A 576,716-nucleotide genomic window follows, 5' to 3' on the forward strand; every position below is an offset into this window, starting at 1 on the left:
ACAGGCGGGCTCAGAGTAAGGACAGGCAAATGTCAAAACCAGGAGAACGTGAAAAAGAGAGACTGGGGAAAAGCAGAAGCTGAGACAAAATGCTAGTTGACTTGACAAACAAGATGAACTGGCAACAGACAAACAAAGAACACAGGTATAAGTACCCAGGGGATAATGGGGAAGATGAGCGACACCTGGAGGAGGGTGGAGGGAAGCACAAGGACAGGTGACACAGATCAGGGCGTGACAGACTCATTGTTGTTCACATAAGGAGGAGAATGGGAGATTGCCCTCTAGCCTTCTTAAACTGCGATCAGATGTGTCTGAACGGAAGACATCCTGCAGGAGCCAGCTAGTATTGATCCAACCAGCAATCTCACAGAAAGCTCTATACATTTACTATATGCTAACAGAAATGGTGGCACTACTCTCATTTGGAGTGGAGTGGTTTATAGAGATAAACCAGTGCCTGCTATTGACTGCCTTGTTTCATAAATCGTGTTAGTCCAGGCAATTTCTTAAATGCCACTGTGTGCTCCACAGTGTATGCAAAGAACAGAGAATATATACCGTTGATGTAAAATGCTGATGTAGAGAATTCCACATTCACCACAGTGTATCATTGCATCATGGTGATCCTTCCTCCCAGCATTAGGTCAACTTTCAATCAACTTTGAACATGAAAAAAACACAACTGTAAAGTTTGGTGGAGGATGAAAAAGATGCAAAACTACAGGACTGTTTTGCTAGCACAGAATGGAATATGTTCCGGGATTCTTCCGATTGCATTGAGGAGTACATTAGATAGGCTGAGTACGTCAGTCACTGACTTTATCAATCAGTGCATCGAGGACATCGTCTCCACAGTGACTGTATGTACATACCCCAACCAGAAGCCATGGATTACAGGCAACATTCGCGCAGAGCTAAATGGTAGAGCTGCCGCTTTCAAGGAGCAGGACTCTAACCCGGAAGCTTATAAGAAATTCCACAATGCCCTCCGACGAATCATCAAACAGGCAAAGCATCAATACAGGACTACGATCAAAACGTACTACACCGGCTCCGATGGTCGTCGGATGTGGCATGGCTTGCAAACTATTACAGACTACAATGGGAAGCACAGCCGAGAGCTGCCCAGTGACATGAGCCTACAAGACAAGCTAAATCACTTCTATGCTCGCTTCGAGGCAAGTAACACTGAAACATGCATGAGAGCATCAGCTGTTGCGAACGACTGTGGGATCACGCTCTCCGCAGCTGATGTGAGTAAGACCTTTAAATAGGTCAACATTCCCAAGGCCGCAGGGCCAGATGGATTACCAGGACGTGTACTCAGAGCATGCGCTGACCAAATGGCATGCGCTGACCAAATGGCAAGTGTCTTCACTGACATTTTCAACCTCTCCCTGTCTAAGCCTGTAATACCAACATGTTTCAAGCAGACCACCCTAGTCCCTGTGCCAAAGAACACTAAGGTAACCTGCTTAAATGACTACCGGCCCAGTAGCACTCACATCTGTAGCCATGAAATGCTTTGAAAGGCTGGTCATGGCTCTCATCAACACCATCTATTGCACACCACACTGCCTTTTCAGACCTGGACAAAAGGAACAGCTATGTGAGAATGCAATTCATTGACTACAGCTCAACATTCAACACCATAGCACCCTCAAAACTCATCACTAAGCTAAGGACCCTGGGAATTAATACCTCGTTTGCAACTGGATCCTGGACCTCCTGACGGGCCGCCCCCAGGTGGTAAGGGTAGGACATCCGTCATGCTGATCCTCAACACGGGGGCCCCTCAGGGGTGCGTGCCCAGTCCCTTCCTGTACTCCCTGTTCACTCATGACTGCAGGGCCAGGCACGACTCCAACACCATCATAAAGTTTGCTGATGACACAACAGTGGAAGGCCTGATCACTGACAACGATGAGAGGGAGGAGGTCAGAGACCTGACCGTGTGGTGCAAGGACAACAACCTCGCCCTCAACGTGATCAAGACAAAGGAGGTGACTGTGGACTACAGAAAAAGGAGGACCAAGCAGTGATGCAGGTTGAGAGCATCAAGTTCCTTTGTGTCCACATCACCAACAAACTAACATGGTCTAAGCATACCAAGACAGTCGTGAAGAGGGCACAACAAACCTATTCAGATTTGACATGGGTCCTCAGATCCTCAGAAGGTTTTACAGCTGCACAATCAAGAGCATCCTGATGGGTTGCATCACTGCCTGGTATGGCAACTGCTCAGCCTCTAACTGCAAGGCACTACAGAGGGTAGTGCATACGGGCCAGTACATCACCGGGGCCAAGCTTCCTGCCATCCAGGAACTCTATACCAGGCGGTGTCAGAGGAAGGCCCTAAAAATTGTCAGTCTCCAGCCACCCTAGTTGCTACAGCACGGCAAGCGGTCCCGGAGCGCCAAGTCTAGGTCCAAGTGGCTTCTAAACAGCTTCTACCCCCAAGCCATAAGACTCCTGGACAGCAAATCAAATGGCTACCCAGACTATTTGCATTGCCCTCCCCCCTTCACACTGCTGCTACTCTCTGTTGTTATCTATGCATAGTCACTTTAATAACTTCACCTACATGTCCATATTACCTCAATTATCTCGACACCAGTCCCCGCACATTAAGACCTTCCCTAACCAGAAACCGTGGACTGATCGCAGCATTTGCGCAAAACTAACAGCGCAAACCACCGCTTTTAATCAGGGTAATTCGACTAGAAACATAACCGAATACAAACGGTCTAGCTATTCCCTCCACAAGGCAATCAAACAAGTAAAGTTTCAGTATAAAGACAAAGTAGAGTCGCAATTCAACGGCTTAGACACAAGACGTATGTGGCAGGGTCTACAGTCAATCACCGGATTACAAAAAGAAAACCAACCCTGTCGAGGACATCGACGTCTTGCTCCCAGACAAATTAAACAACTTCTTTGCTCGCTTTGAGGACAATACAGTACCAATGACATGGTCCGCTACCAAAGCCTGTGGGCTCTCCTTCTCCGTGGCCAACGTGAGTAAAACATTTAAAAGTGTTAACCCTCGCAAGGCTGCTGGCCCAGACAGCATCCCTTGCCGCGTCCTCAGAGCATTCGCAGATTCGCAGGCTGGTGTGTTTATGGACATTTTCAGTCAATCCATATCCCAGTCTGCTGTGCCCACATGCTTCAAGATGGCCACCACTGTTCCTGTTCCCAAGAAAGCTAAGGTGACTGAACTAAATGACTATCGCCCAGTAGCACTCACTTTGGTCATCATGAAGTGATTTGAGAGACTAGTCAAGGATCATATCACCTCCACCCTATCTGATACCCTAGACCCACTCCAATTTGCTTACCACCCCAATAAGGTCCACAGATGACGCAATCGCCATCACACTGCACACTGCCCTATCCCATCTGGACAAGAGGAATACCTATGTAAGAATGCTTTTCACTGACAACAGCTCAGCATTTAACACCATAGTATCTTCCAAACTCGTCATTAACCTCTCTTGGGTAGGGGGCAGTATTTTCACGTCCAGATGAAAGCGTGCCCACTGCCTGTTACTCAGGCCCAGAAGCTAGGATATGCATATAATTGGTAGATTTGGAAAGAAAACACTCTAAAATTTCTAAAACAGTTAAAATGATGTCTGTGAGTATAACAGAACTAATATGGCAGGCGAAACCCCGAGGACAAACCATCACCCCCAACAAAATTCAGCCTACCACTGTTTCCAATGGCTTTCATGTTTATTATGAGTCGAAGTCCTCCCAGTTTGCAGTTCCAATGGCTTCCACTAGATGTCAACAGTCGTTAGAAAGAGTTTCAGGCTGGTTTTTGGAAAAATTAGCTAGAAGTTGGAGTTTTTCTAAGTGGCTCCCATTTTGGCTGAAGTGTTTCCATGCACGTGGATGAATGCGTGTTCTTTGTTATTTATCTCCGGTAATGAACATACTATTCTCCGTCTTAAATTGTATCGTTTATGTACGTATTAGGGAACCTGAGGTTTGATTATAAACGTTGTTTGACTTGTTTGGATAAGTTTATTGGTAACGTTTGGGATTCATTTTGTATGCATTTTGAAGGAGGGAAACCGGTGGATTATTGAATGAAGCGCGCCAGCTAAACTGAGTTTTTATGGATATAAAGAAGGACTTTATCGAACCATTTGTGATGTAACTGAGACCTTTTGGAGTGCCAACAGAAGAAGATCTTCAAAGGTAAGGCATTTATTATATTAACAAGAAGTTAAGCTTTATTTTGATGTATAATACTTGTATTTTCATGAATGTTAAATATTTATATTTCTGTAATTTGAATTTCGCACTCTGCAATTTCACCGGATGTTGGCCAGGTGGGACGCTACCATCCAACCTGCCCGTAAGAGGTTAAGCTCGAGACCCTGGGTCTCGACCCCGCCCTGTGCAACTGGGTCCTGGACTTTCTGACGGGCCACTCCCAGGTGGTGAGAGTAGGAAACAACATCTCCACCCCGCTGTTCCTCAACACTGGGGCCCCACAAGGGTGCGTTCTCAGCCCTCTCCTGTACTCCCTGTTCACCCATGACAGCGTGGTCCCTCAGTTTGCAGACGACACTACAGTGGTAGGCTTGATTACCAAGAACGACGAGACAGCCTACAGGGAGGAGGTGAGGGCCCTCAGAGTGTGGTATCAGGAAAATAACCTCTCACTCAATGTCAACAAATCAAAGGAGATGATCGTGGACTTCAGGAAACAGCAGAGGGAGCATCCCCCTATCCACATTGACAGGACAGTAGTGGAGAAGGTGGAAAGTTTTAAGTTCCTCGGCGTACACATCACGGACAAACTGAAATGGTCCACCCACCCAGACAGCGTGGTGAATGCGCAACAGCACCTCTTCAACCTCAGGAGGCTGAAGAAATTTGTCTTGTCATCTAAAACACTTACAAACTTTTACAGATGCACAATCAAGAGCATCCTGTTGGGCTGTATCACCGCCTGGTACGGCAACTGCTCTGCCCACAACCGCAAGGCTCTCCAGAGGGTAGTACGGTCTGCACAACGCATCACCAGGGGCAAACTACCTGCCTTCCAGGACAACTATAGCACCTGATGTCACATGAAGGCCAAAAAGATCATCAAGGACAACAACCACTCGAGCCACTTCCTTGTTAACCCCGCTATCGTCCAGAAGGCGAGGTCAGTACAGGTGCATCAAAGCTGGGACCGAGAGGCTGAAAATCAGCTTCTATCTCAAGGCCCTCAGATTGTTAAACAGCCATCACAAACACAGAGAGGCTGCTGCCAACATTCAGACTCCAATCTCTTGCCACTTTAATAAATGTAATAATGGATTTAATAAAGATATCACTAGGCACTTTAAATAACACCACTTTAATAATGTCTACATATCCTACATTACTCATCTCAATATGTAGATACTGTATTCTATACCATCTACTTCATCTTGCCTATGCTGCACGGCCATCGCACATCCATATTTTTATATGTACATATTCTTATCCATCCCTGTACATTTGTGTGTATAAGGTAGTCGTTGTGAATTTGTTAGATTACTTGTGAGATATTACTGCTCTGTCTGAACTAAAAGCACAAGCATTTCGCGTCACTCGCATTAACATCTGCTAACCGTATGTATGTTACCAATAAAATTTTATTTTATTTGATATAACCCCGCTATTGTTATTTACTGCTGCTATCTAATTATTTGTTATTCTTAGCTCCTACTTTTGTTTAGGTATTTTCTTAAAACTGCATTGTTAGTTAAGAGCTTGTAAGTAAGCATTTCACTGCAAGGTCTACACCTGTTGTATTCGGCGCATGTGAAAAATACAATTTGATTTGATTTGATGCCATGTATTAACTTGTATGACAAGCTCACAAAGACACAGGATAAATTGGGGGCTTATAACTCTTGAAATGAGAGATTGGCAATCTGTGCATGAAATGGTCTTGTTCTTAGTGCATGAAAATGGTGGCATGTATTTCACCACCACTGAGAGAGATGAAATATACAACATGGAATGATGCATCATAAAAGACTGAAACTATTCCAAGCAACAATATTAAAGCAGGTTACACAAGGCAATGCATAGTGCCAATGTTGTGCTGCTTTGACATTGGCTTAACACTACATTACAGTACCACTCAAAAGCTTGGACACCTACTCATTCAATGTTTTTTTCTTTATTTTGACTATTTTATACATTGTTGAATAATAGCGAAGTCATCAGATCTATGAAATAACACATATGGAATCATGTGGTAACCAAAAAATATTAAACAAATCAAAATATATTTTATATTTAAGATTCTTCAAAGTAGCCACTCCTTGCCTTGATGATAGCTTTGAACACTCTTGGCATGACTGGACATCTATGGGTATTTGCTATTGTGCAGACCAGTCTGGAATAGGTTGCTTGTATACAGCTTTTTGACACCATTTATACTTTTTAAACTATAACAACTGTTTTGAAGATGCATAAATACCTCCTATAGGTTTCTGTAAGAAAAACACACATTACAAAAAGCAATCACAGTTTATAATGTCTTACAGGCACCAAAACGTCTAACTGGAGTTCTCTCTGCAATTCAATCCATGAGTGTGGAGCATGATATTCAAATTCTGTTTTGCCTAACTCAGAGTGAATCCGGGGTATCTCTAGCACTAGCATGTCCTGTGACATCTGTCTCATAGATACTGTTTGACCACTGGATTTTTGAGTTTAGATAATTCGGAAGTTTCTATAAAACGGCTTTATAAACAAATATCAACCAGTGTCTGGCCTTTCTAAAAGTCAGGGAGTCACAGCCACCCGAAGTGCACAAAAGGCAATGATGTGTGCAAAGGTATGCCCCAGTAACAAAGCGCATCCAATTTCTTCAGTGCTGATGCTGATCCATGCATATATAAAACATCACCATAATCAAGCACTGACATAAAAGTAGCCTGTACAATTCCCTTTCTGTGCTGTGATGACAGATGAGATTTATTTCTATATAAAAAAAATCTATTTCAGCTGCTTTACCAGCTCTATTATTCAATCAAATAACATTTAAACAATTATCAGAATGTCAATTATTCAGTGAATCATTCAGTTATGGTTGGACTGGTGGGGTGGTTGACGGTATGTTTGTGTCTTTGTGTTGGGGGAGTGGAAGGGATGTGGTCTGAGCTAGCAGTTGCTGGACGGAGGTGGCAGTTGTGGTTGGTTGATGCTATGTCCAGGGTTGGTGCTAGTGTTGGGGCTGGGACCGGGAACACCTGGGTTGGTGTTGGGGCCGGGTTGGAAATCGTGTTGGTAACAGGGCTGGAAAACCAGGGGTAGATGCTGAGTCTGGTGCTGGGCCTGTGGGAAAAACAGGAACTGGAGGCCGGTAACTGGAGCTGGATCGGGATATACACTGCTCAAAAAAATAAAGGGAACACTAAAATAACACATCCTAGATCTGAATGAATTAAATAATCTTATTAAATACTTTTTTCTTTACATAGTTGAATGTGCTGACAACGAAATCACACAAAAATAATCAATGGAAATCCAATTTATCAACCCATGGAGGCCTGGATTTGGAGTCACACTCAAAATGAAAGTGGAAAACCACACTACAGGCTGATCCAACTTTGATGTAATGTCCTTAAAACAAGTCAAAATGAGGCTCAGTAGTGTGTGTGGCCTCCACGTGCCTGTATGACCTCCCTACAACGCCTGTGCATGCTCCTGACGAGGTGGCAGATGGTCTCCTGAGGGATCTCCTCCCAGACCTGGACTAAAGCATCCGCCAACTCCTGGACAGTCTGTGGTGCAACGTGGTGTTGGTGGATGGAGCGAGACATGATGTCCCAGATGTGCTCAATTGGATTCAGGTCTGGGGAACGGGCGGGCCAGTCCATAGCATCAATGCCTTCCTCTTGCAGGAACTGCTGACACACTCCAGCCACATGAGGTCTAGCATTGTCTTGCATTAGGAGGAACCCAGGGCCAACTGCACCAGCATATGGTCTCACAAGGGGTCTGAGGATCTCATCTCGGTACCTAATGGCAGTCAGGCTACCTCTGGCGAGCACATGGAGGGCTGTGTGGCCCCCCAAAGAAATGCCACCCCACACCATGACTGACCCACCGCCAAACCGGTCATTCTGGAGGATGTTGCAGGCAGCATAACGTTCTCCACGGCGTCTCCAGACTCTGTCACGTCTGTCACATGCTCAGTGTGAACCTGCTTTCATCTGTGAAGAGCACAGGGCGCCAGTGGCGAATTTGCCAATCTTGGTGTTCTCTGGCAAATGCCAAACGTCCTTCACGGTGTTGGGCTGTAAGCACAACCCCCACCTGTGGACGTCGGGCCCTCATACCACCCTCATGGAGTCTGTTTCTGACCGTTTGAGCAGACACATGCACTTTTGTGGCCTGCTGGAGGTCATTTTGCATGGCTCTGGCAGTGCTCCTCCTGCTCCTCCTTGCACAAAGGCGGAGGTAGCGGTCCTGCTGCTGGGTTGTTGCCCTCCTACGGCCTCCTCCACATCTCCTGATGTACTGGCCTGTCTCCTGGTAGCGCCTCCATGCTCTGAACACTACGCTGACAGACACAGCAAACCTTTCTGCCACAGCTCGCATTGATGTGCCATCCTGGATGAGCTGCACTACCTGAGCCACTTGTGTGGGTTGTAGAGTCCGTCTCATGCTACCACAAGAGTGAGAGCACCGCCAGCATTCAGAAGTGACCAAAACATCAGCCAGGAAGCAGTGGAACTGAGAACTTGTCTGTGGTTACCACCTGCAGAACCACTCCTTTATTGGTGTTGTCTTGCTAATTGCCTATAATTTCCACCTGTTGTCTATTCCATTTGCACAACAGCATGTGAAATGTATTGTCAATCAGTGTTGCTTCCTAAGTGGACAGTTTGATTTCACAGAAGTGTGATTGACTTGGAGTTACATTGTGTTGTTTAAGTGTTCCCTTTATTTTTTTGAGCAGTATATATTGGGGAGGAAAAACAACCTAAGGAGCTAGCAGACACACAAGAGAGCCCTAGATCCAGAGGTCAATGTTGGTACTTCCCCGTGGCATGCTCACTCTGGGTGAAGGTATGATCTTTGATCCCTCCTCCGCGCCTCGTCTGGTGTTCTGGTCCTGGAAATCTAGATCTGGATTGGTGCTGGGTCTGAAGCTGGGTCTGCAGAGGGGAGGAAGGACAATCTAAGGAGCAAGCCACCACGCTGGGGAGTCCTAGACCTGGAGGTCATTTATGGGACTCCTTTGTCATCTGGTGTTTGTTCCCTCCTCCGCACCTCGTCTGGTGGTCTGATTCTGGAAACTGGGATCTGGGGCAATCTTGGCGTATGCCAGATTTGATGGGGAATGGGTCTGTGAGGGTGTTGTTTACCAGAACTCTGCTTGAGATGTTCTGGTCACAGGATTCCATCCAGTGGATGAGGTGTTGGAGGAAGTTAATCTTGGTTAGCATCCTCTGCAGGAAGCCTTCTCCTGGTCTAGGCTGAGAAAGCCCAAAGGGGTCCTCCACTCCTGGGAGTGCAGAATGAGATCTCTCATCAGGATGGAACTTGATGGAACTACCGCAGATGCTGCAGGTCTGGTCTGGGGCTATTACTGAGGGAAGGTGGGTCTGGAACCATTTCATGAGGGCCTTGGTAGGGCTGTGTGTCAGCCAGTGATTGTCAAGCAAATAACTGCTGGTCTCAGTGTAATTGACCGTTCATTAACTTAAACCCATTTAGCATCTCCTGGCTTCTACGCATAGCCTACAAGCCACTGATATAGACCTTCTACATTTTAAAAAGTCCATGTAATATAAGAAATCCATGTAATATAGCCTACACCATCACAATAAATCCCTTATTTTAGACAGGTCTAAAGAAATATGATATGAAGAAAATGTATTATTTTTCAGAAGAACAGAATAGCCTACTCTGAGTTGTCCTAATGTTAGGCCCCTATCTGGCTATGCCATATGGCTGTGGGCTACACTAGTTCAACACCCAAGATTTGCTTAGAATTTCGTGACAATTTTTTATATTATTTTATAGTATGAAAATACAACTGAACATAGCTGAGTAAAATAGAAAGGATATTTTCTTTGAACGATTTGAGTGAGCGTGTACATGCGGCTATTCAGTGTTGAGCAGTTAACAAAGAAACAGGTTCTCCTATATGCTTAATTTAGAGTTATTTATGTAACTTTAGTTGTAAAACAAATGTTGGGCTATTTGAATTGATATGTAATACATTCTAAGGCTACCCGATGTGACTAATGATGATTTGAAAAAAGTTGCATGAAAATCATGAGCTCTGCTTTGTTTTTTTACACAGGCTGTACACACCTCATCATTGTCTCATTCACAATTTGACAAGCACTTGATAATGCCTCGAATTTCCCAGCTGCATCCCATTTGTGTGGTTGTAATGCCCCCTAAAAAATCCATGCCCTTTGCGGCCAGTGGCCATTGTGCCCTTGGACTTAATATAAGAATTATAATTCCCTTCTCCAAGGCTGCATGCAGAAGCACCTCTCACTCGTGGTTCTCCTTCAGGTGACTGGGTCTTTCTCACAGGCTAGAAGTGAAGACGGACACATCCGGGATGCAACTGCGTGTGTCCTTATTGAATTATGAGGTGCATATTGAAGATATTGGAAGAACTGTCCACATTTACTTTTCATCAGCCAACAAGATGAGTAGGCCTAACGAACAGCAAAAGCACTAGCGTATGTCAATCTACTTTCCCTCATACTAAAAAGTAGACCTATTCTATGCAATAAATAAGTATTCCAAACATAGTCAGGGACAGTTGTGGGATGCGATAGATCCCACGTTAACACAACCACTAGCATCAAAAAACATGTTTTAAGCAAGGAGCCTGACACAACAGATGAGAACATTTAGCTGAAAATGATGATATTCTATCAGGCTACTTCTTCACATTATACGTGCCGCAATGCGCACACGGCAGTAGGCTATAAGCGCGAATGTCCCATTAGCAGGAAAACACCATTCTCAAAAGTGACCCAGAATGCGATTATGCATGTAATGCTTTTATTATAAAGGTGCATTTTTATGGTGAAAATGACCTTCCCCAAACTTCAAACTCACACGCTGTGTATATACAGTATGCCAATTAGGCTCTACACCCATTGTAAAGCGGATTAATGTACTTAATTTTAAGAAGTTATTTGGCCACTTTAATTGTGATACAAACCTTATCAAAACATATAGGCCTATGGGCTACATGAGGTGTGTGACTATGATTTGAAAAAGTTGCACAAAAAAAGCATGAGCTGTTTCTTGCCTTAAGCAGGGCATCATTCACAAGTGATAAAATATAATTCACAAGTGATAGGCTAATATTGTCACCCATCACACTATTCTTAATATAATCTTGTCTTTACATATACGTGTAATATTTTTATTTATTTAGAATTGACCAATATTATGCACCTGTCTCAAAAAAGGGGCAGTGGAAAAAATGTCACTTAAATAGCAAATGAAGGACGCTTTTCCCTCGGTTCATTTTCATGCCAACCAGGTAGGCTATACTCCTGTAGTAAAGAGAAGCAATGTGCTTAACCTGTTTGGGCTAGGGGGCAGTATTGAGAATTTTGGAAAAAATATGTGCCCATTTTTAACTGCCTCCTACACCAACTCAGAAGCTAGAATATGCATATTATTGTTCAGGTTTGGATAGAAAACACCCTAAAGTTTCTAAAACTGTTTGAATGGTGTCTGTGAGTATAACAGAACTCCTATGGCAGGCAAAAACCTGACAAGGTTTCATGCAGGAAGTGGCCTGTTTGACAAGGAGTCGTGTGTCTTGCATCTGTTTATTGAAGAGTAAGGATCTTAGCTGTAACGTGACAATTCCCAGGGCTCCAATAGGCTCTCAGAAGGCGGGAAAATCCTGAAGGTTGACGAGGCAGCCTCAGGCTGAAACAGATTATCGCCTTATTCAAGTGTCCCATTAGGTGACAATGGAATGAGGCGCGTGCGCGATTAGCTCCCATGGAGTATTTTAATTCGGCTGTTTAGTTTATTGCAGATTCCCGGTCGGAATATTATCGCTTTTCTACGAGATAAATGGCATAAAAATTGGTTTTAAACAGCGGTTGACATGCTTCGAAGTACGGTAATGGAATATTTAGACATTTTTTGTCACGCCATGCGCCATGCGCACGACCGTGGATTACCATTCTGATAGTGTCTAGAACGCACGAACAAAACGCCGCTATTCGGATATAACGATGGATTATTTTGGACCAAACCTACATTTGTTATTGAAGTAGAAGTCCTGGGACTGCATTCTGACGAAGAACAAGAAAGGTAAGAACATTTTTCTTATAGGAAATGTGATTATGGTGAAGGCTAATCTTGCCGGGTGTCTAAATAGCTAGCCGTGATGGCTGGGCTATGTACTTAGAATATTGCAAAATGTGCTTCATCCGAAAAGCTATTTTAAAATCGGACATATCGAGTGCATAGAGGAGTAATGTATCTATAATTCTTAAAATAATTGTTATGCTTTTTCTGAACGTTTATCGTGAGAAATTTAGCAAACTGTTAGTAAATTCCCCGGAAGTTTGCGGAGGGTATGCTTTTTCTGAACGTCACATGCTAATGTAAAAAGCTGTTTTTTGATATAAATATGAACTTGATTGAACAGACATGCATGTATTGTATAACATAATGTCCTAGGTGTGTCATCTGATGAAGATCATAAAAGGTTAGTGCTGCATTTAGCTGTGATTTGGGTTTTTGGTGACATTATATGCTAACTTGAAAAATGGGTGTCTGATTATTTCTGGCTGGGCACTCTCCTGACATAATCTAATGTTTTGCTTTCGTCGTAAAGCCTTTTTGAAATCGGACAGTGTGGTTAGATAAACGAGAGTCTTGTCTTTAAATAGCTGTAAAATAGTCATATGTTTGAGAAATTGAAGTAATAGTATTTCAAACGATTCAAAAATCGCGCCACTGGATAAGACTGGCTGTTACGTAGGTGGGACGAATTCGTCCCGCCTAGCCCATAGAGGTTAATATTAGGAAAGTTGAGAAATAAATATAGTAGGCCTAGCCTATAGAAAGCTGATGAGATCCTTCTCTTTTTAAAAGGCCATCACAATTGCGTTTTCTGACGCAATTGCATAACCTATAGAAATGTTGCGCAACATGAGCTCATGGGCTCTGATGAAGTGTTTCATTAGATTTTCGATTACATTTGCATTGATGTCAGAGGGATTAGAAGGGCAATAAAATAGTCATATGTTTGAGAAATTGAAGTAATAGCATTTCTAAGGTATTTGAATATCGCGCCACGGGATTCCACTGGCTGTTGAGTATACCCTAGAGAGGTTAACTCATTTGGAATTTGGGGCACCACGGAAAAAGTTGTTTAACCTGTTAGGGCTAGGGGGCAGTATTGACACGGCTGGATAAAAAACGTACCCGATTTAATCTGGTTACTACTCCTGCCCAGTAACTAGAATATGCATATAATTATTGGCTTTGGATAGAAAACACCCTAAAGTTTCTAAAACTGTTTGAATGGTGTCTGTGAGTATAACAGAACTCATATGGCAGGCAAAAACCTGAGAAGATTTCATGCAGGAAGTGGCCTGTCTGACAAGGTGTCGTTCTTCTTGCCTCTGTTTATTGAAGACTGAGGATCTCTGCAATAACGTGACACTTCCTACGGCTCTCATAGGCTCTCAGATGGCGGCAAAAAGCTGAATCGTGGCTTTGCAGGCTCTGGCTGAAAAAAAGTAGCGCGTTTGGGTAGTGGCTGGTTACAGTACTGTGAGACTCAGGCGCGTGCCCGCGTCGACCGACTGCTTTGTTTTCTTTCCTCTGTTTACCTAAACGCAGATTCCCGGTCGGAATATTATCGCTTTTTTACGAGAAAAAATGGCATATAAATGGATTTTAAACAGCGGTTGACATGCTTCAAAGTACGGTAATGGACTATTTAGAATTTTTTTGTCACGAATTGCGCCATGCTCGTGACCCTTATTTACACTTCGGATAGTGTCTTGAACGCACGAACAAAACGCCGCTATTTGGATATAACGATGGATTATTTTGGACCAAACCAACATTGTTATTGAAGTAGCAGGCCTGGGAGTGCATTCTGACGAAGAACATCAAAGGTAATCAAACTTTTGTAATAGTAAATCGGAGTTTGGTCAGGGCTAAACTTGGTGGGTGTCTAAATAGCTGGCCGTGATGGCTGTGATGTTCAGAACTAGCATACCCACCAAAAACTTCCAGTGAATTTACTAAATAACTCATGATAAACGTTGACAAAATACATAACAATTATTTTAAGAATTATAGATACAGAACTCCTTTATGCAATCGCTATATCCGATTTTAAAATAGCTTTTCGGCGAAAGCACATTTTGCAATATTCTGAGTACATAGCTCGGCCATCAAGGCTAGCTATTCAGACCCGCCAACGTTGGGGCAGCCTAAACTCAGAATTACTATTAGAGAAATTGGATTACCTTTGCTGTTCTTCGTCAGAATGCACTCCCAGGACTTCTACTTCAACAACAAATGTTGTTTTGGTTCCAAATAATCCATAGTTATATCCAAATACCTCCGTTTTGTTCGTGCGTTTAGGTCACTATCCAAAGTGTAACACGTGAGCGCATTTCGTGACATTTAAAAAAAAAAATATTCCATTACCGTACTTAGAAGCATGTCAAACGCTGTTTAAAATCAATTTTATGCTATTTTTCTCGTAAAATAGCGATAATATTCCAACCGGGCAACGTTGTATTCATTCAAAGAGTGAAAGAAAAAAAATTGTGAGGTCTCGTGAATGCGCACTGTCCCCAGGCAGTCCACTTACAAACTCTGCTGCTGTACTTTGCCCAGAGACAGGAGACGCGTCATTCCGCTTTCTAAAGGCTTTAGAGAGTCAATGGAAGCCTTAGAAAGTGTCATGTAACAGCACAGATGCTGTAATTTCGATAGAGATGCAACAGAAGGACTACAAATTGTCAGACAGGCCACTTCCTGCCTGGAATCTTCTCAGGTTTTTGCCTGCCATATGAGTTCTGTTATACTCACAGACACCATTCAAACAGTTTTAGAAACTTTAGAGTGTTTTCTATCCAAATCTAGTAATTATATGCATATTCTAGTTTCTGGGCAAGAGTAGTAACAAAGTGGACAAACAAAAGCATGACCGTTTGGTTATAAAAGATGGAGGGATGGAAAGAGAGGGAAAGGGAGAGACAAAGGGAGTCAACTATCGTTGTTACATTTGAAAGCCACGCTCACGGAAATACCAATACTTAGCACTCTAACCACCTCTCATTCAGATTAGAAATGCAATATATATTTATGCGTAGCAGTCCTTGATCGTCGTCTGTCTCTGTTGAACTTGATGGGTCCTATGGTGAAGTTATCAAGGGATGTAAGACTGATTACTCCACCAGAGGTCACAACGTCCTTTGTAGTTTCTCTGGTTGCGGAGTGGTTATCTGAACAGATACTTCAGATGTACGAATGGTTGTCTGAGAGGGATCTGTTCTCCCCCCTCGTGTCTTTGGTCAAATGTTGTAGACTAATTTACATGCCAGCTGCAGACTGGTAAATGCTACAGTCTAGTGAGTTTCTTCTTCTTGTATAAAGATTGAGAGTTTCAGAGTTTCACAATTTCAAATGTATGGACTATCGTCTCACATTTTCTGGTCTGTAGAGTTTACGCCATTTGTCACGTTCAGCTCGCGCTGTACGTTGGCTGGTCTATTGTACATTTTGTTACGAAGGCATTTATACTTGGGTAAAAAGGGGGCAGTCCATCACACCAACAGAATGTCTGTGCTCACTTGGGCGTGGTTACCGACTTGGCACAAGTTTATATGGAAAACAATTATCTCCTTTAGAAGGCTAAAATAACATTGCTGTCTTCCCAAAAAATAATCTCATGCTTGCGTCCCACCTACTCAACAGCCAGTTGAATCCTGTGGCGCGTTATTCAAATACCTTAGAAATGCTATTACTTCAATTTTTCAAAAATATGACTATTTTACACCATTTTAACCTCTCTGGGCTAGGCGGGACGAATTCGTCCCACCTACGTAACAGCCACTTGTAGCCTGTGGCGCGATTTTCAAAACCTTAAAAATCCTATTACTTCAATTTCTCAAACATATGACTATTTTACAGCTATTTAAAGACAAGATTCTCGTTAATCTAACCACACGGTCCGATTTCAAAAAGGCTTTACAACGAAAGCAAAACATTAGATTATGTCAGCAGAGTACCAAGCCAGAAATAATCAGACACCCATTTTTCAAGCTAGCATATAATGTCACAAAAACCCAGAAGACAGCTAAATGCAGCACTAACCTTTGATGATCTTCATCAGATGACAACCCTAGGACATTATGTTATACAATACATGCATGTTTTGTTCAATCAAGTTCATATTTATATCAAAAACCAGCTTTTTACATTAGCATGTGACGTTCAGAACTAGCATACCCCCCGTAAACTTCAAGGGAATTCGCTAACATTTTACTAAATTACTCACGATAAACGTTCACAAAAAGCATAACAATTATTTTAAGAATTATAGATACAGACCTCCTCTATGCACTCGATATGTCCGATTTTAAAATAGCTTTTTGGTGAAAGCACATTTTGCAATATTCTAAGTACATAGCCCAGGCATCACGGGCTATCTATTTAGACACCCGGCAAGTTTAGCACTCACCATAATCATATTTACTATTATAAAAGTTTGATTACCTTTTGTTGTCTTCGTCAGAATGCACTCCCAGGACTGCTACTTCAATAACAAATGTTGGTTTGGTCCAAAATAATCCATCGTTATATCCGAATAGCGGCGTTTTGTTCGTGCGTTCCAGACACTATCCGAAATGGTAAAGAAGGGTCGCGCGCATGGCGCAATTCGTGACAAAAAAAATGCTAAATATTCCATTACCGTACTTCGAAGCATGTCAACCGCTGTTTAAAATCAATTTTTATGCCATTTTTCTCGTAGAAAAGCGATAATATTCCAACCGGGAATCTCCTTTTCGGCAAACAGAGGAAAAAATCACAAAGACGGGGGCGGTCAGGTCACGCGCCTAAGCCCAGAGTCCCTTGATCAGCCACTTGAGAAAGGCGATAATGTGTTTCAGCCTGGGGCTGGGATGACGACATTCAGGTTTTTCCCGGGCTCTGAGCGCCTATGGACGACGTAGGAAGTGTCACGTTAGAGCAGATAGAGATGGCAAGTAAAAGATAGAGATAGTAAAAGTTAGTAAAAGATAGAGATGGCAAAGAAGTTCAAGAAATGGTCAGACAGGCCGCTTCCTGTAAAGGAATCTCTCAGGTTTTGACCTGCCATTTGAGTTCTGTTATACTCACAGACACCATTCAAACAGTTTCAGAAACTTTAGGGTGTTTTCTATCCATATGTAATAAGTATACGCATATTCTAGTTACTGGGTAGGAGTGGTAACCAGATTAAATCGGGTATGTTTTTTATCCAGCCGTGTCAATACTGCCGCCTAGCCCTAACAGGTTAAGCCTCACCTCAAGGCATGCAGACTACTGTCTTCTCCTTAGGCAGCTGATCCATTACTGTTTCTGGAAGCTGGGTGTGCTAGGTGGTCAGTGCCCTAGCAAACACAGTCATGGGTGGTACTGGTAACTCTAAAATGCACTCGAAAGGCACCCTGGGAAATATGCAAATAAGGCTTAAAGCCCTTGAGCAGGGCCATTCAATTCCGGTCCTGAGGGCCAAACATTGTTGGATTGGGATTGTTGTATGGTTCTTCAAAGAACCATCTCATTGTGGTTCTTCTGAGACCCCAAAATGGTTCCTTTATGTGATCACTCTCAATAACCTTATTTGGTTCAATTTACGCCTTTAATTTTAAGAGTGTAGATACGTGTGAGCCAATTGAACAGCATTTCTAAATAAATCAATAAATATGTTTAATCCAATTTTAAAGAGCTCAGTGGGGAAAATTGGCTAATATCCACTCTAGCCAGTCGCTGATGTTCTCTGCTTGGCCATGCGGACCAGAGAGACGGAGGAATGGAGGGAGCAAGGGAGGGAGGGAAGGAGGCCACAGAAAAGCAGTGGAGGGGGGACAGTACTTGTCTCTGGGGATGTTTGGTGCGTGCCACAATTGAGCTTTATTGGTGGCGTCACCAATCAGGTTGTAAATACATTATGTGTGGCCAACACCCTGGGGGCAGGGATCAGGGATGGGTTTTACTGGGGGAAATGGCATGAGGAAAGAAGAAAAATACATGTGCAAATCAAATGTCTCTTCAGTACAATTACTGAATGGGGACTGCTAGTTTCTAAACATACATCCATAATCTTCTGCTCTGCAAATAAAAGACTCTTCTGGAAGCACAATGCAGAAAATTACTATCTGCAGTGATTGCAACAGTTTAATCCTGTCTGAGATTTGGCAACAATTGAATTCTGGCCTGTAACAATGTGTGCTTTCACTGTCATTTCACTGTACCTGCATAGCCTTGGGAAGTAGGGATGCTGAGGGTGCTGCAGCACCCCCTGAAAATTCAGAACCCCCCCCCCCCCAAATATGAATGCAAAATATATATATTTTAAAATATGTTTTTCCACAAAGTAGTTCACTGGGCCTTTACTAATATTAGCGACCCGATATAGATGTTTATAGCCTGCCAAAAACATTCTTTCAGCATCTCAGCTTTGCCAAAAAAAAGGTAGTTGGATAATTAAGCAATAAGGCACGAGGAGGTGTAGTATATTGCCAATATACCCCAGCTAAGGACTGTTCTTATGCACGACGCAACACGAAGTGCCTGGATACAGCCCTTAGCCGTGGTAAAAACAATAGGGTTAGAGTCTTATTCTAAAATGTATGAAAAAGTTTTCTTTCTTCATTAATCTACACACAATACTCCATAATGACAAAGCAAAGACAGGTTTTTAGATATTTTTGGTAATTTATTTAAAAAAATTAAACTGAGATATTCCCTTTGCATAAGTATTCAGACCCTTTACTCAGTACTTTGTTGAAGCACCTTCAGCAGCGATTACAGCCTCGAGTCTTCTTGGGTATGATGCTACAAGCTTGATCCTCTCAAGCTCTGTCAGGTTGGATGGGGAGTGTCGCTGTACAGCTATTTTCAGGTCTCTCCAGAGATGTTTGATAGGGTTCAAGCCCAGGCTCTGGCTACGCCATTCAAGGACATTCAGAGACTTGTCCGGAAGCCACTCCTGCGTTGTCTTGGCTGTGTGTTTATGGTCAGTGTGCTGTTGTAAGGTGAACCTTCGCCCCAGTCTGAGGTCCTGAGCGTTCTGAAGCAGGTTTCCCAGTCCCTGCTGCTGAAAAACATTTCCACAGCATGATGCTGCCACCACCATGCTTTACCGTAGGGATGGTGCCGGGTTTCCTCCAGACGTGACACTTTGCATTCAGGTCAAAGAGTTCACTCTTGAGTTCATCAGGACCAGAGAATCTTGTTTCTCATGGTCTGAGAGTCCTTTAGGTTCCTTTTGGCAAACTCCACGTGTGCTGTCATGTGCCTTTTACTGAGGAGTGGGAGGAGTGGCTTCTGTCTGGTCACTCTACTATAAAGGACTGATTGGTGGAGTGTTGCAGAGATGGTTGTCCTTCTGGAAGTTTCTCCCATCATTACAGAGGAACTAGAGCTTTGTCAGAGTGATCATTGAGTTCTTGGTCACCTCCCTGACCAAGGCCCTTCTCTTCTGATTGCTCAGTTTGGCCGGGTGGCCAGCTCTAGGAAGAGTCTTGGTGGTTCCAAACTTCTTCCATTTAAGAATGATGGAGGCCATTGTGTTCTTGGGGACCTTCAATGCTGCAGACATTTTGTGCTACCCTTCCCCAGATCTGTGCCTCAACACAATCCTGTCTCGGAGCTCCACAGACAATTTCTTCAACCTCATGGCTTGTTTTTTTTCTCTGACATGCACTGTCAACTGTGTGCGCCTTTAGAAATCGTGTCCAATCAATTTAATTTACCACAGGTGGACTCCAATCAAGTTGAAGAAAATTTTCAAGGATGGACAATGGAAACAGGATGCACCTGAGCTCAATTTCGAGTCTCATAGCAAAGAATCTGAATACTTACGTAAATAAGGTATTTCTGTATAATTATTTTTTATCAGCAAACATTTCTAAGAACCTGTTTTCACTTTGTCATTATGGGGTATTGTGAACAGATTGCTAAGGATTATATTTTATTTTATCCATTTTAGAACAAGGCTGTAACCTGACAAAATATGGAAAAAGTCAACGGGTCGGAATACTTTCCGTAGGCTGTCACGTCCTGACCAGAAAAAGGGGTTGTTTGTTATTGTAGTTTGGTCAGGGCGTGGCAGGGGGTGTTTGTTTTGTGTGTTTCGGGGTATGTTCTATATTTTCTATTTCTATGTGTTTATCTGGTTTTTCTATTTCTATGTTGGGGTTTTGAAACGACCTCCAATTAGAGGCAGCTGGTTGTCGTTGCCTCTAATTGGAAGCCATATTTAAGTGGGTTGATTTTCTCTTGTGTTTGTGGGTGGTTGTTCCTTGTATAGTCTGAGCACCTTACGGGACTGTTTTTCGTCGTTTGTTTTGTGTAAGTATTTTAATTTTTTTTCTTCAAATAAAAGAAGATGATAAATTTACCCGCTGCATTTTGGTCTACTTACAACGACACATGTTACAGAACCACCCACCAACGAAGGACCAAGCAGCGGAGGAAGGAGCAGCAGGGTAAAGAGGACTGGACATGGGAGGACATCCTGGATGGCAAGGGATCCTACACTTGGGAAGAGATCCTGGCCGGAAGGGATCGCCTCCCATGGGAATAGGTGGAGGCACTCAGAAGAGCGGAGGCATCAGGAGAAAAGGACCGACGACGAAGGTATGAGGGAACACGGCTTGCAAGTAAGCCTGAAAGGCAGCCCCCCCCCCAAAAAAAAATTGGGGGGCACACGGGTAGTTTGGCTGGGCCAAGGGTTAGCCCTGAGCCAACTCTCCGTGCTTATTATGGGGAGTGACGGATCAAGCAAGCACCATGTTATGCGGAGATACGCACGGTATCGCCAGTGTGCAGCTACAGCCCGGTGCGCTTGGTGAAATCTCCTCACAGAGGTCATGTTAGAGCCAGCATAGAGCCAGGACCGGTGATGCAAGTAGCAAGCATCAGACCGCCGGTGAGGGTTCATGGCCCAGTGTATCCTGTTCCTGCTCCTCGCACTAGCCCTGAGGTGCACGTCCACAGTCTGGCGCCTCCAAAGCCAGCCCCCACGCTCCAGGCCTTTAGTGCGCCTGCCCAGTCCAGTATGTCCTGTTCTTGCTCCTCGCACTAGCCTTGAGGTGTGTGTCTATAGTCTGGCGCCTCCAAAGCCAGCCCCACGCATCAGGCCTTTAGTGCGTCTGCCCAGTCCAGTAGTCCTGTTCCTGCTCCTCGCACTAGCCCTGTGGTGCGTGTCACTAGTCTGGTGCCTCCAAAGCCAGCCCCACGCATCAGGCCTACAGTGCGCAGTCCCCGTCCAGAGCTTCCGGCGACAGTGCCTCGTCCAGAACTTCTGACGACAGTTCCCCGTCCAGAGCTTCCGGAGACAGTTCCCCGTCCAGAGCTTCCGGAGACAGTTCCCCGTCCAGAGCTTCCGGTGACAGTTCCCCGTCTAGAGCTTCGGACGACAGTTCCCCGTCCAGAGCTTCGGACGACAGTTCCCCGTCCAGAGCTTCCGGCGACAGTGCCCCGTCCACAGCTTCCGGCGACAGTGCCCCGTCCAGACCTTCCAGCGACAGTGCCCCGTCCAGTGCTTCCGGCGACATCCCACAGTCCGGAGCCTGCAGAGAAGGCCCACAGTCCGGACCTCAGCCCAAGGTCTCCAGCGACGCACCTCAGCCCGAGGTTTCCAACGACACACCTTAGCCCAGAGCCTTCAGCAGTGGTCTACAGCCATGAGCCTTCAACGGGGGTGGGCAGGTTAGAAGGGGGACTATGGCCGGAGCCTGAGCCACCTCCGTAGTTGGAGGATTAGGGAGGGGGGGTGTAGCACGGGAGCCGTCGGTGACGGTGGCCACCCTCCCTTTAAGTTTAGGGTTATTTTTTTGTGGGGTTTTTGTGTTTCGGTGCATCCGGGGTCTGCATCTTTGGGGGGGAGGGGGTACTGACCAGAAAAAGGGGTTGTTTGTTATTGTAGTTTGGTCAGGGCGTGGCAGGGGGGTGTTTGTTTTGTGTGTTTTGTGATTTTTGGAGTATGTTCTATTTCTATGTTTTTTTTTGGAACGAACTCCAATTAGAGGAAGCTGGTTGTCGTAGCCTCTAATTGGAGGCCATATTTAAGTGGGTTAATTTTCTCTTGTGTTTGTGGGTGGTTGTTCCTTGTATAGTCTGAGCACCTTACGGGACTGTTTTTCGGCGTTTGTTTTGTTTAAGTGTTTTGTTGTTTTTCCTTCAAATAAAAGATGATAAATATACCCGCTGCAGTTTGGTCCACTCCATACGACGAACGTTACATAGGCACTGTATACCACAAACACTGGAGGTGCCTTATTGCTAATTTAAATGGGTTACCTACGTAATTAGCAGTAAAAATAAATGTTTTTTCATACTTGTGGTCTGATATACCATGGCTATTAGCCAATCAGCATTCAGGGTTTGAACCACCCAGTTTATAGTTAAGAAATGCATCTTGCAGGATTCAATAGTTGGGTAAGAGTTGTTTCCCTGTCCCTTTCTCTGTTATTTTAATTCTAACGGAATCCAGAAAGAACAAAACCCTGTCCTCAAACATTTCCATCAAAAGGTGCGAATTTATGGGCAAAGACACAAAATATTAACATAAAAAATATATATCTTCGTCAAATAACAGAAAATAACCACTTTTTGTGCAGTATTAATTTACCATCCTTACACACCCCTTAATGTACTGTACGTGACTGTATTGTATATAGCTTGGTTATCTAGGTTTGTACATGTAGACTTTTCATCACCATGAAGAAAAACAATGGACAATACAGTAATTGAGTATATTGAAACATCAAGTGATGTGGCTCAGTTGGTAGAGCAGGGTGCTTGCAATGCTAGGGGTGTGGGTTTGATTCCCACAGGGGACCAGTATGAAAATATTTGCACTCACTACTGTACGTTGCTCTGGATAAGAGTGTCACTAAAATAGTAAAGGAATGAATAGACCATTTCAGTTTTCACATAGAAATAAGTTGCATTTGCAGCATTTCAAGAAACTGGAAAACATACTGTATAACAAGTATTATCAGACTAACTGTTTTGTACAGATCATTATTAGACTCAAGTTACAAATGCTGGTAAACACTCAAATACTCTAATTAATTTAATTTAAATTGTTTCAAAAAAGTATTGCACTGGCCCTTTACTAGTCCTGTATTAGCGGATCGATATAGTCGTCTTCAGCGCGGGCAATATTTTTTTCTGCATCCCCCCGTTGGCCCAAAAAAACACCCCCACCCCCAAAGTACTTCCCGCAGCTATGTGTTCCTGCCTATGTAACTACCACGAAAATACAAAGTTGGTAGGAGGGACATTTATTGTAAAATGGAACCCAATAGCGTATACAGTCCCTGCTGATGACAAATAACATGCACATTTCTGGATTGAATGCATCTGTTTTTCTATCAATCATTTCTGGGTAACAATTACCTTGCTGGAATAGATTTCCATAAAAATGGGCAAAAGAGCTTTTTAGTAAAAAAATCATTTCTCAAGCAAGAATCTTGCTAAGACTGTCTGGAAGTGGTCTGAGTGGGGAGGGGAAAACTGAAAATTAGCTGTTTTTGAGGGCATTCGATTATCTGGCCTGGGTTACCCCGGTATAAGCAGTTTGCACCAGGCTAAAAGTGATAGCATTAGGTTTGGAAACGGGCAGCCTTACCAGGTGCTAGCCAGGTGCCCTGTTCAAAGCCCATGGCGAAGTCATGTCAAAACAAAAGTGATGTACCCTAGGCTAGATTAGACATGTGGAGTAATGAGTATGATTCTGTGTTTTCACATGCAAAACTAATGTTTAAAATCTGCCTTCCCAATAAAAACTTTTTGAAAATTCAAACATATTTTATGGAAAAGATATGTGTTTCTGGACAATGCACCATGCTGTTTTGTTCACAACATGACCGAGAAGGATAAATTGCTGTTAAATTTGATAAGGGCACTCCTCCTCACCGTGTTTGCCCATTCACAACACAGGTCATAAACCGGTACACTGCGATTTACCGCATTTGGATGTCACCATGGAAAGCCGAAACTCTCACCCATGCAAACCTGCTGATTAGAAGGTCCTGTGTAGATTGAATTTCCAACCAGCAACTATCAGGAAATAACACAAATTAAAACAAATCACACTTTTACAGTGTTCGTTTTATCTGCTGTTGTACAAAATGATATAAAACAGGAAAATCACATTTTGACTGCACTGGGCCTTTAACCTACATTGTCTTACTTTACCTGACACAAATAATAAAACATTTGCCCACTCTTACCTTGCTGTAAAGTGGAGACATATTCAGTTATCATTGTAGATTATTATCCTACTGGCAGTCTCTAAGAGGTCTTGATTTTGGACGAAGATGATTTTGATTTTCCATATTTTCTAATGCCTGCTCAAATGCCCTGCCCAATGAAGAACATAGCTAAAAATAGTGGATGGAAAGATAGAGGCATGCACATTGGGAGATAACAGAATGCTTCTTTGATTGGCCCAGCAGACAGTGGCAGGTGACTTCGTCGTGCATTTTTTAACCATATACACAGTCAGCCATGCATAGATATTAGGTCCTTATGAGGGGAGAAAACTTTTTTTAAATAATTAGTGAACTGTTAATCAAAGTGTTAATCACATTAAAGCAAATGTCTCTACATTTTGACAACTATCAAAATATAAAAGATAATCAGAATATACATATGAATAAGACTATCAAGTGGGTTTCTGTTTCTGGAAAGCATTTTTATTTTCTAACTATTCCATAACACTGAGGCACAACACTAGGACTGAATTTGCATGAATCAAGGGGTGACAATGTCATTTGCATAAATGTAATGAGGCTTTCTGAAAAATGTGGACACCTGCAGAAAAAGGCTGACATTGTTCAAAGGCTTTTTTACGACTCACAATAATGGCCTTGGCTCCCAGACAAAGCCCAGTTACACAGCTAATCAGTGGATTTGACATCTCTGTCACTGGGAGGTTGTTTTCTTTGGAAAGAAAATGTGCATGGGAGATGAGATTTCAACACTGCTAAATGGATGACATAAAGAGTTAGGCTGATACGGGGCTGAAGGCTTGTTTGAGAGGGGAAGCAGTGCACAGTGCACTATAGGGCGGCTGCGCTGTGTTGGTGGTTGGTGCAGTGGTACGCCTGCCACAGCCTGTGGTATTTTGATGAAAGCGGTTCAATTGTCAGCAGGCAAATGGGAAAACTAATTACCAGTGTAGGCTGATTTCCTGGTTCAATCTCTCCACAGGAATGCCTCTCCCCAAGCACAGAGGCTGATTGATAAACTGAGAAAAGGTGCATGTTCTGGGTACAAACACTAGAGACTGGCTAAATGAATAGGATTGGGTAGGAGCAAAATACAATAATTGTATCCTGGTGGTTGGTCGAGTGGCTACATTAATTCCAATGTGAGGAATACTGTCTCTATGGCATCGACACACAGCAAACACCAAGGCATTTTTAACTCAAATACTTCTAGTAAGTTGTACTCAAAGTCAATGAAAAGTCATTATTACTTAAAATCTTTATGTGGTACTGACGCAAAACTAAATGACAAGTCACACCATTAATATTTTAAAGATAGGATAACAAATGTTTTTTCCCAGCATGCTCTAATGCAGGTTGATTTATAACACAATTGATATGGTAGGAGAAAATCCAAAGAAACCACAACCAGAATTTTTATTTTGAGAACACATGCTCTTACAATGGAATGCTATGGGTTATATGCAATTCCATCTACCAGATTGCAATTCCTATGCCTTCCATTAGATGTCAACAGTCTTTGTTCAAGGTTTCAGGCTTGTTTCTTCCCAAACGAGGAAGAATTTTGAGGTTTGGTACTGGGAGTCAGAGTTGGAAATCAGTCTGTGCATGCCCAACGAAGTGGACGCGTACCTGTTATTTTGCTTTTCTATTGAACATACTTATTTCTGTATGAAATATTATAGTTTAATTACATTTTAGGGTACGTGAGGATTAAATAGAAATGTATTTTGACTTGTTTTAACAAAGTATAGCAGTAGCTTTATGGATTCCTTCCTCTGTATGTTGAACGAGTGGATTACTCAAATCGATGGTGCTTTTTGGGATATAAAGAAGGATTTTATCCAACAAATCGACCATGCTGTTGTAGCTGGGACCCTTTGGATTGCAAAGTAGATGAAGATTTTCAAAAAGTAAGTGAATATTTAATCACTATTTGTGATTTTAAGGAGTCTGTGCTGGATGAAAAATATTTGGTTGTGGGGCACCGTCCTGAAACAATCGCATGGCATGTTTTCGCGTTAAAGCCTATTGTAAATCGGACAATACAGTTAGATGAACAATACTATAAGCTTTTAACCGATATAAGACACTTGTATGTACCTAAATGTTTAATACCCATAATTAATATGATTATTTATTTGAATTGCACGCCCACCAGTTTCACCGGAAGTTGTCGACATGTGCCCCGCTGATGGGACGCCTAGCCCTTTGTTGGTGAAGTGGACACCAAGGAACTTTAAGCTCTCAACCTGCTCCACTACAGCCCCGTCGATGAGAATGGGATCATGCTCGGCCCTCCTTTTCCTGTAGTCCACAATAAAATAAAATAAAATACATTTTTACTGGTTACATACACATGGTTAGCAGATGTTAATGCGAGTGTAGTGAAATGCTTGTGCTTCTAGTTCCGAGCGTGCAGTAATATCTAACAAGTAATCTAACAATTTCACAACTACCTTATACACACAAGTGTAAAGGACTGATGAAAAATATGTACATATAAATATATGGATGAGCGATGGACGAACGGCATAGGCAAGATGCAGTAGATGGTATAGAGTACAGTATATACATATGAGATGAGTAATGTAGGGTATGTAAACATTATATAAAGTGGCATTTTTTAAGTGACTAGTGATACATTTATTACATCCAATTATTAATTATTAAAGAGGCTAGAGATTGAGTCTGTATGTTGGCAGAAGCCACTCAATGTTAGTGATGGCTGTTTAAGGCTCTGATGGCCTTGAGATAGAAGCTGTTTTTCAGTCTCTCGGTCCCAGCTTTGATGCACCTGTACTGACCTCGCCTTCTGGATGATAGCGGGGTGAACAGGCAGTGGCTCGAGTGGTTGTTGTTCTTGATGATATTTTTGGCCTTTCTGTGACATCGGGTGCTGTAGGTGTCCTGGAGGGCAGGTAGTTTGCCCCCGGTGATGCGTTGTGCAGACCTCACTACCCTCTGGAGAGCCTTACGGTTGTGGGCGGAGCAGTTGCCGTACTAGGCGGTGATATAGCCCGACAGGATGCTCTCGATTGTGCATCTGTGAAAGTTTGAGTGCTGTCTGTCTGGGTGGACCAATTCAGTTTGTCCGTGATGTGCACGCCAAGGAACTTAAAACTTCCCACCTTCTCCACTACTGTCTTGTCGATGTGGATAGGGGGGTGCTCCCTCTGCTGTTTCCTGAAGTCCACGATCATCTCCTTTGTTTTGTTGACGTTGAGTGTGAGGTTATTTTCCTGACACCACACTCCGAGTGCCCTCACCTCCTCCCTGTAGGCCATCTCGTCATTGTTGGTAATCAAGCCTACCACTGTAGTGTTGTCTGCAAACACTATGATTGAGTTGGAGGCGTGCATGGCCACGCAGTCATGGATGAACAGGGAGTACAGGAGACGACTGAGAACACACACTTGTGGGACCCCAGTGTTGAGGAACAGCGGGGTGGAGATGTTGTTTCGTACCCTCCCCACTTGGGGGTGGCCCGTCAGAAAGTCCAGGACCCTGTTGCACAGGGTGGGGTCGAGACCCAGTGTCTAGAGCTTAGTGATGAGTTTGGAGGGTACTATGGTGTTAACCTCTCTAGGGTAGGTGGCACCAAATCGTCCCACCTACGTAACAGCCAGTGTAATCCCGTGGCGCGTTATTCAAAAACCTCAAAAATGCAAAAACTTTACACCATTTTAAAGACAAGACTCTCGTTAATCTAACCACACTGTCCAATTTCAAAAAGGCTTTACAACGAAAGCAAAACATTAGATTATGTCAGCAGAGTACCCAGCCAGAAATAATCAGACACCCATTTTTCAAGCTAGCATATAATGTCACATAAAACCAAAACACAGCTAAATGCAGTACTAACCTTTGATGATCTTCATCAGATGACAACCCTAGGACATTATGTTATACAATACATGCATGTTTTGTTCAATCAAGTTCATATTTATATCAAAAACCAGCTTTTTACATTAGCATGTGACTAGCATGTGACTAGCATTCCGACCGAACACTGCCGGTGAATTTACTAAATTACTCACGATAAACGTTCACAAAAAGCATAACAATTATTTTAAGAATTATAGATACAGAACTCCTCTATGCACTCGATATGTCCGATTTTAAAATAGCTTTTCGGTGAAAGCACATTTTGCAATATTCTCAGTATATAGCCCGGCATCACAGGGCTAGCTATTTAGACACCCAGCAAGTTTAGCACTCACCAAAGTCAGATTTACTATAAGAAAAATGTTATTACCTTTGGTGTTCTTCATCAGAATGCACTCCCAGGACTTCTACATCAATAACAAATGTTGGTTTGGTCCCAAATAATCCAAAGTTATATCCAAATAGCGGCGTTTTGTTCGTGCGTTCAAGACACTATCCGAAAGGGTAAAGAAGGGTGACGAGCATGGCGCATTTCGTGACAAAAATATCGAAATATTCCATTACCGTACTTCGAAGCATGTCAACCGCTGTTTAAAATCAATTTTTATGCCATTTTTCTTGTAAAAAAGCGATAATATTCCGACCGGGAATCTGCATTTAGGTAAACAGACGAAAGAAAATAAAGCATGGGGTCGCTGGGTCACGCGCCTAAGCCCATTGTCCTCTGATCGGCCACTTGCCAAAAGCGAAAATGTGTTTCAGCCTGGGGCTGCCTCGATATCATTCAGCTTTTTCTCGGGCTCTGAGAGCCTATGGGAGCCGTAGGAAGTGTCACGTTACAGCAAAGATCCTCAGTCTTCAATAAAAAGAGCCAAGATGAACAACAACTTGTCAGACAGGCCACTTCCTGTAAGGAATCTTCTCAGGTTTTTGCCTGCCATATGAGTTCTGTTATACTCACAGACACCATTCAAACAGTTTTAGAAACTTTAGGGTGTTTTCTATCCAAAGCCAATAATTATATACATATTCTAGTTACTGGGCAGGAGTAGTAACCAGATTAAATCGGGTACGTTTTTTTATCCGGCCGTGTCAATACTGCCCCCTACCCCCAACAGGTTAAAACAATCCTTGCTGCTTTGTTCTGTGCAATCTGCAGCCTCCTAATTCCATTTGCTGATGCATTTCCCCAGAACACAGAACAGTAGTTAGAGTTTTTTGCTTAATGCTTGGGTTGCTTGCTTAAGAATATTTTCCGGTAAATATTTAGCTATCCTTCTGATCATGCATGCAGTAAAAAAAATGTATACATACTGTATATTAGTTATTTGAGACAACCATGATAAGCAGTTGTCTAGCTGCACCCCTAGTAGTTTGGCTTCTGCCACCTTCTCCAATTTGTACTCCCCCATACTTAATTGCATAACATTTTGTGTTGGCCTTTTCCTGGTGGAACAGACTAGCATAGCCTTGGTTTTCCTACTCGCTGATATTACCCAGATCTACTTGTAGAGCTTGCAGTACCTGTTGAACCGATTGTCTTGCTGTATAAATTGTAGTATCATTTGCAAATATAGTAGCTTGAGATTCAGATAAAGCAAAAGCAAGGTTGTTTGTATATATTAAGTAATAAGTGGCCCAAGGCAGCTGCCCTGCGCTATTCCACAGTTTAAAGCATGAGGGGAAGAAAACTACCAATTGATATAGGTGGACTTTTTCCTGTCATTTAGATATGACTGTACCCAATACAATGCTGCCTCTTAAGGATTAGCCCCTTTAAAAAAAAAAATAGTTTATCCTAAAATGACATACCCAAATCTAACTGCCTATAGCTCAGGCCCTGAAGCAAGGACATGCATATTCTTGGTACAATTTGAAATGAAACACTTCGACGTTTATGGAATTGTGAAAGGAATGTAGTAGAATATAACACAATAGATCTGGTAAAAAATAATACAAAGAAAAAACCAACCATTCTTTTGTACTTTTTTTGTACCATCATCTTTGAAATGCAAGAGAAAGTTTATAATGTATTATTCCAGCCCAGGTGCAATTTAGAATTTGGTGACTAGATGGCATCAGTGTATGTGCAAAGTTTTAGACTGATCCAATGAACCATAGCATTTCTGTTCAAAATGTTGTATCAAGACTGCCCAAATGTGCCTAATTTGTTTATCAATAACTTTTTATGTTCAGAATTATGCACTCTAATGACTAGATGAAGTTTCAAGTTATATTTCAATGTTGACATGGGTTTCAACTTTCAACTTGAAGGGTTTTATCTTATTACAGAGATTATGATTACACACTCTGGGCTAGGGAAAAGTGTACTGTGCCTACTGTGACATATGCATGCAGAGGAAAAGCTTTTTGTGTATGACAATTTATTAGCATGCTTGAGACTGATGGGAAACCATAATGTATGCACAAGATAACATGGGAGGACTGTGCAGTTGTGAGTTTGATCTTCCACTGATTTTATGTACAATGGCCCCATTTGTTTGAGATGAATCATCTGCCTTTTCCTATTTATTAGCAGAGTACACACCTAAGTGATGAATACTGTTAGAAAATACTGATGAGGGTTTCCACTGTGATTATTTTAATGAGTGTGTGTGCTTTAGCTGAATGTGTTTTTATCATATTATTGTACTCAGTGTGTGATTAGTCTCCCATAGGTCCCCTGTTCTGTTCTCCAGCTGGGCTATAGAATCCTCAGCACCATCCTCCCCACAGAGACACATCAAACTGAATGGGCCCTGATTAAAAAGGCTTCTTGAAACTTCCATGAATAACTTCAAGTGTTTAACCTGGGAGGAAGATAGCTCACAGATAATTAATTTTCTACCCTTTCCTCTGTTGTAATTGTTCACACCAGGAGAAATTACTTAAGTTAATGGTAGCATCCCAGCTAACAGTTCTATGGAGAGAGAACATTTTTGTAATGTTACCTGTAATGTTCCGGTGATGTTTGAATGACCAGTTTTCCATTAGTTAGATGAACATTCTATATGTGTTAGCAAAAACCTCCTGAGAACACATTTGGCATTTTTTTGGTGTTAGAGTTAGGAAAACATTCCCTTAAGAAAACTTTCGGTTACTGGACGAAAGTTCTAATCTCGAGGCTAGTTGCTGCCCCAGTTACCTAGAACGTGGTTACCATGTTCTCAGAATATCCAATATTAATGTTCTAGACATGTTTCATGGGACATTTCAAAAACATTGTGTCCAGTTTTCTGAGGGTTAGGAGAATATTCCATCAACATCCCACCAAACATATAAAGAACATGGTTGCCATTTTCTAAGAATATAAGATATTAATGTTCTACATATAAGATATTATTGGTTCAAAAATATTTGTGTCCAGTTTTCTGATGGTTATAATAATTTGGGGTGTGCTTATATTTGTCCTTTTACACACGTAATGGAAATATGTTTGCTAGGAGTGGGGTCACGGCCAGTGTGACAATTTTACAGCTTTCCTGGGGCGATTAGGTTTAAGTGCCTTGCTCAAGGGCACAGTGACAGATTTTTTCACCTTGTCAGCTCCGGTATTCGAAACAGAAAACTTTCGGTTACTGGACGAAAGTTCTAATCTCGAGGCTAGTTGCTGCCCCAGTTACGGAAAATATTTCATCAATGTCACACCAAATATAGAACATGGTTACCTACCATGTTCTCAGAATATAAGATATTAATGTTCTAGACACATTTCATAGGAATGTTGCAAGAACATTCCCATGTCCAACGATGTTTAAAACATAGGACATTCTGTCATGGTTCCCTGGAGGTTTTTGTCTAGTTCCCGGCTTGCTCCGGGGACGTCCTTAAAGTAATTTTCAGGACGTTGTCTGATGGTCCCAAAGAAACGTAAAAAAAATTGGTTATGTTTCTTTACACAGGACCCCTTGTGACATTTGCAGAGCCCATCAAGGTAATGATTGGTGAACCACTAATCCATTCACTGCTCTTTGTCTGTTGGCAAGGTATACCCACACAGTGCTTTCAACATACAGCATTTCTAACTTACATATTGGACACACAATTACCTTCTGCATGTTCATTTTTACAATACTTATTCAACATGTCCTCATCTGGGACATAAACTCACAACCACTTTGTTCATAGCAGTTTGATCTTCCTGCTAAGCCACCAAGTCTTTATTTATCTTAATGAAAAAGGACTTAGTGAAACTGGGACCTAGACAAAAATCTGTGTAAAAAAAAGAAGATATAGATAAAGTTGAAGTCGGAAGTTTACATACACTTAGGTTGGAGTCATTAAAAATGGTTGATTTAGGTGCAATCTTACTGGCAGCAATATCCTTGCCTGTGGAGCCCTTTTTGTGCAAAGCTATGATGACGGCACGTGTTTCCTTGCAGGTAACCGTGGCTGACAGAGGAAGAACAATAATTCCAAGCACCACCCTCCTTTTGAAGCTTCCAGTCTGTTATTCGAACTCCATCAGCATGACAGAGTGATCACCAGCCTTGTCCTCGTCAACACTCACACCTGTGTTAACGAGAGAATCACTGACATGATGTCAGCTGGTCCTTTTGTGGCAGGGCTGAAATGCAGTGGAAATGGTTTTTGGGGATTCAGTTCATTTGCATGGCAAAGAGGGACTTTGCAATTAATTGCATCACTCTTCATAACATTCTGGAGTATATGCAAATTGCCATCATACAAACTGAGGCAGCAGACTTTGTGAAAATTAATATTTTTGTTATTCTCAAAACTTTTGGCCATGACTGTATTTCAAGGCCTACCTTCAAACTCAGTGCCTCTTTGCTTGAAATCATGGGAAAATCTAAAGAAATCAGCAAAGAACTCAGAAAAAAAATTGTAGACCTCCACAAGTCTGGTTCATCCTTGGGAGCAATTTCCAAACGCCTTAACGTACCACGTTCATCTGTACAAACAATAGTACGCATGTATAAACACCATGGGACCATGCAGCCATCATACTGCTCAGGAAGGAGACACATTCTGTCTCCTAGAGATGAACGTTCTTTGGTGCGAAAAGTGCAAATCAATCCCAGAACAACAGCAAAGGACCTGGTGAAGATGCTGGAGGAAACGGGTACAAAAGTATCTATATCCACAGTAAAACGAGTCCTATATCGACATAACCTGAAAGGCCGCTCAGCAAGGAAGAAGCCACTGCTCCAAAACCGCCATAAAAAAAGCCAGACTATGGTTTGCAACTGCACATTGGGGACAAAGATTGTACTTTTAGGAGAAATGTCCTCTGGTCTGATGAAACAAAAATAGAACTGTTTGGCCATAATGACCATCGTTACAACTTGCAGACTTGTTTAGGTGCTGCTGTGCGTTTTGTTGCTAACCTTACTTTGCAACCTGACAACTTGACGGTTTTTACTTTTTAACCTCTTACATCTAGTCGTTCCGCTAGCGGAACACCTGCTTCAATATCCAATGATAGGCGTGGCGCGAATTACAAATTCCTCAAAAATACAAAAACTTCCATTTTTCAAACATATGACTATTTCACAGAATTTTAAAGACAAGACTCTCCTTTATCTAACCACACTGTCCGATTTCAAAAAGGCTTTACAGCGAAAGCAAAACATTAGATTATGTCAGCAGAGTACCCAGCCAGAAATAATCAGACACCCATTTTTTAAGCTAGCATATAATGTCACAAAAAACAAAACCACAGCTAAATGCAGCACTAACCTTTGATGATCTTCATCAGATGACACACCTAGGACATTATGTTATACAATACATGCATGTTTTGTTCAATCAAGTTCATATTTATATAAAAAAACAGCTTTTTACATTAGCATGTGACGTTCAGAACTAGCATACCCCCCGCAAACCTCCGGTGAATTTACTAAATTACTCACGATAAACGTTCACAAAAAACATAACAATTATTTTAAGAATTATAGATACAGAACTCCTTTGTGCAATCGAGGTGTCCGATTTTAAAATAGCTTTTCGGTGAAAGCACATTTTGCAATATTCTGAGTAGATAGCCCAGCCATCACGGCTAGCTATTTAGACACCCACCAAGTTTAGCCCTGACCAAACTCCGATTTGCTATTACAAAAGTTTGATTACCTTTGGTGTTCTTCGTCAGAATGCACTCCCAGGACTGCTACTTCAATAACAAATGTTGGTTTGGTTCAAAATAATCCATTGTTTTGCTTTCGCTGTGAAGCCTTTTTGAAATCGGACAGTGTGGTTAGATTAACGAGAGTCTTATCTTTAAAATGGTGTAAAATAGTAATATGTTTGAGAAATTGAAGTTATAGCATTTTTTAGGTGTTTGTATTTCGCGCCACGCCATACTATTGGATATTGGTGAGGCGTTCCGCTAGCGGAACGTCTGTCCCTAAAAGGTTACATCCCTCACTTCGATGGCAGTTATGGTCAATGAACTAATCACTGATCATAAGCTTCATGTGATTGGCTTGACTGAAACATGGCTTAAGACTGATGAATTTACTGTCATAAATGAAGCCTGACCTCCTGGTTACACTAGTGACCATATCCCCCTCACATCCCACAAAGGCGGAGGTGTTGCTAACACTTATGATAGCAAATGTCAATTTACCAACAAAAAAATGATGTTTTCGTCTTTGGAGCTTCTAGTCATGAAATCTATGCAGCCTACTCAATTACTTTAAATAGCTACGGTTTACAGGCCTACTGGGCCATATACAGCGTTCCTCATGGAGTTCCCTGAATTCCTATCGGACCTTGTAGTCAAGGCAGATAATATTCTAATTTTTGGTGACTTTAATATTCACATGGAAAAGTCCACAGACCCACTCCAAAAGGCTTTCGGAGCCATCATCGACTCAGTGGGTTTTGTCCAACATATCTCTGGACCTACTCACTGCCACAGTCATTCTCTGGACCTAGTTTTGTCCCGTGGAATAAATGTTGTGGATCTTAATGTTTTTCCTCATAATCCTGGACTATCGGACCACCATTTTATTAGGTTTGCAATTGCAACAAATAATCTGCTCAGACGCAAAACAAGGATCATCAAAAGTCGTGCTATAAATTTTCGGACAACCCACAGATTCCTAGATGCCCTTCCAGACTCCCTCCGCCTACCCAAGGACATCAAAGTTTAAAAATCAGTTAACCACCTAACTGAGGAACTCAATTTAACATTGCTCAATACCCTAGATGCAGTCGCACCCCTATAAACAAAAAACATTTATCATAAGAAACTACCTCCCTGGTATACAGAAAATACCCAAGCTCCGAATGCAAGCTTCCAGATAATTGGAACGGAAATGGCGCCACACCAAACTGGAAGTCTTCCGACTAGCTTGGAAAGACAGTACAGTGCAGCATCGAAGAGCCGTCACTGCTGCTCGATCATCCTATTTTTCCAACTTAATTGAGGAAAATAAGAACAATCCAAAATGTCTTCTTGATACTTGATAACTAAAAAGCAGCATTCCCTAAGAGAGAATGGCTTTCACTACAGCAGTGAGAAACTCATGAATTTCTTTGAGGAAAAGATCATGATCATTAGAAAGCAAAGTATGGACGTGTCTTTATATCTGCTTATTCCTCCAAAGCTCAGTTGTCTGCACAACTCTGCCAGGACCTAGGATCAAGGGAGACCCTTAAGTGTTTTAGTACTATATCTCTTGACACAATGATGAAAATAATCATGGCCTCTAAACCTTCAAGCTGCATACTGGACCCTATTCCAACTAAACTACTGAAAGAGCTGCTTCCTGTGCTTGGCCCTCCTATGTTGAACATAATAAACGGATCTCTATCCACCGGATGTGTAACAAACTCACTAAAAGTGGCAGTAATAAAGCCTCTCTTGAAAAAGCCAAACCTTGACCCAGAAAATATAAAGAACTATTGGCCTATATCGAATCTCCCATTCCTCTCAAAGAATTTGGAAAAAGCTGTTGTGCAGAAATTCACTCCCTTCCTGAAAACAAACAATGTATACGAAACGCTTGAGGCTGGTTTTAGACCCCATCATAGCACTGAGATTGCACATGTGAAGATGGTAAATGACCTTTTAATGGCGTCAGACCGAGGCTCTGCATCTGTCCTCGTGCTCCTAGACCTTAGTTCTGCTTTTGATACCATTGATCACCACATTCTTTTGGAGAGATTGGAAACCCAAATTGGTATACACGGACAAGTTCTGGCCTGGTTTAGATGTTATCTGTCGGAAATATATCAGTTTGTCTCTGTGGATGGTTTGTCCTCTGACAAATCAACTGCAAATTTCGGTGTTCCTCAAGGTTCTGTTTTGGGACCACTATTGTTTTCACTATATATTTCTCTTGGTGATGTCATTCGGAAACATAATGTTAACTTTCTAGAATCTTGACTAGAACCCAAAAATTTTATCATATTAATCTAGTGCTATCCTCTCGACACTGGCTTCCTGTTAAGGCAAGGGCTGATTTCAAGACATTACTGCTAACCTACAAAGCATTACATGGGCTTGCTGCTACGTATCTTTCCGATTTGGTCCTGCCGTACATACCTACATGTACGCTACGGTCACAAGACGCAGGCCTCCTTACTGTCCCTAGAATTTCTAAACAAACAGCTGGAGGCAGGGCTTTCTCCTATAGAGCTCCATTTTTATGGAATGGTCTGCCTACACATGTGAGAGACACAGACTCTGTCTCAACCTTTCAGTCTTTATTGAAGACTCATCTCTTCAGTAGGTCCTATGATTGAGTGTAGTCTGGCCCAGTAGTGTGAAGGTGAACGGAAAGGCACTGGAGCAACAAACCACCCTTGCTGTCTCTGTCTGGCCGGTTCCCCTCTCTCCACTGGGATTCTCTGCCTCTAACCCTGTTGCAGGGGCTGAGTCACTGGCTTACTGGGGCTCTTCCATGCCGTCCCAGGGAGGGGTGCCTCACTTGAGTGGGTTGAGTCATTGACGTGATCTTCCTGTCTGGGTTGGTGCCCCCCCTTGGGTTGTGCCGAGGCGGAGATCTTTGTGGGCTATACTCGGCCTTGTCTAAGGATGGTAAGTTGGTGGTTGAAGTTATCCCTCTAGTGGGGAGGGGGCTGTGCTTTGGCAAAGTGGGTTGGGTTATATCCTGTCTGTTTGGCCCTGTCCGGGGGTATCGTCGGATGGGGCCACAGTGTCTCCCAACCACTCCTGTCTCAGCCTCCAGTATTTATGCTGCAGTAGTTTATGTGTCGCGGGGCTAGGGCCAGTCTGTTATATCTGGAGTATTTCTCCTGTCTTATCCGATGTCCTGTGTGAATTTAACCTCTTACATCTAGACGTTCCGCTAGCGGAACACCTGCTCCAATATCCAATGATAGGCGTGGCGCGAATTACAAATTCCTCAAAAATACAAAAACTTCAATTTTTCAAACATATGACTATTTCACAGCATTTTAAAGACAGGACTCTCCTTTATCTAACCACACTGTCCGATTTCAAAAAGGCTTTACAGCGAAAGCAAAACATTAGATTATGTCAGCAGAGTACCAAGCCAGAAATAATCAGACACCCATTTTTCAAGCTAGCATATAATGTCACAAAAACCCAGAAGACAGCTAAATGCAGCACTAACCTTTGATGATCTTCATCAGATGACACACCTAGGACATTATGTTATACAATACATGCATGTTTTGTTCAATCAAGTTCATATTTATATCAAAAAACAGCTTTTTACATTAGCATGTGACGTTCAGAACTAGCATACCCCCCGCAAACTTCCGGGGAATTTGCTAACAATTTACTAAATAACTCACAATAAACGTTCACAAAAAGCACAACAATTATTTTAAGAATTATAGATACAGAACTCCTCTATGCACTCGATATGTCCGATTTTAAAATAGCTTTTTGGTGAAAGCACATTTTGCAATATTCTAAGTACATAGCCCAGCCATCACGGGCTAGCTATTTAGACACCCGGCAAGTTTAGCACTCACCAATATCAGATTTACTATTATAAAAGTTTGATTACCTTTTGTTGTCTTCGTCAGAATTCACTCCCAGGACTGCTACTTCAATAACAAATGTTGGTTTGGTCCAAAATAATCCATCGTTATATCCGAATAGCGGCGTTTTGTTCGTGCGTCCCAGACACTATCCGAAATGGTAAATCAGGGTCGTGCGCATGGCGCAATTCGTGACAAAAAAATTCTAAATATTCCATTACCGTACTTCGAAGCATGTCAACCGCTGTTTAAAATCAATTTTTATGCAATTTATCTCGTAAAAAAGCGATAATATTCCAACCGGGAATCTCCTTTTCGGCAAACAGAGGAAAAATCACAAAGACGGGGGCGGCCAGGGCACGCGCCTAAGCCCACAGTCCCTTGATCGGCCACTTGAGAAAGGCGATAATGTGTTTCAGCCTGGGGCTGGGATGACGACATTCTGTTTTTTCCCGGGCTCTGAGCGCCCATGGAAGACGTAGGAAGTGTGACGTTAGAGCAGAGATCCTTAGTAAAAGATAGAGATGGCAAAGAAGTTCAAGAAATGGTCAGACAGGCCACTTCCTGTAAAGGAATCTCTCAGGTTTTGACTTGCCATTTGAGTTCTGTTATACTCACAGACACCATTCAAACAGTTATAGAAACTTTAGGGTGTTTTCTATCCAAAGGCAATAATTATATGCATATTCTAGTTACTGAGCAGGAGTAGTAACCAGATTAAATCGGGTACGTTTTTTATCCAGCCGTGTCAATACTGCCCCCTAGCCCTAACAGGTTAAACCCTTTACAATGAAGATCTGTGAAGTTATTTGGATTTTACAAATTATCTTTGAAAGACAGGGTCCTGAAAAAGTGACGTTTCGTTTTTTGCTAAGTTTATGTACCAACATTTTTTTTTTGCGTTGGTCGTAACTTGTTTTGCACATAATGTTGCTGTCTATGGTCTCTTATGACCGAAAAGAGATTCTGGACATCATGACTGGAATTTCTCACCTCAAATTAGACGAGGAGTTCTTCTTCAATGAGTCGGACGCGAGGGTTATACTTTGGACACCCGACCAGGCCCAGATCCCCGTGATTCGCTGGAAAAGGAAACGAAGGTTTCGCGGAAAGAGATCAGGATGCCTTGTGAGGATCAGGTGACGAGTGGCTAATCTGCCCTTGCCTTCAGTTCTGCTAGCTAACGTTCAATCGCTGGATAATAAATGGGATGAACTGAAAGCACGTATATCCTACCAACGGGACAATAAAAACTGTAATATCTTATGTTTCACCGAGTCGTGGCTGAACGACGACATTAAGAACATACAGCTGGTGGGTTATACACTCTATCGTCAGGACAGAACAACAGCCTCTGGTAAGACACGGGGCGGGGGCCTATGCATATTTGTAAACAATAGTTGGTGCACAATATCTTAGGAAGTCTTAGGGTTTTGCTCACCTGAGGTAGAGTATCTCATAATAAGCTGTAGACCACACTATATTCCTCGAGAGTTTTCATCTGTATTTTTTGTAGCTGTCTACATACCACCACAGACCGAGGCAGGCACTAAAACCGCACTCAGTGAGTTGTATTCAGCCATAAGCAAACAGGAAAACGCTCATCCAGAGGCGGCGCTCCTAGTGGCCGGGACTTTAAGAGCCGATAAGATTATAACTATGATTGTGATATGCTATTGTTTAACTTCCTTAGCTGAGCAAGTCACTATGGATAAGCGTGTCTGCTACATGACCAAAATGTAAATGTATACATTATGTGAAAATGAACATACCAAAATGATTTGGTAGAGTGAAAGGTGGGCCACAAAATGTGAAAAACTATGTAAAAAATTATACTAATACAAATTACAATACAAAATACATTGGAGTGTATTTCAGCCCAGTGTAATCCAAATTACAAAATACTCAGAAGTAATTAAAATACGAATTTTAAATACATCTAACAGAAATACTGCCCTGAGAATGAAATATCATAGGTTTGAATCTCACTGATGCCTTGTCACAATAACAAAGAAATGTGTTTGCATGATTAAGGAAATAAATTTACATTTTTGTCATTTAGCAGGCGCTCTTATCCAGAGCGACTTACAGTAGTGAATGCATACATTTCATACATTTTTTTTCTCCGTACTGGTCCCCTGTGGGAATCGAACCCACACCCCTGGCGCTGCAAACACCATGCTCTACCAACTGAGCCACACGGGACAGACATTTCCATGTGTCCTATATGTGCTTGGAGTTAAAATTGTTTTAATCCAAAATAAATTAGCAATGTTATTTAAACTCTTATTGAAATATTCAGTGCAAGTTTAAAAGTTATTAAAAAACCTCCAAATAACCTAGAATTTCTGTTCTCAGAGCGTTAATACAACATTCCAGGAAAACTTGAAAGGAATCAGAATAAACCATTCTCAGAACCTCCCCGCAACCTACAAATAAACGTTCCCAGAACAGGAAAAATGTTCACTTCTGTTCTCAGAATGTATAAAACAAATGCAGTTTTACCGGTCAGGAAACTTATGGCTTCGTTTCCACAACCAATGTTAAACCAAAAACCTATATTCCCACATCTTCTAAGGAACTAAATTGTCTAGCTGGAGAAGCTCTAAGATGACATTAACATGTCTGTATCTGAGACAGATGAGAAAAATGGTCTTCACTGTGGCTCAGTTGGTAGAGCATGGTGTTTGCAACGCCAGCATGGTGTGTGCAACGCCAGGGTTGTGGGTTCAATTCCCACGGGGGGCCAGTACAAAAAAGAAAAATGTATGAAATGTATGCATTCACTACTGTAAGTCGCTCTGGATAAGAGCGTCTGCTAAATGACTCAAATGTAAATGTAGACACTTTCTTGTTAATCAACACCTCTAAACCTATGTACTGACTGAGCATAGCATAAATCTCCTTATAAAAGTGAGTGGTTAATTGACAGATGGACAGCACCCCTCTAAGTCCCTCTGTCCCTCCCTCTCTCCCTTCCTCTCTCCTCTAAGCATCATCCCCCCATCCTTCCATGATTTTCCCAGTACTGCAGTTCTCTCCTCTTGACATCAGGTGAGTAGAGGCAACCTGGGCCACTGATTACTCAAGCAGCAGCAACAAGCCTATCATTTGCATGTTGTTATGAGTGAGACAAGTGGAGCATAAAGCAGATGAAAGCCTTCCAGCTGGATCCTGTCACATGTGAGATAACTGTTAACATAGTGTGAATTCACACACTAACAAGTGGTGAATAAACACAAACTCAAAGCACAGAGGAACACTACTGTATTTCAATGAGTTGCTATATGTCATAATTCGCAGACATACGGTATAATTTAGAAAACATGTGCACGTCAGTATATTCTTGTTTTTTCTAGTCCTGATGAGAAATAACACAAACAGCCCTTTTAGTTCCATATCAATTGGTGCATAAGCCTGTGCCTTACTGAGTCTGAGAGAGAACATACTTTATATAGTACAGTGCCTTTTACCTTATTCCCCTTTTACAAGTCTTGGCTCAGATCCTTTCAATAAACAACAACAGTGGAGGAGCTCTCAGGTCTTTGATATAAGGAGAAAAACATTAAGTCAACACAAATATCTTTTGAAACGAGGCACAAGCTTGTTAGTGCAAAATGTACATATCGGCGCACCTCAAAGTTGTTGTGTGTAAGTAACAGATCTGAGGCAACCTGTCTTCTGGAGTGGGGAGAATATTAAACCCCCTTTCTCTTGTCAAACCCATCAATGCGCTTTCCATGTGTAGGAGTTTTGTGGCAGCACTTAGAGATAAGATGTGTGTAGGCCTACTCAAGATGAGGAGAGTATGACAAGGATTGTTTGGTAATAACAGGTTTGCTTTGACTCAGACCTTGGAGAACTATAGTTTTAACCATGCCTTGTGGAAAGTAACTTTTTTTCCAGGGGAACAAATAGTTACTTTGGAGGTGGCCAGGTGTACATACTCAAGTCAAACCAATTAACTAATGATATTTTGTACAGATAAGTATAAATAAGTTATGACAACCAAAATGGTCGAAAGCTGCAATACATTTTATGATACCAGTTGTGATACCAGTTGGGTTGTTCAAAACTCTGACGCAGTTGTCAAGTCAACACATCCGTCAGTGCTGATGTGAATCACCTCACAAAATAAATGCTAAATGTGAGACATATTAAACATTTTTAACATTCATTGATGCAATTTTAATGTTTAAGTTGCTTTGTGTATCATTAAATTAGCTTAAGATAATTTTACTGCTCACTGCATCCACGTTGCTTAAAATACAGTAGGTGTTTCAGAGAGCTGTCAGTCAAGGTGAGGTCATGAATATAAACTCTCTGCCCACTCAGCTTGTCTATTGAAAATTACTGGTAATTAGCCTGGTAGTCTATCTAAAGCAAATATTATGGGTGATATTTTAGTCACTCAAAAGGATATTTTACATGGGAATTAGAATGACTGTTCGGGATGTTTACCACAATACCATACGTATAGTATTTCATAAGGCCTTAATTTGAGGGCCTAGATTTACTCTAATACAGAGGGTTGAAGCATACACATCACTGAACCAAAATGACGCTCATCATTATTATATTTCTCATTTGTTTCAATATATAAGTTTGTGCATGTAAATTGATTGGTTGATTAATTAATTAATTTCATGCTACTAAAAATAAAAACAATACCATGCACTCACTAGTGGTCAAAAAATGTTAGGCGCACCAAAGATACAGTACGGTACTCTATTCTGTGGGGTGGAATTACAGTACCATTGGAAGTACCACCATTTTTTTACAACGCACCATAATTTACAGTATTCTGCAGTAAAAAGTTTCAAAGTTTTTTTTACTGTTGATAATAGCTATAATTACCATATAAATTACAGTTTTCTGTTACAGTGAATGAGTTATAGGAATGCACTGTTCCGGTGTCTATATGGGTCCACAGACTCAACACTTTCAGTGTTGATTTAACACTCTCAGGGGTATTTTCGTGGACACATGAAACCTAATCCAAGAATACATTGCACTTTTAAACTGGATAAACTGAAATTGTAATAGAGGAAAACGGATTACCTGGACTATTTCAATAATGATCAAAGAGCACCACCAAGGCCAGACAGAAGGGTGGTTATAAGCAGGAGCAACCCATTCAATTATAAAAAAAAAAAAACTATTTCTGTGACTGCTTCCGTATGCACAAAGAAAATGCAGCTGACATTATTTGTTTGCTTGTGCCAAGGCTTTCAACTCCCTCCTTCCCTACAAGTGTCTCTGGTCTTACCAGTCTTGAAACGTTCCCTACGAGCAAAAGTATTTGTCTCCTTTATGTAGATTTTCATGTTTTTCCACAGGACCTTAGAAAGACAAGACAATATAGAAATCATATAAGTAATTATGGATTAAATTGTTTGTGTTAAATTTCTGTCGAACAAATACATTTAGTCCCCCATGAATCATGCTGTTTGTTGTCAATAATTGGGTGTTTTGACACAATTCGCTTCAAGAGGGCTTTTTCAAAGACACTGAAATCCTTTGAATATTTTCTTTTTACCTCTGTCCATTGTTTGGTTTAGGTGACTTGCTCCAACTCTACATAATGCTTGTGTATTAGTGTCCCATTCCTGGTTTTTGAAGCATCGTCAGGCCAGCACCAAGTGCACATTGTTAATCTAATCAGGATTCACAAAAATGAACAGGTTAGTCTTTATTTACCTTAGTCTGAGACTCCCTAGTCTAGAACTAATTAATCTGAAGTTAAGCAACATCTCAGAAAGCCATTTTTCTATCTGGATTAATTTAAGTAGAATTAGCCTAGTCCTGATTTAAATTAAACTCTGTTCGCTAAACCGCCCCTCAGTGTTAATTTGGCAAGTAAGAAACGTACTGTATGTACAGTACTTTACATGTATTTTCTTTGCTACTAAATGGCACCCATTTGTCAGTCAAAAGGGGACTCTTAAGATTAAAATATATCCTTTTCCACTCTATCATCAGCTCTTGATAAAAATGGATAACAGTATAGTGCTGTCCTTTTTCCAGTGTGATATGTATACCATTATAGAAGTACACATGTATTTACAATAGGCTATATACATTTACCCGCAATATACTACTAGTATATTATGTTTCTGTGAATTTGTTTTAGCTGTATCACCTTAATATTTTTTATTTTTTATTTTACCTTTATTTAATCAATTAAGAACAAATTCTTATTTTCAGTGACGGCCTAGGAACAGTGGGTTAACTGCCTTGTTCAGGAGCAGAACAACAGATTTATTCTTTGTCAGTTCGGTCTTGCAACCTTTCGGTTACTAGTCCAATGCTCTAACCACTAGGCTACCTGCCTCCCCAGGTAGCTTAGTGGTTACAGGTACCTGAGGCCTACAGGAATGATTGAATTCTATTCAACTAATGCATATTTTTATTTTATTAAGTAAAACATTTGGGAAATTAACATCTAGCGCCCTATCAGTAAAAATGTTATCACTTAAAAAAGAGATCCAGACACATATTTGATTTAACATGAACTGAAGTCCTCAATCGTCCTCCTTATTACCAGCACTATGTAAAGGGCATGACGAGCCAACTCACAAGAAGTGTGATTAGCAGGAGGACTTGATATTCTGCAGATGTGCTGACCTCCGGTTCAAGATGAAACAGAAGCTGATTGGACTAAATTAAACCTCCCACCTCTGAGAGCGTTTCCCAGGGCAGTTATTTGGAACGTTTTCAAATGGGCCTCAGATGCCTTGAGTTAATAAAAAATTAACCAGTAATGATTGATCGACATCCTTTATCTTAACAGACTTCTATTAGCTTGACTAACTAATGGGCATTTGCTATCAAATTACTCTGGACAAAAAGTATCATTAATCAAAAAGCAGTATGTAGTTTACTTAAAAGTCTCTTGGTTCAAGGTTGACATTGTGGTTTGTACATGACTACAGCAGGTTGAGGCATATCCTATCACCTTACATCTTCACCTTACATCTTTGCCAACATTATATTGTCATGGATCATATTTATTTTTTTACCTTCACATTTTTCTGTGAAATTACCAATTATTAAACACATTTACTGCACATGCTGACTGAAACCAACATATCATGTCAAAAATGTATTACATATTTGAACGGTTTAGACAAGCAAATTTAACCTCTGAACTGAGCGCTTGTGCTGTTTCCTGATGACCATCAATATTCCACCTGTTTTACAACACAAACAGCATATTAAGACATGACAGTGATTGATTAAGTTCCTCAGTGCTTCTAATAAGTCCTAATTTCTTTGCAATTGCTTTTGAAAAATATTAATTGTGCATCTTAAATGCACTAATTGAAATTATTTCAGAGGATACACATCAATACCTACAGCTGCCTCAGCCTGGGTTACCATCTTACTCTCTAAGCAACTGCAATGTCAAACCTTATTTAGGGAGCTTTATTCTCCGTTGCTTCATCCTTCGCCAAAAGCGTCAAAAGCGAGCTACAATTAAGTCCTCAAGTGGCCAAGCTCCTATGCATTCTAAAGGCCTGGTGGAAATAAAATAAGAGACAGGAGAGCGAGAGAGGCCTTCCTTCAGGTTGTATTGCCTTGTCAGACTTATGACCCCCATATAATGTCTGATTGTCACCTCTTAAAAACTGGGTCGTTCGAGCCCTGAATTCTGATTGGCTGACAGCCGTGGTACATCAGATCGTATACCACGGTTATGACAAAACAATTATTTTTACTGTTCTAATTACGTTGATAACCAGTTTATAATAGCAATAAGGCATCTTGGGGGTTTGTGATATATGGCCAATATACCACATCTAAGGGCTGTGTCCAGGCACTCCGCGTTGCGTCATATGCCACATCTCCTCGGGCCTTATTACTTAATTATACCATGGCATTGTTGAATATTCATTTGTTATTGGCTTGAAGGGCATTCTAGAGCATGCATGATTTCCCTATAACGCACGGTAGATCGGCACGGTAGAATTCAATGGCTATAGTTAATTCTCACATATTTAGTTTGAGATGCTTTTAAAAGCAAAAGTCAAATTGAAAACATTATTGGTATTGTTGAATTCGAATTCGATTTTCATATCTTGGACTGATGGTTTGGTTAGCTAAACTAGCAAGTCTGTTCGTTTGGTTACCACGGAAACTACTGTAGCTATCTAGTTAACTTGCTAGCTACTTCAGTGGATGTTGAACACATTTCAACCGGCAGTTAAACACATTTTTACCGGCAGTTAAACACATTTCTACAAGCAAATTAACACATTTCTAGAGGCAAATGTGTTAAATTATAACCATAGTATAAAAGGGATAATCAACTCGGGGCTCTATGTGTTCTCTGGAAAATAAATCAACACCGTGGAAGGTCAGGTCCACTCCACTAGCGGGTTGTGGAACACACCTTCCACTTAGTTCATTATTTTCGATAGAACGCATAGCCCCTAGTTGATTATCCCTTATATAATGGTCCTGTCAAATGACCAGCTATTTAAGTCAGTTGAAATGTTGGATACTTAGAGAGATATACTGTAACTCATTATAACCCTAATTATAAAGCTTGTCAAGAGTTATAAAGCATTGTACCTGCCAGATTTAAGTGTTAGGCAACATTTATTTTGAAGTTTTAAGTAGACATGCATGCCACCAACAAGGTTTTGTCTAAACCTTCAAAATACAAAAACTAAATAATCTGTTTCTGTTTCTCTTTCCAGTTGTTGCCGGCTGCACATGCTGTGATCTTTTAATCAACACCTGTCCCGAACTACAAGATGGCGTAGCAGTCAGACGTCTTTGTCTTCGTCTTGTCGTGTTCCATGTATATATCTTTTTCTATCTTTATTCTTCGCATATATTTTTTAAATATTTTTCTTAACCTCAACTTCAACATACTCTCCTGCAATCCGCCTCACCCAATGTGGTATGGATCTGCTATTTTCTTTACTTTAGAACCGGAACCTCCAACAGAAGCTAGCCAGCTAACTAGCTACTAGCTAGTAGTCAGCTAGCCACTGCTAGCTAGTAGTCAGCTAGCCACTGCTAGCCGTCAACAGCTAACCTTTAGCCCGGACAACTCTTGCCAGTCTGCACAGCGTGATTCAAACCATAGCATATCGGACTTCATATCTCCGAGCACCAATTAGCCTAGAGCTAGTCTATGCTAGGCCCATCTCCCGGCTAGCTGAAGAGGTCCATCAGCCACTCCTTGGGCTACAATACCTATTTTGCCAATTGGCCTGGACCTCTTTTACTGCCGATACGGAGCCCCCGCCGATCCATCACGACTGGACTTCCGACGTAATCTGCCCGAGGGGGTTTTCCAACTGGCTCCTCCATCGCGATGTCCCCTGAATGCCTATCTGCTAGCCTGCTAGCCGCGGCCCACTAGCTGTCTAGAGCATATCGGACTGTTAGCTGAAGAGGCCCGTCAGCCAATTTCTTGGGCCACTATACCTATTTTGCCAATTGGCCTGGACCCTTTTACTACAAGGAGCCCTGCTGATCCATCACGATTTGTCTGCCGACATAAATGCATTAGGGGCTACAACAGAGTTCTTCAGTCGCGACATCCCTCTAAGGCCCTTTTGCAAGCCTCTCTGGGCTAGGTGGGACGCTTGCGTCCCACCTACTCAACAGCCAGTGTAATCCCGTGGCGCAATATTCAAATACCTTAGAAATGCTATTACTTCAATTTCTCAAACATATGACTATTTTACACGATTTTAAAGACAAGACTCTCGTTAATCTAACCACACTGTCCAATTTCAAAAAGGATTTACAACGAAAGCAAAACATTAGATTATGTCAGCAGAGTACCCAGCCAGAAATAATCAGACACCCATTTTTCAAGCTAGCATATAATGTCACAAAAACCCAAACCACAGCTAAATGCAGCACTACCCTTTGATGATCTTCATCAGATGACAACCCTAGGACATTATGTTATACAATACATGCATGTTTTGTTCAATCAAGTTTATATTTATATCAAAAACCAGGTTTTTACATTAGCATGTGACGTTCAGAACTAGCCTTATCCTACACCTCCTCTGTTCCTCTGGTGATGTAGAGGTTAATCCAGGCCCTACAGTGCCTAGCTCCACTCCTATTCCCCAGGCGCTCTCATTTGTTGACTTCTGAAACCACAAAAGCCTTTGTTTCATGCATGTTAACATTAGAAGCCTCCTTCCTAAGAATGTTTTACTCACTGCTTTAGCACAGACTGTCCTAGCCGTGTCTGAATCCTGGCTTAGAAAGACTACCAAAAACCCTGACATTTCCATCCCTAACTATAACATTTTCCGACAAGATAGAACTGCCAAAGGGGGCGCAGATGCAATCTACTGCAGAGATAGCCTGCAGAGTTCTGTCTTACTATCCAGGTCTGTGCCCAAACAATTTGAACTTCTACTTTTAAAAATCCACCTTTCCAGAAACAAGTCTCTCACCATTGCCGCTTGCTATAGACCATCTTCTGCACCCAGCTGTGCCCTAGACACCAAATGTGAATTGATTGCCCCCCATCTATCTTCAGAGCTCGTGCTGTTAGGTGACCTAAACTGGGACATGCTTAACACCCCGGCCATCCTACAATCTAAGGATGATGCCCTCAATCTCACACAAATTATCAATGAACCCACCAGGGTCAACCCCAAAACCATATACACAGATATCATTCTAACCAACCTGCCCTCCAAATACACATCTGCTGTTTTCAACCAGGATCTCAACAATCACTGCCTCATTGCCTGAGTCCGTAATGGGTCTGCGGTCAAACGACCACCCCTCATCACTGTCAAACCCTCCCTAAAACACTTCAGTGAGCAGGCCTTTCTAATCGACCTGGCCCGGGTATCCTGGAAGGATTTTGACCTCATTCCGTCAGTAAAGGATGCCTGGTTATTATTTAAATGTGCTTTCCTCACAGTCTTAAACAAGCATGCCCCATTCAAAAACAATTGAACCAGGAACAGATATAGCGCTTGGTTCACTCCAGATCTGACTGCCCTTGACCAGCACAAAAACATCCTGTGGCATTAGCATCGAATAACCCCCGCGATATGCAACTTTTCAGGGAAGTTAGGAACCAATATACAAAGGCAGTTCGGAAAGCAAAGGCTAGCTTTTTCAAATAGAAATTTGCATCCTGCAGCACAAACTCCAAAAAGTTCTGTGACACTGTAAAGTCCATGGACAATAAGAGCACCTCCTCCCAGCTGCCCACTGCACTGAGGATAGGAAACACTGTCACCACCGATAAATCCAAGATAATTGAGAATTTCAATAAGCATTTTTCTACGGCTGGCCATGTTGTCCACCTGGCTACATCTACCCTGGTCAACAGCCCTGCACCCCCCATTGCAACTTGCCCAAGCCTCCCCATTTTTCCTTCACCCAAATCCAGATAGCTGATGTTCTGAAAGAGCTGCAAAATTTGGACCCCTACAAATCAGCTGGGCTAAACAATCTGGACCCTCTCTTTCTAAAATTATCTGCCGAAATTATTGCAATCCCTATCACTAGCCTGTTCAACCTCTCTTTCGTATCGTCTGAGATACCCAAAGATTGTAAGACTGCCGTGGTCATCAGCCTCTTCGAAGGGGGAGACAATCTAGACCCAAACTGCTACAGACCTATATATATCCTACCCTAAAGTCTTTGAACGCCAAGTTAACCTTTTTGGGCTAGGGGGCAGTATTCGGAATTTCGGATGACTGACGTGCCCAAAGTAACCTGACTGTTACTCAGGCCCAGAAGTGAGGATATGCATTGGATAGAAAACACTCTGAAGTTTCTAAAACTGTTAAAATAATGTCTGTGAGTATAACAGAACTGATATGGCAGGCAAAAACCCGAGGAAAATCCATCCAGGAAATGGGATTCTTTTGATGTGAGTGGTTTTCCATTGAAAGCCTATTGACTATATAAGGGTTTAGGGCCCAGATTGCAGTTCCTATGGCTTCCAATAGATGTCAACAGTCTTTAGACATGGTTTCAGTCTTGTTTTCTGAAAAACGACGAAGAATAAGACCTTTTGGAAAGTGGTCTATGGAATCATGCAGTAATGGTTTGCACGCGTGACTGTGTGCGCGCTCTTCGTTCTTTTTCCTTTCTATTGAATACGTTATTGTCCGGTTGAAATATGATCAATTATTTAGATAATTGACAACCTGAGGATTAATTATAAACATCGTTTGACATGTTTCGACGAACTTTACCGGTACTATTAGGATGTATTCGTCCGCATGTTTTGACCGCCTTTGAGCCAGTGGATTACTGAACAAAACGCATCAACAAAACAGAGTTTTTGGGATATAAAGAGGGACTTTATCGAACAAAACATCCATTTATTGTGTAGCTGTCCCCTTTGGATTACCAACAGAGGAAGATCTTCAAAGGTAAGCGATTTATTTTATCGCTATTTCTGACTTTCGTGACGCCTCTGCTTGGTTGGAAAATGTTTTTATGCTTTTGTATGCGGGGCGCTGTCCTCAGATAATCGCATGATATGCTTTTGCCGTAAAGCCTTTTTGAAACTTGACAAAGCGGCTGGATTAACAAGAAGTTAATCTTTTAACCGATGTATAACACTTTTATTTTGATGAATGTTTCTTACTACTAATTTTTGTAATTTGAATTTGGCGCTCTGCATTTTCAGCGTCCCAATGAGCCCCAAAAAGTTAAACAGATCACCGACCATTTCGAATCCCACCGTACCTTCTCCGCTATGCAATCTGGTTTCCGAGCTGGTCATGGGTGCACCTCAGCCACGCTCAAGGTCCTAAACGATATCATAACCGCCATCGATAAGAGACAATACTGTGCAGCTGTATTCATCGACCTGGCCAAGGCTTTCGACTCTGTCAATCACCACATTCTTTTCAGCAGACTCAACAGCCTTGGTTTCTCAAATGACTGCCTCTCCTGATTCATCAACTACTTTCCAGACAGAGTTCAGTGTGTCAAATCGGAGGGCCTGTTGTCCGGACCTCTGGCAGTCTCTATGGGGGTGCCACAGGGTTCAATTCTCGGGCCGACTCTCTACTCTGTATACATCAATGATGTCGCTCTTCCTGCTGGTGATTCTCTGATCCACCTCTACGCAGACGACACCATTCTGTTTACTTGTGGCCCTTCTTTGGACACTTTGTTAACTAACCTCCAGACGAGCTTCAATGCCATACAACTCTCCTTCCGTGGCCTCCAACTGCTCTTAAATGCAAGGAAAACATAATGCATGCTCTTCAACCGATCGATGCCCACACCTGCCTGCCCGTCCAGCATCACTACTCTGGACGGTTCTGACTTAGAATATGTGGACAACTACAAATACCTAGGTGTCTGGTTAGACTGTAAACTCTCCTTCCAGACTCACATTAAGCATCTCCGATCCAAAATTAAATCTAAAATCAGCTTCCTATTTCGCAATAAAGCATCCTTCACTCATCTATCCTGTCGATCCTCTATCCTGTCGATCCTTGACTTCGGCGATGTCATTTACAAAAAGCCTTCAACACTCTACTCAACAAATTGGATGGTCTATCACAGTGCCATCCATTTTGTCACCAAAGCCCCATATACTACCCACCACTGTGACCTGTATGCTCTCACTGGTTGGCCCTCGCTTCATTTTCGTCACCAAACCCACTGGCTCCAGGTCATCTTTAAGTCTTTGCTAGGTAAAGCCCTGCCTTATCTCAGCTCACTGGTCACCATAGCAGCACCCACCCGTAGTACGCGCTGCAGCAGGTATACTTCACTGGTCAACCCCATATAGCCAATTCCTCCTTTGGCTGGCTTTCCTTCCAGTTCTCTGCTGCCAATGACTGGAACGAACTGCAAAACTCACTGAAGCTGGAGACTCATATCTCCCTCACTAACTTTAAGCACCAGCTGTCAGAGCAGCTTACAGATCACTGCACCTGTACATAGCCCATCTGTAGATAGCCCATCCAACTACCTCATCCCTATACGGTTATTTATTTATTTATTTATTTGCTCCTTTGCACCCCAGTATCTCTACTTGCACATTCATCTTCTGCACATTTATCACTCCAGTATTTAATTGCTATATTGTAATTATTTCGCCACTATGGCCTATTTATTGCTTTACCTCCCTTGTCCTACCTCATTTGCATACACTGTATATAGACTTTTTCTATTGTATTATTGACTGTATGTTTGTTTATTCCATGTGTAACTCTGTGTTGTTGTTTGTTTCGCACTGCTTTGCTTTATCCTGGCCAGGTCGCAGTTGTAAATGAGAACTTGTTCTCAACTTGCCTACCGGGTTAAATAAAGGTGAAATAAAAAATGTATAAATAAAAAATGAATCCCTGTATGGCAGCAGTGCTAATGTTTTGATGGTTATAAGCATGTTCCACCCATGCAGCGTTTCCCAAACTCAGTCCTGGGGACCCCAAGGTGTGCACATTTAGGTTTTTGCCCTATAACTACATAGCTAATTCAAATAATGAACTAATCATAAAATTTTGATTATTTGAATCAGTTGTGTAGTGATAGGGAAAAAACTAAAACGTGCACCCCTTGGGGTCGCCAGGACCGAGTTCTGGAAAAGCTGCACTAATTGCTGAGACTACAGACCTGCAGGAAGACCTACCTGGTGTCCCCAGCATAGAGAGAGACTCCCAAAGGAGCTGTCTGTCTGATGTATTCTTGCCTCCCTCTCTGTGACACTGTCATACATTTACATAGCAACAACATCTGGCTCTCTGAGTTTAATGGGCCACCTTCAGTCCCATCTTGTTTGGGTTACTAATCAAAGCACTGAATTAACAACTATGATGAATACATATGCAAAGTGGGAAACCTAGTTAAAAAGTAATGTTATTATTCAGTATGATTATATTATTATTTGTTTCTTCAAGAAAAATGTAAGTTTTTTGGCAAGTGGCAAAGGGCACAATTACAGTATATACAGGAAGTGACTAACTCCAAAATATAAAGGACAAAGGGAAGTAGTCTTGTCACGTTTTCCTCCTCCTGTCTGTTCTTCCTGATCCTCCCGTTCCTCTGTAATAAGATGAGATGCCAACCTGAGCCTGGGCGCTCTAGGAGCTCTTCCAGAGGCCTGCTGAATCATCCATCCATCCTCACACACATGCATAAACACATACACACAAACACATATACTCACACCCCCACAGACAATGATGGAGGGGGCCTAACGATCAGATTCCAGGCGTATTCGGCGATTGAACAGAGCAGCAAACTTTGATGTAGACAGAACTTTAGCTAATAGGCAGAAAAGACTGAGCCTACCACTGCACAGAGTCTCTGGGGATAGGTGTTTCATAATAGTATGTCAGTCTTCTTGTGCTTGGGAGGTTCTCCCTGCCATAAACCTGAGTTGTACTGGTACAATAATTACATTGCCTGTTTCTAATAAGCACCTGTCCTTTTCATCCAATTACTACACAATTTATTAGACCTTATGACATTCATTATTAAGCCTTTACACCTGTGGATATTGGCCTATATCGATAGGCTCTGCCATCTCAGGTCTCTTGGCCCTCCCACCCTTATGAGAGGGCAGCTCCTGCTCAGCCCAGTCCAAGTTCTTTTCTGACCTGACACCCCAATAGTAGTAGAACCAGCTTCCCCCTGAAGCTAGGACAGCCGAGTCCCTGCCCATCTTCCGAAAACATCTGAAACCCTACCTCTTTAAACAGTATATTAAATAATCCTCCTCCCCCATATGCATTGTAATGGTAGCAATTGAAAGGGAGTGGTTCGAAGACTTTGGGGAAATTATTAGACCAAAGGTGAGGACACAACAGTTCACCTGGCACAAGACTGAATCCAAACATTACACTGTTGATTGTATGTGCATTATACATTTACTGTACTTTTTGCCGTATTTGTTGATTTATTGATTCAGTAACATCAAAGAATATTCCTGGAAAATGTGGGTTCGATGCAACATATGACAAAATAATTACAATGGTGTGAATGACACTAACTGGTGTCTCCGAGTAGCCACACACCTCTCCAAAGTGTGCAATTTCAATGCACTTTTGACTCAAAGAAGAGTCTTCAACAGTAGCTAGGTTTCCATCCAACTGGAGACAGATTTTCATGGGAATATAAAAAAATCGGCATGAAGAAAATATGCGCATTGATGTCCAGAGGTGCACACAAAATGTACTTTTTCGCTTAAGTTTTCATGTACCGAATAAAAATCTAAAATTCAATGTGTTTCCATTGAATTTTTTACTTTAATGATAGTTTATCTGTAGGCATTTATAAACTTGTACCGAAACTTCCGGTTTCAATCACAGATTTCATGATTTATTTTTAGATATATGCCTTTATTCGCATTAAAAACTGTGGATGGAAATGTAGTTAGTAGGGTGGTTTTTTGAGCTCTCTTAGCTGTGCCATTGAGGAACTAGAGCAAGCACTCTTGGAGTTATTTTGTTTGGAACATGACCCTGCATCTCCGCCATCACACAATTACTGTCGTAGTTTACGCAATCCAAAAACGGTCCATTATAAATTGCAATCTGGGTCAGGTGGGTATCATTTGAAAGCCTGTTCTATTGCCAACATGACTAGCTAAATTATGAAATATAATATGACCGTGTTAGGCTTTCACAATGCAATTCAGTGAAACATATCAGATCATTTTGGTGCGCATAGTCATGTGTACATTCAAGTGCGTGTGCCTCCGCAAATTCTCTCCACAATAGACAAATTCTGATTCTGTTCAGAACAACCCGGGGTGTGACGACATGTCATTGTGTAACTAACTGTACATCAAATATAGTGATCATAAACATTGACACTGTATATGACATGCGTTTTATGATATGGAAAGTGCACATTTGGACTCACGGGGTGTTTGGCTTGCTTGTATGACATCAAGGTGTATTTATTAGAATCCTCTACTTCCCATCTTCTAAAACACAGTCTTTTTAATTTAAAGCGTTTCCCTCACTCAGACAACAAAACATTTGCAAAAGTTGCCCAATTAGCGGGAGGGATGGAGGCAACTCCTTGTTGGGCGATGTGCTCAAGTTCAGAATGGCTATCAGTCAAAACCCATACAGCGCTGTGAAGCACAGAGTCAGAACTCTGACGTCATGTATAGCATGTTACAGTACAGCAAATGCGTTCTAATTTAGGCATTTATCAGTGCCCAAATCTGTAATTTTGAACTTGTATTCGGGTATGAGTGTAAAAGGTTAAACATAACCAAAATGCACCTCACAAAGCAGCACAATAATACCATATCTCAATGATTGGCGGTATTGCATCTAAATTGTTTAATCCTCTCTCAGCATGACATCTTTTATACACTTCATTCTAGCTAATCCTGTTAATGAAGCTTACAGAAGTGTATGAATTCCTTAAAAGCCTATGCAAATCCCAGTGGGATGGTAACCACTAAAATTAATACCTTTTTATATTAAAATATGTAGTGTGCTATATTACATTGTCCTTGAATAATATTGCACACTACATATTCTAATTCAAAAAAAATATTAACAGTGGTTACATTGTCCTTGAATAATGTTGCGGTGTACAAAGTTAACATGATCAACAGGAATGACATTTACTCTCACCGGTGGACAAAAATTACAATCTAAAAGCCATGCCCCTAATAAGCCACACCCCCTGTATATATTCCAATGGAATATATAAAAAATGTCCCAGCTGCTTGGTCTACCCAGCATGAAGTTGAATAAAAACCCAGTTGGTGATTAACGATCCGTAACAGTCATTCTGATTCCTATGTAAAATAGCCTTTTGGGGTTCTAAAATATCACCCATAATATTTGTTTTGGATAGAAATGCTAAATAAATGAGAAAACATGTATTTTATCTCACTGCTAACTACCAGGAAGTTTGAAAAGACAAGCTTAGTGGGCGGGGAGTTTATATTCATGAGCTCGCCTTGACTGACAGCTCTTTGAAAAGCCTATGTTAAGCAACTTGGATGCAGTCAGCAGAGTTACAGTAAAATCATCTCAAGCAAATTTGATGATACACAAAGCAAGTCAAACAACATTGCAATTGCATACATTTTCTTTCATTCTTCTCCCTTTTGGCATGTCTATTGTGAGGTGGTTCACAGCAGCACTGACATATGTGTTGACTTGACCACTGCATTGGAGTTTTGAACAACCCTTTCCCCCCCTTTTGTTCCATGCTGGCTGAAGACCTAGCTAGCCATTAACTAGCTAACACCAGACACAGATGAAAGACGAAACATATAATTATATTTGCTGACACCCTACAGTCAAACTTTGGTACCAGCAGAGTAGCTATCTAGCTATATAAACCACGCCCCTCTGCAAACACTCCTTCTCCGATGTCGCTTACAGGGCGGTACCTACTTAAATTAGGTAAGAGAATATCATGCTATCATTGGTGTATTAAAATTAGAGAGTTGACACCCTATCCCTTTAATAATCCTGCCTTCTGAATCAAAGTTTTTGTCTTGGGGGAGGTGACCAGTTACTTTATGATCAAACTTTACCAATGTAAAAGCAACAGTAATTGTTCATACTTTGGTCAGCATACTTCAAGCCAGTTCCATTCAATTTCATGAAATTGACAGCTTGTGACCATGTATAGGTAATCCGTAACCTGCATTCAGGATGAATGCCAGGGTTTGTAAATTGAAATAAGAGACTACCTGACGCATCTAAATTGGAACAACCATTTCAGTAACGGGCAGAGGTGTGGACTCAAGTCACATGACTTGGACTCGAGTCACAAATATGATGACTTGCAACGCGACTTTGACTTTAACACCAATGACTCATGACTTGACTTGGACTTGAGCCTTATGACTCGACCTGACTTGATACCCTCCCCAAGCCCAAATATTAAAAATGATGCTATTAAAAAAAGTGTGCAGCGCATCAACTCTTCATTTAACGGATTACAGATTGAATCGGACAGCAGGCATTCAAATTGTGCCAGCTGAGAAAAAGTTGTGCGTGGCGTGCAGAATTCAGATTGAACCCTTGGAAAGATGATACGCAAAATTATTATTTACCGATATAAAGACGACGCTGTATCAAGAAAAAAACGGATTGCAACTTGCAAAACATGCAGGAAGAAAATTACAGATGGAGGCTCAATAATTTCGAACTTTGTTCGACATTTGAAGCTGCACAAAGAACGGTAAGTTGTGGCTAATATAGCCGACAGCTATATATTTTATTACTTTACTAGTGTATCATGTAGGCTAGCGTAACGTTAAATCAATGAGCCTCCACACAGTCAGTCAGTGCAGGAACGTGATCATTGCACTCAAGATTGAGATACAACTGGCTAGGCAGTTAGTAGCCTAAATCCTGCTTTATGTTCCTAAAACAAGTTTGGGCGATTGTGGTTGGGCGATTGTGTACAAGCCTACATCGCCCGATTGCGCCCCGTAGTGATCCTCGATAGACGATCACTATTGGGGGGGGGGGGGTCTTTCTCATGGCTACCCATGTATTTCCATGGAAATATAAAGTTTATTTGGAAAGTAATAAATATATAGATATTTTTTTAAACATTCATGATTTGCGTAAAAGTAATACACTAACTATTACTCTTGTTAAAAATATGAAATGGTATTATATTTGGTGAAGAGCACATTATTACTTGTTTAGGACTCGAAACGCAAAGTTAAAGACTTGAGACTTGACCTGATACTTGACAGTCTTGACTTGAGACTTGACTCAGACTTGCCTGTCTTGACTTGGGGCTTGACTTGGGACTTGAGTGCTAAGACTTGAGACTTACTTGTGACTTGTAAAACAGTGACTTGGTCCCACCTCTGGTAATGGGTGCAATAAGTCCAAGTAACATATTGGATTCGTATGGGAAAATATACAGTATGTCAACTATTTTTGACAAGCATTAGATTAATGCTAATCAATGTACATGCAAAAATGTAGATATTGAAATAAGATAGAACATACCACACAAAACAGACCAGAACAACAACATTTACATTTACGTCATTTAGCAGACACTCTTATCCAGAGCGACTTACAAATTGGTGCATTCACCTTATGATATCCAGTGGAACAACCACTTTACAATAGTACATCTATATCTTTGTTTTGGGGGGGTTAGAAGGATTACTTTATCCTATCCCAGGTATTCCTTGAAGAGGTGGGGTTTCAGGTGTCTCCGGAAGGTGGTGATTGACTCCGCTGTCCTGGCGTCGTGAGGGAGCTTGTTCCACCATTGGGGTGCCAGAGCAGCGAACAGTTTTGACTGGGCTGAGAGGGAACTGTGCTTCCACAGAGGTAGGGGGGCCAGCAGGCCAGAGGTGGATGAACGCAGTGCCCTTCTTTGGGTGTAGGGACTGATCAGAGCCTGAAGGTACGGAGGTGCCGTTCCCTTCACAGCTCCGTAGGCAAGCACCATGGTCTTGTAGCAGATGCGAGCTTCAACTGGAAGCCAGTGGAGTGTGCGGAGGAGCGGGGTGACGTGAGAGAACTTGGGAAGGTTGAACACCAGACGGGCTGTGTCGTTCTTGATGAGTTGTAGGGGTTTAATGGCACAGGCAGGGAGCCCCGCCAACAGCGAGTTGCAGTAATCCAGAGGGGAGATGACAAGTGCCTGGATTAGGACCTGAGCCGCTTCCTGTGTAAGGCAGGGTCGTACTCTGCGAATGTTGTAGAGCATGAACCTACAGGATCGGGTCACCGCCTTGATGTTAGCGGAGAACGACAGGGTGTTGTCCAGGGTCACGCCAAGGATCTTAGCACTCTGAAAGGAGGACACGATGGAGTTGTCAACCGTGATGGCGAGATCATGGAACGGGCAGTCCTTCCCCGGGAGGAAGAGCAGCTTCAGCTTGAGGTGGTGATCCGTCATCCACACTGATATGTCTGCCAGACATGCAGAGATGCGATTCGCCACCTGGTTATCAGAAGGGGGAAAGGAGAAGATCAATTGTGTGTAGCAATGATAGGAGAGACCATGTGAGGATATGACAGAGCCAAGTGACTTGGTGTATAGGGAGAATAGGAGAGGGCCTAGAGCTGAGCCCTGGGGACACCAGTGGTGAGAGCAGGTGGTGCGGAGACGGATTCTCGCCACGCCACCTGGTAGGAGCGACCAGGTCAAGCGGGCAGGAATTTCATGAGACTGTGCCTCAAAACCTAATGTATACCTGGCCCACCACTCCACCCTGGACTTGAACAGCCTTTACGACAACGTCCACCTCTACAAGGCAGCAATCCCAACTTTGCCAGGACCCAGAAGGACGTCACCCTCAACCGTAGCCCCAGCACTTCCCACAGGAGCAACAGAGCAATGTACACCCCCCCCCCCCAGACCTGCAAGACCCCCTCCCGAAGGACCTGCACCGAGTGAACCCATGCCAAGAGGACCTACACCCAGACCACAGCATCACCAACCACACCACAACTAGCTATGACCACCCAAATTAAAACCTGGCCACACCCTATATAGGCCACCCTATATCAGACATATGCCCCTTCTGCCCACACCATGCCCCCCGCCCCTGTGGCAAGGAGCTCAAAATGACAACATGACATATGCCCAGGCCATGAGCAGAGCAACAGGCCCAACCCCCACTATCATACCCGCCCAAGCCCCATCCTGCGACCTAAGAGTTATGTATCAGATGCTCACCATGCTCTGCTCACACCTACTGTGAAGGTCTAGGCCTAAACCACAAAAAACAACACTAGAAAATATGGAAGACAAAGCTTTTACTATCTCATCCTGGAATATAAAAAGGTCTGAAGTCACTAGAACCCAACACGCTCCACACACAGGGGGACAAACACATACCTGCAGGTGACAGCATTCCCTCCCCCATAAGACCCCCTAGACACAACTACAACAACATAACCAGGTCACTACTCTTGCAGCTCTGTCGGACGCTGTGTATGTACATAGTCAATGGAAGGCATCGAGGGGAGTCCTATGGTAGGTACACCTACAGCTCATCTCTTGGCAGTAATACTGTAGACTACTTTATCACTGACCTCAACATAGTCTCTTAGAGGATTCACAGTCAGTCCACTGACACCCATATCAGATCACAGCAACATCACACTCTAGTTGAACAGAGCTATTCTCAATCATGAGGCTTGAAAGCCAAAGGAATTTAATAATATTAAGACATTTAGACATTTTTTTTACATTTAGCAGACACTCTTATCCAGAGCGACTTACAGTAGTGAGTGCATACATTTTATAAAGTTTTTTTTCTTCTGTACTGGTCCCCCGTGGGAATCGAACCCACAACCCTGGTGTTGCAAACACCATGCTCTACCAACTGAGCTACACAGGACTATTAAGAAATGCTATAGATGGAAGGAAAATAGTGTGAAAATCTACCAAAAAACAGTTAGCCAACAACAAATTAAATCCCTTCTAGACAATTTCCTGGACAAACGGTTTCACTGTAATAGTAAAGGTGTAAACTTGGCAGTAGAAAACATAAACAGTATATTTGACATATCAACTTCCCTATCAAATCTAAAAATGTCAAGCAGACAACATAAGAAAATTAACAACAATGACAAATGGTTTGATGAAGAATGCAAAAACCTAAGAATGAAATTGAGAAACCTGTCCAACCAAAAACATAAACCCAGAAAACCTGAGCCTACAGTATGCCTTCACTATTGTGAATCACTAAAACAATACATAAATGCTTTAACCTGTTTGGGATAGGGGGCAGTATTTTCACGGCCGGATAAAAAACGTACCCGATTTAATCTGGTTACTACTCTTGCCCAGAAACTAGAATATGCATATAATTAGTAGATTTGGATAGGAAACACTCTAAAGTTTCTAAAACTGTTTGAATAGTGTCTGTGAGTATAACAGAACTCATATGGCAGGCCAAAACCTGAAGATTCCATACAGGAAGTGCCCTGTCTGACAATTTGTTGTCCTTCTGTAGCATCTCTATCGAAAATACAGCATCTGTGCTGTAACGTGACATTTTCTAAGGCTTCCATTGGCTCTCAGACGGCGCCAGAAAGTGTAATGGGGTGACTGCTGTCTCTGGGCGAAGAACAGCAGGATAATTTTTAGTGGTCAGCCTGGGAATAGTGAAACTTGAGATGCGTGTCCACGAGACTACTCCATTTTTTTCTTTCAGCCTTTGAATGAATACAACGTCGCCCGGTTGGAATATTATCGCTATTTTACGAGAAAAATAGCATAAAAATTGATTTTAAACAGCGTTTGACATGCTTCGAAGTACGGTAATGGAATATTTAGAATATTTTTGTCACGAAATGCGCTCGCGCGTCACCCTTCGGATAGTGACCTCAACGCACGAACAAAACGGAGCTATTTGAATATAACTATGGATTATTTGGAACCAAAACAACATTTGTTGTTGAAGTAGAAGTCCTGGGTGTGCATTCTGACGAAGAACAGCAAAGGTAATCCAATTTTTCTTATAGTAATTCTGAGTTTAGTGAGCACCAAACTTGGTGGGTGTCAAATTAGCTAGCCTGTGATGGCCAAGCTATCTACTCAGTATATTGCAAAATGTGCTTTCGCCGAAAAGCTATTTTAAAATCTGACACCGCGATTGCATAAAGGAGTTCTGTATCTATAATTCTTAAAATAATTGTTATGTTTTTTGTGAACGTTTATCATGAGTATGCTAGTTCTGAACATCACATGCTAATGTAAAAAGCTGTTTTTTGATATAAATATGAACTTGATTGAACAAAACATGCATGTATTGTATAACATAATGTCCTAGGAGTGTCATCTGATGAAGATCATCAAAGGTTAGTGCTGCATTTAGCTGTGGTTTTGATTTTTGTGACATATATGCTTGCTTTGAAAATGGCTGTGTGATTATTTTTGGCAGGGTACTCTCGTGACATAATCTAATGTTTTGCTTTCGCTGTAAAGCCTTTTTGAAATCAGACAATGTTGTTAGATTAATGAGAGTCTTGTCTTTAAAATGGTGTAAAATAGTCATATGTTTGAGAAATTGAAGTTATAGCATTTTTGAGGTATTTGTATTTCGCGCCACGCTCTACCATTGGATATAGGTGAGGTGGAACGTCTGTCCCTAAAACGGAAAATGAAGGAACAGCACGTCAGAAATCAGCTCAATGTAATTGAAGAATCCATAGAATCTAACCACTTCTGGGAAAATTGGAAAAATTGAAACAATCAACAACACGAAGAGTTATCAATCCAAAATGAAGATGTATGAATAAACCACTTGTCTTATCTTTTGACTCTATAACAAAAACAAACAGCAAAAACACATACATGATCTGATACAAAATCTTAGAATCAACTATTAAAGACCACCAGAATGAACTACAGGACAAAATACAAACCCTCCAACCCCTAAATGAAATGATAAAATATACAGACTACAAATTCCAATTGGCTATACTTAAACTCTTTAACATCATCCTCAGCTCTGGCATCTTCCCAAATATTTGGAACCAAGGACTGATCACCCCAATCCACAAAAGTGGAGACAAATGTGACCCCAATAAATAGGGGGGATATACATCAACAGCAACCTTTGGAAAATCCTCTGCATTATAATTAACAGCAGACTTGTACATTTCCTCAGTGAAAATGCGAATGTCAAATTGGTTTTTTACCAAATTACCATACGACAGACCACATATTCACCCTGCACACCCTAACTGACAAACAAACAAAACAAAACAAAGACAGTATTCTCATGCGTTGTTGATTTCAAAAAAGCGTTCGACTCAATTTAGCATGAGTCTGCTATACAAATTGATGGAAAGTGGTGTTGGGGGAAAAACATACGACATTATAAAATCCCATGGACACAAACAATAAGTGGGCAATTAAAATTCCACAAGACAGGGATGCAGCTTAAGCCCCACCCTCTTCAACATATATATCAACGAATTGGCGAGGGCAGTAGTCTGCAGCATCCTACTAGAATCTGAAGTCAAATGTCTACTGTTTGCTGACGATCTGGTGCTTCTGTCCCCAACCAAGGAGGGCCTATAGCAGCACCTAGATCTTCTGCACGGATTCTGTCAGACCTGGGCCCTGACAGTAAATCTCAGTAGGACAAAAATAATGGTGTTCCAAGAAAGATCCAGTTGCCAGGACCACAAATACAAATTCCCTTCTAGACACCATTGCCCTAGAGCACACAAAAAATGATACATACCTCGGCCTAAACATCAGCGCCACAGGTAACTTCCACAAAGCTGCAATCAAAAGGAACATAAAATTTGACATACCAATTAGGATCTAGCTAACATGCTGACCAAACCAAACACATCGTGTGCGCAAGCGTTGCAAAATAAATTGACACATAAGTTATTCAAACCTCGCGATGGTGCGTGCAGTCTGGGGCGGCAGGTAGCCTAGTGGTTACAGTGTTGGACTAGAAGCTGTAAAGGTTGCAAGATCAAATCCCTGAGCTGTTAAGGAAAAAATCTGCCCCTGAATAAGGCAGCTAACCCACTGTTCCTATGCTGTCATTGAAAATAAGAATTTGTTCTTAACTGACTTGCCTAGTAAAATAAAATTGCACCACACTGCTCAGTGTCTGCATAGCCAGGTGCTAAAATAGAACTTGGTTCTATTTTTGATGTTTTTTTGTTTGTTTTTTTACTTGGTTCTATTTGTGACGCTTGATGCACTACAAGTCCTGCCTCTCCCATCTCCTCATTGGTTTTTAGAAGCATATACCCACCGGGGTGATTGAAAGATGAGGTCCACACTCCAGCCGGTTGTGGTAATGCACCTTTTAAAGTTGGTGCCAACCGCCATATAAATTCAAAGAAGAAGAACAAGCGTGAAGGAGGAGAGATTACTTGAAAACAAACATTTACCCTTTTATCTGTGGATTAATTGTCAGAGTAGAGGACATTTTGCATTTCAGGTAAAATAACAACCCAATGTTTAAAACCCAGGACAAATTAGCTAGCAACAGCAAGCTAGCTAGCTAAATTGCCATACATGTTTAATGCTTTTCGACCTGTCCCCAAATTAATATAATTGGTTCAGAGTTCGTTTTGATATTTCAACCTGCGTGTCCTGATCGCGTCTGGTGTGGAGGGACAAAATCAACATGTGTCCGATGGCGCGTGCGATCTGGTCAGCATGTAAGAATACTTGAATCAGTTATAGAAACCATTGCCCTTTAATTGTTGTGAGGTCTGGGGTCCGCTCACCAACCAAGAATTCACAAAATGGGCAAACAACAAATTGAGACTCTGCATGAAGAATAAGCATGCAGAGCAGAATTAGGCTGATACCCACTAATTATCAAAATACAGAAAAGAGCTGTTAAATTCTACAACCACCTAAAAGGAAGCGATTCCCAAACCTTCCATAATAAAGGCATCACCTACAAAGAACTTAACCTGGAGAAGAGCCCCCTAAGCAAGCAGGTCCTGGGGCTCTGTTCACAAACTCAAACAGACCCCACAGAGCCCCAGGACAGCAACAAAATTAGACCCAACCAAATCATGAGGAAACAAAAAGAGAATTACTTGACACAATGAAAATAATTTACAAAAAAACAGAGCAAACTAGAATGCTATTTGGCTCTAAACAGAGAGTACACAGTGGCAGAATACCTGATAACTGTGACTGACCCAAAATTAAAGACATTTACAGACCTTGCTATTGAGAAAGGCCACCGAAGGCAGACATGGCTCTCAAGAGAAGACAGGCTATGTGCACACTGTCCAAAGAATTAGGTGGAAACTGAGCTGCACTTGCTAACCTACTGCCAAATGTATAACCATATTAGAGACATATATACTTCCCTCAGATTACACAGACCCACAAAGAATTTGAAAACAAATCCAATTTTGATAAACGCCCATAATAATTGGATGAAATACCAGTGTACAATCACAGCAGCAAGATATGTGACCTATTGTCACAAGAAAAGGGCAACCAGTGAAGAACAAACACCATTGTAAATACTTACATTTATATTTATTTATTTTCCCTTTTGTACTTTAACTATTTGCACATCATTACAACACTGTAAATTGACATAATATGACATTTGAAATGTCTTTATTATTTTGGAACTTTTGTGAGTGTAATGTTTACTGTACATTTTTTATTGTTTATTTCACTTTTGTTTATTATCTATTTCACTTGCTTTTTCACATGTTTCTCATGCCAATAAAGCCCCTTAAATTGAAACTGAGTTGAGAGAGAGAGTCAAAAACAGCAGATCTGGGACAAGGTAGCACATCCGGTGAACAGGTCAGGGTTCCATAGCTGCAGGCAGAACAGTTGAAACTGGAGCAGCAGCACTACCAGGTGGACTAGGGACAGCCAGGAGTCTTCAGGCCAGGTAGTCCTGAGGCATGGTCCTAGGGCTCAGGTCCTCCGGGAGGGGAAGGAGAGGGAGAGAGACAGAATTAGAGGGAGCATATTTAACTGTGGTTATTGACACCTATACTGGGGCTTAATTTACACCAATGAGTGTTAATTTAACACTTACAGAGTTACTTGTTATGTTTAGAGTTGTCACGTCCTGACCAGCAGATGGAGCTGTTGTTGTAGTTTTGGGGTCAGGACGTGGCAGTCTTGTGTGTGTGATTGTTCTGTGTTGGTCTTGTGACTCCTGATCAGGAACAGCTGGGGATCGTTGTTCCTGATTGGGAGTCATATATGTAGGAGTATGTTTGTCACTTGGTTTTGTGGGTAGTTGTTTTTGCACTGCGTGTTGTGTGCCTGCAAAACTGTTCCTGTCTTATATATTGTTTGAATTGTTAAGTGGATGCTCTACTCCTTTATTTTAATTAAAGATGAGTATTCACATACCTGCTGCGCCTTGGTCCATTTCTACAGAAGACAGCCGTTACAAGAGTGTAGGCCCTCAAAATAAAACCGTATGAAATAGTTATTTTATTGTTTAAACAAAGGCTTCCAAACGAATAGTGACTACAGGGCAAAACAGAGCAAAAGGGCATAGCTAGCCACTCAACCATTAATGCAGTGATTTGCCAAGGCGGTAAAGTTTTCTCTTGAGTTTGCACGACAGCCTCACTGTGTTTGTGAATGGAATAAATGGTATTACTCAGTGAAGCTCAAATTGCCTTCATTGTTTCACACCAAAAATCAATAATTTAAATATATATCATATAGTTGGTTTAATGTTTTAATTTTGCATTCAAATTAAATGTATATATTTCCAAATTCCACATAAAATGGTTTTCCAATTACGTTATCGGAATACCGTTTGAGGTCAATGACTGGATGCCACTGAATTACCAGATAATCTATTCAAGAAATTAAATGTACAAATTATCTGAGATCCGCTTTAGCACTTTAGTATGTTCTCAAGCTTTCCTATGGATACTTTGTATAATGTAGAACCAGCAGAAAGTCACATTGCCCTCAGTCAATCTTGATTGCCATTATTTATAGTTATAGTTTGGTTCCCGGCACACCGTTGCTTATTTTACACAATTTTCAGATGCCATATTATGGATTTAAAAACTGCAACTGCATTATTGAATAAATGACAGACATCCTTTGATGTCATCATTAGCAGAGCTTTCATCTCTTGAAAGGTGAGTCTGAGTAAATGTCCATCATTCAACTTTTTCCAACTCTTCTAATATGAGTGGGGATACTTAGCTAGTGATCCTAAAAATGGTGCTGGGATAGGCTGATATTTATGTATTTTACTTATTGGCACATAACATTATGACCCGACTGATTGAATCCGAGCTCATTGTCTTCAAGTTTGGTCTGCTCCATATCACCTATTATCACAATCCATGCACGATAACTCTGTGCTTCGTCTTCTGAGCTCTTTCCAAGACGGAAACATTAGCCTCAGACGTCTCCCAATACACTGACTATTATCAAGGGGTTTTGTAAGATTGTGATGGCTCAGAAATTATAAATTTAAAAAATATATAAATTTAAAAAATGTAATGACTATATGGGTTATATGGGTTATTTGGGAGGAAGACCTTGTTGTACAGTTGAAGTCGGAAGTTTACATACACCTTAGCCAAATACATTTAAACGCAGTTTTTCACAATTCCTGACATTTAATCAGAGTAAAAATTCCCTGTCTTAGGTCAGTTAGGATTACCACTTTATTTTAAGAATGTGAAATGTCAGAATAATAGTAGAGACAATGATTTATTTCCGCTTTTATTTCTTTCATCACATTCCCAGTGGGTCAGAAGTTCACATACACTCAATTAATATTTGGTAGCATTGCCTTTAAATTGTTTAACTTGGGTCAAAGGTTTTGGGTAGCCTTCCACAAGCTTCCCACAATAAGTTGGGTGAATTTTGGCCCATTCCTCCTGACAGAGCTGCTGTAACTGAGTCAGGATTGTAGGCCTCCTTGCTCGCACATGCTTTTTCAGTTCTGCCCACAAATTTTCTATAGGATTGAGGTCAGGGCTTTGTGATGGCCACTCCAATACATTGACTTTGGTGTACTTAAGCCATTTTGCCACAACTTTGGAAGTATGCTTGGGGTCATTGTCCATTTGGAAGACCCATTTGCGACCAAGCTTTAACTTCCTGACTGATGTCTTGAGATGTTGCTTCAATATATCCACATAATTTTCCCTCCTCATAACGCCATCTACTTTGTGAAGTGCAGCAGTCCCTCCTGCAGCAAAGCACCCCCACAATATGATGCTGCCCCCTCGTGCTTCACGGTCGGGATGGCGTTCTTCGGCTTGCAAGCTTCCCCCTTTTCCCTCCAAACATAGTGATGGTCATTATGGCCAAACAGTTCTATTGTTATTTCATCAGACCAGAGGACATTTCTCCAAAAAGTATGATCTTTGTCCCCATGTGCAGTTGCAAACTGTAGTCTGGCTTTTTTTATGGGGGTTTTGGAGCAGTGGCTTTTTCGTTGCTCAGGTTATGTCGATATAGGACTCGTTTTACTGTGGCTATAGATACTTTTGTACCTGTTTCCTCCAGCATCTTCACAAGGTCCTTTGCTGTTGTTCTGGGATTGATTTGCACTTTTCACACCAAAGTACGTTCATCTCTAGGAGACAGAACGCAGGTTCAGAACACTTCTTCCTGAGCGGTATGACGGCTGCGTGGTCCCATGATGTTTATACTTGTGTACTATTGTTTGTTCAAATGAATGTGTTATCTTCAGGTGTTTGGAAATTGCTCCCAAGGATTAATCAGACTTGTGGAGGTTTACAATTTTTTTCTGAGGTCTTGGCTGATTTCTTTGCTTGAAAAATCTTAATTTGAGTAGCTCCATCCTGTGCACTTTACTGTTCTGGGAACTTCTATTCAGGAGTTTTAATCTCTGCTACAGATTTGTGTTTAAGACAAGGCAAGGCTGTTCACTTTCACCACTAATCTTCTGGTTACTTAAAACATCTGTTCTCACTCTATAACCAAACCATTTTCTAGTCTTCATTGTTGTCTTAAAGGTCATGAACAATCATAATAATGTTTTATTTGTGAAATTTGATGATAATTGGGTGAAGCCAGGTCAAAGTATGATGACCAAAGTATGAAAAATTACTGTTGCTTCTACATTGATAAAGTTCGATCATAAAGTTACTGGTCCCCTCCCCTGTGTCAAACGCTTGGATTCAGGAGGCGGGATTATTGAGGGGACAGGGTGACATCACCCTAACTGTCATTTGAATACACAAATGGTAACATGATATTCTCTTACCTAATTTAAATGAGTACCATCTTATAACCAACATCGGAGAAGGCCTGTTTGCAGAGGGGCGTGGTTTATATACTTATATAGTTACTCTCCTGGTGCCAACATTTTACTGTAGGGTATCAGCAAATATAATTAAATGTTTACATTATTCATCTACAGTATGGCAAAGATATGTATATGTCTCCCCCTTTCATATGTTTCTGGTGTTAACTAGTTACTGGCTAGCTGGGTCTTTAGCCAGCATGGAACAAAAGGGGGGGGGAAATGGTCATTCAAAACACTGATGGAGTTGTCCTGTGAACAAATCCATCAGATACATCCATCAGATACAGGCCAAATGGGAGATCCTTGATGCAATTGCAATGTTATTTGAATTGTTTTGTGTATCATCAAATTTGATTGAGATGATTTAATAGCAACACTGGGCACTGCGTCCAAGTTTCTTGACATACTGTAGGTGTTTCAAAGATCTGTCACTCAAGGTGAACTCCTTAATATAAGCTCCCTGCCCACTCAGCCAGTCTTTTCAAACTTATATATTATGGGTGATATTTTTCTCACTCAAAATCCTATTTTATATGGGAATCAGAATGACTGTTCGGGACCTTTTAGAGTATGTGGAGATTTTACAACTGCAGGTAGCTAAATCATTCCCCATAGACTCATTAACACAGACCTCTAGTGTTGAAAGGCCATGAAGAATCTGGCTTCAGCACTACTTCCTTCCAGTAATAGTTTTGATTTGACGTCATCAACTGTTAAAAATAAAACCCTTTTCTCCATAAACACTAAGCAGGTCAACCTTTAGCCCACACATTTTTTTATTATGGTCAGTTAAGCTCAATAAGAGTATTTTTATTTTCCATTTGGTCAGGATAGTGCAGCCATGCACGCAGAAAGAGCAGGAAAATTAGCTGCTAGAGAAAAGGTAAAAGGGGAAGAATGCTGCTAAATATGCGTATTAGCCTATCTATGGAGAGTATTATGTAATACACCTCACCTCACGGTTTAGTGCCTCTACATCAGCTTCCTAATTCCCCTGATCAAACTAGTGCATATTTTATAATCTGTCATCTCTATGAGTTTACACTGTACTGTTAGCCATTCATGTAATTTTATCAGTAACTTACTGTATTGTAATGACCTTGATAACTCATAAATGAGCGAATATTCACAAAAGTTCTTGAGTCCTCAAATAAAAATGGTTTACTGAACCTGAACTCTCACAGGCTACTGTCTAGCCATAGCTCATGCCAAATGAACCCCTAAAAAAACAGCAACATGCACTGTCGGTACAAGAAAAGAGAGCGAGAGGACAAAGCAAAATCTTGGTCCTATAACTTGCGGTGCCCTACACCCTACCCAGCCGTAACACGCGATAACAATTCAACAGAATAGATTACCCAGAATTACATTTATACTCATGGGTGGCCTAAAATAGCTTGCTGAAAGTCACGCTCCTACTAATGCTGTGTTCAAAACAACTGGGAACTCGGAACTGGGAACTTGCCACATTAGAAGCTAATTAGCATTTCATGTTGTGGGGTAAATACAATCGAATATATTTATAAAAGTCACCTTGTCCTAGAGAGATTCACATGGTTATCAAAACGTCATGCCAGGGTAAGCCTACACGAAACACAGACCTTATTTTAAGTGTTTAAGTGGATAAATGATTGGAACCATTTCCCTGTTTGACCTCTATAGGTATTATGACTCATACTGTGGTATTCTATTGCTGCGTTCAAAATAACTGGGAATTCGAGTTCCCGAGTTGGAATTCCGAGTTGGATGACCGTTTGATGTGCAGTAATAGTCATTATATGGTTATAGGTACCTAGGAATAACCCCTTCAAATAAAGTGCTATCAAATATTCCATTGTTACTCATAAAAAAACACATTAGAACTTTCAGATTGCACAGAATGACCAGGCAAGAACATCATCCATACAGAAACATTACAAAAAATGTGATAACCAAACAGCACAAAGATACTGAAATAATGGAAATGCTTTTTATCAGATCAATCTGGCCCTCGTGGGAGAGTGGAGAGTCCAATTTTCCACATCAAAAAGGAAGGGCCTTGATTCAGACACTTCCCACTTCCTTCCCTTAAATACATCAATAACAAAAGACTTGGCTTAATAATACATGACCCTACCGCTAGGGTTCTAAGCAGATCCACAGTGTGGCGGGGGTGAAAAGCACAAATATAATTGCATTTAGAATGAGACTCATGGCTTCCAGCTGCTTTCAAAGAATAGACACATTTTTTTATTGAGAAAGGAAGTGAGTAAGGTGTTGAAGGAAAAATAAGATTTTTATCTCAAATCATCCTGCACATAACTGCCATGGAGCTGAGATTCATTATTTTACTGTTTGAATGCTTCCTTCAACCTTTGCTGGGATTGGTCTATTTCAAAATGTTCTTCAACACTCGAGTGCACTTTTGAGAGATGGCTCTGTCAATCACAATGCCTTGACAATGGGAAGAATGGTTTATTAGGCTTTGTGTCATCATTATGCTACTTGTACTGTAAGCTCATAGTTCCAAAAGACGCAGATGCTATGTCAACGCTACTTTTTATTCAATGACAGATAGCATGGGCCTCATGGAAATGTCTGACAAGGTTATAAAGCCTGGAGAGTCACTTGAGAAATGGAATACAACAAATAACAATATACATTGTTAGCCATTTTTATAATTATACAGTAATTACTTACTGTATTAATCAACAGTATCATACTGTGTAAACTGAATACAGTCAATCACTGTAGAATGCACAGTAAAATACCATAAATGAGTATTTACAGTATCACTTTGGTGCATTGTAGTGAAATGTTGTGGGTGGGGAAGGAGTCTCTGGCTCATTAACATATTTTAAGACTTTTAAGAGGCTATATTTGTTGTAACCCCCCAGAATACGGTAATATACCATATTTTAGGAATTCTACAAACCTTGACCTGAAATTCTACGGTAACTTACAGGCCAATTGCCACCAGTAATTAACTGCAATTCAGAATACTGTAGCGTACCACATTTTTGAAGTGCCAAATACCATTTGAACACAAGTGGGTGCATGGTAAAAAAAAGCTTCCTGAAGCATTGATGTTTTCCAGCCAATTGTGTCGAAAATAGGATCATTACTCAAGGCTTTGATCAACATACTGTACACTCGTGGCAGCAGCCACATGATTATAGATGACATCCCACGCATCGGGACACTGCTTCGAAGTACACTGCTTAATGATTTCGACGCATACCTTGGAGCCAATATCAAATGTAACATCACTAAAATTAACATGCGTGTCTTGTAAGAGGCTATATTTGTTGCACCCGTGAGTGAGAGTGCTTTTCCAATTTAAGTGAAATGTGGTACTGGTTCCCTAACAATTCAATTTAAATCAAGACTAGAACAGAGTGGCAGCTAATCTCAATCCTTTTAAAAACTTAAAAAGGCAAGATCTACTCCCCAAAAAACACTGTAAAACAAAAACGAACGAATTAACTCTTTAAGGATGCTGAAACTTTAGGTTTTTGAAATAGTGTAACGACGGACGTTGTGGGTGTGGAGTCAGGCGCAGGAAACAAGAGCGTTTACTATAGTGCTTTAATAGACGCACCACCAAAAAGAGTATTCACCCAAAAATACAACAGGTCGTAATCAAAATACAGAGTCTCATACGAAAAAACACGTTCCACAACACACAGTGTGAAAGAACAAAACAAGCCCGCACACAGAACAGGTGGGGAAATGGGCTTAAATACCCAACTAATTACTAAATAGAACACAGGTGCACTAAATAAAGGCAAAACCAACAGAAAAGGAAAAAGGGATCGGTGGCAGCTAGTAGGCCGGTGACGACGACCGCCGAGCGCCACCCAAACAGGGAGAGGAGTCACCCTCGGCAGGAGTCGTGACAAATAGAAAATGTTTTTGTACATTATGCTTTTTTTTCTTGTTTTCTATTTAATAATGGATTGATTGCTTACTATTTATTGACATAACATTTATTGAGTTGATTGAATACCCTGCTTGAAACTTTTTTGTAATTTGAATTATGTATGACTTATGCATAACCAAATAACATTACTTTTTATGGTTGAGTGGCTAGCCATGTCCTTCGGTTTTGCCCTGCAGTCACTGTCAGTTGAGAAGCCTGGCTCATTAACATACACTACATGACCAAAAGTATGTGGACGCCGGCTCATCGAACATCTCATTCCAAAATCATGGGCATTAATATGGAGTTGGTCCTGACTTGCTATAACAGCCTCCACTCTTCTGGGAAGGCTTTCCAATAGATGTTGGAACATTGCTGAGGGGGCTTGCTTCCGTTCAGCCACAAGAGCATTAGTGAGGTCGGTCACTGATGTTAGGCAATTAGGCCTGGCTCACAGTCAGCATTCCAATTTATTCCAAGGGTGTTCGATGGGGTTGAGGTCATTGCTCTGTGCAGAAGTTGGAAGCACAGAATCGGCTAGAATGTCATTGCATGCTGTGGCTTTAAGATTTCTCTTCATTGGAACTAAGGGGTCTAGCCCAAACCATGAAAAACAGTCCCAGACCATTATTCCTCCTCCACCAAACTTTACAGTTGACACAATGCATTGGGGCAGGTAGCGTTCTCCTGGCATCTACCAAACCCAGATTCATCCATCAGACTGCCAGATGGTGATATGTGATTCATCACCACTGCTACAGAACAGTTCTTGTGCTGACATTGCTTCCAGATGCAGTTTGGAGGTAGGTAGTGAGTGTTACAACCGAGGACAGACAATTTTTACTCGCTACTCACTCTGTCCCGTTCTGAGAACTTGTGTGGTCTACCACTTTGTGGCTGAGTTGTTGTTGCTCCTAGATCACAATAACAGCACTTACAGATGACTGGGGCAGATCTAGCAGGGCAGAGATTTGATGAACTGACTTGTTGGAAAGGTGGCATTCTATGACGGTGCCACGTTGAAAGTCGCTGAGCTCTTCAGTAAGGCCATTCTACTGCCAATGTTTGTCTATGGAGATTGCATGGATGTGTGATCAATTGTATACACCTGTCAGCAATGGTTGTGGCTGAAATTCCACTAATTTGAAGGGATGTCCACATACTTTTGTATATGTAGTGAACATCATAAAAGTCTGACACATAACACAACCGTTTGATGACATAGAAACACAGGATTTTCAGTGTTATATAATAAAATAATGTTTATTAATTACTAATATTAATAGCATTCCACCCAAAAAAGCTTAATTTTTGATTTGACTGCAGAGAATGGTTGTTTTGGCGGTGTTGGAGGTGGAACTGCATTAAAGCTGTCAAATCCACAAGTAGCTCCTGGCATCATACCTAAAGCGGACATTGTGAGATGTAGGCTAATCTACACCTCGATTAGGTTGATTGAAATCCTCAATATTTAATTGAATGATTTTACATTTGAGCGTCATTATTTCTATATACCTGATCTTCACTTTCTCGATTCGGAACTTCTAATGCGAGTGGGACCGGTGTGGCTTCGTGACAATGTTTAAGAGCAGCTACTCACCGATTTGACAGCTCCAAGCAGTTACACCTCCAACCCCGCCAAAACATCAGCTATGCAGGTGTCGCTATTGCCGGTTACCGGGTTGATCTGATTGAATCTTGGCCTTAATTTGATCACCCTTTTGCAGGAGAACTTTCCTGCAGTGCAGGACATGTTTTATTTATAGTGTATTTGAGGTCTGAAAAGACCTCTGATGTTTGTAATTTCCACTTTGAAACTTCAGACTTGATTTTCTCTTAAGATAAATGTACCAACCCCTACAAAAAAGATCCATTAATTATAATCCACATAATAATTCACATTTCCTCTTGCTGCAGGATTATTTTCCTGCAGTAGCAAACTGGCTCAAATTAAGATACGACATCTGTACTCCCATGTGCTTGTATTCTCATCTACATTAATCTTTAAATCCCTCAGAGTTGCATAGCCTTTGGTTGGCTGTATTTAATTCAACACTGTTCAGTGTCTATATGGGTCCACACTTTCAGTGTTAATTTAAAACTGAATTTGCTGTGTACATATGAATAACTGTGTAAAATAACAAAGCCTCCATAATGATTACTTGTTATGTTGTTCTGAGTAATAACACAGAGGGTACACAATGTATTGTATGTATTTACACTGAAACGCAATATGTAAAGTGTTTCATGAGCTGAAAAAAAATAACCCAGAAATATTCCATACCCAAAAAGCTTATTTATCTCAAATGTTGTGCACAAATTTGTTTACATCCCTGTTAGTGATCATTTGCCAAGATAATCCATCCCCCTGACAGGTGTGGCATATCAAGAAGCTGACAAAACAGCATGATCATTACACAGGTTCACCTTGTGCTGGGGACAACACAACACAATGCCACAGATGTATCAAGTTTTGAGGGAGCATGCGCTTGGCATGCTGACTGAAGGAATGTCCACCAGAGCTGTTGCAAGAGAATGTAATGTTAATTTATCTACCATAAGCTGCCTCCAACGTCATTTTAGAGAATTTGGAAGTACGTCCATCCGGCTTCACAAACGCAGACCACGTGTAACCACACCAACCCAGGACCTCCACATCCGGCTTCATTATCTACGGGATTCTCTGAGACCAGCCATTCGGACAGCTGATGAGACTGTGGTTTTGCACAACCAAAGAATTTCTGCAGAAACCATCATCCTCACCAGGGTCCTGACTGCATGGATGTGTACAACAGCGTGTTCTAGTTCCCGCCAATGTAATATTTGGGGCGGCAGGTAGCCTAGTGGTTAGATCGTTGGGCCAGTAACTGAAATGTTGCTGGATTGAATCCCTGAGCTGACAAGGTAAAAATCTGTTGTTCTGCCCCTGAACTCACTGTTCCTTGGCTGTCATTGTAAATAAGAATTTGTTCTTTACTGACTTGCCTAGTTAAATAAAAGGTTAAATATCCATCAACTTCACATGGCAATTGAGAAGGAGTGGGACAACATTCCACAGCCCACAATCAACGGCCTGATCAGTATCTGGTGGTCACACCAAATACAGACTGGTTTTCTGATCCATGCCCCTACCTTTTTTATAAGGTGTCTGTGACCAACAGATGCATATCTGTATTTCCAGTCATGTGAAATCCATAGATTAGGGCCTAATGTATTTATTTAAATTGACTGATATCCTTATATGAACAGTAACATCTTTGAAAATGTTGCATGCTGCGTTTATATTTTTGTTCAGTGTATTTATTGATTCATTCAGATTGACAAACCTCAGCAAGCTGATATAATCAAGTGAAGCAGTGGCTAAAACTGCATTTGTATAATTATATTTGCAACCCACATGCACAAAGAAATGAAAGAGGTGATGTGGTTCTGCTAAATTAAGCATAGGCTGAATTTCCAGAATTATTATTAATATAAAGTTGTACAGCTGGAAACCATTTCTCTGAACAGCATGTGCAGCATAATTTTCAAAAGGCCACATCTATAGGACCCCTGCTATTTAATAATTTCATTTATTAGACGAAGCCATCCGGGCCCATGTACTAAACGTGCTGACTGGGGGATAATTTAATCAAGGCAAGGGCTGCATGTGATTGTGTTCACTCAATATTTTCTGATGGTGCCAGCCTTCGACGGGGATCTTACTCTGATATGACCTTGAAATTACTACAAGTTATTAAAGCATGCAAAGTTCAGTGCCATCTCTCTATGCATGTAAAGCACCTTAAAACACCCAATTCTAGTACAGTAAAATGAATCTAAGGTATCTGCATGGAAATAATCAATGTTTCTCTTATTCGTTTTGTCTCAATAATGATTGTCTGCCAATATTACACACAAAATGTCTTACAGCATATATTTTCTGGAAAAGGGGAAGATATATTTCAACAGTGCTCCAAGTACTGGTTCCAAATTGTTCCTGGACTACCTTCCCTCCTTTCACTGTGAGTCTCTTAATGATACAAAGATATCCAGCTGCCTCCCCCACCCTTCTGCTGTAAGTCATTTTTAATTCCCAAGGACAGCAATTCATGATTTTATCCCTTACCTATTGCTTCAAGGTACATTTTAACATCTGTTTTATATTGTCATATATTTGTTATATTGCCCACAAGGTATGGAACGCATTATACACTATTGAGATTTAAGGCTATATTTTAACAAACGCAATGGTAAATCTAAGCGCTATGATTGTATGTTGTATTGGTGCACATTGAATGGGCTTATTAAAGCACGTTTTACATTAGCAGAAACCATCTGAGAAGCTGCAGGAGAAATCCCGCTCAGAGTTCGCTCCGTATGCTGTCTGCATGTGATAGTTGTGTTGGATATTGCTATTTTCACAACCACAATTATCATTGCAGTTGCTGGCGTTGGCGAGAAAGGGCTGGGATTTGACGAACAAACAAGTTGTGGGTGTGTAGAGGCTTGGCCCCTCACTGGCCAATCAGAACATGCTCATGTCTAAATATGTGGTTGCTTCAGCTGTGTATTTATGGTCTTTTATGTATTGCGTTGTCATCAACTCCAATTCAGATGTTAGTATTTTATAGCCTAGTTGGTTAAATAGTCTGCCCCATATTTGCAAAATATGATGAATGTTTGCATTCCACATAGTTGTAATTGCATTGCTTCAATATGGAAATACATTGTTAAGCATAGGCTATAGCATTTGCACTGATATAGGGGCTAGGTCTACTGTAAATTGTAGTCTGGACATGGACATGCCAAACATAGTCAATAAGCAAGATTAAATTCACAGAGCTATTGATAAGGCCTAAAAAGACATTACACAATTCCAATCGAATTCAAATAAAAATGAATCATAGGCTAAATACAGTTACAGGCACCGTAATTGATCCAAAATGTTCACAGGAGCTGGATAAAGGTCCAATATAAAGACAAAGGGGGAATGTCCACTCACTGCTGTCAAGTTCTATGTTTTATAAACATCTTGGAACCATCTTACAGATCATATTTGCACTTCTCCAGAAATAGCAGATGAAATTGCATTGCATTCGAGCCATGTAGCCTACATTATCACCATAAACCCATAGACTGTGAATATTTCTAATAAGTTAGATTGTTTTTCATTTAATTTGATTAATAATAATCTTCTTTTTAATAATATATAATATTTCTAAATAGTATCGGGTCAAATCAAATCAAACTTTATTTGTCACATGCGTCGAATACAACAGGTGTAGACCTTACCGTGAAACACTTACTTACAAGCCCTTAAACAACAATGCAGTTCAAGAAAGAGTAAAGAAAATATTTACCAAATAAACCAAAGTAAAAAAAATAAAAAAGTAACAAAATAACAATAACAATAACGAGGCTATATATAGGGGCCAGTACCAAGTCAATGTGCGGGGGTGAAGGTTAGTCAAGGTAATTTGTGTGTAGGGGTAAAGTGACTATGCATAGATAATAAACAGCAAGTAGCAGCAGTGTAAAAACAAATGGGGGGGTGACAATGTAAATAGTCCGGGTAGCAATTTGATTAAAAGTTCAGCAGTCTTTTTGCTTGGGGGTAGAAGCTGTTAAGGAGCCAATGGTCCTAGACTTTGCGTTCCAGTACCGCTTGCCGTGTAGTAGCAGACAACAGTCTATGACATTAGTGACTGGAGTCTTTGACAAATTTTGGGGCTTTCCTCTGACACCATTTAGTATATACGTCCTGGGTGGCAGGAAGCTTGGCCCCAGTGATGTACTGGGACGTATGCACTACCCTCTGTAGTGCCTTACGGTCAAATGCCGAGCAGTTGCCATACCAGGCGGCGTTTCAACTGGTCAGGATGCTCTCAATGGTGCAGCTGTAGAACTGTATAGGTTAGTCGAGGTAATTTTGCTGTAAAGCCTTTTTGAAATCGGACAACGTGGTTCGATTCAGGAGAGGTGTATCTATAAAACGATTTAATTTGAAAAAAAAATTGAAAAAAAAAATATATTACATTTTGTTATGCTAATGATGATATGATTTTTCGCTGGATGTCCGTCCCGCATACAGGACGGAGGCCGCACAGGGGTTAACCTCTTACATCTAGACGTTCCGTTAGCGGAACACCTGCTCCAATAGCCAATGATGGGCGTGGCGCGAATTACAAATTCCTCAAAAATACAAAAACTTCCATTTTTCAAACATATGACTATTTACACCATTTTAAAGACAAGACTCTCCTTTATCTAACCACACTGTCCGATTTCAAAAAGGCTTTACAATGAAAGCAAAACATTAGATTATGTCAGCAGAGTACCCAGCCAGAAATAATCAGACACCCATTTTTCAAGCTAGCATATAATGTCACATAAATCCAAACCACAGCTAAATGCAGCACTAACCTTTGATGACCTTCATCAGATGACACCCCTAGGACATTATGTTATACAATACATGCATGTTTTGTTCAATCAAGTTCATATTTATATCAAAAACCAGCTTTTTACATTAGCATGTGACGTTCAGAACTAGCATACCCCCCGCAAACTTCCGGTGAATTTACTAAATTACTCACGATAAACGTTCACAAAAAACATAACAATTATTTTAAGAATTATAGATACAGAACTCCTCTATGCACTCGATATGTCTGATTTTAAAATAGCTTTTCGGTGAAAGCACATTTTGCAATATTCTCAGTAGATAGCCCGGCATCACAGGGCTAGCTATTTAGACACCCAGCAAGTTTAGCACTCACCAAAGTCAGATTTACTATAAGAAAAATGTTATTACCTTTGCTGTTCTTCGTCAGAATGCACTCCCAGGACTTCTACTTCAATAACAAATGTTGGTTTGGTCCCAAATAATCCATAGTTATATCCAAACAGCGGCGTTTTGTTCGTGCGTTCAAGACACTATCCGAATGGTAAAGAAGGGTGATGAGCACGACGCATTTCGTGACAAAAAAATTCTAAATATTCCATTACCGTACTTCGAAGCATGTCAACCGCTGTTTAAAATCAATTTTTATGGCATTTTTCTCGTAAAATAGCGATAATATTCCGACCGGGAATCTGCGTTTAGGTAAAAAGACGAAAGAAAATAAAGCATGGGGTCGACTCGTGCATGCGCCTAAGCCCATTGTCCTCTGATCGGCCACTTACCAAAGGCGATAATGTGTTTCAGCCAGAGGCTGCCTCGATATCATTCAGCTTTTTCCCGGGTTCTGAGAGCCTATGGGAGCTGTAGGAAGTGTCACGTTACAGCAAAGATCCTCAGTCTTCAATAAAAAGAGCCAAGATGAACAACAACTTGTCAGACAGGTCACTTCCTGTATGGAATCTTCTCAGGTTTTTGCCTGCCATATGAGTTCTGTTATACTGACAGACACCATTCAAACAGTTTTAGAAACTTTATGGTGTTTTCTATCCAAAGCCAATAATTATATGCATATTCTAGTTTCTGGGCAGGAGTAATAATCAGATTAAATCGGGTACGTTTTTTATCCGGCCGTGAAAATACTGCCCCCTAGCCATAACAGGTTAAAGAGCTTTTTGGACCAAGACTTGGTGCTCCGGTATTGCTTGTCGTGTGGTTGCAGAGAGAACAGCCTATGACCTGTGTGACTGGAGTCTTTGACAATTTTTTGGGCCTTCCTCTGACACCGCCTCGTACATAGGTCCTGGATGGCAGGAAGCTTGGTCCCAGTGATGTACTGGGCCTTACACACTACCCTCTGTAGCGCTGTATGGTTGGATGCCAAGCAGTTGCCATACCAGGTGGTGATTCAACTGGTCAGGATGCTCTCGATGGTGCAGCTGTAGAACTTTTTGAGGATCTGGGGACCCATGACAATCTTTTCAGTCTCCTGAGGGAGAAAAGTTGGTGGCGTGCCCTCTTCACGACTGTCTTGGAGTGTTTGGACCATGATAGTTTGTTGGTGATGTGGACACCAAGGAACCTAAAACTCTCGACCCGCTTCACTACAGCCTCTTCGATGTTAATGGGGGATTGTAAGGCCCTCCTTTTCCTGTAGTCCACGATCAGATCCTTTGTCTTGCTCACATTGAGCGAGAGGTTGTTGTCCTGGCACCACACTGCCAGGTCTTTGATCTCCTCCCTATAGGCTGTCTTATCGTTTTCGGTAATCAGGCCTACCACTGTTGTGAAGTAAGCAAACTTAATGATGGTGTTGGAGTCATGCTTGGCCCCGCAGTCGTGGGTGAACAGGAAGTACAGGAGTGCACTAAGCACACACCCCTGAGGGGCCCCAGTGTTGAGGATAACCATAGCAGATGTGTTGTTGCCTACTCCTACCACCTGGCGGCGGTCAGTCAGGATATCCAGGATCCAGTTGCAGAGGGAGGTGTTTAGCCCCAGGGTCCTTAGCTTAGTGATGAGCTTTGTGGGCACTATGGTGTTGAATGCTGTGCTGTTGTCAATGAACAGCATTCTCACATAGGTGTTCCTTTTGTCCAGGTGGGACAGGGCAGTGTGGAGCGCAATTGAGATTGCGTCATCTGTGGATCTGTTGGGGCGGTATGCAAATTGGAGTGGGTCTTGGGTATCCGTGATGATGCTGTTGATGTGAGCCATGACCAGCCTTTCAAAGCGCTTAAAACCTCTCTTGGGTATGTGGGACACCTGCAGGACACACTCGCCCACAGCCAGTGAAATAGCAGGGCGCCAAATTCAAAACAGCAAAAATCTCATAATTCAAATTTCTCTAACATACAACTATTATATCCCATTTTAAAGATACACTTCTCGTTAATCCAACCACACTGTCCAAAAAGGCTTTACGGTGAAAGCATAACATTAGATTATGTTAGGACAGCGCCTAGACAAGAAAAACCACACAGCCATTTTCCAAGCAAGGAGAGGCATCACAAAAAACAGAAATACAGCTAAAATGAATCACTAACCTTTGATGATCTTCATCAGATGGCATTCACAGGACTTCATGTTACACAATACATGTATGTTTTGCTCGATAAAGTTCATATTTATATCCAAAAACCCCATTTTACATTGGCGTGTAATGTTCAGAAATGTTTTGCCTCACAAAACGTCCGGTGAATGAGCACATCAATATACACAAAAACTCATCATAAACGTTGATAAAATATACAACTGTTATTCAAAGAATTATACATACACTTCTCCTTAATGCAACCGCTGTCAGATTAAAAAAAAAAAGCTTTACGGCGAAAGCAAACTTTGCAATAATCTGAGTACAGCGTTCAGACATCAAAACAAGCCATACAGATACCCGCCATTTTGGAGTCAACAGAAGTCACAAATAACATTATAAATATTCACTTACCATTGATGATCTTCATCGGAATGCACTCCCAGGAATCCCAGTTCCAGAATAAATGTTTGTTTTGTTCGATAAAGTTCATCTTCATGTCCAAATACCTCCATTTTGTTCGCGTGTTCAGTCGAGTAATCCAAATCCACTGTGCTCGCGCAGTAAGTTCAGATGAAAAGTCAAAAAAGTTATATTACAGTTCGTAGAAACATGTCAAACGATGTATAGAATCAATCTTTAGGATGTTTTTATCATAAATCTTCCATAATATTCCAACCGGACGATTCCTTTGTCTTCAGAAATGAAAAGGAACACACCAAACTCTCACGGGAGCACGCACGATTGAGCTCATGTCATTTTACATTTCATTTACATTTTAGTCATTTAGCAGACGCTCTTATCCAGAGCGACTTACAGTAGTGAATGCATACATTTCAAACATTTCATTTCATTTTTTTTTTTTGTACTGGCCTCCCGTGGGAATCGAACCCACAACCCTGGCATTGCACACACCATGCTGGCATTGCAAACACCATGCTCTACCAACTGAGCCTCAGTCATCTTTATGGGGTTATATCCTGCCTGTTTGGCCCTGTCCGGGGGTATCATTGGATGGGGCCACAGTGCCTTCTGATCCCTCCTGTCTCAGCCTCCAGTATTTATGCTGCAGTAGTTTATGTGTCGGGGGGATAGGGTCAGTCTGTTACATCTGGAGTATTTCTCTTGTCTTATCCGGTGTCCTGTGTGAATTTAAATATGTTCTCTCTAATTCTCTCTTTCTCTCTTTCTTTCTTTCTCTCGGAGGACCTGAGCCCTAGGACCATGCCTCAGGACTACCTGGCATGATGACTCCTTGCTGTCCCCAGTCCACCTGGCCGTGCTGCTGCTCCAGTTTCAACTGTTCTGCCTGCGGCTATGGAACCCTGACCTGTTCACCTGTATATGCTTGTTGCACCCTCGACAACTACTATGATTATTATTATTTGACCATGCTGGTCATTTATGAACATTTTAACATCTTGACCATGTTAAGTTATAATATCCACCCGGCACAGCCAGAAGAGGACTGGCCACCCCTCATAGCCTGGTTCCTCTCTAGGTTTCTTCCTAGGTTTTTGGCCTTTCTAGTGAGTTATTCCTAGGGAGTTTTTCCTAGCCACCGTGCTTCTTTCACATGCATTGCTTGCTGTTTGGGGTTTTAGGCTGGGTTTCTGTACAGCACTTTGAGATATCAGCTGATGTACGAAGGGCTATATAAATACATTTGATTTGATTTGATTTGATCTGACTCCATATGCTCTTATTCTCTCCCCATTCACAGTAGAAGCATGAAACAACGTTCTAAAGACTGTTGACATCTAGTGGAAACCTTAGGAAGTGCAAAATGACCCCACAGACACTGTAGTTTGGAAAGGCAATCACTTGAATAACTACAAACCTCAGATTTCCACACTTCCTGGTTGGATTTCTTCTCAGGTTTTTGCCTGCCATATGAGTTCTGTTATAGTCACAGACATCATTCAAACTGTTTTAGACACTTCAGAGTGTGTTCTATCCAAACCTACTATAACATGCATATCCTACCTTCTGGGCCTGAGTAGCAGGCAGTTTACTACGCGCACGCTTTTCATCCGGACGTCAAAATACTGCCTGGCTACCGACGTTAGTGCTACAGGGTGGTAATCATATAGGCAGGTTACCTTAGTTTCCTTGGGAACAGGGACTATGGTGGTCTGCTTGAAACATGTAGGTATTACAGACTCGGTCAGGGAGAGGTTGAAAATATCAGTGAAGACACTTTCCAGTTGGTCCATGCATGCTTTGAGTACATGTACTGGTAATCCGTCTGGCCCTGCAGCTTTGTGAGTGTTGACCTGTTTAAAGGTCTTGCTCACATCAGCTACCGAGAGCGTTATCACACAGTCGTCTGAAACAGCTGGTGCTCTCATGCGTGCTTCAGTGTTGCTTGCCTCGAAGCGAGCATAAAAGGCATTTAGCTTGTCTGGTACCCTCGCAAATAAAGAAAAACCCTTGGCTCCTTTTTTCTCCATTTCCGCCTGAATGACGTGCCCAAAGTAAACTGCCTGCAGCTCAGGCCCTGAAGCCAGGATATGCATATACTTGGTACCATTGGAAAGAAAATACTTTGAAGTTTGTAGAAATGTTAGAATAATTTAGGAGAATATAACACAATAGATATGGTAGGAGAAAATCAAAAGAAAACCAACCGGAATGTTACTTTTTTTGAGAGACCATCCTCTTAGAAATGCAAGAGTAAGGTCATATTGAATATTAGCTCCCTGTATGCAATTCCTATGGATTCCACAGGGTGTCAGCAGTCTATGTTCAAGGTTTCAGGCTTGTAACTTCAAATATGAATAAGAAATATCCGTTTTAGCAGAAAGACACAGTCTTGGGAATTCGTGTTTGCGAGCACCATGAAGACAGTACGCACCTGCTAAAATCGGTTTCCTATTGAACATACTTCTATCTGTAAGAAATATTATAGTTTGATTACATTTTAGGGTATCTGAGGAGTAAATAGAAACATATTTTGACTTGTTGAAACAAAATTTAGGGGTAGATTTTCAGATTCCTTTCTCTGCGTGTTGAATGAATGGATTTCTCAAATCGTTGGTGCCAACAAAACAGACTTTTTGGGATATAAAGAAGGATTTTATCTAACAAAACAACACTACATGTTATAGCTGGGACCCTTTGGATGACAAATCAGAGGACGATTTTCAAAAAGTAAATGAATATTTAATCGTTATTTGTGAATGTATGAAACCTGTGCCAGTGAAAAATATTTTGATGTGGGGCGCCGTCCTCAAACAATCGCATGGCATGTTTTCGCTGTAATAGCTACTGTAAATTGGACAGTGCAGTTAGATTAACAATAATTTAAGCTTTCAGCCGATATAAGACACTTATATGTACCTAAATATTTAATATACATAATATTTATGATTATTTATTTGAATTGCGCCGCCTCCAGTTTCACCTGAAGTTGTACCACTAGCGGGACCCCTATCCCTAAGAAGTTTTTAAAGGTCTTGCTCACATCGGCTACCGAGAGCGTTATCACACATAAACATACTGTTGACATGTAGACTATGGTGTAAACATTGGGAGGGATTGAGTATGTCCGTAAATGACTATCACCCTGTAGCACTCACTTCAGTCATCATGAAGTGCTTTGAGAGACTAGTCAAGGATCATATCACCTCCACCTTACCTGTCACCCTAGACCCACTTCAATTTGCTTACCGCCCCCAAAGGTCCACAGACGATGCACTCGCCATCACACAGCACACTGCCTTATCCCATCTGGACAAGAGGAATATCTAAGTAAGAATGCTGTTCATTCCCACAAGGGTGCATGCTCAGCCCCATCCTGTACTCCCTGTTCACTCATGACTGCGTGGCCATGCACGCCTCCAACTCAATTATCAAGTTTGCAGACAACACAATAGTAGTAGGCTTGATCACCAACAATGACGAGACATCCTACAGGAAGGAGGTGAGGGCTCTGGGAGTGTGGTATCAGGAAAATAACCTCTCACTCAACCTCAAAAAACAAAGGAGATGATCGTAGACTTCAGGAAACAGCAGAGGGAGTACCCACGAATCCACATTGATGGGAGAGCAGTGGAGAAGGTGGAAAGTTTTAAGTTCCTCGGCGATCATATCATTGACAAACTGAAATGGTCCAACCACACAGACAGTGTGGTGAAGAAGGTACAACAGCGCCTCTTCAACCTCAGGTGGCTGAAGAAATTTGGCTTGACACCTATAACCCTCACAAACTTTTACAGATGCACAAGTGAGAGCATCCTGTCGGGCTATATCATCACCTGGTACAGCAACTGCACCGCCCACAACCGCAGGGCTCTCCAGAGGGCGGTGCGGTCTGCACAACGCATCACCGGGGGCGAACTACCCACCCTCCAGGACACTTACAGCACTCGATGTCACAGAAAGGCCAAAAAGATCATCAAGGATAACAACCACCCATACCACTGCCTAATCACCCCGCTATCATCCAGAAGGCGAGGTCAGTACAGGTGCATCAAAGCTGGGACCGAGAGACTGAAAAATAGCTTCTATCTCAAGGCCATCAGACTGTTAAATAGCCATCACTAACACAGAGAGGCTGCTGCCTACATACAGACTTGAAATCATTGGCCACTTTAATAAATGGAACGCTAGTCACTTTAGTAATGTCACTTTAATAATGTTTACGCATCTTGATTTAGTCATCCCATATGCATATACTGTACTCTATACTATCTATTGCATCTTAGCCTATAGCACTCTGACATTGCTCATAGACATATTTACAGTTGAAGTCGGATGTTTACATACACCTTAACCAAATACATTTAAACAACATTTTTCACAATTCCTGACATTTAATCTTAGTAAAAATTCCTTGTCTTCAGTCAGTTAGGATCACCACTTTATTTTAAGAATGTGAAATGTCAGAATAAATGTAGAGAATGATTTATTTCAGCTTTCATTTTTTTCATCACATTCCCAGTGGATCAGAAGTTTACATACGCTCAATTAGTATTTTGTAACATTGCCTTTAAATTGTTGACTTTGTTGTCCTTAAGCCATTTTGCCACAACTTTGAAAGTATGCTTGGGGTCATTGTCCATTTGGAAGACCCATTTGCGACCAAGTTTCAACTTCCTGACTGATGTCTTGAGATGTCGCGTTAATATATCCACATAATTTTCCTCCGTCGTGATGCTATCTATTTTGTGAAGTGCACCAGTCCCTCCTGCAGCAAAGCACCTCCACTACATGATGCTGCCACCCCGGTTCTTCACGGTTGGGATGGTTTTCTTCGGCTTGCAAGCTTCCCCCTTTTTCCTCCAAACATAACGAGGGTCATTATGGCCAAACAGTTATATTTTTGTTTGATCAGACCAGAGGACATGTCTTCAAAAAGTAGCTTTTTTATGGCGGTTTTGGAGCAGTGGCATCTTCCTTGCTGAGCGGCCTTTCAGGTTAGGTCGATATAGGACTCGTTTTACTGTGTATATAGATACTTTTGTACCTGTTTCCTCCAGCATCTTCACAAGGTCCTTTGCTGTTGTTCTGGGATTGATTTGCACTTTTCACACCAAAGTACGTTCATCTCTAGGAGACAGAACGCGTCTCCTTCCTGAGCGGTATGACGGCTGTGTGGTCCCATGGTGTTTATATTTGCGTACTATTGTTTGTACAGATGAACATGGTACCTTCAGATGTTTGGATTTTGCTCCCAAGGATTAATCAGACTTGTGGAGGTCTACAATTTATTTTCTGAGGTCTTGGCTGATTTCCATTGATTTTCCACTGATCTCAAGCAAAGAGGCACTGAGTTTGAAGGTAGGCCTTGAAATACATCCACTCAAATGATGTCAATTAGCCTATCAGAGGCATCTAAAGCCATGACATGTTATGGAATTTTCCAAACTGTTTATTAAAGGCACAGTCAAGTTAGTGTATGTAATCTTCTGACCCACTGGAATTGTGATACAGTGAATTATAAGTGAAATAATCGGTCTGTAAACAATTTTTGGAAAAATTACTTGTGTCATGCACAAAGTAAATGTCCTAACCGACTTGCCAAAACTATAGTTTTTTTGTTACATATTACTTGTTAGATATTGCTGCACTGTAGGGACTTGAAGCACAAGCATTTCGTTACACTCGCAGTAACATCTGCTGAACACGTGTATGTGACCAATAAAATTTGATTTGATTTGTAATGGAATGTTTTGCATTGTGTGGTAGTTTTTGTGGGTTTTGACACCCTTATGTTGGTGTCATAACCAACCATAAAATTACTGTCATGGTAGCTTTTGTGGGTATCATAGCCAGCCATAAAATAATGCAATATATGTCACAACCCGTCTAAATATATGTGTCATGACAGTGTTATGACCATATTATGAAAGTAATAACAAGTTATGACATGATTATGCCCGAGATACTGGTGTTTGGAGCATATACTGGTATGGGTGTTGTTAGGCCCAAGACGAAGTCCACAGCCAGCAAATCATGCACTATATCCTCCAAACACCGGCTTCGAGGGCATCATCCCTTTTATACGACAGGTTACCAACATATTCAAATAATGATTGACATATTTTAATGAAAAGCTTATTTTGATGAATTTATTCATAGAATTTCATTCTTCCACAGGATATAGTCCCAACATAAATCTAGGGTTGCTACCCAAGCTGGCTGATCGTTGGTTCTATCGGTTCGGTTGCCAGAGACGCGACCCAGTCGTTCAGTCTTTTTGTTCTGTGTCTATGGATGAGACCCAGTCGTTCGTTCTAAATCTTCTATTGCCATACTGGTTGGCAACGTTCTTAACCCTTGCTTGCTAGCTAGCCAACTACATCTAACTTAAAGTCACGTCAAACAGTGCAGATACAATAACAACAGTTGGTGCATTTGCATTTCTTTATGCTGTTCCCTAGTGACGTTTATTTGGATACATCCATAACAATGAGCTAATGAGGCACGATTTCGCAAGGCATAGAAAATGTGCTCTCTCATCAGGACACTATTGTTCAGAGGAGCTCGCAAAACACCAAAGCTAACACAATCACTTAAAACGGAAGCTGGAAAGACTGCAAACTATCTGCACTTCGTTTCGTTTGACCTTTTTTCAATTTACATTTCTTTGTATATATATCCATAAAAATGATGCCATCTGATTCATGATCTCGATTGGCTGAGAAACGTAGCCTGTCTGTCTCATCCCCACCACTACACTTTTATTATTTTGGGACAGCTGGAGATCGAATTTGAATATTGAAACAATGTTTCAAATGTTGGAGAGACAGACAGCAAAGTTTATACAAATCTCTGCTGTTGAAAACTAAATGTTAGTCTAAAAGAAATGTTAGATAATGTCTAGATGCATTTTATAGTGGAGATCAAGTTTATAACTTGCCTGGCTGGGTTGATGAGACAGTGGATTGCGTCGTCAGATGGAATAAAGTAAATAGGCATTTAAACATCATAGATTTAGCCGGTGGTAACTTGTGGAATAGACACCGGCTGGAATGCGCTTTTAACCAATCATCATTCAGGATTAGAACCAGCAGTTGTATAAAACATGTTACGACACTGGGTATCAAGTGAAGTGTTACCCAAATACGTTATTTAACATAATAATTAAATCATAAGGCCTTATTTGGAGGGCCTAGCTTTACCCTAATACAGGGTCCGGGAACTCACAGTTTACGGGCCACATCAGGAGGCAAGTCACTTTATGCTGGCTTGCCAAGTGATGTGTAGTTCCTACTGGAATCCAGACAGAGTGGGGATATCCAACATTTTGAGTTTTTAGTTACCCATAACCTGCATTGAGAATGACTGCCGGGTTGGGAAGACTAAGATATTGTCACGACTTCCGCCGAAGTCGGTCCCTCTCCTAGTTTGGGCGGCGTTCGGCGGTCGAGGTCACCGGCCTTCTAGCCATCACCGATCCACCTTTCATTTTCCATTGGTTTTGTTTTGTCTTCCCTCACACTTGGTTTCAATTCCATCAATTACATGTTGTGTATTTAACCCTCAATTCCCCCCATGTCCTTGTCCGGAATTGTTTATTGTAAGTGCTTCTGCACGTTATGCTGCTGGATACCGGGTTTTGTTTGACCCATTCATTGATTGTTCTGTTTATGGTGTTTTTTTAATGTTTATTAAACGACACCGTCGTAAATCAGTTTTCACTCTCCTACGCCTGACTTCTCTGCTGCCAGTACGCACCCCGTTACAGATATGGTATCATGAGGCCCAGTTGGTAGAGCATGGAGCTTGTAACACCAGGGTTGTGCGTTTGATTCCCACAGGGGACCAGTTTGAAAAATGTATGGACTCACTACTGTAAGTCACTCTGGAAAACAGTGTCTGGTAAATGAATTAAATGTATATGAGACTACCTAAACCATCTTCTTCGATGAGGTTTTAGGGTGGACTACATCCCAAAATTTGTATTGCTGACCACTACTGGATTAAAAAAGATAAACAAGAGGGGGAATTCCAATTGGGGAAAACTTGAACTTCTAACTTCCTCAATTGTCTGAAAAAACTAAATACAGCGCAAAAGTAATCTTCATTCATTCATAATTCCCTCAGAGCCCTACACAGGTCAGGGGACCTGAGAGGACGGAACTTCTCCCGCCAGAACTTCATGTTGCTCCTTGCCTGTGATATCCCTCAGTCTCAAGAATCCCCCAGCTGCAGATATGAAGATAGCAATCCTTCCTGAATCTTTGTCCACTCCAGCATTGCAGCTTATTACCATTGCCGTGAACGCCCAAAAGTGAATCCTCTTATTGACAAAGATGTCTGGATCCTGTACCTTGCAATCTGTACTTCTGTATCTCTACAGTAACAAACTCACAAGCACTTTCTTTTGCAATTGCGACATTTAACTTCCTAATCTTTTCCAACATAATAATAGCCACTGATGTCCAACTGTCTTCAAACATCCAACACATTACCAAATGCTTTGCAGTTGGAACACCGCATTACCCTGAGGATAAATGCCCTCACAGGGTACCTCAAATATCCCATATTAACATGCTTAGGAATCGACTGCTTTTAAGAAAACAGCAACACACAAACCATGTTTCCATTCAGTTTTTGCGCGCTTAAAGTCATACCCTATTAAAAAAAATCACAACAGCTGTGATGGAAATAGGATGTTTCAGTACAGTTTTATAAATGCAGACAGATAATTTGTTTGTTCGATATGGTGTGGTCTTTTGTGTCTGTAAAATTAATAATGCGAAAAATGGTGGTGGAAATGCCTTTATGCCCAAATATTGATATAATAACCATCATATCGAAGTAAACTTGAAGTCACGTGACAATATAATGTGTGGTCCTCCCACTATGACTCGGGAAACCAAGCAGTTTATTAGGCCACAGATTAAATAAATTATGATGAAGGTTGGTAAAACTGCACGGAGATCTTGATGCTTCTTTCCAATAAATATCAAGGGTCTTATTCTGGTGACATGATGATTGATGCTTGACTGCTGTTTGACAAATAAAAATATTCTCATCATGTAGACTACCCTACCCACACAGCCTACTCACAATGTATCTGCTCGCTGTTTGCTAGAGCGCAGGTGCCAAGACCAGAGTAGGCACATTTGCTATTTAATGCAATAGATTTTATTCAATACATGAAAACTTAAGCTAAAAATGACATTTTGTCTTCACTATGTCTTCACTTTTGTCTTCACACACTGATTTTCATCTGCAACAAGTCCATTTGGTGGAAAAATGCGCATATTTTCTTTATGTGGATTCTGGAATATTCGCTTGAAAATCTGTTACCAAATGAATGGAAACCTATCTACAGACATACTCTGTCTCTTCTCACCACTCAACATTTGTGTAAATCTTTGAACCCTAAACACTCCAGGAAGAATGCTGTTTAAACTTCAACCGCGACTCCAGATATTGCGCTGTTGACTAGGGGTGTCAAACTCATTCCGTGGAAGGCCTAGTGTCTGCTGATTTTTGTTTTTTCCTTTCAAGTAAGCTCTAGACAACCAGGTGAGGGGAGAGCCATAATAATTAGTGACATTAATTAATCAATCATATACAAGGGAGGAGCAAAAACCCACAGACACTCAGCCCTCCATGTAATGAGTTTGACATATGTGACCGTAACCATCTAAACTGGAAAACTATTTCAGTAACGGGTAGAATATGTCCAAGTAATAGATTGGATTAAAATGTATGTTATTTATATTTGAGTAGGTTAATATGAATTAATCAATGTACATGCAAAAACATTGAAACAAACAATTCTAATCTACCTCCAATAGAGCATACTAGGAAATATGATAATGGTTTTGGTTTAACACAGGTTATTAACACCAACATTGGAGTTATTTTACACCAATGAGTGTTAATTTAACACTTACAGAGTTAATTTAACACCTGAATCAACACTAGTAATGTTGAACTGAAAAATCAACAATAGATAACACTGGCCAATTTAGCTATGTACCTGTGGACAGTAATTGGAAAAAGCAACTTAAGGGATAATGTTTTCACCAAAGCAAATACAACACTCTCTTATATAGTGAAAACTACTCACCCACTGGACCTATACTGCTTTTTCTATTACCTTAGATTATTACTGACTATCCAGTGTAATCTCACTGAGCAAATATCAAATTCAAGTAAAAAAGTAACATAAAACAGTAGGCTACATGCATTAAAAGTAACCAGAAGCTATAGAGATCATGTTCAATGTTAAGACCCATCAATAGTGCTCTGTAAGAATCTTAGGTTTTCAAAATGCAATGTTAATGCATGTATTTGGCACATTTGTGAATGTTTTCTATTGTTCTCCTTACCTGTGTCCCATTGTCAATTACGTACTTCATACAATAAAATACATTCAGGCTGTATGAGGCTACTCCTACAAATTTCTATTAGGAGTTTTTTTTATACTTCATCACGCCCAAGTTTTAAATCTACAGATGGGTCAATAACGACCTTCTCTTTATTTGTTTGGAGGGAAGAAGATCAGGGCATCTCATCCTACATGTATTGACTTTCCAGCTTGGGTTTAGATGTTGATGACCTGCGTGCACTGTGTCAAGAGGGAATCAATGTGTATGTAGTTAAGGCCTACCTGGTCCCTTTTCAAGAGGTTGACATACATGACTCGCTCAATTGCTGCACCGTAAATAAACTGTAAAGACTAGCTGAAATGTACTCATTTGTTTATGTTTTTCCACTATAGAAAAATTCACGAGGGCACCGCTGAAGAAAGGATATGACTCATTGTGGTAAAATTAGCATAACATTAACAAACACCATGTCAGGTCAGATGAACATAGATGAAAGTGGTTTACAATGAACTACATATAAATTGGGATGTGTTTAATTGTGTGAGGGTGCTCACACTCACAGGCCTATGTAAGCAGTTATAAATGTCATATACACTACCTACGTTGTTACATTATGTGAATAAAATACACTCTACTAGACAGGTACATCTGCTGCGGTATTTCCTGGTCTGGTGATTATGTCACTTTACAGTGAGAGAAAATTAGCAGAAAAAAGGCTTTTGTTTAAATTATTCACATCCCTGCAGCAGTTTATATTTCATATTTCACAGTGAAACAGCAGCGGGGGTTAGATTTGGGTTCTTGATGCTTCCAACCGAAATGAGACCGTAAAAGTAAAAGTAGAATACTGAAAACTTAAAACACTGATCCATCCTGTTGTCTTCCTTCTCTTGAGGCGCATAAGAAAGATGAGGACTATCTGAGTCCATATGGTGCAGTGAGATGTTATGCTTGTGTCACTTACCCAAATGACAAAAATAGTTTTTGCCAGCCACATTCTTCAGTTGATTATACAACAATAATGCCACAAATCTCATCATCTGTTTAAGTCTCTGATATGGACCCATGGGTGATCTCTATTGATACAGGGACTTAAAATGAATAGAAACCAGCCGTAATGGTAGAAAAAATACATCATTAGTTTCAATGAGTGTATTGGATGCATGTCAATCTGCTGGAGTGTGAAGAGTGTGTCAGTCTGCTGTGTTTAAGGCGGTGGTAAATTAGCTTTCATCCTGATTGATTACAGAGCAGAGGGATGGGCTCAGCAGGAAATCCTCTCTAGAAAAACATACTTTTACCCCAACAGGATGTGTTTGGATCACTAAACACAAAACAGCATATTAAATCTCTCCCTATCCCAGTCTGCTGTCCCCACATGCTTCAAGATGGCCACCATTGTTCCTGTACCCAAGAAGGCAAAGGTAACTGAACTTAATGACTATCGCCCTGTAGCACTCACCTCTGTCATCATGAAGTGCTTTGAGAGTCTAGTCATGGATCATATCACCTCTACCTTACCTGCCACCCTAGACCCACTTCAATTTGCTTACCGCCCCAATAGATCCACAGATGATGCAATCACCATCACTCTGCCCTATCCCATCTGGACAAGAGGAATAACTATGTAAGATTGCTGTTTATTGACTATAGCTCTGCATTCAACACCATAGTACCCTCCAAGCTCATCATTAAGCTTGAGGCCCTGGGTCTGAACCCCACCCTGTGCAACTGAGTCCTGGACTTCCTGACTGGCCGCCCCCAGGTGGTGAAGATAGGAAACATCACCTCCACTCCGCTGATCCTTAACAATGGAGCCCCACAAGGGTATGTGCTCAGCCCCGTCCTGTACTCCCTGTTCACCCATGACTGCATGGAAAAGCACGCCTCCAACTCAATCATCAAGTTTGCAGACGACACAACAGTAGTAGGCTTGATTATCAACGATGACGAGACAGCCTACAGGGAGGAAGGAGGTGAATGTGGTGCCTGGAAATCAACCTCTCCCTCACGTCAAGAAAACAAAGGAGATGATCGTAGACTTCAGGAAACAGCAGAGGGTGTACCCCCTATCTACATTGATGGGACCGCTGTGGAGAAGGTGGAAAGCTTCAAGTTCCTTGGCATACACATCACTGACAAACTGAACTAGACCATCCACACAGACAGTATGGTGAAGAAGGCACAACAGAGCCTCTTCAACCTCAGGAGGCTGAAGAAATTTGACTTGTCACCTAAAACCTTCACACATTTTTAGACGCACAATTGAAAGCATCCTGTCGGGCTGTATCACCGTCTGGTACGGCAACTGCAAGGCTCTCCAGAGGGTGGTGCGGTCTGCCCAATGCATTACCGCGGGCAAACTACCCACCCTCCAGGACACCTACAGCACCCAATGTCACAGGAAGGCCAAAAAGATCATCAATGACATCAACCACCCGAGCCACTGCCTGTTCTCCTTGCTATCATCCAGAAGGCGAGATCAGTACAGGTGCATCAAAGCTGGGACCGAGAGACTGAAAAACAGCTTCTATCTCAAGGCCATCAGACTGTTAAACAGCCATCACTAGCACATTAGAGGCTGCTGCCTATGGGCATAGACTAGGAATCACTGGCCACTTCAATAAATGGAACACTAGTCACTTTAATAATGTTTACATATCTTGCATTACTCATCTCATATGTATATACTGTATTTTATACTATTCTACGGTATCTTAGTCACTTAATGTTTAAATATCTGGCATTACTCATCTCAAATCAAATCTTATTAGTCACATGCGCCGAATACAACAGGTGAAGACCTTATAGTGAAATGCTTACTTACGAGCCCCTAACCAACAGTGCAGTTAAAAAAAATATGGGTAAGAATAAGAGATAAAAGTAACAAGTAATTAAAGAGCAGCGGTAAAAAATAACAATATATACAGGGGGATCGGTACAGAGTCAATGTGCGGTGGCACCGGTTAGTTTAGGTAGTATGTACATAAAAGTGGAGTGATTATGCATAGATGACAACAGAGAGTGGCAGTGGTGTGGAGAGGGGGGGGGGGGGCAATGCAAATAGTCTGGGTAGCCATTTGACAAGATGTCCAGGAGTCTTATGGCTTGGGGGTAGAAGCTGTTTAGAAGCATCTTGGACCTAGACTTGGTGCTCTGGTACCGCTTGCCATGTGGTAGCAGAGAGAACAGTCTATGACTAGGGTGGCTGGAGTCTTTGACAATTTTTTGGGCCTTCCTCTGACACCGCCTGGTAGAGGTCCTGGATGGCAGGAAGCTTGGCCCCAGTCATGTATTGGGCCATATGGCATTACCCTCTGTAGTGCCTTGCGGTCGGAGGCCGAGCTGTTATCATACCAGGCAGTGATGCAACCAGTCAGGTTGCTCTCAATGGTGCAGCTGTAGAACCTTTTGAGGATCTGAGGACCCATGCCAAATATTTTCAGTCTCCTGAGGGGGAATAGGTTTTGTTGTGCCCGCTTCACGACTGTCTTGGTGTTCTTGGACCATGTTAGTTTGTTGGTGATGTGGACACCAAGGAACTTGAAGCTCTCAACCTGCTCCACTGCAGCCCCATCGATGAGAATGGGGGCGTGCTCGGTCCTCTTTTTCCTGTAGTCCACAATCATCTCCTTTGTCTTGATCACGTTGAGGGAGAGGTTGTTGTCCTGGCACCACATGGCCAGATCTCTGACCTCCTCCCTATAGGCTGTCTCGTTGTTGTCGGTGATCAGGCTGTCGTGTCATCTGTCGTGTCATCTGCAAATTTAATGATTGTGTTGGAGTCATGCCTGGCCTTGCAGTCATGAGTGAACAGGGAGTACAGGAGGGGGCTGAGCACGCACCGCTGAGGGGCCCTTGTGTTGAGGATCAGCGTGGCAGATGTGTTGTTACCTACCCTTACCACCTGGGGGCGACCCGTCAGGAAGTCCAAGATCCAGTTTCAGAGGGAGGTGTTTAGTCCCAGGGTCCTTAGCTTATTGATAAGCTTTGAGGGCACTCTGGTGTTGATGCACATCTCATATCTATTTACTGTTTTTCTATACTATTCTACTCTATCTTAGTCTGTTCTGCTCTGACATCGCTCGTCCATATGTATATTGTCTTATTTCATTCCTACTTAGATTTGAGTGTATTGGATATATGTTGTATAATTTGTTAGATATTACTTGTTAGATATTACTGCACTGTCAGAGCTAGAAGCACAAGCATTTTGCTACACCCGCAATAACATCTGCTAATCACATGTATGTGACCAATAAAATCTTAATTAATTTGAGATGTTTTCCTGGATGTGTTAGAATCACTAAATGCACAACACCCCATCATACTTTTCGCCCAACATATGTGTTTGCTACAGTGTTCCCAAGTGACAAAGTATTTAGGATCACTAAACGTGCATCACCTGTCAACATAGTATTCACCCAACGGTTATATAGCTCAGGGGATAATATGTACAATGAGAAAGATGATCCCATGAATTGACGGTAACACTTTATTTGGATAGTCTATCTGTAGATGCTCTCTACAGACTATTTACAGACTGTCAGTAAAATAGCTGTCGACCAACCCTTACCCTAACCATAACGCTAACCTTAACCGTTACCCTTATTCTAAACCTTTCCCTAAATGTAACCTTAGCAAGCGGTTGCTTACCAACAGAGTTTGGTGATAGCATGACCATCTGTACACGCTTAAAAAAAGCTGATATCTAGAACCTAAAAGGCTGTCCCCATAGGAGAACCATTTGAAATACATATTTTGGTTCCAGGTAGAACCCCTTTGTATTTGTATTTGCATTTATTATGGATCCCCATTAGCTGCTGCCAAAGCAGCAGCTACTCTTCCTGTGGTCCAGCAAAATTAAGGCAGTTTATACCATTTTTAAAGCATTACAATACATTCACAGATTTCGCAACACACTGTGTGCCTTCAGGCCCATACTCCACCACTACCACATATCTACAGTACTAAATCCATGTGTATGTATAGTGCATATGTTATCGTGTGTGTGTGTGTGTGTGTGTGTGGTGTGTGTGTGTGTGTGTGTGTGTGTGTGTGTGTGTGTGTGTGTGTGTGTGTGTGTGTGTGTGTGTGTGTGTGTGTGTGTGTGTGTGTGTGTGTGTGTGTGTGTGTGTGTGTGTGTGTGTGTGTGTGTGTGTTCCATGAGTTCCATGTAGAACCCCTTCCACAGAGCATTATACATGGAACCCGAAAGAGTTCTACCTGGAACCAAAAATGGTTATCCTTTGGCTACAGCTGAAAAACCCCTTTGGAACCATTTTTGATAAGAGTGTAGAGCATCTACAGATAGACTATCCAAATAAAGTGTGATCGAATTTAGATAAGCTTTAAAGTTTCCTAATGCATATCTATTTTAACCCGCATTTAAACAACAGATGCCAAGAACAACAGATGCCAAGAACTATTTTAACCTGCATTTAAACAACAGATGCCAAGAACAATAGCATGTCCATCTTCAATGATAATTTTGCTCAGTGGTGCTTGTTTCTTTATCTCAACCTGTACTTTATAACTTTTTGTGACAGCATCATAGTTTGCTTTTTTGGACAGTGGGTTCCATGACCCTCTGTACCTGGTATTTTTTCTTCTTGGACACAATAAATGGGTTGTGAAAGAGAAGATGACAGTCAAGGCTCGAAATGCTTTGGCAAGCTTTAAGCCTCTCTCTGCACAGCCCAGAGCCCCACAGTCTATGAGGGCTTTATGACCTACCCTCCTCTTCTCCCCCATATCTGCAGGTCCCTCCACTCCATACTCTCAGAACAATGTTGCTGCTAGAGAGAGAGAGAGAGAGAGAGAGAGAGAGAGAGAGAGAGAGAGAGAGAGAGAGAGAGAGAGGAGAGAGAGAGAGAGAGAGAGAGAGAGAGAGAGAGAGAGAGAGAGAGAGATGATTGGCTCATATTGCAGAGGTTTCTGATTACTGAGCAAGGACACAGAAAGCCTCCGGCTGGAGGAAAATGTTCCTTAAAACAACTTGTTTTGTGTACTGTTAATATACTGTTTGTGGACAATAAAACAAAAATCTACATCTGGTCATCATGTCCTAATGGCCATGAACAACATGTACATATGTTACATACATGTACATGTAACAACATTTCTGCTGCTCATTGATGCAAAAAATGCTCACAGAATCAGTAAATCCTTTTGCCTTGATGACAGCTTTGCACTCGCTTGACATTCTCTCAACCAGCTTCATGAGGTAGTCACCTGGAATGCATTTCAATTAACAAGTGTGCCTTGTTAAAAGTTATTTTGTGCTGTTTCTTTACTTCTAAATGCGTTTGAGCCAATCAGCTGTGTTGTGACAAGGTAGGGTTGGTATACAGATGATAGCCCTATTTGGTAAAAGACCAAGTCCATATTATGGCAAGAACAGCTCAAATAAGCGATCCGGAAAATGCCAAGAATGTTTCTGCAAGTGCGGTCGAAAAACCATCAAAAACCAATGTCAAGAAAGTTTCTTCAAGTGCAGTCGCAAAAACCATCAAGTGCTATGATGAAACTGGGTTTCTTGAGGACCGTCACAGGAAAGAAAATCCCTGAGTTACCTCTGCTGCAGAGGACCAGCCTTACCAGCCTCAGAAATTGCAGCACAAATAAATGCTTCACAGTAACAGACACATCTCAACATCAACTATTCAGAGGAGACTGTGTGAATCAGGCCTTCATGGTCGAATTGCTTCAAAGAAACCACCACTAAAGGACACCAATAAGAATAAGAGACTTGCTTGGGCCAAGAAACATGAGCAATGGACATTAGACCGGTAGAAATCTGTCCTTTGGTCTGATGAGTCCAAATTTTAGATTTTTGGTTCCAACTGCCGTGTCTTTGTGAGACGCAGAGTAGGTGAACAGATGATCTCCACATGTGTGGTTCCAACCGTGAAGCATGGAGGAGGAGGTGTGATGGTGTGGGAGTGCTTTGCTGGTGACACTGTCTGTGTTATTCAGAATTCATGGCACATTTAACCAGCATAGCTACCGTAGCATTTTGCAGTGATAGGCCATCCCATCTGGGTGGGGCTTAGTGGGACTATCATTTGATTTTCTCCAGGCTGTGTAAGGGCTATTTGATCAAGAAGGAGAGTGATGGAGTGCCTGACCTCAATCCAATTGAGATAGTTTTGGATGAGTTGGACCGCAGAGTCAAGGAAAAGCAGGCAACAAGTATTCAGCATATGTGGGAACTCCTTCAAGACTGTTGGAAAAGCATTTCAGGTGAAGCTGGTTGAGTGAATACCAAGAGCGTGCAAAACTGTCATCAAGGCAAAGGGTGGCTACTTTGAAGAATCTAAAATCTAAAATATATTTTGATTTAACACTTTTTTGGTTACTACATGATTCCATGTGTTATTTCATAGTTTTGATGTCTTCACTATTATTCTACAGTGTAGAAAATAGTAAAAAATTAAAAAATTAAAACTTGAATGAGTAAGTGTGTCCAAACTTTTGACTGGTACTGATTCTAACAGCTTTTGTCAAGTAAAAAAATGTATATTCAAATGCCTTTTTTCTCCCCGATAAAGTTTGATAAAACCTTTCCTTTTCATTTTGTTAGAGATATCACACCTATTTTAAAGGGAACCTTCAGCCCTTTATCTACTTACCCAGCGTCAGATGAACGCATGAATACCATTTTTACATTTCTGCGTGCAGTTTGAAGGAAGTTGCTAGCTAGAGGAAGTCTATGGTAACTGCTAGCATGCTGGTATATACCATAGACTTCCAGTCATTGAGCTAACATTAGTTAGCATTGGCCCCATGAATCTACCTCTAACTTCCTTCATACTGGATGCAGAGACATACAAATGGTATCCAGGAGTTCATCTGACTCTGGGGAAGTAGATAAAGGGCTTTATTGTCAATATCCTTTTAATAGGTCTAATATAATTTATATTTCAACAGGGCAATGCCACAGGACTCAATGTAAAGCAATTATTCTACATTCAACAGTCCAATTTAGACCAAAAAGTATTGATATTTTTATCAGTCCTTGTAAATAATGGATGTTAAGTACTTCTAGTGGATCCTCTCTTTCAGATACACCACTGCTTGAAGATAATAACCCATATTTACACAGCATGTGTGTTGTCCCTACATTTTGAAAAAAATAATTTTACAGGCATCAGAATGCCCATGTACAATGGGATAATAGGTTTGTCTATATGATTTTTAGTGATATATATAAGTTAAAAACAACAGTCTATATTACATTTCAATAAGTTAGCAGACACTCTTATCCAGAGCAACTAGGCTTAAGTGCCTTGATCAACGACACATCAACAGATGTTCCACCTAGTTAGCTCAGGGATTCAAACCAGTGACCTTTCGGTTACTGGCCCAATGCTCTTCACTGCTAGGCTACCTGCTGCCCAGATATTTGACAAGTGAGTGTAAGAATAAGTAATGTATTTCAATCCATTAACTACGACGTAGGCAGCAGCATCCCAGTTAACAGTGCAAACTATAGAAGAAACAAAATCAATGGTATGGACAATACTTTTCAGTCAATCTGGCCTGACACACTGGCCAAGCACAGTCACAGTCAATTAACCATTCATCAGCAGCATCTCTTAAAACAATGCCACCAGATACGTACAACTCAGCAATTAGACAACAGCACACTCAGTGGGATGATTTAAATCAATTAGCTGTGCTTTCGCGTCCTAGAGCTTACAGGGATATGTTACGGTAGGTGTTATTGTGGGGTGAGATATGTCTGTGTTTATTGAATATCTAATGTTAGACAGATATTTTTATAAACAGGTGTATTTTAACATCACTATTCATTATAAAGTAAAAAAGGAAACATGCATCTAATATCAATGCCATTTAGCAGACACTTTTAACCAAAGCGACTTCCAGTCATGGGAACCACAACCCTGGTGGTGCAAGAGCCATGCTCTACTAACTGAGCCATACAGGACCACGTCTGACCTGATGGACCTAAAGAGTAAAGAGTGGGAAAAATCCATAAGAATTACAATCGACTTCCTCTACCCATCAAATCGTTCACCCCTCACATTCTTGTGGGCCTGGCAGGTGCCTTGACGTGCAGCGAGTCAGTAATATACAACAAGGATGGGAAAGAGTCTACAAAAACCTCACTTATCATTTCTTCAACATCTGCTACTGCAGCAGGTCACTGCCTCCCTCAGAGCTGGGAGCTGGCAGGAGCGTCCATGTCTGATGGGAGATTTAGACCAACAGTGTGATTATAGCTGCAGCCAGCGCCCAGCATGCCAGGAATGGCCAGGCCACACAGAGCCATGCTGTTGGATACTACTGACTCTCTATTACCCAGAGGCTGCAGCAGCAGGGGGAGGAATCCACATGTCCTCCCAGTCTTTCATTTTTAGAGGGAGAAATGCCATTCAACAAGCCCCTAGAGGGCCTTGCCGTTGGACCGACAAGGCAGTAAATGGCAGAATGAGATTGGCATAGAGAAACAGAGAGATAATACTAAGCTACTGAGCTCGGCTGGATCTGCTGTGGAGAACAAAGAGCAATTGGATTGTGGGACGGATGGAGGATTATGTTACCAGAGAACACAAGCGAACCTGTCCGTCTGGCACGTGGTACATAGGCTGTGTATGTACCATGAGTAATGGTGCATGGAAATGGCCAGTGCATGAGTGATGAGTCAGATGTGTCCACTGATTCCATGGCAGGCACACAAAGTGCCCCTCCAACCATGCATGCCTGAGCACATCTGAACAAACAAGTTACATCAATCCCTCTCACCTCTCCCTGGGTGGCTATAAGACTGAATTGTTCACAGGGGCAACATTTTCATTGGGCTAGGGATTCATTTTGTTGAAATTTATTGACCGGAACTGTTACGCACTGTTCAAGATCAGAAAAACAAGGCTAGCGACAGTCTTTCTGTGGTGATCAAGGACAGGGATTGAGGGACAAACCAATCACAAACCACATATGAAGGAAAGACCACCAATAAGTGAACCATAAAGGACTCTTATCTGTCCATTCACTAGTCTAGGTATGTTCTAGAAGTAGAACCGCAGCAACCGTTAGCGCTTGGAGCCATATTTGCATGTCAATGAGTTATGTTACAAATTAAGTTTTATTCAAAGGGGATCTGGCTATACAGAGAAGAAGACTGTTAATTCATTGGATAGGCTACATGTGTCTTATGGCTTTTTCATATGTAGTTTATTAGAGTTCTTTCTAGGGACAGAGCCCAGGCTTTACAAAGTGCTCATAATAAAACAGATTCATGAACCTTGTCAATGCTGTAATTTGTTACCCATGATTTCCCGAACCATTTCTACAAGGCCAGCATAAAACCCCTCTGACAAATAAACCCCCTCTGACAATAGCCAGATATATGACCAGACTGGAGCTGAAGAGCAAATCATTCTCACCCTTGGTTTCCACTTTTAAGTATAATAAAAAGTCATCCACATTAGGGGTGGGTGGGGGTTTTAAGGACTGGGGATCAGTGAAGATCCTCAGAGGAGGAAGGGAAGGACCATCCTACTTAGTGAATTTCATAAAAATAGTGTAACATTAAAAAATGTATTATTTTTAGATAAAACTATACTAGATTTGTCACCAAATAATTGATTAAAACACTGTTTTCCTATGAAGGTCTACAGTAGCCTCGACAGCACTCTAGAGGGTAGAATCATGGTGTAGCTGGAGGCCAACTATTTTCCGTCCTCCTCTGGGTACATTAAATCTAATTATAACGACTTCTGGAGGACGTCCTCCAACCTATCAGAGCTCTTGCAGCATGAACTGACATGTTGTACATTCAATCAAAGGATCAGAGAATAAATCTAGTACTGAAAGAATAAACTGCAGCTAGCTAGCACTGCAGTGCGTAAAATGTGGTGAGTAGTTGACTCAAAGTTGCACAGTTTTGATCAAATTAATTTCTCCAGAAAACATCATAACGTCATTGTTTCATCCATAACTTACACTTCAATAAACCAACGTACTTTAATATTATCCAAATACAGAGAAACACATTTGCATTCACATGGGTTTATGTTTCTGATTCTATCCCATTCTTCCCTATGTAGAGATGAGCAGCCTTCAGTGACACTGATGCAGACAGGCTGTGTTGTGCTGTACCCGGCTACACTATGCCAGCAGTGAGGGAAAAAAGTATTTGATCCCCTGCTGATTTTGTACGTTTGCCCACTGACAAAGAAATGATCAGTCTATAATTTTAATGGTAGGTTTATTTGAACAGTGAGAGACAGAATAACAACAAAAAAATCCAGAAAAACGCATGTCAAAAATGTATTTGCATTTTAATGAGGGAAATAAGTACTTGAGCCCCTCTCAATCAGAAAGATTTCTGGCTCCCAGGTGTCTTTTATACAGGTAACGAGCTGAGATTAGGAGCATACTCTTAAAGGGAGTGCTCGTAATCTCAGTTTGTTACCTGTATGAAAGACACCTGTCCACAGAAGCAATCAATCAATCAGATTCCAAACTCTCCACCATGGCCAAGACCAAAGAGCTCTCCAAGGATGTCAGGGACAAGATTGTAGACCTACACAAGGCTGGAATGGGCTCCAATACCATCGCCAAGCAGCTTGGTGAGAAGGTGACAACAGTTGGTGTGATTATTTGCAAATGGAAGAAACACAAAAGAAAAGGCAATCTCCCTCGGCCTGCAGCTCCATGGAAGATCTCACCTCGTGGAGTTGCAATGATCATGAGAACGGTGAGGAATCAGCCCAGTACTACACGGGAGGATCTTGTCAATGATCTCAAGGCAGGTGGGACCATAGTCACCAAGAAAACAATTGGTAACACACTACGCCGTGAAGGACTGAAATCCTGCAGCGCCCGCAAGATTCCCCTGCTCAAGAAAGCACATATACATGCCCGTCTGAAGTTTGCCAATGAACATCTGAATGATTCAGAGGACAACTGGGTGAAAGTGTTGTGGTCAGATGAGACCAAAATGGAGCTCTTTGGCATCAACTCAACTCGCCGTGTTTGGAGGAGGAGGAATGCTGCCTATGACCCCAAGAACACCATCCCCACTATCAAACATGGAGGTGGAAACATTATGCTTTGGGGGTGTTTTTCTGCTAAGGGGACAGGACAACTTCACCGCATCAAAGGGACAATGGTCGGGGCCATGTACGGTCAAATCTTGGGTGAGAACCTCCTTCCCTCAACCAGGGCATTGAAAATGGGTCGTGGATGGGTATTCCAGCATGACAATGACCCAAAACACACAGCCAAGGCAACAAAGTAGTGGCTCAAGAAGAAGCACATTAAGGTCTTGGAGTGGCCAAGCCAGTCTCCAGACCTTAATCCCATAGAAAATCTGTGGAGGGAGCTGAAGGTTCGAGTTGTCAAACGTCAGCCTCGAAACCTTAATGACTTGGAGAAGATCTGCAAAGAGGAGTGGGACAAAATCCCTCCTGAGATGTGTTCAAACCTGGTGACCAACTAAAAGAAACATCTGACCTCTGTGATTGCCAACAAGGGTTTTGCCACCAAGTACTAAGTCATGTTTTGTAGAGGGGTCAAATACTTATTTCCCTCATTAAAATGCAAATCAATTTATAACATTTTTGACCTGCGTTTTTCTGGATTTTTTGTTGTTTTTCTCTCTCACTGTTCAAATAAACCTACGATTAAAATTATAGACTGATCATTTCTTTGACAGTGGGCAAATGTACAAAATCAGCAGGGGATCAAATACTTTTTTCCCCTCACTGTATGCAGGCCCTGTAGTTAATAATGTTAATATGACTCCGGCTCTTATTGATTCTGTCCAGGGGATGATAGAATCAATAAGAGCAGGAGTATGTTTATGCGGGAGTATGATGATGCTTGCTAAGTGGAAAATAGATCAAGGTGAGGGGAGGGGGACAGGGATCCTGAGAGCTCTGGGTTTGTTGTTCAATTTCCATTTTTCTCCCTTTCCTTTATTGCACTTTATAGGCTAACTGAGTGGGACTGTGAGAGCTTTCCTCCTCAGATGTATTTCCACAGCACAAGTATATCATACTTCTGCTGGGTTTAGTATCATTGTAGACAGGAGACCTATGTTCATACCTCATCTCAGTTGTTCTTTCAGTAATACTGGAGGCAGGACTACATACACTTCAGATGGAGTGCACCAAGCTGTGTCGAACTACTGTCCTCTATTCTGATTCAAATCACAAATTGGACAGAGAGTAGCCCGCCAGACATGGGGAGGACTATCCACTGTCTAAGTAAATAACTCTAATAAGTATCTTTACTGTTCATCAACTCTATTCACACTCCTGGAGTATCAAATCCAACATTGAGGAAAAGACATGAATAAGATATAGTGCAGGTAATTGCTCATCAGACTGAACTTGATAAGGTGGCTAGACTCACAGCAGTGCAATCAGTTTGGTTTCATCAAACACCCTGCTGCATTAATCAATAGATCACTCAGACACACTCATCACCACCACACCATCAGTATGGCTATCACCGTTCACTCCTCAAGGTCACAAATACAGACATGTTCTGACAATTTGTAGCTAAGCATTCAACAGTTTGTATCTTCAGTAACCATTCAACAGTTGTCTTCCTTCTCAATGGATGTCATGTACTGTAACACACTTCAGCAACATACAATTTACATTTACACAAGGTCAGAAATATAGTACTGTTTTCAGTTTGCAATGTTTTTTGTAGTTAAAAGTTCAGAGACCATTTTATTTATTCTCAAAGCAGGCGTGTAATGTAACCCACTTTACCATAATACAATCTAATCGACAGGTAATTAAATCCTCAAGGTAAACACAATGTATTGTCATGTTTGACACTTGTGTAGCTAAACATTCAACAGTTGTTTTCTCAAAGTGTGCCATGAAGACCTCATCACCAATGTACAATTGACAGGTTATCAAATATGCTAAATGTATTTATAATATCTTAGCAGTTCTCTAAATCATTCAACTGTTGTCAAAAGACAACATCTCAAGGCATGTAATTTAAACCACATCAGCAACATACTGTTGACAGGTAGAAGATATAGGGTAGCTACAGTGACATAACATGGCACTTGTAATAAATTAATTCATAAAACGACCTGATTGATGTGACTCATTCAATATACATTATAGTACCTATAAAATGTCTGTCTCCTAATGATAGCAGTGAGACGCAAATCCTCTCAGAATCTGGAGATAAGCCAGAGTTTAGCCACATCAAATAACAGCCCCCCCCCATAGCAGCACTTTACTGTACAGATTCATGTTGATAGCAGGGGAGGAAAATGCCAGGGGACGGAACTGGGAGCAGCACTGGACAAAGAGCAGTCAGTCGGTCTGTCCTCCCTCTTGGTAGTGCAGTTGCCATGGTGACGGAGCAGGTGAAACACAGAGGGGTGCAGATAATCGGCCGTTGTGTTATAACTCCAAGGGACTGAATTACCATTCAGTGTGCTGTGTGGCGGGCGTTGATGGAGTGTTCATCGTTGGAGGTAATGAATGCACTTAGCCTTCACACACACACTCACACATACACACACACTAATCCTCCTGTCCTTTGAGCCTGTTTCATACCACAGATAAGATGTCACAGCTGGTGATTGACTTGTTAGGTCATGGACCAATCAAACCCTAGAAATATGACAGCTCTGTCACTAAAATCCCTTCATGTGAGTTAAGGGAAATGTTCCAACAGGTGTCTTGCTTAAGCACTAGCTGTATCGTGTTGAAGTCTGATGTTAGCGCCATTATTAAGCTGAGATTTCAGAAACCCAAAGAATTATTTTGAAATGGAAATTCACCCCCTTTATTTTATATTGATTTACATTTTATATAAAAGTACTTACATTTAATACATTTCTTCAAAATACAAGCAGCCAAACAACATACAAATCAAATACAAAATTATAAAATGTGTTATATCTATCGTCTTTCCTTTTCTGAAAGTGACAGAAAGTATCTTTATAATTATCTAAAGTAACTTTGTAGCCATAGAGTCGTGTTAAATCCTTTTCCGTGTTCACATCCTTATGCTGGAAAGTTGATACAGATATGTTGTTGGAACAAGAGACCTACAAAAATACGGATGTCTGATTCTGTTCTCATAACGTTCATGTTGATTTTCAATAATTTCTGTGATCCAAACAGAACATCTTAGATGGAATATACATTTCAGTTACCTCAGTAAAATATCTTCTATTTGTAGCAGAGCAAATATATATGTTTGGAATTATTACATGAACATGATGATATAATACTGTAAAGAACTGAATTAGATGGTTAACGGAAAATAATCCTCTTAAAACTAACCTTGGCCACTTCTGGATTGTTTCCATCTTGGCTGAATCAAACGATACAAACACAAAGACAGAAAATAAGCTTCATTGCTCAGGTATGAAGCCATGAAATTATAACATGTTATTGTGAAGATTAACAGTTTTTGTTCTGAGGAAATCAATGACAATGGAAACCATGGCACATAAAACTTTGACCAATCTCAAATTGTTATTGTTTTATAAGATGATATATATAAACCTGCTTTAGATCTGTATACTGCACCAAAATAACACGTTGTTGGTTCCACTGAGGCCCCAATTCAATTAGATCCGTTTTAGCCAACATCTGCATAGCTGATATTTTGACAGTGTCTGAGGTGAATCTGCGTGAGCACTGTCAAATCCACAATCGACACCAAAGCGGACATTGCCATTGGCTGCACAGAGTCAAATGAAGAGAAATCCCATGCAACCTTGTTTACAAGTTCAAACACTGGAATGTGAGGCTGATGGACTACCTTCATAATTTTTTTTAATGATGATTAATTTGAAGGTCATTATTTCCACATAGCCTACACTTTCTCGTTCTGAACTTCTAAAACGAATGGGATGGATTTGGCTTCGTGACAATGATCACAAGAGAAGCTGCTCACCGATTTCAGATTCAACACAGTTCCACCTCCGACAAAACATCAGCTAAGTGGGTGTCGGCTATCGCCGGTTAACGCTTGATCTGATTAAATCTCGGCCTAACAAGAGACAGACATATACAGGTTCAGAAATAAGTACTGTATCGATCTTGACGTTTGTTTACAACAGAAGAGTACCGGTGTTAAGTTTTTTTGCAAATCAGCAGCTTTACTTCAGTGTCATTCAGTATATACTAAATAGTGCTGTATAACAAATGTTCGACAAACAGAAAGCAAACAACGGAAACACATTTTTTTAAATCAAAGTGTTCAGCACACAACTGAAGAGGTAATGCTGATGCTAAAAACCAACAAACCTAACCGAGAGGACAGGAGCCTGATAGGAAATAGAAAATTCTTATTTTCCTTGTTTTTATACATTTGTACACTGTCGTATAAAAGGAGTAGAAAGTGTAGTCAGGCTATGCGGCGGTTTCGCGAATTGTCCCCTCTAGTTTCTTTGGGAGTAGCCCTCTCCTTTCGTCTATGTTGATGACCGGTTTGCGACAGTTCTGTCCGTCAAGGTAGATCTTTGCATACACTGGGTTGGAATAGTTCAAGGGCTGCATTGAGGAAGTAAAAATGCTGTTAGATATTTGACAGGCACATCATATTAGCACAGTTCTCAACAATGCATAGGAAAATACCCTACGTAATCTGGTGCCCTGTATGATGACAATATCATCTGTAACTTACTATAACTTACTGTGACTTAAAAGGATACTTCAGGATTTTGGCAATATGCCCTTTGTCTACTTCCCCAGAGTCAGATGAGCTTGTGGATACCATTGTTATGTTTCTGTGTCCAGTATGAAGGAAGTTAGAGGTAGTTCCGTGAGCCAATGCTAACTAGCATTGCGCAATGACTGGACTTCTATGGGTATCTGATAGCATGCTTGTAGATACCCATAGACTTCCACTCAAAGAAAAACTTCCACTAAAGCTTGTTAGCAATTGTGCTAGCGCTAGTTAGCAACTTACTTCAAACTGCATGCAGAGACGAAAATGGTATCCACAAGTTCAACTGACTCTGGGGAAGTAGATAAAGGGCCTTTTTTTTGCCAAAATCCCGAAGTATCCCTTTAAAAAAAGGTTTCTGATATGTTGCACTGCAATACACACAGTATTGCAATATTATTTCTCGACACAGAGACAACAGACGACTTTGGCATTTCTATGTTTATGTTAGAGAAGGTTAAAGATTAAGAACACAGCTAAGACTAAGGTTGTTATTGCAAGGTAGCAGGAAAAAAAGAAGGATATAGCTCATGCACATTAGCCCAAGTAACAGAATTACATGTGCAGTCGCAGGGTTTACTCATAATATGCATTAAATTAACAATGATATTTTCCAACGGGATGTTTTATCCAAATTGGTTGTAGCATACATTCAGAAGAGGTAAATTTGACAAGTGCAACAATACTTTTCCTTTTTAAATACTTCAAGATTAATTTAATCATATCTAAAACCACAAAAATGCACTAAAAGTGTCATTCAGCTTCCTTTTAATTGACAAGTCCGCGGGTTTCCTTCCAAAAGAGATTTACAAACGTTCTACAGCTCATGTCTGTTCCTTCTATAGTGAACGGCATAACAGCATGCCTTCCCCTGTAAGAGGTTGGTTGTCTAAACTAAGGGGAAGGATGGGAGAAATCACCTGTCCAGGTATCACCTCCTTGGGAACAGTATGTATGCCCAGGGTGCGAGGGTCACTGGACTTCACACACCAGCCCTGCAACACACAAGTTCTGCCAATGTTCACCATGCCACAAGGCCAACCTGTTCTCAACCAACATACTGTACACTTTACCACAAGTGTATATGGATATAATCCAACTGAAAATCTATTATATATCAACATCAGTGAGGAACTCAAAATTATGTGATCATTAGAAAATGAGATCAACAATTGTCCATCCATATTTGGTTTTAGAACTTAGATTGAGGATTCAAATTCAACAAAAACCATGGCACCTACAGTATTCACTGATATGATAAAGAAACGCTATAGTGGAGTTAGCTACTTGTGATTCAGTCAGCCTCTACCTTTCTAATGCAAAGGGATCCAGGTGGGACTGACACTACCAGATGTCAAAGTTGGCATGGCGAGAAGCAAACGCATTAAGCTTGAAGTGGTAGCAGGCAAGTTAGATAACAAGATAGATCAGTAAAGCTGTTATGATTTATTTGGTATTCGGGGCGTTAGTGCGTGTTGAGGCCCATGAAGAAAATGAATCAACAGAAGATAAAATGTTCCCTTGGTACAGAGCGCCTGAATAATGTTTCTCTCCACATACCTGAGGTTTGTGCTCCATCTGTTAATGTAACTAAACATCTATATCAGATCATACCGTGGACAGAAAGTCTGGTAGAAATTGTATTTAGTATGCCACATGAGGAGATGCTAAAGCCTCATTTTGTTAATCACACTACTGATTACATGACTATGATACCAATAATGGATGGATGATGGTTGCATACTGATGGATTAACAGATGAGAGTACAATGTTGTGTCTCTGTAAATTATATTATCCCAAATAAATATAGAAACACAAAAAGATTTTCCTTTGCAGTACACTCTTACAATATTCAACCAAACAGAGTTTTTGCATAAAATGTTATTACGCACAAAAAGAATGGTGGATTTTGTACATAGTCTTCCAATACAAACCTTATGAGGATCCAGTGTAAAGTTTGGTCGCAGAAGGCTGCCAGCATCTGCATGGTTGTCGTGATCGACCTCATACATGTTGTAGGTAGGATTTCCTATCTCCACGTTGATCCCTCCATTCGTCATGGGCTGCCTCGTCACCCTCTTCCCCCTGGGAGGAGGAGGACAACTAACACTCATTAACATAAGATCATTTGTGGTATGTTGTACAGTACCTGCAACTAGCTATCACAGTCTCACGTTAGCATTAGACGTTCATCCATGTTTCTCAAACGTCAAATTTCGAAGTTGTTCCAAATGTCAAATTTCAAAGTGTTTAAGGTTAAGTTTAGGCCTTAACCTTAACCGAATATTTAAGGTTAGGGTTAAGTTTAGGAAAAAAACTCTGAAATCTTAAGGTTAGGCATTAACTCTGAATGGTTAAGGGTTAAGGTTTGGAATAGGCTTAAAACAAGCACAACTTTCTATCGCTGGATTTCAATTTGCAACCTTTGGAATCAGAGGCAGGTGCTTACACACATCCGCCATCCCTGTCCACAACACCCTAGCAAAACCGAAATCTACTTGAAGGTAACAGTGCTCACGGTTTCCCCTAGCGGTCGGTTTCCATGTCATCGCCAGACATCCTCAGACACGGATGTTGAATACTGACTTGTATCACAGGTGACCTGGCTTGTACCTGAGATCACCAGCCACATCAACATTTCAATTGATTTTAACACTTTATTGTCACATATGAAAATGTGTCTGGTGATCACAAAATCTAAATCACAACACATGCAATACACTTATACACATATCACAGGACACACCAGCCAGCATAGTTACTTATTAGGCTTAACATAGTGTACCTCTGCCTTCTTTTGCAGATGAAAATGCCTGCCACCACCGTTGTGATCAAGATCACCAGCAGGACCAGAGGCACGATAATGGCTATGCTCCCTGAAACAGAGAAGAGAAAGGATGAAACTGCTTAAGCATTTTGGATTGCTGTTAGCATTATCACAGTCTCATTACAAGAGTTAACATGTAGCCTAGTGGTTAAGAGCGTTGGGTCAGTAACTGAAAGGTTGCTGGTTTAAATCCCAGAACCGACTAGGTGAAAAATCTGCTCATGTGCCCTTCGAGCAACGCACTTAACCCTAGTTGCTCCTCTAAGTTGCTCTGGATAATAACGTACGTAAAATGTCATCCAATGAGCTTTCTTGAACAGCCAAAGCAGATGGGGGTATATATTACAGTAGTAGACAATCCATCTGACCACAACAATAAGGCTAACTAGAGGATGGGTAGTAAGCCGTGTATGACACTGGGTGAGTCATTTGAATTCTGCACTCACCTCCACTGGTGTTGTCTGATCTGCTGCTCTTGGGGGCGGGCCTTTCACACTGTGTGCCTGCCCAATTGACTGAACACCTGGAACAGACCAATCAGAGAGGAGAAAACAACCATAGTCTTTAGCTGTCTCTACCTTAATCAACACATAAAACGAGTGCTATGGGAACAGACACTCAACCATGGATAACATTTTTACAGATTTTCTTAGAGAAACCCTTTTTGGATAGAAGACATCTAAAAGTAGTGCTGGTTAGAAAACATAGTGAGTAGATTAACAGGATGAATATTCAGCAGAAAACAGTATGACAATATGGAGTCATCTGGTTTGTTGTTTGGATGGGATCCAATGGGAGTAATGAATGACTAGTTAGGAGGTGATTTCCTATTGGGCATGATTGACGCTGAGGTGTATGTAAAGCATGAGCGATCTGAACACTGCAACTGTTTGGTGATGGAAGGAATGAAATTAGACTAAATTACATGCACTCCAAGAATCACAACACCAAATGATCAGAAATAAGAATTGCATACCACGCATATAGACAATGAATCATTCCCTTATGGAAAGAATGTCACAGCACAAACAATCATGCATTTTAATGGAGGGGGGGTTACAAATTAATCATCCTTTCTGATGGGTAAAATATCAAATAAAATATTGTTAGGGAAAATACTAGGTAAGATCTGATAAGCAACTGATGAGCGGATCTGTAAAAGGGTTTGTAATCTATTTAAACATACCCCCGTAAACATACCCTCGTAAAACTGACTATCCTACCGATCCTCGACTTCGGCAAAGTCATTTACAAAATAGCCTCCAACACTCTACTCAGCAAACTGGATGTAGTCTATCACAGTGCCATCTGTTTCGTCACCAAAGCCTCATATACCACCCACCACTGCGACCTGTATGCTCTCGTCGGCTGGCCCTCGCTACATATTCGTCGCCAGAGCCACTGGCTCCAGGTCATCTATAAGTCTTTACTAGGTAAAGCTCCGCCTTATCTCAGCTCACTGGTCACGATAACAACACCCACCCGTAGCACGAGATCCAGCAGGTATATTTCACTGGTCATCCCCAAAGCCAACAACTTATATCTCCCTCACTAACTTTAAACATCAGCTATCTGAGCAGCTAACCGATCACTGCAGCTGTACACAACCCATCTGTAAATAGCCCATCCAATCTACCTACCTCATCCCCATATTGTTTGCATTTACTTTTTTGCTCTTTTGCACACCAGTATTTCTACCTGCACATCATCATCTGCACATCTATCACTCCAGTGCTAATTTGCTAAATTGTAATTACTTCACTACTATGGCCTATTTATTGCCTTACCTCCTCACGACATTTGCACACACTGTATATAGACTTTTTTTCAATTGTGTTATTGACTGTACGTTTGTTTATTCCATGTGTAACTCTGTGTTGTTGTCTGTGTCGCATTGCTTTGCTTTATCTTGGCCAGGTCGCAGTTGTAAATGAGAACTTGTTCTCAATTGGCCTACCTGGTTAAATAAAGGTGAAATAAAAGAAAAAAGAGAAAAAAAACAGCATAATCCCTGACATGCTTGTGAATGGATTTATTTCAGAGCTACAGCAGAGACCATGCAATCCCAACTCCAGATTTTCTGTCTCTTAACACATTGCAAAATGAATCACCAAACATGCATTGATGACAACAGATCCCCTATATTCACAATCAGACAGCACTTGAATGTCACTCGAAGGGCATGTCAGCTCGGGCTGTATGACATGCAGTTGGTTAGCAGTTAGTTGAAGAGGGAGTAAATACTCTTTTAGAGGTGGGAAAGTGTTATATAGACCATCAAACTGACTGAAATGAAGCTGAATGATGAGAGGGTGGAGGGTGAGACCGCTGGAACAGCCATATAGAGCATCATATTGGCCGAAATGGAGCTGAATGACGAGAGGTGGGAGGGTGAGACCTCTGGAACAGCCACAGGAAGTGATGTAGGAAGGGACCTACTTGCAGCGGGGTTTGTTAAGGGCAGTGATAGTGCACATCCCCTCATTCTGACAGAAGTAATCACATGGGTTGGCCAGCTCATCACAACGTTGGTTCTTGAACCCTGACGTGCAGCTGTAAAACAGTGTGGTGGAGTGATAGCGATAAAAACAACCAGGCTAGGTATTGTATAGGCAGATGGAAACCTTTCAACATGGCAACAAACAAAATACTTCATAGATTTGTTCTAAAATATTTTTTGTTTGTTTGTATCATTCATGATGAATAAAGTAATCTAAACTAAACTACAGTAGAAACGTTATGTTTAGCTAAATAAACTAATGACAGCTATATCCATTGAGGAAAAAATATATACATTTTCAGAATGTTGTTATAAATTCGCAAGCTTATTTACAGTATTTAAACAAAATGAACAGAAACATTTCAATACAGAAAAATAACAAACATAAGCAAATTCTGATTAGTTAGGAACATGTTGATCTTGATAATTCATCAAAACAATTGTAATGCCCACTTTATGTTTATATACATGTAGAATATTTACTGGCGGAACACACTGATCAGTTTTGAAAATCCCTTAGACCTTTAAGACAGTTTTCTGCTAATTACCATCTCAATGATATTTCTGCTTGTGGAGTTTCTGGGGTGGCTTGGATGAGATAGTAATTTACTCTGTTATAGTTTAAGGTCAAACATTATGATTTCTTGACACAGACATATCCATCATCGCACCAAATCTCTATGCCTCGCAGCCAATTTATTTGACCTTTATTTAACTAGGCAAGTCAGTTAAGAACAAATTCTTATTTTCAATGACGGCCTAGGAACAGTGGGTTAACTGCCTTGTTCAGGGGCAGAACGACAGATTTGTACCTTTTCAGCTCGGGGATTCGATCCTTTCGGTTACTAGTCCAACGCTCTAACCACTAGGCTACGCTGCCGCCCCAATGAATAAACCACATTCTCTAGATCTGTTAACCGTGTGGAAAAAGAGATGGGATCATTTGCATAGAAATTGATTATATCCCTTGAATCGTGCCAGTCACGGCCACACATTTAATTGAATGGACAATGGGACAGTAAAAAGATAGAGCAACAAGGTTCGTCTTTTCAGATGGATTTCCAATCATCTTTGTAGGGAGGTCTTTAACATTTAACCACACCTGATAATAGCAGAGCTGAAATTAATATTTGTGGACTACCAGAAGCGCAGAGCATTCTCTTTCCTGGATGATTCCCACAGGTCTCTGAGAGCCAATCTATTGTCCTCTACCAGTCAATGCCATTGAGTTCCTGCTGCTCATAGCGTGTGTAACACTGTCCTTACCACTGAAGATCAAAATACAAAATTGTTCTCCTGAAACCTACCACCGAGAAGAAACACACTGACAAAAGAACAGTGTGATATGTTCTGAACAGTAATGTTTCAGTAGTTTCAGTTACCTTCCAATGTCTGTAGCTGTACCCCACGCAGAGCTGTATTACTTCTACTCTGCCACAGAGGGCTAGCTTTCTAAAGATCTATATCCACAGCCAGGTGTGACTCATTCTCTTATTGAGCCCTAACATCCTGCCTCCTGCTATGACATGGCCTGCATCCACTGGTGTCAAACATTCTCTTTACTTAGGATCTTAGCCCTGTGTAAAAAAAGAAAAAAGAAAAACAACTCCCCACTTATTTTCAAAAATCAATCATTAGAATAAAATACCAATGAGTTTTGGTTCCTTTATAGGCCAGCCTTCCTGGCATAACTGAATGGTAATGAAGAACAAAGAAAGAATAAAGTACAAATAGAGAACATTCTTAGGCTATTGTTATTCCGGGCTGTTGCTAGTAGTTACTGTACTTACTGACAGAAGGGTAGGTTGGTGTCAGGGTCCAGGTGGCAGGTACCTCCGTTGTAACAGTAGCCATCACATAGTTTACAGCTGGGTGCTATCCTGCCATTAGTACAGCTGGAGGAAAATAGAGGAAAGGTGGTGTCACTGATGGTTGGCCCACGGTTTATGTCTTTCTTACATTGTTTGGAAATGCAAGACTACGGATTATCCGTAGTGATTAAGGCCTATTTTCTGTTGTCAAATGCATTGAAATATTTGAATCTGTGATTTGTAAATGCAATTTATTGTCTTTAGGTCTCTCTTTATGTAGTGTTGTCTCTGTTGTCGTGATTTGTGTTTTGTCCAATATTTGGACAAAACGTATATTGGACAAAACCTTTCACCTTTTGGAAGGCCGTCATTGTAAATAAGAATTTGTTCTTAACTGACTTGCCTAATTAAATAAAGGTTAAATAAAAGAAATAAAAACTTTAACCATAGAAAATACATCGGTAAAATCTTTAGATGGAAGACTATTCAACTACAGTACATCAAGCATTAGCTCTACACTGTAAAACCATGAAACATGTGACATGTTTATAACCTAAACGTCAGTGTTTAAAACTTCAACATTAGGCATTTAGATTTGCCAGTAAGTGTTCTCATCTTAAACGCAGGTGTTTAGAATCCAATATTAACCATGATACATTTTATTTTATTTGAATATAGTCAGCTTTTTACAGTCAGTTTTCAACCAGGAGAACACCTATATCTCCCAAGTGTTCAGATTTTAAACACTAGTGTTTACTTCCCCATCAACTGGTTTAGAATGAATTTAGTCATAAAATGTGATTTGAGGTTTTACTGAGTGGCACAGCAGTCTAAGGCACTGCATTGCAGTGGAGGTGTCACTACAGACCTGGGTTCGATCCCGTGCTGTGTCACAGCTGATCGGGAGACCCATGAGGCGGCACACAATTGGCCCAGCGTCGTCCGGGTTAGGGGAGAGTTTGGCCTGCCAGGATGTCCTTGTCCCATCGCGCTGTAGTGACTCCTTGTGGCGGGCCGGGCATGTTGACTTCGGTTGCCAGTTGTACGGTGTTTCCTCCGACACATTGGTGCGGCTAGCTTCCAGGTTAAGTGAGCAGTGCGGCTTGGCACTGAATGTCTGCTACCTTATCTACATTTCTACATTTCTTCCCAACTGAACAGGACATTTGATTCAAGAAAGCTTTTCAATCGGGTGGTGTTGTTACTCGAGTTCATTTCTGCTAACTGATTTTTAGAATAGGTTGTTTTAAAATATATGTTTCCTCATGCACATTGATTGATTAATTGATCTTATACTATAAAAAGATAAATAACTAAACATTTCCAAAAACTAATGCAATCTGTAAGGGGTTGGACTTATTGTACCCGTTACTGAGATGGTTGTTCCAGTTTAGATGGTTTAGGTAGTCTAGTTATTAAGTAGTTCACCATAGCAGTCACGCTTAGTGTAGGTTGTGGGTGATAAAATATTCCAACTGTTGTCTATCCTTCCTCTGACAAGATTCTGATAGGAATTACTCATAATTTCAGTAACAAGCATATTGTGACTTGGAGGTCTGATGTTGCCCATGTGCCAGGATTTTGAGACCACAATGTTGACGATAATTAGGCCTAAACTAAATGTCTTATGAAAAGCATTATACAGTGCCTTTGGAAAGTATTCAGACCCCTTGACTTTTTCCACATTTAGTTACGTTAGAGCCTTATTCTATAATTGATTAAATTGTTTTTTTTCTCCTTATCAATTTAAACACATTACTTCATAATGACAAAGCAAAAACAGGTTTTTAGAAATGTTTGCTAATTTAGGAAAAATAAAAACTGAAACATCACATTTACATAAGTATTCAGACCCTTTACTCAGTACATTGTTGATGCACCTTTGGCAGAGACTACAGCCTCGAGTTTTCATGGGTATGATACTACAAGTTTGGCACACCTGTATTTGGGGAGTTTTCCCCTTTTTTTCTGCAGATCCTCTCAAGCTCTGTCAGGTTGGATGTCATTGTCCTGTTGGAAGATTAACCTTTGTCCCAGTCAGGTCCTGAGCGCTCTGGAGCAGCTTAAATGCCTTTTAGACTCACTTCGAGGAAAGCAACATTGAAGTATGCATGAGAGCACCAGTTGTTCAGGACGACTGTGTGATCACGCTCTCTGTAGCCGATGTGAGCAAGACCTTTAACTTCATTAGGGTAGGGGGCACTATTTTCACCTCTGGATGAAAAGTAAACTGCCTGCTACTCAGGCCCAGAAGCTAGGATATGCATATAGAAAACACTCTAAAGTTTCCAAAACTGTTAAAATAATGTATGTGAGTATAACAGAACTGATATGGCAGGCGAAAACCTGAGGAAAATCATTCCAGGAAGTGGGATTTTTTTATTTTTCTAGCTTTCTATTGAATGCCATTACAGTATCCATTGATTTAGGACTCACATTGCACTTCCTATGGCTTCCACTAGATGTCAACAGTCTTTAGAAATTGTTTCAGGCTTGTATAATGAAAAATGAGGGAGTAAGACCACTTTGAATGAGTGGACCATTTAGTGTCCCAGAGGTTTTTCATGTGCACGACTGAGAGCACGCCTTTCTTGTTTTCCTTTTAAATTGACAAAGCTTTTGTCCGGTTGAAATGTTATTGATTATTATGACTAAAACAACCTGAGGATTGATTATAAACATCGTTTGACATGTTTCTACGAACTTTACTGATACTCAGATTTTTCGTCTGTCTGTTGTGACTGCCTTTGAGCCTGTGGATTACTGAACAAAAATGTGCAAACAAAACGTCATTTTTTGGATATAAAGAGGGACTTTATCGAACAAAACGAACATTTATTGAGTAAATGGGAGTATTGTGAGTGCAACCATACGAAGATCATCAAAGGTAAGTCATTCATTTTATCACTATTTCTGACTTGTGTAACTCCTCTACTTGGCTGGTAACTTTTTGTAATGATTTGTCTGCTGGGCCCTGTTCTCAGATAATCGCATGGTATGCATTCACCGTAAAGCCTTTTTGAAATCTGACACTGTGGTTGTATTAACAAGAAGTTAATCTTTAAACCGATGTATAACACTTGTATGTTTTCTGAATTTTTATAATGAGTATTTCTGTTTTTGAATTTGGCGCTTTGCAATTTCACTGGATGTTGGCCAGGTGGGACGGTAGCATCCCACACCCCCTAAAGAGGTTAAACAGACAGATTACCAGGATGTGTACTCAGAGCATGCGCGGACCAACTGGCAAGTGTCTTCACTGATATTTTCAACCTCTCTCTGACCAAGTCTGTAATACCTAGATGTTTCAAGCAGACCACCATAGCCTCTGTGCCCAAGAAAGTGAAGGTAACCTTCCTAAATGACTACCACATGTAGCACTCACGTTGGTAGCCTTGAAGTGCTTTGAAAGGCTCGTCATGACACACATCAACACCATCATCCCAGAAACACTAGACCCACTCCAAATCGGATACCACCCCAACAGATCCATAGATGAACGCAATCTCAATCACACTCCACAATGCCTATTCCCACCTGGACAAAAGGAACACCTATGTGAGAATGCTGTTCATTGACAACAGCGCAGCATTCAAAACCATAGTGCCCTCAAAGCTCATCACTAAGCTAAGGACCCTGGGACTAAACACCTCCTTCTGCAACTGGATCCTGGACCTCCTGACTGGACGCTCCCAGGTGGTAAGGGTAGGCAACAACACATCTGCCATGCTGATCCACAACACAGGGGTCCCTCAGGAGTGCGTGCTTGGTCCCCTTCTGTACTCCCTGTTCACCGACGACTGCATGGCCAAGCACGACTCCAACAACATCATTAAGTTTGCTGATGATACAACAGTGGTAGGCCTGATCACCGACAATGATGTGACAGCCTATAGGGAGGAGGCCAGAAACCTGGCAGAATGGTGCCAGGACAATAACCTCTCCCTCAACGTGAGCAAGACAAAGGAACTGATTGCGGACTACAAGAAAAGGAGGGCCGAACAAGCCCCCATTAACATTGACAGGGCTGTAGTGGAGTGGGTCGAGAGTTTCAAGTTCCTTGGTGTCCACATCACCAACAAACTATTATGGTCCAAACACACCAAGACAGTCGTGAAGAGGACACGACAACAGCTTTTGCCCCTCTGGAGACTGAAAAGATTTGTCATGGGTCCCCAGATCCTCAAAAAGTTCTACAGCTGCACCATCGAGAGCATGCTGACTGGTTAAATCCCCACCTGGTATGGCAACTGCTCGGCATCCAACCATACGGCGCTACAGAGGGTAGTGTGTACGGCCCAGTACATCACTGGGACCAAGCTTCCTGCCATCCAGAGCCTATGTACTAGGCGGTGTCAGAGGAAGGCCCAAAAAATTGTCAGACTCCAGTCACCCAGGTCATAGACTGTTCTCTCTGCAACCGCACGGCAAGCAGTACCAGAGCACCAAGTCTAGGTCCAAAAGGCTCCTTAACAGCTTCTACCCCTAAGCCATAAGACTGCTGAACAATTAATCAAATGGCCACCCATGACACCCCTTCCCCACCCTTTGTTTTTACACTGCTGCTACTCGCAGTTTATTATCTATGCATAGTCACTTTACCCCTTGACTCTGTACCGGTACCCGCTGTATTTTGCCTCGTTATTGTTATTTTATTGTGTTACTGTTTTGGTTTATTTGAGTTTATTTAGTAAATATTTTCTTAACTCTATTTCTTGAACTGCATTCGTGGTTAAGGGTTTGTAAGTAAGCATTTCATGGTAAGGTCTACACCTGTTGTATTTGGCGCATGTGACAAGTAACATTTGATTTGATATGATCAAGGATCTCTCTGTACTTTGCTCCGTTCATCTTTGCCTCGATCCTAACTGGTCTCCCAGTCCCCGCCACTAAAAAACATCCCCACAGAATGATGCTGCCACCACCATGCTTCACTGTAGGGATGGTTCCAGGTTTCTTCCAGGCGTGACATTTGGCATTCAGGACAAAGAGTTCAATCTTGTTTTCATCAGACCAGAGAATCTTGTTTCTCATGGTCTGACTGTCTTTAGGTGACTTTTGGTAAACTCCAAGCGGGCTGTCATGCATTTTACTGAGGAGTGGCATCCATCTGGTCACTACCATAAAGGCCTGATTGGTGGAGTGCTGCAGAGATAGTTGTCCTTCTGGAAGGTTCTCCCATCTCCACAGAGGCTCTCTGGAGCTCTGTAAGAGTGAACATCAGGTTCTTGGTCACCTCCCTGACCAAGGCCCTTCTCACCCGATTGCTCAGTTTGGCCGGGTGGCCAGCTCTAAGAAGAGTCTTGGTCGTTCCAAACTTCTTCCATTTAAGAATGATGGAGGCCGCTATATTCTTGGGGACCTTCAACTCTGCAGACATTTTTTGGTATCCTTTCCAGATCTGTGCCTCGACACAATCCTGTCTCGGAGTTCTACGGACAATTCCTTCGATCTCATGGCTTGGTTTTTGCTCTGACATGCACTGTCAACTGTGGGACCTTATATAGACAGGTGTGTGCCTTTTCAAATAATGTCCATTCAATTGGATTTAACACAGGTGGACTCCAATGAAGTTGTTGAAACATCTTAAGGATGATCAATGGATAACAGGATGCAATGAGCTCAATTTCGAGTCTCATAGCAAAAGGTTCTGAATACTTAAGGAAATAAAGTATTTCTGTTTTTTATTTGTTATAAATTTGCCCCATAATGTTAAAACCTTTTTTTGCTTTGTCATTATCGGTTATTGCATGTAGATTACTGAGGAATTTTGATGTTTTTTTCATTTTAGAATAAGGCTGTAATTTAAGAAAATGTGGAAAAAGTCAAGGAGTCTAAATACTTTATAAAAGCACTGTATGTTGGTTTACTTTTAATTGGAACATCTACTTAAGCATACACTTGGTGAAGACTGTGAAATAGAACCTACTGAATGCAACAACTATCTCTCTGTCACTATCAAACACAGTCATGGGTGCGTACTGTGTCTCTCACATTCACTCGAAAAGCATACTAGGAAATATGCTAATACATCTTCACGTCCTGTTAAAACAACACCCCCAGTGTTTAAACCTTAACAACTTGTGCTGAATAAACGTGTTCATGTGTTTAAAAAATGTTACAGAAAATAAACATGTTCTGGTGTTTATGTTCTGAAATTAAATTTGAAATGCCTTGACACATGTAAAAAGTGTAACAGAAGAGAGTATATTTATGTGTGCAGATACTAATCACTTGGTTTTACTGTGTAAGGTGTTAACCCAACACAGAATATAAAGCAATGTTGTAACTCACTTGCAGACCACATCTGCTGTATCATCGTTGATGAGGCAAGGTGCTCCATGGCACCTCAGGCACTTATCCACCTCACATTTGTTTCCCTCGTATCTGACCGGACACACACACTCTACATGGCCACTACTGGACAATGTACAGGCCTTGGAGTTTACACAGTAGTGGTGGCAGATGTCTGCAGAGGAGAGAAAGAACAGAGGAAAGAGAAAGAGACATGGAGAGAGAGAATAAGATAGATAGAGAGACAGAGACAGGGAGATAGAGAGAGAGGGAGAGATATTGAGAGAGAAAAAAACAGAGGGAGAGAGAGAAAAAAGTAGAGAGAGAGGTGCATTTCATAATGAGGAAACGGAGCATAGTTTTAGCTGGTTTGATTAGAATTTTACAGGCTTTTAATGAGACTTAATTATCTGCAACAAATGGCATCTCATCCATAGATGAAAACGTATCACCCCTTGGGCAAGTAACAGTTGGAATGCACTAATAGTGTCAGTTGAAATTGTTTTCCTCACAATTTATAATGACAAAGCCTACATAAGAGAAGGACATATTTATCAGTGCAGCACAGAAACCCCCAGACGTTGTTTAGAGGGGCATTTATAATTACTCTCTCGCCCAAACGTGGTATTTGTAGCTAAGAAGGAATTGTCCTTTCTGGTAAAAACAAACAGTTTTTTTTTTTATTTAGACTTTCTTGTTGTTGTTGGAACCTTAAATATGAAAAACTGAAAAGATTTCTGATTTCTAGAGAGTGTGACTAAGGAGGGAGGGGGGGGGGGGGCTGTTCCCCTCATAACAAATCAGAGGCTCTCCATACCACTTGCAATATAAATGTGGCCCTCCCCAAGATATATTTTGACATCAATACAATAGATGCCATTTAGCAGACACTTTTATCTTAAGCGAGCTACAGTAATGCAGGCATACATTTTTTATGTATAGGTGGTCCCAGAAATCAAACCCACTATCCTGGCATTGCAAGAGCCATGCTCTACAAACAAAGCTATAGAGGATCACCACAAGAAACATTGGGCAACTCCAAGAGTCAATATGCAATTGGATCCCTTTACTCACGGTAAAGACAGCGGTCTCCAGTATACTCTGCCATGCAGCGGCACACCGGCTGGTTCCCTAAGCTGACATCACAGGTACCACCATTCAGACAGTGGTTATCACACACCCGTTTCTCACAGAATGGACCTGTAAACCCTACAGGGCACCGACATGTTGGCTTGCCTGGTGGGAGAGAGGAGAGGACGGAGGAAGGAGAGGGTGGGAGAAAGGGGGAGAGAAGAGAAGTTTGGCTGACAATTATGTGCATGGTTATCAACTCAAGTGTTTTTAAGGCTGTGTGTTCTTGTTCCCAAAGCTGAGTATCAAGTATCCGAAAAACCAAAGATAGCGGATTCTTAATAACACAAGGTCCCTGGAGGTCAGAGAGATATAATTGAAATATTTCCAGTCCTTTAATTGATAACAGTGGCTGCCTCCAGTGAGGCCTGTTCTCCTTATCACCAAACTGGGGTACTTGAGGAAAAACATTTGACAGTAAGCTCTCCCAAGCTCAGCTTCCATCGCTCGTTAAGAGCAATACTCCCCATGCCTGCTCAACACAGTGAAACCTCTTACTTTATGAAAAATCAGTCAGTCGCAAAGCATGAATAAACAGACCGAACAGTCAGTGCCTGTATGCCCAGCAGCAGAACAAATATCCCATCACTTTTTTTCACTCCTCTTTGACTGCATTGGACATATAACACAGAGCACTGACTGGGCTAGTGAACCAAGCACAAAATAAGACTGATCGTCAACAAAGAAAGAACAAAACTTGCCTGCAACTCTCCAAATAATTTAAAATCCTGCTGCGATACTCACTTTGCTTCACTCACATATGAATAAGTTATTGCATATCACTGAAACACATTTCACGCACCTGTCAAGCTCACTAGCCAAATACTGTTGTCATAATACAAAAGACTGACAGCTTGAAGTCAATCGACTGAGATCATGTTTTCAACATATTATTCCTAAACTATCAAATAGCTGGTCTTCATTCCCCCTGGGCAAGAGTGTACTTAGATATTGTGAATAGAATGGCCAGACTGTTGCAAGATAAAGTATTTAATGAAAGATGACACATTTATTACGAGGTGATGAGAAAATATGTTTAAAGGGGAAACATTTCACTTCCAGACTAAAAGATTAAACTCAAAAGTCGTAGACCAGTGTCTAAATACTGTGCAGTGCATTCGGAAAGAATTCAGACGCCTTGACTTTTTCCACATTTTGTTATGTTAGAGCCTTATTCTAAAAAAGATTTCATTTCATTTTTACCTCATCAATCTACACACAATAATCCCATAATGACGAAGTGAAAACAGGTTTTTGGACATTTTTTGTAAATGTATGAAAAATAAAAAACAGAAATACCTTATTTACGTAAGTATTCATTCCCTTTGCTATGAGACTCGAAATTGAGCTCAAGTGCATCCTGTTTCCATTGATCATAACTGAGATGTTTCTACAACTTGATTGGAGTCCACCTGTGGTAAATGCAACTGATTGGATGTGATTTGGAAAGGCACACACCTGTCTGTACAAGGTCCCACAGTTGAAAGTGCATGTCAAAGCAAATACCAAGCCACTAGGTCGAAGGAATTGTCCGTAGAGCGCTGAGACAGGATTGTGTCGAGGCACAGATCTGGGGAAGGGTACCAAAACATTTCTGCAGCATTGAAGGACCCTAAGAACACAGTGGCCTCCATCATTCTTAAATGGAAGAAGTTTGGAACCACCAAGACTCTTCCTAGAGCTGGCCGACCGGCCAAACTGAACAATCGGGGGAGATGACCAAGTCACTCTGACAGAGCTCCAGAGTTCCTCTGTGGAGATGGGAGAACCTTCCAGAAGGACAACCATCTCTGCAGCACTTCACCAAACAGGCCTTTATGTTAGAGTGGCCAGACGGAAGCCAGTCCTCAGTAAAAGGCACATGGCAGCCCGCTTGGAGTTTGTCAAAAGGCACCTAAAGGACTCTCAGAACATGAGAAAAAGTGTTCTCTGAATGCCATGCGTCACGCCTGGAGGAAACCTGTCTCCATCACTACGGTGAATCATGGTGGTGGCAGCTTCATGCTGTGGGGATGTTTTTCAGCGACAGGGACTGGGAGACTAGTCAGGATCGAGGGAAAGATGAACGGAGCAAAGTACAGAGAGATCCTTGATGAAAACCTGCCCCAGAGCGCTCAGGACCTCAGACTGGGCGAAAGTTCACCTTCCAACAGAACAACAACCCTAAGCACACAGCCAAGACAATGCAGGAGTGGCTTCGGGACAAGTCTCTGAATGTCCTTGAGTGGCCCAGCCAGAGCCCGGACTTGAACCCAATCGAACATCTCTGGAGAAACCTGAAAATACCTGTGCAGCGACGCTTCCCATCCAACCTGACAGAGCTTGAGAGGATCTGCAGAGAAGAATGGGAGAAACTCACCAAATGCAAGTGTGCCAAGCTTATAGAGTCATACCCAAAAAGACTCGAAGCTGTAATCACTGTCAAAGGTGCTTCAACAAAGTACAGAGTAAAGGGTCTGAATACTTATGTAAATGTCATATTTACATTTTTAATACATTTGCACAAATTTCTAAAAAACAGTTTTTGCTTTGTCATTTTGGGGTATTGTGTGTAGATTGATGAGGGGAAAAATAGATTTAATCCATTTTAGAATAAGGCTGTAACGTAACAAAATGTGGGAAAAGTCAAGGCGTCTGAATACTTTCTGAATGCACTGTATCTACCCCAGTCATGACAGGAGCATTACAACTGTTCAATCACCGTATTTATGTTATTCATGTCAGCGTTCAACATTCAGGTATTATACTTAGCACACTCTCTAAAATGGACTTTCGGCATTTTTTGGTTTCAAGTTTTAATGTCACATGCACAAGTACAGTGAAATGCCTTTCTTGCAATCCATGAAGCGATTTAACATTTACACAAACCTTCACAACATGTATGATTTATTTGAGTAACGTCAGGAAACCACAGTTACCCAAATGTATCTATCTCTATGGGTAATATCTCTTGTGAGTCCACACAGTCCATCAGTGGTAAGAGACTGAGATGTTGTGAATAATTGCCCTCTTGCATGCATTATGTAGCAAAGAGACATAAAGTAAAACTCAAGTGTTCTGCACTATTTTAGTTTATCCATGTTAGACAGGATGAGTGGCAAACAATATGACACATGATCAGTTCAGTTTTTAAAATGTCTTGACTCTAGGGCTGCGTTTACACAGGCAGCTCAAATATGATAACTCTTCCACTAATTGGTCTTTTGACACATCACATCTTTTCACATCAGATCTTTTTCAGAGCTGACCTGATTTGTCAAAAGAAGATCATAATTGGGCTGCCTGTGTACACAAAGCCTAATATGCTTCATGCTTATACTACCAAAATAAATCTATCAATGTTGTAATACTGCAGCACAAGCATCTTCAGATATTGCTCACTCCGAACAACCTAGAGAGTTCTTCAACTTAACAACTTATTAGTAAAGACACCTGGGCACATAACACCTTATGTCAATCGCATGATCAATCAATCCAGCCATCCACCAATCAATATATGGATTTTAACAGCAGACTCACCCAGCGGTGAGCCCATGCAAGTGCCTCCATTGAGGCAGTAGTCGGTGCAGTGATTGACCTCACAGCGTTCTCCAGAAAAGTCAGGCCAGCAGTAGCAGCGCCAGTCCCCTTTCTCATTGGCAAGGCAGCGCCCGCCGTTCTCACACGGTGGCCGACACAGCTCGCCTTCAACACATCAAGACACCGTACAGTATGTTCATTATGATGATCTTGTTTTTGAAGTACCTTTTATTTGTAAACTATGAATATGATCAGTGTCTACAGAGACATGAATTTAGCCCTGGGCCAGTAAAAAGAGGTTGATATTGCACAAGCATGTCATCTTATGCTATAATTTCAAGTCTTCTTTTGAAGTACAGTCGTGGCCAATAGTTTTGAGAATGACACAAATATTAATTTCCACAAAGTTTGCTGCTTCAGTGTCTTCGTCAGATGTTACTATGGAATAGTGAAGTATAATTACAAGCATTTCATAAGTGTCAAAGGCTTTTATTGACAATTACATGAAGTTGATGCAAAGAGTCAATATTTGCAGTGTTGACCCTTCTTTTTCAAGACCTCTGCAATCTGCCCTGGCATGCTGTCAATTAACTTCTGGGCCACATCCTGACTGATGGCAGTCCATTCTTGCATAATCAATGCTTGGAGTTTGTCAGAATTTGTGGGGTTTTGTTTGTCCACCCACCTCTTGAGGATTGACAACAAGTTCTCAATGGGATTAAGGTCTGGGGAGTTTCCTGGCCATGGACCCAAAATATCGATGTTTTGTTCCCCAAGCCACTTAGTTATCACTTTTGCCTTATGGCAAGGTGCTCCATCATGCTGGAAAAGGCATTGTTCGTCACCAAACAGTTCCTGGATGGTTGGGAGAAGTTGCTCTCGGAGGATGTGTTGGTACCATTCTTTATTCATGTTCTTAGGCAAAATTTGTGTTCTTAGGCAAAATTGTGAGTGAGCCCACTCCCTTGGCTGAGAAGCAACCCCACACATGAATGGTCTCAGGATGCTTTACTGTTGGCATGACACAGGACTGATGGTAGCGCTCACCTTGTCTTCTCCGGACAAGCTTTTTTCCGGATGCCCCAAACAATCGGAGAGGGAATTCATCCGAGAAAATGACTTTACCCCAGTCCTCAGCAGTCCAATCCCTGTACCTTTTGCAGAATATCAGTCTGTCCCTGATGTTTTTCCTGGAGAGAAGTGGCTTCTTTGCTGCCCTTCTTGACACCGCCATCCTCCAAAAGTCTTCGCCTCACTGTGTGTGCAGATGCACTCACACCTGCCTGCTGCCATTCCTGAGCAAGCTCTGTACTGGTGGTACCCCGATCCTGCAGCTGAATCAACTTTAGGAGACGGTCCTGGCGCTTGCTGGACTTTCTTGGGCTCCCTGAAGCCTTCTTCCCAACAATTGAACCGCTCTCCTTGAAGTTCTTGATGATCCGATAAATGGTTGATTTAGGTGCAATCTTACTGGCAGCAATATCCTTGCCTGTGAAGCCCTTTTTGTGCAAAGCAATGATGACGGCACGTGTTTCCTTGTAGGTAACTATGTTTGACAGAGGAAGAACAATGATTCCAAGCACCACCCTCCTTTTGAAGCTTCCAGTCTGTTATTCGAACTCAATCAGCATGACAGAGTGATCTCCAGCCTTGTCCTCGTCAACACTCACACCTGGGTTAACGAGAGAATCACTGACATGATGTCAGCTGGTGCTTTTGTGGCAGGGCTGAAATGCAGTGGAAATGTTTTTTGGGGATTCAGTTCATTTGCATGGCAAAGAGGGACTTTGCAATTAATTGCAATTCATCTGTTCACTCTTCATAACATTCTGGAGTATATGCAAATTGCCATCATACAAACTGAGGCAGCAGACTTTGTGAAAATGTATATTTGTGTCATTCTCAAAACTTTTGGACACGACTGTACACAAAATGCTGAGCGATTCAGAAAGATTTTACTTGGCCAAGTTCCTTCTCAGCTGGGTCTTGCTATTGTAGCAGTTTTAGAGGTGAAATTACATTTGCAGGCAGTAGGTGAGGTCTAAGCAGGGGTCTTAACGAGCTTACCTGAGACGTTGACATCACTGCAGGAGCCGTTGACCAGTACCTTCCCTTCTGGACAGGTGCAGGTGGCGCCCGTTGGGTTCAGTAGACACATGAAGTCACAGTTCATTCTCATGCACGGGTTGACCGCTGCAGAAAGACAAGAGGCAAACCGAGTGGCGCAGTGGTTTAAGGCACTGCATCTCAGTGCAAGAGGCGCCACTACAGTCCCTGGTTCAAATACAGGCTGTATCACATCCGCCCGTGATTGGGAGTCCCATAGGGCGGCTCACAATTGGCCCAGCATCGACCGGGTTTGGCTGGGGTAGGCCGTCACTGTAAATAACAATGTTCTTAACTCACTTCCTAGTTAAATAAAACTATTAAAATGCCAAGACGATTTATCATTCAATACAGCCGTCAAATAAAAAACATCCACTCCTTTATTACTATTGCTCCATTAAACATTCTGAGGCAAACAGACAGGGAAGAGGCTAAACATTATGGATTTAGTTCATACTGTGCACAAATGTATTTCTATTCAGAATCAACAAGAAATATGGTCCATATTCCACTCAATTCCTGGTCCCAAAGCACTACTATACCTGTGCGCCGATGACATAGATTTCGATTAAGGCTGCACCTCGCACCTCTCTGATTCAGAGGGGTTGAGTTAAATGCGGAAGACACATTTCAGTTGAATGCATTCAATTGCACAACTGACTAGGTATCCCCGTTTCCTTTCCTGTTAGTGAACACTACTTTGATATGCACCACATCAGCAGCATGCTGCCATATTCCTCCAATAAGTCAATGGAAGCGTTGGGTTTTCAATAATAACAAAAAAAACACAGTTCTCCAATTACACCAATTTACTGTGTTTGGGGTGATAGGGATCATCGTGGTTCAAAGCTAGCGAAAGAATAGTGTCCATGTGTTCTGCTGAAGACATCAAAACAACAGCAACATGCTGACCAGACCCGGACGCGTCGCGTGCTTTGCAAAATAAATGTACACGTACATGTTATTCAATCATTGCATAGTCAGGCACTAAAATAGAACTTGATTCTATTTGTGGCGCTCGACACGCTGCAAGTCCTGCCTCTCCCATCTCCTCACTGGATTTTAGGCACATTTACCCACGTGGGTGATTGAAAGATGAACTGAGGACCACACGCCAGACGGTTGTGACAATGCACCTTAAAGTTGCTTTCCAACCGCCATTTAAAGTCCAAAGAAGAAGAAGAAGCCTGAAGGAAGGAGAGATGACTATAATCAAATTCAGTTTTTTATCTGTGGATTAATTGTCGGAGTAGAGGAAATTGTGCATTTCAGGTAAAATCGCAACCCGATGTTTAGATCCCATTAGAAATGAGCTAGCAACAGCAAGATAGCTAGCTAAATTGCCATAAATGTTTAATGCTTTTGGACCTGTCCCCAAATTAATATAATTGGTTCAGAGTTTGTTTTGATATTTCAACCTGCGTGTCCTGATCGCTTCTGGTGTGGGGGGACAAAATCAGCACACGTGCGGTCTGGTCAGTATGTAACACTCCTTGTCTTCCTGTTCTGCTAGCTGTGCTGTAACTTCTGCTGCCCAAAGAATAGGCTACATAAATCAAATCTCATTTTATTTTTCACATGCGCCGAATACAACAGGTCCTTAACCAACAATGCAGTTTTAAGAAAAATAAGTGTCAAGAAAGTATTTACTAAAATAAGCTGAAGTAAAACATAAATAAAAAATAAAAATAAAAATAGAAAATAGAAAAATAACAAATGATTAAAAAGCACCAATAAAATAACAGTAGCGAGGCTATATACGGGGGTACCGGTACAGAGTAAATGTGCAGGGGCACAGGTTAGTCAAGGCAATTGAGGTAATATATACATGTAGATAGAGGTAAAATGACGATGCATAGATAATAAACAGAGAGCAGCAGCAGAAGCTGGACTAATGGGTCTTTGGGGAACGGTTCAGCTGCCCTTTAGTGTCTGACGCTCCACAACTCTAAACACGATACAGATAACAAATAGCAACCGAGAGCTACAGTGAAAAGAGAAGTGGAGAGATAGAGAATGAAGGATATATTTGTTTGATTGCTCCTAACATGGGAGATGAGATGAGTCAGCGAAGTAATTACAATATAGCAATTAAACACTGGCGTGATAGATGTGCAGAAGATGAATGTGCAAGTAGAGATACTGGGGTGCAAAGGAGCAAAATAAATGAATAAATACAGTATGGGGATGAGGTAGTTGGATGGGCTATTTACAGATGGGATATGTAAGGGTCCAGTGATCTGTGAGCTGCTCTGACAGAAGGAGCTTAAGTTAGTGAGGGAGATATGAGTCTCAAGCTTAAGTGATTTTTGCAATTCTTTCCAGTCATTGGCAGCAGAGAACTGGAAGGAAAAGGCGGCCAAAGGAGGAATTGGCTTTGGGGTTAACCAGTGAAATATACCTGCTGCAGCGCGTGCTACGGGTGCAGCGCGTGCTAGGGCTGCAGCGCACTGCTATGGTGACCAGTGAGTTGAGATAAGGCGGGGCTTTACCTAGCATACAGGTCGCAGTGGTGGGTAGTATGTGGGGCTTTGGTGACAAAACGGATAGCACTGTGATAGACTGCATCCAATTTGCTGAGGAGAGTGTTGGAGGCTATTTTGTAAATGACATCGCCGAAGTACAAAAGAGAGGATGAACAGGCTAGTAATAGGGGTTGCAACAATTTCGGCTGATCATTTTAGAAACAGAGGGTCCAGATTGTCTAGCCCTGCTGATTTGTAGCAGTCCAAATTTTGCAGCTCTTTCAGAACATCTGCTATCTGGATTTGGGCGAAGGAGAAATGGGGTAGGCTTGGGCAAGTTGCTGTGGGGGGGTGCAGGGCTGTTGACCAGGGTAGGGGTGGCCAGCTGGAAAGCATGGCCAGCCGTAGAAAAATTCTTATTGAAATGCTCTATTATCGTGGATTTATCAGTGGTGACAGTGTTTCCTAGCCTCATTGCAGTGGGCAGCTGGGAGGAGGTGCTCTTATTCTCCATGGACTTTACAGTGTCCCAGAACTTTTTGGAGTTTGTGCTGCAGGATGCAAATTTCTGTTTGAAAAAGCTAGCCTTTGCTTTCCTAACTGACTGTGTATATTGGTTCCTAACTTCCCTGAAAAGTTGCATATCGCGGGGGCTATTCGACGCTAATACAGTATGCCACAGGATGTTTTAGTGCTGGTCAAGGGCAGTCAGGTCTGGAGTGAACCGTGGGCTATATCTGTTCCTGATTCAAAAAATTTTGAATGGGAAAAGCTTATTTAAGATTGAGAGAAAAGCACTTTTAAAGAATAACCAGGCATCTTCTACTGATGGAATGAGGTCAATATCCTTCCAGGATACCTGGGCCAGGTCGATTAGAAAGGCCTGCTCGCTCACGTGTTTTAGGGAGCGTTTGACAGTGATGAGGGGTGGTCGTTTGACTGCAGACCCATTATGGACGCAAGCGAAGAGGCAGTGATCGCTGAGATCTATGAGGGTGCCTGTGTTTACGGATTTGGGGTTGTACCTGGTAGGTTCATTGATAATTTGTGTGAGATTGAGGGCATCAAGCTTAGATTGTAGGATGGACAGGGTGTTAAGCATGTCCCAGTTTAGGTCACCTAACAGCACAAGCTCTGAAGATAGATGAGGGGCAATCAATTCACATATGGTGTACAGGGCACAGCTGGGGGCAGAAGGTGGTCTATAGCAAGCGACAACGATGAGGGACTTGTTTTTGGAAAGGTGGATTTTTAAAAGTAGAAGCTCAAATTGTTTAGGCACAGACCTGGATAGTAAGACAGAACTCTGCAGGCTATCTCTGCAGTAGATTGCAACTCCGCCCCCTTTGACAGTTCTATCTTGTCGGAAATAGTTATAGTTAGGGATGGAGATTTCAGGGATTTGGTGGCCGTCCTAAACCAGGACATCCGGGTTGGCAGAGTGTGCTAAAGCAGTGAATAAAGCAAACTTAGGGAGGATGCTTCTAATGTTAACATGCATGAAACCAAGGCTTTTAAGGTTACAGAAGTCAACAAATGAGAGCGCCTGGGGAATGAGAGTGGAGCTAGGCATTGCAGGGCCTGGATTAACCTCTACATCACCAGAGGAGGAGTAGGATAAGGGTACGGCTAAAGGCTATAAGAACTGGTCGTCTAGTACGTACGGAACAGAGAGTAAAAGGAGCAGGCTTCTGGGCGCGGTAGAATAGATTTAATGCATAATGTACAGACAAAGGTAGGGTAGGATGTGAATACAGTGGAGGTAAACCTAGGCATTGAGTGACGATGAGAGAGGTATTGTCTCTAGAGACATCAATTAAACCAGGTGAGGTCACCGCATGTGTGGGAGGTGGGACAAGAGAGTTAGCTGAGGCATATTGAGCAGGGCTGGAGGCTCTACAGTGAAATAAGACAATAATAACTAACCAAAATAGCAATGGACAAGGCATGTTACTGTAATATCATGTTAGTTGCCCTTATTATGCTTCCATGTTTTACCTTTATTTAACTAGGCAAATCAGTTACGAACAAATTCTTATTTTCAATGATGGCCTTGGAACAGTGTGTTGACTGCCTTGTTCAGGGGCAGAACGACAGATTTTTACCTTGTCAGTTCGGGGATTTATCTTGCAACCTTTCGGTTACACGTCCAATTCTCTAACCACTAGGCTACATGCCACCCCCATTTAAGTTTGAAGCCTATTCAAATGGTACTTTCACTATGCACATGACCCTCCTAATTTCCCTGCATTATCCATGACCCTTATTACCCCATGACCCTTATTTTTATTTAGTAAAATACCCATTGAAACACAGCAGTAGATATGATATATTTACCATCTTGCTGCTTGTATCGGTGGGAGATCAGGACATTGGTAGTTTTCTCGAGACCCAAGTGGAGAAACTCCACAGGCTGTTTGCCATACTTGTGAACTCTGAAGACTTCATGTTTTAGCCCAGTCCCGTAGATGTAGTCTTCAAATATGTCAATCCTGTATGGCTGGGATATTCCTGTGAAAACAGCCATGGAAACAGACTGAAGGCAGGGTGGAAAGAAGCATATGACCATGAACACCGTTTGAAAAAATAAAATAATATATATGTTTGTTAGAAAATCCTATTTGGGATGGTAAAAGGTTTTCAGTGCAAACTTAAATGACTAAAACCAAATATAAAAGTATGTAGAAAAGATAATGGAGCTATATAGTTTCCTTTGAGAACTAACAATCACTAAAATAAAAACTAGACAGTCAGGGAGAATAAAAATTGTCATGTCATGGAGCCCCTTTTGATTTTGTTATAATGTATGAGTCCCTCAGATAGCATGCAAACACGGCATAAGCATTGGCAAAATATGTAGAATTGCAGGAATAGCTTGAAAACATACATTTCTCTCCTCCCCATGACAAAATGTGTAGAATTGCAGGAAATGTACTTTAAAAGAACAAAATGCTGTCTCTGTGGCCAAGAGGGCCTCTAAACATTTTGGTGGTAGACTGTGCCATTGGCCACGGCCACTACCCCCCCCCCCCATGCAACTTTGCCACAGTTGCTGGAAAAAATCCTAAGGGAAACACTGCACACAAACGCACACACTCTGTTATTGTAGCAATCTGTTGATAAAATGTAGAGGAAATTAAACAACGATCACATCAGTAACTAGTATGTGCTTGGAAAGTAAATCTTTGTTTTGTTCTCGGGGTGGTGTTACCGTGTCTGTCCCTGATTGCAACCAGAGGGTCCGACCCATCCAATCTCACACTGCCTATCTCGGAGAGCTCAGGATCAGCCCAGTACAAACGTTGGTTGAAGTAATCGATGGCCAGACCTGGGGGAGGATGAGAAAACGAGCTTTATTTTCCTCATGAATTTTGTAAAGATCAATATAGATGCCTTCATTCTGAGAGCATTCAGATTATAAACAATGTTCTTGAAATATTTGAACACAATTGCATGGATTGCAGCTGTCAACGTTCCATATAAACTGCGGATAGACTGCATAAACTGACAGTTATTTCATCTATTTCCTTTTGGTACCTCACTTCCTACGCAGCCGAGAGAAAGTCATTAACATTTAAATGGAATCATGCTACACGATATATACAGTACCAGTCAAAAGTTTGTGCAAAACTGTCATCAAGACAAAGGGTGGCTACTTTGAAGAATCTCAAATATAAATACATTTGGATTTGTTTAACACTTTTTTGGTTACTACATGATTCCATATGTGTTATTCCATAGTTTTGATGTCTTCACTATTATTATACAATGTAGAAAATAGTAAAAACTAAGAAAAACCCTTGAATGAGTAGATGTGTCTAAACTTTTGACTGGTACTGCATATACCAGCATATTTTTTATTTATTTTTTATTACAGATTTTTGTTGTTAAATCTACTATGTATTTCTATCATGTGTTTGCCTGGATAAAATACCCAAGTGGCCATGGTGATTAAAATGGGTGTGCGTTTTTACACAGGTTGTGAATTCCCCCTACCTTGACTGGGACAGTTCATGGGTCCCTGATATTAAAGGAGGCCAAACCATCTTTAAAAACTAGATCAGCACCAAGTGTCTCCCCCAGGACCATAACAATAGGTTTGGTCTGTCAGAGACATTCATTAACTTTTTCCATGGCCTTATTTTAAACAGCTTTATCCTCTAGTCTACAACTAGCCTGGTCCCAGATTGGTATTTGCTGTCTTACCAACTCCTACAGTCATTGCCTTTAACAAGACTGCACAGACAGCTCTGGAACTAGGCTAGTCTACAACATCACATCTTATTGAAAAGATATGTATGGACTTGGAAAATACAGGCTGATAAATATGATGCGTATGTGTAATGACATTTCCCTACTGTTTCAGTCTTCACACTTCATTCAGTTGTGAAAAAGTGTTATCCTATGGTACAGTATGTTAGCTAAATCAAACATACTAATGTGACATGAGGAGAAACTGTACTGTAGATACCTGTTGGTCTCCTGAGGTTCTTCTCCAAAAAGATCCTACGCATAGTCCCATCCATAGCCGACTCCTCAATATGAGAATGATCACCTATTACTGTCCAATACATCATCCTGTAGAAGGTACAAAGACAAGTATTTTCTGTTGGGTCTCCATAGCATCTGGTCTAATGGATATCAGGGGATTAAATGCACAGAGATTGGAATCCCTGTCTATATTTATATAATCCCTGGAATCCCTGCTATATTTATGAAATCCCTGGAATCCCTGTCAAATATGTATGGCTTAACAAATCAGTAAAGAAAACACATTTTGGAAACCATCTTGGATGCATTTTTCAAAATTGCACAGCCGTCTTCCTTCAGCAGAGTAACAAAATAATGACAAAGCAAAAAGGTATAAAGTGACAACATAATGATGAAATTGAACATTGTATGAAAAGGATGCTCTTACCCTTGTGGTGGGTTGACAGCGATGGCGTACGGCTCTCCTGCAATGTCAGTTATCAGACGGGTGCAATTTGGCCCTCTGAGCTGGCCCACGTTTATAGAGTATCTGAGCTTAGTCCAGTGGGCTGTGTAATAGCTGAACCAGTGCATCCGAGAATGGTCTGTCCAATAGATATTTCCTGTAATCCAGTCAGCAGACACATCCCTCGGTCTACGGAAGTCTGAACACTGCAAGGAAAATCAGAGCTTGTAAACATGAAAGCATGAACGTGACAAAGACTTAAGATATTTGTATTAAATATGGCAAATAAACTTTTAACATTCAGATGTGAAGAATGGCTCAAACTTTAGATCAATGTACATGATGGTATTTGAATAATAGTATCTCCAAATGACATTGATAGATGTGTAATTCATCGTAAAACAATTTACTGGCTTTCTTCGAGTTTGTCAGTAGCCATATCTACAAATGAGAAAAATGAATCGTCCGAGACATTCATTGCATTAAATGGGAACAACGGCAAATTTGAAAAATGTATCTATGTTCCTAAACCCCTCTGACTAGTTGATGGACTGTCTGTCAAAGCGTGCACATCTCTCACTCAGGGAGAGCGAGGTAGAACTAGAGCTACATCACAGAGTTATAAAACTTTCCAGTAACCGCAGCGCTAGATAGAACTTTGTGTAATATCTTTAAAAATACGAAAATATAAACATTCTATCAAACCAAAAATACAACATTTGTGAAGTCCAATCAATTGTGAGATATGGCATATACATTTTGTGAGATCCCTTTGGGTCGCGGGTTCACAATTTGACAATTTCGGAGATCTCTGCCAAGCAAGGAGGAAAGGAGCCGACCTTATTCCGCCTTTCACTTTTACCTTGCAATCCCATTGTACATACTTGCTCCTGCCAATCAACACTGTCCATCTTCCCTCTGACAGTTGGCTACACACCAAAATATATCTACAAAATTTAGAGTGAAAGACTAGTGAGTGTGCAACGTAACATCCACTTCATAGGATGACACATATGGGCTAAAAGGTTCATTTATGTACAAATGTTTCATTAGATTGTAATGTTCCTAGTAGCCAGCTGACAGCTAACATATCCTTGTAAATTAATTTATGTTGCAGATATAATAGATAGATGCATGCATCAGTAGCTTGGCTTTCGAAATGTGACTTATGCTCACTGTCCAAGTTTTCATTGGGGTAGATCAAATATTATATTATTAGAATGATTATTAGCCTACATTTACATTTTCAAATCGGTAAAATAATGCAATCATTTGCAAAACTATGCGGGGGATTTAATTTGCAAGCCAGGGCCAAATTGCCTTCCTCGAGCAAGCAGAAGAATGTCATAATGTAACCATTATTGAAAAGTATTCCTATAGCCTATGTTTAAATCAAATACCCTTGCATCAAATACCCTACATGTGAAAGTCGTATATTGATTATGTATAGCATACAAGAATGATGATCACTGCAATCAACAGCTGCAGTGTTGCTCATTGGATTACCCCATATCATCGAATAGGCTATGTGAAAGTTTATCAAGACAAAAGGCAGACACATGGAATTATTTGTTTTGGATGGATGGTTGACATGATAGAAAAGTAGGCGGATATTTTCTTATCTAAATGTGGGTGAAACTTTTCTTCAGTATACATTTATCGAGCTTGTTATGTGTGTTGTACTGTACTCGCACTGGGGAAAAACCTTATTGCCTATTGTGCAATAAATTTCAAACTTCTAACAAAATACACCAGCAACATCATTTAGGAGATAAAGGTTGTGGGCACAGTGTTTCTGATCAGATTGACAATTATGTATTTATGTGGCTACGATGCCATCTTTAGAGCACAGCATTTTCTGCTTAGTTTCCAGAGCATTGAAAGAGAGAAATTAAATAGGCTACTAGCTAGCGAGGTCTGATAATGCTTCTGACAATATAGTAAAAGGCGTGTTGTGTTGGGTGATGTGCTAACGTCGAATGTAGGCCATTTTGAAAACTGCCAGTGTGTTGTTGCATGAGCTGGCTGCTGTTCCCTCCTTGTTTGGCCGGGATCTCAGAAAAGGTACAATTGTGAACCCGCGACTCAAATTGTTCACATAAAATGTTATGCCATATCTCCCAATCGATTGGATTTCCCTATTTTAGTATTTTCGCTGTGACAGAACGTTTATATTTTATTCCATACAGTTCTATCTAGCACTGCACTGAGTGGGGGGCTGTATAACCCTGTGACGTAGCTCTCCCTCTAGCTCCACCTTGTCTCCCTGAGTGAGAGAGGTGCGCACATTGACAGATAGTCCAACATCAAGGCAGAGGGGGTTAGGAACATACACACCTTTTCAAAAATGTGTTGTCATTCTCCTTTAATTCAAACAAAACCTGGAAAAAGCTTGGCACCTTCCTAATGTTCTGTAATCTAGCTCACAGGAGATATGTGACTATATGAGATACATTTAATCTTCAAGCACTCACTGCTATATTCCCACTCTCACAGCTAATCATTCTATAATTAATTGTGCTCAATTGCAGTAACCAAGACATACTGCAGCTTCAATGAATTTAGAAATGAAAAAAACATGTATATCTTGTGATAGTGTTACTTAAACAATACTGTAGATATCCTGTGGATAATAGTAAGCGGACATTGAATGGACAACTCTATCATACATTTAAAAGTAAAGTAGACTTTCCAACCACCCTAACCACACCTTTGGAAATACTTACTATGTTTCCGACATTAGTTTTAGTTTGACTCTTGTCTAGGACTTCTTTGTAAAAAAGTCCACCAGGGTTAAACTGGGTAGCCCAGATAACCTTTTGTTGGTGTAACAGAGCATCCATCCCAATAATGCGGGCATTGTCCTCGATGCGAGTGAGGAGTTTGTGTCCATGGCTCTGGTTAAACGGATACACAAAACTTCGGATTTCAGTGTCATTAGCTATGTAGAGCACTCGATCTTCTGGTCCTGCCCGTTGTTGAGTTATTAATATGCAAAGAAAATGAAAAGTGGCTCAATTCCATTTGGGGTTTTAAACAACAGTTTGACAACATCATTTCATTTACAGAAGCAAAAAAGTATAATATATGGCAATCAAGTCATATATAAACATTATTGGGCAGTTTTCTGGACACATTAAGCTTAGACCTGGACTAAAAAGCATTTTTGATGGAGATTCTACTTTCATTTTTCTTTTTATTCCAGGACTAGGATGAATCTGTGTCCAACAAACTGCCCCCATATATCACATGTTCCTTGTTGATCAGGATAATAATACATAATCACATAGTAACAAGACCAGTCATTTATTACTACTACTACCCGTGGTGCCAATCAGTAGGAATAGTGGGGATAGAGGGGATATGTCATTAAAATGGGAAAAGTGCCTTCAGAAAGCATTCATTGTAATCCAAGATGGCGTAGCAGTCAGACGTCTTTGTCCTGTCGTGTCCCTTGTATATATCTTCTTACATCTTTTTCTTCGCATATCTTTTAAAAATATTTTCCTAAACTTCAACTTCTAAATACTCTCCTGCAACCCGCCTCACCCAATGTGGCGTGGATCTGTTTTTTTTTCTCTAAAGTATTTCTATTTACTTCGGATAAGGAATCCCTCAACTGAAGCTAGCCAGCTAACCAGCTATCAGTCAGCAAACCATTGCTAGCGGTCATCAGCTAACCTTTAGCCCGGAAAGCTCTCGCCAGTTCGAACAACGTGACTCAAACCAGAGCATAACAGACCTATTATTATTATTTAATTTTTTCCCCCATATCCCCGGATTCCTACCGCAAACTCTGAACATTTTCATCTGGATCTTCGCAACTAGCTAACCACAATCCCGGGTGATTACTACTGGCTTGCGTTTCCATCCTGGAGCAAGTACCAATTAGCCTGAAGCTAGCCTGGCCAGGGCTCCTGTGCTACCACCGAAGCCCAATCCTGGGCTACAATATCTGGACCCCTTCTACTGCCGGTACGGGGCATGGAACCCCACCGATCCTCTACGACTGGAATACCGACATAATCTGCCCGAGGAGTCCAACAGGCCCCTCAGGCGCGACATCCGCTGAAGGCCCATTCTGCTAACCGCGGCCTACTAGCTACCTAGAGCTACTTGGAACCCTACTAATTCCACGACTGGTCTATCGACGTCACCACACGAAGAGGCAAAAACAGACTTACCCCCATCGCGACGTCCCCCAAAGGCTAACTTGCTAGCCCCGGTCTGTTAACTACTAGCTTGCCTGCCCCGGTCTGCTAACTGCTAGCCCCGGTCTGCCAACTGCTTGCTTGCTAACCCCGTCTGCTAACTGCTAGCTTGCCAGCCCCGATTTGCTAACTGCTAGCTTGTTTAGCCCCGGCCTGCTAACTGTTAGGTTGTTAGCATCGGCCTGCTAACTGTCTGAATCGCCGTGTCCCCAGTCAGCCCAACCACTCACTGGACCCATATGTTTACTTGGCCACGCATGCCTCTCTCTAATATCAATATGCCTCATCCATTAATGTCCTGGTTAGTGATTACTGCCTTATTTCACTGTAGAGCCTCTAGCCCTGCTCAATATGCCTTAACCAACCATGTTGTTCCACCTCCTACATATGCGATGACATCACCTGGTTTAAACGTCTCTAGAGACTATATCTCTCTCATCATTACTCAATGCCTAGGTTAACCTCCAATGTCCTCACATCCTACCTTACCTTTGTCTGTACACTATGCCTTGAATCTATGCTATCGTGCCTAGAAACCTGCTCCTTTTACTCTCTGTTCCGAACGTGCTAGACGGCCAGTTCGTATAGCCTTTCTCCGTACCCTTATCCTACTTCTCCTCTGTTCCTCTGGTGATGTAGAGGTTAATCCAGGTCCTGCAGTGCCTAGCTCCACTCCCACTCCCCAGGTGCTCTCATTTGTTGACTTCTGTAACCGTAAAAGCCTTGGTTTCATGCATGTTAACATTAGAAGCCTACTCCCTAAGTTTGTTTTACTCACTGCTTTAGCACACTCTGCCAACCCGGATGTCTTAGCCGTGTCTGAATCCTGGCTTAGGAAAACCACCAAAAACCCTGAAATCTCCATCGCTAACTATAACATTTTCCGCCAAGATAGAACTGCCAAAGGGGGCGGTGTTGCAATCTACTGCAAAGATAGCCTGCAAAGTTCTGTATAACTACCCAAGTCTGTACCCAAACAATTCAAGCTTCTACTTCTAAAAATGTAGCTTTCCAGAAACAAGTCTCTCACTGTTGCCGCTTGCTATAGACCTCCCTCTGCCCCCAGCTGTGCCCTCGATACCATATGTGAATTGATTGCCCCCCATCTATCTTCTGAGCTCGTGCTACTAGGTGACCTAAACTGGGACATGCTTAACACCCCGGCCATCCTACAATATAAGCTTGATGCCCTCAATCTCACACAAATTATCAATGAACCTACCAGGTACAACCCCAAATCCATAAACACGGGCACCCTCATAGATGTCATCCTAACTAACTCGCCCTCCAAATACACCTCTGCTGTTTTCAATCAAGATCACAGCGATCACTGCCTCATTGCCTGCATCTGTAATGGTTCTGCGACCAAACGACCACCCCTCATCACTCTCAAACGCTCCCTAAAACACTTCTGCGAGCAGGCCTTTCTAATCGACCGGGCCGGGGTATCCTGGGATGACATTGACCGCAACCCGTCAGTAGATGATGCCTGGCTATTCTTTAAAAGTGCCTTCCTCACCATCTTAAATAAGCATGCCCCACTCAAAAAAATGTAGAACTAGGAATAGATATAGTCCTTGGTTCACTCCAGACCGCACTGCCCTTGACCAGCACAAAAACATCCTGTTGCGTTCTGCATTAGCATCGAATAGCACCCGTGATATGAAACTTTTCAGGGAAGTTAGGAACAAATATACACAGGCAGTTAGAAAAGCTAAGGCTAGCTTTTTGAAACAGAAATTTGCATCCTGTAGTACAAACTCAAAAAAGTTCTGGGACACTGTAAAGTCCATGGAGAATAAGAGCACCTCCTCCCAGCTGCCCACTGCAATGAGGCTAGGAAACACTGTTACCATCGATAAATCCACTATAATGGAGAATTTCAATAAGCATTTCTCTATGGCTGGCCATGCTTTCCAGCTGGCTACCCCTAAATTGTTGCAACCCCTATTACTAGCCTGTTCAACCTCTCTTTCGTATCGTCTGAGATTCCCAAAGATCGGAAAGCTGCCGCGGTCATCCCCCTCTTCAAAGGGGGTGACACTCTAGACCCAAACTGCTACAGACCTATATTTATCCTACCCTGTCTTTCTAAGGTTTTCGAAAGCCAAGTTAACAAACAGATTACTGACCATTTCGAATCCCACTGTACCTTCTCCGCTATGCAATCTGGTTTCAGAGCTGGTCATGGGTGCACCTCAGCCACGCTTAAGGTCCTAAACAACATCATAACCGCCATCGATAAGAGACAATATTGTGCAGCCGTATTCAGCGACCTGGCCAAGGCTTTCGACTCTGTCAATCACCACATTCTTATTGGCAGACTCGACAGCCTTGGTTTCTCAAATGATTGCCTCGCCTGGTTTACCAACTACTTCTCTGATAGAGTTCAGTGTGTCAAATCGGAGGGCCTGTTTTCCGGACATCTGGCAGTCTCTATGGGTGTGCCACAGGGTTCAATTCTCGGGGTGACTCTCTTCTCTGTATACATCAATGATGTTACTCTTGCTGCTGGTGATTCTCTGATCCACCTTTACGCAGACGACACCATTCTGTAAACTTCTGTCCCCTCTTTGGACACTGTGTTAACTAACCTCCAGACGAGCTTCAATGCCATACAACTCTACTTCCGTGGCCTCCAACTGCTCTTAAACGCAAGTAAAACTAAATGCATGCTATTCAATCGATCACTGCCCGCACCTGCTCGCCCGTCCAGCATCACTGCTATGGACGACTCTGACTTAATACGTGGACAACTACAAATACCTGGATGTCTGGTTAGACTGTAAACTCTCCTTCCAGACTCACATTAAGCATCTCCAATCCAAAATGAAATCTAGAATCGGCTTCCTATATCGCAACAAAGCATCCTTCACTCATGCTGCCAAACATACCCTCGTAAAACTGACCATCCTACCGATCCTCGACTTCGGCGATGTCATCTATAAAATAGCCTCCAACACTCTACTCAACAAACTGGATGCAGTCTATAACAGTGCCATCCGTTTTGTCACCAAAGCCCCATACACTATCCACCATTGCGACCTGGATGCTCTCTTTGGTTGGCCCTCGCTTCATACTCGTCGCCAAACCCACTGGCTACAGGTTATCTAAAAGTCTCTGCTAGGTAAAGCCCCGCCTTATCTCAGATCACAGGTCACCATAGCAGCGCCCACTCGTAGCACGCGCTCCAGCAGGTATATCTCACTGGTCACCCCAAAGCCTATTCCTCATTTGGTCGACTTTCCTTCCAGTTCTCTGCTGCCAATGACTGGAACGAACTGCAAAAATCTCTGAAGCTGGAGAATCATATCTCCCTCACTTGCTTTAAGCACCAGCTGTCAAAGCAGCTCACAGATCACTGCACCTGTACATAGATGGGCTGTTTACAGATGGGCTATCTACCTACCTCATCCCCATACTGTATTTATTTATGTATGCATGTATGTATGTATGTATGTATCTTGCTCCTTTGCACCCCAGTATCTCTACTTGCACATTCATCTTCTGCACATCTACCATTCCAGTGTTTAATTGCTATATTGTAATTACTTCGCCACCATGGCCTATTTATTGCCCTAACTTACCTCATTTGCACTCACTGTATATAGACTTTTTGTTTTCTTTTGTTCTACTGTATTATTGACTGTATGTTTTGTTTATTCCTGGTGTAACTCTGTGTTGTATGTATCGAATTGCTATGCTTTATCTTGGCCAGGTCATAGTTGCAAATGAGAACTTGTTCTCAACTAGCCTACCTGGTTAAATAAAGGTGAAATAAAAAAATAAAAAATATAAAAAATTCATACCCATTGACTTATTACACATTTTGTTGTGTTACAGCCTGAAATCGAAATGGATTAAATGTCTTTTTCTCTCACCCATCTACACACAATATTCCATAATTACAAATTGAAAACATGTTTTTTATAAATGTTTGCTCAATTATTGAAAATTAAATAAAGAAATATCTAATTTACATATGTATTCACACCCCTTTGCTATGACACTCCAAATTGAGCTCAGGTGCATCCAATTTCCCTTGATCATCCTTGAGATTTCGCTACAACTGGATTTGGTGTCCACCTGTGGCCAATTCCATTGTTTGGACATTATTTAGAAAGAAACACACCTGTCTATATAAAAGGTTCCACAGTTGACAATGCATGTCAGAGCAGAAACTAGATCTCCAAGATAGAATTGTGATGAGGCATATATCTGAGGAAGGGTATACAACAATTTCTAGAGTGTTGAAAGTTTCCAAAAGCACAGTGGTCTCCATCATTGGGAAACTGAAAAAATATGGACCTACCCAGACTCTGCCTAGAGCTGGCTGTCCGATCAAACTGAGCAACCGGGCAAGAAGGACCTTGGTCAGGGAGGTGACCATGAACCCAATGACCACTGACAGAACTACAGAGTTCCTTGGCTGAGATGGGAGAACATGCCAGAAGGACAACAGTCTCTACAGCACTTCACCAATCTGGGCATTATAGGAGTAGCCAGACAGAAGCCACTCCTGAGAAAAAGACACATGACAGCATGCCTAGAGTTTGCAAAAAGGCAAGTGAAAAACTCTGAGATGTGGTCTGATGAGACAAAAATGTAACTCTTTGGCCTAAATACAAAGCGCTATGTCTGGAAAAAGCCAGGCACAGCTCACCACCAGTCTTACACCATCACTACTGGGTGATGTGCTATGGGGATGTTTTTCAGTGGCAGGGCCTGGGACACTGGTAAGGATAGAGGAAACATTTAATGGAGCCAAATACAGGCAAATCCCTGATGAGAACCCGCTTCAGAGTGCAAACAACCCTAGATGGGTGAAGGCGAAGATTTACATTCCAACAGGACAATGACACCAAGCATACAGACAAACCAGAATGTTTAAATCCTTGAATGGCCTCGCAAAAGCCCAGACTTGAATCCCATTGAAAATCTTTGGAAACTTAACAAAGCTTGAGAAAATCTACAAGGAAGAATGGGACAAAATCCCCAGATCAAGACATACCAAAGCTGTAATCGACGCCAAATGTGCTTCTACAAAGTATTGACTCAGGGGTGTGAATATTTATGTTTCATTTTGAATAAATTTGCAAAAATGTCTAAACATGTTTTCACTGTCATTTTGGGGTATTGTGTGTAGATGGATGAGATTTTTATTTTATTTAATATATTTTAATTTCAAGGTTGTAACACAACAACATTTAGAATATGTTATACTTTCCGAAGGCACTGTATCACAGTGCAGTGTATCACAGTGGTGTATACACCCGTAACGTTAATACTTTGGAGAAAAGATGTGAAATAGATTTTAGTGAATATTGCCAGTCATTATTAATAAAATCCTTATTGGTAACATCAGAAACAGCTCAGTTTTATACTATCTAAATTGTTAAATGGCTGGTCTTGTATACATTCAGTGTTACTTATACAATCCTGTTGTCTTAATGCAAAGGTTATCTGATGACTATGACAGTATCTTTACAATGAAGTGGTAAGGATAAAGTACAGTTTCATCTATTGAATAAAACTAATCTTTTCATATAAAGGGTATACAATATTCAAGAACATTTTGCAGTTTATAGAAATACATACTATACTAACAGTATACTGTTTTAATTCATTTTAGCTTAAAAATACCAGATACAATACTGTATATCAATTGAAACTACAACAGTAAAAAAATCCTAGCTCAATATGTGGCACATCAAGATGAGTTCAATGTAATTCAGTTAGAATATACAGTAATAAAATGGTCCATACCTTTTACTATACAGTTTCTATTGATTTCCTTGAAATTCCTGTCACAAGTACACTTGTAGGATCCTTTAGTGTTTGTACAATAGTGAGCACACGTGTCAAACTCAAGACACTCATTGATTTCTGAGGAGAAAAGGAAAAACATGTTCATTCAGTTACTGTACTGCACATGGAAACAGTTAAGCTGCCATAACTCGCAAATCAGAAATGTCAGTTAATGTTGATATTGCCCTAACCTATAGGATTTGAGGATACCTATTGTATACTGAAATTAAAATAAAAAATACTGTAAAAAAAGTGGGATTTGCACTAGATTGGACAGTTGCAATGTCAAAATTTGATATCATAAAAATGTATGAAAACAAAAATGTGCTATTTGTTCTTAATTTAAGGGTTAAACATAAGGTTGGCAGTGTGGCTAAATTCAGGGTTAAGGTTAGGTTTAAAATCAGATGTTATGACTTTGTGGCTGTGCCACCTAGAGACTACCCTGCAGAGCTGCATACCAGAAAATGACTCATCCCAATTAATGCCAACCTTCTACAAAAACAACTATTGCTGTTAACACTGGTTCAGTTTCACATGTTGAAGCACGTTCATATACCAGCTTTACTAAGCAACTGATCTCAGTTACTTAGTCATATTCAGAGTAACAGTCAGCTGATGTGATGACAACATGCATAGGAAGTCTAGGTTTAAATGGGCCTTGGTTATCTTTCAGAAAGCAGAGTCTTAACCCATTCCCGAAAGTGGAAATTACAACTTGAGTACTTAGTTACTCTCCCCCTTAATAGAATAATCAATAACCATTGAGCACAAAAGCAATAACTAGGAGGCAAAAGCCAGGTTTAGAGTTCAATTTATAATCGCAGATATCGTTATCTCCAACTAAATTATGCAAAACTTAGCTACTCAATCCGTAATTACTTAAGCTCATTGAAACTGGATGGCTTACTACATTATCTGTAAGTGAAAGCTACTAAGATACTATAAACACCTACTTGGAGATAAATATATTAAAGGAATCGGTGTCTGCAAGGAAAAACTAGAAAGCAATGTTATGTATATTGTTCATTAACCACGGCTACATTATGTACATATTTAACCATATTAGTTAAATGTATATATTTTTTAAATGTTTTCAAGAATGCCATTTATTATTACAGTAACGTTTTTCTGTCTAATTAAACAGTGAGGGGAAAACCAGGCCGTACAGTACCTTCACACTGGGCAGTCTTCAGATTCCTCCTGAAGCCAGATTTGCACTGACATATTGCATTTGTGTTTGTCTGATTGCAAATTGCATCCTCCCCACATGGGTTTGTTTTCTTTCCACATATGTCTCCATTGGAAGCTACAGTCGAAGACAATGTAATTGCACATGAAAACACATTTCTATCCATCGAATATACTTGCAAAAAGTTGTTCCATTGATGTGTGGAAGCCAGGTGAAGATCAACTTTCTTCAAACAAACAAAAAAACTCAGCAAATTTGGGTCATGTATTGCCATAAATGTTCTGACATCATCTAACATTTGGATCTAGCAGAAGAATATAGCAGAAGAGCCCTAGACTATCTCACGGATCAAGTTCCTCCCTAGAAACATTTAATACTTCCATCTAAACAGCAGGATATTGATCTGTGTGACACACAAAACACACACACATACAGGCCTTGCAGTCCTGCTCGTCCGATCCCCCGTCCCCACAGTCATTGAAGAGGTCACACTGCAGCTGGGCTGGGATGCATCGCTGGGTACTGCAGGTGAACTCTGCCTTCCCACACCGTCTGGGTCTGCCAGACACCACCTCTGCTTTGGGACGCACACAGAAGCCAAACACACATCAGGCTGCATTGGCAACAGAGAATGCATTTGCATGAAAGGATGAGTGGTACTCTGAGATATCTTTATATGATGTGATGTGGAGTTTGTAGGGATATCAAAGGAACTTGACTAATACAACATTATTGCTGTTGTCGCACTGATAGGATTAGGAATAATGTTTTATTGGAATATACAATTTCCTTAGTTCAACATTCTTGATTATGAAAAATGCAATGTAATTTGAACTGTAGCTGGTGTAAACTCACCACATTCCTCCTCATCTGAGTTATCCCCACAGTCATCAACCTTGTTACACAGTTGGTCAGGGCGCAGACACACACGGTCATTTCTGCATCGGTGTGGGCGTGTGGGGGGACAGGAAAGTTTGGCTGGAGGGGAGAAGAATAACACAAGTATTGTAGACAGTCAAATACATTTTAGTTCATTCAACATAGTCCATTCTAATCTATTAAAAGTATTTCATTCTAGTCCATTCAACAAAGTCCATTCTAGTCCATTCAACAGTATCCACCATTTCAAACATGAATATGACCTTGCATAGAGTTATAATAAAATATCCATCAAAGATCTAAGTTGTTATTTCAACCCACCACACATCTCTGTGTCCTCGTCTGAGTTGTCTCCACAGTCGTCCTTGCCATCACACACCCACGCATGGAGCTTGCATAAGGTGTTGTTGCAAATGAACTCATCAGGACGGCAGAAGAAGATGCCTGAAATTACAAACGGAAGGTTAACAGTAGTGCTATGGGCTTTCTTTCACAAGGTTGTCTTATAGCTAGGTTTTTCCATTTCGTTCTGAACTTCTATTCAATAGCATTGTGCTATCACTATAGTGTCTGTATGAAAGAACGTTCTTGTTAGCAAAGTGACCTTTGCTTAGTCAGAATATGACAAATTCTTGGTATACCTTTCACAGTAAAACACATGGCTAGAATGGTGATTACTATGCTACTAGCCATGTGTAATGTGTGAGTTTCAACACCCCTTGTTGCTGACATGGTACTATGAAGGAAGAAAAGCGAATGTGTGTACCATATTGACAGGCATGTAATCTGTATTACAGTGTTCCAGTAAACATGCTCAACTCTACCCATAGTTGCAATCAATGTTCCCTCTAAACTGCGCGTGTGCGCACATTTCGTCCTGGACTGCCGCACAGAGAAATGCCATGCAAATACGCAAGAGATTGAACTTCACTCAGTTCGCCCCATTAGTTTGCACTATAGACCAAAACAAATCTAACTTTGCAAGATTGAGTCTGTGATTTTGTTGTAGGCAGAGCCAGAGTGCAATGGAGTATAATTTTATTAGTGGTTGTGTTCTTTCAATCATGTGTGAGTGAATGCGCTTTTCAGATGACTTCAGATCAGAGCGCAGAGCCGTTAGCGTGCACATTCTGTTGATATTCTTTGCAAGTTAGCGAGTTATTAGCCCAGTTATAGATAAGTATAGGTCAGCAATACTGCTTCCTACAAGAGCACAAAACGTGTAGACTATATTTCAAGCTATTTTTGAAAAGCCAGTCAGGTAAAAGCTTATGTTTTAATTAAAGGGGCAGTGTTGTATTTTAAGACAGGCTTGAATATGGAAATAATCCAAGAAGCAGAGGGGTAGCCTACATTGTCTAATTCTCTGTATGGTAAAAAATAAATCAAATCAAATGTCATTTTATTTGTCACATACATATGGTTAGCAGATGTTGATGCGAGTGTAGCGAAATGCTTGTGCTTCTAGTTCCAACAGTGCAGTAATATCTAACAAGTAGTCTAACAATTCCCCAACATATACCTAATACACACAAATCTAAAGAGGTGAATGAGAATATGTACATATAAATATATGGATGAGCGATGGCCGAGCGGCATAGGCAAGGTGCAATAGATGGTATAAAATACAGTATATACATGTGATATGAGTAATGTAAGATATGTAAACATAAAAGTGGCATTATTTAGAGTGCAGTGTATAAAGTGACTACTGATCCATTTATTAAAGTGGCCAGTGATTGGGTCTCAATGTAGGCAGCAACCTCTCTGAGTTAGTGATTGCTGTTTAACAGTCTGATGGCCTTGCGATAGAAGCTGTTTTTCAGTCTCTCGGTCCCAGCTTTGATGCACCTGTACTGACCTCGCCTTCTGGATGGTAGCAGTGTGAACAGGCAGTGGCTCGGGTGGTTGATGTCCTTGATGATCTTTTTGGACTTCCTGTGACATTGGGTGCTGTAGGTGTCATAGAGGGCAGGTAGTCTGCCCCCGGTGATGCTTGGGCAGACCGCACCACCCTCTGGAGAGCCTTGCGGTCGAGGGTGGTGTAGTTGCCTTACCAGGCTGTGATACAGCACGATAGGATGATCTCGATTGTGCATCTGTAAACGTTTGTCAGGGTTTTAGGTGACAAGCCAAATTTCTTCAACCTCCTGAGGTTGAAGAGGTGCTGTTGCGCCTTCTTCACCACACTGTCTGTGTGAGTGGACCATTTCAGTTTGTCTGTGATGTGTACACGGGGGAACTTAAAACTTTCCACCTTCTCCACTGCTGTCCCCTCGATGTGGATAGGGGGGGGTGCTCCCTCTACGGTTTCCTGAAGTCCACAATCATCTCCTTTGTTTTGTTGAGTGAGCGGTTGTTTTCCTGACACCACACTCCAGGTGCCCTCACCTCCTCCCTGTAGGTTGTCTCGTTGTCGTTGGTAATCAAGCCCACTACTGTGTGTCATCTGAAAACTTGATGATTGAGTTGGAGGTGTGCATGGCCATGCAGTCGTGGGTGAACAGGGAGTACAGGAGGGGGCTGAGCACGCACCATTGTGGGGCCCCAGTGTTGAGAGTTAGCGAAGTGGAGATGTTATTTTCTACCTTCACCACCTGGGGACGGTCCGTCAGAAAGTCCAGGACCCAATTGCACAGGGCGGGGTTGTGACCCAGGGCCTCATGCTTGATGATGAGCTTGGAGGGTACTATGGTGTTGAATGCTGAGCTGTAGTCAATGAACAGCATTCTTACATAGGTATTTATTTTTTCCAGATGGGATAGGGCAGTGTGCAGTGTGATGGCGACTGCGTCATCTGTGGACCTGTTGGGGCGGTATGCAAACTGAAGTGGGTCTAGGGTGGCCGGTAAGGTGGAGGTGATATGATCCTTGACTAGTCTCTCAAAGCACTTCATGATGACAGAAGTGAGTGCTACGGGGCGGCAGTCAATTAGTTCAGTTATATTTGTCTTCTTGGGTACAGGAACAATGGTAGCCATCTTGAAGCACGTGGTGACAATAGACTGAGATAGGGGACGATTGAATATGTCCATAAACACACCAGCCAGCTTGTCTGAGCATGCTTTGAGGACGCGTCTAGGTATGCCGTCTGTGCCCGCAGCCTTGTCAGGGTTAACACGTTTAATGTTTTACTCACTTCAGCCACGGTGATGGACGGATGGGGGGGCGCAGTCCTTGTTAGCGGGCCGTGACGGTGGCACTGTATTATCCACAAAGCAGGCAAAGAAGGTGTTTAGTTTGTCTGGAAGCGTGACGTCGGTGTCCGTGACGTGGCTGGATTTCTTTTTGTAGTCCGTGATTTCCTGTAGACCCTGCCATATACGTCTCGTGTCTGAGCCGTTGAGTTGTGACTCCACCTTGTCCCTGTTCTGGCATTTCACTTGTTTGATTGCCTTGCGGAAGGAATAGCTACACTGTTTATATTCAGACATATTCCCAGACCTCTTTCCATGGTTAAATGCGGTGGTTCGCGCTTTCAGTTTTGCACAAATGCCGCCCTCCATCCACGGTTTCTGGTTAGGGTAGGATTTAATAGTCACAGTGGGTACAACATCTCCGATGCACTTCTTAATAAACGCACTCACTGAGTCAACGTATAGGTCTATGTTGTTCTCTGAGGCTGATCAGAACATATTCCAGTCCACTTGATCAAAACAATCTTGAAGCGTGGCTTCCGATTGGTCGGACCAGCATTTAATGGTTCTCGTCACTGTTACATCCTGCTTGAGTTTCTGCCTATAAGACGGAAGGAGCAAGATGGCATCGTGGTCGGATTTGCCGAAGGGAGGGCTTTGTATGCATCGCAGAAGTTAGAGTAGCAGTGGTCGAGGGTATTGCCCATGCACGTAGTGCAAGCAATATGCTGGAAGAATTTAGGTTGATTTAAATTTGCTTTGTTAATATCCCCACTACAATAAATGCAGCCTCAGGATGTATGGTTTCCAGTTTGCATACAGTCCTGTGAAGTTCCTTGATGGCTGTCTTGGTGTCTGCTTGAGGGGGAATGTACACAGCTGTGACTATAACTGACGACAATTCTCTTGGTAGATAAAATGGCCGGCACTTGATTGTAAGGAATTATAGAGTGAGCAGAAGGACTTAAGTTCCTGTATGTTGTTATGATTACACCATGCGTCGTTAATCATAAAGTATACACCACCGTCCTTCCTTTTCCCAGAGAGGTGTTTATCTCTGTCAGTGCGATGCATGGAGAAGCTCAGTGGCTGAACCGATTCCGACAACATATCGCGAGAGAGCCATGTTTCCATGAAACAGAGAATGTTACATTCTCTGGAAGGCAACCCTTGCTCGAATTTCGTCTACCTTGTTGTCAAGAGACTGGACATTGGCTAGTAGTATACTATATGTAAGAAATAATACATAAACAAAATACTGCATAGTTTCCTAAGAACTCGAAGTGAGGCAACCATCTGTAATTCATTTTATTTTGTAAAGTGGTTTCTTGCATCATACAACACAATACAATGTAATTTACAGTCACCTATTTGGCCCATGGTGTTACAGACCAAGTAAAAAAATCCTTCATTAATGTCAAGCCCTTCATAATATAAATATATAATGCAATGTACGCCTGCATTGAACACCACATATAGGCTACTGTAGGCTATATCATAGAAATCAAAAGCTATTTCCATGTGAAAATGTTATGGGTTTTGCTCCATTGGTTTTGTTGGTAGACCTACGTTATGCTCAAATAGCCTATTGGCTACTGTCTAAAACTCTAAGGGTACAGCCTCAGCGATTATATGTAACACTCGCCGAAAGTTGCACAAAATTCTCAGAGTGTTCAAGTTTCCGCTCACTAGACAAAAATTTGCTCAGTGCCCCACATTTCTTTAGCGAATATTGGTTGCAATTGAATATTTGTTCAATTTTCTTTTACAGGTAACATGTCCTATTATAACACACACTGGCTGTATACGTTTCAGCTTGTGCCTTCCTCACTGTGTGTGTGTGTGTGTGTGTGTGTGTGTGTGTGTGTAACACCTGAAAGGCATGTTTCTACTGTAGTAGGACATGTTGCCTGTAAATTTAAATAAAATGAAAACAGACCTGTATGGAAAAACAACTACTTCCTAAGAGGAGACAGTTTCCACCCCATCTCTCAAAGTTTCAACTGCAACTGAATCAAATTAGCTCTGACTAGTCCCGTTGTCATTTCTAATACCTGTCTAACTCTGTCTGCAGTTACAGTTTTGTAGTACATTGATATGTGAAGTGAGTTTGCCAGCCCCTGTCGTACCTTGACTGCAGTTCTCCTCATCACTATGGTCCACACAGTCAAACACGTCGTCACAGCACCATCTCCGTGGGATACAGTGGGCGTGGTTCAGACACAAGTACTCATCTTCCTTGCACTCCTTCACGCAGCCCGCCTGTTGACATGGCAACACAAAACACGTAAGCAGCGTTATACACTATTAAATGTCCAACACAGTCAAGCCATTCTCAGTGAAAAAAGTTTGATACAAGTGTCTTCAATCACATCCTTTTGTATACTGTTAGGAATTCACCTTACACAGGGCACCAAATTATGTAGGGCTGATCCTTACAAATAGGACAATCCCTACAAATGCTTCATACCGTGTGGGAAGATCAGCTACAGCACTGGAAAAAAATCATTGTTTTTTCTTATCTCTTCTTATCTCTGCCGTTTTACGTAAATAAGCTAAAGAAAGCTACAGTAAGTGAGTTATAGATTGATTGATATTGGACGAGGTTAAAGTACCAAGCAGAGCTACACCCACCTCATCTGATCCGTCCAGACAGTTGTGCTGTCCATCACATCTCAGACTGGCCGAGACACAGCCTCCACTGGCACACACATACTCATTTAGGGAGCAAGAGGGGAGCACTGGAAACACCCAGATCAGAGAGAGCTTTATTGAGCGCACACACTCCACAACATAATAATATAAAACCCATCATTCACAGCATGAGTGGGGCCGGTTTGTATGTGGTCTGCACACTGTTATGAACTCGTGAAAAATTAAACGCTACAACCCATTGTTTCTGTCCAAACCAGCAGTGCTGGACTTTGAACAGATCTTAGGTCTAAATATGATGTCTTCCCTCAGGCTAGAGCATGCTGTGTGCTGCCTACTGCTGTGCTAAAACCCACTCACGCAATCATCACCATTGGGGCTTTCGGATGAGGTTATGAGCCATGTTGCAATTACCACCAAGTGGGTTAACCCCATTGGCACAATGTGTAAGGGTGTATTCAGACCCCTTGACTTTTTTCATTTTTTTTTTTAGTTTACAGCCTTATTCTAAAATTGCTTAAATTGTTGATGTTTTATTCTCATCAATCTACACACAATACCCCATAATGACAAAGCAAAAACATTTTTTTTAAAGGTTTTGCTAATTAAAAAAAACGGAAATATCACATTTACATTTAAGTATTCAGACCCTTTACTCAGTACTTTGTTTAAGCACCTTTGGCAGCGATTACAGCCTCGAGTCTTCTTGGGTATGACGCTACAAGTTTGTTCCACCTGTATTTGGGGAGTTTCTCCTATTCTTCTCTGCAGATACTCTCAAGCTATGTCAGGTTGGATGGGGAGTGAGATGTTCGATCGGGTTCAAGTCCAGGCTCTGGCTGGGCCACTCAAGGACATTCAGAGACTTGTCCCGAAGCCACTCTTGCGTTGTCTTGGCTGTGTGCTTAGGGGTCATTGTCCTGTTGGAAGGTGATCCTTCTCCCCAGTCTGAGCGCTCTGAAGCAGGTTTTCATCAAGGACCTCTCTGTTCTTTGCTCCATTCATCTTTGCCTTGATCCTGACTAGTCTCCCAGCCCCTGCTGCTGAAAAACATCCCCAAAGCATGATGCTGCCACTACAATGCTTCACCATAGTGATGATGCCAGGTTTCCTCCAGACATGACACTTGGCATTCAGGCCAAAGAGTTCAATTTTTGTTTCATCAGAGCAGAGAATCTTGTTTCTCATGGCCTGAGAGTCTCTAGGTGCCTTTTGGCATACTCCAAGCGGGCTGTCATGTGCCTTTTACTGAGGAGTAGCTTCTGTCTGGCCACTTAACAATAAAGGCCTGATTAGTGGAGTGCTGCAGAAATGGTTGTCCTTCTGGAAGTTTCTCCCATCTCCACAGAGGAACTCTAGAGCTCTGTCAAAGTGACCATCGGGTTCTTGGTCACCTCTATGACCAAGGCCCTTCGCGCCCTGTTGCTCAGTTTGGCCGGGCAGCCAGCTCTAGGAAGAGTCTTGGTGGTTCCAAACTTCTTCCATTTAAGAATGATGGAAGCCACTGTGTTCTTGGGGACCTTCAATGCTGCAGACATTTTTTAGTACCCTTCCCCAGATCTGTGCCTCGACACAATCCTGTCTCGCAGCACTATGGACAATTCCTTCGACCTCATGGCTTGGTTTTTCTCTGACATGCACTGTCAACTATGGGACCTTATATAGACAGGTGTGTGCCTTTCCAAATCATGTCCAATCAATTGAATTTACCACAGGTGGACTCCAATCAAGTTGTAGAAATATCTCAAGGATGATCAGTGGAAACAGGATGCACCTGAGCTAAATTTCGAGTCTCATAGCAAATAAGGTATTTCTGTTTTTTATTTTTAATATTTTAGCAAAAACATGTTTTCGCTTCGTCATTATGGGGTATTGTGTGTAGATTGCTGAGGCCATTTTTAGATTTAATCAATTTTAGAATAAGGCTGTAACGTAACAAAATGTGGAAAAAGTCAAGGGGTCTGAATACTTTCCGAAGGCGCTGTATTGCTTACAATATGTCTGCTTTAGAGGGACAAGCAAAAGCCATGAAAACATTTGTTTAGTAGGTAAAAGTGTTTAAAACATGTTGGCTCACCATTCTTTTTTTTAAAGAAGATGGAGAACCAGCTAAAGAATGATCAATAGCAGAGTTTTGGCACAGGTACACCCAAATAGTCCTACTCCTATTGGTGCGACGCGTATGATGTTTGTCTTTCATGACAGCGACCCAGCTTCTTTCCCTGCCCTGCTATTCGCTAAAATACCAAAAAGTAAAAATCTCTTGGCGAGGTTGCTAGGTGTTTTTAGCAAACTCTAAACTTTTATTCGATAAAAAAAAATAAAAAAATGGGGGTGGGGGCTCGCTTTTAACAACTACTTAAATTTTACATTAAAATGTTTTTTTTGGGGGGGGGGGGGGGGGGGGGGGGGAGTAACCTTTTTACCTTGTTTTCCTCGTATACCGTACCTGTCCCCTGGCAGTTCCTCTCGTCCTCTCCTGTCTTGCAATCCTCTTGGCCATCACAGAGCCACTTGAGGGAGATGCAGAGGTTATTGAGACACTGGAACTGGTCCTCAGCACACCGAGCCTCACAGTCCTTCTGTAGAGAGATATAAAGGACAAGAAGCTCACATTTAGACGTTCCAATTCTTATACAGTATACAGTATGGTAATACTTTCTTTGAAAGGTACCTTCCCTAGGACTTAATAGCTCATTTATAACCCATACATAACACTTTCATTGACAATTTTAATGCTTTATATGTGCAGGATGGCAGGGTATTGCCGGGCATTGACACCCATTGAGTCTTCATTGCCTGTTTAGTCAGTTTTAGGTAAGAATAGGGTGGACAAAATAACTTGTTTTTTTTACAAGAGAAATCATGCATAGCATACTACTATTTACTACTTAGTGAACTACATTTGGGCTCCCGAGTGGCGCAGTGGTCTAAGGCACTGCATCACAGTGGTTGAGGCGTCACTACAGACACCCTGGTTCGATTCCAGGCTGTATCACAACACAGTCCCATGGTGCGGCGCACAATTGCCCCAGCGTTATCCGGGTTTGGCCGGTGTAGGCCGTCTTTGTAAATAAGAATTGGTTCTTAACTGACTTGTCTAGTTAAATAAAGGTTAACTAAAAAAATAATCTATTCAGTTTGACCCAGAATGATGTCATTGGGACCACACATAATAATGTGTTAAGAGAGGTTGCTCTTGGAGGGGATTACTCATACTGTATGCTGTAATTGCCGTGGGGGTATTTAACAGAGCAATAAATTACAAGGCATAATAAATGAGTAATTCCATGGCTCTCTCTCCTCAGCCATCACACAATGGAAACCTGAATATTTTCTATTGATTGGCTCATATTTCATGAATAGCTCACGCTTAAAAAAAAAAAAATCACATTCCACAAAACAGGTCCATAATTCCCATGCATGCCTAGTTCATTTTGTATTTTTGTTTAGTAAACCAGTTTGCATAATTGTTCACACATTTGCATAACAGAACAAACATAAAATGTCTCTCTATTAGGACATTGTCATCCATAATATTATCGTCTGCGTTCCAATAAAATTCAGAATATTTTACGATTTGAATATCATAATGCCATCAAATACTATTTGCAATTCAATATGCATGCCTTTTAGGAGAAAAATAAAACATTCACATTTATGAAAGAAAAAGCAAGATAGAAACATAAGGTTAAGATTAATAAGGGTTAATTCACTCAAATAAGATTATTCAAGAGGTTGTGACTCACACAGTTAACAGGCTATGACATGCTATTTACAGGCTACATTATGGGCTGTTTTTAAATGACAACAGGGATCACTGACCTCGTCTGAATTATCAGGGCAATCATAGTCTCCATCGCAGCGGAATCGAGCGGAGATGCAGTCCCCGTTAGCACAGGCAAAGTCCTTGTGGTTACAGGTCACTGGCTCTGAGTCAAGGGAGAGGACAAGGACATCACTACACTTGAAATAGAAATGACATAGGAGTCGGGCCCTCAAACACGATATACGCTCTACCACATAACTTTAATTAGACTAGTTACACAACGACGCCATCCAAGGATGGATCTTCATCATTTTCTACAAGGCCCTAGTACTCCCTAACAAGTGATGTCCGTTATAGACTACTTAAAGACTATACACATATATATACATATATATACATATATATACACACATATACATATATACACATATATATATATATATATATATACACATATACATATATATACACACACATATATATACACATATATATATATACACATACACACAATTTTACATAAAATCATGTTATCTTCCACATGTGAAATCATGAGGTTTTGTGTAAGGGCCCTTTTACAGGAGATATATTTTAAGCATTGCTTAATCTGGGCCCAGTTTTTCAAAAGATCATCTGGATTTTGCATACTTTTCGGATAGGATTAAAGGCATAGAAATAGAATGAATAGAATGAGAGTCCCCATTCAAGTCAATGATTCATCTGTTAATTTCTTCTATTTCTATGTGTTAAATCCCATCCGATAGACGAAATCTAGATAGATAACTTTTGGAAAAACTGAGCCCTGGCAGTAAGCCTACTGTTGGCTCGTCAAAGACATTTGTTGGACATGATAGTTGGAATGCCAGTGGCTCAAGATGTAAATACATTCATAGGCAGTATACTCCTGATCCCTACTATCTGGCAACCTCCACATTCAGGTGCACTGTATGTCTAGGTCTCTGAGGACAACATTATACCATATTTAAGCACCATCAAATTCAAGTGCTGGGGTCCTCCCCTCATCCCCTGGTTATCGTGGACTGTTAACTGACTGTATGAGTGAAGGTAGTTGTGGTTATGAGCTGCAGTTAGAGAAAAGGTCCCAACAGAGCCTGCAGTCTGCAGCATATTGTGATTTGCAGCCTCTCTCGCTCTCCTGTCTGCTAGCCTAGCTAGTGCACCTACTTAATTCTTTACCATCCAACACTTGACTGGGATTTATTTGCATTTTAAGCGACATTAATAGGTAAGGGGAATAAGCCCATAATAAATAAAATGTACGACGCATACTCAGCATAAAATGCACACACACACACACACACACACACACACACACACACAGACAGAGAGAGAGAGAGCAGAGATATGGGCTAGCTGGCTTAACAAATCCCTTTCATACGTAAACAAACTTCATTCCAGTAGTTGGTTATGAATATCTAAACAAAAAAGTGAGCCTGGGAAGGAGAGGAGAGATGGCATCAAAGCTGAAGAATCTGGAGCTCTGACTTTCTTTTAGATCCAAAGTGGATTTGGAGAGGGGAACATGCTCAGAGGGCATAGCCAAGTTAGAAACAGTTAAGAACAGGGCTCCATTGAGCTGCCTACGTTACTTTGATTGTGGGATCTCTTTACAAAGTTAAACAGAGGAATGGTACAGTATACAAAGACAAAGACCAAGAGGGGAGTCAGTTAATCTTCAAACAATTCCAAAATACTAACTGAACTGCGCAAGTGCATTAGCCCTTTGATGTATATATAAGTTGCCAAATGGCTAGAAGTGAGCTAAGAGAGTAGAGAGCAGCATAGATGGGCATACTCACTGCAGTTATGCTCATCTGAGTTGTCTCCACAGTCGTTCTGGCTGTCACACCTCCAGTGGTCCGGGATACAGTTGTTATTTTCACAGCGGAATTCATGAGGTCCGCAGGTCTTTTCATCTTTTTTACATCAGGAAACAAACAAACAAACAAGCAGATGAAAATGGCTTCAAAAAGCATGAATATTAATGGTGGAGCTATTATATTTATACATGTAATCATCATTTCCTCAGGGTTTCCTCGTAGTGCAAGCCTGACACCAAGTTCAAAACCTCCTTCGTACTCGAGAGAGGCTAAGACAGCGTAGGATGAAATACCTGACTGTGCTGCCAACGGCTTAGATCTCCTAACAGAATCTATGACAAGTTTGCAATATTAAACACTTAGACGCAAATAAAGTATTTGCAACAAATGTTTCAGAAAAGAATGTACAGTACCAGTCAAAAGTTTGGACACACAAGGGTTTTTCATTATTGTACTATTTTCTACATTGTAGAATATTAGTGAAGACATCAAAACTATGAAATAACACATATGGAATCATGTGGTAACCAAAAAAGGGTTAAACAAATCTAAATATATTTTATATGTGAAATTATTCAAAGTAATAAGCTTTGCACACTCCTAACATTTTCTCAATGAGCTTCATGAGGTAGTCACCTGGAATGCATTTCAATTAACAGGTGTGCCTTGTTAAAAGTTAAAAAGTGGAATTTCTTTCCATCTTAATGCGTTTGAGCCAATCAGTTTTGTTGTGACAAGGTAGGGTTGGTATACAAAAGACAGTAACTGCACCTCAGATTGCAGCCCAAATAAATGCTTCACAGAGTTCAAGTAACAGACACATCTCAACATCAACTGTTCAGAGGAGACTGTGTGAATCACGCCTTCATGGTTGAATTGCTGCAAAGAAACCACTACTAAAGGACACCAATAAGAAGAAGACACATGCTTGGGCCAAGAAACACGAGCAATGGACATTAGGCTGGTGGAAATCTGTCCTTTGGTCTGATGAGTCCAAGTGTGAGATTTTTGGTTCCAACCGCCGTGTCTTTGTGAGACACAGAGTAGGTGAACGGATAATCTCCACATGTCTGGTACCCACCGTGACGCACGGAGGAGGACGTGTGATGGTGTGGGAGTGCTTTGCTGGTGACACTGTCTGATTTAATTAGAATTCAAAGCACACTTAACCAGCATACAGTGGGGGAAAAAAGTATTTGATCCCCTGCTGATTTTGTATATTAGCCCACTGACAAAGAAATGATCAGTCTATAATTTTAATGGTAGGTTTACTTGAACAGTGAGAGACAGAATAACAAAAATATCCAGAAAAACACATGTCAAAAATGTTATAAATTGATTTGCATTTTAATGAGGGAAATAAGTATTTGACCCTCTCTCAATCAGAAAGATTTCTGGCTCCCAGGTGTCTTTTATACAGGTAACGAGCTGAGATTAGGAGCACACTCTTAAAGGGAGTTGTCACGCCCTGGCCATAGAGAGGTTTTTATTCTCTATTTTGGTTAGGCCAGGGTGTGACTAGGGTGGGCATTCTATGTTCCTTTTTCTATGTTTTGGTATTTCTTTGTTTTGGCCGGGTATGGTTCTCAATCAGGGACAGCTGTCTATCGTCTCTGATTGGGAACCATACTTAGGTAGCCTTTTCCCACAGGGTTGGTATGGGTAGTTTTCTGTTTGGTGTGTTCACCTGACAGCTGTTGCGTTTTGTTCCTCTTAGTTTTTTTGTTTCAGTGTTCAATTATAATAAACATCATGAACACGTACCACGCTGCGCTTTGGTCTACTCCTCCTTCCACAGACGAACGTTACAGAACTACCCACCACCAACGGACCAAGCAGCGTGGTAAGAAGGACTCCTGGACATGGGAGGATATCCTGGACGGCAAGGGATCCTACACATGGGAGGAGATCCTGGCTGGAAGGGATCGCCTCCCATGGGAACAGGTGGAGGCAGCCAGGAGAGCGGAGGCAGCAGGAGAGGGGAGCGAACGTTATGTGGGAACACTGGCAAGGAAGCCCCAAAAAATGTTTTGGGGGGGGGCACACGGGGAGATGGGCGGAGTCAGGCGATAAACCTGAGCCAACTCCCCGTGCTTACCGGAAGCAGCGAGGTACTGGTCAGGCACCGTGTTATGTGGTGAAGCGCACGGTGTCTCCAGTAGGCGCTCATAGCCCGGTGTGCTATAGGCCAGCCCCCCGCAAGTGCCATGCGAGAGTGGGCATCGAGCCAGGGCGGATTGTGCCAGCTCAGCGCGTCTGGTCTCCAGTGCGCCGTTTCGGCCCAGGGTATCCTGCGCAAGCTCTGCGTACTGTGTTTCCGGGGCGCTGGGAGGGCTCAGTTCGTCCTGTGCCTGCGCTCCGTCCGTGCCGGGCGAAAGTGTGCATTCAGCCTGGAAGAGTGGTGTCAAGCCTACGCACCAGATCTCCAGTGCTCCCCCACAGCCTGGTCTATCCTGTGCCTGCGCCCAGAGCCAGGCCTCCTGCATGTCTCCCCAGCCTGGTGAGTCCTGTGCCTGCTCCCAGAGCCAGGCCTCCTGCATGTCTCCCCAGCCTGGTAAATCCTGTGCCTGCGCCCAGAGCCAGGCCACCTGCAAGTCTCCTCAGCCGGGTGAGTCCTGTGCCTGCTCCCAGAGCCAGGCCTCCTGCATGTCTCCCCAGCCTGGTGAATCCTGTGCCTGTAAGGCCCAGAGCCAGGCCTCCTGCAAATCTCCCCATCCTGGTGAGTTCTGTGCCTGACTCCAGTCCGGAGCTGCCAGAGTCGCCCGCCAGTCCGGAGCTGCCAGAGTCGCCCGCCAGTCCGGAGCTGCCAGAGTCGCCCGCCAGTCCGGAGCTGCCAGAGTCACCCACCAGTCCGGAGCTGCCAGAGTCGGTGCCAAGTCTGGGGTCAGCGGCGAGGGTCCCCACTCCAGAGGCGCCACCGAAGTGGGCCGTGCCAGAGTTCGAGCGGGGTCTGCGTCCCTCACTGGAGGCGCCACCACGGAGAAAAGCCCACCCAGACCCTACCCTATCGGTTCAGGTTTTGCAGCCGGAGTCCGCACCTTTGGGGGGGGGGGGGGGGGGGGTGTCTGTCAAGCCCTGGCCATAGAGAGGTTCTTATTCTCCATTTTGGTTAGGCCAGGGTATGACTAGGATGGGCATTCTATGTTCCTTTTTCTATGTTTTGGTATTTCTTTGTTTTGGCCAGGTATGATTCTCAATCAGGGACAGCTGTCTATTGTTGTCTCTGATTGGGAACCATACTTAGGTAGCCTTTTCCCACAGGGTTGGTACAGGTAGTTATTTTCTGTTTGGTGTGTTCACCTGACAGAGCTGTTGCGTTTTGTTCCTCTTTGTTTTTTGTTTCAGTGTTCAGTTATAATAAACATCATGAACACGTACCACGCTGCGCTTTGGTCTACTCCTTCTTCCACAGCCGAACGTTACAGGAGTGCTCCTAACCGCAGCTTGTTACCTGTATAAAAGACACCTGTCCACAGAAGCAATCAATCAATCAGATTCCAAACTCTCCACCATGGCCAAGACCAAAGAGCTCTCCAAGGATGTCAGGGACAAGATGGTAGACCTACACAAGGCTGGAATGGGCTAAAAGACCATCGCCAAGCAGCTTGGTGAGAAGGTGACAACATTTGGTGCGATTATTCTCAAATGGAAGAAACACAAAAGAACTGTCAATATCCCTCTGTCTGGGGCTCCATGCAAGATCTCACCTCGTGGAGTTGCAATGATCATGAGAACGGTGAGGATTCAGCCCATTACTACACGGGAGGATCTTGTCAATGATCTCAAGGCAGCTGGGACTATAGTCACCAAGAAAACAATTGGTCGCACACTACGCCGTGAAGGACTGAAATCCTGCAGCGCCCGCAAGGTCCCCCTGCTCAAGAAAGCACATATACAAGCCCGTCTGAAGTTTGCCAATTAACATCTGAATGATTCAGAGGACAACTGGTGAAAGTGTTGTGGTCAGATGAGACCAAAATGGAGCTCTTTGGCATCAACTCAACTCGCCGTGTTTGGAGGTGGAAACATTATGCTTTGGGGGTGTTTTTCTGTAAAGGGGACAGGAAAACTTCACCGCATCAAAGGGACGATGGACGGGGCCATGTACCGTCAAATCTTGGATGAGAACCACAGCCAGCGCATTGAAAATGGGTCGTGGATGGGTATTCCAGCATGACAATGCCACAAAACACACGGCCAAGGCAATAAAGGAGTGGTTCAAGAAGAGGCACATTAAGGTCCTGGAGTGGCCTAGCCAGTCTCCAGACCTTTATCCCATAGAAAATCTGTGGAGGGAGCTGAAGGTTCGAGTTGCCAAACGTCAGCCTCAAAACCTTAATGACTTGGAGAAGATCTGCAAAGAGGAGTGGGACAAAATCCCTCCTGAGATGTGTGCAAACCTAGTGGCCAACTACAAGAAACGTTTGACCTCTGTGATTGCCAACAAGGGTTTTGCCACCAAGTACTAAGTCATGTTTTGCAGAGGGGTCAAATTCTTATTTCCCTCATTAAAATGCAAATCCTTTTATAACATTTTTGACATGCGTTTTTCTGGATTTTTTTGTTGTTATTCTGTCTCTCACTGTTCATATAAACCTACCATTAAAATTTGCCCACTTTAAGTGGGCAAAGTACAAAATCAGCAGGGGATCAAATACTTTTTTGCCCCACTGTAGCTACCACAGCATTCTGCAGCGATACACCATCCCATCTGGTTTGCGCATTGTACTGTTTTTCAACAGGACAATGACCCAAAACACACCTCCAGGCTGTGTAAAGGCTATTTGACCATCGAGAGTGATGGAATGCTGCATCAGATGACCTGGCCTCCACAATCACCCGACCTCAACCCAATTGAGATGGTTTGGGATGAGTTGGACCGCAGAGTGAAGGAAAAGCAGCCAACAAGTGCTCAGCATATGTGGGAACTGCTTCAAGATTGTTGGAAAAGCTGGTTGAGAGAATGCCAAGAGTGTGCAAAGCTGTCATTGAGGCAAAGGGAGACTACTTTGAAGAATCAAAAATATATTTTTATTTGTTTAACACTTTTTTGGTTATTTCATAGTTTTGATGTCTTCACTATTATTCAACAATGTATAAAATAGTAAATATAAAGGAAAACCCTTGAACGAGTAGGTGTTCAAAAACTTTAGACCGGTAGTGTATATTTTTGGGAATATACTTATATTTCAGTATCCTAATTATCCTCTATATTGCACTCAATTATTATTACGTTTGTGTTGGTGTATAAGACGCCCCCCTAACACTGTACCAAATGTACTCTAAAACTTTAGTAAAACTGAACAGCATTTAGGAAATGTTCATTAACATTTTACAACTTCTAAAAGAAATGAATTCTTTAGTTAGCAGCAATTATTAGCTTACAGCTTGTTTTGAACTTAATAAGAGCTACTATCTAACAAAACAACCAATACTGAGTGAAGAAAATATTGATCTTGAGCTGTTCGATATTACCAAAAAGAATGGCAACCTATCATCCACTCAAATAACCATTGGGATGAGATGAAGAGGAAAACAACATAATTACCTCTCCGCAAAGGCGGGAGAAGACTACATGCTGAACCTTGTTCTCCCCCTTCTTTAGATGTGAGCATAGCTAAAAATCATTGAACGCTTCATCCAGTGGAAGACAACGGCTTTAAAGTATAACAACACAGTTGAGGGACTTCCTACAGTGAGGGAAAAAAGTATTTGATCCTCTGCTGATTTTGTACGTTTGCCCACTGACAAAGAAATGATCAGTCTATAATTTTAATGGTAGGTTTATTTGAACAGTGAGAGACAGAATAACAACAACAAAAAATCCAGAAAAACACATATCAAAAATGTTATAAATTGATTTGCAGTTTAATGAGGGAAATAAGTATTTGACCCCTCTGCAAAACATGACTTAGTACTTGATGGCAAAACCCTTGTTGGCAATCACAGAGGTCAGACATTTTTTGTAGTTGGCCACCAGGTTAGCACAGATCGCCAGGTCGCAATTGTAAATGAGAACTTGTTCTCAACTTGCCTACCTGGTTAAATAAAGGTGAAATAAAAAATAAATAAAAACATCTCAGGAGGGATTTTGTCCCACTCCTCTTTGCAGATCTTCTCCAAGTCATTAAGGTTTCGAGGCTGATGTTTGGCAACTCGAACCTTTAGCTCCCTCCACAGATTTTCTATGGGATAAAGGTCTGGAGACTGGCTAGGCCATTCCAGGACCTTAATGTGCCTCTTCTTGAGCCACTCCTTTGTTGCCTTGGCCGTGTGTTTTGGGTCATTGTCATGCTGGAATACCCATCCACGACCCATTTTCAATGAGCTGGCTGTGGGAAGGAGGTTCTCAGCCAAGATTTGACGGTACATGGCCCCGTCCATCGTCCATTTGATGTGGTGAAGTTGTCCTGTCCCCTTTACAGAAAAACAACCCCAAAGCATAATGTTTCCACCTCCTTGTTTGACGTGGGGATGAGATTCTTGGGGTCATAGGCAGCATTCCTCCTCCTCCAAACACAGCGAGTTGAGTTGATGCCAAAGAGCCCCATTTTGGTCTCTTCTGACCACAACAGTTTCACCCAGTTGTCCTCTGAATCATTCAGGTGTTCATTGGCAAACTTCAGACGGGCATGTATATGTGCTTTCTTGAGCAGGGGAACCTTGCGGGCGCTGCAGGATTTCAGTCCTTCACGGCGTAGTGTGTTACCAATTGTTTTCTTGGTGACTATGGTCCCAGCTGCCTTGAGATCATTGACAAGATCCTCCCGTGTAGTTCTGGGCTGATTCCTCACCGTTCTCATGATCATTGCAACTCCACGAGGTGAGATCTTGCATTGAGCCGCAGGCCGAGGGAGATGGACAGTTCTTTTGTGTTTCTTCCATTTGCGAATAATCGCACCAATTGTATTCACCTTCTCACCAAGCTGCTTGGTGATGGTCGTGTAGCCCATTCCAGACTTGTGTATGTCTACAGTCTTGTCCCTGACATCCTTGGAGAGCTCTTTGGTCTTGACCATGGTGGAGAGTTTGGAATCTGATTGACTGATTGCTTCTGTGGACAGGTGTCTTTTATACAGGTAACAAGCTGAGATTAGGAGCACTCCCTTTAAGAGTGTGCTCCTAATCTCAGCTCGTAACCTGTATAAAAAGACACCTGGGAGCCAGAAATCTTTCTGATTGAGAGGGGGTCAAATACTTATTTCCCTCATTAAAATGCAAATCAATTTATAACATTTTTGACATGCGTTTTTCTGGATTTTTTGTTGTTGTTGTTATTCTGACTCTCACTGTTCAAATAAACCTACCATTAAAATTATAGACTGATAATTTCTTTGTCAGTGGGCAAACGTACAAAATCAGCAGGGGGATCAAATACTTTTTTCCCTCACCGTAGCAGTATTGTGTCTCAGAACAAAAGGCATTCAAGTTAGCGCAGATGCTCTCCAGTAGGCTACACAGTTTAAAGTAATATCCAGTGGAAGATATATTGCCCTACCAAGCAAAAAGGCAATAACTGCTCATTTGGGCGAAAATGTGTTAATGTCATTTTTGCTACATTAAATACATGCTTAGTCATGTGGACAAGTATCCTGCCTCTATTGTATTTTGTTTTGGAGAAAATGGGGGTCATGTTAGCAGTAACTGCCTAAAGTTACTGTGAAACCAAGGTAAATACAAATTTAAAAAATCTTAGTTCCACACTATGAGCAGTTACTGCCTATTTGCTTGGTAGGGCAGTATAGTTGTGGGAGGTTTGAAAGGTTCTCTACCACTGAAAATAACCTGAAAAGACTATTCTAACCTGAAAATACATTTTTGGGGGTGGGGGGGCATACACCAAACATCGCAATGTGATGTTTGGTGTTTCGGTGCACTACACACTACTGACAAGTCTGACATCCTGTGGTGATAAACTACCAGTAGGCTTTCTCTATGGCTGCTTCAACTCAATCAGTACAGAGCAGATGAGAATGTGCCCATGTGTAAAATATATTCATTTCCTAATCACAATTTCAGCCATGGCTCAATAAAACTAGAGGACTTATTTGAATTATGCTTTAAGCGCTTCCCCACTCACCACAATTAGCTTCATCTGACCCGTCTGTGCAGTCCGGGTCCTCATCACACACCCACAGCTTGGAGATGCAGTGCATGGAGGCCTTGCACTGGAACTGTTCCGGGGAACATGTACTCTCCGCTGTGGAGAGGAGTGGGTCCAGGTTTACACCAGGCCAAGGAGGGAGATAGGAAGGGAGAGAGATCGAGAAAGAGAGAGAAACAGAGAGAAAGAGAGAGGGAGGGATCAATGGAGGGGAGAGGGAGGGAGTGAGAGAGAGAGCGAGACCAAGAGAGAGGGAGCGAGTGGCATAAGGAGTGAGAGATGAGCAAACAACACTATTATTGACAGAATGTTAACAGAAGAACAGCCTTGATCACATGGATAAACAGGCCAGCTGTGTAAAATACCTATAACTTACAGAGGCAGGAACAAAGAGAAAACATGCTGCGGTAATAACATGTATTACTATACTTTACAGGTGTAATCATAATAATTATAGTTATATTATTATTATTATATTATTATTATTATTATCAGCCTCTGGCTCAGAAATAACTGATTTGCAAACAGGGTAACACAATAAACAGTTAAACCGATATACTGTATATGCAGGCTAGACAATCGAAGTCAGATACTATACCAACTGTGGTATAGTATTACTGCATACCAAAAGCAGCAGCAGTTGTCTTCTGTTCCGTTATTTACCTTCCATTATCACAGTTGCAGCTACAGATGTAGGATCTTAATTTGATGACCATGTTGCAGGATAACTTTTCTGCAATGCAGGACATTTAAAACTTGTAGTGTATTTGAGGTTTAAAATGGCTTCTGAAGTTTGTTATTTCCACTTTGACATTTCAGACTTGATTTCCCATACGAAAAATGTATCAACCCCTAAATAAATGGCCATCAATTACAATCCACATAATAATTCACATTTCCTGTTAGTGCAGGATTATTTTCCTTCTCTAGCAAACTGGCTCAAATTACGATCCCACATCTGTACCATTATCTTTTGATTGGCACAGTACTCCTGAAAATATCTTTTACATTTACACATTTAAATATACGGTCTAATTCAAGGGGAGAACGCCTCTCTCCTTAATCAAGGCTTTTATACTGACTCTCACTCCATAGTGACACTCTCTCCATCTTGAAATCACAGGCAGGCAAAACAAATGTAGCAACCCACAGATAATTGTCTGACGTATAATGCTACTGCTGATAGCTAGAGTTACCATAACAGAAGAGAAATACCTCTCACTATTCTGTTCTCTCTTTCACTTTCTAATTCAATGATAGCTAATCCTCTCACACAGGGAAAGCGCTAATCAAGCATGCCTTTGGAATACCTAATCACTATCTGACTCAATATTATTTAAGGCTGCACCTAAGGGTAGGCTGTCTGGGTTTTACTATAAATTCACCGGTAAGGACCATGTCTCAACTTGTCAGATACCACTGTTAAACCTTCAAATAATAAGTTCCATCTCACTCTTCCTTGGGGAAAAAGCTATAAAACTGAAAATAATCTTAGAGAAAAAGTCTAGCCAAAGTTAAATAGTAATCCTAAAGATTCCTTAACCTGTTAGGGCTAGGGGGCAGTATTGACACGGCCGGATAAAAAACATACCCAATTTAATCTGGTTACTACTCCTGCCCAGTAACTAGAATATGCATATAATTATTGGCTTTGGATAGAAAACACCCTAAAGTTTCTAAAACTGTTTGAATGGTGTCTGTGAGTATAACAGAACTCATATGGCAGGCAAAAACCTGAGAAGATTCTGAACAGGAAGTGGCCTGTCTGACAAGTTGTTGTTCATCTTGGCTCTTTTTATTGAAGACTGAGGATCTTTGCTGTAACGTGACACTTCCTACGGCTCCCATAGGCTCTCAGAGCCCGGGAAAAAGCTGAATGATATCGAGGCAGCCCCAGGCTGAAACACATTATCGCTTTTGGCAAGTGGCCGATCAGAGGACAATGGGCTTAGGCGCGTGAACGAGTCGACCCGTGCTTTATTTTCTTTCGTCTGTTTACCTAAATGCAGATTCCCGGTCGGAATATTATCACTTTTTTATGAGAAAAATTGCATAAAAATTAATTTTAAACAGCGGTTGACATGCTTCGAAGTACGGTAATGGAATATTTAGAATTTTTTTGTCACGAAATGCGCCATGCTCGTCACCCTTATTTACCCTTTTGGATAGTGTCTTGAACGCACGAACAAAACGCCGCTATTTGGATATAACAATGGATTATTTGGGACCAAACCAACATTTATTATTGAAGTAGAAGTCCTGGGAGTGCATTCTGACGAAGAACAGCAAAGGTAATAACATTTTTCTTATAGTAAATCTGACTTTGGTGAGTGCTAAACTTGCTGGGTGTCTAAATAGCTAGCCCTGTGATGCCGGGCTATCTACTGAGAATATTGCAAAATGTGCTTTCACCGAAAAGCTATTTTAAAATCGGACATATCGAGTGCATAGAGGAGTTCTGTATCTATAATTCTTAAAATAATTGTTATGCTTTTTGTGAACGTTTATCGTGAGTAATTTAGTAAATTTTTAGTAAATTCACTGGAAGTTTGCGGGGGGTATGCTAGTTCTGAACGTCACATGCTAATGTAAAAAGCTGTTTTTTTTATATAAATATGAACTTGATTGAACAAAACATGCATGTATTGTATAACATAATGTCCTAGGGTTGTCATCTGATGAATATCATCAAAGGTTAGTGCTGCATTTAGCTGTGGTTTGGGTTTATGTGACATTATATGCTAGCTTGAAAAATGGGTGTCTGATTATTTCTGGCTGGGTACTCTGCTGACATAATCTAATGTTTTGCTTTCGTTGTAAAGCCTTTTTGAAATTGGACAGTGTGGTTAGATTAACGAGAGTCTTGTCTTTAAAATGGTGTAAAATAGTCATATGTTTGAGAAATTGAAGTAATAGCATTTCTAAGGTATTTCAATAACGCGCCACAGGATTTCACTGGCTGTTACGTAGGTGAGACGAAATCGTCCCACTGGCCCTAGAGAAGTTAAACTATCCGTCAGGTACTAATACAGAAGGTTCTTCTTCTTACGACATTCTGTCTCATCCTCTCCGTCTCCACAGTCGTCCTGTCCATTACAGCGGAGGTTTAGAGGGATACACTTCTGTTTCCGGGTGCATTTGAACTGCCCTGACAGACAGATGTACGTCTCTGAAAGACAAAATGGAGGAGAAGAGTTAGAACCGATGGAGCATCCATTTAAGGTGAAAAGCATCCATCAAAGAAAATATGTATGACAAAAGGGCAACTTAAGATAAATTGAAAGTAATGTTGGCTAAGCCAAAAACAAGCTAATAACATGTTTTACAATGCTTTGAAATTAAAGCACATTCCCACATGGGCTTTTTATTGTGACAGAAATCAATACTTAAATTGCAACAAAAAGTATTAAAAGGTTTCAAGCAGTAAGAAAGGTATGAAGCTGCTGGCTACTGTCTTATGTTCTCATCAACAGGTTCGATGTGAAGGACAGTAACAACCAGTCTCTTTTTTAATCAATATGCTATTGTGGCCAGATATCAGATTACAGACTCCTCAGACCACAGCAATTTGACTTCACCCATCTACTTGCATGGGAATGCATAGGCATTCAATTTCTATAGTAACATTCCCAGTCTTCCTCCTTACCACAGTTGGCCTCATCTGAGTTGTCTCCACAGTCGTTCTCTCCATCACAGATAAAGGGAGGAAGAGCACAGAGGCCAGTGCCACACTGGAACCGCCCAGGCTGACATTTGAATTCAGCTGCATGAAAATGTATTAGCAAAGTTATCTCAGGGAAAGCAAACCAGCTAATTACAGTACTTGTACACTGAACATTATGTACGCTCACGTATGGTGATAAGATACACATTTGTAATAAAAAAAAAATACTTAATGACTTAATGTAAAACAGCAGTTCTTGTATTTCTAAAAATATCCCTCAAATAAAACTTGTGTAACTAAGTAGCAAATGTTAGCGAGCATTTCAAAATATACAGCAATTATCCTGTAATCCTAATTTGAGAGATAACAGTAAAAGTTCACAGCAATAAAGTAAGTCAAGTGTAATAAAAAAATATAGTTTCAAAGGTTGAGTTATAGATATTAAAAATACGTTTTAAGTGAGAAGTAGGCATTGGTCTGAAGCCAAAAAAGAAAGTAAATTCACATGAGCATCACAACAACAACTCCAACCATACTCTACCAAGGTTTTCCAGCACACAGCTTTGAAGTACTAAAGTAGCCATGTTGGTCTATTGTACTTCAAACAATGTGTATGCAGGCTGCTTAGGATTCCGTTAGCAAGTTTGGTAGGCTAAAGGAATTTGACTGCGGTCATGACTCACGACTACTGGTGTGGTGGTCATACGTTTACCGCGACAGGCCTACCCAGGTTTCCCAAAAGCATCTTAAGGCTAAGTTTATCATTAGATCCTTCGTAGGTGCATCATTAAATCTCAGAGCTGTTTCCCAAAACCATTGTTACTAAAATTGCACTTGAAAACAATCATTATTTACTGGATGCACGAACAGCAACATGTCGGACTCATGTGTTGATCTAGCTAACTAGCTAGCCACGGTGTACACTCAGTGCATTGCACAGCAGATGCGTTACTTGCATGTGCATTGGCCGGGTTTAGATTCAACATAGCTAACTGTTTCTTTGCAAGAAAATGTATAGCTACAGTTTGTGTTGTAAGACGCTGGTTTTGATTGATGAAATGATGACATAGCTAATCTAGCCAGCTTGACTGTTTAATGCTGGAAACTAGATGAGCAATGGCCATTGCATGAATTATAAGTTTGCAAAGTTTGGTGTTGACTATGAACTTTACTTATCTAGCTCTGCTTTATGGAAGAATTTAGCTAACAAAGATATATTGTCAACATTGAGTTGTGGTTGGTGCACCATCTATACAGCTATAGAACAGTCTAGTTAGCGTGTAACTACTGGCTAGTTGGCTAGCTAACTGGCTTTGATAGTGGCCAAGGACGTTTGCTATCTTATTTTGGATGTGCTCTGATTTAGTTTACACAGACGACTTTCATCGGACTGGTGTTAGCTAGCTTCAGCTGCTAGCAACAGAGTTGTTGGTCCTGGTTTTAAAACTCTGAGCTTTGGCTAAATAATATGTTAGCATTGTCAGAAATGCTACAAAATGAAAGCACATTGTTGGTTCTTAATGTACAGAAATGGGCAACTGAGAACTACAAATGATACATTTCCTCAAAAATTATTCAGTCCAAAAGGTGGCAAGTCTAATGGTCACTTTATGGACGCTGAAATCTCGTTCTTATCCGATGCCTAAATGTTGAGCTAGGTCGAGGCAAGTAATTATCTTTCTTTCCTAATGCTAACAACCTTGTTAAAAATCCGGTACGTGGTTCTCAGTAACAGCCGGACATCTCATGACAAGAGGCGGGGAGAGTGTCTGCTAAGTTTTATCGACATTGGTGTCACATTAGTTTAAATTTACATTTTAGTCATTTAGCAGACGCTCTTATCCAGAGCGACTTACAGTTTAAATATGATGGAAGCGATATTTTAATTTAACACTGAGCTACAAGGAAGTCAGGAAGTCCAGTAATGCATAGTTGGTATGAAATGAGAAAACATGGTACTCACGACAGTCAGCAGGCTCATCTGATCCATCGCCACAGTCATCAACAGTGTCACACTTCCACCAGAAAGGAATACACTCGTCGGTCCCACAGCGGAACTACAAAACACACAAATTAACTAGACAGAATTCCAACTTATCACAAAAAAAACTGTTGTTCAAAGCAAAACAAGCAACACTACTATTTTCATGGGACTTAAGCTGCATAAACATGGCAGGAGAGAAGAGACAGTGTGATAAACAAGGAGAAAGGGAATGAAACAACAGATCTGCCTTGAGGGAAAACAGAATAGAATAACAGAGTTACCATATCTACAAGTGCTGAGGAGTGTAAGAAGGGATAGGCACTGACCTGACTTGCAGTGCAGTTGGAGAGGCAGGTCTTGTTGTCAGCAGCAAGGTAGAAATTAGTTGGACAAGCACACTTGTGTTCCCCGCCAGGAGAAAGGAGACACAAGTGGCTACATCCTCCATTGGCCACCTGACACTGGTGCTTGGGCACTGCAAAGAGAAAGAGGGGGGAGAGACAAAGAGAGGGTGGGGAGAACAAAACCGAAAGTACAACATAATTAAATAGAACATTAGCCACATTCTTAATACCATGCCCTATATAATCGCATCCTATATAATAATATCATAAACTACATAATAGTAATAACCTATGTAACCATACAGTATATGACCATGCCTTTGGGTTGGCAGGTGGGTAAGTGAGGGGACTACTGTGCCGGGTGGGTTACTCTACCTTCAGGTTGGCGTAGTGAATGGTAAACCTTGACAGATTTGATGGCTTGCCAGGAGTTGAGCAGCTCAATTCCTTGGGCCCCAGTAGTTTTATGTGCTCGTCGGAGTGACTTGGATTTCCCATCTGTCCAGTAGACAAAGTCCTCAAACAGTGTCAGACCCATCACCCCCTGGATGTGATCATAGGACACTGGAGAGAGACACAATACAAAACAGTAGACCCATCATTAGTTGATGAGAAAAGTGAAAGCACATCTGTCTCACAAAAAAACACCATACACGTGTAATGGAGGTGGCTTAGCAATCACACTTGTGTGATGAGTAACCTAGCCTGAGACCTCAAGACTTGTGTTAGCTCCCAGTCTAATGCCTAGGCTTTGGCTCAGCTGAAATTGTCTTGTGGTGAGCAGGAGACCCGGGTAGAAACCCTGATTAATCACATATTCTTATATTGGAAAAAGTCCAACATTATATTCTTCCTTACCTTTGTGTCTCTGTGAGCCGTCTATGTTGGCGAACAGAATGTGGTTGTCATCTGCCCAGTACAGCCTCTTGTTGGTATAATCTATAGTGAGGGCAGTGGGGCTGTAGATCTCTTTGTCGATGATAACAGCATGCCCTCGACCATCCATACCCACACGACTGATGTGAGGGGATTCACAGCAGTCCACCCAGAATGCATACCTACACATGGAGGAATGTGGAGAGGTCTTACAAGGTGTCTCTTACAAAACATCATTAGAATGTTAGGTTAACATTAGGAAAATGACAATGAAAAAACAAAATTAGTGTTCAGTGCCATAAAAACACTCAGGTATAAAAGTAGACTGCTCAGTATATCATCACATTGTACATTTACATTTTAGTAATTTAGCAGTCACTTTTATCCAGAGTGACTTACAGTCATTATTGAATATTACATTTGTTTAACAATGTACCAAGTAATTCCGTAAGGGAGGGGTCACCAATTGCTGATTTGACATGTAAATAACCTTTCTTCTGGATTGAGCCCTAACATGAACAGACCTTAATGACAAGCCTCCTGTCTGCTGAAAGCTTAGTGTGTAGTCGTGCTTGAGTGTTTGTCTAAGTTGTCAGTGGGGTTAGGGTTAGAGATCCCAATTGTCTGATACAGTACCCTGACTGTGGATCCAGGGCCAGGTCAGTAGGGTTCCTGATACCAGTGCTGACCAGGACAGAGGGGTACAGGCCGTTAGCTTTAGACACCTCCAGGCTCTTCCTCTTGATGTCACACCAGTACAGGTTTTTCCCTATCCAATCCAGGGCCAGTGCACTGGGGACCGCAGTCCGATGGACTATCTGGTGAGAAAGAGAGAGGGAGATAAACAACTAGCAGAGACAATGACAACAACAACAACCAAAACATCATGATCATCATATGATCATCATATGATTAATGTCCAAAACATATGAAAGATTGTTGCAAAGTCTTTTGAAAAACCTTATCCTTAATGATGGTGGAATTATACAGGAACTTTCAATCAATGTCTCTCAGTTTAGGCAGCTTTTGAATTAGCAAACAAGTTGTTAGGAATAAACAATAATAGTGCCAGCTGGCACATGAAACTGATGCCTTGAAACACTATTTCAGACCCAACAACACCCATGCAATCTGCCATTAAGGGACATCATGCGCTTTGAGGCCTTTTCTATCCTCATTTGCAAGAGATATATAGCCTTGCCAAATCGACTGGGCTGTCACCTAAGCAGTACTTTAGACTAAACTGGAGCTTCAAACAGTCTCCAAAATGTCACAGATTGAGGAGTGTTTTCCGTTAGGAAACTTGCTCCGGAGGCGGTAAAAAGACAGAGGGGGGAGTGGTTAATACACAACACCTTAGGTAGAGCCTGTGGTCTTCTGCTAGCTTCTCTTTTTGTTGCATTGATTTGAAATATTTCTTCATGTGGATTTGAATCTTGTCAACATGTAAGGTCTCCCAAACCCTGCTGACTATAGACAATGAGCATAGAACTATAAATCACAATCCAAATAAAAGCTGTGAAGTATTTCAAACAACGGAGCCAACATAATGATGCTCTGTGTCTTTCATTTAGGTGGGCTGGCTACTTTCTTATACAGACCTCACTGGAGGCGCTCCCCTGGTCTCTGAGCTGTACTCAGACTAGAAATCACCTCTTCTGCTTCTGATTAACTTCAATTATGCTTTATCATCCTGTTTCATCATTAACATGCCTTATGTTTGCACAGAGTAAACACCCAGAGGCGCACATACTGGAGGCTTGCTAAGGGCTGTTATTGGAGAGGCAGATTAGAACTATGATTAACAAAAAAACACTGTACTCATTATTCACTGTAATGTTCTGTCAGCGCAACAGTATAATGTTATTGTAGTTTAGGGTTAGTTAGAACATTACCTATAACCCAGGGGGCTACTTATAACATCATTGTCTAAATTACATTGTCAAGCATTGCCATAGAAAACACATTGTAATGTATGTAGAAAAACACTCATCCATTTCTGGAAGTCTAAATATGGTACATGCAAAATATCCACCATTATTTCCCTCGCCGCAAAAGAGAAGAAACATATGCAGTTCATTTCACTGGGATTAACTTGCCTCTACCCTGAAGTAAATAAGCACAAATCCCCTAGCTTTGCCCATTCCATGTCTTATGCTTTAAATAAGTCATATTCTTGGGCTTAAACTATGGTCTGCTTTATTCACTGTTCTCATAATTAACCTCCATGCTAAAACGACAGATCTATCTCAAATCCTTTAGCTGTGGCTGAGCCGTGGCTGAGCCGTGGCAGGGTGCTGCTGGCAGTGTGCACTCTTTTTAACACATTCGTGTACAATTCTCAACACATTTTTTGTCAATTCCTGAAATGAATGTGTTGAAAGCTGTGTTAGATTATTGACCAATTGCATTGCAGATCCGAAGTCAACACACTGGCCCTTACTCTCTGAAAAGTGACAACTGACAGCTTGGAGTGAGCCTCAGCCAGCCAGCAGCAGGTATACAAAACAAGGTCAATTTACTCTTTATCCGAATGAGGTGACCATTTGATGCTAATGCAGCGCGAACACAGCAACATTTTAGCCATGACAAATTTTAAGAAGTTAGGCTAGTTAGGCAAAACCATGCACGTCACTATCATATTTCCCAGCATGCACTACTGCAGGTTGATTTAAAAAAAAATGTTTTTAACATCTGTGTTTTTGCATTTAGCAGACGTTAGTGAAATGGTTGTTCCAGTTTAAATGGGGCTTAGGTAGTCTCGTCACAATTTACCTAACTCTGGCAGTCATTCTGAATGCAGGTTGCGGCTGAATAAAAATTCAAACTTTTAGAGATCCTAGCACTGGCTGGATTCCAATAGGAATTACACTTCACTTTGCAAACCAGCATAATGTGACTCACAGGTAGGCTTGCAAAACTCTGGTAGCTTTACAAATATCCCAGTTGGGAACTTCCTGGGAACAGGTGGGAATAAGCAGGAAATCTGGAGTCCTTCAACCAGGATTTTAGGGAATTTTTGTTAAGTTACTGGAATTTTGCAACCTTACTAGCAGGCCTGATGTGGCCTGTAAACCATGAGTTTCAGACCACTGTGTAAGGCTAAACTAGTCCTAAGAAAAAAGGCCTGTCTGTAATGTATTGTCATAAAGAGTCATTGTAATGATAGCATTTGCATAGGAACTCACTTGGTGATAGCTACATGACTGAAAATAAACAAATTCAACAAGCATGTCTCTGTCACCAACAAATACTCTACAGTCATGGGTGGTAACTCTACAATTCACTCAAAAAGGCAAGGCACACTGGGAAAGTATATTGGAGGTGTGTCTTAGTTTGTTATTTTTAACTACCCGTGAGTGGAAGTTCTGTATCAGTTTAACTGTATATGTTAAACCTCATCTGTCTATGGTAAACCAGATCTGGATATTTAAGTTTCTAACAAGGAATAAATAGCTACCATATCCAACAATAGTCTGTCCTCCTGTATCTCAGGTACACAATGGTCTTAGTAGGTTTCCCTGGACTGTGTGTCTACCAGGCACTAACATGTTAGAAATATTTAAAGATGAAAATTTTGCATGTACAGAATTTGTTTCATGTAAGATTTTGTATATGGAGCGATAAATACATTTTTTAAATGGCAACTTTTTTTCTAAATGTCTTCCCCAGTCATTTACATAATTTTTAAAGTGGATTTAAGTGGAATACAACACAATGTGTAATAAAACAACAACACTGTGACTGTTAAAAGTAACACAACATATGTCATCCCTAACTATATGTATGATGTGTTAGAAAATAACATTTTCTAAGAGTGTGGTGGAGGCTCAAACAGGGACTGTGGGTGACTGGTTCCGAGTCAGAGCTCTAGTCAAAAGTTGTGCACTGCATAGGGAATAGGTTGCCATTTGAAACACAGCCTGGGTGTAATTTAGCTGAATGAACCTCCTGCTCTCAAAATACAATTCTAATGAGATGAGAGGACGGGGGGATGGGGTGCGACAGGGTGTCCAGCAGGTGACCCCGTGACGTCTGTGTGTTCTGGGCTCCAATCCCATGAACCGAATGGACCTCCATGATTATACAGACCTGTTGCGTTCAGCCAGAGAGCTAATCGATGTCTCATTAATTGGCATTGATTACAGCGCTGCCTCACTGTTTAATGCCTCTGTAAATGATACAAGTCCATTATGATGCCTGCCTATAAAGGATGAAAGGAAACAATCATCAATTGGGATCAATTACATTTTCAACCTCTATACCCATTGAAGGATGCATCCAAAATGGCACCCTATTCTGTTTATAGTGCACTACTTTTGACCAGGACCCGGTTGACCAAAATGATCTTAAGGCTAAGTTCATCATTAGATTATTTGGGGAAATGGGTTCCTGAGCACTTTATAAGGTATTTTGTGCCATTTCGCACACAGCTGAAGAGTCAACTAAGTTAATTCACACTGCAGTGTGTACTTCATTCAGTATGATCCTCATCTACATAAGAGACGCCAGCAGGGCAGGAGAGGATGGTGAGAGGGAAATGGGGCATGGGGAGCAAGCTCTAAACGGTACTGTAGGTAGCATATTATTATTATTATTTAACCTGGCAAGTCAGATAAGGACAAATTCTTATTCACAATGACGTCCTAGGAACAGTGAGTTAACTGCCTTGTTCAGGGGCAAAATGACAGCTTTTTACCTTGTCAGCTCAGGGATTCGATCTAGCAACCTTTTGGTTACTGGCCCAACGCTCTAACCACTAGGCTACCTGCCGCCCCATATCAAAGGAGCATCCAGGGACATCTGTAACCCAAGTCAACTAATGAGCTAAATATTCTTGTATTTATGCAAGAAATTACCTAACCAATCAGAAGTGCGCAAATCACTTAGGTCCGACCTTTGATTGACAGCTCAATCATTTCCAATCTTGAGTAAACCCTGTAGAGGAAGCAACATTTTATGACAGATTTTCTATTGTTCGTGATTGTCGGAAATCTGCGTAAAAAGCTAGAAATAACTAATCAAATCTTGAAATATATTAAGAGAAACACTGATAATCGATGGTCAGTTCATCACACTCGTACTGAGACGCGGTTGAATGTGCTTTTGGAACATTTACTTGGTCAGGTTTTCGTTGCAGTTGATTCATTGGATGGTGAGCCTACCCAAAGAGAGCGACATCTAATTTCATGTAGAAAGACATCTAAACTCTTCAAGAGGACATTTGAGTTCACTTTCCTCACTGCCCTACAATGTTTGATGGGACTGATCACTCCATATGTGTGGTAGGACTGTTGGGAATGTGAATTTGAAAGTTATTTTGTTTTCTATATTGAATTGATCTGGATGTTTACTGGTGATACTTGATATTACTATAGAAGGGTGCACCCAATTTTACCTGAGGTATTCAATCATTCAATCAATAAAATGTATTTATAAAGCCATTTTTACATCAGCAGATGTCACAAAGTGCTATACAGAAATCCAGCCTAAAACCCCAAACAGCAAGCAATGCAGATGTAGAAGCATAGTGGCTAGGAAAAAGTCCCTAGAAAGACAGGAACCTAGGAAGAAACCTAGAGAGGAACTAGGCTCTTAGGGGTGGCCAGTCCCCTTCTGGGTTTGCCGGGTGGCAATTATAACAGTACCAGGCCATTAAGGCCAGATTGTTCTCCAAGATGTTCAAACATTCATAGATGATCAGCAGGGTCAAATGATAATCACAGTGGTTGTAGAGGGTGCAACAGGTCACTACATTGAAACACTGTAGAACCATATACTATTAACCCAAGGTTTGAAATTTAACTAGGCCTATAATATTATTTTGTTAACATTGTTTACTGTGTGAATCAGACTGTGAAACATTTTTGCATATTTTATTATTTTTGAGAACTAAAATCTATTTTCCTAAAAATAAACAAGCAGGCATTTAGTACTTATATTTAAACTTCACATCCTGGTCTCTGGTCTGGTCTTTCATATGATAATCTTATTACTGCTCTTCCCGAACATAGTCCACCGGTCAGTTGTGTTGTTAAGAGTGTTTCATGCTAAGTGCATGCTACATATATATCACTCCCCTCTAGCAGCAGTACCTTAAGGTCACTCCCATTGAGTCTAATTCTGTTGATCCTCCGTCCACTGGGTCTGGAAGAGTCTATCCAGTAGATGAACTCCTTCCTGTAGTCAAAGTCTATATGGATGATGTTGTTCAGGCCCTGGATATAAGATAGACATTATTAGATTAGTTTATATTTATTGTCCTAGAAGAGGAAAATATTACCGCAGTTCAAATATTACATACACAAACCACATAGAAAAACAGCAACAAACAAACAACAGTAATCAGTCAGACATTAATAGTGAGTGCCCCAATGACCCAAACCTGCATATTAAGGGAGAAGCTACAGTGTAAATGGTGTAGCTCAGTTGGTAGAGCATGGTGTTTGCAACGCCAGGGTTGTGGGTTCGATTCCCACGGGGGGCCAGCACAGAAAAAAAATGTATGAAATGAAATGTATGCATTCACTACTGTAAGTAGCTCTGGATAAGAGCGTCTGCTAAATGACTAAAATGTAATGTAAATACTACATGAAACACTCCTTTCACTAGTTAAATTACTTTTCAAATCGCAATTGAGTGCAATTTAGAAAATAAGCAACATTCAAAAGCAGAAGATCTTTTAAATAAATGTTGTGATTAATTGGTACATCATGGTAACCTTTCATTCACTGCTTCAGTAATGTAAAGAGCCGTAAGAGAGCATTTACAAGTGAGGGCATATTCTTCAGTGAGACTCTGAAACTGGGTGTTTCACAGATGCAAGTAATACACACATAATGACCTGTAAACACACTTAGGCCTAGTTAATGTGTCCACCTGTGAAATGCAGTAACAATATTGATTTTGGATGATTTCCCCCGTGAATTGCAGTGACTGCCTCCAGCTATATTCAGAAACCCAGTGAAAACTGAAGCCCCACCAAGAGGAGCCTTAGCTATCAAAGAAATAAGAGTGAGGTACATCTCTTGCTGTCCATGCTAAGAAGACCCCCCTGTCAGTCAGACAGGAATGTCTCCCTAAACAATCGCACCTCCCCTACTGGGCTGCACAGCGGGTGCCAGGATAAGGTGTCAGAGAATCTTGACAGGCTGTATCAGACATCTTCATCAGATCATCAACGCCCTCAAAGACAGCCTGCGCCAAAGAGTCCTCAGGGACCTCTCCGTGGGAGCAGAGAGGTCTCTTTCTTCTCTCTCAGAGCAGCACAGCTCTTAAGTGCAACCAGCAGCTCTCTGGCAGGAAGAACTGCACACAGACAGACTCAATCGTTTACATGGTATAATACAAAATAGGGAAAAGACTGAGGTCTAAAGTAGGCCTATTGTATGTAGGCCTATCATCAGGTCTAATAATGCCTATTGTAGGCCTAACTATATGATAACGGGGGAGATGGTAGGCCTCAAATATATTTGTAGTATTATAAGGCCAGATACATTCCATATGATAAAAAAGTTTAATATTGTACACTGATTAGGTAATCTTAGATTAATCATTAGTGGTATGATCTGCATTGAACATGTGATGGTGTGCTACATTGACACGAGGTCAGTGGAGTGTTAGCCAGACAGCAATGCAGCGGGGCCACTTAGTAGAGACGGCTGTAATATGCATATATTATGCAGATCCCCCACTTTAGCTACCATTAAAGCTAGCATGGTGATTAAAGTGAATGATTGCTGCTGAGGCCAGCCAGGCCACTCAACAGAACAGTCAGGAGAGGAGGAGATGGTTCTCAATAGGCCCCTATAGAATTCTCCCAGCTTAAACTCCATTCTCAGAGTGTGTGATTCACATAATGAACATGTGATAACATGGCGGTAGTGATGAGGCCTAACAGTGATTGAAATAGGATCTCCAGAGGCATCTGGGTAAGACTATTTCCCTCTACCAATCAACATGGGCAGGTCAACTACCCCACAGGGAGGACGGGTGAATAATCACATTGAAATTGGAAGGTTGACAAGCTGGAGAATGACAGAGGGATGTAATGTGTTGGCTGAATGTAGATGGATAGACAGGATATATACTGCTCAAAAAAATAAAGGGAACACTTAAACAACACAATGTAACTCTAAGTCAATCACACTTCTGTGAAATCAAACTGTCCACTTAGGAAGCAACACTGATTGACAATACATTTCACATGCTGTTGTGCAAATGGAATAGATAAAAGGTGGAAATTATAGGCAATTAGCAAGACACCCCCAATAAAGGAGTGGTTCTGCAGGTGGTAACCACAGACGACTTCTCAGTTCCTATGCTTCCTGGCTGATGATTTGGTCACTTTTGAATGCTGGCGGTGCTTTCACTCTAGTGGTAGCATGAGACGGAGTCTACAACCCACACAAGTGGCTCAGGTAGTGCAGCTCATCCAGGATGGCACATCAATGCGAGCTGTGGCAAGAAGGTTTGCTGTGTCTGTCAGCGTAGTGTCCAGAGCATGGAGGCGCTACCAGGAGACAGGCCAGTACATCAGGAGACGTGGAGGAGGCCGTAGGAGGGCAACAACCCAGCAGCAGGACCGCTACCTCCGCCTTTGTGCAAGGAGGAGCAGGAGAAGCACTGCCAGCGCCCTGCAAAATGACCTCCAGCAGGCCACAAATGTGCATGTGTCTGCTCAAACGGTCAGAAACAGACTCCATGAGGGTGGTATGAGGGCCCGACGTCCACAGGTGGGGGTTGTGCTTACAGCCCAAAACCGTGCAGGACGTTTGGCATTTGCCAGAGAACACCAAGATTGGCAAATTCGCCACTGGCGCCCTGTGCTCTTCACAGATGAAAGCAGGTTCACACTGAGCACGTGACAGACGTGACAGAGTCTGGAGACACCGTGGAGAACGTTCTGCTGCCTGCAACATCCTCCAGCATGACCGGTTTGGCGGTGGGTCAGTCATGGTGTGGGGTGGCATTTCTTTGGGGGGCCGCACAGCCCTCCATGTGCTCGCCAGAGGTAGCCTGACTGCCATTAGGTACCGAGATGAGATCCTCAGACCCCTTGTGAGACCATATGCTGGTGCGGTTGGCCCTGGGTTCCTCCTAATGCAAGACAATGCTAGACCTCATGTGGCTGGAGTGTGTCAGCAGTTCCTGCAAGAGGAAGGCATTGATGCTATGGACTGGCCTGCCCGTTCCCCAGACCTGAATCCAATTGAGCACATCTGGGACATCATGTCTCGCTCCATCCAGCAACGCCACATTGCACCACAGACTGTCCAGGAGTTGGCGGATGCTTTAGTGCAGGTCTGGGAGGAGATCCCTCAGGAGACCATCCGCCACCTCATCAGGAGCATGCCCAGGCATTGTAGGGAGGTCATACAGGCACGTGGAGGCCACACACACTACTGAGCCTCATTTTGACTTGTTTTAAGGACATTACATCAAAGTTGGATCAGCCTGTAGTGTGGTTTTCCACTTTAATTTTGAGTGTGACTCCAAATCCAGACCTCCATGGGTTGATAAATTGGATTTCCATTGATTATTTTTGTGTGATTTTGTTGTCAGCACATTCAACTATGTAAAGAAAAAAGTATTTAATAACATTATTTCTTTCATTCAGATCTAGGATGTGTTGTTTAAGTGTTTCCTTTATTTTTTTGAGCAGTGTATAATGTAGAGCTCTCTCTGTAAGCAGTAAGCCACTGTGGCTTTTCTGACAACTTCCCAACTCTCATCTCAACTTCATAACAAGGTCAGGCAAGGCTACCAAGGCCTCTTATAGCTAAAAATGCTTCTGATGTGAAGTATCTCTCCAAATAGTTATACCTGTATCTAAGTAACCTGGAGCACTTACAAAATAATATATAAAGATAGCAAATGACAAATACAAACAAGAACTGTACATGTATCAATTAGCTTAGACAATGATATTCAAAAAGTTGTCAGTACTCAGTCCAATGAAGACACTAAATGTAACTGATTTACATAATGACTCATGTTGGAGACAGAGAGTGTTATTTGGGCTACATGAGGGTGTTTTCTAAGGGTTGGGAGTGTGGGCCCCTTGTTATTACAGACATGTCACTATACAGATCTTAAGTGTTGCACCATTAAAGGTTTCACAGTGCTGGCAATTCCATTTCATGACCCTGTGTGACTCATTAGAGATGATTCGCTCTCTCTCTCTCTCTCCTTCAAAGGGGCTTTATTGGCATAAGAAACATATGTTTACATTGCCAAAGCAAGTGAAATAAACAATAAACAAAAGTGAAAAGAAACAAAAAAAATGGAAATGAATAGTGAAGATAAAGATAGACATATCGGTCCCGCTTTAAGTGACTTGCAAGTAGCTTATAAAGGCTTCATAAAGCCTTCATAAACACTACATAAATGTGTCACAAATCATCTATAACCATATGTAATGCTCTATAAAGGGGTCATAAATGTGGCATAACTCTGACATAATGTGACATAACCACTATGTCAAATATGACATAAATCTGTGTTTTATTAAGGGTGGGATAAGCACTGCTTAATAAAGGCTTTATAAATCAAATTAAACTGAGGCTTCACAAAGAATTTATAACCTTGTCATGCATCTTGGTAGAGCATTGCAACACCAAGATAGTGGGTTGTATTCCCGGGACCATCCATACGTAAAAATGTATGCATGCATGACTAAGTAGTTTTGGATAAAAGCGTCTGCTTCTGCTAAATTGTACATATTATATTACTCTACATTTCTAGGATAGCCCGACCTCTTCAGTTCTCTCGGTTTTCTTTTTCCAGGTTTCGGATTTCCCAATTTTTTTCATGCTTTTCCCCCAGTTTTGTCATACTTTTTTAATTTAAAAAAATAATAAATAAAAATAAAAAAAATAATAAAAAATAATAATATATATATATATATTAAACCACATCAGGGTACGACTTTTGAGGTCTGGAAAAAAATCTAAGAAACTTTGATTTTTGAGTGTAGTTTCCCTTTAATTCAGAGCACATGCCCTGCACTGTTCTTGTTTCTGTAGCACAATAGGTGCACATGTGATGAGTTTGCAAATCAAATGCAGACTTGTGGTGCCACTGGACAGAGAAAAACTATTAAATTAACCTCTACGGGATCAGTGTCCCCCCGCAGTACTATTGCGCTAACGTAGGCTAATGTGATTAGTATGAGGTTGTAAGTTACAAAACAAATTCCCAGGACATAGACATATCTGATATGGGCAGAAAGATTACCGTAATTTCCGGACTATTAAGCGCACCTAAATATAAGCCGCACCCACTGAATTAAAAAGTATTTTTTATTTTGAACATAAATAAGCCGCACATGTCTATAAGCCGCAGGTGCCTACCGGTACATTGAAACAAATGAACTTTACACAGGCTTTAACGAAACACGGCTTGTAACAAAAATAAATAGGCTTTAACGAAACACGGCTTGTAACAAAAAATAAAAAATTAGCAGTAAACAGTAGCCTACCAAGAAAGTAATTGGTCACCATCTTCCTCCTCCTGTGCACTGAAACCACTGAAGTCATCTCCTTCAGTGTCGGAGTTGAATAGCCTCAGAATTGCTTCATATTGGATCGTTTTCATTGTCGCTCTCGTCACTTTCATCCGGAGGCAAATCCCCCGCTGAGCCCTCTTCAACACGCAGCAGTCCAGCCTTTCGAAACCCGTTGATGATAGAGGATTTTTTGACAATGCTCCACGCTGTCAGGACCCACAAATTTGAAAGCGGGAAAAATCCATATATTAGCCGCGTCATTGTTTAAGCCGCGAAGTTCAAAGCGTGGGAAAAAAGTTGCGGCTTATAGTCCGGAATTTACGGTACATTCTTGTTAATCTAACTGCACTGTCCAATTTACAGTAGCTATTACAGTGAAAGAATATAATGCTATTGTCTAGGAGAGTGCACAATTATGAACTTAAATGTATTAATAAACAAATTAGGCACATTTAAGCAGTCTTGATACAACATTTTGAACGGATATGCAATGGTTCATTGGATCAGTCTAAGTTGCACATACACTGCTGCCATCTAGTGGCCAAAATCTAAATTGCACCTGGGCTGGAATAATGCATTATGGCCTTTTTCTTGCAATTCAAAGATGGTACAAAAAATAAAAAAATGCATGTTGTTTTCTTTGTATCATCTTTTACCAGATCTAATGTGTTATATTCTCCTACATTAATTTAACATTTCCACAAACTTCAAAGTGTTTCCTTTCAAATAGTATCAAGAATATGCATATCCTTGCTTCAGGTCCTGAGCAACAGGCAGTTAGATTTGGGTATGTCATTTTAGGTCGAAAATTGAAAAAAAGGGTCAGATCCTTTTGAGAGGCTTTTATTTATTGTAATTAAAAATAGTTTTAGTAGTTAAGTGTTGAGTTATATTATATAGCTACCTCAATCGTTATTTCAAATAATTTCGGTGACTTATATTGCATCCATCCTTGCTTCAGGGCCTGAGCTACAGGCAGTTAGATTTGGGTATGTCATTTTAGGCGAAAATTGAAAAAAAGGGGGCTATCCCTAAGAAGTTTAAAGTAAGTACAGACACATGCGATATAGAGTCTTTATGGATTTGTTATGAATGATCGAAGGCATCTCACTTCAAACAAAGTATTACAGGACACTACATAAAGTGTCAATAAATATGTTATAATGTACTGCTGATTTTTGAAGGTGCTCATGATTCACAGGGTACTGTAGGGTGTGAAAGGTATTTCAATTTGATGAAAGGTATTTAAGTTTGATGGACCTGCAAAGCTTGTGTTTGTGTGTGTCAGAGCCAAGATGATTTGGAGTAGTCGAACCTGAGACTACCGCACCAGATATTCATTCCTCTTCTGTTCCCATTCCCTCATTATATTGTTGTGTGCGTGTTTATGTACTGAGGAATGTGACTTGGTTCCATAAGAAAGCCACTTTAAATGTCCTTATTTTGGGGGCTTTCATCAAGGTAAGTGTTTCTTGGTATAATGTCGTCCCCAACCATTCAAAGTTGGCCTTAGTGGGAGTGACCATTGAATTCTATGGGAGGGACCTTACTGAGTAAAGTATTTGTCATCGTTCCCCCTGGTCGACACTAGTTAACACAGCCACAAAGTCATAATTTTGACTAAACCCTACCCATTTCCACAACTTCTCTTCTTAAAATTAGATTTGAAACCTAAACCTAGCTAATGAAGATTAAGTTTGATGCGTTGGTCCACCAGGGTGGGTGGAAGTGTCTGGGAATGAGATTAGGTGTAATGTGTGTAATTCAGAGCGTGTGCCATCCTTCAGCACAACATGTCACTCTTTATAAAGCACAGACCTTCACCTGGAGCGAGTAGACCACAGGGGAGTGCAACATTTGACCTCTGGGTCTAGGGCACCCTTGTGTGTCTGCTTTCTCCTCAGGTTGTCCTTCCTCCCCTCTGTAGATCCAACACAAATCCAGATCCCATTGGCCAGTCCCAGCACCAGACCACCAGACGAGGCGCGGAGGAGGGACCAAAGATCACACTGTCACCTGGAGCGAACAGGCCACAGGGAAGCACCACCTTTGATCTCTGGGTCTAGGGCTCCCTTGTGTCTGCTTGCTCCACAGGTTGTCCTTCCTCCCCGTTACAGATCCAGATCCCGACCCAGCACCTGCAGCAGCCCCAGTTCCCGATTCGTGTTTTTTTCCCTGTTCCGCAGCACTAGACCAGCACCAACCCTTGGCTTCCAGTCCCGGGCCCAGCGCGACTTCCAGTCCCGGCCCCAACCCCAGCACCAACCCTGGACACAGCACCGAACAACCACAACTGCCAAATCCTTTGAGCAACTGCCAGCACAGACCCCACCCCTTCCCCTCCACCAACACAAAGACGCAGACATATTGTGGCGTGACTGACTGGACTGACAGAATTTTCTGATTATTTTTTGATTCATTGATTGCTTTTGTTTTTTTGATTGGATGACCATTAGTTTATTTTGCCTAATTTGAATTGATTACTTATTGTTTGATTTGTTTATTATTTGGAATTTTAAATTATTTACGGATTTGAATTTAAACTTGTTGAACATTTTAAACCTTCATGAATTTTGGAATAACCAAATAAAATCTTTATTAAGCACATGTTTAAATCATATTCAACATAGTGGGTTATGTCACATTTGACATTGTTGATTATGTCACACAGTTATGCCACATGTATGAAGCCTTTACAAAGCATGACATGTGATTGTCTTTTTTTAAACATTTAACCTTCATTTAACTAGGCAAGTCAGTTCAGAACAAATTCTTATTTACAATGACGGCCTATATAGATGCTTTGTAACACATTCATGTAATGCTTATGAAGGCATTATGAAGCCTTATAAGCTGAATGTTATTTCAGCTTATAAAGCACGCGGGACTGATAATTCTAACGTTATATTATCAGCTGTGTACAGTGTTTTGACCTTTACTGTAGTGGGAAATATAAGGGTCCCACAGAGTGTTTCTTGGTAGTCTGAAACATATGTACTTTTAAACAAAAGGATACACCTCACACACAAGGTTATGTGCTTAGAAAAAAGAAAACACCTGCACCATGTCAGATATAAAGTTGAAATGTATAACAGTTTGAATCCCAATATTACACTTTATATACATCACAGAAGACTGAAATATAACAAAACCGTTTGACATAGAAACACTACATTTTCGGCAATTCATTTTTTAAATGTTCTTAATTATGAAAAATATCATTAACATTCAACCAATGAGGCCACAATAGGGCGTTTTGGCCATCTGACTGCATGAAAGATCTACGATGAATCCACTAATTATATGTCACTCTGGATAAGACCGTCTGCTAAATGTGTACAATTTTAACATTTAAAATATAAACAAAATGGCAGAGTAGTTGCAAGATAATCTGACTGACAGTGATAAATATATGCAAACCAGGTATGGTTACAGATCTAATTGTATTCACTTGATTTCTGGTTTCTGTCATTTTACCCTGAGTTGTTCTTACTTTGCCAAAACAGAGTGACAGACATACTACGGATTCCTATGCATATTTTGTCATCAGTTTAAAACAAATACCACCACAAGTGTAGATATATGGTTTCCTCTTACCTGTTTCAAAATGGTGTAATTTGATCCATCCACACTTAGTTTCCGGATTTCATGATGATCTGCCAGTACGAGAAAAGGTTCCTCCACTGAAAGGAAGAGAACCATAAACATAATTTAGAATAAGGTAAATGCCTCCAGTGTGGCGCAGTGGTCTAAGGCTGTGCCACTAGAGATTCTGGGTTCGAATACAGGCTCTGTCGCAGCCGGCCACTACCGGGAGACCCATGGTGCAGCGCACAATTGCCCCAGCATCGTCCGGGTTAGGGGAGGGTCCCATCGCGCACTAGCGACTCCTGTGGCGGGTTAAGTGGCTTTGTGTCAAGAAGCAGTGCGGCTTGGTTGGGTTGTGTTTCGGAGCTCTCAACCTTCGCCTCTCCCGAGTCCGTACGGGAGTTCCAGAGATGAGAAAAGACTAACTACCAATTGGATACCATGAAATTTGGGAGAATAAGGTAAACATTTCTTTAATTGGAACCATTCCATCAGACTCAAAACACATTTCATGCAATTCTACGTCAGAAGACATTAGCTTACATTACAGGCTACTAATTATAATTGCCAGTGTCATATTGATTCATCTAAAGATGAAGCCATAGTCTACTACTCACGGTGACGGCCGATGCGCTCATCGTGGCAATAGCTTATTTCAAGATGAGCTGCTTTGTACAACAGTGCTGCTGTTCTCTAAAAATTGGGTTGTTGAGAAACATTTGTTCTATTGGTTCTACGGACAGATTAGTCTTCTCTTTTCAGTAGTAGGCATTTGCCTTCCAAACTACGTTTTTCCTGCAATTGCATTTAGAAATTTGCAAAAGGCAAACAGACAGCCGCAACCAACTCTAGAAATATAATCCATAGATGGCAGTTCCCATTCACGACCGGCAGGCATTGCTAGTGCATCCACGAGTTTAACAATCAAATTGCCAGGGTAAGAGGTTGCAAAACCCTTCTATGGATTATATGTCTATGACCACAACACAACAAGCTGTTTATTTGGCGCGCATGCTGCCCAAATTGTGGCCTTCCCGACTGTAGGCAACCGGCAACTTCAAAAATAAAGGAAACACTTGAGTAAATGAGGAATACAAAGTTTATGTTATGGTGTGTGGGGTGCATTTTCCTGGCATGGTTTAGGTCGACTTGTAGAATGTATGCCAAGGTGCATTGAAGCTGTTCTGGCAGCTCAAGGTGGCCCCACATCCTTTTAAGACACTTTATGTTGGTGTTTCCATTATTTTGGCAGTTACATGTATGCTCTTGTGCTAAAATATACAGTTTTTTACAATAGCTTACACATTAAAAGTGGCATTTGAGGCACTCTCAGTGAAACCATTAACTCATGTACCTAATCTTCAGACCAAGTCTGCAAAACTGCAAGCACATTATCTGCTTTACACTCAGTTTGCAATTGTAAAACACACTTTTTGCAAAACACTAAACACAGTTCTCTACATTAGACACATCATTCAAAACTAACAAGTCTTGTGTTTCATTTGGAAAACACTGCCTTTCAAAATGCTACTCTCATTTACCGATTACTTACACCCATGTGAAAACACACAGCTAATTTCTTCACTTAGAAATTAGAACTTGAGCACTATAAATAGGCTTCAGGTTGGCTTTCTTGGTTTGGACAACAATGGAGGCCAATTTTGGAGAGAGTTAGAGGAAGAGGAGTGAGAGTAAGAGGGGGACGAGGACAAGGAGGAAGACAAGGACGAGGATGAAGACAGGGAAGGAGGAAGGAGAACAATCACAGATGACATCCGGGCCACTTTGGTTGACCATGTGGTCAACCATGGTTTGAGTTTCAGGGAGGCTGGGCAGAGGGTCCAGCCTAACTTGAGCCCGCTACACTGCAGCAAGTGTCATTTGGACATTTCAAAATGAGAACAGGTAAGTAAACCTACCCTCTATACCATGCTACTGTACTTCCAGCACTGCAGCATTACAGTAACATTTCATTTCATACTGAAAGAAATCTTGCACCCAAACCATTCACATCATGTTTTTGCAGAATTGCTAGATTACCCTTCAATGGGGGAAGAAATGTCTGTTCACAGCAGAGCAGGGACAACACATAGTGAATGTGGGCATTTCAAACAACAGCATACGTTTACGACAACTGCAACACCACATCATCACTGACAACACATTCAGTAACATAAATAGGGTAAGTTTATCTGCACTTGGCCGTCTCCAGAAACGCCATCAGATTCGTATGAAGCAGCTCTACAGAGTACCATTTGAACGAAATTCTGACAGAGTGAAACAACTGCACTATGAATACGTACAAGTAAGCTATAATAACCTGTAATTGGTACTGTATTTCAGTGTATTATGCTACATATTGACTGCTCTGTCTATTCATACTGTCATACAATAATGTTTTGTCTTGACGGTTTCAGAGAGTTATGGAACTAGATGCTGCTGCAGAAAATCATGATTTCGTCTACGTTGATGAGGTCGGCTTTAACCTAGCCGAAACAAGACGCAGGGAAAGAAACCTCATAGGACACCGCACCATCGTGAGTGTCCCTGGACAGCGTGGTAGCAACATCAATGTGTGCAGCCATTAGTCAGAACGGTGTCCATCATCATGCCACTATTGGTCCTCACAATACTGCCCACATTATCACCTTCCTTGACACCCTGCATAATATCCTCATTCCCAATGTCCAGAAGAATGGACCAGAGCAGTCCAGGTTTGTTGTCATCTGGGACAACGTAAGTTTCCACCAGGCTGCTCTGGTCCGCAATTGGTTCATTGACCATCCGCAAGTTTTGATGCTCAACCTGCCACCATATTCTCCTTTTCTAAACCCAATAGAAGAGTTATTTTCGGGGTGGCATTGGAAGGTATACGATTGCCAACCCCACCAACGCATACCCCTTCTCCAGGCGATGGAGGAGGCCTGTGGTGACATAGACTAGGGGGCATGCCAGGGCTACGTCCCCCGCTGTTTAGCCAGAGAGAATATCGCTTGAAATGTTGATGAGGTGCTGTAGCCAGCTCCAAATAGGAGACAGGATGCACCCTAATTGTTTTTTTCTTTACAGTAACAAGCCTATTTGTTTATCTTCTACGTATTTGTTTTGTCTCTTACTGTTCATCCCAAAATCTAGATGAAAATACATTTAATTTTTTCCTCCTGTGCATTTCTGTTTATAGTGTAAATATATATTGAATATGCATACATACTGTATATATTTGTGCACATACATGTACGTGTGAGTGCTATGACAAACTGCCGTGGACTCCACTGCACTCTGAACATGCAAAATACACAAGATAGTAATGTTTTACATTTGTCACACCCGTGTGTTGTTGGCGTGTATAAGAGCTAATCATTTGATGGTTTGTGTGTAGAGTTTTGATGTAAATACAGCATTTTGAGAAGAGCTAAAATAGTTTTGAATGAAGTGTTTGGTTTTTCAAGAGACGTGTGACATTTTGCATGTTGTGTGTGTGTTTTGAGTCTAGAGAAAAGGAGCCATGGTTTCAGAAAACATGTGTAAGCAATTGTCAAAAACTGTAATCCACAGTTCTTTTTTAAAACTATTGATCCTCTATGGCTAAAGTATGCTCTCTGGTGCATTTTGAAAATTGAGAGTGGCTCCTGTGGTTGAAAAAAAAAAATAATAATAACTTAATTTGTATTTATTTTTCCCACCTGGGCCCAGCCCCTGACTCACACAATTGACCAGTCACATGTAGTTATTATGCAGTTTATTTTGTGTTTATTTATGAATCAGTTACCCAATCAAGGCAGGGCCTCCCAGTTACCCACGTGGGCCCCCTACCTCCTCTCCTCCCACATCTGATTATAAGCAGAGTGGCAGCAGCAGGCTGTCTACACTCATTGAGAGTGGGCTCCTGAATCCTTCTGTGGTTGTCGGTTACAGTATATACTGTACAGTATATATATATATATATATATATATATATATATATATATATATATATCATATATATATATATATATATATATATATATATATATCACACACACACACAGTATAATGTGTATATATATATATATATTGAAGAGGTTTGCCACAATATATATATTGTGGCAAACCTCTTCAAAGTTAGGAGCGTTTGTCACAAATTAAGTGGGAAACTGTCACCAAAGTCAGCCCAGAATGAAAGTTCTTTCGAACATGACAGTACCTGTGTGTTTGTTTCGCTGTCCTGGTCCACCCAGGCCACAGGTAAGGTCAAGGATAGCAGGGTTCGGTACACAAATCTGGTTCTCGGTAGGTCCAGGTCTAAACGCCAACAGGTAAGTCCAAAACAGTCCAGCTCGTACACGGTAAATCCAGCCAATGTAGATTGTCTCTTTCTCTATGGTTCATAGATCCTTCCCGCCCTCTCTCTCTCTTCCTGGTTTTTCTTGACCTTTTATCTGTGGGTCGGCTCCACCTTCTGAGGGTTCCCCTTGCTTCTGGGAATTGTAGTTTTGGCAGTCGGCCATTTTGTGATCTGTAGTTCTGATCGGGGTGGCCATTTTAGTGATCGGGCAGAGCCCGTTTATTAGTTCTGCCCTCACATATCTGCCATTTATCACTCGACCCCCTTCTTTGCCACACATCTCCCCCCCTAGATCCGACCCCCTAGGTCGGGCTACCGTAGCAAAATATTCGTGCATGCGGGATAACCCATCCACATTTCCCATTTCCTTTCCTGCTCTGTGTTTCAAGTCAAAGTGAAATGGTTGGAGACTCAAAAACCACCGCATCACCCGAGCGGTCTTCTCTTTAGCCCTATGCATCCAGGTGAGTGGTGCATGGTCACTGATGAGGGTGAAGTGGCGCCCCAGCAGGTAGTATTTCAGGCTTTCCAGAGCCCACTTTACTGCCAGCGCCTCTTTCTCAACAACTGAGTAGTTGGTTTCCCGTGGTTCCAGCTTCCTGCTTAAAAACAGGATGGGGTGTTCCACCCCTTCTACCTCTTGGGACAGCACTGCTCCCAAGCCGACCTCTGAAGCATCCGTCTGAACCACAAACTCTCTCTCAAAGTCTGGTACCACCAGCACTGGATTACAGCAGAGGGCCTCCTGTAATGTCCTAAATGCTTTGGTGGCCCTTTCATCCCACTTGACCATGTTTGGCCCTCTGGCTCTAGTCATGTCGGTGAGTGGGGTGGCCACTGTGGCATAACTTGGGATGAACTTCCGGTAGTACACGGTCAACCCTAGGATGGCTCGAACCTGCTTCTTATTTACTGGTTTCGGCCATTCTCTAATTGCCTCCACCTTCTTACGTTGGAGTTTGATTAATCCTCTTCCCACTGTGTATCCCAGATACTCCGTTTCCTCTAACCCCACATAACACTTGGCAGGGTTCGCTGTGAGCCCTGCCTTTCTAAGGGCGTCTAACACGCCTGTACCCGGTGTAAGTGGGATTCCCAATCTGGGCTGTAGATCCCCACGTCATCTAAATAAGCTGCGGCGTATGTTTGGTGCGGTTTTAGGACCTTGTCCATGAGCCATTGAAAGGTGGCTGGGGCCCCGTGTAGGCCGAATGGCATGACGGTGTATTGAAACAAACCGTCAAGGGTTGCAAAGGCTGTCTTTTCTTTGGCCCTGGGGGTCAGAGGAATTTGCCAGTACCCTTTTGTCAGGTCCAGGGTCGTAATGTACCGAGCTTTACCAATTTTCTCCAGTAGTTCGTCTACTCTGGGCATGGGGTAGGCATCAAACTTGGAGATTTCATTTACCTTCCGAAAGTCGTTACAGAACCGCAAAGACCCATCGGGCTTGGAGACCATCACAATTGGGCTAGACCACTCACTATGTGACTCTTCGATCACTCCAGCTGTCAACATTTTCTCCGTCTCTGCTCTAATCGCAGCCTGTCGAGCCTCGGGTACCCGATATGGCCTCATGCTCACTTTTCTCCCTGGTAGGGAAACGATATCATGAGCTGTAACCTCAGTTCGGCCGGGTACTTCTGAAAACACATCTCTGTTTTTCTGGATCAGGGTCTTTACTTCCTGTACTTGTGCTGGGGACAAAGTAGGTGAAATATTTACTTCAGCTGTCTCCTGAGTGTGTGTGGGGTACGTGACCATTAGTGTTTCTCTCTCTCTCCATGCTTTTAACAGGTTTATGTGATAGATCTGTTCCTGGGGCCGTCGACCTGGCTGTCGGATCCGATAATTAACCTCTCTAGGCTAGGCGGGACGAATTCGTCCCACCTACGTAACAGCCACTTGCAGCCTGTGGCGCGATTTTCAAAATCTTAAAAATCCTATTACTTCAATTTCTCAAACATATGACTATTTTACAGCCATTTAAAGATAAGACTCTCGTTAATCTAACCACACTGTCCGATTTCAAAAAGGCTTTACAACGAAAGCAAAACATTAGATTATGTCAGCAGAGTACCAAGCCAGAAATAATCAGACACCCATTTTTCAAGCCAGCATATAATGTCACCAAAACCCAGAAGACAGCTAAATGCAGCACTCACCTTTGATGATCTTCATCAGATGACAACCCTAGGACATTATGTTATACAATACATGCATGTTTTGTTCAATCAAGTTCATATTTATATCAAAAACCAGCTTTTTACATTAGCATGTGACGTTCAGAACTAGCATACCCCCCGCAAACTTCCGGGGAATTCGCTAACATTTTACTAAATTACTCACGATAAACGTTCACAAAAAGCATAACAATTATTTTAAGAATTATAGATACAGACCTCCTCTATGCACTCGATATGTCCGATTTTAAAATAGCTTTTTGGTGAAAGCACATTTTGCAATATTCTAAGTACATAGCCCAGGCATCACGGGCTCGCTATTTAGACACCCGGCAAGTTTAGCACTCACCATAATCATATTTACTATTATAAAAATGTCATTACCTTTTGTTGTCTTCGTCAGAATGCACACCCAGGACAGCTACTTCAATAACAAATGTTGGTTTGGTCCAAAATAATCCATCGTTATATCCGAATAGCGGCGTTTTGTTCGTGCGTTCCAGACACTATCCGAAATAGTAAAGAAGTGTCGCGCGCTTGGCGCAATTCCTGACAATAAAATTCAAAGTATTCCATTGCCGTACGTCGAAGCATGTCAACCGCTGTTTAAAATCAATTTTTACGTCATTTTTCTCGTAGAAAAGCGATAATATTCCGACAGGGAATCTCCTTTTCGGCAAACAGAGGAAAAAATCCCAAAGGCGGGGGCGGTCGGGGTCACGCGCATAAGCTAGTGTCTCTTGATGGGCCACTTGAGAAAGGCGATAATGTGTTTCAGCCTGGGGCTGGAATGACGACATTCTGTTTTTTCCCGGGCTCTGAGAGCCTATGGAAGACGTGGGAAGTGTCACGTTAGAGCAGAGATCCTTAGTAAATGATAGAGATGGCAAAGAAGTTCCAGAAATGGTCAGACAGGCCACTTCCTGTAAAGGAATCTCTCAGGTTTTGACCTGCCATTTGAGTTCTGTTATACTCACAGACACCATTCAAACAGTTTTAGAAAATGTAGGGTGTTTTCTATCCATATGTAATAAGTATATGCATATTCTAGTTACTGAGTAGGAGTGGTAACCAGATTAAATCGGGTATGTTTTTTATCCAGCCGTGTCAATGCTGCCCCCTAGCCCTAACAGGTTAACTTCTCCTATTCTCTCCAGTACTTCATATGGTCCTTTCCATGTGGCTAGTAGTTTGCACTCTACCGTGGGGGATCAGCACTAACACCTTATCTCCCGGTTGAAATTCCCTCAGGGTAGCCTGCCGGTTATAAGTGTGCCGCTGGTGCTCTTGTGCTTGTCTCATGTGCTCTCTGACGATGGGCATGACTGTGGCTATCCTGTTTTGCATTGCCGTGATGTGCTCTATGACACTAGTATACAGGGTGGATTGGTGTTCCCAGGTTTCCCGGGCGATGTCTAAGATTCCCCGGGGGTGCCTCCCATATACCAGCTCGAAGGGAGAAAACCCCAGCGAGGCTTGAGGAACCTCTCTAATGGCAAACATCAGATATGGCAACATGCAATCCCAGTTTTTCCCATCCTTGTCGATTACCTTCCTGAGCATTGACTTCAGGGTCCGGTTGAATCTCTCAACCAGCCCGTCCGTCTGTGGATGGTAAACCGATGTCCTCAACTGTTTCACCTGCCACAATTTACAAAGGTCCGCCATAAGGCGGGACATAAAGGGGGTCCCCTGGTCAGTAAGGATCTCCTTTGGGACCCCAACCCTGGTGAACAATAGCACTAGTTCCTTGGCAATATTTTTGGAAGCCATTGTCCGAAGGGGAATGGCTTCTGGGTAGCGAGTGGCATAATCTAGAATGACCAGAATGTATTGGTGCCCTCTGGCAGATTTGGGTAGTGGGCCCACTATGTCCATCGCTATCCTCTCAAATGGCGTTTCGATTATGGGGAGTGGCACTAACGGGCTTCTAAACGCTGGTCGGGGAGCTGTTACCTGGCACTCCGGGCACTCTCCACAATGCCGAGCCACTTCAGCCTGAATTCCTGGCCAGTAAAACCTCCTTACAATCCGGTCTCGGGTTTTATCGATACCAAGGTGTCCACCCAGAATGTGCCCATGAGCTAGATCCAGTACTGTCTTCCGGTACTGGGTGGGGACCAACAACTGTTCCACCACATTAACCCCTATTTTTGAGACTCTGTACACCAAACCATTTTTCATGATGAAGTGGGGAAAACTATTAGGCATCATGCTATCATTTATGGGAATACCATCTACGACCTGCACGTCTGCTCTGGCTTGCTGCAGGGTTGGATCCTGGTGTTTGGCCGTCCCGAAATTAGTCATGGACCCTGCCAGGTCTGCTGGTTCTAGATAGTCGTCCTCTGGATTCAGATCGACCCCAGCCCCACTAGTACTGGGCTGTTCATTATCAACGAGGTTTGCCACTTCATCCTCATCCTCCCCTACTAGTACCTGTGAGGTTGGCCCCTGGGAGACCTCTTTTCTTGGCCTTGGTTGAAGGCCCCATGCTTCTTCCTGCTTGGTCAGGGTTGTTGGCTTCTCAAATATGCCGTTCTTTTGACCTAACTTCGCAAAGTTAGGAAAGTATCTACCCAATATTACATCATATGGCATCTTTGGGACCACGCCGACCTCATAATCCAGCAGACAGTCCTCTGTTTGTATGCTCACTAATGCTGTGGGATACAGACGGGTATCCCCATGAATGCACGTAACACTGATATCCTGACTTGTATCCAGTTTATGCATCGGCACTAGGTTTGCAACGACCAGGGTTAGCATACTGCCGGAATCCAGTAGTGCTTCAACCTCCTTCCCTTCAACCTTCACCCTGCACATATGTTTGTTTCTTGATCTTTCAAGTACAGTGGTTACCACGGGACATGCATACCATATCTCATCTTCTTTTTCACCGAGGTTACATTGCATTGGCTCTTCTTTAACCTCTTACATCTAGACGTTCCGCTAGCGGAACACCTGCTCCAATATCCAATGATAGGCGTGGCGCGAATTACAAATTCCTCAAAAATACAAAAACTTCAATTTTTCAAACATATGACTATTTCACAGCATTTTAAAGACAAGACTCTCCTTTATCTAACCACACTGTCCGATTTCAAAAAGGCTTTACAGCAAAAGCAAAACATTAGATTATGTCAGCAGAGTACCAAGCCAGAAATAATCAGACACCCATTTTTCAAGCTAGCATATAATGTCACCAAAACCCAGAAGACAGCTAAATGCAGCACTAACCTTTGATGATCTTCATCAGATGACACACCTAGGACATTATGTTATACAATACATGCATGTTTTGTTCAATCAAGTTCATATTTATATCAAAAAACAGCTTTTTACATTAGCATGTAACATTCAGAACTAGCATACCCCCCGCAAACTTCCGGGGAATTTGCTAACAATTTACTAAATTACTCACGATAAACATTCACAAAAAGCATAACAATTATTTTAAGAATTATAGATACAGACCTCCTCTATGCACTCGATATGTCCGATTTTAAAATAGCTTTTTGGTGAAAGCACATTTTGCAATATTCTAAGTACATAGCCCAGCCATCACGGGCTAGCTATTTAGACACCCGGCAAGTTTAGCACTCACCAATATAAGATTTACTATTATAAAAGTTTGATTACCTTTTTTTGTCTTCGTCAGAATGCACTCCCAGGACTGCTACTTCAATAACAAATGTTGGTTTGGTCCAAAATAATCCATCGTTATATCCGAATGGCGGCGTTTTGTTCGTGCGTCCCAGACACTATCCGAAATGGTAAATCAGGGTCGTGCGCATGGCGCAATTCGTGACAAAAAAAATCTAAATATTCCATTACCGTACTTCGAAGCATGTCAACCGCTGTTTAAAATCCATTTTTATGCAATTTTTTCTCGTAAAAAAGCGATAACATTCCGACCGGGAATGTCCATTTAGCTAAACAGAGGGAAGAAAACAAAGCTTTCGGTCGACGCGGGCACGAGCCTGAGTCTCACAGTACTGTAACCAACCACTACCCAAACGCGCTACTTTTTTTCAGCCAGAGCCTGCAAAGCCACGATTCAGCGTTTTGCCGCCTTCTGAGAGCCTATGGCAGCTGTAGGAAGTGTCACGGGACAGCTAAGATCCTCACTCTTCAATAAACAGAGACAAGAAGAATGACACCTTGTCAGACAGGCCACTTCCTGCATGAAATCTTCTCAGGTTTTTGCCCGCCATATGAGTTATGTTATACTCACAGACACCATTCAAACAGTTTTAGAAACTTTAGGGTGTTTTCTATCCAAATCCAATAATTATATGCATATTCTAGTTACTGGGCAGGAGTAGTAACCAGATTAAATCGGGTACGTTTTTTATCCAGCCGTGAAAATACTGCCCCCTAGCCATAACAGGTTAATAGGGCAGTAGGCTGCAATATGTCCCGGTCGATTACAATTGTAACAGATAATAGGGTTCCGGGGGGGGGGGGGAGACCTCCTCGACCCCCAGTCCCGGTTTCCGGTTTTTCCCTTAGTGTCTCGGCCCGATTCTGATTCTTTCCTCATGGCCCCACGCTGCTCTCCTCCCCCTCCCCCTGTTGGGACAGTCTTACGCTGTCCGCTGGTTCGCCCAGGCCGGGGGAACGGGAATCTTTCCTCCTGCGCCTGCTCAGCTGTTCCTGCCGTACAATACCGTTCAACCAGGCCCACGAGATGGTCGGCGGAAAGTACCTCGTTCTGGCCAACCCATCGTCGCACTTCTTGGGGTAGACCTCGCTGAAACTGGTTGAGTACGATGGTCTCGACGACCTCGGCGGACGAACGGGTCTCCGGTCGCAACCATTTCCGTGCCAGGTGAATCAAGTCGAACATCTGTGTTCGGGGGGGGGGTGTCCCGGTCTGTAGGACCACTGGTGGAAGCGGTGTGCCCTCACGGTATCGGTCACTCCCAGTCTAGTCAGAATCTCTCCCTTGAGTTTATCGTAATCCTGTGCATCCTTCAACTCCAGGTCGAAATATGCTTTTTGAGCGTCCCCTGCCAGGTATGGTGCCAGAAGCCCTGCCCATTCTTCTTTCGGCTACTTCTCCCTCTCTGCCGTCCTTTCGAAGGTGGTAAGATATGCTTCCACATCATCCTGCGCTGTCATTTTTTGAAGAAAATGATTGGCCCACCTTTGGGTATTTGCAGCTGGTAACTGAGCCCCAATTTGGTCCGCTAGCCCCTTTAGGCCTTCGCTTAACTCCCGGGTGTTTCTCTCTTGCTCTTCTCTGAGCAGCTGGTTGGTGCGGTGCTGGAACTTTAACGTGTCCTGATATATTCGCATTGCAGCCTGATGAGCTATTTGTTGAGCTCTAGTTGCCTCTTGTTGGGCGGCCGCCGCTTGTAACAGGGCCTGTATGGCTCCCTCCATACTCATTTTCCTGAAAAAACTGTCCTAACCAAACAAAGCCACAAAAAAAAAAAAAAAAAACCTGACTCCCCTTTGGAGTGCTAACTAAACTTTTTTTTTCTTTTTTTTCTTTTTTTCTACCTAACCAGTGGTATGGTTAATCCAGTGCCCACACTCTCCACCACGTGTGGCAAACTTCTTCAAAGTTAGGAGCGTTTGTCACAAATTATGTGGGAAACTGTCACCAAAGTCAGCCCAGAATGAAAGTTCTTTCGAACATGACAGTACCTGTGTGTTTGTTTCGCTGTCCTGGTCCACCCAGGCCACAGGTAAGGTCAAGGATAGCAGGGTTCGGTACACAAATCTGGTTCTCGGTAGGTCCAGGTCTAAACGCCAACAGGTAAGTCCAAAACAGTCCAGCTCGTACACGGTAAATCCAGCCAATGTAGATTGTCTCTTTCTCTATGGTTCATAGATCCTTCCCGCCCTCTCTCTCTCTTCCTGGTTTTTCTTGACCTTTTATCTGTGGGTCGGCTCCACCTTCTGAGGGTTCCCCTTGCTTCTGGGAATTGTATTGTAGTTCTGATCGGGGTGGCCATTTTAGTGATCGGGCAGAGCCCGTTTATTAGTTCTGCCCTCACATATCTGCCATTTATCAGTCGACCCCCTTCTTTGCCACAATATATATATATATACCACACACACACACACACACACACACACACACACACACACACACACACACACACACACACACACACACACACACAAATATCTATACACACACACACATACACACACATATCTATATACACACACACACACACACACACACACACACACACACACACACACACACACACACACACACACAATATATATATATATATATATATATATATATATATATATATATATATATATATATATATATATATATATTTTTTTTTTTTTTTTTTTTTTTTTTTGCTGCCTGTTGTGCCCCCAAGGGCCAGGGGTTTCAGCCCCGGTAAGCCCCTGCATTAATCCGGCCCTGATCAGACTACAGTACCAGTATATTACAGTACAAGCTTGACATTTCTAAATATACATGCAGGTAAACATCATTTAGAATACCACTTGAACGTCAATTTAAATGATGTAAAAGCGAATTAATCCAACGGACTACAATATATTATAGTACAAGCTTGCTGCCAAGACATGTGAATAGCTTTACCTGAGAGAGCCTTGCAGGTGTTGGAGTTTCGCTCCGGGGCTTCGTAGCCTTCTACACACAGACACTTGAAGGAGCCGTAGGTGTTGATGCAACGCTGGCTGCAGGGCAGGCTGGAGGAACATTCGTTAACGTCCACGCACGTTTTCCCATCATCTTTCAGCCGGAATCCAGGCCAACACTTGCACTGACATCACACAAACAAAAAAGTAATGAAGCATTTTTAGTCTAGACAAATTTAACAAATAATAGTTTATATTCCATTTACTCAAGATATTTCAGCAGCTGGTCGATACAGTAAAATGCTAAGCAGAGACAGATGGACATTCAGCTGCATTATTCAATTGTGCCTAATTGTCTTTTAACAACACTCACTTAACTCCACACAACAAATCCCTGGTAAAGATACCTTAAAACCTGTTTGGGACAGGCGGCAGCATTTTCACGTTCGGATGAAAAGCGTGCCCAGAGTAAACTGCCTACTACTTGGGCCCAGAGTGAAATATTTGCATATTATTAGTCGATTTGGATAGAAAACACTCTGAAGTTTCTAAAACTGTTTGAATGATGTCTGTGAGTATAACAGATGTCACGTCCTGCCCAGTATAAGGGGTCATTGGTAATTGTAGTTTGGTCAGAACGTGGCAGGGGGTATTTGTTTTATGTGGTTAGGGGTCTTATGGGATATGTATTTATGTAAGAGAGGTGTTTGATTTATGTGTTCTGGGGTTTTTGGGATATGTTCTTGTTTTGTATTTCTATGGTTTTCTATGTTGTTTATTTCTTTGTGTTGGCCTGGTATGGCTCTCAATCAGGAACAGCTGTACATCGTTGTTGCTGATTGAGAGTCGTACTTAGGTAGCCTTGTTTCACCTGTCCCTTTGTGGGAAGTTGTGATTGCATAGCTGTGTTTAGCCTGTAATCCTGGTCGTTCGTACGTTTTCTTGTTTTGTTTTCTTAAGTGTTCTAAATAAATATATAATGAGCACTCAACCCGCTGCGCTTTGGTCCACTTACTACGACGACCATTACAACAGAACTCATATGGCAGGCAAAAACCTGAGAAAAATCCAACCAGGAAGTGGGAAATCTGAGGTTTGTAGATTTTCAAGTGATTGCCTATCCAAACTAGTGTCTGTGGGGTCATTTTGCACTTCCTAAGGCTTCCACTAGATGTCAACAGTCTTTAGAACCTTGTTTCATGCTTCTACTGTGACTGGGGAGAGAATAAGAGGTGATTCAACAAGTGGACTGCCTGAGGCCAATGAGTTGTTTACAGCACGGTCACACAGGCACGCAGTTCCGTCTTTTTTCTCTGTAATGAATACGCTATTGTCCGGTTGGAATATTATCGAATAGACTTATGATATAAAGACCCTAAGGATTGATTGTAAACATCGTTTGACATGTTTCTACAAACGGTAAAGGAACTTTTTGACTTTTCGTCTAGGGTTTTGCGCTCGCGCATTTTGCCTTTGGAATAGTGATTTGAACGTGCTAACCAAACGGAGGTATTTGGACATAAATATGGAGTTTATCGAACAAAACAAACATTTCTTGAGGAAGTGGGAGTCCTGGGAGTGCATTCCAAAGAAGATCAGCAAAGGTAAGTAAAGATTTATAATACTATTTCTGAGTTTTGTTGACTCCAGAACTTGGCGGGTAACTGTATAGCTTGCTTTGATGGCTGAGCTCTGTTCAATATTCTGAGTACAATGTGCTTTCGCCGTTAACCTCTATGGGCTAGGCGGGACGAATTCGTCCCACCTACGTAACAGCCACTTGAAGCCTGTGGCGCGATTTTCAAAACCTTAAAAATCCTATTACTTCAATTTCTCAAACATATGACTATTTTACAGCTATTTAAAGACAAGACTCTCGTTAATCTAACCACACTGTCCGATTTCAAAAAGGCTTTACAACGAAAGCAAAACATTAGATTATGTCAGCAGAGTACCAAGCCAGAAATAATCAGACACCCATTTTTCAAGCTAGCATATAATGTCACCAAAACCCAGAAGACAGCTAAATGCAGCACTCACCTTTGATGATCTTCATCAGATGACAACCCTAGGACATTATGTTATACAATACATGCATGTTTTGTTCAATCAAGTTCATATTTATATCAAAAACCAGCTTTTTACATTAGCATGTGACGTTCAGAACTAGCATACCCCCCGCAAACTTCCGGGGAATTCGCATACTCACGATAAACGTTCACAAAAAACATAACAATTATTTTAAGAATTATAGATACAGACCTCCTCTATGCACTCGATATGTCCGATTTTAAAATAGCTTTTTGGTGAAAGCACATTTTGCAATATTCTAAGTACATAGCCCAGGCATCATGGGCTAGCTATTTAGACACCCGGCAAGTTTAGCACTCACCATAATCATATTTACTATTATAAAAGTTTGATTACCTTTTGTTGTCTTCGTCAGAATGCACTCCCAGGACTGCTACTTCAATAACAAATGTTGGTTTGGTCCAAAATAATCCATCGTTATATCCGAATAGCGGCGTTTTGTTCGTGCGTTCCAGACACTATCCGAAATGGTAAAGAAGGGTCGCGCGCATGGCGCAATTCGTGACAAAAAAATTCTAAATATTCCATTACTGTACTTCGAAGCATGTCAACCGCTGTTTAAAATCAATTTTTACGCCATTTTTCTCGTAGAAAAGCGATAATATTCCGACAGGGAATCTCCTTTTCGGCAAACAGAGGAAAAAATCACAAAGGCGGGGGCGGTCGGGTCACGCGCATAAGCCCAGAGTCCCTTGATCGGCCACTTGAGAAAGGCGATAATGTGTTTCAGCCTGGGGCTGGGATGACGACATTCTGTTTTTTCCCGGGCTCTGAGCGCCTATGGACGACGTAGGAAGTGTCACGTTAGAGCAGAGATCCTTAGTAAAAGATAGAGATGGAAAAGAAGTTCAAGAAATGGTCAGACAGGCCACTTCCTGTAAAGGAATCTCTCAGGTTTTGACCTGCCATTTGAGTATAACATAATGTCCTAGGTGTGTCATCTGATGAAGATCATAAAAGGTTAGTGCTGCATTTAGCTGTGGTTTGGGTTTTTGTGACATTATATGCTAGCTTGAAAAATGGGTGTCTGATTATTTCTGGCTGGGCACTCTCCTGACATAATCTAATGTTTTGCTTTCGTTGTAAAGCCTTTTTGAAATCGGACAGTGTGGTTAGATTAAGGAGAGTCTTGTCTTTAAATAGCTGTAAAATAGTCATATGTTTGAGAAATTGAAGTAATAGTATTTCAAACGATTCAAAAATCGCGGCACTGAATTCAGGTGGCTGTTACGTAGGTGGGACGAATTCGTCCCGCCTTGCCCATAGAGGTTAACAAATTGACAAGACTTTCAGCACACTTATAGGGAAGGACATTCAACAAACATGGCACTTACATAAATGACTGATTGGCTGAGGGAAATTGATGATAGGAAGATTGTGTGAGCTGTTTTGTTGGACTTATCGCTCATAGTCTGCTGATGGAAAAACGTGTGTTATGGATTTACACCCCTGCTATATTTTGGGATAAAGACTTACCCATCTAACAGAATACAGAGGGTGATCTTTAATGGAAGCATCTCCAACATAATCCAGGTAGAATCAGGAATTCCCCACGGCAGCTGTCTAAGCCCCTTACATTTAAAATCTTTACTAATGACATGCCACTGGCCTTGAGTAAAGCCAGTGTATATATGTACGCGGACGACTCAACACTATACACATTAGCTACTACAGCGAGTGAAATCACTGCAACACTTAAAGATCTGCAGTAAGTTTCAGAATGGGTGGCAAGGAATAAGTTAGTCCTATATATTTCAAAAACTAAAAGCATTGTATTTTGGGAAAAATCATTCACTAAACCCTAAACCTGAACTAAACATTGTATTAAATTATGTGGAAATTGACATGATTAAGGTCCATGATATAGGTCCACAGACAATGCAATCGCAATCACACTGCCCTAACCCATCTGGACAAGAGGAAGACCTATGTAAGAATGCTGTTATTCAATTACAGCTCAGCATTTAACTTCTTTGGGATAGGGGGCAGTATTTTCACGGCCGGATAAAAAAACGTACCCGATTTAATCTGGTTACTACTCCTGCCCAGAAACTAGAATATGCATATAATTAGTCGATTTGGATAGAAAACACTCTAAAGTTTCTAAAACTGTTTGAATGGTGTCTGTGAATATAACAGAACTCATATGGCAGGCCAAAACCTGAGAAGATTCCATGCAGGAAGTGGCCTGTCTGACAATTTGTCCTTCTGTTGCATCTCTATGGAAATTACGGCATCTGTGCTGTTACGTGACACTTTCTAAGGCTTCCATTGGCTCTCTAAAGCCGCCAGAAAGTGGAATGGGGTGTCTGCTGTCTCTGGGGAAAGTATAGGAGCAGAGTTTGTAAGTGGTGAGCCTGGGGACAGTGAGACTGGAGATGCGCGGTCACGAGAACTCGCCATTTTTTTCTTTCTCTCTTTGAATGAATACAACGTTGCCCGGTTGGAATATTATCGCTATTTTACGAGAAAAATAGCATAAAATTGATTTTAAACAGCATTTGACATGCTTCTAAGAACGGTAATGGAATATTTTGAAATTTTTTGTCACGAAATGCACTCGCGCATTACCCTTCGGAGAGTGACCTGAACGCACGAACAAAACAGAGGTATTTGGATATAACTATGGATTATTTGGAACCAAAACAACATTTGTTGTTGAAGTAGAAGTCCTGGGAGTGCATTCTGACGAAGAACAGCAAAGGTAATCCAATTTTTCTAACAGTAATTCTGAGTTTAGGCTGCCCGACGTTGGCGGGTCTGAATAGCTAGCCTTGTTGGACGAGCTATGTACTCAGAATATTGCAAAATGTGCTTTCGCCGAAAAGCTATTTTAAAATCGGACATGGCGATTGCATAAAGGAGTTCTGTATCTATAATTCTTAAAATAATTGTCATGTATTTTGTCAACGTTTATGATGAGTAATTTAGTAAATTCACCGGAGGTTTTCGGTGGGTATGCTAGTTCTGAACATCACATGCTAATGTAAAAAGCTGGTTTTTGACATAAATATGAACTTGATTGAACAAAACATGCATGTATTGTATAACATAATGTCCTAGGAGTGTCATCTGATGAAGATCATCAAAGGTTAGTGCTGCATTTAGCTGTGGTTTGGGTTTTTGTGACATATATGCTTGCTTTGAAAATGGCTGTGTGACTATTTTTGGCTGGGTACTCTCCTGACATAATCTAATGTTTTGCTTTCGCTGTAAAGCCTTTTTGAAATCGGACAAGGTGGTTAGATTAACGAGACTCTTATCTTTAAAATGATGTAAAATAGTTGATTGTTTGAGAAAATTGAATTGTGGTATTTTAGTTGGTTTTCTATTTCGTGCGATGCCATTGGCTGTTGGCTAGGGGTTCCGCTAGCGGAACGTCTGTCCTCAACAGGTTAACACCATAGTACCCTCCAAACTCGTCATTAAGCTCAAGACCCTGGGTCTCGACCCCGCCCTGTGCAACTGGGTCCTGGACTTTCTGACTGGCCACCCCCAGGTGGTGAGGGTAGGAAACAACATCTCCACCCCGCTGATCTTCAACACTGGGGCCCCACAAGGGTGCGTTCTCAGCCCTCTCCTGTACTCCCTGTTCACCCATGACTGCGTGGCCATGCATGCCTCCAACTCAATCATCAAGTTTGCATACGACACTACAGTGGTAGGCTTGATTACCAACAACGAGACGGCCTACAGGGAGGAGGTGAGGGCCTTCGGAGTGTGGTGTCAGGAAAATAACCTCACACTCAACGTCAACAAAACAAAGGAGATTATTGTGGACTTCAGGAAACAGCAGAGGGCGCACCCCCCATCTACATCGACGGGACAGTAGTGGAGAAGGTGGAAAGTTTTAAGTTCCTCGGCGTACACATCACAGACAAACTGAAATGGTCCACCCACACAGACAGCATGGTGAAAAAGGCGCAACACCGCATCACCGGTGGCAACACATCACTGGGGGCAAACTACCTGCCCTCCAGGGCACCTACACCACCCGATGTCACAGGAAGGCCAAAAAGATCATCAATGACAATATCCACTCGAGCCACTGCCTGTTCACCCCGCTATCATCCAGAAGGCGGGGTCAGTACAGGTGCATCAAAGCTGGGACCGAGAGACTGAAAAACAGCTTCAGACTGTTAAACAGCTATCACTAACATTGAGTGGCTGCTGCCAACATACAGACTCAATCTCCAGCCACTTTAATAATTGGATGTAATAAATGTATCACTAGTCACTTAAACAATGCCACTTTATATAATGTTTACATACCCTACATTATTCATCTCATATGAATAATGGGAACTAGAAGGGGTGGGATAGTGTACATGTCATGGTGTCCTCTTCCTGCCTCTATGATTTTTGCCTCTATACCAGCTACTGCATCTTGCCTATGCCGTTCGGCCATCGCTCATCCATATATTTATATGTACATATTCTTAATCATTCCTTTACACTTGTGTGTATAAGGTAGTTGTTGTGAAATTGTTAGATTACTTGTTACATATTACTGCACGGTCGGAACTAGAAGCACAAGCATTTCGCTACACTCGCATTAACATCTGCTAACCATGTGTATGTGAGCAATAACATTTTATTTTATTTGACGATTGTCAGTTACGTAGCTGCTTTACTGATAATCTCAGTGCGTCCTATCTACTGCCGGAGAATACCAACACCAAACACATCGGTTCACCTTTACACAGGATCGGACAGTACACAGCATACCATAATGTTCTGAATAATGGCCAAGTCAACCTCGCTCCCTATTCCACTGAACCATTTAGGAGTAACAAACACAGGTCCAACATTTATCGGAAACTGTTAAACTACCTATCCACTACCCTCCTGCTTTCTGTGGATGTGCAACTCAACCCTGGGCCTAACATCACCGAGCCAGCGATACTCACCGGAGTGGAAAGCAGTTGATGGCCACTGATCGTCGCCGCTGCGGAAGTGGGTGAGTGCTATGGTCCCATGGTTTCTCTCGAGTCACCCGGCTCCAAAATGAAATTTGACTCTCCAAACATATCCAAGTCGCTATACGCGATCCCTGACTCTGCTTCTGGCATGCAAGTTGTTTTAATTAGTTCCCCGCATCCAGTGCAAGCGGAAGGGATAGTTAATTGCACTACCGAACTACCCCTAATCAAAACAGCCTAAACCCAGCCATCAGAAAACACAGAACATTTTACTTTTTTCAATGTGTCAAGTCATCTGGGACCCACGAGCTAAGCGCAAGGCACATTTGCAGTGACATTCCAAAAAGTGAACAAATTCAACATCTTCTCACAGGCTCCAACCTTGACTTCCTCTGCATTTCAGAGACATGGTTCCATAAAAACTCTCCATATACTGCTTTGATTGTGCCTGGCTACAATGTTTTCAGGAGAGACGGGATTGAAGGAAGAGGAGGGGGTCTTGATGATTTAAATTAAAGAACATATCCGATGTAAACAAATTGAGTGGTCATGTGATAATGAACTAGACTGTATTGGCCTAAACGTTACACTGTCTCCCCAAACGTCTTTTACCCTTATTGGAATGTATAGACCACATTCCACCAAAAGTGTGTTTTTTTAAAAGTTTAATAACATGCTTAGGGAATGTTATTTTGGGAAAGAGGTCATCTTAACGGGAGATTTTAACATTAATTATGAAGACGACAAGTCTTGTAGGAAAACTCTGAAATGGATCACTAATACCTTTGACCTTACACAGCTAGTTAAAGGGCCTACCAGGGTGACATATTGCTCTAAAACACAGATTGATCTGGTGTTCAGTAATAAACCAGAGAGAGTGACTAAATCATTCAATATGGTTACTGGGCTATGTGATCATAATCTGACACTTGTAGCCAGAAAGCTTTCTAAGAACAGGTTTAACCTCTCTACTGTTAGAAAGCCTGATCAACTCAGAATACCTAAGAGTGAATTAAATTATTTTGAAAATGCAATTAAGGGAATTAACTGGAATGATCTCTTGTCCTATACAGAGGTGGAAGCTGATAGGTTTTTCTATCCACAATCCAGACTACAATAAATGGCTTCCTAAAGAAAATCAAATCCAAACCTGGCCAAAGGAGCACTCTTCCTTGGATAAATGGAGAAATCTGGAAACTGATGAAAGAACAAGATCATGCTCTAAAAATAGCCCTAAAGTCCAAATTAGAGCATGACAGACGTAGGTTTACCATGTTGAGAAATAAGGTGATGAAATAAATCAAACAGGCCAAGGTAAACTTTTTTTATTAACATAATTGGTGAAGCAAAGGGAAATTCTAAATTGATCTGGGAGAATCTAAAAAAGTTAACAGGGAAAGACCATAGTAACACTGCAAAAAGACTAGAAATCATGGTAAATGACAATCTAACACAGGATGCAGTCGAAATGGCAGTAGCCTTCAATTCCTACTTTGTTGACTCTGTCAGGTTACTGACACAGAACTCCTCCACTGGTTTCTTGGGCTCAGTGCTAGTGAATGACACTCAACCTGTCTTCATCATAAGGGAGGTTTCTGAGTCAGAGGGGAACAAGGTGATTAGCTCACTAAAGAACTCTAAATCCAAAGATGTGTTTGGGCTGGACTCTTCCTTTCTTAAAAACTACAAAGAGTCACTCATTGGCCCCATTACTAAGGTCACCAACATATCTATTGATCAGGGGGTGTTTCCAAGGGTCTGGAAGCTGGCCATAATAACGGCCATCTTTAAATCGGGTGACCTTGCTGACGTGAGTAACTACAGGCCCATTAGTATACTACCTGTGGTATTGAAGGATGTTAAAGTGTGTAGCAGAACAACTGATTGCCCACCACAACAACAGCACCTTCACATTACAATCCATGCAGTTTGGCTTCAGAGCACAACACTCCACAGAAACAGCCAACTGCTTTCTTCTGGAAAATGTGAAGTCCGAGATGGACAAAGGGGGCATTGTTGGGGCTGTATTTCTGGACCGAAGGCCCCCAATGTCTTGAGATGGATGAATTCTTATTTTATTTGACCTTTATTTAACTAGGCACGTCAGTTAAGAACAAATTCTTATTTACAATGACAGCCTAGGAACAGTGGGTTAACTGCCTTGTTCAGGGGCAGAACAACAGATTTTTACCTTGTCAGCTCAGGGATTTGTTCTAGCAACCTTTTGGTTACTGGCCCAATTCTCTCTAATAACCTGCCCAGAGACTGCGGTTGAAAATTTGCCGGCTGGCTAAAACCGGCACTTTTACTGAAACGTTGATAAATGTGCACTGTCCCTGTAAAAATAAAAATAAATAAACTCAAACTCAGAGACAAAAGAGAAATGATTTTATAACTTAAAACATTTTTATTGGTCAAATGTTTGGGGAAGCCTGGCTTCCCTTGGCATCCATGAATACACACCACTACCTGTTTAGAACAAGGCACTTAAGTAATACTGCAAAAAATTTGGCAAAGAAACTAACTTTTGTTCTGAATAAAAATAGTTATGTTTGGGGCAAATCCAACACAACATATCACTGAGTACCACTCTTTATATTTTCCAGCATAGTGGTGGCTGAATAATGTTATGAGTATGCTTGTCATCGGCATGGACTAGGGTGGTTTTTAGGATAAAAAGAATACAGCTAAGCACATGCAAAATCCTAGAGAGAACCTGGTTCAGTCTTCTTTCCAACAGACACTGGGAGATTTCACCTTTCAGCAGGACAATAACCTAAAACACAAGGCCAAATATACACTTGAGTTGCTTACCAAGATGATATTGAATGTCCCTGGGTGGCCTAGTTACAGTTTTGACTTAAACAGGCTTAATCTATGGCAAGACTTGAAAATTGATTTCTAGCAATGATCAACAACCAGCTTGAAAAGTGTAAAAAGAATAATGGGGAAAATATTGTACAATACAGGCGTGCAAAAGCTCTTAGAGACCTACCCACAAACACTCAGCTGTAATCAAACCTTTTTTTGTAAGGGTATAATACAGTGGCCTGGAACTCAAGGTCTACAGGCCACATCAGGTCTGCAAGTCACATTGTGCTGGCTTGCAAAGTGATGCATAATTCCAATTGGAATTTAGCTTGTACAAATATTTTGAATGTTTTATCACCGCATCCTGCATTCAGAATGACTTACATGGTTGGGAAGAGTAAGATATGAGACTAACTAAAGCATCAAAACTGGAACAACCATTTCAGTAATGGGTGAAAAAAGTCCTAGTAACATATTGGATTGGTTTAGAAAATGTTTGTCATTTATTTTTGCGTAGCATAAGATTATTATTAATCAATTTACACGCACAAAAATATTTCTTGAACAATTATAAAACTCAACCTGCAATAGACAATGTTGGGAAATATGATAATGATGGGTGTGGTTTTGGTATCACAGTGATTAGATTAGTGGTTTTGGTAGCCTAGCGGGTTAGAGCATTGGACTTGTAACCGCAAGGTTGCAAGATTGAATCCCCGAGCCGAAAAGGTAAAAATCTGTTCTGCCCCTGAACAAGGCAGTTAATTGAAAATAAGAATTTGTTCTTAACTGACTTGCCTAGTTAAATAAAGGTAAAATAAAAATACAATTTGTTTCAGGCCTCTGCAGGGTAAAACTAAGCCCTCAAAATAAGACCTTTTGAAATGCGTATGCCGCAGGGGTGTCAAACTCATTCAATGTAAAGCCTAGTGTTTGCTGGTTTTGTTTTTTCCTTTCAATGAAGACCTAGACAATCAGGTGAGGGGGGTTATTTTATAATTAGTGACCTTAATTTATCAATCAAGTACAAGGAAGCAAAAACCCGTAGAGACTCAGCCCTCCACGGAATGAGTTTGACACGTGACGTATGGCATTGTGTTAAATAAAATAAACATTTTATGATAACATATTCACTTAGGATCTCACTTGGGGAAGTCCATAGGACTGAAAAAGGATGAATGCAATTTATTTTTTAGTTTTACTTAACCCTTATTTTACCAGGTAAATTGACTGAACACATTCTAATTTACAGCAACGACCTGAGGAATAGTTACAGGGGAGAGGAGGGGGGATGAATGAGCCAATTGTAAGATGGGGATGATTAGGTGGCCGTGATGGTATGAGGGCCAGGACACCAGGGTTAACATCCCTACTCTTACGATAAGTGCCATTGGATCTTTAGTGACCATAGAGAGTCAGGACACCTGTTTAATGTCCCATCCAAAAGACAGTACCCTATACAGGCCAATGTCCTTAATCACTGCGCTGGGGTATCGTGATATTATTTTAGACCAGAGGAAAGAGTGCCTCCTACTGGCCCTGCAACATCACTTCCTTCAGCATCTGGTCTTGCATCTAGGGACTGACCAGGACAACCCTGCTTAGCTTCAGAAACAAGCCAGCAGTAGGACACAGGATGGTATGCTGCTGGCAATGAAACAGCCATGTCTCTGTCAATAACAAATACAGTCATGGGTTATAACTCTATGATTCACTCAAAAGGCAAGGCATTCTGGGAAATATTTTAACACGGTATTACACTAAGCAGTGTGTTAATTTGACACTCATTTCAGTGTGTATATGGTCCTACTCTTTCAGTGTTGATTTAATGTAATACTGGAGAATTTGCTGTGTAGCTCCTCAATGTGCCAGTAGATCTACTCACAAAATTACACACAAGACCAATAAAAACAGAGCGGAATCAGTATGATGTCATAGCTCAAGAGCAAACAAAAAATAAAAGACAATTGGTGCCATTCAGCAACTCCAGCCCAAAATAACTCAAAATGCTTATATCAGCTGTTACTGGCCCCTGCTTTAAAGACTCTCTGATCCAGAATTCCCAACCTTGAGGTCCTTTCTGCTGATCTATCTGTTCAGGCCTACAGATGGATGAGCTAGCTACTAGGGGTCTTCATTGATGTGCTCTCTGGTCATACAGCTCTGCTCTGCTTTAATATCTAGACAGCCCGGCCAGGGAAGACTGTTTTAGTCTGTCCTTCTTGGTCACTTTGTGATGCAGAGAGCATGGGGTAGGACAGGGGCAAGAGGGAAAGCCCAGAGTGAAGGTCAGGATGTGTTATTCTGATATCTCTGATGGCCGCAAGGTCACCTTGGTGGGCGGCTGTGCCCTGGATCCAGGCCAGACAGCAGACTAGCACAGTCACCCCGCTGAACACTCAGCAGAACTGTCCTTCTCTCTGGTTGCATCTCAGATGGCAACCTATTCCCTATATAGGGCCCATAGGACTGTGGTCAAAAGTAGTGCACTATATAACTGTCAGAATAATGTTGACTGCAGATGTAACTTTCAGATGTAAATGAGCTGTTAGCTAATTCAGCTGCAACGCATCACTTTTCACTTCTGCGACTAATGGTTTGTTGTACATTGTCCTTTGTTTCAAATATAGGGAATAAGGTACCATTTGTGACGCATTCTCTCTCTCTGGAGCCTGCCTGCATGTCGCCAAGGATCCCGGCAAACAAACGGATGGCACGGAAGCCTCTCGAAACCATTTTCTCATTTTTCATTGCTTGTACCATAGCATAGGTTTGTGTTCAAGATGATGAGGGCACGGACAATACCATTATCACAATATTTTTTCCTTTAAAAACAAGAAGCAGACCAAACTCTTTGGTCCTTTAAAAACCTGCTGTATGTCAAATATTGTGTGCTATAGCTTTGTTAAGCAGGACAAAACATCAATCTTTTAAACTTGTCTTAAAAAACTACACATTTTTCATGGTGAGCGAACGTTGCACCTTTTCCTGTCCAACTATAGCTTGGAAAATAAATAAATGTTACTCTAGATGACAACATAATGTTTGTTTCCAACATCAGAGCTGTTTTCATAAAGAAGTTAAAGTCGTTTCCTTGCCACGATACTAACGAGTATCGCAATGCTGGTTTCGTCCCGGCGATGCTGGTATCGTCCCGGCCCTAATGATGATAGGATCCTACTGTAGTGTGTGTATAACTTTGTCTTCCTATCTTGTGTGGGAAAGCCTAATATAGCCTCAGGCACGACATAATCATTTACACTGAGATAATAATGTTGGCACTTTACCAGGTCCATGTTATAGGCTTCTTAATACAAAACATTCAGAAAAAACAAAGTTAACTTGATTAAAGTCAGATTCTGCATGTACATATTTGAAACATTTCTATTGTTCTGGCTATATTATTATTGATAATATCTGTAAGCCTTCCAGTGGGTGATGTCTGTCCACTTACAAATCTGTCTCTGGCTGAAATAAAGACGGGATATCTAGAATTCATAAAACCCTAGGAAAGACAACCTAACCTTGATTATGATTCTGAATATATGATACATGTGCAGTTGTCCAAGCTACGCATCAAGGCCTGTTTAAGTCTGTGCTGATTCCTACCTTGTATCCAACAGGAAGATCCTGACAGTCCTGTGTACAGCCACTGACTCTGCGATTAAGACACTCGTTCACGTTGCAGTTCTTCTCATCGGACCGGTCTCCACAGTCGTCTTTCTTGTCACACAGAATCCCTTCAGAGATGCAGCGTCCATTGGAACACATGAAGAAGGAACCGTTGCACAGACTCCCTGGAAGGTAATTTATAACTGTCAATGGTGAGGCAAAAAGCATTTACAATAGCAATCATTTAAACTGCATTGTGGTAAATGAGATTCACTTTGATATTCTGAAAGTTTTACTCTTATTATCTTTATATCTTTGCACTAAAACAAATGCTGGGTGAAAAACAACCCAATTTTGGTAAATATTTTGCAGAATACACATTGGGTTATTTTGACAAAGCCAGTTTGGCCACTCAATTGCGTTGTAAGCTATGACTCACCAGGTCAGAGCAGAAGACTGTAGGCATGGCTTAGTAGAGGCATGGATTTCAGAGAGTTGGTCACCCGTAAGAGTAAATGTCATTCTGGTTCATCTGTCTATTGTATTATCTGTTTGTTGAGTACTAATGCATTTACATTTGAGTCACTTAGCTGATGCTCTTATCCAGAGTGATCTACAGGAGCAATTTGAATTAAGTGCCTTGCTTAAGGGTATGTTGACAGACTTTTCACCTAGTTGGCTTGGGGATTTGAACCAGCAATGTTTTGGTTACTGGCCCAAAGCTCTTAACCGATATGCTACCTTCTGACCTTTAGTGAGGTATACCCAAGAGTATGAGTTCCTCAAGTGCCTATACATGTCCCAATGTTGGGAGAGTTACCACTTTGTTATATAATATTTAAATAATAATGTTATACATTTTATATAAGAATATGTAATGTGGCATGGCCTATTGGGGGTGTGGCTTTCAAATAGTTATTTTTGCCCATCCGTAATAGTAAATGTCATTCCTGTTCATCATGTTAAGTTTGTATTCATATACACTTAATAGCAATATTATTTAGACAAAGTGGTAACAGTCCCAACATTGGGATATGCACAGGCACTTGAGAAACTCATACTTTTGTGTAAGACTCAATGCAGCTACAAAAGTGTCTTTGCTCAACATGTGTTGACAACACAAAAGAACATATGAAGCAGAATGACATTTACTATCACAGACGGGCTAAAATAAAAATCTGAAAGCCACGTCCCCAATAGGCCATACCATATTACATATTCAACCCAGCATTTTTTTGTGTGGTTTCTATCCTCTCTTAAAGTAGACTGCTGACAGTAATGGAGAGAGCCAAACAGCAGTAGACTAGAGTACCTGCGGCCAGTCAAACAGCAGTAGAATATACTACCTGCGGCCAGACGGTACAAACAGCAGTAAACTACACTACCTGCGGCCAGGCATTTGAACAGCAGTAAACTACACTACCTGCGGCCAGGCATTTGAACAGCAGTAAACTACACTACCTGCGGCCAGGCATTTGAACAGCAGTAAACTACACTACCTGCGGCCAGGCATTTGAGGTTCAGGGGCAGCTCATCAGATCGGTCAGGACAGTCTGGGCAGCCGTCACACTCCCACTGAGCACTGAGCAGGCAGCGACCATCCCCACAGCGAAACTCCTCAGGTCCACAGGGCCGGTACACTGCAGATACAGAAAAACAAAGAGAGAGCTGCAGCCTCACCAACTGACACTTACACAGGCCAACACATCATCGCAGATCCCAGTTAGATTACTGAAAAGTAATTCTACTTCCAACTTACAGTAAGGTATTAATTAGTTAAATCTCTGTTATAACTTATTATAATGTTATAACTTAGTTATTACTCTATGGAGGTAATAGAAGACAAAGCAACAAATCTACTTGCCACATTCAAGTGACTCGTCAGATCCATCACCACAGTCGTCGTCATGGTCACAGACAAAACGCTGGGGAACGCAGACTTTGTTGTGGCAAAGGAAGGAGTTGTCATCACACGTGTTGTTGGGAGCTGGGGGGGTGAGAAATATGGTTGGAGGGTTACACTATGAGTTGACAATATCATGGCACTCTAGAGCAGGGTTTCCCAAACACTGTCCTGTCACCCCCCGTGCACATTTTGGTATTTGCCCTAACACTACACAGCTGATTCAAAACATCAAAGCTAGATGATTAGTTGATTATTTGAATCAGCTGTGTAGTGCTAGGGAAAAAAACTAAACGTGCACCCAGATGGGGCCCCAGGAAAACCCTGCTCTAGAGATGTGGCGTCAAAGTACATATGCTCAACAATATGGAGTCAGCACTGAAGGAAGTAGGGGTGGGGGTGGGGGATGCCTTTTTCAGGAATTTGACTTGCGTCTTTAACACTTGTGTTACAAAAAGGGAAATTCCACTGCTGCTCTTTTACTGTATATACGTCCAATAATATGTACTTTAACATTTTTTTACATATAATTGGTGTCATAAAAATCTTGAATTTCCTTACTACATGCAATACTGTGCAAGCATTTCTGCATCTCACCAGTAGAAACAGGCTATCTACGTTTCCTGGTTGTAAGCAAACCACAATCACTGACTAATGTGATTCCTACAGACTAATCCTGCTGCTGATTTCGATGATGATGACCTTGACACCAGCTTTAGTAGTACAGATCATGTAGACCCATTGGATGAAAGCTTTCAGCCGGGAACAAGCGCAAGCTCAACATCATCTGACTCGGAAGAGGAAGACTGCACGGGGCTGGCAAGAGCCAAAGTGTATAGTCTGAGTCAAAGGTCATGGAGTGCATCTGCAAGACGAGCTGGCATTGCCCAACAAAAGACAAGGTTCACTAGCTGAAGAACATTCAGGACCCTGCCTGGAACATTCAACCAACACAAATTCCATCTTTAGTTAGACTGATGTTGTAGAATAATATAGAATGCCTAGTATGCTCACAACTGAATTGTGGTATAGATATTGCTAGCTCTTGTACATATGTACAGTGGGGGGAAAAAGTATTTGATCCTCTGCTGATTTTGTACTTTTGCCCAATTACAAAGAAATGATCAGTCTATAATTTTAATGGTAGGTTTATATGAACAGTGAGAGACAGAATAACAACAACAAAAAATCCAGAAAAACCCATGTCAAAAATGTTATAAATTGATTTGCATTTTAATGAGGGAAATAAGTATTTGACCCCTCTGCAAAACATGACTTAGTACTTGGTGGCAAAACCCTTGTTGGCAATCACAGAGGTCAGACGTTTCTTGTAATTGGCCACCAGGTTTGCACACATCTCGAGGGATTTTGTCCCTCTTCTTTGCATATCTTTTCCAAGTCATTAAGGTTTCGAGGCTGACATTTGGCAACTCGAACCTTCAGCTCTCCCCACAGATTTTCTATGGGATTAAGGTCTGGAGACTGGCTAGGCCACTCCAGGACCTTAATGTGCCTCTTCTTGAGCCACTCCTTTGTTGCCTTGGCCGTGTGTTTTGCGTCATTGTCATGCTGGAATACCCATCCACGACCCATTTTCAATGCCCTGGCTGAGGGAAGGAGTTTCTCACCCAAGATTTGACAGTACATTGCCCCGTCAAATGATGCGGTGAAGTTGTCCTGTCCACTTAGCAGAAAAACACCCCCAAAGCATAATGTTTCCACCTCCATCTTTGACGGTGGAGATGGTGTTGTTGGGGTCATAGGCAGCATTCCTCCTCCTCCAAACACGGCAAGTTGAGTTGATGCCAAAGAGCTCAATTTTGGTCTCATCTGACCACAACACTTTCACCAGTTGTCCTCTGAATCATTCAGATGTTCATTGGCAAACTTCAGATGAGCATGTATATCCTGTTGGGTCTAGGGGGCAGCATTTGCACGTCTGGATAAAAAAAATGTACCCGATTTAATCTGGTTACTAATCCTACCCAGTAACTAGAATATGCATATACTTATTATATATGGATAGAAAACACTCTAAAGTTTCCAAAACTGTTTGAATGGTGTCTGTGAGTATAACAGAACTCATTTGGCAGGCAAAACCCTGAGACATTTTCTGACAGGAAGTGGATACCTGATGTGTTGTATTGACTTTAAACCTATCCCATTGAAAAACACAGGGGTTTAGGAATATTTTGGCACTTCCTATTGCTTCCACTAGATGTCACCAGCCTTTACAAAGTGTTTTGAGTCTTCTGGAGGGAGATCTGACCGAACAAGAGCCATGGAACGATGATGTCCCATTAGACACCTGGCGCGCGAGTTCATGTTGGGTACCCTCGTTCCAATACGTTATAAAAGAGTATGCATTCGTCCACCTTGAATATTATTCATGTTCTGGTTAAAAAAGGCCCTAATGATTTATGCTATACAACGTTTGACATGTTTGAACGAACGGAAATATATTTTTTCCCCTCGTTCATGACGAGAAGTCCGGCTGGCTTACATCATGTGCTAACGAGACGGAGATTTTTGGACATAAATGATGAGCTTTTTTGAACAAAACTACATTCGTTATGGACCTGTGATACCTGGAAGTGACATCTGATGAAGAGAATCAAAGGTAATGGATTATTTACATAGTATTTTCGATTTTAGATCTCCCCAACATGACGTCTAGTCTGTATCGCAACGCGTATTTTTCTGGGCGCAGTGCTCAGATTATTGCAAAGTGTGATTTCCCAGTAAGGTTATTTTTAAATCTGGCAAGTTGATTGCGTTCAAGAGATGTAAATCTATAATTCTTTAAATGACAATATAATATTTTACCAATGTTTTCTAATTTTAATTATTTAATTTGTTACGCTGACTTGACTGCCGGTTATTGGAGGGAAACGATTTCCTCAACATCAATGCCATAGTAAAACGCTGTTTTTGGATATAAATATGAACTTGATAGAACTAAAAATGCATGCATTGTCTAACATAATGTCCTAGGAGTGTCATCTGATGGAGATTGTAAAAGGTTAGTGCATCATTTTAGCTGGTTTTATGGTTTTGGTGACCCTGTCTTTGACTTGACAAAACATTACACACAACTCTTGTAAATGTACTGTCCTAACATACTCTAAATTTATGCTTTCGCCGTAAAACCTTTTTGAAATCGTAAAACGTGGTTAGATTAAGGAGATGTTTATCTTTCAAATGGTGTAAAATAGTTGTATTTTTGAAAAATTTGAATTTTGACATTTATTTGGATTCAAATTTGCCGCTCTTGAAATGCACCTGCTGTTGATGGAGTGCACCACGGGTGGCACGCTAGCGTCCCACCTAGCCCCAAGAGGATATGTATTCTTGAGCAGGGGGACCTTGCGGGCGCTGCAGGATTTCAGTCCTTCACGGCGTAGTGTGTTACCAATTGTTTTCTTGGTGACAATGGTCCCAGCTGCCTTGAGATCATTGACAAGATCCTCCGTGTAGTTCTGGGCTGATTTCTCACCATTCTCATGATCATTGCTACCCCACGAGGTGAGATCTTGACAAGCCCATTCCAGCCTTGTGTAGGTCTACAATCTTGTCCCTGACATCCTTGGGGAGCTCTTTGGTCTTGGCCATGGTGGAGAGTTTGGAATCTGATTGATTGCTTCTCTGGACATGTCTTTTTTACAGGTAACAAGCTGCGGTTAGGAGCACTCCATTTAAGAGCTCCTAATCTCAGCTCGTTACCTGTATAAAAGACACCTGGGAGCCAGAAATCTTTCTGATTGAGAGGGGGTCAAATACTTATTTCACTCATTAAAATGCAAATCAATTTATAACATTTTCGACATGCGTTTTTCTGGATATTTTTGTTGTTATTCTGTCTCTCATTGTTCAAATAAACCTACCATTAAAATTATAGACTGATCCTTTCTTTATCAATGGGCAAACATACAAAATCAGCAGGGGATCAAATCATTTTTATCCCCCACTGTATATAATGGAGTTTGACAAAAGGTTTAATAGAATCTTTTGTACAAGTGTACTGACCAGTGACTAAATGATTCCTACTGCACAAGAAACCAATAAAGTGTTGACTTCAACTCCTGGATCAATTCATTGTAACTAGCTACAATCTTACTGCTTAAACAAATGATGCAGGGAGTTGGTGTATCATTTCAACTTTAATTTGCTGGCAAGTAAACATGTTTCAATAAAAAAGTTGATTATTCTGTCAATGTAGCAAATAAGTAGACATGGCTTGTATTCAATTCAAAGTTTATTTGCTCTGGAGATCGAGGTGAGTTTACACAGCAGTATGCAGGAACAGTTATGGCAATTTATCACATATATATAGTAGCAGTAAAATATACTACTAATGCTTATAATTACAGTACCAGTCAAAAGTTTGGACACACCTACTCATTCAAGGGTTTTTCTTTATTTGCACTATTTTCTACATTGGAAATTATAGTGAAGACATCAAAACTATGAAGCTGGTTGAGAGCATGCCAAGAGTGTGCATTAAGGAAAGACATTCCACAAATTAACTTTTAACAAGGCACACCTGTTAAGTGAAATGCATTCCAGGTGTCTGTCCCATGAAGCTGGTTGAGAGAATGCCAGGAGTGTGCAAAGCTGTCATCAATGCAAAGGGTGGCTACTTTGAAGAATCCAAAATCTTAATATATTTTGATTTGTTTAACACTTTTTAGGTTACTACATGAATCCATATGTGTTATTTCATAGTTTTGATGTCTTCACTATTATTCTACAATTTAGAAAATAGTGATAAAATATAGACAAACCCTTGAACAACTAGGTGTCCAAACTTTTGACTGGTACTGTATACTACAGTTCTACAAAGGGAATACTTGCATATGGTGTGTTTGGTGGGTGCAGTGAGGTGTTCGGAGTCACTTTAATACAAGGAGGGATTGTTGTTATGGGACCTTTCACATCTCCTCGGGTCATCAACTTCTTTGTATCCAACCTACTGTCCATTGTGTGAGGGATAAATTGCTTGAATGGCCACCAACAACACACCCAGACAAGGGGATTCAGTGTCCTCTGCCTAGCTTCTTCCCACGTAGAACAGACTCCAAAAATAAATCTGGAGGCCACCAAACGGTATTGTCTATAAGAGAATGACAAAAAACACTATTAGACTTTCATTGGCAATTATTGTGTATTGTCTGTATTCCTAATGTAGCAGCACGGTTCAGACACACATTAGTTAGCTAGCTACAACACACAGGTATAGAAACTCAAAGACTTTTATGAGTCATAATGCCAAAGTCATTCCTTTTCATCATCAAAACATTTCTCCAGTTTTGCTCCAAATAAGATGCATTGAGGCTTGCTAGAGTAGCAAGCTAACATTAACTAACTAGCTAGCTGTAAAATAAGGGTTCATTATATTTAGGGTAAAGCAAACAAAGCTAGCTAGCTAAACCTGGCTAACTTGACTTGTAATGATACTAACAAGCCCGGTTATGCCGATTCGATCACGAAAGCTTATATTGCTAGCTAGCTACCGACAGAAAAACAACTTACTCATTTGTCCTCCTGGTCCAGTTGGTCTAGGCTGACACCGCCAGTTGATCTTGGAAGTTTTGAAGAAAGTATCCAGTACCCGTCTATCCATATGTGCGAAACTTCGATGGTCTGTCACACACACGCACAAACCATGCATTGGGTCTGCACTGACCCTCTCCAGTGAGAACTGTTGGCGATCGAATTCGTTTTAGCGCAAACATTCCTCTTCCATCGGCATGGCTGGAGAGCACCCACATAGGCACCATGAGTTGAAGTCTGACCGTGACTCCCAATCGCTGCTTGCTGGTCTCGCAGTTCTTGTTGTCGCTGTATCAATTCCTCTTCTGTTTATTCCAGCTGAAATGTATAGGTCTGTATGTCCCTATGTAAAATAACATCAAAAACTGTTTCGTCGTCCAGCTCTTCTTGGTGAGAGGAATCATCAGAAGCAGTCATTGTCATTATTTAGCAATCTCAGACAGACAGTAACATAGCTCCCGTGAACCTGTAGAAACTAGTACTGCCCCCATTTTGAAAAGCCTTCAAGGGTGGGAACATAATTGGACAAGGAAGTAGGATTCTCATCAGGCTGAAATCTTTACAAAGCCAGGGAAAATGAGTCAATCTAGATACCCTGCAATGTTGTGGCAGATTGGAGCATCGTTGAGTCCAATTGCTCTATTGAATAAGGACAACAATATATCCTTGCTGCTAAAGTGATCATGCAATTGGCAATACACAAATGCCACAACAATTGCTACAAAAGATTACTCCATTTATTTTTTAGATCAGACAGCATGCTCATTCAACCGATGGCGTCATTGGTTGAACTCTCCCAGCTCAAAAATATAAATAATAATTATGTCCGAAACACTTTTCATAACTCATCATTTTAGAGGGAGACTGGAAAAACACCCTAAATAGTGTCAACATTGACATACAGTGAATTTCGAAAGTGTTCAGACCCATTTACCTTTCCACATTTTGTTGCGTTACAGCCCTATTCTAAAATGGATTCAATTGTTTTTTCCCCTCATCAATCTCCACAACCAATACCCCATGATGACAGAGCAAAAAACCTTCTTTTAGAAATTAAATAAAAACTGAAATATAACATTTACATTACTATTCAGACCCTTTACTGATGAAGCATATTTGGCAGGAACTATAGCCTTCAGTCTTCTTGGTTATGAGGCTACAAGCTTGGCATTCTGGTATTTGGGAAGTTTATCCCATTCTTCTCTGTAGATCCTCTCAAGCTCTGCCAGGTTGGATGGGGAGCGTTGCTGCACAGCTTTTTTCAGGTCTCTCCAGAGCTGTTTGATCGGGATCAAGTCCGGGCTCTGGCTGGGCCACAGGACATTCAGAGAGTTGTCTCGAAGCCACTCCTGCGTTGTCTTGCCTATGTGCTTAGGGTCGTTGTCCTGTTGGAAGGTGAACCTTCGCCCCAGTCTAAGGTCCTGAGCGCTCTGGAGATGATTTTCATCAAGGATCTCTCTGTACTTTGCTCTGTTCATCTTTCCCTCGATCCCGACTCGTCTCTCAGTCCCTGCCACTGAAAACATCCAAACAGCATGATGCTGCCACCACCATGCTTCACCGAAGGGATTCTGCCAGGTTTCCTCCAGACGTGATGTGTGGCATTCAGTCCAAAGAGATCAATCTTGGTTTTATCAGAACAGAGAATCTTCTTTCTCATGGTCTGAGAGTCCTTTAGGTGCCTTTTGACAAACTCCAAGCAGGCTGTCATGTGCCTTTTACTGAGGAGTGGCTTCCGTCTGGCCCCTCTACCATAAAGCCCTGATTAGTGGAGTGCTGCAAAGATGGTTGTCCTTCTGGAAGGTTCTCCCATCTCCACAAATGAACTCTGAAGCTCTGTCAGAGTGACCATCACTTTCTTGGTCACCTCCCAGACCATGGCCCTTCTCCACAAATTGTGGCCAGCTCTAGGAAGAGTCTTGGTGGTTCCAAACCTCTTCCATTTAAGAATGATGGAGGCCACTGTGTTCTTGGGGACCTTCAATGCTGCAGACATTTTTTAGCACCCTTCCCCAGATCTGTGCTTCGACACAATCCTGTCTCTGAGCTCTACGGACAATTCCTTTGACCTCATGGCTTGGTTTTTGCTCTGACATGCACTGTCAACGGTGGGACCTTATATAGATAGGTGTGTGCATTTCCAAATTATGTCCAATCAATTGAATTTACCACAGGTGGACTCCAATCAAGTTGTAGAAACATCTCAAGGATGATAAATGGAAACAGGATGCACTTGAGCTCAATTTAGAGTCTCATAGCAAAGGGTCTGAATACTTATGTAAATAAGGTATTTACATTTTTTTTTTCTTACATTTGCTAAAATTTCTAAATACCTGTTTTCGCTTTGTCATTGTGGGGTATATTGTGTGTAGATTGACGAGGAAAGCATTTAATTTAATCAATTTTAGAATAAGGCTTTAATGTATCCAAATGTGGAAAAAGGGAAGGGGTCTGAATACCTTCTGAATGCACTGTAGATGACACAACATCACACCAGCAGATAGAGCCACAGACAATACAGTCTTTACTATTTAAAATTAATATGGAGGCTCATTGCAAACTTACCACATCCAGCTGCAGACAGTTCGTCGCTGCCATCAGGACAGTCTCTCTCCCCGTCACAGAGCCAGCGTTTAGGGACACAGGCGTAGGACCCAGGGCAGCTGAATAACCCTGGAGCACACGTTACCAAGCCTGAGGGTCAATAGAGAGAAAGAGGCAGGTCAAACAAACTGCAGAATGGGCTAAGCTGAACTATAACCTAAGACAACTATGAGTAACATTGTAAAGGATGGAAAAATTATCATATCCATTCCTGCCACTTACAGATCTAGGATCTTAATTTGATCACCCTGTTGCAGGATAACTTTCCTGCAATGCAGGATATGTGAAACTTGTATAACTGTTTTAGTTTTAAAAAATGCTTCTGAAGTTTGTGATTTCCACTTTGACAGTTCAGAATTGATTTTCCCTTACGAAAAATGTATCAACCCTACAAAAGGGTCCATTAATTACAATAATCACATTTCCAGTTGCTGCAGGATTATTTTCCTGCTGTAGGAAACAGGGTCAAATGAATCTGTATATTCAAGCAGAGGCCTATATCGTACAAGATCTGTTACATTTTATGTGGCCTCAGAGACAATACAAAGCCTCATACTGTGACAATAAAGGTAAGTACATTTGCTCAATAATGCTTGTCTGTTTAAAATGCACTTCCTTGCTTTTGATTGCAATAGTGCAAGGAAAAAGCTTAGGGCTATTTCATTCATATTGCCTTGACATTTCCATTACAATCCAATTATACCAATATTCTCAGCAAACATTTTATATTTATTGATGTATGATTATTTCTTTTTATTGGCAAATTCATTATTGTTACATCTCATTTACATGGTGAAATTGCTCTGCCTCTTGGCCTCACCACCCATCAAAGTATTTTCAATATATCTCTAACATAATTTCTGTGTTATCATCATTTCAATAGTCTAGAAACTAGTCTAAAACTAAAAGGTCTCTAACTGGTCTCAAAACAATGTTGTAATGAGGTTGTAATGCCAACTGGGAATGGTCTCAAACTGCATGTTTGAGATACATGAGTATGACCTTGGGTACTTACCACATATCTGCACACTCTCATCCAGTCCGTCCTCACAGTCGTTCTCTCCATCACACAGCCACTGCTTGGCGATACACTTGTTCTTAGAACAGGCAAACTGGTTCCACAGGCAAGAGGAGTCTAGGGGAGGAGCACATTCATAATACCATGAATCAAAACACGTAAGTGAAAGAAAAACAGGACAAAAACAACAATACCCTGTAGTAGTAGAAGTCGCCCAGTTATTTTTAATCAAAGCACAACAAGTGTTTGGGTTATCATCTGCCCCTTAGCCTTTCTATTTCCAGAGAGGCTGACTGGACTTGGAGCCAAATAAAATACTTTGTGGGTGTTTTCTCTTCTTCAGTTTTTAATATAAAAATTCCGTAGTGTTCCAAGGGGAGCTGACTGGTAGATATAATGAAAAAATAATAATCAAAAGGATGGAGCTTTACTTAATGGAATTATGCAGAATAACACATATTGCAGTCATGGTAAGTAAAATGTGTTCTCAATAAAGCAGTAATTAACAGTCAGTGCTAGTAAGAAAAGACAAGTGCAAATGTTACACGGTACACGGTACAGGCTGCGTCTTGACTGCTGGCGTCTATTCATATATGCTTTTCCTATTAGGTTCACTACTTTCCATGCTGAAAATCAACAGAAGCCTTATATTGTTGAACTGTACATAATCACAGATGCACAGATAGAGCTGTGGCGGTCATGACATTTTGTCAGCCGATGATTGTCAAGCAAATAACTGCCGGTCTCACAGTAATTGACCGTTAAAGTCCGTAAACACATTTAGCATCTCCTGGCTTCCACGCATAGCCTACGAGCCACTGATGCAGACCTTTGGAACATCTACATTTTAAACAGTCTAATAAATCCATTTATTATAGCCTACACCATCACAATAAATTCATGATTTACTTTAAACAGGTCTAAAGAAACATGATATGAAGAAAATGTAGTCAGAAGAACAGAATAGCATACTCTGAGTTGTCCTTATGTTAGGCCATGATCTGGCCATGTCACACATTATGGCTGTGGGTTACACTAGCTCATTTAGCAGACAAGATTTTCTTTGAATTCCATGGCATTATTTTATATTATTTTAAAGAATGAAGAATTCAATTGAACATAGCTGAAGAGAATAGAAAGGATATTTCCTTCAAACAATTTGAGGGAGTGCTCACGTGCGGATATTCTGTGTTGAGTAGTTAACAAAGAAACAGTTCCTCCTATATGCTTAATTTAGAGGTATTTATGCAACTTTAGTTGTGATACAAATGTTGGGCTATAAGTTTAGATTTTTAATACATTCTAAGTCTGCATGATGCAACTCTAATGATGATTTGAAAAAAGTTGCATGAAAGGCTTTTTTTGCACACACTTCATCAGTCTCGCATTCACCATTAGACAAGTACTTGATAATGCCTTGAATTTCCCGGCGGTATCCCCTTTGTGTGTCCGTAATGCCCCCTAAAAAAATCCATGCCTTTTGCGGCCAGTGGACGTTGTGCCCTTGGGCTGAATATAATAATAACAATTCCCTTTCCCCGGCTGTGTGGGCCGAAGCACCTCTCACTCACATGGCTCTCTCAGATCTCTCCCAATTCTTATTAGCCAATGCCCGTCACATGATTGGGTCCTACTCACAGGCTACAAGTGAAGACAGACATATCGGGTACGCAACTTCACGCGTATCACGTCCTGGCCAGTATAAGGATTAATTGTTATTGTAGTTTGGTCAGGACGTGGCAGAGGGTATTTGTTTTATGTGGCTCGGGGTGGTGTTTTTTCTAAAAGGGCATTTGATTTAGTATTCCAGGGTTTTTGGGCACTGTTCCTTGTCTACGTATTTCTATGTTGATCTAGTTGGTTGTATGTCTATGTTTAGTTAATTGGGGTGGACTTCCAATCGAAGGCAGCTGTGTGGTGTTGCCTTTGATTGGAAGTCCTATATTAGTTGGGTGTGTTTGTCTGTGTATTTGTGGGAGATTGTTTCTTGTCTAGCATGTATGAGCCTGAGAAGACTGTCGGTATATCTTGAGTTCGTTTTGTTGTTTTTGTGTTCATTTTGATTTAATAAATGTTCAAAATGAACAAACACAGTCCTGCTGCATTTTGGTCCTCCTTCACCGACGATAACCGTGACAGAATCTCCCACCAAAAATGGACCAAGCAGCAGAGGAAGGAGCAAGAGGAATTCGGTGAGGACCGGGAACGCTACCGAGGAACGCGACTGGCGTTTAAACCGGAGAGGCAGCCCCAATAATTTTTTTGGGGGGGGCACACGGACAGATCGGCGGAGCCGAGGATGGAACCAGAGCTAGTGAGGGGAAAAGTGGAGGAAAGAGAAACAGAGACTATAAGGGAGTTGATGGGAAAATTGGAGGAGAAAAGGATGAGAGAGCTACTGTGTTGGTGTTTTAGGCACGACATTCGCCCTACAGAGCGTGTCCTAATGTTATCACCTGGAGTAGCGTTTATTAATAGTCCTGAGGTGCGTGCTAGCTGTCTGGTGAAGATAATACCAGCACCACGCCCCTGGCATCCAGTTCGTCAGCCCAGTCCGACTCGTCCTATTCCCGCTCCCCGCACTAGCCTGGAGGTGTGTGTTCCCAAGCCGATACCTCCAGTACCAGCGCCACGCATCGGACTTTTAGTGCATCAGCCCAGTCTGACTCGTCCTGTTCCCGCTCCCCGCACTAGCTCTGAGGTGCGTGTTCCCAGGCTGATATGTCCAGTACCAGCACCACGCACCAGGCTTCAAGTGAGTCATCCCAGTCCGACGTCGCCAGAACTACCCGTCAGTCAAGAGTCGCCAGAGCCGCCCGTCAGTCAAGAGTCGCCAGAGCCGCCCGTCAGTCAAGAGTCGCCAGAGCCGCCCGTCAGTCAAGAGTCGCCAGAGCCGCCCGTCAGTCAAGAGTCGCCAGAGCCGCCCGACAGTCAAGTGTCGCCAGAGCCGCCCGACAGTCAAGAGTCGCCAGAGCCGCCCGTCAGTGAGGAGTCGCCAGAGCCACCCTCTAGTCAGGAGTCGCCAGAGCCACCCACTAGTCAGGAGTCGCCAGAGCCACCCACTAGTCAGGAGCTGCCAGAGCGGCCAGACTGCCCGGAGCTGCCAGAGCGGCCAGACTGCCCGGAGCGGCCGGACTGCCCGGCGCTGCCGGACTGCCCAGACTGCCCGGCGCGTCCTTATTGAATTCCGAGGCGCATATTAACCTGTTATGGCTAGGGGGCAGTATTTTCACGGCCGGATAAAAAACGTACCCGATTTAATCTGGTTACTACTCCTGCCCAGTAACTAGAATATGCATATAATTATTGGCTTTGGATAGAAAACACTCCAAAGTTTCTAAAACTGTTTGAATGGTGTCTGTGAGTATAACAGAACTCAAATGGCAGGTCAAAACCTGAGAGATTCCTTTACAGGAAGTGGCCTGTCTGACCATTTCTTGAACTTCTTTGCCATCTCTATCTTTTACAAAGGATCTCTGCTCTAACGTGACACTTCCTACGTCTTCCATAGGCGCTCAGAGCCCGGGAAAAACCTGAATGTCGTCATCCCAGCCCCAGGCTGAAACACATTATCGCCTGTCTCAAGTGGCCGATCAAGGGACTGTGGGCTTAGGCGTGTGCCCTGGCCGCCCCCGTCTTTGTGATTTTTCCTCTGTTTGCCGAAAAGGAGATTCCCGGTCGGAATATTATCGCTTTTTTACGAGATAAATTGCATAAAAATTGATTTTAAACAGCGGTTGACATGCTTCGAAGTACGGTAATGGAATATTTAGAAATTTTTTGTCACGAATTGCGCCATGCGCACGACCCTGATTTACCATTTCGGATAGTGTCTGGGACGCACGAACAAAACGCCGCTATTCGGATATAACGATGGATTATTTTGGACCAAACCAACATTTGTTATTGAAGTAGCAGTCCTGGGAGTGCATTCTGACGAAGACAACAAAAGGTAATCAAACTTTTATAATAGTAAATCTGATATTGGTGAGTGCTAAACTTGCCAGGTGTCTAAATAGCTAGCCCGTGATGGCTGGGCTATGTACTTAGAATATTGCAAAATGTGCTTTCACCAAAAAGCTATTTTAAAATCGGACATATCGAGTGCATAGAGGAGTTCTGTATCTATAATTCTTAAAATAATTTATGCTTTTTGTGAACGTTTATCGTGAGTAATTTAGTAAATTGTTAGCAAATTCCCCGGAAGTTTGCGGGGGGTATGCTAGTTCTGAACGTCACATGCTAATGTAAAAAGCTGTTTTTTGATATAAAAATGAACTTGATTGAACAAAACATGCATGTATTGTATAACATAATGTCCTAGGTGTGTCATCTGATGAAGATCATCAAAGGTTAGTGCTGCATTTAGCTGTCTTCTGGGTTTTTGTGACATATGCTAGCTTGAAAAATGGGTGTCTGATTATTTCTGGCTTGGTACTCTGCTGACATAATCTAATGTTTTGCTTTCGCTGTAAAGCCTTTTTGAAATCGGACAGTGTGGTTAGATAAAGGAGTGTCTTGTCTTTAAAATGCTGTGAAATAGTCATATGTTTGAAAAATTGAAGTTTTTGTATTTTTGAGGAATTTGTAATTCGCGCCACGCCTATCATTGGATATTGGAGCAGGTGTTCCGCTAGCGGAACGTCTAGATGTAAGAAGATGTTGGAAGAACTGTTCACATTTACTTTCCGTCAGCCAACAAGATGAGTAGGCCTAACGGACAGCAGAAGCATTAGCCTATCTACTTTCCCCCATAGTACAAAAGTTAACCTATTCTATTCTGTGCATAGAAATAAATATTCTAAACACAGTCTGGGACAGTTGTGTGATGCTATAGATCCCAAATTAACACAACCACAAGCATAAAAAAAATGTTTAAAACCAATTAGGCTGATGCAACAGATCAGAAAGTTTAGCTTAAAATGTTGATCAACTATTAGGCTATTTTTTCACATAATAAGCACAGCAATGTTCACACGGCAGTACAGTAGACTATAAGCGCAATATTCCAAAATGAAATAAATTAGCAGGAAACACCATTCTCAAAGTTATGCTCTACTCCCGCCGTAAAACAGGTTAACCTGTTGGGGCTACGGGGCAGTATTTGCACGGCCGGATAAAAAACATACCGATTTAATCTGGTTACTACTCCTGCCCAGTAACTAGAATATGCATATAATTATTGGCTTTGGATAGAAAACACCCTAACATTTCTAAAAATGTTTGAATGGTGTCTGTGAGTATAACAGAACTCATTTGGCAGGCCAAAACCTGAGAAGATTCCTTACAGGAAGTGGCCTGTCTGACAATTTCTTGCCCTCCTTGATCATCTCTAACAAATACAGGGGATCTCTGGCATGACGTGACACTTCCTACGGCTCCCATGGGCTCTCAGAAGGCGGGAAAAAGCTGAACGATGTAATTCCATCCCCAGGCTGAAACACATTAGAGCGTTTGGCAAGTGCTCTATCAGAGGGCCATTAGACTGAGGCTCGTGCATGAGGGGATAGCATTCTTTTACTTTCACTCTCTTTGTAATAAAAAACGATTTCCCGGTCGGAATATTATCGCTTTTTTACGAGAAAAATGGCATAAAAATTGATTTTAAACAGCGGTTGACATGCTTCGAAGTACGGTAATGGAATATTTAGAATTTTTTTGTCACGAAATGCGCCGTGCTCATAACCCTTCTTTACCCTTTCGGATAGTGTCTTGAACGCACAAACAAAACGCCGCTATTTGGATATAACAATGGATTATTTGGGACCAAACCAACATTTGTTATTGAAGTAGAAGTCCTGGGAGTGCATTCTAACGAAGACAGCAAAGGTAATTACATTTTTCTTATAGTAAATCTGACTTTGGTGAATGCTAAACTTGCTGGGTGTCTAAATAGCTAGCCCTGTGATGCGGGCTATCTACTGAGAATATTGCAAAATGTGCTTTCACCGAAAAGCTATATTAAAATCGAACATAGCGAGTGCATAGAGGAGTTCTATATCTATAATTCTTAAAATAATTGTTATGTTTTTTGTGAACGTTTATCGTGAGTAATTTAGTAAATTCACCGGCAGTGTTCGGTGGGAATGCTAGTCACATGCTAATGTAAAAAGCTGGTTTTGGATATAAATATGAACTTGATTGAACAAAACATGCATGTATTGTATAACATAATGTCCTAGGGTTGTCATCTGATGAAGATCATCAAAGGTTAGTGCTGCATTTAGCTGTGGTTTGGGTTTATGTGACATTATATGCAAGCTTGAAAAATGGGTGTCTGATTATTTCTGGCTAGGTACTCTGCTGACATAATCTAATGTTTTGCTTTCGTTGTAAAGCCTTTTTGAAATCGGACAGTGTTGTTAGATTAACGAGAGTCTTGTCTTTAAAATGGTGTAAAATAGTCATATGTTGGAAAAATTTTAGTTTTTGCATTTTTGAGGTATTTGAATATCGCGCCACGGGATTACACTGGCTGTTGAGTAGGTGGGACGCAAGTGTCCCACCTAGCCCATAGAGGTTAATGTGCTTAATTTTAAGAAGTTATTTGTCTGCTTTAGCTGTGATACAAACCTTATCAAAACCTATAAATCAAATCACTTTTTTTGTCACATGCGCAGAATACAACAGTGAAATGCTAACTTACAAGCCCTTAACCAACAATGCAGTTTCAAGAAAAATACCTGAAAAAATAAGAAATAAAGTCACAAATAATTAATGAGCAACAGTAAAATAACAATACCGAGGCTATATACAGGGGGTACCGGTACAGAGTCAATGTGCGGGGGAACCGGTTAGTCGAGGTAATTGAGGTAATATATATATATATGTGGGTTGAGTTATTAAAGTGACTTATGCATAGATAATAACAGAGAGTAGCAGCAGCGTAAAAGAGGGGGGTGGGGGGCAATGCAAGTAGTCTGGGTAGTCATTTGATTAGATGTTCAGAAGTCTTATGGCTTGATGGTAGAAGCTGTTTAGAAGACTCTTGGACCTAGACTTGGTGCTCCAGTACCACTTGCCGTGCGGTAGCAGAGAGAACAGTCTATGACTAGGGTCGCTGGAGTCTTTGACAATTTTTAGGGCCTTCCTCTGGCACCACCTGGTATAGAGGTCCTGGATAGCAAGGAGCTTAGCCCCGGTGATGTACTGGGCCGTACAAACTACCCTCTGTAGTGCCTTGCGGTCGGAGGCCGAGCAGTTGCCATACCAGGTAGTGATGCAACCAGTCAGGATGCTCTCGATGGTGCAGCTGCAGAACCTTTTGAGGCTCTGAGGACCCATGCCAAATCTTTTCAGTCTCCTGGGGGGAAATAGGTTTTGTCATGCCCTCTTCACGACTGTCTTGGTGTGCTTGGACCATGATAGTTTGTTGGTGATGTGGACACTCTCAACCTGCTGCACTACAGCCCCATCAATGAGAATGGAGGTGTGCTCAGTCCTCCTTTTCCTGTAGTCCACAATCATCTCCTTAGTCTTGATCACATTGAGGTAGGGGTTGCTGTCCTGGCACCACACAGCCAGGTCTCTGACCTCCTAAGCTGTCTCGTTGTTGTTGGTCATCAAGCCTACCACTGTTGTGTCAATGGCAAAATTAATGATGGTGTTAGAGTCATGCCTGGCCATGCAGTCATGAGTGAACAGGGATTATAGGAGGGGACTGAGCACACACACCTGAGGGGCCCCCGTGTTAAGGATCAGCATGGCAGATGTGTTGTTACCTACCCTTACCACCTGGGGGCAGCCCATCAGTAAGTTCAGGATCCAGTTGCAGAGGGAGGTGTTTAGTCCTAGGGTACTTAGCTTAGTGATGAGCTTTGAGGGCACTATGGTGTTGAACACTGAGCTGTAGTCAACTAATAGCATTCTCACATAGATATTCCTTTTTTCCAGGTGTGAAAGGGCACTGTGGAGTGCAATAGAGATTGCATCATTTGTGGATCTGTTGGGGCGGTATGCAAATCGGAGTGAGTCTAGGGTTTTGGGATAATGGTGTTGATGTGAGCCATGACCAACCTTTCAAGACACTTCATGGCTACAGACGTGCCTGCTACCGGTCGGTGAGTGCTATGGGCTAGGCTACATGAGGTTTGCGACTATGATTTGAAAAAGTTTCTTGCCTGACTGCACACAAGCTGGGCATCATTCACAAGTGACAGGCCAATATTGTCACCCATCGGACTATTCTTGATTTACTCTCATCTTTACATATACTAAATAATAAATTTGGGAAATTAGTTTTGATTTAGAGTGGACCATTATCACGCACCTGTCTCGAATCAGGGGCAGGCGAAAAAATACATGTCATCTGTGCACTTAAATAGCAAATGGAGGACTCTATTCCTGTGATTCATGTGCATGCCAGCCAGGTAGGCTATACTCCTATTATAAAAGAGAAGAAATGTGCTTAATATTAGGAAACCTGAGAAATAAATATGTTAGGCCTAACCTATAGAAAACTGATGGGATCCTCCTCTTTTTAATAGATGCCATTAAAATTCAGTTTTCTCATATAATTGCATAACTTATAGAAATGTTGTGCAACATGAGCTCATGGGCTCTCATGAAGTGTTTGATTCGATTTTCGATTACAATTGCATTTATGTCAGAGTAAATCGAGGGACAAGAGAATGCTGAGTACCAGGCAGTTAGCAAGGCTGGTATGCTACTCGTGACCATCAGCAGCATCAGAGCTTTGAGAAGCCTAATTACCACATGGAATTTGACTGCCATCATGACTTGTGACCTCCGGTGTGTCAGTAATATGGTCACCGTAACAGCCCTACGCACAGACAGGAACACATATGTACCTTCAGATCTGGATTCATTTAAATTCAAAGAACCACCCTCCCTTGGGGGCCTAGATCCAATGCCTCTGTCTCTTTCAGATGTCTCGACAAAGGCTCATTCTGGAGATGCTAATATTTCATATCTTAGGCTTCAGTGGTATTTCACTGTACAGGGAAAGATCATCAGACATTTTACAATGACAGACAAGTATTTCATCTAATCAGTTGTGAGATTTTGGATTTCCAGTGATATAATGACATTTACTTCTAATCTTTTTCCTTTACTTTCAGTTTATCAATAGCTCTGGCTTTTTATATGGTAATCAACTCAGTGAAATGGGAATATTTTCCATTTGTCCTGAGAATGCCAGTTCTAAACATCTAACAGACTGAATGACATTTAGACAGCAGCATCATTCTGCTTAGTTTTGAAAGGAGCTACGGTACATTTTTTAAATTCGCAATACCATCATTTCAAATTCAAATAAATTCAAACAGTAATGAAGCACTTAGCTAAATAAATGAGAATGTGTTTTTCAGTCATTTGATGGTACACAGAATCATGTTGTGTTAGATGAATTTGAGTCACCCAGTTAACATGATTACCAAACCTCATTCTGCTCTTAATTTAGACAATCTACTGTGATTTATTTCACTTCAATAACTATGATCTTACTCTTCAAGACAGTTAATAACATATGACAGTGTTACTTGTGTGGGCCATTCTGTCTAAATTAATTAATTCCTCAGTAGTTATGGGCATTTATTAATCTGAAGCCTAGCTGTGATGCAGGTCAGGATAAGTATTACCACCTCAGTGGCACTCAAACGCTCTTGGAAGATCCTTCTTCATCACTTTGACAGCAAAAGTAATGAAACATAAACGGTATACATAAATAAGTCATCTGTTTGATTGAAAATTCTATTTACCAGACCATGACTCAATTTTGGTTTAGCTATCTAGGTGGAAAGTCTTTGTCATGGTAAGTAACACCTACATTAGAAAGGATCAAAGAGGTAGGCTAGAAGTGTTCTTGTCTTCCCTGGTGAGAGGGTTCCATGTGCAAGGTTCCGTGTGAAAGGTCAGTGTCGGAGAACATTCCATGTGATCCGTTCAGATGTCAGCCACTTCTCAGTGAACCCACATGTTTCCATCTCTGGTAACAATTCACAATGACTAATGGATAATTAATTAACTGTTACACACAAGGGGAGAATATGCTAATTCAAAGCCAGAGAAAAAGCACCCCTGTGTCCTTTTTAAGTGGCTTTATTTGAAAATCAGGGCTGGAGGTATACGCTCTATACACATAAGTAGGCTAGCAGACAACTTGGCAAGCAATTAAATACACAATGAGGACGAACAATACAATATCCAGTAGAGACAATTAACTCCAATCATTAGTGATTTGTCACTGCTAACACTGGATTTGTGTCTTCCTGTGGTTGTCTAGAAATAATTCAGACAAGCCAGGGCCGGTCCTTGCCGTTCTGCTGCCATAGGTGAGACCAAAGAATGCTGCCCCCGCAAAACTAGAATAGTCCCAGTAAGAATAATGACGTTGAAAAGACATCTAAAATAAGTAAGTTGAAAGGTGGTGAAAAGGTATTTTCCGTATGTTTAAAATACATATTTCCAGAATGTTGAAAAGGCGTCTTTTCCAGACAGTTCTGAATGAAATTGAAAATACTTATTTTCCGGATGATGAAAATACATATTTTACGGATGTTTGCAGATGTTGAAATCATGCTCATTTTTGGTTCTGAATGAAAGTTGAAAATAAGTAATTTATAGGTGTTCTACGTCTATGTTTGGGCCAAATCAAGGCTGATCCAGACCGGACAAAATCTGATTTGGTCTGGACCAAAAACCAATGTCTGTGGATGTTGAAATCAAGGCTGATCCAGACCGGACAAAATCTGATTTGGTCTGGACCAAAAACCAATGTCTGTGGATGTTGAAATCAAGGCTGGTCCGGAACTGCACCAAAACAATATGTCCAAAAGGTGTCGGTTCGTGCTTACTGAGGTGTAGCAAACAGTGTTGCCTGAATTTAAATTTTATGAATGCCCATCTATGTGGTAAGCCTACCATTTGTAAAACACCAAAAAATGACGTCCAGCCAGGACAAAAAAAATAACGTCCAAAAGACGTTGGCTCGTGCTTACTGGGATGTAGCCTACCATGTCGGCCTCCAATTACATTTTATGAATGCCCACTAATGTAGTAGGCCCACCGTGTGTAAAACAGGCCATTGCATTGGTTTTATTAGTCCTGATTCTTGTGACTAATTAATTTGGCTATTTAAGCTCTGAATATCAGCTACACAGGAGTTATTGCGAGCCAATTTGCAATGTGTTTACACAGCAGGTAATGCAGAAGTATTTTCTTTTTCACTATGATTAGCTTGTCAAAAATTGACGGATACAAACTTGAAACCACTGATCATGACAATGGGGTGAAACTCCTGGACAACAGTTGTGATTGTCCATTTAATACTGTCCATTTTACTTTGACCTGTCCTGTTTTTAGGAAATGTTGCTTGTTAACATGACAGCACATTTTTTATTTGATTGAGCGCCATTTATGTTAGGCTATTTGATCGTAAAAATTGTCTGTCTCATTACATTGTCATACATTTTATCTCCAACCTGTAGATTACAGAAAAGACCACACACTCTTTCTACCATATCCTATATCTGCTACATGATTTATGTTAGATGTATTTATTTTTGACAGAATGTTGGTGGAGCGCTGCAGAGCTACATCTCTCCAACAGCACCCTGGAGGGGCGCGCTTGGAATGGACAAGCAAAATATTTTGCGCCCCTACCTTTAAAAAAGGCCCTAATGATTTATGCTATACAACGTTTGACATGTTTGAACGAACGTAAATATATTTTTTCCCCTCGTTCATGAAGTGAAGTCCGGCGGGCTTAGATCATGTGCTAACAAGACGGAGATTTTTGGACATAAATGATGAGCTTTTTTGAACAAAACTACATTCGTTATGGACCTGTGATACCTGGAAGTGACATCTGATGAAGAGAATCAAAGGTAATGGATTATTTACATAGTATTTTCGATTTTAGATCTCCCCAACATGGCGGCTAGTCTGTATCGCAACGCGTATTTTTCTGGGCGCAGTGCTCAGATTATTGCAAAGTGTGATTTCCCAGTAAGGTTATTTTTAAATCTGGCAAGTTGATTGCGTTCAAGAGATGTAAATCTATAATTCTTTAAATGACAATATAATATTTTACCAATGTTTTCTAATTTTAATTATTTAATTTGTGGTGCTGACTTGACTGCCGGTTATTGGAGGGAAACGATTTCCTCAACATCAATGCCATAGTAAAACGCTGTTTTTGGATATAAATATGAACTTGATAGAACTAAAAATGCATGCATTGTCTAACATAATGTCCTAGGAGTGTCATCTGATGGAGATTGTAAAATGTTAGTGCATCATTTTAGCTGGTTTTATGGTTTTGGTGACCCTGTCTTTGAATTGACAAAACATTACACACAACTCTTGTAAATGTACTGTCCTAACATACTCTAAATTTATGCTTTCGCCGTAAAACCTTTTTGAAATCGTAAAACGTGGTTAGATTAAGGAGATGTTTATCTTTCAAAGGGTGTAAAATAGTTGTATGTTTGAAAAATTTGAATTTTGACATTTATTTGGATTCAAATTTGCCGCTCTTGAAATGCACCTGCTGTTGATGGAGTGCACCACAGAGGTTAACAAAGTGGGCACTGCTTATCAAAAGGGGGCATCAGCGCTAACCTAAAATGCCCACATGCCACTGGTTGAGAGAAATTGGCATCGTTTTTGGGCAGAATTCTGTGAGGTTTTATGTGTTGCTGTTGGAGGTGCGTCTTGGTCAGTTTAGCTCAGAAAATTCTGCCTTCGTCAATCTGCCTAATGAGCAGGCCGGCCGTGAGACAAGCCAACTAATAAATGGTATTCTGTAATGCAATGTAATGCAATGAAATGTGTCTACCCACATGGTCCAATATGGTCCAATAAACATAGCAAAGCCTTACTGCACTGAACCTCATCGGCCAAGTAATCACAGTCTTTCTGTCCATATAAATACACTGGATTATCTTTGTAATGTAATGGGCTATCAACATAGCAAAGCCTTACCACACTGAAACTCATCTGCCCCATCCTCACAGTCCTTCTGTCCATCACACAGCCACACACTGGAGATGCAGTTACCGCTGGGGCATGCGAAGTGGCCCTCTTCACACTTCTGCCCATGGGAAACTAGGGCTGACAACAATGGAAGGGAAGAGTCATCTGAGAGGTGATTCAGTGGTGTTAGCAGTTGATGTTACTCTCCAATAACACAGACCCCAAAGCAAATCAGGGGGAGAAAAATAGGTTTATTCAAAGAGGAGAAATCATAGGTGTTATATGCTGAGAGGTAGACAAATCAAATAAAATTGTATTGGTCACATACACATGGTTAGCAGATGTTATTGTGAGTGTAGCGAAATGCTTGTGCTTCTAGTTCCGACCATGCAAGTAATATCTAACAAGTAATCTAACAATTTCATCTAAGATGTTCATTCTCCCCTGTCCTCAGTGATTCTCTCCACAGAACAAAGAGACAGGATGTAGTTTTATACCCCCAAACCTAGCCTGTGGTTGACCAATTAGAATTCCTGGCAATAAAATTGTGCCAATGGCCAGATAACACGTATCGCATTTCAGGCGCAATGTATAGACAATTTGGACCAATGAAAACTTGCCATGTAGATGCTTACTTACGATGCAGTTCAAGAAATAGAGTTAAGAAGATATTTACTAAATAAACTAAAGTAAAAAATCAAATAAATAGTAACACAATAAAATAACGAGGCTATAAACAGGGGGTATAGGTACCGAGTCAATGTGTGGGGGTACAGGTTAGTCAAGGTAATTTGTACATGTACTGTAAGTAGGGGTAAAGTGACTATGCATAGATAATAAACAGTGAGTTGCAGCAGTGTAAAAACAAAGCCCCCCCCCTTCGATGTAAATAGTCCTGGTGGTAATTTTATTAATTGTTCAGCAGTCTTATAGCTTGGGGGTAGAAGCTGTTAAGGTGCCTTTTGGACCTAGACTTGGTGCTCCGGTCAGATGCCGAGCATCATCGCCAAACCTGGCAGTGATGCAACCAACCAGGATGCTCTCAATGGTGCAGCTGTAAAACGTTTTGAGGATCTGGGGACCCACGTCAATCTTTTCAGTCTCCTGAGGGGGAAAAGGTGTTGCTGTGCCCTCTTCAAGACTTTCGTGGTGTGTTTGGACTATGATAGTTTGTTGGTAATGTGGACACCAAGGAAGTTGAAACTCTTGATCCGCTCCACTAATCACTTCAGAAAATGGTATATCTATGTTTTTGGATTTTATGCAAGTCTTCTCTAATTGAAGCTGACTTCCTCAATCTGTCTTCCTTAGGCAGAGAGAGGAGAGAAGAGAGGAGAAGACAAGACAAGAGACTCACCCTGGCAGTTGGTCTCATCTGCATAATCGCCACAGTCATTGGCTCCATCACAGATCCAGGAGGGGTGGATACAAAGGGAGGTGGAATTACAGCTGATGAAGCCTTTCTCTTTCACCCCCAGTTTGTAGAATTCAGAGCAGTCTGTGTTGTCTACACAAAAACATTAGCTAACCTTAGCTAGCTAAACACGAGCTACTGTAAATCCACTAACAGTAGGTAACACTAAGGTATAAAAAGGTAACATTAGCCAGGTTTCCATCCACAGTTTTTATGTAAGTAAAGTCATACCGCATAAAAAAACTCACCACAGCTGTAATGGAAACAGGAAGATTCGGTACAGTTTTATAAATGCAGACCGAACATTTGTTCGACATGGTGAGATCTTTTTGTGTCGGTAAAATTAATAATGTGAGAAATGGCGGTGGAAATGCCTTTATGCACAAATATTGATATAATGACCATCATATGGCAAATAAACTTGGAGTCATGCAAGTTTGTGGTCCTGTGCCCCTGCCACTACGACTCGGGAAACCATGTAGTTTATTAGGCTACATATGAATTAACTTATGATGAACTTCACAGTGATCTTGATGCCCCTTTCCAATAAATGTCAAGGGTCTTATTCTGGTGACTTGATGACGATTGCTTGACTGCCGTACCAAATAAAACAATTCTTGCTCTTATCCATAATAACCTCATCATGTAGACTAGTTTACTCGCACAGCCTACCATCACTGTATCTGCGAGCTGTTGGCAAGAGCGCACATGCCAAGACCAGAGTAGGCACATTTGCCATTTAACACAACAGTTTGTGACAAAACTATCTGTAGAGTTGAAAATATGATGTAAACACATTGAACTTTAGACTTACATGAAAACTTAACCGAAAAAGTACATTTTGTGTACACTACTTTATCCACAACAAGTCTGTTTGGTGGAAACACACCACTAGTAGGAAGATGCGCATATTTTCTTAGTGCGGATTTTAGAATATTTGCATGAAAATAATTTGCCAATCGGATGGAGGCCTAGTTAGTAACACTGTACATTAAGTTGCTTATTTACCTGTGTAATAACAAATAAACTACAATCTGGATAATGCTGAATGACTGAAAACAAGCGATCCATCAATGGTGATGAGGTTACCATGTTAGCATAGTGCACTTTTCTGGATCATGACACATACCATACCTTAAAAAGGCTTAACTTACTGCAGTTCTTTTCATCTGAGGCATCAGCACAGTCAATGACCTGGTTACACCAGGCTGAGCCGGGGATACAGCTCCCATCCTGGCATGAGGATTCAAACGATACACACGTGACATCTGAGAGGAGAGAGAGAAATGAACCCTTCGAAAAGACCCGATGCTAGGAACAACTCACCAGGAAGAGAGGGACCAGTTAATAGTGTAACCCAGGTAGAAGGCTTAGTAGTGTTTAGCATCAGGTCTAGGGAGGATATCTAGGATAGGGAGGATGTCAGGTGTTTGTGTACGTGTGCATTATGTGCGTGCATGCGTGAGAAGCAAATAAGCAGAGGTATACGAATCATCAAGTCCACTCCCGAGTGGCACAGTGGTCTAAGGCACTGCATCTCAGTGCTAGAGGTGTCACTACAGACACCCTGGTTCAAATCCAGGCTGTATCACAACCGGACATAATTGGGAGTCCCATAGGGTGGTGAATAACTGGCCCAGTGTCGTCCGGGTTTGGCTGGTGTAGGCCGTCATTGTAAATAAGAATTTGTTCTAAACTGACTTGCCTAGTTAAATAAAGGTAAAAAATAAAAATAAAAACATCAGGACTTATTAATGATCATTTAGTTTATGCGAATGCCATTTATTGTCTGTTTTCATGAGCACTACTAATAAACAAATTAGATACTGAGAACCTACAGGGACATTATATTTGATCGATCTAGTAAAAAGGGGTTTTCTTGCTCGATTTACCATCTACGGAAACTATGGTATTTTCATTTAAATGCAAAAATGTAATGTTTTAATGGTTATAGAAACAGGGGTGTTGTTGATAATTTGCCATTAAAAAAACTAACCGACTGAATGCTTTGAGAGTCATTACAGCTAGACGTGCCTGAAATCTCAGTCCTTGGGAGCTTCATCCATCTTTAGAGAATCCTACTGCTGCCTCATGGCCTCTCTTAATTGTCTCGTTTCAGGTTTAAGCACATTACGTTCCTGTTAAAGAGTGCTGGGTTTGTTTTCCTCTGGGCCAACTGCATGCAGCTGAATAACAGCCACAGAAACTAAATTGAAAATAATAGCAAAGAATGCCACTTGATTAGAATAGCAATGACAAAGATTGGAGATTCGGGCCGGGGCAATCTTTGCATGATTTTCTGAACAATTTGTGCCCAATATCCTCCTGGCCCTTGGTCTTTGAGGAGCTATGTGATGCTGGGGCACATTAAAGAGAGGCTCAGCACAGTGTGAAGCCTGCTATATGCTGCCACACACACACACACACACACACACACACACACACAGAGAGAGAGAGACCTGGTCAGGATTGACTGGGAGATTAAGCGGTCGATCTATCCATACTCACTGTTACAAAAGGCCTCGTCTGAGTTGTCCCCACAGTCATCCACCCCGTCGCAGAAATGACTGTTGGCCACACAGCGTTGGTTGTCACACGCCCTGAAGCCTCTCCTACAGTTCCTGTTATCTGGTGAAATTACAAAACAAAATGTGTTCACTTCCAATAGGAAATGGTAATGGTAGTAATCTTCTTCTTATGACATCCTCTAGATAACAACTGTGCAGTCCCACACTGAATGTGCTCTAGCCAATTCTTCAATGGATGTCATCAGGGTTGGGATCAATTCCATTTCAATTCCACTCAGAAAGTACACTAAATTCCAATTCCTCATTGAAAAGCATTGAAGTTAGTTGGAATTGGAATTTCAGTATACTTCCTGAAGTGACTGAAATTTGTATGGAATAGACACCTTCCCTGGTTGTCGAAGAAGTGGATGTCGATTAAGGCAGCCCCCTGCACCTCTCTGATTCAGAGGGGTTGGGATAAATGCAGAAGACACATTTTAGTTGAAGGCATTCAGTTGTAAGATCAATTGCTTACCACAATATTGCATTTTCTCATCTGATTTGTCTTTGCAGTGCGCTATTCCATCACATGTGAACTGATAGTTGATGCACTCGCCGTTTCCGCATTCAAACTCCTTGTGGATGTTGCAGGAGGAATTCTCTGCTGCAAAAGAAGATGACTAAGGTAGTTAAACTTAAGTCAAATATTTGTGCATTTTCTCACCACAATGGCTTTAGCTGTGGTCTTAAAGTTAGCAGTAGCTGCACCAGTATGACCTTTATGTTAAAAGTACAAACACTGCATATTCCCCTCTGAAACAAAGTTAATTAGGTGCTAATGTATTACAACTACCTAAAACAGTCTGTCCTTGCCAGTGAATAAAAGTGTATAGATAATTACTAAAGAGGAAACATTTCAAAAAAAAAAAGTTGAAAATCTGATCTAAACCAATCAACTAAGTTATATTTTTTGTGAGAATTGCAAGATTATTGAATGTATGGTTGGTTAAAAAGGAACATTTCGGGACTCCAAGTGACACAGCGGTCTAAGGCACTGCATCGCAGTGCTAGTGGTTTCACTACAGATCTGGGTTTGATCCTGGGATTTGTCGCAGCCGGCCGTGACCGGGAGACACATGTGGCGGCGCACAATTGGCCCAGTGTCGTCCGGGTTGGTGGAGAGTTTGGCCGGCTGGGATGTCCTTGTCTCATCGTGCTCTTGCGACTCCTTGTGGTGGCCGGGCGCACGCACGCTGACTTTGGTCGCCAGTGGTACGGTGTTTCCTCCAACACATTGGTGCCGCTGACTTCCGGGTTAAGCGAGCAGTGTGTCAAGAAGCAGTGTGGCTTGGCGGGGTCATGTTTCAGAGGATGCATGGCTCTTGACCTTCGCCACTCCCGAGTCCGTACAGGAGTTGCAGCGATGGTACAATACTTTAACTACCAGATGGATATCACAAAATTGGGGAGAAAAAGGGGTTAAAAAATAAATGATCTCATAACTTACAAATGCATCTGTTGTCATCTAATAACACACGTGCTCCCCGACAACTACAGTTGACTCTTCCATCTGGGGTCAACAGACACAAGTCACCACAGCCACTGTTATTGAGTCTGCATGGGGACAGCTCACCTACAGAACACATGGCCAATCAGAGATATTATACACACAACAGGAGACCAACAACATATGCTTTATAGACATAACATGAGGCAAAAAGACAGAGACAAAGTGAGGTTGCAATTATTACAGTATTTTGCAATGTCAAAGACATTCAGAATTTTTATTATCAACTGTTTTTACGAACATTTAACGCTGAAGAACGACCAATAAACTAAACTGAATGTCACCAGTTTATTAACGGCTAAACCTCAATTAACATAGAGTTTATTTCAAGGCCAACGGTCCAAACCCACAGCTCCCACCTCCCACCAGCCCACCATAAAGAACGCATCAGCTCAGTCAGTGTAACAGGAACAAGCAGGTATGGTCTCATCCTCCCTGATAAAGAAAGAGCGAAGGATGCAGAGGGAGGGGAAACAATAAAGCACAGGCATCACCAGTGCTCACCGGAGAGACACGTTACAAATGAACCATAGCTTTCCTTTCCTTCCCTCCCCTCCAACCCTCTGTCTCTCATTCACGCATCAGTGTCTGTGTGTGGGGGATGTGTGTGTGAGGGATGTGTGTGTGTGTGTGTGTGTGTGTGTGTGTGTGTGTGTGTGTGGCCTCATCTGATTACAGAGGAACGGGAGGATCAGGAAGAACAGACAGGAAGACTGATGAAAATGTGGAAACATTGACTTCACATTTAAGTATCTGGAGGAGGAAAACTGGGGTGAGATGAACAGTGGTCCTGTGTGACTCAGCTTTACATGTAATAGCGTGACGGTAGCAATCTAGGTTCAATGCCCGCAGGGATCACATACATACTAAAAATGGATGCATTACCTGTAATGTAATTAGCTTTGGATAAAATGTTTTATTAATTTAAACATTGCAGGTTGTTACTTATCAATTGGCAAGACGGAGAGGTCAAAAAGATGTCTGCGATCATTTGTGATGATGAAATAAATGAGAAGGAAAAGTCCCTCAACATCTTCACAGAGAGAGTCAAGCCATTGGGAAGCTCTTAAGTACTTTTCCCAATGTCCTAGTACTTACAGTACATATGCACACTTCAGAGCCCTCCTATCGAACTTAGGGATTATTTTTATTAATTACGTTGCCAGCTTTAGTTTCTCCCCAGCTAAATAAAACCATCTTAATTTATCATTCCCACCATTTTCTTCAAATCAAGAGAAGGAGCCCTGGTAGGTAGATACACTGCTATGAGTCCTAGTGGAAAACCAATAAGTAAAGAGAACCCCAAACCCCAATCTAAATTAAACAGACAAATGTAGGAAAATGCACAGATCTGCAAGACAGATGAAAAAAAATACTATTACACTAATAGATCTATTCTCCTCTTACACATTCCATATTGTAGGGAAATCATGTGTGTGCATAAGTGCATTGCACAGACATACATGGGCTCCCAAACATTCCCAAACAGTCTATCCCTGTCTTTTTCAGATAAGATTCCAGGGAGTTGTTGTCGTAAGTCTAGATTCCAGGGAGTTGTTGTCGTAAGTCTAGATTCCAGGGAGTTGGTGTCGTAAGTCTAGATACTCACAGCTGTTGGAGTCATTTGTCACAGCGATGATTCCCATGGGCTGGTGGGGGATATCTGCTCGCAGAACCTTCGTCTCTCCACCTGTGTACTTGTTGGATCGTAGCACGGCCCGGCGAGCCCAGTCCGACCAGAAGATGAAGTCCCCATAAATAGCCAGGCCAAAAAAAGTTCCTGGCCCTGACTTCACGATGACCTGTGATTTACAAAGCAGTACATCAGTGAAAGCATTCATAACTTGTCTAATATGTCTACAGTGCCAATACCAAGCCATAGCTAAGTCCTCTACCTCCTTGTACTCTAGTAAAACATATATGATTTTCAAAGACTTCATGTCAATTACATCTAAACATCAAATTAGTCCCACTGTAGCTCAGTTGGTAGAGCATGGCGCTTGCAACGCCAGGGTTGTGGGTTCGATTCCCACGGGGGGCCAGTATGTAAAAATGTAATAAAAATGTATGCACTCTACTGTAAGTTGCTCTGGATAAGAGCGTCTGCTAAATGACTTAAATGTTAAATGTAAATGTAAATATTGATGAAAACATAAAATTAAAAAACAGACTTTGAATACATAGCACGAAGAAATAAATGAATCACTGCATCATCAACTCCTGTACACACAAACATATACAACCTCTCCTAGGTTACTGCTGAACCCAGATGTTGTTGCTATGTAAATGTATGACAGTGTCACAGAGAGGGAGGCAGGAATACATCAGACAGACGGCTCCTTTGGGAGTCTCTTTCTATGCTGGGGCCACTAGGCAGGTCTTCCTGCAGTTCTGTAGTCTCAGCAATTAGTGGGACATGCATGTAACCATTATCACATTAGCCCTGCTGGCATACAGGGATGAATAGGACAGGTGTTGATTCAAGGAGCACAGCTTGTTACAGGGAAAACAACTGGCCAGCAGCAGAGAAAGAGCAACCAGTGGAGCACAAACAACATTGAAAATACCACCAATATGTATCTCTTTATTTATCGTCCACTACTATTCCTACTACAACTATTTATACATTGCTAAAACACTGTACATCGTGGATAATATAACACTTGAAATGTCTTTATCTGTTTGAGTGTAATATTCAATGTTATTTTCTAATATTTGTTTTAATGTTTTGTGTCTTCTCACTTTTGTTGATTGTTTATTTCACTTGCTTTGGCAATGTAAATATGCTTCCCATGCCAATAAAACCCCTATGAATTGAGAGAGAGAGAGAGAGAGAGAGATGACAAGGAAGCCAGAGGGATTTTGACGGAAATTTGATTAGGGAGAATGCTAGTTTTATACACAGGGACTAATTACCACTGTGTTCAAAATCTCTTATAGTCTACTTATATGAAAGTTCTTGTCACGTGTGCTCCCTTTCCAGCCTCTAGGTCAGCAGGCTGCTCGTTATGGCGCACTACTATCACCATCGTTACGCGCACCTGCGCATCATCAGACTCACCTGGACTCCATCACATCCCTGATTACCTTCCCAATATATGTCACTCCCATTCGTTTCTTCCCCAGGCATTATTGTTTCTGTTCCAGTGTCATGTCTGTGCATTGTTTGTGTTTTGTATTATGTTACGTTTATTTATTAAAACACTCACTCCCTGAACTTGCTTCCCGACTCTCAGCACACACATTAGAGTTCTGAGTAAATAAAACCAAACTTTGAGTTGTAGAAAACAAAAGGAAGTGAAGCGCTGCTGGGATATAATAGTAGAACTTTGTAGGTAGATGTTCTTTGGCAAAGGGGTTAAATGGTCAGCAAAAAAACTAAAAGGACCAAGGCACTATTCATATGATTAAAATTCATTTATTGTTATGGCATGTTCAATAGAACAAACAATTTAAAACTCTGACTCATTTTAACATGGCCTTTGTCAGGGAGTACTTTGAGAACTTTAAAAGTATTGTATGACTTGCTTAGGTACAGTTGTAAATTGACTAGGGTGGGGGTGCTAGTCCAAAAAAGGTTTAAAACTTTTCTTTAGGCTTTGGGGAGGGTTATGTGATTTTGTTATTGGGCACAGGGGATGGTTGTGCATTTCCCCCTTTTTTAGATACCACATTTTGCAGGTTTTACTATATAATTTCTTCCATATAGCCACATTTCCTCATCTGCTTCCATGTGTCTCCTTTATCAAGGTGTGTTGGTACTTCCCTTATGCACTACACTTTCTGCGGCTTACTATACAGTCAACATTATCCTGCCCTCTATTCATAGTGACAATAGTGGTAGGTGGATTGTTTGCCCAGGTCTGCAGTAGGTTAACTAGCAAACATATCACACATAAAATCATTCAAATCTGCACCAATTTTCAATATAAATCCACAAGAACATAGAGGAATAGCTGACAGGCAGCAGAGGCCAGGTGTTCTTTGCAAGAACACATGAAAGAACAGTCAAGACATGAGACACGCAGCTCATAAAGCTCTCCTATTAATTTTGTTTAGGCCATAAAAGTTGAATTTACTGTATAACCGATTCCCCTCTTCACATTTCTCAAAATAGTACAAAATATATAGTGATTCATTTAATTCATATGAATAGATTATTTTGAAACATTTCTTTGAATTAATGATGTGCTTCGCCATTGTAGTAATTGGGGTTTGGTTAAATCGTGGTAAATCGAATCATGGGAATCATAAGAATCATCTGTGAATCGCAAACAGTAAAAGGAAACAATTTAGCTGTATCCTTCCTGCTACACACACTCACACATTGACACACTTTCACACTTCACATACGCTGCTGCTACTCTGTTTGTTATACAGTTTATCCTGATTGCCTAGTCACTTTTACCCTTACCCACAAATACAGTTTGATTTGATTTTGGCGACTCCGGGATGCTGGCCTTCTAGGCAGAGTTCCTCTGTCCAGTGTCTGTGTTCTTTTGCCCATCTTAGTCTTTTCTTTTTATTAGCCAGTCTGAGATATGGATTTTTCTTTGCAACTCTGCCTAGAAGGCCAGCAGAGTTGCCTCTTCACTGTTGACGTTGAGACTGGTGTTTTGTGAGTACTATTTATTGAAGCTGCCAGTTGAGGACTTGTGAGGCGTCTGTTTCTCAAACTAGACACTCTAATGTACTTGTCCTCTTGCTCAGTTGTGCACCGGGGCCTCCCACTCCTCTTTCTATTCTGGTTAGAGCCAGTTTGCGCTGTTCTGTGAAGGAGTAGTACACAATGTTGTACGAGATCTTCAGTTTCTTGGCAATTTCTCTCATGGAATAGCCTTCATTTCTCAGAACAAGAATAGACTGACAAGTTTCAGAAGAAAGTTTCTGGCCAAGAATGTTTCTGGGCATTTTTAGCCTGTAATCAAACCCACAAATGCTGATGCTCCAGATACTCAACTAGTCTAAAGAAGTCCAGTTTTATTGCTTCTTTAAATCAGGACAACAGTTTTCAGCTGTGCTAACATAATTTCAAAAGGGTTTTCTAATGATCATGAATGGAAAGAGACATCTGTTATAAAACACCAAAAAGTTTAATGACATTTGGAGATTGTCAAGCCAAGCCTTCGATACTGAGTATGGAGGAATGTATTTTCTATTGGTCAAGACTGACATACTCTATTTGATTGTGGTGTTGAAAATGCAAACCACAATGAAACTCGAAGTCGATAATCGGTATGCAATTATGCTTATTGGTTGTGTGTGGTGCATTGGTACAGAAACCTGTTGGTGTAAAATTGTTGCATATATTTTATATAATTATGAAATAAAAAGCATCAAAATGTTGAAAATCTGATTTCCCCCTAGCTAATCATTGCCTGTAGCCGGCACTGATCGTAGTGTAATAAGACAGGCAGTGAGATTGAGCTCGTCCATGGTGGTCGGCAAACCCTTTACCTTCTGGCCCGTAGTCCTGCCACAAAACCATGCTTAAGTGGTCAAGTCCACATGCACATTTATGAATGCAGGGTTGCCACAGTTATTTTTATTTCTGGTGGTAATCATCCTTTTTTTGTACATTTTATGAGGGTGGATGGGGTGATTTCTTTGTTTATAGTACAAGGGGAGGGTCATGTGAAAATATTTTTAACGTTGGGGCGGGGGGGGGGTGCATTTTTTTTAAATGACAGCTCGAGTTGGACCAGCCCTAAGATCTTGCATAAGTATGTCAATGTATATAAGACTTCACAAATAATTGTCATACAATGTAATTTTAGTCTGAAGATCATATCATGCCACACTCTAATTTTGGGATTTGGGATCGCATAAATCTTGATGATCATATTCAGTGATCATATAGACATAATAACCACCCGTAAGAACCAGTTCTCAATTAGTATTCAGTCTGTTAACACTTAAAAGGTCGTATTTTCACTGCCTTAATGTGTTGACATCTTATCCCCATCACATACTCCAGCGGGCGCTCTGGACTTTTGGCAGCATGGTTAATGACACGACGGCTCCACTTAAAATGGCACACTGGAGTGAGGAAGGCAAGTGGGCCTTTTTAGCCCTTTGCTGTACTCTGTGTTCATCTCATGTCTGTCAGAGCAGAGGGAAGGGGAGAGGGGGTGTCACACAGTCACAGTGTTAGGCTGTCAGGCAGTAATGACACTTCCAGATCCCTGAGCTGCAGGAGCCATGGAGTCCCTCTGTGGACCTTCTGCCATACAGTACCACTCTGCACCACCCCGCCCACATACCGCCCTGCACCGCCCCCACATCATCACACATAATGTCAGGAAGTCCCACTCTAGCCAACTCTCGCTCGCTCTCTCTCTCCCAACCCTCTCTCTCTCTCCCTCTGTCTCCCCACCTCTCTCCACCCAGGGTGTCTCACCGCTGCTTTGTTGATAACCTGTTAGCTCTGTTTAATTTTCACATTCTAATAGGGAGAGTGATGGGCTCACCCCCACAGGGCTTTTCTGTGTGAGCCTTCATTAGCATGAGAGAGACTGCAGGCGGGGCACGCGGGAACCCAAACGGTGTGACTTTTGAGCCGCATGACCCTGCTTTGGCAAACGTATGGGTAACTAATTGAGATGGGCCAAAGTCCTCGGTCACAGAGGTCGTGTCAAGCACAAATTGAAATCCGTCGGCAGAAAGGAGAGCCACATTGTATTGTAATCCCTTACATGCCGGGGATACAGAAGGATACAGTACATATTCTGAATTTCCAGCACTATGAATATATATTATGCAAGCAACCTCTCACAGATAAAATGAGACTGGTCCTTTCCTTTACAATTTGAAGGGAAATTACTTCTATAATTAAGTAAACCATTGACTCTGTCTTTTGAGATATAATATATGAAAAGAATGCTGGTAGGTATTACAGAAGCCATCCCTTGTATGACGGCTGAAACACCATCAGGCTCAATAGGAATGGAAGATAATGTAGCGGGTAGAAAATGAGTCCCATTTCAACTTAAGGGGGCATAACACTGACATTTCAGCAGAGAATCATTGCCTTTGTGTCTACCATGTTTCAAATATAATTTCTCTCCTCCATAGAAAGCTATGGACAGTGACAACGTCAGAGCACATGTTGGTTCAACAAGAAGTAATTGCCTTTTTGAACTACCTATACTTTTGGTCCTTAGTGAAGCAGGTGAGATTGAATGAATATGCTCAAATTCTGTGGTCTTGTCTGCTTCCCAAGTCAAACGAGCTGCAGTATGTCTTGCATCATTAGAATGTGTTAATGACATCAACTAAGTATGAAATTAGTTGAGCCCTTAGGTTTTAACGACAGATTAAACCTAGTCCTGGACTAAAAAGCATGCTTAATGGATAATCTCCATTGAAAGTTCTTTGTAATCCGGCCCAACGTCTAACACAGTAACATAGTGTAACTGTGGTTGCATTTAGAGTGGCATACATATAGAATCCTCATGTCAGTCATACTCACATATCTGTGTAAGCCATCGTAATCACACCTCTCTATCTTCCCTAGACTTCCATCAGAGAAGTAGATCTTCTCAGCCTTGTGGTCAATGGTGAGTCCGTTAGGAGTGAGGATGTCTGTGCTGACGATCACCTTCATGTTGTTTCCTGCCAGGGTGGACCTCATAATACTGGGACGCTGCTCGTTCCAGTTAGTCCAGAACATCAGGCTGAAATAAACATTCAAAAACCTACTATTAACTAGATGGAGAATGAGAAACCGTTTTAAAGGAGTCCGTTGACTGGAAACAGGAGAGATAGATAATAGCAGTTATGTTTACAAGTTTTTTATCTCAAGTCTTAAAAGCAATTTCCACCTTCACTGCAAACAGATAACCAAGATTCAATCTCTCTCTATATGGACATTTCCCCTCAGACATCTTTATACCCCCCTCAGTGAAGAGGACAAAACAAATATATGCTCTTTGAAATTGAATTAGGGGAGTGTATGATGGCTTTAATAGGACTGCAATTGAAACTTGTCAAGCTCCTTGGCTTTCTTCATAGGGGAAAATAAACACTAATAGCTGGGAGAATTATTCATAGGCAGCTGTTTTAAATTGCCTATGGCTCTATCTGGTCGTGATCCCATAGCTCACGATGGTCTGCATGACCTGTCATCTGCTCCTCATGTTGTCTCTGTCGGCTTTGTTAGTGTCGCCTTGCAGGAGCTACTGCAGCTCCCATCTCTAATAAGGTTGGTGCTGCAGTTTCATTTTTGATACTCACTTTCCATTTAATAAAAACCAGATTAGCATCAATGAATGCTGAATGGAATTGGTATTCATATTTCTTTGAGGGGAATACTAAGAATACGGAAAATTATAATCGTGTGGGATTGTAAATAAAGGGAAGATCCCTATCTATCTGAAGAAGTAGGTTCTGCAAAATTAAAGGAATATGTGAATTGTATTACAGTGTACAGCAGGTACATATTCACTTCTTAGAAGAGAAAGTAGAGGGATTATATCCTCATCAAACTACCAGGTATTGTATTGTATTGTACTGATCAAATATGAACAATGTATACTTTTGAAGTTGAGCAAAATAGAGATAAGGTTGAGCAAAATAGAGATAAGCCTATATATGGTTATGATGGACCCTCCCTATAGTAGACAATGTTTACAGCATTGAAAGTCTTGAGAATTCATAGGGGCTAGTTAGAATACTATGTCAGAGAGTGCTAATTTATCATATTAGGTTACATTTAAATTAGCAGCATTCTGAGGTGAAAATGCCAAATTAGATACTGCATGCATACCCACTCAAATTCGTTTGTGAACTCTGGGTCAGTGTTCTGTGAAAACCTCCATGGCATGCATAATTACTGTAGTTTGAGACATACTTTTATATCTTAAAGGATATAACAGGAACATTAGTTTGTTATTGTGAAAGCACTGCAGGCAGTATTTCTTCAAATGTGAGTGTGTCAAACCAATTAAATGTCTCGCCTTCTCTACAGAACTGGATGAAAATCTCTCATATAACATTCTACTGATTGCTCTAACAAAATTAAACCCACTGAGATCCGTTCAAGAGGTGACATTCGTTAGACAGAATTGTCTTTAGACAGCAAGACAATTCACTTTGTCCAAGGAGGCATGTCTTGTGTTTTAATGCTACCAAAATGTATATATGTTATATATCTGTTGAGCATATACTGTTCAAACATAGCTTCAGGCATAGAATTGCATACTGCATCTGAAGTAGTAGCTAATGAAGTACATTTCTGGTCCACACAAATTCTGACATCATTAAAAACAAGAGACTAGCCTGGTTACAGACGTGTTTGTGATGTCTTGCCAACTCCCATGTTGTGACAATGAACATGGCAGTTGGCAAGACAATACAAACACATCTGGGACCAGGCTATTGGGAGACTTAGTAGAACTAGAACTACATACTTTTGGCACTCGTCCAGGGCGAGCACATGGGGGTGGTCGTCTTCAGAGAGTGTGACCACAGCCTGTCTACTGAAGGTCCCGGGCCGGCTCTGGTCCACACTGTGCCTGGTGATGCTGGAGGTGGTAGAGCTAGTCCAGTACAGAGTGTCCCAGGCACGGTGGTATGCCAACCCCTCCACTGAACCCACATCTGGGGGGACACAGACAAGGACATCACCACCATCATCCAATCATCCAGCCTCCACTAGTTCATTTGAAATACTTACATGTAATGGGCATGGCATTAAATCAACGGGTAATGCAGTGCTTTGACTCCATTGATAAAGGTGGACAGAACTGAATCCACCTCACGGGGAACAAAGTCAATGATGTCTAGACAAGGGCTGTGGCAGTCATGACATTTTGTCAGCCTGTTATTTTCATGGAAAAAGCCTGCCCGGTCTCACAGTAATTGACAGTTAATTAACATGAACACTTTTAGCATGTTTAGCATCTCCAGGCATCCACGCATACAAGCCACTGATGCTTACCTTTGGAATATCTACATTTAAAAAAGCTAATAAATCACATTAATATACACCATCACAACTAATCCATTGTTTATTTTAGGCAGTTCTAAAGAAACATTATTATATGAAGGAAATGTATTTCTGTATATATGAGTTGTCCTACTGTATGTTATCTGGGTATTCACCATGCTATCGGCTGTAGGCTTTTTCATTTAATAAACAAAATATGCTTACAAGTCCCGTGCCATTACTTTATTTTATATTTTATGATTTTATACTCAGAAGAATATAATTGAACTTAGCTGAATAAAATATAAATTATATTTTTCCCATTCTGGAGCGAATACGCATATGAAGTGGCTATGTTGAGCATACAGGTGATCATTTGTGTCATTCACTTTAGGTGTGAATGACACAAACCTTAGAATGTCTTATAAATCAAAACATATATGGGCTATATGATGCAACTATAGATTACTTATGATTTGAGAAAGTAGCAAAAAAAAAAGCTTGCACTCTGTTCCCTGCCACAGAACGCACATGCTGTTCTCTCATCAAGTGATCATGTTATCATATTTTCCATCAGACTATTTTAAATGTCATATTTTCTTTACTAATATGTCGAATTGGTTTGAATTTAGAATGTCCCATTATCTATTACAGGCAGGGGAAAAAACACGTCATCCTTATGCACTCAAATAGCCTAACTCCGGTTAGTTTTTCATCATGCCAGGTAGGCTATTCCAGTTATTTCACTACATGCATCAGCCACTGTTTGAGGAGCATCCAGCCTCTCACTGCGCGACAGGTGATATTCTGCACAAACTCTGTATGCCATGGGCTCGACAACCCAGTGCTTAATTTGGGAAACCAAATGAAATCTGTCCGGGAACATTGATAGAAACATGTTTTCACAACCAAACATATTTAAATAAACTGATAAAGGAATGGATGAGAGAGTGGAAGAGATGGAAACTCACAGTGGTGAGATATTCTGTAGCTAAAGGTAATGTCTCAGCCTATTAATTATGAAAATATTTTTAAAAATTCCCTATTACTAGGCTATTCAAAATCAAATACAAAATGGACTATAATTGTAGGCTAACTCTGTAAGCCGCCCTGCACAATCAATGAACCAACAGCAATGCCTAGTTCTCTCCCAGAATCATGGTTTGAAAGTTTGGAGGGTAGCATAAGGTAACCAGTCCCTCCAGTTTGCACAATAATACCGTCCACACTCAAAGGTGATTAGTAGAATTTGTTTAATTTTGGAGTATAGGCTAGACCAAATTATGTACCAAAGACATCTTACCTTATTTTCTTCTGCCATGCGTAATATGCGGTAGGCTATGTATTGTATAATGGCACAATCATTATTTTAATTCAGGTTTTTAAAAATAGGGCTCAGGTTCATATATAGGCCTATGTGTATGCATAAGGTCTAATATGTGTATGGGTGTTTTGAATTAATCATCACCTTAGAAAGCGCAGTCCATTTCGTTATGTTAGGCACAAGGACCATGTTTTCCACTCAGTTTCAACCTGTTGTTGAAATTCTTTCTTCAAATTGATAAATCACATTGAGGTGAGTTTTAAAAGCATGATACTGTTTTGATGATAAGTGTTTGATGTGATTTTCGAATGCATTTCCATTGATGTCAGAGTGATTAGAGGGACAATGGAGCCCTGAGTACCAGGCCATTAGCGACCTGATGGTCGTTAGTGAGTTGGGTACTACCAACACATGTCCAGAGTGCATAAGAGGAGCTTAGTGTGACTCAACGGTCACATGGAATTTTACTGCGGTCACGACTCATGAGTGCCAGTGTGGAGGTAATATGGTCACCGCAACAGTCCTAGTCTAGACATGAAGGGACGGTTTCCCAGACACAGATTAAGCCTAGTCTTGGAGTAAAAAAAAAACTCAATGGAGAACCTCCATCGAAAACTATTTTTATTCTACAACTAGGCTTAATCTGTGTCTGCGAAACCGCTCCTATATGTTAACATGCACACCACCATGCTTCTTTCATTTGTGGTGCAGGGAATTACAGCCACAAGGTTGAATTCATTGTAACTGCCGCACACAGGATATAACCTCTGCACATTGTGTACTAACAAATCCATCCACCAGTTCATTCTAAATACTTAAATGGAATATACAAGACATTAATCAACCCGTAATACATCTGATGGCACTCACACAGTTGACAAGACATTGACAAGTCCAAACAAACCTAATTCCAGGAAAATATGAAGTAAACTAAAATCCATGAATACCAATGTAAGCATATACAGCACAGGGTAGTCTCTCCTACAAACCGTTGTTGTTCATATATCGATTGGTAATAGAGGTCACTGAAAAAATATTAAGCTTACATATTCCAGGTCTCTCATTCATTGTAGTTTATACTGTTAACTTAGTGAGCAGGGATAAATACATGGTAATTCAATAGTGACCAAATAGATACGGCAAACCGTATGTGCTTGGCATGAAAATAGGGTTGCATCAGAGTACTAGTTCAACCATAACCCTACCAGGCTCAATTGCTATGGCATATAGAGGGTGTTGACACAGTGCAACAGTGGGACTTGAAAGGGGTAGCTTAAAATCTAGGTGAGAGATGGAGCAAGCCTGCTACAGCTGTCTTAGATGGGACTGAAAAATTGTGAAAATCGACACTTTAAATAAATGTTCGATCACATTGACCATATCATTTTTTGCGAAGCCCGATTGATCCTGTTTAAATTTGGGCATATAAAGTTTGTGTGAAAACTATTTGTAAGTTTTCAGATTTTTTCCGAACCCACTTCCTTGTTTAAATCACTTGTGCTACTCACGCTTTGAAGTCCAAAATGCAGGGTGGTGGTGGTGTGTGTGTGTGTGTGTATGTAGGGGGGGGGGGGCTTCTAAGGCTGCGCTGGATGGTGATGAACTGAGAGATCACCCAATAAAAATCTGCGGTTGTTTTGTCTGCTCTTGTCACAACCTCCATTCAAGTCTCTTTCTGAGGCGATATGAAACCAGACTGTTCGACAGAGACAGCCGGCTGGTGGACAAGATTAGGACAAACATAAACAACATGCTTGTCCTAGTAGGGAAAACACACATATTTCTGTCCTTGCTTTGCACAAAGATATCTAACATATTCACTGAACCATTAGTGAAGATCTTGGATGAAACATTACCACCTGAATTATATCCTAGAACTCCAACTCAATGGAACATACAGTATACTCTACAATCTGCTGTGGAGTGAGTGCTTAATTGATCTTAATGGTGAACAGGTCGTCAATTCTGGAGATACGGACTGAATCCGGTGCTTTCTATAAGCCATAAACCATACATACAGAATACTTAAGGCACTATCTGAGTCAGCCCGATTGCTAATTAATTGTTCGCAATAAAAGGCGTCTGACAGCTTGGTTTGCCGGAAATCGTTGGAGAGGCCAGGGAGTAATTAATGGGGGACGTGGAGCTTCATTAGGGAAATATGGATGATTAACATCTTCACCCTTCTTCAATGACAGGGTACGCAGTAGAACTTTGTGGAGAGGAAGGAGAGAAGGGGGTGAAGGAGAGGAGAGGAGGGTAGAGGAGGTGGAGGGTAGAGAAGAGGGTAGAGGAAAGGGAGAGGAGAGAGAAGGAGAGGAGTGTAATGAAGAGGGTATATGGAAAGGGAGAGGGTGGACAGTCTGATTCTGATAACATTGTTTAGTCGATTAACCAGAGTCCTGAATCCAACCAACTATGAACAGTGAGTTAACAAGCTAGGGCTGACCCTAATTAGTCGACTGGTCGATTGTTTGGTCGACCAAGATGTTTTGTAGTCAAGTTCATTGCAGACAGGCCATGCGTAGCCAATGTGACTTTTAAGATATTTTTATCAGGATATTTTATATATACAGGCTGCAATGTTTTTATTTGTTTGCTTTATAGACAATTTTTTACATAGTTTGCAATGGCAACAGAAGTAACTTTTTAGGTCATTTTCATTTAGATTTGGATAGAATTTTGATTAACCACATGACAAAGATTTTAAATGAAACTGTTCCACGACAATGTGCATCTGAAAACCATAACTGGCACGCAAATCAGTAGAAATTGTAAGTTAAATTGGCATTCCACATGAGAAAGGTTGCAGACTCCTCATGTAGCCTATTACAGGTAACTTCAGGAGGGTAACGGTAGAATCTGTGAAATCCAGTATGAGTGGAGGAGGATGCTCGGGACAGGTTACGTTTTTTTTCTTCTGGTTATCTTGATCTCTGTCTCTCTCTTGAGTCATTTGTGTCTGATTTGATCCAACAGTGCCCTTAAAGCATCAGACATGCTCAATGCATATATAGTTGATTTTATTCAGACACATAGGGTGTATCTTTATATGAAAAAATAGACGTTTTAAAATGTAGACCCATCGATTGGTCGAAAGAAGAGACGACTTTCGGTCAACCTAGATTTTCCTTACTCGAGGGCAACCCTATAACGAGCTAAACTAAAGTAAAGGCAATGGATGTTTCGGCGCTAAATAAATCACTCCAACTCTACACATGATCAGGCTAGGCATGGATTGAGGTCTACCAATTACACAAAGAGGTGCAAAGAAGGATATCAAACACATACACCAACTTGACATTTGCCAGCCACATAGCTTTTTCTCTTTATATGTCAGTGCTTCTTTTCAAAATGATAATTGCTCCTCTTGGTCAAAGCCAAAAGAACAAAAAAGTATATTTCCAGTCATCCCATCTGTCTCTGTCAATTTTGCCAACAGTAGAACATGAGGATATGGATCATTGGACTCCTGCTGTTCTCCCAGAGTGTGAGTGGTGATGCTGTTCTTCCAGAGTGTGAGGGGTGAGTGAGTGACATGAGCTCAGAGGAGACTTCAGAAAGAGGCAAAAGATGCTAACAGTGCAGAACAGAGGCTTTCCCTGCTCATCTGCCTCCACTCAGCTTATCTAGCAAAGATTGACAGGGAGAACAGACACAACAGCTCTGCTGGCTCTCCTCCTGCCATCTAGAATGACTGACTGACTAGCAGGCTATAAAAGGTCCAGGTGTTATGTGTTTCACATTCTATATGTATTTATTAAATTCAAGCCAAATAGAGATATTTTGAATTTATCTTTGTTAGATGTCAATTTCACAAGCCCCCATGTGTCCTATAAACTTCCTTAATCCCTAAATACTTAAGCTTATTTTATGTAGACGCTGTTCCTTGCAATACTGATACCCATTGCCAGCTAATCCTATTGCGAATGCTGCAAATGCTGCTTTGCTGCCCAGAGTGGTGAATATACTGTATCACTCTCTCAGGCCACTTATTTCTGTTTTGGTCAAAATGTGGTGAAAATGAGAGCTGGGTAATTTCCTGCATCAATAGTAAGACCTAAAAAAGTCCCCCATCTTAAGCATTTTATTTGACAGTTAAATTGTTCCCATTTAGGGCAAGAAAAATAGAGGTGGACATTACAATGCTCTACAGATGTAGGATCTTAATTTGAGCCAGTTTGCTGCAGCAGGAAAATAATCCTGCAGCAACAGGACATGTGAATTATTATGTGGATTGTAATTCAAGTGGATATTACAAACTTCAGAAGCATTTTAAACCTCAAATACACTAAAAGTTTTAAATGTTCGGCATTGCAGGAAAGTTATTTTGCAACAGGGTGATCAAATTAAGATCCTACATCTGTATAGTTGATGTAGTATGCATTGAAGCCACACATCCTAGGACCGAGCCACTATATTCTCCACAAATAGCTTTTCACAAATGGATTACAACGGGATCAAGATTTAGAGGAAAATAAATGAATGGATGCACTAGAAAGTAAAATATAGTAGAATAGTAAAATATGAACAATTTATTCTGTCAGGCATAAACGTATATATGCAGGCACTTGTAAATAAACAAACTCAAAATCATCAAATCAAAACATAAAAAGTAAAGCAGCACTAACTTTTGGCTATGATTGATCGTCCTGTCCAGTCGTCATTAATCATCTGGATATTCCCAAAATGGATGTCGCTGAAGAAGATGCGATTGGTCCCTCCTGCGGTTTTCTGGCGGTAATCAAAGGTCAGTGCTATGACGTTTTTGAAGTAGGTGGGCCTCTCGAAGGGCTGGACAGGCGAGTTGAGGTCGCTCTCGTCTGAGAGGTGAACGCTCTTCAGTATGGTCCTCTCAGAGTAAAGCAGATAGCCTTCGTATCGCTCGCAGGCAAAGCCGTCCTCAGCCAGGTGGCCATGGGCACAGGAACAGGTCCTACGCCCACTGCCCAGGTGGAAGCAGAGCTGCTGACAGCCCCCATTGCTCCTGGCACATGGGTTGGTACCTGGGTTGGCAGACACAAACACTGTGTTCAAGTCATATTCTACCTAAGATTACTTTACCCTCATTAATTTAATGGTTATGAAGTTAATTGTTTAGTGTAGTGCCAGAACTAGAAGTGCTGGTGTGATATGACGTCACTTTTGTATTGTACATGCACTGCCTATAGCTACGGTTTATCTTTCCCTTGTACTAGATGGCTCCCAGTTGATTATGAACAATGCATTTAACAATGCTACTGATGATGGGTGAGAATCAATAAGGAGCATTAAGTTGAAACCTCAACCTTTCTCCCGCCCTCTATTAAATACTGTCACATCCTTCAAGTTGACCCCCAGACCACTCCTCATGGTCACTGCCTCGCTGCCGTCACTCTTGAAGCCTCGTCGGATGGAACCATTGGAGTGAGCTCTGAGGACAGAAAGAGAGAGACATTTTGAAAAGTCATCAATGACACACATTTTTTATTTTTATTTGTTTCTTAAAAGTACTTTTATTTTTGGCTCTTGGACAAGATGCCCCCCATTGCTATCCAACTCGATGGATTCTCCATTCACCGGGCGGACAGGACAGTGGAGTCAGGGAAATTGAGAGGGGGAGGGTTTGCCTCTACATCAACACTAATTGGTGTCCTAACTCCAGCGCGTTGGAAGTGTCGACCAACTGTTCACCCGTCTTAGAATACCTGAAGGTCAAATGCCGACCCTTCTACCTCCCGAGGGAGTTTTCAGCAGTTATCGTGACTGTTGTATACATTCCACATCAGGACAAGAAAAATAACAAGCTGGCACTTAACGAACTTTACACGGCTATAAACAAGCAAGAAAACGAACATCCAGAGGCTGCCTTTCTGGTTGCCGGCAATTTTAATTCTGGGTCACTAAGACACGTGGTGCCCAACTTCCATCAACCCGTCTCTAATGCCACTAGTGGTGATAAAGTCCTAGACCACTGTTATTCTACCTACAACCAAGCATACAAGGCCCTCCCTCTGCAAATCATATCATGACTCCGCACTCCTGCTTCCTGTTTACAAGCAGAAACTCAAAACAGGAAGTAGCTGTGACTCGCTCCATTGAGAAATGGTCACCAGAATCAGAAATTATGAAATAGGACTGCTTTGCTAGCGCTGATTGGAATGTGTTTTGAGACTACGCCACTAACATTGACAAGCTAACCACCTCTGTCACCAGCTTCATTAGAAAATGTATCGGCGACGTTGTCCCCACAGTGAGGATTCACTGGTTCCCCCAATTAAAAGCCCTGGATTAACACAGAGGTTGGAGCTAAACTAAAGGACAGGGCTACCACACACAGAGCTGTCGTAGACAACCCTGAGGCTACGGTCGAGGACAGGAATAAGTACAAGAAGTCCCGCTATGACCTCCGCACAGTCATCAAACGAGCAAAAGGACAATATAGGAATAAGGTGGAATCATACAGGATCCGACGCCCGCCGCATGTGGCAGGGGCTACAGTCCATGACGGATTACAAAGAAAGACCCAACTGTGATCTGCCCACCGATGCCTCTCTACCAGACGAACTCAATGTATTTTATCCACGCTTTGACAACAACATCGTGCCGGGTATGAGGGTCGTCACCGACCCAGAGGATTGGGAGATCTTGCTCTCCAAGGCCGATGTGAGGAAGGTCTTTGATCAGGTCAACACCCGAAAGGCCACAGGGGACCTGACAGTATTCCAGAGCACGTTCTCCGAGCATGCGCAGAACAGCTGGCAGGCATATTCACAGTAAATTTCAACCTCTCCTTGTCCCAGTCTGTAAGGCGACCACCATCATTCCTGTGCTCATTGTGGCTTCATGCCACAATGACTACCGCCCTGTAGCGCTCACTTCTGTAATCATGAAGTGCTTTGAGAGGCTGGTTATGGCAAACATTAATTCCACCATCCCAGACACCCTAGACCCACTCCAATTTGCATACCTCCTCAATAAATCCATAGAGGACGCAATCTCAATTGCTCTCCACACTGCCGTCAACCACCTCTCCCTCAAAGTCAGTAATACCAAGGAGTTGGACTACAGAAAATGGGGGGGGGGGGGGGGTTGGGCGAGCACGAGAGCTTCAAGTTCCTCTGTGTCCAAATCATAAAGCCGTGACAGCACATCTCACCCTCAGGAGGTTGAAACAGTTTGGCATGGGCCCTCAAATTCTCATAAAGTTTTACTGGCTGCATAGCTGCCTGGTATGGCAACAGCACCGCCCTCGATCGCATCCCACAGAGGGTGGTGCGGACAGCCCAGTATATCACTGGGGGCGAGCTCCCTGCCATCCAGGACATCTTCATCAGGCGGTGTGGTAGGAAGGCTTGAGTCAACCTTGTATCTTTATTTACCTTTTATTTTAGCACTGTCTCTATGCACGCGCGCACACACACACACACACACACACACACACACACACACACACACACACACACACACACACCTAATATCATATCTAACTTTAAGCACCAGCTGTCAGAGCAGCTCACAGATCACTGCACCTGTACATAGCCCATCTGTAAATAGCCCATCCAACTACCTCATCCCCATACTGTTATTTATTTTGCTCCTTGCACCCCAGTATCTCTACTTGCACACTCATCTTCTGCACATCTATCACTCCAGTGTTTAATTGCTATATTGTAATTATTTTGCCACTATGGCCTATTTATTGCCTTACCTCCCTTATCCTACCTCATTTGCACACACTGTATATATACTTTTTTCTATTTTATTATTGACTGTATATTTGTTTATTCCATGTGTAACTCTGTGTTGTTGTTTGTGTTGCACTGCTTTGCTTTATCTTGGCCAGGTCGCAGTTGTAAATGAGAACTTGTTCTCAACTGGCCTACCTGGTTAAATAAAGGTGAAATAAAAATACAAAATATAAAAGAAATATGCACATTAATTTATACTGACTCGACACACATGCACACCCACTCACATTCAAGCTGCTGCTACTCTGTTTATCTTATATCCTTTTGCCTACTCACCTTACCCCTATACATATCTACCTCCATTACTCCAGTATTCCTGTACATTGTTAATAGTATTGGAACTGACCATGTATATAGTATGCTTACTTACTTATTGTGTTCTTCTTATTTCTCATTTGTTTTTTTCTAGTATTACATTGTTTTTGATTATTGCATTGTTGGGTTTTGAGTTTGCAAGAAAGTCATTTCACTACTTGTGCATGTGACATTAAAACGTAAAACTTTTCTCAATGACAGAAAATAGAAAAGGCTGGCATAATTTATTTTAACAATGGCACTTTATCATTAAGAAAATAATCAAGCAAGCATGAAATACCTCAAGATAACTGGTTTAGCAAAAGGTAAAGGGACTTGCCCTTGATAATGACATTGAGATATGCTAGTACATTTACATAAAGAGATGGTGCACCTATTCATGTAAAAATACTCCCCTGAGGATCTCCCCACTGAGACCTCTGAGATTAAGGGTTAGAGGATCGGACTTTGCAGCCCACTCTGTGTGCATTTAAGGAAATAATAAATTACCTGTCAGACCAGTAGATGTAAGCTCCAAACACTGCCACGGAGAACAGGTCTACGTTGGCCACTGACAGTACAATCTCCCTGCTCTCACCCGTCTCAAGGTTGATCCTCTCTATCTTGTCAGTGCGGGCATCACACCAGTATAATCTATTTTCCTGCAAAGTTATGGGGGTAAATTGGGTACATTTTATCCAAACAAAGGAAGATGAGGATGCTGTTATAAAACTGCTTTAGGATGGGGTGGATGGATAAGAGCAAATAGGACATGGATGGATAAGGAGGAAGCCCTGTACTGTACCTCATAGTCTATGGAGATTCCGTTGGGCCAGGCAATGCCAGTGTTGACCAGGGTGACCTGATCAGACCCATCTAGACGGGCTCTCCCTATGCAGGGGCTCTGGCCCCACTCTGTCCAGAACAGATACCTACCAGAGGGAGGGAGGGGAGATAGGGAGAGAGAGAGAGATTGTAAATACAACCCATATTTATGTTTATTTATTTTCCCTTTTGTACTTTAACTATTTGCACATCGTTACAACACTGCATATAGCCATAATATGACATTTGTCTCTATTCATTTGAAACTTTTACTGTACATTTTTATTGTTTATTTCACTTTTGTTAATTATCTATTTCGCTTGCTTTGGCAATGTAAACATATGTTTCCCATGCCAATAAAGCACTTTGAATTTCATTAGAGAGAGAGAGAGAGAGAGAGAGAGAGAGAGAGAGAGAGAGAGAGAGGCAGGGGGCATAGTGGTAAACAGCAATATTATTGACATCTAACTGCTTGGACAACATTAACAGATCTGAAAGGATACACAACATGTCTGATCGAATGTGATAAGGAGGTTATCAGAGGCTATGCAACTGAAATCATATAGTGTTACAATGTAGTTCATCTCAAAGCCTACTTCTATTGGGTCTAGAGAGGATACTTTGGTGTTACAGCCCTCTGTTTTCAGAAAATGGTTGAAATGTGAGCCTGTCATGCGCCTCCAGCTGTTCTTTCATGCAGTGTCAACTGTCGATCTCGGACCTTTAGTAGCAAACTGAAACGAATCATACTGTGACTGTACACAACACCTACAACTGCTAAACAACTTCACATAGGTCAGGCATGACAACAAACATAACTGCAGGTGCTAGGAGCACATCTAAGCGTGTTTATACTGGTCTGAGCATGTTTCTACTGGTCTGAGTGGGGGGGATTTCCTCCAAGCATTTATTTTTATTATTTATAAATAAATACAGTACCAGTCAAAACTTTGGACACACCTACTCATTCAAGATTTTTTATATTGTAGAATAACAGTGAAGACATCAAAACTATTAAATAACACATATGGAATCATGTAGTAACCAAAAAAGTGTTAAACAATCAAAACATATTTAACATTTGAAATTCTTCAAAGTAGCCATGCTTTGCCTAGATGACAGCTTTGCATACTCTTGGCATTCTCTCAACCAGCTTCACGAGGTTTTGTATTTGTATTCATTATGGATCCCCATTAGCTGCTTGCAAGGTAGCAGTTACTCTTCCTGGGGTCAAGTAAAATTATGCAGTTTATACAATTTTAAAAACATAAAAATACATCCACAGATTCCACAACACACTGTGTGCCCTCAGGCCCCTACTCCACCACTACCACATATCTACAGCACAAATTCCATGTGTACGTGTGTATAGTGCGTATGTTATCGTGTGTGTGTGTGTGTGTGTGTGTGTGTAATCCATGTGTCTGTGCCTATGTTTTTGTTGCTTCACAGTCCCTGCTGTTCCATAAGGTGTATTTTTTATTTGTTTTTGAATGAAATCAAATTTTACTGCTTGGTTCAGTTACTTGATGTGGAATAGAGTTCCGTGTAGTCATGGCTCTATGTAGTACTGTGCGCCTCCCATAGCCAGTTCTGGACTTTGGGACTGTGAAGAGACCTCGAGGCATGTCTTGTGGGGTATGCATGGGTGTCCGAGCTGTTCGCCAGTAGTTCAAACAGACAGCTCGATGCATTCAACATGTCAATACCTCTCATATATACAAGTAGTGATGAAGTGAATCTCTCTTCTACTTTGAGCCAGGAGAGATTGACATGCATATTACTAATATTAGTGCTCTGTGTACATCCAAGGGCCAGCTGTGCTGCCCTGTTCTGAGCCAGTTGCAATTTTCCTAAGTCCGTTTTTGTGGCACCTGACCACACGACTGAACAGTAGTCCAGGTGCGACAAAACTAGGGCCTGTAGGACCTGTCTTGTAGAAAGCGCTGTTAAGAAGGTAGAGCAGCGCTTTATTATGGACATACTTCTCCTCACCTTAGCTACTGTTGTATCAATATGTTTTGACCATGACAGTTTACAATCCAGGGTTACTCCAAGCAGTTTAGTCACCTCAACTTGCTCAATTTCAAGATTATTTATTATAATATTTAGTTGAGGTTTAGGATTTAGTGAATGATTTGTCCCAAATACAATGCTTTTACTTTCAGAAATATTGAGGACTAACTTATTCCTTTCCACCCACTCGTTAAGTGTTGCAGTCATTTCAGTCACCGTGGTAGCTAACATGTAGAGTGTTGAGTCACCCGCATACATAGACACACTGGCTTTACTCAAAATGTAGGGGCTATTTGACCCAGAAGGAGAGTGATGGAGTGATGCATCAGATGATCTGGCCTCCACAATCACCCGACCTCAACCAATTGAGATGTTTTGGGATGAGTTGGACTGCAGATTGAAGGAAAAGCCAAGTGCTCAGCATATGTGGGAACTCCTTTAAGACTGTTGGAAAAGCATTCCTCATGAAGCTGGTTGAGAGAATGCCAAGTGTTCAAAGCTGTCATCAAGGCAAAGGGTGGCTACTTTGAAAAATCTTTATGGTTACTACATGATTATATATATATGTTATTTCATTTCATATTTCATAGTTTCGATGTCTTCACTATTATTCTACAATGGAGAAAATAGTCAAAAAAAGAAAAAAGCTTGAATGAGTAGGTGTCCAAACATTTCACTGGTAATGTATATACGTACAAAAGTACATGGATTTGGCTGTTTCAGCCACACCCGTCGCTGACAGTTGTATAAAATCGAGCACACAGCCATGCAATCTCCATAGACAAACACTGACAGTAGAATGGCCTTACTGAAGAGCTCAGTGACTTTCAACGTGGCGCAGTCCTAAGATGCCACCTTTCCAGCAAGTCAGTTTGTCAAATGTATGCCCTGCTAGATCTTCCCAGGTCAACTGTAAGTGCTGTTATTGTGAAGTGGAAACTTCTAGTAGTAACAACGGCTCAGCTGCAAAGTGGTAGGCCACGCAAGCTCAAAGAACGAGACCGCCGAGTGCTGAAGTGCTTAGCACGTAAAAAATCGTCTGTCCACAGTTACAACACTCACCATCTGTTCCAAAATCTTAACTACAGCATACAATGACATTCTAGACGATTCTGCACTTCCAACCATCACTTGCTTTCCCGCCTTTTGGACAACAACTCCCATTGTTACGGCGGAGACATAAGCATCTCGTCATTATATACAGATTTCTGCTTTCCATAAAGCCTACCAGCCATACAAACAGCCTTACCTCCCGCTCCCAGGCTTCCCCAAGGTCTTAAAGTAAGCAGAATAATAGCACTAAACTACATTAGCCTTTTAATCAGGATTGGAATGATTTTAGTAGCCTATTTTAAAGTGTTGGTGTTGAGCTAGGGTATGCATACCCAATTGACGCCTCTGGCGCACGTATAAACACGCATTCAAGCACGTACGCACACAGACACACAGACAAACAAACAGACATACCCTTTCTGTGGATGAACAGCGATGGCTCTAGGTTGGTCGAGTCCCTCTGAGATGACTACACAACGGTAGGTACCACTAAGACGGGCAACCTCTATGAGGTTGAAACCATGGTCTGTCCAGTAAAGGTTACCTGTGGGAGGAAGACAAATATACTGTTATTAGAGTACAAAGAACATTGTTACTCTTACTCATCAGAAACTAAGGAGATAATCACAACACGAACATGTAATTTTAAATCACACTTCCGTAGACTTGCATCATTTATCCCAATGGCTATCTTTCAATTTTATTTGAATATTATTTAAACAGGTTAGTCCCATGAGATAAAATCTTGGGGGGGTGTACACACATAGTAAGAACCCATTTTTTACATTTTACAGAAGACAATACTGACCAGCAATCCAGTCAACTGCGATGCCCTCTACCCTGCTGATGCCCGTAGTAATGATGTCCTCCCTCCAGGTCTGATCCCTCTTGGCTCTGGAGATTGTGTTCAGGCCCATGTCTGTCCAGTACACTGTGTCATTACCTGTGGATAGGCAGGAAACAAAGTAAGGAAAAAAATTGCACACTTGTAATATTCTATATACATTTCTGTGTAGACTGCAAACTTGGTATTCTTGGTATTCTTTAGTAGTCTTGGTATTCCTAGAGTGTGGACCTGATCCTTTTGTACAAATGTGGAAAAGGTAGGTACATTACATAGCCTCCTTCTTAATATACCAGTTTTTTATGGAACATTCTGTAGCTCTTCATGGAGCAATCTTTTATTATTATGATGATATAAAGTATGATAGTTGTTACCGTATCTGTACATCCATTCAGACCTAATTTCCAGTGGTGGAAAAAGTATCCAATTGTCATACTTGAGTAAAACTAAAGAAACCTTAATAGAAAATAACTTAAATGAAAGTGAGACACCCAGTAAAATACAACTCTTAAATATTAGGTTTAAAATGTACTTAAGTATCAAAAGAAAAATGTAATTGCTAAAATATATAGTTGAAGTTGGAGGTTTACATACACATTAGCCAAATACATTTTTAATCCTAGTAAAAATTCCCTGTCTTAAGTCAGTTAGGATCACCGCTTTATTTTAAGAATGTGAAATGTCAGAATAATAGTAGAGAAAATTATTTATTTCAGCTTTTATTTCTTTCATCACATTCCCAGTGGGTCAGAAATGTACATACACTCAATTAGTATTTGGAAGCTTTGCCTTTAAATTGTTTAACTTGAGTCAAACATTTCGGGTTGCCTTCCACAAGCTTCCCACAATAAGTTGGGTGAATATTGGCCCATTCCTCCTGACAGAGCTGCTGTAACTGAGTCAGGTCTGTAGGCCGTTTTGCTCGCACACGCTTTTCCAGTTCTGCCCACAAATGTTCTATGGGATTGAGGTCAGGGCTTTGTGATGGCTACTCCAATACCTTGACTTTGTTGTCCTTAACCTCTTGTCGTTCGCCTAGGATAAGGGGCGCTACAGCGATTTTTGAAAAAAAATTGTGCCCATTTTAAATGGCCTCCTACTCAAACACAGAAGCTAGGATATGCATGTAATTATATGCATATAATACTTGTGGATAGAAAACACCCTAAAGTTTCTAAAACTGTTTGAATGGTGTCTGTGAGTATAACAGAACTCATATGGCAGTCAAAACCCCAAGACCGATCGTAACAGGAAGTGGAATTCTGAATTGCGGACTCAACTTCATCAGTTTGCCTGTAAATCACACAGTGAGCAATGGTTCATTGAGCACTTCCTATTGCTTCCACTAGATGTCCCCAGTCTTTACAAAGTGATTTGAGCCTTCTACTGTGAAAACTGAATGAATGAGATGCAGTGGAACGTGGTCACACAGAGAGGGCCATTACCATTATGACGCCGGCGCCCCTGGCTACCCTCCCCTTTCGAAACGTTTTGAAACACAATGCAATCGTCCCCCTTGAATCTTATTGGTGCTCTGGTTGAAAAAGGCCCTAAAGATTTATGTTATACAACGTTTGACATGTTTGAATGAACCTAAATAAAAAAAAACGCGCACGACGGAACTTTTGGTGCAGCCTTCAGAACGCGCTAACAAGAACAAGCTATTGGAACATAAAGGATGAACTTTTTCGAACGAAAATACATTTGTTGTGGACCTGGGATTCCTAGAAGTGCTTTCTGATGAAGATAATCAAAGGTAAGGGATTATTGACAATAGTATACAAGACTAGATTTGATATGCGATTGTTCCAAGATGGCGCTGACCTGTAACGGTAGCCTATTTTTCTGAGTATCGCATCCCCTTTTATCGCAAAGTGTGATTACCCAGTAAAGTTATTTTTAAATCTGGCATTACAGGTGCTTTCAAGAGATATTCATCTATAAATCTTAGAATGACAATATTACATTTTAAAAATGTTTTCGAATAGTAATTTAGTAAATTGTAGTGCTGTTTCACCGGATGCATTTGAGGGAAAATAGTTAGTCAACGTTACGCGCCGATGTAAAATGCTGTTTTTATATATAAATATGAACTTTATCGAACAAAAGAATGCATGTATTGTGTAACATGATGTCCTAGGGGTGTCATCTGATGAAGATTGTCAAAGGTTAGTGCTGCATTTAGCTGTTTTTTGGTTATTTGTGATGCATGTGGTTGGTCGGAAAATGGCTATGTGGCTACTTTTACGATATACTCCTCTAACATAATCTAATGTTTTGCTTTTGCTGTAAAGCCTTTTTGAAATCGGGCAATGCGGTTCGATTCAGGAGAGGTGTATCTATAAAACGATATAACATAGTCCTATATTTGAAAAAAAAAAATTATTACATTTCGTTATGCTAATGGGGATAGGATTTTTCGCTGGATGTCCGTCCCGCCGACCAGGGGTTAAGCCATTTTGCCACAACTTTGGAAGTATGCTTGGGGTCATTGTCCATTTGGAAGACTCATTTGCAACCAAGCTTTAACTTCCTGACTGATGTCTTGAGATGTTGCTTCAATATATCCACATCATTTTCCTACCTCATGAAGCCATTCGTTGTTGCTGATTGGGAGTCACACATAAGGAGCCTGTTTTTGCTTTGGGTTTTGTGGGGATTGCACCTGACAGTACTGTTTGGCTGTCGTTTTTCTTGTTTTGTTGTATCGTGTTCGTTCGTAAATTAAAACTAAAGATGAACACTAACTCCGCTGCACCTTGGTCTACTTCCACAGACCGCCGTTACAGAATCCCCACCAACAACGGACCAAGCAGCGTAGGAAGGAGAAGCACCAGGAGAGGGGAAATATGGACTCATGGACTTTGGAGGAGATGGAGAGGTGCGTTCAGGATTCTTGGAGATGGGAGGAATTGCTCGATGGAGGTGGACCGTGGGCTCAGGCTGGGGAGTATCGCCGCCCGCAGTGGGAGATCGAGGCGGCGATAGCTGAGAGGCGCTGGTACGAAGCGAGGGAGCGCTCCAGGCATGAGAGGCAGCCCCCGGGCACACGGGGAGTGTGGCAGAGCCAGGATTTAATTCTGGGCCAACTCCCCGTGCTTACAGGAGGCAGCGCAGTACTGGTCAGGCACCGTGTTATGCGGTAAAGTGCATGATGTCCCCAGTACGCGTTGATAGCCCGGAGCGCTACATGCCAGCCCCCCGCAAGTGCCATGCGAGAGCAGGCATCGAGCCAGGACGGATTGTGCCAGCTCAGCGTGTCTGGTCTCCAGTGCGCCGTTTCGGTCCAGGCTATCCTGCGCCGGCTCTGCGCACTGTGTCTCCAGGGCGCTGGGAGGGCTCAGTTCGCCCAATGCCTGCGCTCCGCCCGTGCCGGGCAAAAGTGGGCATTCAGCCTGGAGTTTGGGTGGCAAGCCTACGCACCAGAACTCCAGTGCTCCCCCACAGCCCGGTTTATCCTGTGTCTCCTCTTCGGACCAGGCCTCCAGTGGGTCTCTCCAGCCTGGTCTATCCTGTGCCTCCTCCCAGGACCAGGCCTCCTGTGGGTCTCTCCAGCCTGGTCTACCCTGTGCCTCCTCCCAGGACCAGGCCTCCAGTGGGTCTCCCCAGCCTGGTGAGTCCTGGGCCAGAGCCGCCAGAGCCGCCCGCCAGTCCTGAGCTGCCAGAGCCGCCCGCCAGTCCTGAGCCGCCAGAGCCGCCCGCCAGTCCTGAGCCGCCACAGCCGCCCGCCTGTCCGGAGCCGCCAGAGCCGCCCGCCTGTCCGGAGCAGCCAGAGCCGCCCGCCTGTCCGGAGCAGCCAGAGCCGCCCGCCTGTCCGGAGCAGCCAGAGCCGCCCGCCTGTCCGGAGCAGCCAGAGCCGCCCGCCTGTCCGAAGCCGCCAGAGCTGCCCGCCAGCCTGGTGAGTCCTGTGCCTGCGCCCAGGGCCAGGCCTCCTTCATGTCTCCCCAGGCTGGTGAATTCTGGGCCAGAGCCACCAGAGCCGCCTGCCAGCCCGGAGCCGCCAGAGTCGCCCGCCAGCCGAGCGCAGCCAGGGACGCCCACCAGACGGGCGCAGCCAGAATTGCCCGCCAGGCGGGCGCAGTCAGGGTCGCCCGCCAGGCGGGCACAGTCAGGGTCGCCCACCAGTCCTCCGGGCACGGCCAGGGGCGCCACCTAAGTGGGTGACGCCGAGGGTGGAGCGGAGGCCACGTCCCGCACCTGAGCCGCCGCCGTAAGAAGGCCCACCCGGACCCTCCCCTTCAGAGTCAGGTTTTTGCGGCCGTACTGTAACGCCCCGGCCATAGAGAGGGGTTTTTGTTCTTTATTTTGGTTAGGCCAGGGTGTTACATTGGGTGGGCGTTCTATGTTCATTTTACTATGTTTTTGTATTTCTTTGTTTTGGGCCGTGTGTGGCTCCCAATCAGGCACAGCTGTAGTTCATTGTTGCTGATTGGGAGTCACACATAAGGAGCCTGTTTTTCCTTTGGGTTTTGTGGGGGATTGTTTCTGTTTAGTATCTTGCACCTGACAGTACTGCTTGGCTGTCGGTTTTGTTGTTTTGTTGTATCGTGTTCGTTCGTAAATTAAAACTAAAGATGAACACTAACTCCGCTGCACCTTGGTCTACTTCCACAGACAGCCGTTACACTCCTGCAGCAAAGCACCTCCACAACATGATGCTGCCACCCCCGTGCTTCATGGTTGGGATGGTGTTCTTCGGCTTGCAAGCATCCCCCTTTTTCCTCCAAACATAACGATGGTCATTATGGCAAAACAGTTCTATTTTTGTTTCATCAGACCAGAGGACATTTCTCCAAAAAGTATGATCTTTGTCCCCGTGTGCAGTTGCAAACTGTATACTGACTTTTTTATGGCGGTTTTGGAGCAGTGGCATCTTCCTTGCTGAGTGCCTTCACAGGTTATGTTGATATAGGACTCATTTTACTGTGGATATAGATACTTTTGTACTTGTTTCCTCCAGCATCTTCACTGGGTCCTTTGCTGTTGTTCTGGGATTGATTTGCACTTTTCACACCAAAGTACGGTCATCTCTAGGAGACAGAACGCGTCTCCTTCCTGAGCGGTATGACGGCTGCGTGGTCCCATGGTTTTTATGCTTGCATACTATTGTTTGTACAGATGAACATGGTACCTTCAGGCGTTTGGAAATTGCTCCCAAGGATAATCCAGACCTGTGGAGGTCTACAATGTTTTTTTCTGTGGTCTTGGCTGATTTCTTTTGATTTTCCCATGATGTCAAGCAAAGAGGCACTGAGTTTGAAGGTAGGCCTTGAAATACATTCACAGGTACACCTCCAATTGACTCAAATGATGTCAATTAGCCTATCAAAAGCTTCTAAAGCCATGACATAATTTTCTGGAATTTTCCAAGCTGTTTAAAGGCACAGTCAACTTCTGACCCACTAGAATTGTGATACAGTGAATTATAAGTGAAATAATCTATCTGTAAACAATTGTTGGAAAAATGACTTGTGTCACGCACAAAGTAGATGTCCTAACCGACTTGCCAAAACTATGATTTGTTAACAAGAAATTTGTGGAGTGGTTGAAATACGAGTTTTAATGACTCGAACCTAAGTGTATGTAAACTTCCGACTTCAATTGTACCTAAGTATCAAATGTAAAAGTAAAAGTATGAATCATTTCAAATTCCTTATAATAAGCAAACCAGAAGGCATGATTTCTTTTAAATTCTTTTTTTTACTGATAGCCAGGGGCACACTCCAACACTCAGACATAAGTGAGTCCGCCAGATCAGAGACAGTAATCTAAATCAAATACAATATTATTGGTCACATACACATGGTTAGCAGATGTTATTGTGAGTGTTGCGAAATGTTTGTGCTTGTAGTTCCGACAGTGCAGTAATATCAAACAAGTCATCTAACAATTCCACAACAACTACAGTGGGGGAAAAAAGTATTTGATCCTCTGCTGATTTTGTACGTTTGCCCACTTACAAAGAAATGATCAGTCTATAATTTTAATAGTAGGTTTATTTGAACAGTGAGCGACAGAATAACAACAAAAAAATCCAGAAAAACGCATCTGCAAAACATGACTTAGTACTTGGTGGCAAAACCCTTGTTGGCAATCACAGAGGTCAGACGTTTCTTGTAGTTGGCCACCAGGTTTGCACACATCTCAGGAAGGATTTTGTCCCAGTCCTCTTTGCAGATCTTCTCCAAGTCATTAAGGTTTCGAGGCTGACGTTTGGCAACTCGAACCTTCAGCTCCCCCCACAGATTTTCTATGGGATTAAGGTCCGGAGAATGGCTAAACCACTCCAGGACCTTAACCTGTTATGGATAGGGGGCAGTATTTTCACAGCCGGATAAAAAATGTACCCGATTTAATCTGTTTATTACTCCTGCCCAGAAACTAGAATATGCATATAATTGTTTGATTTGGATAGAAAACACCCTAAAGTTTCTAAAACTGTTTGAATGGTGTCTATGAGTATAACAGAACTCATATGGCAGGCCAAAACCTGAGAAGATTCCAAACAGGAAGTGCCCTCTCTGACCATTTCTTGGCCTTCTTTAGCCTTTTTATTGAAAACAGAGTATCTCTGCTGTAACATGACACTTTCTAAGGCTCCCATAGGCTCTCAGAAGGTGCCAGAACATTGAATGATGACTTTGCAGTCCATGGCTGAAAAACAGTAGCGCATTTGGATAGTGGTTGATCTGAGAACAATGAAAGGGGCGCGAATGTGCACGTGAAGAGTCCATTTTACATGTTCAGTCTTTGAACGAAAACAACGACTCCCGGTCGGAATATTATCGCTATTTTATGAGAAAAATCGCATAAAAATTGATTTTAAACAGCGTTTGACATGCTTCGAAGTACGGTAATGGAATATTTTGAAATTTTTTGTCACGATACGCGCCGGCGCGTTACCCTTCGGATAGTGTCTTGAACGCACGAACAAAACGCTGCTATTTGGATATAACTATGGATTATTTGAACCAAACCAACATTTGTTGTTGAAGTAGAAGTCCTGGGAGTGCATTCTGACGAAGAACAGCAATGGTAATCCAATTTTTCTTATAGTAAATCTGAGTTGGTGAGTACCAAACTTGGTGGGTGTCAAAATAGCTAGCCTGTGATGGCCGGGCTAGCTACTCAGAATATTGCAAAATGTACTTTCACCGAAAAGCTATTTTAAAATCGGACACCGCGATTGCATAAAGGAGTTCTGTATCTATAATTCTTAACCTCTTATGGCTAGGGGGCAGGATTTTCACGGCTGGATAAAAAACGTACCCGATTTAATCTGGTTACTAATCCTATCCAGTAACTAGAATATGCATATACTTATTATATATGGATAGAAAACACCCTAAAGTTTCTAAAACTGTTTGAATGGTGTCTGTGAGTATAACAGAACTCAAATGGCAGGTCAAAACCTGAGAGATTCCTTTAAAGGAAGTGGCCTGTCTCACCATTTCTGGAACTTCTTTGCCATCTCTATCTTTTACTAAGGATCTCTGCTCTAACGTGACACTTCCTACGTCGTCCATAGGCGCTCAGAGCCCGGGAAAAACCTGAATGTCGTCATCCCAGCCCCAGGCTGAAACACTTTATCGCCTTTCTCAAGTGGCCGATCAAGGGACTGTGGGCTTAGGCGCGTGACCTGGCCGCCCCCGTCTTTGTGATTTTTTCCTCTGTTTGCCGAAAAGGAGATTCCCGGTCGGAATATTATCGCTTTTCTACGAGAAAAATGGCATAAAAATTGATTTTAAACAGCGGTTGACATGCTTCGAAGTACGGTAATGGAATATTTAGATTTTTTTTTGTCACGAATTGCGCCATGTGTGCGACCCTTCTTTACCATTTCGGATAGTTTCTGGGACGCACGAACAAAACGTCGCTATTCGGATATAACGATGGATTATTTTGGACCAACCCAACATTTGTTATTGAAGTGGCAGTCCTGGGAGTGCATTCTGACGAAGACAACAAAAGGTAATCAAACTTTTATAATAGTAAATCTGATATTGGTGAGTGCTAAACTTGCCGGGTGTCTAAATAGCTAGCCCGTGATGGCTGGGCTATGTACTTAGAATATTGCAAAATGTGCTTTCACCAAAAAGCTATTTTAAAATCGGACATATCGAGTGCATAGAGGAGTTCTGTATCTATAATTCTTAAAATAATTGTTATGCTTTTTGTGAACGTTTATCGTGAGTAATTTAGTAAATTGTTAGCAAATTCCTCCGGAAGTTTGCGAGGGGTATGCTAGTTCTGAACGTCACATGCTAATGTAAAAAGCTGTTTTTTGATATAAATATGAACTTGATTGTACAAAACATGCATGTATTGTATAACATAATGTCCTAGGTGTGTCATCTGATGAAGCTCATCAAAGGTTAGTGCTGCATTTAGCTGTCTTCTGGGTTTTTGTGACATTATATGCTAGCTTGAAAAATAGGTGTCTGATTATTTCTGGCTTGGTACTCTGCTGACATAATCTAATGTTTTGCTTTCGCTGTAAAGCCTTTTTGAAATCGGACAGTGTGGTTAGATAAAGGAGAGTCTTGTCTTTAAAATGCTGTGAAATAGTCATATGTTTGAAAAATTGAAGTTTTTGTATTTTTGAGGAATTTGTAATTCGCACCACGCCTATCATTGGATATTGGAGCAGGTGTTCCGCTAGCGGAACGTCTAGATGTAAGAGTTAAAATAATTGTTATGTTTTTTGTTAACGTTTATCGTGAGTAATTTAGTAAATTCACCCAAAGTGTTCGGTGGGAATGCTAGTTCTGAACGTCACATGCTAATGTAAAAAGCTGTTTTTGATATAAATATGAACTTGATTGAACAAAACATACATGTGTTGTATAACATAATGTCCTAGGAGTGTCATCTGATGAAGATCATCAAAGGTTAGTGCTGCATTTAGCTGTTGTTTTTGGTTTTTGTGACATTATATGCTAGCTTGAAAAATGGGTGTCTGATTATTTCTGGCTGGATACTCTCCTGACATAATCTACTGTTTTGCTTTCGTTGTAAAGCCTTTTTGAAATCGGACAGTGTGGTTAGATAAAGGAGAGTCTTGTCTTTAAAATGGTGTAAAATAGTCATATGTTTGAAAAATTGAAGTTTTCGGATTTTCGAGGAATTTGTAATTCGCGCCACGCCCTATCATTGGATATTGGAGCGTTGTTCCGCTAGCGGAACATCTAGATGTAAGAGGTTAATGTGCTTCTTCTTGAGCCACTCCTTTGTTGCCTTGGCCGTGTGTTTTGGGTCATTGTCATGCTGGAATACCCATCCACGACCCATTTTCAATGCCCTGGCTGAGGGAAGGTTTTCAACCAAGATTTGACGGTACATGGCCCCGTCCATCGTCCCTTTGATGCGGTGAAGTTGTCCTGTCCCCTTAGCAGAAAAACACCCCCAAAGCATAATGTTTCCACCTCCATGTTTGACGGTGGAGATGGTGTTCTTGGGGTCATAGGCAGCATTCCTCCTCCTCCAAACACGGCGAGTTGAGTTGATGTCAGAGAGCTCCATTTTGGTCTCATCTGACCACAACACTTTCACCAGTTGTCCTCTGAGTCATTCAGATGTTCATTGGCAGACTTCAGATGGGCCTGTATATGTATTCTTGAGCAGGGGGATCTTGCGGGCACTGCAGGATTTCAGTCCTTCACGGTGTAGTGTGTTACCAATTGTTTTCTTGGTGACTATGGTCCCAGCTGCCTTGAGATCATTGACAAGATCCTCCCGTGTAGTCCTGGGCTGATTCCTCAGCGTTCTCATGATCATTGCAACCCCACGAGGTGAGATCTTGCATGGAGCCCCAGGCCGAGGGATATTGACAGTTCTTTTGTGTTTCTTCCATTTGCGAATAATCGCACCAAATGTTGTCACCTTCCCACCAAGCTGCTTGGCGATGGTCTTGTAGCCCATTCCAGCCTTGTGTAGGTCTACAATCTTGTCCCTGACATCCTTGGAAAGCTCTTTGGTCTTGGCCATGGTGGAGAGTTTGGAATCTGATTGATTGCTTCTGTGGATAGGTGTCTTTTTTATTGGTAACAAGCTGCGGTTAGGAGCACTCCCTTTAAGAGTGTGCTCCTAATCTCAGCTCGTTACCTGTATAAAAGACACCTGGGAGCCAGAAATCTTTCTGATTGAGAGTGGGTCAAATACTTATTTCCCTCATTAAAATGCAAATCAATTTATAACATTTTTGACATTGCGTTTTTCTGGATATTTTTGTTGCTATTCTGTCTATTCTGTCTCTCACTGTTCAGATAAACCTACCATTAAAATTATAGACTGATCCTTTCTTTGTCAGTAGGCAAACCTACAAAATCAGCAGGGGATCAAATACTATTTTCCCCCACTGTACCTAATACATACAAATCTAAGTAAAGGGATGGAATATGAATAAGTACATACAAATATATGTATGAGCAATGACCGAGCGGCATAGGCAAGATGCAATAGATGGTATAAAATACAGTATATACATACGGGATGAGTAATGCAAGCTATATGAACATCATTATTAAAGTGGCATTAATAAAGTGACTAGTGATCCATTTGTTAGAGTGGCCAATGATTTAACCTGTTAGGGCTAGGGGGCAGTATTGACACGGCTGGATAAAAAACATACCCGATTTAATCTGGTTACCACTCCTACCCAGTAACTAGAATATGCATATACTTATTACATATGGATAGAAAACACCCTAAATATTCTAAAACTGTTTGAATGGTGTCTGTGAGTATAACAGAACTCAAATGGCAGGTCAAAACCTGAGAGATTCCTTTACAGGAAGTGGCCTGTCTGACCATTTCTTGAACTTCTTTTCCATCTCTATCATTTACTAAGGATCTCTGCTCTAACGTGACACTTCCCACGTCGTCCATAGGCGCTCAGAGCCCGGGAAAAAACAGAATGTCGTCATTCCAGCCCCAGGCTGAAACACATTATCGCCTTTCTCAAGTGGCCGATCAAGGGACACTGGGCTTAGGCGCGTGACCCGACCGCCCCCGCCTTTGGGATTTTTTCCTCTGTTTGCCGAAAAGGAGATTCCCTGTCGGAATATTATCGCTTTTCTACGAGAAAAATGTCGTAAAAATTGATTTTAAACAGCGGTTGACATGCTTCGAAGTACGGTAATGGAATATTTAGAATTTTATTGTCACGAATTGCGCCATGCGCGCGACACTTCTTTACTATTTCGGATAGTGTCTGGAACGCACGAACAAAACGCCGCTATTCGGATATAACGATGGATTATTTTGGACCAAACCAACATTTGTTATTGAAGTAGCAGTCCTGGGTGTGCATTCTGACGAAGACAACAAAAGGTAATCAAACTTTTATAATAGTAAATATGATTATGGTGAGTGCTAAACTTGCCGGGTGTCTAAATAGCGAGCCCGTGATGCCTGGGCTATGTACTTAGAATATTGCAAAATGTGCTTTCACCAAAAAGCTATTTTAAAATCGGACATATCGAGTGCATAGAGGAGGTCTGTATCTATAATTCTTAAAATAATTGTTATGCTTTTTGTGAACGTTTATCGTGAGTAATTTAGTAAAATGTTAGCGAATTCCCCGGAAGTTTGCAGGGGGTATGCTAGTTCTGAACGTCACATGCTAATGTAAAAAGCTGGTTTTTGATATAAATATGAACTTGATTGAACAAAACATGCATGTATTGTATAACATAATGTCCTAGGGTTGTCATCTGATGAAGATCATCAAAGGTGAGTGCTGCATTTAGCTGTCTTCTGGGTTTTGGTGACATTATATGCTGGCTTGAAAAATGGGTGTTGGATTATTTCTGGCTTGGTACTCTGCTGACATAATCTAATGTTTTGCTTTCGTTGTAAAGCCTTTTTGAAATCGGACAGTGTGGTTAGATTAACGAGAGTCTTGTCTTTAAATAGCTGTAAAATAGTCATATGTTTGAGAAATTGAAGTAATAGGATTTTTAACGTTTTGAAAATCGCGCCACAGGCTGCCAGTGGCTGTTACGTAGGTGGGACGCAAGCGTCCCACCTAGCCCATAGAGGTTAAATTCTGTATGTAGGCAGTTATTGATGGCTGTTTAACAGTCTGATCGCCTTGAGATAGACGCTATTTTTCAGTGTCGCAGTCCCAGCTTTGATGCACTTGTACTTACCTCACCTTCTGGATGGTAGTAGGTTGAACAGGCAGTGGAGCGGGTGGTTGTTGTCCTTGATGAAAGCTTTGGCCTTCCTGTGACATCGGGTGCTGTAGGTGTCCTGGAGGGTGGGTAGTGATGTGTTGTGCAGACCGCACTGCCCTCTGGAGAGCCTTGCGGTTGTGGGCGGTGCAGTTGCTGTACCAGGCGGTGATACAGCTCGACAGGATGCTCTCAATTGTGCATCTGTAAAAGTTTGTGAGGGTTTTCGGTGACAAGTCAAATTTCTTCAGCCTCCTGAGGTTGTCTGTCTGTTTGGGTGGACTATTTAAGTTTGTCAGTGATGTGTACGCCGAGGAACTTGAAGCTTTCCACCTTTTCCACTGCGGTCCCGTCGATGTGGACAGGGGGGTGCTCCCTCTGCTGTTTCCACGATCCACGTTCAGCTCCTTTGTTTTGTTGACGTTGGGTGAGAGGCTATTTTCCTGGAACCACACTCCCAGGCACCTCAACTCCTCCCTGTAGGTTATCTCTATCTATCTATGTTTTTCGTTGGATAGGTTTCTCAATTTCTTTTTTAGATTTTTGCGCCTTCTTCACCACACTGTCTGTGTGGGTGGACCATTTGAGTTTGTCTGTGAATTGTACACCGAGGAACTTAGAGCTTTCCACCTTCTCCGCTGCTGTCCCGTTGATGTTGATGGGGGGGTGCTCCCTCTGCTGTTTCCTGAAGTCCACGATCATCTCCTTTGTTTTGTTGGCGTTGAGTGAGAGGTTGTTTTCCTGGCACCTGGTCACCTCACCTCCTCTCTATAGGCTGTCTCATCATTGTTGGTGATCAAGCCTACTACTGTTGTGTTGTCTGCAAACTTCAAGTTGGAGGCGTGCATGGCCACGCAGTCATGGGTGAACAGGGAGTACAGGAGGGGGCTGAGCACGCACCCTTGTGGGGCCCCAGTGTTGAAGATCAGCTAAGTGATTGTCTGTAGACAATCAAGTGATTGTTTGTTGACCCTGCCACATACGTCTAGTGTCGGAGCCTTTGAATTGCGACTCCACTTTGTCCCTATACTGATTTTTCGCTTGTTTGAATGCCTTGCGGAGGAAATAACTGCACTGTTTGTATTCGGCCATATTCCCAGTCATCTTTCCATGGTTAAATGCGGTGGATCGCGCTTTCAGTTTTGCGCGAATGCCGCCATCTATGTTGTTTGTAAAAGTCACAGTGGGTACAACATCTCATATGCACTTCCTTATAAATTTACTCACCGAATCAGCGTATAAATCTATATTATTCTCTGAGGCTACATGGAACATGTCCCATTCCGCGTGATCAAAATAATGGAATCCGATTGGTCAGACCAGCTTTGAATGGTACTTGTCATGGCTACATCCTGTTTGAGTTTCTGCCTATAGGAGGGGAGAACAAAATGGAGTCGTGGTCAGATTTGCCGAACGAAGGGCGGGGGAGGGCCCTGTATGCATCGCAAAAGTTATAGTAGCAGTGATCCAGTGTTTTGCCAGCCCGTGTACTGCAATCAATATTCTGATAGAATTTAGGTAGCCTTGTTCTCAAATTTGCTTTGTTAAAATCCCCAGCTACAATAAATGCAGCCTCCGGATATATGGTTTCCAGTTTGCATAGCGTCCAGTGGAGTTCCTTGAGGGCCGTTGTGGTGTCAGCTTGAGGGGGGATGTACTTGGCTGTGACAATAACCAACAATAATTAACTTGGGTGATAATACGGACGGCATTTGATTGTGAGGAATTCTAGGTCAGGTGAACAAAATAACTTGAGTTCCTGGATGTTGTTACAATTACACCATGAGTCGTTTAATCATGAAACATACACCCCCTTCTTCTTCTTTCCGGAGACATGTTAATTCCTGTCGGCGCGACGCACAAAGAATCCTGGTGGCTGTACCGACTGCATGTCCCCAGAGAGCCATGTTTCCGTGAAACAGAGTATGTTACAATCCTGGATGTCTCTCTGGAAAGCAAACCTTGCCCTAACTTCATTTACCTTGTTATCTAGAGACTGGACATTAGCGAGTAATATACTCGGAAGCGGTGGGTGGTGTGTGCGCCTCCGAAGTCTGACCAGAAGGCCGCTCCGTCTACCTCTTCTGAAGCGTTGTTGTTTTGAGTCAGCCTCTGGAATCAGTTTGAATGCCTTGGGTGGTTCAAACAAAGGATCTGCTTCGGGAAAGTCGTATTCCTGTTTGTAGTGCTGGTAAGTTGACGTCGCTCTGATATCCAATAGTTCTTCCCAGCTGTATGTAATAACACTTAAGATTTTCTGGGCTAACAATGTGAGAAATAATACATAAAAAAAAAATACTGTATAGTTTCCTAAGGACTAGAGCGAGGCGACCCTCTCTGTCGGCGCCATCTTGAAGTAAGGATGATTCTCTTGATAAGTGTGTGAATTGGACCATTTTCCTGCCCTGCTAAGCATTCAAAACGTGATGAGTACTTTTGGGTGTCAGGGAAAATGTATTGAGTAAAAAGTACATTATTTTTTCTTTAAATGTAGTGGACTAAAACTAAAAGTTGGCAAAAATATAAATAGTAAAGTAAAGTACAGATACCCCAAAAAACTACAGAAAGTGGAACTGACAGCACACTTTGATATGGTCATTTTCACGTTTTCATAAATTCATAGAATGTTTGGGAATGACGTAAAGTAAGGCATTTGTGAAAATTCTTGAGCAATAGAGTGGGAAAGTGACCGTGCGTTTGAACAATTAACAGAAGCTGCAGTAAATAAAACCTTATAAACACAGACCTTAGTCTACACAGACCGGTGCGCCATAGCCAATCAGAGCTACAGTAGGCCTTTATGCAAATAAGCCATTTGCCACACGGGCTTGCCATCATTCATTTTGAACTGGACTGTGTGTTTACAGGCAGTAGCAACAGCACAACTTTAGATCATTAGAAAGCATTCGCCACAAGTCACAAAATACACCCAAATGGATCTCTGCAAATATGTAAATACCATGGGTAGTCCACTTACATTTGGGAACTTTACAGTCCTACAGTCATGCACATCAACAACTATTGCTAGCCAGAGTGAGATGAGCTAACACCTAATAAACCCTCTCAAACTTTTTCAGCTGGATGGCTGTCAAAATTGCACTGACAAACAATGGGGAAGAGGAGCCAGCTCATCCTTCTCCATCTTGCCTGCCAATGCATGCTTGACCCAACTGAATTTTTTCTTTTTTTTACCAGGCAAGTCAGTTAAGAACAAATTCTTATTTTCAATGATAGCCTTGGAACAGTGCCGGAACAGTTTCGGTTACTAGTCCAACGCTCTAACCACTAGGCTACCAGCCCATTTGATCGATGGCAAATACATTTGTTTACCAACTAAGGGTGCGTTCTTAAAGTTCTTAATTGCCTTCAGTGTAACAGACTGGGTAGTTCATAAATTCAGTGCGTTGTCAGATTGTCTGTTCGTAAATTCAGAGTGTTTCACTCTCCTAGCGTTGAGCGCACACTGCACTATTGACACTGGGTGCATTCATAAATTCACTCTGGCTATTTACTCTGATTTCAGAGCACTCGTCTGAGTGTGCAAGAGCACAGAATAACATTTAGGAATGTGACCGGTGTCAGTAAACGTCGCCCAAAAAAACATAATGAAGTTACCGTCTCAATGCTCTAGATAACGTGAGAACAGCCTAACGAACTCTGCTAGGGTGAGTAAAATGATCAGAGTGAGGTGTTCTCTCATTTATGTCTGCAAGTAGCTAGCAAGTGGCAACATTTTCATTACATTTACTGACACCTGTCATATTCAGCAGGTGTTGCATGTTTGTAAATTCATCCGTTATTCTGCACTCTGGCACACTCAGACGAGGGTGCTCTGAAGTCGGAGTAGATAGCCAGAGAGAATTTACGAATGCAAGAGATATGCTAAGTGGATAAAAGTCATTCAAGTTCAGTTTAGCTAGCAAAGCAATTCACATTTATTGATAACTAACCAAATGACACCTGGATCTCTAGCTGTAGCCACTGAAAAATTATATGAGGGGAAGAAGTCTGTCTCTCACCCACTCCTCCAATGACATGACATCCTCCCAGCAACTAAATAGCTAGCTACATAAATAGATACGCTAGCCTATTAGCCACATTATGATTGACTTGTGATCGTTGCCCTTGCTAGTTTGACTGTATTGACATTCCCAGCCTTAGCTATGTTCATCCGTTTTTGTCCAAAACATTAAGTAATTGAAACGGAAACAGTACATTCCGAATTCGTGGACACAGGAAACAATGTACCAGGCCAGTTGTGATTTACAACCTGATAGCATTATTTTTTGGACTGGTGAATTATAAGAATCATGCATTGAACTGCATCCATCTATTCTGCCAACAATGCCTTAATGTACATCATGGGATATTTTGTCAAATATAACATATTTCTTAAACCTCTAACGAAGTTGGTTTTGTAGCATAAACTGGGAATTTTATATTTTTGACCAAAAGTATGTGGAAACCTGCTCATCAAACATGTGTGGCCCACCACTTCACAGCTGAGCCGTTGTTGCTCCAAGACGTTTCCACTTCACAATAACAGCACACAGTTGACCAGGGCAGCTCTAGCAGTGCAGAAATTTGACAAACTGACTTGTTGACGGAGCCAAGTTGAAAATCAGTAAGGCCATTCTACTACCAATGTTTGTCTATGGAGAGTGCATGGATGTGTACTCAATTTTATACACCTGTAAGCAACGGGTTTGGCTGAAATAGCCATATCCAATAATTTGAATTGGTGTCCGCATACTTTTGTATATATAGTGTATTATGATTGCCTGTTTGTTTCATATTTGCAAAGTAGTTAAAACGCTGTCAGTTCCACTTTAAGTAGTACTTTAAAGTATTTTAACTTAAGTACTTTACACGACTGCTTATTTCTTTGTTGAGATCCAATACCGGGAATGAAAGGCTATTGTATAGGTTTTATTGGAAAATAAATTGCATATGCAAAACATAGTATCTAAATGGCTAACTCTCTATTTCATATCTGACAGGATGAAATTGCCATTCGTTTCCAAGTCCAGCCTTAAAGCCTTAAGTACATTTTGGTATTTGCCTGTCTGTACAGTGGGCTCAGGTTGTCGGGAGAATAGGCAGAATCATATGTTGATTTGCCCCTTCCTGTTTACACAGAATTCACACTCTGTTATCACATATCTTACATGTGACATGTTCCAGCTGGAAGGCTTTCATATTTTTTTGCACCAATGACCTACCTCATAATGACATGAAAATAGTATGCGTGAGCTATCCACTGCTGCTGCTGCTGGCTGACTCTGAGTTTAGCTAGACGTTTGCATGTTCACCTGTATAACAGCAACAAAGGGGAAGGCAACCAATACCTTATACATACTCACCCAGCCTGCTAGCTGCTAATTTTAGCTCCGGGTTTAATCTTTTAATCTTTTTTTTTTGTTGCTTTAGACTACCGGTAGTTTCCTAATTTCCTATTTTTCGCTTTGGGTAGTGTGGTAAGTCCTGCCTTGCAATTATACAGTATATTTTTCCATACCTTCATCCTATTCTATCAAATGTGGTCAGGTGACAACTCTCCTCACCATACTTATCTCCAATTCATGGGATATATTTGTAAACAAAGGATTTCTGTAACACTTACTGTGTGTGTGTGTGTGTGTGTGTGTGTGTGTGTGTGTGTGTGTGTGTGTGTTAGATAAACCTTCTCTTTCCCGGTATGCCTATATGGTTGTTTGTTATCATTTGGTCTCGTGGCTCAACTAGCCCTTAGTTTATTCATAGCATTCGTAACTGAAATTAATCCACCATATTTAGAACATGAATTAACTCAAGACAAAACCCTTTTTTATACCAAATGCCAGCATAGGCCATTGGGTTTATGTATTATAATGTCCATGTCACCTTCATTTGATACAATATCTGGGGAATTGCTTTGTGACAGGCCTGGTTCAGGGCATGTGGAGAAATGGTTGGTGTTTCTCGTGCTGCGTCTCTAGTAACGTGGACGTATTACTCTTTCATCTCTGCAGAACTCAACAGCACCATTAACCATTATTCAACAGGGTTAGAGAGCATACTACAATACAGCTCTTTCTCTCCTTCTTTCTGTCTCTTTCTTTCTCTCTCTCTCGCTCTCTCTCTTTCTCCCTCTCTCTTGCCATTTTTCTCTTGAATACCAACTGCCAATTGGAGTATGTTTCATGTATGCTGCGGAAGACATCATCAAATCAATGAACTGTAGGTTTAACTGTTGACTGAGGAGATGAGTGCAGTAAATGACTGTGTTCTGCTAGTCCTGGGTCCCCACTCTTATTTATTATGATTTATAAGCCAAAACAGATCTTTGATCAACCCTCCTACTCTGAGATGCCCATCACTGGCCCTGGTGGTGTCTACCTGCATGGAAGTCCACCCCCACAGCGAACAGGGTCCCAGTGATGGGCATCAGAGCCTCCATGTTGTCATTGGGGTCCAAGGCAATCCCTCTGATCCCCTCATGGATGGAGTACATCAGAAATGACTCAATGCCTACAGGGTACAACAGGGATTACTTAATTGTTAGTCTCTTGTGACAGACTGTTGACATAAATGTTAACTGCACTCACACAAGATTTGGATCTGAATTCAAGATTAACATACTGTAAGTTAATATGCAGAGAGTACATTTACCCCAGTGAAATGCAGTATGTTTTGTATGATTACAGAGGTTTCTATAGTGCTACTTAGCAACAGTCAATTCATTTCACAGACCTTGTGGTAACTTCGATGCTAGGGTGTCTGAACTGGTCAATGCTTTCAATGCCCCCCCCTCTGTTCAAAGGTAGTATACTATGTATGGAATAGGGTGCTATTTGCGAATCAGACTTGTTGTCTTACCCTCACAAGACATGCGGTCGGTGCGCAGGTTGTAGCCCACAGTACAGGAGCAGCTACGGGTGTTCTCTGATGTGGGGAAGCAGAGCTGGGAGCAGCCTCCATTGTTCACCTGACACGGGTTCCTTCCTGGAAAGGACATGGTGAATAGTATATTAGTAAGGAGAAAGGATACCATTATGTTAGCTTCATGGACATCTTTACTAAGATAACATCTGATATGTTATGCAGAGCGCTATAGGTACTGTAGTACATCATGGCGTCACATTTATGAATGTCAGCAGATGGGATTGAAAAGTGAATAAATAAATGTGTGCGTGCCTGTGTGGGTTCCTCACCTCTCTGTCCCTCCCTGTCATAGACCTTCATGTACACCACTCCACTGGTCTTATTCCTCAGGACCACAGGAGTCCGTCCGTCTCTCTTGTTCACAGTACCCAGTTGGGCTGAATCATCATCTGCCCACCACAATTTGTTACCTGAGAAAAGGTAATATTATCTATCAACTTTAACTGTCTGAGGAGTTTTTTTGTTAAGTACCTTTATTTATCCAAAAATTCCCATTGAGGTCAACTTGACTTCTTTGCAAGGGAGACCTGATCATATACAGTTGAAGTCGGAAGTTTACATACACTGAGATTGGAGTCATTACAACTATTTTTTTTAACCACTCCACAAATTTCTTGTTAACAAACTATAGTTTTGGCAAGTCGGTTAGGACATCTACTTTGGGCATGAAACAAGTCATTTTTTCAACAATTGTTTACAGACAGATTATTTCACTTATAATTCACTGTATCACAAGTCCAGTGGGTCAGAAGTTTACATACACTAAGTTGACTGTGCCTTTAAACAGCTTGGAAAATTCCAGAAAATGATGTCATGGCTTTAGAAGCTTCTGATAGGCTAATTGACATCATTTGAGTCAATTGGAGGTGTACCTGTGGATGTATTTCAAGGCCTACCTTCAAACTCAGTGCCTCTTTGCTTGACATCATGGGAAAATCAAAAGAAATCAGCCAAGACCGCAGAAAAAAAATTGTAGACCTCCACAAGTCTGGTTCATCCTTGGGAGCAATTTCCAAACACCTGAAGGTACCACGTTCATCTGTACAAACAATAGTATGCAAGTATAAACACCATGAGACCACGCAGCCCTCATACCGCTCAGGAAGGAGACACGTTCTGTCTCCTAGAGATAAACGTACTTTGGTGTGAAAAGTTCAAATCAATCCCAGAACATCAGCAAAGGACCTTGTGAAGATGCTGGAGAAAACAGGTACAAAAGTATCTATATCCACAGTAAAACGAGTCCTATATCGACAGAACCTGTAAGGCCGCTCAGCAAGGAAGAAGCCACTGCTCCAAAACCGGCATAAAAAAGCCAGACTACGGTTTGCAACTGCACATGGGGACAAAGATCGTACTTTTTGGAGAAATGTCCTCTGGTCTGATGAAACAAAAATAGAACCGTTTGGCCATAATGACCATCATTATGTTTGGAGGAAAAAGGGGGAGGCTTGCAAGCCGAAGAACACCATCCCAACCGTGAAGCACGTGAGTGGCAGCATCATGTTTTTGGGTGCTTTGCTGCAGGAGGGACTGGTGCACTTCACAAAATAGATGGCATCACGAGGATGGAAAATTATGTGGATATATTGAAGCAACATCTCAAGACATCAGTCAGGAAGTTAAAGCTTGGATGCAAATGGGTCTTCCAAATGGACAATGACCGCAAGCATACTTCCAAAGTTGTGGCAAAATGGCTTAAGGACAACAAAGTCAAGGTATTGGAGTGGCCATCACAAAGCCCTGACCTCAATCCTATATAACATTTGTGGGCAGAACTGTAAAAGTGTGTGCGAGCAAGGAGGCCTACAAACCTGACTCAGTTACACCAGCTCTGTCAAGAGGAATGGGCCAAAATTCACCCAACTTATTGTGGGAAGCTTGTGGAAGGCTACCCGAAACGTTTGACCCAAGTTAAACAATTTAAAGGCAATGCTACCAAATACTAATTGAGTGTATGTACACTTCTGACCCACTGGGAATGTGATGAAAGAAATAAAAGCTGAAATAAATCATTCTCTCTACTATTATTCTGACATTTCACATTCTTAAAATAAAGTGGTGATCCTAACTGACCTAAGGCAAGGAATCTTTACTTGGATTAAATGTCAGGAATTGTGAAACACCTTAGACAAATACATTTAAACTCAGTTTATGTAAACTTCCGACTTCAACTGTATGTAGTGCATGCATAAAACCTGGAATATATACATTCTGACAATGTAATAGGTTACTGATGACGCAACATTTAATGTAGTTAAATCCCCAAATAAACCAGTACTCTTATCCTGTGTCTGGACTACACACGGGTATATGTTTGTTGATTTGCTTGTTTCAGTGGCTCTACTACACTGTTGTAGAATGCAGAGTTAGGGACTATACACAGGTATATGTTTGTTGATTTGCTTGTTTCAGTGGCTCTACTACACTGTTGTAGAATGCAGAGTTAGGGCTGGCACAATTACTATATAACTATGTAACTGACAGTTATGGATGAAGACCATCATGAAAATAAAATAACTGTCATAACCATAACCCCCCCCCCCAAAAAACACATTTAATTTATATTTTATTTTGTGTGTGGAAAGAACAGATGACTGAAGATGGGACGGCCGGCATTTGTGCAGGACAGGACGGCCGGGCATTCGTGCGTTTAGGAGCGGAGAAGAGAAAATGTGTTTCTTAAATAACATTTTAAAAATCGATATACTGTATATATGCAGTGCATTCGGAAAGTGTTCATACCCCTTCCCTTTTCCCACATTTTGTTACGTTACAGCCTTATTTTAAAATTGATTAAATAAACATTTTTCCTCATCAATCTATACACAATACCCCATAATGACAAAGCGAAAAGAGGTTTTAAGACATTATTTAGCGAATTTCTTAAAAATAAAAACAGAAATACCTTATTTACATAACTATTCAGACACTTTCCTATGAGATTCAAAATTGAGCTCAGGTGCATCCTGTTTCCATTGATCGTCCTTGAGATGTTTCTACAACTTGATTGGAGTCCACCTGTGGTAAATTCAATTGAGTTTGCCAAAAGGCACCTAAAGGACTCTCAGATCATGATAAACAAGATTCTCTGGTCTGATGAGCCTTTGGCCTGAATGCCAAGCGTCACATTTGGAGGAAAACTTTGCACCATCCCTACGGTGAAGCATGGTGGTGGCAGCATCGTGCTGTGGGGATATTTTATAGCGGCAGAGACTGGAAGACTAGGATCGAGGGAAAATGAAAGGAGCAAAGTACAGAGAGATCCTTGATGAAAACCTGCTCCAGAGCGCTCAAGACCTCAGACTGGGGTGAAGGTTCACCTTCCAACAGGACAATGACCCTAAGCACACAGCCAAGACAATGCAGGAGTAGCTTCGGGAAAAGTCTCTGAATGTCCTTGAGTGGCCTAGCCAGAGCCCGGACTTGAACATCTCTGGACAGACCTGAAAATAGCTGTGCAGCGACGCTACCCATCCGACCTGATAGAGCTTGAGAGGATCTGCAGAGAAGAATGGGAAAAACAGGTGTGCCAAGCTTGTAGTGTCATACCCAAGAAGACTCGAGGCTGTAATCGCTGCCAAAGGTGTTTCAACAAAGGGTCTAAATACTTAGCAAAACATTTAAAAAATACTGTTTTTGCTTTATCATTATAGAATAAGGCTGTAACGTAACAAAATGTGGAAAAAGTCAAGGGGTCTAAATACTTTCTGAATGCACTGTATGTAAATATATGTTTTTGCTATTCAAACGATTATTAAGTTGTCTGCTGTCATTTGGCTGACCAATAACTGTCATCCAAAATTCCATGACCATCACAGCCCTATGTAGAGTACCTATCTGGTATTGTGCAGGAGAAGTGGTTAGGAGAGGAGAGTTATACCATGAGTTTAGAGAGTGCTGTCTATACGTGTCCATGTTTGGAAAGTGTGTACAGTATGCAGCCCATTTAGGAGTGGAACAAACACCACCCTATTCCAGTCCCCCTGGTGAAATCCAGTGATGCTTACTACTGGCTCCAGACTAAAGCATTCAACTCAGATGTGACAGGGGTTTTTCATTCAAAAACCCAGCGGAGTGCAACCAACCTCACCTAACACTGAACTGTTGCATGCTAATACCAGAACCTTAAGAGAGGGCCACAGAGGTGTACCCTGAATAAATATTGGTCCACTTTCCCAATCTGAAAATGAATGAAATGTGTTCTGAAGTTAGCAGAAGGATTAGCAATACTTTCATATTTATTATCAGTGCCATTTTCAACAAAGATTCAACACATGTATGAGAATTTAAATGTTGATATTTCAGTGAGGCAATGGTTATGCACAGACGTTCTATTCAATTTTGCAGTCGCAGACAGCGGAGGTGCTTCAACGGAAATATTACTATTATTTACAATACTTTCTTATAATAATATATATATTTCTATATTAAATTGCACCGTTGTGACAATTGATTGTCTGCTTTAAATGTTTGGGTGTTACAATTTGGTGTATTGTTCGGTTCTGCAAATGAACTATTCTCAAGGATATTGTTTACTTTACTTTTATCAGTCATAACCATTGTCAGCAGGGAAAATCTAATAGATGATTATGATTGCACCCAAGCAGTGTCTAAAAAAACAAATATGCCTAAGTATTATGTTTTCCTTTATCATAACTATCAAATAAAATAAAATACAATTTTGTTTGTCACAAAATACACCAGCTGTAGACCTTACCGTGAAATGCTTACTTACAAGCCATTAACCAACAATAAAGTTCAAGAAATAGAGTTAACCTGTTAGGGCTAGGGGGCAGCATTTGCACGTCTGGATAAAAAAAATGTACCCGATTTAATCTGGTTACTAATCCTACCCAGTAACTAGAATATGCATATACTTATTATATATGGATAGAAAACACTCTAAAGTTTCTAAAACTGTTTGAATGGTGTCTGTGAGTATAACAGAACTCATTTGGCAGGCAAAACCCTGAGACATTTTCTGACAGGAAGTGGATACCTGATGTGTTGTATTACCTTTAAACCTATCCCATTAAAAAACACAGGGGCTGAGGAATATTTTGGCACTTCCTATTGCTTCCACTAGATGTCACCAGCCTTTACAAAGTGTTTTGAGTCTTCTGGAGGGAGATCTGACCGAACAAGAGCCATGGAACGATGATGTCCCATTAGACACCTGGCGCGCGAGTTCATGTTGGGTACCCTCGTTCCAATACGTTATAAAAGAGTATGCATTCGTCCACCTTGAATATTATTCATGTTCTGGTTAAAAAAGGCCCTAATGATTTATGCTATACAACGTTTGACATGTTTGAACGAACGTAAATATATTTTTTCCCCTCGTTCATGACGAGAAGTCCGGCTGGCTTAGATCATGTGCTAACAAGACGGAGATTTTTGGACATAAATGATGAGCTTTTTTGAACAAAACTACATTCGTTATGGACCTGTGATACCTGGAAGTGACATCTGATGAAGAGAATCAAAGGTAATGGATTATTTACATAGTATTTTCGATTTTAGATCTCCCCAACATGACGTCTAGTCTGTATCGCAACGCGTATTTTTCTGGGCGCAGTGCTCAAATTATTGCAAAGTGTGATTTCCCAGTAAGGTTATTTTTAAATCTGGCAAGTTGATTGCGTTCAAGAGATGTAAATCTATAATTCTTTAAATGACAATATAATATTTTACCAATGTTTTCTAATTTTAATTATTTAATTTGTGACGCTGACTTGACTGCCGGTTATTGGAGGGAAACGATTTCCTCAACATCAATGCCATAGTAAAACGCTGTTTTTGGATATAAATATGAACTTGATAGAACTAAAAATGCATGCATTGTCTAACATAATGTCCTAGGAGTGTAATCTGATGGAGATTGTAAAAGGTTAGTGCATCATTTTAGCTGGTTTTATGGTTTTGGTGACCCTGTCTTTGACTTGACAAAACATTACACACAACTCTTGTAAATGTACTGTCCTAACATACTCTAAATTTATGCTTTCGCCGTAAAACCTTTTTGAAATCGTAAAACGTGGTTAGATTAAGGAGATGTTTATCTTTCAAAGGGTGTAAAATAGTTGTATGTTTGAAAAATTTGAATTTTGACATTTATTTGGATTCAAATTTGCCGCTCTTGAAATGCACCTGCTGTTGATGGAGTGCACCACGGGTGGCACGCTAGCGTCCCACCTAGCCCATAGAGGTTAAGAAAATATTTACTAAATAAACTAAAGTAAAAAATGAAATAAAAAGTAACATGTGCGGGGGTACAGGTCATTTGTACATGTAGGTTGGGGAAAAGTGACTATGCAGTGATAATGAACAGCGAATAGCAGCTGTAGAACTTTTTGAGGATCTGGGGACCTTTGCCAAGTCTCCTGAGAGGGAAAAGGTGTTGTCCTGCCCTCTTCACGACTGTTTTGGTGTGTTTGGACCATGATAGTTTATTGGCGATGTGGACACCAAGGAACTTGAAACTCTCGACCCGCTCCACTAGAGCCCCGTTGATGTTAATGGGGGGCCTGTTCAGCCCTCCTTTTCCTGTAGTCCACATCATCTCCTTTGTATTGCTCACATTGAGGGAGAGGTTGTTTTCCTGGCATCACACTGCCATGTTTCTGACTTCCCCCCTATAGTCTGTCTCGTCGTTGTTGGTGATCAGGCCTACCACTGTTGTATCGTCAGCAAACTTCATGATGGTGTTGGAGTCGGTCTTGGCCACGCAGTCGTAGGTGAACAGGGAGTACAGGAGGGGACTAAGCACGCACCCCTGAGGATCAGTGTCGTGACGTGAATCTCATTAATGTGATGACTGTTATTTATCGAATAATTACCTACAATGGTTAATTGTTACCAGATGAAATTAAGCATGTAACAATTAACTCATTAGGAATTTGGGGCACCATGGAACAAGTTGTTTAACAAGTTACAATCTCCCGAATTAAACTCAATAATTTATAGATATCGATAACAGTCACTTATTAATAGTTCCCTTATGTCAGTCTCATTCTGAAAGTCGCAGACTTCTTGAATCTGCACAAACCCGAGTCTTACTGATTATTCCGTACCACACAAATTGATTTTATTATTTATTTACTAACAGACTAAATGATAACACAGGATACACACACACGCGGTATTAGATATTGATTAGAAACTTAATACGATGAAAACAGGTCCCTAGCAGACTAACACAACATGACACTTGTTACAAAAGATGGAGAGTTAAAGAGAGAGAGAAAGCGAGAGAGAAAGAGAGACAACACTTGGATAAATTTGGGAACTTCGCTCACAGTAATCATAATACCTTGCCCCGAACAGCTGCCCTTTCGGGTAAGAAGTAATGCATGTACTTACATGTTGAAGGTCTTCGTCGTGTATCTCTGTTGGACCCAGGCCTTCGTGAAAAGGGTTCCACTTCGTGAAATGGGTCCGATTGGACCTTCTCCTTCAGATTGGTAAGTGTAAGTCTCTGTCCACAAGAGGTCACAATGTCCTTCTCCTTGGTTGTCTGTGTTTACTTTCACTCGTTCTGGAAGACTGGTCTTCTGAGGACATTTAATCAGCCATGTCGATTATCCTCAGGGTTATGAGAGCAGTGTAGTCGACGATGGTTTGAAGAGAATAACCGGATGATTCTACTTAAATTCACTTTCTTAGATACAGTACTTAGAACAGTTACTCAACTGTAACCTTGATTGTTAGTCTACTTTGTCTTCTTCAACTCGTGTCGATTTTCAGGGTCGTGGCCAATGTAGACCTAGCTGCAGCTGGTGGTCCTTCTAGTCTGGTATGTTAATTCTTAACTCAATCTTTTATACCCTTGGGTAAAAAGGGGCGTTTTCATCATGCTGACATGTTCTCTGAGCTCCCTAGGGCGTGGCTAGTTACAAGACAAAGTATCATCATTACTAGGATCTCTGTCACGTCCTGACCAGTATAAGGGGTTATTTGTTATTGTAGTTTGGTCAGGATGTGGCAGGGGTGTGTTTGTTTAGAGTGTTTCGGGGTTTGTTGGGCTATGTTCTTATTTAAGAGGGGTGTTTGTTTAGAGTGTTTTGGGGTTTGTTGGGTTATGTTTTTGTTAGTCTATTTCTATGTTAGTTCTAGTATGTCTATTTCTATGTGGTGTTTGTTGGGTTGACCTTCAATTGGAAGCAGCTGCTCCGAGTTGCTTCTAATTGAAGGTCCTATTTAAGAGGGGTGTTTTTTCTATGGGATTTTGTGGGTTCTTTGTATAGCTGTAAGCCTTACAGGACTGTTTATTGTCATTGTTTTTGTATACTTTTGTTTTGGTTTTCCTTCTTTCTGCTAAATAAAAAAAGAAGATGAGTATACACATTCCGCTGCGTTTTGGTCCAATCCCTACGACACCCGTGACAATCTCGTTATAGAACTATAATCACAATCCTATCTTAACAAAAAATGTATCTTCAGCCTTGATATTTCCTACACAACATAAAGGATGCAAACCTGATATACATAGTGTGAAAGCTCTTCAAGTTATAATGTTTTCATTATAACAAAATAGACATTATTTTCCCTTGTTCCATCTCCCATCATTCCCCACATTCGGATGTTGAAATATATTGTCCCAGTGTTCATTGTTGGATGTTAGAGTTTTTGGGTAGCAAAACCTTCTGTAACAAAGTGATTTCTTTCCCAATACTGAGGAGCAAAGGAAGAGACTCCCCTCCTGCCTAATTTACGACCGAGTGTTAAGGTGTCAAACCCCCACTGCATGCTTCAGTATTCCTTGCCTCAAAGCAAGCATAAAAGTAATTTAGCTTGTCTGGTAGGTTCGAGTCACTTGGCAGCTCGTGGTTGGGTTTCCCTTTGTAGTCCGTAATACTTTGCAAGCCTTGCCACATCCGATGAGCATCTTAGTCCTGTATTGACACATTGCTTGTTTGATGGTTCATCTGAGGGCATAGCGGGATTTCTTATAAGCATCCAGATTAGTGTCCCGCTCCTTGAAAGCAGCAGCTCTAGCCTTCAGCTCCATGGCTTCTGGTTGGGATATGTACGTATGGTCACTGTAGGGACGACGTCACCGATGCACTATTTGATGAGGCCGGTGACTGAGGTGGTATACTCCTCAATGCCATTGGATGAATCACGGAACATATTCCAGTCTATGCTAACAAAACAGTCCTGTAACGTAGCATCAGCGTCATTGAGGGCGGCAGGTAGCCTAGTGGTTAGAGCATTGAACTAGTAACCAAAAGCTTGCAAGATTGAATCCCTGAGCTGACAAGGTAAACGTCTGTTGTCCTGCCGCTGAGTGAGGCAGTTAACCCACTGTTCCTAAGCTGTCATTAAAAATAAGAATTTGTTCTTAACTGACTTGCCTAGTTAAAAATAAAAAATACAAATTTGACCACTTCTGTATTGAGCAATTCACTGGTACTTCCTGCTTCAGTTTTTGCTTGTAAGCAGGAATCAGAAGGATAGAATTATGGTCAGATTTGCCAAATGGAGGGTGAGGGAGAGCTTTGTATGCGTCTCTGTGTGAGGAGTAAAGGTGGTCTAGAGTTTTTTTCCTCTGGTTGAACATGTGACATGCTGGTTGAAATGAGTTAAAACGGATTTAAGTTTGCCTGCATTAAAGTCACTGGCCAATAGGATTTCCGCTTCTGGATGATAATTTTTTTGTTCACTTATGGCCTTATCAAATCAAAATCAATGTTTATTTGTCACGTGCGCCGAATACAACAGGTGTAGCTTACCTACAGGCTCTAACCAATAGTGCAAAAAAAGGTGTTAGGTGAGCAATAGGTAAGTAAAGAAATAAAACAACAGTAAAAAGACAGGCTATATACAATAGTGAGGCTATAAAAGTAGCGAGGCTACTTACAGACACCGGTTAGTCAGGCTGACTGAGGTAGTATGTACATGTAGATATGGTTAAAATGACTATGCATATATGATGAACAGAGAGTAGCAGTAGCGTAAAAGAGGGGTTGGCGGGTGGTGGGTGGCGGGACACAATGCAGATAGCCCGGTTAGCCAATGTGCGGGAGCACTGGTTGGTCGGCCCAATTGAGGTAGTATGTACATGAATGTATAGTTAAAGTGACAATGCATATTTGATAAACAGAGAGTAGCAGCAGCGTAAAAAGAGGGTTTGGGGGGGGGGCACACAATGCAAATAGTCCGGGTAGCCATTTGATTACCTGTTCAGGAGTCTTATGGCTTGGGGGTAAAAACTGTTGAGAAGCCTTTTTGTCCTAGACTTGGCACTCCGATACCGCTTGCCATGCGGTAGTAGAGAGAACAGTCTATGACTGGGGTGGCTGGGGTTTTTGACAATTTTTAGGGCCTTCCTCTGACACCGCCTGGTGTAGAGGTCCTGGATGGCAGGCAGCTTAGCCCCAGTGATGTACTGAGCCGTACGCACTACCATCTGTAGTGCCTTGTGGTCAGAGGCCGAGCAATTGCCGTACCAGGCAGTGATGCAACCAGTCAGGATGCTTTCGATGTTGCAGCTGTAGAACCTTTTGAGGATCTGAGGACCCATGCCAAATCTTTTTAGGGGGAATAGGCTATAGGGGGTTTGGAAATGATGCAGACAATTACATTCATGGAAGCCACAATCTATCTGCAATATTAAAGCTGATCTTCCACCCCCCCAAAAAAAAAACTATATAAAAAAAATAAACCTGTCAATCTGAGTCTCAACATGCTGTTTAGCACTTCAACTGAACATTCTCAGAATGACATGACACAACAGCAGGAATCAAGTAACAGTTAGCTTCAATTCCACACCACAGTCGCAAACTAAACTATTGATAACTTGTCAGGCAGGGCAACCTTGGGTAAACCTCTCATCGATGGTCAGTCACACACACAGACGCACGGACACACACACAAACACACACACAAAATGAGGCGATAGATCCAGCCTCCTGTTAGGTCTCAATCTCTCTTCATTGAAACAGGCTGATGGTTGAGCCTAACCACACCAAACACAGCCTTTCATTGATTGACTCAAAGCAGACCAAAGGCCTCAGCTACAGGAAGGAACTGGTGTTTAATCAGCATTCAATAACATTGATTCGCTAACTCACAACAGAGAAGAGCCCCTAATACTAGCAAGAAAATAAAGCTAACGCTATCTAATAAGCAATTTCCCTTCGGAACAGATGGCATATATAGCCAGGAACATATGAAAAAGAAAACAATTATATTGTTGAACCTGATGGATACCAGAGTGTTAATTTATTATTATAGCTCTCAACACATCATTCTGCATTCTGTAAATGTGGGTCCTTGACGTGAACATGAACCTTAACTCATATTAAAAACAAAAGGCTATGTTTTAAGTGAGAATAGGCATTGATCTGAAGCCAAAAATGAAAGGAAATTCACATGAGCATCACAATGCCTATTCCACCCATGCTACACCAAGATTTTCCAGCACACAGCTTTGACCTACTACAGTAGCTATTTTTTTTATTTAACCAGGCAAGTCAGTTAAGGACAAATTCATATTTACAATGATGGCCTACCAACTCTAACCCGGCCGACGCTGGGCCAATTGTGCACCGCTCTATGGGGACTCCCAATTACGGCTAGTTGTGATACAGCCTGGAATCAAACCAGGGTCTGTAGTGATACCTCTAGCACTGAAATTTTGTGCCTTAGACCCCTGTGTCACTCGGGACCCAATGTTGGTATTGTACTTCAAACTACGTGTAGGCTGGTTGCTTAGGATTCAAATCTTCTCAAACAGCCAAAAGTATTGGTACAAAGTAAAGTAGTGGTGCATGTCGGTATTTCCTTAAACATGTATTTTAGCAAAACATGTAATTGAAAAAAAAATCTAATAACATACTTTTTTGGTCAGTAGATGCCAAACATAACAGGTGGTGTTGTGTTGGACACAGTAGCTCAGTTATGACTGTCGGAATTCCTGCTTTCTTTGCCTGTTAGCTCACCTGTGTAATATTGAATTAAGCTCAGAACCACTTGAGTTTCAAACATGGACCTGTTTTATCAATTGCTGTGCTGCTCACTGGACAGTTCCTGACCTGTGTCAAAATAATATGTAGCTTAAAGTTAAGTTTGTTCTTTTTGCAGTAAAGACGGTGATGCAACAATAATAATAATTTACAATAGGCCTATATCTAAAAATACATACGGCCAAGTTATATATATACATATACATCATTTTAATAGCAGGACACTGTAAAGTTCATTATCCCTCTGAAGAGTATGAATTAGACAGTTTGTACAAAATAATTTGTTTTGTAACTTATTTTGTGCATAATGTTGCTGCTACCGTCTCTTATGACTGAAAAGAGCTTCTGGACATCAGAACAGTGATTACTCACCTCGAACTGGATGAAGAATTTATCTTTAATGAGTTGGATGGGAAGGATATACTCCAAACACCCGTACAAGCCCTCATCCCCGTCATTCGCTGGAGAAAGAAACAGATTTCGTGGAAAGAGATCGGGGTGCCTTGCGAGGATCAGGAAATCAGTGGCTAATTTGCATTTGCCATCCGTAAAGTTAGCTAACGTTCACCGAGTTGTAGCTGAACAACGACTTAATAACATACAGTTGGCGGGTTATACACTCTATTAGCAGGATAGAACAGCAGCCTCTGGTAAGACATGGGGCGGGGGCCTATTTATATATGTAAACAACTGCTGGTGCATGATTTTTAAGGAAGTCTCGAGGTTTTGCTCGCGTGAGAAAGAGTATCTCACGACAAACTGCAGACCACACTACCTACAGTTGAAGTTGGAAGTTTACATACACCTTAGACAAATACATTTAAACTCAGTTTCACAATTCCTGCCATTTAATCAGAGAAAAATTCCCTGTCTTAGGTCAGTTAGGATCACCACTTTATTTTAAGAATGTGAAATGTCAGAATAATAGTAGAGAGAATGATTTATTTCAGCTTTTATTTCTTTCATCACATTCCCAGTGGGTCAGAAGTTTACATACATTCAATTAGTATTTGGTAGCATTGCCTTTAAATTGTTTAACTTGGGTCAAACATTTCGGGTAGCCTTCCACAAGCTTCCCACAATAAGTTGGGTGAATATTGGCCCATTCCTCCTGACAGAGTTGGTGTAACTGAGTCAGGTTTTCAGGCGTCCTTGCTCTCACACATTTTTATGTTCTGCCCAGAGTTACAAATGGAATAAACAAGCATAATCAATAACAATAGAAAAAAAAGAAAGCCTATATACAGTGTGTGCAAATGGCGTGAGGAGGTAATGCAATAAATAGGCCATAGTAGCGAAATAATTACAATTTAGCAAATTAACACTGGGGTGATAGATGAGCAGATGGTGATGTGCAAGTAGAAATACTGGTGTGTAAAAGAGCAGAAAAGTAAATTAAAACAATATGGTGATGGGGTAGGTAGATTGGGTGGGTTATTTACAGATGGGCTATGTACAGCTGCAGCGATCGGTTAGCTGTTCAGATAGCTGATGTTTAAACTTACTGAGGGAAATATAAGTCTCCAGCTTTCTGCGATTTTTGCAATTCATTCCAGTCATTGGCAGCAAAGAACTGGAAGGAAAGGCGGTGACCCGATCCTGTAGGTTCATGCTCTACAACATTTGCAGAGTACGACCCTGCCTCACACAGGAAGCGGCGCAGGTCCTAATCCAGGCACTTGTCATCTCCCGTCTGGATTACTGCAACTCGCTGTTGGCTGGGCTCCCTGCCTGTGCCATTAAACCCCTACAACTCATCCAGAACGCCGCAGCCCGTCTGGTGTTCAACCTTCCCAAGTTCTCTCACGTCACCCCGCTCCTCCGCTCTCTCCACTGGCTTCCAGTTGAAGCTCGCATCCGCTACAAGACCATGGTGATTGCCTACGGAGCTGTGAAGGGAACGGCACCTCCATACCTTCAGGCTCTGATCAGGCCCTACACCCAAACAAGGGCACTGCGTTCATCCACCACTGGCCTGCTGGCCCCCCTACCTCTGAGGAAGCACAGTTCCCGCTCAGCCCAGTCAAAACTGTTCGCTGCTCTGGCACCCCAATGGTGGAACAAGCTCCCTCACGACGCCAGGACAGCGGAGTCAATCACCACCTTCCGGAGACACCTGAAACCCCACCTCTTTAAGGAATACCTAGGATAGGATAAAGTAATCCTTCTAACCCCCCCCCTTAAAAGATTTAGATGCACTATTGTAAAGTGGTTGTTCCACTGGATATCATAAGGTGAATGCACCATTTTGTAAGTCGCTCTGGATAAGAGCGTCTGCTAAATGACTTAAATGTAATGTAATGTAAAGGCGGCCAAAGGAGGTGTTGGCTCTGGGGATGACCAGTGAGATATACCTGCTGGAGCGCGTGCTACAGGTGGTTGTTGTTATCGTGACTGGTGAGCTGAGATAAGGCGGAGCTTTACCTAGCATAGACTTATTGATGACCTGGAGCCATTGAGTCTGGCGACGAATATGTAGCGAGGGCCAGCGAACTTTTGACCAGCTTTGAAACCGGATTGCACAGAGGAGGGATTGTAAATGGTCTGTGATCTGTTTATTAACTTGGCTTTCGAAGACTTTAGAAAAGCAGTGCAGGATGGATATAGGTCTATAACAGTTTTGGTCTAGAGTGTCACACCCTTTGAAGAGGGGGATGACCACGGCAGCTTTCCAATCTTTAGGGATCTCGGACCATACGAAAGACAGGTTGAACAGACTGGTAATAGGGGTTACAACAATGGATGCATTTAGAAAGAGAGGGTCCAGATTGTCTAGCCCAGCTGATTTGTAGGTTTTGCAGCTCTTTCAGAACATCTGCTATCTGGATTTGGGTGAAGGAGAAGCTGGGAGGCTTGGGCAAGAACCTGTGGGGTGTGTGGAGCTGTTAGCCATGGTTGAGGTAGCCAGGAGGAAAGCATGGCCAGCCGTAGAGAAATGCTTATAGAAATTCTCGATTATCGTGGATTTATCGGTGGTGACAGTGTTACCTAGCCTCAGTGCAGTGGGCAGCTGGGAGGAGGTGCACTTATTCTCCATTGACTTTACAGTGTCTCAAAACTTTTTGGAGTTAGAGCTACAGGATGCAAATTTCTCTTTGGAAAAGATAGCCTTTGCTTTCCTAACTGACTGCGTGTGTTGGTTCCTGACTTCCCTGAAAAATGTCATATCGCGGGGACTATTCAATGCTAGTGCAGTCCGCCACAGGATGTTTTTGTGCTGGTCGAGGGAAGTCAGGTCTGGAGTGAAGTCAAAATCCTTCCAGGATACCCGGGCCAGGTAGATTAGAAAGGCCTGCTCGCAGAAGTGTTTTAGGGAGCGTTTGACAGTGATGAGGGGTGGTCGTTTGACTGCGGACCCATAGCGGATGCAGGCAATGAGGCAGTGATCGCTGAGATCCTGATTGAAAACAGCAGAGGTGTATTTGGAGGGCAAGTTGGTCAGGACAATATCTATGAGGCTGCCCATGTTTACGGATTTAGGGTTGTACCTGGTGGGTTCCTTGATAATTTGTGTGAGATTGAGGGCATCTATTTTAGATTGTAGGACTGCCGGGGTGTTAAGGATATCCCAGTTTAGGTCACCTAACAGAACCAACTCTGAAAATAGATGGGGGGCTATCAATTCACATATGGTGTCCAGGGCACAGCTGGGAGCTGAGGGGGGTCTATAACTTTGTCCCCATGTGCAGTTGCAAACCGTAGTCTGGCTTATTTATGCCGGTTTTAGAGCAGTGGATTCTTCCTTGCGGAGTGGCCTTTCAGGTTGTCGATAAAGGACTCGTTTTACTGTGGATTTAGATACTTTTGTACCTGTTTCCTCCAGCATTTTCACAGGGTCCTTTGCTGTTGTTCTGGGATTAATTAGCACTTTTCGCATCAAAGTACATTCATCTCTAAAAGATAGAACGCGTCTCCTTCCTGAGCGGTATGACGGCTGCGTGGTCCCATAATGTTTATACTTGCTTACTATTGTTTGTACAGATGAACGTGGTACCTTCAGGTGTTTGGAAATTGCTCCCAAAGATGAACCAGACTTGTGGAGGTCTACAATTAGTTTTCTCAGGTCTTTGCTGATTTCTTTTGATTTTCACACGATGTCAAGCAAAGAGGCACTGAGTTTGAAGGTAGGCCTTGAAATACATCCACAGGTACACCTCCAATTGACTCAAATGATGTCAATTAGCCTTTCAGAAGCTTCTAAAGCCATGACATCATTTTCTGGAATTTTCCAAACTGTTTAAAGGCACAGTCAACTTAGTGTATGTAAACTTCTGACCCACTGGAATTGTGATAGATTATTTCACTTATAATTCACTCTGTCTGTAAACAATTGTTGGAAAAATTACTTGTGTCATGCACAAAGTAGATGTTCTACTTACCAAAACCATAGTTTGTTAACAAGAAATTTGTGGAGTGGTTGAAAACGAGTTTTAGTGACTCCAGCCTAAGTGTATGTAAACTTCCGACTTCAAATGTACCTAGAGTGTTTTCATCTGTATTTTTCATAGCAGTCTACATACCACCACAGACCGATGTTTGCACTAAAACCACACTCAATGAACTGTATTCCACCATAAGCAAACAGGAAACCCTCATCCAAAGGCAGCACTCATAGTGGCCGGGGACTTGCAGGAAAACTTAAATAAGTTTTACCTAATTTCTATCAGCATGTTAACTTAGGGCTAGGCCCTTTTTTTTCTACACTTCCTGTCTGAATGATGTGCCCAAAGTAAACTGCCTGTAGCTCAGGCCCTGAAGCCAGGATATGCATATAATTGCTACCATTGGAAATAAAACACTTTGAAGTATGTAGAAATGTTAAAATAATGCAGGTGAATATAACACAATAGATATGGTAGGAGAAAATCAAAATAAAAACCAACCTGACTTATTTTTTGGAGAGACCATTCTCTTAGAAAAGGTCAAAATTAGCTCCCTGGATGCCATTCCCATGGCTTCCACAAGGTGTCAGAAGGCTATGTTCAAGGTTTCAGGCTTGTAACTTCAAAAACCAATAAGAAATATACGAAGGACACAGTCTTGGAAATTCTTGTTTGCATGCGCCATTACGAAATTACACACCTGCTAAAATCGGTTTCCTATTGAACATACTTCTTTCCGTAAGAAATACTATAGTCTGATTTCATTTTAGGGTATCTGAGGAGTAAATAGAAACGTATTTTGAGTTGTTGAAACAAAGTTTGGGGGTAGATTTTTGGATTCCTTTCTCTGCATGTTGAATGAGTGGATTGCTCAACTCGATGGTGCCAACTAAATTGACTTTTTGGGATATAAAGAAGGATTTTATCTAACAAAACGACACTACATGTTATAGCTGGGACCCTTTGGACGACAAATCAGAGGAAGATTTTCAAAAAGTAAGTGAATATTTAATAGTTATTCGTCAATGTGGAGAAAAACAATTGATGTCGGGAGCCGACCTCAAACAATCGCATGGCATGTTTTCGCTGTAATAGCTACTGTACATCGGACAGTGCAGTTAGATTAACAAGAATTTAAGCTTTCAGTCGATATAAGACACTATCCCTAAGAAGTGCAACCAGAGGGTAGAAACTCTAGACCACCTTTACTCCACACACAGAGACAAGTACAAAGCTCTCCCTCGCCCTCCATTTCACAAATCTGACTATAATTCTATCCTCCTGATTCCTGCTTACATGCAAAAATTAAGGTAGGAAGCACCAGTGAAAAAGTGGTCAGATGAAGGAGATGCTAAACTACAGGACTGTTTTGCTAGCACAGAATGGAATACATTCCGGGTACTTCCAATGGCATTGAGGAGTACACCACATCAGTCACTGGCTTCATTAACCTGTTGGGTCTAGGGGGCAGCATTTGCACGTCTGGATAAAAAAAATGTACCCAATTTAATCTGGTTACTAATCCTACCCAGTAACTAGAATATGCATATACTTATTATATATGGATAGAAAACACTCTAAAGTTTCCAAAACTGTTTGAATGGTGTCTGTGAGTATAACAGAACTCATTTGGCAGGCAAAACCCTGAGACATTTTCTGACAGGAAGTGGATACCTGATGTGTTGTATTGACTTTAAACCTATCCCATTGAAAAACACAGGGGTTTAGGAATATTTTGGCACTTCCTATTGCTTCCACTAGATGTCACCAGCCTTTACAAAGTGTTTTGAGTCTTCTGGAGGGAGATCTGACCGAACAAGAGCCATGGAACGGTGATGTCCCATTAGACACCTCGCGCGCTAGTTCATGTTGGGTACCCTCGTTCCAATACGTTATAAAAGAGTATGCATTCGTCCACCTTGAATATTATTCATGTTCTGGTTAAAAAAGGCCCTAATGATTTATGCTATACAACGTTTGACATGTTTGAACGAACGGAAATATATTTTTTCCCCTCGTTCATGACGAGAAGTCCGGCTGGCTTACATCATGTGCTAACGAGACGGAGATTTTTGGACATAAATGATGAGCTTTTTTGAACAAAACTACATTCGTTATGGACCTGTGATACCTGGAAGTGACATCTGATGAAGAGAATCAAAGGTAATGGATTATTTACATAGTATTTTCGATTTTAGATCTCCCCAACATGACGGCTAGTCTGTATCGCAACGCGTATTTTTCTGGGCGCAGTGCTCAGATTATTGCAAAGTGTGATTTCCCAGTAAGGTTATTTTTAAATCTGGCAAGTTGATTGCGTTCAAGAGATGTAAATCTATAATTCTTTAAATGACAATATAATATTTTACCAATGTTTTCTAATTTTAATTATTTAATTTCTGACGCTGACTTGACTGCCGGTTATTGGAGGGAAACGATTTCCTCAACATCAATGCCATAGTAAAACGCTGTTTTTGGATATAAAAATGAACTTGATAGAACTAAAAATGCATGCATTGTCTAACATAATGTCCTAGGAGTGTCATCTGATGGAGATTGTAAAAGGTTAGTGCATCATTTTAGCTGGTTTTATGGTTTTGGTGACCCTGTCTTTGACTTGACAAAACATTACACACAACTCTTGTAAATGTACTGTCCTAACATACTCTAAATTTATGCTTTCGCCGTAAAACCTTTTTGAAATCGTAAAACGTGGTTAGATTAAGGAGATGTTTATCTTTCAAATGGTGTAACATAGTTGTATTTTTGAAAAATTTGAATTTTGACATTTATTTGGATTCAAATTTGCCGCTCTTGAAATGCACCTGCTGTTGATGGAGTGCACCACGGGTGGCACGCTAGCGTCCCACCTAGCCCCAAGAGGTTAAGAAGTGCATCGATGACGTCATCCCCACAGTGACTTTACATACATACCCCAACCAGAAGCCATGGCTTACAGAAAACACTCGCACTGAGCTAAAGAATAAAGCTGCAGCTTTCAAGGAGTGGGATTCTAACCGGGAAGCATATAAGAAATCCCGCTATGCCCTCTGATGAATGATCAAAAAGGCAAAGCTTCAATACAGGACTAAGATCAAATACACCGGCTCCGACGCTTGTCGGATGTGGCAGGGCTAGCAAACTATTACAGACTATAAAGGGAAGCACAGCCGAGAGCTGCCCAGTGACACGAACCTACCAAGTGAGCTAAATACCTTCTATGCTCACTTCGAGGCAAGTAACACTGAAACATGCATGAGAGCTCTATCTGTTCCGGGCGACTGTGTGATCACGCTCTCCGCAGCCAACATTCACAAGGCCGCAGGGCCAGACGGATTACCAGAACGTGTACTCTGAGCATGCGCTGACCAACTGGCATGAGTCTTCACTGACATTTTCAACCTCTCCCTGTCTGAGTCTGTAATACCAACATGTTTCAAGCAGGCCACCATAGTCACTGTGCCCAAGAACACTAAGGTAACCTGCCTAAATGACTACCAACCTGTAGCACTCACGTCTGTAGCCGTGAAATGCTGGTCATGGCTCACATCAAAACCATTATGCCAGAAACCCTAGACCCACTCCTATTTGCATACCGCCCCAACAGATCCACAGATGATGCACTCTATACTGCCCTTTCACACCTGGACAATAAGGAACACCTATGTGAGAATGCTATTCATGGACTACAGCTCAGCGTTCAACACCATAGTGCCCTCAAAGCTCATCAATAAGTTAAGGACCCTGGGACTAAACACATCCCTCTGCAACTGAATTCTGGGCTTCTTGATGGGCCACCCCCAGGTGATAAGGGTAGGTAACAACACATCCGTCATGCTGATCCTCAACATGGGGTCACCTCAGGGGTGCGTGCTGTCGTGTCTTTGGCATCATTAAAACTGAAGATATATTTATCAAATAACTCTCTGTAATTATTATTACGCGATTAAACGTGTAACTGTAATTAACTAGGTCGGGGCACCAAGGAAATTATTTAGATTACAAAGATCTCTCTCTCTCTCTCTCTCTCTCTCTCTCTCTCTCTCTCTCTAAATATATATATATACAACCATTTAGATGCAAGTCTCATACCTGAGACTCTTCTATAAACAGGATTATGGTAATGTGGCCGTATTGTCTCTCATGAGTTTCACAAAATTGTACCAAATGGACCAGTTTGTAGCTGGATTCTTCACTGATCTTTTATACCTTCTCCAGAACCTGAATATTGTTCGGTTGTCAAGTTCTGTGAGGTAGAAGAATTCCTTTGTTTGGTCTTATGAAAACTCACTCTCTCTCTATACTGGGGCCATGAGGCAGGATCTTCTCATAGGAATTTACGACCTCTTCTGACCACAGCAGCCTGGGTGTGGGAGACAGAGGTAGGGGGATGGTGCATAGAAAACCCAAAGAGGGCAACGTCATGACAGTGCTCAGTCCCCCTCCTGTACTCCCTGTTCACTCATGACTGCATGGCCAGGCACGACTCCAACACCATCAATAACCTGTTAGGGCTAGGGGGCAGTATTGACACGGCTGGATAAAAAACATACCCGATTTAATCTGGTTACCACTCCTACCCAGTAACTAGAATATGCATATACTTATTACATATGGATAGAAAACACCCTAAAGTTTCGAAAACTGTTTGAATGGTGTCTGTGAGTATAACAGAACTCAAATGGCAGGTCAAAACCTGAGAGATTCCTTTACAGGAAGTGGCCTGTCTGACCATTTCTTGAACTTCTTTTCCATCTCTATCTTTTACTAAGGATCTCTGCTCTAACGTGACACTTCCCACGTCTTCCATAGGCTCTCAGAGCCCGGGAAAAAACAGAATGTCGTCATTCCAGCCACAGGCTGAAACACATTATCGCCTTTCTCAAGTGGCCGATCAAGGGACTCTGGGCTTATGCGCGTGACCCGACCGCCCCCGCCTTTGTGATTTTTTCCTCTGTTTGCCGAAAAGGAGATTCCCTGTCGGAATATTATCGCTTTTCTACGAGAAAAATGGCGTAAAAATTGATTTTAACCTCTATGGGCTAGGTGGGACGCAAGCGTCCCACCCGTGGTGCACTCCATCAACAGCAGGTGCATTTCAAGAGCGGCAAATTTGAATCCAAATAAATGTCAAAATTCAAATTTTTCAAACATACAACTATTTTACACCCTTTGAAAGATAAACATCTCCTTAATCTAACCACGTTTTACGATTTCAAAAAGGTTTTACGGCGAAAGCATAAATTTAGAGTATGTTAGGACAGTACATTTACAAGAGTTGTGTGTAATGTTTTGTCAATTCAAAGACAGGGTCACCAAAACCATAAAACCAGCTAAAATGATGCACTAACCTTTTACAATCTCCATCAGATGACACTCCTAGGACATTATGTTAGACAATGCATGCATTTTTAGTTCTATCAAGTTCATATTTATATCCAAAAACAGCGTTTTACTATGGCATTGATGTTGAGGAAATCGTTTCCCTCCAATAACCGGCAGTCAAGTCAGCACCACAAATTAAATAATTAAAATTAGAAAACATTGGTAAAATATTATATTGTCATTTAAAGAATTATAGATTTACATCTCTTGAACGCAATCAACTTGCCAGATTTAAAAATAACCTTACTGGGAAATCACACTTTGCAATAATCTGAGCACTGCGCCCAGAAAAATACGCGTTGCGATACAGACTAGCCGTCATGTTGGGGAGATCTAAAATCGAAAATACTATGTAAATAATCCATTACCTTTGATTCTCTTCATCAGATGTCACTTCCAGGTATCACAGGTCCATAACGAATGTAGTTTTGTTCAAAAAAGCTCATCATTTATGTCTAAAAATCTCTGTCTTGTTAGCACATGATCTAAGCCCGCCGGACTTCACTTCATGAACGAGGGGAAAAAATATATTTACGTTCGTTCAAACATGTCAAACGTTGTATAGCATAAATCATTAGGGCCTTTTTTAACCAGAACATGAATAATATTCAAGGTGGACGAATGCATTCTCTTTTATAACTTATTGGAACAAGGGTACCCAACATGAACTCGCGCGCCAGGTGTCTAATGGGACATCATCGTTCCATGGCTCTTGTTCGGTCAGATCTCCCTCCAGAAGACTCAAAACACTTTGTAAAGGCTGGTGACATCTAGTGGAAGCAATAGGAAGTGCCAAAATATTCCTCAGCCCCTGTGTTTTTCAATGGCATAGGTTTAAAGGTAATACAACACATCAGGTATCCACTTCCTGTCAGAAAATGTCTCAGGGTTTTGCCTGCCAAATGAGTTCTGTTATACTCACAGACACCATTCAAACAGTTTTAGAAACTTTAGAGTGTTTTCTATCCATATATAATAAGTATATGCATATTCTAGTTAATGGGTAGGATTAGTAACCAGATTAAATCGGGTACATTTTTTTATCCAGCCGTGCAAATACTGCCCCCTAGCCCCAACAGGTTAAACAGCGGTTGACATGCTTCGAAGTACGGTAATGGAATATTTCTAATTTTATTGTCACGAATTGCGCCATGCGCGCGACACTTCTTTACCATTTCGGATAGTGTCTGGAACGCACGAACAAAACGCTGCTATTCGGATATAACGATGGATTATTTTGGACCAAACCAACATTTGTTATTGAAGTAGCAGTCCTGGGAGTGCATTCTGACGAAGACAACAAAAGGTAATCAAACTTTTATAATAGTAAATATGATTATGGTGAGTGCTAAACTTGCCGGGTGTCTAAATAGCGAGCCCGTGATGCCTGGGCTATGTACTTAGAATATTGCAAAATGTGCTTTCACCAAAAAGCTATTTTAAAATCGGACATATCGAGTGCATAGAGGAGGTCTGTATCTATAATTCTTAAAATAATTGTTATGCTTTTTGTGAACGTTTATCGTGAGTAATTTAGTAAAATGTTAGCGAATTCCCCGGAAGTTTGCGGGGGGTATGCTAGTTCTGAACGTCACATGCTAATGTAAAAAGCTGGTTTTTGATATAAATATGAACTTGATTGAACAAAACATGCATGTATTGTATAACATAATGTCCTAGGGTTGTCATCTGATGAAGATCATCAAAGGTGAGTGCTGCATTTAGCTGTCTTCTGGGTTTTGGTGACATTATATGCTGGCTTGAAAAATGGGTGTCTGATTATTTCTGGCTTGGTACTCTGCTGACATAATCTAATGTTTTTCTTTCGTTGTAAAGCCTTTTTGAAATCGGACAGTGTGGTTAGATTAACGAGAGTCTTGTCTTTAAATAGCTGTAAAATAGTCATATGTTTGAGAAATTGAAGTAATAGGATTTTTAAGGTTTTGAAAATCGTGGCACAGGCTTAAAGTGGATGTTACGTAGGTGGGACGAATTCGTCCCGCCTAGCCCAGAGAGGTTAAGTTTGCGGATGACACAACAGTGGTAGGCCTGATCACTGACAACGATGAGACAGCCTACAGGGAGGAGGTCAGAGACTTGACCGTGTGGTGCAAGGACAACAACCTCTCCCTCAACATGATCAAGACAAAGGAGATGATTGTGGACTACAGGAAAAGGAGGACCAAGCATGCCCCCACTCTCATCGACAGGGCTGTAGTGGAGCAGGTTTAGAGCTTCAAGTTTCTTGGCCTCCACGTCACCAACAAACTATTGTGGTCCATGCACACCAAGACAGTCATGAAGAGGGCATGACAAAACCTATTCCCCCTCAGGAGACTGAAAAGATTTGGCATGTGTCCTCATATCCTCAAAAGGTTTTACTGCTGAACCATCAAGAGCATCCTGACGGGTTGTATCATTGCCTGGTATGGCAACTGCTCAGCCTCCGACTGCAAGGCACTACAGAGGGTAGTGCATACGGCCCAGTACAGCTTCCTGCCATCCAGGACCTCTATACCAGGTGGTGTCAGAGGAAGGCCCTAAAAATTGTCAAAGACTCCAGCCACCCTAGTCATAGACTGTTCTCTCTGCTACCGCACGGCAAGCGGTACCAGAGCACCAAGTCTAGGTCCAAGAGGCTTCTAATCAGCTTCTACCCTCAAGCCATAAGACTCCTGAACATCTAATTAAATGGCTACCCAGACTTTTTGCATTGCCCCCCCCCCCCCCCCTCTACGCTGCTGCTACTCTCTGTTATTATCTATGCATAGTCACTTTAATAACTCTACCTACATGTAAATATTACCTCAATTACCTTGACACCGGTACCCCCGCACATTGTATATAGTCATGCTATTGTTATTCACTGCTGCTCTTTAATTATTTGTTATTGTTATCTCTTACTTTTTTTCATTTTTTTTCTTAAAACTGCATTGTTGGTTAAGGGCTTGTAAGTATGCATTTCACTCTAAGGTCTACTCTACACCTGTTGTATTCGGTGCATGTGACAAATAACGTTTGATTTGATTTGATGAGAGGTGTGGAGTGTGTTGTGTACCTCCAGGCAAGCTAATTTGTGAATTTCCATCGATATTGGTTTCATATTGGCTTAGATATGATGGTAGGGATATTTATTAACACTAAACTTCAACCAATGCCTATAATCTACTAAATTTTCCTTTTTTCTTTCAGATTTATCATGGGCTGGAGATCTTTATATGACATTATGTGGTGTTGACTGTTTGTGTCTGTTCAGATTGTTGGTTTTCATTTTCGGTTGAATAATAAAAAAACTCATATGTGATTTGAAATTAGAATCAAATTGCTATAAAGTTGCAAGGAAAATGCATTCAAACACAATATTTGCAATTCAATGGACATCGGTTACAATTTGCCAAGTCACAAAGCTACTGTGTAAGCTACTCTAAATGCAGCTACCTTTGTATTGCCAAAAAGTTAGTCTGACCTGTGACACTGTTCTCATTAGCAAGCTCATAACCATCACACCATGACATTGTTATGATAATGGCTGTTATGAACTAAGGGTTACAAACACCTGGTTGAGGACTGTTTTACAAACATGCACACGCACACGCACACACACAAACACAGACCCTTTCCAAAATCCAACATAAACACTTATAATATAAAACCATTGCACAATTGTTCTCTTTCTTTGGCAGAATAGAAATATCCCAGTCAAAGCAATGCAAAACATTACAACCAAATTGTGTGATAGATGGCTTGTTGTGAACACATCATTCCACTGTTCTACTGGAAGTTTCTACTGCTTTGATATCAGGTCATTAATCTTTGTCACCTTGCATTTTGGTTCACATTTTGTGGAATGCGATAATAAAGTCTCCAACTCGGTCTCCATTTTAATAGCGAGAACATTTTACTTTACTGTACTTCCTCCGTAAAGTAAAACTCTAAAATGGCTGCCAACTTAAAAAGTGTTTTTAATATATGAAGTGAATGTATTGTCACGTTTGTTCCAACTTCCATACCTCCAGACTCTAAGCAGACACTATAAAGTAACGAAGCAAACTTCTATATTCGTTTCTTCACGTTCTGACAGCCTAATTAGGTATTTTTAAACTCACAGCGAGAGAGAGGCACACGTTTGTTCACGGAGGAACGAGGACTGCACTGCAATGCCTAAATACAGTACTGTGTATCAAAGGACAGTGAATTTTCCTCTGACAACGTTTCTGACCATCAACACCAAGTTAAAAAAGGAAACCTTCTGTCACTGCTTCTCATTACCACTCCTGGCAAACATACATGTACATTCATACAGCAAGAGGCTTCCTCCCAATTGTCCAGATTGTAACTGTTAGGAAGTGTAGTTTAAAAAAAAATTGTATCCTGAATCCAAAATGGTGAATCGAATGTAATGCAATTAAGAAGCCAGATGCTTTGTGCTGAATTAAATGTCTTATGAGACACTGTGGTCTTACTTTCCCTTTCCATCTGGTCTTAAATCAATCCCATTAACATTCCCCTACTTGGATGTTTGGCATATGTTTGTCATCCTCTGAGGCCAAACTTTACTTTCCTCTCTTCAATTTAAGTACTACCATGCTGCTGACTAGTTGCCAGTGGAGGAAAAAGAATAGAGAATGATAACATTTTAATTTCTATTCCCACTATGTATAAATGTTTATTGAAAAAGATGCATTCACAGATTCCAAACTCTTTGCAAACTTTTCAACTTAATGTAGACTGACTACGCATAGCCTTTTGCATGAAAGTGTCATCAAGTTTGGGAATCAGTTCATTCATTCATGAGTCTTTGTATTTTGTACGGTGCAATGGCAGAAGAAAACAAATGGTCTTGAGAAAGAAATGCCATCTTATTGAAAAAAAGGACCATGTTGGAGAAATATAATGTTTCAGCACATTTCCGTATGAAACAAACACACAAAAATCCAAGTGATGGATCCTCCAACATATTGCCTCCAGCACTGATACCAAGCAACAACACTCCACAATGGCCATCCACATCCATTCTCATTACAAAACAATCTATCATCAGTCAAGCTGCAGCTCCAACCAGTGGTTTAATTATCTAATGCCCAGACAATTTCACACAGTGAAGCAGAACTGTCACAGTCAAAACAGTATTGGTTAAATGGCTTTATCCAGGAGCCAGTTAACTAGCAACACATACCACACCTAGGCCCTAATCCTCCCCACGTTCTCCCTTAATCCATGACGTGGATCTGAGGCACTGGCTGACATTTTCCACTATTCAAGCCTGATAAAGACCTTCAGGTCGAAACATTGCACAATACAACAGCAGGAGCCTTCATCAATGTGCAGGTATATATTATTTATTTCCTGAGTTTATACACTGCTCAAAAAAATAAAGGGAACACTTAAACAACACAATGTAACTCCAAGTCAATCACACTTCTGTGAAATCAAACTGTCCACTTAGGAAGCAACACTGATTGACAATAAATTTCACATGCTGTTGTGCAAATGGAATAGACAACAGGTGGAAATTATAGGCAATTAGCAAGACACCCCCAATAAAGGAGTGGTTCTGCAGGTGGGGACCACAGACCACTTCTCAGTTCCTATGCTTCCTGGCTGATGTTTTGGTCACTTTTGAATGCTGGCGGTGCTTTCACTCTAGTGGTAGCATGAGACGGAGTCTACAACCCACACAAGTGGCTCAGGTAGTGCAGCTCATCCAGGATGGCACATCAATGCGAGCTGTGGCAAGAAGGTTTGCTGTGTCTGTCAGCGTAGTGTCCAGAGCATGGAGGCGCTACCAGAAGACAGGCCAGTACATCAGGAGACATGGAGGAGGCCGTAGGAGGGCAACAACCCAGCAGCAGGACCGCTACCTCCGCCTTTGTGCAAGGAGGAGCAGGAGGAGCACTGCCAGAGCCCTGCATAATGACCTCCAGCAGGCCACAAATGTGCATGTGTCTGCTCAAACGGTCAGAAACAGACTCCATGAGGGTGGTATGAGGGCCCGACGTCCACAGGTGGGGGTTGTGCTTACAGCCCAACACCGTGCAGGACGTTTGGCATTTGCTAGAGAACACCAAGATTGGCAAATTCGCCACTGGCGCCCTGTGCTCTTCACAGATGAAAGCAGGTTCACACTGAGCACATGACAGACGTGACAGAGTCTGGAGACGCCGTGGAGAACGTTCTGCTGCCTGCAACATCCTCCAGCATGACCGGTTTGCCGGTGGGTCAGTCATGGTGTGGGGTGGCATTTCTTTGGGGGGCCGCACAGCCCTCCATGTGCTCGCCAGAGGTAGCCTGACTGCCATTAGGTACCGAAATGAGATCCTCAGACCCCTTGTGAGACCATATGCTGGTGCGGTTGGCCCTGGGTTCCTCCTAATGCAAGACAATGCTAGACCTCATGTGGCTGGAGTGTGTCAGCAGTTCCTGCAAGAGGAAGGCATTGATGCTATGGACTGGCCCGCCCGTTCCCCAGACCTGAATCCAATTGAGCACATCTGGGACATCATGTCTCGCTTCATCCACCAATGCCACGTTGCACCACAGACTATCCAAGAGTTGGCGGATGCTTTAGTCCAGGTCTGGAAGGAGATCCCTCAGGAGACCATCCGCCACCTCATCAGGAGCATGCCCAGGCGTTGTAGGGAGGCCATACAGGCACGTGGAGGCCACACACACTACTGAGCCTCATTTTGACTTGTTTTAAGGACATTACATCAAAGTTGGATCAGCCTGTAGTGTGGTTTTCCACTTTAATTTTGAGTGTGACTCCAAATCCAGACATCCATGGGTTAATAAATTGGATTTCCATTGATTATTTTTGTGTGATTTTGTTGTCAGCACATTCAACTATGTAAAGAAAAAAGTATTTAATAAGACTATTTCTTTCATTCAGATCTAGGATGTGTTGTTTAAGTGTTCCCTTTATTTTTTTGAGCAGTATATTTTGTGTACCCGGCACCTGCAAGTCATTAATATATGCAATTTAGCAGATGCTTTTATCCAAAGCTCCTTACAGTAATGGAGCGATACATTTATAAAGGGGTAGTCCCAGGAATCAAACCCACAACCCTGGCATTACAAGTGCCATGCTCTACCAACTGAGCTACAAAGGACCACCAGTCATTGGATGTGGGTACACTATGTTTGGAACTAGCCACTACTCACCCATAACGGCCAATGCTGAGGCTTTGGTTAGCTCCCTCTTCATGCTCTCCAGCACCTCCAGACCACTACCGTCCACATTGCACCTGTTGATAGTGCCATTACCAGAGCTGATCCAGTACAGCTTGTTGGCTGTATAGTCAATGGAGAGACCTGGGGGAGAAGAATGACAGGGTTAATAATAGGTATTAAACCTTTATGTCACTATAAAATGAAAATCTGGTGGTGAAATATAGTGCATTTTATTTTTCAAGTCAGATGTATAATATGTGTGTGTCATTGATTAGACAATTTTTTATTTCGTCACATACACAGGGTTGCAGATGTAGCCTACTTGCAGTGTACAGTGAAATACTTAAGCTCCAAGCTCCAACAGTACAGGTGTGAATGAAACAATAATAATAAAACAATTAAACATACTGTGTATATATATATATATATATATATAAATATACGGTACATGTTTACAACTGTGACAAGGATACATATATACAGTATAATGCTAATTGGGGTGTGGGCAGGGTAATTGTCCGTAGGCTGCTATTCAGCAGCCTGATGGTTTGGCTGTAGAATATTTTGGCGCGTCTGAGTGACGGAAGCGGGAAGAACAGGCCGTGGCTCGGGTGGCTGAGGTTCCTGATGATCTTCTTGGCCTTCCTGCAACACCTGATGTTCTCGGTGTCCTGGAGGGCAGGCAGTGTGCACCCAATGGTGTGTTCGGCTGAGTGTACCACCCAGGGGCGAAAATCTGATATCAACTTTGGGGGGGACAATTACATGAAATTTTCTCAAGAGCAATTCCTGAGGGGGACACCAAAAGTAGTGCTGTAACACATAGCCTACATTGTAATATGGTAAATGTATATTGAGGAACCAAAGAAATAAGGTGTTTGCCGTACTCCTAACTACCGGTACCCAAAACTACACAACTACTCACAACAGCAATACCATTGCCTTTAACAAATCTTAGTTCAGTCACCAGTTTAAGTTGAGAGTGGGGTATCCATGGCATTTTCCAATTATGTTCCTATTTTACAAGTAAAAAAATGGAGAACCTTTCATAATGTTGCCAAACAAAGACTCAGCAAACTTACCTGAGACTCCCTGAATCTGCCAGTCTGTCCCTGTATATCTGTCCCCAACTCTGCTGTCTGTGTGCCATCTGTTGCCTGCTCTGCCTAATGACATCATTGTGAAACATTTCCATTAGAATTTCATTTCTTTCTTATGAAAATTTTATCAACTAGTCTTTGAGATATTAGGCTACTAGGGTTCTTACTTTGCGTTTTGGTGTACTGAAAAATACTCTGATGTCCGTCTTTTATTTTTCTGCCATTTTTCTACCTGGCTGGCTGGCTACACACACACACACACACAGTGTGTAGGTTATTTACAGTAGGAGATGGGCTTCTATCATCTTATCTTTTATCATTCTATTTGGGCTTTGATCTAAAAGGTAGCTAGCAAATGTGAAACGGATTAAAATGACAAGAGTTGACAGCTGTATGAGTTCACCATTTACACAACATATGCTGCAACCTTTTGTAATTTTAATAGTTTCTTTCATATTGGCTGGCTTCCAACAATAGCTGAATTTGCAAAGCTAGCGAGCACCAATTCAGTTTCAGTGGTGTTTGCTATAATCTTTGCTACCCGGGTTAAATAAAATAAATAAATAAAAGTTCCCTTGCGACAATTTAGCTTTTGCAACGAGACCATTAAATATATTTAAGACAATGGTAGAAGAGAGTGTAGTTCTGTTCAGTTTGGACTTCAGTTTATCGCTAACCTTATCACAGGGACTTTGAAGCACTAACTTACATCATCTGCATGCTGATCTCGGTATAAATTAACGATAGCAAAGATTCCATCTTTGACGAGGCCACATAAATGGAATAGGTACTAGCTAGCTTAATAGTTAATATTTGCGCGCTAGCTCTGCATATTCAACTAGTGTGTGTGCGCGATTGACTGGATTAACCTCACGTCAGTTACGTTCATTGAGTGCCTTTCAGATAGTGGCTACGACCCCTCTGTTACCTTGCCAGTGGATCAAACCATTGTGAGGAAAAGGGTGGGGGGGTCGCAATCTTTTGAAACTTAAAAACGCGCTATTAAGTGTCTATAATCAGCACAATTGCTTTCATTGCGTATTATTAATATTATTTAAATTACATAGTTATGTTTCAGTGATATATTGGGGGGGACTAATCATATTTTTCCCAGGATGGGGGGGTCGTGTCCCCCCTGTCCCCCCCGGGATTTCCGCCCCTGGTACCACCCTCTGTAGCGCCTTGTGGTCCGCAGTGGTGGAGTTGCCGTATCAAGCTGTGATGCAGCCCGACAGTATGCTCTCGATGGTACTCCTGTAGAACACAGTGAGGGCCCAATGAGACATGACACATTTCTTCAGCCTCCTGAAGTTGAAGAGTCACTGTCGTGCCTTCTTCCCCACTGTGTCTGTGTGGTTTGATCATTTCAGATGTGTTTTTAACCGTCTCCATGGCGGCTCCGTTGATGAGGATGTGGGCGTGCCCAGTCTGGTTCTTCCTAAAATCCACAATCAGCCCCTTTGTTTTGCTGACGTTGAGGGATATGTTGTTTACCTGGCACCACACTGTCAGAGTGCCAACCTCCTCCATGTAGGCCGTCTCGTGGTTGTTCGTAATCAGGCCTACTACTGTCATGTCATCAGTGAACTTGATGATGGAGTTGTGAGGCCACACAGTCGTGGGTATACAGGGAGAACAGGAGGGGACTGAGGACAAACCCTTATGAGGATCAGTGTGGAGGAGGTAATGTTGCCTACCATCACCACTTGGGGGCGGCCCGTCAGAAACTCCAGTACCCAGTTGCATAGGGATGAGTTCAGTCCCAGGGCCGTGAGCATTGTGGTGAACTTAGAGGGCACCATGGTATTGAAGGCCAAGCTGTAGTCGATAAATAGCATCCTCACATATGCATTCCTCTTGTCCAGGTGGGTGAGGGCAGCGTGCAGTACAGTGGTGATTGCATTGTCCGTGGATCTGTTGGGTGGTAGGCGAATTGGAGAGGGTTGAGTGTGTCAGGAAGTGAGGAGGTGATGTGATCTTTGACTGCACTTCATGATGGCGGAGTCGAGTGCTACGGGTCAATAGTCATTCAGTTCAGTTACTTTCCCTTTCTTAGGCATGGAGATGATACTGTGAGGATGAGTGTGAGATTGTGGGAATACTTTTTGCGGCCTGGGATGTGACTCCATATGGGCCTTTATTTGTATCTATAGGATTGAGTGTTAATGTGGGTGTGCACTTGTGTCTGTGTTTGTGAGTGTGTGCATGCCTACGTGTTTGCGAGTGTGTGTGTGTGTGTGTGTGTGTGGTTGTTGGAATGATTCGTCGCGGCCTGCCTGGGATATCGCTATGACCTCCACTTGACATTATAAATAATTTGACCAATCTCCAGCGGACATGATGGGATTTGACAGAACGGCACTATTGATGGTGGCAACTGGAGGCTATTTCAATTGTGTCTATGAACAGCTTTCTCTGTGTGTGTGTGGATTTATGGAAGGCAGATTCACAGTCACAACACATCATTAATTTACTCCCGTCCGCAGGTCTGGCCCATCATCATACATGATGTAATGTGATGTATATTGTGAACCATCAATTTATATTTCTGACAGGGCCCATCAAGTCAACCCGATTGAGACCCATCAAATACAATGATACTGTGTTTAACTGAGAAAGTGAAGACTTGACCTTGCAGGTCTACATATGCGGTGAGAACAGAACAGCTGCTTGATGCATGAACCTGCAGATGCACCATTGTTCACTGAAGCTTGTATCATCTGAGTATACAAGCTTCAGGTTGAACAACTGTGTATGGCAGCAGATTATGTTTTCAGTTAGTCAAGTGTGGAAAATTATTTAAATCCCAACCATTTGTAATTTTGCTTTATAAGAATAGAAGAAAAAACACATCAACCAGTGCTTATGATCAAGGGATATGCGGGTAGAAATATGTATGGTGTTCATTTTAGGCCTTACGTTATCAGGACTAGGGAAGTCCTCAAATGTACACCCTACATTGGCCAAAGCAGGTACTGCCAGGTTGTTGTACTGCTCCTGTGTATGACATTGGAATCTGTCCCATGATAAAGAATGTTGGAAACATAGTGTTGGAACATGCAGTAATGTTCCACAGTCTGAACAAACAGAGCTATAATGTTCAACTGACCGACTGGTTCTCTTTGGTTCTGGTGAAGGACCTTGCTGTTGCTCCCATCCATGTTGGCTATGTTTATCGTGTTGCCATCTGTCCAGTAGATTTTCCTAAAGTCAAAGAACAGAAGCCAACAGTTAACAGACATTACACATTACATGTTACTTTTTCCACACTTTGTTACATTATAGCCTTATTCTAAAAAGTATTAAATGGTAGTTTTTTTCTCATCAATCTACACACAATACCCCATAATAACAATGCAAAAACAGTTATTTTGACATTTTTGCAAATGTATAATATATATATATATATATATATATATATATATATATATATATATATAAAATCACATGTACATAAGTATTCAGACCCTTTACTCAGAGTTTTTCTCATTCTTCTCTGCAGATCCTCTCATGCTCTGTCAGGTTGGATGGGGAGCGTTGCTGCACAGCTATTTTCAGGTCTCTCCAGAGATGTTTGATTGAGCTCTGGCTGGGCTACTCAAGGACAGTCATAGACTTGTCCCGAAGCCACTCCTGCGTTGTCTTTGTTATGTGATTAAGGCCATTGTCCTGTTGGAAGGTGAACCTTTGCCCCAGTCTGAGGTCCTATAGAAGTACTTTTGTAAAGTGGTTGTTCCACTGGATATCATAAGGTGAATGCACCAATTTGTAAGCCGCTCTGGATAAGAGCGTCTGCTAAATGACGTAATTGTAAATGTAAATGTCCTGAGAGCTCTGGAGCAGGTTTTCATCAAGGATCTCTCTGTACTTTGCTCCGTTCATCTTTTCCTTAATCCTGACCAGTAGCCCAGTCCCTGCCGCTGAAAACATCCCCACAGCATAATGCTGCCACCACAATGCTTCACTGTAGGGATGGTGGCAGGTTTCCTCCACTTGGTTTTCAGGCCAAAAAATGCAATTTTGGTTTCATCAGACCGGAGAATCTTGTTTCTCATGGTCTGAGAGTCCTTTAGGTGCCATTTGGCAATCTCCAAGTGGACTGTCATGTGCCTTTTTCTGAGGAGTGGCTTCCGTCTGGCCACTCTACCATAAAGGCCTGATTGGTGGAGTTCTGCAGAGATAGTTGTCCTTCTGGAAGGTTCTCCCATCTCCACAGAGGAACTCTAGAGCTCTGTCAGAGTGACCATCGGGTTCTTGGTCACATCCCTGACCAAGGCCCTTCTCCCCCGATTGCCCAGGAAGAGTCTTGGAGGTTCAAAACTTCTTCCATTTAAGAATGATGGAGGCCACTGTGTTCTTGGGGACCTTCAATGCTGCAGACATTTGTGGTACCCTGTCCCAGATCTGTAACTCGACACAATCCTGTCTCGGAGCTCTACGGACAATTCCTTCAACCTTATTTCTTGGTTTTTGCTCTGACATGCACTGTCAGCTGTGGAACCTTATATAGACAGGTGTGTGCCTTTCCAAATCATGTCCAATCAATTGAATTTACGTAAATAAGGTATTTCTGTTTGTTTTTTTTACATTTGCAAACATTTCATTATGAGGTATTGTGTGTAGATTGAATGAGGAAACATTATATTTAATCCATTTAGAAAAATGCAAGGGGTCTGAATACTTTCAATGCACTGTATATATTATATTATATATATATATATATATATATATATATATATATAACATTATATTGGTTGCAAACATTTTGTATAATCATTTAAAATATAAAAACTGTAAGTTTTGAATCCGGCGTTTTGTGTATCAGTTCATAAACCTTGTGCCATGGAATCGGTACATCGGAAATCTCCTCCTAATTATTTTGCTACCTGTATGGTGCAGTTGTCAAATTTTTGGTCCTTAAATTAAACTGGTATAGTTTTTTATTTCTCACAATTTTCTTTAGACAATTTTGGTCTTTAATGCAGGGCCAACAGACAAGTTCCTTACCTTCTCACCTTTCCACTTGCCTCCTCCATTTTTGCAGTAATGCTGCAATCAGTTAGTTGTAATTTTGAAGAGCAGACATTTCCATGTTTGTTTTATGTTTTTTAACTCCACCAGTCCTATTTATGATATCATTTACAATGATTATACAGTATTAAAAAATTTCTTACAATTAGTATATTTGAGTTTAACCATAATATATGTTCTAAACTTTTAAATTGTTTTATTTTTTTATTTGTGGATTAAACTGAAATTGCAACCAGTTATCTGTTGCTTGTTTTAAAAATGTTTGTCATATAACCGAAAGTGAGATGTTGTAATCTGAATGAAGGGAAAATGGCCATTCTTAAACATGGGGTGAGCCATTCTTACTAATCTGTTAGAGAACCAGTTTGGATTTAAGTATAGTTTTTGTATAACTGAAGCCTTTCGTGAGAGGTCCAATGCTTTAATATTTCTGCACTCCGAATTCATATTCATTATATAAATAGGTCCGTTTAATTTTTCCTGGCTTGCCGTTCCAAATAAGGTGGAATATTTTTTCCTCATATAATTTAAAAAAACAAGTAGTTAGGTGTAGGTAAGGCCATACAGTGGGAATAGAAAGTCACCATCCCATTTCAAAATGTTTACCTTTTGCTGCCTTTCAGGAAGGGGAGGGGGTTCACTTACCCAAATAATGTATTTTTTACGGTTTTAATTTTTAGAAATCTTTTAAGAAAAAGTTTTAAAGAGTTTTTAAGAAAAATAATTCACTTGGATATTGTGGGTTACTGTTTGTTAATAAAGCCGGAAAAAGTCAAATTTTATGTGCTTCCAATTCAGGCTGTAAGGCAACAAAAGGTGAACATTTTGAAAGGGGGTGTTGACTTTCTATACGCACTTTAAGTAAGTAGGTATATGGGATATGACTAAAGAATTCATCAGGGTGATTTTTCCACAAATAGACAGGTGTTGTCCTTTCTATGGTAGCAAAACCGTATATAATTTGGCTAAATTCTATTAAAATGTATTGTTGTGAAATTATTTATTTATTTTGGGATATAAATTCCGAGTACAGTATGCCCACTTCACTGTCGAACCATTTTAACTACACAGTAATGTAAAAGTAACATTTTTTAGAGATCCGATACGTAATATGGTGCATTTATCATAATTCTGTTTTAATCCAGAGAGGTTAGAATAATTATCTAGATCCTCTATGAGTGTCACGACTTCTGCCGAAGTCGATGCCTCTCCTTGTTCGGGCGGTGCTCGGTGGTCGACGTCACCGGTCTTCTAGCCATCATTGATCCATTTTTCATTTTCCATTGGTTTTGCCTTGTCTTCCTACACACCTGGTTCCAATCCCATTCATTACATGTTGTGTATTTAACCCTCTGTTTTCCCTCATGTCCATGTCAGAGATTGTTTGTTGTTATGCTCGTGATATTAGATTGGTGCACGACGGGTTCTTGTATCCACGTTTATTTTATTATGTACTTTGGTTTTGGAGGTTTTGTTTTACATTATTAAACTACTCCATTTATACCAAGTTTGATTCTCCTGCGCCTGACTTCCCTGCCACCTACACACACGGCATGACAATGAGGCTGTGCAGGGATCCAAATTGCGGATTTAAAATAAAACATGAATCGTCAGCATACAGTGACACTTTCTTTTTTTAAGCCCTGGATTTCTAACCCCTTTATGTTATTGTTGGATTTGATTTTATAAGCTAACATTTCAATGGCCATAATAAATAAATAAATATGTTAATAAAGGACAGCCTTGATTTACTCCTTTTGACAATTTAATTATTTCTGAGAAGTAGCCATTATTTACTGTTTTACACATGGGGTTATTATACATGACTTTAACCCATCGTATAAGAGATTCTCCAAAATGTAAATAGTCCAGGCATTTATATATGAATTCCAGTAATACTTTATCAAAGGCCTTTTCAAAGTCAGCTATGAATACGAGACCTGGTTTCCCAGATTTTTCATAGTGTTCTATTGTTTTCAGTACTTGTCTTATATTATCTCCAATGTATCGTCAATGTAAAACACCTGTCTGATTAGGATGAATAAATTTAGTCGTAGAGAGCTGTTTACTTTTTTCATGTTGATACTGTGTGGCTAAATTGCACACAATATAAATATTTCCACTGAATAATTGCTGCAGATTCTGTTTTTTTTCATGACAGAAGCTTGGTAATGTACTTTTATGAAAACATCAGTGTCTTGTCTACCCATGGAAGGTTTTTGTTTTTCCTAATCCCACGCTGACGGTGAGCCCAGTAGAAAATGATGAAGTACACAGATGCTGGTTTAATCTACTTACCCCTTAGTGGGGTGCACAACAAGGCACCTTGGTTTATCAATCCCATGAATGACTGAGGTCTTCAGGGAACCATCCAGGCGAGCGACATTGATTTGAGACTCGTCATTCTCTGAGCTGAGCCAGTATAAATTCCTAGAGAGCCAGTCTAATGCCAGCCCACGGCAATTTAGTATATCTGAGGGGATAACAAAGAGAGTGAGGCTGTCAATCCAACATCTAGTTTTACAGAATCACATGGGTCATCAGTTAGACAGGATAATATACAGACCTTGGGACAGCAAACAGGTACCAAAACATTGGTATTCAATGTTGTTTATGTTTCCTAACAATTGATATATTTATATACTTTTTTTAATAAAGAGGAAGTAAAGATAACACTTTATTTTATGGATCCGTAATAAACCATTCTTTTATAAGGTATTTATAAAGTGTGTGTTCATCATTTATTAAGCGCTATTTATACTTTATTAATACTTTAGAAATGTTTGAGTGACCAGTGTAATTTCTTACAAAAATATGAACATGCAATTGGGAGATAGTAGACAGCAGTACCTAGTAAAAGAATAAGCACACAACACAGGATGTTTAGTGAAATATATATACATGTATGAATAACTAGCTTACTAACATTTACAAATGCAGGAGTCATGATTAATAAATGGTGAGCAAACGTTTGTAAATGCCTTAGAAATGGTTTATAAATGCTTTATTATCGACCCTTAAAATAATGTGTTACCAAAGTAAAGATTATAATAGAGTGTGTCAAAAAGCTTATGCAGGCAGGGTTCTGTTCTTTATCAGGTGGTCATGAATTAAATCTATGGCACAAATTTAAAGAATGGGAATTAGGGTGTGCTCTGTGGATAATCATCAAAGAAAGAAGAGAGGAGGCTCTTCTTGAAAAACAGCAATTGTCTTTTGCGCTTTGAATACGTACTTTCATGCAATACAATTTGGCAAAACAGATATTCCCACCAAAGCCACAACAAAACAAATAATGATCGTAGAAGTTATTTCCTGCCTTTGTCTTGACTCTTTTCATCCCTTAGTAATGCCAATCAGAAAATGGAGAGCTTGGGACTTTAAGTTCCTATCTGCATTTTTTGTCAAAATTTTGTTATTGACATGATCTTGTTCTGTTCAATGTTCTCTATCTATATAGTACTCTAAATACCCCCATTCATGTTGTTAAGTTCAGAAGAATATGAGATAAACAATTGCTGGCACCATTCAAACCAATGAGGGTTCGAAACTTTAAAGCCAATTATCTCAGAATCATCTTTTTACAGATGGAACCTTATAGTCCCAAGCTCTCGAAATATAAATGTCCATGTTATTAATCAAATGAGTGGCAGGCCCTGGCACTACGTTATTTAAAGGCCTATACAGTATTGTTCCCAGAGTTCCTTCACACCACAAGACTATGTTAGCCAACTGAGCTAAAGCCTGGGAATAAGCTCAGGGGAGTTAACACGAGTCGTCATGTCTTAGGCAAGGTAACTCACCATGACTCAACCATCTCTGATACATTATTATCTCTCTGAATTACACACTTATGAAGGACAGACAGTGCCTGTGTCTCAAGTGGCACCCCATAGCCTACATACTGGGATTCAGCCATTAACTACCTCCAGAGATGACAGTCTCCAGGCGGGTGCCGTTGATGAAGGCCCGTTTGATGGTCTGTGTTTTTACATCCGCCCAGTAGATCCTCTCCTCCTGGGTGTCGTAATCCACCACGGTGACATCATCAATGTCTGGGACGGTCAGTGCCGTCATGACGTTCATGTAAGGGTTGTCAATATCCACCCCACGGATCTCTGACCGCCGGATGTACAGGAGGAACCTTTTCAACACTATGGAGAAATCAGATTAGGAGAGAAATATCAATGACTACCATTGATTTGTGAAGCGGTTAACCTTTTTAGTCAGATATGGTTATGGGGTAAGATATGACATGCAAATGCTGACGTTTATCCCTAATCATAATCCCAAGTCAATACTTCACAAATGCCAATGAAATCATAAATATGTAAAAACATAATTCTGTCATTTTTATGGTTCTTTGTTTTGTGATTGTCTACAATATCCCACTTGTTTGTGTCTTTGATAACAAAAATGATAGATACAGGTGTTATAGGATTGAAGATGGCTGTCCCACTCACCGGCGCAAGATTGTTTGTTGAGGGTCAGTTTCATGAGGTGTGGACAGGTGCAGGATGCAGTACGGTTATAATTGATAAGACACAGGTGTGAGCATGGGCCACGCCCATTATTCTCTTCACATGGGTTAGACGCTGAAGAGAGAGTGAGAGAGAGGAGGGGGTCAGGTTGAGACTTGTCAGCAAAAATATAGAAAAAGATGCAAAAGGAGGAGAAACACTTGGGCCATGATGAATACATGAAGTGAATTGAACAAAAAGCCTCCCTAGAATCTAATTTCTGTGGAAAACATTTGTAGGAAGTCCTTTTTATAAAGTATATAACAGAGTAATTGGTAGGGCACTAGTGTTGAAATACAGAAGTATGATCTGGTTTTGGGCCTATGGTCAAAAGTTCTGCTTACCTTCCTGACAGGGTAAAGGTTATAAAAACATAAAATACAGATGCTTAGTTCTGAAAATCTGCAACAGACCAATATAATTAAAGGGTTATTTTGAAACGCAGGAAATAAAGGAACAGCAGTAAAACTGTGTGTAAAGTTTTTCCATGGCCAGTTGGCCACCTGTACTGTTCAACCATAATGCTGAATCCCTCTGATACTCCCTCTGATACAACAATAACGCTGACGAAATGGCAATCCACCTTATCCACACCTACTACCATCCACATTGGTTCTCGTGTTTCAACATTGCTTTCAAGTGGTCTAAATCACTGGCAATGCATCAGGAGAAATGGATGGGGTAGGTGGGACATCTTTGGTGCAGTTGCATTTGAAATGGATGCTGACTCAGCAAACCTAGTTACACAAACTAAAGAGTAATAAATAAATGGTAGAGTAACTCCCTACTCCTGGTAAGGCTTGGGTGGTTCAGTTTTGCTTTTCTCGCATATGTACGGTGTTTCCTCCAACACATTGGTGCGGCTGGCTTCCGGGTTAAGTGGGCATTGTATCAAGAAGCAGTGCGGCTTGGTTGGGTTGTGTTTTGGAGGACGCATGGCTCTCGACCTTCTCCTCTCCCGAGTCCATACGGGAGTTGCAGCGATGAGACAAGACTGTAACTGCCAATTGGACAACACGAAATTGGGGAGAAAAGGGGTAAAAAAAAAGTTAGAATACAAATGCAAAAAAAAAATTTGCGTTTAGGTACATCCTGTTTCCATTGATCATCCTTGAAATGTTTCTACAACTTGATTGTAGTCCACCTGTGGTAAATTCAATTGAATGGATATGATATTGAAAGGCACACACCTGTCTATATGAGGTCGAACAGCTGACAGTGCATGTCAGAGCAAAAACCAAGCCATGAGGTCGAAGGAATTGTCCGTAGAGCTCCGAGACAGGAATGTGTCGAGGCACAGTAAGAATTTGTTCTTAACTGACTTGCCTTGTTATGTAAAGGTTAAATAAAATAAATAAATAAAAATGGACTATTAATTAACATAAACACATTTAGTATCTCCTGGCTTCCACACACAGCCTACAAGCCACTGATGCAGTCCTTTGGAGCATCTATACACTAAAAAGTCTGATAAATCCATGTTATATAGCTTACACCTTCACTCACAATAAATCCATGATTTATTGTTTAACATTCATTTATCAATCAATGTACAACATTTAATTAAATTAAAACATATATATTGAAAAAACAATTCTTAAAATCAATCTGCAATATACCATGCTATGAAATATGATAATGATGGGCGTGGTTTTGTTTCAAATCTGGTTATTAACACCAACACTGGGATAATTTTACACCAATGAGTGTTAACAATTAAATCTATAAGTATTGAATTATGTTTAGAGTGTAGGCCCTCAAAATAAGGCCTTATGGATTTCACATTGTATTGTGCTAAATAATTACATTTTAGTGATACCATTTTTCTTAGGATCTCACTTGGTGATGTCCTTAGGACTGAAAATGGATGAATGCAACAACCATGTCTGTCACTATCAAATGCAGTCATGTGTGGTAACTATACAATTCACTCGAAAGGCAAGGCACTCTAGGAAATAAGTCTTTACACTAAGCATTGTGTTAATTTAACGCTGTTCCAGTGTCTATACATGTCCACGCTTTCAGTGTTTAAAACGCTCGACAGCTAGGTTTCCATCCAATTTGTTACAGATTTTCTGGCAAATATTCAAAAATCTTCATAAAACAATATGCACATTTCCCCACCAGAGATGTTCCCATCAAATGTACTTTTTCGGATTTAAGGCTGAGCGTGATCACGTAGTGGGTTTCCATCGCATTTTCAACTCTACTAATGGTTTTGTCACAAACACTGTTTATATAGCAAATGTGCCCACTCTGGTCTTGGGCACATGCACTTTTGCCAACAGCTCACAGATACAGTGGGGGTAGGCTACCTACATGATGAGATTATTATGGATAAAACCGATATTATTTGTATTTGTCAAACGGCATCCAAGCATCGATCATCATGTCACCAGAATAAGACCCTGGATATTTATTGGAGAGAGGATCAAGCTCATCACCTTGCACATTCACATCTCTGTGAAGTTCATCATAACTTATTTAATCTGTTGTCTAATAAAATGCATGCTTTCCCGAGTTGTTGTTGGAGGACCAAAAAATGTATCATCACGTGACTCCAAGTTTACTTTGATACAATGGTTATTATATCAATATTTGCAGATAAAGGTGTTTCCACCGCCATTTCTCGCATAATGAATTTTACAGACACAAAACGATCCCACCATGTCGAACGAACAACTTGTCTGTCGGCATTTATAAAATGATATATTATTAATCCGCATGAAATGGTTGTATGGAAACATCATTTGTGTTTATTTAACACTGGAGAATTTGCTCCCTATATAAGCAGTATATAAGCAGTATACAAACAAACAGAGTTTCTCCTTCTTTGTCAACAGTCACTTCAGATGAATAAATGCACCGCTTTTTCAGCTTGGATAGATATTTCCTTTTGGTACATTTTCAAACCAGATATAAAGATACCTTTTTGCAGTGATTTACCTAAAGCAAGTTTGACAAACTCATTTCCAAACTCATTTCCTGGACTGTGTCTCGTTGAATACATTATACATTCAGATGGTTTAGTAGAGAGAAAATCGCTCCGTCTGCTCCGTCTGTTCTGTCTGTGTGAGTTGAAAACATACCCAACAACACTTGACTCATGATAGGAAACCAAAGCCTGGATGCATTTCAGCGTTCAGCCTTGAGAAATGACAATAACATGGGAAAGACTTTGTTCATTTCTAGACTGGCAGACGTCTCATGAATAAATAAACCCCCATGCTTAGCTAACATAAAGAGCAGAAATATGCTAGTTTCCAAAGAGTGATATCTTTTCAATGCAAACTGTAAAGTCTACTGGGTATACTACGTAGTGTAAGCCAGGGCTGGGGCACTTGGCTGTTGTAAATCTCAACTCTCAGGAGGTGCTAGAATATTCATAAAAGGCCTCAGGTAGTCATGGTAAATGTTACAGTAAAATATGTGGAGTGAAGTGTATTATGCAGTTGTTGTTTTTTTAACAGTCACTGTTTTGAAAGGTACATATTTTTTTTAATACGACTGCATAGATATTCAGCCACACATGGAGGTGTATTTTCTAAATCTAATTAATAATTCAACGTGTTTATGTTAAACTAATGCAGGGAGTTGGGGCTCTGTCAAGCAAGATGTGTTATAACCAGGTTGTATTATCAACAACACTCCTCTCTTTCGTTCCATCACTCAGAAGCAAATGTGACAAGGTGGCTGTGTAGGAAAGACACATATTTACCTTGTAAATGTGAGTTGCCCTTTTTCTGAATACAAAATTATCATTATAGCTTCAAATATTATTACTCTGTATGTATTTGAAGCAGCTGCTTACTTCCATGCAGTGATTGCATGCACTATGCATGCTGATCAGATGTATTCATTCCGAATCTCTGCAAGCACAGTGCAAAGATGTGGAGATGCATTCAGAGGTCATTTTGTTTAATAACATTTCAGGCACACTCAGTAGATTTGGTTGCATTAACGCAGCCATGAATACAGAATACTTTATATGAAATCATCATTACTCAACTACTGGTACTTACTACACTGTACTGCGTCTATGTAAATAGAATATAAAGCAATCTGAGATTCATCATTTGACAAATGTACGGACACTATTCTTGTATTTCCAATATGATCATGTTAGTCTGCTGTGTATCACCAGAGCAGTGAGGGGAGAGTGTTAGGATCTGTTTGATGTGTTATTGTAGCTATAATTAACCAATTACAGTTCCTCACTGGGAGGCATTGGGACAGACTTTTCCCTTAACTAATCATTGGCACCTCCTCCCTGTTTTAACCCCACCCACACACACACACACACACACATACATACATACACACACACCACACGATGTATTTACAACAAGACTGTTGACGCCCCGAGACAAGCTCCAGTTTTGGCACCCACCAAACACCCCCAGAGACAAGTACTGTACCACTGACAGCTCTCCTGTGGTCTCCCTCCCTCCCTCTCTTGGTCTCTCTGGTCCAGATCTGCAGGGCCAAGCAGAGAGCACCAGCATCTACAGGCTTTGGGACTGACTGGTTGGAGTGGATATTAGCCAACTCTCCCCCACTGGGCTCTTTAAAATGGGATTAGACATACTTACTGGCTTCTTTAAACGTGCAGTTCAATTTGCTCACTTATCTAAGCAGAACAGTCTCGGGCAGGCAGTTACAGAGGTGGAAACAGACATTAAGTCCTACCACATTGGCATCATTCCGGAATTGCTGAATAGATGCAAACCAGATTACTAAACTACGAATGCTCGTTCATGGCCGGCGATATACATTCTTAGGAAATATTATATTTTTAAGGGTCTGAGAGTAAATCCGGTGGTCGTTAAAGGAAAGAGAATACCGGCATCCAAGATGTTATGAGCCCGGAAATATAACTGTTGATTATGCACATTACATGAGAGTAATATATTCAGGCCTTCTGCCATGCTATCTGCACTGAACCTATAGTCAAAGAGGCATTAACAAAAAACCATTGAAAATGACAGTATATTGAAATGCCAAACGGATTATGAAATGAAATCGGGGGGCAACTGGTGAGACTATTTTACTTTCCATACACCTATATGCATAATCTGCATAATTGATTTAATTAGTTCCTTTATTCTGACTTCCAATGGGCATATACAGAGAAAGGCTATCATCTGTGTCGACAGGATTATTCGTAACACGCTCTCATTCTGCAGTTCCTGTCATTAATTCTAGTTCAATTATTTTTTTAAACGGCTTGACACTTTAGCATGAACCAATTAGCCTAATTTGGGCAGAGGGAGAAAACACATTCTGAGGTACCATTAATTCAAGCTAATTCTCTGCATGACCACCTTTTTCAATCATTCAGCCCTTTCTCATTGTAGGTATGCTGAGAACCCCCATGATTGGCAGCCCCAATGATGGCAGAGAAGCAGCTAAAATGAATACCATTATAGTCTCTCTCTTCATCTCAATAAAACAGGGGATTCACCTATTCGGAAAAGCTTCTTAGTCAATACACAGAGGAATTATGAGTAGAATCAGTTCATCTAGAAAATAATGGGCCAAATCTGATACATATTATTATCAGAATTTTACGAAGAGTTATATGCAACCAGTTTTCAGGATACAGCAGGGAAGTGAGATAAATACTTTATATGGAGAATCTTCATTGCTGTTTAGTCCTAAACAAATCACTAAGAACAAAGGCATCAAACTGGCCGTGATTACAGGCCAAACAGATCAAATGGACATGGGTAAATATTTAACCATTAAAGCCTTGTTCACACTGCAGGCCTTAATGCTCAAATCAGTTTTGTTTTTCAAATCCGTTTTGGAATACCGAGTGTCCAAACAAACAGCAAGCTACAAGTGACCAAATCGGATGTGTGTGTGTTCAGACAGCAGTCATTTGCTGACATGGCTACGCTAGCTGTCATTGTGACAACGGGTGTGTGCGCAGCGGTGTAGGCTGATTGGTGGTGGTGCTCGTGCTTCCTATCACTCAGAAGTTATGTAGCAAGCTAACGTGACAACTATGCCTGCCATGGACACCTAAAAGGTGGTTTGACATGTGGCTTGAAATATCCAATTCCATGAAGCTTTTGGCTATTCACACTGCAGGAAACAGAGCCCAATCTGATATGCAAAAACTGTATAGCATAACAGCAATACAGTACTTTATTACTAAAATGTATGAAAATAAAATCAGTAATTGCTATTTTATATTACACCTTAGGCCTTAACAAAGGCTTGTAAACTGACAGGAACTAGAGGACAAAACAGATCAAAGGACATGAATAGTCACCATTAAAGGTTTAAGACATTCTGCTACTCTGATCTGTACTCTACATAAACATATCTGTCAGGTAACCACTACCACATATCACTTGAATTGGTACAGCACACCCACTCACGGGTGCAACAAATATAGCCTCTTATAAGGCACGCCTTCAAATATGTTAATGAGCAAGAGACTCTTTACCGCCCACAACATTTTCCCACAATGCACCATAATTACCACTGTAAAAGATAAATACAGTATTTTACTGTGCCTTCTATAGTGTTTTACTGTTGAAATTACAGAACTGTCTTACAGTGTGATGTAAAACAAATGTATGGAATTTTACTGTGCATTCTACGGTTATCTACTTTATTCAGTTTATACAGTATCATAATGTTTATTAATACATTAAGTTACTGATAAAATTACAAAAACGGCTAACAGTGTAGGTCTAGGCTGTTTACCTTGTGGCTGTCTGCTGGGGTGGAAAATCTGTAGGTCAAAGGGCTGAGCGCTGGTCTTCTGGATCACTGTGACGTTACGACCCGTCCACTTGTTGGCCCTGGCCAGGCTGTTAGTCCTCCAGTCTGTCCAGTAGACACTGCCCCCGAACAGGGACACAGCAAAGGGGTGTGACAGATACTCATGTCCCCTTAGGATCTCTATGACCCCACTGCCGTCGTACAGCGCTGAGTAGATGGCATCAGAGCTGTGAGAGGGAGAAGATATGATACAGTATGAGGGTGACTCTATACAGTAAGCAGACTAGCCAGAGTAGGTGGCATCGGAGACATGATAGGTTAGACTGTCTTCATACAGATAACAGACTAGCCAGGTAGATAACATACAGCTCAGATAAGATGACAACAGAGCTGTTAGAGGGAAAAGACATTATATGGATGTCATAAGATTGTACAGAGAAAGAGATACAGTATATACAGACTAGCATAGAAGGCATGAGAGCTGTTGGTGAAAAGAGACACTGTGGTATGGATTTCATCATGAGGCTGCCGGTCTATATACAGTAAATAGACTAGCTATGGCATGGGAGTACTGAACAGTACATTGCAGCTGCTCATTCACTTGGTATATTTACTCTTGATTCAATGTATTGTATGTTAAAGTAAGAGTAAGTAAGGTGAATGTCTACAGATTAAAAAGACTAGCCAGGTAAGGCTACCATGGTAGCATACATTGCAGCTCCTTATTTACTTTTAAATGAGAAATTAATTTAAAGCACAGTTCCCACCAGTTCCCAAATAGTGAGGAAGGTGTTTTAACAAGGATGTCATAAGGTGTTTTTTGGGAATGCTGTAGAATGTTTATCTTAATGTATATTCTGACGATAGAAGAGAAGGTTTACAAGTGATATTTTCTCATCATAGACGTCTTCCTGTGGTTACGGCACATTTAGATAAATTAGCCTTCTGTTCGCTGTAACTGAACATCTCCCTAAAGGAGATGAGGCAAAGAATATAGCATGCTGTTCATGCTTATACCATATGTGTATCCAAATAGGCATAATTGCAGCCTAATGTTGATCACTGCTGTGCTCCTATCCTGATAGGTTGTCAATGTAAATAAGAATCTGTTATTAATTGACTTGTAAAGGTTATATGTAAATAAAGGTTACAAAAAACATTATAACGTGTAAGTGAATTACCGAGCATCAGTCCAGACGATTCTCTTCTCCAAATGATCCAGAGTTAGTCCGTTGGGCCAGGCTCCTATCTCCATGTCCTTGAACACTATGTGTCGTCCTCCTCCGCTCATTGAAGCAGCCTCGATACGGGGGAAGGTAGCGTCCCAGTCTGTCCAGAACAGGATTCTAAAAACATTCAATCAACCAAGAAAATGAATGTATAAAGATGTTTTTACTTCAACATCAACAAAGCGCTCTACAGTAACCAGCCTTAGACTACGAAGAGCAAGCAGAAAACCCAAGACAATAAAACTCATTCAGATGATCCAAAGAAGACTGATAGATTACAGAGGACTTGAAGAAAAAGCCTTCATGTAAGGAATAAATTAAGATCATTTGAAAATGGACAAAACTAGACAACAGCACGAACTAGATAACAAAACCATTCACTGTGTTGAATACAAAAGCAAACTAGGGCTGACCCCAATTGGCTGGTCGACCGGGATGCATTTTATTCAAACAGTAGAATATATATATATATATATATATAGCACCAGTCAAAAGTTTGGACACACCTACTATTTCAATGGTTTTTCTTTATTTTACTATTTTCTACATTGTAGAATAAAAGTGAAGACATCAAAACTTTGAAATAACACATATGGAATCATGTAGTAACCAAAAAAGTGTTAAATAAATGAAAATATATTCTTCAAATTAGCTACCTTTTGCCTTGATGACAGCATTGCACTCTCTTGGCATTCTCTCAAGCAGCTTCATGAGGAATGCTTTTCTAACAGTCTTGAAGGAGCTCCCACATATGCTGAGCACTTGTTGGCTGCTTTTCCTTCACTCTGTGGTCAAACTCATCCCAAACCATCTCAATTGGGTTGAGGTTGGGGGATTGTGGAGGCCAGATCATCTGATGCAGCACTCTATCACTCTCCTTCTTGGTCAAATACCCCTTACATAGCCTGGAGGTGTGTTTTGGGTCATTGTCCTGTTGAAAAACAAATGATACTCCCACTAAGCGCAAATCAGATGGGATGGCGTATCGCTGCAGAATGCTGTAGTATCCATGCTGGTTAAGTGTGCTTTTAAATCTGAATAAATCACTGACAGTGTCACCAGCAAAGCACCCCCACACCATCACACCTCATTCTCTATGCTTCACAGCGGGAACGACACATGCAGAGATAATCCGTTCACCTACTCCACGTCTCACAAAGACACGGCGGTTGGAACCAAAAATCTCAAATGTGGACTCATGAGACCAAAGGACAGATTTCCATCGGTCTAATGTCCATTGCTCGTGTTTCTTGGCCCAAGTAAATCTCTTCTTATTGGTGTGCTTTAGTAGTGGTTTCTTTGCAGCATTTCAACTATGAAGGCCTGATTCACGCAGCAGGTGTGTCCAAACTTTTTTGACTTTTCCCCCATTTTGTTACGTTACAGCCTAATTCTAAAAAGTATTAAATAAAAACAATTCCTGAGCAATCTACACACAACACCCCATAAAAACAAAGTGAAAACAGGTTTTTAGAAATGTTTGCAAATATATAAAAGATTTAAAACAGAAATATCTTATTTACATTAGTATTCAGACCCTTTGCTATGAGACTCGAAATTGTCACAGATCTGGGGAAGGGTTCCAAAAAATGTCTGCAACATTGAAGATCCCAAGAACACAGTGGCTTCCATCATTCTTAAATGGAAGAAGCTTGGAACAACCAAGACTCTTCCTAGAGCTGGCCGCCTAGCCAAACTGAGCAAATGGGGGAGAAGGGCCATGGTCAGGTAGGTGACCAAGAACCCAATGGTCACTCTGACAGAGCTCTAGAGTTCCTTTGTGGAGATGGGAGAACCTTCCAGAAGGACAACCATCTCTGCAGTACTCCACCAATCAGGCCTTTATGGTAGAGTGGCCAGACAGAAGCCACTCCTCTGTAAAAGGCACATGACAGCCCGCTTGAAGTTAAAGTCGCTCAGACCATGAGAAACAAGATTATCTGGTCTGATGAAACCAAGACTGAACTCTTTGGACTGAATGCCAAGCGTCATGTCTGAAGGAAACGTGGCACCATCCCTACGGTGAAGCACAGTGGTGGCAGCATCATGCTGTGGGGATGTTTTTCAGCGGCAGGGACTGGGAGACTAGTCAGTATCGAGGCAAAGATGAGCGGAGCAAATTACAGAGAGATCCTTGATGAAAACTTGCTCCAGAGTGCTCAGGAACTCAGACTGGGGCGACAGTTCACCTTACAACAAGACAACGCTCCTAAGTAAATCAAATCAAAGTTTATTTGTCACGTGCGCCGAATACAACAGGTGTAGACCTTACAGTGAAATGCTTACTTACAGTGAAATGCTTACAGTGAAACGCTTACTTAGGCTCTAACCAATAGTGCGAAAAAAAGGTATGTGTGTGTGTGTGTGTGTGTGTGTGTGTGTGTGTGTGTGCGTGCGTGCGTGCGTGCGTGCGTGCGTGCGTGTGTGTAGGTAAGTAAAGAAATAGAACAACAGTAAAAAGACATTTGAAAATAAGAGTAGCAAGGCTATATACAGACACCCGTTAGTCAGGCTTATTGAGTTAGTATGTACATGTAGGTATGGTTAAAGTGACTATGCAAATATGATGAACAGAGAGAAGCAGTAGCTTAAAAAGAGGGGTTGGCGGGTGTTGGGACACAATGCAGATAGCCCTGTTAGCCAATGTGCGGGAGCACTGGTTGGTCTGGCCAATTGAGGTAGTATGTACATGAATGTATAGTTAAAGTGACTATGCATATAAGATAAACAGAGAGTAGCAGCAGCTTAAAAGAAGGGTTGGGGGGGGCACACAATGCAAATAGTCCGGTTAACCATTTGGTTACCTGTTCAGGAGTCTTATGGCTTGGGGGTAAAAACTGTTGAAAAGCCTTTTTGTCCTAGACTTGGCACTCCGGTCCCGCTTGCCATGCGGTAGTAGAGAGAACGGTCTATGGCTGGGGTGGCTGGGGTCTTTGACAATTTTTAGGGCCTTCGTCTGACACCGCCTGGTGTAGAGGTGGTGGATGGCAAGCAGCTTTGCCCCAGTGATGTACTGGGCTGTACGTACTACCCTCTGAAGTGCCTTGCGGTCGGAGGCCGAGCAATTGCCATACCAGGCAGTGATGCAACCAGTCAGGATGCTCTCGATGTTGCAGCTGTAGAACCTTTTGAGGATCTCAGGACCCATGCCAAATCTTTTCAGTTTCCTGAGGGGGAATAGGCTTTGTCGTGCCCTCTTCACGACTGTCTTGGTGTGTTTGGACCATTCTAGTTTGTTGTTGATGTGGACACCAAGGAATTTGAAGCTCTCAACCTGCTCCACTACAGCCCCGTCGATGAGAATGGGGACATGCTCGGTGCTCCTTTTCCTGTAGTCCACAATCATCTCCTTAGTATTGGTTACGTTGAGGGATAGGTTGTTATTCTGGCACCACCCGGCCAGGTCTCTGACCTCCTCCCTATAGGCTGTCTCGTCGTTGTCGGTGGTACACAGCCAAGACAGGACAACAAGCCAAGACAACGCAGGATTGGCTTCGGGACAAGTCTCTGAATGTTCTTGAGTGGCCCGGCCAGAGCCCGGACATCGAACATCTCTGGAGAGACCTGAAAATGCAGCAATGCTCCCCATTCAACCTTTTAGAGCTTGAGGGATTCTGCAGAGAAGAACGGGAGAAACTCCCCAAATCAGGTGTTTCAAGCTTGTGGTGTCATACCCAAGAAGACTAGATGCTGTAATTACTGCCAAAGGTGCTTCAATAAAGTACTGAGTAAACGGTCTGAATACTTAAGATTTCCTTTTTTTTAATAAATTAGCAAACATTTCAAAAACCATTTTTTTCATTATAGGGAATTGTGTGTAGATTGATGAGGGAAAAAACGATATAATTGATTTTAGAATAAGGCTGTAACGTAAGACAATGTGGAAAAAGACAAGGGGCCTGAATACTTTCCAAAGGCACTGTGTATATATATATATATATATCAGGAGTCTTATGGCTTGGGGGTATATAATATAATTATTATTATTATTATTATTATTATTATTTTATTTATGCAACGAGACACCTGTCTTATTCGTGCCCATCTCAGTGAACTAATCCATTGCGGAGGCCGAGACTAATCCATCGGGGAGGTGCCGGGGATTGAAGTAGAAGTGGCATGTGGCTAAGATGTCCCTCTCCAGAATGTACTCTCTCCCGTCAATTTGTGCATACTCACTGTTTCATAACTTCATTGTGTGAATTGTTAGCATTTGATTGTTAGTGTCTATCAATTCCACATTATATATATCACCAGTAGTACATTTACCGTTAATTCATATAATGTCGAATCTACAATGTTTGTTTGGTTACCGTAATTTCTGTTAATGCATTCAACATATTATTATTCCAGCCTTTTACTAATCTCATTGTTGGAGTGGACACGCTGTTTGCAAAGCGCACAACCTATGCTACATTTCTGAGAAACAAGTTTTTTTGTTTAATTCCATTTATGAGTTTTGTCAATTTAGTCATTAGCTTTGTTCGAATACCCATACTAACATACTGTCTACTACATACTTAATGAGTATATACTACATACTATATACTATTAGATCATTTTAGTTTTCTGTAAAAGAACTGTCCTTTCTTTTGAGTGTACTAGCGCTTCGCCTCTCTACTGGAAGTTGATGCTGTTGCTATGCAACTTCTTGCTAGCTTGTTAGACATTTACATTTTACATTTACATCATTTAGCAGACGCTCTTATCCAGAGCGTGCAATTTCCATTGAGAATGCACAACGACTATACCACTTAGCTAAGCTAAGAATGAAGTGAATAATCAAGTCATTACATGTTGGGCAGTTAGTTAGATAGCATATAGTTAATATATCGGCAAGTTCGATGTATTAGTAGCTAATTAACATTAGGTAGCTAGCTAACATACGGTACATACAAGCATACGGGTACTTATGCGGTTCATAAGGCTAGCATAGATAAATTGTCAGCCAACATAACATGTAACGTAACTTATTTGAAAAGTCATTACCTTATTACATTGCTCACCATTTTCTTAACATTTGTCATAATTTGTTAACGCAATGAATGTGCTCTCGGCAGAGTTCGGCTGTATATTTTCCACAGTTTTCTTGACATCTGAAAATGTTGTGAAGCTACTCCCATTTTCTGAAGAATTCCATTAAGGGCCCTAAAAGCATTGAAATAGTGTCCACTGCATTAATACTTTGTATTTTGGCGAATGTAGTAGTACGGCAACTGGGAATTTTGGCATACTAACTATATGCATAATATGACTAATAAGCATACTACATACTCAATTTACATTACAAATAGTATGGTTAGTATGAGTATTTAAACAAAGCTATTGTCTTTTGTTTGGAGCGCTTCTGTCAATGTTGAGTAAGAACACGCACCTGATTATGCATAGAAGTAGGCCTATAAGCTACCTGGCCTGCATGCAAAAGGACGCATATAAATGCGTCATTTGGGGATCTGATAGTATTTCTGAATGGCTTACCGCAACACGACTAATGAGCTGCGGAGCTTCTCAAAGTAATGTTTTCTTCACCTCAAACAGCAAGTAAACAAAGTCTGTTTTTACACCGACTGAGAATGACAAAATTTCCTCAATGTAGTTGAAAAATCTTTCGAGCTCTCCCTTTCGATAACCACTTAGCGTGAAAGGGAACAACGTAATGCTCTGATCCAGTGGAAACGTCATAAAATAGTCTTATCTGATTACTTCTTATCCCGTGAGCAAATAGCCTACAGCTGTGTCTGTTCCGAGCTCACTGCTGCAGGAAACTCTTGAGGGCCCAGAATATTTTATACAATGTTGCAAGTTTGCTAGCATGAGCTTCAGGGCCAGACCTAAGTTAATAGTTGATACAATGTTTCAAGTTTGTTGCAGACAGGCCATGTGTAGGCAATGTGATGTATGGGATATTTATTTTTATCAGAATATTTTCTAACTTCAGGCTACAATGCTTTTATTTATCGGCTTTATAGGCTATTTTTAGATATTTGGCAATGGCAATAGACATTACTTCTTAGCTTTGTATCATTTTGATTTTGATTTAGATCGAATTTTGATTAATCATATGACAATGACTTTGAGATACGAAGACGTTATTATAAATGCAATGAAACTGTTCCACGAAAATGTGCATATGAAAACCATAACTGGCACACAGATCGGTAGAAATGGTAAGTAAGATAAATTGGCATTCCACATGAGAAAGTTTGCCGACTCCTCATGTAGCCTGTTACCGGCAACTTCAGGAGAGTAAAGCCAGAATCTGCAAAAGCCAGTAGGTGTAGGAGTGGGAGGAGGATGGCGGTTATCTTGATCTCAGGCTCCTTCGAGTCATTTGTGTCTTATTTCATCAAACAGTGCGCTTAAAGCATCAGACAAGCTCAATGCATATGTATTGTAGTTGATTATATTAAAACACATAGGGTGTGTCTATATATGGAAAAATACACGTTTTAAAAGAACATACGACTTTTGGTTGGCAAAGATTTTTTTCTTCGGGGACAGCTCTAAAGCAAACATTGAAGATTAAGTGTATTATTCTTACTTTCCCTCAGATGACCAAGACTAAGGGTATGGAATCCCTGAAGGCTAAGACGAAAAAAGAAAACAGATACACTTTTAGAATTATCTCGTCCTAACAACTTAGTATGTCATTCGAACAACTTAGTATCTTGATTGAATGATTTAGTATCTTAATTGAACAACTTAATAAAAAAGTTGTTCAAACAAGACACTAAATTGTTCAAAAGAGACACTAAGCCATTCGTACGAGATAATTCCAAGAGTCCCCTTAATTTTTTTTTTTTTGGGGGGGGGGTCTTTCATAACAATTTTAATTTTTTTGTCAATGTAATAGCATTGCAAACTTCAATAACTACATAGCCATAAGTGTATAGCCGTCAGTGGGACTCGTGAACATACACATTGGCAGCAGTCTGAGTGGCCTAGAACTGCACCAAACCAATCCATGTTCCACAGCATCTGTGACATTGGCTGGAATTGGAAGCCATCTGCTTTTTATGACATTGTACGGCTCAATGTAGCCTGTAAATGAACACTGCGATTTCTTTGCCCAAACATGGCAACTATCCTGCTTTTGCCCACAGAACCACAGGCAAGTGCGGGAGACCCATAGAGCCCTTAAAGAGCACAGGCTTAAATTAGGCAATGATGACAATTAAACAGTGTTAGGAAAAATATCCTTCTACAGATCAATAGCCTTATTCATTGGATCAGGCCCCTTAGATCAATGGCCCACTCTTTTGAGTGGATTCAAGTAATTACATTAGAATTATTGCTATGGAGAGAAACTTTTCCTGTAGGCACAGAAATCATCCATTAATCATAATATGTTATCCTCTATAATGCAGTCATCCCCCTTAAAATGTGCAGTGCAGATTTATTTCTAATAAGACTACTTAATTGATTTTTATGAATGTCTGGACTTTGTTTTAAAACAAAATAAACCAAATGATTTTTATGATCACATAAACGTAATTCATCAGTATGCATAAATGGAAGAACTAGGCTAAACCCACTATGCCAAAAAATCTTCTTATTCTGTTTTTTTCATCCAACTTTGTGCCTGTGAGATTGTTCAGAGATTAATTGAAGCAATGTATTAAAATAGAAAAAGTAAGAGTGCTAAAGTGCATGAGTCAGGGAAGAGGAAAATATTAGCCATATCACTTGTCTTCACTAGAATGTCCACAGTATTATTATGAATGTCTCCTATATTTTTATCACTAATGGACCTTAACATAGCAGACATCTTCATACATCAAGGGAGATGGAAGTAGAAGAATATGAAGGCGGTTGTTTTTCATATTATGACCTCAAACCTGATTGATTGTGTACAGTATGTGAGTCAGACCTGGATTTAAATAGTATGTGTTTTCTTTCAAATAGTTTAGCTTTGTTTGATTGAGCTTGTCTGGCACAACAGAACAAATTGAATAATCCCAAAAGTGTAAACCCTGCACATCTGTCACTCCAGACAGACTCAATCAAACACTCAAAGTATTTTACAGAAAACAATCGCTATTTGAACCCAGGTCTGATGTGAGTTAGCACCCACCCTTGTCCTGGGTCCAGAGCGATGGCCCGTGGATGCTCCATCCATCCAGCTATCAGTGTGGTCCTCATATCTCCATTCAGCCTGGCCACCTCAATCTGGTCCAGGTTACTGTCGATCCAGTACAGGTTCCCTGCTATCCAGTCTACCGCCAGCCCCTCTGGAGTGGCCAGCCCATGCTGCACAACCACCTCGATCCCTGTCACACCTGATGGAACACCAACCACAGGACCATGGTCACCACCCTTTAGACCCGGTGAGACGGACCAACCCACAGCACCATGGTCATCAATGCACACATCACAGGAGGTTGGTGGCACCTTAATTGGAGAGAACAGGCTCGTGGAGCGGAATCAGTGGAATGGAATGAAATACATCAAACACATGGTTTCTATTTGTTTGATGCCATTCCATTCGCTCCGTTCTAGCCATTATTATGAGCCATCTTCCCATCAGCAGCCTCCACTGACACACACTAGGTGAGAGAAGACTGGAGAAGGGATGTATTCAACTCATCCTGATAATTTCCCCCGTATTGAGGGGATTTGTTTGTTGGTCTTCCAACAAAATTACATTTTTTGAGGAGAAAACCATAGCTAAAAAAACTCTTGAGTAAGAAAAAAGTGTTCCATTAAACATAAAAGGTTTTGCCAGTATGTCTATAATCCAGCTGTTTACAGTGATCCTCTGCTGCTGGAGCCTTTGTGGAAGGATCACAAAAGGGAGAAATACACTGAGTGTACAAAACATTAACACCTTCCTAATGTAAAATATTAAGAACACATTAAGAGAAAGAGTTCTATTGCAGCAGAGGCACAGAATGTAGTGTAGCACAAAACACCAACCCAAATACCAAACAAGAAGTTGTAATTCATCAAAGTCTTCAGAGACGTACTATAACAGTGGGAAGACTACTGAGTGTCCTAGAGTCTACCCACTACACTCAGCATTACCCTACTGAAATAACTCCTCAATGGAGGGACAGTATCGCTCACAGCATCAAAGAGGTGCTAAGTAGAACTAAAATGAGAACATTACTGAACTAAATTATATAGTTGGAAAGTCTAAAAAAAGTTCCATTACAGTTGAAGAGTGGGAGGGAAGGAAGCCATGTTTATCCTCCTCATCCAATAGATCACAGCATTTAGATCTAACGCTTAGCCTAACCAAAGTATTTTATGACTCTGATACCCTCAATACATCACAGCTTTTACGATCTAATGTGCAGCTTAGACCTATGTACCTTCAGAGTCTGAAAGCCCAATAGAATACACCATTTAGATCTAACATGTAGCCTAGATCTAACGTATAGGACCTATATACCTCCAGAGTCTGAGAGGCGTCCTCTGTAGATCTTATCCTCCACCACATCTGTCCAGTAGAGCAGGCTGTGATTAAAGTGGAAGTCAAGCGCAATTGTGTTCCGGAGCCCTGGCACCATCAGGCTGTAGTCTCGCTTATGAAGATCTATCCGTCTTATCTCATGCCGGATAGAGAAGATGATGAAAGCCTCAAAGGGATCTGGCCGAAGGAAAGAAAGGAAGGAAACAAAGAGGAAAGAGTTAAAACGGAGGTGACCGATGTTAAAATGGAGGTGACCGATGTTAAAGCGGAGGTGACCGATGCCATAACAATACCAACATGAGCGGTTTGAACTGGAGCCATTAGCGGAGGACATACACAGGTACGTATGACTACACAAACACGCCCATGCACACGCACTGGATCATGCTCTTTCATGACTGGCACTGGTACACACACCTTATCTTCAGAGAATTCCAGATACAAGGTTACTCTAAGGCAAAACCTGTGTTATGCACAGAACAGAAATCCTATCCTGACTATGGAGACACATATTATCCTCAAATCACAGAACAATGAGAAAGACTGGATACTATAGGGAGAAGGGATGTTCGCTACTTGCTATGCTGACAATTCCCTACTTATAATTCAGTTATACCTGAAATTCTCTGTACAAAAGCTAGAGCTCTTGCATGAAACATCAACACAGATTCAATAGCCCATTTGTCTAAATTAAATTAGGTTCTTACACAGTTTTCTATTGTGCGCAGAAAATTGATTAATGTAAAAACCAATAAAATGTTCATGTGATTCTTAAGTAAATTGCCTATTCTTTCCCTGTTTTAACATATGATTAGCACTGCAACTGCCATCAATCTCTGAGGGAAATAGAGAGGCGAGTAGTAAAAAACAAGCTTCATAAATCTGAATGTGACACATCAAGGCTGCATGTTCTGCCATGTTCTCCTCGTTTACGAGCAGCAGCACAGAAGCAAAAAAAACATCCAAAACATCAATCCAATCACACAAACTACAACACAAGTAGACGGTTTGTTCCAGTCATGTAAAGCTGTGTGATTGGATTTATGTAAAATACCCCCCCTCCACCAAACACACACACAATGCCTTCTTTCTGATGCCTTCTTAATAGGAATGTTGTTGTTGCTTGATTCCCAGGAGTAGGATAGACAACAGTATTTTTTACCTATCTTACACTGGTCTCTATCATTAATGGCTATTAACGTGGAGGAACCATCCTGTATGTCTTATCAAGTGTTTAAAAAAAATGTGTTTATCATGCATGCTGGTCTTGTTTTTGTAATTTATTAATGATGCTGAGCAATAAAACTATTTCCCAAGTTAGGATCAATAAAGTACTCTACTCTATTCTCTCTACACACGCAGTCCTCACAACCCCCACACAGACACACTCTGTCACCTAACCTGTGCTGTGGCAGCTGTCTCCATCAGGGCCAAGCCTCCAGCCTGGGTAGCAGGAACACTTGACGGTGGTCTTGTACTGCTCACACACCTGGCTGCACTTCAGATGCCTACTGCAGTAGTCCACCGCCTCACACGTCCTGTTGTTAGAGTCCAGGTGGAGCCCTGGAGGGCAGGAGCAGACCACCCCCGTCCCTGGTACCACCGTGCACTGATGGCTGCAGCCAACCTTGGCCACCAAACACTTATCTGGGAGCAGAGAGAGAGAGAACAGGAAGTAAGAACCAACTCTTATCTGGAATTAGAGAGAGAGAGGACAGGAAGTAAGAACCAACTCCGATCTGGAAGTAGAGAGAGAGAGGACAGGAAGCAAGAACCAAACACTTATCTGAGATGGTTTTCAAAAGAGCATTGGGTAGTTAATGGACAGGGGGATCCTAAACGGAGGTTAGAAAAAGAATATACCACAATATGTTGGGCCATACACTGCATGGTACGCTTAAAAAAAGAATGGAAATGCAAATAATATCAGAATTAAAACTAGCTGGAACAAGAATAACACTTTTTGCTCTGAGCTAGAGATTGCTAGTCAAGCATGATGACAGAATATTTCCGCTGCATATACAACATAACGAAAGCTATTTCATAATGAAAGAGGCTCCACAGTTCTGTTATGACCTGAGGGATAACGCCTTTATTATAGCCAAGGCACAAAATGAAATCGGAAAGTTGTGCAGTTGTCTACTATTCCTTTCACAAAACTAATATGGAGAGGGAAAACAAATAAGAATTACTTTTCTTTCTTTGTGCAGTCTGTTTCCCATTCACTCCCCAGTCTGTAATGGAATACTTTTCTCTGAAGCAGCTAGGCACCTGATTATTGTAAGTGAAAAGGCATTCTGGTGAGAAAAGGACACTACAGATCCGAAGTCTCCTTGCTAGCTAGCCATGATTTAGACGATCTTCTTGGTACAGACAAAAAACGATTGCATTTTCTCTGTGGGGGTCCCCTAGTTGCCTGCGTGTGTGGAAGGTGGAGGAGGATATAGGAGCGCTGTGCACCCATTGGTTACAGCTGGAGGAATGACTCCTGCTGAGTTGGCTCAAATCAATCAGGCCCCTCAAGGTCTCCCTGTATGACCTAATTGGTTATGAAGCTGGCAGCACAGTGTGGGCCTTTTCTCAAATGGTGTATCCCAAATTGCACCCTCTTCCCAATACCCTTTTCGATTTACAATTTTTTGCGTAGGGCTCGGTTCAAAAGTAGTGCACTATGTGCGAAATAGGCTTTTTTGCACTGTACTCGACTTGAGTAGGTTGAGTCACTGACGTGATCTTCCTGTCCGGTCTTGCGCCCCATCGGGCTTGTGCGGTAGAGGAGATCTTTGTGGGCTATATTCAGCCTTGTCACAGGGTAGTAAGTTGGTGGTCTGTTGATATCCCTCTAGTGGTGTGGGGGCTGTACTTTGTCAAAGTGAGAGGGGTTACAGTATGTCCTGCTTAGTTGGTCCTGTCCGGAGGTATTGTCAGACGGGGCCATAGTGGCTGGGTTTCTGTGTAAGCACTTAGTGACATCTTCTGATGTAAAAATGGCTTTATAAATATATTTTATTGATTGATTCTGTTAGCAACTCTGAAATGAACATATAAGTTTAGGTTGTTCAATCAAACGGATTAGATGTGTACAATTCACATGAGTTTCACATATTTTTCCTCCGATGGGTCTTGGACAAACATATATGTGTTGGACAAACAGCTATTCTTCATGTTCAGTCCCATTGGTCTCTGAATCAACAGCATGTTGGCGCGTCATCGAGCTGCTCTCAAGGCTATGAGAATGAATAGATATAATACTACTCCATAGGGAGAAACAGTTTTGTCTCTCACACATATGTTTCTGGGATCTGTGCGTGTTCAATGAGAACTTGCACACTTAACACATCTTCTATACTCTGGGGTGGGTGGCTCAGTGAGATACTTGTAAAAAATGTCCTGTAGAAAAATAATCGTTACACTAGTGGTATTCAAAGTCAGGGTCAGAGAATTGCAGTGGGGCTGCCAAAAAATTATAAAAAATTAAGCGCACAGATTATTTTATGGGAAAATATACAAATGTTATTGAGAAAGATAATTGGATAAATACAATGTTATTGAGTAAATGTATGTATTGGTTCTTTTAGAGCAGTGGTTCTCAAACTTCTCCTTGGGGGCCCCCAGCCATTCCATGTATTCAATCTATTCCAGAGCTAGCACACCTGATTCAACTTGACTAGTTGAATCAGGTGAGTTAGTTCAGAGCTACAACCAAATTCTGAAACATCTGGGGGTCCCCGAGAAGAGGTTTGAGAACCACTGTCTAAGAGAGATGGAAACGTAATGAATGTGAAGGGTTATTTGTTTATGTAAATATAAAACTTTACAGATTTTAAGGTTGTGTCATTAGATTTGGGGTGGGGTGGGGTTGCTAACATTTCTGACAACAAGAATGGAGTCCCCAGAAATTCTGGTGAGAAAAAATGGTGTCCCAGATGAAAAAGTTTTTGAATACCACTGCTCTAAACACATCTCTTCCACTTAAAAACATGGAACACTTCTTCACAACTAGGCAGAAAGACCACAGACTAATCTATTTCTATGGTATCAAGCAATATGGTGTACTACAAATAATATCTCTCCTTATTACCACAGAAAGGCCTTTCATCAGACTCGTCAGCACAGTCGGTCTTGCCGTTGCAGATCTTCTCTGGTGGCAGGCAAATGGAGGTGTCGTTGGCACATGGGTATTTTGGAGGCTTACAGACAGCTGCCTCACAGGAATCCTCATCGGAACGATCCTCACAGTCGATATCTCCATCACAAACCCAGCTCTTGGTGATACACTTTCCTGATGGTGTCACATGTATACAGATACATACAGACATACACAAACACACACAAATGCGCACAATCCATAAACACAACCAAAAAAGATACAGAAGATATTCCTCAGAGACAATGTCAATGATCAACTGTCCACACAGTCAAGTAGAACCTCTGAAATAGAACCCTAAGGGAATACACTACTGCAAATGCTGAAGAGGAACCAATCAACATAACCACACAGTGAACTTCAAGCATCTGTAATAAACTTGGTGAATAATCCCTCAGGCACTTTGACAAAAAGCTATTTGACATCTAAATCACGAATAAAGAATTCATACCAACAGCCTGAAAGCAATTTAAGGCATAGCATGATCCATATCATAATCTTTTCCACAGAATGAGGTGATTGCAGTCTACAGACTGTAAAATATGCACAGTGTACTGTATCACGAGTTTAGACTAGAATATACAGTACTACATTACATTACTGCTGAGATATTTTGTAAAAAATCTATCTTCTTCCTGCCATCAACAGAAAGGCACAGACACAGTTGAGTTAAATGTTTCACTTCAATTGAAAATCCACAGCTAGATAATTACAGCCTCCTGATACCTGCTACCAGGGATAATCTCAAATTCCCCTTGCTCGCCATGTGTATTACAAAGAGGCAGCCAGAGCAGGTGGAATAACTGCAGGGGAAGAGGCACAGATATGCCAGAATTTACAGAATTTACAGTATCATCATTAATTAATGCAGCTAGGCCAGTGACTGTGTGAAGCCTGGATTACAGAGCATCCTAATTTAGAGGCCTGCGATAAAAGCTGGATTCACCTCTGTTGCACTTCAAATCAAATTTCAAATCAAATGTTATTCATGTCAGAGGCGTCGATGAACGGTGACCAAAATGCAGCGGGTATAGTGCTCATCTTTCTTCTTTATTTAGAAAGAACACTTAAAACAAAATAAACAGATGACGAAACAGTTCCATAAGGCACACAGGCTATACAGAAGACAACCACCCACAAACCCAAAGGAAAAAACAGGCTGCCTAAGTATGGCTTCCAATCAGAGACAACGAAAAACACCTGCCTCTGATTGGAAACCATACTCGGCCAAACATGGAAAAAGAAACATAGAAATAGAAAACTAGAACCAAAATCCCCTAGAACCAAAAAACCCCAAAACACACAAAACAAACACCCCCTGCCACGCCCTGACCATACTACAATTACAAATGACCCCTTTACTGGTCAGGATGTGACAGTACCCCCCCCCCCCGAAGGTGCAGACCCCGACTGCACCTCCAAAACAAAAAAAAACACAATACCAACCTCAAACCTAAAGGGAGGGAAGGGAGGGTGGCCACCGTCAACGACGGTTCCTGTGCTACACCCCCCCTTCGCCAATCCTCCCACTACGGAGGTGGCTCTGGCTCTGGGCGTAGCTCCCGTTCAGAAGAATCTGGGCTGAGAGGCATCGCTGGAGGCCCCGGGCTGAGAGGCGTCGCTGGAGGCCCCGGGCTGAGAGGCGTCGCTGGAGGCCCCGGGCTGAGAGGCGTCGCTGGAGGCCCCGGGCTGAGAGGCGTCGCTGGAGGCCCCGGGCTGAGAGGCGTCGCTGGAGGCCCCGAGCTGAGAGGCGTCGCTGGAGGCCCCGGGCTGAGAGGCGTCGCTGGAGGCCCGGGCTGAGAGGCGTCGCTGGAGGCCCCGCGCTGAGAGGCGTCGCTGGAGGCCCCGCGCTGAGAGGCGTCGCTGGAGGCCCCGGGCTGAGAGGCGTCGCTGGAGGCCCCGGGCTGAGAGGCGTCGCTGGAGGCCCCGCGCTGAGAGGCGTCGCTGGAGGCCCCGCGCTGAGAGGCGTCGCTGGAGGCTCCGGGCTGAGGAGCGTCGCTGGAGGCTCCTGACTGGGGAGCGTCGCTGGAGGCTCCGGCCTGAGGAGCGTCGCTGGACGGAGAGTGCGCGGAGCAGGCACAGGACGTACTGGGCCTTGGAGGCGCACTGGAGGTCTGGCGCTCAGGGCTGGCACAACCCGTCCCGGCCCAATGCTGACTATAGCCCGGTAAGGGCGGAGCGCTGGCACCAGATTAACCTCTTGTCGTTCGCCTAGGATAGGGGGCCCTACAGCGATTTTTGAAAAAAATTCGTGCCCATTTTAAACGGCCTCCTACTCAAACTCAGAAGCTAGGATATGCATATAATTAATACTTGTGGATAGAAAACACCCTAAAGTTTCTAAAACTGTTTGAATGGTGTCTGTGAGTATAACAAAACTCATATGGCAGTCAAAACCCCGAGACCGATCGTAACAGGAAGTGGATTGAGGACTCAACTTCATCAGTTTGCCTGTATATCACACAGTGAGCAATGGTTCATTGAGCACTTCCTATTGCTTCCACTAGATGTCCCCAGTCTTTACAAAGTGATTTGAGCCTTCTACTGTGAAAACTGAATGAATGAGACGCAGTGGAACGTGGTCACACGGAGAGGGCCATCACCATTATGATGCCGGCGCCCCTGGCTACCCTCCCCTTTCGAAACGTTTTGAAACACAATGCAATCGTCCCCCTTGAATCTTATTGGAGCTCTGGTTGAAAAAGGCCCTAAAGATTTATGTTATACAACGTTTGACATGTTTGAACGAACCTAAATGTAAAAAAAAAAGGAATTTTTTCGAAAGTGGAGTCCCGCGCACGACGGAACTTTTGGTGCAGCCTTCAGAACGCGCTAACAAGAACAAGCTATTGGAACATAAAGGATTAACTTTTTCGAACGAAAATACATTTGCTGTGGACCTGGGATTCCTAGAAGTGCTTTCTGATGAAGATAATCAAAGGTAAGGGATTATTGACCATAGTATAAAAGACTAGATTTGATATGTGATTGTTCCAAGATGGCGCTGACCTGTAACGGTAGCCTATTTTCTGAGTATCGCATCCCCTTTTATCGCAAAGTGTGATTACCCAGTAAAGTTATTTTTAAATCTGGCATTACAGGTGCTTTCAAGAGATATTCATCTATAAATCTTAGAATGACAATATTACATTTTAAAAATGTTTTCGAATAGTAATTTAGTAAATTGTAGTGCTGTTTCACCGGATGCATTTGAGGGAAAATAGTTAGTCAACGTTACGCGCCGATGTAAAATGCTGTTTTTATATATAAATATGAACTTTATCGAACAAAAGAATGCATGTATTGTGTAACATGATGTCCTAGGGGTGTCATCTGATGAAGATTGTCAAAGGTTAGTGCTGCATTTAGCTGTTCTTTGGTTATTTGTGATGCATGTGGTTGGTCGGAAAATGGCTATGTGGCTACTTTTACGATATACTCCTCTAACATAATCTAATGTTTTGCTTTTGCTGTAAAGCCTTTTTGAAATCGGACAACGTGGTTCGATTCAGGAGAGGTGTATCTATAAAACGATATAACATAGTCCTATATTTGAAAAAAATATATATTAAATTTCGTTATGCTAATGGCGATAGGATTTTTCGCTGGAGCCCGACCAGGGGTTAACTGGGCTGTGCTGGGGAAAGTGGCACACCGTACCTGGAGCAGGCGTAGGATATCCTGGGCCCAGGATTCTCCCTGGAGGTCTGACACTTACAGCCAGCATAACCCGTCCTGGCTCCATGCTCACTCTAGCCCGGCAAGGGGCGAAGCGCTGGAACAGGACGAACTGGGCTGTGCTGGGGAATGCAGGGTATCGTGCGTGGAGCAGGCGGGGCCTCCAGCGACGCCTCTCAGCGCGGGGCCTCCAGCGATGCCGCTCAGCCCGGGGCCTCCAGCGACGCCTCTCAGCCCGGGGCCTCCAGCGACGCCTCTCAGCCCGGGGCCTCCAGCGATGCCTCTCAGCCTGGCTGCCGGCTAGCTGTCGCACGACAACGTTGCGGAGCCTGTATTGACCGCACCGGCTCTGAGTGCTTATGGGCGACATAGTGCGCATACCTCCATGCTGCCTAGATCCTCCCTCTGTGCGTCTGCTCAGTCGTGCACTCGCCACCAGTCCCTTTCTCCGGAATCCAGTGTCGTCATCCGCTCTTGACTCCTCGACCGGCTCTGGTTTCCTCCATGGCTCCCTCCGTATAGCTCGGGAAGTTAGGTCAGGGTTCCCCCCTGACCTAGCAACACTCCCCTTATGCCCCCCCCCCCCCCCAAAAAAAAATGTTGGGGGTTGCCTCCTCATCTCCTGAATAGGAGGATACAACGCCTCGTACCTCCGTCGTTCCGTCTTTGCTTCCTCCAGCTCCTCCTTCGATCGCTGGTACTCCCCAGCCTGGCTCCATGGACCCTTGCCATTGAGGATCTACGTCCATGACTCCAAATACTTCTCCTGCTGCTCCTTCTTCCGCTGCTTGTTCCTTCTTTGGTGGTGTAACGCCCTGGCCATAGAGAGGGGTTTTTTGTTCTTTATTTTGGTTAGGCCAGGGTGTTACATTGGGTGGGCATTCTATGTTCTGTTTCTATGTGTTTGTATTTCTTTGTTTTGGGCCGTGTGTGGCTCCCAAATCAGGCACAGCTGAAGTTTGTTGCTGTTGATTGGGAGTCACACATAAGTGCATGTTTTTCCGTTGGGGTTTTGTGGGTAATTGTTTCTGTTTAGCGTAATTTCCAACAGGACTGTTCGGCTGTCTGTTTCCTTATTTTTGTTTGAATAGTGTTCTGGCAATAATTAAATATGTTGAACACTAACTCCGCTGCGTTTTCGTCCACTCTCTCTAAAGGCAGTCGTTACAGAATTACCCACAAAACCAGGACCAAGCAGCGGAGGAGGAAGGAGCAACAGGAGAACAGCTTGATGGACTAGTGGACATGGGAACAGATACTGGACGGAGAGGGACCATGGACTCAGGCTGGGGAGTATCGCCTCCCGCAGTGGGAAATTGAAGCGGTGAGAGCGGAGAGGCGATATTATGAGGAGAGAGAGCGCAACAAGCACGAGAGGCAGCCCCAATAATTTTTTTGGGGGGGGCACACGGGACAGTCGGCGGAGGCGAGGTCGGAACCAGAGCCAGTCGGGTTGACATTGGAGGTGAGCGAGGGGTACGAGGCAGAGACTGTGAAGGAGTTAATGGGGAAATTAAAGGAGAGAGAGATGAGAGAGCTGCTAGTTTGGTGCATAAGGCACGGCATTCGCCCTACGGAGCGTGTCGTGGAAATGATGTCACCTGAGGCAGCTCTCCATACTCGTCCTGAGGTGCATGCTGGTTGTCTGGTGAAGACTGTGCCTGCGCCCAGAAACAGGCCTCCTGCATGTCTTCCCAGCCTTGCACGTCCTGTGCCTATGCCCAGAACCAGGCCTCCTGCATGTCTTCCTATCCTGGTCAAGCCCGTGCCTCCTCCACGGACCAGTCCTCCAGTGGGTCTCCCCATCCTGGTCAAGCCCGTGCCGCCTCCTCGGACCAGTCCTCCAGTGGTGTCTTCCCATCTTGGTTCGTCCTGTGCCTCCTCCAAGGACCAGTCCTCCGGTGGATCCCTCCACCCTGGTCTCTCCTGTGCCGCCTCCTCAGACCAGGCCTCCAGCGGGTCTCCCCAGCCTGGTGAGTCCAGGGCCTGCGCCCAGAGCCAGGCCTCCTTCATGTCTCCCCAGCCTGGTGAATCCTGAGCCGGATCTGCCAGAGTGGCCCGCCGTGCCGGATCTGCCAGAGTGGCCCGCCGTGCCGGAGCTGCCGGAGTGGCCCGCAGTGCCGGAGCTGCCGGAGTGGCCTGCAGTGCCGGAGCTGCTGGAGTGGCCCACCTGTCCGGAGCTGCCGGAGTGGCCCACCTGTTCAGCGCAGCCAGAGTGGCCCGCCTGTATTTCTTTGTTTTGGGCCGTGTGTGGCTCCCAAATCAGGCACAGCTGAAGTTTGTTGCTGTTGATTGGGAGTCACACATAAGTGCATATTTTTCCGTTGGGGTTTTGTGGGTAATTGTTTCTGTTTAGCATAATTTCCAACAGGACTGTTCGGCTGTCTGTTTCCTTGTTTTGTTTGAATAGTGTTCTGGCAATAATGAAATATGTTGAACACTAACTCCGCTGCGTTTTGGTCCACTCTCTCTAAAGGCAGTCGTTACAGGTGGGTGGTTCTGTCAGAGGCGTCGATGAACGGTGACCAAAATGCACCGGGTATAGTGCTCATCTTTCTTCTTTATTATAGAAAGAACACTCAAAACAAAATAAACAGATGACGAAACAGTTCCATAAGGCACACAGGCTATACAGAAGACAACCACCCACAAACCCAAAGGAAAAAAACAGGCTGCCTAAGTATGGCTTCCAATCAGACGTGACAATTCATCACACGCTTAGTAAACAACAGGTGTGAACTAACAGTGAAATGCTTACTTACGGGCCCTTCCCAACAATGCAGAGAGAAAGAAAATAGAGAAATAATAGAAAAGTAAAACACATAATAAAAGTAATAATAATTACACAATGAGTAACAATAACTTGGCTATACACAAGGGGTACCAGTACCGTATCGATGTGCAGGGGTACAAGGTAATTGAAGATGATATGTACATACATATACTGTAACTGGGAATAGAGCGACAGATAGTAAACAGTAGCAGAGTCAAAAAAGTTTGTGCAAAAAGTATCAATGCAGATAGTCCGGGTATCTATTTGGTTAACTATTTAATAACTAACTATTTAGCAGTCTTATAGCTTGGGGGTAGAAGCTATTCAGGGTCCTGTTGGTTCCAGACTTGGTGCATCGGTACCGCTTGACGTGTGGTAGCAGAGAGAACAGTCTATGACATGGGTAGCTGGAGTCTTTGACAATTTTTAAGGCCTTCATCTGACAACGCCAGGTATAGAGGTCCTGGATTGGCAGGGAGTTTGGCCTCAGTGATGTACTGGGCCGTACGCACTACCGTCTGTAGCGCCTTACCATGCAGTGATGCAGCTAGTCAAGATGCTCTCAATGGTTCAGCTGTAGAACTTTTTGAGGATCTCAGATGCCCATGCCAAATATTTTCAGCCTCGTCACGGGAAAAAGCGTTGTTGTGCCCTCTTCACGACTGTGTTGGTTAGTTTGGACCATGATAGATCCTTAGTGGTGTGAGGGGGCGTGCTCGGCCCTCTGTTTCCTGTAGTGCACGATCAACTCCTTTGTCTTGCTGATGTTGAGGAATAGGTTGTTGTCCTGGCACCACAATGCCAGTTCTCTGACCTCCTCCCTATAAGCTGTCTCATCATTATCGGGGATGAGGTCTACCACCGTTGTGTTGTCGGCAAACTTAATGATGGTGTTGGAGTCATGCGTGGCCACGTAGTCCTGGGTGAATAGGGAGTACAAGAGGGGACTGAGCATGCACCCCAGAGGGGCCCCCGTGTTGAGGGTCAGCGTGGCAGATGTGTTTTCGCCTGCCCTCATTACCTGGGGGCGCCCCGTCAGGAAGTCCAGGAACCAGTTGCAGAGGGAGGTGTTCAGTCCCAGGGTCCTTAACTTAGTGGTGAGCTTGGAGGGCACTATGGTGTTGAATGCTGAGCTGTAGTCAATGAACAGCATTCTCACGTAGGTGTTTCTTTTGTCCAAGTGGGAAAGGGCAGTGTGGATTGCAATAGAGATTGCATCATGTCTGCATCTGGTGGGGCAGTATGTGATTTGGAGTGGTGCACAGGTGCCTTGGATGATGGTTTTGATGTGAGCCATGACCAGCCTTGCGAACCATTTCATGGCTACAGATGTGAGTGCTATGGGGCTATAGTTATTTAGACAGGATATCTAGGCGTTCTTGGGCATAGGGACTACGGTGTTCTGCTTGAAACATGCAGGTATTACAGTATTACAAGCTGTCAGGAGAGGTTGTAAATATCAGTGAAGACTTGCATGATCTGAATACACGTCCTGGTAATGCGCCTGGCCCTGCGGCCTTTTGAATGTTAACCTGTTCAAAGGTCTTACTCAAATCAGCTACTGAAAGTGTGATTACACAGACATCTGGAACAGCTGGTGCTCTCACACATGGTTCAGTGTTGCTTGCCTCGAAGCAAGCATAAAATGCATTCAGCTCGTCTGGTAGGCTTGTGTCACTGGGCAGCTCGCAGCTGGGTTTTCCCTTTGTTTTTCCGTAATAGTTTGCAAGCCCTGACACATCCGATGAGCATCAGAGCTGGTGTAGTAAGATTCGATCTTAGTCCTGTATTGACGCCTTCGCCTGTTTGATGGTTCATTGGAGGGCGTAGCGGGATTAGTGTCCCGCACCTTGAAAGCTGAAGCTCTAGCCTTTATCTCAGTGTGGATGTTGCCAGTAATACCTGGCTTCTGGTTGGGATATGTACACTGTATGTATGGTCACTGTAATGCACTTATTGATTAAGCCGGTGACTGATATAATAAACTTCTCAATACCATCAGAAACATATTCCAGTGTGCTAGCGAAACAGTCCTGTAGCTTAGCATCTGCTTCATCGGACCACTTCCGTATTGAGCACATAAGCGGTACTTCTTGTTTGAGTGTTTGCTTCTAAGCAGGAATTAGGAGAATAGAGTTATGGTCAGATTTGGCAAATGGAGGGCGAGGAAGAGCTTTGTATGGGTCCGTGTGTGGAGTAAAGTTGATCTAGAGTTTTTTCGCCTCTAGTTGCACAGGTGACATGCTGTTAGAAATGAGGTCAAATGGATTTCAGTTTTCCTGCATTAAAATCATCAGCCAAAAGTAGCGCCGCTTCTGGATGAGCATTTTCTTGTTTGCTTATGGCCCTATACAGTTCGTTGAGGGCCGTCTTTGTGCCAGCATAATTCTTTGGTGGTATTTGACAGCTCTGAAAAATATAGATGAAAACTCTCTAGGTAAATAGCATGGTCTATAGCTTCTAATGGGATATTCTAACTCAGGTGAACAGAACCTCGAGACTTACTTAATATTAGAGATTGCACACCAGCTGTTGTTAACAAAGAGACACACCACGCCCCTTGAGCTTACCCGACGTTGCCGTTCTGTCCTGCCAATGCATAGAAAAAACATCTAGAATATTATCAGTGTCCTTGTTCAGCCAAGTTTCAGAGGAACATTGGATATTACAGTTCTTCAGGTCCCGTTGATAAGATAGTCTCGAACGGAGCTCGTCCAGTTTGTTCTCCAGTGATTGTACATTCACCAATAGAACAGAGATAGTGGTGGTTCATTTACTCAACGCCGTAGTTTCATCAGGGTACCTGCACATCGGCCTCTATATAGCCGTCTCTTTCTCTTCCGAATCAGGGATTAGGGCCTGGTTCGGGTTAAGCATTATGTCCTGTGTCGCCGACTCATTGAAGTATAAATCTTCATTGAGTTTAGTGATCACTGTTGTAATGTCCAGGAGCTCTTTTTGGTCATAGGAAATGATGGCGGAATACAAAAAATTTAAAATCAGGAGCCAATAAAGCGAAGCGGCAACTATAAATTCCAGCTAAATTGTTTTTTTCATGCCATTCTTTTTTGTAGAGATGGACCTATAAAATATATGCGGTTTCCATGATGTACTACGTAGAGAGTTGGTGAGGCTAGAGTTTATATGTGTATTAAACACGTTTCTAGCTCTGCTATTTGATGTTGGTCAATGTCATCCTTTTAAATTTGCTTCTAGTTTAGCATTAATGTAATGGTCAAAGATTGTACACTACCGTCAGACAAAATATTTTCTTAGGCAAACCGAGTAGCTAGGAAGTTTTGGTTCTGGATTACGATTACTGACAGAGAAGTATCCATCCTACCTGTGTCTTTGCATGTGAACTTGGCCTTGGGGTCACAAATCCTCTTGGTGCCCTCACAGGCCACCTCATCACTACCGTCCTCACAGTCTTTGTCCCCATCACACCTCCAGCGCTCTGGGATACACGTACCGTCTTCCGTACAGTGGAACTCATCCCCACTGCACTCTATCACAGGAGGCAATGCTGCAAGGGAAAAATAAATAAATAATTATACAATGGGTGGGTCTAATCCTGGATGCTCATTAGTTAAAACCACATTCCAACCAGTGTCTACTCCACAAGTTACCACCGGCTAAAGCTATGACGTAGAAATGCTGTTCCATCTTACTGCGCAATACACTGTCTCATCAGCCCAGCCAGGCAATTTATAAACTTGATCTCCACTATAAAAGCATTTAGACATTATCTCTTGTTTCATTAAGACTTGCATTTGATTTTCAACAGCGGAGATTTGTATAAATCTTACTGTCTGTCTCGCCGACATTTGCAACATTGTTTCAATATTGAAATTCAATCTCCATTTGTCGCATAGAAATAAACGTGTCGGGATGAGACAGACAGGCAGGCAGCTTTTCTCAGCCAGTCAAAATCATGAATCAGCTGGCATCATTTTTATGGATATATGGAAAGAAATGTCAGTAAAAAACTGGTCAAACGAAATGAAATGCAGCTAGATTGCTGTCTTTCCAGCTTCCGTTTGAAGTGACTGTGTTGTTGGCTAGCTCTCCTGAACAACATTGTCCTGACGAGAGAGCGCATTTTCTATGCCAGGTGAAATTGCGCATCATTAGCTCATTGCTATGGATGTATCTAAATAAATGGCACTAGAAAACAGCTTAAACAAACGCAAATGCAGCTCCTTTGCTGTTGTTCTGGCTGCACTGTTTGACGTAACTTTAAGTTAGCTGTGGTTGGCTAGCTAGCAAGCAAGGGATAAGAACGTTGCCAGCCAGTATTGCAATGGAACATTTAGAATGAACGACTGGGTTGCATCCATAGATATAGAACAAAAAGACTGAATGACTGAGTTGCATCTCTGGCAACCGAACCGATAGAACGAACAACCTGCCAGCTTGAGTAGCAACCCTAGATTTGTGTCGGGACTATATCTTGTGGAAAGATGAAATAGTCTGAATAAATTCATTAAAATAAATGTTTTTGAAAATATGTCAATCACTATTTGAATATGTTGGTAACCCATTGTATAAAAGTAATAATGCCCTCAAAACCGGTGTTTGGAGGATATATTGGCACAGTTTGCCATCCCTCGACGAACAACACCCTTGCCAATATATCCCCCAAACACCGGCTTCTCTGGCATTATCACTTAAATAGAATCCTTCTGTGAATGTGAAAATTGGTTCCCAGTGGGCAAACTTTTGACAATATTGGGTTATGTATATTCTATTACATTCAAAGCTATGGCAAAATGATCTGTGTGATTGATCTTTCAAATGTTATTTTTAATCATGCTAGGTAGTCAGTCACAAGACCGACTGTATTCAACCTAACCATTTCCACATTGCCAGGAAAAAAATAACTTCTGAAATCAGAGATCAGAAGTATTTCCATAACAGTCAGGGCCTTCCGAGCCAGAGCTTTAACCCCAGGGGTGGACCACAACCCAGCAACACTACACTGTGTTAGAGTAGAAAGGAAAAGGCTGGAGCTGGGCCTGGACATCAGGACACCGTTTGATGAATAACTTCCTCATTCTAGTGACAAGGTAGTTAGCTGTGAGCATTTCAGCTGCCCGGGCTAGGCTCAGCTTTCTGAGGTAATTATACCAGAATAAAATATTAAAATCTTGATGTTGTACTGTTGTGAACAGTAGATGAGATTAGATCAGCAGAGCGAGAGCTGAGAGAGGAAAATGAAGACTTAAGGACATTAGACCAGGTCAATTAACAGTTAATTTAAAATTAAACAAATTATCTTTAAAAAATATATATATTTCTACTGATTTAAATGCCAAATGAATAATTAATAGTTACGCTCAATGCTGCATGTGCAGTAATGAGGAGGAGTAGTTAGCCCACCTTGAAAGCATCTACAGTGGCTTGCAAAAGTATTCACCCCCCTTGGCATTTTTCCTATTTTGTTGACTTCCAACCTGGAATTAAAATACATTTTTTGGGGGTTTGTATCATTTGATTTACACAACATGCCTACCACTTTGAAGATGCAAAATATTTTTTATTGTGAAACAAACAAGAATTAACACAAAAAAAATGAAAACTTGACTGTGCATAACTATTCACCCCCCCCAAAGTCAATACTTTGTAGAGCCAACTTTTGCAGCAATTACAGCCGCAAGTCTCTTGTGGTATGTCTCTATAAGCTTGGCACATCTAGCCACTGGGACTTTGGCCCATTCTTCAAGGCAAAACTGCCCCAGCTCCTTCAAGTTGGATGGGTTCCGCTAGTGTACAGCAATCTTCTCAACTGGATTGAGGTCTGGGCCTTGACTAGGCCATTCCAAGACATTTACATGTTTCCCCTTAAACCACTTGAGTGTTGCTTCAGCAGGGTCATTGTTCTGCTGGAAGGTGAACCTCCATCCCAGTCTCAAATCTCTGGAAGACTGAAACAGGTTTCCCTCAAGAATTTCCCTGTATTTAGCACCATCCATCATTCCTTCAATTCTGACCAGTTTCCCAGTCCCTGCCAATGAAAAACATCCCCACAGCATAATGCTGCCACCACTATGCTTCACTGTGGGGATGGTATTCTCGGGGTGATGAGAGGTGTTGGTTTTGTGCCAGACATTTTCCTTGATGGACAAAAAGCTAAATTGTTGTCTCAACTGACCAGAGTACCTTCTTCCATATGTTTGGGGAGTCTCCCACATGCCTTTTGGCGAACACCAAACATGTTTGCTTAATTCTTTCTTTAAGCAATGGCTTAAAATGTCTTAAAATGGTGCTATGGACAGATACTCCAATCTCTGCTGTGGAGCTTTGCAGCTCCTTCAGGGTTATCTTTGGTCTTTTTGTTGCCTCTGATTAATGCCCTCCGTGCCTGGCCCGTGAGTTTCGGTGGGCGGCCCTCTTTTGGCAGGTTTGTTGTAGTGCCATATTCTTTCCATTTTTTATAATGGATTTAATGGTGCTCCATGGGATGTTCAAAGTTTCTGATATTTTTTATAACCCAACCATGATCTGTACTTCTCCACAACTTTGTCCCTGACCTTTTTGGAGAGCTCCTTGGTGGTGCCCCTTGCTTCCGTTTTTTATTTGTAGGATTTTTTTTAAACAAGTTATTTTTTTCATTTCACTTCACCAATTTGGATTATTTTGTGTACGTCCATTACATGACATCCAAATACAAATACATTTAAATTACAGGTTGTAATGCAACAAAATAGGAAAAACACCAAGGGGGTGAATACTTTTGCAAGGCACTGTACTCACGATGTTGGGATAGTTAACATGATACTTAGTGCAGAGTACATTCATTTGTCAAAATGAGGGATGGCACTATCACTTATGAAGTTGCATTTGCATTACGAATTCAAAAAGTGCTACAATAAAGGAATTACAAAAAACAGCACGGTTTCTCTCACCAGCTCCAGACCCTCCACAGGTGGTGTTCTCGTCACTGAAGTCCCCACAGTCGTTGTCCCCATCGCAGGCCCAGTGGTCTGGAATACATCTCCCACTGGAGCACTGGAACTGGGTGTTGGAGCAGTAGTGGACACAGCTCACCTCGTCACTACCATCTCCACAGTCATCATCTTGGGACACAGAGGAAAAATAGCAAGTTTGACTGACGAGTTTCACTCCTTCATGTCATAAGAATGTACATTAGATTGGGGAGGTCTCAGAAGTCACGTTTCAGGCAAGGTAATCGTACTCTGCACATCCCACTGGGCACAAACTGGTTGAATCAAAGTTGTTTCAATTTAATTTGTCAAAGTAATGTGACATGGAAAATACATTGGATTTGAAAAAAAGTCATCAATGTGTTTTGAGGGTGAAAGGATTATGTTATCATGGTAACCAATTTTCAACATAGACAAACACTGTATAACGTTATATCAACTATCAGAAAAAAACGACAGGTTGGGCAGAAACTCCTATTGAAGAGTTGATATATGTACAGTTATTCCTTTGGTCTCCATTCCAGGGTTTTAACCAAGTTCAGCCCTGCTTAGCTTTGACATTTGTCACTGACTAAAACCATGTGCAATTGTGAGAATGATTATTAAGAAAGCTCCACTTAATAACAAAATAGATTTACTGTTGCTATCAAAGTCATTCCAAAGGGAGGTCTACCAGAGCAAATTAAATGTAACCATATTTTCTGAGTCATAAATCATCAAGTATGCTATTTAGGCCTACAATACAGTATATAGCATTTGTGAAGTCATCAACAGCTATTGTTTCAATTCAGCCCAGGGTTCAAATGAATTTGAAATGTTGGATTCATGTCTCCATCCCAACCAAAAGTTAAAGTTAAAGAATAGGAGTAAATCAAATCAAACTGCATTTAAAGTTTGATTTGATTTAGTCCTATTCTTTAACTTACATTTTTGGTTGAGATGGAGACATGAATCCAACATCAATTATTAATTCGTAGACAAACTCAAATCAAATTTTATTGGTCACATACATGTGTTTAGCAGATGTTATTGTGGGTGTAGCGAAATGCTTGTGCTTCTAGTTCCGACTGTGTAGCAATATCTAACAAGTAATATCTAATAATTTCACAACAAATACCTAATATACACAAATCTAAAGGAATGGAATTAAGAATATATATGGATGAACAATGTCAGAGTGGCATAGACTAAGATACAGTAGATAGTATAGAATACAGTAAATACATATGAGATGAGTAATGGAAGTTATGTAAACGTTATTCAAGTGACTAGTGCTCCATTTATTAAAGTGGTCAATGATTTCAAGTCTGTGATGGCAATTTAACAGTCTAATAGCCTTGAGATAGAAGCTGTTTTTCAGTCTCTCGGTCCCAGCTTTGATGCACCTGTACTGACCTCGTCTTCTGGATGCTAGCGGGGTGAACAGGCAGTGGCTCGGGTGGTTGTTGTCCTTGATGATCTTTTTGGCCTTCCTGTGACATCAGGTGCTGTTAGTGTCCTGGAGAAAAGATAGTTTGCCCCCGGTGATGCGTTGTGCAGACCGCACCACCCTCTGGAGAGCCCTGCAGTTGTGGGCGGTGCAGTTGCCATACCAGGCTGTGATACAGTCCGACAGGATGCTCTCAATTGTGCAACTGTAAAAGTTTGTGAGGTTTTTAGGTGACAAGCCACATTTCTTTAGCCTCCTGAGGTTGAAGTTCTGTTGCGCCTTCTTCACCACACTGTCTGTGTGGGTGGACCATATCAGCTTGTCAATGATATGTACGCCGAGGAATTTAAACATTCCACCTTCTCCACTGCTGTCCTATCGATGTGGATAGGGGGGTGCTCCCTCTGCTGTTTCCTACAAGTCCACGATCATCTTCTTTGTTTTGTTGACATTAAGTGAGAGGTTATTTTCCTGACACCACACTCCCAAAGCCATCACCTCCTTCCTGTAGGCTGTCTCGTTGTCGTTGTTGGTAATCAAGCCTACTACTGTTGTGTCATCTGCATACTTGATGAATGAGTTGGAGGTGTGCATGGCCACGCAGTTATGGGTGAACAGGGAGTACAGGAGCGGGCTGAGCATGCACACTTGTGGGGCCCCAGTGTTGAAGATCAGCGAAGTGGAGATGTTGTTTCCTACCTACACTACCTGGGGGGGCGGCCCGTCAGGAAGTCCAAGACCCAATTGCACAGGGCGGGGTTCAAACCCAGGGACTCGAGCTTAATCATGAGCTTGGAGGCTACTATGGTGTTGAATGCTGAGCTATAGCCAATAAACAGCATTCTTTCATAGGTATTCCTCTTGTCCAGATGGGATAGGGCAGTGTGCAGTGTGATGGCGATTGCATCGTCTGTGGACCTTTTGGGGCGGTAAGCAAATTGAAGTTGGTCTAGGGTGACAGGTAAGGTGGAGGTGATATGATCCTTGACTGGTCTCTCAAAGCACTTCATGATGACAGAAATGAGTGCTACAGGGCGACAGTCATTTAATTCAGTTACCTTTGCATTCTTGGGTACAGGAAAGTAGCATGGCCATCTTAAAGCATGTGGGGACACCAGACTGGGATATGGAGAGATTGAATATGTCCGTAAACACACCAACCAGCTGGTCTGCACATGCTATGAGGTTGCGGCTAGGCATGCCGTCTGGGCCGGCAGCCTTGCGAGGGTTAACACGTTTAAATGTCTTACGTCGGCCAAGGAGAAGGAGAGCCCATAGTCCTTGGTAGCTGGCCACGTTGGTGGCACTGTGTTATCCTCAAAGCGGGCAAAGAACGTATTTAGCTTGTCCGGAAGCAAGACGTCAGTGTCCGCGAAGAGGCTGGTTTTCCTTTTGTAGTCCGTGATTGTCTGTGGACCCTGCCACATATGTCACGTGTCTGAGCCGTTGAATTGCGACTCCACTTTGTCTGTATACTGATGTTTTTCCTGTTTGATTTCCTTGCGGAGGGAATGACAACTCTTTTTGTATTCTGCCATATTCCCAGTCACCTTGGTTCGCACTTTGTTTGCTATCATCTATCCACGATTTCTGGTTAGGGTAGTCACAGTGGGTACAAGATCTCCTATACACTTCTTGATGAAATCAGCAACCGTCTCAGTGTACACGTCAATATTATTCCGCGTGATCAATCTTGAAGCGTGGATTCTGATTGGTCAGACCAGCTTTGAATAGTCCTTAGCACGAGTACTTCCTGTTTGAGTTTCTGCCTATAGGAAGGGAGGAGCAAAATGGAGTCGTGGTTAGATTTGCCAAAAGGAGGGCGGGGGAGGGCCTCGTATGCATCCCGGAAGTTGGAATAACAATGGTCTGAGAATCCAGATGGCTGTACCAACTCCGACAGTATATCCCGGGGGAGCCATGTTTCCAAGAAAAAGAGTATGTTACCATCCCTGATGTCTGTCTGGAAAGAAACCCTTGCCCTGATCTCATCAACTTTGTTATCCAGGGACTGAACATTAGTGAGTAATATACTCGAAAGCGGTGGGTGGTGAGCGTGCCTCCTCTGATATCCTTTTGTTCTTCCCGGCTGTTTGTAATAACACATAACATTTTCTGGGATAACAATGTAACACATAAGAAAACGAAATAATGCAAAGTTTTCTAAGAACTAGAAGAGAGGCAGCCCTCTCTGTCGGCGCCATTGTGTTCCTCCACCAATAGTGGAGGAATTCAACTTGTTATTGAATAGTGTTTGGTTGTCAACACAACCAAATATCAACATTTGAAGGGGATCTTGTATTTTCTGCTTGGATAGTTCCATCTGTGCCACTGACTTAGTCTGGCTTTAATTCCAGTTTGTCTACAAGTTAATAATTGATAATGTTGGATTCACATCTCCATCTAAACCAAAAATCTAAGTTAACATTAGCATACTACATCTAGCTACATGTTGAACTTCCATCCTCTCAGGCCAGGGGCATATTGTATGAATTTATGGTTGGATCAGAACCACTGTTATAATCATTGGCCAGTACGGAGATGTAAGTCAAACCACAAGTCCAAATCCCTATTTCCATCCATGGATAATTTAGGAAAGGGACCATTTTAGCTAGCTAGCTAGCCACCGGAGGACAACAACACAACAACACAACAATTCAACTTTTGTTCTGTCAATAATGACATTTGGCTTGTGATGTGATTACCATGAAGCCAAATCCAACCTGGCTTCCCCTGGATACTTTTTTTTGGTGTGACAGGACCATTCACAGTTGAGCTCACTCAGTTTAGCTCAACGCTGATATGCTATTATTTTATATATTTTTTATCATGGGAGGCCAAATGCGCGCGGGCTTCCCTTACATTCAATGCTACAGGTGGCAGCAATGTCATACTCTTTCTGACCAGACAGCTTCAGATAGCCTAGATAAGCTACACATACTGAGACAGTGAGGCGCTGTTTCGTTCGCTTGGTTGTGTTGACAAGTTAACAAGTTATATGTTGGATTCACGTCTCCAACTAAACCAAAAATAAAAGTTAAAGAATAGGATTAAGCCAGTGGCTCAGATGAAACTATCCAAGCATTAGATACAGTGCATTCAGAAAGTATTCATACCCCTTGACTTATTCCACATTTTGTTGTGTTACAGCCTGAATTCAAAATTGATAAAAAAATTGATAAATTCTATCTACACACAATACCCCACAATTAAAAAGTGAAAACATGTTTTTAGAAATGTTTGCAAATGTATTGAAAATTAAATACAGAAATATCTAATTTACATAAGTATTCACATCCCTGAGTAAATACATGTTAGAATCACCTTTGGCAGCAATTACACCTGGATTGTATAATATTTGCACATGATTATTTGTAAAATTATTCAAGCTCTGTCAAGTTTTTGTTGATCATTGCGAGACAGACATTTTCAAGTCTTGCCATAGATGTTCAAGACGATTTAAGTCAAAACTATAACTTGGTAAGCAACCAGTGTATATTTGGCCTTGTATTTTAGGTTGTTAAATTGAAGTCGTTTAGCAGACACTCTTATCCAGAGTGATTTACAGTAGTTAGTGCATACATTTTCATATTTGTCCATACTGGTCCCTCGTGGGAATCGAACCCACAGCCCTGGTATTGCAATTGTCGTGCTCTACCAACTGAGCCGCAGTTGATTATTGTTTAGCTAAAAGGTGCATTTGTTTCCCAGTGTCTGTTGGAAAGTAGACTGAAGAAGGTTTTCCTCTAGGATTTGGCTGTTCTTAGCTCTATTTATGCTACAAAACTCCCTAGTCCTTCCTGATGACAAGCTACCCATAACATGATGCAGCCACCACCATGCTTGAAAATATGAAGAGTGGTACTCAGTGAAGTGTGGTGTTGGATTTTCCCCAAACCTAACGCTTTGTATTCAGGATATAAAGTACATTTCTTTACCAGACTTTTATTTGTAGTTTTACTTTGGTGCCTTATTGCAAACAGGATGGATGTTTAGGAGTATTTGTATTCTGTACAGGTCTTCTTCTTTTCACTCTGTCATTTTGGTTAGTAGAAGTAACTACAATAGTGTTGGTAGGAGTAACAACAATACTGTTGGTTCATCCTCAGTGTTCTCCTATCACAGCCATTAAACACTGTAACTGTTTTAAAGTCACCGTTGGCCTCATGGTGAAATCCCTGGCAACTGAGTGAGGAAGGATGCCTGTATCTTTGTAGTAAAAAAAAAACATGTAAAAAATGTGACTGTGTGTATTGATACACCATCCAAAGTGTAATTAATAACGTCACCATGCTCAATTAGACATTTAATGTCAGCTTGTATTATTTTTACCTATCTACCAATGCGTGCCATTTTTTTGTGAGGCATTGGAAAACCTCCCTGGTTTTTGTGGTTGAATCTGTGTTTGAAATTCATTGCTCGACTGAGGGACCTTATAGATAATTGTATGTGGGGTACAGAAATGATGTAGTCATTCAAAAATCATGTTACATAATTAGTCCATGCAATTTATGTGAATTTTTACTCCTGAAATTATTTAGACTTGCCATAACAAAGGCGTTGAATACTGATTGACTCAAGACTTTTCAGGTTTTCATTTTTTATTAATTAGTAAAAATGTCTAAAATCATAATTCCATTTTGACATTATGGGGTATTGTGTGTAGGCCAGTGACACAACATTTACATTCAGGCTGTAACACAACAAAATGTGGAAAAAGTCAAGGCGTGTGAGTACTTTCTGAAGGCAACCAAACACAATTCAATAGGACTTTTGTAATACAGTTAAAAGCCTAAAGTTAGGGCTCTCTTACTGTAACTATAAATGTCTTCTTATGTAATCATAGGAAACGTGCATGTTTAAGATAGCACGCAAAGATTGCAGGTCTGTAGAAATCTTCACAATTGCTGATTCTGCACAATAATCTGTGCAGAATCTCAAACATCATTGATCACTTGCACTACATACTTCTACTGTAATCTCAACTGCAATCCAGGACAGTTGGTTGTTCTATTAGATAAAGCACAGACAACACATTAAGTTGTTGTATAAATACCAAATATCTGATAATGTATTCCCATTTTAACTTTTTGTGCTTTCAAATGGTTGAAAGCACGTGCAGTGATAACACATTTAGATGACAACTAAACAAAAAATGGTTGAGTAAAGGATATAATCTCATTGATCAATGTCTCAACCAAATATTACCCAAATATCCAAGTTGAAATGACGTGGTGTGCATAGTGGGAAGAGTGTGGTTCTCCGAACCACTTTCGTTACAGAAGGAGATAGTGGTTGATTTCAAGGTTGTGGGTTATACAAGGTGCATGTGAAATGTACAGTAGCTCAGTGTTTTTCTACTCCGTTCCTCAAGTATTCTGACCTCAAAGTTGTTTATTTTTGTTGAAGCCCTGATGGTTGTTGAGGAAACACTGCTGTAGGTTTTCAGTAGGAACGTACCTGAGTCACAATGCCACTTGACACTGATGCATCTCCCATTGGAACAGCTGAACTGGGTGAGTGGTTCACAGGTCGGCAATGCTATAGACATAAAAGCAAAGAGACAGTCAACTACATTTATTTAAAGCCCAAACCCATAGGGCTACATTTATTCTGAAAATACTTTGTCTAAAACTCCTTACAAACACTCCATTCCAACTCATATTGCAACAGTATATATTGTTTTGTGTGTGGTCAACAGCACACCCTTAAAACAAGCCCTGTATTAACCCACAGTGTCCCGACTACTAATCTTTTTCACTATATGTGTGTTGCAGGTTGAAATAAATTCCTAAGTAAGTTAATAAGAGCTATCTCAACACCACACTGAATGTTATGCCAAATATATGGAAATGAATGGAAATATGGCTAATGAATATTCTAATACTTGAGGTGTTTTTTTATTTCACCTTTATTTATGCAGGTAGGCCAGTTGAGAACAAGTTCTCATTTACAACTGCGAACTGGCCAAGATAAAGCAAAGCAGTGCGACACAAACAACATAGAGTTACACATGGGATAAACAAACGTACAGTCAATAACACAATAGAAAGTCTATATACAGTGGGTGCAAATGTAGTAAGATTAGGGAGGTAAGGCAATAAATAGGCCAAAGTGGCAAAATAATTACAATTTAGCAATTAATCACTGGAGTGATAGATGTGCAGAAGATAAATGTGCAAGTAGAGATACTGGGGTGCAAAGGAGCAAAAAAATAAAAAACAATATGGGGATGAGGTAGTTGGGTGGGCTATTTACAGATGGGCTATGTACATGTGCAATGATCGGTAAGCTGCTCTGACAGCTGGTGCTTAAAGTTAGTGAGGGAGATATAAGACTCCAGCTTCAGTGATTTTTGCAAACATTCCAGTCATTGGCAGCAGAGAACTGTAAGGAAAGGTGGCCAAGGGAGTAGTTGGCTTTGGGGATGACCAGTGAAATATACCTGCTGGAGCGCATGCTACTGGTGGGTGCTGCTATGGTGACCAGTGAGCTGAGATAAGGCAGGGCTTTGCCTAGCAAAGACTTATAAATGCCCTGGAGCCAGTGGGTTTGGCGACGAACATGAAGCGAGGGCCAGCCAACGAGAGCATACAGGTCGTAGTGGTGGTAGTATATGGGGCTTTGGTGACAAAATTGATGGCACTGTGATAGACTACATCCAATTGGCTGAGTAGAGTGTTGGAGGCTATTTTGTAAATGACATTGCTGAAGTCAAGGATCGGTAGGATAGTCAGTTTTACGAGGGTATGTTTGGCAGCATGAGCGATGGATGCTTTGTTGCAAAATAGGAAGCCGATTCTATATTTCATTTTAGATTGGAGATGCTTAATGTGAGTCTGGAAGGAGCGTTTACAGTCTAACCAGACACCTAGGTATTTGTAGTTGTCCACATATTCTAAGTCAGAACCATCCAGAGTAGTGGTGCTAGACGGCTGGGCGGGGGCGGGTGCGGGTGCGGGCAGCGATCGGTGGAAGAGCATGCATTTAGTTTTACTTGCATTTAAGAGCAGTTGGAGGCCACGGAAGGAGTGTTGTATGGCATTGAAGCTCATCTGGAGGTTTGTTAACACAGTGTCCAAAGAAGGGCCATAATTATACAGAATGGTGTCGTCTGCTTAGAGGTGGATTAGACAATCACCAACAGCAAGAGCGACATCATTGATGTATACAGAGAAAAGAGTCGGCAAGAGAATTAAACCCTGTGGCACTCCCATAGAGACTGCCAGAGGTCCGGACAACAGGCCCTTCGATTTGACACACTGAACTCTATCAGTGAAGTAGTTGGTGAACCAGGCAAGGCAGCCATTTGTGAAACCAAGGCTGTTGAGTCTGCCGATAAGAATGCGGTGATTGACAGAGTCGAAAGCCTAAGCCAGGTCGATGAAGACGGCTGCACAGTATTGTCTTTTATCTATGGCGGTTATGATATCGTTTAGGACCTTGAGCGTGGATGCGGTGCATCCATGACCAGCTCGGAAACCAGATTGCATAGCGGAGAAGGTACGGTGGGATTCGAAATGGTCGGTGATCTGTTTGTTAACTTGGCTTTCAAAGACTTTAGAAAGGCAGGGTAGGATAGATATAGGTCTGTAACAGTTTGGGTCTAGAGTGTCTCCCCCTTTGAAGAGGGGGATGACTGCGGCAGCTTTCCAATCTTTAGGGATCTCAGACGATACGAAAGAGAGGATGAACAGGCTAGTAATAAGGGTTGCAACAATTTCGGCGGATCATTTTAGAAAGAGAGGGTCCAGATTGTCTAGCCCAGCTGATTTGTAGTGGTCCAGATTTTGCAGCTCTTTCAGAACATCAGCTCTCTGGATTTGGGTGAAGGAGAAATGGGGGAGGCTTGGGCAAGTTGCTGTGGGGGGTGCAGAGCTGTTGACCGGGGTAGGGTTAGCCTAGTGGAAAGCATGGCCAGCCATAAAAAAATGCTCATTGAAATTCTCGATTATCGTAGATTTATCGGTGGTGACAGTGTTTCCTAGCCTGGGAGGAGGTGCTCTTGTTCTCCATGGACATACAGTGTGTTGCATGCAAGTGTAGCTGTTGTAAATGGCACCCTTAATTTGCATGCACCTTTTGGAACGGTTAAAATGTGTTCTGTATTTCTTAGAAAAAAACTATGATGCTTGTTTTCAGGTAGATAAGCTAATCTAAGATTCTAAGAAGTGCTTCAAATCACATTCAAACTAATCAAAACTCATAATTAAGTCTCATCAATGACAGCTGCAAAAATACAGATTCAGGCATTAAGACAAAAACATGACATAAAAAATGTAATTGGAGACAGAAACAAACATGATACATGTCCAGATGTTTTGCCTTTGGTTAATCCAAAATAATGTAGAGAAAGAAACGCTGCTTTAATTGATGACAGAGTGCAGCAGTGGCAGCACAACAAGAAACAGTTTTCCCATTGGGAGTTAAGCAAGGTTGGTTTTTCCACCAAGTGGTGAGCTTGGTGGAAAAAACAACCACCTAAACACACCAGCTTTTGCTGCTTTGACAGACAGTGACTCTGCTAGCTGCCTGTTTAAAACCAACTAACACCTCGGTAATTAACCAACATCTGCTCCTTACTTCTTCCAGTGTGCTCAAAGAGACACCAGCTCTCACTTTCTCTAACTGTTGTTGATGGTGCTGGTGGCTAAATATTCCACCCACTATTAGTGTCAATGTGAATCTGGGCATATGGATGTGGATGACCGCTAAATACATGTGATCTGCATTTGTATTCGCATCACATATAACACACTTTCTGAGATATTTCCATTGGAGGCCAGGAGCTTTATTGACTGGTTTGAATTCAGAGACGACATTTTATTGGATTATTTGGAATCCCTACTGCTACAAACACCTAGGGCATTAGCTAGGACATAGTGAATGTTTATCACACTCATCTTCTACATTTTCGTTCTAAGGATTTTAGTTATCTTCGACACCGACCGTCTGGTTGAGGTTTAACACTCATTAAAAATAAATATCAACATGCATAAATAATGTCTGGTTAGTTTCTCAGTCTAGTCGACGGAGGGGAGATTCTGGGTTCAACATACAGGTTGACAACTACCATACTTCTGGCAAACAAAATTCTAATTAGCATCCATCTCAAATGGCAGTGGCACCACGATGTGTGGAGCTTCGGGTGTTTAAAACACATCGTCGCTGCAGTGGAGCAAATTGAACTGCCAGAGACGCGGTGAGAACTCCTACAGAGCAGTAATGCCTGAGGAACCTCAAACAACAGTATGGGAGAGAATATGTTTTGGAGCGCAGCTTGATTATGATTGAATGAAGCCGAGCATAAACTTTAATTACAGCTTACACTCTGGTTGAAGGTGACTGTGTATTGAAGCAGCTTAGTAGGCACACAAAGGAGAGTCGGAGTCGATATAACACTATGCAGCGCCTGGCACTGATCATCAGAGACTGATATGTGCCATCCTTACCACATACAGTGAAGGGATGGGACGTTGAACGTTACAGCAAAATGTAGATTTTCACCTAAATAGACATATCCAAGAGTAATTCATTTTCATGAGATGGCCATAAATAAAAACTATAATGCTGCATAGTTCTAGAAAGTTCTGGAACTCACTTTTCTGGTAAAAATAGTTACACATTGACTCACATTTGAGGATAGAAGCTCAAATGCATAGTACAAATATTATGAAAACATGAAAATATAAAAAAAATCATACATTCTTTTTTCCCTACTCAACAAAAGTGGGGGAATAGGGCTTGAAATGACTGAAATGCTTTCAAAATATAGTAACAGTAAAATTATAAACGACTTACTATGAGATTTAATCTTTCTTATAACTATAAAATGAAAAAGATCATACGCTGCATTGCCAAAAGTAGGTAGACACACCTTTAAATAAGTGGATTCTGCTATTTCAGCCACACCCGTTGCTGACAGGTGTATAAAATTGAGCAGACAGCCATGCAACCTCCATAGAAAAACATTGGCATTAGAATGGCCTTACTGAAGAACTCAGTGACTTTCAACGCGTCACCGTCACAGGATGCCACCTTTCCAACAAGTCAGTTTGTGAAATGTCTGCCCTGCTAGAGCTGCCCCGGTGAAATGTAAGTGCTGTTATTGTGAAGTGGAAATGTCTAGGAGCAACAAGGGCTCAGCCACAAAGTGGTAGGCCACACAAGCTCACAGAACGGGACCGGCGAATGCTGAAGCGCGTAGAGCATACAAATCATCTGTCCTCGATTGCAACACTCACTACCGAGTTCCAAACTGCATCTGGAAGCAACGTCAGCACAATAACTATTTGTCGGGAGCTTCATGAAATGGGTTTCCATGGCAGAACAGGCACACACAAGCCTAAGATCCCCATGTGCAATGCCAAGTTTCGGCTGGAGTGGTGTAAAGCTTACCGCCATGGGACTCTGGAGCAGTGAAAATACGTTCTCTGGAGTGATGAATCACGCTTCACCATCTGGCAGTCCAACGGTCAAATCTGGGTTTGACGGATTCCAAGAGAACGCTACCTACCCGAATGGATAGTGTCAACTGTAAAGTTGAGGAATAATGGTCTGGGGCTGTTGTTCGGGGTTCGGGCTAGGTCCCTTAGTTCCAGTGAAGTGAAATCTTAATGCTACAGCATACAATGACATTCTAGACAATTCTATGCTTTCAACATTGTGGCAACAGTTTGGGAAAGCCCTTTCCTGTTTCAGCATGACAATGCCCCCGTGCACAAAGCGAGGTCCATACAAAAATGGTTTGTTGAGATCACTGTGGAAGAACGTGACTGACCTGCACAGAGTCCTGACCTCAACCCCATCAAACGCCTTTGGGATTAATTGGAACAGGCCTTATGGCCCAACATCAATGCCCGACCTCACTAATGCTCTTTTGGCTGAATGGAAGCAAGTCCCCGCAGAAATGTTCTAACATCTAGTGGAAAGCCTTCCCAGAAGAGCGGAGGATGTTATAGCAGCAAAGAGGGGACCAACTCCATATTAAGGCCTATGATTTTGGAATGAGTTAGACGAGCAGTGTCCACATACTTTTGTCCATGTAGTGTATTTAGTGACTACAAATTTGGCCCCATTTCATATAACTGACGACAGAGCATTTTCTGCCATACCAAGCCTCATCTGAGTCGACGCAGAGACACCACTCGAATGTCTGCAGACACGTTAGAACTTCAGCATTACAAACAATGTGATTTCATCTCTCTGGGACCAACATAAAGTGGTTGTGTTTCAATTATACAAAATGATTTAGTATTTTTTCATGTTGAGAGCTATATATCTGGCTGCGAATATCAGAGCAACATGGGACCACGATTGCTGAAATCGCTAGACTGTCCCCGTTAATATGCCATCTCCCAGGCTGGGCTCTGTCGATCAGAGGGAGAGAAAATCGATTCATTGTCTGGATAGGCCAGAAAATGTTACACGTCACTCCCGATGCAAATGTTGGGTGTGAAGCGATGTTCACAGAGCGCTTTGTACACCAAAATGTCAGTCGTAGCCGGTCCAGAACCTCTCAAAGTCCGCTAAATAGGGGACTTAACATCCAAGAGGTTTAAAAACCTTTCAAATGATTTTTTTCCCACTTCTTTTATGCTTTTTGAGTAATTCTATTTCCACATCACATCAAATAAATACAGAATTTATGGCCAGGAAAGTTCCCTCTGAACGAGTTAAAATAGTATAGTTGCGAGATTTGACTATAGTACCATACAGAAATAAAGTCTACCATATGAAAACTAAATAAACTGTTCGGTCATTCAAATTACATGCACTAAAACTTACTTTGATATCAGTTTTGATAGATCCTGTAATTCTGCAATAATAATAAAAGGTTAATAAAATAATACTACAAGTCTTATTTGGCAGCAACTTTCTAATTGTAAGTTAGAACACTGAGCTAGTGAATTCTGAGCTCCTGGCCCAGAGGACTAAGTAATGTAAGTGCTAAAACTCACTTCTTACATGAATGAAGCAAGCGAAAGAAAATAGAGAGACAAGAAAGTATTCAAGGTCCTAATAAATTAAGAAATGGGACATTCTTGTCAGAAAATTTGTTTTAGGGGAAACAGAATGAAAACAGTGTGTCAGATGCCAAGGACGTTAAAATATCTCTATTCTTATTTCACAGCACTACTGGTCAACCAATAACAAGCACACTGGTACACTCATGCACCCCTTCACAACCAATACTATGCCAACTCAAAGGTAACCCAATAGTCTGCTCAGTAATGGTATTCAACAACCTGTGTTTGAGAAATTGGATATTTGTTTGTTCAAGTGGATATTGCATTTTAGTTCCCAAAAACTAGGATCTAAGACCAAGCATTATATCTCCATTAAGAGAGAGGAAAGCACTAAGGCTATACTTTGAGAGAAATATAAGAAACCGGCTGCTGTGCACTAGACAAGAACACACACTAAGAGTTCAAATAGTCAAGCTAGCATTCAGTTGTCTCACCAGGAGGTTATATTTTTGCAATGCTTTTAAGGCTTCTCTGGTGTAGTTAGGTCACTATAGGCTGAGCAGTCTTTTCCACTGAACCATTTCCTTTGAGCTACAGCTCACAGCAGTATATCCTTTTGGTTTCCTCTCAAGGTTGGGGATGTGGTCAATAGAATCGTCAGAACTGTCAGTGTCATCATAACAGTGGTCACATCTTCTTTGAAAGCCTCTCTTGCCGTTTATAAACCCTGCACTTTCCTTTACACTGTGGCTTCCCAGAGAGAGTGTGTGGTCTATTGTGTTAACAGGTCTACAAGGTCCTTTTAGTATGAATACTCTTTTAGGGCCAAAACCTAACTTGAGATGCTCAAGCTTAACCCACTTAACAATCATATAAATCATGCATCGATGTCAATGGGGGTAGATGTGTAAAAAAAAAAAAAAAAAAATTCTTGACTGGTTTCAGGACCAGAGAATGCAGATTCAGAGTCTGACTCACCACAGGATGATGTCTCGTCGGACATGTCCCCACAGTCGTTGTCCCGGTCGCAGCGCCAGGCCAGGGGGACACAGCGTCCGTTCCGACATGAGAACTGGTTGGGCTGACAGGCCTGGGCTGAGAGAGGGAGAGAGAGACATGGAAGACAGAAGAGCATTTGTAATTCAATCACATGGGTATCAAGTCAAAGCCAGACGTGTTCAGCACCCTAATGATCATTCAATCATATGGCATGTCAATGTCAGGCCTGTGGAGCTTAAATTGATCTCTCCATCACAGATATATCACATATATCAAGTCTGGAGGAAACAAGTGGCGCCCTTACGCAAACCTTTCAGTCACATGTACTCTATGTCCATGACAGAGACAGGCATGCAAGGACAGCAGCACCAGCATAGCACACGAGGTGGTTGGTGCTGTGTAACATGCATGTCTATCTGATTACAAGGCAACATTAGTCACCCCCACTGATATCCATTGATTGATCCTGGAAGGCTAAGAGCTGTTATTGTGAGGAGGGAAAAAACACTTCTGCAGGGTCAGACATAAGTGATTCTGACACTAAATCAATATCAGGAAAAGTTAACTCTTGAGAGTGCTAAACTTCTTTGATTCTGAGCTTTCACATGAGATTGATCACACTGTAGCTGCTGCCTTGTTTAGTGCCATAAGACACCACTATGAATGTTGCTATTTGATATTGTGATGTGCTGAAACCTATCTGTCAATGTAGAGCTTATGCATAAAACTCTAAGCAGAGTTTTTAAGGGGGCAGAGGTTTGATATATTTTCTTTACAATATACAGTCCAACTGCATAACTGAAATATACCACATCAATATATTTCCAGAGCTCAGAAAACGCCAGGTAGCTCTACTACATAACACAATTGCTAGACTGCAGATCTGAGAAAAAGCTGAGGTATTGTATCAGTTACCTGAACATGTGGTGTTGGACTCATCCTCATTGTTCCCACAGTCATTGGTTCCATCACACAGCCATCTCTTAGGGATGCAGTGGTTGTTGAGGCACTTGAACTGGTCATTGGAACAACTGTGGTTTGCTGAAACAGGTAGACAGAGACACATATTACCAAAGCAAGTTTTTTTGTTTTAAAAATATCCTAGTTGAACTTCTTTGTGGAATGGAATTTGCCTTCTAAAGGATTTACAAATATGACATTTACAGTTTCTAATTTTAAAAGTCCAACTTTAACTTCACAAAAATCTGAGGTACAGTACAAACCACAGAGAATGACAGACATCAATGCGAAGCAGGAATTTGGGTCAGAGAATGTCCCAAACCTTGTTATACACTGTTAGAAAAAAAGGTGCTATCTAAAACCTAAAAGGGTTCTTCGGCTGTCCCCAAAGGAGAACACTTTGAAAAACCATGCTGACATTCCAGCAGAGCAGATAATAGATTTAGCAATTCTGATAATTCTGGCAGAAGATTACATTATAGGATTTTTCATAGTGAGAAATGAGTCAGCACCCAAGCGTCTAACATGGTGTTTATCTTATCGATCCACTCAACAGCAAATTCTCTTCTGAGGCGAATAGATGGGGGATGAGGGGAAGAAAAGAGGGGAGGGGGGCCGTATTCACCATCTTTGAATCATATCAATGACATTTAGTGAGATAAAAGTTGATAGCAAGAAAATATCACTTTGTGCAATGTTGCATGCTAAGTGATGTGTGTGTGTGTGTGTGTGTGTGTGTGTGTGTGTGTGTGTGTGTGTGGACAGATAAATACACACAGCAGCTATGGATCTCCTCGTCACTCCCATCCAGACAGTCATCGTCCCCGTCACACTTCCATGACGCACGGATACAACGATGGTTACTACACTGAAACTCATCGCTCTTACAGTGCTGTGGCTCCACCACCCCAGACGACACTTAATTAACAGACATAACAGAAAAACTAACGTTAATATCAGAGAAACAGACATGAGACAAATTAAACCAAAGAGGAATGAATTCCATTGAAAAGTAAAGCATACTTTACACTGAAATCACACAAAATAGCTGTGAGAGAAAACCATATTCATAGTTTGTCTACAGTGCAATATACTGCTCTGGCTGATTCACTGCATGGTCTTACAGTACCTGAGCAGGTGACATTGTTCTTCTCCAGGAGCTGGTTGTCAGCACAGGCACACACTCTGCCCCCTGGGATAGCGAGGCAGAGGGTACCGCATCCCCCATAATTCACACTGCATGCATTGTCACCTGGAAATACAGAGTAGGAAAAAAATAATACCACTGTTTACCTCAAATCCTATTCTTCTAAAGCATTATTATTGTATTTTGTCATGTGTCTCTGTTGTTCTGTCTGTCGTCATCTCTGTATGAACAACTGTGCAGAGATCAATGTGAATTGTGAAGAAACACACATAAAACATCTTAACACAAAAAGCCATTTCCTGTTTGAGAAGAATGTGGCAGGTGGGTGCCACGTCATCTACACTACATGGCCAAAGGTATGTGGACAACTGCTCGTTGAACATCTCATTCCAAAATCATAGGCCTTAATATGGAGCGGGCACACCTTTGCTGCAAAAACAACCTCAACTCTTCTGAGAAGGCTTTCCACTAAATGTTGGAATATTTCTGTGGGGACTTGCTTCCATTCAGCCACAAGAGCATTAGTGAGGTTGGGACGTATGTTGGGTGATTAGGCCTGGCTCGCAGTCGGCGTTCCAATTAATCCCAAAGGTGTTCAATGGGGTTGAGGTCAAGACTCTGTGCAGGCCAGTCAAGTTCTTCCACACCGATCTCAACAAACCATTTCTGTATGGACCTCGCTTTTTGCACGGGGGCATTGTCATGCTGAAACAGGAAAGGGCCTTCCCAAGTTGGAAGCACAGAATCGTCTAGAATGTCATTGTATGCTGTAGCGTTAAGATTTCCCTTCACTGTAACTAAGGGGCCTAGCCCAAACCATGAAAAACAGCCCCAGGCCATTATTCCTCCTCCACAAAACTTTACAGTTGGCACTATGCATTCAGGCAGGTAGCGTTCTCCTGGCATCTGCCAAACCCAAATTCATCCATCGGCCTGCCAAATGGTGAAGCGTGATTCATCACTCCAGAGAAAGTGCTTCCACTGCTCCAGAGTCCAATGGCAGCGAGCTTGACACCACTCAAGCCAACAATTGGCATTGTACATGGTGTGCAGCTGCTTGGCCACACACCATTTCATGAAGCTCCCGACAAACAGTTATTGCGCTGATGTTGCTTCCAGAAGCAGTTTGGAACTTGGTCCTGTTCTGTGAGCTTGTATGGCCTACCACTTTGTGGCTGAGCCATTGTTGCTCCTAGATGATTCCATTTCACAATAACAGCACTTACAGTTGACCGGACCAGTTCTAGCAGAGCAGATATTTGACAAATTGACTTGTTGGAAAGGTGGCATCCTATGACGGTACCACGTTGAAAGTCACTAAGCTCTTCAGTAAGGCCATTCTATGTTTGTCTATGGAGATTGCATGGCAGTGTGCTCGATTTTATACACCTGTTGGTGTGGCTGAAATAGCCAAATCCACTCATTTGAAAGGGTGTCCACATACTTTTCTATGTATAGTGTATAACCACATATCAAACGAATTATTGGGGACATTGTGTAGATTTGATTTGACAGTTGTATCCCTTCAGGGGAATAATTAGTCTTTTAGGACAAAACCAACCGTTCTCAAGGGAGAGAGACCAAAAAACGGAATATGCGTGAAGAAACTGTCACTTATAAAATTGAGGCATGGAGAACATTGTTTGTTTGGTTTAGTGTCAGGTCCAAAGGCAGTGCCTGAGCCAATGAGATAAAGACTTCTGTTTTGTGAGAGTCAATAAGTAATACTCAGAGGACAGCAGAGCCAATTCATCTCTTTGGTGACATGAGCTTTGGAGGAATGGCCAGTGAAATTCTACTTTACCCATGCTGAGAATTAGAACTCATATACAGCCAGCCATTTTCTCCCTTTCACTCTTTCTCTGCATCACATGTTTGGCATACCACAGTCGTACAGCACTCTAACGAACTGTATTATTTTGATGTAAAACGATAGAAATTATTACACAAATGAAAAGCCTGTGAATCGTCTCAAAATGCCCCTTATCTTGATCCATTGATTGCCCAGCAGATGATTAGTGTTGGCACTTCTCTCTGTTTCTGAGAGGAGATGACAGTAATCATACCTCCCCCTGCTCCACACACACATTAGTCTAAACTCTAAACAGTGATTCACCACCACGATAACAAGGGTTCTACCTGCTGTGAGGCCCTACAGTTCTGCACCATCAACAAAGCGAATCATGCATCTCTCTCTGATGTTATCTATTCATCTACCCACAACAGGAATCTATCATCATCCACCACACAGACAGCAGGGAGCACTATGTTGAGTCAGTCTTTTATTTCCATAGACTGGAATTCAAAGTAAAATTGCTGCCACTGCCAATTTATCCAACAACTAACCAATGCCATGAAATATAATTCCCACGATGGAGTATACTGTTTTCATTATAGTAACAGCTATATAAGATACCATAGTGGATAGATTGCAACACTTTTTTTGAAGGTTGCATATATAAGCATCAGGGCTAACCATAGAATACATTCTCTGAAGGCAACCTTTAGTAATGGTGGGGGACAATTTGTGATAAGTTGTAGGAACAGCTATATAAGATTGCGTAGACTACATTCTCCGAAGGTAAGCTTTAGTGATAAGGGGTGGAAAAGTGAAAGCAGTCAGACATACCTTGCTGACTCTGAGCATCGTACACATGCAGGCCAAACAGGGGAGGCCTCTCACTTCTTAGTAGAGTAACGTCCCCAGAAGTTAGATCCAGCTGGAAAACAGAAGCGTTCATGTACTCCGTCCAGAAAATGGAGTTACGGTAGTGAGAAATCCCAAACGGATGGTTCAGCTGTTTGCCATTGTACACAACCTGCATGAGTAATCAGATACAACACTTATCAAAGAAAGAGCACAACCTGCACAACAGTACTGAAAGACCTGAGAAAGCAGAGGGAAGACAAAAACCACTGAAATGGCAGAGATAACTATGACCATTTTAGTTGAAAACTACAATGGTGATATCCCAGTGGGCAAAGCTGGTTGAAATGACATCATTACATGGCTATAATGACAAAATGGTTTTTGCCCGCTAGAGTACAGCTTCACTCACCTGTCTGCCAGTGCCGTTGAGGTAGATCTTCTCTATGTGATCGTAGTTGGCATCACACCAGTACATGGTGCTGGTCCCATGGTCTAGGGTGAGGCCGTTAGGCCACAGCATATTAGACGTGACAAATATCTGTCTGTTAGATCCATCCATCCATGCTTTTTCTATCCTTCCTATGCTGTCGTTCACCTCATCCTCCTCCCAGTCCGTCCAGTACATCCAACTGAAATTCACAAACACAATACATTCCCTACAATTGAGTTTAAGGGGGAAAAAGCCCTAATGAACCAAATTAATTGGGGATTAAATATGTTTTATCATCAAACATATACAGTGGCAAGAAAAAGTATGTGAACCCTTTGGAATTACCTGGATTTCTGCATAAATTGGTCATCAAATTTGATCTAATCTTCATCTAAGTCACAACAATAGACAAAGAGTGTGCTTAAACTAATAACACACAAATTATTGTATTTTTTTAGTCTATATTGAATACTTAATTTAAACATTCACAGTGTAGGTTGGAAAAAGTATGTGAACCCCAAGGCTAATGACTTGGAGTCAGGAGTCAGCTAACCTGGAGTCCAATCAATGAGACGAGATTGGAGATGTTGGTTAGAACTGCCTTGCCCTATAAAAAACACTCACAAAATTTGAGTTTGCTATTCACAAGAAGCATTGCCTGATGTGAACCATGCCTCGAACAAATTAGATCTCAGAAGACCTAAGATTAAGAAGTGTTGACTTGCATAAAGCTGGAAAAGCCTTGATGTTCATCAGTCCACGGTAATACAAATTGTCTATAAAGGCAGAAAGTTCAGCACTGTTGCTACTTTCCCTAGGAGTGGCAGTCCTGCAAAGATGACTGACAATGAGGTTAACCTCATTGAGGTTAACCTCAATGAGGTTAAGAAGAATTCTAGTGTCAGCTAAAGACTTACAGAAATCTCTGGAACATGCTAACATTTCTGTTGACGAGTCTACGATAGGTAAAACACGAAACAAGAATGGTGTTCATGGGAGGACACCACGAAAGAAGCCACAGCTGTCCAAAAACATTGCTGCACGTCTGAAGTTTGCAAAAGTGCACCTGGATGTTCCACAGCGCTACTGCCAAAATATTCTGTGGACAGATGAAACTACAGTTGAGTTGTTTGGAAGGAACACACAACACTATGTGTGGAGAAAAAGGTACAGCACACCAACATCAAAATCTCATCCCAACTGTAAAGTATGGTGGAGGGAGCATCATGGTTTGGGGCTGCTTTGCTGCCTCATGGCCTGGACAGCTTGCTATCGTTGACGGAAAAATGAATTCCCAAGTTTATCAAGACATTTTGTAGGAGAATATTAGGCTATCTGTCTGCCAATTGAAGCCCAACAGGACAACAACCCAAAACACAGAAGTAAATCAACAACAAAATGGCTTCAACAGAAGAAAATATGCCCTTTGGACTGGCCCAGTCAGAGTCCTGACCTCAACCCGATTGAGATGCTGTGGAATGACCTCAAGAGAGCAGTTCACACCAGAAATCCCAAGAATATTGCTGAACTAAAACAGTTTTGTAAAGAGGAATGGTCCAAAATTTCTCCTGACCGTTATGCATTTCTGATCCGCAACTACAGAAAATGTTTGGTTGAGGTTATTGCTGCCAAAGGAGGGTCAACCAGTTATTAAATCCAAGGGTTCACATACTTTTCCCACCCTGCACTGTAAATGTTTACTCGGTGTGTTCAATAAAGACATGAAAACTTATAATTGTTAGTGTGTTATTAGTTTAAGCAGACTGTTTGTTTATTGTTGTGACCTAGACGAAGATCAGATCAAATTTTATGACCAAAGGGTTCACATACTTTTTCTTGCCACTGTAAAATTCAACACACACAAAATAAGCATTGATTCAAACCTACCCAATTCAACATATACAGTAATCCACAAGTTAATCTACTAGCCCCTCACATCGGAAACCAGGTCCTGGTTTGCGTCAATATCTTTTCAGGGCTTCACTCAGCTATTCCCAACGGACTTGTGATATTTGAAAAGTGATTGGGTCAACGATTTGACATGATCTAGTCTCTAGTGACCCATAAACATGCTTAAGGGATTTGTATCCTCTGGCGGGGTTGCACACCCTTTTCTGTCTCTCCAATGATGGAGTTGACTGCAACACATGCACTACATAAAACAGTGTGATAGAGGGTGAATCAAGCACTGTCTGTCTCTGCAAGTCATCTTCATGACCCACTGAATAATTCAACACACACACCGCAGTCTTCAATGCCTGGCTAAAGCTCTGTGAAGTAATATCCAAAGCAAAAGGATGTGTGCGGGGTGTGTGCGTGCGAGAGAGAGAGACTGATAGGGAAAGATCATTTAAAATACAGAAAAATAAGTGATTGAGACAGTATTTCAGCAAAGTGAATCCCTATCATGTTAACACAGACTGGAGGTGACATGCAGAGAGGGAAATATAACTGGGGCGAACAGAAGAGGATCTTAAACAGCCATTTCACCTGTGGAGACCCATCCTGCAGGGCACATAAAGATGTCTGCTTCCGCTGATGGATCGGCCAAAGCTCACTTACGACCCCAAACAACATTTTAATAAAGATGTGCCAACTGTCAATAGGAAGGTCAGTAGTTAGAGATTATTCCTCTGTCATGATAACAAAGAAAATAAATTAAACCCCCTGATGTGGGAGGAATCAGGTTGGTGCAATACTGTGCGGGAGCTAGCTATTTCTGGGAAGGAATCAGTATATCCATGGTCAGTGGCAGCATGATTTAGTAGTTCTGTATGGCCGTCCAAACAGAGACAGACCTCCCACGCATACCCAAAGAGTTGACAATAGCCAACTCTTTCCAGGAATCACCTATTGTTCACTACCTGCTAGGAAATGCCATTGCTTTGAGTACAGAAAGGGTCTAGAAGGATTGTGTGCTTTATATAGTTCTCTACTGTAACACCCAGAGAAGACAATATCCCTTACCCTTTTCTTGGGTGTTTGTTTATAACCAACATCACATAGGATTAGAGAGCTGTGCATATTCTCTTTTCTGTGTACATTTTACAGTGGGTCAATCACTGAATAGATATGTGCACACAGACAACTCACATTTTCAACCATATTGTTCTCTGACATCAGTGCATTAGTAACACATGCGGTAGGAATTGTATGATTTGGCCTCGTCTTCAGTGAGCTCACCTGTTGAGGGGGTCCAATACAATGGCTCGGGGGTGAGACATGTCCCCCTCCAGAAGAGTCTTCCTGGTTTGAGAGGCCCTCTCCAGTCTGGCCACACTAATAGTTTTCCTGTATCCATCATTGGTCCAGTAGAGGTTATTACCAATCCAGTCCACAGAGATCCCCTCAACGTTGTCCAGGTCTGCAAGGTGATGGAACACCAATGTTAGTGCTATCTCCCCCTGACTTGCATTTCTTCTTTTTCTTAAATGTAAATGGATGATTTAGAAAGTATTTTAACTGATGCAGAAAGGGTGTTCTTTATGTCATTACAATAACTGGTACTAGTTATTAAAGAGTACCTGCAATCAAGGATACATTAATTAGGCTGTAGCATAAAAATATAACACAAAATAAACCCACCATCTTTGAGTATCGTTTCCCGGCTGTTCCCATCTATTTTCTGCCGGCCAATGAGGAAGCTGGTGGTGTCAGCGAAGTAGATGTATCCTGACTCTGCATGGTAGTCGATGGCTCTGGGGTTGACCAGGTCCTCAATCGATACCATGTGCTCATCACTGGACTTCACGTTCATGTCCAGGCCTCGGATGACCCCTGGCCGACCCTTACCATAGAACAGGAACAGGTCGTTCTTGGGTTCTAGGACACAGAAACAGAAAAGGGATCTTTACTCTTAACTCTACTTCTTGTTAGTTAATTGGTGTAATTCTGTTTGGGTTCTACATGGCAGATGAGAGATTGAAAAAGAGAAAGAGATGCACATCTTAATAGGACTCATCTGGTTAAATATAGAATTGGATAAATAAATAACATTAAAATGAATAAATAAAAGCAATAAAAAGAAAAGGAAAGATCGATCAGGAAGAACAAAAAATTGCAATGTATGCAGACGATGTGACTCTCTACTTAACAAATATACCTTAGGCAGTTCCCAACAAATAAAACAATAGAGTGTCATATCGGGATACAGAGTAAAAACAAGGAAATCAGAAGCAATGACGGTAGGTCCACCAATTTTCCAAGACTTCAAAACTAAATTGAAACTTAAATGGGATCAAAATAAACTGAAATACTTAGGGATTACTATCCCCAAGACCTGACAAAAATACATCAGTATAACTTTGGAACAGTGGAAAACCAGTTTATACAGGACCTACAAAGTCCTATCCTAAGACCCATCAGTGCCTTTAACAATAATAAGATGTGTATTCCAGTTCCAGAATCTACCAATAACTATTACTCCTTACACTTTTAAACAGTGGGACAAACTCCTGAGTAAATTCATCTGGAGAGGAAGAAAAGCCAGTATCAAATGTAAAACAAATCATACAATGTAAACAAGCAGGGGGACTAGCACTACCAATCCTAAAGAATTCTTATATAGCCATCCAACTAAAATAAATGATTGTGTGGATGAACTCGGCATCAACAGCTAAATGGAGAGATAGAAGTCCAACAAATGGAAAAACGAATAAGTGCAACTATATTTATGATGACAATCAATACACACACTAGGTTGATTGAAAATACCTGTATAAATAACACTATAGAGGTCTGGACAAAGATCACCAAAATAAAATGCATCCAAACAGATCTGATCTACCGGTGAGGAATTGTAATAGACGGCAACTTTAAACCAACTATGATAGGTGATACATTTAAATTATGGGCTGAAAAAGGACTGACCAGGTATCAGATGTTCACAGGCAAGGGGATAGATACATTTGAGAATATACACTGCTCAAAAAAATAAAGGGAACACTAAAATAACACATCCTAGATCTGAATGAATGAAATAATCTTATTAAATACTTTTATCTTTACGTAGTTGAATGTGCTGACAACAAAATCACACAAAAATAATCAATGGAAATCCAATTTATCAACCCATGGAGGTCTGGATTTGGAGTCACACTCAAAATTAAAGTGGAAAACCACACTACAGGCTGATCCAACTTTGATGTAATGTCCTTAAAACAAGTCAAAATGAGGCTCAGTAGTGTGTGTGGCCTCCACGTGCCTGTATGACCTCCCTACAACGCCTGGGCATGCTCCTGATGAGCATGCCCAGGCGTTGTAGGGAGGTCATACAGGCACGTAGGCATGCTCCTGGGCATGCTCCTGATGCCAACTCCTGGACAGTCTGTGGTGCAACGTGGCGTTGGTGGATAGAGCGAGACATGATGTCCCAGATGTGCTCAATTGGATTCAGGTCTGGGGAACGGGCGGGCCAGTCCATAGCATCAATGCCTTCCTCTTGCAGGAACTGCTGACACACTCCAGCCACATGAGGTCTAGCATTGTCTTGCATTAGGAGGAACCAGGGCCAACCGCACCAGCGTATGGTCTCACAAGGGGTCTGAGGATCTCATCTCGGTACCTAATGGAAGTTAGGCTACCTCTGGCGAGCACATGGAGGGCTGTGCGGCCCCCCAAAGAAATGCCACCCCACACCATGACTGACCCACCGCCAAACCGGTCATGCTGGAGGATGTTGCGGCAGCGCCCCACGGCGTCTCCAGACTGTCACGTCTGTCACATGTGCTCAGTGTGAACCTGCTTTCATCTGTGAAGAGCACAGGGCGCCAGTGGTGAATTTGCCAATCTTGGTGTTCTCTGGCATATGCCAAACGTCCTGCACGGTGTTGGGCTGTAAGCACAACCCCCACCTGTGGACGTCGGGCCCTCATACCACCCTCATGGAGTCTGTTTCTGACCGTTTGAGCAGACACATGCACATTTGTGGCCTGCTGGAGGTCATTTTGCAGGGCTCTGGCAGTGCTCCTCCTGCTCCTCCTTGCACAAAGGCGGAGTTAGCGGTCCAGCTGCTGGGTTGTTGCCCTCCTACGGCCTCCTCCACATCTCCTGATGTACTGGCCTGTCTCCTGGTAGCGCCTCCATGCTCTGGACACTACGCTGACAGACACAGCAAACCTTCTTGCCACAGCTCGCATTGATGTGCCATCCTGGATGAGCTGCACTACCTGAGCCACTTGTGTGGGTTGTAGACTCCGTCTCATGCTACCACTAGAGTGAAAGCACCGCCAGCATTCAAAAGTGACCAAAACATCAGCCAGGAAGCATAGGAACTGAGAAGTGGTCTGTGGTTACCACCTGCAGAACCACTCCTTTATTGGGGGTGTCTTGCTAATTGCCTATAATTTCCACCTGTTGTCTATTCCATTTGCACAACAGCATGTGAAATTTATTGTCAATCAGTGTTGCTTCCTAAGTGGACAGTTTGATTTCACAGAAGTGTGATTGACTTGGAGTTACATTGTGTTGTTTAAGTGTTCCCTTTATTTTTTTGAGCAGTATATATATATTTTAAATACAACCTCCAGAAATCTGAAGATGCTTTCTTACTAAAGCAGTGGGACCTAATGAAACGCTTAATTATGTACTGTACATCCTTTAATTAGAAATATAACAAAGACTTATAACAAGGTAAATGCCTAGAATGTGCTGGGGCACATATACAGAATCCTCAAAGAAGACACAAAATATGAGAATATTATAGCGGTAACCAATTGGGTAGACGAGCTGCAAATAGTAGTAACCCAAGAGGACTGGGAGGACATATCTAGAAACACGTCCAAGACAACCAACTTTCTACTCTTGAGGGAATACTCTGAAAATTCAGTCAAGATTTTTCGTAACTCTTATAATACAATGAAAGGACAACTGTGACATCACATCAAGTTGCTGGGTAACGTGGGGAGAGTTTGGTTAACCACACCCACATGCTATATTCCTGCCCAGTCCTCAATCATTTCTGGACCGAAGTATACAAAGTATTGGATGATACGTTTGAACACTCACTTTCTCTAAATCCAGAACTTATACTGCTGGGAAGAGCCCTTCATGCACGGGTCCTCCAATCTGATAATCACCTCTTCAGAATTCTGAGAATAACAGCACTTAAACAGATTACAATAAACTGTTTAAGATTACAATAAACTGTCTTAAACCGCTGGCACCACAGAGAAGCAATTGGAAAGAAACAATTTATGAAATGTATAGTATGGAAATGATAACTCATAGAATAAAACACCAAATTACTATATTGGGAAAAAGAAGAAAAAAAATGACAATATATTCTGAAATATTTATAGGCCCTAACTGTCACGCACTGATCTCTTTCACCTGTCTTTGTGATTGTCTCCACCCACCTCTATTCACCATATTGGGAGCAATGATCAGTGCCAATTAATGTTTTACTTCCCTTCAATCACATTTGTTGCAAACTGGCATTTCTGTCTGTTACTTTCCCATAAGACAAACTCAAAATGTTGTCGCTCCCTTTGACAACCAAAACAAAGGGTCTCAAAAGGGGTTCTAAAAGACACCCATCATGGATGCCCACTAACGTGCCTCCGAAAAGACAAACTAAAAGAATAACCCCCACCAATTTAGGCTAGGGTGTAAAAAGATAATGGAGCCAAACACCAAAACTCAGGCTTCTTTCAAACTAATGTGGTTGTCTGACGTGAGGTGTGGCTCTCTCAACATCGCCTCTCCAACTGATGCGCTGGGCCTGCGCAAGTGAAACACACACTGTCTAACGAGGTGACTCCAATCAGTGCACACCTCAGCTAATGTGCTAATGTGCTAACCAACCTCGAAATGGCTAGATAAATTGAAACCTATAACAAGTCCGCGAGGGGAAATGGCTGATGAACACTGAGAAAGCAGTATACTCACTAGCTATTTTGGCCTTCTGCTTTAACAATATGAAAGTCAGATGAGAGAGACTAATAAAGCAACGGTACTATGACTGTTAACTTCTAATGCACAGACTTTTACAGTATCTCCTTTGAAAGGCAGACAGAGAGCCCGCATAGAAAGCTGAGGCAGCTCCACTGCGGCAAAGCACAAGTCACTCTGTGGGGTTCTGGGTGGGACCCTAGGGATCCTCCAGGGCTACAAAGACAGAACCAGACCTCTCCTCACTCTACCCCCAGCCCCTCTACCCCCTTTACCCAGGAGACCATACTGGCTTGGGTGAGACAGACCACACAGGCATCACTTCAATTTATCATCCTGTGAGGGAGAGCCAGGCAACCCCAGGAGACAATTAAGACCCAGATCTCAAACCCCACCGTGACTGCCTGCGATGCGACATAAAGAAGCACTACCATTTAGCACTGAATCTCATTAGGCTAAGGGAAGAGAGAGCTGGTGTCATCAGAACATCTAGCAAGGAGGTATAAATCAAATGTGTCTCGGAGGGGGAATGCGGCAAGGCGCTCGATCGAAATGCGGTGGACCTCTGATTGTGTCTTCAATTTGATCTGCTGCTTTTTTTTTGTCAACTACACAATGTCCGTGGATTGATCAGGCAAGCTAACAAATGCAAACAAACTTAAAACTCCATTAAGGCCATAATGAATTGCAGCTCCTGACAGGTCAATAGTGGGACATAATCTTCTAATGGAGCAGTCTCAACCAGCGTTCGTCTTCATCACTGTCTGACTATCTGAGGCTGGGCAATATATACAGATGTAGGATCTTAATTTGACCTGTATTGTCGCAGCAAAATAATCCTGCAGCAACAGGATGTGGATGTAGGACACCCAAAACAGAGCAGAACAATGCATTGACATGCAACAGAACCCCCCCACCCCTGCAAAAATAACAACGCTTTTAATCTATAACACAACTGTGGGAGCTCCAGGATCTAAGACAGGAGATGTGTGTGTATTTCCCAGCCATCACAGGGACATGGAGTGGGCATAATGCCCAACATGCTACATTTACCCGGCCGACACCTTCCATGTGCATGCAGACGCACGACCCCCCTCCCCCCACCAGTCAGGCAACAGGATTTGAATGTTTAGTCCACAATGTTGCTTGATAGGTGACTAGGCTATTAGCTGGACAAAATGAGGCGGAAAAATGAAGTGGAATACTGTTAATATAACAGTGTGTTAGTGACATCCTCACTAGCACCAAGTGACAGTTGACCTATACAATATGCATGACACACATCTCAATAAACAGGATCTTAATTTGAGGGAATTTGCTACAGTAGGAAAATAATCCTGCAGCAACAGAAATTGACATTATTATTTGGATTATAATTCATGGACATTTTTGTAGAAGTTGATTTGTTTTTCTTAAGGGAAAATAAAGTCTGAAAAATCTAATTTGAAATGACAAACTTCAGATGTCAAACCTAAAATACAAGCACACGTTTAAAATTTCCTGCATTGCAGGAAAGTTCTCCTGCAACAGGGTGATCAATTTAAAATCCTACATCTGTATTTGACCCAATTTCTTTCATGAGAATGTCTTGTTATCCCACCCCAAATCTAATGACCCAACCTTAAAATTGGTAAAGTTAGAATTTTACATCAAGAAATAACCTTCAATTCATTGCATTTTCATATCTTATCAAAATGAAAAGAAACCAAAAATTAAATTTACTCTGTAAAATGTTGTCTTTCAAATTATCTTTCTCAAAAACGTTTGTATATTGTCCCATACATTAATCTGTAGTCTTAATTTTTTGTTCCTAATAAAAAAATATTATCATTTTATTATTATATATTTGTTTACCATTTTGGCGACACCGCTGCAGTTCTCCCGCGACACACTTTTGTAGTTTTAGGGAATTATTTCATCTACATTATATATTTTCTACATTGATTACATGTTTATGACATAAGGAAAGGAGGGAGAGATGTTGCTGTTTGGGGTTTTAGGCTAGGTTTCTGTATAGCACTTTGTGACATTGGCTGATGCAAAAAGGGCTTTATAAATACATTTGATTGATTGATTGATTGATGTGACACTGACATATGACATGTTTATGACATAAGGAAAGGAGGGAGAGATGTGACACTGACTTTTGCATGACTGTCCGTCACTCTCCAGACTGAAGCCTGTCCGACATCGACAGGTCCTGGACTTGTAGCTACCGCTCAGCAGACAGATGTGGGAGCATCCCCCTTGCTTTCCATACGGGTCCGTCTCACACGCGTGACTCCTAACTAGAGGACAGGAGGAGTAGAACAGTCTGTTAGACTCATTAAACACAGCTCTAACACAATCATTTGACTGTACTTTATCAAATGACGGAGAATTCTCTCATATTCACACCATGTTTTTCACATGTAGGCTACAGATACATTTGACACCAGCATGCATTGCAGTACCCTGACTGGATCAAGTCACAGTGATGCAGACATCTCCATGAGCTTGTGCGTTACAAGTACTGTGCATACATGCACATGTTACAGCTGGAGACCAAATATCCTTTACCTTTTGGCTGAGTGAGTCTGTGGTAAACTCGTATTGGGCCTCTGGAACTCCCTAGGCTGGTTAGTGTCCTGGGTTCTGTGGTGTTAAACCGATGAATCTTGAAGATGTCCATGATATTCCCATTGGAGGGGTTAGAATGAGTGGCATACAGGTAGTTCTCAAAGACAGCTAATCCATGGATGTAGGACACCTAAAACAGAGCAGAACAATGCATTGACATGCAACAGAACCCCCACTCCTGCAAAAATAACAAAGCTTTTAATCTATAACACAACTGTGGGAGCTCCAGGATCTAAGACAGGAGATGTGTGTGTATTTCCCAGCCATCACAGGGTCATGGAGTGGGCATAATGCCCTACACGCTACATTTACCCGGCCGACACCTTCCATGTGCATGCAGACGCACGAACCACCCCCCCCAGACACACACACACACACACACACACACACACACACACACACACACACACACACACACACACACACACACACACACACACACACACACACACACACACACACACACACACACACACACACACACACACACACAGGACAGGGTTGGGTGATCATTGTACACAGAAAGTATGCCTAAGCCCACTGGGCCTCACCTCAACCCTGGGGCGGCAAAACATGTGGCAGGAGAAAAAAACATTGCTTGAATATTAATATCAGCCAATTTATTTCCAGTGTATTTCAAGGCTGTGTGATCTATAAACTACAGAGGTTTTTCATATTCTGTTCACAATCACTATACACCCAGGGTTGACCTGCATATTGTTTCTTTTAATATGATGTTGAAACAGTTTGCTTCGAATATTCCGTCCAAGGCTGTGTGATTTCTATACAGGTTATCATATAGCATTCACAATTACTATAGACCTATGACTTAACCTGCATGTATTGTATTTTTAGTATTGTGTTAAATGAACCCTGTGGTGTTGGAGCTGGAGCTGAAATGTAAGTGGAATTTAAAAAATGGATTAAGACACAACACTACATCGTCTGCCAGTAGAAAAAGTAAAATCTGTCTTTCATTTGTCATGGAGACGATATGCAGAGCAACATCTCAGAGGTCTACTGAGGTCACTCATTTATGAACAAAAAGAGGCATCATTATGCTAAGAACACCTGCACACACAATGAGGTGTATTTCATACACCCTGGCCTCCTTCTTTCCTTCCATCACCATCGTAGCCTACAATATAAGTCTCCCTCGCATTACAGTAGGTTACTTTCAAGGGGCATCCTTTTGAATAATATCATTCCCCTAATTATCCATCTCCAAAGTGTAGTACAGGGAGAAGGACTAACAATTTGGGCCATTTCTAAGTGACCTCATCACAGCTTCTCAAGCTCATCCACACTGATTAATCACCATGGAGTATCCCAGTAAAATCCATATTCAGGAGATATCAAACCTTAGGTGTATCCCTGGCACCCCATTCCCTAAATAGTGTACTAATGTTGACCAGAGGCGCTCATCATAAGCAGTGCACTATATAGGGAAGAGGGTGACATTTGGGATGTTTAAGCTCTACAATGAATTGGGCAAGGTAGAATTAATTTTGTAGGTAGAAGAAAGGCATTTATTACTTCACCTGAAATGCCCCCTGAACTGCCCTCTGACCTGCCGTTGCAAGTACAGTGGGGGAAAAAAGTATTTGATCCCCTGCTGATTTTGTACGTTTGCCCACTTACAAAGAAATGATCAGACTATAATTTTAATAGTAGGTTTATTTGAACAGTGAGAGACAGAATAACAACCAAAAAATCCAGAAAAACACATGTCAAAAATACACTGCTCAAAAAAATAAAGGGAACACTTAAACAACACAATGTAACTCCAAGTCAATCACACTTCTGTGAAATCAAACTGTCCACTTAGGAAGCAACACTGATTGAGAATAAATTTCACATGCTGTTGTGCAAATGGAATAGACAACAGGTGGAAATTATAAGCAATTAGCAAGACACCCCCAATAAAGGAGTGGTTCTGCAGGTGGGGACCACAGACCACTTCTCAGTTCCTATGGTTAATGGCTGATGTTTAGGTCACTTTTGAATGCTGGCGGTGCTTTCACTCTAGTGGTAGCATGAGACGGAGTCTACAACCCACACAAGTGGCTCAGGTAGTGCAGCTCATCCAGGATGGCACATCAATGCAAGCTGTGGCAAGAAGGTTTGCTGTGTCTGTCAGCATAGTGTCCAGAGCATGGAGGCGCTACCAGGAGACAGGCCAGTACATCAGGAGACGTGAAGGAGGCCGTAGGAGGGCAACAATCCAGCAGCAGGACCTCTACCTCCACCTTTGTGCAAGGAGGAGCAGGAGAAGCACTGCCAGAGCCCTGCAAAATGACCTCCAGCAGGCCACAAATGTGCATGTGTCTGCTCAAACGGTCAGAAACAGACTCCATGAGGGTGGTATGAGGGCCCGACGTCCACAGGTGGGGGTTGTGCTTACAGCCCAACACCGTGCAGGACGTTTGGCATTTGCCAGAGAACACCAAGATTGGCAAATTCGCCACTGGCGCCCTGTGCTCTTCACAGATGAAAGCAGGTTGACACTGAGCACTTGACAGACGTGACAGAGTCTGGAGACGCCGTGGAGAACGTTCTGCTGCCTGCAACATCCTTCAGCATGACCGGTTTGGCGGTGGGTCAGTCATGGTGTGGGGTGGCATTTCTTTGGGAGGCCGCACAGCCCTCCATGTGCTCGCCAGAGGTAGCCTGACTGCCATTAGGTACCGAGATGAGATCCTCAGACCCCTTGTGAGACCATATGCTGGTGCGGTTGGCCCTGGGTTCCTCCTAATGCAAGACAATGCTAGACCTCATGTGGCTGGAATGTGTCAGCAGTTCCTGCAAGAGGAAGGCATTGATGCTATGGACTGGCCCGCCCGTTCCCCAGACCAGAATCCAATTGAGCACATCTGGGACATCATGTCTCGCTCCATCCACCAACGCCACGTTGCACCACAGACTGTCCAGGAGTTGGCGGATGCTTTAGTCCAGGTCTGGGAGGAGATCCCTCAGGAGACCATCCGCCACCTCATCAGGAGCATGCCCAGGCGTTGTAGGGAGGTCATACAGGCACGTGGAGGCCACACACACTGCTGAGCCTCATTTTGACTTGTTTTAAGGACATTACATCAAAGTTGGATCAGCCTGTAGTGTGGTTTTCCACTTTAATTTTTGAGTATCACTCCAAATCCAGACCTCCATGGGTTGATAAATTGGATTTCCATTGATTATTTTTGTGTGATTTTGTTGTCAGCACATTCAACTATGTAAAGAAAAAAGTATTTAATAAGATTATTTCTTTCATTTAGATCTAGGATGTGTTGTTTAAGTGTTCCCTTTATTTTTTTGAGCAGTATATTATAAAATGATTTGCATTTTAATGAGGGAAATAAGTATTTGACCCCTCTGCAAAACATGACTTAGTACTTGTTGGCAATCACAGAGGTCAGACGTTTCTTGTAGTTGGCCACCAGGTTTGCACACATCTCAGGAGGGATTTTGTCCCATTCCTCTTTGCAGATCTTCTCCAAGTCATTAAGGTTTCGAGGCTGACGTTTAGCAACTCAAACCTTCAGCCCCCTCCACAGATTGGCTAGGCCACTCCAGGACCTTAATGTGCTTCTTCTTGAGCCACTCCTTTATTGCCTTGGCCGTGTGTTTTGGGTCATTGTCATGCTGGAATACCCATCCACGACCCATTTTCAATGCCCTGGCTGAAGGAGGTTCTCACCCAAGATTTGACGGGACATGGCCCCGTCCATCGTCCCTTTGATGCGGTGAAGTTGTCCTGTCCCCTTAGCAGAAAAACATCCCCAAAGCATAATGTTTCCACCTCCATGTTTGACGGTGGATATGGTGTTCTTGGGGTCATAGGCAGCATTCCTCCTCCTCCAAACACGGCGAGTTGAGTTGATGTCAAAGAGCTCCATTTTTGTCTCATCTGACCACAACACTTTCACCAGTTGTCCTCTGAGTCATTCAGATGTTCATTGGCAGACTTCAGATGGGCCTGTATATGTATTCTTGAGCAGGGGGACCTTGCGGGCGCTGCAGGATTTCAGTCCTTCACGGTGTAGTGTGTTACCAATTGTTTTCTTGGTGACTATGGTCCCAGCTGCCTTGAGATCATTGACAAGATCCTCCCGTGTAGTTCTGGGCTGATTCCTCACCGTTCTCATGATCATTGCAACTCCACGAGGTGAGATCTTGCATGGAGCCCCAGGCCGAGGGATATTGACAGTTCTTTTGTGTTTCTTCCATTTGCGAATAATCTTACCAAATGTTGTCACCTTCTCACCAAGCTGCTTGGCGATGGTCTTGTAGCCCATTCCAGCCTTGTGTAGGTCTACAATCTTGTCCCTGACATCCTTGGAGAGTTCTTTGGTCTTGGCCATGGTGGAGAGTTTGGAATCTGATTGATTGATTGCTTCTGTGGACAGGTGTCTTTTTTACAGGTAACAAGCTGCGGTTAGGAGCACTCCCTTTAAGAGTGTGCTCCTAATCTCAGCTCGTTACCTGTATAAAAGACACCTGGGAGCCAGAAATCTTTCTGATTGAGAGGGGGTCAAATACTTATTTCCCTCATTAAAATGCAAATCAATTTATAACATTTTTGACATGCGTTTTCTGGATATTTTTGTTGTTATTCTGTCTCTCACTGTTCAAATAAACCTACCATTAAAATTATAGACTGTTCCTTTCTTTGTCAGTGGGCAAACGTACAAAATCATCAGGGCATCAAATTCTTTTTTCCCCCACTGTATAGTTTTGAAAAGCTGTAGTTAACAGTCTGCAAGGAGGAACATTTTATCATTCTTGTAATGTCTTAGTATGTGTATGTGATCCTTGCAAGAATTGAACCCACAACCGTGGCATTGCTAGCGCCACGCTCTTAACAACTGAACCACACACTGGACAAACACAGCTCAGATTGTCCCCTCTCAATATTCATATAAATGTCCTCAGACTCATTTCCCTTCGTGGCGTGTAAACTGTAAACCCAAGAAGACAATCATCAGAAGCAGAGCTCAGCTTAGCCCCACGACGACAACACAATGAGGCTAGACACTCACTTGACTGCCCTGGATGACTGCATGCCTGTTTTTCCCGTTGTAATCCACCACTTCAATGTAATCCAAGTAGGCGTCTGCCCAGTACACCAGCTTCTTGGCCAGGTCCAGGGCCACGGCTGTGGGTTGCGCTGTTTTGTAATCCACCAGCCTGGTTCGGTTGGTGCCGTCCATGTTACAGCGCTCCACCTTGGCTACGTCTCCGTAGTCAGTGAAGAACAGCATCCTACGAGAAGATAATGTGTATAAATAAACTTGTAGAAAGATGCCACTGAGTAAACACTTTTATTCAAAGTGACAGAGCACAGTGAGTGAATACATAGTAGGTGTATGTGATCCCTGCAGGACATGAACCCGTAACCTTTGCGTTGCTAGTGCCACACACTAACCAATTGAACACAGGTTCCAGGAAGCGCAATAACAGTAAATATATGTTTATTAACATAAGCTCATTAGGTAGCCCTTGAATCATTGTTGAGGGTTTCTGAATACTGTATTCTGCCTTCTATTGTCATCCTCATATCCACCAACACAATGATTGGCCATGGTTATTCATGCCTACATTGGTAATGATTCAGAAATATCCACAACACTTTTTGAACACAATTACTGCACCTAAGTTAGAGCCAACTACCAAAGACAGTTCTAAATGAACTGGAGTGACTGTATAGAGCCCACAGGTTTACAAATGGAAGGAGTTGACAAGAAAAAGGGACACGGACTCAAAACAGATACAAGAAGAATCCTGACAAAACACATTGCTAATGGATTAATTGATGGCATGGTATGAAAAGAAAGTAACCCCACTAAACCTTATCATTGTAAGTCTTATAAATAGAATTATTAATTTCCTGATTTTACCTACATGTACATAGAAGAAAATGGTGTGTCAGGGCCAGTATGGTTTTGTAGTTTTGTATGGCTGTCTAAAATTACCCCCCACGAGTACCTACTGTTAAGCTAGCAGGCTATAGCCAGCTCTTTCCTAGGAATCACCTCTTCTACAGTACCTACATGGAAATGCTATTGCTTTAAACTGACCATTAAATGTGCATCGCCAATTAAAATAGAAGGAAGGCTAAATGTATTCACAAATCTGATGAATAAAGATACGTAAAGAAAGATACAACATCAGTTTCTTCTCCTTTACATTGATATGAATGCAGGAAGAGCTACCTTGATAATGGTTAGGTTTGTAACATGCCTTGCTAATGGTTAGGGTTGTAACATGCCTTGCTAATGGTTAGGGTTGTAGCATGCCTTGCTAATGGTTAAGGTTGTAACATGCCTTGCTAATACATTTTTTATTTTAATTTTATTTAACCTGTATTTAACCAGGTAGGCTAGTTGAGAACAAGTTCTCATTTACAACTGCGAACTGGCCAAGATAAGGCAAAGCAGTTCGACACATACAACAACACAGAGTTCCACATGGAATAAACAAACATACAGTCAATAACACAGTAGAAAAAAAGTATATATACAGTGTGTGCAAATGAGGTAATATAAGGGAGGTAAGGCAATAAAATTGGCCAAAGTGGCGAGGTAATTACAATATAGCAATTAAACATTGGAGTAATAGATGTGCAGAAGATGAATGTGCAAGTAGAGATACTGGGGTGCAAAGGAGCAAAATAAATAAATAAATACAGTACAGGGATGAGGTAGTTGGATGGGCTATTTACAGATGGGCTATGTACAGGTGCAATGATCTGTGAGCTGCTCTGACAGCGTGTGCTTGACGTTAGTGAGGGAGATATGAGTCTCCAGCTTCAGCGATTGTTGCAGTTCGTTCCAGTCATTGGCAGCAGAGAACTGGAAGGAAAGGCAGCCAAAGGAGGAATTGGCTTTGGGGGTGACCAGGGAAATATACCTGCTGGAGTGCGTGGGTGCTGCTATGGTGACCAGTGAACTGAGATAAGGCGGGGCTTTACCTAGCAAAGACTTGTAGATTACCTGGAGCCAGTGGGTTTGGCGACGAGTATGAAGCGAGGGCCAGCCAACGAGAGCTTACAGGTCGCAGTGGTGGGTAGTATATGGTGCTTTGGTGACAAAACGGATGGCACTGTGATAGACTGCATCCAATTTGTTGAGTAGAGTGTTGGAGGTTATTTTGTAAATGACTTCGCCGAAGTCGAGGATCGGTAGGATAGTCAGTTTTACGTGGGTATATTTGGCAGCATGGGTGAAGGATGCTTTGTTGCGAAATAGGATTAATGGTTGTAGTTGTAACATGCCTTGCTAATGGTTAAGATTGTAACATGCCTTGCTAATGGTGTCATGTTGGCTCTCTGAGACAGAGAACCAGACCAGAGCAGCATCAGACCATCACGAGAGAGAAAGACAGTTAGAGAGCTGAGGGGTGCTGGAGGCAGAGAGCCCACTTAATCTCTACCAACTGAGCTTCCCTGTAGCTCAGTTGGTAGAGCAGGGTGTTTGCAACGCCAGGGTTGTGGGTTCGATTCCCACGGGGGGCCAGCACAGGGAAAAACATTTATGAAATTGTATGAAATGTATGCATTCGCTCCTGTAAGTCGCACTGGATAAAAGCGTCTGCTAAATGACTAAAATATAAGTCAAGGGAGAGATAGTGGTGACCTTTGAACCCAGTGATACATGCGAGGCTGAAAAATAGCTTCTGTCAGCAAGAAACAACTCCCTCAAACAGATGAGCCTCCATGTGGCAAAGCAATGATGGCTTTCTGGAATAATGATTGTTGCTGATAGAGTACAGATGAAATAATAAAAAGAATCATCGCTACGGTCATGACAGTCCATGAGACAGACCCCCAAATTTGGGCCGACAATGTCTCATACTGATTTTCTTGAAGGACTATGTCCCCAGAGTTGGAGAATGTGTGATATCAGTGCAGTAATAGTAGCTTTCTCTGCATTATCAATCTTTCTTTCATCCCTCCATCCCATTCATTTTTCACATTGGGATTTTACCCTATGACAAACAATGTCAGTATACAGTATAAGAAGTTATTGCTCACATATACTCTTTAATTATATATCATTAGAAAGCTTAGATTGACAGCTATCCACCAGATACATTTTTGGACAGAACCTTTGACCCTTGACCTTTGACTTCTAGCCTCTATGGGCTAGGTGGGACGCTTGCGTCCCACCTACTCAACAGCCAGTTGAATCCTGTGGCGCGTTATTCAAATCCTTCAAATCCTACTTCAATTTTTAAAAAATATGACTATTTTACACCATTTTAAAGATTCTCATTAATCTAACCACACTGTCTGATTTCAAAAAGGCTTTACAACGAAAGCAAAACATTAGATTATGTCAGCAGACTACCCAGCCAGAAATAATCAGACACCCATTTTTCAAACTAGCATATAATGTCACATAAACCCAAACCACAGCTAAATGTAGCACTAACCTTTGATGATCTTCATCAGATGACAACCCTAGGACATTATGTTATACAATACATGCATGTTTTGTTCAATCAAGTTCATATTTATATCAAAAACCAGCTTTTTACATTAGCATGTGACTAGCATGTGACTAGCATTCCCACCGAACACTGCCGGTGAATTTACTAAATTACTCACGATAAACGTTCACAAAAAGCATAACAATTATTTTAAGAATTATAGATACAGAACTCCTCTATGCACTCGATATGTCCGATTTTAAAATAGCTTTTCGGTGAAAGCACATTTTGCAATATTCTCAGTAGATAGCCCGGCATCACAGGGCTAGCTATTTAGACACAAAGCAGGTTTAGCACTCATCAAAGTCAGATTTACTATAAGAAAAATGTTCTTACCTTTGTTGTCTTCGCCAGAATGCACTCCCAGGACTTCTACTTCAATAACAAATGTTGGTTTGGTCCAAAATAATCCATCGTTATATCCAAACAGTGGCGTTTTGTTAGTGCGTTCTAGACACTATCCTAAAGGCTAAATAAGGGTGACGAGCATGGCGCAATTCGTGACAAAAGAATTCTAAATATTGCATTACCGTACTTCGAAGCATGTCAACCGCTGTTTAAAATCAATTTTTATGCAATTTTTCTCAGAAAAAAGCGATAATATTCCGACCGGGAATCTGCGTTTAGATAAACAGACAAAGGAAAAGAAACCATTCGGTCGAAGCGGGCACGCGCCTAAGCCCATAGTACTCTGAGTGGCCACTTGCCAAAAGCGATAAAGTGTTTCAGCCAGAGCCTGCCTCGATATCGTTCAACGTTTTCCCGGGCTCTGAGACCCTATGGACGACGTAGGAAGTGTCACATTATTGCACAGATCCTGAGTCTTCAATAAAAAGAGCCAAGATGAAACACTACTTCTCAGACAGGCCACTTCCTGCTTGAAATCTTCTCAGGTTTTGGCCTGCAATAGGAGTTCTGTTATACTCACAGACACCATTCAAACAGTTTTAGAAACTTTAGGGTGTTTTCTATCCAAAGCCAATAATTATATGCATATTCTAGTTACTGGGCAGGTGTAGTAACCAGATTAAATCGGGTACGTTTTTTATCCAGCCGTGCAAATACTGCCCCCTATCCCCAACAGGTTTTAAGGTACATATCAGATTTACATGTATAAATTGCTTAAAAAAGGAGTGATTTTGACAAATTTTTGGGCACACTCTTACCACAATTCTGAGAATAATTTATCTTGACATACACTATATATGCAAAAGTATGTAGACCCCCCTTCAAATAAGTGGATTCAGCTATTTCAGCCACACCCGTTGCTGACATGTGTATGAAATAGAGCACACAGACATGAAATCTCCATAGACAAACATTGGCAGGAGAACGGCCTTACTGAAGAGCTCAGTGACTTTCAACGTGGCACCGTCATAGGATGCCACTGTCACGCTCTGACCTGAGAGAGACGGTTTATTTATCTAGGTTGTTAGGTCAGGGTGTGGGGTGGGCATTCTATGGTTTATATTTCTTTGTGTTGAGCCGAGTATGGTTCCTAATCAGAGGCAGCTGTCTATCATTGTCTCTGATTAGGAATCATACTTTGGCAGCCCTTTTTTCCACCTTTAGTTGTGGGATCTTGTTTTTGTGTTGTACCTGTAAGCACACCATTACTTCACGTTTCGTTTGCTTCCGTATTTGTTTTGGTGAGTTTAATTTATTAAAACATGTGGAACTCTACGCATGCTGCGCCTTGGTCTACTCCTTTTGACGATCGCGACAGCCACCTTTCCAACAAATCAGTTCCTCAAATTTCTGCCCTGCTAGAGCTGCCACGGTCAACTGTAAGTGCTGTTATTGTGAAGTGGAAATGTCTAGGAGCAACAACAGCTCAGCCGCAAAGTGGTAGGCCACACAAACTCACAGAACGAGACCACTGAGTGCTGGAGTGAGTAGTGTGTATAAATCGTCGGTCCTCGGTTGCAACACTCACTATCGAGTTCCAAACTGCCTCTGGAAGCAACATCAGCACAAGAACTGTTCGTCGGGAGCTTCGTGAAATGGGTTTCCATGGCCGAGGAGCCGCTGTCAAGCACATGATCACCATGCACAATGCCAAGTGTCAACTGGAGTGGTATGAAGCTCGTCGCCATTGGATTCTGGAGCAGTGAAAACACGTCCTCTGGAGTGATGAATCACGCTTCACCGTCTGGCAGTCCGACGGACGAATCTGGGTTTTGGCGGATGCCAGGAGAACGCTACCTGCCCCAATGCATGGTGCCAACTGTAAAATTTGGTGGAGGAATAAGGGTCTGGGGCTGTTTTTCATGGTTCGGGCTCCTTAGTTTCAGTGAAGGGAAATCTTAACGCTATAGTATACAGTGACATTCTAGACGATTCTGTGCTTGCAACTTTGTGGCAACAGTTTGGGGAAGGCCCTTTCCTGTTTCAGCATGACAATGCCCCTGTGCACAAACCAAGGTCCATACAGAAATGGTTTGTTGAGATCGGTGTGGAAGAACTTGACTGGCCTGCACAGGGCCTTGACCATAACCCCATCAAACACCTTTGGGATGAATTGGAACGCCGACTGCGAGCCAGGCCTAATCGCCCAACATCAGAGCCCAATCTCACTAATGCTCTTGTCACTGAATGGAAGCAAGTCCCCGAAGCAATGCTCCAAAATCTAGTGGAAAGCCTTCCCAGAAGAGTGGAGGCTGCTATAGCATCAAAGGGGGGACCTTTTCCATATTAATGCCCATGATTTTGGAATGAAATGTTTGACAATCAGGTGTCCACATACTTTTGGTAATGTAGTATATCTGGCACACCTGGCTCATTCGTTTGTGTATTCTTCATCACTATGAACATTTGAACATATTATTGGGCATACTACAATTATATTTCGTAGAGGTATGGTCATGCGAAATTCATCCAATAAGACCCCATTGTGTTTTTTGGCAACCATGTTGGAAAAAGGCTTCCGTGAAACCTGTGAATGTCTTGTATCTACAAATATTAAAACCCTGCTCTAGCAGTGTGTGTGAAATGTGGTTCCTCTATGACCAAAGTTACAATTCAAAAACACTACATGGAATTCTATTGCTAAGCTGCCAACATTCTAATGTCAATGACACAATATGGGCAATTTTTTAACAATAGTTGTAGCTGGTGATTTCAAAGTTGGTTATATTATGTATCATTTGAAAGGTAATTTCATGACCTTTCAGAACCACTTGTAAAACAAAGATTAACATGTATCAGGGTTTCCTCTTAAGCAATTTATACAGGTCATTCTGATATGTACCTAGAGGTACACTGTGAACAATAGCTTGCTGTATACTGACATTGTTTGGGGACCCCTTCCCGCTCTGATCCCGTTAACCTGTTATGGATAGGGGGCAGTATTTTCACGTCCGGATAAAAAACGTACCCGATTTAATCTGATTATTACTACTGCCCAGAAACTAGAATATGCATATAATTATTAGCTTTGGATAGACAACACTCCAAAGTTTCTAAAACTGTTTGACTGGTGTCTGTGAGTAAAACAGAACTCATTTGGCAGGCCAAAACCTGAGAAGATTCTGTACAGGAAGTACCCTGTCTGACCATTTCTTGGCCTTCTTGATTATCTCTATCCAAAACAGGGGATCTCTGCTGTTACGTGACACTTCCTACGGCTCCCATGGGCTCTCAGAAGGCGGCAAAAAGCTGAATCGTGGCTTTGCAGGCCCTGACTGAAAAACATTAGCGCGTTTGGATAGTGGCCGGTCACAGTACTATGAGACTCAGGCTCGTGCACGAGTCGACTCCATGTTTACTTTCTCTATCTTTGAACGAAAACCACCACTCCCGGTCAGAATATTATCGCTTTTTTATGAGAAAAATGGCATAAAAATTGATTTTAAACAGCGGTTGACATGCTTCGAAGTACGGTAATGGAATATTTAGAATTTTTTTGTCACGAAACGCGTCGGGCGCGTAACCCTTTGTCATCCTTGGATAGTGTCTTGAACGCACAAACAAAACGCCGCTATTTGGATATAACTATGGATTATTTTGAACCAAACCAACATTTGTTATTGAAGTAGCAGTCCTGGGAGTGCATTCTTACGAAGAACACCAAAGGTAATCAAACTTTTCTAATAGTAAATCGGAGTTTGGTCAGGGCTAAACTTGGTGGGTGTCAAAATAGCTAGCCGTGATGGCTGGGCTATCTACTCAGAATATTGCAAAATGTGCTTTCACCGAAAAGCTATTTTAAAATCGGACACCTCGATTGCACAAAGAAGTTCTGTATCTATAATTCTTAAAATAATTGTTATGTATTTTGTCGACGTTTATCATGAGTAATTTAGTAAATTCACCGGAAGTTTGCGGGGGGTATGCTAGTTCTGAACGTCACATGCTAATGTAAAAAGCTGGTTTTTGGATATAAATATGAACTTGATTGAACAAAACATGCATGTATTGTATAACATAATGTCCTAAGATTGTCATCTGATGAAGATCATCAAAGGTTAGTGCTGCATTTAGCTGTGATTTGGGTTTATGTGACATTCTATGCTAGCTTGAAAAATGGGTGTCTGATTATTTCTGGCTGGGTACTCTGCTGACATAATCTAATGTTTTGCTTTCGCTGTAAAGCCTTTTTGAAATCGGACAGTGTGGTTAGATAAAGGAGAGTCTTGTCTTTAAAATGGTGTAAAATGGTCATATGTTTGAAAAATTGAAGTTTTGTTTTTTTTGAGGAATTTGTAATTCGCGCCACGCCTATCATTGGATATTGGAGCAGGTGTTCCGCTAGCGGAACGTCTAGATGTAAGAGGTTAACGGGATTGCTTGACAAGATACCATGGCGGGAAATTCAAAACTGCAAGAATCTAATAATTTCAATTTCTCAAACAATCAACTATTTTACACCATTTGAAAGATAAACATCTCCTAAATCCAACCACGTTGTCCGATTTCAAAGAGGCTTTACGACGAAAGCATAAAGTTAGGTTATGTTAGGAGAGTACATTGAAAATAGCTGTGTGTAATGTTTTGTCAATGCAAAGACAGGCGTCACCAAAAGCAGAAAACCAGCTAAAATTATGCACTAACCTTTGACAATCTTCATCAGATGACACTCCTAGGACATTATGTTAGACAATACATGGATTTTTTGTTCCATCAAGTTCATATTTATATCTAAAAACAGCATTTTACATCAGCGCATGACGTTCAGAAAATGTATCTCCCCCAAAAACTGCCAGTAAATTTTCAAAAATACTCATTATAAAACGTGGATAAAATATTAAACTGTTATTCAAAGAATTATAGATGAATATCTCGTGAAAGCAACCGCATTGACAGATTTCAAAATAACTTTACTGGGAAAGCACACTTTGCAATAATTTGACTACTGCGCTCAGAAAAATAGGCTAGGCTATACAGTTAGCCGGCATGTTGGAGTCATCTAACATCATAAATAACATTAGAACTATTCCCTTACCTTTAATAATCCTCATCAGAAGGCACTTCCAGGGATCCCAGGTCCACAACAAATGTTGTTTCTTTCGACAAAGTTCATAATTTATGTCCAAATAACTCCAAGTTGTTCCATGTTGTTAGCGCGTTCGGTAGGCTACTCAAAATGTAGGGCGGGGGAGGGAAAAGTCACGACGAAAAGTATTTAAAAAAATTATATTTACGTTCGTTCAAACATGTCAAACTTTGTTTATCATCAATCTTTAGGGCCTTGAGAACGTGAAACGGATAAATATTTCAACAGGACCTCTCCTGTGTCTTGATAAACGTTTCAAATACAAAGTCTCATCTCACATGAACGCGCATGTGCGCACAATAATGAAGTGACGACATCCCAGGGACGTCAACTTCCCTTCCTTCTCATCCGGTCTCTGTTCTTCATAGACACTTCAAACAACTTTATAAAGATCGTTGACATCTAGTGGAAGCCGTAGGAAGTGCAAAATGAATCCTTTGTCACTGTGTGTTCTATTGGCAATGACTCGAAGATAGTACAGCCACAAAATTCTCATTTCCTGCTTGTATTTTTCTCAGGTTTTTGCCTGCCATATGAGTTCTGTTATACTTACAGACACCATTCAAACAGTTTTTAGAAAATTCAGTGTTTTCTATCCAAATCTGTTAATAATATGCATATCCTAGCTTCTGAGTTGGTGTAGGAGGGAGTTAAAAATGGGCACATATTTTTTTCAAAATTCTCAATACTGTCCCCTAGCCCCAACTAGTTGTCCCTATCGGACAAAAGTTATGGGATGGAGGGATGAAAGATAACACAGAAAAAGCTGCCATTGCTCCACTGCTATCACACATTTTCCAACTGTAGGAACATAGACCTTCAAGAAAATCACTATGAGACATCGTCGGCCCATGTGAGCCCAACCGACCACCCTGGCTCATGGACTATGATGGTCTTTGCACGTCCTATCTGAAGTCTATTTTTCTTCTCCTTTGTAAATATATCTTGTGACCTTTTATAGTAGTTTTTTAGAACGTCTTTCAAAACGTTTTAGGTTCATGCATCCTACAATAAATGACATTGGCATGACTTTTATTGGGCCTTTTTATACCGCTACACTTTCAATACATATAATACTACTATATCTGCACAAGGACACATTTCTCTAGTCCATAGAACAGTTGGGCAAAACCTCCAGGGCTCCTCTTTGTGCAGTTGTTCCTCAAAAGAGAAACTGCACATCACAAATCCTTTCTTCCATAAAAATACAGTGAATGTATTTATGAACACCAGTTGTTGCATGTTGCATGTGAAAGTGAGGTGATACATTCTCTGTTAAATACTACTTTCTTTAAAAAATAATTGAAAACATAATGAGGTGACATTTGGGATGTACCATGACCTCCATCAAAAAGACAATGACTACCAGCACATTATACACATAATATCTCAAGGTATTGTTGCTTTTGTCTTTTTGACCATTAGATTAAATAACCATGAAAGATGGTGTAGATATAGGGACTGAAAAGAGAAGCTGAATCTGCATTAATTTTGTGATTTCAGTGACATAATGCAATTGAAATGATAATAGTGCGACTACTCTCCACATCTCCAAATCAGAAGTGTTTCTATCCAATCATCCAATTCCTCACCCCCTCAATCCTAACTTGGAGCCCTACCCTAACCAGAAACCATATATGGATGGCGGCATTCGTGCAAAACTGAAAGCGCGTTCACCGCTGTAACGCCCTGGCCACAGAGAGGGGTTTTTGTTCTTTATTTTGGTTAGGCCAGGGTGTGACATGGGTGGGCGTTCTATGTTTATTTTTCTATGTTGGTTTGTTTCTTTGGTTCGGCCGTGTGTGGCTCTCAATCAGGAACAGCTGTAGTTCGTTGTTGCTGATTGAGAGTCATACATAGGCAGCCTGTTTTTCCTTTGGGGTTTTGTGGGTGATTATTTTCTGTCTAGGTTTGTGTTAATCCTGACAGGACTGTTTGGCTGTCATTTCTTTTTGTGTTTTGTTTGTAGTGTTCATTCGTTTATTAAAATCCTTTATGATGAACACATCCTCCGCTGCACCTTGGTCTCATTGCAACAACGGTCGTTACAACCGCATTTAACCATGGAAAGAGGTCTGGAAATATGGCTGAATATAAACAGTGTAGTTATTCCATCCACAAGGCAATTAAACAAGTGAAATGCCAGTAGAGGGACAAGGTGGAGTCGCAATTCAACGACTCAGACATGTGACATATGTGACAGGGTCTACAGGAAATCACGGGGAAGAAAACAAAAACAGCCATGTCACGGACACAGACGTCACGCTTCCAGACAAACTAAACACCTTCTTTGCCCACTTTGAGGATAATACAGTGAAACCGTCGTGGCTCGCTAACAAAGACTGCATCCCCTCCTCTCATTCTCCGTGGCTGATGTGAGTAAAACAGTTCAACTTGTTAACCCTCACAAGGCTGCTGGCCTGGCCGGCATCCCTAGCTCCGTCCTCAGAGCATGCGCAGACCAGCTGGCTGGTGTGTTTACGGACATAGGATGTGTGCTCAGCCCTCTCCTGTACTCCCTGTTCACCCACGACTGCGTGGCCATGCACGCCTCCAACTCAATCATCAAGTTTGCAGATGACTGTCACGTCCTGACCAGCAGATGGAGCTGGTGTAGTAGTTTGGGGGTCAGGACGTGGCAGTCTGGTGTGTGTCTTGTGACTCCTGATCAGGAACAGCTGGGAATCGTTGTTCCTGATTGGGAGTCACATATGTAGGAGTTGTTTGTCACTGGGGTTTGTGGGGAATTGTTCTGTGTTGAGCCTATGCTTTGCCAGACTGTTTGTTGGTTGTTCGTTCATTCATTCTCAAGGTTTGTTATTTTGGCATTCATTTTGATAGTGAATAAAAGTCAAGATGAGCCTGCACATACCTGCTGCGTTTTGGTCCTCTTCTCTCCAGTACGACATTTTTAAGGATGAGTACAACTATTTTTATGACAGAATTCCCCACCAACAAAGGACCAAGCAGCGGAAGAAGGCTGGCGAGGTAAGGGAGACCGAGAGGCACCCCCAATAATTTTTTAGGGGGGGGCACAAGGGCTGTTTGACGGGGCAAGAGCTGCCCGCCAGTCAGTCGCCAGAGCTGCCCGCCAGTCAACAGTCGCCATCAGAGCTGCCCGCCAGTCAACAGTCGTCATCAGAGCTGCCCGCCAGTCAACAGTCGTCATCAGAGCTGCCCGCCAGTCAACAGTCGTCGTCAGAGCTGCCCGCCAGTCAACAGTTGTCGTCAGAGCTGCCCGCCAGTCAACAGTCGTCGTCAGAGCTGCCCGCCAGTCAACAGTCGTCGTCAGAGCTGCCCGCCAGTCAACAGTCATCGTCAGAGCTGCCCGCCAGTCAACAGTCGTCAGAGCTGCCCGCCAGTCAACAGTCGTCAGAGCTGCCCGCCAGTCAACAGTCATCAGAGCTGCCCGCCAGTCAACAGTCGTCAGAGCTGCCCGCCAGTCAACAGTCGCCAGAGAGGTCAGACTGCGCTGAACTGCCGGAGTGGCCAGACTGCGCTGAACTGCCGGAGTGGCCAGACTGCGCTGAACTGCCGGAGTGGCCAGACTGCGCTGAACTGCCGGAGTGGCCAGACTGCGCTGAACTGCCGGAGTGGCCAGACTGCCCTGAACTGCCGGAGTGGCCAGACTGCCCTGACCTGCCGGAGTGGCCAGACTGCCCTGACCTGCCGGAGTGGCCAGACTGCCCTGACCTGCCGGAGTGGCCAGACTGCCCTGACCTGCCGGAGTGGCCAGACTGCCCTGACCTGCCGGAGTGGCCAGACTGCCCAGACTGCCCCGACTGTCCCGAGTTGCCAGACTGCCCCGACTGTCCCGAGTTGCCAGACTGCCCCGACTGTCCCGAGTTGCCAGACTGCCCCGACTGTCCCGAGTTGCCAGACTGCCCCGACTGTCCCGAGTTGCCAGACTGCCCCGACTGTCCCGAGTTGCCAGACTGCCCCGACAGCCTGGAACGGCCTGCACCTGAGCCACCTCCAGGATAGGTGGGTTGGGGAGGGAGGGTGTAGCACAGTGCCGTCGTTGACGGCAGCCACCCTCCCTTCCCTCCCTTATGGTTTAGGGGTTATTGTTTGTTGGGTTTTTGTTGGGGTATTGGGGATTTTTCTTGTTTTTCTTTTTTAGGTGCATTCCGGGGTCTGCACCTTGAGGGGGGGGGTACTGTCACGTCCTGACCAGCAGATGGAGCTGGTGTAGTAGTTTTGGAGTCAGGACGTGGCAGTCTGGTGTGTGTCTTGTGACTCCTGATCAGGAACAGCTGGGAATCGTTGTTCCTGATTGGGAGTCACATATGTAGGAGTTGTTTGTCACTGGGGTTTGTGGGGAATTGTTCTGTGTTGAGCCTATGCTTTGCCAGACTGTTTGTTGGTTGTTCGTTCATTCATTCTCATGGTTTGTTATTTTGGCATTCATTTTGATAGTGAATAAAAGTCAAGATGAGCCTGCACATACCTGCTGCGTTTTGGTCCTCTTCTCTCCAGTACGACATTTTTAAGGATGAGTACAACTATTTGTATGACAATGACACAACAGTAGTGGGTTTGATCACCAACAATGAAGAGACAGCCTACAGGGAGGAGGTGAGGGCACTCGGAGTGTAGTGTCAGGAAAACAACCTCTCACTCAACGTCAATGAAACAAAGGGGATGATCGTGGACTTCAGGAAACAGCAGAGGGAGCACCCCCTTATCCACATCGAAGGGACAGCAGTGGAGAAGGTGGACATTATTTTAGTTCCTGGGCGTACACATCACCGACAAACTTAAATGGTTCACCCACACAGACAGTGTGGCGAAGAAGGCGCAACAGCGCCTCTTCAACCACAGAAGGCTGAAGAAATTTGGCTTGTCACCCAAAACCCTGACAAACTTTTAGAGATGCACAATCGAGAGCATCCTGTATCACCGCCTGGTATGGCAACTGCACCGCCCTCAACTGCAAGGCACTGTAGAAGGTGGTGCGATCTGCACAATGTATCACCGGGGGGCAAACTACCTGCCCTTCATGACACCTACAGCCCCTGATGTAACAGGAAGTCCAAAAAGATCATCAAGGACAACAACCACCCGAGCCACTTCCTGTTCACACCGCTATCATCCAGAAGGCGCATCAAAAGCTGGGACCAAGAGAGTGCATCAAAGCTGGGACCGAAAGATTGAAAAACAGCTTCTATCTCAAGGCCATCAAACTGCTAAACAGCAATCACTAACTCTGAGAGGCTGCTGCCTACATTGAGACCCAATCACTGGACACTTTAATAAATGGATCACTAGACACTTAAAACAATGCCACTTTAAATAATGCCACTATAATAATGTTTACATATCTTACCCATATCAAATGTATGTACTGTATTTTATACCATCTACTGCACCTTGCCTACGCCGCTCGGCCATCGCTCATCCATATACTTATATGTACATATTCTCATTCACCCCTTTAGATTTGTGTGTATTAGGTAGTTATTGGGGAATTGTTCGATTACTAGTTTGATATTACTGCACTGTCGTAAATAGAAGCACAAGCATTTCGCTACACTCACATTAACATCTGCTAATCATGTGTATGATACCAATACAATTTGATTTGATTTGAGGCCTGCACTGCAGAGAACCTACAACATCATATGCCAAGAGAACTCACTAGGTTTCATATTATTGGAGGATTTATTTATCAAAGGGTTTAGAGGGATTTAAAGTATTGTATGTATGTTCCACAATCAAATGGGAAAGGAACTCTAGGCCTGACTAAACTAATAAACATTGTTGTTATTTTAGTTTTTGCTTTTAGCCTAATCAAAATCCATTCTCCCATCAAAATATGATGATGTAAAAATATGCCCCCTCAGTCAAAATTATTTGTTTGGGAAGTAAGAGTGTAACTAAAACTACCACAGGCAAGATGAAACAAAGTTCACTCTCATTTCAATTCCTTTTCAAAGATAATTTTAAAAGTGGGAAGAATAGACCATACCATATCCATCAAAGCTTTCCAGAGGCAAAAAGTAAAAGAATAGCATTCCTTTTCATGAAAGAGAAAGAAAAAATCTAAACAACAGCAAAATAGAATGTAGGGTGGTGTCAGAACATATTCCGTTAACATTGCTCCTCATGCTATGCTGCTATCACCAACCTCCCCAATTTCTTTTTGTTTTCACTCCATTGCCCCAGGCTCTCTCTCTCACTAGAAACAGCTGTAGCTATGTCTCACCAATTAGAGGAAGACGAGACCAGAAAAACGCTTCCTCCTGATAACCAATCTAGCTGGCAGAATTCATGCCCAGCTCCCTGCTCCCGGAGGGGCCTGCACATGCACTCTCCTCCTACACCATTATCCCTCAAAACACACACCACGTCACATCATGCACGCACGTGTGTGTGTGTGTATGTGTTGGTGTGTGTGTGTGTGTGTGTGTGTAAGTGACTAACTTTTCCACAACTAATGTTTTTCCATGTAAAGTAAACAGGCATGTTTGTCCTGGGAGTAATTTCATTCTATTTTCATGAAGTTAAAAGGGAATGTTTGTCATTCTCCATGCAAACACAGTCACAGCAACACGCTGCATAGATTCACAGTGAATCATAAGAGACAAGCCGTATTGCTTTAGCAAAACAACACAGAGACATTTCATAGGAAGGAAGTGTTTTGGGGAATTAGGTGGGGAATTCATTGCGAGGATGTGAGAAACCAATCTAAAATCCTTGTATCAATAAAAATGTTCACTTCACAGGAATCATTTTGCTATGCAGAGTAGACGCTGCATTATTTAGAGATACAGGAGTTATATTGAGAACCAGAAGCATGCATCTGAAGTTATGTTGAATAATCTGGATGCTGAGGTTAAACTGAGGAAAAGTACTGTAAAGGTTTTATCCATCAAATTAGTTAAAAATACATATTAGCTTTAAGGGGCCATGTATAATAGAGATTAGTACAGACTCGGCGCCAGAATGAATCAGCTGGACGGGCCTTTCATTTCCATAGGCAAGCCTGTTTTTTCACGGGACCTCCTATGTGTGCACGTGCTTGTGCATTCACATTTTTTGAATGGGTGTAATAGTAAAGAGCTTCAAATTTGGGGTTACAATTTATCCTACCATTTCTATAGATCTGCGTGCCAGTTATATGTGCATTTTCGTGGGACAGTTTCATTTCAATAATAATGTTTTTGTTTGTCAAAATCATTGTCACATGGTTAGTCATAAAAAGTTGAAGTAAAATGATACAAATCTAAATGTTAAAATTAAAATATGGCAAGAGCACCAGCCTCTGCAATATGGAAACATTGATACGCTGTGTGGTCCATTGACAGCTAAAGAAATGAGAGCATAGAACTCAGAGATAGCCTATAGGCCAATGCAGCAGTAGGCCTATAATGTTCATCGTCAACTAAGTAAAATACATAAGCTGACAAATAAAAATAGTCAAAAATATCCTGACGAAAATTCTGGTTCTTTCAATCACATTAATCTCTCTACGCTGCCTGTCTGCCTCCCTTTCTATCTGTCTTGAACTATTGCTAGTGAAGTTCAACATTGTATCAAATCATCACTGGGTCTGGCCAGAAGCTGTCATTCGTGAACTTTAAACATTGTATCAACTAGCCTATTCTGGGTTCTCAGAGTTTCCTGTGCCAGTGAGCTTGGGACAGACAGCTGATTTTTTTGTCACGTTACCACTAGATATATGGGATCATCAGATCATGATATTTTTCTCTTTCACACCGAGGCTTGGTTATTATCGAGGCCGGGAGTGTTGGAAAGATTTTTCAAATACTGAGGAACTTTAATTCGCAAACTTTCAAAACAGAATTACTTTCCCATTGTTCCTCAACAGCAGTGTATGATATATAATTTTCTAGCTCTTTTATCCATAATGACAAGATGCTCATGTCTCCGCCCTAACAATGGGAGCCTTTGTTCCAAAGGCGGGAAGGTAGGCGACAAGTTTAGGTCTGCATATTATTCCCATAGAAATGCATTGGGCTTATTCTAGACAGATTTTGGCGAAAGTGAGCCCTCTCTCTTCACCTTTTCCTCTCTGCTGAAACTATATCACTGGAGAAAGAATCTGAGCGAGCGAAACAATGCCCCTCTATATGTAGCCCATGTATCTGATGCTGTCTGGCCAGAAATAGTATGACATGCCATACTCTTTTGGTCCAGACAGCATCAGATACATGGTCTATACATACTGAGACAGAGAAGTGCTGTTTCAGATGTTTAAAGTGAGATTGATCTGTCTTCCTGACGACGTGCGTCTCGGTCTAATACATTATCAATATTTCAATATTTTATTTGGACAGGCAAGGAGGTACGGTAGTGCGAGCCAGGCCCCCTAAGGCCCGCCCATAATGCCGGGCCTGGGTTAGTATATAACCGCCAAATAACACACATCGAGAAGAGAAGTTCCGATGCTCTCATTCTGGTGTTGTTTGCACTGTAAATGTCCTTTGCTCCACCAAGAGCCCTGGTGCTAAGATACAGCATCTCTCAGAGAAAGGCTTCTCATTAAACAGCTGTTCTGAATTCATGCCTGTCCTTGTACCCTCATGAAAATAATGGGGCTGACTCTCTCTCTCTCTGTTGAGCTCCTGGGTTCCTTCTCCCTGGGAATCTTACAACAGAACAGAAACCCTTTTACTGAAATAATATAATCAGACCTCCACAACCCCCCCCCCCCCCCCCCACACACACACACACTCACACACATCCATTTTGTGCGAGGGAATCAGTAAATACTGATGAAACCTAGTGACAGTGGGAGCTGTCTGGAGCACTGGCTCCCCAGCATTTACACAGCTAGACATGCTCCAAAAGGAAAGCAATATCTGCATTGCATAAGGACAGGCAATCATGCGTATTGTTATATGATACAGTAGGCACAAGGTTTTAAAGGCTTAACATTCTGAGAAAGGCTTTATTCAATCAACTGAAGATACTGTACTGTGTTTCTGGAATGGTTTTTCAGAAGTGGCAGTTTTGAAGTGTTTACTACCCCCAAAGTGTTTACTACCATGGAAAACACATTTCTGGAAGCGCTATTCGGAAAACCACTCCGTGCACTTGATTGAATACCAGCCAATTGGTTTCTATGTCAAGTTAAATGGACACAAAAAAATGCATACCATGACAAGATCTGTGACAATAGATGGAGCCAATGGACTTGAGGGATACTAAAGGTTACACTTGTAATTGCCAGTCAAAGTAAACATACAACGATAACTTACCCCATAAGAGGATCCACAGCGATTCCTTTAGGATTGGTCAGATCTAAATCTATGATGGTGATGCAGGTGTCCCCAACATGGCTGCAAACAAATATCCTGTCGCTTACATGGTCCACAAAGTAGAAGTTTCCAGTGAGCCAATCAATGGTCATGTGTTCTACATCTATGGATGAAAACAAAGTCATTAAATTCTTGCCACCAAAACTTTCTTTGATTAAGGACATATTGTGAGGATAGACCTGCTGATCTTCCATTATGTTAGACAGCATTTTATTATGGACATTCATGTCATTCATTAAAGGTAAAGACACATAACTGAATGCAAAGTAAGGAAGGAATCTAACATTGATGGTATACTGAGCATGAACAGCATTCCTTAAATTATTGAATTAACAGGATAGACTAGCACTACAATGACCCTGAAGAAGAGAGTGACCATGGGAAGTGCATTGGGTAGGCATTTCCTACATTGTGAAAGTAAGTGGGGAAAAAAAACAGACTTGAAAATATGAAGATATACAGGCCTAAGTGCTGTGTGTGCATGTGGTTGCTTGAAGGGGGAGGAAAATGGACATTGAGAAGAGAGAGACATAGAGAGAGGAAGAAGGAGAGAAAAAGAGAGACCGGGAACGTTTTAAGGCTTTCTGAAGGGGCATGACTGAGTGTGCAAAAAAATCAATAGTTGCCAAACATTGTAAGTTGGAGAATATCTTTGACCACTTGACACACTGCAAGACATACTTTGTAAACTTTGTACTGTTTTGATATCCATTTCCATTGTAAATCCATTCAGATTCTTCATTTTAGCACAGCGTAGCCGTCTGGAGGAGTCTGAGGAAAGAAGCCAACACACTTCCTTTTCCTGGTAATTATAATCCAATGAAAGGGATCCATTTTCATCCAACAGTTTCAAGGTCTGTAGACTAGATCCATTTAATCGTGTGGTTGCTATGCAATCTGACCTTCCAATCAGTAGAGCTGGAGGAGCGTCGCCAGGGTCTGGAACACAAGAAAAATACATTTGGAGAAATTGGGGAAAAACAACATGGTGGAAATCCTTCACAAAGAATATAAAATGCCTGTATCAACCCAGGAGGACTAAGAAGATATTAAACACAATGTGGATTTTCTTCTAGACATTTCTGTAATTTATAACTAAACAGAACAAACTCCTGAAAGAACATCAAAGCTACATCAAAACTACATCAGATTCAATAAAACAATTATTGAAATTACAATTTTCTATACAGCTGTTATCTCCTCCTCTACCCAATACACCCCTATGTCCATTATTGTCGTAGATGAGCTGGGAAAGTATATCTAAATAAAAGTCAGTTACCAGCTGTTTTCTCTATACATGAGCAAACTAACTTTGTTTTCCAATGAAAAGTGGAGGAAGATGAACAAAACGTTTTGTTCCACAGTCCAAGCTCCTTCCCCAGCTTTGTGTCAGAAGGGGGATTTAGCCCAGTGACTGATAGGCTAACACAACCCACTTCTGAGGCCTAACTGACAGTGTTTGTCCCCCCCACCTCTCTCTCTCTCTCTTTGTCTCTCTCTCTCTCTCTCTCTCTCTCCTTCTCTCTCCTTCTCTCTCCTTCTCCCTCCTTTACCTGCTGTCTCGAACACTGAATGCTTGGCTATGATGCTGACCTGTTGCACCCTCTATAACCACGGGGATTATTTGACCCTGCTGGTCATCTATGTACATTTGAATGTCTTGAAGAACGATCTGTCCTTAATGACCATGTACCTTTATAATCTCCAGCTGGCACAGCCAGTATAGGACTGGCCACAGCTCAGAGCCTGGTTCCTCTCTAGGTTTCTTCCTAGGTTCCTGCCTTTCTAGGGATTTTTTCCTAGCCACTGTGCTTCTACATCTGCATTGCTTGTTCTTTGGGGTCTTTGGGGTCTTAGGCTGGGTTTCTGCACTTTGTGACAACTGCTTATGTAAAAGAGGCTTTATAAACACATTTTGATTAATTAATTGCCACTGATCCCCCACACAAGTTCAAGTCAGAGCTGGCTCTTCTAATATGGGCAATAAATTAGTGTGTCCACTGAGAAAAGCACTTTTCTTTACCCTGATCCCTCTAAGTCAACCTTTAGGAGCTAGATAATATACCCTGAGATACTACTACAGCATGGATGGGGCTTTGGTTCTTTCATACGAGCACATTGGCTGCGTCCCAAATGGCACTCTATTCTCTATGTAGTGTAATGCATTACATTTGACCAGAGTCCATAGGGAAATAGGGTGCCATTTTTGGCACAGCCAAGCTCTCTGGTAGAGACATTGTTCTCTTGAATGCAAAACTGTAGCTGTCATTCAACTCTACATATCTCTACTGTACCACAAGAGTCAAACAATTACTATATATATACTGCTCAAAAAAATAAAGGGAACACTAAAATAACACATCCTAGATCTGAATGAATGAAATAATCTTATTAAATACTTTTTTCTTTACATAGTTGAATGTGCTGACAACAAAATCACACAAAAATAATCAATGGAAATCCAATTTATCAACCCATGGAGGTCTGGATTTGGAGTCACACTCAAAATTAAAGTGGAAAACCACACTACAGGCTGATCCAACTTTGATGTAATGTCCTTAAAACAAGTCAAAATGAGGCTCAGTAGTCTGTGTGGCCTCCAGGTGCCTGTATGACCTCCCTACAACGCCTGGGCATGCTCCTGATGAGGTGACGGATGGTCTCCTGAGGGATCTCCTCCCAGACCTGGACTAAAGCATCCGCCAACTCCTGGACAGTCTGTGGTGCAACGTGGCATTGGTGGATGGAGCGAGACATGATGTCCCAGATGTGCTCAATTGGATTCTGGTCTGGGGAACGGGCGGGCCAGTCCATAGCATCAATGCCTTCCTCTTGCAGGAACTGCTGACACACTCCAGCCACATGAGGTCTAGCATTGTCTTGCATTAGGAGGAACCCAGGGCCAACCGCACCAGCATATGGTCTCACAAAGGGTCTGAGGATCTCATCTCGGAACCTAATGGCAGTCAGGCTACCTCTGGCGAGCACATGGAGGGCTGTGCGGCCCCCCAAAGAAATGCCACCCCACACCATGACTGACCCACCGCCAAACCGGTCATGCTGGAGGATGTTGCAGGCAGCAGAACGTTCTCCACGGCGTCTCCAGACTCTGTCACGTCTGTCACGTGCTCAGTGTGAACCTGCTTCATCTGTGAAGAGCACAGGGTGCCAGTGGCGAATTTGACAATCTTGCTCTTCTCTTGCAAATGCCAAACGTCCTGCACGGTGTTGGGCTGTAAGCACAACCCCCACCTGTGGACGTCGGGCCCTCATACCACCCTCATGGAGTCTGTTTCTGACCGTTTGAGCAGACACATGCAAATTTGTGGCCTGCTGGAGGTCATTTTGCAGGGCTCTAGCAGTGCTCCTCCTGCTCCTCCTTGCACAAAGGCGGAGGTAGCGGTCCTGCTGCTGGGTTGTTGCCCTCCTACGGCCTCCTCCACGTCTCCTGATGTACTGGCCTGTCTCCTGGTAGCGCCTCCATGCTCTGGACACTACGCTGACAGACACAGCAAACCTTCTTGCCACAGCTCGCATTGATGTGCCATCCTGGATGAGCTGCACTACCTGAGCCACTTGTGTGGGTTGTAGACTCTGTCTCATGCTACCACTAGAGTGAAAGCACCGCCAGCATTCAAAAGTGACCAAAACATCAGCCAGGAAGCATAGGAACTGAGAAGTGGTCTGTGGTCACCACTGCAGAACCACTCCTTTATTGGGGGTGTCTTGCTAATTGCCTATAATTTCCACCTGTTGTCTATTCCATTTGCACAACAGCATGTGAAATTTATTGTCAATCAGTGTTGCTTCCTAAGTGGACAGTTTGATTTCACAGAAGTGTGATTGACTTGGAGTTACATTGTGTTGTTTAAGTGTTCCCTTTATTTTTTTGAGCAGTGTATATATATATTTTAACCTTTATTTAACTAGGCAAGTCAGTTAAGAACAAATTCTTATTTTCAATAATGGCCTAGGAACAGTGAGTCAACTGCCTTGTTCAGGGACAGAACAACAGATTTTTACCTTGCCAATCTTGCAACCTTTCGGTTACTAGTCCAATGCTCTAACCACTAGGCTACCTGCCTATCTACCTTCCACATAATTTCTAGAATTGCATTGAAATTGTCTGATAAGTTTTAGATTTTAAAAGAGGCAAACATACGTTTTTAACTAATGAAATGTCAGTTCAAGGTAAATGTCACAAAGTGTTGGACTATGTACTTTTTGGAACATGCAAGGTGAAAGCATTGTATTATATAATCATAACCTTGTAACATTGTGATGAAAACTGATTAAGTCAAATACACACTGTTAACCATTTTTGTAATTTTATCAGTAACTTACTGTATTAATCAATAGTATGATACTGCATGAACTGAATACAGCAGGTTGTAGAATGCACAGTAAAATAAGTACATTTGGCTACATCTCAGAAAGTTTTAAACATACAAGAGGAGTAAAACAAGGTTGTCCACTATCAGCATATCTATTTATTATTGCCATCAAAATGTTAGCTGGTAAAATTGGATCCAACAATAATATTATGGGATTAGAAATCCATGGCTTAAAAACAAAGGTGTCATTGTACACTGATGATGCATGTTTTCTTTTAAAACCACAATTATAATCCCTCCACAGCCTTAAAGGTTCTAGATACTTTTTCTAACCTCTCTGTGTTATAACCAAATTAGATCACAAAAAATATATACTTTTACATTATCGTGTAGTCTACCAATAAAATGGTCTGACGGGGATGTGGACATAGTCGGTATACATATCCTGAAAGAAAGAAATTCTCACTCCAATACATTTTAATAGAAAGTTAGCAAAAATAGATAAGATCTTGCTACCATGAAAAGGAAAATACCTGTCTATTTGTGGAAAAATCACCCTGATGAACTCTTTAGTCATATCACAGTTTACCTATTTGTTATGGTTTTGCCTACACCCATAGACCTGCTTTTTAAATTATATGAACAAAAAATACTCAAATTTATTGGGAATGGCAAGCCAGACATAATTAAAAGGGCCTATTTATATAACGAATATGAATTCGGAGGGCAGAAATGATTAAATATTAAAGCATTAGACCTCTCACTAAAGGCATCAGGCATGCAAAAGTTATACTTAAATCCAAAATGGTTCTCTAGTAAATTACTAAGAATGTCTCACCCCATGTTCAAGAATGGCCTTTTTCCCTTCATTCAGATTACAACTGCTCACTTTCGGTTACATTAAAATGAAACAATCTCCAAAATATTGTTATTTTTTAAACAATCCTTACAAAGTTCAACAGTGAAGAGGCAACTCCGGGATGCTGGCCATCTAGGCAGAGTTCCTCTGTCCAGTGTTTGTGTTCTTTTGCCCATCTTAATCTGTTCTTTTTATTGGCCAGTCTGAGATATGGATTTTTCTTTGCAACTCTGCCTAGAAGGCCAGCATCCCGGAGTCGCCTCTTCACTGTTTAAGTTGAGACTGATGTTTTGTGGGTACTATTTAATGAAGCTGTCAGTTGAGGACTTGTGAGGCATATGTTTCTCAAACTAGACACTCTAATGTACTTGTCCTCTTGCTCAGTTGTGCACCGGGCCTCCCACTCCTCTTTCTATTCTGGTTAGAGCCAGTTTGTGCTGTTCTGTGAAGGGAGTAGTACACAGCATTGTATGAGATCTTCAGTTTATTGGCAATTTCTCGCATGGAATAGCCTTCATTTCTCAGAACAAGAATAGACTGAAGAGTTTCAGAAGAAAGTTATTAATGGCCATTTTGAGCCTGTAATCGAACCCACAAATCCTGATGCTCCAGATACTCAACTAGTCTAAAGAAGGCCAGTTTTATTGCTTCTTTAATCAGAACAACAGTTTTCAGCTGTGCTAACATAATTGCAAAAGGGTTCTCTAATGATCAAATAGCCCTTTAAAATGATAAACTTGGATTAGCTAACACAACTTGCCGTTGGAACACAGGAGTGATGGTTGCTGATAATGGGCCTCTATACACCTACATAGACATTCCATTAAAAATCAGTTGTTTCCAGCTACAATAGTCATTTACAACATTAACAATATGTACACTGTATTTCTGATCAATTTGATGTTATTTTGATGGACAACAAATGTGCTATTCTTTCAAAAACAAGGACATTTCTAAGTGACCCCAAACTTTTGAATGGTAGTGTATGTATATAGATATAAATATTTACCCCCCAAATATATGGGGGATTGGAAATGATGCAGACAATTACATTGATGGAAGCAACAATCTCCTATCTAAAATTACATATGGACCATATCAACCTGGCTTGTTAAATAAATGTACAAAATAAAACAAAAAAAGATGGTATTAAGTACTTAAGTACAACCATCAGCCAACCCCTGAAAAAAAGGACATTTGTTTTACAGCAGACGGTAAGACCTTCTGGAATTTCAACAGTAAAACGCTGTAGAATGCAGAGTAAATATACTGCATTTTAGGAATTCTACCAACCTTTTCCTGAAATGCTATAGTAGCTTCTGACCAATTGCCGTCAGTCATGTACTGTAATTAAGAATACAGTACCATACCATATTTTTTGGAGTGCCAAATACCTTTTGAACAATAGTGGGTGCATGGTATTGTTGTTTCTCAGTCATTAACATTTTGAGGCAGGTCTTGTAAGAGGCTGTATTTGTTGCACGTGTTAGTGAGAGTGCTGTAAGATCAGAGTGGCAGCAAATCTCAAACCTTTAACGGTTGAGTGGCTAGCCATGTCGTTTTGATCTGTTTTGCCCTGTTATCACTGTCCGTTTAGAAGCCTTTGTCAAAGGTCCTGAACAGTCATTCTGATTTTCATGTAAAAATGCCATTTTAGTGACTAAAATAGCACCCATAATACAGTATTTGTTTTGGATAGAAAGGCAAAAATTGTGAGAATAAGTACTTTATCTCTCATGGCTAACTACCAGGAGGTTTGAAAAGACGGGCTGAGTGGGCGGGGAGCTAATATTCATGAGTTCACCTTGACTGCAGCTCTTAGAAATGCCTACGTCAAGGAACTTGGACACAGTAAGCAGTGTTGCAGTAAAATAATCTCAAGCAAATCTAGGGATACACAAAACAACATTGAAATTGAATCAATGACATCAAAAAAGTTTTGTACATCTCCCGTTTGGCATGTCTCTCATAATGTGGTTCACCGCAGCACTGATGGACGTAATGACTTGACAACTGCATCTGTGTTTTGAACAACCCTTCTCCTTTTGTTCCATGCTGGCTGAAGACCTAGCTAGCCAGTAACTAGCTAACACCAGACACAGATGAAAGAGAAAACATATAAGTATCATTGCCACTTGTAATTATATTTCCTGACACCCTACAGTCACATTTTGGCACCAGTAGAGTAGCTATCTAGCTATATAAACCACGCTCCTCTGTAAACACGCCTCCTACAATGTTGGTTAAAAGGTGGTACTTATTTCAATTAGGTAAGAGAATATCATATGACCATTGGTGTATTAAAATTCATGTTAAGGTGATGTCACCCTATCCACTTAATAATCACACCTCCTGAATCCAAGTGTTTGATATGGGGAGGGGCCCAGTAACTATGATCAAACGTTATCAATGTATAAGCAAAATACATTTTTCATACTTTGGTCATCATACTTTGATCTGGTTTCATCCAAATACCATCCAATTTTATGAAAAACAGGATTTTGACTGTTCATGACCTTTAAAAATGTACATTTGTTGATTGCTAAGCATACAATATGATTATTTCTAGATACATTTGAGAGGAGGTCTAGTTGTGGCCGCAACCGGACTAGATTGTGAACAAGTCTTGGCGGAGTGCATTGCTTGACTGCTGTGAGAGTGATATATATGCACAATATCGTTCGCAAACTGCAGCCCCTCAAATGATTCCTTCTCGAGATCGAGTTTGTGGAGCAGAGGCTGTGTATGTTTTCGTTCTACAAAGCTGTGTCAATTATAACACTCAATAATCAATTAATTGCATTCATTCTTGCACCATGCGATCAATTTTCAGTTCTGTATTTTTCTTCTCTATGCTGCCTGCAGCATGATCTATTTTCCCTCACACACAGAAAGGGAGCACGTATCTGGAGCCGCTGAGCCTGAGGAGCATGTATTAATCCTGCTGTAGAACTCAATGAGCCCAGCAGTGGAAGCTCCTCGGGGGAGGAAGGGTAGGACAATCCTCCTCATTGAAATGAATAAAAAAAAAAAAAAGTAAAACATTAAAAATGTTATAATTTTTAGATAAAACTACACTAAATATAATCACATCACCAAATTATTGAATAAAACACTATTTTGCAAAGAAGGTCTACAGTAGCCTCAACAGCACTCTGTAGGGTAGCGCCATGGTGTAATCGGAGGACAACAAGCTTCCGTCCTCTGGGTACATTGACTTCAATATAAAACCTAGGAGGCTCATGGTTCTCACTCCCTTCCATAGACTTACACAGTAATTATGACAACTTCCAGAGGACGTCCTCCAGCCTTGCAGCATTAACTGACATGTTGTCCCCCCAATCGAAGGATCAGAGAAGTCATCTAGTACTGAAAGCATAAACTACAGCTAGCTAGCACTGCAGTGTATAAAATGTGGCGAGTAGTTGACTCAAAGAGAGAGAAAGACAATAGGTGAACAGTTTTGAACAAATTCATTCATTCCAAAACGAAGGAGACGCTAGAGAGAGAGATTTTGTCATTCTTTTTCACTTTCAGTTTCACTTACTTAGCTAGCAAATGCTGCTAGCCAGTTTAGCCTACTGAAACACCTTGCTATGTTAGCTAGCTGGCTATGACTTTCCAACACAACACTGGAACTCTTCCAAATCAAGGTAAGCTTTTAGTATTACTATTTTATTGCCACTGGTGTAACTGCTTGCTGACTGTACACTAACGTTACTGCATGATTTTAACGGGTTTACTAACGCGTTAGTTCTATTAGCTATGCTATGACATTACTTTAGCTAATATGGTGACAACGATGTAGGATGTTTGTAGAGGTTTGGCTTGGATAGTTTTTTTTCGCCTGGTCACATACAGCTGATTTGTTGTGCATTGAAGTCCACAAGAGAAGGGGAGAGAAGGAATACAACGTGGCTGTTATGAGAGTGAACTCGGTTTACTTGGGATCATGGGTGTATTCATTCCACGATTCTGTTGAAAAACGTTTCTTAAACGGAAGCAAGTGGAGCAAAACGGTGATGAACATACCTGAATTTATCCAAAATAAACTGTCGTTTGCAACTGTTGAACTAATAATTACACCCAATATCAGCTAGATGCTGGCAAGAGTGTGCAAGGCGGTATTGAATGTCACTGTCACCTAAATGTTTTCTGTGCACCTACGTTGGAAACTTTAATTCATAGGCTAAGTTGTTGCAACTTCATGATGGGTATAGGGAAAATTTGAGTATCACGTAGTAGCCTAAACCTATCGCTGTTACATTGAGCTGGGTGAATGGAATATGAATGACAGTCATCCAATATGCTGTAATAGAAACAAGACCATGCCCAAGTGGGCTATCATGTTCCTTTTATTGAGGAGTGGCTTCCGTGGTGGAGCACTGCAGAGATGGTGTTCCTTCTGGAAGGTTCTCCCATCTCCACAGAGGAACTCTGGAGCTGTCAGAGTCACCATCGGGATCTTGGTCACCTCCCTGACCAAGGCCCTTCTCCCCTGATTGCTCAGTTTGGCCGGGCGTCCAGCTCTAGGAAAATTATTTAATACATTTTACAATAAGGCTGTAATGTAACAAAATGTGGAAGAAGGGATAGGGTCTGAATACTTTCCGAATGCATTGTATATCATGAAATGTCTTCTTCTTTGCGTGGTTTTCCAGCAGACTAAACGCTTTGTTGCGTTTTGTTGCCTTTCACAGTTTGGAAAGGGCATTGCACATTTGTACACAAGAAAAGGGGAAAAAAACGAATTTGCACCGCCATGTTAACCTATATACAGTACCAGTCAAAAGTTTTGACACACCTATTCAAGGTTTTTCCTATTATTTTGACTATTTTCTACATTGAAAAATAATAATGAAGACATCAAACTATGAAATAACACATATGGAATCATGTAGCAACCAACATTTTTTTAAACAAATCTAAATATATTTTATATTTCATATTCTTCAAAATAGCCACCCTTTTCCTTGATGACAGCTTTGCACACTCTTGGCATTCTCTCAACCAGCTTCATGTTTGGAGAAGTTTTAGCAAATTTATTGAAAATACAGAAATATCTCATTTACACCTCTGAGCCAATACATGTTAGAATCACCTTCGGCAGCGATTACAACTGTGAGTCTTTCTGGGCAGCTAGTGTGCGAGGCCGTATTGAATGTGTCAATGTCTGCCACCTTGATTACTCAAATGGCTCTAGACCTGTGTGCACCTACGTTGTAAACTTTCATTTATAGGCTAGGTTATAGCAACATCATGATGGGTATATGGAAAATGTGAGTATTATGTAGTAGCCTAAACCCATCAATGTTACATTGAGCTGGGTGAATTGAATATGAATGACAGTCATCCAATATGCTGTAATAGAAATGAGACCATGTTCACAAAACATTTTTGCGTCCTCCCTTATTTTAAACAGCACTGACTGCCACTGCCTTTACAGATAATTGTTTATGTAGGGTGCAGAGACGAGGTAGTAATAAAAATAAAATAAAACGTTTTAAACACTATTATTGCACACAGAGTGAGTCCATGCAACTTGTTATATGACTTGTTAAGCAAATTTTTACTCCTGAATATATTTAGGCTTGGCATTACAAAGGGGTTGAATACTTATTGATTCAAGATGTTTCAGCTTTTCATTTTTTAATTTGTAAGCATTTTTAAAAACATAATTCCACTTTGACATTATGGGGAATTGTGTGTAGGCCAGTGACACAAAATGTAAATGTAATAAATGTTTTATTCAGATTGTAAAAAGTCATGGGGTGTGAATACTTTCTGTAGGCACTGTACCACTATCCCCACCACGCCCCAACAGATCCTACACCAGGCCATCGGCCTGAGAGGCTGGAACCCCTTCTCTCAAAACCCCCTGTAGTTTTTCTCCACTAAAATCTCGGATATCCAAAATCTTCTCTGCTGCTGTTACTACCAATTCAAACTTCTGGGATTTCCTTTCCATCTTTAATGACAATAGCAATAAATGCCAAGAAGTCAACCTTACTAAAGCACAAACTGTTCAGGTCACTTTCTACTGGCCAACTACTCACAGGGATCCTTTCAGGCTCCCTCACCCTTTGTCCACCATCCTCTACTTTCCTCACTGACTCAGCATATGACACTTTCTGCACTGCTTTCACCCTGGAAATGTTAATCTGTTTCACTTGTAAAGGACATTTCTGATCCCCAACAACATGGCCACCCCTACCAATGAAACACCACTTTTTCCCCCGTAACTACACAGTCAAAATTGAAGACCAATGTATCATTAACTACAACATTTTCAGTAACGGTTACACAAATATTTGACTTGCTACAACTGTGATATTGTCCTGTGTGGCTCAGTTGGTTGGCACTTGCAATGCCAGGGTTGTGGGTTGATTCCCATTGGGGACAAGTATGGAAATAGTGTCCACTCACTACTGTAAGTTTCACTGGATAAGTGTCTGCTGAAATGTAATTATACATTTTTATTTTATCAACCTTGGTTGAATGCACTGACTGTAAGTTGTTTAGGACAAGAGCGCCAGCTAAATGACCAAAATATATAAATGTAAATATAAAATTGAAAACTTGCAAAGAACACTGGGTAATATGTCGCTGCATGGGCAATTCCAGTAATATACTGTAAAATAGATGATAGTAATATTTTTGTGCTATAAAGTGGATTACCATACAATGGATTACAGTAGCTGTACTGTAAAATAAGTTACAGTAATTTACTGGCTATTTGCTGCCAGTAAGTTATTGTACATTTTACAGGAAATGTTTTACAGTGTAGAAGAAGAAAACAAGTCAATGCTTTATATTTTCTAAACTTGAATTAAACATTAAACCCCTTAATATGTTTTTCATCCTCTACATCTCCCCATCTCATGGCCTCTGAGAAAATATGCTCCTTAAATTTATATTCATGAGCTTATACAACTAATGGTAAACCCATAGTTATCCCTGTACTGCAATCTTTCTCTGCTAAATTAATATTAATGTGTGTGAGCATTAGGTTCAGTTAAGTTTATGGGTAATCATATTCAGTTTATTCCTGGTAGGAAACGAGTCACATTGATTAAAACTGGCAACAGTGTGACTCTCCCCAGCTAGGTGTGCTGCTTTGTTTGCCAGTTATTGGACCATAACATAAATCAAGGCAACGCCAGGTATTGTCTCACCACAAAACTCTCCCAGAGTGTTGAGATGGTTCCCAGTTAAAACCTCAGAGTCCTTAAATCTGTCATTATCCTAACCTGACTATGTCTACTACCACATTCCCTGGTGGAAGATATATTTTTTATTTAACTAGGCAAGTCAGTTAAGAACAAATTCTTATTTACAATGACGGCCTACAGTACACCGGCCAAACCCCGAAGACGCTGGGCCAATTTTGCACCGCACTATGGGACTCCCAATCACAGGCGGTTGTGATACAGCCTGGATTCAAACCAGGGTGTCTATAGTGACCCCTCTAGCACTGAGATGCAGTGCCTTAGACCGCTGCGCCACTCGGGGGAAGATAGATGTGGTCAGTGGTGGAACAAATTAATAGTTCCTCTACTGAAGCTACCGAATGCTGAAAAACAAGTTTAAGATGAAATAGGCCTAATCATATACGGACACCCAGAATGGTTGAACAAAGAACCAACATTGTATCGTCTATGTTTATTAATAGAAATGAAGAATATATGGCATATATGCAGATGATGTTGTTTGTAATACAGTTCTCTTAGTCTCACCTTGTTTGGCTGTGCAGGACATTCTGTCATTCTGTAAGATGTATCCCTCTGTACAGCTGCATCTATATGAGCCGTAGGTGTTCAGGCAGGTTTGGCTACATGCTCCATACACAGCACATTCATCATGATCTGGGCAGAAAGGGAGAGCCATTTCTAACAAATTAGGTGTGCTCAAACATGACCCAAATACATAAAGTATACTTAATGTGGCCCTCACTGTACCACCTTAGAAATGGTTACCACACAACCAAGGAACTTACGTTGGAAAGTCATTGGATCCTGTAGTGTGAAAACTGTCACTTCAGGCACTCTTTTCTACTCTTTATGCTACAGGCATATTCCTAGCCTCGTTTTCATACTGTATGAGCTGTAGCCACCCATGCGAAGCATAAATATATTTATATATACTTAAATAATACTTCATTAATATATTTTAATATATTTACATAGGTCTGTGATAACTATACTTAAGTATATTTAAAATGATCTAAATTGGAACAATTAAAATATATTTAATGTTTTAATGTCCATTTTATTTGTTTTTATTAGCATTTAAGTATATTAAATACATGTTTGTACTTAAGTATATTCTTAGTATATTAGATAAAGAGCAAAACAAATATACTTTGAATACACCTTAATTACATGTTATGTATAGTTATCCTAAATTTGAAGTATACTAAAATGGTATTTTAATTATAATTTAATTACTTTCTTTACAAATAGGCATTTCAGAAATAGTCTCATTCATTAACCACATTTGATGTTGTAATTAGCCATGTAAAGGTTACCTTGACAGACCAAAGAATCTTCTCAACCAATGTTAACATGCTATTTATAAAACAGTTATGGCTGGGGCAGCAACTTACAAATAATATCTATAATAACCGTGCACTAATTGGATTTCACACTTTAGTTGTTCATATTATGGTGATAAATTAACATTTCAATAAAATGTGTAACATGTAATGTGCAATTAAAAGTACCACATCATTGAGTTTGAAAATGAACATCAAAACATTTGAATAAGCTAAATATGAGGAACAATATCATGATCAAAACATCAGCTGCTGAAAAGGATGCTGGGTAATATGCACATTTTTGGCAAATGCATTTTGAACGTATGCAATATGTTGTGGACATTTACGTTAAATATACTTTTTTGAAAGTATACTTCAGTATATTTTCTTGACATACAAAAAAGTATACTATCAGGAAGCACGTTCCTCAGCTGTGCATGTTTCCTTATGTAGAATAAACAATTGTCATCATTGTCAACTGTCTCTGCACTCTTCTGAACTCAAATTCAGAAAGTACTTCAGAACTCATTATTGGCACTGAAACTACAGTGCCTTGCAAAAGTATTCATACCCTTTGGATTTCTTCACATTTTATTGCAACAAAGTGGGATTCAAATGGATTTAATTGTAATTCTACACAACAGACTCTTATGTCAAAGTGTAAGACAATTAGTATTTTTTTTTTTTTTAAGATTGATAGAAATATAATAACTAAAACATAGTCATTGTGTAAGTATTCAGCTTCCTTAGTCAATACATGTTAGAAACACCTTTGGGTTTTCTTGGGTAAGCCTCTAAGGGCGTTGAACACCTGGATTGTACAATATTAACCTATAATTATTTTCATAATTCTTCAAGCTCTGTCAAGACGTTGGGGAACATTGCTAGACAGCAATTTTCAAGTCTTGCCGTAGCTTTTCAAGACATTTTAAGTCAAAACTGTAACTTGGCCACTTGGTCTTCTTGGTAAGCAACCAGCGTAGATTTGGCCTTGTGTTGTAGGTTATTGTCCTGCTGAAAGTTGAATTCCTCTACTAGTGTCTGGTGTAAAGCACACTGATGCAGGTTTTCCTCTAGGATTTTGCCTGTGCTTAGCTCCATCCTGTTTCTTTTTATCCTGAAAAACTCACCAATATGTCAAGCATACACATACCATTATGCAGCCAGCACCATGCTTGGAGGCAGTTAATCAGTGATGTGTTGTGTTGGATTTGCCCCAAACATAAGGCTTTGCATTTAGGCCAAAAAGTGTGCTCCTTCGCCGTGTTTTTTGTTGTTGTTGCAGTATTACTTTAGTGCCTTGTTGCATACAAGATGCATGTTTTGGTAACATCCCATTCCTGTCCTGCAGCTCAGTTCAGAAGGTAGTGTATACATAATCCACAGCGTAATTATTAACTTCACCGTCATTAAAGAGATATTCAATGTCTGATTTGATATTGTTACCTATCTACCAATCAATGCCATTCTTTATGAGGCTTTCGAAAGGCTCCCTGGTCTTTGTAGTTGAATCTGTACTTGAAATTCAATACTTGACTGAGGGAACTTACAGATGTTGTATGTATGGGGAACAGAAGAAGGATTGGTCATTTAAAATCATGCCAACCCGTATTATTTCACAAAGAGTGAGCATCTAACCAAATTGTACTCCTGAACTAATTGAGGCTTGCCTAACCAAATTTGTATTGATCTTACAATTTATTTTATACATCTTCCACTTTGACATTATAGTATTTTGAGAAAATTGTTGACCAAAACAATTCAATGAAATTAATTTTAACTCCACTATGTAACACAATAAAATCTGAAGAAATCAAAGGGGTATAAATACTTTTGCAAGGCACTGTATACTTTTAGTGTACTTAATCTCCATCCGGCACAGCCAGAAGAGGACTGGCTACCTCTCAGAGCCTGGTTCCTCTCTAGGTTTCTTCCTAGGTTCCTCCCTTCTAGGGAGTTTTTCCTAGCCACCATGCTTCTACATCTCCATAGCTCTGCTGATGTAAAAAGGGCTTTATATACACATTTGATTGATTGAACCACTCCACAAATTTCTTGATTACAAACTATACTTTTGGCAAGTCGGTTAGGACATCTACTTTGTGCATGACACAAGTCATTTTTCCAACAGTTGTTTTACAGACAGATAATTTCCCTTATAATTCACTGTATCACAATTCCAGTGGGTCAGACTTTTACATACACTAAGTCGACTGTGCCTTTAAACATCTTGGAAAATTCTAGAAAAATATGTCATGGCTTTAGAGGCTTCTGATAGGCTAATTGACATAATTTGAGTCAATTGGATGTGTACCTGTGGATGTATTTCAAGGCCTACCTTCAAACTCAGTGCCTCTTTGCTTGACAACATGGGAAAATCAAAAGAAATCAGCCAAGACCTCAGAAAAAAATTGTAGACCTCCACAAGTCTGGTTCATCCTTGGGAGCAATTTCCAAACGCCTGAAGGTACCACGTTCATCTGTACAAACAATAGTACGCAAGTATAAACACCATGGGACCACGCAGCCGTCATACCGCTCAGGAAGGAGACGCGTTCTGTCTCCTAGAGATGAACGTACTTTGGTGCGAAAAGTGCAAATCAATCTCAGAACCACAGCAAAGGACCTTGAGAAGATGCTGGAGGAAACAGGTACAAAAGTATCAGTATCCGCAGTAAAACAAGTCCTATATCGACATAACCTGAAAGGTCGCTCAGCAAGGAAGAAGCCACTGCTCCAAAACCGCCATAAAAAAAGCCAGACTATGGTTTGCAACTGCACATGGGGACAAAGATCATACTTTTTGGATAAATGTCCTCTGGTCTGATGAAACAAAAATATAACTTTTTGGCCATAATGACCATCGTTATGTTTGGAGGAAAAAGGGGGAGGCTTGCAAGCCGAAGAACACCATCCCAACCATGAAGCATGGGGGTGGCAGCATCATGTTGTGGGGGTGCTTTGCTGCAGGAGGGACTTGTGCACTTCACAAAATAGATGGCATCATGAGAAGGAAAATTATGTGGATATATTGAAGCAACATCTCAAGACATGAGTCAGGAAGTTAAAGCTTGGTAGCAAATGGGTCTTCCAAATGGACAATGACCCCAAGCATACTTCCAAAGTTGTGGCAAAATGGCTTAAGGACAACAAAGTCAAGGTATTGGAGTGGCCATCACAAAGCCCTGACCTCAATCCTATAGAAAATTTGTGGGCAGAACTGAAAAAGCGTGTGTGAGCAAGGAGGCCTACAAACCTGACTCAGTTACACCAGCTCTGTCAGGAGGAATGGGCCAAAATTCACCCAACGTTTTGTGGGAAGCTTGTGGAAGGCTACCCAAAACGTTTGACCCAAATGAAACAATTTAAATGCAAATCTACCAAATACTAATTGAGTGTATGTAAACTTCTGACCCACTGGGAATGTGATGAAAGAAATAAAAGCTGATAAAAGGATTACATTTTTATGTGTGTTTAAGTTTAATGATAGTGAACATTTAGTATACTTAAAGACTGAAAAACAAATAATAAAAAGTACACTTTTAATAAGTGTATTGAAGGTTTATGATAGTATATTTATAGTAAACTTTAGATATACTAGAAAAGTAGAAGTATATTATAATGTTTTGTATATTTAAGTCTATCATTGCCATCATGAACCAAACATTGGTTACATATCTGACCTGACCTTTGTTATGTCACGGCAGCTGTCAGACTGGACTGGGCTGCTACTTAAGGGGTCTGAGAGAAGAACTCCTTGCCCTGCAGACAGATGGTTCTCATTTCCAACAGGCCTCCTGCCTGCGCTAGTGATTCGAGAAGTTTGGCAGAGGGTGAAGGAGAAAAGAGATAGCGTTAACGATACCTACCTCTGCAGCTTGTCCCATCCTCACTGACCTCAAAGCCGTCAGCGCAGAAACAGAAGGTGCCGTTTCTCGTCATGACACAGCCGTAGCGGCAACGCAGCTCATGGCAGGCTGACAGCAGCTCTGAGAGAGAGAGAGAGAGAGAGAGAGAGAGAGAGAGAGAGAGAGAGAGAGAGAGAGAGAGAGAATCAATAGGTGTGTTGCGCAACAGTTACTGTCAGTCTCTGGGAAATGCCGAACAGAAATACACTGTAAACTGATATTAGTAGATATGCTCTCTGCAGACAGCCTTTTTATAATCTCAGAGAAAACATGGAAACTAATAGAGGAGAAGAAAAAGGATCAAAGTACATTCGTTTTCCATTTACAGACTAAACCTGCATGTACTGTGCTGCACTCAATTATACTAATAATTGAAGCAGAGTACCCTAAGTTTATTGTAGTCGTCAAGGATGACAGCTGATGTCAGTCGTGACCAGTGCTACCAATGAAAAACTTGAATTTAGAACCCTGCTCACAGTACAGAACAGATACTAGAAGCAAGAACGACCCATAGAGCCTATATCTCCTTTTTCTGTAGCGTGAGGCAGCTTGATGTACAAGTACATCCCCAGGACAGGCCGGGATGCTAGTCTATCGCAAGCAAAGCAGTCTAAAATTACTTTGTGGGACTTACAACAAAGGAGACATCAGTCTTGTATTCTAGCACACTTCTAGTACACCTTGTATTGTAGTACAATGACAGAAGTTCTGAGAGGTGTAACTTCTCTTGTCCGAAGCTGCTAGAGTTCATTCTATTGTTAGGATGTTCTCTGTGTTACACCATTCTCTGTATAGAACAGAACAAAAGACTGGCAATTTAAGGCTTGACAGACGTTCAATGGAATAAGTGACAGATAGAAAAGAATGAGCTTCAAAAATAGAGAAAAAAGGTTTTAACTGTTGAAATATGGATATGCCGCCCCTGAACATTAATTACTGTAAAATAGAAACCGTGAGGATGAAGGCTGTTAAAAGGCTGTTCATTGATTTGACTTGTTTTCTTCTATTACCAACAACAGAGCACTAGTTGGTGTTTAAAACAATCTGGGAACCTTGTGGCAGAACCAAGCAAACTCCTGACAGCATTATGCTTAGACAGGAAGACATCGGTGAGCTCAGACAATAACCAATAACCAAAGCCTCAGAACATCACTATCTATGGAGTGAAAGAGAGAGCCAACAGAACAGAAATAAATAGATTCATATTGGTCTTGTTTTTAGGAATTAAAATGCATTTATAAACTGACAACCGTGGTATATCTAACCGTATACCACGGGTATGACGAAACATTTATTTTGACTGCTCTAATTACATTGGTAACCAGTTTATAATAGCAATAAGGCACCTCGGGGGTTTGTGGTATATGGCCAATATACCACGGCTAATGTCACGACTCCCGCCGAAGTCGACCCCTCTCCTTGTTCGGGCGACATTCGGCGGTCGACGTCACCGGCTTACTAGTTGCCACCGATCGATGTTTCACTGTTCGTTTGGTTTTTTCTTTATTGTGTACACCTGTTTTGAGTTTCCCTAATTATGTTCATTATTTAAACCTCTGCATTTCCTGTTTGTCTTGTCGGTGATTGTTTGTCTGTTTTGTGTAGTTGGAGGTGTTTCTCCTAACTATGTAATTTTTATGAGAAGATGGATTGATAAATTTTAGTAAACACGTTTTGTTTACCTTCATCCCTGTGTCCTGCGCCTGACTCCTCCACTTCTCTAAGAAAATCCGTTACAGAATCACCGACCACAAATGGAGTCAGCAGGAGCAGCCAGTTCTCCTAGTCATCTAGAGGAGTACGTTCAGCAGCAGGCTAAAATGATCCAGGATCTAATGACGGCCATGGATTGCGTGCTGCTGACCATGGAGAGAGTGGAGAGAAAAGGTTGTCCCGTCGACCCAGCCACACCACCACCCGGCACAACTCTGGATCCTATCCAACCGCCGTCTGGATCCGGTGGGATTCGGCTCTCGCTCCCGGGAGCGTATGACGGAGCAGCTGCCGGGTGTCAGGGGTTCCTACTCCAGCTAGAGCTCTACCTGGCGGCTGTCCAGCCGCCGCCCTCGGGACGTGAAAGAGTGAGCGCCCTCATCTCCTGTTTGACTGGTAAAGCCCTAGAGTGGGCCAACGCTATCTGGGAGGTGGAAGACCCGACTCGGGAAAACTACGAGGACTTCTCCCGCCGCTTTCGGGCAGTGTTTGATCATCCACCAGAAGGAAAAGCGGCGGGAGAGCGCTTGTTCCATTTAAAGCAGGAGATGAGGAGCGCTCGGGAGTTTGCACTGGATTTTAGAACTCTGGCGGCTGGTGCAGGATGGAATGAGCGGGCCCTGATCGATCACTACAGGTGTGGTTTGCGAGAGGACGTTCGTAGGGAGCTAGCCTGCAGGGACACCACCATCCACCTGGACCAGCTGATGGACTTATCTATCCAGCTGGATAACCTGCTGGCCTCCCGCGGACGTCCGGATCGGGGTCCGTTGGTTCCATCCTCCAGTCCCTTAGACCCAACACCAATGGAGTTGGGCGGGGCTGGTACTAGGGAGACCGGAGGGGAAACCGTTCCATGCACCAGAGGTGACCGCAGAGGACACACTGCTGGTCGGTGCTGGGGAGGTTTTCCAGGTAATCGAGGTGGTAGGCGGAACACTGGTGGTTCATCTCAGGTGAGTAGGCACACAACTCACCCAGTCTCCCCTGTTGCTCACATGTGGTTATCTATAAGATTTCCAGAGTTTTCCCCGCATTCCCAGCATAAGGCGCTAGTAGATTCAGGCGCAGCTGGGAACTTTATAGATCGGTCTTTGGCCAATAGATTAGGGATTCCTATTGTTCCCGTTGATGTTCCCTTCCCTATCCATGCCCTAGATAGTTGTCCTTTGGGGTCTGGGCTGATTAGGGAGGTCACAGTTACCATTGCTATGGTGACGCAGGAGAGTCATGAAGAGAGTATTAGTCTCTTTCTGATTGACGCTCCTGCGTTACCCGTTGTATTGGGGCTTCCCTGGTTGGCTTCTCATGATCCTCTTATTTCGTGGCAACAGAGGGTTCTCAAGGGATGGTCCTGTCAGTGTTCAGGGAGGTGTTTAGGTGTTTCCTTAGGTGCCACTATGGTGGAGAGTCCAAACCAGGTTTCCACCATGCACATTCCCCCCGAATATGCCGATTTGGCAATCGCCTTCTGTAAAAGGAATGCGACTCAATTACTACCCCATCGACCGGGGGATTGTGCGATAAATCTCCTGGAGGGTGCTGCACTTCCCAGGAGTAACGTGTATCCTCTGTCACAGGAGGAGACGGCGGCTATGGAAACATATGTCGCTGAATCTCTGGGACAGGGATACATTCGGCCCTCCATTTCACCTGTCTCCTCAAGCTTCTTTTTTGTGAAGAAGAAGGATGGAGGTTTACGCCCGTGCATTGACTATCGAGGTTTGAACCAGATCACTGTGAAATACAGTTACCCGCTACCTCTGATCGCCAGTATGACAGAGTCATTGCTCGGGGCGCGCTTCTTCACAAAATTGGACCACAGGAGCGCGTACAATCTGGTGCGTATCAGGGGAGGGGATGAGTGGAAGACGGCATTTATCACTACATCTGGGCACTATGAGTACCTCGTCATGCCGTATGGGTTAATGAATGCTCCATCCGTCTTCCAATCATTTGTGGATGAGATCTTCAGGGACCTGCACGGGCTGGGTGTAGTGGTGTATATAGATGATATTCTCATATACTCCACCACCCGCGCTGAGCATGTGTCCCTTGTGCGTACTGTGCTTGGTCGACTGTTGGAGCATGACCTTTATGTCAAGGCAGAGAAATGTCTGTTCTTTCAACAATCCGTCTCCTTCCTTGGGTACCGTTTGTCCGCGTCAGGGGTGGAGATGGAGACTGACCGCATTTCAGCCGTGCGTAATTGGCCGACTCCAACCACGGTAAAGGAGGTGCAGCGGTTTTTAGGGTTTGCCAAATACTACCGGAGGTTTATCCGGGGCTTTGGCCAGGTGGCGGCCCCCATTACCTCCTTACTGAAGGGGGGACCGGTGCGGTTGCGGTGGTCGGCTGAGGCGGACAGAGCTTTTGGTAACCTGAAGGCTCTGTTTACCACGGCTCCAGTGCTGGCGCATCCTGATCCCTCCTTAGCGTTCATAGTTGAGGTGGATGGATGCATCCGAGGCTGGAATAGGGGCTGTGCTATCTCAGCGCTCGGGTAACCCACCAAAACTCCGCCCCTGTGCTTTCTTTTCGAAGAAGCTCAGCCCGGCGGAGCGAAACTATGACGTGGGGGATAGGGAGTTGTTAGCTGTTGTCGGGGCTCTGAAAGCGTGGAGACATTGGCTTGAGGGGGCTAGACACCCTTTCCTCATTTGGACTGACCACCGAAATCTGGAGTATATTCGGGCAGCGAGGAGACTGAACCCTCGCCAGGCTAGGTGGGCTATGTTTTTCACACGCTTTTCTTTCACTCTTTCTTATAAACCAGGTTCCCAGAACGTCAAGGCAGATGCACTGTCCCGGCTGTATGATACAGAGGAGCGGTCCACAGAGCCCACTCCCATAATTCCAGCCTCATGCCTGGTGGCACCGGTGGTATGGGAGGTGGACGCGGACATCGAACGGGCGTCACGTGCAGAACCCACTCCCTCCCAGTGTCCCGTTGGGCGCGTGTACGTGCCGTTTGATGTTCGCGATCGTTTGATCTGTTGGGCCCACACATCACCCTCCTCTGGTCATCCTGGTATACGTCGGACGGGGCGCTGCCTTACGGGGAAGTACTGGTGGCCCACGTTAGCCAAGGACGTGAGGGTTTATGTCTCCTCCTGTTCGGTATGCGCACAGTGCAAGGCACCTAGACATCTGCCCTCTTCACGACTGTCTTGGTGTGTTTGGACAATTCTAGATTGTTGTTGATGTGGACACCAAGGAACTTGAAGCTCTCAACCTGCTCCACTATAGCCTCCTCGATGAGAATGGGTGTGTGCTCGGTCCTCCTTTTCCTGTAGTCCACAATCATCTCACTTGTCTTGGTTACGTTGAGGGATAGGTTGTTATTCTGGCACCACCCGGCAGGTCTCTGACGTCCTCAATATAGGCTCGTCGTTTCGTTGTCGGTGATCAGGCCTACCACTGTTGTGTCGTCTGTAAACTTAATGATGGTGTTGGAGTCATGCCTTGCCATGCAGTCGTGGGTGAACAGAGAGTACAGGAGGGGACTGAGCACTCACCCCTTGGGGGGCTCCAGTGTTGAGGATCAGCGTGGCAGATGTGTTGCTACCTACCATTACCATCTTGGGGCGGCCCGTCAGGAAGTCCAGGATCAAGTTGCAGAGCGAGGTGTTTAGTCCCAGGATCCATAGCTTAGGGATGAGCTTTGAGGGTACTATGGTGTTGAACGCTGAGCTGTAGTCAATGAATAGCATTCTTACATAAGTGTTCCTTTTGTCCAGGTGGGAAAGGGCAGTGTGGAGTGCAATAGAGATTGCATCATCTGTGGATCTGTTTGGGCAGTATGCAAATTGGTGGGTCTAGAGTTTCTGGTATAATGGTGTTGATGTGAGCCAATACCAACATTTCAAAGCACTTCATCAATCTACACACAATACCCCATAATTACAAACTAAAAACGGGTTGTATTTGGGGAGTTTCTCCCATTCTTCTCTGCAGATCCTCTCAAGCTCTGTCAGGTTGGATGGGGAGCGTTGCTGCACAGCTATTTTCAGGTCTCTCCAGAGATGTTAGATGGCTGTGGCTGGGCTACTCAAGGACATTCAGTGACTTGTCCCAAAGCCACTCCTGCATTGTCTTGGTTGTGTGCTTAGGGTCGTTGTCCTGTTGGAAGGTGAACCTTAGCCCCTGTCTGAGGTCTTGAGCGCCCCGGAGCAGGTTTTCATCAAGGATCTCTCTGTACTTTGCTCCGTTAATCTTTCTCTCGATCCTGACTAGTCTCCCAGTCCCTGCCACTGGAAAACATCCCCACAGCATGATGCTCCTGCCACCGTGCTTCAACGTAGGGATGGTGCCAGGTTTCTGGTACCCTTCCCCAGATCTGAGCCTTGACACAATCCTGTCTTGGAGCTCTACAGACAATTCCGTTGACCTCATTGCTTGGTTTTTGCTCTGACATGTACTGTCAACTGTGGGACCTTATATAGACAGGTGTGTGCCTTTCCAAATCATGTCCACTCAATTAAATTTACCACAGGTGGACATGATGTAGAAACATCTCAAAGATGATCACTGGAAACAGGATGCACCTGATCTCAATTTAGAGTCTATAATCTATATGTCACGTCCTGGCCAGTATAAGGGTTAATTGTTATTGTAGTTTGGTCAGGACGTGGCAGAGGGTGTTTGTTTTATGTGGTTCGGGGTGGTGTTTTGGTAAAAGGGTGTTTGATTTAGTATTTCCGGGTTTTTGGTTTATGGTCTATGTTTATGTATTTCTATGTGTAGTCTAGTAAGTGTGTTTCTATGTAGAGTTAATTGGGGTGGACTTCCAATTGAAGGCAGCTGTGTGGTGTTGCCTTTGATTGGAAGTCCTATATTAGTTGGGTGTTTGTCTGTGTGTTTGTGGGAGATTGTTCTGTGTTTAGCCTTGTGCCTTGCCAGACTGTCTGTATATCGTTCATTCACTTGTTTTGTTATTTTGGTGTTCATTTTGGGAAGTTAATAAACGTCAAGATGAGCGCACACATACCTGCTGCGTTTTGGTCCTCCATTACCGACGAAAACCGTGACAGAATCTCCCACCAACTAAGGACCAAGCAGCAGAAGAAAAAGGATTTCGAGTTGGACTGGCGGGAGAGATGGACCTGGGAGGAAGTTCTGGACGGGGATGGACCTTGGCACCAGGCTGGGGAGTACCGTCGCCCACGGGAGGAAATTGAGGCAGCCAAGGCAGAGAGGCGGAGGTACGAGGCCTTGGACGCGCTGAGGGAGAAGCACGAGAGGCACCCCCAAGAAATGTTTTGGGGGGGGCACACAGGTAGTTTGGCTAGGCCTAGGAAGAGCCGGAAGCCAGCTACCCGTGGTTATATGGAGGAGCGTATGAGGTGGAGAGCGCCATGTTTCGCTGAGGAGCGCACTATCTCACCCATACGCACGCACAGTCCGGTGCGCGTTATTCCAGCCCCTCGCAGGTGCCGTGCTAGAGCGGGCATCCAGCCTGGTAGGAGGATGCCTGCGCAGTGCATCTGGTCGCCGGTACGCCTCCGAGGACCAGGCTACCCAACTCCCGCTCTACGCACGGCTACCATCAGGCCCCTGCACAGCCCAGTCTGCCCTGTACAAGCACCCCGCTCATACAGGGCTACTAGTTCCATCCAGCCAAGACGGGTTGTGCAGGAGGTAAGATCAAGACCGACTGTGCGCCTCCATAGCCCTGGGTTTCCAGCTCCTGTCTCTCGTGCGGACCCGGAAGTGCGTCAACCCAGTCCGACTCGTCCTGTTCCCGCTCCCCGCACTAGCCTGGAGGTGCGTGTTACCAGTCTGGTACGCCCAGTACCAGCACCACGCACAAGGCATCTAGTGCGTAAACCCAGCCTCACCAGTCTAAAGTCGCCAGAGCTGCCCGCCAGTCAACAGTCACCAGAGCTGCCCGCCAGTCAACAGTCACCAGAGCTGCCCGCCAGTCAAGAGTCACCAGAGCTGCCCGTCAGTCAAGAGTCGCCAGAACAGCCCGTCAGTCAAGAGTCGCCAGAACAGCCCGTCAGTCAAGAGTCGCCAGAACAGCCCGTCAGTCAAGAGTCGCCAGAACAGCCCGTCAGTCAAGAGTCGCCAGAGCCGCCCGTCAGTCAAGAGTCGCCAGAGCCGCCCGTCAGTGAGGAATCGCCAGAGCCGCCCGTCAGTGAGGAATCGCCAGAGCCGCCCATCAGTGAGGAGCTGCCAGAGCCACCCACTAGTCAGGAGCTGCCAGAGTGGCCAGACTGCCCCGAGCTGCCAGAGTGGCCAGACTGCCCCGAGCTGCCAGAGTGGCCCGACTGCCTGGAACGGCCAGAACCGGAGCCACCTCCAGATATAGGTGGGTTGGGGAGGGGGGGTGTAGCACAGTGCCGTCGTTGACGGCAGCCACCCTCCCTTCCCTCCCATTAGTAGGGGGGAATTTTTGTTTTTGTTGTTTGGGGTTGTTGTTTTTTTTAAGGTGCTTCCGGGGTTAGCACCTTTAAGGGGGGGGGTACTGTCATGTCCTGGCCAGTATAAGGGTTAATTGTTATTGTAGTTTGGTCAGGTCGTGGCAGAGGGTATTTGTTTTATGTGGTTCGGGGTGGTGTTTTGGTAAAAGGGTGTTTGATTTAGTATTTCTGGGTTTTTGGTTTATGGTCTATGTTTATGTATTTCTATGTGTAGTCTAGTAAGTATGTTTCTATGTAGAGTTAATTGGGGTGGACTTCCAATTGAAGGCAGCTGTGTGGTGTTGCCTTTGATTGGAAGTCCTATATTAGTTGGGTGGGTTTGTCTGTGTGTTTGTGGGAGATTGTTCTGTGTTTAGCCTTGTGCCTTGCCAGACTGTCTGTATATCGTTCGTTCACTTGTTTTGTTATTTTGGTGTTCATTTTGGGAAGTTAATAAACGTCAAGATGAGCGCACACATACCTGCTGCGTTTTGGTCCTCCATTACCGACGAAAACCGTGACACTATATGTAAATAAGGTATTTCTGTTTTATATTTTTTATAAAAACATTTGCAAAACTTTTGAAAAACCTGTTTCGCTTTGTCATTATGGGGTATTGTGTGTAGATTGATGAGGGAAAAAATTATATAATCAATTTTAGAATATGGCTGTAACGTAACAGAAAAGTCAAAGGGTGTGAATATTTTCCAAATGTACTGTATTTAACTGGCAAGAGCTGTATTTGACACAGACCATGTCATTTATGTAACAAAGACATACTTTGTTGAAATAGCTCAAATGCACCAAGCTGTCTGTGTATTTTGTGGTGCATGTACTCTGTAAAGCCCACCCGCTAGTATTGTTTCTCTTGATCCTGTCTTCTATGCCCAGTAAGATTCAGGCGTTATCGTTCAGGATGTGTTAACTGGCATGCTTCCCTGTTTTGTGGGAAGAGAACATGCAAAACGACTAGACGCTGGGCCCAAAGATATCCAAACCAAAGCTAATCCGCATATCTCCTAGCAGACACCAGACCATCTATTTCACTCCCAGACAAAAGGCTGGGTAAGGAGAGATGCCTGCCTTTTGCTCTGTTGCTAAATCAACTGCCAAACCTTGGGTACCACCTTAAATGTAGCATTCATAAAGCCTTCATGTGCATGACAGTTATAATGTCCTTCATATGTTTTTATATATTTTGAGTGCATCATTGAGCAGTCACCTCTAATCACCTCTAGAGATGTTCTATGGCTGACTGGAGGTTTGTTTGCGCAATCACAGGTAAAATCTATTTTTTTTAAAATAGCATTCGTTTCACTTATGCATCAGGGACTAACTACTGTAGCGGAGCAGCTACAGAGAGATGCAACGCAGATGATAAGTGCATCGCTACGCCCATAGGGAGACAGAGTGCAGAGCAATATAATATTTATTTTGTGATTTTAAAGCTCAGACATAGAAGCGGATAAATAGACTATGTACTTGGCCAACTGGAAGGACATGCTTTCAGGTGTTCTCATTTCATTTTAAATGTGTAGTTCATAATTTAGAGAACAATGCTGGAGATATTGAATTAATGTTATAGACATTGCAATCAAATTAACATTAACATCTTATACTGTTTGTCCAATGTTGCACAAGCATTTGATTTTATGTGATATAGGTAAGATAGAGACTTGGTTGGAGATCAGGTCAGGACAAGATATGATTCCATATGGAAGCTTTTCGAAAATAAACATTCATGGGACCAGTGCCCTTAGCTAACTACCAGCTCCATTGCTAACAAGTATAGCTGGTCCCATTGTTGCAAAGAGCTTTAGGATATTAGAATCCTCTTTTCTTAACCTTGTAATTTTCAACCTAGGATAGAGGGAGGGTAGGTAATGACATCCTGAGCTAAAAATTCACAGAGTAGACCAAATAGCATTTCATTTATTGGTAACAAGGGGAAGGGTTTGTAATTATGATATTTATCATTATTTAATAATTTGTAAATGCATTATAAACATTAATAAATTGCTCAAAATAGTGCGATTTCCAGTCCTTACCAAATAGTGAGCCACTATTTACCTCCAGCTATTAACCATTTTATAAATGCACTTTCAAATGCTTATAATATTGAACCCTTATGTACTGTATGTAACCTTTATTTAACTAGGCAAGTAAGTTAAGAACAAATTCTTATTTACAATGACAGCATACACTGGCCAATCCCGGACAACGCTGGGCCAATTGTGCGCCGCCCTATGGGACTCCCAATCACGGTCGGTTGTGATACAGCCTGGAATCGACCCAGGGTGCCTGTAGTGACCCCTCAAGCACTGAGATGCAGCACCTTAGACCACTGCGCCACTCGGGTGCCCACCATGTAACTTTATTTTCAATGCTTGCACAGTTAAACAATTGTTATTTTCTAATTTCCTCATCAGGAACAGAAATGGTTGATTTTCAGACCAATGGTCAGCTCCCACAATGTACTTTTGCCCCACGTTTGAAACCCTTATGATGCATTGGTAAATTTACTGTATAGATAGTCATGTCCAATCAATTGAATTTACCACAGGTGGACTCCAATTAACTTGTAGAAATATCTCAAGGATGATCAATGGAAACAGGATGCACCTAAGCTCACTTTCGAGTCTCATATCAAATGGTCTGAATACTTATGTAAATAAGGTATTAAGGATATTTATTTTTTATACATTTGCAAAAATGTTTAAAAACTTGTTTTTGCTTAGTTATTATGGACTATTGTGTGTAGATTGATGAGGAAAAATAAAAATATATATGTTTTTAGAATAAGGCTGTAACGTAACAAAATGTGGAAAAAGGGAAGGCGTCTGAATACTTTCCGAATGCACTTTATTTATTCTAGGAATGAAAGCCTCATCAGAAGATGAGAGGGGATGGCTGCCATTTTACGTGCTCTTAACCAATTGTGCTATTTTGTTAGTATTTTCGAGTTGTTTGTAACTTATTTTTTTACTTATTTTGTACATAATGTTGCTGCTACCGTCTCTTATGACTGAAAATAATGTCTGGACATCAGAAAAGCAATTACTCACCTCGAACTGGACAAAGATTTTTTTCTTTAACGAGTCCGACGCAAAGGATATACTGCTATCTCGGGAACAGGCCCAAATCCCCATCATTTGCGTGAATAAAAGACTGAGAAAAGGGGGGCAGAGGTCGGCGGCCTTCTGAGAATTCGTAGGCGAGTGAGTAAACCCCCACTGCAATCCGTTCTATTGGCCAACGTGCAATCATTAGAAAACAAAATGGATAATCTACGATCAAGATTATTCTACCAATGGGACATGAAAAACTGTAATATCTTATGTTTCACCGAGTCTTGGCTGAACGACGACACGGAAAATATAGAGCTGGCGGGATTTTCCATGCATCGACAGGACAGAGAAGCTACGTCTGGTAACACGAGGGGCGGCGATGTGTGTCTATTTGTCAATAACAGCTGGTGCGCGATGTCTAATCTTAAAAAAGTCTTGAGTTATTGCACACCTGAGGTAGAGTACCTTATGATAAGCTGTAGACCACACTATCTACCAAGAGAGTTCTCATATATATTGTTCGTAGCAGTCTATTTACCACCACAAACTGATGCTGGCACTAAGACTGCACTCAACCAGCTGTATAAGGCCATAAGTAAACAAGAAAATGCTCATCCAGAAGCGGCGCTCCTGGTGGCCGTGGACTTTCATGCAGGCAAGCTTAAATCCATTTTACCTCATTTCTACCAGCATGTCATATGTGCAACCAGAAGAAAAAAACTTAAACCACATTTACTCCACACACAGAGACGCATACAAAGCTCTCCCTCGCCCTCCATTTGGAAAATCAGACCATAATTCTATCCTCCTGATTCCTGCTACCAAACAAAAGCTATAGCAGGAAGTACGAGTTACTCGCTCAATACGGAAGTGGTCAGATGACACGGATGCTACTCTACAGGACTGTTTTGCTAGCACAGACTGGAATATGTTCTGAGATTCATCCAATGGCATTGAGGAGTATACCTCCTCAGTCATCGGCTTCATCAATAAGTGCATCGACGACGTCGTCCCCACAGTGACCATACGTACATATCCCAACCAGAAGCCATGGATTACAGGCAACATCAACATCGAGCTAAAGGCTAAGCTGACAATTTCAAGGAGCGAGACACTAATCCGGACGCTTATAAGAAATCTCATTATGACCTCAGATGAACCATCAAACAAGAAAACCGTCAATACAGGATTAAAATTGAATCCTACTACACTGGCTCTGACGCTTGTCGGATGTGGCAGAGCTTGAAAACTATTACGGACTACAAAGGGAAACCCAGCTGCGAGCTGCCCAGTGACGTGAGCCTACCAGATGAGCTAAATGCCTTTCATGCTCGCTTCGAGGCAAGCAACACTGAAGAATGAATGAGAGCACCAGCTGTTCTGGACGACTATGTGATAACGCTCTCAGTAGCCAATGTGAGCAAGACCTTTAAACAGGTCAACCTTCACAAAGCCACGGGGCCAGACAGATTACCATGACGTGTACTCAAAGAATTCGCGGGCTAATTGCAAGTGTCTTCATTGACATATTCAACCTCTCCCTGACGGAGTCTGTAATACCTACATGTTTCAAGCAGACCACCATAGTCCCTGTGCCCATGGAAGTGAAGGTAACCTGCCTAAATGATTACTGCCCCGTAGCAATCACGTCGGTAGCCATGAAGTGCTTTGAAAGGCTGGTCATGGCTTACATCAACAGCATCATCCCGAATACCCTAGACCCACTCCAATTCGCATACCGCTCCAACAGATCCACAGATGACACAATCTCAATCACACTCCACACTGCCCTTTCCCACCTGGAGAAAAGGAACACCTATGTGAGAATGCTGTTCATTGACTACAGCTCAGCGTTCACCACCAAAGTGATCACAAAGCTCATCACTAAGCTAAGGACCGTGGGAATAAACACCTCCCTCTGCAACTGGATCCTGGACTTCCTGATGGGCCGCTCCAGGTGGTAAGGGTAGGCAACAACACATCTGCCACGCTGATCCTCAATACTGTGGCCCCTCAGGGTTGTGTGCTTAATCCCCTCCTGTACTCCCTGTTCGCCCACGACTGCGTGGCCAAACACGACTCCAACACCATCATTAAGTTTGCTGATAACACAAGAGTGGTAGGCCTGATCAAATCAAAGTTTATTTGTCACATGCGCCAAATACAACAGGTGTAGACCTTACAGTGAAATGCTTACTTACAGGCTCTAACCAACAGTGTAATTAAAAAAAAAAAAGTATTGAGTGAACAATAGGTAAGTAAAGAAATAATAACAACAGTAGCGAGGCTATATACAGTAGCGAGGCTATATACAGGCACCAGTTAGTCTGGCTGATTGAGGTAGTATGTACATGTAGATATGGTTAAAGTGACTATGCATATATGATAAACAGAGAGTAGCAGTAGTGTTAAAGAGGGGTTGGCGGGTGGTGGGTGGCGGGTGGCGGGACACAATGCAGGTAGCTCGGGTAATAACTATTGTTCAACTGTGCAACTATTGAAAATAAGGTTAATATTGGCTCACTATTTGGAAAACACTGTCCAGTTACTGCACTATTTTGAACAATGCAATATTAACTGTTTATGAATGGTATATAATGTATTTACAAACAATTAAATAATCATTAATAACATAATTATAACCCGTTTATAAAACCTTTACAAATGTAACCTTATTGTAAAGGGTTACCTTTTTATCTAAGGAAAGATAAACCCATCATCCACCTGAAAACACAGTGACTGAGCTAACCGCTAACCTAAACCGGCTCTGAACTAACAACTTGCCCGGCTCTGAGCTAACTGCTAACCTAACCTGGCTCTGAGCTCTGAGCAAACCACTAACTCAGCATTTCCCAAATTCGGTCCCGGGAACCCCAAGGGGTGCAACTATTGGTTGTTGCCCTAGTACTACACAGCTGATTAAAATAATGAAAGCTTGATGGTTAAATAAATGAGGAGTTCATTATTTGAATCAGCTGTGTAGCGCTACAGCAAAAACCAAAACGTGCACCCAATGGGGTCCCCAGGAAACCCTGCGCTAACCTAACCGGCTCTGAGCTAACACCACACGAGTCCACACAGATGGCCAGGTATGGCCTGCATAGTGATCACTGTGGCACTGGATCCTGTGCCAGCACAAACATGGCTGGTGCTGCTTCACCACGGAGCTAAAAAATGGGCAGGCCAGACTAACAGTGATCTCCCCCCATCTGGACTCATTATAGGCTTTCCTTCTGGGATATGCGTAGCCTTTGTATCTGGGAAGGCCGGCCCTTTAACCAGCATCTCCATTCCCCTACCCAGCCTCCCACGTTAGCTCTCAAGGCCTCCAATTAATGTGAGACCAAATTAAGATGCTGACCCAACACAGTAGCCAGGGCCGTCTCCAGCCTGTAGGAGCTTTAATAAGCATGGCATGGCGTGGATCTCCCCTGCTCCCGTATTAAACCACTAACCCATCCTGCTCTCTAATCACTGTGGGTGTCCTCTGAGTGGGTAAGCAGAGTAACAAGGTTCAAACATTCAAATGGACCAGAAGTTGCAGTAAATTGTCTCCCCTGGTATGATTACAATCAGGCAAGATTTTTGATAAGATACTATGCAATTGTCTGAAGAAGAGACGTTACAAAGCACACCAAGCAATTGTCTGTAGAAGAGAAGAACAATTATTTTTCTTGAAGTGATCTTAAAAGTTATGAAGTTATCCAAGTAGCTTTAAGTGTGTCAGCTTTGATGTGACATAGAACTGTCTAGATCCTGACAGTGTAAATAGTCATAAAAAATGTGCGATACATGAACACGTACATGTTAGTTTGAAGACATATAATCCCATAGCTCAGGAATCAGGCTCAAATGGGACAGGAAATATTGTTAATCCCTCAAAGCACAATTTTCTGAGGGATTTCAGAAACTGGTACTCCACAACTTTTCTGACATGCCCTTAAATATTAGAAGAAATCTCCTGTGTGTGTGAGTGTCAGAATGTGAATCTAACCCCACACATTGTTTTTTCAGAATCCACTCGTGAGGAGGAAAATCCTACATAATAGGATTTGATCTCACCAGATTGTCTAAGCCATTAGGGAGAGTAATGATATGACTGACAATCTCACCAGACTGCGAATAAACAAAGTGAGATGCATCAAATATTGATTGTGAGAGTCTGTCATTGTTTATATGACGTGTGTGTGTGTGCACGTAGCCGTGTGTGTGCGCCTGGCATGCAGCTAAACTGGCAAAACACAGAACATAAGTGAAATGTGTAACTTGTCAAAGAGTTGGACTTAAAAGTTTGGTATCCACATCTTCAGTAAACGAAACATTCATGGCCTTATTCTTTTATCATATGCCTTCAATTGCGTTATTGCATCAAATATAAGCTAACAGGAAGCAGAATATTAAATAGAGTAAGTATGTATTTCTTATGTTATGGGTTCCATAGTTTCCAGAGAATATTTAACATCTGAGCTGAGGTAAAAGACAATGCAGCCTTTAACTTTGAAAAGTGTTCGCCTGCTTTAGACAGGGCTAAATCATGAACTCCCATTAAAACAAAACGTTTAAGTGAACTGAATAACTGAATGTCATTACCTACATGGAACACTGCACCACTGATAAACAGTGTAATATAAAGTGCAATTAAAATAAAATAAACTCTTGACTACAACTCAATCAGTGTCTTACAAACAGCCATATGAATTGTAATGATAAGAATGAACCAAACAACACCATAAAGCCATAGTAAGAGTGTAACACAGAGTTCATATTGTAAGCAATTTACCCCTTTTTCTGTGAATATTATACAATTTCATTAGACAAGTATGATTTCAATCAATATGCTAATAGTTGCCTCTAAAAGGATGGTTCGTTCGTTCAAGCTACAAAGGAAGCAAGCAGGAAATTATTTGGACTGTAATCATGGCTAGTCATTTTAGTAACAGGGACGTTGTCTCTTATCACAACCTCCCTCGCCCTGGTGGATATCGTTTGTTTGTTTGTTGGAATTGTTGCTAATGAAAAGTTAATCAAGTGAGATAATTGAATGCTGTTGAGAGGTAAAGAGAGGGAAGGGAGAGGACTTGTGTGACATTGTTTCTCATTACTCTGTGAGTTTTTTTGATCTATTAATAAGAAATCTATTGTTTCTAATAAATAAATACAATTAAGGGATGGAAAAATATTATGTAATTTGTATCACTTACTGCCTGTCTAGGTCCACTAGATGATGAAAGGTATAACTACGAAATGAAAAACTATAAATGCAGTTTGTCATTTAGACATAATGTATAACACCTAACTTCAGGATAGGTATATTTTTTATGAAATGTGTTTTAAAAGGCGACTGAACATAAAAAAAATCTCCAACATGGCTGAGCAGTGCAGATAGACAGACAGACTTCTGGCAGGTGGGGGTTTGACATGAGGAATCGTCAGCGCAGTGTTCCTTTTAGGATAAAAGCACAATTTACCTCCACACTGCAGCAAGAGGTCCATATTTCTGTGGATCAAACTGAGATGCGCCTGTCAAAACAGTGCAGTTTTGAAGGCAGCAGGCAGCTACACCTTATCACGGTAATATTTTAAGACATCTGGAGTCTTATTATTGTAGTCATATTTCTCTAATAAGAAGCCAGTCAAGATGTTTCCGTAAATGTGATGGGTTCAGGATGACATTGCACATCCAGTGAAGTCTGTATGTTTAGAGGTAACTATTAGTGCTCTCTGTAAAAGGAGTTATGATGCATTCTGTAAAGTATGACTCTTGTTTGCCTTGTACAGTATTACATGCCTACTGTACCTTAACTTCACGTTACAATTATTTCCATTACTTCAGAGTCAATAATCATGTGGCTGAAATATCGGCTTCCAAATAGGTCAGATCAGGTTTGCAATGCATAACTGCAATCAGACCGCCTCTCACCGTAGAGGGGGAAGGAAAGAACTAGTGGGGGTTAACCTGTTAGGGCTAGGGGGCAGTATTGACACGGCTGGATAAAAAAACGTACCCGATTTAATCTGGTTACTACTCCTGCCCAGTAACTAGAATATGCATATAATTATTGGCTTTGGATAGAAAACACTCCAAAGTTTCTAAAACTGTTTGAATGGTGTCTGTGAGTATAACAGAACTCAAATGGCAGGTCAAAACCTGAGAGATTCCTTTACAGGAAGTGGCCTGTCTGACCATTTATTGTCTTTCTTTGACATCTCATTCAATTACAAAGGATCTCTGCGGTAACGTGACACTTCCCACGGCTCTAATAGGCTCTCAGAGCCCGGGAAAAACCTGAATGTCGTCATTCCAGCCCCAGGCTGAAACACATTATCGCCTTTCTCAAGTGGCCGATCAAGGGACTGTGGGGTTAGGCGCGTGCACTGGCTGCCCCCGTCTTTGTGTTTTTTCCTCTGTTTTCCGAAAAGGAGATTCCCGGTCAGAATATTATCGCTTTTTTACAAGATAAATTGCATAAAAATTGATTTTAAACAGCGGTTGACATGCTTCGAAGTACGGTAATGGAATATTTAGAATTTTTTTGTCACGAATTGCGCCATGCGCACGACCCTGATTTACCATTTCGGATAGTGTCTGGGACGCACGAACAAAACGGCGCTATTCGGATATAACGATGGATTATTTTGGACCAAACCAACATTTGTTATTGAAGTAGCAGTCCTGGGAGTGCATTCTGACGAAGACAACAAAAGGTAATCAAACTTTTGTAATAGTAAATCTGATTTTGGTGAAGGCTAAACTTGCCGGGTGTCTAAATAGCTAGCCCGTGATGGCTGGGCTATGTACTTAGAATATTGCAAAATGTGCTTTCACCAAAAAGCTATTTTAAAATCGGACATATCGAGTGCATAGAGGAGTTCTGTATCTATAATTCTTAAAATAATTGTTATGCTTTTTGTGAACGTTTATCGTGAGTAATTTAGTAAATTCACCGGCAGTGTTCGGTGGGAATGCTAGTCACATGCTAGTCACATGCTAATTTAGTAAATTGTTAGTAAATTCCCCGGAAGTTTGCGGGGGGTATGCTAGTTCTGAACGTCACATGCTAATGTAAAAAGCTGTTTTTTGATATAAATATGAACTTGATTGAACAAAACATGCATGTATTGTATAACATAATGTCCTAGGGTTGTCATCTGATGAAGATCATCAAAGGTTAGTGCTGCATTTAGCTGTCTTCTGGGTTTTTGTGACATTATATGCTAGCTTGAAAAATGGGTGTCTGATTATTTCTGGCTGGGTACTCTGCTGACATAATCTAATGTTTTGCTTTCGTTGTAAAGCCTTTTTGAAATCGGACAGTGTGGTTAGATTAACGAGAGTCTTGTCTTTAAATAGCTGTAAAATAGTCATATGTTTGAGAAATTGAAGTAATAGGATTTTTAAGGTATTTGAAAATCGCGCCACTGGATTACACTGGCTGTTACGTAGGTGGGACGATTACGTCCCGCCTAGCCCATAGAGGTTAACAGCTCACGCCCTGTTGTAAATCAAGGGAGAAGATCCAGGCCTGCGCTCTCAAGATTCTCCAAAGGAATGTTCATTGTTTCAACAGACTTGTTCCCACTGAAACTTTAGAACACTAATGTACTTTTGTTTGTTATTTTGTGATGTAATTACAAATGTTACAAAGGGAAAACTGTAACTTGGAAAGTATACCCACTACATGTATGAAGTTTCCATTCTCTGTGTTGTGCATGTAATATGAACAATGATGAAAGGGTTTTTGATAAGAGAGGGATGTGATTTGAGAAGCTATGAGAGATAATTAATTTACCTAACTTTGCACAGTGAGTAGTTACTGCCCGGAGTGAGGTCAGGGAGCGTGCCAGCTTGCCAGAACCGCCCCTTTCGAGCGAACTGTATAAATGATGGGTTAAGAAATTAACATACCAGACCAGAAAGACGTGAAGCTGTAGCTGCACATTTAAAGTGGTTTGAACTTTGAATCTCAACACGAGGTGGAGATGATAAACTCACTTCCCGGACAATCACTGGTACGGCTGATTAGCTGTCCTACGTAAAGTATCTTCGAAAGCGGATTTAAGTAGGACCATCCTGTTACTCTGCTCAAACTATTGATATGGCTGGCTAGGAAAGTCAACTCTGTAGTTCTGTTCAGGACTACACGACAAGTCACCGGATACCGGACAACTACAAAGAAGGTCAATTATAGAAGACTTGTTGGAACCATTTTGGACAATCAGAGCCTTACAAGCGTGCTGCGAAAAGGCCCAACCCCCTTTCCGATGTTGCCCTCTTCACCAAGAGACCCCTGGCGAACCCAGGCATTTCACGTAAATATATTAATGACTTCTTACTCAAAGCGGCGGCGGTTCGTGTGCAAGGTATATGGTTGGTGAGAGTAGTTTCTGAATGTACCAGTGTTAAGTGTCTCTGTCCCTCTCTCTCCCTCTCCATCTCTTCTTTAACACGCATCAATGTTGTTGTCATTCCACTAGGGACCTGTTTTCAGCATATTACATCTCCAGTCAATAACCGGTGCAGAGTATGAATGTTTATCCTGTGTTCCCATTTAATTAGCTAGTAAATACATAATTAAACCAATTTGTGTAGTACTGAATCATAAGTAAGGCTCTGGTTTTTGCAGATGCAAGGAGGTTATGACTGTTCAGAATGATGATAAGTTGACTGTTTATAGATGTGATAGGCAAAGACCTTTTCGAGTTTAATTTGAGAGATGGTAACTCTTTAAAGAACCGCTCTCGTGGTGCCCCAGATCCTAATGAGTTAATTGTTACATGATTAATTTAATCGGGTAACAATTAAACATAGTTAGGTAATTAGATAAATAACTGTCTTCAGATTGATGTAAAGTCAAGTCACGACACAGACAGGGGGAGACAGGCCAGGGCAGACGGTGAACAGATCGCCAGGTGGAATCCAAGCAGCAATATAGCAGGCAAACGGAGTAGGTGTCACACCCACTTGGGAGCAGCCTTTTTCAGGAGACAGATTCCTTGTAGAAAATCCCTCTGTCCACCATTTCTTTCCTTGTAGAAAAGGAGGTTGTTAGCTAGCTATATCTCTTCAGTTTTGGTGAATGGTCCTTTACGATGTCCAAACAAAGTTGTCCTGTGGCTGTTGTATTTTGGAGATTGTGAGGAGGATATCTTCTGATGTGATCAAAGCAACAATGTTGTTTCTTCTTGGTAACTTACAATTGAAGGGCCCTGGCTGCATATCAGTTCAAAATAGAGATGAATCCAGGGGTACTGTATTGTAATGACATCTGCACAGATGGAGGGGGCTTCAAAGGCATCTGCATTTTGGTGGGGGAGGCTGTGAAACTCTGCTGCCATTGTTGGGCTCAAGGGCTTTGACACCTCTCACTTCACACCTCAGTGCTAATTGATCTGATCTGTCCTAGCAAGCTTGGTAGCCTTAACTTAGCATTCAGTCCTTATAAAAGTAAAATATATAATTGTAATTTATTTCTCTTCTTTGCTTTAAAGGTAGCTTCAGACTAAACATTACTCACTAAGTTCTAGATTGGATGGTGTTTTCAGCTTTCTTATGCTTATTTTGCTGGTCGTTGGTTGGCCAGAGAATTTGCTGTATAGACCTTGGAAATAAGAATCTTTAGTAGTAGGAATCCTTCCAGGTAATTTTGTCCAAAATCAGGTTGTAGGTTTAGAGTTTGATTTGGAGGGAAGGTTATGTTGTGGAGGGTAGAATCCTGTATAGTAGTAGTATTAGTAGTACTGTAGTGGTAGTAGTAGCAGTAGCAGCAGGGTGGTATTAGTATTAGTAGTAGTAGTAGCAGCAGCAGGCTAGTATGACTAGTGGTAGTAGTAGTAGTATTTTCAGGCTGCTAGTAGTAGTAGGAGTAATAGTACTATTCTTCACTACTATCATTATCATTTGGTCTTGAGTAGTGAAATTGTATGTGTAGTTTGCTGTTGTGATTGTGGTTACAGTATGTGTACAGTATACTGTATATTAGTACAGTAGCCAGTTTTCTCTATGTTCTCTTCACTGCACCTGTAGACTTCAGGGAAGGAAGTTACCTCAGGCTACTTTACAGACTGTACTAAGCAAACAGAGCCAGGTGGCTCAGTTGAAAAATATGATCATGCCCTGTGGTCCTGAGAAGAAGTTCCACCATGCACTGCCCAGAGTGGAGTATGTGATTAAAAATAAACACATTTTCTGAAGGTGAGAGAGAAGGGTTTAGTGCTTTTCCATATGGGCACCTTGGTATTATGCCCTCCTGGGATTTAACCATGTATATTCATAAGAGGAGTGGAGAGGAGGTAGCAGGAAAAGTTTTGTCATAGACCCAGCTGGTTCTCTCTAACTTCTCTTAGTGACCTCAATTCCTCCTCTGTTCGTTCTGCTGCCTCCGAATGAGCCTGCTCTGCTCTCACTGCTATCTATGTGCATAATAGTAGAATAGAACATATGTGTCCCAACCTGAGCTGGACCTAACAGAAGGTCACTGCCACTCCAGTTAAATTAGATGCTTTTGTAATATTCCATCCTCTGGAATCACTAAAAGGCTAGAAAGCAAATACAATTCCACAGTCATTCCCTGCATGGTGCCAGATATGAGTAATTTGAGGATGAATATGACTGTTAAAACAAGAGCCTGTTAAAATGATTGCATCGATTTTTTGTTTGTAAAGAATCTTTACAGGCCTTCAAACAACTTCTTAGCAAATGGATTAGGTACATTCTGGTTGACAGAACATGGCTAGATTGCACTATTGCATTAAGGCCAATGACAGCCCTGTGGCGGTCTATAGGCTATATACAGCAGTTAAACTGCACACTCAACAAATACAGTATGAAATCACTTTGGGAGTTGATATTCATTCAAAATCATACATTTTAAGAGGGTTTTAAAACAAACACACGCAGTGCTCTATTACAATGTCAACCACTTTGAGATCGATATTAATGCAATTCCTTGCCTGTCTTTCTCTCAGCCAACACACCAAGCCAATTCATCAGAGCCAACATTACGGTATGCTACCAGAGCAGAACATTGAATTTAACAGAACAGCCAGTGCAATGTCCAGTGGCATCACAGCGAATGGGATGGGGCGTTTAGACTGTTTTCAGCAATTCAAATCTAAAGCCAAGATCATCACCTTGAACCGACACACAGTGTGACTCGTATGTCTTCCAGGTCAAAGTATTGGCAGAACTGGCAAAGCCGACAGCAGCTAACGGGCATCTAGTCAGTACTGCCTGCTGGGTGGACTTTGTCAGTATCACAGTAAGCCAGGTGTCTATAGAAGATTGGTGTTACATGCTGCTTTAGAATGTTGTGAGCAACAACAACCTGTATACAACTGACCTGCTGGGCCAGCCAATAACCTGCTCTGTTCCTGACAACATACCTAGTTAATAGGAAGTGACCTTGGCACACTCCGAGGGCAAATTATAAAAGACCAGCTGCAGTACCAAATTGAAACCATACTACGCTAGAAAAGGATACTGGACTTCTGCACTATTATAGCAATAAGGCAAGAGCTTGATATTGCTAAAAGACATACTGCAGTCTAAAAATGGCTATGTTACCACATGCTACACTAAAACCAGTGCTGTTACTGTGGTCCATGGACTGCTAATAGATGTGAATAAGATACAACCAGCTCTTACCTCTACAGTGAACTCCTTCATCGAAGCCATCCTCACAATCTATGGCTCCGTTGCAGAGCTTGTTGAAGTGAATGCACTTCCTGGTCCCTATGCACTGTATGTGATTCAGGGGACATCTCTCCACCACATCCCCCGCACCTGGAACAGAGAAGACAGTCACTGTTAGCAAGCTCACAAGCCGTGTATGATATGATGTGTGATACAAGTCTATGTTCATCACCTGATTATAGGTGTTAGATTCTGAGGAACAGCCAAGGGTGTTGCTTTAATATGCCTTTGATAATAAACCCATGGTTCCAAACCAGCTCACTACAAAATCCTCGGAATGTGAGGTTGAAACGTAGCTATTTAGGCGAATGGCGAACACTATCACTATACCTAATTAATCATATAAGCATTTATTTTTATGACCATTGTTTGTATCCACTGTTTTGAGACATATTCTTTTCATACTCTATAATCTCTTCCCAAATAACTATTCCCCCACTACGGAAACAAGATTACCATTCACAGCAGCACATCAGAGTGCAATATATAGGAGGCATATGCCTGAGTATGCAAATTCTGTTTACACTAGACAGTATTGTTCTTTATACACGGTAGATGTTCAGTGAGCTACAATGGGAAAGCCATGCTCCTGAACCACACAGTAAAACCTATAACAATGTAATCACACACACGCATGCATCCGCACGCACACATGCACACACCGCAAGCACAACACACACGCACACACGCACAGCGAAAGAGCAGCTGTTTAAGGATTCATGAGGCATATAGGTGACCCTCATCTGCGTGGCAGCAACCCACGACAGCACATAAAACACATCTGCCCCAAACAGCCAGCACTGTAAATGTGTTATATCACACCTAACTACAGTGGTGTCAATTACCATAACGGCAACAATAGCCTTTTAACAAGTAGATTTATTGTTACATGTGACAGGATCTCTTATTGATCCCCAGTGTTCCTCCATGTACCTCTGTAGGAACTCATATAAAACCAAGAGCACTTGAACCGTCCTCGCTGAGGGATTACTTATTCACAGCTTTCAATTACACTTCATAAGGCAGGATGATGCCACAATTAAGGTGGCCATTATTACAAAAAGGGTCTGTCATTCCCAAGAGATTTAACATTTGTGAGATTTGTGGGAGCAATAGAAGTGAGACCATAATGATTCACTGTAACAATGCCATGGTCTCTCCTCTCCTCTTCTCTCCTCTCAGGTCTGCTTTATTACATTTAATGGAAATTTGATCTTTTTAGGTCTCTTATTACTATGACATATCGCCCCAGCCCCGAGGATATGCTAGATTTAGGTAAAGTCAAATATAAGTGACCTCTACTCTGATAGTTCATATTTCATACATGAGCAAAATGGCAGCCCAATCAACTGGGCTCTTTTCACACTTTTCCTCTGAGACCTGTGTTAAGAGTCAATCTTTCAGGTTACATTTTCTCTATCCGTTTCGGAATGAAGCCTACATTGCACACAATAGGATGTAATCTTTGTTCTCGTATAGAGTAGGCTATACAGTATACTAGGAGAGCAGTAGCCTAAACCAGGGGTTCCCAAACTTTTTTACTTATTGGCCCACCAACTGCTGTCTTTCGAGTCTAGTAAAAAAAAGTTGACAAAAATTATATATATATATATATATATATATATATATATATATATATATATATATATATATATATATATATATATATATATATATATCTTGGCAGTAGAGAGAAAAATGTGCAATTCCACACATCCTGCCATGGAGCTAACATAACATTTTGTAGTTTTAAAGCCAATTTCCTAAAATGTTAAGCAATTTGGCATGGCTAATCCTGTGTTCTTATGCTCAAACATTATAACAAAATCAATGGGGGCCTGATTGTGTAGCTTTTATTTTGTTCATTGTAAATTCTGAGACTATAGGCTATTATTGAAAAATATGTAGGTCCATTATGTTTTCTATTTCATTTCTATATGGTTTTAATCGTTTACGTTAACACTGAAGTGTTTTTCTACATTGAAAATGTATTTCCCCAAAAAACTGGACCCCTGCCGCGATCCACAGTTTGGGAGGTGCTGGCCTAGCCAACGCTTCAACCAACATTAGAAAAGAGGTGCATTTTAAGGGAAATAAGTGCAACTCTTTAACAGAATATTCCCTAGTAGCCTGAATAAATGCTTTTCAAAGTGAATACCATACAAACAGCAAATGGTAACACTTTACTTGACACCCATAACACAGTCATAACCATGTGAAAATATGTCATAACAGCTGACAACTTGTCATAACACTGTCATGATCCACATATTTACACCTGTGACATATACTGTGACATATATTGCATTATTTTATGTCTGGAATGACACATTTTTTTATTTGACATTTTTGTCATTTACCAGACGATATTATCCAGAGTGACTTACAGTTAGTGATTTCATCTAAAGATAGCTTGATGGGACAACCAAATATCACAGGTATAGTAAGTACACCTTTTTCTCAATAAAATAGTTATTAGCAAAGTCAGAGATGAGGAGGGGGATTATTGAAGATGCTCTTTGAAGAGGTAGGGTTCCAGGTTCTTTCGGAAGATGGGCAGGGACTCTGCTGTCCTAATTTAAGGGGGAAAATGGTTCCACTATTGGGGTGTCAGGACAGAGAAGAGCTTGGACAGGGCTGAGCGGGAGCTGCATCCCATAGGGGTGGGAGGGCCAAGAGACCAGAGGTGGTAGAACAGCGTGCTCGGGTTGGGGTGTAGGGTTTGATAAACTACACCCCCCCCACACACATTTATTCAAATTAGTTTTTTTCCTACCAAGAAGTTTCCTTTCATTTGAAAGTTTGTTTCTTCAATTCTTTGTTGTTGTAATTCATTCTTTACAGTTGTGTTTTTTCCATCATATTTTAAATAACCTGTATAAAATACACTGTATGACACTGTCATGAAGCATCATGACCCATCTTGTGTCCCTTACTTGGACTAAGAAAATACACTTTATGACACTGTCAAAAAGCTTTATGACCATCATAATCATATAAGCCAGATAGGACTATCATGTACATGCCATTATATCAGTCATCAGTCAAAAAGAGGGTGTCTTGTCCTGCTCCTGAAATCTGCTCCTACATTCATCCCAGTCATCAGCAACATAGTATTGGGGTACAGTAGGTGCATGTCTGATATCAATGTCTGTGAAATTACAATGATTTAATATGGTACATTTAAAAAACTATTTATATAACAGAAACATACTGTTGACATATAGGCTATGGTGTAATGGAATGTTTCGCATTGTGTGGTAGGTTATGTGGCTTTTGACACTTTTATGTAGGTGTCATAACAGCCATAAAATAACACAATATATGTCACAACAGATTGAAATATATGTGTCATGTGTCATGACAGTGTTATGACCATAATACAACAGGTTATGAAACGTTATGTCAGCTGTTATGACATTGTTATGACCGTGTCATAATGTGTTATGACGCTGGGTATCAAGTAATGTGTTACCCAGCAAATTTGGCTAAAATCTCGGGGTTAAGGTAAAACATGTTGTTTGTGAGTGTTGTATCTGAGTCTTGATTCTAGTGTGGTTAACACCAGTGGGATTGAAATTGACACCACATGAATACATTAAGTGTTATTTCAATCACAATGGAATTAACAATGTGTGGTGTTGTTACTCGACTTTGTTGAGTTCATTTCGGTTAAATCTCTGAGTGAAAAAGATGTGGGAGGGGCCTCATTAACACTCTTCCCAGAATGCTTAGTTGCAGGTTGAACGTTAGAATAGTTTGTTTTAATATCTATGTTTCTGCATGCTCAGTGATTGATTAATTGATCTTATACTAAACAAATATAAATAACAAAAACATCTCTAAACTAATCCAATCTGTAAGGGGTTGGATTTATTGCTCCCGTTACTGAGACAGTCACTTCACAAACCATCTCCTTGTGATTTGCAGGTCTGATGTGGCCCATGAGTCAAGATTTTCAGGTGACAGTATTGAGGATAACTAATGGCCTAATAAAATACTGTCCCTTCTGAGAATATTCCACATTTTGTTGCGTTACAATCTTATTCTAAAATGTATTAAATAAAACATTCTCCTCATCAATCTACACACATTACCCCATAATGACAAAGCGAAAACCATAAAAAAAATTAAATTTGGACATGGAAATGTAATTTCGGTTCATCTGTTCTGTTGAATTGTTACTTCATGTTTTGGTTAAACACTGAGACTTTTGTAGCTTTAATGAAGCTTCTAGAGGTGTGTGAGTTCCTTAAAAACCTATGCAAATCCAAATGTGATATCCACATTAATAAAGACCCAGATGCTTGGTCTACACAGCATGAACGTGAATAAAAACCCAATTGAAGGTTAAATTAACACATGCTTGGGTAATATGAACAACCTGTCACATCATGCTGGCTTGCAAAGAGATGTGTAATTCCTACTGAAATCTATGGAGGGTTTGATGTTCATTTTTAATCACCCGCAATCTGCATTCAGAATGACTGCCAGGGTTGGAAAGACTAAGCTTTCTAAAGCATCTAATCTGGAACAACAATTTCAGTAACGGGCACAAAAAATCCAAGCAACATATTTTATTAGTTTAGAAAATGTATGTCATCAATCAATGTACATGCCAGAACAGAGATATTGAATAAACAATTATTTAAGTCAACCTTCAATCGAGCGTGCTGGAAATGGGTGTGGTGTTGGTTAAACATGTTATTAATGCCAACACTGGTGTTTTTTTACATCATTTTACATGAATGTTAATTCAACTATTGCAGAGTTAATGGTTATGTAGGCCCTTGATTGCCTTAAATAATACATTTTGAATGATAACATATTCGCTCAGGATGTCACTTGGTGAAGTCCATAGGACTGAAAATGGATGAATGCAACCATGTCTCTGTCATTAATTAACAAACGGCACTCTGCAATTCACATGAAAGGCAAAACACTCTGGGAAAAAGGCTTTACATCAATCAGTGTGTTAATTTAACACTTTCCAGTGTCGACATGGGTCCACACTTTCAGTGTTAATTTAACACTCTCAGTGTTGATTTAACACTGGATAATTTGCTGTGTAGGAGTGTGTAGATAAAATGCAATGAGAGAAATATCCACCATGCAGGAATACACAGATGGTCTTTCTACAGCTGAGAGATGATGACAATCATTCTACATAGCCCAGCACAAAACTACCAACCACATTCTGCTCATTATGGTGCTGTGGGGTCTGTGGAAAAGTTTGCAAAACTAAGATTTCAAGACATCAAACAGTCAAGTCCAATAAAGTTTTAGATAATTAAGTATGACACGTCTTCAATGGGTAGATGTATGCCAAACGCAGGGAGCTGTAGCTCCTGTAACTGATGTCTTAGTTAACCAGGTAGTGATATTTAAGTCTCTCCAATAACTGTAGATGAGAGTGGCACAACTCCAGCCTCACAATAATTGATTAATAAAAGAATCATGTCAAGAGATGAAACAGCCATGCAAACTTAAATATCACTTTAGTCAAAACACAAAGGACAAAATACAGATGTTTCTATCAATTACATGAAAAGGAATGTTTGTAGCCTGCTGTAGCGGAGTTTATTTATTTACAGGGCGATAACTGTAGTTAAACATGAGCCTTATCAATAACAGTTCCTCTGCATAACAATAGGCATACTGTTCGTAGCATAGCACTGACTTATTAACACCTTTCTAATCAAATGAAATCAGATGTTATTTGTCATACAACAGGTGAAATGCTTACTTACAAGCCCTTAAATAACAATGCAGTTTTAAGAAAAATAGAAGTTAAGAATATATTTACTAAATAATAACAATATAAAAGTAACACCATAAATGTATAATAATAACAAGTCTATATACAGGGGGTACTGGTACCGAGTCAATGTGCAGGGGTACAGGTTAGTCGAGGTTAGTCGGATGCCGAGCAGTTGCCTTACCAGGCGGTAATGCAACCAGTCAGGATGCTCTAGATGGTGCAGGTGTAGAACATTTTGAGGATCTGAGGACCCATGCCAAATCTTTTCAGTCTCCTGAGGGGGAATAGGCGTTGTCGTGCCCTCTTTACGACTGTCTTGGTGTGTTTGGACCATGATAGTTTTTCTGGGGATGTGGACACCAAGGAACTTGAAGCTCTCGACCTGCTCCACTACAGCCCTGTCGATGTGAATGAGGGCGTGCTAGGCCCTCCTTTTCCTGTAGTCCACGATCATCTCACTTGTCTTGATCACATTGAGGGAGAGGTTGTTGTCCTGGCACCACACTGTCAGGTCACTGTCCGCCTCCCTATAGGCTGTCTCATCGATGTCGGGGATCAGGCTTACCACCGTTGTGTCGTCGGCAAACTTAATGATGGTGTAGGAGTCGTGCTTCGCCTCACAGTTGAGGGTGAACAGGGAGTACAGGAGGGGACTAAGCACGCACCCCTGAGGGTCCCCTGTGTTGAGGAGCAGCGTGACAGATGTGTTGATGCCTACCCTTACCAACAGGGGGCGGCACATCAGGAAGTCCAGGAACCAGTTGCAGAGGGAGGTGTTAATTCCCAGGGTCCTTAGCTTAGTGATGAGCTTTGAGGGCACTATGGTGTTGAACACTGAGCTGTAGCCAATGAACAGCATTCTCACATAGGTGTTCCTTTTGTCCAGGTGGGAAAGGGAAATGTGGATTGCAATATAGATTGCATCTTCTGTGGATCTGTTGGGACGGTATGCGAATTGGAGTGGGTCAAGAGTTTCCGGGATGATGGTGTTGATGTGAGCCATGACCAGCCTTTCAAAGCACTTCATGGCTACAGATGTGAGTGCTACGAGTTGGTAGTCATTTACGCAGGTTATCTTGTCGTTCTTGGATTCACGGACTATGGTCGTCTGCTTGAAACGTGCATAGAAGTAATTTTGCTCGTCTGGTAGGCTCGTGCCAATGGTCAGCTCACAGCTGGGCTTCCCTTAGTAGTCTGTAATAGTTTGCAAGTCCTGCCACATCTGACCAGCGTGAGAGCTGGTGTAGTAGGATCTGACTTTGATGGTTCTTTGGAGGACATAGCAGGATTTTGTATAAGTGTTCAGGTTAGAGTCCCGCTCCTTGAAAGCGGCAGCTCTACCTTTTAGCTCAGTGCGGATGTTGCCTGTAGTGCATGGCTTCTGGTTGGGGTATGTACGTATGGTCACTGTGGGGACAACGTCATCAATGCACATATTGATGAATCCGGTGACTGATGTGGTATACTCCTCAATGTCATCGGATGAATCCTGGAACATATTCCAGTCTTTGCTAGCAAAACAGTCCAGTAGCTTAGCATCTGGGTTATCTGACCGCTTCCGTATTGACCGAGTCACTGGTACTTCCTGCTTTAGTTTTTGCTTGTAAGCAGGAATCAGGGGGATATAATTATTGTCAGATTTGCCAAATGGAGGGCAAGGGAAAGCTTTTTACACGACTCTGTGTGTGGAGTAAATGTGGTCTAGAGTTTTATTTTTCTCTGGTTGCAGGTGTTACATACCGGTCGAAATTAGGTAAAACGGATGTATGTTTTCCTGCATTAAGTCTCTGGCCACTAGGAGCACCGCCTCTTGTTTGCATATGGCCTTATACAGCTCGTTGAGTGCGGTTGTAGTGCCAGCATCGGTTTGTGGTGGTAAATAGACAGCTACGAAAAATATAGATGAAAAATCTCTTGGTAAATAGTGTGGTCTACAGCTTATCATAAGGTACTCTACGTCAGGCGAGCAAAACCTTGAGACTTCCTTAAAATTAGATTTTGCGCACCAGCTGTTATTCACAAATAGACACACACTACCAGTCCTCGTCTTACTGGACGTAGCTGTTCTGTCTTGCCAATGCACGGAAAACCCAGCCAACTGTAGATTATCCATGTTGTCGTTCAGCCACGACTTGGTGAAACATTAGTAGGATAGTCTCGAACGGAGCTCATCCAGTTTATTGTCCAGTGATTGCAGGTTGGCCAATGTCCTATTGGTAGAGGTGCGTTACCCACTCGCAGGCGACTTCTCACAAGGCCCGAGATCTGCGTCTCCTGTATCGCCATCTCCTCTTCATGCGAATGACGGGGATTTGGGCCTGGTCTGGTAGCAACAGTACATTTTTTGTTTCCGACTCATTAAATATAAAATCTTCGTCCAGTTCGAGGTGAGTAGTCGCTTTTCTGATGTCCAGAAGCTCTTTTTGGTCATAAGAGACGGTGGCAGAAACATTATGTACAAAATAAGTTACAAACAATGCAAAAAAACACACAAAATAGCACAATTGGTTGCGTGCAGGTGGGTGGGTGAGTGATAGAACACAGGAAATGAGGGCTCACCCAGGTTCCAAAGCCATCAAGGGTCATATATCCCAACCTAATGTTGCTGTGAAGAAAAAACTGTTAATATCATTCTCAATTACAGAGGGTGGGGTGAGAGAGAGACTATTGCTGCCCAAGGGGCTGAGGATATCAAATGTTTTCATATGAACAATGAGCTTACAAGGAGATAAGTGGGTCCACTCTATTTAATGCGATGGAAATCAGCTTTTTTTTGTTTTTGTCCTTTCCATTAACTTAAAATAATATATGCAATGTCATTTTCTGGTGTGAGTCCACTTACTGCCAAAGTAAATCTTCAATCTCCGTTATCCCTATCCACATAGTATTTTAAATTAAAAACCATGGTGATATTTACACTCTTTGGAGGAGAGAATAGTGAGAAATCAGCTGGGACTGGGCTAGCTAATCCATCTATTTAATGTGCAATGAAAAGCCTTCTGGCTAAAATTTCATAAGCTATGTTCATTATAATTATCATTTTAAATCAGAGCTCCACCACCGGTGTATGTGGAATGATGAATTCTTGGAAGAAAATTATAGAAAATCAATCAGTAGGGATGCTCATCGAACTCTTCTGTTCTAGATTTCTAACGCTCATGCCTTGTGATTGCATGTGTGCCAATGGATTCCTTTTCCAACCATGTTGATGATTAAGGTCACACATCGCTAGCTCTCCTTAGCCCATTATATGTATTCTGCTTCTGACTTTGCAAACAAAAACGAATAAAAAAAACATAGTTAGACATGTAGACGCTAAGAACCAAATCCTAACTTGAGACTGACCCAGTCATGCCAATGTAAGACATACCACCACACTCTCTTGCAAGCTATTGTTTGAGGATTAAGCAGAGTTGGGCCTGGTACAGCCATGGAAGGGAGACCAGCGGTGTTGCTGCTTAGTGAGGGCAGTAAGGGGCAATCATCCCTTTGGTCAAAGCAGACACCAATGCCTCAGGGAAGTGATCAGGGAAACTGCCCTACAAAGGGTTCAATCTTGTGGATTGGACAGTAAACCAAGGTCCTGGCACTGAGTGGTTATAATTAAACTTCCCATGGTAGTGAGAGTAGAAGTGACAACCCCAGTGTCATGGCTGAATTCCAAACCTAGTCACCTTACCCTGGCCACATAATCAGCCTCCTCTTCTCCTCTCCACTTCTCCTCTCCTCTCCTCATGATAATGGACCTACATTCATACAGTTCCTTGACTGTGTCCAGCTTGCTAATAATCACCAAAATGTAAGCTAGACAGACAGGGAGAATTGAAAATTCCAAAAACAATAAATAGAGGACAATTTTGTCGATGAGTAAGTATATTACATTTTCAGTGCGGCCGTCCGGCCCTCGTTGAAGACCGAATGTGGCCCCCGGGGAAAAATGAGTTTGACATCCCTGATTTATAAGGTCCGTCTGAAAGAGTACTATAATTGCCAGTTCATTTGTTCGAAGAACAGATCTAGGAAAACAATGGTGGGTGTATTTTAGGTTTGGGAAAAAAGCCATGTAGCTTCCGACAACACATAAGAGAATGTGGCTCCAAGAGTAGGCCTAAAATGAACTCACCACGCTAACTTCAATAGCCTCAACAACCTTAAAACTACCCTCTTCTCAAATAACCTTTTCTCCCCCAGTGTCCTTCAGGTCGTTGACATTTGAAATGTTACTTAAAGTCCGAAGGAGATTCTGCTCTGTATTTTCCTGCCCTTGGGACAACGGAGGCAAATTGTTCCGATGACATATAAGAGCTGAGGTTCCATTTCATGGTTTCGTGGTCACCCATGAACATTGCCTCACTGCTCCAGTTAATACATCAGTATCATTTCCTTCTGTTCTCCACTCATTAGAGAATACCTGACACAGGCTTTACACCAGTGCCTGGTTTCCATTGAAATAACTAGAGCATCATGGGGTTGACCTGAACCATTCTGTGCTGGCTTGGATAAGTTATTTTTGATTTGGTCCTATAGTGTGAATCAGGTACTAGTGTGTTTGGGTAGAACATGTGAATGTAAAGAGTTGTATCCTGCCCTGTCCTCACTCTGCAGAACCCCTGGATGGTAACTAGGTCTCATTAGTTGGTGTTTTTTTACTTGTTCTTTGTGTTTAGTCTCTTTATGAATGGCCCCTTCTTCCCCCACACTGTGCTCTTAGATTAAGGGCAGGAGACCGCTTAGAGTGTGGGTGGGCCAGTGATTCACTTTAGCTCACTTCTCAGAAAATATCATATTTTGCAATATTTCTATGTTATTGTACTATTAAGCTTTGCATCAGGAATAGTCTGTATTCTTTCTGAGAGGCAGTGGTATTCATGTTGTCCCTGTTAATGTATCTTTAAATGTCAACCAGATTAGCTGCAAGGCTTTTGGTCCATATGTCGTCTCGAGTCTCCTCAACATTAATATACATTTAGCTGTTGTTTTTTTCTTCCCAGTGGACATCAACAAACATGTACGATTAATAATAACTATATAACTAACTAGTTGGAGCATAGTTTCACTATCCAAATAAAGTGTGACCCAAAACTGAGACGTGTGCATTGACCACAAATCCAATGTAAATCACATAGAGAATTTAGATATGCACATTTGTGAGAGAGAGAGCAGAGTAATGTCATCAAAATGCAATGAAATTGAGGCTATCACTTCAATAAACTTGCGAGTATTAATACATCAAATTCAAAACCACTTACTGTACTATAAAATTCCCATACATCAGCCTCAAGCAGTGATGACTGGGGCTGGGGCCAATTCACAACAACTTACATTTAGAAAAAAACACAAAACACAGCAGCACAGCAATCACAAAAAAAGTCAAATTAATGTAAGGGAAAAAATAGTAACATCATTTGTGTTAAGGGAGGATTCTAGATGGACTATCATTATGAAAACGCACAAATCTAATTGTTTAGAGGGAGGGTGGGGGAGACTTCAACTGAATAATATGGTACATTATTTAACGAAAGGCTACAACCAATCTTGTCTACAAACTATTTGTTTGGAATACATTGTTGTAACAAGGGTCGTCTAAAGGAGACCAAGGTGCAGCGTGTATAGTGCTCATTCTTTTCTTTAATGAAAAAAAAACACTTCAACAAAACGACCGACAACAGTTCCGTCAGGACACTTGACAAAACGGAAAACAACTACCCACACCCACACATGAAAAACAGGCTGCCTAAGTATGGCTTCCAATCAGAGACAACAATAGACAGCTGCCTCTGATTGGAAACCATACCTGGCCAAAACATAGAAAACAAAAACATACAAATAGAAATCTAGAAAACCCCACATAGAAACAGAAAACCAAACCCACCCAAAACACCCACCTGTCACGCCCTGACCACTCTACTATGGAAAATGACCTCTTACAAGGGTCAGGATGTGACAATTGTGCAGTATTTTTTTCATGTCTCCTGGCAATTCATAGAGGGAAAACATTTACAGATTGTGCAGTCTATCAATAATCTGTCAATCAATACTTTTGGCACAATCATGTACTGTACCGTTGTAGTGCCATTCACATAAATGTAATTCATTGCCTTTCTTTTAGAAGGCATGGTATGTTGCACCATTGTGTGGGGTATAGATATTAGCATAAACATTAGGTGCAGTAAACTACAGTTGAACTCAATAACAGCTGGCTATAATCCAGTTTCCTGGAAGATAATTATCTGATTATAACCAGTGTTTTTATGTTGCCTATAATAATTGGTTTGGCAATAGCACTATTTCACAATCTTAACTGTGTTTACACTACTGAAAAACAAACCAGAATAGGAATTATTGATTTATGGTCATTACAATACATTATACAGTTTATTCTGAAGTACAGAGGCTCAAAATGCATTTAACCATGTTGTATTACAAAATAGAATATTCTTACAGGGTATCAATTCATTCTCTTGGTGACTTTTTGTGGCATAGCCCTTATGTGTTGTCTGTGTTTGTACTGACTCAAAGCACACTGGAAGGCCAGTCCACTATGTAGAGAAATGGTCCACTATGTAGAGAAATGGTCCACGATGTAGAGAAATGGTCCACTATGTAGAGAAATGGTCCACTATGTAGAGAAATGGTCCACTATGTAGAGAAATGGTCCACTATGTAGATAAATGGAGGCTATACTGCAGGACTACTTTTCTAGGTCTGACTGGAATATGTTCCGCGACTCTGCCGATAGCATCGACGAGCTAAGCACCTCCGTTACCGGCTTCATCAGGAAATGCATCGCCGACGTTGTCTCCACAGTGAAGCTTTGCTGCTTACCCAATCAAAAGCCTTGGATTAACACATAGGTACAGAGTTACCATAACACACAGGGCTGTCGCAGCCAACCCCGAGGCTATGGCTGAGGACACAAACACGTACAAGTCCCGCTCTCCAAGTCCGAAATGAGTAAGGCTTTTAATCTGGTCAACAATCGCAAGGGCGCGGGGCTGGATGGTAATTCCAGGGCGCTTTCTTAGAGCATGTGCAGACCAGCTGGCAGGCATCTTCACGGTCATTTCAACTTCTCCTTGTCCCAGTCTGTGATCCCCACACACTGACCACCATAATTCCTGTTCCCAATAACTATAAGTCTACCTGCCAAAATTACCTTGTAGCATTCACATCTGTAATCATAAAGTGCTTTGAAAGGCAGGTCATGGCTCACATCAACTCCATCATCACAGACACCCTAGACCCACTCCAACTTGCATACCACCCTAACAGATCTAAAGACGATACCATTTCAATTGCACTCCACACTGCCCTCTGCCACCTGGACAAGAGGAATAGCTATGTGAGAATGCTGTTCACCGACTGCAGCTCCCTCTGCAACTGGATCCTGGGGCCAATCCCAGGTGGGGAGAGTAGGCAACAACACTGACCCTCAATACGGGGCCCCCCCAGGTGTGTATGTTCGCCCCCTCCTGTACTCCCTCTTTACCCACGACTGTGGGCCATGCATGACTCCAACTCCATCATCAAGTTTGCTGACGACACGATGGTAATGACTGAGAAAGGCTCGAAAATTGCCGAAGACTCCAGCCAAACGAGACATGGACTGTTCCCCATGCTCTCGTCTGCAGGCGGTACCGGTGCATTAAGGCTCAGACCAACAGACTCCTAAACAGCTTCTGTCTCCTGGCCATAAAACTGTTAAATGCCTAACAACTACTGCCCTCTCTCTCCCACAGACTATCCAGACTGACTCTATGATCCACAGGTCTCTTCCCACTCAGAAACACATACTGTACCTTCATTGTCACTCTTATTCACACGCACACAAATATACTCACATACATACAATCACATGCACCATCACACACACTCATTACTGACGCCACACACCAACACGCACACACCCCCTTACACTGCTGCTAAATGATTATTGATTCGATTTATTACTACCAATGCGCTGTTGTTAATTGATTATTGATCTTGCTACTGCTCACTATTACTCCTGTTTACATCTATACTCAGCAAAAAAGAAACGCCCCTTTTTCAGGACCCTGTCTTTCAAAGATGATAAGTAAAAATCCAAATAACTTCACAGATCTTCATTGTAAAGGGTTTATCCACTGTTTCCCATGTTTTGTTTTGTTGTTTTCTACTCTATTATTGACTGTATGTTTTGTTTATTCCAAGTGTAACTCTGTGTTGTTGTATGTGTCGAATTGCTATGCTTTATCTTGGCCAGGTCACAGTTGCAAATGAGAACTTGTTCTCAACTAGCCTACCTGGTTAAATAAAGGTGAAGAATTTTTTTTTTTTTAAATAATAAAAAATTAATGAACATGCACCTGTGGAATGGTCGTTAAGACACTAACAGCTTACAGACGGTAGGCAATTAAGGTTACAGTTATGTAAACTTAGAACACTAAAGAGGCCTTTCTACTGACTCTGAAAAACACCAAAAGAAAGATGCCCAGGGTCCCTGCTCATCTGCGTGAACATGCCTTAAGCATGCTACAAGGAGGCATGAGGACTGCAGATGTGGCCAGGGCAATAAATTGCAATGTCCGTAGTGTGAGACGCCTAAGACAGCGCTACAGGGAGACAGGATGGACAGCTGATTGTCATCGTAGTGGCAGACCACGTGTAACAACACCTGCACAGGATCGGTACATCTGAACATCACACCTGCGGGACAGGTACAGGATGGCAACAACAACTGCCCGAGTTACACCAGGAAAGCACAATCCCTCCATCAGTGCTCAGACTGTCCACAATAGGCTGAAAGAGGCTGGACTGAGGGCTTGTAGGCCTGTTGTAAGGCAGGTCCTCGCCAGACATCACCGGCAACAACATCGCCTATGGGAACAAACCCACCGTCGCTGGACCAGACAGGACTGGCAAAAAGTGCTCTTCACTGACGAGTCTCACCAGGGGTAATGGTCGGATTCACATTTATCGTCGAAGGAATGAGCATTACACCGAGGCCTGTACTCTGGAGTGGGATCGATTTGGAGGTGGAGGGTCCGTCATGGTCTGGGGCGGTGTGTCACTGCATCGGCAGGTAGCCTAGTGGTTAGAGCATTGGACTAGTAACCGAAAGGTTGCAAGATCGAATCCATGGAGCTGACAACGTAAAAATCTCTTGTACTGTCCATGAACAAGGCAGTTAACCCACTGTTCCTAGGCTGTCATTGAGAATAAGAATTTGTTTTTAACTGACTTGCCTAGTTAATTAAAGGTAAAACATTTTTCAAAATCATTGCACTTAGCTTGTTGATGTTCATTTCAGGGAAGACATCCTTCCTGCAGGCTCATCCTGACATGACTGTCCAGCTTGACAATGCCACCAGCCATACTGCTCGTTCTGTGTGGGATTTCCCGCAAGACAGGAATGTCAGTGTTCTGCCATGGCCAGCGACGAGCCCGGCTCTCAATCCCATTGAGCACGGCTGCAATCGGAGGGAGAGAGCTAGGGCCATTCCCCCAGAAATGTCCGGGAACTTGCAGGTGCCTTAGTGGAAGAGTGGGGTAACATCTCACAACAAGAACTGGCAAATCTGGTGCAGTCCATGAGGAGGAGATGCACTGCAGTACTTAATTCAGCTGGTGGCCACACCAGATACTGACTGATACTTTTGATTTTGACCCCCCCTTTGTTCAGGGAGCTTGTTCAGTTTGTCTCAGTTGTTGAATCTTATGTTCATACAAATATTTACACATGTTAAGTTTGCTGAAAATAAACGCAGTTGACAGTGAGAGGACGTTTCTTTTTTTGCTGAGTTTATATATTACCGTTAGTATATTATCATAAGTATTTATATATTCCTGTTATCAGGCACTTTTCAGCCATGTTTACATTTATATCCTACTGCCAGTCACTTTTTATGTATAAACATACCTCAACCACATGGTACTGGCCCTGATCTGTATATACTTGCATTCTTGTCTTTCTTCAACTGATAAGATACTTCTTATGTGTTTTTTTATTACATTTTCTATTATTATTTTGTTATTATCACTGCACAGCAAAATCAATGGTGTACATTTAACTCCGAAAGTGTTAAATGTACACTATTTTCAGTGAACATATGAGTCCCACTGAAATGGTGTTAAAATAACACAATTGAAAGTGTTAAAGATTTAACTCTGTTGCAGTGTTCCCCATTTAATCTCTTAAAGTGTTCAAATGAAGTTGATTGTGGTGTTTGCAAAGATTTACTGTAGAGTAATATGCAACACCTACAGTGTAAAACACAACACTTGATTTAGAGTAAGCTGGACTCACTTTGCTTAGTTCTGACGCTGTTACACTTTCTCAGTGTAAGAAATGAACACCTGTAGTTTTACAGTAAAACCTTTTTGGGTGGGGTTTTAACACTGTATGGTGTAAAGCCTAATTTGCGTATTTCCCAGGGTGCATTTTTGCTGAGTGAATTGTCGAATTACAACCCATGACTGTATTTGTTAGTGACAGACATGGTTATTGAATTCTTTCATTTCAAAAAGGATGTGGCTTTTACGAAGTGAGTATATAGGCAAATGCTGTCATTAATATTAACCTCTATTAAACTACATATATGAAAAAGCCTTACTTTGATTACTGAATTTTATCCTAACACAGGGGTCTTAGGAAACTCATAATTTAAAGACCACATCAACCTTGCAAGTCACATTATGCTGGCAAAGTGATGTGTAATTCCTATTGGAATTCAGCCAGAGTTAAGATATCCAACGCTTGAAATGTTGCAACCTGCATTCAGAACAACTGTAAGGGTTAGGAAAGTTTAGAAGAAGATTACCTAAACCATTTAAACTGGAACAACCATTTCAGTAACTGATTGGATTCATAAAAATATGAATTTGTGTAGCATAAAATGAATGTATCAATTATTGTGCATGCAAAAACACAGATATTAAAAACAATCCTTAAAAAGTAACCTGCAGTGGAGCATGCTGGGAAATATGATACGTTGGGCATAGTTTTGATTGGACTGTTTTCTCTACACAATAACTCTGGTTATTAACACCAACACTGGGGATTATTTAACACCGCTGAGTGTTAATTTCACTCTTAAGGGGTGAATTTAACTCAAGAATCAACACTAGAATTGTTACACTGAAAAATCAACACTGGCCAATTTGCAAATAAACTTTGAAACTCGAAACTACTATCCTCATCAATGCACCATCAGCCATGGTTGAAACACAATGGGAACTGGTCTAGGACTCAAACCATTCCAAGTGCTCTAAACATAACCAGCCAAGATTCTGAGAAAGCTGCAATGCAGCATGGTAGAAAAACATTTCTGAGCAAACTATATTGCAAGGGCAGAGTGGTCAGTTCAGTTCTCATCAATCACAAAGGGAAATCAACATCAAGAGTGAAACACAAACTCTAATATAATATACCTGTTGGTACACTGTGTCGTTGTCATTCCTCTATTTGTTGAATCTTTTGGGTGAGATACAGTATGTCATCTCCAAAGGCCACCATGAACACACCAATGCACATTTAGAACACACACACACACACACACACACACACACACACACACACACACACACACACACACACACACACACACACACACACACACACACACACACACACACACACACACACACACACACACACAGCTTCGAATTACCCAGCCACCCTCGTGTGGCTATAATGGCCCCCCAAAAAATCCATGCCTTGCGGCCAAAGTGGCTGTTGTGCCCTTGGGCTGAATATAATTATAATTCCCTTCTCCCGGCTGCCAGTGAAATCCACACTGCTCTTTCCAATCACCACACTCCGAAGCACCTCACTCACTGGCACTCTCAGATATCTCATTTACATTGGCCAATGACCGGGTCCTTCCCTCAGCCCTTGCAGCTCCGAAGTTCAAGTGAAGACAGACACATCGGGGATGCAACGCCACCCGTCCTTATTTCGAATTTAGAAAAGAAAGTAGGCCTATTGCTATCCCTACTGGCTGCCACAGCTCTACGCCATCTCTGCGCTGTTGCTAAATTGTTGCTGCCACTCCCCAAAAAATATGGAAAATGAACAAACATTTCTGCCGAGGCGCACTTTGAAGATGTTAGAAGAACTGTCCACTTTTCCTCAGACAACAAGTCGAGCAATGGACAGCAAAATCACTATTTCAATCTGTTATCCGCCATAGTAGAATAGTTTACCTATTTTATTGGTCAACTTAACGTCCTGTGCGTGAAATAATATGGCTTTGGTTGACAAATAGGAAAGCTGCACCATTAGAATGCAATTTTGCATCAGAATCTATACAGTACCAGTCAAAAGTTTGGACACATCTACTAATTTCAAGGTTTTTCATTATTATTTACAATTTTCTACATTGTAGAATAATAGTGAAGACATCAACGCTATAAAATAACACATATGGAATCATGTAGTAACCAAAAAAGTGTTAAACAAATCAAAATATGTTTTATACTTGAGATTCTTCATAGTAGCCACCCTTTGCCTTGATGACAGCTTTGCACCCACTTGGCATTCTCTCAACCAGCTTCACCTGGAATGCTTTTCCAACAGTCTTGATGGAGTTCCCACATATGCTGAGCACTTGTTGGCTGCTTTTCCTTAACTCTGCGGTCCAACTCATCCCAAACCATCTCAATTGGGTTGAGGTCGGGTGATTGTGGAGGCCAGGTCTTCTGATGCAGCACTCCATCACTCTCCTTCTTGGTCAAATAGTCCTTATACAGCCTGGAGGTGTGTTGGTTCATTACTGCAGATATTCATGAACATTTTCTGAAAAACAACGCTAAAATATTACATAATTCTCCTTTAAAGTCATCAATGCATCTTAATTCATTAACTATAATTCTTGATTATATTGTTTGGTAAGTGTAGGCTACAGCATAGGGAGGACAAAGAATTTATTGTATAGCCTACACAATAGGCCTACAAGCTTTTCTTTTCCATGGATATCATCTGGAAAGCATCAAGTTTTAGCCAGAAGGTACTAGATAGATAACTAAGGCAAGGGACCCACAAAATATTTCAAAGAAGCAACGAATCAATCTTCCACAGTAATTGCTTATGTTTTTCTTAACAGAATAGTGTTTCTGAATCAATTTAATCAATTTGACCGTTTTGGTTAAAGGCATTGGTGCCCTGGCCGAAGGCCTTGCCCCTAAAATCATGAAATTCCAGGCCTGACACACACACACACACACACACACACACACACACACACACACACACACACACACACAAACTGGTGAGAAAACATAATCGTTGGTGTGTCTGTTTCTGTGCTCTCCATAAGCAGGTGGCAGCAGCCTCCGGAATTAGATGAGCCCTACTCCAACTGGGGAGAGATTGCCACTAAATTAAAAGGCTTATTTCCAAAGCCCTCTGCCTCTGCCTCACAACACAACCCTCCCCTCTGGATGGGAAAATATGAGTTTAGATCATAACCGAACAGAATGCACATGACAGGTTAAAGAGAAGACACTGACAGCAGCATTGTGAACATTATGAACAGCACCCGGATGCTAATGAGGGGTAAATGACTATGGGCTGTGTTTGATCTGTATCACACTTAGGCGTCCTGACTTCGGGACAACGATCTAAACACCAGATCCAATTACCTACTGCTTCACTCCAGTCACACACAAAATAATGACGTGAGAGAGCTGTCAGAATACGACCTGGAACGGCTTTCATACCTGAGACATGTCCTCCTTCTCCTCCCCTTATCGAAGGGAAATATAAGATGAGAAGACAGTTAAAGCATGCACATTACAAGGACACTTGTATTCTCAATTAAAACATCATATCCTTGAAAAGGGCTGTCTATTTTCACTGCAGATCAATGTCTCTGTCCAATCTGGCATCCTATTCCCGACGTAGTGCACCACTTTTGACCAGGGCCCATTGTACTACAGTACATAGGGAATGGAGTGCCATTTAGGATGCAACCTATGTGTTTCAGATTTTACAATGAGTCAACAGGGGCTGCAGGACAACCAGGGGAGGTAAACATTACATAACGCAGAAGGCCTAGTCTGTCCTTCAGCTCAAAAACTAGGTGCTATGCTACATTACCCCCCTAAATCTCCGTCCTACTGCTGCCAACTCTCTCAGGGAATGGACACATTTACAATACTTTTATTGCATTATGGACACAGACAGAAAAAATACACCCTGATGCATTATAGCCTCAGGCTATTATCGCGACGTGACCTGGTGTTCACCTATTTTTGTTAATAATTGAATAATTCGAAGCCTTGCCTGAAAGTTTTTAAACCTGAAACTTAGGCTGCTTAGTGCATCATCAGAAATTATTGCTAGTTCAACAGTGTTTTATGTCATTGGTACTGTATATCCACAAAATATAATAATTACTAGCAATGTAAAGCGAAGATGATTTGACAGAAATTGGACCAAGGTCATTCCTTTTGAGTGCACCGCAGCACAAATGAAACTAAAGTAAATTATCATGACCTGTTCAAAATAAATATAGTGCATTAAGAAAACTGCAATCATCTGCAAATTGCAGACCTACCCTTTTGCTTCCACAATGTTTTTCTATTATTTTTCTTGGGATACTAATGAAAAGAGAACATTCAGACGGTTTAAACTGTCCTGGAGATTTTTCTGCTATTGAAAACCTTGGGCAGGCAGCCTAAGCTTATTTCCGGGACACCTAAGTGTAAAATAAAAAGACAACTCTCACATAATAAATCTGGATGGAAACCTAAACGACTTAAACCAGATATAAAATATGTAGAAAAAAATAATGGAACTATATATTTTTTTATAATCTTTGAGAACAAACAATCACCAAAATAAAAACTAGACACTAAGGGAGAATTGAAAATTCCCAAAACAATGAATTTAGCAGTATTGATTTTGTTATTTGAGCAATATAACATAGCATTAGACATGGAAAATTGCAACAAATTAGCTTTAAAACTGCAACATTTTCTCTCAGCTCCATGGCAGAATAAATGACTCGTTTCAGGAAACTAGGCGTATGTCACGCATCACTACTTCACAGGAGAGCCATTTGAACGTCAACTTTAAAAAAAAAATCTAAATGCATTTTCTTGCAGAAATGCCTTCTGGAACATGTGAACTGTCATGTGCCTTAATAACAAACGTGTATGCCATCTGTAAATACGAATACAATTATTAACTTATGAGCTTAGTTGGTTTAGCCACAGAAAAAGTTGGAGAGAACCTTCCCACTAGCTATGATTGGCGGAGATAATGAGTGGGCTGGACATGCCGAGAGATGAGTTTGGATTGTTCTGACATGTAGCATGCTTCTGTCTATTTGAGCTGGTCAGAATGTGTAGGTAATCCTTTCAAACACAGTTTAAGATATCACGTAGTAGAACTACATAAATGTTTCTCTCCACTTTCTGGAGGACCGAGTTTGGAAATCAGTGGAATTAGAGTATGATAGCTAAGGAGATGGAGAAAACACCTGTCTCCGTATTACATCTTCGAACTAAGGGCATCCATGACAGAGAGGGAGAAGCATCCATCCATGTATACGGGTAAGATGGTCAAGCTAGCTCTATTTTCAGATATTACACTTTTGTAATTTTGGCAGAAAGTAATTTTCATTTCACGTTAAAGTGTACCGTTAACTAACTAGCTAACTTTAGCTGGCTGGCTTGCTCGCTAACATTACATGTATGTGTAGTAATATTATTCATATCTCAGAGCCATTTGCTTTGATAGTTATAGTCTGATGTTAGTGTAATACCCTTGTTTGAACCAGGTATTGAGTTTATGTGTTATAATTAATTGGTATTATATTTAAAAGGTGATTGAATTGCTCCTGAATTGTAATGTTGTTAATGCATTTCTTTTTGAATACATATTTATTTAATGTATAAGTGAATAGTTTGGTTTACTTTTAAGTTTGTTTAAGTTTTGACCAATAGGGTCGCTTGTTAACCTCTTACATCTAGATGTTCCGCTAGCTGAACAGCGCTCCAATATCCAATGATAGGGTGTGGCGCGAATTACAAAGTCCTCGAAAATCCGAAAGCTTCAATTTTTCAAACATATGACTATTTTACACCATTTTAAAGACAAGACTCTCCTTTATCTAAGCACACAGTCCGATTTCAAAAAGGCTTTACAACGAAAGCAAAACATTAGATTATGTCAGGCGAGTACCCAGCCAGAAATAATCAGACACCCATTTTTCAAGCTAGCATATTATGTCACAAAAACCAAAACCACAGCTAAATGCAGCACTAACCTTTGATGATCTTCATGAGATGACACTCCTAGGACATTATGTTATACAATACATGCATGTTTTGTTCAATCAAGTTCATATTTATATCAAAAACCAACTTTTTACATTAGCATGTGACGTTCAGAACTAGCATTCCCACCGAACACTTCCGGTGAATTTACTAAATTACTCACGATAAACGTTCACAAAAAACAACAATTATTTTAAGAATTATAGATACAGAACTCCTTTATGCAATCGCGGTGTCCGATTTTAAAATAGCTTTTCGGTGAAAGCACATTTTGCAATATTCTAAGTAGATAGCCCGGCCATCAGAGGCTAGCTATTTTGACACCCACCAAGTTTGGTACTCACCAAACTCAGATTTACTGTAAGAAAAATTGGATTACCTTTGCTGTTCTTCGTCAGAATGTACTCCCAGGACTTCTACTTCAACAACAAATGTTGGTTTGGTTCCAAATAATCCATAGTTATATCCAAATAGCGGCGAAGCACTTCGAAGCATGTCAAACGCTGTTTAAAATATGCGATTTTTCGCGTAAAATAGCGATAATATTCCGACCGGGAGACGTCGTTTTCGTTCAAAGACTGAAAATGTAAAATGGACTCTTCACGTGCGCACCCATCTCATTGTTCTCAGATCGACCACTATCCAAATGCGCTACTGTTTTTCACCCAGGGACTGCAGAGTCATCATTCAACGTTCTGGTGCCTTCTGAGAGCCTATGGGAGCCTTAGAAAGTGTCACGTTACAGCAGAGATCCTCTGTTTTCAATAAAGAGGCTAAAGAAGGCCAAGAAATGGTCAGAGAGGGCACTTCCTGTTTGGAATCTTCTCAGGTTTTGGCCTGCCATATGAGTTCTGTTATACTCACAGACACCATTCCAACAGTTTTAGAAACTTTAGGGTGTTTTCTATCCAAATCAAGCATATTCTAGTTTCTGGGCAGGAGTAATAAACAGATTAAATCGGGTACGTTTTTCATCCGGCCGTGAAAATACTGCCCCCTATCAATAACAGGTTAAGCTGTGGCCAATGGGAGAGTGGACCTGGTTAACGGGAGGCCTGGGAAAAAAAAGAGAGGGAGAGAGTCGTTGAGAAAAGGATGGACGTTTTACATTAGGACCGTTGGTGAAGAAAAATTCTAAAAGAAGATGACAAAATTAGAACAAAACCCATACCTACTAAGACATGAAGGGAAATTCCGATTTTATAAGAGTTGTTATAATTTTGTTAAGACTTAGTAAAGACTGAAGCTACCATTTCATCGTGGAGGTATTTGGCAGCTTTGAGGTTAGCCTAGCATCGTGTAACACCGAGAGACAATTGCTTGGGAAAGCTTAACGAGTTCATGTTCCCATGGGATATCGGTTACGGCTAAGGAGTACTGTCTGCATTGATAGAGGTGCTTGCTGTGGATTTTGTGAGAAAACATGCAAGGAACTGTCATACTTCGCTGAAGGAATATCTACAAGTAGTGAGTAACCACAGCGTGAGGTGCTTCTGGACTTTATGTGTTTCGTCGTTTTTTTTTTCTCCAACGTGCGCCAACGGGTTATTAACTTCTCTAGGGTAGGGGGCAGTATTTTGACGTCCGGATGAAAGGCGTGCACAAATTCAACTGCCTGCTACTCAGGCTCAGAAGGTAGGATATGCATATTATTAGTAGATTTGGATAGAAAACACTCTGAAGTTTCTAAAACTGTTTGAATGATGTCTGTAAGTATAACAGAACTCATATGGCAGGCAAAAAACGGACAAAAATCCAACCAGGAAGGGTGGAAATCTGAGGTTTGTAGTTTTTCAAGTGAATGCCTATACAGTATACAGTGACTTAGGGTTCATTTTGCACTTCCTAAGGCTTCCACTAGATATCAACAGTCTTTAGAACGTTGTTTCATGCTTCTACTGTGAATATGGATAGAATAAGAGCTCCTGGAAGTAGATGAGTGAGAAAATGACATGAGCTCAGAGGCTCGCGCTCATGTGAGAGTTAGCTGTGTTCTTTCTCTTTTCTGAAGACATTGGAATTGTCCGGGTGGAATATTACTGAAGATTTATGTTAAAAACGTCCTAAAGATTGATGCTATACATTGTTTGACATATTTCTACGAACGTAAATGTAACTTTTTTTTACTTTTCGTCGTGACATTTAGCGCACGCTTCCTGCATTTGGAGTAGTGGACTGAACGCGCAAACCAAAAGGAGGTATTTGGACATAAATGCTGGACTTTATCGAACAAAACAAACATTTATTGTGGACCTGGGATTCCTGGGAGTGCATTCTGATGAAGATCATCAAAGGTAAGTGAATATTTATAATAATATTTCTGAGTTTGTTGACTCCACAAAATGGCGGGTTTGGTTTCGTGTCTGAACGCTGTACTCAGATTATTGCAAAGTGTGCTTTCGCAGTAAAGTTTTTTTGAAATCTGACACAGCGGTTGCATTAAGGAGAAGTGTATCTATAATTCTTTGAATAACAGTTTAATATTTTATCAACGTTTATGATGAGTATTTCTGTAAATTGATGTGCTCATTCACCGGAAGTTTTGGGAGGCAAAACATTTCTGAACATTACACGCCAATGTAAAATGGGTTTTTTGGATATACATATGAACTTTATCGAGCAAAACATACATGTATTGTGTAACATGAAGTCCTATGAGTACCATCTGATGAAGATCATCAAAGGTTAGCCTGTTTAGGATAGGGGGCAGTATTGACACGGCTGGATAAAAAACATACCCGATTTAATCTGGTTACCACTCCTACCCAGTAACTAGAATATGCATATACTTATTACATATGGATAGAAAACACCCTAAATTTTCTAAAACTGTTTGAATGGTGTCTGTGAGTATAACAGAACTCAAATGGCAGGTCAAAACCTGAGAGATTCCTTTACAGGAAGTGGCCTGTCTGACCATTTCTTGAACTTCTTTTCCATCTCTATCATTTACTAAGGATCTCTGCTCTAACGTGACACTTCCCACGTCGTCCATAGGCGCTCAGAGCCCGGGAAAAAACAGAATGTCGTCATTCCAGCCCCAGGCTGAAACACATTATCGCCTTTCTCAAGTGGCCGATCAAGGGACACTGGGCTTATGCGCGTGACCCCGACCGCCCCCGCCTTTGGGATTTTTTCCTCTGTTTGCCGAAAAGGAGATTCCCTGTCGGAATATTATCGCTTTTCTACGAGAAAAATGTCGTAAAAATTGATTTTAAACAGCGGTTGACATGCTTCGAAGTACGGTAATGGAATACTTAGAATTTTATTGTCACGAATTGCGCCATGCGTGCGACACTTCTTTACTATTTCGGATAGTGTCTGGAACGCACGAACAAAACGCCGCTATTCGGATATAACGATGGATTATTTTGGACCAAACCAACATTTGTTATTGAAGTAGCAGTCCTGGGTGTGCATTCTGACGAAGACAACAAAAGGTAATCAAACTTTTATAATAGTAAATATGATTATGGTGAGTGCTAAACTTGCCGGGTGTCTAAATAGCGAGCCCGTGATGCCTGGGCTATGTACTTAGAATATTGCAAAATGTGCTTTCACCAAAAAGCTATTTTAAAATCGGACATATCGAGTGCATAGAGGAGGTCTGTATCTATAATTCTTAAAATAATTGTTATGCTTTTTGTGAACGTTTATCGTGAGTAATTTAGTAAAATGTTAGCGAATTCCCCGGAAGTTTGCGGGGGGTATGCTAGTTCTGAACGTCACATGCTAATGTAAAAAGCTGGTTTTTGATATAAATATGAACTTGATTGAACAAAACATGCATGTATTGTATAACATAATGTCCTAGGGTTGTCATCTGATGAAGATCATCAAAGGTGAGTGCTGCATTTAGCTGTCTTCTGGGTTTTGGTGACATTATATGCTGGCTTGAAAAATGGGTGTCTGATTATTTCTGGCTTGGTACTCTGCTGACATAATCTAATGTTTTGCTTTCGTTGTAAAGCCTTTTTGAAATCGGACAGTGTGGTTAGATTAACGAGAGTCTTGTCTTTAAATGGCTGTAAAATAGTCATATGTTTGAGAAATTGAAGTAATAGGATTTTTAAGGTTTTGAAAATCGCGCCACAGGCTGGCAGTGGCTGTTACGTAGGTGGGACGAATTCGTCCCGCCTAGCCTAGAGAGGTTAGTGATTAATTTTAGCTGTATTTCTTGTTTTTGTGACGCCTCTGTAACGGCCGTCGAAGGGAGTAGACCAAAGCGCAGCGTGTTGAGTGCTCATCATGTATTCATTTTACTGAGAACACAATAAACAAAGAAACAAAACCCGACAGCCAAACAGTTCTGTCAGGTTAGCAACACTAAACAGAAATGAACCACCCACAAAATCCAAAGGAAAACAGGCTGCCTAAGTATGGCTCCCAATCAGAGACAGCGATATACAGCTGTCCCTGATTGAGAACCATACCCGGCCAAAACAAAGAAATACACAAAACATAGAAAACGGAACATAGAATGCCCACCCTAGTCACACCCTGGCCTAACCAAAATAGAGAACAAAAACCTCTCTATGGCCAGGGCGTGACAGCCTCTCCTTGCTTGGAAAATGGCTGTGTGGTTTTTCTTGTTTAGGTGCTGTCCTAACATAATCTAATGTTATGCTTTCGCCGTAAAGCCTTTTTGAAATCGGACAATGTGGTTGGATTAACGAGAAGTGTGTCTTTAAAATGAGATTTAATAGTTGTATGTTTGAGAAATTTGAATAATGAGATTTTTGTTGTTTTCAATTTGGTGCCCTGCTATTTCACTGGCTGTTGGCAGTGTGTCCCGTTAAGTTTTAAATAATTTGGACATGGGTTGTGCACAACTCATTGGGGTTTATTATTTTTATTTATTTTGATGTTGTGCTATGAAAATGTAATAATACACATATTGAACCTTATATATGTTGCCTTGGTGGAGTCATTTAATGTTTCAATCTAATTTAATGCATGGGATAGCCTATCCTGATTCAATAACAGAAACCTATAATAATTTCATCTGAAGTTAATACCCTATTGTCATAACCCTAGATAGTTTACAATAGGAATTCTTATTGGAGATGTCCTTCTCACCTAACATCCCATGCTGTTGAGATACTCTACATAAGTTAATATTGTGAGAGTCATATTCGAGCGTGGTGAGAGGGTTACATTTTTGGGGGCTAGTCCGGGATTTTTGTTATTGTTGATGGATATTTTCAGAAATGATTCTGGTGAAGATTTTTTTTGTTCACTGTTTTCACTGCTGACATCTATACTAAGATTACACTGACTCACCATTTGAACATTTTAATTGATTCCTTTCTAACATTGCTGTATAGGCATAGACTTACGCATGGATGCTGAAGAGATTGTTACCTGGTGTAGAGAGAAACAACTAGCTATTAATCATGCATTTGTCCTTAGCAATGTGACAGAGGATGAGGTTCTGCTGGAAACACTGACTTATGTTAAGTCTTGGTAAAATTAGACTGCATGGTCGTTGTTCTTATTCAGCTGAATAAAAGCAGTATGTTTTGGTAGAGATATCAAACAACCTTAACGAATAGCTGTGCCAAGTGTTGTTGGGATACCTGGAGAGTTGGGTCCCTGGCCTGTACATGTAGTTTCACAAGTCACATCTCCTGTTGAGAGAGAGGGTGAAGATTTTCAGGCGAAGCTATTATCCTTTCTAAGACATGAAGGGAAGACTGTAGCGGATGTTAAAGGCCTGGTAAGTCCCTCTGGTGCTGACCTCAACACTGAACTGGTTACTACTATAAGTTCACTGGTAGAGAAATGCAACAATGTGTCATCTGAGACTCAGAGTTACTGTATGCTTCATATGTTCTCAGGTGTGAAACCCACTCCTAGTGGAGAGGAAGAGTATGACGCATGGGCTGAACAAACCACCCATTTTCTAGAGGAATGGCAGTGAAGTGACTGTGAAAAAACAGAGAATAATAGAAAGTCTTAAAGGGCCTGCTGCTGACATTGTGAGGTTCTTCAAGACAGGAAACCCCCATGCTACAGCGATCGAATACATGAAGGCTCTAGAAACAGCATTCGGTACCACCGAAAGTGCACCTGTTCTCATGGTAAGGTTCAGAAACACATTCCAAAGTGAAGGAGAGAAGCTTTCAGCTTACCTGTTGAGACTTGACAAATTGCTGCATGCTGTTTATCGAAAAGGAGGCATTAAGCTGTCAGTGATGAATCGCACACGCATTGGCCAAATAGTGAGAGGTGCATCCTCACATGACATGGTTGCGCTTCGTATTTGCATGACCTATAAACTGTGTGAACCACCAACCTTTACTGAACTACTGCAAGAAGTAAGGGAGGAGGAGGACATGATTCAAGACAGGAACACAACGAAGAGTGTTGTGAAGTCATCAGTTATTGCTCCCGTTGCCACAGTTTGCAAAGAAGCTAATACTGAGATAGAAGTGCTGAGAAAAGAGATAAAAGGTTAAAAAACTGAAATGACGCATCTCATGTCTGCTAAGGTCACAGCAGCTCAATCTGACACATAAAGGTCAGATGTGGCATTTAAAAGCAAAAAGAAGAGAATAAATCCATCACAAGGACAGACACAAGCTGACAGCAAACCCGGAGTGTTCTGTTATAGATGTGGAGAAGATGGCCATTTCAAGAGAAACTGTGACGGTGAAGAGAACTTGAAGAAAGTCAACACACGCCTTATCAAACAAAAGCGGTCTATGGGAAACTACAGAGGGACCCAGTAAATGAGCGGCCTGACATCCCGGTGAAGATACGTTCCACCAAGTACGTTGGTACGTTCCACCACAAGTACGTTGATACGTTCCACCACAAGTATGAACATATGAAAGACATGCTACCTACAGGTTTAGTTGGTCCAAGTTCTGTCGTTCCTGTACAGATTGAATGTATTTATGCTAAAGCTTTACTACATAGTGGTTTTCAGATTACTCTACTTTACAGATCCTTTTATGACAAGTGCTTGACGCATTTGCCATTGATTCCTATAGGAAACTTAGAGATATGGGGCCTTAGCTCTGATCAGTATCCATATGATGGCTATTTGTCACTCAAGCTTGAGTTCTCAGGATCGGTTGTGGGTGTAGCAAAGACCATGGAAGCACTTGTGTTGGTATGTGCAGATCCGGCCATGAAAGGTGACGTGTCTGTTCTGGTCGGCACCAATACATCTGTAGTGAAGAGACTTATGACTGCTTGCAAAGAAAAGGAAGGTGAGGGTTTCCTTAGCACACTACAAGTTCATCCTGCTATCAAAGAGGCATATGAGAGGATGATAGAAAGCTCAACTGATGATGATGAGAAGAGAGGAACGGTCTGGTTCGCACAAACAAAACCTGTCACCCTGCCACCTGGTGGGCAGGCGACAGTTACTGGAATTCCAAAGTTTCCTGGGATACCTTCTACTCAAACCATTCTGGTAGAGAGGCCTGAAGAACCCCGGTTCCCCGAAGAACTGCTAGTGAGGCCTGAAATCCAGACGGTTGCAGTTGTGTCGTCTAGAAAAATCACTCTTACTGTCAGGAATGTCTCGACAAAGGAGATCACCCTGAAACGAGGTACGCCTATTGCTCATCTGTTTCCTGTAGATGTTGCTGCAGGTGTCCCATTGAAAAGTATGCAGGATTCATCTGAGAGACTGACATCTTCTTCATTGAACTTTGGAGATTCTTCAGTGCCTGAGGGATGGAAGAAGAAGTTATGTGAAAAGATGATGGAACGGAAAGAAGTGTTCTCAACACATGAGTTTGGTGTGGGTTGTTCAAAGAGTACTCGCCACACTTTCAGAGTTACCGAAGACAACCCGTTTAGGGAGAGATCTCGCTGCTTGGCCCCAGCTGATGTTGAAGATGTGAGGAAGCATCTTAATAACTTGAAAAGTTCTGGGATCATATCTGAGTCGAGAAGCCCCTATGCATATCCTATTGTGGTGGTGAGGAAAAAAATGGCACCATACGCATGTGTGTTGATTACAGGACCCTCAACAAGCGCACTGTTCCAGACCAGTACACAGTCCCACATGTGGAGGACGCTCTGACATGTTTGAGTGGGAGCAAATGGTTCAGTGTGTTAGATCGCAGAAGCGGATACTATCAAATTCCGATGGGCGATACAGATAAAAAGAAGACTGCATTTATCTGTCCAGTTGGATTTTACCAATTTGAGAGGATGCCACAGGGTGTGTCCGGAGCACCTGCAACATTTCAACGTGTCATGGAAAAGACACTTGGAGACATGAACCTACTCAAAGTTCTTGTTTACCTCGATGACTTAATCGTGTTTGGAAGGACGCTGGAGGAACACGAGCAGAGGTTACTCAAGGTGTTAGACCGCTTGAAAAGTGAAGGCCTAAAACTGTCCCTTGACAAGTGTCAGTTTTGCCACACATCTGTCAACTATGTTGGACATATCATATCGCAGAATGGAGTGGCTACAGACCCCTCATAGATTGAAGCTGTCACCACAAGTCCAAGGCCTGAAACTGTGAATGCTCTGCGTTCTTTCCTAGGATTCTGTGGATATTACAGAAGATTTGTGAAAGACTATTCTAAAGTGAGTTACCCCCTGAATCATCTCTAATGGGGATATCTTCCCTCTGCCAAGAAAGGAAGAAAGTCCAAGGAAGAGGAGAAAGCCTACCTTAACCCCTCAGAACCATTTGGATCAAGGTGGGATGAGAAGTGTGAATTAGCATTCGAGACATTGAAGGAAAGCCTCACAAAAGCTCCTGTGTTGGTTTTTGCTGATCCTCAGTTGCAATACGTTCTACATATAGATGCTAGCCGCGAAGGGTTAGGTGGAGTACTGTACCAAGATCAAGGTGAGGGTCTGCGTCCCATGGCATTTGTGAGTCGAAGCCTGACCGCTTCTGAACGAAACTACCCAGCTCATAAGTTAGAGTTTCTTGCGTTGAAGTGGGCCATGGTTGATAAACTACATGATTACCTGAATGGGGCCAAGTTTGAGGTTAGAACAGACAGCAACCCATTGACATATGTCCTCACGTCCGCAAAATCGGATGCCACTGGTCATCGTTGGCTAGCTGCGTTGTTTACCTATGACTTTAGTCTCAAGTACAGGCCCGGCAGGCAGAACATAGATGCCGATGCTTTATCTCGCTGCTCTCATCAGCAATCTGCAGTGGAACAAGATTGGAGAGATATTCCTGCATCTGATGTCCGAGCCATGTGCCAGATGTCTAATGTTGTTAGAGTAACTCCTGGAAGATCTAGTAGAGCGATTGATCAGTTGGGAGCCTCTATGCATGCTGTGCCTCAAACATACTGTAACCTGAGCATGTTGAAGTCTCAAATGCCCAGATTGAGCACTATGGAACTTTCTGCATCGCAACAAGAAGACCCTTGTTTAGGAGAGATGTGGGTTGCTCTTAATAAACATGATATTACCAGGGTGACAAATACCAAACATCCATTAATCTCTTTGCTCCTGAGAGAGTTGGAGAAGCTAAAGATGGAAGATGGAGTTATGTACAGGATCACACATCCGCCAACCGAATCTTGTCGTGCTCACTTACTACTTCCAGAGAAGTTCAGAACTATGGTTCTCAAGTCGCTGCATAATGACTCGGGTCATTTAGGATTTGACAAGACGTATGGACTTGTCAGAGACCGGTTCTACTGGCCACGCATGAAGATGAAAGTAGAAGAGTATTGTAAGACCTGTGCTCGCTGTGTACAGAGGAAAACACCTCCAAAGATAGTTGGGATGGCGCGCAAGATGGCGGTCAATGCAGATAATTTGTTTTGGTAGCTGAAGGAATTATTGGATTTCCTTACCCAATTATGACCATTGGATTATTTATACGGTCATAAAACCCTGTATGAATATGGTTTAGTTTATTTACCAAAGTAATTGATTACTTTCTGCAAGTTATTCACCTCGAAAACAAAGTTTGCGACAACACTAGATAGCCTGATAAGCTAGCTAGCTCAAAAACTAGCTTGTCGAACGTACATGGAAACTGCCACGACCAGAACCAAAAGGAAAGAAATGGAGAGATCGTCAGATGGACAATTAACCACAAAAGATAGTATGATTTTGGGTACTCCTCTTCAGAATGTAACTGTGGGGGGAAATACTGCAATGGGTGATGAAAATGCGGTGAGCATGGACAACAATGCTTACATCTAGCGCCCCTCCAGTCCCCAGCTCAGGCCTTTACCTTACGACCCTCAGCCTCCAGTATACTGTCTCAGCCTCCAGTATTTATGCTGCAGTAGTTTATGTGTCGGGGGGCTAGGGTCAGTCTGTTACATCTGGAGTATTTCTCTTGTCTTATCCGGTGTCTTGTGTGAATTTAAATATGCTCTCTCTAATTCTCTCTTTCTCTCTTTCTGTCTTTCTCTCGGAGGACCTGAGCCCTAGGACCATGCCTCAGGACTACCTGGCATGATGACTCCTTGCTGTCCCCAGTCCACCTGGCCGTGCTGCTGCTCCAGTTTCAACTGTTCTGCCTGCGGCTATGGAACCCTGACCTGTTCACCGGACGTGCTTGTTGCACCCTCGACAACTACTATGATTATTATTATTTGACCATGCTGGTCATTTATGAACATTTTAACATCTTGACCATGTTCTGTTATAATATCCACCCTGCACAGCCAGAAGAGGACTGGCCACCCCTCATAGCCTGGTTCCTCTCTAGGTTTCTTCCTAGGTTTTTGGCCTTTCTAGGGAGTTTTTCCTAGTGAGTTTTTCCTAGCCACCGTGCTTCTTTCACATGCATTGCTTGCTGTTGGGGGTTTTAGGCTGGGTTTCTGTACAGCACTTTGAGATATCAGCTGATGTACGAAGGGCTATATAAATACATTTGATTTGATTTTGACTTGATTTGACCCTGGCACTCCAGTCAAGCCCCAGGAGAAAAAGATGAGAGGCCAAGAGGGTATGTCACTTCTTGAGATGCAAAACAATATTGTAATGCTTTTGACAGCAACGATAGATGAAAGGGCAAATGGCTTGGAGGTCATGGTTAGGGAGAATACGATGAAAATTGAGGCCATTAAAAAATCTGTTGACTTTATCTTTGGAGAAGTGAAAACCCTCAAAAGTGACATGAAGAAAGTGGAAGTTATCTGCCAGGAAAATGAAAAGAAGGTGGCTGAACTCGAGCAAAAGGTGAATGAGGCGGAGAGATACCAGCGCAGGTGGAACCTGAGGCTCCATGGAATTCCAGAACAGGCGGGTGAGGACATCAAATGCAGAGTTGTTGACATTTGTGGAGCTGTCATTCCCGAATCAAAAGCCAAACTTCAGGAAAATGTCCATCGTTTGGGAAGACTTAAGGATCAAGACAAGAGACCTAGGACAACCATCATCCGGTTCACCAACAGATCTACACAGGATCTTCTTTGGAGGCGAGCAAAGAATTGTGAATTCCTCATCAAACAAAAATTGAGGTTCACGGAGGATCTGACCTCAGCAGACAAAGTGACAAGAAAGAAACTGTGGCCGATGGTGGCTGCAGCTCGAAAGGCAGGGAAAACTGCATTTTTTATCGGTGCAACAGTGATCATCGATGGGAAAGAAATGCGGCCAAATCAGAACATTTGAGAGAGAGCCAGAGTCTACCTCGGACAGAACTGTCAGGCCAAAAAACTGATTACCAGGTGAAAAGCAGCCTTTTATTATAAAACTATACACAAACACTTGAATGAGAAAAGGCTGACCTGAGAACTGGTAAACTAAACACTAACTATAGGTGAATAATTGCTTATTGTAAAGTCTACACAATGTCTCCCCCTTGTGGGAGTAACAATACTTTGGTAATTTTATGACCAATATATATATATATATTTTTTTTTTTGGAGAGGTTAATAATGGGATGGAAATCCTTTTGTTACATATCCTTAGGAAAAGCTTATATTAGCATAACAAGGTTGTTGGTTGAAGTTTATGTCTTTATCTCTTTGTTCAATTAATGTCAGGGGTATTCGTAATTTACTCAAGCGTAAGGCTATTTTCGTGTATTGCAAACGGTTTAATGCAGACTTTTACTTTCTACAAGAGACTCATGCTTGTTCTTCCGATCTATCTTTTTGGAAAAATCAATGGGGTAACGATATCTGGTTATCATATGGCAACAACCACTCTGCAGGTGTAGCAGTTTTAAGAGGTGCATTTAAAGGGAAGGTCATCAGTAGTAAGACTCACCACTCTGGACGTTGGTTAATTTTAACAGTAAATTTCAACAGTGAAATGTTTTTGTTAGAGAATATTTATGCATCCAACAACAAACCAAACAACAGGATATTATTTCAAGAATTTGAAGAAGAAATTAATAGAGTTATAGGTGTATTTCAGGATATCAAAATGATCTTAGGTAGAGATTTTAATTCTGTATCTAATGTGATGATTGACAGATCCTGCATAGTTAATCCTGAGTTTAATAACCTATGTCTTGGTCTTGGATTAGTCAATATTTGAGATCTAAATATCCTGATAAAAAGGAATTCACTTGGAGTAACAAGGACATGTCCAAACAGTCAAGAATTTACTTCTGGTTGATTTCTAATTCATTAGATAATTCTGTAGTCAAGGTATCAATTGAACCATCAATTCTTACTGATCATAAAGTTATATTCTTATCTTTAAATATTAATGGATCTGAAGTTAAACCGAATCGGAGTTATTGGAAACTCAATAGTAGACTGTTGGAAGATGATCATTTCAAGATGGATGCCAAAGATATTATACAAGACAATTGGAGGAAAGCCCAACTATTTAAGTATTATGGGAAATATTGGGAATTAATGAAGTATGAAATAAGACAAACAGCCATGAAGAGAGCTAAAGAAATTGCCGAACTTAAAAGATTGAGGGAAGATAAACTTGTTAAGGAAATACTTTCTCTAATCTCTATGGAGGACCTTGATGAAGAAGGAAAGGGTCAGTTATTCTCTTTACAACTAGAAATGGACCGAATGTATGAAGAGAGAGCAAAAGGGGCATTTGTAAGATCAAGAAGGAGATGGTTGGAGGAAGGTGAAAAAAATACAAAATACTTTTACAATTTAGAATGAAAGAATTCTGAATTTACATCTATTCATAAGCTCAATATAGATGGCAAAGAAAATGAAAACTCCAAAGATATTTCAAAATATGTTTCGAAATTCTATGGTAACCTTTATACCAGTAATGCCTGTCCTACTAGTGACATATCTGCCTTTCTAGACTCTGTCAAAGACTGTGCAAAATTCATAGATGAAGACTTCCAAAAGTCTTGTGATGAAATTATTTCTATTAATGAAATAAAAAAATCTCCAGGGAATGATGGCATTATCAGTGAATTGTATAAATATTTTCAGGAGGATATTATTGAATTTATATTTAATGTTTTTAAGGAGGCAATTGATTTAGGGGTCCTGCCTGTTTCTATGACACAGGGCCTAATTTCTGTAATACCCAAAACAAACAAAGATTCTATGATGTTAGAAAATTGGAGACCAATCACATTAATGAACAATGATGGAAAAATACTTGCATCCATCTTTGCAGAAAGACTTAAAAACAGTCTTGACCAAATCATTGACGATACCCAGTCTGGTTTTATGAAGGGCAGACATATATGTAATAATATTCGACTAGTATTGGACTTGATAGACTACAATGAGCACATTATGGAAGATAGCTTTATTTTATTTGTAGACTTTTACAAGGCATTTGATACAGTTGAACATTCTTTTCTTTGAGACTCTTCGATTTTTTGGTTTTGGTCAATATTTTCAAAATGTAATTAAGACACTTTACAATAATAGTAACACCTCTGTTAAATTATCCCATGGAACTTCACAAAGATTCGACATTAGACGTGGAATTAAACAAGGATGCCCAATTTCTCCCTTCTTATTTTTATTGGTCACTTCATATAAATAAGGATCGTTTTAGGGATATTCAGATACAAGACAAAGAGATAAAATGTTCACAATTGGCTGACGACAGCCGCCATTTTTTTGAAAGATCATAATGAAGTCAAGAAAGCTATTGAGTGTATTAATGCCTTCACACATGTATCAGGTTTATCTCTGAATATTAGGACATGTGAATTATTTGCGTTGAAAAGATGTGACTTATACTCAGTATGTAATATCCCTGTAAAATATGTGATCACATATCTTGGTATTACAGTTAGCAAAGATCAGAAAGAAAGAGCCAACTTAAATTTCTCTCCTATTGTAGAGAAAATTGGAAAGATATTTAACTCCTGGTTATTAAGAGATATTTCTTTATCTGGATGTGTACTTTTATCAAAATCTGAAGGTCTATCCAGATTAGTTTATACCTCCCTTGCCTTGGATGTTCCTCTGTCAGTAACTAAAATGGTTGATACGAAATTATTTAACTTCATATGGAGGAATAAACCACATTATTTAAGAAAAGCGGTAATATGTAGCACCCAAGGTGAGGGAGGGTTGAATGTTCTGGATTTTAAAACCTCTAATATAATATTTAAAATTAAATGGATGCAAAACTATTTAAGAAATAAGGATTGCATCTGGAATATAATCCCTAATTTAATATTCCAACAAATTGGTGGTCTAGAATTCTTACTCAAATGCAACTTTGATTTGGGTAAAATCCCTATTAAGCTTGCAAACTTTCATAAACAATTACTTTTAACTTGGAACCTCATGTACAAACAATTTTTCCCCTCATAGGTATACAATCTGGAATAATAAAGACATAAAATACAAAAACAAGTCTTTGTTTTTCCAGAACTGGTTTGACAACAACATTATTTGGGTTAAACAATTACTGAACAATGATGGACAACTATATGATTATCCAGAATTTATTAGAACACACAATGTTACATTCACTCCTGAGCAGTATCAAATTGTTGTTAGAGCTGTCTCTAAAGGTGGTATTCTTCTTTTAGGAGAATATAACAATACTCCAAGTGCAACTGTTGAGGATTTTGTAGCCTCAATACAATTAGAAGGAATTGACATTTGAAACTATAAATGTAATAACATGTATATAAGGAAACTATGTCAATATGTTACTATTCCCTCTGCTAAAATGTACTGGACTGCAGTCCTAGGACAAGTGAACTGGAACAAAGTTTCATTGTTATCTGGTAAATATTGTATATCTAATAAGGTGAAAGAAGTATCATACAAACTCATTCATAGAATCTACCCTGTAAAGACCTTTATTATACATAGATTTAAAATAGCTATTGATAACAAATGTGTATTTTGTGATTGTGACCCAGAGACTCTTGACCATTTGTTTTGGGACTGCTCTTATGTCAGAAGATAATGGTATGAGTTAGAAGATTTTATTTTAAAAGAAACAACTATTAATGTTAATTTGAAAGACTCTGATATTGTTTTATTTTGCATTTTACATTTACATTTTAGTCATTTAGCAGACGCTCTTATACAGAGCGACTTACATTTCATTTCATACATTTTTTATTTTTTTTCCCGTACTGGCCCCCCGTGGGAATCGAACCCACAACCCTGGCGTTGCAAACACCATGCGTTGCAAACACCATGCTCTACCAACTGAGCTACAGGGAAGGCCAAACCAAATGAACCAAATGATATGGACCCTGATTTAACTTTCATTGATAATTTGTTTATCTTTCATGGAAGATTCTTTATCCATAAAATGAAGTGGGCAGAGAACAAACCCCTCTTCACATTATTTAAGATAGAATTGAAATATTATTTTGAAATGATCAGTAAATGTAAAAACAAAAAAGCAATACGCACCATAAAAGTATTTAACAAATTGAAAATGAAACTTGATATGTAATACCCCTGTCTGTTAGGTTCATGTACTCTTGTTTGTATATTTCTGGGGTTTTTTGTATTTGTTGTGTTCATAATAAAAATGTAAAAACATTTTTTTTTTTTACTTCCAAAGATAGTTGCTCCGCTTGGTCATATGCAAAGCGATGGACCTATGGACCTTGTGTGTATGGATTTCCTGTTCATTGAGCCTGACTCACATAACACAGAGAATGTCCTGGTCATTACGGATCATTACACGAGATACGCTCAAGCTTTTCCTACGAAGGATCAGAAAGCATCCACTGTCGCCAAAGTATTGTGGGAAAGGTACTTCATCCATTATGGTCTACCCAAGAGGATGCATAGCTTGAAAAATGGGTGTCTGATTATTTCTGGCTGGGTACTCTGCTGACATAATCTAATGTTTTGCTTTCGTTGTAAAGCCTTTTTGAAATCGGACAGTGTGGTTAGATTAACGAGAGTCTTGTCTTTAAATAGCTGTAAAATAGTCATATGTTTGAGAAATTGAAGTAATAGGATTTTTAAGGTATTTGAAAATCGCGCCACTGGATTACACTGGCTGTTACGTAGGTGGGACGAATTCGTCCCGCCTAGCCCAGAGAGGTTAAGAATTATAGATACAGAACTCCTTTGTGCAATCAAGGTGTCCGATTTTAAAATAGCTTTTCGGTGAAAGCACATTTTGCAATATTCTGAGTAGATAGCCCAGCCATCACAGCTAGCTATTTTGACACCCACCAAGTTTGACCCTCACCAAACTCCAATTTACTATTAGAAAAGTTTGATTACCTTTGGTGTTCTTCGTCAGAATGCACTCCCAGGACTGCTACTTCAATAACAAATGTTGGTTTGGTTCAAAATAATCCGTAGTTAAATCCAAATAGCGGCGTTTTGTTCGTGCGTTCAAGACACTATCCAAGGGTGACGAAGGGTTACGCGCCCGATGCGTTTCGTGACAAAGAAATTCTAAATATTCCATTACCGTACTTCGAAGCATGTCAACCGCTGTTTAAAATCCATTTTTATGCCATTTTTCTTGTAAAAAAGCGATAATATTCCGACCGGGAGTGGTGGTTTTCGTTCAAAGAGAGAGAAAGTAAACATGGAGTCGACTCGTGCACGAGCCTCAGTCTCATCGTACTCTGACCGGCCACTATCCAAACGCGCTAATGTTTTTCAGCCAGGGCCTGCAAAGCCACAATTCAGCTTTTTGCCGCCTTCTGAGAGCCCATGGGAGCCGTAGGAAGTGTCATGTAACAGCAGAGATCCCCTGTTTTGGATAGAGATAATCAAGAAGGCCAAGAAATTGTCAGACAGGGTACTTCCTGTACAGAATCTTCTCAGGTTTTGGCCTGCCAAATGAGTTCTGTTATACTCACAGACACCATTCAAACAGTTTTAGAAACTTTGGAGTGTTTTCTATCCACAGCGAATAATTATATGCATATTCTAGTTTCTGGGCAGGAGTAATAATCAGATTAAATCTGGTACGTTTTTTATCCGGCCGTGAAAATACTGCCCCCTATCCATAACAGGTTAACATAGAACTAACTCCTAGTAGAAGGACCCTGCAAAGAAGGAGGAAGAGAAAGGGAAATGAAAAGCTGCCTGGAAACTGTACTCCTCGGAATGATGAGAAAGTTGAAGAGGTTAAGAATCCAGAAGATGAGAAGGATTTTTACTCAGAAGATGAGGACATCAGAGTATGGTATGACATGCCTAATACAAACTGTAGGAGCCGAGAAGTGGAAGAAATGTCGGAACAGTTTAGCTTGGACCTAGACATAGTCTGGAATCAAATGACGGGGAACCTGAAAGAACAGAACAAGTTGTAGAAGAAATAGAGTCCAGTCAAGAAGCTGAGGGCGCAACTGGAGTTGAAGCAGATGATAATGAAGCATCTAACTCAATTGAAGATATTCAAGAAGAGGAACGAGAAGTTCAAGGAGAAGTGGAAACTGGAGCCTTGCCCCAGTTGTCAAATATTGTTCCACACTATACAAGTGGATCGGATAAGGGAAACACAAATGTATCTCCTTTTCAATTATCTAACAAGATTTGTCTCAGTTGTTGTAGACAGTAGTTAAGAGTTGACATGGTTACTTATTACATTTCACTTGTGTGTTTACAAGTCATGAGGACATGCCTAATTTTGGTGGGGGGAGAGTGTAATACCCTTGTTTGAACCAGGTATTGAGTTTATTCTTGTTTAAACCAAGTATTGAGTTTATTTGTTATAATTCATTGGTATTATATTTAAAAGATGATTGAATTGCTCCTGAATTGTAATGTTGTTAACCTGTTGGGGCTAGGGGGCAGTATTTGCACGGCTGGATAAAAAAATGTACCCGATTTAATCTGGTTACTAATCCTACCCAGTAACTAGAATATGCATATACTTATTATATATGGATAGAAAACACCCTACATTTTCTAAAACTGTTTGAATGGTGTCTGTGAGTATAACAGAACTCATTTGGCAGGCAAAACCCTGAGACATTTTCTGACAGGAAGTGGATACCTGATGTGTTGTATTACCTTTAAACCTATGCCATTGAAAAACACAGGGGCTGATGAATATTTTGGCACTTCCTATTGCTTCCACTAGATGTCACCAGCCTTTACAAAGTGTTTTGAGTCTTCTGGAGGGAGATCTGACCGAACAAGAGCCATGGAACGATGATGGCCCATTAGACACCTGGCGCGCGAGTTCATGTTGGGTACCCTCGTTCCAATACGTTATAAAAGAGGATGCATTCGTCCACCTTGAATATTATTCATGTTCTGGTTAAAAAAGGCCCTAATGATTTATGCTATACAACGTTTGACATGTTTGAACGAACGTAAATATATTTTTTCCCCTCGTTCATGAAGTGAAGTCCGGCGGGCTTAGATCATGTGCTAACAAGACGGAGATTTTGGACATAAATGATGAGCTTTTTTGAACAAAACTACATTCGTTATGGACCTGTGATACCTGGAAGTGACATCTGATGAAGAGAATCAAAGGTAATGGATTATTTACATAGTATTTTAGATCTCCCCAACATGACGGCGAGTCTGTATCGCAACGCGTATTTTTCTGGGCGCAGTGCTCAGATTATTGCAAAGTGTGATTTCCCAGTAAGGTTATTTTTAAATCTGGCAAGTTGATTGCGTTCAAGAGATGTAAATCTATAATTCTTTAAATGACAATATAATATTTTACCAATGTTTTCTAATTTTAATTATTTAATTTGTGTTGCTGACTAGACTGCCGGTTATTTGAGGGAAACGATTTCCTAAACATCAATGCCATAGTAAAACGCTGTTTTTGGATATAAATATGAACTTGATAGAACTAAAAATGCATGCATTGTCTAACATAATGTCCTAGGAGTGTCATCTGATGGAGATTGTAAAAGGTTAGTGCATCATTTTAGCTGGTTTTATGGTTTTGGTGACCCTGTCTTTGAATTGACAAAACATTACACACAACTCTTGTAAATGTACTGTCCTAACATACTCTAAATTTATGCTTTCGCCGTAAAACCTTTTTGAAATCGTAAAACGTGGTTAGATTAAGGAGATGTTTATCTTTCAAAGGGTGTAAAATAGTTGTATGTTTGAAAAATTTGAATTTTGACATTTATTTGGATTCAAATTTGCCGCTCTTGAAATGCACCTGCTGTTGATGGAGTGCACCACGGGTGGGACGCTTGCGTCCCACCTAGCCCATAGAGGTTAACCTGTTAGGGCTAGGGGGCAGTATTGACACGGCCGGATAAAAAACGTACCCGATTTAATCTGGTTACTACTCCTGCCCAGTAACTAGAATATGCATATAATTATTGGCTTTGGATAGAAAACACCCTAAAGTTTCTAAAACTGTTTGAATGGTGTCTGTGAGTATAACAGAACTCATATGGCAGGCCAAAACCTGAGAAGATTCCATGCAGGAAGTGGCCTGTCTGACAAGTTGTGTTTCATCTTGGCTCTTTTTATTGAAGACTGAGGATCTTTGCTATAACGTGACACTTCCTACGGCTCCCATAGGCTCTCAGAGCCCGGGAAAAAGCTGAACGATATCGAGGCAGCCTCTGGCTGAAACACATTATCGCTTTTGGCAAGTGGCCGATCAGAGTACTATGGGCTTAGGCGCGTGCCCGAGTCGACCCCATGCTTTATTTTCTTTCGTCTGTTTACCTAAACGCAAATTCCCGGTCGGAATATTATCGCTTTTTTATGAGAAAAATGGCATAAAAATTGATTTTAAATAGCGGTTGACATGCTTCGAAGTACGGTAAAGGAATATTTAGAATTTTTTTGTCACGAATTGCGCCATGCTCGTCACCCTTATTTACCCTTTCGGATAGCGTCTTGAACGCACGAACAAAATGCCGCTATTTGGATATAATGATGGATTATTTGGGACCAAACCAACATTTGTTATTGAAGTAGAAGTCCTGGGAGTGCATTCTGACGAAGACAGCAAAGGTAATAACATTTTTGTTATAGTAAATCTGACTTTGGTGAGTGCTAAACTTGCTGCGTGTCTAAATAGCTAGCCCTGTGATGCCGGGCTATCTACTGAGAATATTGCAAAATGTGCTTTCACCGAAAAGCGGACATATCGAGTGCATAGAGGAGTTCTGTATCTATAATTCTTAAAATAATTGTTATGCTTTTTGTGAACGTTTATCTTGAGTAATTTAGTAAATTCACCGGCAGTGTTCGGTGGGAATGCTAGTCACATGCTAGTCACATGCTAATGTAAAAAAATGGTTTTTGATATAAATATGAACTTGATTGAACAAAACATGCATGTATTGTATAACATAATGTCCTAGGGTTATCATCTGATGAAGATCATCAAAGGTTAGTGCTACATTTAGCTGTGGTTTGGGTTTATATGACATTATATGCTAGCTTGAAAAATGGGTGTGTGATTATTTCACCTACCCTAGAGAGGTTAATGCATTTATTTTTGAAGAAATATTTATTTAATGTATAAGTGAATAGTTTGGTTTACTTTTAAGTTTAAGTTTTGACCAATAGGGTTGCTTGTTAATAACCTCTTAACACACACTAAGGATAGGGGCGTTACAGCGAATTTTGAAAAAAATACGTGCCCATTTTAAACGGCCTCCTACTCAAACTCAGAAGCTAGGATATGCATATAATTAGTAGATGTGGATAGAAAACAACCTAAAGTTTCTAAAACTGTTTGAATGGTGTCTGTGAGTATAACAGAACTCATATGGCAGTCAAAACCCTGAGACAGATCCTAACAGGAAGTGGAAATCTGATTTGTGGACTCACCTTCAGCACTTTGCCTATAAAACACACCGTGAGTTAGGATTCATTGAGCACTTCCTAAGGCGTCCACTAGATGTCACCAGTCTTTAGAAAGTGGTTTGAGTCTTCTATGGTACAAACTGACGGAATGAGAGGCTTTGGAAGTTGGTCATAGGGGGAGGGCCATTACCATTATGACGCGGGTGCCCCTGGCTACCCTCCCCTTTCGAAACGTTTAGAAAGACAATGCAATCGTCCCCCTTGAATATTATTGAAGCTCTGATTGAAAAAGGCCCTAAAGATTTATGTTATACAACGTTTGACATGTTTGAACGAACTTAAATATATATTTTTTGCACATTCGTGACGACAAGTCCCGCGCACTACGGTACATTTTGAGTAGCCTTCGGAACGCGCTAACAAGAAGAAGCTATTGGGATATAAATTATTAACTTTTTCAAACAAAACAACATTTGTTGTGGACCTGGGATGCCTGGAAGTGCCTTCTGATGAAGATAATCAAAGGTAAGGGAATATTTACAATAGTATACAAGAGTAGATTTGATATTAGATTGTTCCAAGATGGCGCTAACCTGTATCGCCCAGCCTATTTTTCTGAGTATAGCATCCCCTTTTATTGCAAAGTGTGATTTTCCAGTAAAGTTATTTTTAAATCTGGCAATGCGGGTGCATTCACGAGATGTTAATCTATAATTCTTTGAATGACAATATTACATTTTAAAAATGTTTTCGAATAGTAATTTAGTAAATTGTAGCGCTAATTCACCGGATGCATTTGAGGGAAAATATTTTCTCAACGTCACCCGCCGATGTAAAATGCTGTTTTTATATATAAATATGAACTTTATCGAACAAAAGAATGCATGTATTGTGTAACATGATGTCCTAGGAGTGTCATCTGATGAAGATTGTCAAAGGTTAGTGCTGCATTTAGCTGTGTTTTGGTTATTTGTGACGCATGTGGTTGGTCGGAAAATGGCGATGTGGCTACTTTGACGACGTACTCCTCTAATATAATGTAATGTTTTGCTTTTGCTGTAAAGCCTTTTTGAAATCGGACAACGTGGTTCGATTCAGGAGAGGTGTATCTATAAAACGATATAAAATAGTCCTATATTTGAGAAAAAAAAGTATTACATTTTGTTATGGTTCGGTTATGAATATGGCGATATGATTTTTCGCTGGATGTTGATCCCGCATGCGGGACGAGTGCTTTAAGAGGTTTTAAGCTGTGGCCAATGGGAGAGTGGACCTGGTTAACGGGAGGCATGGGAAACAAAAGAGAGGGAGAGAGACGTTGAGAAAAGGATGGACGTTTTACATTAGGACCGTTGGTGAAAAAAAATGATAAAAGAAGATGACAAAACTAGAACAAAACCCATTACTACTAAGACATGAAGGGAAATACCGATTTTATTTTATAAGAGAGTTGTTATAATTTTGTTAAGACTTAGTAAAGACTGAAGCTACCATTTCATCGTGGTGGTATTTGACAGCCTTGAGGTTAGCCTAGCATCGTGTAACACCGAGAGATAATTGCTTGGGAAAGCTTAACGAGTTCATGTTCCCATGGGATATTGGTTACGGCTAAGGAGTACTGTCTGCATTGATAGAGGTGCTTGTTGTGGATTTTTTGAGGAAACCTGCAAGGAACTGTCATACTTCGCTGAAGGAATATCTACAAGTAGTGAGTAACCACAGCGTGATGTGCTTCTGGACTTTATGTGTGTCGTTGTTTTTTTTTAGCTCCAACGTGCGCCAACGGGTTATTAAGCAACATGGGTTGTGCACGACTCATTGGGATTTATTATTTTTATTTATTTTGATGTTGTGCTATGAAAATGTAATAATACACATATTGAACCTTATATATGTTGCCTTGGTGGAGTCATTTAATGTTTCAATCTAATTTAATGCATAGGATAGCCTATCCTGATTCAATAACAGAAACCTATAATAATTTCATCTGAAGTTAATACCCTATTGTCATAACCCTAGATAGTTTACAATAGGAATTCTTATTGGAGATGTCCTTCTCACCTAACATCCCATGCTGTTTAGATACTCTACATAAGTTAATATTGTGAGAGTCATATTCAAGCCTGGTGAGAGGGTTACATTAGATAGCTAACATTGAACCTGGTTGGTTAGCTACCTGCAGATTCATGCAGGGTAGTAACATCATGAGTTGAGATTATGGTTAATTGTTTAGCTAGCTAGCTACATGTCTAAACAAAAGACTTCACTATGCAAGTTACCATTTTAATAGAATGTTCATGATGTCACTGCGACAATTGTTGATAGACGTAGTTGCTAAATTCGCTCTGTCTATCTAATCCAATTTCAGAGCACTCTCGTCTGAGTGTGCCAGAGCGAAGAATAGCTGACGAATGTACAAACGCTCAACACCCATTGAATATGGCTGATGTCAGTAAATATTGGCCAAAAAGCATAATTAAATTGTTGCCAGCAGCACAGTTGCAGTCACTAATGCTTTGTATAACATCAAAACAGCCTAACCAGCTCTGCTAGGGCTAGTGAAATGGTCAGAGTGAGCTGTTCTCTCATTTGTTTCTGGAAGTAGCTAACAAGCTAGCCAACGTTAGACAGTTAGTTTGGGTGCTTGACTGCTGCTGTTAGGGCAGAATGCTCTGATCAACCTTACTCCTCAGCCAAAGTGTCCAGTGTGTGCTCTGAACACTCCGACAGCGGAACGCTCTGAATTTATGGACGGACAATATGACAACGCTCTGAGTTTACGAATGCCCAGAGCTCACTCTGGCACTCCAGATTAAATTTACGAACACACCCGTAATATAAACTAGCCTTTAGTCTTGAAATCTTTGGTTGTTTAGTACATGGATTCACATGTGAATACTTAAAGAGATGGGCGGAGCTAAAGAGGGCGTAAACGAGGCTGAATGGGTGTAGACAAAGAAGAGCTCCCCAGTAGGTGTACCAAAACATTCAATGGCCATTTTCTCAAAAGTGAGGTTACAAGTTTATCAATAAATCAATCAATCAAATGTGTTTATAAAGCCCTTTTTACATAGGCTGATGTCACAAAGTGCTATACAGAAACCCAGCCTAAAACCCCAAACAGAAAGCAATGCAGATATAGAAGCACGGTGGCTAGGAAAAACTCTCTAGAAAGGCAGGAACCTAGGAAGAAACCTAGAGTGGAACCAGGCCCTCTTCTGGCTTGAGATTATAACAGCACATGGCCAAGTGGGTTCAACGTTCATAGATGACCAGCAGGGTCAAATAATAATAATAAACACAGGGGTATCAACTTTCAATGCAGAATTACTTTCCCATTGTTCCTCAACTGTAGTGTATGATATGCACATTTCTAGCTCTGAGTTTCTACTTTTATCCAATGTAAAAAACATAATTTATAAAAATTTGCTACATATGACGGAATCAAGCCGGTCGGTCACATATGTAGAATCACAGGAAATTAGCTTTAAAACGGCAACATTTTCTCTCAGCTCCATGAAAAAATTTGTAGAATTGCAAGAAATGTATTTAAAAAGACAAACAAGCCACGCCGACGGGCCATCCTCACACATTGCCACGCCCTCTGCCACTTCTCCTGTCACGCCCACCACCTAAGCCCCTTTAGGTCTTACAGGGTTATACTCAAAAGTAGTGAACTATAGGGAATAGGGTGCAATTAGGGACACATCCACAGTCATAAAGCACCGGCTTGACAGTCGGCAGTGTCTGTGTCTTACCGTGCTGTATTTCAGTTTATACATTACGCACCAGGCTTACTATGTCTGATGGCAGTACCTTCTATACTAACGGCCTATGGCTTATCATTTCATTAAGAGGGAGCGTTTTATGCAAAATAGTGTAAAATTAGAGGACATTACAATTGCACTCCCACTTATTAATAATCTTTTCATATATGCAGTAAACAACAACAATGCATATTGTTCTAGAGAGACTTGGCTCTGAGATATACCTACCTGTCTGCTACGTTATACTAATATGATTAAGCTATTACTGTACATGTATATCGGTAGTCATCATGTACACACTGGAATGGTTTTAAAACAGAAGATATACCATTTATTAATAATCTCTTCCTACTCAAAAATAACAAAAACAAAAACGGATATCATTCCAGACTCCAGAGAACCTCGGCACAAAATACGTTGCCTGTCCTAAATGATCTAATGTGATTAAGTTGTTCCACTGGATATCATAAGGTGAATGCACCAATTTGTAAGTCGCTCTGGATAAGAGCGTCTGCTAAATGACGTAAATGTAAATTAAGCTACTGTATGTATACCAGTACTTGTCCTATACACACTTGAATGGTTCACAGGATGTTGTGTCTCCCACAGTGGTGTGTCCAGGGGGTGGCCATAGCTGCCCCTGAAATCTGATTGGCCACTCCAGTGCCCCCCCCCCCCCCCCCCACACACACAGAAATGTTTAGACCTGATGGGTCGGCCCTGAATATATTGATATGCACCAACAGCAAAACAGCGCCTTTCTGTTTAAATATGTGTAGCCCATGTATCTGATGCTGTCTGGCCAAAAAGAGTATGTTTGCCTCGCTCGAATGCTTTCTCTGGTGAAATAGATTCAGCCTCTTGAGAATTTAAGGGAAATTATGAAACGCAGATAGACACAAATTACAAATACTTTCATTCGTTTCTTTCTTTTTTATTGTTACATTTTTGGGGGAAGCCTGGCTTGCCTTGGCATCCATGAATGCACTCCACTTTGTAGGTTGAATGTCATTACGCTTAATAAGGCCCGAATGGGTGTGGTTTTTGGCCAATATACCACGGGTAAGGGCTGTTGTTATGTGCAACGCGGAGTGCCTGGACACAGCTCTTAGCCGTGGTATAATGGCCATACAGTGACTTCGGTAAGTATTCATTCTAAAATCGATTAAATAAATAAAATCCTTAGCAGTCAACACACATTACCCCATCATGATGAAGTGAAAACAGGCTTTAATTACATCTAGACGTTCCGCTAGCGGAACGCCTCACCAATATCCAATGGTATAGCGTGGCGCGAATTACAAATACCTCAAAAATGCGAAAACTTCAATTTTTCAAACATATCACTATTTTACACCATTTTAAAGACAATACTCTCCTTTATCTAACCACACTGTCCGATTTCAAAAAGGCTTTACAATGAAAGCAAAACATTAGATTATGTCAGGAGAGTACCCAGCTAGAAATAATCACACACCCATTTTTCAAGCTAGCATATAATGTCACAAAAACCAAAACCACAGCTAAATGCAGCACTAACCTTGATGATCTTCATCAGATGACACTCCTAGGACATTATGTTATACAATACATGCATGTTTTGTTCAATCAAGTTCATATTTATATCAAAAAACAGCTTTTTACATTAGCATGTTTTGTTCAGAACTAACCCACCGAAAACTTCCGGTGAATTTACTAAATTACTCATCATAAACGTTGGCAAAATACAAAACAATTATTTTAAGAATTATAGATACAGAACTCCTTTATGCAATCGCGGTGTCCGATTTTAAAACAGCTTTTCGGTGAAAGCACATTTTGCAATATTCTGAGTAGATATCATGGCTAGCTATTTTGACACCCACCAAGTTTGGCACTCACCAAACTCAGATTTACTATAAGAAAAATTGGATTACCTTTGCTGTTCTTCGTCAGAATGCACTCCCAGGACTTCTACTTCAACACCCAATGTTGTTTTGGTTCCAAATAATCCATAGTTATATCCAAATAGCTGCGTTTTGTTCTTGCGTTCAAGACACTATCCGAAGGGTGATGCGCCGGTGCGTATCGTGACAAAAAATGTCAAAATATTCCATTACCGTACTTCGAAGCATGTCAACCGCTGTTTAAAATCAATTTTTATGCGATTTTTCTCGTAAAATAGCGATAATATTCCAACCGGGAGACGTTGTATCCGTTCAAACACTGAAAGTAGAAAATGGAGTCATCACATGCACGCGCGCACCAGTGTCATTGTTCTCAGAAGGAGCACTCTCCAAAACCCCTACTGTTTTTCGCCCAGGGACTGCAGAGTTATCATTCCAAGTTCTGGCGCCTTCTGAGAGCCAATGGGAGCCTTAGAAAATGTCACGTTACAGCAGAGATCCTGTATTTTCGATAAAGAGGCTACAGAAGGCCAAGAAATGGTCAGACAGGGCACTTCCCATATAGAATCTTCTCAGGTTTTGGCCTGCCATATGAGTTCTGTTATACTCACAGACACCATTCAAACAGTTTTAGAAACTTTAGGGTGTTTTCTATCCAAATCTACTAATTATATGCATATTCTAGTTTCTGGGCAGGAGTAATAACCAGATTAAATCAGGTACGTTTTTTATCCGGCCGTGAAAATACTGCCCCCTATCCTAAACAGGTTAAGTTTGCAAATGTATTAAAAATTAAAAACGTTAATACCTTATTTACATACGTATTCAGACCCTTTGCTATGAGACTCAAAATTGAGCTCAGGTGCATCCTGTTTCCAATGATAATCCTTGAGATGTTTCTAGAACTTGTTTGCAGTCCACCTGTGGTAAATTCAATTGATTGGAAATGATTTGGAAAGGCACACATCTGTTTATATAAGATCCCACAGCTGACAGTGCATGTCAAAGCAAAAACCAAAGGAATTGTCTGTAGAGCTCTGAGACGATATTGTATCGAGGCAGAGATCTGGGGAAGGGTACCTTCCCTGTAGCGCAGTTGGTAGAGCATGGTGTTTGCAACGCCAGGGTTGTGGGTTCGATTCCCACGGGGGGCCAGCACAGGGAAAAAATGTATGAAATGTATGCATTCACTACTGTAAGTCGCTCTGGATAAGAGCGTCTGCTAAATGACTGTAATGTAATGTAATGTAATGTACCAAAACATTTCTACAGCATCATTCTTAAATGGAAGAAGTTTAGAACCACCAAGACTCTTGCCGCCTGGCCAAACTGAGCAATCGGGGGAGAAGGGCCTTGGTCAGGGAGGTGACCAAGAACCCAATGGTCACTCTGACAGCGCTCTAGAGTTCCTCATTGGAGATAGTTGTCCTTCTGGAAGGTTCTCCCATCTATCTCTGCAGCACTCCACCAATCAAGCCTTTATGGTAGAGTGACCAGACGGAAGCCACTCCTCAGTAAAAGGCACATGACAGCCCACTTGGAGTTTGCCAAAAGGCACCTAAAGACTTTCAGACCATGAGAAACAAGATTCTCTGGTCTGATGAAACGAAGATTGAACTCTTTGGCCTGAATGTCAAGCGCCACATCTGGAGGAAACCTGCCACCATCCCTACGGTGAAGCACAGTGGTGGCAGCATCATGCTGTGGGGATGTTTTTCAGGGGTAGGGACTTGGAGACTAGACAGGATCGAGGCAAAGATGAACGGAGCAAAGTATAGAGAGATCCTTGATGAAAACCTGTTGCAGAGCCATCAGGACCTCAGACTGGGGCAAAGGTTCACCTGCCAACAGGACAATGACCTTAAGCACACAGCCAAGACAATGCAGGAGTGGCTTCAGGAGAAGTCTCTGAATGTCCTTGAGTGGCCCAGCCAGATCCCGGACTTGAACCCGATCAAACATCTCTGGAGAGACCTGAAAATAGCTTTGCAGCGATGCTCCCATCCAACCTGATAGAGATGAGAGGATCTGCAGAGAAGAATGGGAGAAACTCCCCAAATACAGGTGTGCCAAGCTTGTTGCATCATACCCAAGAAGACTCGAGGCTGTAATTGCTCCCAAAGGTGCTTCAACAAAGTACTGAGCAAAGGGGTTGAATACTTACGCTCATGTCATTATTTGGTATTGTGTTTAGATTGATGAGGGGGAAAAAAAGATTTAATCAATTTTAGAATAAGGCTGTAACATAACAAATTGTGGAAAAAGTCAAGGGGTCTGAATACAAGCCACTGTATATCACAAACCTCCGAGGTGCCTTATTCTATTATAAACTGGCTGTCAGCCAATCAGCATTCAGGGCTCAAACCACCCAGTTCATAGTTACACACAAACCACACCGGCCACATTGCTTGCGTGAGCGTTGTAAAATAAATGTACACATACGTTATTCAATAATTTCACTCACACCGCTTGTGAACAAGCGTCTGCATAGCCAAACATTAATATAGAACTTTGTATTATTTGAGACTCTCCACGCGCTGCAAGTCCCCTCCTTATTGCATTTCAGGAAAGTTATAGACGCACAATATCATATCCCCAAGATATGCTGACTAATCGCTCACCATTACAGTAATAAGTGAGGTTAGCATTTTTGGGGGGGTATGATATTTGTGTGTGTAACTTTCTCACTCATCATTACTCACAATTCTTTCAGGATTATCCATAATCATGGTAGCATCTGCATTCATTTAGAAGTTTTTAGAAACATATTCTACTCTTCATTACAATAAAAGTAACTCCAAAATGACAAAATACATTATTTACCATTAATTTCTATTGGGTACAAAATAATCTGAAACACAATCAAAGCAAATAGCAAATGCATCCAACAAATATGTAGAGTCAAGTAGTCATTGCATGCTATGAATATGGGACCAAATACTTAACTTTTTTTCAACTTTAGTACACAGTCATGTAAATTAATTTGTTCCAATACTTTTGGTCCCCACTATGTACAAAAAGTACTGTAATGTCTAAAAGGTTTACCCGATATGGATGAAAATAGCCTTTAATTAAAGCTGATAGTCTGTACTTTAACCTCATCATCATTATACTGTATCATTTCAAATATAAAGTGCTGGAGTACATAGCCAAAACAACCAAAAATGTGTCGCTGTACCAATACTTTTGGAGCTCACTGTATATTGAAAAAAATCCACCTTCTATCGATTAAAGTTCAAAATGTTATGGTCCCCCTCAACTGGGTCTGTGCCCCACCTTGGTGACCCCATTCAAAATGTTCTGGACTCCCAAACAAAGTTTTATTTTAATTCTTCATTCTCTCTGTCGAGACTGTCTGCTTTGCTGTGGGACTCCCAGAATTGCCACTTTACAATTCACTGGTGTTTCTTTTAGCCATTTCAGGAGAGTGTCCTGTTTTCTAGTTCCACTGGTGCAGTATGGTATTGGTAGCGAGCGTCAGCAGTCCAGTCCCTGTAGGGTAAGCTATGCTGTGGCTGAGCATCTGAACCAGTGGCCTACTACAGTCTCACGTTAATGGAATGGAATGGAAGGTGTGTGTTTGTTGTTTGTGTGCGCGTGTGTGTGTAATGGAATGCCTGGCTGGTCTCCCCTCTGGGGCTTTACATGTGGTGATTACACTTCTCCACTGAGGGAGAGGCAGAGCCACGGACAAGCAAACGGTACCAGGAAATGGTACCATGACATGACCGTTACCTGGAATATGCAGGGTGGTGTACAACTACATGGTGTTCAACTGGGAAAAGTCAGGTCCCAAGAAAAACATCCTTAAACACAGAGCCTCTTATTTGGTTGGATAAGATACATCCATCAATCATACTACATTCAACACAAAGCACTAATAAAGCATTGTATGGTGCCATCACTGAACACATACAATATCTCCTAACAAAGGCTGTATTTTGTCTATACTCTAAGGCCGTCAAATTCAACTCTGGATCTCAATCTAGTTCCACTGCTTTTTTTCAATGTTCCCGTTTAATCAGGGACTGGTTTAGACTTGAGACACCAGGTGTGTGCAATTAATCATCAGGTAGAACAGGAAACCAGCAGGCTCCGGACCTCGTAGGGTAAGAGTTGAATTTTTGCAAAACTCGGTCTTGGGCCCCCTCGGTGCATGTTTTGTTTTTAGCTCTAGAACTACAAAGCTGATTCAAATAACCAACTCATCATCACGCTTTGATTATTTGAATCAGCTGTGTAGTGCAAGGGGAAAAACCAAAAACATACACCCAGGGGTGCCCCCAAGACCAGGTTTGGGAACCCTGCTCTAAGACAGGGTATCCTGGTGATGTTATGTTTGATACCGGAGCTCCGAGGTATGCGTCGAAATCGCTAAGCAGTATACTTCGAAGTATTGTACCAATGCGTGTATCACTTTATCACAAGTACATCACCAATGACGTCAGAAGCTTCGTTAGATCACATACCTTTTCAAACCGTTTATTGCAAAATGCAAGATCCCACTGAATTCGCCGTGGTTCTGGTGCTTTTTTTTATTCCAAGCTGCTTTCAAACACTGACCTCTACTGGACACCATACTTTTAGTATAGATTTTGTATAAAAGGGTTCACCTGAATGGTAGTTTAGCAGTAGAGTAGGGAACTATGGAACATTCAGGGACGTGTATGAGGTAAAAACCAGTTGAAGGTACACAATTTTGAGATGTTTTTTTTTTAATGGTAAACAACACTTTCTGCACTGTTGTTCAAATAATTTGTTTTATTTAGTATAGTATGAGCTTCTGTCTTAACTTCTCTAGGGCCAGTGGGACGATTTCGTCCCACCTACGTAACAGCCAGTGAAATCCCGTGGCGCGTTATTCAAATACCTTAGAAATGCTATTACTTCAATTTCTCAAACATATGACTATTTTACACCATTTTATAGACAAGACTCTCGTTAATCTAACCACACTGTCCGATTTCAAAAAGGCTTTACAACGAAAGCAAAACATTAGATTATGTCAGCAGAGTACCCAGCCAGAAATAATCAGACACCCATTTTTCAAGCTAGCATATAATGTCACATAAACCCAAACCACAGCTAAATGCAGCACTAACCTTTGATGATCTTCATCAGATGACAACCCTAGGACATTATGTTATACAATACATGCATGTTTTGTTCAATCAAGTTCATATTTATATCAAAAACCAGCTTTTTACATTAGCATGTGACTAGCATTCCCACCGAACACTGCCGGTGAATTTACTAAATTACTCACGATAAACGTTCACAAAAAGCATAACAATTATTTTAAGAATTATAGATACAGAACTCCTCTATGCACTCGATATGTCCGATTTTAAAATAGCTTTTCGGTGAAAGCACATTTTGCAATATTCTCAGTAGATAGCCCGGCATCACAGGGCTAGCTATTTAGACACCCAGCAAGTTTAGCACTCACCAAAGTCAGATTTACTATAAGAAAAATGTTATTACCTTTGCTGTCTTCGTCAGAATGCACTCCCAGGACTTCTACTTCAATAACAAATGTTGGTTTGGTCCAAAATAATCCATCGTTATATCCAAATAGCGGCATTTTGTTCGTGCGTTCAAGACACTATCCGAAAGGGTAAATAAGGGTGACGAGCATGGCGCAATTCGTGACAAATAATTTCTAAATATTCCATTACCGTACTTCGAAGCATGTCAACCGCTGTTTAAAATCAATTTTTATGCCATTTTTCTCATAAAAAAGCGATAATATTCCGACCGGGAATCTGCGTTTAGGTAAACAGACAAAAGAAAATAATGCATGGGGTCGACTCGGGCACGCGCCTAAGCCCATAGTACTCTGATCGGCCACTTGCCAAACGCGATAAAGTGTTTCAGCCAGAGGCTGCCTCGATATCGTTCAGCTTTTTCCCGGGCTCTGAGAGCCTATGGGAGCCGTAGGAAGTGTCACGTTAGAGCAAAGATCATCAGTCTTCAATAAAAAGAGCCAAGATGAAACACAACTTGTCAGACAGGCCACTTCCTGCATGGAATCTTCTCAGGTTTTGGGCTGCCATTTGAGTTCTGTTATACTCACTGACACCATTCAAACAGTTTTAGAAACTTTAGGGTGTTTTCTATCCAAAGCCAATAATTACATGCATATTCTAGTTACTGGGCAGGAGTAGTAACCAGATTAAATCGGGTATGTTTTTTATCCGGCCATGTCAATACTGGCCCCTAGCCCTAACAGGTTAACAAAGTTTAGCGGTAGCTTTTTGTATTCCTTTCTCTGCATGTTGAACGAGTGGATTACTCAAATCGATGGTGCCAACTAAACAGACTTTTTGGGATATAAAGAAGGATTTTATCTAACAAAACGACCATGCATGTTGTAGCTGGGACCCTTTTGATTGCAAATCAGAGGAAGATTTTCAAAAAGTAAGTGAATATTTAATCGCTATTTGTAATTTTATGAAGCCTGTGCAGGTTGAAAAATATTTTGATGTGGGGAGCCGTCCTCAAACAATCGCATGGTATAATTTTTATGATTATTTATTTGAATTGTGCGCCCTACCATTTCACCTGGAGTTGTCGACAGGTGTCCCGCTGAAGACCCTTAACTTAGTTCTGAACGCCTCCAAAACAAAGGTCATGTGGTTTGGTAAGAAGAATGCCCCTCTTCCCACAGGTGTGATTACCTCCTCTGAGGGTTTAGAGTTTGAGGTAGTCACCTCATACAGGTACTTGGGAGTATGGCTAGACAGTGCACTGTCCTTCTCTCAGCAAATATCAAATCTGCAGGCTAAAGTTAAATCTAGACTTGGTTTCCTCTATCGTATTCGCTCCTCTTGCACCCCAGGTGCCAAACTAACCCTGATTCAGATGACCATCTTACCCATGTTAGATTACGGTGACATCATTTATAGATCGGTAGGTAAGAGTGCTCTCTAGATGTTCTTTACCATTCGGCCATCAGATTTGCCACCAATACTCCTTATAGGACACATGACTGTACTCCTCTGTAAACTGGTCATCTCTGTATACCTGTCGCAAGACCCACTGATTGATGCTTATTTATAAAACCCTCTTAGGCCTCACTCCCCCCTATCTGAGATATATACTGCAGCCCTCATCCTCCACATACAACACCCGTTCTGCCAGTCACATTCTGTTAAAGGTCCCCAAAGCACACACATCCCTGGGTCGCTCCTCTTTATAGTTCGCTGCAGCTAGCGACTGGAACGAGCTGCAACAAACACTCAAACTGGAGAGTTTTACCTCAATCTCTTCATTCAAAGACTCAATCATGGAAACTTACTGACAGTTGTGGCTGCTTTGTGTGATGTATTATTCTCTCTACCTTCTTGACCTTTGTGCTGTTGACTGTGCCCAATAATGTTTGTACCATGTTTTGTGCTGCTACCATGTTGTATTGCTACCATGTTGTTGTTATGTTGTGTTGCTAACATGCTGTGTTTTGTCATGTGTTGCTGCCTTGCTATGATGTTGTCTTAGGTCTCTCTTCATGTAGTGTTGTGTTGTCTCTCTTGTTGTAATGTGTGTTTTGTCCTATATTTATATTATATATATTTATTTATTTATTTTTAATCCAAGGCCCCCGTCCCAGCAGAAGGCCTTTTGCCTTTTGGTAGGCCGTCATTGTAAATAAGAATTTGTTCTTAACTGACTTGAATGCCCCTCTTCCTAGTTAAATAAAGGTTAAATAAAAATAATAAAAAATAATGTAATACAGTTCATTGACTATAGCTCAGCATTCAGGATCATAGTACACTCCAAGTTTATCATTAAGCTTGAGGCCCTTGGTCTCAACCCTGCCCTGTGCAATTGGGTCCTGGACTTCCTGACGTGCCATTGGAAAAAACATCTCTATCTTGCTGATCCTCAACACTGGGGCCCCACAAGGGTGCGTGCTCAGCCCCCTCCTGTACTCCCTGTTCACCCATGACTGCGTGGCCAACTCAATAATCAAGTTTGAAAACGACACAACAGTAGTAGACTTGATTACCAACAACGACAAGACAGCCTACAGGGAGGAGGTGAGGGCTCTCGGAGTGTGGTGTCAGGAAAATAGCCTCTCACTCAATGCCAACAAAACAAAGGAGATGATCGTAGACTTCAGGAAACAGCAGAGGGAGCACCCCCTATCCACATCGACAGGATAGCAGTGGAGAAGGTGGAAAGTTTAAGTTCCTCTGCGTTCACATCACGGACAAACTTAAATCGTCCACCCACACAGACAGTGTGGTGAAGAAGGCGCGACAGCGCCTCTTCAACCTCAGGATGCTGAAGAAAGTTGGTTTGTCAAATACAAATCCTTACAAACTTTTACAGATGCACAATTGAGAGCATCCTGTCGGGCTGTATCACCACCTGGTACGGCACTGCACCGCCCACAACCGCAAGGCTCTCCAGAGGGTGGTGCGGTCTGCACAACGCATCACCGAGGACAAATGACCTGCCCTCCAGGACACCAACCACCCGAGCCATTGCCTGTTCATCCAGTTACCATCCAGAAGGCGAGGTCAGTACAAGTGCATCAAAGCTGGGACCAAGAGACTGAAAAACAGCTTCTATATCATCAGATTGTTAAACAGCCATCACTAGCACAGAGAGGCTGCTGCCTACATACAGACTTGAAATCATTGGCTACTTGAATAAATGGAACACTAGTCACTTTAATAATGGCACTTTAATAACGTTTACATATCTTACATACTCATCTCATATGTATATACTGTATTCTATACTATCTATTGCATCTTAGCCTATGCTCTCTGACATTGCTCATCCATATATTTATATATTCTTATTCCATTCCTTTACTTAGATTTATTTGTTGTGGAATTGTTAGATTACTTGTTAGATATTGCTGCACTGTCGTAACTAGAAGCACAAGCATTTCGCTACACTCACAATAACATCTGCTAACCATGTGTATTCGACCAATAAAATCTGATTTGATATTTAGTTCTGACAAGCAGATGTCACTAAAGTACATTGTGAACAGATAATGATGCCCTGAGTAATGAACAATTTTTCAGCACAATATGGTGAGAGCACTAACAAAACTTTTAAAAAAACCTTGGTTTCCCATCACTAGGGTTTCCCAAACTCAGACCTGGGGCTCCCATTATGTGCACGTTTAGTTTTTTGTCCTAGCAGTACACAGTGGATTCAAATAACCAACTCATCGTCAAGTTTTGATTATTTGAATCAGCTGTGTAGTATCAGGGAAAAACCAAAAGGGGGGCCATGACCGACTCTTGGAAAACCTGCTCAAACATGCTGACCACACCGCTCGCATTGCGTGCACGAGCTTTGCAAAATACATTTACACATACATATTATTCAATCATCGCACCCGCACTGCTCACGCACACCAACGAGCGTCTGCGTTGCCAGGCGCTAAAATAGAAGTTGCTTCTATTTGTGGCGCAGAACTGCCTCTCCCATCTCCTCATTGGCTTTTAGAAGCATAAGCCCACGTGCCATCTCCTCATTGGTTATACCCACGTGGGCGATTGAAAGATGAACCGAGGTTGGTTGTGGTAATACCTCTTATACAAGTTAGTTGCCAATCACCATATAAAGTCCAAAGAAGAAAAAGCCTGGAAGGATGAGAGACGACTGTGGATTAATTGTTGGAGTAGAGGACCTTGTGTATTTCAGGTAAAATAACGACTCCATGTGTACATCCCAGGACAAATTAGCTAATAGCAGCAAGCTAGCTATCTAAATAGGACAAATTAGCTAGCAACTGCAAGCTAGCTAAATTTCCATAAATGTTTCATGCTTTTCGAACTTTCCTCAAATTAATGTAATTGGTTCAGAGTTTGTTTTGGTATTTCAACCTGTGTGTCATGATTTGGTGTGGGGGGACAAAATCAATTTGCACACCATGGCACATGCACGTGCGCATCCAGTTTGGGCATGGTGTAAGGTATTGGAACCAAAGCACCGGTAGCCTATAAACAGGGGTGGTTTGATTTCACTGTGCTTTTCTTTGCAGCACTCAAAGCTGATCTAATTCCTTAAAAAAAAATACATAATCTATGATAATGAGCTGCGCCAAATTCCCATGATGAATATTCAGGGCCTTCTCTCTACAGGCTTAGTAAATAAAATGGAGCCAACACGATTAATCTAAATGATAATGGAATACCTGGTGAGGCGGGGAAGACTTGGCCCACTGCAACCTTGGAATACATGCCATGGTTTAGTAAAATACTGTACCATCTTCTCACAAACTGGAGGTCAATAGGAAAGGTACTGTAATCATTATCAAGCAGTGGAGGCTGCTGAGGGGAGGCCGGCTAGTAATGGAGTCAATGGAACGCTATCTAGCATATGGTTTCCATGTGGTTGATTTTTTTTATTTTATTTATTTATTTAAGCTTTATTTAACTTGGCAAGTCAGTTAAGAACAAATTCTTATTTACAATGACGGCCTACCCTGGCCAAACCCTAACGACACAGGGCCAATTGTGCGCCGCCCTATGGGACTCCCAATCACGGCCGGTGGTGATACAGCCTGGAATCGAACCAGGGTCTGTAGTGACGCCTCCTGCACTTAGATGCAGTGCCGCTGCGGCACTCTTGTTGATACCATTCCATTGACTCCATTCAAGCCATTATTATGAGCCATCCTCCCCTCAGCAGCCTCCACTATAAATATCAAGATGTAAAATTATGGAGAGAATTGTGAACTTGGCTACAGTAAAAGCTGCTGTATCTATCAGCAACTGCAGTGGATTCTTATCTGGACACCCAGCTACATTTGATATCATAAAATATAATAAAATGATCTTAAAGATCTAAAATGGATATAAGCATGAAGCAATACCCGTTTCTATGGTCAGAATTTGCAGAACGAATAAAGAATATGTTCAGTTAAAGGCAAGTAAAACCATGGAATAAGAGATCACAGAATGTGAAATAATATGGTGACCTTGAAGTACTGTATATGGTGAATGGGCGAATAAATGAATTAGTGAATTACACGTGTCTGGCGCTATTGAAGTGTATGGTGAATGGTAGCATAGATGAACGTGTGAGTGAGTGACTTACATCTGTCTTGTGCTTCGTCCGAGGTATCTGGACAGTTTGGCTCCCTGTCACATAGCCAGCCTTCTGGGACACAGGTCACCTGGTCATGGCAGTGAAAGTCCCCTATGTCACACAGTATGGGCTCTAGATGGAGGAGAGTGGCTGGAGAGAGGAGATAGAGATGTTATGGAGGGGATGGGATGGATGGCTTACATGTTTCATTCAAAACATGGACCTGTAGTCGGACGTCTATGAAATGATTGTGTATTTAGTTTGAGGCGGTTACAGGTTTGTTAAAGGAGATGATCTTATTACATGTACTCTAGTTTCTAGAAACATAAAACAATTATGGATGTGGTCCTTACCCAATTTCCCTCTCTAGGGATCAATAAAGTTTGTTTAACTAAATAACTTTTTCAGAAAAACTGGAGATTCAATGTGAGTAAGCTATTTTAAGAATACTTTCCATCTCTAGACACAAACTTGTTTAAGACTGATAGCTATAAAAGCCCATTACTTTGTGGTGGTGATGTCCAAATTATATTTTGTAGATCAAATATTTAACAATCTCTGCAGTACAGAGCTTATTCATAATTTGGACACGAGGAGACACTTATTGATTACTTGTTAGCCAAAAGCCTAGGCCAACAATACAAGAGACATACATATGCAAGGGTTACGGCTAGAAGGGATACAGCTTTTGTGAAATTAGTGTCAATAGTTGATTTATTTTGCATTTTAGCTAACCATAACCCAACAGCCTTTTCCTTAACCTTAACCTAAATCTCCTAACCTGCTATGTTATTTCTCCTAACCTGCTGCGTAAATTGTAATCTGCTACGGAAAAGTCAAATCTGACAATAGTTGTTTCCCATCTAGTCAAAACCATACACAAGTGGTCTGTCTTGGCATTGTCTGTGACTCAACCTCTTTCTCTTGACAGGGACATAACACCCTTCACCTATTGGCTAGCCACTACAAAACAGCCTCTACAAGTTTGTTTTCTTATTTGTCTGCTTCCTTACATTTTTTTTACTTCTTGCTTCACCAAAGTCACAGATGGGCAGTATTTCTGTTACACGTATTTTAAATATGTATATAAATTACTTCTGAGTATTATTGTCACAACGTCCACGGAAGGTGGCGCCTCTCCCCGGTCGGGCGGTGCTCGGCGGTCGTCGTCGCCTGCCTACTAGCTGCCACCGATCTATGTTTCTGTGTCTGTTGGTTTTGTCTGATTAGGTCTGCACCTGTTTTGTGTTAGTCAATTAGTAGGGGTATTTAGTTTGTCTGTTTCGTTTTGGGATTTGTGCGGGATTGTTCGTTGTCATGTTGTTTGATAGTCGGGTATTTTTTTTATGTTTTCCCAGTATAGCTGCTTGTTTAGGCATTAGGGTGGCCAGGCTGCGCCCCGTCCATGTGGATCTTTGGAGCTGTCCTCCTTCCTACTTGGTTTTGCAACCTGCCTTGTTGCAGCATTTTTCTGTTTGGATTATTAAATATACGTCTTAACAGATCTCAGTCACCTGCGCCTGACTTCACCCCTCCTGCTATTAAAGTGAGCCGTGACAGAATCCCGCACCAACTACATGGAGTCAGCAGAAGCAGAAGCGCCGTCCATGGAGGAACAGGTGACACAACATGCTAGCCTTCTCCATCTCCTGGGCATAGCCATGGACCAGGTGCTGGCGCGTTTGGAGAGCTGGGAGAGAGTTGCTCCCCCACCCACACCAACGCCAGCTCACCACCCTGTGTCTCTACCGGCACCAATGGAACCCAGCTCAAGTGGGATCAGGATCACGCCCCCCAGGGAGTTCGATGGGATGGCCGCTGGGAGCAAGGGGTTCCAGCTCCAGCTAGAACTGTACCTGGCGACCGTCCGCCCCCCCTCTGAAGAGGAGAAGGTGAGTGTCCTCGTCTCGTGTCTCACGGGTAGATCCCTAGAATGGGCCAACGCAGTCTGGGAGGGCCCAGACTCGGCTAGGGACGACTACCCGGAGTTCACCCGCCGCTTCCGAGCAGTATTCGATCATCCCCCGGAGGGCAAGGCAGCGGGTGAACGATTGTTCCACCTGAGACAGGAGACGAAGAGCGCTCAGGACTTTGCTTTGGGGTTCCGGACCCTCGCCGCTGGATCGGGGTGGAATGAACGGGCCCTGATTGACCACTACCGATGTAGTCTTAGAGAGGACGTCCGCCGGGAGCTGGCTTGTCGGGACAATACTATCACACTGGACCAGCTCATAGATCTGTCCATCAGGCTGGACAACCTGCTGGCTGCCCGGGGGCGTTCCAATCGGTGTCTTTTGTTCCACCTCCCAGTCCTCCTGCTCTAACGGCCATGGAGATAGGAGGGACTGCAGCTAGGAGGACCGGAGGGGGGGGGCCTCTCCTGCGCCCACTGTGGTCGCAGAGGGCACACTGCGGACCGGTGCTGGAGAAGCTCGCCCTGGAGTTCAGATGGCAGGCAGAGCACCATGTCGACTCCCCAGGTGAGTCAGCACCAGCCACACCCAGAGCCCTCTGTCGGCCACATGTACGCCTCAGTTTCTTTTCCTGAGTATTCCCCTCACTTCCAGCATAAGGCACTAGTCGATTCAGGCGCGGCTGGGAGTTTTATGGACCGTGGGGTCGCCAATAAGTTAGGGGTTCCCCTAGTTCAGCTGGACCAACCCTTCCCCGTGCACGCCCTAGATAGTCGACGGTCCGGTCAAGTGAGGGAAGTCACAGTGCCACTGGTCATGGTGACGCGGGGGGGTCATGAGGAACGTATAAGCCTGTTCCTCATTGTTTCCCCGGCGTTTCCGGTGGTACTGGGAATTCCCTGGCTAGCCACTCACAACCCCAAGATTTCGTGGAGGCAGAGAGCTCTTAAGGGGTGGTTGAGGGAGTGCTCAGGCAGGTGTATAGGTGTTTTCATCGGTGCGACCACGGTGGAAAGTCCAGACCCAGTCTCCACCGTGCACATTCCCTCAGAATATGCCGATTTGGCTATTGCCTTCAGTAAAACGAAGGCGACTCAATTACCTCCTCATCGACGAGGAGATTGTCCGATAAACCTCCAGGCTAACGCTGCCCTTCCCAAGAGTCACGTGTATCCTCTGTCTCAGGAGGAGACAAATGACAAAATACTGTTCTATACCATTTTTTTTTATAGCAGTTCACAATTTTGCAGCCCCCTTTCACCCTGCATTGGTATAAGAAGTCTGATGGCACTCTGGTGTGAAAAGTTTCTGCTAAATTAAGTAAATACTGTATAAATGTGTTGTATATGTAAAAGTCAACGATTGCAAAGCATGTTGAGTATTATTCTAATGAGCTCTGCCCCAAAACAAGGCCAATGACAATACTTAGTGTGCTTTGCAGTAGAGGTCTGCGCATCCCGCTCCTGCCAGAACCCGCAGCATTTCATACCCCACCAACCCACACCTGCTAGCTTTCTATCAGACTTCCACCCACTACCGCAAGAACTGGTCCCGAACTCAACCACACCGAACCTAATATTATTTTAGGCTTATGTGATGACACAGCTCACTTGCCGTGGTCACAGAAATGTTGTGATCTATAGGCAATATCAAAATGCGCAAAAATAAATTACCAGAAGTTCTTGCGTAGCCCATTATATTACACTATTGGTATTACTGGTCTATATCAGCGAATAGGCTAGACATAGTATGAAGAGAGCTGAGTTGGAAATACTTTCGTTTGAGCTACGTTTTATAGCCTACCTTATAGGAGTGGGACAATTTTCAGACAGAGACAAACATGAGTTATCAGTATTTATTTCTAGGCAATGTAGAAAACGATATATTTAGGAAGTACATTTCCTTGGAAAGATAACTGCCGCCCGTGCAAAGGCAGCCTACTCTTTTTCATTGAGACCACACATACTGTATACTAGGCACACTTGATCTCGCACACCCAACTAGGAGAGGAGAGGTAGGCTACGAAACTTGAAGCAGCAAATTCTGTGTGTGAATAATGCAACAAATATGTACTTTTAATACAATAGGTAGGCCCAGACTAATGTATACAAAGCAGAAAGATGACTGTTTCCAAATAATCTGCAGGACAACAAAAGTATTTTCATCCCAAAGTTTTCTGATCTGAAAAGTAATGGGAATGCAGGGCTGCATTCCCTCTACTTTTCAGATCAGACAACTTTTGGATGAATGTCACGGATTCCCCCATTAATGCTGCTCATTCCGTGCACCAGTTCTGAGGTCTATGTCACCGGCCTCTAGGCGTCACTGAACTGTCTCATTACGCACACCTGATTCCAATTCCACTGATTAGTAATTGTATATATGTGCCCTCTGTTCACTATTGTCTTGTTGGTTATTGTTCCCATGTCCGTTGGTCTTGTGTACCTCTGCTTTGTGGTTTCGGCGATCGTGCTGCATGTATTGTGTACTCGTTATTACGGGTCTTGTCTCGTGTATTGTTGTGCATTTGTAATTACGGGTCTCGCCCCGTGTATTACGGGTCTCGTTCCGTGTATTTATTAGAGGTGTAACCACGCTCTTTGATTTGGGTTACATCCCTGTGTTTTTGTATACGTGTTTGTTTTGGGCTTTGTCCCTGTGCCTTTTCATGGCATGTTGTATTTTTGGGTGGAGTTTTAAAACCCCCTATTGCGTATTCCTGCGCCTGTCTCCAATCATTTATACAACGTGACAATGAAAATATTTTGTTGACTCACAGATTATTTGGAAACAGTCATCTTTCTGCTTTGTCCCGCAGTTCATTTTGGTATGTTCTTTTTCACATATACATTGACATTTTGGTCATTTAGCAGAGACTTTTATCCAGAGTGACTTATAGTCAGTGCATTCAACTAAGGTAGATAAACAATAACATATCACAGTTATAGCAAGTAAAACGTTTCTGTAATGTCACGTCCTGACCATAGTAAGTTGTTATTTTCTATGGTAGAGTAGGTCAGGGCGTGACAGGAGATGTTTGTCCATTTTTGTATTTCTATGTTTAGTTTCTTGTTTTGAATTTCTGGGTTAGTTTTTGTTTGGCATGACCTCCAATTAGAGGCAGCCGGTTGTCGTTGTCTCTAATTGGAGGCCATATTTAAGTTGATGTTTGTCCCACTGGTGTTTGGTGGGTGATTAATTTTGTGAGTAGTGTATGCCTGCTCTGCGTCACGGCTTTCTTGTTTTTGTATTTCAAGTTTATTGTTTATTGCATTAGTTTCACGAGTTAATAAACGATGTGGAACTACGATCACGCTGTGTATTGGTCCGATCCTTCTGAAAGCCCTGACATGTAACCGTAACTGAAAGTATTGTAGCTATTCGGAGGACTGCTTCTAATTTATTTTTGTAGTTTAAAATACATGTATTTTAATAACTGTAAATACATGATAAAATACAAGTATGTTCTAGTTTATTTTGCTACATTGAATATGAAGTACCACATTGATTGTGGTACTTTATAATTTTTGCCCAGCCCTGACCAATGTGACAACCTGGTCAACTAAAAAGTCATCCCAATCTTCCAATAGCAGGGCATCTGTCAGCATGTTGACATGTTTCCCTGCCGGGAGCTGTCAGACACTCTATGTGATCATTCACACATGCTCTTCTGAAGATTTGACACCGTGTTACCCACCACTATCTCCTCTCCATCCTGCAGAGAACGAATCATTTGTTTAAAAGCATTAATGCTCAGGCATATTATTTTTTCTCTCTCTCTTTCCCTCTCTCTCTCTCTCTCTCTCTGCATGGGAAACTGGGAAACATATGTTTACATTTCCAAAGCAAGTGAAATAGATAATAAACTAAAGTCAAATAAAAAATGAACAGTAAACATTAAAGAATCAAGACATTCCATATGTCTATATGCAGTGTTTTAATGATGTGCAAATAGTTAAAGTACAAAAGGGAAAATAAATAAACATAAATCCATGTTGTATTTACAATGCTGTTTGTTCTTCACTGTCATGTCCTGGCCAGTATAAGGGTTAATTGTTATTGTAGTTTGGTCAGGACGTGGCAGAGGGTATTTGTTTTATGTGGTTCGGGGTGGTGTGTTATTTAGGAGGGCATTTGATTTATGTATTCCGGGGTTTTTGGGCACTGTTTGATATTCATGTAATTCTATGTTTAGTCTAGTGAGTCTGGTTCTATGTTTAGGTAATTGGGGTGGAGACTCATTTGAAGGCAGGTGTGGTCTATTTGCCTTTGACTGAGAGTCCCATATATTAGGGTGTGTTTGTATTTTGTGGGAGATTGTTTCTTGTTTAGCGTGAGTGAGCCTTTCAAGACTGTTCGTTGATCGTAAGTTCGTTTTTGTTTGTTTGTTTGTTTGTTGTTCTGGTGTTCACTTGATTATAGTTTAAATAAACGTCAAGATGAGCATACACAGTCCTGCTGCATATTGGTCATCCTTTACCAACGACAACTGTGACAGAATCTCCCACCAAACTTGGACCAAGCAGCAGAGGAACGAGGAAGAAGGATGGACGTGGGCGGAGATAAGGATGAGCGTTTCCAGGGCTTTGGAAGAGTTAAGGAAACTCGAGAAGCAGCCCCAATAATTTTTTTTGGGGGGGGCACAAGGGCAGTTTTGCGGGGCAAGAATGGAGCCCCAGGCCAGCTTCCCGCACTAGCCCTGAGGTGCGTCAGCCCAGTCTGACTCGGCCTGTTCCCGCTCCCCGCACTAGCCCTGAGGTGCGTGTCTCCAGGCTGGCACGTCCAGTACCAGCTCCACGCATCAGGCGTCTAGTGTGTCAGCCCAGCCTCGCCAGTCAGGAGCCGCCAGAGCTGCCCGTCAGTCAGGAGTCGCCAGAGCCGCCCGTCAGTCAGGAGTCGCCAGAGCCGCCCGTCAGTCAGGAGTCGCCAGAGCCGCCCGTCAGTCAGGAGTCGCCAGAGCCGCCCGTCAGTCAGGAGCCGCCAGAGCCGCCCGTCAGTCAGGAGCCGCCAGAGCCGCCCGTCAGTCAGGAGCCGCCAGAGCCGCCCGTCAGTCAGGAGCCGCCAGAGCCGCCCGTCAGTCAGGAGCCGCCAGAGCCGCCCGTCAGTCAGGAGCCGCCAGAGCGGCCCGACTGCCCGGAGACGCCAGAGCGGCCCGACTGCCCGGAGACGCCAGAGCGGCCCGACTGCCCGGAGACGCCAGAGCGGCCCGACTGCCCGGAGACGCCAGAGCGGCCCGACTGCCCGGAGACGACAGAGCGGCCCGACTGCCCGGAGACGCCAGAGCGGCCCGACTGCCCGGAGACGCCAGAGCGGCCCGACTGCCCGGATCAGCCAGAGTGGCCCGACTGCCCAGATCAGCCAGAGTGGCCCATCGGCCAGGATCAGCCAGAGTGGCCCATCGGCCAGGATCAGCCAGAGTGGCCCATCAGCCAGGATCAGCCAGAGTGGCCCATCTGCCCAGAGTGTGCCGATGACCAAAAATCAAGGGAGTCTAGCAACAACCCTAAACTGAGTAAGCCTGACATTTCAGAACTTAAAGTAATTAACGGTTTAATTGATGAGTCTGCATACAGGGTGGAGAGGAGGAGGTCTGCCCATGATCCGGTGCAGGGGGAGTTTGCCTACGGTCCGAGGCTGATCGGGTCGGTCGGCACTCTGGAGGATAATAGGCCGGAGCCTGAACCACCACCTGCATAGGTGGGTTGGGGAGGGGGGGTGTAGCACAAGTGCCGTCGGTGACGGCAGCCACCCTTCCTTCCCTCCCTTTAGTTTAGGTAATTTTTTTTTGGGGGGGGGTTTAGTTATTCTTGAGGTGCTTCCGGGGTTAGCACCTTTAGGGGGGGGGTACTGTCACGTCCTGGCAAGTATAAGGGTTAATTGTTATTGTAGTTTGGTCAGGACGTGGCAGAGGGTATTTGTTTTATGTGGTTCGGGGTGGTGTGTTATTTAGGAGGGCATTTGATTTATGTATTCTGGGGTTTTTGGGCACTGTTTGATATTCATGTAATTCTATGTTTAGGTAATTGGGGTGGAGACTCTCAATTGAAGGCAGGTGTGGTCTATTTGCCTTTGACTGAGAGTCCCATATATTAGGGTGTGTTTGTATTTTGTGGGAGATTGTTTCTTGTTTAGCGTGAGTGAGCCTTTCAAGACTGTTCGTTGATCGTAAGTTCGTTTTTGTTTGTTTGTTGTTCTGGTGTTCACTTGATTATAGTTTAAATAAACGTCAAGATGAGCATACACAGTCCTGCTGCATATTGGTCCTCCTTTACCAACGACAACTGTGACATTCACTGTTTGCCCTTGTGGCAACAGGTCACAAATCTTGCTGCTGTGATTGCATACTGTGGTATTTCAGCCAATAGATATTGGAGTTTATCAATATCGGGTTTGTTTTCAAATTCTTTGTGGGTCTGTGTAATCTGAGGGAAATATGTGTCTCTAATATGGTCATACATTTGGCAGGAGGATAGGAAGTGCAGCTCAGTTACCACCTCCAACTCTCTCTTTCACACACACACACTGAATTCCGAACACTATTATGGTGGGAAGGAGGAAGGAAGGGTGTGTGTGTGTGTGTGTGTGTGTGTGTGTGTGTGTGTGTGTGTGTGTGTGTGTGTGTGTGTAGGGGGAGGATGGGGGAACAAGTTTGCAGCACGTAAGTAGTGGTGATAATTCAATGCACCACTGCACTATTCCCTATAGTGCCCTCAAGCAAATTCACTACCCGGGGACAGATATGAAAAGGTCAACCATCTCATCTTTTACACTTTTTCTTCTATCTAATTCCACCGGTGCCATCCATCTAAAAACCTCCCCGTTTCATTCAAGGTCTTCTTTGAAATATTGAAAGTTTTTATGTTATAAAAGGTGCCTTTTCTAAAGATGGAGCATATTGATCATATTGCAAACCCCTGAGTCCTTCCTGACTCATACCCATGTGAGTGGGGACTGGGAATAGAAAATATTGAAGATTGTCATTACAATCAAATCTAATTGGACTATTGCAAGACCTTAATCTTCATATTCAAAGACGAATGCTAAGAGCGCTAGTATGATAAAACAAGATATTAAGAGACATTTATAGTAGTCCTTCCAATAAAATGTGGCACACAGCCATAAAATAAAGTGGCACAGCGCTCAACTTCCTTAACAAATAGTAACATTTGTGTCACTATAATAAGATGCATTATAATAGGAGGTTATGGGTAGAGCTGTAGTGATCTTTCCAGAGGGATTTTTGTATTGCTCTAAAATAGATCATTCCCTGTAAATATTCTGGCCTGACATTTGCCACCTTAACACATGCCTTCATTCACAGTAACAAATTGCGGTACATTTACAGCAAACATTTTACAGTTAGCTACTGTAATTCTGTAGTACAGTACTGTAAACAGCAATGCATTATGTAGGCTCAATGGCTTTCCGCTACACTGCTATAAAATTACAGCAATTTTACAATAAATAACTATATTACCTGTTTTGCTGTATATTTAAAGCAGCATACTGTGAATTGTGATACATTGTGGGAACATGTAGGTTGAGAAAGAATCTCTGTCTCATTAACATATTTTGATACGTGCCTTGTAAGAGGCAATTTGTTGCACCCGTTAGTGCGAGTGCTAGACCAATTGAACTGTTTGGGAACTACTACCACATTTCAGTTGAATGTGTGTAGGGGACAGACCTCAGAGTCCAGGCCCTAGTAGGAGTGAAATTTATGGAGAATATGTATCCCTGCCTTTTGACTGATCCATATGTATTCTCAGGCTGGGTACTGCTTAGATTATTTTTTATTTATTCTTTATTTAACTAGGCAAGCCAGTTAAGAACAAATTCTTATTTACAATGACGGCCTACACCGGCCAAACCCGGGCACCCCCTATGGGACTCCCAATCACAGCCGGTTGTGATACAGTCTGGATTTGAATCAGGGTGTCTCTAGTGATGCCTCTAGCACTGAGATGCAGTGCCTTAGGAGTCCGAGTGTTAAATTGGTCAGGTAGCTCAAATCAAATCAAATTGTATTTGTCACATGCGCTGAATACAACAGTAGACCTTACTGTGAAATTATTACTTACAAGCCCTTTACCAACAATGCAGTTAAGAAAAATATGATAAGAAAATATTTACTAAATAAACAGTAAAAAAATGAAAGAGCAACAGTAAAATAACAATAACGAGGCTATATACAGGGGTACCGGTAACAAATCAATGAGCGGGGGTACAGTTAGTTGAGGTAATTAACGTAAAATGTACATGTAGGTTGGGGTACAGTGACTATGCATAGATAATAAACAGCGAGTAGCAGCAGCGTAAAAAAAAAAAAAGGAGAGGGTCAATGCAAATAGTCCGGGTAGCCATTTGATTAGCTGTTCAGCAGTCTTATGGCTTGGGGGTAGAAGCTGTTAAGAAGCCTTTTGGACCTAGACTTGGTGCACCGGTACCGCTTGCCATGCGGTAGAGGAGAGAACAGTCTATGACTAGGGTGGCTGGAGTCTTTGGTAATTCTTAGGGCCTTCCTCTGACACCGCCTGGTATAGAGGTCCTTGATGGCAGAAAGCTTGGCCCCAGTGATGTACTGGGCCATTCGCACTACCCTCTGTAGCGACTTCCGGTCAGAGGCCAAGCAATTGCCATACCAGGCGGTGATGCAACCAGTCAGGATGCTCTTGATGGTGCAGCTGTATAACTTTTTGAGGATCTGAGAACCCATGCCAAATCTTTTCAGTCTCCTGAGGGGGAATAGGCGTTGTCGTGCCATATTCACAACTGTCTTGGTGTGTGGACCATGATAGTTTGTTGGTGATGTGGACACTAAGGAACTTGACGCTCTCAACCTGCTCCACTACAGACCCGTCAATGACAATGGGGGTGTGCTCGACCCTCCTTTTCCTGTAGTCCACGATCATCTCCTTTGTCTTGATCACGTTGAGGGAGAGTTTGTTGTCCTGGCACCACACTGCCAGGTCTCTGACCTCCTTCCTAAAGGCGAGATCATTTTTGTTGGTGATCATGCCTACCACAGATGTGTCGTCAGCAAACTTAATGATGGTGTTGGAGTCATGCTTCACCACGCAGCCATGGGTGAACAGGGAGTACAGGAGGGGACTAAGCACATACTCTTGAGGGGCCCCGTGCTGAGGATCAGCGTGGCATATGTGTTGTTGCCTGGGGGCGGGCCGTCAGGAAGTCCAGGATCCAGTTGTAGAGGGAGGTGTTTATTCCCAGGGTCCTTAGCTTAGTGATGAGCTTTGAGGGCACTATGGTGTTGAACGCTGAGCTGTAGTCAATGAATAGCATTCTCACGTAGGTGTTCCTTTTGTCCAGGTGGGAAAGGGCAGTGTGGAGTGCAATAGTGATTACATCATCTGTGGATCTGTTGGGGCGGTATTTAAATTTGAGTAGGTCTAGTGTTTCTGGGATGATGTTGATGTGAGCCATGACCAGCCTTTCAAAGCAATTCATGGCTACAGACGTGAGTGCTATGGGTCAGAAGTCATTTAGGCAGGTTACCTTGGCGTTCATGGGCACAAGGACTATGGTGGTCTGCTTGAAACATGTAGGTATTACAGACTCGTCAGGGTTATAAATGTCAGTGAAGACACTTGCCAGTTGGTCATTGCATGCTCGGAGTACACGTCCTGGTAGCTCGAAGTGGACTTGTGTTTCTATCGTCCAGAGGGAGCGGGTGCTTTACTTCCCTCGACTAGTGACAAGACCTGTGCTCTCTGGAGCAGGGCGCATTTGAAAGGAGTGATTCATGGGGTGGCGTTAAGTGTTGAGGTGGAGCAACTGAAATGGAAAATTCCCTGTGTCTGTGATGCCCGCCGTTTGGTGTGATGCACACCTGGTGGCGAGCATGGTGAAACTGAGAAGACATTGTCTGTCTTTTTTAATATTCCTGATAAAGTCATGTTAGGGTATGTCAGTTATGAAGTGAGTGCTTCTGTGCCCAAACCACTAAGACGTTTCAGATGCCAAGCTTATGGTCATGTTGCAGCACTGTGTAGGAAGGAGATTCTGAGAAGTGAGCGTGCAGGAGAGCATGGGACAAAGGAATGTGTCGTATCGGTGGAAAAAAATGTGCGTGTCAATTGTGGGGGGTTCCCATGTTGCTGGGGATCAGAAGTGCCCGGTGTGAGAGAGACAGGTTGAGGTTGCCAGGGTCAGAGTAGAATAGAATGTGTCGAATGCTGAGGCTGTGAAGAGCGCAGTGGATGATGGGTCAAGGGTGAGTAGGAGATCTAGGCCAATACAGAGTGATACGAATTTGTGCTTCAGTAAGGGTGGCTTCTTAGCATTCATTGCCATGGTTATCAGCTGTACCGCAGAAATGGAACGTAAATCATAGAAAATGGATGTTGTGCTGGCAGCTGCAGAGAAGCTCTTGGGTGTACGATGTTTTACAAGGTGTGGTTCAACAAGAGTCCCGTCCTCCCAGGCCATTAAAGTAGATCAGTTAGGGTCAAAGTAGTGGAATGGGGTGGTGATTTTTATTTAGGTGGAGGGTTAGTTGGTTGTATGTAATAGTGGTATATAGGTGGAGGGTTAGTTGGTTGCAATTGTTTCCTTTTCCCCTGTCACGTTTGTCGTAAGGATGGGACCAAAACGCAGCGGGAATGTGTATACTCATCTTTATTACGAAGAAAACCAAAATAAACACTTAATCAAAAACAATGATGAAAAACAGCCCTGTGAGGCACACAGCTACACACGGAACAAATACCCACAAACAGTGACAAAAACCCCTTACTTCAATATGGCCTCCAATTAAAAGCAACGAAGAACAGCTGCTTCTAATTGAAGGCCAAACCAAAAACCCTGAACATAGAAATAGACTAAATAGACACAGACATAGAAATATACTAACATAGAACATTGCCCAAAAACCCCCGAAACAAACACCCCCTGCCACGCCCTGACATAACAACCAACCCCTTTTACTGGTCATGATGTGACAGTACCCCCCCCCCCCCCCCAAAGACCCCGGATGCACCTAAAAAAAAACAACACAATAAACCCCAAAACAAAAATAATCCCAAACTAAAGGGAGGGAAGGGAGGGTGGCCACCGTCACCGACGGTTCTTGTGCAACACCCCCCCTTCCCAATCCTCCCCCCTACGGAGGTGGCTCAGGAGCGGGACGCAGACCCCGCTCCACCACTGGCTCACCCCACTTTGGTGGCGCCGCTAGAGCGAGGTCCCTCGCCGCCGACCCCGGACTGGGGACCCTCGCGGCGGGCGACCCTGGCTGCCGGTTCCGGATTGTGGGCCATCGCCGGAAGCACTGGACGGGGCACTGCCGCCGGAAGCTCTAGACGGGGCACTGCCGCCGGAAGCTCTAGACGGGGCACTGCCGCCGGAAGCTCTAGACGGGGCACTGCCGCCGGAAGCTCTAGACGGGGCACTGCCGCCGGAAGCTCTAGACGGGGCACTGTCGCCGGAAGCTCTAGACGGGGCACTGTCGCCTGAAGCTCTAGACTGGGACTGCGCACTAAAGGCCTGGTGCGTGGGGCTGGCTTTGGAGACACCAGACTAGGGATGCACACCACAGGGCTAGTGCGAGGAGCAGGGACAGGACGTACTGGACTGGGCTGACGCACTGTAGGCCTGGTGCGTGGTGCTGGCTTTGGAGGCGCCAGACTAGGGACACGCACCTCAAGGCTAGTGCGAGGAGCAGGAACTGGATACACTGGGCCATCGTTAAGCACTGGAGGTCTGGAGCGCACAACCTGCACAACCCGTCCTGGCTGAGTTGTAACAATAGCCCTGCACGGGCAGAGTGCTGGCATAGGGCAAACTTGGCTGTGCAGATTACTGATGGCTGCCGTGCGTAGAGCAGGCGCAGGGTAGCCTGGGCCTAGGAGATGCACTGGTGGCGAGATGTGCTGTGCAGGCATACTCCTACCTGGCTGGATGCCCACTCTAGCACGGCACTTGCAGGGGGCTGGTATCGCTCCCACCGGACTGTGCGTGCGCATGGGCGAGATCGTGCGCACTTCCGCATAGCACGGCGCTCTCTTGATCCGTCGCTCCCCGTAATAAGCACGGGGAGTTGGAGCGGTGCCATTACGAGGCGTTATACGCACCCTTGGCCCAGCTCACCCTTGGCCCAGCTAAACTACCCGTGTGTACCCCCCAAAACATTTTTTGGGGGTGCCTCTCGGTGCGTATAACGCCTCGTAATGGCACCACTCCGCCTTGACTGCCTCCAGCTCCTCCTTGGGGCGCCGGTACTCCCCAGCCTGGTGCCAAGGTCCTGCCCCATCCAGAATCTCCTCCCAGGTCCATGACTCTGTATAGTCCTCCTGTTGCTGCTTCCTCCACTTCTTGGTCCTTTGGTGGTGGGTAGTTCTGTCACGTTCGTCGTAAGGATGGGACCAAAACGCAGCGGCAATGTGTATACTCATCTTCTTTATTATGAAGAAAACCAAAATAAACACTTCATCAAAAACAACGACGACGACGACGACGACGACGACGACAACGACGACGAAAAACAGGTGAGGCACACAGCTACACACGGAACAGCTACACACGGAACAGCTACCCACAAACACAGTGACAAAAACCCCTTACTTAAATATGGCCTCCAATTAAAAGCAACGAAGAACAGCTGCTTCTAATTGAAGGCCAAACCAAAGAACCCTGAACATAGAAATAGACTAAATAGACACAGACATAGAAATATACTAACATAGGACATTGCCCCAAAAAAACCGAAACACACTAAACAAACACCCTCTGCCATGCCCTGACCAAACTACAATAACAACCAACCCCTTCTACTGGTTAGGACGTGACATCCCCCTTCCTTTTTTATTTTTGTATCACAAAATGTAACTTGATTGACCACACACTACCGCACAGTAGGTGGCGGCATGCACAAACAAAATGTGTGAGCGCTATGAAGCAGAAGAAGCAGAAGAAGAAGCTCATGATCAGCAAGTCTCAAACCTTTAATGGTTGAGTGTTAAGCCATGTCCTTTTGATCTGTTTCACTCTGTAGTCACTGTCAGTTTAGAAGCCTTTGTTAAGCCTCTACAAGTCCAATTCATATAAAACACTGAATATTAATTGGTATGCCGTCAAATTTAATTACATATTCACTGTTAGCAATTGCTGTCATTTTATTACAATACAATTTAACAATAAATTACTGTATTCACATTTTGCTGTATATTTACTGCAGCGTTGTGTAAATTATAGTGCATTGTGGAAAAATGTTGTGGGAGGCGAAATAATTGCTGGCTCATTAACTTATTGCAAGGTGTGCCTTGTAAGTGGCTATATTTGTTGCACCCGTTAGTGAGAATGCTCTACCAAATGAACTGATACGTGGTAGTAGTGCCCTAACAATTTAATGTGTATAGGGGACAGAGCAGAGTGGTAGTAAGTCTTAAACTTTAACTGGTTGTGTTTTGTAAAGTTCTTTCGGTCTGTTTTGCCCTGTAATTGCAGCCAGTTTGGAAGCCTTTGTCTAAGCCTCTAGAAATGCAAGTGATATAACACACCAAATATTCATAAATATGCTGTACTATAAAAACACCGAGCAGCCAACCTGTTTGCACCAATCCCATGTAATGACAAAATACCAATATTATGATTAGTAGCATTTACTTTCTTACAGTATTGTACTGTATAATTTCTCTGATATTACAGTAACTTGCAGGGAGCTGGTGGCAAGTTATTATGAATATTACAGTAATGTTTTTGGCACTAGCCAAAGATGGGTAAAGATACATCAAAAGGTATGGTATTGTGTTCCAAATACAAAATACCTTGACGACCAATGTATCCTTCACTACAACAACATTCTCAGTAATGGTTACAGAAACTCTTTACTTGCTATGACTGTAATATGTCTTTTTTTAATCAACCTTAGTTCAAAGCACCGACTGTGAGTCGCTCTGGACAAGAGCGTCTGCTAAATGACCAGAATGTAAAATGTGTGTTCATTTAGATTTTAATCATTTTCCAGAAGCGCTTATTCAGAGCGACTTGCAGTTAAGCGGACTACATGCAAGTTTATTTCTGTATTAGAAAGTACAAAATACATGTTCTAATTATACTGTTACAAAATACATGCATTGTACTTCAGGCCAGTGAAATACAAATTACAAAATTGTTATATATATATATCAAATACATGTAACAGAAATACTGCCCATCGTAAACCTGCAACGGTTTACTAACCATTGTGCTTCCAGTAATGCACTGTAAATTCTAGAAATACAGTATGTTGCTGTAGTCAGGTGTTCCAGTAATATGCAGTTGTAACCGATGTGAAATGGCTAGTTAGTTAGCGGTGGTGCGCGCTAATAGCGTTTCAATCAGTGACGTCACTCGCTCTGAGACTTGAAGTAGGGTTTCCCCTTGTGTTGCAAGGGCCGCGGCTTTTGTGGCGCGATGGGTAACAATGCTTTGTGGGTGTCAGTTGTTGATGTGTGCAAGGGTCCCTGGTTCGAGCCCGGGTTGGGGCGAAGAGAGGGACGGAACCTACACTGTTACACTGTAAATGTGTGTTTCAGTAAAGGTCCTGTAAATCTACAGCAATTTACTTCTAACATTACAGAGGGCATTTGAGTTTGGTAGCTAGAAAGTGTTTTAGAGAGGGTGTGTGTGTTATGGAAATATACTGGGAGACAATGTTATTCACATAAATAGATTTGAAAATACTGAGATTGAGATGATAAAATTTTAGTACAGTCTCCACTAGACAATACTCTGAGCCTTATTGCTAGGTAGATAGATGGCAAAACACAATATGTTGTACTTATAAAATATGTCATTTAGCAGGTGCTTTTACTCAAAGCAACTTACAGTCGTGTGCATACGGGTGGTCCCCGGAATCAAACCCACAACCCTGGTATTACAAAACCAGTGCAGACCTTGGGAGACATGAGGGCCAGAACATGGCTAATGAACTGAATGTTTTCTTCTCAAGATTTTAATCAGACAACCTTGTGTCGGTGGTAAAACAAATGGAAGCATCATTACAAATCAGCCCAGCAGAGGAGTTGATGATGCCATTCTTACTCTCCTCAACATGGTCTACAGACATCTAGAGGGTGTACTCTCCTCAACATGGTCTATAGACATCTAGAGAGTGTACTCTCCTCAACATGGTCTATAGACATCTAGAGGGTGTACTCTCCTCAACATGGTCTATAGACATCTAGAGGGTGTACTCTCCTCAACATGGTCTATAGACATCTAGAGGGTGTACTCTCCTCAACATGGTCTATAGACATCTAGAGGGCGCCAAATCCCATGTCAGGGTTTTGTTTGTTGACTTTTCTTCTGCCTTCAACACAATCCAGCCTTACATTCTGGCACAGAGACTCATTCGAGACTTCTCCTTAGATGGGGGGCTGGTTTTATGGCTGTTGGACTTCCTGAGCCAATGGTCACAGCGGATCAAAATAGGTCCCCACGTGTCGGACATTCGCAACACCAACACAGGCTCTCCTCAGGGATGTGTTTTGTCCCCACTCCTGTACATCTTGTACACTAATAGTTGTACTAGTTCCCATCCTGACAGACACCTCGTTAAGTTCGCTGATGACACTGCCTTGATCAGCCTGTTGCATGATGATGAGGAACACCATGGCCTGGTCCTAGAGGACTTTGTAGAGTGGTGTGACGAATCACACTTGGTCCTCAATACCAATAAGACCGAAGAGATGTGCATAGACTTCAGGAAGCATACAACACCTACCTCTGCAACATCTACCAGAGGTCATAACATAGAGATTGTAGAGGAATACAATTATCTGGGTGTCCTCTTGGGCAATAAGCTTCAGTAGAGTAAATGTGCAGACCTGATCTACAAAAAGAGTCAACAGAGACTGTACTTTCTCAAAAAGCTTGGATCTTTTAATGTTCATTGTACTACACTGACTCTGTTTTACAAATCTTTCATTGAGAGTATTTTAACTTTTTGTATTGTTTGTTGGTTTGGCAATTCCACTGTCAGCCAGAGACATATGCTGAGAAGGATTATCACCACAGCAAGCAAAGTACTTAGAGTCAAACAAGACAGGCCTGGATGAGATCTTTAAGGTCAGGGCCCTCTGCAAGGCTCACAAAATAATTTTAGACCCAAGCCACCCCCTGTACCCAGACTTTGAACTACTCCCCTCTTGGCGCCGGTATAGGGCACCCATCGGCAGGAAAAACAACTAGACAATCATTTGTGCCAGGTGGGATATCCCTCCTAAATAGCTCGGGCTAATGTCCCTATCGACCCAGTAAGGCCAGTCTCTTTTTATTGGTATGTAACTGTTATGAAAGTTGTATTGTCACTTTGTTTTGTTATTTAAACGTGTCCATGATACTGCAACAAAATTTCTCCATGGGGACAATAAAGTCAGTAAAGTAAAAGTAAAGTAAAGTGTACTGCTTAAAGGTTTAAATGGTTTGTACCAGGTTAAGGCAGGTCTTTATTTTATGTGAAATGTATAGTGGTTGCACATCAGATAATAACATTCTACAAAATACAGGTGTATATGTGTGATGACAGCTGCTTACAAAGATTATTGAATTGTACATACACTTTTGTTAGCAAAAATCAGTGCTCTGGGACTTTTGCTATAAAATCTTTGCATTTTTTAAAAGAAAAATAATGGGTATGTTGAGCAAATAAACAAAAATGGTTATCCACCTTCACTGACAACATGAGAGAGTATAAGGTATCAATATAAATACGAGCTAAGGGTTATAAGCTATTAATAGCTACGTTATATGGGGTTGGACCAGGTGTGCTTGGTTTGCAGAAGTCTCTATGGATGTTTCTAGTACCTTTGAAGCTGAATTGATTACCATTGAAGGTAGGGAGGAAGCTGGTGGAGGCTAGTGGTGACTGAGAGGCCATTTACTCTCCTGGCAGGCAGCAGGGGCCATGAAAGAAAGAGAGGGCCTCTTGACCTCAGAGCAGCCAGGGTTTCCATTGATGTGTCTACCTGCTTTCATGCCTGCCTGTCTGCTGGCCTTGAAAGGCAAAGGGCCACATTTGAGTAATTTGGTTGACCTCTCATGTCAATTTATCTCACCTTTCAGAATCAAAAGCCTTTACTTCTTGACTCTTAATGTTTGCTGGCACTGCAACTGTTGCACCCCATTTCATTTCAAAGTGAAATAGAAAAAAAAAAACATTCTATGGAGGGGAAAAAAACGATCCCCAGTAAAATAAATAGGACAACGACTGCATTTGCATGAGAAAGAAACATACAGAGTCTGACCACAGACACTGCATCACTAAATGGTATGAGTATTTGAAGATAATTTCTAACAAACATCAGTGGTGGATGGATAATAGCACAAATAACAGCATAACAAAATGGCAGCTACCGTAGCAGGCTTTGGTCGGTTGGAAACGTTCAGTGGAGCCTGGTCGGGCACATTATCACAAGCTTCATTCCTGACACCCTGCATCCGTTATGACGGGCGGAACACCACTGCTCATTAAATCCATTGAGCTCTTTGAAACACAGCAGATTTTAGAGAGCAGAACAGAAAACGTTATTTGGAGACAGGAAGAGAGAGAGGAAAGATGTCTTTCAGAACTGATAGTGAGTAGAACTGGAAAACCATGCAGGCAGCTGCTTTTCTAACAGGGAATACAAAACAGACTACTTCTTTTGAAAGTGAAATTATAGTATAGGTTCAGTATGTTGATTAATTTAGAGATACTGTACTGTAAATTCATCATTAAGATACAGAACTGTGCTTCATTAATTGAAACCCTACCATTATTCATTACAGAGCAGAGTGGACTTCATAATAACTTGGTGCTGTATCATTAACCAATAGGATGACAATTATGATACAATTCCTATCCATGGAAAGGGCTGAAAAATCAGAACATCCAACAATTGGCTGATAAAGAGCAGGCCCTCTAATAGAAAATACATTACTTGATCATTACATTGCCCTTATTAAACTTTTCCTCTGCCATTCAATGTTCCCTCCCTCCTAACCATGGCTAAACCTCTACCATAATATATCCCTATGCAGGAACTAAATATACACAAAATGGAATGGAACTCTGCAACAACACAATGCTGGAGAGACTAGTTTAATTAATATCCAACAGTATTATTGAAAACCTTAAATTAAACCTTAAAAGTTTGACATTTGTTTTTGCTCTGTGTTGTTTGCTGGTCAATTTGCTCCGCAGACATAACCTCTCCAAAATGTTCCCCTACAGGTTGTGTGGCTGTGGAACCGACAGTCCAGTGACAGCCCAATGAATACTCAACTGGCATCAGGCACTGAAGGTCTTATGTAGGGGGACAAATGTAAGTACCGTAAAACTTAAATTAAACACTGAGTCTCAAATATCCACCTATCCCTTTTAATAGTCGGGTATCAGCACACATTTCAGCAAATTAACACCTGTTTCAAATAAACCGTGGGGCTAAATTAATTGTTTGCGAGGTTACCATGGACACAGCTCTGGTACTCCCACGGTCATGTGCATGTTGCTAGCCATGGCGCCTCTAAAAAGAAAACACAACATCAAATGAGTGAGAACCGGTACTGCTCTCCTTGGTGCTGAATCAAAGAATTGGGGGTGTATGATAGGCAGCCTTTGTAAGTCTGATCTGCAATGGATTTGTTATTATAGTGTTTATACTGGTCAGACTGGTCACAATTTACACCGTGGTAGTCTTTTTAACATTTTATTGAGCAAAACCTGTGTGCATTAAGGAAATAGACGCCTGGCTCAAATAGAAGCATTGTGTTCCGTGATTGAAGCAAATAAACACCCAGGCTATTAATTGAAGTTTTACGGTAAACACACACAAATACACACGTACAATGCAACACAATATTACTGTACTGTACGTCAGCACCGACTCCTCTTCCTGGCCATCTGTGGGTCATATACATTATGGATGAGAGGAGAGGGAGCTTTGCCAAACTGAGCAGGTTATTAAGAATAGAACCACACTGCAGCATGGACGTGTTCAAGCCCTATCCTAATCTTCACATCATGTCTGCCATGAATCCCAATGCAGAGCCAATGTCATGCATTTCAATGCTGCTGCCTGTCGCTAACACTCCAATTCATCTTTATTACAGGCTTATCTCTCATGGTGACACCCTCCATGTGGTATTTAGAACCAAAATGCCATCCACGTTGACTCTGATCAGGAATATGAAGACGTGAGAGCTCCATTACTTTGTTCTTTGTAATAAATGAGTTCAGAATTACACTAATTTTTCAGTCTTCCACCCATATGGAATTATGTGAATGTCATCAGTATTGACACAAGACTTAGTCCATTTCCCTCAGGCCAAGAATAATGGATATAAGGGTAGATAAAGTGAGTGCTTGCATAGCCAACTCATTAGCATACTGTTCTGCGTAAGAGAAAATAATGATGTACAAAGGAGAGAAGGATGCGTTTACAAATTACAAATTCCATTAAGCACTTAAGCTAGCCGGAGGAAAGTCATGTCAGACTCTGCCAGGGGACCTTTTTCACATGGCAACGTGGAGCAGCAACAACTCTGCATCCTAACTGAACTGGGTCAGAAATCAATGAAAAAGGACAACGGGGTCTTCATTAGACACAGCCTGACCTTCAACGTTGAGAACAACCTGGTCTCAGGGCCCTTCTCATTATTCTGTACGTAAATACGATTCACTCCATTTAGTATGATATGTTAGGTTTGGTATGGTTACCTAAGACAGATGGTTACTTAAGGCCAAAACTAAAGGAGTGGAGGGGTGGGCGTATAACGCAAAGGTTGGTCGGGGTGAAGAGGTGGGCGTATAATGCGTAAATCTAGCAATCCAAAGATTGCAAGTTTGAATCTCAGCTTTAGAACTTTAGCTAATTAGTTGGGGCAGCAGGTAGCCTAGTGGTTAGAGTGTTGGGCCAGAAACTGAAAGGTTGCTAGATTGAATCCCCGAGCTGACAAGATAAAAATATGTCGTTCTGCCCCTGAACATGGCAATTAACCCACTGTTTCTAGGCTGTCATTGTAAATAAGAATTTGTTCTTAACTGACTTGCCTAGTTAAATAAAGGATGAATAATAACAATTTGCAACTGCTTTTCCTAACCTTAACCCTTTAACCTAACTCCTTACCTTAACCCTAACTTCTAGCCTAGCTAACCGTAGCTACCTAGCAAGGATGTGTAAAACATTGTATATAATACGAATTGGAATGCGTTACATATCATATGAAATGGATGGCTAACATCTACAAATTAATATATACGAAACGTAATATATCATACTCAGATGTATTTACAGAATAATTCAACATTTTCTGAGACCAGGTTACTGAGAAGTGTCACTTTTATTTTCTCCGCAGCAGCCGGTCCATGTCAACCCATTAGCAAAGGAAGTGAACAACCAGCAGGAAAAGTTTCAGAGGAGAAAGACAATGCTGGAATAGCCTCCTTGCACCTCCTTGCTGCTTGGCATAATTCCACAGAGTAAACATTGAATGATTCATGAGAATGATCTTAAGTTGTTCTGTCCTTTGCTTCCCTTTTGGCTCCACATGCAAGACAAAGCATTATAGCACAATGCGCCTCACAGCAGAAGTACAGGATCTCATGGGTTATTGAATCATAGCGGTAGTAATTGTTATTTGGCAAGTGAGAGCTGAATGCTCGTATTATCAACGGCGGGGTAAAAATGTTGTTCAGAAAATGTTACTTGAGGTTGAGTTCCCTGAGTGAGAATCAAAAGTCTCTGTAAACCAGATCATTATCCCCTATTCTTAAATGTCAACACTTAAGATGCAATGAAAGCCTCTATAAGCCAGGTCACCCCCCCCCCCCCCCATTATTTCATAACAATTCTTTAGATGCAACACAACACATAATACATCCGAAGTGCCTACTCTGTATAGAGGTAGGTGGCAGCACAGCCAAAAAATGCATATGCATGACAATATGCAGTTAGTTAGTAAATGTGGTGGTTAATAATCATATGGCCCTATTTCAAGTTGTGTCCAAGGTCAACCTAATCACTGTGTCCTATCAGAGAACTCCATTTTACCTGGGTCCTATATAGGATTTATGTCCCTAACCATGTCATGATGACCAATCACAGTGACTAATTGGTGCTTCATGTGACAGGATCTTTGTCAAGCTGCGGTGTGAACTGCCAGTCAAGGTTCTGTTGGGGCTCATCTTTTTGCAATGGGGGGGTTGTGTGTGCATGTGCGTGTCTATCCTACATTAGGAGCATCCATCATCTGTGTTGTAGGGTCAGAGTGAGAGCTGTTACTGTGTGGGATGGATTACCTCTGCAGTGTCTGCACAGAGCTATCCATTACCCATCAGCTCCACTTTGCTAAGCAACATGTCTCTGTGTAGGTGACAAAGGGCAACTCCACTCATATATAGTGCATAGATAGAGAAGGATAAGAACCTGACAAAACTTAACCACCATTGAAAATCAATGTATCTTATAGTCAAAATGCATGAATAATTTATCCAGTGTAAAATCAACAATGAAAGAGTGGGACCATATACACACTGGAACTAGTTTTAACACACTGCTTAGTGTAAAACCTTATTTGAATATTTCCCAGACTGCCTTGCCTTTCGAGTGACTTGTAAAGTTACCCCCATGGCTAAATTTGTTAGTGACCGAGACGCAGTTGTTGCATTCATACATTATTAGCCGTGTGGTCTTCACCATATGTTATAAAGAAGACTATTCCACGAGGCCTTATTTTGAGGGCCTAGTTTTACCCAAACACAGGGGCCTGAAACTCAAACAAATCACTTTGAACCAAAACCATTTCCATCATTATATTTCCCAGCATGATCTACTGCAGGTAGATTTTTTTTAAATGTATGTTTTTTGTATGTACTGTACATGAATCAATACATCCATTTTATGCTAGACAAAAATAACATACTTTTTTCTAAACTAACCCAATCAAATTAGTTATATTTTATGCACCCATTACTGAAATGGCTGTTACAGTTTGAGTGGTGATGTTGTCTCCTCACAATGCACCCTCACAGTGATTCTGAATGCAAGTTGTAGGTCAAGGAAAATCCCAAATGTTGGATATCCTAAATCTGGGTGGATTACAATAGGAATTACACATCACTTTGAAAGCCAGCATAATGTGAGTTGCAGTTAGGGTTTCAAAATTCTAGTAGCTGTCCCAAAATTCTCAGGGTTAGGGAAAGTTCCTGGATATTTGAAACACTACTTGCAGGCTCGATGTGGCCTGGTATCCATGAGTGTCAAGCCACTGTGTTAGGGTTACACTATGCCTCTTGAAATATATAATTTATTGACATAAATGTAATGGTAACATTGAACCTAGAAACTGACTTGGTGAAAGCCACAGGTTTGAAAATAAATAAATTCAACAAGTATGTCTCTATTACTAACAAGTACATTCATGGGTGGTAACTCTACAATTCCCTTAAAGGATAGGGACACTGGGAAATGATATTGGCGGCATAGTTTAGCGGGGGTGTGGATTTCAGTTAGTTGTTTTTTGCCACCTGTGAGTGGAAGTGTACCAGTTTAAGTGGTGTATGGTAAGGGTACAATATTACCACTTACAAAGGGGAAAAAAATAGCTTTTTGCTGTGGTGGTAGCCTATTTGTATATACCTATAACTTAAGATATAAATCAAGTGTTTGTACCCCTTCAGGAACAAATCAAAGAAATGTATGTCATGTATATTTGCGTAGCAAAAACATATGAATCAATGTACAAGCACAAACATAGATATTGAAACAAACTATTCTAAAAATCAACTTGCAGTAGAGCATGCTGGAAAATATGATAATGGTGGGTGTGGTTTTAGTTTACAGTGATGTGTATAGCTGTGTTCGAATACCCATACTAGCATACTGTATACTATATATTATTAGTTCATTTTAGTATACTGTAAACAAACAGTATCATTTCAGTTGAGCGTACTAGCGCTTTGCCTGTCTACTGGAAGTTGATGCTGTTGCTATGCAACCTCTTGCTAGCTTGTTAGCATAACAAATGACTAGCTAGACATTTTACGATTGCGGGTGTGTTCGTAAAATACAATCTAGAGTGCCAGAGTGCGCTCTCGCATTTTGCTCTCGGCGCGTACACTGGATGCTCTGGCTAAGGAGTAGGGTTGATCCGAGCGTTCTGACCTCACAACGGCAGTCAAGCACCCAAGCTAACTGGCTAACGTTGGCTATCTTGCTAGCTACTTCCATACACACATACACCTCACTCTGACCATTTTACTCGCCCTAGCAGAGGTGGATAGGCTGTGCTCATGTTATCCAGCACTTGGTGACTGTAACTGTGCTGCTGGCAACAATTGAATTATGATTGTTTTTGCCGATGTTTACTGACACCGGCCATATTCAACGGGTGTTGAGCATTAGTAAATCCATCAGTTATTCTGGGCACTGGCACACTCAGTCGAGTGCTCTGAAATTGGAATAGATAGCCAGAAGTAACAATGTCCATTGAGAACTCAGAACAACTATAGCATGTAGCTAAGAATGACGTGAATAATAAATCAATAAACATTGGGTAGTTAGATGGCATATAGTTAATATACTGCCTGGTGAGTTCGATGTATTAGTAGCCAACTAATGTTAGGATGGTAACTAGCTAACAACCGGTACATACTGTAATGCTATGCGGTTCGTAAGGATAGCGTAGCTAACAAATTGTCAGCCAACATAACGTGTAACGTAACTTATTTGAAAAGTCATTACTTTATTACATTGCTCAAAATGTTATTAACATTTGGTATAATTAGTTAAAGCAATGAATTTGTATCCCCTCTCGTCGGATTTTCTGGCATTTTCTTCCAATCTGAAAACATTGATGCCATGCCCATTTTCTGAAGAATTGCATTATGGGCCCTAAAAGCACAGAAATAGTGTCCACTACTTGTATACTTCGTATTTTGGCTAATTTAGTACGACATCCTGGAACTTTTGGCATACTAACTACAGTTGAAGTCAGAAGCTTACATACACTTAGGTTGGAGTCATTAAAACTCGTTTTTCAACCACAAATTTACACCAAATTTACACCAGCTCTGTCATGGAGGAATGGGCCAAAATTCACCCAACATATTGTGGGAAGCTTGTGGAAGGCTACCCGAAACGTTAGACCCAAGTTAAACAATTTAAAGGCAATGCTACCAAAGACTAATTGAGTGTAGGTAAACTTCTGACCCACTGGGAATGTTATGAAAGAAATAAAAGCTGAAATAAAGCATTCTCTCTACTATTATTCTGACATTTCACATTCTGGAAACTTTGCTGTGTAGGGATACATTGTCAAACTAAAGTACTGAACTCTACTATGTAGCAAATATACAGTCTATCAAAATTGGTAAGTTCATTTGTGTAAATGTTGATGACTGGGAGGTACATCAACATTTATATTCATGTATGCCCTGTGAGTAATGTGTATAACTCTACATTTAGATTGTATTCTGCAACTGCATATGGTGTGTTCAAAGCCAGGAAGATATACACAGCAACTCTATGGATGTGAATATGTCTAGATGACAAATTGTACAGCTGGCAAGAAGGTAGATTGTTACTCTTATCACTGAGAAGGGTATAACAGCGAGCTGAAACCAGGTAATTTTTGATGTTCGCAGAATTGCCAGAAAAGAAAAGGTTTGGCTTCATGATCCAACAGAAATGTGTACAAAACCCAAGAGAACTAAAACAAATTGATTTGATTGAACAAACATTTTTGTTGCTGACTGGATTTCTATAGATGTACATTTTTGGCTGAATATTGACACCCAGTAAAGAAACAGCAGCCAGGAAATCAGTAAGAAAATGAAGGATAAAACAAATACAAATCTTTCTACTAAACCCCTTCCCTCTCACTAATGTGATATAGCAGTGTATCATTGCTGCTGGCTGACAGTACCATCACAGATGCCTCTGATTAAGATACACCTGCTCTAAAGAAATGAAATGTAAAGTTTCCAGTTTCTCCCTCAGTGAGTGGAGCCCAGGCTCACAGCTGGAAGGCAGCTTTAGCAGATCTGATTAGTTTCATTTCATTAGAAAACAGGGAGCACATGTCGCATCTAATGTTTCTCATAACCCTGTCCTATTAGACTTCAGTATGAGCCAATATAATTGTGGTAAATTGAAATTTGAACGTAACATAAAAAAATGAAGCCACCAGAGCATTTCATATACAACCGCTCGATGAGAAGAGCAGCCTGTTTTATTCGATATTTGCCATGTGTGGGAAGAGATGATCATGAAGAAATAGTTGCAATTCATTGTTACGTCTCCATTTCACATAGTTACAACAAGTCACGCAGCTTGTGGTTTTATACTGGAATACTGTTGATCAATTAATAAATACATCTTATATAAATCCTACTGTAGATAAAAGGTGGGCTAGACTTCAGACATGTAGACTTGGGCTCGACGGGATGCTAATCTGGTCAAAGACAGCCCTGCTGTGGTTTCACTGTTTAATTGGGAGATTGGACTCATTATTTGGAAAGCTAATTGCTGATTGAAAGACTTTGATGAATCAATACACCACTGAGATGCTACAAAAACAGCCGGTCACATTGTCCTCAGGGACCAGCACTGAGTAGCTTGTCTGAGAGTTCATAAGAAATCAATATTTAAGACTACCACAGTATTACACTTTCATACATTATATGTAAATAAAAGCTGGAAAATTCTTTATCCAACAGACTAGAGGTTTAGCGGCCATGGCTCTAAAAATGGACAACTATCAAGATTTCTTACTGTTCTTACACTTAAGCAAAGGTTGGGTTTGCCTATGTCATTTGTGGAAGAGTGCTATACAACTCCTATGTAATTGCTAATAGAAGGTTAAAGAAAGGGTTTTCTTTGAGATATGAGTTTACAACTGGAGAATCTTAACTTTGTAAAGGTCTTGTTAAAGGCTTTATATTGAGGCAGTGTTCTCTCACCATGCTATAGTACTGTAATTATAGCTGAATACCTATCCATTACATACACACAAGCTTACAGTTTATGTGTGTGCATTCAAAACCATTTACATTTTAGTCATTTAGCAGACGCTCTTATCCAGAGCGACTTACAGTAGTGAATGCATACATTTCATTTCATACATTAAAAAAAATAAAAAATTCTATGCTGGCCCCCCGTGGGAATCGAACCCACGACCCTGGTGTTGCAAACACCATGCTCTACCAACTGAGCTACAGGGAAAACCATGCATGCCTAACTGTATGTGTGGGTATGCAGCCTCTGTCCCAGCCTCTGCCCTGCAGCTGAAGTAAGATAAGGAAATGATAAGCAAAACTTAAGACTTGTTGAAGAAGACTGAGTATAAAATGCTTTTTCACTTTCTGAGCCTGAAGCTAAACTCATTTGGCTGCATTAACGGTTCCTGTAACACATTTGTGGTTTCTGTTCAAAAGGCTTTGTACTCTCTAAAAACTGCTGGGTTGTTTGGTTGACCCAACTGCTGGATTGCAGGCGTTGGGTCACTTAGTTGGGTTGTTTTCTTTAAAAACTGCTGGGTTATTGATGCTGGGTACTGGATTATTGGCGCTGGGTAATGGAGATATGACCCAGCGTGTCAGATCAGAAGACTGGAGGTGTGGTTTAAGAGGGGTGTGGCTTTTAGATCATTCTTTTTAGCCACCCATGAGACTAAATGTCATTCCTTTTCAAATGTTGTGTTGTCTAGTCAGCACATCTTTATGTTGAATAGTAACATTTTTGCAAATTTAATTAGCCTGACAGCAGTGTATGAGTTCCTTTAGAGCTTATGTAAATTCTGATGTTGGGATGCAATATTCTGATGTACCTTATTATGTAATAAGGTTGTATACTTACTTATATGTCATAAATAATCATATTATTATAGACGAATGTGTGAAATGCCCAAAAATATGGAAAATTTGAATTTACAGTATGTAAACACAAATTACATTTACTCTCACGGGTGGCCATCTAGCTGAAAGTCACTACCCTAATAAACTATGCCTCCTGAAAATAACCTAAGGATTACTTTCAAAAAGACCCAGCTGCTAGGTCAACCCAGCATGACAGCAAAAAATACACAACTGATGGTTAAATTAACCAATGTTTTTATAATGTTAACAAGCTAACTGGCTAGGTCAAAGTAACCCAGCTTTTGTTCTGTCCAATATTTACCACTCACTGATTTACCAAATAACCCAAACTGGAATGTTTTTGACTCAGTATTTTGTGAAGAGAGCAGGAAGATGGTCCTATCTGGCCTGCAGACACCAACCAGGGGATGAAATTTGGTTATTAGATTAAATGTGGGTAATCAAGTCTGGTATGTGTAAAATCCCCAGAGAGAGACTGTATTGTAGGCTACTGTACTGGGTGATGACCTACCATTTAATCACCAGGGGGCAATACATATTTGGAGTAATATTACAGTTTGATGTTTAATTGTAGTATTAAATGTATAATATTTTGTTGTTTTAAAATGTAAAGTATCTGCTATCAATACTTGGGTCTTCTGTACATGTAACTTCTGAAGGCGGAAGGTATATGTCGCTATACTAGAAACAGAGGTAATTCGTCATCTGGACTACCTATACATTTGTTTTGTTCCTCTGTAGTTAAATGTTTGACTAGAAATCTATACTAGTGTTACAGTTGGGAATGCAAGGTTAGAATAAACAGACAAAATTATGATATGGATGTTACCAGGGCTGGGATGTTTTAATTCAAATCAATCAAGGAGAGGCCAGATCATCCTCTTTTAAAGGACCTATAAACCCTGAGAACAGAGAGAGGAGAAGATGTATCTAATTCACTAAATGATAATCAATCTGAGCTTTCACGGCTCGCCAGGTAAAAAGAAAGGAATATAAAATGTTTGGCTGTGGGGGGGTTCTCTCCCTCTGTTAGTCTGTTTACTTTACAGCTAAAATATGAGAAGATTGAGACAAGAGCAATTCATCCTTGGCAATGATAAACAACCAATTTAACAAAGCAAGGAAGAATTTTTAAAAGAATAATGGGAAAATATTGCACAATCCAGGTGTGGAACGCTCTTAGAGACCTACCCAGAAAGACTCACAGCTGTAATTGCTGCCAAAGGTGCTTCTACAAAGTATTGACTCAGGGGTGTGAATAGTTACGTAAATTAGAGATTTCTGTATTTCATTTTCAATAAATTGGCAAACATTTCTAAAAGCATGTTTTCACTTTGTCATTATGGGGTATTGTGTGTAGATGAATAAATCAATTTCATCAATTTTGAATTCAGGCTGTAACAAGGGGTATTAATACTTTCTGAAGGCACTATAATACCTTGTTTCACTCAGTCTTATAAATTATGGCAGAAAGTTTGAAAATAGCAGTGCAGCATTACTGTTGATAATTACCCAGGAACAATGTCTAATTGCAGTGTGGCTCGTTTCATTACTTGGCATCTGACCTTTTCAACAGCCAATTAACATGGCTGTCAGCTACTGCTGGACTTCGTTGAGATGTAGACCACCACAGATGGGAAAAGGAATGCAGCAAACACATACAGTGGTGAAATAAACATATATTCATATAATATAGTGCAACTTCAACTGACCTTTTTAGAGGAAAATAATATACTAGAGCTTAACTAGTTTTAATACAACAATGTGGGTCTAATTCTGAATGCTGACTGGTTAAAAGCGCATGCCAGCTGGTGTCTATTCCAAAAGTTACCACCGGCTAAATATATGACGTTAAAATGCCTATTTACTCTGTTCCATCTGACTCAGCAATCCACTGTCTCATCAGCCCAGCCAGGCAATTTATAAAGTTGATCTCCACTATAAAAAACATCTAGACATTATCTCACATTTCCTTTGTACTAACATTTAGTTTTCAACAGCGGAGATTTGTTTTAAACCTTGCTGTCTGTTCCTTTGACATTTGCAACATTGCTTCAATATTGAAATTCTATATCAAGGTGTCGGGAAGAGACAGACAGGCAGGCAGCGTTTCTCAGCCAGTCGAAATCATGAATGGATATTTTTATGGATATATTTACAAAGAAATTTCAATTGAAAAGAGGTAAAACTAAATGCAGCTAGGTTGCAGTCTTTCCAGCTTCAGTATTAAGTGATTGTGTTAGCTGTGTTGTTGGCTAGCTCCTCTGAACAACAGTGTCCTGACGAGTGAGCACATTTTCTATGCCAGGCGAAATCGCCCCTCATTAGCTCATTGTTATCCAAATAAGTGTCACTAAAAAAGATCTTAAACAAATGCAAATGCCCTACTTTGCTGTTATTCTGGCTGCACCTTTTGACGTGACTGTAAGTTAGCCGTAGTTGGCTAGCTAGCAAGCAAGGGATAAGAACGTTGCCAGCCAGTAGGGCAATGGAACATTTAGAAGGAGCGACTGGGTTTTGTCCTTAGATACAGAACAAAAATACTGAACAACTGGATCGCATCTCTGGCAACTGAATAGATCGAACGAACGAACGACCAGCCGGCTTGGGTCGTAACCCTAGATTTGTGTTGGGACTATATCTTGTAGAAGGATGAAATAGTATGAATAAATTAATCAAAATATGTCAATCATTATTTGAATATGTTGGTGACCCGTGGTATAAAAGTGATAATGTCCTCAAAGCCGGTGTTTGGAGGATATATTGGCACGGTTTTCGACTTCGTCTCGGGCCTAACAACACCGTGTCAATATATCCTCAGAACACAGGCTTCCCAGACATTATCACTTAAATATTCTATTGTGTTAATGAAGCCTATGAACCGAGCATAGAGTCTATAGGTAGATTAATAAGCTACATAATAAAATAGCTATACTGAAATAGAAACTGGCCATGTATGTAAAGGTCTATAGCGTTTGTTTGTTTTCTCACTCGAGAGCATATATCAATTTGCTTTACTGTAGTATTTAATGAGTGAAACACTTTAATTGTGCATGATTGAATTCGTCCTTCACCATATGGAGAGCTGTGGTCCTTGTTAGAGTGTAATTATACAAAGTTAAGAGCTGAGAAATATGAGGAAATAAAACAGATGTGTGTGGCACACCAAGCAGACAGAAATAAATCAAATCCATTTATTAGCTCAGACAAACATATTCCCTCCTTCCCTGTTTGTTTTCTTATAGAGACAAAGGTCAGCCAAACACTGGCTTAATGGAGGCACGCACGCACGCACGCACACGCATACAATCACACAATGGCCAAATAGGGGCATCCTGGAGACGGATATGCACCAGGGTACGATCGATGGATAGGGAGGGACATCAGCACACTACAACACTAACACTAAAGCCTACCACTGTCTTAGCAATCTAATGTAATGCATCCTCTCAGCACAAGGCAACCTCAACAATGACACTTGTCAAACATTGTTTGGAAAATGTATATCTATCCATGCCGTATTGTCATTTGAACACTTGTTCACCAAGAACGTTCCTACTCCTTAAGCCGTGTTTTGATTTATCATTGCTTGGACCTATTGCCTTGCGGTCTTTTCAGCAGCAGACTCACCTCATTCATATTATATGCAACAATTCAAGTTACTGCTTGATGTTTTGAGAATAACATAGTTCTGCAGAATTCCAGTTGTTTTCAAAGTCCTCATTAATGACACATGGAAACGGTTTTGCAATTTATATTTTTGTAAAGCTGCTCTGATCTAAATAAAATGACTTTATAATCACCATATTACCTTCTAAAGTTGCCTGGGGGAAGAAAACATAAGGGCATCCAAACATCTATTGCTAAAATAAATTATGGGTTGTCATGGCAACAAAGTGCAACAATGTGTGGGCGCTAACAAATGTCCGCAGTCAATCTGCGTTATCACTAGTTACCACAGCCACAAAGTCAGAATTGGCAATATCGTAAAACTTCATGAAAACAAAAATTAGCTTTTTGTCTTTGGTCTTAATTAAAGTAAGGGTTAAAGTTAGGGTTAGGTAAGAGTTAAGGTTAGGGTAAGGGTCAGGGTTAAGGTTAGGATTAGGGTTAAGGCCATATTTGGCCTCCTTAGCAAAATAAGATATATAATTGCTATAAGACTGACAGGTTTACAAAAACGACAACATGTAACAACATGTAATAATAATCATGCACTCAGACAACATTACTCATTTCTGTTTTTAAATTGGATGATAAGAGTAAGTAACTTTTGTCTGATGTGTTATGTCTGTCTCTTTCCTCCTGTCGTCTGGGCTAGTGGTTAATACCCCAACCCACCAGTCACAGTGAGTTTTCAGCTTACTCCAGCTCTCTGAGGGAGAAATGGGTGGCCATTTCAACTCTTTAAAAACAGACCAAAGAGCTTTCAAGTGTTCAAACCTGACAGGTAAAACAGAGGCATTATACCCCTGTTAGCTGAATAATCTGTAGGCAGCCAGAAAACTATAATGGTACTTTGATTTGAAGATTTGAGGATAGGGTTGGTTGTTATTTGAAAAGGCTCCTTAATCACCACTTTCTCCTTTTTAGACGTGTGAGCGAAGGCCAGAACAATAAAACTGAGGGCTGAAAGTGTTATTTTGAGGGAGCTTTAGCACTGGTTTGTTAGACTGTAGAAATGTAATAATAATGGTAATGATGCTTTACTGCAGTCTAATGAGATGAACAGTGAATCTCAGACACAGGAAATAATGCCAGACATTTACTTTGTGTCATATTAACCTTGAAGGACAATTAAATACTATTTGTTAAAATGATCAGCTATGTTCCTTACTTAACCTGACCCGATGTACACTTTGCGGTACATTTCTGTTTATTTAAATGTTGCATGCTTTTAAAAGACTTCTTTGTCTTGGAGTCAATAAAGCCGAAAGAAGGTCTAAGGGTTGTTTCACACCAGTGTTTTAGAACAGTACAACCTTCCCAATAGCTATTGTAGAGAGCTGTTTGGATAAATCATGGAATTTTGTTATGTTATTCCTCCCAGACCCAAGGAGACGCCAACGCAGAGCCTAGCACAGTGGCGTGTTATAGGGAGACATGAAAATATAATAAAAAATGCAAATTCTTCTTCATGTAAAATGGAGTGCTTCAGTGAATGGAGATACTGCACACTCCATGTGGGCGACATAAATGAGATGAACATGATGAGGTAAAACTTTGAGATCTATTGATTTTAGTCAAGATATCGTAGGGAACAAAGCGTTCCAAGTGCTACCTAACAGAAATGAAAGTAATACTTTCTTTCTACTTACTCTAATCAATCTTGTATCTATGATTGAATTTAGTAGCACAGTCTGGCGTAGGCAGCATGCTGTCTGGTTTAACCAGGCTATATGACTATGGGGCTGGAAAGCTTGTCAGTGTTCAGTCTAGTTTAACCAGGCAACAGTATGAATATGGGGCTGGTTCAGTCTGGCTTAACCAGGCTATTTGACTATGGGGCTTGGAGACTGCTGTCTCAATAGAGATCAGCTGAGTTGTGGAGTGGAAGTCTATAAACAGCTGACCTCATCCGTGTACTGCAGTCTGTCGTAAATTCTTCCACCTTAAAAGCGTCCAACAAACCACCACTAGCAGTGATATGAACACACACCCATCCGGCCACGTAAATATAAATATAACATCACATTAAAAATCACTTTTTTACCCACTCTAACTGATCAAACGGCTGCTGCATGCAGAGGAAACAGGTGTGGTACAGACAGAGAGACTCATTCACAGTCTTACTGTAAGGATTCTAAAACTGGCCAAGCCTTAAACCAAACCCAAATTTACAGAAATATGCTCTACTATGCTCACACAACAGGTCATATGACATTGAACATGAGGATTATGTTCAGCCAAGCATTGAAGAGGTGTGATCACTGATATTCTGCTAGTATCTATCTCTGTATAAGCCTACCTACTTTGTTATTCCTGCTGTTCCATATCATTACAATTGTTATCATGTGAGAGTCTCACCCAACCTGATAGTATTACGTGCAACAATATAAAAAAGTGACTGAGCAAGAAAGAGAAAGCCCTGATACCCGTACACATGATCACGGGCAGAAACATGCTGTAGTAATTTCACATTAACGTGTGGCCTGTGTTATGGCACTTTGTCACTTTGGTGAGGTGGCGATGATTTGCAATGCCTGTGCAGCGAGCCAGTCTGTTCATGCTCTGCTCACTGTGGCTAGGCCAAAGCTGTCCCATTTTCTCCTCCAGTTTCTCCTGGCTGGCTCCAGCGCCTGCTGTGGCCTCATGATGAATGCTCTCCTCACCAGACAGAACCGACCCTGTTGTTATTGATGTTCTCAATTAATAACCACAGACCAGTCCAGACCACAGCAAAACTCATACCTGGAAAGGAATAATGTACAGGAAGAAAGAACTCTCCAAGGAAAAAAAGGCAGAGGGGTTTGTCTCATGGTGTGATTGTGGTAAGAGGTACTCAAGTCCTTTTGTTCTCCCAATTTGGAATACCTCACAATCAAGTCCAGACTGCATTGCCTTCCAAGATAATTTTCTTCAGTCATCGTCACTGCCGTGTATATTCCCCCCCAAGCCGACACAGCGACAGCTCTCAAGGAACTACACTGGACTAAGTGCAAATTGGAAACCGTAAATCCTGAGGCCGCATTTATTGTAGCTGGTGACTTTAATATTTCAACACATCTCGTGCTACACACGCATCACATACTCTGGATCATAGCTAATCTCCCTCCCAGGACAGCTACAAGGCCCTCCCCCACCCTCCCTTCGCAAATCAAATCACGCCTCCATTCTGATCCTCCCCACCTACAGGCAGACACTTAAACAGGAAGCACCTTTGGTATGGACTGTTCAACGTTGGTCTGACCAATCGGAATCCATGCTTCGAGATTGTTTTGATCACACGGACTGGGAAATGTTCTGGGTCACCTTTGAGAATAGTATCGACGTATACACTGACTCTGTGAATAGAGGATTTTGTTCCCCCTGTGACAATTAGAACTTTTCCAAACCAAAACCTGTGGATAGATGGCAGCATTTGCACAAAACTGAAAGTGTAAACCACCGCATTTAACCATGGCAAGGTGACTGGAAACATAAGGCAACGTAAGGCAATCAAAAAGGCAAAACTACAGTACAGGGACCAAGTGGAGTCTCAATTCAATGGCTCAGACACGAGATGTATGTGGCAGGGACTCCAGATAATCATGGATTATAAAGGGAAAGCCAACCACGTTGCGGACACTGACGCCTCGCTCCCAGATAAACTATACACCTTCTTTGCCTGCTTCGAGGATAACAAGATTGAGCCTCCAACGCTGGCCCCCTCCGCTCACAAGGACTGTGTGCTCTCATTCTCCATGGCTGACATGAGCAGGAATGGTAAAAAATGACTAAATACAATAACAAATTACCACGAAGATCAATGTATTAAAATAAATGAGAAAATACTTGTATTTTGAAACTCACTTAATTAAAATACATGTATTTTGTATTTTAAAACATAAATCAATGTGCAAGTAGATCGGGCAAACTGCAACAACATTCTCAGTAACGAAATTATTTTCTAACAGTCTTGAAGGAGTTCCCACATATGCTGAGCACCTGTTGGCTGCTTTTCCTTCACTCTGCGGTCCAACTCATCCCAAACCTTCTCAATTTGGATGAGGTCGGGGGATTGTGGAGGCCAGGTCATCTGATGCAGCACTCCATCACTCTCCTTCTTGGTCAAATAGCCCTTGCACAGCCTGGAGGTGTGTTGGGTCATTGTCCTGTTGAAAAACAAATTATAGTCCCACTAAGTGCAAACCAGATGGGATGGTGTATTGCTGCAGAATGCTGTGGTATTCATGCTGGTTAAGTGTGTCTTGAATTCTAAATAAGTCACAGACAGTGTCACCAACAAAGCAACCCCACACCATAACATCTCCTCCTCCATGATTGACGGTGGGATATACACATGTGGAGATCATCCGTTCACCCACACTGTGTCTCACAAAGATACAGCGGTTGGAACCAAAAATCTCAAATTTGGTCTCCAGACCAAAGGACAAATTTCCATCGAAGCAAGTCTCTTCTTATTATTGGTGTCCTTTAGTAGTGGTTTCTTTGCAGCAAATTGACCATGAAGGCCTGATTCACACAGTCTCCTCTGAACAGTTGATGTTGAGATGTGTCTGTTACTTGAACTCTGAAGAATTTATTTGGGCTGCAATTTCTGAGGCTGGTGACTCTAAATGAACTTATCCTCTGCAGCAGAGGTAACTTGGGTCTTCCATTCCTGTGGGGGTCCTCATGAGAGCCAATTTCATCGTAGCGCTTAATGGTTTTTGCGACTGCACTTGAAGAAACTTTCAAAGTTCTTCAAATTTTCCAGACTGACTGACCTTCATGTCTTAAAGTAATGAAGGACTGTTGTTTCTCTTTGCTTATTTGAGCTGTTCTTTCCATAATATGGACTTGGTCTTTTACCAAATAGGGCTACCTTCTGTATACTCCCCCACCCCCCCTACCACAACACAACTAATTGTCAAGAATTGTTAAGAAGGAAAGAAATTCCACAAATTAACTTTTAAGAAGTGTTAGGGTTGAACTGGATATTTGTTTGCATAACTTATATAATATACCGGAGAAGCTATGCTACAATAATAAGTATATGAACTACGAATAAATCAACTGCTGAAGACAGGAAGAATGACACCCGGCGACAGAAAGTGCGTCACGAGGCTGGGACCAGCCTGCACCCTGACGACAGGAGGAGCAAGTTTAAACCACGCTCCTCCTCCCTCGGACAGGCCAGCATTGAGCGGGAACTATCTCTGTCAGAGTATAAAAGCGAGAACAATAGAATGTGACGCCCTCTTCTTCTGTTTTGCCCTGCGAGGTGTCACAGAGAGACCGTATACGAACGACATATTTACCATACACGTGTTTGCATTAATTAAAGTACAACTAAATCTGAAGTTACTATGAGCTGACTATTTTGTTCTGATACCAGAAATGAACTGTCGCAACATTAACAGAAGGCACACCTGTTAATTTAAATGCATTCCAGGTGACTACCTCATGAAGATAGTTGAGAGAATGTCAAGAGTGTGCAAAGCTGTCATCAAGGCAAAGGGTGGCTATTTGAGGAATCTCAAATATAAAATATATTTTGATTTGTTTAACACTTTTTTGGTTACTACATGATTCCATATATGTTTTTTCATAGTTGTGATGTATTCACAATTTTTTTTCAATGTAGAAAATAGTAAAAATTAAGAAAATCCCTTGAATGAACATACCCAAATTAACTGCAAAGCACACTGGGTATTACTATTGGCCTTGTTTTCGGGTGAAGCTCATTAGAATTGTTCATTTTTGCATATATTTATATTTAGTTAATTTAGCAGACACTTTTATCACACCATAGTGCCATCATAATTCTTATACCAATGCAGGGTGAAAGGGGGCCACAAAATTGTTAACCACTATAAAAATAGTATTTTTATTTTGAAAATAGAAATTACAGCTCTTGAAAATAGTGTAGTTCAGCCCAGTGTAATACAAATTACAAAATACTCAAAAGTAATTTAAATACATATTTAAAAAAATACTGCCCATCTCTGGACATGAATAAGTCATTTAAGCGTGTTAACCCTTGCAGGGCTACCAGCCCAGACAGCATCTCAAGCCGCATCCTCAGAGCATGTGCAGACCAGCTGGCAGAAGTATTTATAGACATATTCAATCTCTCCAAATCACCGTCTGCTGTCCCCACTTGTTTCAAGATGTCCACCATTGTTGCTGTACCCAAGAAAATTAAGGTAACTGAACTAAATAACTATCGCCTGTAGCACTCACTTCTGTTACCATGAAGTGCTTTGAGAGGCTAGTTAAGGACCATATCACCTCCTCCTTACCCGACAACCTGGACCCACTACAATTCACATACCGTCCCAACAGATACACAGATGACGCAATCGCCATTGCACTGCACACTGCCCTATCCCACCTGGACAAGAGAAATACCTATGTAAGAATTCTGTTCATCAACTACAGCTCAGCCTTCAACACCTTAGTGCCCTCCAAGCTCATCACTAAGCTCAGGGCCCTGGGTCTTTATTTCAAAATACAATAAATTACCATAAAGATCAAAGTCCCAAAATAAATGAGAAAATACTTGTATTTTGAAACTGATTTAATTAAAATACATGTATATTGTATTTTAAAACACAGAAATAAATGTGCATGTAGATCGGAGGTGGAGGGTCCATCATGGTCTAGGGCGGTGTGTCACAGCATCATCGGACTGAGCTTGTTGTCATTGCAGGCAATCTCAACGCTGTGCGTTACAGGAAAGACATCCTCCTCCCTCATGCGGTACCCTTCCTGCAGGCTCATCCTGACATGACCCTCCAGCATGACAATGCCACCAGCCATACTGCTCGTTCTGTGCGTGATTTCCTGCAAGACAGGAATGTCAGTGTTCTACCATGGCCAGCGAAGAGCCCAGATCTCAATCCGATGGAGCACATCTGGGACCTGTTGGATCTCAGGGTGAGGGCCATTCCCCCCAGAAATGTCCGGTAACTTGCAGGTGCCTTGGTGGAAGAGTGGGGTAACATCTCACAGCAAGAACTGGCAAATCTGGTGCAGTCCATGATGAGGAGATGCACTGCAGTACTTAATGCAGCTAGTGGCCACACCAGATACTGACTGTTACTTTTGACCCCCCCCCCCCTCCCCCCTTTGTTCAGGGACACATTATTCAATTTCTGTTAGTCACATGTCTGTGGAACTTGTTCAGTTTATGTCTCAGTTGTTGAATCTTGTTATGTTCATACAAATATTAACACGTTAAGTTTGCTGAAAATAAATGCAGTTGACAGTGAGAGGATGTTTCTTTTTTTGCTGAGATTATATGTATATACAGTGGGGGGGAAAAGTATTTGATCCCCTGCTGATTTTGTACGTTTGCCCACTGACAAAGAAATTATCAGTCTATAATTTTAATGGTAGGTTTATTTGAACAGTGAGAGACAGAATAGCAACAAAAATCCAGAAAAATCCAGAAAAACACATGTCAAAAATGTTATAAATTGATTTGCATTTTAATGAGGGAAATAAGTATTTGACCCCCTCTCAATCAGAAAGATTTCTGGCTCCCAGGTGTCTTTTATACAGGTAATGAGCTGAGATTAGGAGCACACTCTTAAAGGGAGTGCTCCTAACCGCAGCTTGTTACCTGTAAAAAAGACACCTGTCCACAGAAGCAATCAATCAATCAGATTCCAAACTCTCCACCATGGCCAAGACCAAAGAGCTCTCCAAGGATGTCAGGGACAAAATTGTAGACCTACACAAGGCTGGAATGGGCTATCGCCAAGCAGCTTGGTGAGAAGGTGACAACATTTGGTGCAATTATTCGCAGATGGAAGAAACACAAAAGAACTGTCAATATCCCTCGGCCTGGGGCTCCATGCAAGATCTCACCTCGTGGAGTTGCAATGATCATGAGAACGGTGAGGAATCAGCCCAGAACTACACGGGAGGATCTTGTCAATGATCTCAAGGCAGCTGGGACCATAGTCACCAAGAAAACAATTGGCAACATGCTACGCCGTGAAGGACTGAAATCCTGCTGCGCCCGCAAGGTCCCATGAATACATATACATGCCCGTCTGAAGTTTGCCAATGAACACCTGCATGATTCAGAGGACAACTGGTGAAAGTGTTGTGGTCAGATGAGACCAAAATGGAGCTCTTTGGCATCAACTCAACTCGCCGTGTTTGGAGGAGGAGCAATGCTGCCTATGACCCCAAGAACACCATCTCCACCGTCAAACATGGAGGTGGAAACATTATGCTTTGGGGGTGTTTTTCTGCTAAGGGGACAGGACAACTTCCCCGCATCAAAGGGACGATGGACGGGGCCATGTACCGTCAAATCTTGTGTGAGAACCTCCTTCCCTCAGTCAGGCTACCTCTGGCGAGCACATGGAGGGCTGTGCGGCCCCCCAAAGAAATGCCACCCCACACCATGACTGACCCACCGCCAAACCGGTCATGCTGGAGGATGTTGCAGGCAGCAGAACGTTCTCCACGGCGTCTCCAGACTCTGTCATGTCTGTCACGTGCTCAGTGTGAACCTGCTTTCATCTGTGAAGAGCACAGGGCGCCAGTGGCGAATTTGCCAATCTTGGTGTTCTTTGGCAAATGCCAAACGTCCTGCACGGTGTTGGGCTGTAAGCACAACCCCCACCTGTGGACGTCGGGCCCTCATACCACCCTCATGGAGTCTGTTTCTGACCGTTTGAGCAGACACATGCACATTTGTGGCCTGCTGGAGGTCATTTTGCAGGGCTCTGGCAGTGCTTCTCCTGCTCCTCCTTGCACAAAGGCGGAGGTAGCGGTCCTGCTGCTGGGTTGTTGCCCTCCTACGGCCTCCTCCACGTCTCCTGATGTACTGGCCTGTCTCCTGGTAGCGCCTCCATGCTCTGGACACTACGCTGACAAACACAGCAAACCTTCTTGCCACAGCTCGCATTGATATGCCATCCTGGATGAGCTGCAGTACCTGAGCCACTTGTGTGGGTTGTAGACTCCGTCTCATGCTACCACTAGAGTTTAAAGCACCGCCAGCATTGAACAGTGACCAAAACATCAGCCAGGAAGCATAGGAACTGAGAAGTGGTCTGTGGTCACCCCCTGCAGAACCACTCCTTTATTGGGGATGTCTTGCTAATTGCCTATAATTTCCACCTGTTGTCTATTCCATTTGCACAACAGCATGTGAAATGTATTGTCAATCAGTGTTGCTTCCTAAGTGGACAGTTTGATTTCACAGAAGTGTGATTGACTTGGAGTTACATTGTGTTGTTTAAGTGTTCCCTTTATTTTTTTGAGCAGTGTATATTAAAACATACAATCTACTTGCAGTGAAGCCGCTCAACACTTAAAATAGATTCAGTCATCTAACAGACTCCCATCCAGAGCGACTCACAGAAGCAACTAGGGTCAACGTCCTGCCCAAGGGCATGTCGACAGATCTCCCACAAGGTCAAAACGGGGACCAGAACCAAGCTCCCAACCGCTTGGCCACCAGCCTTCCAAGATCCTTCTCACAGTTCCCCGAGAGCTGCCCCTCAAACATCCGAGCTCCCCCATTTTATTTTAATTTTTTAAATAATTCCATTCCCCACCCCCAAGAAACCCCTCCCCTCCCAAGCCACCATCCCCCAATGCTCCAGTAACCATCAAAATCGACAACAGAGATCAGAAAAAAAAGGAATACAGAAAACAACAATGCAAAAACAAAAGACATCAAGGACAACAAAAAATCGTTAGCAGCAAGGCCAACTGAATATGTTTCAGTGCATGTATGGCACTATTTACATGTGTGTGTCCGTGCATGTGCACGTGTGTGCGTTTGAATGCGAGTGTGTGTATATGCATGTGTACACTCGTACAAACACCTGCACGGCATCAGCCTCAGGCAAACAGCCATTAGATGAAACGACATTGCCCCTCAGTGTCATTCAAACTTCCTTTTTTTTGTTGCTTTTTTTACTTTGTTTTTACTTTTGTCTTTGGCCGTCATTCCATACCCCGCCCAGCAACTCCACTCCCAATTGTCTACAATTCCACATCCCAACTCTTAGCTTCCCTCAGCCCATCCCTCCTATCTCTGCTGGCCACCTTCTTCGGATTCCTACGTTCCATGCTGTGATGTTTAACATACAATTTGAATCTATCGAATCAAATAGAATCCAGAGATTGTGAGTTGAAGATAAATACTTTTACTAAGAGTATTAGTATATTAGTAATTGACTGACCAGGTCTCTCCAGATCTCCTAACAGGGCTATTCCAGGGTCAATTTTAGATTAATTTTATGCTTTTTCAGCCATTCCTAAACCTGAGACCAGAACCAGGCTAGCCGAGGGCAATATTTCTTCATTTTTAAAAAAACTTTTGGATGATGTGTTTTGTATTCTTTTCTAGGTATTATTACTGCACTGTTGGAGCTAGAAACACAAGCGTTTCGCTGCACCTGCAATAACATCTGCAAATCTGTGTACGTGACCAATACATTTTGATTTGATCTACACAGACCACTCACTGTACTGCTGCAGCATCACCAGGCGGCTAACAAATTTTGGTTAGCAGAACATTGATTTCCGGTAGATAATGAGATCACTTTCCTCTAACCTCTTAAGATATCTAATATTTTCCAGGTGGTGGTACATTAAATATTGCATTTTCTAATAAAAGTTGTCAAACTGTTTCTGAATCATTGCATTTGAATAAAACATCATATTATATTCAGTGAACATTTTCTTTAATATCTTTTAACATTTGCTCACAGCTGAATGCCACCCACAACAAACACCCCATTATGTTCTGGGATTCGATTAGTCTGAAATGGTATTTCTAGGATCATGATACATATCAATAAGACATTATTGATTAAGCATTATTGATGAAAAGAGCAATCCTATTTACAACAGCACTGTATCTCCAGCCTCAAATATGTCATATAAAACCTGTAAATCAAAACAAAATCTGTGATTAAATATCACTTTAGTGAATGACCCCCTTTCCCATTACCGCTGTTCTGATAAGATTTTCATCCTCTTCTGTTTCAGAATCTCAGCCCAAAAATATGTCTCTTTTGGCAGTGTGTTCTCACCACCTGCTCCCTGTGTTAAGCTATGGAGGGCCGGCAGTGACCACAGGCAGTATTAGTGTCGCTCCCCAATGGGCAAAGTGCTGTCTGAAGGTGATAGACTCCTGTGGCCGCAGGCCAGCTTGACTCACTTGGTCCCAAGGATGTCCTCAGCGACAACACCAGGTTACTCTCTCTCCAAATGTGCCTGCCTGTCTCTGTGCCTGCCAGTTTCCATGCCCGTCTGTCTGCCTGCGTGTGTGTGTGTGCCTGCTTTCCTGCCCCACAAGCAAGGTGACTCCTACCCAGCCCACTGTCCCCTCCTGGAAACACTTTTCCACCTGTAGCCTCGAAAACAATACAAGACAGCCCATACTGTAGTACCCAAAATACACCCATTAAATGACCTTTGTTTAACCTCTTTGAATGCTAGGGGGCTGCAGGACTGTGAATAAAATGTTTCCAACTTGCAACTCAATATTAGAATTTTCAACACCATACTTCACATGACTAAACTCCAGAAACTGCTGTGAGGATTACCAAACTGCTTGTATTGATTAGGAGAGTTATTCAATTATTGTCACAACTTTTATTGAATGCCAGTGCCTATCATCTTGAAGAGGAAATTACATTTGTGATAAAAAAAACAAATGGGTGTTTAGTTAATAATCTGATGATTGAGTCAGATGAAATACATTGCTTAAGTGAGATGAAATTACATTCCACTACTCAGAGTTGTGATGATCAACGACCCAGAGTCAGTTATAATGGAATGGTCTTACATCACTGCAGGTAGGGATGTCCTAAAATGTACACCTTAGGAATAATAGTTACTGTAGAACGATTACCGCACCGGTAGCTATTGCAGCCAATTGTTCTCCTGCACAGCAAATTCTCCAGGGTTAAATCAACTCTGAGAGTGTCAAAACAACAACAACGAAAGAGTAGGACCATATACACGCTGGAACTAGTGTTAAATTAAATGAACACTAGGAAAGTTAAATCAACAGTGAAAGAATGGGACAGTATACACACTGGAACCAATGTTAAATTAACACACTGCTTAGTGTAAGGAGTAGAGTTACCACCCATGACTGTATTTGTTAGTGACAGATACATGGTTGTTGCATTCATCCATTTTCAGTCCAGTGGACTTCACCAATTGAGATCCTAAGTGAATATGTTATCATTAAAACATATCTATATTTAACACAATACCATATGCATTTTGTAAGGTCTTAAACTGAGGGTCTAGTTTTAACCTACAAGGGCCTGAAACTCATACACATCACTGTGAACCAAAACAACACCCATCATTATCATATTTCTCAGCGTGTTCTATTGCAGGTAGATTTTTAGAATTGTTTGTTTAAATATCTATGTTAGTGATTGATTAATGAATATTATGCTGCGCAAATATAAATTACATACATTTTCTAAACAAATACAATTTGTTACATGGCTTTATTGCACCTGTTACTGAAATGGTTGTTCCAATGTAGATGCTTTAAGTAGTGTCATACTATTTCTTATTGTTCCCTTCCCTTGTACATTCTGAAAGCAGGTTGTGGGTGATAAAACATTCCAAATGTCTGATAACACCTCTATGGCTAGATTCCAAAAGGAATTATGCATCACTTTGCAAGCCAGTAGAATGTGTTTAGCAGGCCTGATGTGAAGTGATGGGAAAGGCTTTGACAATTTCACCAAATTGTGCAAAAAAAATGTATTTCTGTTCACAATGCCCATTAGCTGGTCAACAATAAATAGCAGCATGCGATTATCAGAGGGATTTTTTTCTCCATTATTATTTTCACTTGCCTTCAAGTTGAACATTTTTCCAAACTGAATCTATGGCATTATTTAGGATGCTTAAAACAGATGCTATACTAAATACAAAAAGTATTTGAACAACAGTGCAGAAAGATTTTGTTTTAAATAGTGTGCTTTCAACGGGGTTCGACCTCATACACCCACATCCCTGAATGTTCCGTAACTCCCTCCTCTACCTACTAAGCTACCAGTCAAATGAGTGCTTGTACAAAATCCTAACTATATTGGTAAGTACGGTGTCCAGTAGAGGTCCTTGTTTGAAAGCAGCTTGGAATCGTAAAAAGCACCGAAAGCACGACGGAATCAGTGGGATCTCACATTTTGCAACCCACGGTTTTTAAAAAAGCACGTGATCAAACTAAGCTTCGACGTCATTGATAACATACTTCTGATAAAGTGATACAGGCATCCGCACACTGATTCAAAGATAGCTGCTTAGCAATTTCAACGCATGCCTCAAGCTCTGGTATCAAACGTAACATCACTTCTGATGTGGACTGTAAACTGTGAGTTTCAGGCGACTATATTACACTCTTATGAACAAAAGTTTAGATTTGTTCCTAAGGGGGTAGAAACACTTGTTTTGTACCTTTACGTATAGGTGCGTAATACTAGTGATGGAGAAACATAGCTTCCTGAAGCATTTCCAGCCAATTGTGTCGAAAATAGGTTAATTACTCCAGGTTTTCATCAACACTCACTAGTGGCACCTTCTATGGACAGAATTTAGAGCAGCCAAATGATTATAGATGCTGTCCCGCACTCTGTCGCGTGTGTGCCTCATAGCCTTTTTGTCTTCTACCAAAACCAATACCAAATGTTATGCACATCATATTTCTCTAAAACCTTATAGGACTCAGGATATCAACACATTAATACAACAGTTGATATAGTGATTGAACTTGGAGCTCTGGTGGGAGTTTATCTCATATATATATATTTTTATTCTGCTTTGCCACAAAAATCATAAGAAACACTGGGGGGGGGGGGGGTTCTAAGCTGTGGATCATTTAGCTATTTGATTTAGAATTTTAGGACCTTCAGATATCATTAAATATTGAAGTTGGCCTTTACTACTATAGCTCAGAGAAACGCATTGAATAGTACAATCATAAATGGCAAAGACAGTAAAAAAAAAAAATCATAAAGTGTTTGTCCTATATCTAGTAGATGTAAGAAAGCTCAGAAAAATAAATAAATAACAGTATACAGTACCAGTCAAAAGCTCCTCATTCCAGGGTTTTTCTTTCATTTCTACTATATTCTACATGGTAGAATAACAGTGAAGACTTAAAAACTATGAAATAACACATATGGAATCATGTAGTAAGCAAAAAAGTGTTAAACAAATCAAAATATATTATATATTCTTCAAAATAGCCCAATGCTCTAACCACTAGGCTACCTGCCACCCCCAATTGACTATTGTAGCTGGAAATGGCTGATTTTTCATGGAATATCTACACAGGCGTACAAAGGCCCATTATCAGCAACCATCGCTCCTGTGTTCCATTAGCACTGTGTTAGCTAATCCAAATTTATCATTTTAAAAGGCTAATTGATCATTAGAAAACCCTTTTGCAATTATGTTAGCAAAGCTGATAACTGTTGTGCTGATTAAAGGAGCAATAAACTGGCCATCTTTAGACTGGTTCTGGAGCATCAGCATTTGTGGGTTCGATTACAGGCTCAAAATGGCCAGAAACAAAGCACTTTCTTCTGAAACTCGTCAGTCTATTCTTGTTCTGAGAAATTAAGGCTATTCCATGACAGAAATTGCCAAGAAACTGAAGATCTCATACAACGCTGTGTCCTACTCCCTTCACAGAACAGCGCAAACTGGCTCTAACCAGAATAGAAAGAGGAGTCGGAGGCCCCGGTTCACAACTGAGCAAGAGGACAAGTACATTAGAGTGTCTAGTTTGAGAAACAGACGCCTCACAAGTCCTCAACTGGCAGCTTCATTTAATAGTACCCGCAAACACCAGTCCTAACGTCAACAGTGAAGAGGCGACTCCGGGATGCTGGCCTTCTAGGCAGAGTTACAAAGAAAAAGCCATATCTCAGACTGGCCAATAAAAATAAAATATTAAGTTGGGTAAAATAACATAGATATTACTTTTTCTTTGCAACTCTGCCTAGATGGCCAGCATCCCAGAGTAGCCTCTTCACTGTTGACGTTGAGACTGGTATTTTGCGGGTACTACTTTTGAGTGAATCAGGCCTTCATAGTCAAATTGCTGCAAAGAAACCATTACTAAAGGGCACCAATAGGAAGAAGAGACTTGCTTGGGCCAAGAAATACGAGCAATGGACATTAGACCAGTGGAAATTTGTCCTTTGGTCTGATGAGTCCAAATTTGTGAGATGCAGAGTAGGTGAATGGATGATCTCTACATCTGTGGTTCTCACTGTGAAGCATGGAGAAGGAGGTGTGATGGTGTGGGGGTGCTTAGCTGGTGACACTGTATGTGATTTATTTAGAATTCAAGGCACACTTAACCAGCATGAATACCACACCATTCTGCAGCGATACACCATCCCATCTGGTTTGCACTTAGTGGGACTATCATCTGTTTTCCAACAGGACAAGACCCAACCCACCTCCAGGCTGTGCAAGGGCTATTTGACCAAAAAGGAGAGTGATGGAGTGCTGCTTCAGATGACCTGGCCTCCACAATCACCTGATCTCAATCCATTTGAGATGGTTTGGGATGAGTTGGACCGCAGAGTGAAGGAAAAGCAGTCAATAAGTGCTCAGCATTAGAGGTCGACCGATTAATCGTAATGGCCGATTAATTGGGGCCGCTATCAAGTTTTCATAACAATCGGTAATCGGTATTTTTGGCCGCCGATTTGCCGATTATTATTCTTTTTTTTTTTTTTTTTTTTACCTTTATTTAACTAGGCAAGTCAGTTAAAGAACACATTCTTATTTCCAATGACGGCCTAGGAACGGTGGGTTAACTGCCTTGTTCAGGGGCAGAACGACAGATTTTTACCTTGTCAGCTTGGGGATGCAACCTTACGTTAACTAGCCCAACGCTCTAACCACCTGCTTTACGTTGCCAAGGTAAGTTGCTAGCTAGCATTAAACTTATCTTATAAAAAAACAATCAATCAATCATAAACACTAGTTAACTACACATGGTTGATGATATTACTAGTTTATCTAGCCTGTCCTGCTTTGCATATAATCGGTGTGGTGCGCATTCGCGACAAAAGGACTGTCTTTGCTCCGACGTGTACCTAACCATAAACATCAATGTCTTTCTTAAAATCAATGCACAAGTATATATTTTTAAACCTGCATATTTAGTTAATATTGCCTGCTAACATGAATTTCTTTTAACTAGGGAAAATGTGTCACTTCTCTTGCAAACAGAGTCAGGTTATTTATATGCAGCAGTTTGGGCCGCCTGGCTCGTTGCGAACTGTGAAGACTATTTCTTCCTAACAAAGACAGCAGACTTCGCCAAACGGGGATGATTTAACAAAAGCGCATTTGTGAAAAAAGCACAATCGTTGCACGACTGTACCTAACCATAAACATCAATGCCTTTCTTAAAATCAATACACAGAAGTATATATTTTTAAACCTGCATATTTAGCTAAAGGAAATCCAGGTTAGCAGACAATATTAACCAGGTGAAATTGTGTCAGTTCTCTTGCGTTCGTTGCACGCAGAATCAGGGTATACTGGCTCGTTGCGAACTAATTTGCCAGAATTTTACGGAACTATGAAATACCATTGTAGGTTGTGCGATGTAACAGGAATATTTAGACTTATGGATGCCACCCGTTATATAAAATACGGAACGGTTCCGTATGTCACTGAAAGAATAATGCTTTCGAGATGATAGTTTCTGGATTTGACCATATTAATGACCTAAGGTTTATTATATTATAGTTAAGTCTATGATTTGATAGAGCAGTCTGACTGAGCGGTGGTAGGCAGCAGCAGGCTCGTAATAGTCAACGGTATATGGTTTAGAGAGAAATAGTCGACGCGTCGTAATTCCTGTAATAACTTGCGGCTGAACTTGAAAGGGGTTCCTTCGTTATTTTACCGTTCATGTCTTCCATAGAGAATGTCTTGATCTACTTCAAATAAGGTCTGTGTTTTGTGCTTAAACCGCCTCGGCGTTTTGATACCCGTGTAAATCTCACTAGGTAACGTTTGTCAACATATTTTCATAAATCCACTCTACAAAAAAAATTATCTTCACTTATTTGATCAGAGTTATATCCTATGGATATCTACACAGTTATGAAATTGGCAAGGTGGTGTAAGCCTAAACCAAACACAGACCTTCAAGACTGTTGGAAAACCAATCCAGGTGAAGCTGGTTGAGAGCATGCCAAGAGTGTGCAAAGCTGACATCAAGACAATGGGTGGCTAATTTGAAAAATCTAAAATATATTTAGATTTGTTAAACTTTTTTTAATTTAGAATCCTCCAACCCTTTATATGTAATAATTGGAGGAGAGTCACAACATATTTTTCTATATACTGTAGACCTACCGTGGGCGACATGAGTCTCACTACTGTTGAGTAATGTTCTGTTAAAAGTGGTGTAGGTCTTTATTTTTATAAAGAGCATATTGAAGTTAGAAGCAATAGGATTTGAAGCAATAGCAGTGCAAAATGCATTGCTACAGATGCAGGTTCGATACCCGTGTTGGCCGCCACCGGGAGACCCATGAGGCAGCTTTTGGTTTTAATTTAGAATCCTCCAATCCTCTATATGTAATCATTGGTGGAGAGTCACGTCATATTTTTAGATATACTGTAGGCCTACCAACAGTGTCTTAGACAGCTGCGCCACTCGGGAGGTCCCATCCACAAAGAATCAAAATACAGAGAGCTGTTGGTAAAGGTAAATCCTCCCTTCCCCATGGGCTAGGTCTGTCTTCTGTGCACGGCTCTGTGGCCCATCCCGTGCCCCCTGCCCTCGTGCCTTGAACCTCGCGCGCCCACCGCTATTTCAGTGGATAAAACTGGAGAACTACAAGGCATTCCCATTGTGCGCCACTCGGGGGCCATGACCAATATGACCAATATATATTGTTCTGCTAATAACAGGGTTAATAATATATCTGTGAGAATATCCAAGGGGCTTTTATATAATTCAAAATTAATAATAATGATAATAATTATCGCTTTGTTTGAAAAATAACACTATTTTGGAGATTATTTTGTTTTGAGCGAGAAAAAGGCCATTCTTGAACATGGGGTGAGACATTGCTACTAATTTGTAAATAAAGTCAGTTTGTTATTTAGAATTATTGTCACGTCCTGACCAGTAAAAGGGGTTATTTGTCATTGTAGTTTGGTCAGGGCGTGGCAGGGGGTATTTGTTTTGTGTGTTTTGGGGTTTAGGTTCTATGTTCTCTATTTCTATGTTTATATCTAGTTTTCTATTTCTATGTTGGGTTTTTGGCAATGACCTCCAATTAGAGGCAGCTGGTTGTCGTTGTCTCTAATTGGAGGCCATATTTAGTTGTGTTTGTTTCACTTGTGTTTTGCGAGTGGTTATTTTCTGTATAGCCTGGGAGCCTTATGGAACTGTTTTTCGTCGTTTGTTTATTTTGTTTAACCTGTTAGGGCTAGGGGGCAGTATTGACACGGCCGGATAAAAAACGTACCCGATTTAATCTGGTTACTACTCCTGCCCAGTAACTAGAATATGCATATAATTATTGGCTTTGGATAGAAAACACCCTAAAGTTTCTAAAACTGTTTGAATGGTGTCTGAGTATAACAGAACTCATATGGCAGGCAAAAACCTGAGAAGATTCTGAAAAGGAAGTGGCCTGTCTGACAAGTTGTTGTTCATCTTGGCTCTTTTTATTGAAGACTGAGGATCTTTGCTGTAACGTGACACTTCCTACGGCTCCCATAGGCTCTCAGAGCCCGGGAAAAAGCTGAATGATATCGAGGCAGCCCCAGGCTGAAACACATTATCGCGTTTGGATAGTGGCTGGTCAGAGTACTCTGAGACTCAGGCTCGTGCAAGATGTTTTTATTTTCTCTCTCTTTGTACGTATACACGCTTTCCCGGTCAGAATATTATCGCTTTTTTACGAGAAAAATGGCATAAAAATTCATTTTAAACAGCGGTTGACATGCTTCGAAGTACGGTAATGGAATATTTAGAAATTTTTTGTCACGAAATGCGCCATGCTCGTCACCCTTATTTACCCTTTCGGATAGTGTCTTGAACGCACGAACAAAACGCCGTTTGGATATAACTATGGATTATTTGGGACCAAACCAACATTTGTTATTGAAGTAGAAGTCCTGGGAGTGCATTCTGATGAAGAACAACAAAGGTAATAACATTTTTCTTATAGTAAATCTGACTTTGGTGAGTGCTAAACTTGCTGGGTGTCTAAATAGCTAGCCCTGTGATGCCAGGCTATCTACTTAGAATATTGCAAAATGTGCTTTCACCGAAAAGCTATTTTAAAATCGACATATCGAGTGCATAGAGGAGTTCTGTATCTATAATTCTTTAAATAATTGTTATGTTTTTTGTGAACGTTTATCGTGAGTAATTTAGTAAATTCACCGGCAGTGTTCGGTCGGAATGCTAGTCACATGCTAGTCACATGCTAATGTAAAAAGCTGGTTTTTGATATAAATATGAACTTGATTGAACAAAACATGCATGTATTGTATAACATAATGTCCTAGGGTTGTCATCTGATGAAGATCATCAAAGGTTAGTGCTGCATTTAGCTGTGGTTTGGGTTTATGTGACATTATATGCTAGCTTGAAAAATGGGTGTCTGATTATTTCTGTCTGGGTACTCTGCTGACATAATCTAATGTTTTGCTTTCGTTGTAAAGCCTTTTTGAAATTGGACAGAGTGGTTAGATTAACGAGAGTCTTGTCTTTAAAATGGTGTAAAATAGTCATATGTTTGAAAAATTGAAGTTTTTGCATTTTTGAGGTATTTGAATATCGCGCCACGGGATTACACTGGCTGTTGAGTAGGTGGGACGCATGCGTCCCACCTAGCCCATAGAGGTTATGTGTTTTCTTTAAATAAATTAAGAAGATGAGCACTTTACCCGCTGCGCCTTGGTCCTATCCTTACGACGCCTATGACAATTATTTATTTCTGTTTTTAGAGGGAGCAAAACCAAACACCTACAGTCATGTCGTGGATCTCCCAGTTGAGGCCAGCACAGGTATTAAACCAGCATTTGTAGCAACACAGCTTGCACTGCGATGTAGTGTCTTAGACCGCTGCGCCACTAAGGCACTGTACAATGTGACCCGTCAGGAGTAGGCTACAGTACTACAGAGACAGTAGAACCTTGGGACCCAAAAGCATCATCACTGCTCTAACTCCAATTTGCGCTGTTCTGGAGCAATTAAGTGGTGATGCAGGGTACCGTACTAAACGACAAATTACCTCTAAATCCCGCAGCATAATCTCTAAACTTTTAATGGAGCAACCACTGTATGTAATCATTCATACTGGATCAATCATTTAAGTAAGAGGTGCAAAAAATCTACCTAACTGATTGGATTAGTTTAGAAAAATGTATGTTATTTATCTTTGAGTAGCATAGGATTCAATGAATCCATGTATATGCAAAAACACACATTAAAAACAATACAAAAATTCTACCTGCAGTAAAGCATGCTGGGAAATATGACGAAGTTAGGCATGGCTTTGGTTCAAGTTATGTGTGAGTTTTAGACCCCTGTATTAAGGTAAACTAGGCCCTTAAATCAATTCAAAGGCATTGAATTGTGTTAAATAAAAATATACTGTGTATATATAATAATAATAATAATATTAATAATAATTACATATTCATTTAGGATCCCACTTGAAGTTCATACAACTACCAATGGATGAATGCAACAACCATGTCTCTTTCACTAACGAATACAGTCATGAGTGGTAACTCTACAATTCACTCTAAAGGCAAGGCACTCTGGGAAATATTCAAATAAGGTTTTACACAAAGCAATGTGTTAATTTAACACAAGTTTCAGTGTGCATATGGTCCCAGTCTTTCAGTGTTTATTTAACACCAGAGAATTTGCTATTTGGCGGCAGTTAACCATACGTTGGTTAGACCACTTCCTCCGGACAAACAATAATACTTTCCTGCTTCCTCAAATATGACAAAAACATCCCACTTCTGCCTCGCCTCTACACAGAGCTACATTTGGCCTTTCACAGAACATACATCTTGCATAATCTAAATGTGCTGTATTGGGACTGGCTAGATGAAAGAAAAGCCCTCCAGTCTTAACAGGGAAAATGTAGCTTGAAGGGTAAATGGACTGCGAGCATTCTCAGAGGGATGGTTGTTGAATGGAATGGACAGGAATTACAGGGGTCTAGAATGAATGGATTCTGCATTTGGCTCTTGATTAACCTGTAACTGTACATCCTGCAAGGTTCCTTAACACACCTAAAATAACAGTGACAAGATGAGAATAATTGTGACGGCATCTCACACAGGAATTTGTGATGATTTTTTTTTTTAAAGGGTCAAAAGTACATCCATCCTCTACAGTGACTCATCCAGACAATTTACAGTAGCATACATTATTAATTCGTTAAAGTGTTGTTTGGTTGGTCCATTTCAGCTTTTCCCAAGTCATCCTCCTTTAATTCTGAGAGAGAGAGATCCTTAATGGAGGTAATCAAGTGATGTCCCTCCATTCCACTGGCTCCCTGGGAGATCTTCCCTAATTACAGCAAACAACTCCTAATCACCAAAACTGCGTTTAGACTCAACAAGTGGTTATACACAGAACATCATGTGTCTTTTTACTTCTGTCTGATTTGTTTTACGAACTTGGAGTCATGCTTCAGCCACAGAATATGAACTTCTAATCGCTACGATAACAATGTGTTAGTATATACTAACAGTTTGCAGTATGTGTACAATGCACCTGTTATTTCAGAACATGGAAAATGGAAACCCTAAGGTAAAGGTGGGATCAACAGGAGGATGCTCAGAACAACCAAAAGAGATTATAGTAGTGTCCATTGACAGAGTGAATGTGAAGTCTGTTTTGTGACAGATGTAAGTTTTGCAGGTATCATCATTGATTATAACAGTTACATAAACTACTATTTGCGTTGGGTCCGTTTATGGGAGTCGTATCAATTGATTTGAGGGCAGAACCCACGATGTGCTCGACTGGCCTACACTTTTCCACGGGAGTGTAACATGTTTGACTGACAAACATAGATCACATAGCTCATCTCCCCAATGGGAACCAGCCCATCTGTCTACGAGCCAGATTTTTCCTCCGACTTACCTGATATCCTAAGGATAAATTGTGGATATCACGTTAACTGATTTTCTATCCTGGATAATATTTAGATAGAGTGAAGGAAAAGTCCTGATTCAGAAAAGAGAGTAGTCTCAAAGACTCTCTCCTTCCAACATTATGGCACGGGCCCTAACCGTTCTTCTCTACTAGTATCCTCCATCTGGTGGCCCCTCCCCTATTAATTTCCCATCTGGACCAATAAGATGTCTCATTGGCAACTCTCCCATTGTCCTCTATTCATTTCCCTCAACTAATCATGACAACTAACAGCTCATATACAGCAGAGTGTTACGGTACTGCATATGATTAGGCCTAAAGTATATGATAACTGTTACTATAGTTTTAGTTCTAATGAGCTTATTTTGGCTTTTCAATCATTTGGTGACAATATTGTAATTCATTAAACTCCAATTGTTTACTAATATTAGTCTGACTCATGTATGTTTCTTCTTGTTAATGATGGCCATACATATTGCATTACTATTCAGTGTTAATTGTGTTTAACTTTGGATTCATGTTTACATTCAGTTGTATGCATTAAAATCATTTGAAATGGCACCAACACTGTGGGGAGACTATGGGGAGAATACAGGGGATGTTAAATACAGATAAAGTTAAAGTCTAACCAGTCAGTCTTAACAAGACCTTTAACAACCATAATTATTTTTGCATTTAAGTGTCGTTTACAAAGTCAAACAAAGTGACAACCTGCTCCGGAGGTCCGCCGGCAAGCAAACGTGCTGCTGTGCGGTTTGTTGTTAACGTTTCTTTGCTACCTGCCAACTTAACATTTTGTACTTTTTAATTACCATTTTATATTTTTTATTTTTCCCTCGCTCGACTTTTTTCATTCAACTTTTTCACCCTGGACGCTTTATCTGGACATGGTTCTACACGACCTCCACCAGCCGAAGCTAAGTAGTAACATTAACATTATGCCTTCTAATTGCAGTCGTTGTACTCATAATATACAGGATAAGGATCGCCTTTTAGCGAGGATAGCCGTGCTGCAAGCCCAGCTTCAGACGCAATCATTAGGCAAGGGTAATTTAAGTGTATGAAAGGATGAAACAGTGTCTGTGCCACCAATAAGTACAGATAGTAGTATAAATCCCCTCGCACAGTCCCAGCAGCCGGACAGTTTTCTCATGGCTTCTGGAAGGAAATGCTGTCGGAATGCTCAACCGGTGTCGCTCATTCAGCCGACAGAAACTTCCAACCGGTTCTCCCCATTAAGCAACGAGTCAGAGTCAGTCTTCTCTGGTCTCTCTTCCACCCGTTACGGGGTCTGAAACGCAGAAGCCTCCCACCATTAGCTCTGACAAATTGAACACCTTAGTCATTGGCGACTCTATTACCCGTAGTATTAGACTTAAAAATAATCATCCAGCGATCATACACTGTTTACCAGGGGGCAGGGCTACTGATGTTAAGGCTAATGTGAAGATGGTGCTGGCTAAGGCTAAAACTGGCGAGTGTAGAGAGTATAAGGATATTGTTATCCACGTCGGCACCAACGATGTTAGGATGAACCAGTCAAAGGTCACCAAGTGCAACATAGCTTCAGCGTGTAAATCAGCTAGAAAATTGTCGGCATAGAGTAATTGTCTCTGCCCCCCTCCCAGTTAGGGTGAGTGATGAGCTCTACAGCAGAGTCTCACAACTCAATCGCTGGTTGAAAACTGTTTTCTGCCCCTTCCAAAAGATGATTGGCCCTCTTTCTGGGACACACAAACAGGACCAAGCCTGGCCTGTTGAGGAGTGACGGACTCCATCCTAGCTGGAGGGGTGCTCTCATCTTATCTATGAACATAGACAGGGCTCTAACTCCTCTAGCTCCACAATGAGATAGGGTGCAGGTCAGGCAGCAGGCTGTTAGCCACCCTGCCAGCTTAGTGGAGTCTGCCACTAGCATAGTCAGTGTAGTCAGCTCAGCTATCCCCATTGAGACCGTGTATGTACCTCGATCTAGGTTGGGCAAAACTAAACATGGCGGTGTTTGCCTTAGCAATCTCACTGGAATAAAGACCTCCATTCCTGTCATTATTGAAAGAGATTGTGATATCTCACATCTCAAAATAGGGCTACTTAATGTTAGATCCCTCACTTCTAGTCAATTCTAGTCACTTCACGTTATAGTCAATTAACTAATCACTGATCATAATCTTGATGTGATTGGCCTGACTGAAACATGGCTTAAGCTGTCTGGGCTAGGGGGCAGTATTTTCACGGCCGGATAAAAAACGTACCCGATTTAAACTGGTTACTGCTCTTGCCCAGAAATGAGAATATGCATATTATTTGTAGATTTGGATAGAAAACACTCTAAAGTTTCTAAAACTGTTTGAATGGTGTCTGTGAGTATAACAGAACTCATATGGCAGGCAAAAACCTGAGAAGATTCCAAGCAGGAAGTGGCCTGTCTGACAATTTGTAGTCCTTCTGTTGCATCTCTATCGAAATTACAGTATCTGTGCTGTTACGTGACACTTTCTAAGGCTTCCATTGGCTCTCTAAAGCCTTCAGAAACCGGATTGTCTCCTGTCTCGGGGCAGATAACAGCAGCAGAGTTTGTCAGTGGACTGCCTGGTGACAGAGAGACTGGAGATGCGTGTTCACGAGACCTCGCCATTTTTTCTTTCCCTCTTTGAATGAATACAACGTTGTTCGGTTGGAATATTATCGCTATTTCACGTGAAAAATTGCATAAAAATTTATTTTAAACAGCGTTTGACATGCTTCTAACCTGTTAGGGCTAGGGGGCAGCATTGACACGGCTGGATAAAAAACATACCCGATTTAATCTGGTTACCACTCCTACTCAGTAACTAGAATATGCATATACTTATTACATATGGATAGAAAACACCCTAAATTTTCTAAAACTGTTTGAATGGTGTCTGTGAGTATAACAGAACTCAAATGGCAGGTCAAAACCTGAGAGATTCCTTTACAGGAAGTGGCCTGTCTGACCATTTCTGGAACTTCTTTGCCATCTCTATCATTTACTAAGGATCTCTGCTCTAACGTGACACTTCCCACGTCGTCCATAGGCTCTCATAGCCCGGGAAAAAAGAGAATGTCGTCATTCCAGCCCCAGGCTGAAACACATTATCGCCTTTCTCAAGTGGCCCATCAAGAGACACTAGCTTATGCGCGTGACCCCGACCGCCCCCGCCTTTGGGATTTTTTCCTCTGTTTGCCGAAAAGGAGATTCCCTGTCGGAATTTTACCGCTTTTCTACGAGAAAAATGACGTAAAAATTGATTTTAAACAGCGGTTGACATGCTTCGACGTACGGCAATTGAATACTTTGAATTTTATTGTCAGGAATTGCGCCAAGCGCGCGACACTTCTTTACTATTTCGGATAGTGTCTGGAACGCACGAACAAAACGCCGCTATTCGGATATAACGATGGATTATTTTGGACCAAACCAACATTTGTTATTGAAGTAGACGTCCTGGGTGTGCATTCTGACGAAGACAACAAAAGGTAATGACATTTTTATAATAGTAAATATGATTATGGTGAGTGCTAAACTTGCCGGATGTCTAAATAGCGAGCCCGTGATGCCTGGGCTATATACTTAGAATATTGCAAAATGTGCTTTCACCAAAAAGCTATTTTAAAATCGGACATATCGAGTGCATAGAGGAGGTCTGTATCTATAATTCTTAAAATAATTGTTATGCTTTTTGTGAACGTTTATCGTGAGTAATTTAGTAAAATGTTAGCGAATTCCCCGTAAGTTTGCGGGGGGTATGCTAGTTCTGAACGTCACATGCTAATGTAAAAAGCTGGTTTTTGATATAAATATGAACTTGATTGAACAAAACATGCATGTATTGTATAACATAATGTCCTAGGGTTGTCATCTGATGAAGATCATCAAAGGTGAGTGCTGCATTTAGCTGTCTTCTGGGTTTTGGTGACATTATATGCTGGCTTGAAAAATGGGTGTCTGATTATTTCTGGCTTGGTACTCTGCTGACATAATCTAATGTTTTGCTTTCGTTGTAAAGCCTTTTTGAAATCGGACAGTGTGGTTAGATTAACGAGAGTCTTGTCTTTAAATGGCTGTAAAATAGTCATATGTTTGAGAAATTGAAGTAATAGGATTTTGAAGATTTTGAAAATCGCGCCACAGGCTGGCAGTGGATGTTACGTAGGTGGGACGAATTCGTCCCGCCGGTCCCATAGAGGCTAAGTACGGTAAAGGAACATTTTGAAATTGTTTGTCACGAAATGCACTCGCGCGTTACCCTTTGGATAGTGACCTGAACACATGAACAAAACAGAGGTATTT

The 576,716-nt window shown here is 41.7% G+C and overlaps 1 protein-coding gene and 1 long non-coding RNA gene across 2 annotated transcripts; both read right to left on the reverse strand.

The window, feature by feature from the left end:
• Window positions 1–107,411: 107,411 nt before the first annotated feature.
• Window positions 107,412–379,542, reverse strand: LOC106582301 (low-density lipoprotein receptor-related protein 1B). Its single transcript, XM_082967167.1, has 75 exons — window positions 379,423–379,542; window positions 378,487–378,603; window positions 371,000–371,080; window positions 364,072–364,242; window positions 360,507–360,689; window positions 350,647–350,847; window positions 347,967–348,212; window positions 346,545–346,742; window positions 345,225–345,429; window positions 337,103–337,267; window positions 335,904–336,148; window positions 329,127–329,258; window positions 328,590–328,817; window positions 326,962–327,136; window positions 322,742–322,836; window positions 318,524–318,673; window positions 289,893–290,033; window positions 289,558–289,683; window positions 289,078–289,209; window positions 270,488–270,622; window positions 270,094–270,223; window positions 266,591–266,717; window positions 266,296–266,447; window positions 263,050–263,174; window positions 262,393–262,767; window positions 255,920–256,109; window positions 253,981–254,185; window positions 248,119–248,311; window positions 246,450–246,575; window positions 245,478–245,606; window positions 244,944–245,063; window positions 243,590–243,703; window positions 242,379–242,528; window positions 241,031–241,159; window positions 228,083–228,202; window positions 227,029–227,157; window positions 218,868–218,994; window positions 217,005–217,188; window positions 203,573–203,756; window positions 190,492–190,577; window positions 181,481–181,603; window positions 176,022–176,203; window positions 175,368–175,567; window positions 174,885–175,073; window positions 174,492–174,640; window positions 174,145–174,238; window positions 172,164–172,280; window positions 171,567–171,686; window positions 168,494–168,613; window positions 160,393–160,509; window positions 158,629–158,735; window positions 157,253–157,385; window positions 154,786–154,892; window positions 154,281–154,413; window positions 149,336–149,458; window positions 148,991–149,113; window positions 148,569–148,712; window positions 148,118–148,252; window positions 146,902–147,021; window positions 139,651–139,892; window positions 136,907–137,130; window positions 136,460–136,566; window positions 135,200–135,316; window positions 134,326–134,499; window positions 129,485–129,610; window positions 127,418–127,582; window positions 123,842–124,003; window positions 122,768–122,942; window positions 116,453–116,557; window positions 114,602–114,715; window positions 112,609–112,685; window positions 112,121–112,211; window positions 111,270–111,420; window positions 110,255–110,329; window positions 107,412–109,159 (listed from the first exon to the last, which is right to left on the reverse strand). The coding sequence occupies exons 2-75, from the start codon at window positions 378,509–378,511 to the stop codon at window positions 109,019–109,021; spliced, it is 10,911 nt and encodes a 3,636-aa protein (XP_082823293.1). The 5' UTR covers window positions 378,512–378,603; window positions 379,423–379,542; the 3' UTR covers window positions 107,412–109,018.
• On the reverse strand, window positions 223,148–225,186 carry LOC123729572 (uncharacterized). Its single transcript, XR_006761216.2, has 2 exons — window positions 224,443–225,186; window positions 223,148–224,023 (listed from the first exon to the last, which is right to left on the reverse strand). It is a non-coding gene; the product is annotated as an uncharacterized LOC123729572 (long non-coding RNA).
• Window positions 379,543–576,716: the final 197,174 nt, after the last annotated feature.

This window comes from Salmo salar, chromosome 21 (genome assembly GCF_965601325.2).
Source record: "Salmo salar chromosome 21, fSalSal1, whole genome shotgun sequence".
NCBI classification, from domain to species: domain Eukaryota; kingdom Metazoa; phylum Chordata; class Actinopteri; order Salmoniformes; family Salmonidae; genus Salmo; species Salmo salar.

Bases quoted from the DNA above. Each gene is read 5' to 3' on its own strand.
- LOC106582301 (XM_082967167.1), bottom strand. From the start codon at position 378,511: ATGTCCGACGAGACATCATCCTGTG. The intron at 336,149-337,102 runs GTAATTCACTTA...TCCCTCTCACAG, and splicing joins ATCGTCTGGACTGATGCTCG to CTCTGATGCCATCTACTCAG. The intron at 329,259-335,903 runs GTAAACAGCCTA...CTCTCTCTTCAG, and splicing joins CCCCAGCAGACAGCCACAAG to CGTCTAACCCATGTGAAGAG.